We start from the raw sequence: 572566 nt of genomic DNA, 5'->3' as shown, positions 1-572566 counted from the left end.
AACTCCATTACTCGTGATATCAAACTTATCTTGTCCCTTGACTTAATCTTTTTTCCTTAAATGGTGAAAAAACATTACGTAATCACTCCTTACAAGTTTGATTACTGCGTTACTAATCAGACTCGGGCAGTGTATAGAGATTTCCATGGTTCAGTTTCAATAACAATTTCTGCATTTAGTTTATAGAAAAGATTGTACTAGCATCAAAGAAACATTTTTTCCTTGTAAAATTTCAACTTTATTTGATATATTTATTTTTCCAACTCTTTATAATAAAATAACAATTTATGTCCTAAATATTCGGAAGTTTCCTTTCTTCTCGAACCCTTTTACGCTAAACCCTTAAGTCGCATCATGAGAAACTTTTATTTCATTTTCTCAAGACAAAAATCATTAAATTTCGTCCTCTTAAGACACCCCCTCCTCACAGACCCACTGAGACCCCAATGGAAAAAATGGCCAAAATATCGCAGTGGAAAATTTTCGAAAACAATCAAATAAACCAATCCTCACTGCAAAATATTTACTATTTTTCCATCCCCACTGAATTTTCTGACTTGAAAACAAAAGAATTGAGATCCCAAGCCATGAAAAAAAATGGTAACATTAATCCCCATCGAGTTTCAGTTCGTTAATTTTATCCCCACTGGCTAGAAAAATCCTACTGGGTCTGTGAGAAGGGGGTGTTTTAAGCAAATTGTTTCAATAAATGTATACCATTGATCTTATTTTTTGAATTCAAGATATTGAAAAATTGATGTGGAAATTTTAGTCACCCTCAAGATCCTAATTAATTTCAACTGCGTTTTAGTTTCCGATAGTCCAAATTAATTTGTGGTTTTACAGTTATGGGTCGGTCGACATCTGTCGGCATAAAAAACGAAAATAAAAATAAAATTTCCATAGCAGCAAGAAAAATGAGCAAATATCGACGAAAAGTTAACATGAGGATTGAAAGATATAAGAATTTTATTGCTGAAAATACATTTTGTCTTTTCAAAAACTCGGAGTTGAGGATGCTCGAAAATTTCAGTACTGTTGGTCACTGTCGAGTTCTTAGATGGACCTTTTTAGCCGCAATCTCTTACAAAAATTCAAGAGCAAACATTTTTTTATTAGAACAAAGTTTCTAAGAACATTTTGCTGAAATTTGGGAAAAATTAAAAACGTCTTAAAACTCGGGCAATTTAAGGCAATTTTTCAAACATTGTCGTAGCGATTCAAGACAGACTTAAGTCCATTTTTTCGAAAACTTTCGAAATACGCTTTCAAAAAATGGCCTCAAGTTCACAGAATTCTTATGAGAAAGTATTGTATTTTGAAATTAAAAAAAAGTGATTTTCCAAAACAGATGACTGACCAGGATATTCATAAGTATTAAATAATATCTTTCCAATATGGTTAAGTCTAATTACACATTAAAAATGATCGTTAAATTTTTCTTTAAATTTACAATATGTTATTTTCCAATATTACTTTTAGGGCATTAGAACTTTAAGACCAGAAATATTATTAAAAAAGAAAATATTTTTGGCAAGTTCATTAAAATAAAAATTAAATATTTCTAAAGTTTTGTGTCGTTCATAAAAAAACTACCCCAAGTGATTAACAAAAAACAATAAAAAAATCATCAAAAAATAAATTACATCATTATTTTCCCAGTGCAAAATTTTTTACAAAAAATCACACTAATTACATAGTCGAACTTGATTAAATTAACAAAAATGTGTTATTAAAATACAAAAATCTTTTAAATGTAAAGTAAAACGTATAACATTTTATTCTATTTCTGCTTCTCCATGCCATGAAAATGCCAGCATTTTTCATTTAGTCTCGTCTTTTTTAGTTTTTATTTGGTTTGGAGCAAAATTTTCCCACTCAAACTCTTGCCAACAAATCTTGAATTATTTTTTTACGTAGCAGCCGCTGTATTTTTCTCTTTCTCTTTTCGATTTAACTCCGTTTCTAACTGTTTTATCTTTTTCATCAAGTTCAATTTACGTGAGTTATTCTCTTCCCATTTCTTGCGCCGCCTATCTAATAATTCGACCGAGGCGCCGCTTGATTCAAGATTTTTAATGTTCTTTGAAATGTCTGATGCGGATTTTAGAACGACCGTTAACTCCATATTTAGTTGATCGATCTTATTGTTTGTTTCTTGTATTTGAGAATCTAAAAGTTGTTGCGGACTCAGAAGAGCTGTTCTTGAAGACATCGATCGTCTCAATCTAAGAAAGAAGAAAGACGAAATTAATAAGGGTGGTAGAAGAAGAAGGCAATATCATCAGTCTCTTTAACGGGGACTGGGAATAAGTTCGAGTTATAGAAAGATTTGAATAATGAAAGTTCGAATGAGTGACAGTCTACAGTATCTATTGAAATCCTCTGTCGTAACATCACAAGCAAAATTAAATCTCGCCGCTCACTTTTACCATCTCAAGCTCTCAAAATGAGACCCATAGCCTGGACTAAAAGTTTGGAATTTCTGAGGAAAGCATAAGTACACAACTTTAATGTTCTAACGAAATTATCTTAGCAAGAATGACAACGACAAAAAAACAGAACAGATCTTACGATTTTCTGCCTTTGTCGGACGGTCTTGATTTTCCAGTTAGTTCTTTCAAACGTTTTTCAGCATGAGAATCAGCCTGTTCAGAAGTTTCGATTGCACCCACTGATCGTAAATAAGCTCGCAATTTAGCGTTATCAACAAATACATTGTGTTTCGAGATACGTTCAGTAACACCCTGAAAAAATGAAAATGATAAAAAAGATAAAAATTTAGCTTCAGAGCAATATAATGAATTTTTAAGGCATGAATTTTTGTGGAAATATTAGTTAGGAAGGTTTAGCAACAAAAGCATTCACCATTCTAATGTAATTCAGTAAAATAACAGTATCCCGAAATAAAACCTGCTCCTTGCCACAAAAAATTAGGGGTTAAAAAGACTCAAGAATCACACGTCTTTTTCAAAACCCGGAACTAAATTTTCCCCAAAACTGATTATGAGTTGGCCAAATATTTCAATGCCACTACTTCACCTCTACTCAGATGAACAAATTTGAAAATTAGAATCAATGTTTAAAGTCGCAGAAAACTTCAAAGTTTTCAAGAAACTAAATAAACGTTTTCTTACCTCATTCGAGAAGTCTTGTTCAATCGGGTCTTTAATTTTGACGTCTAAAAGCTCCTTGACCGCGTTCAATTTCTGTGATTGTTTTTGTGCTTTCTTAAACATGTGCTCCAACGGTGTACCGAGCATGCGCGATTGATCACGTGACGCAGGAATGTTCAGTAATTGGTGGCCTGATGGCGTGGAGCGTGACCGTGAGAAGAACATGTCTTGACAACATACACGCATAGTCTAAAAGGAAAAAACGGATCGGAAAATGATAAATTATTACAGAGATTCATTGCAGATTACAGGAGGCCACTTATTGTTTTTATAGACTGGATGGCGCTGATAAGTGGCCCGGTATAATATGGTGGACTTCAAAGACTACTAAAAGCCAAAAAAAGTTTGACTGATAAACTGATGGTTGAAGTAGTAGTTTTATTTTAAACCATCACAAAAATTGACTGAAATAAGTAAGAGAAGAGTGTTGTTTGTCTTAAGACGCTTGATTACAAATCTTACCTTGTAAAATTCTCTCAAGAAGAGAACATTGTTATCATCTTTGAGATCGTCAACTTTGATGTGCGCCAAACAATGCATGATCAAAACAACAAAATCACCAACACTGTCCATACGCTCTTGGCGGATAAACAAGATCTTACGCGACCGCTCGTAAAAGAATGAATTCCTGAAGGCGTTCTTAGCGTAATTATTGGGCGGTAGGGAGGAAGCAATAAGAAGGGTGACTTCAGGCACTTCCATGATCTCTTGCAGAAGTTGAATAATAAAAACACCGAATCGATAGACAACAAACTGNCATAGGTGTTAGTTCATTGATATCGACTGGTATAAGTTCGTCTTGACATGACCACTGAGCGTCCTGCAGAAAAAGATACAATAAAATACAATGTTAAGTTTTAAGGTTAACTAGTCCGCAATGTTGTTTTTTTAATTTACCTTAGATTTTCGAACGTTCAAATTCCAAAACATTCGAATCGTGCTGTTGACGACCAGAATTGAAAAAGAAGATGGCGAACTATTCAGCTCTAAAACTGGACACGCTCCCCTGTATGGTAAGCCCGATCCAGTCAAGTATATAGAGATCAGTGATGCACATTGATCAAAACAAATGATAGAATACCTTAATATCGATGTACGGTCTTCCTTTAGCGCCGATGCATCCTTGAGGACCGACGCCATCTTTAATCATCTCTTCAATATCATTGACCGCTTTAAACAATGGAGAGGCTGTCAACATCTTCATCCAATCCTGTTCACCGACATTTCCTGTGGTTGGTGTCAGTGGAGACAACGTCGGTGGGACGGATTGTGATAAGCTTTCTTGTTCTGGAGCTACATATGTAGAAAATCACAAATGTAGTGGACTTTTCGATAATTCAAACTTCTAACATTTGAATATCTATATATCGAATTTCTATAATCTTTATCATATCATTATTTTCTTCAATAGCCGATATCGGCTTTACCGAATTCTCCCCGAATGATTACCCATGATGCATTGCGCAAAAAAATTCACGGACGATAACCATTGAGTTTCAAGCCCGAAGGGCTAGAGGTCAATCTCTAACCTTTCTCAGGCAAGAAAAATTGAAGCCTTAAAATATGCGCCGTATTTTTGATGACGGATTGAATCTAGCAATTCCTTTGTTTTCGAGTGATATATTTTTCGAAATTAAGCGGTAAATTTTAGTTTCAATCTGTCATTTGTGTAAAAACCAGGCGGGTCGCTCAAGGCCGCGCAACTTTGGTAGGATTTGTTGGCTTCAAATCCTACCAAAGAGATTGACCTCTAGCCCTTCGGGCTTGAAACTCAATGACGATAACCCAAACCCTAACAATGCATCATGGGTAATCATTCGGGGAGAATTCAGAAAGCCGATATCGTCTATTTGAATCGACTCTCTCTGTAAACACATTAAATTTCTTCCTTTGTGTTCGGTTCGAATTAGTGGGAGAATAAACTAAAAACACCAATGCACTTTTCAAATTTAACACAGCAGTACAGAGAGAAAGTATGGAAAAACCTTTGTAGGAGAACACCTTTTTAGGAGTAAGGATTTATCTACTCATAATGTCTAATGACGCTTTCAAAGTCGACTCTAAAGTTTGACTTGAATTACTTCAATACAAACCTTTTTCGTCCTTGATCTGTTTTGCTGCAAGAGAGGGTGTTGCTGACGTCAGCGCCTTAGCACTCGCTGTTTGTAATGCAGCCAACTTCTTTTTCTCCTCTTGAGCAGCCTCACGCGCACCACCGGCGTACTCATCGCGGATCTTTCCCATTTCGACGCTTTTCTTTTTCTTGCGTCTCTCCTCCAGCTTTTTACGCAACGCCTCTTTGGTACGTTCTTGCTCTGACTTTAAATTATCTTCGAATTTTTTCATGCTGTCTTCGTGGTCTTTCAGTAATCGCTCTTTTTCCGTTTCGTTCAAATCTTTTTGCATAATGGCCAACTGGAATTAAAGAAAACGAGAATGTTTGACTTTCATTCGTTAATAACCTGGTAAAAGACAATAGACGATATCGGCTTAACGTGAAAACTCAGATTTGACCTCCTAGAATTCCCAACAATGCTTTGTGCGGAAAAAATTTCACCTTGAACTTTTTTCCGCGCAAAGCATTGTGGGCAATTCTCAGAGGTCAAATCTGAGTTTTCACGTTAAGCCGATATCGTCTATATTGTTCAGCACTTTCATTACCAGAAGTTTTGTGGAGAAAATTATCAATTATTTGGAAGATAGTATAAGTAAACTAGACTGAAGTCGTTTAAAATCGTGCACAGTAATTCACCAACATGGGCGTTAACTCTAACAAATTTATAGAGATGGCTTGAGTTATAGGGAGAAGAGCGTATAGTGAATAATGTCTGAAAAGTTCATCTTAAACTTGAAATATAAAAAGACAAAGGTTTCCTGCTAACCTTATCTGCTTCCTCTTTTTCTTGTTTCTTTCGTTTCCTTTCCGCTTCCATTTCTGTTTCCTTCTCCGCCTCACGGAGCGCTTCGTCCTCGCGTTCATGATCTAGCGCGTCTTCTAGTCTCTTGATCTCTTCCTCCATTGCACGTCGTTGTTCTTCGCTCTTTTGTGTACGAGTCTTTTTAATTTCCTCGATCTTTTGAGCCATGTCGAATAAAGTTTTCTGTCTGAATTCATCAGCTGCTTGCGTAGCCTTCTCAGCTTGTTCTTGGTATTGTTTTACAAGGTCTTCTTTCGTTAACAGATCTTTCATGGATCCAGCTAACTCATTTAGTTGGCGTTCACGTAACTCTAGCCTCTGATGTGCATGTGCAACTTCGAGTGATGGAAGAGGATCTTTGTCCGCTTCCTCTAAAACGCGTTCTGTGTCCTTGTCAAATGCAGCTAATTGTTTCTTGTGGTTCAATTTGAGTTCAGCTTTCTTTTGAGTCAGGTCTGTGTTGCTGAGATCACCAGCCTTTGCCAGCATTTCCATGAACTCCTAAAGATGGGAATCACGGTTAATTGTACTCTTGAAGGTAAACCATTTCTTTTAAAATGGGATGAACATTAGCGACGGACCCGGAATTTGAAATTTTGTTTCAGAAAATCTTTTAGAAATATTTTGATGAAAGCTTATCGTTTTACGCCAAGATCATCAAAAGTTATCAGTGCCCGAAATCAATTCTTTATTAATTTTTCGATAACGTCAGTAATAAACATATGAAAATCTAATCCTTTTGACATACCTGATCTTGCTTAGCCATCAGTTGATCTCTCTCCACCTGCCTGTTCTCTTCAGCGTGCGCTTTAGCGAACGCGCGGGCGGAATCGGTCTCGTTTTTGAAAAGTTCTTCAAGTTCAACTCGTTCACGCATATGACGTTGCTGCAACGCAGCGAAAATCAGCTTTTCTGCTTTGTCAGGATCTGTGTTGGCGATTTTTTCTGCTAAAGCTTTATTCTCGTTTTCTCGAAGCTAAATTGAAAAAGAATAGATGTGAATGGGCATGCAATGGGTAAGCAAAAAAGTTCAAGATAATAGAACTCAGAACCTCTTTATAAGACGGTGAACGTTGAAAAAACGTTGGGTACACGAATACTATTGAGTTTTTTCGTTGGCAGAATCATAAATTTCAGAATTTTCTGTCTGCTGGGAAAATGAAATTCGTTCCCTCCGGATCTGTAAGAAACATAACATAAAGTAAGATACGAGGAAGAAAGTCTAACGAAAGTTCAAACTGACCTGTCCATCCAACATCTCGTTTCTTTCTTTTCTTTCCTCGGCTAATTGTTTCTTGTTACCGGCTTCATGTCTTTTCGCCAGCGCCAATGCACGTTTTCGTTTCTTCTCGGCAATTTTGTCGGCGATGGTCGCTTGTTGTCGGTTTTTCTCGGCGTCCATATTTCGTTCTAAAAACTCGGCTTGTTGTCGGTGTTCGTCGACCAATAGTTTGAGTTGTTCTTCAGATAACTCACTCTTCTTCGCTTCCATTTCTTTCTGGAATTTCTCTCTTTGGTCTTGAAGAGCCTATTAGATGGAAAAGAAAATATATTTTTAGTCGTCAACTACTGTATATCTAGAGAATGATTTCAAAAAGGGAGGACAGAACAAAACTTAGAAATTAACTCTTTCGGTACAGTTTAGAAAATTGAAATAAACCAAAGATCACTTCAGATGCACTGAAAAAGCTTTACTAAATAAGTTATCAGTCTAGCTAGCAACCCCCTAGCAACCATACCTTAATTTTCTGTTCGTCAATTTGTTGTTCAATATTTTCTTTTGCCGCATTTTCTTCTTGATCACAATCATTCTTCATTTTCTTTGTTTCTTCAAATTGCTGCATCAGCAGTTCTGCTTGTTTCGCTTCTTGCTCTGCTAACAAACGATCTTGCTCTAATTTTTGGTCATCCGTCAAACCCACATTCATGACGTCAGCGATGTCTGAAGCAGTTTTATCACCGTGTAAGATTTGATTCTGTAGAAAAATCAACAAAATGAAGGAATCAGTTGTGATATGTCATACATGATCTCTATAGCCGGTATGAATAGTAAAAAAACATCGTCAACCTGACGCTCACGACGACCATAAAATTGAAATTGAGTGTTGAAACAGCATTGCGAGTCAGTGGATAGAATATTGCGTTACAGAGATTATATATAGCCTGCTGCTGAAAATGGTACCTTGTTTTTACCGCATATTTATACCAAATGTTAAGTAAAGAAGGTAAAATATTCTCTTACTTCAATCCTTCTTCGTTTCAAATTCAATGGAAAGAGAAATGGACAAGGTTTTTTGAGGTATAAATCTCACGAAACGTTTTAAAAATTATATGTGAAAAAGGAAAGGAAACATGACATACCCTATTCTCAGAGAGGGCGTCCATTTCTTTACGTAATGCTTCTTCCTTTGCTTTCTCTTCTCTCAATCTTCGACGCGCTTCCAATTTCGCGCGCAATGAAGCGTCCGCGTACTCTTTCTTTGTTTGTTGTTGTTCGTCCGCCTTTTGTTGTTGTTCTAATAAGCGACCAATCAGCTCGTTCTTTTGATCATCTGAAAGAACGTTCGATTCTGCTAAATCACCGAGCATGCGTCGCTCTCCCTCACGGGTCTTCGCGTCCGAAAGATCTCCTGTCACAGCCATAATGGCAGCCATTTGTTCAGTTTTTTCAGCTTCAGCCTCTGCGTTGAGTGCATCTTGGACTTGTTGTTTCTCCTCCTCAGAGAGATTTGTGTTGATAAGAGAGTCACGTGGTTGCCGAGCACCTCGCTTACGATTACGTAATTTGTCTCGGATGGTTTTGTAAAGTTTACTGTCCTTATCCAGTTCCTGTAATATCAAAACAGATCGATAAGATTAAATCAGAGGTTAAAATAATCTAAACGTGAACATATTCTAAATCAGTCTGATTATGGTGTGTTGTTGTTAATCCAGCTGTCCAGGATAAGGTAAAAAATGATGTCAGTCTAATAGGCTTTGTCATGAATTATTTTGAGAGCAACGACTGCCTTGATTTGAAACCATTGCCAAGGTGATTAAATCCCATGAACAAATGAGGAGTGTTACCTTTATGAATAGTTAACTTCTTATGAAAACCCCGAGGAATCAATTATCGTATAAATATTTTGAAAAGAGTTAAGCATTTCTCGGTGACGTAATCTATTGACATAAACCATCTATGGTTTTGAAGAATAGTTTGATCACATGACCTTAACAAATCAGGCCAATATTCTCAACAAATAGAAACCAACCGATTTGAGATCATTCATATCTTCTTCGTTCTTTGGTGAAAAATGAAGATTCATTGCTCTCAAACGTTCCTCCATTTCCGCCCGCTTGGCGTCATCTTCCAGTTCGCGCGCCCGCACAGCTTCATCTTGGTAAGCTTTTTTGAGTTCATTCATCAAACGTTCTTGTTGTTTGGTCAATAATTGCATGTCGCGATCGACTTCTTCGTCAGTCGGTACTTCATGGTCGACTGTTTCTGCCACACCTGATTTCTGGGCTTCTCTCATGTGAGCACTGTAAGATAAAAGCGGGGATGACGAGTTTACTAAAAGTCAGAAATTAATAATACAACTCATACATTTCTCATACATGTTCTTTATTTTTTTATCCAAAATGCCAATTTTGATTCAGGCTATAAAATAAAAGTCGGGGATGATAAGTTTACTAAAGGGCAGGAATAAGGTTCTATATTCTAGGATTCAAGATGTCAACTTTGACTCAGGCTTATACTTTTACAAGATGACAATAAGAGGTATTCCAGAATAACAACGGCATATTCCGACTAAAAAACTACAATCGAATATCGCTGAAAAGGAGAACTTACTTGAAAAGAGATTTCTTTCGCTTTAAGCGTTCTTTCTTCAACCGATCTCTCATGCTCTTCAAATTTTTCTCTTTCTGGTCTGCAAATTGTACAGTAACCGCTTCCAACTGATCAGCATGTTGCATAATAATTTTCTCTCGTTCTCCTTCATCGTGTACATTTTCAAGACTCTCCTTCAAGGAGGCTTGCACCTTCTTGATCGCTTCTTGTTTACCTTTCTCTGTATCAGTCAAGATTTCATTGATTTCTTGGATTTCCTGCTCTCTAAGCTTATTTTCCAAGTTCACACTCTCCAGCATGTGCTTTTCTACGAGTGCCTTTGAAATCTCCTTTCTTTTTTCTTCGGTCAGCTCTCCAGCATTGATGACATCTTGAATATCCACAGCAGATCCACCACTCGTTGCCTCTCCTAGCTTAGCAACCTCTACACGCGCAAGAATCTCCTCAGCGCTCAAAGACGCCCGCGTTGTCAATTCAGGGCGCGCAGATTCGGTAGCCATGGTAGCTTGGGTTGGCGGAGACTCAGAAACAGCAATGCCAGGTACAGCTGAAATGATATGAAGAAAAAAAAACTTTAAACAGAATGTTCATTAAACACATTCAGTGCTTAAAGCATTAGTAACATTGAAAAATATTTGAGAAAGCTGCAGTGATTCCGAATAAAGACGTATTATAAGTTATATTAATATTAATTAGAACAGAAATTGCTGCAAATCTTAATACAATTTCTTAGCAGCAAAAATATTTCTGTATAAAATATCATTAGAAAAAAGTTTCACTTACGTCCTCCAAAGGATTGTGGGAACAATTGAGGATACTGGCTTGTTCCCTGAGTTGCCAAGGCTTGTTTATCAATTCCTCGAAGTCCCAGAAGTGAGCCTGTACCGTCGGCGCCAGCAAAAGTGCCTTGAGTCATGGGCACGGCTCCAGGCTTGATTCCAACACCACTAGCCTGGCCAGCAGCCCATTGCGGTAAGGGACCATTTTCTTCAATTGTTTTGATGAGTTTGTGGAGCAAGGGGATAATTTCACGGCTTGATTCTTCAGATGCAAGATTAGGTTCACCAAAGACTCCAGGAATTGATGCATCAAAGTCACCGGCATGGAATTCAGAATTGTTGAGAATAACCTTGTATTGAAAAAAATAAATATCATACAGTAGAGTCTCTTTGACTCGAATGTCTCTTTAACTCGAACAAGTTTTATGGCTCCTTCAGTTAACGATGGATGTCTATATATAAGCCTTACTCCATAACTCGAAATTTCCTTAAATCGACAAATTTGTATGCGCGCGTTCGAGTTATGGAGACTCCAATGTATAATATACTCTCATAGAATTGCCATAAAAAGACGAGTTCCAATGAAGGCCTTATGAGGTCGAAACAGCTGTTGTTGTATAAAATAACATCTGAAACCTTTAGAAAGCTAGACGATTCAGGGGATCTCGTTTACGTACGTCCTGTATTTGGTGTCTTATTCAAACCTACAAAAAGGACTGAATCGAAATACCTTAGCTTCAATGTTGCATAGTTCAGCTTTTTCACGAATGTATTCCAAAGATTCGAGTTGCTCGTCCAAAGTCTCGATACGTGATTGGAGTTGATCTTGCAGTTCGTTCCGTAGCCTCGTTTTGGCGTTATGGAAACGTTGTGTAACGGCTTCCTCTGCGTCTGGATTCATAGCTCCCTAAAATGAACGAATGAATGAATGAATGAATCGTAAGTTAGAATAGTTGTTTGAGAGAACGCAACGGTCTTTTGAATAACTAATTACTAATCATAACTTATTTTTTCTATGATAACCTCATAATTGATATATCTTTAACAACACAGCTGTTACCCAGGTACAAGATAATTTATCCCGTTTGTACTGGCTGGTGTAATTTGTTATTCGATAGACCGTCGCGTTCTCCCAAACGACCAGAAAGACGAATGTATCGTCAATTAGAGGAGAGGGATAGTAAACGCGGGAAATAGTGGCGGTAGAGTTTGGAAGAAACATTGCAAACACCACCGCCACTGCTTTCTCCGCCCGAGCTAACCACCCCTTTTGAATTTATCCACCTCCTTGGCTAATCCCTTTTTTAGTGATCTTGTATAGGCGATGTCGAGAAATCCATTGAAGCGCAAAAATGATTCCTCGATCTATTTCAAATTAAATGTTTTGTTTTTGAATAAGAGTGATATCGGTTGCTTACTCATCAATTTTAATTCACAAGCTTTTTCCCATTGGATTGACACTGATGTTGAGCAAGATTGGTCAGAAAAAGGAAAAGAAAAACATTTTTTTGCTTATATCAGCATAATATAGCAATAGGCAGACACTGTTCTGATGTTAAATATGTGTCTGATATGAAACGAAAACACTTATGTAAAAATAAAACCTTTAAAGTGGGGCAAATTCTTCAAAAAGCGATATCACCATTTATCACTAAATTCGTACCTCAAGCTCCTCCATTCTGGCTCGGTATTTCTTTTCTTCTGCTTCCAATTTCGTGAAGAATTTCTCAATTGTAATCATGAGTTTGCCATGTGATTGCTGATGAAGCTCTTCGCGTCCTTGTTCCACTTGATCGCATTGTGTTAACACAGAGACAACATCTGGTGGCAGGACAGAGGCGTGTTCGACTGAAGCATCTGAGCGACGTTGGACTTCACGGTGATGTGCTTCCGTTAGCGCGTTTGTATCTGACGAAATAGAGTGAAATTGAATTAACATTTGAATTATGTTCAATCCTCTAGAATAATTTTGCAATGATATTAATATAATTCTCTAACGCAGTTTTCTCCTAATTATGCAAAGGACATCCACAAGACCACAGTTTGCTACAATACTGGCCTCTAATAAAGACTTGAGATCTGAAATTAATTTTTTTGAAAATCCTGCATCGTAGGGAGAGAATGGTAGCTACAATTAAAACATAACTATTGCCACTAGTTGATATTTTCACTGTTTTTGACTTTCCAAAACCATAAAATCATATCTTGTTTGACATTACAGGCGATAAGAATGTTAGAAAAACATACTTTCGTAGATTTGGTCAAGATATTCCCTGATCACGTGCACTGTCACATGTTCATCTTCCATCAACATCTTCGCCACTTTGTTTTCTTGTGTCGAAAGTTCAGTTTCGCGTTTCCGTTGACGCCTCCAATAGCTACGGCGACCGACAATCTCTTCTTCTAACAATTGAACCTAATGGTAAAAGAAATTCGTTGTTATGTTTTAGATAAAACTACTCGATTTCCGCCATTATGGAAAAAAACCTCTTTAATTTGGATCGCATTTTCAAAAAGTACGTTTTATTCCTTAAATGACGAAATGACGTAACTTGGCCTAATATGAAAAGGAGTCTAAGATCTTTTTTGTTGGTATTGTGAATAAGTAAAATTCATTATCAAAGCTTTAAAGCAATAAGTGTTTCACATTTCCAAAAAATATTTAGGTACAGCATATCTCACAGTTTCTAAGAGTACAACTGACATTTAAAAATACTTACTGCGCCAAACGGAGCCTTTTTCTTCTTACGGTTACGTAGCGATGACGCTGTTACGGGTTCCGTGATTCCAACCTCATGATTATATTTGACGCCGACACAATGTTTACGTTTTTGCGATACGGGATCAACCACTTTTTCACCCAATTTAATCGGAACTAGCCCGTCTCCGTAAGGGTCTTCAACGGAACCACCCAACGGGAAACAATTTCCGCTATCTCTATCACGATCGACTCCTAAAATCGGAACACTTAATCCCGATCCGGATGGGTCTTTCATTTCCGTTCCGACAAGGATAGGGAGAAGTTGCCCAGTTGAGGTGAATTCATACATTCCGGGCGAACCACCGGTGTCCGATAATACAGACACCCGTTCTAAGCGCCGTACTAAATCATGGCCGTCTCTCAAGAGAACGGTTCGGACTCTAGACCTTGATTTTTGTAAGTCTTTAAGTGAATTGTCAAGAATGTTTTCTTCGTGGCGTCCACTGACGCGTTGCGGGCCTGTTAAAATATCTTTCAAGTCGTGAAGTGAGTCAATGACACGTGATTCATGATAAAGCTCGTTGACGTCATATAATGCTCGTTCACCGCCATTGAGTCTCTCAACTTCCCAATCAGCAAGATCTGCCAACCGAGTGCTGGTCACTTTCATGTTTTTCTTGGTATGAATATCGTTGAATGTGTCATACAAGAGGATTGGGACCGAGGGTTCGTCCAATGTCATTCCACCTACAGGGATCACGTGACCTGAATCTTCATCCAGCGTGACGCTCATGACGGGTACAGGCTGCATGTTGTGTTGATCGTAACATAAAGAACCAATTTCCAAAGCGATTGGTAGTTTTGTGATTGGATCAATATGGGTACCTCCAACTGGGTAAGCATTTCCTACAGAAAGTCGATGAATAAAAAATGTAAAAAAACGTGCATCGACAAATAAGTCGAGGGAACAAGAATCTCAACAAACACTACACTTAACTCTCGTTAATTTCAACTCGAACGGGGAGAGACTATTTGGGTTGAATAAGAAAGTGATTGGAATTCTAGAGTATTTTATGAGGATTTCCCCTTAGAAGTAGTTCGGATTATAGAAAGATTCGAACAATATAATCTGAATTGAATTTCCACTGTAATTATGTCTACTGGTGTTGAAGCATCTTTTCAGCGAGCGAGAAGTGCATATTGTATGACATTCGAAATTTAGCTAAAGTTAAAGAAAATCAGTTACAGGCGTTTTTGAAAATTCAGCTGTGAACAGGAGCTGTGAATGTTAAAGATTTAATCAACTAATTAATAGATAATTACATTTAGTATTCGACATCCACAGAAATGTAGGTCAAATGAAATAGCTTATATAAATCTGTAGCTAACAATTTTGATTTGATTTGACAATATATTTCGAACAGTACGTTTCATTTTCAAGTCTAAGAAAGATGAATGAAATAGCGAATCGTTTTCAGGATTTTCGATTTTCAATTTTTCAGCCACCAATATACTGGCCTAGAACGCCAAAGCATATTGACATACCTGTTTCCGGATGAATGGTCATTCCGAGGATGGGTACGGTCTGGCCCGTTTCCGGATCACTCATTGGTCCGTTCATTCGCATATCACTCTTCTTTTCTAACGTTGAGAAATTGATTTTGGTCGGTTGCCCCGTTTGCGGGTTAATTGGGTACGGGATGTACGGGATGAGATGATCGTGTGAGTTAGACGCTTCACCGTTGGGACTGTCCGTCGTGAAAACGAGGCGAGATGAAACAGGGTCGTAACCGACATTTCCTGTAGAAAATGACATTGAGTATATGTTAATTTATCGATTTTATAATCTTAGTATGCTCAGGTATGTTTTGTATTTATTATTTTTTCATAAAGCCAGCTTAACACATTCGCTGACGACCCCAGTATAAATTTTATAGAGGGGCTCAATGTTAGGTACTTCAAATGGCCACAACTCTTGATACAGAAAGTTTCGCATTTTCAAAATCTACGTGAAATTATGCCTTAAACGGAATACAATGTAAAAGCATTTGAAGGAAACCTCAGGTCACAAAAGGTCAACCTTTCGATGAATAATGAGCTCTCATTTTCAATAAGAAGCAGTTAGGAAAAGGTTTGTTGCCCGTCATTTAGAGCTATTGGAAATATCACCACAAATCTCACCTTCGATAGGGATCAATCTACACGTGACAGGATGAACGAAATATCCTTTTGGAATCTCCACACTGGTGACACCATCAGATAATAACATGGACACTTCTTGTGGGTTGGGGATGAGTAAGCCTGTCTTTGCATCAAATGTCACCTGTGGTTAAGAAGAAATGGACAGAAATTTATGATACAGACGATGTTCTCTTTTATGAAGAAACGTTTGCCACTAGTTTAAATTTCTAAAAAACTTTCGATTTATCCAACAATTAGTTGTTGAATTAGAGTTTTAACTGAAATTCGTGAAAGTAGATATCTAGTAAGGGAGCAGAGCGTGAAAAATGCCAAAAGTTGTCTTTTGGTGGGACTTTTTAAAACCTACATGAATTGAAAGTTTATGCTTTATAGAACTCAAAACAGTTTACTTGAAGTTCACAAAAACAAAGGTTTCGGACGTCGCGACAGTTTACAAAGGAGTGTTCTGTGAACTAACGGGCTTTACTTTGTTAAAGAAATCATGACTCACCAGATCTGTGTCCACCACAGACCCATTGGAGTTGAGAATGTGTTCTCGTTGTATGGCAACACCATTTCGATCGATCATAATACCACCACCGTGTTGGCCGAGTAAACCTAAAGCTCCTCTACGCTGTGCCTCGCTTGTTAACTCCACTGTTAGTTTTTGTATCAACATTTCAGCACGACTGCCAACCCTATGAAAATAAGTTTCATTTTTGCAAGAAATTTTGTACTAGGAATTTTCAAGTGATGCTTCTTGGTCTTTATCTTTGACAATCTCAAAATTTTTAATGTTTTGATTGTGAATAAGTAAGTAAGACTTTATATTGGAACAGTTCAATTTATTCAAAGTTCGAAAAGTTAATTAAAAGGATTAGTTTTCCTCCATAAGGCTACAGTACTTTTTATAACTCAAATATCTCTTTCGAACAAGTTTTCTGGTCGCTACAGTACTTTTTATAACTCAAATATCTCTTTCGAACAAGTTTTCTGGTCCCTTCAAATAAGAACCTTGAAAAAACATTTTTCCATAACTCAAACAAAAATTAGTTCCCTGCATGTGTTTTGAGTTCTTAGAGACTTAAACTTACTTATGAACCAAGTTGTCGTCAAACTCATCACTATAGTCTTCCTCGCCCTCTTCACCTTGCATTTCTTTACGATACGTTCCAAAGTCTTTAAGCAGGCGTGTGATTTCTCGTACCAAAGCCATGAAGTTGACTTGATGTCTTTCTCTTTCATCTTCATCCTTGCCGAGAATCTCATTTTGCAAATGAAGCGTCTGTTGGAAACGAAATCCGAGCTCCTTACGTCGTTCAAGTTCCTCCTCCAGCTATAACGAAAAAAAAAGGATGGAGAGAGTGAAACAAATGGACTTGAAATAACAAATTAGCAAAATAGCTTCTTAATACAGAGGTCAAAGTAAGGTTTCTCGTATAAAACAGAAAATTGATTTTACGCAGCAAATTAGCACATTAGTCTTGATATTTTGGTGAATTATACAGAATTTTGAGACGAAAAATCATCCTATTATACTTCGCTGGGACGGAATATAGTATAAGAACGAACGAACGATAAAGATGGTATAAAGTTATCCTTTGTAGAAACAATCCTCTAGCAATAATCTTCCAAATCTTCTGAATCTTTCGCAGCATGTCACTTAAAACATATGTTATTATTGTTATCATTATCATATTCAAAGAGACAATTTACCATTTTCTTCTTATTGTCATACGCTTGAAGATCCATAGCAGTCGCCAATGCACTTCTTCCTTTCAAATTCAATTTGGCTACCCATAATCCTTTGAGTGATTCGGCTTGACCTGTGATCTTGTTGTACAGTTGTTTGACCTGAAAGAAAATGGAGAGTAAAAAGTACAAGCGGAAAACTGACGAGGTTCAGTCGTCAAAGTAAAGTTTTTCGTCTGAGATGGAATTGGATTTTACAGTACAAATTAGCACGTAATCTTGAAAGTGCTTGTGAATTATGCAGACTTTTGAGATAAAAATAAAGATAAGATAAAATTTCAACGATATCTTACCATTAAGTGCCAACAAGTATGTATGTGTGCGTATTGACCTCAGTTTGATAGAGAACTACTAAACTGAGGATTGAAGTGAGATTCGAACTCACGATTTTCGCATTACTAGTGCAACTGCTCTACCGACTGAGCTATCCAGTCCACGCTGGAAGCAATTTCTCAGGAAAGCAAGATTTGCACTAATTTGATGGGGACGAACGGATTCAAAAGTCGTGACTTCGAATCTCACTTCAGTCCTCAGTTTAGTAGTTCTCTATCAAACTGAGGTCAATAATGCGCATATATAATTTCAAAACTGCAGGTTACATCAATAACATATCTCCCAGTGTTTTCACTTTCATATTACTATCCAAAAGACATACCTGGTCTTTCTGTCGAGCTAAAGCAGCAGTGACGTCACTGGTTTGTTTAGCCAATGTAGTATAGAAATCTTTCGTACTGAATGCTTCCAAATCAACTTGCTGGTCGTAATCCCAAAATTCGTCGCCTTTGATTTCCTCTGCTGCTTCGATGACTGGAACAACTGAAAAAGAAAATCAACGGTTTATCGAGATTACATCACGGGCCGAACACCTGATTGGTAAATTTATAAGAGCATAGTCGCAGTTATGACCTTAGAACAAAGTAAGAACAGCCCTAATACTCCGAAAATAAAGGTCAGCTCAGAGCGAGTCAGTATTTACAGCTTTTTAAGCTTAGTGTCATTTTTCCCATAATCGCATAATGGGTTATTTTTTTTTTGCATCGAACGTTTAATTGCATTCGAAATTCATTTTGTGAGAAAGAAAATAAATAAACAACAATAAAAGAAAGACATAAAGAAAATAGAAAAATATAAAATTTTCATTGTAATTTCTGTAATTTACTTTTCTAACTGGGAAAAAGTAGTGACAGTCATTGTGCGATTAGCTCGTAATCACATAATCGCTCGTGATTTTTTTGTTTCGAATTTTCCTCGTCCTTTCGGACTCGGAAAATTAATAACAAAAAAATCACTCGTGCAATTATATTCGAATTGCACTTTACATATACAAATTAATCTCTACTTACTAAATTGTTTAAAATTCTAACAGAGGCGTTTAAAGAAAGCTTGCTAGCGTAATCTGAATAAGTAAGAACTAACCTTGGCCTTCTTTACTGGCGGTGTACGATTGTTGAATACCCCCCATGGCCATTTTAGAGCGATGGAGCTTCTTGGAAGGATGCACGGCAGATCCTTTTGATGAGTAATCGTCAAAGTCGTACAGTTGTGTGTATTGACGATATTTAGGGTCGCTAAATAAGTACTTTTTCCAACCGTGCGTACGGAACATGAACTGAAAAACGAAGAAAGATGGATATTTAAGAGATCTAAATGACCATTAAAAACCATTAAATTGTCTTTAAGAACCCAAGCAACCCGATTTTACTTGGATTGAATTACGTCTTGAAATGTATGTAAACATAAGCAAATGCAATGACTTTTAGACTTACGTTATTTGACACTAATGAAAGGGGAGTCTTAGCTCTAGTTTAGACGGTCCATTTTCACCCTGCTTATTCAAATTATAAAGTGGACAGAAAGATTGCTGTCTGAAGTCAATGCTCTGCCCTCTTTAACGTTAATGAAATGACTTCAATCTTGTTTCAAGCAAATATTTTAACAGCCAGCTCTTTCACTTCACCTCTTGTCTACTCTAACAATTAGAAAAGACAGAACAGAAAGTTGGCCGTCTAAACTAGAGCTAACCCCTTAACGTATATTAACAAATTGTACTTTTATAATAGACGTTATAGGGAAGATTCGACACTTACTAAGGCAAGAACAATGATGAGAACCACGATAAAGAAACAAGCCAACATTAAACCAATCAATAACCAATCAGGTGTAATCAAAATGGCGTCATTGATTGAGATACCATTTTGAATGACGTTTCGGGGTGTGGTCGGGAAGAAGGGACCTTCTTCGCCACATTGAGCACCTTCAGCCATGACACGCACGTACTAGATAGAATCAGAGAAAAGATTTTATCATGATACCTAGTGTTCAAGGCAGAACTTTATTTTTATAACAAATTCATCCAGAATGTTCGAACTTTGCTGTATTTCTATAGAGATTGAGAATGGGAAAGATATATTTTGAATCTACCCGAGATGGAAGAACTAGATAAGTTGGATTCGATTTACACCTTCGAATCTTTTTGAAATTCAAACTAGAACGATGGTGTCCTTAACAATGGATTTAGAAAATTTCATACAAAAAAATTTCTTGATTTTTTGGAGAAGCAGAGTCAAGTGTATTGAATTTCAACACGTTCTAATGTTGGTTTATCTACGCAATTTCAGTTTTGGTGGTTTATTTGATATTGGGTTTGTAGTACTTATGGGAGCTCGATGGCAAGCAAGCCCCGCAAGGGATTGGAATTAAATCAGGGCAGGGTTAAAAATGGAAGAAAATGAGCGGAACTTGGAAAAATGACGGAAAAAGTAAAAAATCCCGATATGATAGTATCCAAAAATAGCTTACCATTCTTTGGTCGCTTTCTTGGTTCATCTTAAAAACATAGACACCCGGGTCCGAAAATCGGAACGCAAAAAGAGTCGAGTTGGTTTTGATGAGTTGATGTTGTTCTGCTAGATCGCTGAAAGCACCAAAGTCAAAATTCGGATTCGTATTGTAAAGATTCTTTTCATCGTAGATTGGATAATTATCATTAGAGACGCCAAATAGGATGGCTTCATTGAATCGGAGACAGGTTGTTGGGTTGTTGATTCCCTGGACCGTGATGGTCGGTGTGTTGGAGACGGCGCGACGACGCCGACGTGAAGTGCCGGAACCTCCGCCGTTTTGTTGTGTATTATCATCTTGCGAGAAGGTGTTTTGATTTAAGAGGTTTTCCATTTCGTCAATGGGCGGGCGGTAAGCTCCTAAGAAGCTTTGTCCTGAAAAGGATGATGGAGTTTTAAATAGGGGTTTAGAAAAAAAAGTAAACAAATTCGAGCCTTGTATATTTTTCAGTTTAAAGACCAACTTTAAAGTGTTGTAGGAATTCACAATAGGTATTTATTAGAGTCTTTTCTACACTTATATCTGCCTACCTCTTGAAGACATCTTTATTCCCTTTCTCAGTATCCCTGAAAAGTGAGTTGAGTCTTAATCCGAGAAGTGAAAAACGAACCTAAACGACGGCACATTATTTCTAAGGAAAAGAATGGTGACGGAAATTGAATTTGTTACCTTCAGTTGACACGAAGAAGAAAGGATGTACAGAACCATCCAATTTTTCACATTTGTCGGTCGAGAAAACATTGGCGAAGTTCGGGTTTCCAAGAAGATTTGTGAAATTTCTCTCAACCTGGGAAGAAAAGGAAAGTGAAAGTTTTCAAAATATGTTAAAGTGCAAAAAAAAAAAGATATCATATAAGATGAGCAGAGTTTTTTTTAGAGTTTTAGAGTTTTTTGAAGAATTAATTCACTGTACTTTCCTTGATGAGACTGAGTTAGAATACGAAAATCAATTTAAGGTTTAAAATGATCGCAAGCTATCATAATAAAGTTCATCGCCTTAGCAGATCTTCAGGTATAATTAATTTATTTCAGAAATAGTCAGAGTCAATGGATGGAAAATGGATTTCACACAACAAATTAGCACATATTTTTTAAATTTATGTGAATTCTGCAGAATTTTGAGACGGAAATGCCTTTATTTCACTGAGACGGAAATCCGTCTGTAAAAAAATACTAATGAAATAACTTACCACCGTCCCATCTTCATACGTCATACGTAGCATCAACGGATCAGAGCAAACGTACGAGAGAGTATTACGTTGCGTCAAACGACACGGCCGGTCACAGATACGTGCTAAATCGTCAACTTGACATTTACATAGACCAAGTTCACGGTCAAAGCCAACACGTAAACCGTTACCACAAACCTGTGAAGAAAAGAAAAACATTCATGAATAACGTATAATCCTAAATGTCACCCAAAAGTTTCGTTAAAAACACAATTTAAAGTATCTCCTACTATTCGCTTACACAGCAGTTTTAAACAAAAAAAAAAGAACTGCTTTCCCTCTTCCAACACCGTGCGAGCACAAATTTTAAGAAATCTTTTTGTTTATTCTGCTTTGTCAGCGTAGATTAAGAGGCGCGCCTCTTTTCTTTATATCATAAAATGAATATCTTTTAAGCTGAAACAATAATTTTTGACAATAAAGATCCAAATCCGTAGCCTATACTAGGACACCACGGCTTTTTTTCTACGCAGTAACGAAACGAGATGAAAAATATCGGTTTTTGTTGAGGTGTTCGCTACCGAATCCAATAGGCATTTAATTATAAAATAATGGAAGGCAAATTCTTTGGCGATCCAGTCACTGGTGATCTCTTTAGTGGAATAAAACAATCAAAGATAACCAAAACAATGTTTAATTTCAATGAAAACAAAAACCACCAATATCTTACCCCATCACAATACGTATTCCACATTTCTTCGGTGTAGCACCGCCCATCGGCCGGGTTACGCCACTCTCCTTCGCCGCAAATATCATACTGCTGACGTACGCAATCTTGGAAACGTCCATCCAATAACTCATAACCACTCTCACAACGACATTTGAAATCCGATGGCTGTCGATGAGAGTAAAAGGTAAATTATACAAAAAAAAATTAACAAATGGTAAGAAAAATCTGATGTGCATTTACAGTCAATCAAATTAGATGATAGAAGCATGGCTACAAATCTATTCCCCAGATACTATTTCTGTACATGACAAATTACAGTTTTTTCTTAAAATATTTGCTGGACTGGTTATGTACATAACTTTGGAAATAGATCTCACGTCGTAAATGAGCATTAACAGTTGAGTCTCTATAACTAGAACCTTCGCACAGGGAACAAGAGTTTGTTCGAGTTAAAGAAATTTCGATTTATGGAGTAAGGTATAGGGCATTGTTAACTGAAGGGACGAGAAAACTTGTTCGAATTGACAGGACGTTCGAGTTGTGGAGGTTTGAATTGAAGAGAGACTTCCATTTTTAAAAGATTTATTGAAACTTACCATGAAAACTTTATGTAATCCGTTACAACGACATTTATCTTGGCCTGGGAATGGTTGACTAGCCTGGCCACCACAATGGAAACATTTAGTCTGAGCAATCAAATGGTTGAAATGATCGACTTCACATAAAGTACAGTTTGAAAGATGTGAGGCGTAATGTTCACTATTGTATGTTGCATTTGGACATGCCCTGGGTACGATGTCACCGGACAGGCAATAATAACCGGGCGGGCATGGGTATGAGTTGGTCTTGGACACTCCGAATTCGGTATTGTTCAAAGCAGGTTCGTCAGTTGTTGCACCTGAAGAACAAATTGAATTTTCCAGAATATTAAAATTGAAACTTTAACTGTAATCAAACAACTGTTCCAACAAGTTAAAACTGGTCCTAGCTAAAGTGGGCCATTTGATAAACTATAATCTCAAGTAATTCTAAATACAAAAGGTATATGTGGTAAGCGACAGAAAAGGGACGTGAAAATGTCATTGGATAAACCTTTGTCATTGTCCTTACCTGTCAGACAAACTACTCCAGCACGGCATTTCTCGCACGAGCTTCGGTCGCTAACTGCACCATAAGTACCAGGCTTGCACTGTTCACAGGTATCGTTGAAGGAGAAATGATTTGTTCCTTTGATCTCTTGATAACCTGGGAAATAGATGTAAGAGTTTGAATAATGTAACTTCCTAAAACATATTATCAAAACTCTGGAATATCAAAGAGCTTCAGGCTTTGGTTACCACTATAAGATTGAAATTTTAATTCTTCCCTTCTGTTCCCAGCCGGCACACAACGTCAAAACAACGTCCATGTGACATTCATAACGTCCAAATAACGTTATTTGAACGTTAAAATAACGTTGTGTGCCAGCTGGGTTACCTTTAGGCCCGGGGGGGGCACTGGGTTTGCGGACTGACGGTATGTGCGGGCCAAAAATTGGCTTTTAAAATTGCACCCTTACAGTGCAGCAAAAATCAGTGAAAATCATACCCTTAGAGTGCATTTTCCCCCAAATTTTCGATCCCTTTCGTGCAAAAAATGGTCAAAATTCTAGCATTTTTGGTCAAAATATCTAGATTTTTCAAGAATTTTCTGAAATTTCTACCCTTACAGTGCATCTCTAGTTTTTCCGACCCTTACAGTGCATTTGAGGTGCCTTGAAAAAGACACCCTTAGTGCCCGCACATACCCGTCGGTCCTTTTGCCCAGCTGCCCCCCCCGGGCCTTTAGGCAAGTTTTCTACAACGAAAATCTTATCCAACGAAAAGTCTCATCCCTTTTAGGTAAATCATAAAGACCTTAAAAATTAGAAAGATTTTTTTAAAGACGCAGAAACTTCACAAGATTCATGGTGGCCAAGATGGTGGCCAAGATGGTGGCCGATATTATGTGATAGGACTCTATTGGTCAAACACCTACCTAACGGGCAAACAGTAGGGATAACTGCTCCAGCTTGACTCAAAGTGCAATCGTCATTTCCCGGACAGTAATGACCTGTCGGACATGGAATCTTGTCTGCTGTTGCATTTGGACAATAGAAACCACTCGGACACGGGATTTTGGTTTGAGCTTCGGGACAGTAGAAACCGGCCTCGCACCATTCAGGTTGGATCGTTCCTAAAAAGAGAGAGTCGAATAAAGTAAATTATTATAAGAGTGACCTTCTTCAAATAGTGTTGGTGTATTCTAGGTCTCAAATGTTGAAGTAATATGGTTTTATGGTGTCAAACAGCATTTTTTCTCCCAGGTTCCCCAAGTAAAAATTACTTTCTTTAATTAATTTTGTAAAACTTTTTTTCAAAACTCCATCTTCTGTATATCCATTTCAAAAAAATCTCAAAGACAATTTTCAAAGACACATACTTGTTGCCTTATCCCGCTTATTCCAAACCAACCGTCTATAAGATGGTGCTCAACAGTATAAAGCTTCAGAGAATTTAAAGAAGATCGATTTAGATTAGAAGTAGGTTTAGATTAGTGCTAAAATATAGATGAAAGAAAATAGTTACCTTTTGGACAATAAGTGCCGTTCGTGCACGGATAAGAAACGTCGGAACCGTTGTATGGACAGTAGTGTCCAGCCGGGCATGGATCACAATCTTCAACAACTCTTGATCCTGTTTCGTTCTTGTACGTACCGGGTGGACACATCTGCGGTTTAAGGATACCTTCGTTACAGTAATGTGCTACTGGACATGGATTTTGTGAATAGTCAGCAGTTCCTGTAAAAATGGATGGATACAGAGGTTCGAAAACAAAGTATTTGAAGTTCATCCTTATAATAATCTGACCATCAAGTCAGCAAAGTCTATTATTGAGACTAACACAATAAAGGACATTAACTCAAGTACGGATTTTTTTTCAGATGTATTTATGAAAAGCATGAGATTAGTCATAGGTAAATAGATAGACAAACAAATGTGAAACTTTCAACAAATTGCGTTGCGTATGCAAAGGATTGTTAGTTATTCCAGCCACTATGCCTTTGACTGTTTAAGGGAAATGTAAACAGGGTCTTACCTTCTCCTTTACACCAAAAGCCGGCAGGGCACGGTTTACACCACGACTCATCTGATGCTTTCGTTTCATTGTTATACGTTCCTTCGCGACACGGCTGACGGGTGATATTGAAAGGACAGTAATAACCACGCTCGCAGGGTTGCGGTACCGTACTATCAAGAGTACATACAAATCCAGCGGGGCAACGTTGACAATCATTTATACTAGACATACCCTCGCTGTTGATCACCAAGCCTTTGGGACATTGTCGTTTATCGAGTGCACCGGGTGGACAATAGTATCCGATCGGGCAAATGATTCCCCGAACTCCGTCATTCGGATTCGGGATATCACTTCCTTGATAACATAAATATCCACCGGAACAGTTAGTAGCCGGGACACCATTTTGACAGAATGATCCTGCCGGACACGGATTACATTGGTCCGGCCGAGACAATCCGTTCGTGTTTGTATCGGTGTAGGTTCCGTTAGGACAAGATACAGGAGCGATGGTTGCATTTGGACAGAAACTATGTGACGGACATGGAATTGGAAATGATGTATTTCCCGGACAGAATTTACCTTCCGGACACGGCAAACAATACCAAAGACCATCAGAGGTTTGATATGTTCCGGGCGGGCATCCTAACGGAGTTGAAGTTCCGTTACCACAAAAATGACCTGCGGGACAGACATAAGATGAGGGTTCGGATGTTCTTGTTTTCGCATCTTCGGGACAATAGAATCCTTGTAGACAAACACCGGTAGGAGTAGTCAGACCTGGCGATCCGCAAAATTTACCAGGATCGCAAGGTAGACAGTCATCCACTGTGGCTGCTCCAGGATCCTTCCGCATCGTGCCTGGTGGACACAATGTAGCATTTACAGTACCATTAACACAATATTTTCCAACAGGGCAAGGAACATTAACACCGTCGTTCGGCGTTGGAATTTTAGCTCCCGAACGACATAGATATCCACCGTAACAGGGCCCGTTCGGTGAGCTTCGACCTAATTCGGCACAATATTGTCCGGCCGGGCAAGGCAGACAGTCCGATTCGGATGTTTGGTTCATTAACGGATTATACGTTCCGATCGGGCATTGGATACCAGTATTAGTATCTGTTCCGTTTGGACAATAATTTCCTTCCGGACATGGTGACGGATCGATAGTTCCGTATCCCGGACATACGTAACCTTGACGACAGGATAAACATTGGCCAAGACCTTGAATGGGAGCGTAAGTTCCAGGTTCGCAAGGCTGTTCTTTGAGAGTTCCGGCAATACAGAAATGACCAACTGGACACATGTAGCCACCGACACTCGAGTTGACCGGTTTGGGTGTAATAGCACCTGAAAAATAGAAAAAGTAAAGTAACAGAGTCTCCATCTATTTTTCTCTGAATCCTTTCTGGTAACAAAAATCCTCATTAATTCATCACGTCTCTTTAACTTGAATTTCTCATAACTTCGAACAAATCAAAGTACCCCTTTATTTTAGTGTTTGAGTAATGGAGACTCGACTTAATCAAAGTTTTAATTTTGGTTTATAACTAGCATATACCACATTATTTGGTGAAATCAAAGTAAGAGCATGTAGGTGTTCTCCTTGAATCTAATATTGGGGAAAGTTCCTATCAGATTATCTTCAAACAAATGTTCTAAAAGATCTGAAATATTTCACCGATTTTAGATTGATTTTGGTATAAAGAGGAAGCTAAAAGTATTTCAAAATCTTTGAAAAACCTTGATTTTGAATGAAAATGTAACGAAACATACCACTGACACAAACATAACCAGGATCGCAATCTCGTTCTTGTACAGTCGCCCCTGCATTTGGATCACACCATTTACCAGGACTACATGCTTTGCAATCTGTCAAATTCTTATTGCCTGATGGTTGGAAAAGAAATAAAGAGTTAGAGAAATTATTATCTTTAATAGCCAATATGGTATGTAGGGATTTTCATTATTTTTATTATTTAGAAACGAGGCGCGCCTCTTATGCTGCTATTTATTTTCTCAGTAAATACTTAACAGGAACTCTATCATCCCGTATACAAAATTTTAACAAACGCTTTCGTAAATCTAAATCATTAAAGATGGTATACCAAAAATTCAGTTCAAGGCCTAACCTATATGCACTGATCATTACTATACATCATAGGAACGAGTCATTAATAGTTGGTATAAATTAGTATCTAATTATAACTATGTAACACCAACGTTAAATAAATCGGAGAAAAATAATACCTTCAATCTTGGAGAAATAACCCCTCGGACAGGGCGTTGGTCGTTCAGAACCTGTCGGACAATAGTGTCCAATAGTACACAAGTGTTGATTAGGTACAGCTGCACTCCCATTACAATAATAACCAGCTAAACAGAGATCTTCTGGATGAATGAGACCGGTCTGTTGACAATAGTATCTAGAAAATGAAAAAATGAAAAAATGAAGGAAGAATCGAGCTCTCTAGAACTCAACCAAACTCAAATATATATTTAAATATATATTTAAATGCTATCCTTTCGATCGAGTAAATCCCATTAAGAACTCTCTCAGAATCTCCAAAGAGCTCGATTTATTTCGTGCTAGTGCTAGAAAATCATTTCTCCTTAATGGTTTCAAATTCAAAATAGTCATCAATCAAAAAAAGATTTCTTCTTAGTCCATCAAAAGATCTGTAGTAATTTATCAAGATCCATAATTCACTTACTTTGGCGGACATGGATCACAAGCTTGTGCAGTTTGTAGTCCAGTTTGGTTACTCCAGGTACCTGACAAACATGGGTATTCGTTTTCATATCGGGTACCTTTCGGGCAGAAATGCCCCATTGGGCATTCACGACCAGCTAAAGAATCGACAGCCGTTTGAGTGTTATCACAGTAATAGCCAGTAGGGCATTCTTTGCATTCCCAAGAGCCTGTTTGATCCTGATACGTTCCATTCGCGCAACGAGCCGGTTCGAAAGATCCTTCGATACAGTAATGACCTTTAGGGCAACGATATTCTGACGGTGTGAGATCTTTTTGTCCACCTGGGCAGTAGTAACCGGGCGCGCATGGTCCAGACACGGCAGGTAGACCTGTACTGTCACAGTACGATCCTGCGGTACAGTTCGAGCATTGATCTTTGGAAGTCGCGCGTGATCCAGCCAGGAGGGTTCCCATATCACATGGTTGTGGGAGGTCACTACCTTGCTCACAATAGTGGCCTGGGTAACAGTCTTTTTCCTGAGCACTAGCTGAACCATTCGGACAATAATAACCTGCATCACACTCAGCGGTTGGTGCTGGTAAACGTGACGTTTGACAGTAAGAACCGGCGGTGCATTCAGTCATTTTTGATGATTCGATAGGGCAATAAAACCGGGGTTGACATTCGTAAGCTGCGGGTCTCGAAATTTGGTTTCCACCTGGGCAGAAATATCCGGCGTCGCATGAGTTGGTCGGTTTTTCGTTACCGTAACCTTCACAGTATTTACCAGGCGTACAAGAAAGACAAGCTGATGAATTTGTGGTAACTTCATCAGGGTTGAAGGTTCCTGGCGGGCATTGGAACTCGTATGCATGTTTAGTTCCTTGAGGACAGTAATGCCCCACGGGACATCGATTCACTGTATGATCAGAAGTTTCGTTGAGACAGAAATAGCCTGGAGGACATGGTAAACAGGCTGGGAAGCCACTGTTTGGTGTGTATTGACCAGCGGGACAAGCAGTATAGGTTGGACTTGATGTCTCACAATATGAACCAGCGGGGCATTTTCCTCCAACGCTTAGATGTGGAAATGCATTGGGGCAATGTGTTAAATTGGTAAGCTGCGGTGTTGGCGTATCCACGCCGGAGATACAGTAATAGCCGGCCTTACAATCGCCACTTGTGGATGTACTGTTCAACTCGTTACAGAATTTGCCACCGTCGCAAGGTTTGCAGTCACGTTCTACGGTGAGTCCATCTCCTTCGCCGTACGTACCACGTGGGCAGGACCGCCAATCATAACCGGTACCAGCTGGACAATAGAAACCAGGTGGACAGCGATGAATTCCAGAGCGGTTAACACCTAGGAGATAGAATATGAACAAGAAAATATTGTGTTAAAACTCAAAATGTATCAGTGTTGTAAGAACTACCAAATTTAGCCCATTGAAGTTTGAAATCTTAAAAGCAGATGTGTACAGAGGTTCTAATTGAATAATAGTGAATTATATATATGATATTAATAATTACTTAGATTCCGAAGGAAATCATTAAAAAAAATTCATCATTCTCCGGTAATGAAAGACACTTACCGGGTGTTACTGTATCCGGAACGCAATAGAATCCGGGCGGACAAATGCCACACGAAGAAGCCATTCCCGTTTCTGTATATTTTCCTTTCTCACATGATTGTGGTGTTGAACTTTGTGTCGGACAATGCATTGCAGACGGGCAAGGAACCTGAGTTTCCAGCGAACTTCCTTGCGGACAGTAATAGCCCGCTTTACAAGGTCCTGATGGAGAAGTGAGCTTCGTGGTACCGCAATACCAACCAGGATAGCAATCAGTGCAGTCAGATCTTTGTACGACTCCGGTCGAATTAGAGAAAGTACCTTCCGGGCATTCATCCGGATACTCGGTACCACGGAGACAGTAATGCCCCTCCGGACATTCGTACTCAGTCGGCGAAACAGATTTCGAAGGACAATAATAGCCTGGTGAGCACTCTGCCATTGGTCGAACTAGCCCGGTTTCGTTACAAAACCAACCACCTGTACAATTTTGACAATCGTTGACTGATTGACCGAGTGTGGAGGTACGGAAGGTACCGATGGGACATCCAGTTGGCTCTTCAGTTCCTACAGATAAAAAGTGGAAATATTTACTCAAAAGGCTTATCTTCTCGTTGCCCCATGTTGTACACTGCCATGAATCGGAGATACTTAGTAAGTTTATATATCTGTGTTTTTCTGCCATGGAGACGGTTACTTTGTCTAGATACCGAATGACATAAGAACGGAAGGACGACGCTAAATCACACTTTTACCGTCCTCGATATTGCAGGTTAAAAAATGCGGGTTATTCCAAATCGCTTCAGTCAATCCACCGTCCACAAAAGTGCAAACACATAAACTCGCTACTTTAATAAGTATGCATTTTTTGATAAGTCAAATCTTATTTCCGACGAAAATAAAGAACCATATGATATTTCTCATGGTCATGTCACAATTCCGAATTTCCAAGCAAAATACAGCGTTAAGAAAACAATAAGGGTATGAAAAAAACTTCTTATTAACTCAACTGAAATATACTAACTAACCTTCTTCACAATAATGTCCGGGAAAACAGACATCCGCTTGATCACCTAACCGCGGTGTAGTTGTGTTCGCTCCGTAGCGACAATAATATCCAGCAGCACATGGCGTTGATGGTTGAGTAATGCCTTCCTGATCACAAGCGTATCCCGCTGAGCACGGTAAGCAGTCATTTGGATTCTCGCCGTTAGTGATGTTACGGAAAGTGCCGCGGGGGCAGGGGAATTCCGTAGAGTATTTTGTACCGTCCGAACAATAGTGACCGGTAGGGCATGGGTAGATGGCGTAATTGACGACAGGCCCGTACGTTGCGTTACAGTAGAAACCTAAAGAGGTAACATAGAATGATATTATGAATGTATAATAAGTGCTATTTCATTACGTTTTAATAGATTTTTTGTAAATCATAAAAACTTTGTGTGTAGTGTTTATTGAAAAGACTCTCAAATAAACCCATAAATAAAACGACTTTGAAATCCTTATGTGATAAAATTAGTACACAATTTATCCACGCTAATGGTGTATGTAACTTTTTAAAGGCTTTTAACAAGAACAAAACGTTCCATTAAAACTAACCTTTCTGACATGTTTTACATTGCCATTGTCCCGGATCATTTTGATAAGTTCCGGACGGACATTCATAGCGGAAACCATCCTCGCAATAATATCCGGGTTCACATTGATGTTGTGCTTCATTCTCTGCGCGTCCGGTGCAATAGAAACCTTGACGGCAAATACCGGACGGGACGGGCAGCCCGTTTCCATCACAGAATTGACCTGGCGGACAATCTTGACAGTCAGTCATGTTGCTGTGAAAAAGAGTAACAATATCAATTTCTACAATATCAATTTTCCATTTTGAAGGATAAAAGTTGAAATTATAAAAGCTTTAAAAATTATACTATAAGTCTACGAGTCTACGAAGAGAAAGAAAGTCTACTTTTAGCTGATAGACTTCATAAAAGGTTATCCCGCGAAACCTTTATACAAACAACACTCACTAAGATAAAAATCGACAAAGACGAGTATGTACCTGTCAGCGAAAAAGAGTTGCACAATTTGATTTAGAATAGGAGAACTGTTTGTTCGAATTACATGGAAATTCGTAGTAGAGAAGTATTTTATGAGAGTTTTTGAAGAGTTTTTAAATTGTTACTCTTAAGTGGCTACTCAGTCGGTAGAGCATTCGCCTTACAATCTAAGATTTATGGGTTCGATCCCCGGTCACCGCCAACTCAGCGGATGAGTAGCTTAGATTGGGTAAAGTGATCTAAGCGGTAAGTTAGTGGGAGCTGAGAGTAAGTGTGGCGCTCCACCTCAGCATTCGATCTATCAGGTTTAACGCGAATAGAAAAGGGGATAGACTCCCTCACTCTCAGCTCCACCGACAGCCGCCAGATGAATATACTTAGAGTCTATTGTATTTTGAAAAAAGGAAAAAAAGTAACTTACACATTTTCCGTGCTGTTCAGATACGTTCCAATCGGACAAGCTTGTTGTTCTCTAGATCCTCTCGGACAGTAATAACCTTTCGGACAAATGTTACCAGTCGTATTATCAGTAGGGTTGGCTTGACTCGCTTGCAAAGTACAATAATAACCTTCTTTGCATTCAAAAGTTGGTTTAGCGAGACTTTGGCGGTCACAGTAATATCCAGGGGAACACGGTGTTGGCGTTTTGGAGCCGTTTGGACAGAAAAAGCCGATCGGGCAGATCACAGCTGTACCATTTATTGAGCCAGTTGGACAATAATAGCCTTCTTCACATAGAGCTGTTGGACTTGGGTTTCCATATCCCGCACAATATTGACCCGCATCGCAGGATACACATGCAGAACTGTCAATTTGATTGGTTTTGTTGTTATAGGTACCAGGCCAGCATTTATGTTCGTAAGGATGGGTTGTATTCAGGAGACAATAATGACCTGTAGGACAATCATTTCCGATGTAATCTGAAGAGTTCCCGTAGCAAAAATAACCAACCGGGCATGCTTTACATCCGGTACTTCCCGGCTCGTCTTGGTAACTTCCAGGCGGACAATCAAGCGGTAATTCAGAACCTCTTGGACAATATGTACCAGGTTGGCAGAGCCCTCCCTTACCTGAAAAACGGAATTTAAGTAGAAATATAAAGAAAATAAAATCCAAAGTCAAAAATTCACCTTTTGCAGTGATATAAATATTTTTGGTCACTGGATCTAAAAAGAGGTTTGTTAACACGAAAAACCTTCTTTGATGTAAAATGATAATTTTGGAAGTGATAAAAATTCAAATAAACCTTAAAATTTATGCAAGAAAATCGTTTTTACCTGTATGCTCACCAACTCTTGTACAGTTCGGTCCGTACAATGTTGTATTCTCCACTGGGTATGGTCTATCTACACCACGCACACAATAATGTCCACCTGCGCAATCGTCAGTAAAAGTTAAGGCACGGTATTCACTACAATATTTACGAGCAGGGCAATCGAGACATTGCGATAAACTCGATAATCCAGTTTGATTACTATAAGTTCCAGGGACGCAAGGTTTCCAATAGAGACCAGTTCCGGTGGGGCAGTAATGACCGGGCGGGCATTCGGTATAGCCAGAATACGGATCAGCGGTCAGGTTCACAGGCATACAGTAGAATCCTTCAGGACACGGTTGACAGATTGATTGACGAGTAGAGTTTGTAAAGGTTCCAGCTAAACATTCACGAGGTGTCTTGCTTGCTAAATATCACAAAATTTCAAAAAATGGTTTACATCAAGCTTAAATTTAGAAGATTTACAAGGCAAACAAACTTCCAATTCCTTGGGATTCTGGGATTTTATTCCATTATCTTATCGAGTGTTTAAAATGTTTAAACGCGAATGCAATTAAATGATAATTCTATCAAGAAGCACTCCAATTTCAGAGGTAAAGAAAGAAAATTTTACCTGTAGGGCAATGCAATCCAATTGGGCACTCGACAGCATTATTTTGTATACTCTTGACAGGACAATAAAATCCCGCCAGGCAATCACCAGCTGGATAAATCAAACCATCTTGATCACAAAACGATCCCGCATAACAATCTGTACAATTATCAGCGTGCGATAACCGTGTTCTATTTGAGAAAGTTCCTGCGCGGCAAAGTAATGGTGCAGGACTCCCTGCTGGGCAATAAGCTCCCATTGGGCATTCTTTTTCAGTTGCAGATGTAGAACCGTTTGGACAGTAAAAACCTGCTTGGCATACGGTGGTTGTATTGTATAAACCAGGTATATCGCAAAATTGACCTTCAGGGCAATCAGAGCATTGTTCTTCACTTTCCAGCTTCGTGGTACGTCCGAGAGTTCCTTCCGGACACTTTCGAGGCTCATCAGTTCCTTCCGGACAGTAATGACCATGCGGGCAGACATTTGCATCCGGACCTTCTTCTGGAGTTGAAGTCTGGGCGCCAGATTTACAGAAATATCCTGCACTGCACAGTGTTCTTGGATAAACGAGACCAGTTTGTCCACAATAAAAACTACCGAGACACGGAGTACATTCGTCAGATTTTGCGAGTCCAGAGATGTTGTTGAACGTTCCCACGGGACAAGGATATTGATCGGCGCGCTCTGTTCCGTTGAGACAGTAATATCCGGGTGGACATACGGTGTTGATGTACGTAATAACGGGACTATTCGTTGCGTTGCAGTAATAACCAGCTGGACACGTAACACAATCTGGTTTTCCTCTTGAGTCTTGGTAAGTACCAGATCGACATGGCTCCTCGTATCCTTTACCTCCAACGCAGAAATGTCCTTCAGAGCATTCATAAGCGGTTGAAGATTGTTGTCCAGGTGGGCAGTAATAACCTGGGAGACAGTCTCCTACAGGTAGCTCTAATCCAGAATCATTACAAAATTTACCGGCATCACAGAGCGTGCAGTAAGATTCGTTCAACGCTCTTGTGGTGCTCAGATAAGTGCCAGGTTTACAAGCTATCGGTCCTAAATTTCCCTCGGGGCAGTAATAACCAACAGGACACTCGAAGCCAACAATATTATCAGTCGGGTTCGGTATTGTGGAGTTCTTTTTACAATGATATCCAGCCGAACAATTTCCGGATGGAGACGCAAGTTCTTCATTTCCACAAAATTTGCCGATATCACATTCAAAAGGAATGGCTGTTCCAAGAGGGCAATAATACCCTTCTGTGCATCTCCCACCATTAGTTGTCGGTTTCTGATCTTCTGTGCTACCACTACAGTACCAACCTTCAGCACACGGGCCGTCCGGCCGTTCATTTCCTGTTCCGTCACAATAATACCCTTCGGTACATGGCAAACAAGCGGAAGGCGATTTTTGTACGGTATCATTGTTAAAGGTTCCAGCGGGGCACGGATACTGATATTTCTCGGTAGTGTTTCGCAAACAGTAATGACCTTCAGGGCAAGTGTAATTGCTGTAATAAATAGTTCCTTCGGGGCAGTAATACCCTTCTGGACATATCTGACAAGCAGGTTGTCCTATTTCATCGTTGTATGATCCAGCAGCGCATTGAGAAGGTTGTATGGATCCAGTTGGGCAGAAATGACCTCTCGGGCAAATATCGCCGATTCCTTTAAAAGTGCTTCCTAGGAGAAGGCCGTAACGGCATGTATCGTTGGTCGAATTGTATGTGTCCACATATGGTTTGGCCAAAGAAACACCTGAAAACGAAAAGGATAATGAAAATAGTTTAACTTCACTAGGTGAGACTTTTGCAATATTTGAATACAATTTTTCAGATTCATCTTTTATCCGACAGACCTCCTAAAGAAAAGGAGTGTAAAAAGTAAAAAGTGACTTAATGAATATATAATAAACCCTAAAAGAAAATAGAATAGTTTAAATGATTCAAAACAGATGACCATCCTTGCTTCACATTGGCACCCGAGAAAAATATGACAGTCAAATCAAATCTTACCAATTTTGCAATAGTATCCAGCATCGCACGGACCATCAGTTTCCGTCAGAAGAGCTCCGCTACAATAATGACCCGGTGTACATGATTGACATTGTGAAACATCTGACAATCCGGTCTCGTTCGAGAAGGTTCCAGCGGGGCACGGTCTTTGATAAGCACCAGTCTGTTCTGGACAGTAATGACCTCTTGTGCATGGTTTATAAGATATGGACTCGTTCTGTGGGATGCCTAAAAATAGGAACAAAAAGTCCATTCATTAGAGAAAAATTCTTGCTGTTATATGAACCATTTACAAATCAAGGTCTGGCCTCTACATATACCAGCGTATCTTTACTTCTTATGTTACAAATATTAGTACATGTTGTTAGTTTCGTTTAGATTACATACAGTAGTGCAAACATTAAGGGCTTTTAAGGCGTAAGCTAAACCGGCGTTTAGTTATTTCAATTCGATTTTATGTAACTTGGCAACAACACTTCGAAACCAGGTCCGCAATGACTGTATCATTTTATTTTCAAGAAATTTATTTGTAATTTTTAGGTGAAAGTTTAAGCGAAAATAAATACCTTGTCGCCATGTCAACGGTAGACAATACATTCCTGGTAGACATTTCTGACAGATGGCTTGTCCTGTTGCGTTGGTATAGAAACCGGCGATGCAAGGTTGTGGTTCTGAGGACCCAGAGGGACAGTGGAAACCAAAGTCGCAAGTGTGAGGTGCCGGTACCTGACTTCCGGTCGGACAATAGGCTCCAGCTTGGCACGGATTGGTGACGTTACTAAGACCGTCTGTTTCGCAGTAGAAACCTTTGAAAAAACGAAAATGAAAATTATAAAAAATTTCTTTCAATAAAAATAAACATTCCATTCTGAAAACAATGCATCATCTCGAAATTTCTCCCTTCAAGATATTGAGTATTCACACGAAAATATTAGTCGTAATGAGCTGAAATTTGATAAACAATTATATCGATCGAAATGGAAATTTTTCAAAACCAAGATTAAACAAGCGAAATCTTAAATACAACAAAAGATATCAAATATTAAATCTAGCCTTACCTTTAGTGCAGGGCTGACATTGTGAAGAATTAGTTCGTTGTACTTCAGGTTGAAAAGTACCTCTGCTACAAAGCGTTGGGGCGGAGGATCCCGTCTCACAGTAAGCGCCCATCGGGCATGGAACTTGTTGAGCACTTGACGAGCCTTCAGGACAATAGAACCCTGCTTCGCATAACTTGAATTCTTGTTCTAGTCCTGCTTGTGGGCAATAATAGCCAGCCGTACAGTTCTGACATTCGTATTCGTGAGCAAGACCTTTTGAGGTATAGAAAATAAAAGATATAGAGGAAGTTAGCTCTGGTTTATGCCATCCACTATTCGCCTTGCCTATTCTAATTGTGAATTGAAGTGAACATAAAGTGGGCTGTCTAAAGTCAATGCATTGCCTTCTTTAGACGTCAATGCAAAGACTTCGTTAAATCTTTTTCAAGCAAAGATTTTGATTGCCAACGTTCTGTCCACTTTTTGCTTACTCTACCAATTAGAAAAGACATTAAGGTAGAAAGTCGGCCGTCTAAATCGGAGCTTGGTACACCCATCAATAAGGTGATTAGCAACTTCATTCGGCCAAGTAAACTGGAACCCAGTCCTCTTTCTTAGATTTAAACGTGGAAAAAGTCGAGGAAAAAGGTATAACCAAGCATGTTAAAAAAATCAACAGGGAAATTGGTGAGTACAAAGGCAAATATTACTTAAAGTACGGTCTACCCATTTTCATTTTTGATTAATAAAATATTGGAAAACAATATCATTCGGTAAAAGTTGACATCATTTCAATCGATACTCTCTGAAGCTTGTTACTCGATAGACAACAATTTTTATTAGCCTAATCCTTCGACAATGCACCGCGGTCTTTGGAGGTTTCTTTTTAATTTTTTTTCATCAAATTAACATATTTCTATGACAAGTTGAAAAAAATTAAATTTACAAATTTGTAAATTTTATCACCTTCTTGTCATAGAAATATGTTAGTGGATCTCTCTAACTCATCACTTGCTGTATTGATTTGTTCACAAAACAAATAATGATAAAATCATTTTCTCGAAAAATTAAAACTATTCATACCTGTATGATTATTAAATGTTCCTTTAGGACACATTTCTGGTTCTCCAGTTCCTGTCGGACAGAATCTACCTTTCGGACAGACGTTTGCATTTTCACCTTGATCAGGAGTTGCTGACGTGGCATTACGTCGACAGAAATAACGTTCGGAGCATGTGTGGTTGGCTTCACTCATACCTTCGGAAAGACAGAATGTAAAATTGATGGAGGTTGTACTATATACAGAGGAAAGTCCATAACTTGAACACGCACAGGAAACAAAAATTTGTTCGAGTTATGAAGTTATGGAGGTTTATATGGCATTGTCAACGAAAGAAATCATAAAACGGTTAAACCTTTATCTCTCCTTGAACAAAATAAATAAAAGTGTGTAGCATAAAAAGAAAAGCATACCTTCAACTGGACAGTACTTTCCAGGCGGACACTCCTTACAATCACCGAGTTTCGTATTTCCAGGTGTGTCAGAATACGTTCCGGGCGGACAGGCGTTTTCATGGGCGGTTTTGGTGTTATTCGGACAAAAATGACCTGTCGGACAAGGGAAGGTTTTGTAATCGGACATACCCGGGTTCGGACAAAAGAAGCCTTCTAAGCACGGGTAGCATTCACCCAGTCCTTCGATCGGAGCGTAAGTACCGGGTTCACATGGTTGCGCTTTCTCTACACCTTGTCCACAAAAATGACCAATCGGGCAACGCCCACCGTATCCCGTTTCTCGCCCGTCGTAACACGTCCCGTTTCCAGATTCGGTTTCATTCAACGTCTGATTCATTCCGATCGGGTTTGATCTGTCGAGCCCGTACGCACACCAATGTCCGATATCACAATCGCCGGTAAATGTTGTAAGGTTTTGGTAAGCGCAGAATTTTCCGGCCGGACACGGTTTACAGTCTTGAACGCTGTTGTATTGACGTTCTGGACCGTACGTTCCACGAGGGCAAGGTCGCAAATCCTTTCCAGTACCTATGGCAAATTAAAGTAATGTTATTAAAAAATTTCAAATAGTTCAAATATTTCAATCAGATCTTCCGGTACCTATAATTTATTATTAAAACGAGCAAATAAAATTTTCTAAAAATGTTTACTTTAATTTGACTCTCGCTTATCAGAAAAGGTATTTTAACTTGCTCGAATTAAAGAAAGATTTCGATTTTTGAGGGTTTCCCTCTATGACTAAGAATCTGTTCGAAAAGAAGGATTCAAATAATAGAGGTCCGAATAACCAAAAGTCCGTTGAAGCGTTCCGATATTCGTTGTCACGAAATACACTTATCTGAATCTTCTCTAAGGGTAAGTAAGTTCAAAGGGTCAAGAAGTTCAAAGGATCGAGGAAAAAGGGGTAAAACTTAGCCGTAGTATTTCTTATCGAGATTCAACTGTAATTTAAATGAGATAGATTTGCTGGAAGTATAAAAAGATTTGATTCTTTCTAAAAAAATTCTATAAACAATCATACCTGCCGGACAGTAAAATCCTTTCTCGCATTCTACAGGTACACCTGATTGAAGACAATAGAAACCAGCCGGACATAAATCACACTTATGCGCATGCGTATAGTTTGCCATTTCATTGATTGGACATGGGAGTTGATCAGCGGTTCCTCCAGGACAATAATGACCCACTTGACAGAAAAAGGTTGGTGGCTGTTTGAGTGATTGGCCGGGAGGACAGTAGTATCTATATTGAAAAAAGAAAATTTATTTTTTATGTTATTTTACACTCAGCTTTCTTTCAGTTGAAGAGAATTTGGCATTTAGATTTTGTACAAAAAGCTATCGAATAATGATTTGCCTACAACTTGTGCAAATCATTAAACTCTAAATAAATTGAAGAAATATCTATTTTTCACAGTTTTCGCCCAAATCTTTGCATGGGGCTCGAAATTTTTTTAAATATTCAAAAATTTATCTTCGTAAAAGAGCTTTCAAATTCACTCCTTTTCTCCTTCACACGCTGTTCCTCATTCACTTTAGAACTACAGTTGACACTCTCTAATTCGATCTTCAAGGGGAGTTGAATTGAATCATCGAATAAGGGAGCTTATCGAATAAGGGAGCGTTGTTTATGAGAGTTTCTTGTTGACGGGGACTTTAAATTTTATCGAATAAGGGAACCTATCGAATAGTAGAACGTCGAATTAGAGAGCATCAACACTGTACCCTTTTGAAAGAAAGAAAGTGTTCTTTTTCAACTTACCCAGGATCGCATTCACCAGTTGGATAATCGAGTCCATCTCCTTCACAATATTTGCCTCCAGTGCATTGCCAACAATCCGTCAAATTCTTACCATTGGTTGTATTCCTGTATGTACCTGCCGGACATAACTCAGGCTCATAGGTGCCCGATATGCAATAACGGCCGGGTGGGCATGGCTTTTCATTTGCTACTTGGGCACCTGTGTCGCAATAGTATCCAGGCCAACAGGGGCCGGCTGTTTCTTTCATAGCCAGTTCATCACAATATTCACCTTTGGTGCAATTCTTACACTGATCCACAGATTGAAGCTTGGTTTCATTACTGAAAGTACCACGTGGACAGGGTTCCGGCTCATCTGTACCCTCACCACAGTAATAACCAGCCGGACATGGTCCTGCATTTGTTTTGTTAAACGTTCCAACGGTACATAGACATTCCGGACAACTGCAATTTGTCATGTTTAAGATCTCGGACACTCCAAGAGGTGTGTAGATTTCCGGCGTTGAAACGTAAGCACCGCTTCGGCAATAATAACCTGAAAAAGGGAAAAATAAATAGAAAAGTATTCTTTTTGGGTAATCTTCTCACATTTGGTTTTCGAGGAGCTAACTCAAAAGAAAGAATATTCATTTTAAATCTCTTTCAAAAAAATTAAACTTTTGAATTTATCAACTTAAAATTGTCTTTCCAACGAGGTAATTTTAATCATATATGTTTTCTTCAAGAGCGACTGAGTGAGTGTAAATGGAGCTGGGAGGCTTTCCACTATGGAAACGATGGAATTGGTGATAGATTCTTAACACATATAATAGCGGAAAGACTTTAACATTATTTACCAAACCCAAGCAAAATTATACCTGGACTGCATTTCTTAGAAAAAGTTGTTTGTCCTTCTTCATCGCAATAAAAGCCACCTTCACATGGAGTACATTGTTCAACCGTTTGTAAGCCTGTTTTATTGTTGTATGTACCGCGCGGGCATTTATGTTCGTTCGCGTAGCGTGTACCATTGGGACAATACATTCCTTCAGGACAGATGGTGGAGTTGTAATGAACGATTGGTCCGTTTTGATCATCGCAATAGTATCCAGCTGGACAGACCTGTGTTTGTTGAGACGATAGTAAATAAACCATTAGACTTCCAAATATATTGGCGAACAATATGTTTTGCAGAACGTAATGTACAAAGGAACTTTCCTTATGTAAACGACCCCCATATATTATTGGAATATTGCAAATCGAGCTGGTAATATGTTTCAAATACTTCTTCAATATAGTGAGCACCTGACATTACATTGACAGCACTCCCCGATTTCCTGACAATATATTGTTTAGTGTATGTAGCCTTTTAAGGGCATGAGAAAATACATCCGTGATGATGATTTACACCGCAATAAAGCCATAAGTGCCTAAACGATATTTTGATCATTTTTCTTTGTAAAGTTCGGATATCTAAGATATTTTTTAAGCTGTAAAAGGTAAGAGACAAGCTAAATTTCTTGTAAGAGTGAATAACACCAAATTTCAAATAACTAAGATAGAAGATTTTTTTTTTCAGTTTACCTTGCAATTTTCTTGTTGTCTTTCATCTTGGTAAAAACCGGATGCGCATGATTTCCCGACCGGCGATCCCCGAGGGCAATAATGACCAACAAGGCATCGGTAAGTGGGCGGTTCCGCTCTCAGTTGTCCTTCGGGACAGTAAAATCCCGGATCACAAAGATCGGTCGGGTTCGGGTTACCGTAACCGGAACAATAACTACCTTCCGTGCACGGAATACAATCTTCAAGCTTGGTATTGTTAGTGGCGTTTGAGTACGTACCAGGCGGACATAAAGTGTAGTTGTGACTTCCTTCCAGGCAATAAGCACCTTGTGGACACGGATTCCCGGTCACGTTATCATTCGGTTGAGGTGATCTTGATCCGGACCAACAGTAAAAACCAGCGGAACAGTTGGCAAACGGCTCATGCAAACCTTGGTTCGGACAGTATTTTCCGGGGTCACATTTGATGGGTTTCGGTGAGCCTCTTGGACAATAACTACCAGCAGGACATATGCCTCCTTGACTAGGATCTGAAGGTGTCGGCGATACAGATCCTAATGTGCAGTAGTAGCCAGCTTCGCATGAACCGTTGACTACAGATTGACCTAAGCACAGATAACCAAAAATGAAATCAGATGGACGAAGAACTTTAGAGAGCTAAAGATGGTTTGGAGATACAGTTTACACTCTCTAATTCCACATTCTAAAATTCGATACGCTCCATTGTTCCATAGTCATCGCCAACAAGAAACTCTCATAAACGACGCTCTAATATTTGATACACTAGAAATCGGATTAGGGTATAAGATCCGTCATTTTGGAAAGAATGCTAAGAGTATAAGGAGAACTAATGCAGCAATTTCTCATGCTTTGAAAATCTCTTACCATAATAACTCACCGTGAATTTAAAATAACAAATTAAAATGAATACCTTGTTTATCGCAGAAGTATCCAGGTGTACAGTTCACACAATTTTCTATGGAACTTTGTTCTACCAAGCTATTAAACGTCCCCTCAGGACATGCGTTCTGGTAACCAAACTTCGTTCCCGCACCACACCAATATCCTTGCGGACAGGGTAACGGATAAGTGCTGTTTTCCGGACAATACCAACCGGGCGGACAAACTTTACATTGCGCTTGTTGTGAGATGTTGTTATATGTTCCAGCTTCGCAGGGAACAGGCCAAGAGCTTCCAGCAGGACAGTGCGTGCCAGGTGGACATATCCCACCATAGGTATCGTTTGGTTGCTTCATCGGAGAGCCTTTCAAGCAATAGAAACCAGGATCGCAATCACCACTCGTGGTAGTCTGGGTACCAGTTTCACAGTATTGTCCAGCCAAGCATAAATCGCATTCATCGACCGATTTCAAACGATCTTTACCGGCAGGTGAATAACGTCCGGGCGGACACGGTGACGGTTGATAAGATCCTTCAGGGCAGTAAAACCCACCGGTCGGACACTTCCCGAAATTGCTGTTCGGGTCATCGGTGGGTTGACTTGAGGAGGCGCCCTCTTTACACCAATATCCAGCTTCACATAAACCACTGTCGTTAGTTAAGGCTACTTTTCCACAGAAACGCCTTCCAGGGCATTTAGTACAACCTTCAACTTTACTTAACATAGGTGATGCACCGTATGTTCCTAACGGACATGGTTGTTTGACACCGAGAAACTCCGGACTATCCCCTTGATGACAATAGTATCCTTGTTCACATGGTACAGGATATTCAGGGCTGTTCAAACATTCGAAACGTTCGGAGCACACTGTACATTCCCAAGAACCAGTACCGTTTGCATAATACCCTGAAAAAAATCGAAAGTGTGTAAATATGTCGATGGGTTTAAAATTTTGATTAAAAGGTTGGAATTAAGTACACATATGAACAAGTGAATCAAGTTGACAAAGCTTAGGATATTTGATATAAAATTAACGTTGGTAAAAAAATATCGAAAATATTCATGTTTATATAACGTTATATGAACGCTAAGATGACGTTGTGTACCATTGTAGTAGTCAGAAATAATTCACTTCCCTGTAACCGTATTTTGATTTTTTCACGCTGGAAAAAGGACTAAAAATTCAATCTCGTACCCAGAGCCACTTGCAGCACTTTTTGATCTCACTGATGGACGTGATGTAACCCTTAAAATCGAACTAAGGGACTGGGTTCGAGTTTGTCCAAACTTACCATTTTGGCAGTCTCTAGGTACAGATGTTCCACCAGGACAATATTTACCAAGAGGGCATATACCGCCGATCGTACCGTTGTTCGGTTTAGCTAGCCTGTTTCCTCTTTTACAAAAGTAGCCTGGATCGCATTCACCAGTGGGCTCTGTGTTGTTCAAACCTGCACAATATTTTCCATCATCGCACAGTCTACAGTCTGATGGTGATTTCCCGCCACTGATACCACTGAAAACGAGAGAATTATTCAGGTTAGTATTTAGAGGTACTTTTTAATGAGTAAGTAAGTTCGCAACCGCAGTGAAGGGCGACCTGGTTTTCTCACAAATCTCGGATTGAAAAAAAAAATTCATCATGCACATCTCAGAAACTAAAAAAGTGTCAAATTCAATCCATCATAAAACAAGTAATACTTTAATGGACCTACCTATTTATAAAACGAATAATTAGAATTTAATGGAAGTAATGTATAATTTTGGGCATTGCCATTTTACATCATTGTGCGAAAAATCATGAAAATCTGTCGAGTATAAGTTGAAAAAATCAGTTGTGTTGAAGTTTTTACAAGATGCTCACATAATTGGTTATTCAAAACAATAGAGATGACACGTTTTTTAGAAAAATATAATAAATGTTTTTGTTTGAATAGTTAACGACCAATGCAATGACAAAAATTCTTGTAAAATGTTCAACTTGACCCGAAAAAATGAAGGAAACCGTTTTACGCCGGTTTTCGCCTGTTCCGGCGATTTCTAAGGAGTTCCGGATTCAAAGGATGATTTTTTTGGAAATCAAACAATGCTAAGTTTTGGGCATCATCATAAAGAACATTTTTCTGTAAAGAAACAATTAAATAAGTTGAAAAAATGTGACGGAAATGTGAAAAAAACGACGATTTCCGGCACATTTCCGGTTCTACAGACCGGAAAAAAAAATTTTTCGACAAACGGTTTTCGACACCTTTTCGGCAGTACTAATGTGCATCTATGTGCAAAAAATCGCAAAAAACTAATGAGAAAATCTCGAGGAAAATCTCAAAAAACCGCTTTTTTCGGGACATTTCCGGTTCTAGCGGCCGGAAAAATTTCTTTTTCGAAAATTGGGCTCTGTCACATTTTGGGCATTGCCATTTTACATCATTGTGCAAAAAAAATCATGAAAATCTGTGGAGTATAAGTTGAAAAATGAAGGAAAACCGTTTTTACGCCGGTTTTCGGCTGTTCCGGCGATTTTTAAGGAGTTCCGGATTCAAAGGATGATTTTTTTGGAAATCAAACGATGCTAAGTTTTGGGCATCATCATAAAGAACATTTTTCTGTAAAGAAACAATTAAATAAGTTGAAAAAATGTGACGGAAATGTGAAAAAACGACGATTTCCGGCACATTTCCGGTTCTACAGACCGGAAAAAATTTTTTTTCGGCAAACGGTTTTCGACACCTTTTCGGCAGTACTAATGTGCATCTATGTGCAAAAAATCGCAAAAAACTAATGATAAAATCTCGAGAAAATCTCAAAAAACCGCTTTTTTCGGGACATTTCCGGTTCTACCGGCCGGAAAAATTTTTTTTTCGAAAATCGGGCTCCGTCACATTCGAGGGTTTATAGTAATGCACCTTTGTGCAAAAAATCAGAAAAATTGAATGAGCCAATCTCGAGAAAAGTTGGTAACTAACGAACGAACTAACTAACTAACTAACTAACGAACACGGGTTAATTTATAGGACCTCCACCCCACCGGGGTAGGTCCAAAAATGGTGGAGGTTTCGCCGAAATTCAACAAGGATAGATAAAAATTTTGGCTCTCAACGGTAAAAAATAATAATATTTCTCGCAGTAAATTCTACGAAGACGTCTCTCCTATTCACTTATATACATAATTATCATCGTAATTTGGATTCGAAAACCTAGAGTACAACAAATATTTGAATAAAAATACAGTTGAAATTCTCTAACTCGACGTTCTACCGTTCGATATTATTCCTTATTATATATATTCGATGAAAATCAAACCCATTGAAAATCGAATTGGAGAGCGTCTTTATTTCGAGCATAACACCAATCATCGCTCATAAAAGTACTTACTTATATGTGCCTTCAGGGCATGCAATTTCAATGGTAGTTCCTTGCGGACAGTAGAAACCAGGGGCGCAAAGTCTTCCCCAACTGACACCTTCGACCGGGTTTCCATATATCGCATTCTTGAAACATATGAAACCGGCAAAGCATTCTCCTGCAAAAAAAGTTTGAAATAATGTAAAGCTAACAAACTGTGTATTATTATAGTACACCTTGTGGTATTTGAAATAACTTTTAGTCTGGAAGTCATTTATTATTGACGTCAATCTTCCCAGACAATCAAGGATAACAAAATTTGCAATGATTTTAGACTGTTTGATTCTTTAAAAAATAGCCTCGCATGTTTGGTAAATTCTGATGAACTGCAATCTTTCAAATATCACCCTAAACTCCAAATTTTTAAGTTTATAAATAATTAAATCTCATATTGTGTTGAAAAGAGCTTGGAGTAAGGCGAAAAAGGCTTAACCGAATGAAGAAAAATAATAAAGGGATGAAAAAGTAGTTTACCTGATGGTAGAATAGAGCTCGTTCCACAAAACTTGCCTGGCGGGCAATCAAGACAATCTTCTAATTTGGAGCGGTGAGTCTGATTATTGTAAGTCCCTGCGGGGCAGCTAGTTGGTACCTCGCTCCCTTCGGGGCAGTAAGAGCCAGCAGTGCACGGCTTGTTGTCCAACATCTGAGTTGTCTCACAGTAGCGACCAGGTGGACAAGGATCACAGCTACCTTTTGCTTCCGTTGGTTGATAGGTTCCAACTTGGCACGGAATCTGTTGTGAAGAGCCGCGGGGCGCATAGAAACCGGGCTGGGCAATATGTTGCTTAGAGCTGACAGCACCAGAGGTACAGTAATGACCTTCATCGCAAGGACCATCAGGGGATGGTCCCCGCGCATTTGCACAAAAATACCCTGGATCACAACTCCGGCAGTCTTTCTCATTAATAGCTCCTGAAGTGTTGGAATAGGTACCAGGTGGACAGGGATCAGATTGCCAGCTACCAGGATTACAGTATCCACCAGCAGGACACAAGCTCCCTGTTTTCCCATCTGTAGGAGTTTCAGTATAAGCACCACCCGTACAGATGTAACCAGCATCGCACAGTCCTCTTGTTGTTGCTAGACCTTGAGAATCGCAATATCTAAAATTAAAGAAATGAGAGTATCTTTGTGACGCAAGATAACTAAAAATCATCAAAATGAAACGTTCGCGTATTACTAATTCAAAATAATGAAAAGGAAGAAAATACCAAAGACAAATATTCCGTGAATAAGCACCTACCTTCCTTTATCACATAGTGTACAATTCTCCCGATAGTGGAGCCTCTCACTAGGACCGTAAGCTCCAATCGGGCAAGGCGACGGTGTGAAAGAGTCTGGTGGACAGTAGTATCCCATCGGACACGGGTTTGGTTCTGCAGTTCCTGTAGGACAGTAATGACCTACGGGACACGCTACACAGCTTTCGATATTCGGCGTTCCGACAACGTTTGTATAAGTTGATTTCGGGCATGGCACTTGTTGGACACCGTAAGAGCCGATAAGAAGGGTCGAGACCCCGTCTGTGATGTTTGTTGGACAATAGTAACCCTTGTCGCACTGTAGAGTTGGAGTGATCGTTCTTTCATGGCAATAAAAACCAGCCGTGCAAGGTTGACATACCGACAAAGCGTCACCACTTTCGTCAGGGTTAAAGGTTCCAACCGGACACGGTACTTGACGATCTGTTGCTTCAACACAGTAATGTCCTTTCGCACAGTTCGTGGCTTCTGAGACGTCTCTTAGACCACCGAAACAGAATTTTCCTTTGGGGCATTTCTTGTTTTGGAGCATGTCTGCTTCAGTTGTGGTGACGTTGTCGCAGTAATAACCTTTTGGGCAAGACTAGAAATAAAAAGAAATGTTGAGATAAAATATAAATAATGAAATGGATGTATTGTGAGCAAACTTTTAAAGGTTCAGATACCAAAAAGAACATAAAACCTCGTTTCATATTACCTTAAGAGCGTCAGAGAAAAGGTCCAAGATTCTTTTAAAGAAACCATGGTCGAAAACTTGGTCAAAAAACTATCGATTTTAGCGTTTGGATACTTGTAGAACTTGTTGAACGGGGTTAAAAATCGAGCCTGAAACTATTGCTACAGAAATAACTGCTAAAAGAAGTTGCATCTAAAATGTGACGTAATTGTGAATATACCAGCTTTTATGTGTTCTCTCGAGTAAAATTTCAAATGTTCAAATTGAAGAAAAATAAATTTATAAAATCATATTTTTACCTGACACACTGATTGGCCAGGTTTTGTGTAAAACCCAAGGCCACATTGTTTGGGGACGATAGTTGCATTCAAGCAATAATGACCAGCTGGGCAATCGAGGCAATCATTCTGATATCCTCCAGCTTCACCTTCTGTCTGATTTGAAGTGACGTTGAAACCATAAGGCATGTAAGTTCCAATAGGGCATTCATATGGCTGAACTGTCCCTTTTTCACAGAAATATCCCATTGGACAATCTTTGCATTGAGCTTGTTCGAATTTCCCATAGTCTGGGTTATACGTTCGATTAGCGCACGGGAATTCTTCCGCGAATTTTGTATTTGCAGGGCAGTAGTGTCCCGGCGGGCAAAGATGGGTGGTCGATTCACCGCCCAAACAGTAACGGGTGGCTTCGCACGTCGTACATTGTCCAGCTTCCCAGAGAGTTGAACTGGTAGTGTAGGTTCCAGGTGGACACGGAAAATTGGTTGGTGAAGAGGTTCCTGATAATGAAATCAATTGTAAACGTTTCAAAGATTGTGGTGTAAATATAGCCAGATCATGAAAATAAATATAAGGTAAAATTGAAAACACCACAGCTGGAAGCTGCGAGATGAATTCGAAATGTTTCGCCTTTTGAGCTAATTAGAATACCATTAAACACCTTAAAACACCATTTAACGAGTATTCAGGAGTATATCTTAATGATGAATTGTATACTGCTTTGCAGTTAAATATTACACAATGATCTCATTATGTAGAATTTGTTCGAAACCTAGAAAGAAAAAAACGTTTACCTTCTGGACAGTAATGGCCTGGTTTACACGGTTGCCAATGGAGACGCGGAAATCCAGTGCCCCATCCACACGAGAAACTTCTGGGACAAGATAAACATTGCTCAGCCATTTGTAGATTGGTTTCATTGGTGTAGGTTCCAGGCAAACACTTGAAGTCATCACTGCTGACTGTACCTGCTGGACAATAATGTCCAACTTCGCACGCATCTCTAGAGTAGTTTAAACCAGGGACTGGGCAGGCCCGTCCAGGGTCACATGGTTTACAGTTTAACTTATGTCCGGCTTTAGTTTCGTTGTTATAGCTACCGGGCGGACAAGGCGTCGGGCTAATAGTTGGTTCTTGTTTACTACCGTCCGGGCAGTAATGTCCTGTTGGGCAATCGATACACTGAGTGGGGTTATCCAAACCCGATGTACCCGAATAAGTTCCGATCGGGCAAGCATATGATGTAGAATCGCCCGTTTTGATTGGACAGTAATAACCTTTCGGACATTCGGCAGGTGTGCTTGTTCCTTGAATACAGTATTTCGTAGCTGGGCAATCGAGGCAATCTGTTAGACTTGTTTTGTTTGTCTCTGAATTATAACTACCCACTGGACATGGGAACTGCGTCTTGTACTGAGTCGCGGGTGGACAATAATAACCAGCTTCACAAACAAATTTCTCATAGTCAATAACACCAGGTCCTGGACAGTAATATCCAGCTGGGCAATAGAGACAATCGGCAAGACTTGTTGATCCATTCTTATTGTTGTAGGTACCACGTGGACAAGCGGTGAATGTTTTGCCATCGCTGCAATAACCACCAAATGGACAGATACCTGTTCACAAATTTTTAATAAGAAATCAAAGGTTAGATTTAAGGGACACAAGCTTTTGTCAAAAACAAAAAGAAAATTCCCTTAGAAGATAGATTCAGATTAATGAAATATGAAACAGTTATTTTTTAGCACGTTATTCTTAGTTTACACATAGACCGTTTTAAAAACTGAGATAATATTAGCTAAAAACCAAAACATGATAGGGATGACGTTAGTCCACAAAATGGCTTTCTTCGTGATTATTGTTATAATGAAACATTAAAGCTTTTTTCTATTGGTTAGAAATGACGTTATTCACAAAATTAGCCAATCCAATTTCGTTTTTGTACTTTGTTAGTTAAAACCGCAGAGTGTAACCATAAAATGAAAGCTTACCGGAAGCAGGGCGTGGACTAACGGATCCAGAAACACATTGGTATCCAGGGTCACACGAGCGACATACAACCCAGCCACTGTATGAGTAAGTACCATGCTCACAAATATTCGGATCTGGAAATGGATCAGAAAAAATACAGTTAAATCAATGTAAGAGTTTATGGCATTCAACAAAATTGAATACATGGAATGGTATTAGTAAAATAGAAAACGTCTGAGGAATTAATAGAGGGAGAATACAGCAAAGATAATAAACAAGAATCATTTTGTTAGTTTTGAATTGATTTGAATTGCTTTGTTTTTTGTTGCAAAGGAGAAAATCCTGAAGGTATTTAAAGAATCAGAAATTGAGAGTTATACATAATAATCCTAAGTATTTAACAAATCCACAATTAGGCTTTAAAATATTGTATGCTTTAAAAAACTGATGTTTAAAACCATCTTGAACAAAACACAAACCTGTAGGATCAGAACATTCATATCCGGCCTCACATTGAGTGCAATTTGTTTTTTCACCCAAAGAAAAATATCCAGTTTGGCAATTGATTGGTCTTGATGATGGCGTCGGACAGTATTTACCAGTCGGACAAACTGTACACGCTTGCTGTTTTCCCAAAGAATAACGACCTGGTGAACATGGGGTCCTATGTTTAATGAAGAAAAAATATGCTTGGATACACTGTATATGATTTTTGTTTATCCAAAGAGTAACAGCCTAGTGAGTATGGGGTCCTATGAAAAAAACTATAAGCAGTGATTTTTTTTCTTAAATAATGAGCCCTAATGAATAAGAAGGTCTTAAAAGAAAGCCGCAGACACTACGCAAATAAATCACTTACACTAAATTCTGATCAGTTTGAGGGCATTCATGACCAGTGGGGCAGAAGGTACATTTGGAAGAGTTTGATGTTGAGTAGGTCCCTGGCTGACATTCGATCTCCTCCTTGACATTGGTTTTCGGGCAGTAACTATAATTGAGGATGTGTGATTAAACTAAAAATCCATTAGATTTCAATTGATAGTAACTGTCGTATACGATATTCCATTGTGGATTTTTCTACATGTTGGCTTTTACAGGTACAATAGAATGAAAATATATTATATACATATATTAAATGGAGACTCGAACCTACTTATAAGAAGAAAAGTTTTATGTTCCCTTCAGTTTACTATTCATTTGAAGAAATTTCCTTAACTCAAACATATTTGTGCTACCCTTGTGTTTTCAAGTTATGGAGAATCCACTGTATAATAAATTTACCATTCCATTAACTCTAAAACATCAAGACTGTAGTCTAATAAAAAGTATAGAATGCAAGAAATAAGGACAAACTAAACAACGAAAGAAGAAAAGTGACAACAACAAAAAAAAACACTTACAATCCAGCAGTGCACGGGGTACATTCTGTTTTCATCGCTTCAGAATACCATCCAGGAGAACAAGCAATCAAGGCATTGGAAGACTTATTGGGGCAAGCGTAACCAGCGGGGCAATTCATACAGCTGATAGCACCACCAGTAGCATATTGACCATCAGCACAAGGGCTTGGAGCTTGATCAGTTGTAGGGCATTCGTAACCTGCGGGGCAGGGAGTACATTCTGATGCCCCTACTCCTGAAGTATAGCCAGGTGGACATTTAAGAGTGGATGCAGATCTAAAAGATTGACAAACTCATTGCAAGTTGATGAAAGATAACGGGGGAAATACAAGTTGGAAAATTTAAGACTGAATTTTGAATTCTGAGTTTATCTAAATACCCTCGTTGGAAAGAAAGAAAGAAATGATTTTCCTGAAAAATGAAATTCTTGATATCAAATGCTGAAATTGTTTCGGTAAGGTTCCATATTTAAAAAAAAATCGATACCATATTTCCTCTAATATTAAAGGGACATAAAGTACTGGCAGGCGAAATTTGTAAACAAACCGTATGCAGCAGAATACAAAATCAAAACAAATGTCACATGTCAAAATAAAAAATATAAACAAATATGGCTGATTTTGATTTTTTCAATGGTTTTATAAGTTTGTTTTCGACACATGATTTTAATTGTCCTCTTTAGCGACACGTTGTTCGCGCAATGTTTACATTTTACTACTTTTATGTCCCTTTAAACGCCACTCTCTAATAAGCACATCACCTGAATATTGAGTTTTGAAATAACAGTGGCTCCTAATAACGCTGCAAATTCAATGTGTCGCTTATTAGCTGCAGTAATTCTTTGCTTGCTTTATTTCTTTTAACCTAAGGATGGTAGCATAAAGTCTAAAGGAACTTAAAATATAAATTCATACGTACACAGTGGATGGGCAGTAACTGCCTTTTGGACATGCAGTACAGGTCAAAACTCCAGACAGAGAGAAACTACCAGCAGCACAAGGTGTTATACTCGAAGGGTCTGATGGATTGGAACATGAGAATCCAGCAGGACACGGTGAACATGAACTTGAACCTTCTGCACTCAATGTTCCTAGAATGTAAAGATGGTAAAATAAAATCAATATTTGTAGACATTGATTAGGGTGAATCAAAGCCACATGGCCTAACACAACAGTATTTTTTAAGCAAAATTAGTTTTGTATTTTTACAACTTATCCACAAATATGTTATCTTAATTATCTTAAAATATCCTTGAATAAAGTAAAAAACTAAAAACTGAAAGAATGACAATATCTAACCTTCTTGACATGCTACAGGTGCTGCACCAGGGTCTTCACAAGAATGGGCCCCAGGGCATTTATTGCATTCAAGATCTGTTGGCAAGTGTCTATAAGTCCCTGTAGGACATGGAATGGGCATTGAACCATTGTTTGGACAGTAGAATCCCAATAGGCAAGCATCGCAGGTTATGGCTCCAGCAAGTGACCATTGCCCATTGGGACATTTTGACATGACATCTGATGGGGAAGGACATTGATAACCTGCTAAACATGTTTGACAAGTGGTTAAATCATCGTTAAGGTATTGCCCACTCTTGCACGGAACTGGTAATTGGTCTCTTGAGGTACATGCTTTTCCTTCACTTCTAGTTGGACAGGTGATACAATCCAGATCTTTAAAAAAAATGTTTTTTATATTTGTGGACAATTATCAAAATGAAAATGAATGGACTATACATGATCTAATCTTCAATTGAATGAATCTTTAATATGAAACTCCTTTATGTTATGAAATTTCAGTATTACTATTCTTACTTTTTGGAATTGTAGTTTTAGTGTAATTTTTTAATGAAATATTCAAAAAACTTTTGTGACCTACCATTGTTTGTACTATATGTTCCACTGGGACATTGTTCTATCCTTTCTCTGTTGGGACATTTATAGCCTGCTGAACAAACTTGACATTTTGTTGCAAATCCAGTTGAATATGTTGCTAGAAAAGAGGGTCCATATTTCAATAAATTCTAAAAGTTGATATGAAACTTATCAACAAATTTGTGATCACTATATGTGTGTCAAGGTTAACTATTATGACATAAAACATAATACAAGAGATAATGCGAGATTAAAGCATAGGAAATCATACCTGCAGAGCATGCTATAGGGGTTGCAGCTGATGAAGGACATTCAAATCCAGCTGGGCACATTGTGCAATTTGAAGATGCCCCTCCAAGGGAGTACATCCCGTTTGGACATGGAATTGGTGAATATCTAAAAAATTAAATTGATTCTGTTGAAAACCATGTTTAATCATACATAAAATTTGTGGAACTAATGAAGAGGGAATATTATGTAATACTGTTGCTTTAGACTATTTACAGCAGTGTTCTTAAATAAAAAAGTTCAAATGGAAAAGAATACAATAGAGTATCAACAATCAATCAACTGTCACCATCCTATATCCAAGGGATGATGACTGAAATTTAACATTATGCTCAAGCTGAAGAAAAGTTTACAGTAACAATATACTTACAAAGGACTTGGGCAATAATACCCAGGATCACACGGTACACATCCTGTTCCATTACTAAATGCTTTTGTTCCTGATTCACATAAAGTGCATATCCATTCACCAAGATTTGAAAAATAACCTTGTGGACAAGGTTGAGGATCTTGAGCAGGATCAATACAGGATTTTCCAGCAGGACATATAAGACAAATGGATGATTCACTAGTACTGTAATTCCCTGTTCCACACGGGAGACATTCCATAACACCAGGTGGGCTGTATGTTCCTGCTTGGCAAATCTCCGAGCCGTTTCTGTTAGCACAACTGCGCCCTGCCTCACATAATTTGCAGCTTATCTGTCTTTCAGCATTTGTATAGTATCCGTTCTCACAAATAATAGGATCCGACATCCCCATAATGGGACATTTATAGCCAGCAGGACAAGCGATACATGATTCATCGTTAATTCTTGAATATTCACCAGCAGTACACATGACTGGAGGAGCTCCATTACTACAGTGATGCCCATTCGGGCATGTGGTACATGTTATATTGCCTTGAGAGCTATATGTTCCACTTGGGCATTTGATTGGCTTGTCTGAGGGTACTCCACAGCTGTAACCTTGAGGACAAATTTCACAAGATGTACTTCCAGATGAATTCGAATAGTAGCCATTGGGGCATGGTTTCGGAAGCTCTCCTCTTTCAGGGCAGTAGAATCCAGCAGGGCATTCCTAAAAAAGTATATACCATTATATAAATCATAATTAAGTTGCAGTTAGCTTGGATTTTGTGTTGGTTTTGTACTCAAATTACTTACAGCCCCTCTAAGTAATTCCATGTGACCACGGACGACGGCAGCGGAGAGGAATATTTAAAGAGGAAGTAAAGCAGCTCATATAAAATAACAAAAATACACTGATGCATTATAAGTATACAGTAAGTGTATACTAGCTTTTTCTTGTCATTGTTTTGATGCCGGAGTCAGCTGGGATTTTTAATTTCAAACACAACATTGTGTAAAGGAAGAGGTCTATAACATTAGGCAAACACAATGGTCTTTTCAATTAACAAATTACTACAGCATACATTGTCCTCAGTTAGTACAAATAGGGTGAATTATTTTGTTTTTAGGCAACAGCTGTATTGTAAAAGACAAATCAATTAGATGACATTGGGCTTGTTCACAATGGCTTGATTTTCTGTCTTGATACAATCATCAAACGCTTATCATATGATTATCTTTTTGCCTGTGTGACGCAGAAAAGAGAAAATCCTCTTTTTGGTGGTCAATGGTCAAACAGCCTTTTTCATGCTTTATTGTCATTATTATTATACTGTTATGTATTTTCAAGAAAAAGCAGCAGGAACAACTCAGAGAAGTATATAATAAAAGCAGAGAATTTATATATAGAGGTGGGATCTTATTTTATTAAATAAAATCTAAGGTAAAACAAAAAAGTAATATTTTTTTAGGCTTTTTGCTAAACATGATGTCATGTTGAATAATAAAAAACTCTAGCACTAAAAAAATAACTTATTAATGCACAATTATAATAATAAGTGTGCACTAATTTTTCTATTGTCATTGTTTTTATGCTTGAGTTTTTAAATATTCAACATTTACATAGTGACAGTTAGTCACATTAGCGCCCCCTAAGGCTCTGCGAAAACGCTTTATTAATTATTATTTACTTAACTTGCAAGTAAAGTAGAAAAAGAAGAATTTGAAGCAAAGAAAAAGATCTACAGGGGAGAATACACCCACCTAGATTGGCGCACAGCCGGATAGGCTATTTCTTGGAAATTTTGCCTGACCTCAAACAGTGACCAATCATGTGCGGAATTATTTTTACTTCAGCCTGTAATCCATGGCTAACAACACAGGGGACTATCTTGAAAATTAAATTACATATTTTGGTTGGTTATTTAGCTGGCTACTGCTCATAGCGTCAGCCAGGCAGAAATTAGGTCCCCCCTGAGTTTTAAGTCCTCCCAAAGATTCATGAAATTTTTGGTAGCCCCCAGGGTTTTCTACCCTCAACACTTTTAAAAGTCTGCTCATGAGACTTTTCTGCTTCATGAGCCCCCAAGTTAAATGATGAGATTTCAGCTACCCCCAAATATTTGAAACATCTTTAGCCCCCACCTATTTTTGGCTTTTTTGATGGTGTAGCCCCCACCCAAATAGCAGGGGGCTGACGCTATGTGCATATTTTATTTTTGCAAGCTTTCAATAATCGTATGGAAGAACGTGACAATCTATTGACTCAGTTCCACATATTGATTATTCCCCCAATTTGGGCTGGAAATTATCTGCTCCGTATTGTGGAAATAAAACCCTAATACTCGAGCTAATACTTTATAGAATGTTGTGTGAGAAGATTCACAGCGTTATCCTGTGCTAATTTGAGAGAATGTTGGTGTGCCAATTGAAACAAAACTGATTTACAGGTAATATCTAATTTCCTACTGCATCCACTGAAGTGTGGAGCAATTAGTTATGCATGTGTTGACTGTCGCGTTCGCCTACTAAAGGATGGTATCCTAATTCAATTATCTTGGGAACTCATCCTTGTTGTTGCCCAGTTTGCAGAGTATAGCAGAAATCATCTAGATCTCGGGGGCAAAGATTGCTTACTTTTCAAGAGCAGGAGCAAAATTTTGATAATATCTACATTTGAGGGGCAAAATTATTGAAAACTGGCTAATCTCACCAGTCTTTCTGGTTTTTTTGTGGTGGGAAACAGATCTCAGGTGTAGAGTTTTGATGTTGGAAATTTTCCTTGGGGGCAACCATGACATGCTCTGAAAAGCTGGTTGTTGCAACGACACCCTGTAAAAAACTATTGTTGTTATTACTGAAAGCTTGATTCCCTAGTGTGACTAACTGCCTGATTAGCAAAAGGTCTGTAGTACAAGATTTTACTGACGAAACAATAACCCTGCCTGTTGGCGCACCCTGCTTACTACAGAAACACCGCACAAAAAATGTCTGTTGTTTTGCTTGAAGAAACATTTTATAATCAACACGGGACACGAAAAGTATGTCCAGTGTTAAAACTTCCCCTTTTTACGTGTCAGGTATTGAAAATTCTGGCAATGGAACACGAGACAAGTATAGTTGTGTTCTTCGTTCAGCGTAAATAAATTTAAATGATACTTTTTTGGCACTGTACAAAAACACTGGAAGGCCAGGTAAAGATAGATTTATGATGACATCATTTTGTTTACAGGATAAATTACAATAGAGTGTGCTCATTTGAGCTGGCAATTTCAAACAAAATGTAAACAACTGATGATGTCATCAGAAAATCCCATCTAGACAGTAGAGAAAACCATAAACTTTGGAACTTGTTGAAATCAGGATAGAAACTTACCTTGCATGCAGATTGAGAAGATTCTTTGACTTTGTCATTGTAAAATCCAAAATCACAAGGTATCGAAGAATTACGAGAACCAGGACAGCTAAAATTCAAGAAATAAACTTTAACTTTGAAAATCAAGATGCCATTTTATTTTGAAGCACTTTCGCTTTCGCTTTGTTTACATTAGAATTCTCCGGAATAAGATTTTACAGACCATCCCGTGTGTTTCGCTTTGGGAGAACTAACAATTTACAGACCGACGAAATATGGTTATTACAACAATATAAAGCACAAAATTCACTATATTTTGATAAAAAAACCCAAAAGAAGCTTCAAACACTGAAAATATACAAAAATAATCTCTACATATATCCCTCGCATCACAAACAGAGTATAATTCTAAATTGAGACAAAAGATGATTTCTGGTCAGTAATTTGAATGATCATTATTGGGTCTGTGATTACCCACGAGCGCGGAGAAAATGTTGATGATAAAAATATTCAAAAGTGAGAAACCTCGAAAAAAGCCTCAAACTTATCCAATTTCCTAAACATATAAACATTGAAACTTACTAATGTCCAGTAGGGCAATCAAAGCATGCCCAAGTTCCGTTGAAATTTGTAAAGAATGTTCCAGGATCGCATCCTGACAAGACTGTTTCAGTGCAGTTACATGACGCTAAAATCAAAACAAAGTGAAATCGTATCACAACCACTACATAACTTTTCAGGTTCGAGAATTTTAATATCTTAGTAAGAATTATAACCTACCTGCTTCTGTTGATTGTAGATGAGTTAGAGTATAAAAAATCACCAAAATGTAGAAATATATCCGCACTTTTTCCTCCATTTTTTTAGAAAACAAAGTTTATTGATAATTTCTCATTCCAAAATATTTTGATCAACACCATTCGTCACTTTGTTACAAAATAATCATTAATGTTTCTTCCAAATAAATCTTTAATTATTCCTATATTTTATATATCGTATGTAAGTTTATTACTATACAGCTTTTTCACCTTTCTTTTATTTCTATTGAGCTATGGTAAAACACAAAAAAAACAATATATAAGAACATGTTGTAATATTGTCACATAACAAACACAAAATGGATCCCCGCATCTATAAAACACTCGTGTAAAACAGCAGCAGAAAATCTCATTTTAGACATGTTTTCCTATCAATCAAAGTAAAACGATAAATCTATTATTGAAACACTTTCAAATTTCGAAAAAATGTGAATATTTAATGAGTCTATTTTTTTGTCGCTTATACAACTTTATCATTTCGAAAGAAACGGCCATTATGGATTTTTTTCCCAAATTCAAGGAAAGTAACAATGAGTTGCTATTTGACTCGTGAATACGGTAACTATGCAATCCTATTCTCTATTTAAATATTCCTTTTCAGAAATGAGATTACTCCTAATTGCAAAAATTCCAACATCGTCAAGCATTTTTCTCTACTTGGACTCGTTTTATTTCTTGAATAAAAAGTTACAGAAAAAAACATTTTGCATAGCAGGTATTACTGACGGTTTTTAATTTCAAATTTCATTGTCGTACGGTCTGTACACAGACCCGATATCTACGGCTAATTTCAAAATTCATTGGCTGTAGTACTACGAAACGAGATAAACATGAGATACACTCTGATACAGAGTAGGTAGATGGAGGCAATACTAAGCTACGCAATATGTGAGATTAAGTCTGGTGCAGGTTAGCCTGTACCAGACGACCACGGCTTTTTCCTCGACACCGTATCGTCTGTAACTTTTTACATTTATTCCCCCAGAGATTCGTGGGGGAATAAAAATCCTCGGCTTCAAGCCAAAGGACCGTAGCTTTTGACTGCAGCAAAAACTCTACCAATAAAATTTGTCACCGCGAAGGAGTGTTTTTGTAAACAAAGCTCAAAAACAGAGGCGGGAAGAGTAGGAACTGATGTTTTGCTACATTTCGAACGAAAACATTCGAAAATATGTGACTTTAGAAACATTCTAAAACGTACCAAAGAGAGTTCGAAATGTTGCAGAATGTTGTGTTTTTATTTATTTTGTGCTTTGAACTTTGAAGAGTCACTCTTCAAAAAGTTTTTGGAATGGCTAGTCACTAGTTGTCTAGAATTATTCAGAAATTAATAGATACGAATTTATAAAGGGAAAGAGCAGAAAGATGACTGCAAGAAACTTTCTCTGGAGCACTGCTTATGTTGGATTATTTTTGTTACATAAAGACTTTAATTTTGGTAAAATGGGCAAAGATTGACGAATGGTTTTATGAATTTGTCGAAGAATGGACAGTGGTGTGGTAAGACACACAAATTAATCAAACATATCTGTATGCTGGAATGATAGTGGTTGGATTTTTGTTAAAGATTGCTCCATGGATCATCCCTGCTTCGAACAAACTTGGAGTATATACTTAGGCTCCTTGTTTTTGTTACCAAAATAAAGCACTATTTTTTCATTTCGAAAGATTTGAGTAACATTGTTTTTAATCACTTGTCAGATCGTTTCTATCGTGGACATTTCTATTTCTATTCAGACAGTGGACATACAGAATGCATGGTAGTGTATTTCATAATGAGAAATGTTACCAAAGAGAATATATGTTACGTGGTGTGGTGGCAAGCACAATTCGAGAGGTCCACCAAATAGTTTTGATGAAATCGTGAGGAAATGTGGCTGATGGTCTACAGCTGGATTATTTTATTTATAATTTTTAACAGAATAATCCTCGAGATAGGAGACCTTTAAAAGATACCTTTTCTTTCCTTTTGTGGATTCTACCGGAGACCACTATGAGTATAGAAATAATTATTTGAAAGTTTCGAAATAATCAAAACATGTTTCAGCTTGATAAATGCGAAGTACAAATCCAGAAATCAAAGTAAATCTTATTTATATATTTTATACTTTTTTTACTCTTTTCAAGGGAATTTTGCATATTTTTTTACAAAGTGGTAGGAATCTTTTGTCGTTTAGGTGCATAATTTTTTTTTTAATTCTTGTATTCCTCCGTTTTTATGTATGGTGGTAAGCTTTATATTTTCTATTTCAAAAAATTTGAGCAATTTATTTTCAATGCTTTTATTGATAGAGTAGGGTTGTTACTTTATCTGCTTTTTACTTTTTAGGCAGTGAAATTTTATAAACAACACTCAATACATTTTTTGTTGTGTTTAATTTTTGTAACATTTTGTACAATCAACACAGCGACACACCTCACAATATTTAAAAAAAATTCTGCAACAAGTCTCAACATTCAAGTTTTTTCTTTTCCTTTCCACCCGCCCTTCTTTGTTTATGTTTTCGGCCGCCATCTTTTTTCGTCGCTAGTGACGTCGAATTTTATAAAAAAAAACACGGCGTCGACAAATTCGGTCAAGTTCTCCATCGTAGACGCGAAAGTGGTAACAAGTGATAGACCAACAGAGTGATCAAAAAATCGCGTGTTGGGATAGAGATAGGCTAGGTGCAGGTTGATAGGGAACGTTATAGGTTTCGATTTATCAAGGTTAGAGTTAATGAGAAACTTGTAAATTTTAAGTACATCGCTTTCTACAAAGTCCTCAATTATAAAAGTAATCTCAAATTTCAGATTTCATCATTCACTAACCACAAAACTATTAGCGAAAAACAATTCTCCCACCCCTTTTAGCCCTTTGAAATAAGTGTGAATTACTTTTCAACAGATTGAATTATATTCAAAACATATCAATGATGTTGGGAAGGTTACAAAGATACATTATTCATTACGTCATTATACATATCAACCACCGCAGAAGCGGGATAACATATTTCAAATTTCTTTTGACGAAGTAAAATGTTGCGCTTTAACGAAAATTGGCGTTAAAAATCGTATTCTTTTATCAGAAAATACTGTATGATACAGTTTTGTTAATTAAATAAAGCATACATCTTCAATATAAAAATACACTAAGAATATTAGGAAATCTCATGAAATAAATAAATAATTACACATTAACGGTTAAAAAAATTGTAAAAATATTACCATAAAATAAATATTAGTCTTAAAAGTTAAAATTCTAAATGTTATTAACAATTCTATATGTCAGTAAACACTACGAAATTGTTGGAACTTTTAAACCATCCTTTCAACCTGGAAAACGAAAGAGCCATACTGTAGATGAACCTTTAATTTGGAAAAATCCTTACCGAAAAAATGGTTATGAAAATGCTTGAAAATTGGACACGGACTTAAAATAGCAAAACAAATTATTAGATCGAAATAGGTAAAACAGTACCTTGCTGATTAAAACCTTTACTGTCGATCGGGACATTCAAGAACCATTTTCGTAAGATTCTTCTTCATCTTCTTTGTTATCTTCTTCTTCGGGTTTTTTCTTGTGGCCTGAAAAAAGAAAAGTGGTTATTCCAGAAAAAAACTATACCCCTATATTGAGGAGGTTATGATCTCCGTCGGGTATACTCAAAAGACCTCTGAAATCCAGGAGGTCAATATACATTCGTGAAAAAATCCAGGTAGGCGAAAATCCGAGAAAGGAATCGAAGTTTTCGACGATAATACACCCCTGTCTCAAAGCCCCGGTGAAAATTTGTATGCCTAAAGTATACGTCGGTATGATCTTCGAAATATGACCCCCTCAAAAGTTTTCTACCCTTTACGAAAAAGAACCGTGGAATCTTCGTCGCCTTTGTCTTGGGCAAGATACAACCCTTTTGCCAAAACATTCGATATTCTAGTCAAAAATGATCCAAAAAACAAGATCATTATAAACACAAGAAAAAAGGTTTTACTGACCTTTGAATGCATTCCAAGCACGAACTGTTTTATCCCAAGAAGCTGATACGTACTGTAATAAAATGAAATACAAGACTCAATAATCAAATACGTACAAGAACTTATTTCGGCGAGAAATAATTTTCGGGAGTTTGGCGAGTTTATTTACAGTATTCGCCAAAATTAGTTCTCGCCAAAGTCTAATATTTTACTCGCTCGTCAAAGTTTCTCTTTTTGTATTTTGTCAAAAAACCCTAAAAATCATCATTAATATTATATTATTATTATATTATAAAATTGTTTAAAATAAGGCAAAATAGAACAGATTTAGCCTGTCATTCGCCTAGAAATTTTTTCTCCAAAATTAAAAAGTGTGACCATTCGCCAACCATTCTACGATTTCTTTCAGCCGTCGTAATTTTGATTAAAAATCTAATTGTTTAAATCATATCTACTAAAAATATAGATCTTTGGAGAAAAAAACTTTCCGACGAAGGCAAACTTCCATTTTGATTTTGACAAATCTGAAATATAAAATGAAATAAGAAAAGATTCTCTTTTTCAATCTTCCCTTTATGAAATTAGTTAAATTGAAATTAAGAACTGAAGTTACAGTTTTTCAATAAAATCCTTATCGGCAGCCCTTTTCACACATGCGTAGAAAAAAACTTAAATCCCTCACCTGTTGTCTTTCAGGAATATGAATGAGACTCCGAATGCAATCACGGTGGCCGATATTCGATTGAACCAAACTTCGCGATTTGATATCATAAACTCTGAAATAAAAAAAATAACGTTCAAAATAACCTAGTTATACGAACGAAATGGTTCAAAATTTGAAAATGGTTGGGCAGAGAAGTGGTATGTTAGCGTACCAATGATATACTTTAAAGATATTTGGCGTAAATTCGATCCTTGAAACACGAGACCTATCTTGTAATTTTTCGCGCAGTGATCTATACAATAATTTTCATATTAAACTTATATTATGTAATTTCCTCGGGAAATACAAGAAATGTTATTCATAAGTCAGAAATGCATTGAATTTCTTAAATCATGACAACGAGCGAAGCGAGCATAATTATCGTGATAAAGAGCCGTCTCGGATAAGTCATTTCCCTCAATTTTCGCTTGGATGAGGTAAGTAAGGTATATATTTTCAATGATACCTGATGATTTCTTGAATGCCGACAACAACACACCCATTAGTTTGATCAATGCACATTGCAGTTATACCACCACTTGTTGATAACACCAATTCACAATTCATACCGTCTGCACTCTAAGAAACGAAGAAGAAAAGTTCAGAGAATGTACGAACTTAAGTATTTGAAGCTGGAATCAATTTTCGGACATCTTTGACCGTTTTAGCCCTACTTCATAGGGCTGTAAATAACTTTTTATCTAAGAAAGATACAAAAAATCTGAACAAAGATTTGAAATTAGCGAGGTTCAATTATTCTAGAAAATGTCATGTCATGATTTTTTGAGCCGGTAAAAGAATTCTTCATTTTCCTTCTTCAATTTTCAATTTTTTAAATAATTCTCGACGATAGCTTTCCAACGGTAGATAACTTTTTAACATAGCATAAACGAATGCTGAAAAATTGTTTTAAAAAGTATCCAGATACTTTAGAGACCACCTTTAGACCACGTTCATACGTATTCGCTCCAAAACGAAACGGTTCCGAAACAAGTGTGAACGTCAATATTAGAAACGTCAAAAATGAAGACGTTACAAAGCAAAACAGATCGAAACGGTTTCGCTCCACTATATTCATCGGAACGGAACTACTCCTTTTTCTTGCTCCGAAACGTTCTGAAATGAGTATGAACACTTCATATCCGTAACAAATACCACACCGGAGCGATACGAAACCATATAAACATGGTCTTTGTTTAGTTTGAAACTGTATGAAATTAGTTTTCATTTACATACCCAAACTCGGATGGTACAATCATCAGACCCCGTCACCCATTTCTGATGAATACTGTTCCAGCGTACTTGCGTCACTTCAGCTTCATGGCCTTGTAAAACAGCCTTCAATTTCATTTGACTACCATCTTCAGAGAAAGCTCTGATGTAAACCAGTTTGTCGGCAGAACAATAAGCAAATTCATCTCTAAAAAGAAGAAGAAAATTAGATCATCACCGTACAAAGAACCAGTTTAAAAAGAACCAAATGGGCTCTTCCAGAAAATGTTCGTATATGGAGGGGGGTGTAGGATATAGTGTCCGGGGGGTAGTGAAAAATCTACAAAATTTGCCTTGTTCGGGGGTAAACTTATTCTGTTTAGGGTTAATTTTGCTCTGTTTGAGGGTAAATTTGAGTGTCCAGGAGGGTCAACTAATGCTTGTCCGGGGGGTTAAACCTTCTCTCCGGGAGGTAAAAAATCACATTGTCCGGGGGGGCAAATTTCCAAAAAATGTTATATCCTCCACCCCCCATATTCAAATGCAACTTTCGCCAAGAAATCAGGGTAAGGTTAAGCTTGCTTGTCCCAACCTAACAGGGACGATATTTGCTTTTTTGAAGAATCTTGCTGGTTCTTTTCCTGCAAAGAAGAGTTTGGTACATGATAAGGTTAAGCTAATGTGAAGTTAAATTAAAATTAACGTTGAAGTATAACAAGCTTCACGAATAAAAATATATTCCGTGAAAATTAAAATCAAATTAAACATTTCACTAAGAACATACTGTTCATTAAATTTCATTAGTAATATTAGTTCTATATATGCTGTAAATATTACATATCTAATCCTTTTTATAGTGCCCTTACGAAGCAGCAAAACTCCCCTTAAGTTTTCAGCATTACCAACAAAGATTGAAATATTTTTCCTACCTTTCTTGGCAATATACCAAATCCACGATGATACCATCAGCTGCCATTTCGTTGTCATGGTTACCTTTAGAATCTGGATGACGAAAAACGTCGTGAAGGCTTGAACAAGATAAAAGAGAGACATATAGAAGAGAGGTGTACTAAAAGCTTCTTAAAATGCAAGCAAGTGTAGAGCAATTATGCAGAGCATTCCGCTAAATTGTCAGTTCAACCATAAACTACCCCAAGTCCTTCAAATAATTTCAAAACAATGCCTTGCGGTTGAATGCATTTTTCAACAGAAAAAGCCAAATAATAGAGTGAAGCTGTTTCGATCCTCCAGATGGACCAACACAAAAAGGCGCCTTTGACTGTGGTGTCACAAAACTTGCTTGCTATAATGACTCAAACATATACAGAAATAATTCGGCTAAAAGGGAAAAGAAAGCCAGAGAACATCTAGTTTTTTCTCGCACGGACAACATAATTTCGATTTTTAAACTTTGAGCCGATCCTAAAATATTACAAGATCAACAGAAGCCAAAATCACATATGGCGATTTTTATCTCAAAATACACCAAATCTGTAACTGGCCTATAGCTTCAATTGAAACAAATGTGAAAGCCTGAAATTCAACTAAAAATGTAGTTCAAAATAAACGATCCTGAAATGATCTTTTATCAAATTAGGCAAAAAACAAATTTGGTGACTTTTATCGCAAAATAGACAAAATCTGTATTAGCCCTATTACTTCAATAGAACCTTTGAAAAAAAACCTATAGACCACAACGTTTTCCCATGGCCTAAACTTAAAAATAGAACTGAAGGGAGCCGATGCCAAAATATTCAAAGATCGACAATAGCCAAAAACACATTTGGCGACTTTTATCTCAAAATACGCCAAATCTGTAACTTGCCTATAGCTTCAATTGAAACAAATGTGAAGGCCTGAAATTCAACTAAAAATGTTGAACATATACTTAAATTGAAAATGTAGTTCAAAATAAACGATCCTGAAATGATCTTTTATCAAATTAGGCAAAAAACAAATTTGGTGACTTTTATCGCAAAATAGACAAAATCTGTATTACCCATATTACTTCAATAGAACCTTTGAAAAAAAACCTATAGACCACAACGTTTTCCCATGGCCTAAACTTAAAAATAGAACTGAAGGGAGCCGATGCCAAAATATTCAAAGATCGACAATAGCCAAAAACACATTTGGCGACTTTTATCTCAAAATTCGCCGAATCTGTAACTGGCCTATAGCTGCAATGGAACCTTGTGTAAATGACCTTACATAGACCAAAACGTTTGCCAATGGCCTAAACTTAAAAATAAAACTGAAGGGAGCCGACCCTAAAATATTGAAAGATCAACAATAGCAAAAAAACACATTTGGCGACTTTAATCTCAAAATCCGCCAAATCTGTAACTAGCCTATAACTTCAATTGAAACAAATTTGATAGCCTGAAATTCAACTAAAAATGTTGAACATATACTTAAATAGAAAATGTAGTTCAAAATAAACGATCCTGTAATGATCTTTTATCACATTAGGCAAAAAACAAATTTGGTGACTTTTATCGCAAAATAGACAAAATCTGTATTAGCCATATTACTTCAATAGAACCTTTGAAAAAAAACCTATAGACCACAACGTTTTCCCATGGCCTAAACTTAAAAATAGAACTGAAGGGAGCCGATGCCAAAATATTCAAAGATCGACAATAGCCAAAAACACATTTGGCGATAGACTAGCAAACTAGTCTGTTAATTAATCATGTCAGAGGGCGGGAACATAAAGGCGGCGGGCGTTTGCTAGAATAGGAGCTGCGTAGGAGAACGAGCAAAAGTTGGTGAGAGGCTGCTGATTAACAGACTAGAACATTCTGCCACGGCTTCATTTTGGAGGTTTTGAGAACGGAGGAGTGCTTTCCTAAATTTTGGAGGGAGAAAAGCCGACAGACCACTTTGTTTTGAATTTTGGGTGGTAAAAGGATGAGCCACTTTTCAAGTTTTGAAACTTTTACATCTTAGTTGTTTTTTCATACATTCTAAGAAAGGTAAGTATTTGCAATTTAGCTTCAGTTTTCTACAACCTTCAAAAGTGTACAAGGATTATTCAGTTTTCCCTATGCAGGTTGGTGGCTTTTTGCTAGCCTCTTTCATTCAAGGTAAGAAATATTTTTTCTATTTTGGTTCCACCTAAATACTTTTTGCTTTTTTATTTTAGTACTTACAGACTACTTGTTAAGGAATTTGATTACTCTAGCAGTCTAGTCTCATTGTGGCTAAGTGAACCTCTCCAACACCCTTTTTTATGAATACAACAGTAACACTAACCAGACAGGAACTCTTCTCAAAAGTACCCAGCAGTATAATCTTTTTGGAAAAATTTTGACACTATTTTTAGAATAATAACATATCATAATAATCAATAATTCTGACACTTTTAATATCTCACGATAACCTAAATCAGGTTTTCAAGCCGTACCAAAAATTTTAGTCAACATAATATGCAGTTGACTAAAGTTTTTGGTACGGTTTGAAAACCATTTTTAGGTTTATATCGTGAGAATAAACAGCGTTTCCTGGTTAGTTTAAAGAAATTCTCAATGTTATTACTCCCATGCTGCTGTCTGACAGCCCAACCCTCTTCAACAGACTCACTGCTACAAAAAACAATCTGTCCTGACTGTCAGCATGTAACGTACTACCAGCCAAGCACAGGAAAATTACACGTACTCATAGAAAATTAAATAGATAGACCTTTTGCTAGTTTAAGATGTCAGGTTGAAATAATTAAGTATTTCAGTCTGTCATGAAAAATGTAACATCGACATGCACAAATTTAATTTGTGAAAAATTGAAATTTGCAGAATTTAGTGCTGTGATATAAGATAGCTCTGATGGAAAATCCAGAATTTATATGGTGACAGAAAAGTTTCTGGGTACATCTATTCATAATTTTAGAAAAATGCAGTATTTTTATCGTGAGAAGAGAATTGTAAATTCTGACATTTTTCTATAGATGTGGCTATGTGCTGAAATGTGAAAAATAAAAATGCTGAAAAGTTAACCTTACACTTTAAGATTTATGGCTAATTTTTTTAAAGAGTTTTCTTGCCACACTAATCTTACAATTTAATATTATAATTATGTAAATTAAAGTTACCTATTCGAGAAATTTTTGTTGTCAAACTGAGAATTTTCACCGTAATATAAATTTTGACAAATTTTCATCTACGTACAACTATAATTTTGGGGAAATCCCACTTGTTCGACAGTTATTAGTTCGACACCCATTTGCTCGACAACCACTTGTTCGACACTCTTTTCTCAAACAACTGGTCTGTCGAACAACTATATAGGTTGTCGAACAACTATATAGTTTGTCGAACAAGTGGATTGTCAATCAACTGGGTTGTCGATCATTTTGGTACCCATGCATTTGTTCAACAACCCACTTGTTCGAAATCCAATTTGACAAGAATTTGTTGAACAAGTGAGCTGTGGAAATAAAATTAACTTCACACTTGAAGATCAATGGCTAAATTTTTTTAGAGTTTTCTTGCCACACTAATCTGGCAATTTAAAAATATGTAAATGTTTTAAGTGATAGTACAGTACATTTGAAAATTTTTGTTGCCAAACTGAGAATTCTTAATTTTCTCCATAAATTCTGCTAAATTTCCCTCTACGTAAGTTATAAGTTTTGGAAAAATCACTAGAATTGAGTAAAACATAAGCATGGTGAAAAAATTTAATCGTTTTCATATCTTGTAAGAAGACTTTTAAATATTTCATTATTTGAAAGAAAATGTTTTTTGGAGAAATTTCTTCTTTGTCAGTGCTGCTTTACCATAACTTTATTTCTACTCAAAACTGTAATTTTATCATAGGGATAACAAAGGGATAACCAGGTAGATATTCACAAAAGTTTGTTGCACGTTTTGTTGCATTTCCAATACGTACGACATTGTGTCAGTGTCGTGTAGTAGTCTCTGGTAGTCCAACAACCATATATTTTTGATAAAGAACCTTTGACTTGTGAGTCCTGGAAAATTAAAAAGTCTTATGTTTAAATGTCAGTAAATAATTGTTAGGGTACTGTACCTGGGTTATCCCTTTGATTACCACATGTAAACCTACAGACCTAGGAAAAAGAAAGCTGAAATGAAAAAAAAAAAAACTCACAGTCCATAGTGTTTGCAATCTGAATACTCCATTCCTAAAATTGAATGAGTTATGAATAGGAAAAGATAACAAATCAACAAGTTCTGATAACTGATGTTACAAGATTTTCCATCCTCTCTTGCCTCTCAAATCAAAACAAAAAACAACCAAAAATGAGCCAACGAATTTTGCATATGCAGAGAACCATGAAGAAAAGCCACATATATATACACAAAGAAGAGACTCATCAAATAAGAAACAAGAAACAAAACATATTTTCAAATAAAAATTTCCACTAGAAGTCAGCCATTTTTCTTCCAATCACTCACTCCTCAAAAATCAAAACAACACGATCTGCGACTTTGACGGAAGTTTTCATTTCTCATTTCACGAATTTCTCAAAGTTCATTCATTTCTACAACGCCGAAATCTGGCGTTGTAAGATTGGGGCTTCAGCTTAGCCGTTTTTTCCTTCCTGGGGTTTCGCTCCAGTCGGGCTTTCAGCCCTTGCCGCCGACAAAATTTCTTCCTACGCTTACCTAACTCCTACGCTCACTTTTCCCGCGTGATACCGTTCCAGCCCGACTGGCGTGCCAGTCTAATTTGGCGACTTTTATCTCAAAATTCGCCGAATCTGTAACTGGCCTATAGCTTCAATGAAACCTTGTGTAAATGACCTTACATAGAACAAAACGTTTGCCAATAGCCTAAACTTAAAAATAGAACTGAAGGGAGCCGACCCTAAAATATTGAAAGATCAACAATAGCAAAAAAACACATTTGGCGACTTTAATCCCAAAATCCGCCAAATCTGTAACTGGCCTATAACTTCAATTGAAACAAATTTGATAGCCTGAAATTCAACTAAAAATGTTGAACATATACTTAAATAGAAAATGTAGTTCAAAATAAACGATCCTGTAATGATCTTTTATCACATTAGGCAAAAAAAGAATTTGGCGAATTTTATCGCAAAATACGCAAAACCTTGTATAAAATACCTTACATAGACCAAAACGTTTGCCAATGGTCTAAACTTAAAAATAAAACTGCCAATCCTAAGCAATAACATAAAATGTTACTTGGACAATGTAACTTGGAAAACACCTTACCATAAGGTATCCAGATTCCAAATGAAAATTCTTCTGTCCCAACCAGCGCTTATCTATGGTGAAGTGAAACTATAAAACTTAACAGAATCAGTAATGACACTCGGTAAAAAATGATTCTAGAACAATTGCCTTCCCGGACAGGTGCTTCTAGACAATCCCCCCAGTATGATTGGCCCAGACAATTATCTCTGTGAAAGTTTCCCCTGGACAATCACCAACCGGATGTTTATCCTCTGGAACAAATGGTGATGGTGATGGCTGAATTGATATGAAGTCATAAAGATTCAGTTTCCCTGACGTGAAAAAAGTCTGTAAATGACTTAAATTAGAGGGGTCGGATTTAGCCCTAACTTTGTGTGATTAAGTCTTAGTTATAAGGAGGTCAATCTTTAAAAGTAAGTTTGGGCTTTACACTAAAATATTATGTACTATACCAAGTATGTATTATTTCTTTCATCATCTTTTGGTACAACAGCCAACCCAGACACACACTGCTTGTGATTAGTAAATGCTGCTTTACATATGAAGCCAGCAACTCGATCCGTCACAGAATCAGTGACAACTTCTTGCACTTTTGATGGGTTGGACTCGTCCTATATGAAATAAACTGACCTTTATATACTCTCTTAAGGCCGGTCTTTACTTGCGCGCGCTGCAGTCGCACTTTTTGGCTTCAATCCTTTTTGCTTGGAAAAAAGATTACGTCATAAAAATGTAGCGCGCGCACGAAAAAAAAGTTAAACACATTTCAACTTTTTTCAACCGTTACGTCAGATCGCGCCAATGGAGTTGCTTCATTTTTCTTTTGACCAATAGCGTGGAAGCTTTTCTCGAAAAGTGCGATTGAAGCGCGCGCAAGTGGAGACCGGCCTTTAGACCATGTTCGCGCGTGACGGTTCCGTTTCATTCCGAGACGAAATGAAGCCATTCTATTGGTTAGATTTAAGTGTAACGTCACGTCTACTCAATAGAATGCCTTCATTCCGTTTCGAAGCAAAGCGGAACCGTCAAGTGCGAACATGGTCTTATATACTAGCCATAGATTGAAGTTATGGAGTGATGGCGTCTAATGGGTTAATATACAAAGTGTGTTTGTGAGACCATTAATGTTATGAATACTAGATAGCTTGAATCCCCTTTTTAATTTTTGTTTCTGGTTTACAGTCTGGTCTTACAAAATTCTAATATTAGAAGGCAGCGCATGCGTACTTTTTGTCGATTCAATTAATGCGCGATGCTTAAAATTTGTCGCGTGCAATTTGATTACTTGATTATACCACTGACCTTTATATATCCCTGGACCAAGCTTTATCAACCATCTTTGATCGAAGTTTTTTTGTAAGGTACCCGAAAAGAAGCCATTGCAATGTTAAAAATTAACGTCTAACGACGCTACATCATCAAAAGTATTCGAGGAAAAGTAGATCTAGGGCTCTCGATGCATTTTCACCGCTATTGAGTAGTGCCGCCATTAGGATTAGGGTACCACTTTCAAAAAAAACTCCAATAAGATTTTGCTTGACCGGGATTGAGAAGCTTGGTCCAGGGTATATAAAAGTAAGTGGATTATACCCCTAAACTAGATCTAATCTTTTATACACCTTATTCTTTTGGATTAGTGTGGGAAAGAAACTGATACGAAGATAGGCGGCTACGGTCGGAAAGGTGTATTTTGATTTGGAATTATAATACACGGGTTGCAAAGTTATATTAATGCAGTCAAAACATGTGATTACTCCAAAAAAATCACGTGATTTTATTACCATGTTACTTGCTTTACAACTTACAGCTGATAACTTTATTAGTGTCAGTAAATTTGAGCCAATTAGAAATAAATGTCATGTAACAAGCACATAAAAATTTCGAGTAAAAGCGTAATTTGTCTTCAGAGTTTAATTTTGCAACCTGTGTATTATCGCTATTAGGTCATATCGCACTTGAGAAAAATCACAATAGAATTCACTTACAATATTTTGCGATTCGATATGACTGTGCCGAAGTAAGAAAGCAAATTTGTGGGAGAGAATATCATCTTTGGGTTTCATCTGTTGTAAAACACCGACAGCATCATAATCAAAACCCCAAACATCTAGACGAAGAATAAAATGAAAAGGAAATAAATTATATGGAGGTTCGGGGGGGGGGGTTAGAAAATGGATGCTGAGTATGTGCGGACGGTAAGGGTCGGTTTTTTTAACCTTTCAAAGTCTCTCTAAGGGTCGGAAAAATCAGAAAGTTTAAAAAAAGTCTCTCCAAGGGTAGAATTTTTTCCTAAAATGAAAGAACATTTTTCAAAAAAGTCTCTCTAAGGCTCATCTTTTCGGCAAAAATCAGTCTATCTAAGGGTCGGTTTTCGGAGGTTCCGTACGGACATACCCCTCATCCGTTAACCTTAGTACCCCCCCCTCCGCCGGGGGGAGGTTGTTCTATGGTTTCACTGACCTTTATAAACCCTGGACCAGGCTATATCCGTCATCTTTGATCGGGGATATTAGAAAAGTGATAACCTAATGGTAGCACTACCCGATGTGAGTCATTTTGAAATTCAATAGTGCCAGTAGGGTTTATGAAGGTAGAGTTGGATAGATACGCATAATTTTTCGTCTTTCTCATAAGCTTTACCCAAGGAAAATGAATTATTGTTTCGAGTTCATTATTTAGTTGATTCGGCATCACTCCTTTTTCAATTTTTGTAATTTTTGACGTCGGTTATTTTTCTCAGTTCGTTTCGATGTATAACTTTCCAGTTTCACTTGAAATTACCTTACAAAAGACAAATACACCCTGTAAAGTGTATACCCTAACCAAGAGACTGGTCAGAGTTTATCAGTTTTTTTTAATGGGTATGCGGGAAGACTTGTAAGTCTTCCTCAAGGAATGCTTCTCTTTTGAAGCCTGGCGCCCTTGCCCCGCAGAGCCAACACACTATAGTTTTATAAGACAGTCAGTTAGATCGTACTGTTTAATAAAACTAGTGAAAACGTATGTTAACCTGTACATAATAACTTTTTTTTTTTACCTGTATATGAATGAACTGAGAACTGTATATATAAATGATGTATCATATTTTAACTAAACTATTTCAACACTTTTCCCATAGGTGAAGTTGGAACATCTCATAGCCCAGTTAAGGCAATCCAAATAAGAGAAGGAAAACTCTGATATAACACCAGCTGGAGAAAACCAGTTTTTAAATCTCACTCTGTTGCAGGTAGAGTGATAGGGGCCACTAGGCAGTTAGCATCTAATAGTTAATCTGGTTTTTGTCCCTCTTCTGCTTAATTCTTGAATTAAGGAGATATCTCTCGAGTTAGTTGAGTACTGCCCCACCCATGGGAAAATGGGTATGTAGCCGTTGCGCAGCACATACTATTTTAGCAATTGAAAAGATAATGGATTCTTCACCAAACAGCACCAGGGTCCGGGATCAATCGGTAGTCCTTCAGGACACGCCCTTGATCCCCGGGCAAGCCCCTGATTTTATCGATCATTTTTCTCTCTTTGATACCATAACGGGATCCAATGATGGAGAGATCTTCACCCCCAGTTCCTTGGGGAGGATTTCTCCTGACAAGAAAGAACCTGATCACCCAAAACAAAACAAATTACTGAGATGTACCAATCTTTTGAAAATTAGTACTTTCAATGTTTGAACCTTGAATGGACCTACACAAATAAACGAGCTCGTGCGTTGAATGTCTGAAAATTCCATAGACATGATTGCAATCCAAGAACATCGCATTTTTCACCCTGCTGATAACCTTATGTATTCTTCAAACTCTACTCTTCAACTTATTACATCTTCAGCAACCAAAAACTCTGTTACTACGGTGGGAGGAGTAGGTCTTCTTCTTTCTCCCAAAGCTAAAAATAACTTGATTAAGGTAGAATCTATCACGCCTAGAATTTTGATTGCTGAGTTCTCAAGCAATCCAGTTTTATCAGTTATTTGTGTCTATAGTCCACACAATAGCGCCCCCAAAGAGGAAGTTGAGGAATTCTATTTGGAACTTAAAAATGTACTCGACGATATTCCAAGACATAATTTCATAAGCATTGCGGGTGACTTTAATGCGAAGCTCGCATGTCCCGATGTCTCTTTCTCCTTTAATAAGCACACTAATCGCAATGGCGAATACCTCTTAGATCTGATTGATGAATACGGCCTTTTCTCCTCAAATAACTATTTCATGAAATGTGCCAATCACCTTTGGACATTCCAATATCCAAATGGCGATAAAGCTCAAATTGACTATATTCTCTTTCGTAAAAAATGGAGGAATAGTATTAAAGACTCCAGAGCATATTCCTCATTCTCCACTGTTAGCTCTGATCATCGTATTGTTTCTTCAAATATCAAATTGAGCCTTCGTGCATCAAAACACTCGAAGCCACACCCTCTGAGGAAAATAGATTGGAAGGAATCTTCTCTCAATCCTGAAATCCGTAACAGATTTACTGTCGAAGTATATAACCGCTTTTCTCATCTTTTCATTGAGGATCTAAATAAAGACAACATTGAAGATGCTTATTCCAGTTTGATTGAAACCACTGAAAAAATAGCTCTCGAGCAGCTCCCTAGGAAAAGAAAAGAAAAGAAAACATCTCAAACTCGAAAGACATCCCGTCTGTCATTGCAGCAAGAGAAAATCTCAAACTTGCAGCATCTCTCTACAAACAATGTCCCTACGCGCAGGCGAAAGGCAAATTTAGATTCTTGTAAAGCTAAACTTGACGAGGCCTACCTAGAAGCCGAAATATCCTTTATAAACGGCCAGATAAACTCCATGTCTGAATACTTCTCGCATAACTCTCATCGAAATGCTTGGAGCCTAGTCAGAGAGCTTAGTGGAAAAAAATCGAAACCCCCCATTCAATTAAAGGGCGGATCCACTGCGAAACGTCTAGATAATTGGCTCAATCATTTTAAAAATCTTCTTGGCAAAAAGCCAATTCTCTCTGAAAATAATTCACTACCCAGGGAACAAATATCTCCGCCTTTGGACATTCCTCTTTCTCCTTTCACTTTAAAAGAATTAACAAAGGTCCTTTCCCAAACTAAATCTTGTAAAGCTTTCGGTCCAGATAACATTCCACCTATTATCTGGAAAGACGAAAACTTCCACGGTTTCCTTCTTAATCTTTGTAATATCGCGTTCGAAGAAAATGTTTGCACAAATCATTGGCTAAAATCTCATATCATTCCTGTTCAGAAAAAGGGAGACCTCACTCTTGCTACTAACTATCGTGGTATATCTCTTCTTCCAATAGCGGCCAAGATTTACAACAAACTTTTACTCAATAGGATTAGGTCTAAAGTCGAACCCATTCTTCGTAAAAACCAAAATGGTTTTCGTAGTGGGCGCTCCACACTAACACAAATCCTATCCCTTCGTCGCATACTTGAAGAAGCCAGGAATTTCAATCTCGACGATATACTTGTATTTGTTGACTTTAAAAAAGCTTTCGATTCAGTTGATCGAGATAAAATGTTTGATATCATCTCACTATATGGCATTCCCTTGAAAATCATTAATGCCATCAAGCTTCTTTATACAGACACCAAATCTTCTATCCAGACTACAGACGGCGAGACTGATACCTTTCCCATCTTAGCAGGTATCTTGCAAGGTGATACCCTCGCCCCGTTTCTTTTTATTTTAGTTGTAGATTACATCATGCGTATTTCTGTTGATAAAATCTCACATTGTGGTTTTCTCCTTGAACATAAACTTGGGCCTCGTAGTCCAGCGACTTATCTCACTGATACAGACTTTGCTGATGATATAGCTCTAACCAGTTCTAAGCTTTCAGACGCTCAAAAATTACTAAATGCACTAGAATCGGCTGCAAATTCCATAGGCTTACATCTTAACGAATCAAAAACCGAGTTTTTTAGTCTCAATCCCATTGATCCTTCCGAAAGTATCAGAACTTTTGCAGGAATCAAATTAAAGAAAGTTGACGATTACAAATACTTAGGCTCCTATATTTCGTCATCTGAAAAAGATTTTAAGATTCGCAAAGCACTTGCCTGGAGTGCGTGTAACAAACTACACAAAATTTGGACATCTTCTCTTCTTGACTCTAACCTTAAGATTAAAGTTTTTAAATCCACCATAGAACATATCCTTCTTTATGGTTCGGAAACGTGGTCCTTCACACGTAAATTAGAAAAACAACTCGATGGAACATACACACACCTTCTAAGAAGAGTTAAAAATCTTTCCTGGCGCGATCATCCCACCAAAAACACCATCTATGGTTCGATTAAGCCTATCTCAAACATCTTAAAGGCTAGACGTGTTCAGTTTGCTGGTCATTGCCTTCGTGCATCCACAGAAGTCATCTCCTCTCTCTTACTCTGGAAACCCAAGCGGCTGGTTCAAAGATCGAGAAAGTTAACTTTTACTGACGCAGTTAGCAGGGACACTGGGCTTCTTTATAGTGACCTGGAGACTGCCATGCGCGACCGCGATTCTTGGCGCCAGAGGGTGGAATCCATCATCTCGACCGCGGTCGTAAGATGATGATGATGATGAGTTTATCAGAGACGTTGAAGGACGGGAATTTCTAACGAAATATGTCAATGTGAGTGGATCACTGATCTCTAACTACTTGACTGGATTGGGCTTCCTATAATAAAGGAAGTGTGTCCAGCTTTGGAGATGACTAGTCCACCATTTTGTTTTCTGTTCTGCTTGACCACCTACGGGATTCGAATGTTAGATGTGATTGGTGAGTTTAGGTTTAAGTGGGTCGAACGAAGTCAAATCTTGCTATCTGGTAGTATGCCATTGCGATGTCACGACGTTTGCATTTGGCATTAAACCTTTACAAGCTCGAGCCCGATTCCCTTTCATGAACTTTAGCGAAAGGGCTGGTGTATTGGTGTATTGGTGCCTTGACACTTCTTACGCACTAAGGCACATTTCTACTGGATAACCAGGAAAAAAGCAGATGTGCCTGCCAAAAAAACATTCTTTTCTAGAACAAATTTCTGTTCGCCTTTTTCGACTTTAAACCCGACGGGGATATCGGTTTTCGAGTTAGGCTGCAGAAAGGCACCATGGCACCCGTTGGTCGTCACAAATATATACCGACTGCTATACACGTAATAACAAGTTATGGTCAATTTGGATTTGGGTCTAATAAGAATCAACACGCTTATTTTGAATGATACATAGTTGCAAAAGAAAGGTGATTAACGTAGACAGGCTTATACTGTCGGGCATTTGAGAAATAAGGCTGCCAGAATTTCATTTTGTATCAAATACTCGATGCCGGACGAGTAACAGTACCAGTTTGCAACACTATATCGAAATGGCAAGTATAACGGGAAATATTTCCCAAAGGGAAAGGTTGATAACTTCCCCAAACGGCTTGAGTTTACAAATCAGCTAGGAAGCATGTTCCCGATCAGGAAAGTTAGCTTCGGGCACTCCAAATGGCCGTGGGAGATAAAAAAGATTAACAGGTTAATAATGCCTCTTGTAAATGAATAACATTCACCGGTTATGGAAGTTCACCGGGTAACCGCCACTTAATTCAGTTTTTCCTTTTTCGCTTAATGATTTGGCACAGACTTCCCGAATAAAGCACAAAAAATTGGTGGAAAATTCAAGATGGTGAATTTATTTCCTTTTCAGGCAACAACAATTTACTGTTAAGGAAATAATTCCTGTGATGCAGTTTTTGCCATTTCCATATGGGGTACTTGAGTATTAAAGTCAATAGTACGTGGTTTTTTATTTAAGAACAAACTATATAATAAGGCTTCGATGGCCAAAATATGAAGAAAAGGTTAAAAACATTTTAAACACTTTGCGGACTCCAAAACACCCGATTTCCTAGAAAAATGACCAGAAATGATCAGAAAAAGGTCGAAACAAGAACATATTAAAGGTGTTTTTAGGAAAATGAAACAAAAAGGTTAAGAACATCCAAAGGCTTCGAAAATTTTGAATGTTCTTATAAAAAAACATGTAAAGATATTGGAATACGTCATATATATCAAGAATATTGGCCTTTAGATGTCCGTTAATATAACGACTTTAACATAGGAGGAGAGGGCGGGGTTTATATTACAACGTCATATATTTTAAAGTCGTAAAAACTCACAAAACCGGTGTCGTTTTCCGTCCTACATAATTTCAAAAGAGGTATGAAAGCAGATCGCCAAGAAACAACATCCGAGATAATTTGACACCCTTTGTCATTAAAAGCCCATCATAAAAATGACGTAATCGGTATTTTTTTTCAAAAAGAAAAGATTACTAATTAACGCGACCACAACCGGGGTTACATAATTTGTCATAAAGCCATAATTACGACTTAGAAAAAAAATCATTTTTAGATGCAGAAGAAAAAAACCGCAAAAAATTACAGTAACGGAAATTTTGTTGTCAGATATAGCCTTCTGTTTTCTTCCTTTACGTCTGAGGAAGGTGTTCAGGAAAATAAAAAAATGGCATGTCTTAACCTAGCACTAGCGATAGAAAGGCCTTCAAATAACACAATACACGTTTTACTTATAAGAACATCCAAAATTTTTGAAGCCTTCGGATGTTCTTAACTTTTTGGACCTACCTCCGGGTACCCCGGTGGAGGTTCTATAAATTAACCCATGTCCGTTCGTTCGTCCGTCCGTTCGTCTGTCTGTTACCAGCTTTTCTCAGGATTGGCTCATTAGTTTCTTCTGATTTTTTGCACAATGATGCAAAATGGCAATGCCCAGAACGTGACGGAGCCCGATTTTTGAGAAAAAATTTATTTGGGAAAATTTGGGCCAAAAACTACCTAAAAATAGGGTTTTTTGGACTTTGTGCAAAATCCTGTCATTACTTTTTTCTGATTTTTTGTACAAAGATGGAGGGCAAGATTCTCTAAAGAATGACTGAAGTGGTTTTTCCCGGAAAATTCTTATTCGCCTTAAAAAACGGATTTTCGTATTTTGGGGAAATTCCCTTTAACCAAATAAGAAAGTAGAGCTTTTCTCAATGATGACTCATTTTTTCTGATTTTTTGCACAATGATGCAAAATGGCAATGCCTTAAATGTGTCGGAGCCCGATTTTCGAAAAAAAAATATTTGGGCAAATTTGGGCAAATTTGGGCCAAAAACTGCCTGAAAATAGGGTTTTTTGGACTTTGTGCAAAATCCTGCTCAATGATGACTAATTTTTTTCTGATTTTTTGCACAATGATGCAAAATGGCCAAAATGTGACGGAGCTAGATTTTTAAGGAATTTTTTTTTGGGCAAATTTGGGCCAAAAACAGCTTAAAAGGTTTTTTGGGCCTGAATGGTTTAAGTGATTTTCGTATTTGGGGAAATTCCTTTTTACCATTTTACATTATTTAACACACAAGCTTTATTTTTCCATTCTGAATTTTTGTACAATTATTGTCACTTTTTTCTTATTTTCATCTGATGTTAATCATTAGGTAGGTCTATTCAGCATGTTGCTTGTTTAGTTTGAAGCCTAAAATGTTCTTAACATGTTCTTATTTTCCCCATTTTTTATACATTTTTGTCCATTTTCCTAAGAAATCGGGTGTTTTAGGGTCTGCAAAGCCTTAAAATGTCCTTAACTTGTTCTGAACATTCTGGCTATCGAACTTTTATGAAAAAAGCGTGTACTCGACTTTATTAGGATAATAGAAAAAGCTGAGACCTGTCAATCATTCAAATCGAAAGTGAAAGTTAAACAGTGGGTAGAGATATAAATACACGTTTTTTATAAGAACAAACTATATAACATCATAAGGCTTCGATGGCCAAAATGTCAAGAAAAAGTTAAGAACATTTTAAGCCTTTGGGGAATCTAAAACAACCTATTTCTCAGGAAAATGGACATTAAATGCTCAAAAAATGTTGCAAATAAGAACATATTAAGAACATTTTTAGGCTTCAAACTAAAAAGTTAAGAACATCCGAAGGCTTCAAAAATTTTGGATGTTCTTATAAGTAAAACGTGTATTCATGATAAAATTAGCAAAAAATTAGGAATATGCTAAGAATATCCCCATCATTTATTTAGCAAATGAATCTAAGAATGTCATTTTTAGATTACTTTTAACTGTAAAACGACAATTATCCCGGCGGTCTTTTCCCCAACCCCACCACGTGGTTGGAATTTATTTACAGAGATTTTGGCAAAATCTCAATCAAGCAGGACTTTGTCTGAATCTGCTTCAAAAAATCAAAACTATAAATTTACGTTCTCCTTATAAGAACATTCAAAATTTTCGAAGCTTTCGGACGTTTTAGCATTTTTTGAGATCTAAGCCTAAAAATGTTCTTAATTTCTCCATTTTGTGAGTGTTTTTGTCAAGTTTCCTAAGAAATAGGGTGTTTTGGAGCCATAAAGCCTTAAAATGTTCTTAAATTAATCTTTAATTAATGTTTCGGGTATCGAAGCCTCATGTTCTTATAAAAAACTTGTAATTTGTTTGAGGAGGAAAAAATAAGAAAGATGAATAAGTAGTAACCAGGGATCGCTTCCTCTTCATCTCTCTTGATCAAAACAAAACCAAAATTCATAAATCAAAGATTAAGGTCGAAAACAAACTGTAATTGCGCTTGCGGTTTGTCTCATCATTAACCGAATGAGAATCAATCTTGATTAAGGTTGGAAAGTTTCCAAGTAAGGCTAATCAAATGAGAAAAGGAACGTAAATAACGATCTATGATTTAATTGGTCTGTGGTTGGACTGTAAGATCCTCTAGTAGAAAAGATTATATAACCGAATCAAATGACAACAAATTTTGTGAAAAATGTATGGGCATGAGTTATGGGTTATGAAACCTTGTAATTATGATAACGAAACGTGATTTTACGTTTAATTGGACATGTAGAAGTGGGTCGCATCTTTATCATCACTGTAACAGCCAACTAGAAAAGTACTGGCAATAGATAGCAGTATTTTTCCCAATCCTTAAAAATGCTAGTTGTATAATACTGATTTTTAAATAAAAAACCTCGGAGTTTTTAGTGACGCTGAACACACTGGATATTTTAAACAAAGATTCTTGATTGAAGTTTCGGATGATGGATGGCCTCGAAGAATAGTGTCAGTGAATACAAAAATCGTAACTCTTATAGATCTATCTTTCTCCTTTTTCAAATATTTCACTCCTCGCGCCTTCAAGATTGGATACAGAACAAAGAAAAACTACCTATGACCCATCCTGTTCAGATGTAGCTAAAAATTCATGAAATCATAATATTTAAAATTATGGATTATCTCGGCCCGGACCGAAATCTTTGTTCTTTGCTACCAAATACAATAGTTTTCTCGTTCTTTTGGTCCATTGAAAATCAATGACAAAAAAACAGGTTCGTAACGCTCCAAAAGTATTGCATTGATTGCCATTTTGTCTTTTGCGATGTAGAAAATCTGTTGCATTCATTTAGCCTTCAATGATAGTGGACTGTGTGGAAAAATCAAAATATAATAGCCGCATTCTTTTTCACCGTTCAACAACATACAATGATAGTGGACTGTGGATAGTTGACAGCGAAGCGAGACCGGTGGATGTAGCCTCAATAAAATGTCACTTAAGCGTGTATTGCCAACAAAATCAAATCTTATATTGTTGTCCACTTTACAAAATAAAAGCTGTACATCACATAGTAGCTACAGGTCAACACTAACGCGGTTGAAGAAATATGGTTAAGTGGTTAAGGCGAATCCACGCTCCTTCCAAAGTTCCTTTCAGTTCATAGATAGCTGAGCCGTGGACCCCATGAAAGCAATCGAAAGGCCATCTAAAAGTCCTAAAATAGTGGGCTATCCACGTTAAATATTGACTCTATCTTTTCCTCATCCCTAAATCATTTGGTTGCATATTTCGATATCGTGCGACTTGCCAATAGTCATACCCCAAGTTATTTGCCATTCTACTTGTACATGGTTTCTTGTGAGTAACCAGTAAAACACGTGCGAGCCACGAGGTATCAATGCTCCATTGAAAAGTCTGAATGCATACTTCAATCAATCACATTGTCAAATACACGAAACAACAGATCTTCAATCTATTATAAACATTCATTTTACAGCTTTCACTAGCCTCTGGGATATTGAAAGTCTAATTTAAGCTTCTATCCAGACTAAATTTGACGTAATCTCTCAGTCTATTGTTTATTAGCTTACATTAACTTTTTGTGCAAAACCAACACCTAGCAAATTTATCAATTTATCAGTGAAGAAGTGCGGCAAAGGCTGCTAGCTCTGGTAATGTTCTTTGTGCGGCACCCTTCTCCAGGGAGGGCACGAGATATGAAGTAACCTTTGCATCTATTGTTTATTAGCTTAATTAGCCTTCAAGACCAACACCTAACCGTTTATCTAGCGGATTGAAAATCGTCAACGAAGGAGTGCAGCAAAGGCTGTCAGCTGTAAGATGGTCCTTTTGTAACACTCTCCTTCAGAGAGGACCCGAACCATTAATCTTTGCAAAAGGTACACCTCACTTCCTGTGAGTGAGTACGTGGACTTTGAACGATGAGTAATTTAGCAGACGTCAGCAATTTTTTGAAGAAGATTTCTTTGAAAAGAAAAGTCGGAAAAGATAAAATTCAAAGAAAATTATTTTCAGGCTTAGACAGGAAGAGGAAATAACGATTTTTGTTTCAAAATCCTATCGGACTTTCTTTTAATTACGAAAATAGGTCATTAACGTGAACGAGTATTTCCCGGACTATAATTACAAAGTTTACGGAAGCCGGCCAATTGGTCAGTAATTAGCTGAAAAAATGATGATATGCTTTGGTAGTTTTTTGAAGGAAAAAAAACAACGTAGGTTGAATTTTATTGATAGATTATGTAAGTAGATTTTGCGATTTTCAGAAAGATATTGAGTTTTTGACTTCGAAATCGCACTTGTGTGATTCTTACTGTACTGGGATTCTAAAATGACCCTTTCAACGATGAAAAGCCACGCATCTAATGATTTTTTTTGCATGAAACAAGTCGAGGTCGGTCGAGGCCGAAATCCGAAACTAATGAAAATTCCCCATGTCTAAAGATGAAAAAGCGCTTGGCAGTTCTCAATCATCGACAAATAATAAAATTCTTCAAATAATGGATGATAAATTTCTCAGCGTTTCTAGCGACATCGCGTTTTTCTTTACCTAGATTGCTATATTTAAGGTCTGTGTTTCTGCAGTGGTGAAATGGTAAGTTTCTTCGGTGTCCCCCCCCCCATACGTCTTCAGAAAGAAGAAGCTCCAAAACTGTGTCCAGCTAGCAACTTGCGCTCAACCTCCATAAGTAACCCGGGACCTGGTACCCAAGCAAGTGAAGGGTACGGGTGAAGGGTACGGGTGAGTACGTATGTCGTCCTAAAGGATGCCTTTTATGGACCTTGAATGTCCCGGTACGGGTCATAAAAAAACAGTCACATTTTCAATTTCTTGCTCCTTGAAAGATCGAAGTTCGGCGCGTATAAGGGTACATAGATCTCATTTCATTTGTCAAAAGTTAACCAGCTTCAGAGCTTTAAGAAGGATACATTAAACCGCTACTAGGTTATTCCTTCATTAAAATGAAATAAGCGGTATCTGCGTTTTGAGAAGGAAAAAGGAATCGTCGAAACAGCATTTAAAGGGATTAAAAAAAGAAAATCTTTATAGATCGTAACATTAAACACAAATAAAATCCCTTAACAGGAAATATGAAAATTACAATAAAACCTCTGACAAGATTTGAGATAAAAAAAGAAAAAGTTGCAGCTAAATTGCAGCTATGGGCAATTAAGCTCTGTCTTTGTTGATAATTTTAAAAGTTCCTGCATTACGGTATGGAAAGGAACTAGTTTAAGAATCTACGGGAAATTGTTCTTAACTACACAAGTAATTTAGTTTCAATTATGAATATTAAACTTCAAACCAACCCAGTATGAATCATAAAGCATAGAGCTTAATGAAAAACAAAGATGAAACATTGTTTTCTCGTTTGCATTTGACCATATAAGGACATAACACGAAAATAAGTGTATTTTACATAACGGCTGCTGAGTAATAATTCATGAAATTCATGACGTAATGTTTTATACGGAAAGACCAAAAATAGCCCGGGCATATGCTACTAGCTTTATTGTTTGAATTCAAAATTAGTGACTCCGGGTCTTTTTTGGTCCTTTCCGTATAAAAGATTACGTCATAAATGTCATGAATAGAGGGTCATAAAGTTGTAAAAATTAAAAACATACAGAATAACATTAGTTCAGATTTCTCATAAGTCGAGCTTTTATTACGTAACAAAATTGTATATTTTGCGGAACACCTAGTTGGTCGGTGAACGTAATCCTGAATTCAGCATAAACAATTACAATTGGATAAATTCCCCTAGAATTACGCCTAAATGCACTAGATTTATTTTGCTGACCCGAATTCGAAACCTAATGTAGACACTGGCCTAAGTACAGTGATAATTTACAGACCATTTAACTTCCAAAACAAAGAAATAAAGACCTGGTCGAGGCGATTAAGGAAGATATAGCAGTTTTGGTTGGTGTTTCTCATTTTTGACTGGTGTTAAAAATCGAGCGTTTGAAAAATGTTCTTACCGATTGAAACCGGTTGAAGTCAAATACATAGAGTAAATCTTCAAACTCATAGGACTGTAGCACAGTTTTTGTTGGATACCCATTGTTTTGTGTATTATGTATATTAACTTAAGGGAAGAAATTTTGGCTGCCAAATTAAGTTCCCGCCAAATTAAATTCTCGCCAAAATAACCTTTTTCCCTGATCCACCAAATTAAATTTCCGCCAAATTTTCTTCCCTTAAGGTAACTAAATCACTACTCTAAGCTTCGAAATTTGACCAGCTTTGTGTATGTATTATGAAAAAGGGCGTGGCAACTAAGTAACCAAGCGATGATGACCCAGTTCACACCTATATCCTGCTATATCCTAGTTTTAATTCTTTTTAATTATAATGCACTATTCAGCATAAAATGTAATCCTAATGAACCTGCACATTACTCATTAGGAAATGAGATTAAAAACACTTTCAAGGTGTTATTGAAAATGAACAAAAGGGCGTGGTGTGGAAGATTTTCGATATAACTAATTCTCATAAATCGGTTTTCTGGTGGGTAACTTTTGGAGATTTTCTCAACACATACCGAAAGAAATTTGTTAAAAAAAATTTCATTGCAGTGATGACAATTTCTGTTTTTCGATTCAACTTTTTCTGAAAGGTATTTTTTAAAAAAGGACTAAAGGGTGTATTTGCGTAATGTAAATTTTACACGTAAAAGGCTAATATTGACGTCAAAATAAATCAGATCCCCTGGTATCAAACAAAGTAATTTAGTACACTTTAAAATGTAATATATGATTACAGCCATTACGATATTGATGTTATTTCAAAACATTGTATTAATTCTATTGATGACATTTCTTCAAAATTTTGAAATCTTGTTTCGGGAGGGTTTGTTTACAATCGAAATCCCTTGGCTAATTTACTATTACGTGTCCCATATTATACTCACAGATAATTGATTTTCTCCAATTAAAATCAAAAAGAATTTCAGCCCTGAACACATCATGTAGGAAAAATAAGAAAATTATTTTTTGAAGAAAGACAAAATAATGACGTTGAAAAAAAGAACAAAAGGAATGAAAGAAAAAAATACATAGATGAGCTATGTTACAGTTTCCTATACAACTAATTAATTTGGACTCCTCATTATGATAGATAACAAATAAAAAAAAGTATAATTACTAATTGGGTGATTATGTAATCACCATTGAAATGAGTATTTAAATCACATTTTAAGTTAGTTCAAGCACATCATTTGCGTTCGGGAACTAACGCAAAAGGGAAGCATTCAGTGGTATTTGAAAACTACCGTTCATTTTTTTCTTCTTCGTTTTTTTTTCTTCATGTCAAATTTGATTGGATATGGTTGATAGGAGATTGGAGTTTTTAATTCATTTATATTGAAACTTTCTTACTGGTATAGGTCGAGGAGAAAGTTGATTACGGTTGTTGAGTTTTTTCAGAGATTTAGATTCAGAAATAGAGTAATTCGTTTTAAATGTAATTTTTCTTCCATCTGTTTTTCAGAAAAATAGGAAAAATATGATTAAGTTGTTAGTGGTAGCTGCCCTGCAGTTAGCAGTCATTTCTGGTAAGTCCTGTCTTTGAATGTATTTTCCTCGTTTGTTTGTTTATAATAGTTGATTCGTTGCAATGATTCAATTTAAGGGGAAATCCAAAAAAATAGTTTTGTGAAGAACCGAAGACAAGCTTTTTTAAAACCTTTCAAAGTAAAATCTGTAACCATAATTAGTCAATAAACTTGAAATATCCCACCTTCAATTTTTCCAGCATTGCCAACTATCTATCAACCACTCCAAGAGGTTGTAGAAAAAGATCGAGTAACGTTAGCATGGTCAGTACGTGGTGACACCTCAGGTAGTTACCAATTCGTTGTCAACGTCAAAACCTACGAAAACTCTTTAAACCCAAACATCAAAGGAATTTTACGTGAAATCAACAAAGCTTACACCAGAACCTCTATCACCGATTTGGAATCAGGAACCACATATGCAGCAACAATCAAAGCTGTTTCTTTGGATGGTGAAGATGCTGGAGGAAGCTCTACCAAAGTCATTTTCACAACCAGTAAGTTGACGTTTGGTATTATAAATATGGAATCAAAATAAAAGCAACATTTTCCAAACTTTAGTGCCAAGTTTTCTATCCTAATGTGATAAGAAGATTTCGATAACCTGCCATTGCAACCATTTCACAATTCTTTTCTACTTGTCATACGTATAAACCCTATATACAAAGAATAAAAATCACGTATTTTCATCTATAACATTATTCTCCATCTTCTTTCTTCCAGAGGGAATCAAACCACCACGAAGCATCCAGATCACTGAAATCACTGATAGCTCTGTCATCTTCGAATGGTCACCACCAATCGGTGTAGAAATCGATTCAACCCGAATCCGACTCATCAACAACAATAACAAACAAGTATTAACATACCCTGATCAACCATCGACTTTGACAGAATATGAAGTCACCGGATTATCCCCTGGTATTCCATACATCATCCAGATCCAATCAGTCAAAGGACAAAAAATCAGTACAGTCACCAAGACAGGTTTAAGAACAGGTAAGAAAAGTTGATTTAAAACTAGAAATTAACAGAAACGACTTCATCTTTCTTTCAAATTAGCCAAAACCACTAATTAGTTTGAGATCAATCAAAACAAAACATGTTTTCGGTGACCCTTGCAATCTTTGCAAATTTTAGTCACCAGGAAGCTTCTAATTCAAAGAATTCGAAATGATAAATATTTTATTCGAATTCGAATGTAAGAGAAGATAGTGTGGACATTATTGAAAAGGTTAAACCAATAAGCAGTCTTAGATACCATACCTGGGATTGATTGAATAAATCTAAACACCCCTTTTTTAATCTCATAGCTGTCGGAACAATCGATCGTGTCCGCATGAGTGATATCTCACCCACAACTGCCACCGCACATTGGGATCAACCACGATCAGAAAAAGACCACAAAATCAATCGCTACGAAATCGGACTCATCAAGGATGCCAGTAACTCTAAAACTGAAACTAAAACTGAAATCGTCTCTACACCATCTAACAGACCTGATACTCTTAGACACACCTTCAACTCTTTGATCCCAGGACGTTACTACGGAATCAAAGTCCGTGTTGTATACCAAGTCAACGGTTTCGGACCATGGTCTAAGATCATCTTCTTCGAAACAAAAACACAAACAGTCCCATCTTCCCCAACTAAATTATCTGTTGTCCGCGCTGAAAAGACGACCGCTCAACTCCGATGGGAAGCCCCAACCAACTTCCAATCCATCATCGAATACGAAATCCAATACTCTAAATTGCGAACACGACCTTTACCAGTCGTCCAAACACAAGGACAAAGTACTGAATACGTTCTCACCAACTTGGAATCAGGAACTGAATATACAGCAAAGGTTCGTGCTATCGGACAACACAACATTATCGGACGCTGGTCAGTAGAGAATGCAATTAAAACTAGTAAGTAACCATTAAATGAAGTAACATCTTTATCTTCGTGTGCCGAGTCTATTTATATCAAAGCAAAACAACATTAAACATTAATTTCTTTATGCTTCAAACGAAATCTAACCAGTAAAATTACACATCTCTTATCATTGATATATCCAATAAAAAAGATAGGAAGGCAAAACTTTTATCAAGCTAAAACTGCCCAAATTTATACGAAGCTCTAACAAAAACTTAAAATCCAACATAATAATTCATTAATTTTCATTGTTATTCCCAGGTGGACCAAAACCAGTATCATCAGTCACTCTCACCGAAATCACCGACGCTTCCGTCAGAGTTACCTGGACCACATATTCCGGATCTAAACCAACCAAGATCAGAGTTTACCACAGAATCACTGATAGCCCATCATGGACCATTCAAGAAGTTGAAGGATCAATGGTTGCTGTTTCGTTGAGTGGTTTATCACCAACTACTCCATACCAAGTCAAAGTCACCGTCCTTGATAAGGATAATGTAGAAAGTTCAGCTGTCTTGAGCGGTCTCCGAACTAACATCAACTTAGGTAAGATTTAGTAAGATTTCAAGTTACAGAACATTTAATAAAACGACAAAGAAAAAGATTGCATTAAAAGGTGAAAAAGTGAAAATGTTGGTTTCAGGAACTCTGTTGATCTCAATTCTGGGAGAATCCAGCTTCATTTAGTTAACTACAGCGATTATAAGATTTTCATCGACTGTATTAAAAATTAATTAAACCATTAACATTGTACATTACAGATATCATCTCACAAAAACCAACCAACCTTGATTTACGCATGAAATCACCTACCGATCTATCAGTCACATTCCACAAGGTTTCCAACAGATTGGTCAAATACTATCGCGTTGAAGTCCGTGGTAGTCCAGTTCCAAATGTCCCATTCGTCCGATCAGATGTGTTCCCTGTCAAAGCATCTGATTCTGATGGCTTACAGAATGTTGTTTTCAAAGATATGGAATCAGGATGGAATTACAGAATTGTTGTTAGAGCTATCTATGGAAATGATGAAGAAGGAGAATGGTCGACACCACGTTTGATTACCACAGATGGTCCAAGACCACCACGATTTGTTGACATTGTCGATATTAAGGACACTACAGCTACTGTCACCTGGACATCCGGATATGGGGAATCAGACTCCAAACCAGCCAATCTTCAATACAAAATCACCTTATATCAACTCATTGGTCAAAGTGAAACAAAATTGATCACTTCCCATATGGCACGTGACGGAGAAACTCAACATACTTTTGTTGGTAAAACTGTTGCAAATACAAGATACAAGGCTGTCATTGTCACTCATTCTTCATCAACTTCACCAAGAGAATCAACACCAAAAGAAAAAGCATTCAGATCTAACTCTGGTAAGTCTACAAGTAGTTCATCTTACTATTGGATTCTATATAACGATGTTGTTATGACTTCTTCTATAATGCATTTATCATTGATTCTACAATTTCGCGAATCGGCTACCATTTTAGATTTTTATTGTTATCAAAGCAATTTTTTTACTAGACAGCCAGGCAAATGTAGTTGCTCAAGTTTCATTACTACCACTTTTATAAAGAATCCTAATAAACCTTTTAATTTTCTTTTCTCCAACAGAACGTCCAATTGCACCAGTATTGGGCAATATCAAAGTTGCCGGTACCGAAGCTAGCGTATTCTGGACACGTGTACCAGGACGTGGTGATATCAGATACTATGATGTCCATCTCCAACAGCTTGGTACAGGACGTGCACCAAACGTTGAACAGTTCAAGACTGATACAGGATTGGAAGATAGTTATACTTTCACTAATTTGGTCAAAGGATATTTTTATGAATTCAAAGTGAGAGGTGTTGTCAGTAATGATGAGATTGGAAAATGGCTTATCCAGACTTTCTATGTCCCAGAGGGTAAGAATTTTTTCTTCTTTCTATTTTTCATCTTTCAGAAATTTGTTGACTGGCACACGATGAAACTTTAAATTTCTATTTCATTTTGACATTACTATTATTGAAGTCAACCAGTTTATTAGAAAACGCTTGATACGGAAAAAGTCGAAAATTTAAATTAACAATGACAAAGCCATTAGGACGCGCTTTAGTACATCGTTATAGCGTATACTATTGATTTTGAAATTAAACACACAGCCTCTAAAATTCGAATCCGATTTCATTACAGGTGTGATCAAGAAGGTGACAGATCCAGTTGTTGTTAAAAAATCAGCTCACTCCGTTACATTGACATGGAACGCCAATACAAGGCCCGATCTTAAATTATACGAAATTGAACTTGTCAGCAGCCGTCGTGGTGTCACCGAGACTGTCCGCACCGAAGGATTGGCAAACTCTTTCAAATTGGAAGACTTACATCCAAGTACAACATACAAATACAAAATCAGAGCTGTAGCAGCCAATGAGAATGAGAAAGGACCATGGTCTGAAACATTGGAATTCACAACTGGAGGTATGTATCTCTTTAAAATTCGCATCTCCGAATTATTAAAACTTCCGTCATTCAAAGCTCCTCTGTTGAACTTCGCCTATATGGAGCGAATGAAGGACTATGACAAAACAATTTCATCGTTATCAATTGTTATTAATCTAATAAATACTGAATCAGCTACAAATCTAAACTTCAAAATGATACCTTCAGGGTTCGAAATCATCTACGAAGCTAGTATTTTTTCAATAAAACTATTTCGTAAGATTCGCATAGTCATTGACATTAACCAAGTTATTTTTTCCGAATTTTTATAAAATGGTAACTCCAGGGTTGGAAATTATCTAAGTAGCTGAATATTTATTTAATATAATTCTTTTAAGATTTGCAAAGGTTTTGACATTAACCAATTTATCTCTCTCTCATTTTTAGAAACTTCCATCCTTGGTGAAGGAACATCAACAGGAACAGTGGTCGGAATCGTTCTCGCTCTCATCGCAATCATCATCTTAATCGTCATCGTTGTCATGATTTGCCGAAAACGACGTGGAGGTCCTTCATTCGAGAAATTCGACAGCTCAGTTAAATTTCAAAAGAGTGGCGGCATGAATGGTGCAGAGGGTGGTCTCCCCTCCCAAGAAATGGATGATACCGCCACCGCTATTCGCAACGGAAAGAAATTGTACATCTAAGTCAGATATGACAATTTAAGAAAAATTTGATCATCTAATTTAAAAGACTTTTGATGGGAAAATTTGAATTTTACAACGAATTTTGGGAAAGGAAATGTAACTTTTCTTAATAATTCAAGAAAAAGAAAAAAAACAAAGACGAGAGGAGGAAAGAAGTTCAGAGAATGCCGTTCCGCTTTGAGAAACGTAATTAGCTATTTAATTACTGTCTAAAAATGAGGTAATTTCAAATAGCTTTAATTACGGGTAAAGCAATCAAAATACCCAGCGGTATAAACAGATTAATGACAAAAACCAGCGGAAAAAAAGAAGGATAGATTTTTTATGAGAAATTTTATATAAAAAGTAATTATTTTTTTAATTATCTAGATGATTGATATTGTTTTCAACCAATTTTTTATGTTCACTTTTTTAATTTATTAGCATTTTTACGTGCAAACATGAATAAAACAAATACAAATAAATGATTTAAGTAGTACTGCTTTCTTCAATTTTAAGTTGTTTTTTTTAATTTTCAAGCTATTTAGATAATTCTACTCGATAATATCTTTCCAACAGTGTTTAACTTCTCAAGATAAATTAAAGGGGCGTCGAGAAATTGCTAAGAAAGATCACACACATACTTTTGTTCACATAGAATAGAGCAGGGTTATTTCCACTTTTGAGGACGGTAGAGTGACTGGAGCGATTTGAAGAAAAAAACCACAGTTTTGACCCGCAATATCGAGGACGATAAAAATGCATAAAAACACAGATACATAAACTCATTAACAGAGCACAGTTGACAGTCATTATAGCACAGTATCAATTAATTAACATTTTGTAAGTAAATCTGCAACCGCAGTCGGAGGCGACCCAAAGGCTCCTTTTTCGATAGCTATCTACTCGAAGGTAGGGGAGGGCGCCACTCTTTCTCCCTGAATTGCTCCACTTACCCTTGATCCTTCTCTTAATTGCGGAGCATCAAGCAGAGAGGCGTCATCCGTAACCGGATGCTCTACCACTGTACTACAGTCGCTTTTATAAAAACAGCGGAAATTCACTATATAATTTTTTTTTATCCGTGGACTCTTTCATCTATTGGTTACTGATTATCATAAACCTGAACTCTTCCCCCAGTAAAAACAGGAAAGATTAAGTTAGATGGCTTGAGATTCTTCGCTTGTAGAACCAATAATTCGAATCTCCTATGCAGGATTTGAACCAAGTTATTTCCTACGTAAATTGCACGGCCCGCGTAGTTTTTATACAAACGCCGGATCAGTAGTAACATTTACCGACATAAAATTAAAAAACTCGTAAACAAAGATGACGTTGGATTCAATCCATTAAGCGAAAAACAATGCAAATTTTAGGATTCACTTAAGCAAGAAATGTTTGCGAAAAGTTGAAGATTTGCCTCTCGCCTTCGGCTTGAAACTCAATGGGTAAAACTTTTTATGATACTGATAAAAAATGTTGACCAGATTATTTTCCGTTATTTTTAAGGTTCTTGGACGGTATTTGTGATATCTCAAACCATCTATTCTGACTACTAAACGTCTTCTGCTTCTACTTCACCACGTTCAAATTTCATCATCAATTAGTAATTCTAAGACATATTATTCGTGCTTTTCTGCCATGTTTAACCCTTTCAGTCCCACGGCTAGAATAGGCGGTTCCCTAAGGGACCAATCTTAGACAGTCTATATCACCGGTGTAAAGAAGTTTCGGGAGCTCTCGTCACTGCCGTTGGAAAGAAAATATGATTGATTACGTCATCGCCACCTGATGTCGTCATCATTTTTGAAAATGCAAAAATAAGAACCCCTCTAAATCTTTTTTGCCCAAAGTTAACACAGGCTTTCACGTTAATCGTCTTCAATACCATTAAATGTTGAATATTGTTGGAAGAATAATTCAAAGTACAATTTTTGACAAAACAGGCGAAGTTTCAACACAGGGCATAGGCGTAGCGAGATACCCTGCATACCCTGCAAAATTTATGAGGGAGTGCAGACGTTTATGACATATTCATTATCTTTTGATAAAACAAAGACAATAATTACAGTGTCGTAAAAACCGCTCTCATCCATAAACTTTGCAGGGTATCTCGCTACGCCTATGCAGGCTTTTACGTTAGTCGCCTTCAACCCCATTAAATGTTCAATATTGTTGGAAGGATAATTCAAAGTACAATTTTTGTCAAAACCCACAGCCCAAATTTCAACACAGGCTTTTACGTTAGTCGTCTTTTTGGAAGAATAATTCAGAGTGCAATTTTTTTTAAAACAGTCCACATTTCAACACAGGCTTTCACGTTAGACGCCTCATGATTGCTATGGCAACCAAATATGGGAGCTCCATTTTTATGACCTCATTAAAAAAATCGTCACACTTTCGCATCCTGTATGTAGAGAGGACGGAAGAGGTGATGAATGGATAGAAAAAGAAAAAATATATACAAATTGAAACACTTTTTAAAGACAGAGAGCGTTGGCAAGAACTTTTTTTTATTAACCACCATGCCAACTCATTATAAATCGAAATTATATGTATCATAGGTATTTATTAACAATAACATTTGTTGATTTAAGTACCCTCGTCTGTGGTATTACATAATACAGTTAGTGAAATCGCAATTAATAATCAACCTAATACTGTATCATTCCAATAGCTAGTTTACTGCACTGGGAATTATCATTGAAAGAAAGAGTTTCATAATTAGTATTCGATCATTTGGTTAAGATGTGATGTTTAAGAAGCAAATGAAAACGAAAAATGAAATTGGAATGGGAAGCAACTCTTAAAACACTTTTTCGACCGTAGTCGCGCGGTCAGGCGCGTGCCACTTTATCATTCAATTTACCACCCTAAACTCGATCCAATCCTTTTTTTACACTTTTTTCTATTGTCTTTGAGTGCGAATAAAGAATGGGACGGTTTTAGTGTGGTAGAACGGACAAAAGAATGCCCGCGCGGCAATTGGCGGCTACAGTCGAAAAGGTGTATTGGAATGAGAAGCTACTCTTAGTTGTCTGACACGTGTTTAACCTGATTGTTAAGAAAAGCTGTTCGCTTATTTGGCACATTGAAACACACCTTTACGACAATAACCGCCCATTGCCGCGCGGACATTCTTTTGTGGATTTTACCACCCTAAAACCGTCCGAGTCTTTTTTTCGCACCTATAGACAATAGAAAAAGGTGTAAAAAAAAGATTGGATCGAGTTTATGGTGGTAAAACCTGATTGTTAAGAAAAGCTGTTCGCTTATTTGGCACATTGAAACACACCTTTACGACAATAACCGCCCATTGCCGCGCGGACATTCTTTTGTGGATTTTACCACCCTAAAACCGTCCGAGTCTTTTTTTCGCACCTATAGACAATAGAAAAAGGTGTAAAAAAAAGATTGGATCGAGTTTATGGTGGTAAAACGAACAAAAAAATGCACGCGCGGCAATTGGCGGCAGGGTTAACAAGTTTTTAAAAAAGCCGTTTTTTCGCTGTTTTCGGCATTTTGGAGTGATTTGAGCCTTAAAAAAGGAATTCTGATAACAAAAAATTATTTTGAATTGTCAAACTTAATTCCCTGCCATGCTATTATTGGTTCCAGGACTGAACTATGTGGTATACTGTCAACTGTGCTATCTCTTTGTTTGCTTTAGTGGGAAAGACAGAAAACTGTAAAGCGGAAATACGAAAACGTCTTTCGGTGCAATTAAATTAAATCTTTTGTTGGCGAAGAGAGCTTCCGTCTTTTCAAATCAAGAAAAACATTAATTGAAAAAATCATTCATTGCTTCTTGATTAACAAACGAAGAAAATTGAAACGTCAGCTTAAGAGAGTTAAGCCGTCGAATGTAACTAAGTTGGGTTGGGTTTGTCTTTTTTTGTGTAATGGCGGGGGAAAGTCTTAGCCAATGTGGATAGATTTTGCTTCAGGATGCTTTATTAGCATTCACCATTTTTGAATGTCTTTAGTAAGACTATGGACGAGTGATTTTGATGAGTCCTTGATAGTCGTTTTTTGGTTATTCACTTTGAAGAACTTGGAGATTTTCGAAGGTATACCGTATTTCAGTTTAAAATTTTCGCAAACTATTTACATGAGAATTGGCAAAAGGAAGTAAGCAAAAATAATGATTATAAATAGCATTTAGACATTCGTGGAACACACCAGTGCCAAAGGTCAGATGTTAGCGAGGCAAGGAAAGGTCAAAAGTGCTGATAGGCAGTGGCTATAAATGGATGTTTAACCCTTTGAGTGCCAGGGTCCTTTTTTCTAAGTTTTTTTTAAAAAATCGCTAGTTCAAACTTTAAGGGCTTATATCTCCTGATCTAGAAGGAATTAGAAGCTCGTATATAGCTCGTTGGATAGCTTAGAGTCTCTTCTTTCTTTTGGGCGCCTTCGGCGCCGCCCGATTTAGGAAGGGCGTGGTGGGCGGCGGCCAAGGGGGGGGGTAGGTTAGGGAATTAAAGCAGTCAGGCCCGCTGCGCGGACCTGACTGAACTGATGAAAAGGTGCCCAGTGGTAAAATTTCAAATCAATTCACTAGAAGACAGAATAAAGTAAAACAGGGCCAAATTTGGAGGTTCTTGGATCACTCGTTGACCAAAAATAGTCAAAAAACGGTCAGAATCTCAAAAAAGTGAATTTTTGTCAATTTTTTGCATTTTTTTGACTTTTTTGCTTAAAATTTCGCTGGAAAGACTCACTTTTGAATTTTTTTTTGCTTGACCATAAAGGACAATCTAATTCCTACGAGTTCGACCAAAAATAACGATTTCTAACTCAAACTGGGCATTACAGGAGGGCTTCGCCCTCCTATATAGCCCATGTCGTATATATACGACATCGGCACTTAAAGGGTTAATTTTTGCTTTCTTCATTACTATCCATGTCCATGGTTATAAATTCGTTGCATGATAGATACCTTACAGGTGTGTTACTTCTTTAGAAAGAAAGAAACATTTAAGTATACCATATAAAACAATAATAAAAGAAGATGATTTTGAAATTTGGAATTTTAACGACGCTACTTTTAGTGATATTGCTACGAAATGGTAAGTTTTAGTTGTTTTCAAAATCCTTCGAAATCTTTGAACATTTCTTCATTTTTCACTTAATTACTACTTTTCCCTTTTCCAATTCCACACCCCTGCCCTGATTATACCAATAGGCCTTGTGTTGAATATCTACCTTGTTAATGAATTCTAAGTGTCAAGTTTTAAAAGAGGGTTTCACAATTAAACAGCTTAAGCTTTTAACCATTTTCTGGATTGTTATTTCCCACCTTAGAACTATGATACTTGTCCTCAAGGACTATCCCCTAAGCTTAGAGTGGGCACATTCTTTTTTCGGAATAGCCTGCTTTCATAAACATGTAAACATTGTCTAAACATCTTCTTATGGCTTCCACTTTAGCCCATGGCGAAGACAAAACCATATTCCCACATATTGTGAAGCACCATACAATACAAGTCAATAAAGATTCAGCAACAGTGGCTTGGTCGTATAAAGAGGGTATTAACAGTAATGTAGACTATAGCATACAAATTATTTACCGTGTGTTCGACCCGACAGCCCAACGAGTACAATTTAAAGAACACGTCCCTAAAGGTAAGGTTTCTAAACAACGTCCATTCTGATAATGTTATGGGCTAGGCTGCTGGCATCCACTAACGGATTCGTGCTCCTTATAGAGGATGCTTAATAAGCTATATTTCCTTTGTCCAGAGATTTGCCGCCTTTAGCCGATATACGGCTAAAGACATTTTTAGCTGGCGGGTGTCTACAAATATAACATTACGTAATGTTTAAATTTTCTGTGAGGCACCAAATCATAGATTGGAAAATATATTTGGATTTTGAAAAAAAAGTAGGCGGAAGGAAGTTTGCTTGTTTTTCTTCCTCCTTTCTTGTTTAATGTGGAGATTTTGTAAAATATGAGAAATTAGATTTATTGAATTTAAGTGCCCTGATGTATCTTCTGTGTGCACCAACAAAATTTTGCTTCATAAAACTACATTTTGATGCTTTAATTTGGACTTGTATGAGTGTATAATCTTTTACCACACTGGATTCGTTGATCACTTTGGCTCCAGATAATTGTTTTGTCAGTTCTACAGATATGTTGCAGATTATTTCAAGGTATTCTAGTTATGTATATACAGTACATTTTGGGGGTCATATTGAATATTTCTGACATTACTTCTTTATGATTCTACAAAAGGGAGTGTTGTTGTTCCTTCAACGAGGGCCTTTAAATGTTAAAACAAACAAAGAACTTTTCTTCAGCTTTGGCATTTCACTTTTTAAAACTGTGTGGCCTTTGTATCTTTTCAGGTACTTAGCTTCAATTCTTTGAAGAGATTGGAGTGTTTCTGGTTGTTTTCTTTCACTTTTGACTTTTGTGTTCATATTTGTATTTTTTGAGCTTCGACCGAAGAGCTGATGGAAAAGTTTTGATAAATTTACAGACCAGATATCTTATAAAAGCAAAAGTCAAAAATAAATCTACAGACTGTACATAATGCGCGCATCAGATTGTTTTTTATCTTTTTTCTGTTTTGTTTTTCTGGTCTGGGATTCGAATTTCAAATGTAAACATTCCATTGAAAACGTTCGAAACGATCGTTTTTGCGCGCACATCAATGTCAATCAAATTACTCGCCAAGATTTCCTTTGCGAACCGGAAAGCGGTTGGTAGATCATTAAGCAGACCTATACTACCTGTGGTTTTGTAGAGGTCTGCGATTCAGACTAGTTATGGGCTAGATGGATGTTGTTTAGGTTTTCTGCACAGGCTGGCGTCTTGTATTCTATATCTGTTACATGGACCGGGGTCCATATGCGGTTTAAAATAAAGGCGTAAAATGGTTAGGCGACGAAGAAAATTGTTTCACTTTTTGCACCATTAAACGCTATAGTTAGATAAAATCACTTTTTATGGGTTTAGACTTTTAAATTTTTTATCTGCGACAGAGTGAGGGGCCATGCACCCCTTGTGTCAACATTACCAGTTTAACCATGCTAGGTCTAACCTGAACAAGTCAGTTTTCAGAAAGACCAAAATAATATAAATCTTTATTTTTTTAAAACTCAGATCAAAGATCAACGTATCTGTTGTATTATCCCACAAGTTCCTTGCTGAAATCCAAATAACTTCTAACAAAATTCTTTACAGGTGCAAAGCAGGCTACAGTGACAAATCTTCGTTCAGGAACACCATATCAAATCTATATTCATGCAAAATATCAAGATGTTGATGGTCCATGGTCAACCGCACTAGTTGTCACCACCAGTAAGTCAAGTTTATCTTAGTAAGTTTGGTCAAGGTTTTAATCCTCTCTACAAAAAGCGGCCGTAGCACAAAATAGAGCATTTGACTACGATAGAGAAGGTTGCACCCCATTCCGGGATACATACGCAACTATAGAGAAGTGTCAAGGCTAAATGAAGAAATAAAGAGAAGGAGTAACACCCTCCTCCTCCCTTTGGGTAGAAATCTATAGGGAAAGAAAGCCTTTCAGGTCTCCCTCGACTGAGGTCTTAATGTTACTAGCTTAGCAACTGCAAAAAGCTAGTGCTAATGTTGTTAGCACAATACATGTAAAACCTAAGTCTGTGTCTTGAGACAGAGAATGGTCTAATAATTTGATACACTGGGAAAATGGGGTGGACAAAAGGGAATTACTATAATGAATCTACATTGATACAATTTTTCCAAAAAACAGCCGGACCACGCCCACCACGAACATTCTACGTTAGTGAGATCACAGATAGAACCGCCACCTTAAGATGGACACCGCCCATCGATTATACCCCTGATGATTACCTCATTACACTTCGTAATAACGAAAACCAAAAAGAAGTGGTTTACCCAGCTCTGGCGCATCCAGCTAGCGAATATGTATTATGGTATTTAGATCAAGACACTCCATACATTGCGTTTATCCAATCACGTAAAAATGAAGACCCGAGCACGAATATGAGCATGGGTTTCAGAACTGGTATGTGTGTTGTTTAAAAGTTTTGATGTGGTTTAATTATTTTGTAAGGCCATTTTTAGGTTCGCCCGCTGTTACAATTGCGTTGGTCTGCATAGTGGGCACCCCCCCCCCTTTAAAAAGGGGGGGGGGTTTGAGAATTTTACTGAATTTAAAAGGAGGGGGGCTTGTGAGGGGGCCATCAGATTCATATTATTGTATTCTTCATTTTAATAACCTTGGAATATAGTTAGAGATTGTAAGAGTTTGTGCGTAAAAGGTCGAAAAAAAGAGGGGGGTTGAACTTAAACCTGGGAAAAAGAGGGGGTTGAATAAAAAGAGGGGGGTTGAGGAATTTTCATTTTTAAGAGGGGGGTTGAGCTAAAAGAGGGGGGTTCCATTTTTAAGGGGGGCTTGATACCCCTTTGCCCACTATGGCTAATTGACAAGAAAGGTAATTCGAAATCGATCGGTTGCAGGTTCAAGTCTCCTTTGTTCTTTTATCATTCAGAATTTAAAGTGATCAAAATCTCGACGACCAAACAGTTTTCAAGAGAGAATTATTGGAAATTTAAACCCAGTATTTATCACTTTTCTGACAAAATACCAACCGAAATTCAATGCCAGAGTTTACTAACTTTCACTAAGAACTTAAGTAATGGGAATGCTTACGAAGGATAATTGGATAAAGTAACACTTTCGCATTTGCTCATATTTCAAGGAATTTCGCTCATGCAAACGTAACATCTCAATAGAAAAATATTGCTGAATATTGATTTACAGTGGAGTCTTTTTAACTCAAACCTCTTATCCCATCAGTCAATAATGCTTTATATACCTTACTACATAGCTCGAAACTAATATAAAATTACTAATCGGATTTAATTTAGATTCTCCATCCGTAATCACTCCTTCACATCAACAAGTCGAGCAAACATCCGTTCTAATCCGATGGGAAACCCAAAAAACCCGAATCTTGATCGCTAGATACGATGTCGAACTCAAGGATACGACAATTAAAACCGACAAAGACAGCCGTCGTATTTACCCGACAACGACAAACCAAGAAGTCCGACAAATTAGTATTCAAGATTTGAAACCGGGCACTCTGTACGGGTATCGAGTCCGTTCAGTGTATCGTAGAAATGGTGGAAGTGGAACATGGTCTGACTTACAATATTTCACTACCAAAAATACTGGTAAGATATTGATGTTTTCGTTGAATAAGAACTGACAGCATAAAACTTCTATGTTCAAAGACGACTAATTTAGAGATAAAAGTAAGAGTAAAAGATAGTAAAATATTACGATAGTAGAGTAAAAAAAGGCGGAAATAATATTCTAAAAAATAGTCGCGATTTTTTCTTAAAAGAAAGGCTTTTTTTACGTCTCACAGGATCTTACCTGCGGGATTGAGTTCTCATAAGAGCGGAACACCGGAGGTGTCCGGTCGTTTATACAAACTGCTACTAGCCGCTAGCCGGTAATAGTTATCGTATTACCATACAACACCCATATTACTGTATTACACTGATTATTTAACGACTCCAGTCTGTTATAAAAGACAGTCTCTGTCACCCTCAAAAATCAACTTTAGTTTAACGAGATTCTTTCCTATAGCACCACCTCCAGCTCCAACTGGTGGCAAAGTGGGCGCGTCAGGACTGACTTCCGCCCAATTCCTTTGGGAAGCCCCTAAATACAATTACAAGATTCTGTCATACCAACTGCAATACGCAAAATGGAATTCACGTCCAGAACCTGTTATCACAACCAGTGAAACAAAAACATCATACCTTCTCAGTGAGCTGGAGTCTGGAACCAAGTATACAGTTAAAGTCCGCGCGGTCGCTGTGAACGGATTAAACGGCACTTGGTCGGTCAGCACCACTGTAGTGACAGGTAAGGATATTTATTGAATATCCGTGAGTTTAAATGAGACTACAATATCCAACAGTAGCTCAAAAAGATGTAACATAGTCGATGACAAACTTTTGTAATATTGGGCTATGACCATTCAAAATACATAAGTTTTTTTTCCAAATATTAATAGCTTAAAAATCAGTTTTTTAACCTTTCATCGGTTTTATTTTCGTGTGATTTGATTTCGCATTTACAGATATTCAAACTTCTTAACAAAATCTGATTAAATAACTCCAGTCGACTTTTTTAAGTTTGATACATCATCGCTCATGATAAATTTTTTGATTTTCCAGCTGGTCCCAAACCTGTGTCCAGTGTTAGTGTTACAGAAATTTTCGCCAAAACAGCCAAAATTAGTTGGACTTTATACTCGAACACGACTGCTGATCAAATCAAAGTGGTGATCATTAAGAACACTGATTCTCAAGAACGATCAGAACACATGATTGCAGGTGAATACTTTAACATTGTTCTTATGCTGTTCTTATGTCATTGTACTAGTGGCTTTGTCGTGGTGATTTTTAAGTAAAGTAATTTTAAACAATGAATGTGCCTTAAAGATTTGGCCTTCTTTATTCCGTTAAAGCATTCAATAACTATTTCTAGTGAGCTTTATTCATTTTTGAACGATTCCCTTCAGTGACCCTAATTTTGACTGAGAACCTTTTTATTCTAAAATTTTGCTAAAATGATATCTTAAATAGAGCTGCTTTTCAACGAGCCAAATTCGAATTCTTCTGGTTTATCGCAAAAGTTGATTCAGCTTTATTGGAAGTTGGGCATTTATAAGTAACGAGGCGCTTCGGTTATTTATAACTTCTGCCATGAGTTAAATGACATTTTTTGGGGTTCCTCATAATTGTAATGTTTGAAATACTTTTTATTTTATCAACAGGTAACAAGACAGAATATACGGCCACTTCACTACAAGCCTTCACACCATACGCCATAGAAGTTTCATTGATTCTAAAGGGAGAAGAAAGTTCCGTCAAGAAACATGGATTGAGAACGGCCGGTGATCTGCGTAAGTTGCTTCAAGACAATGTATTGAAGCTTTTATGTTTGGTTAAGTTGCATAATTTCCACCATTATGGAAGCAAATGTTCGAATATGTAGAGCATAGATTTATAAAGCCCAACGGGCTAGATGGCGTGCTTTAAGCTCTTCCAAGCAAAAAAAGTGAATATCGCAAAAACTATTGCTGCTTTTGTTTTCTAAAACCCGCGAAGCTTCTGACTGGTCAAGCGCTGAAATTTTATTGTAATATCACGTGACTTAGGTAGGATTTCCTACCTAACCTCGGCACACTTTTCAGCAAAAGTACTCTATCTAGCCTTTCGGGCTTTTATAAATCTATGATGCAGAGGCAGTACCTTACACAAATCGAACTTATTCCATAATGGCGGAAGTGACATAACTTAACAAAACATGGCCAACCCTTTAGGATGTTTAAAACCCAATCGGAATGTCTCGCTATCGAGTTATCTTTTCTACGGTGTCATTTTAATATTATCTGAAGTACTTAAATGTTAAAGCACTGTACAAGTATCGATAAATTCTAAAGCATGTGATCTAACCCTTACTGAATCAAAAGATTCCAAAGTTTATCAATATGATGGTGAAAGACAAAATACCTTACGAGGCATCAAGACAACAAAACTCTATGATGTTAATGACCTTACAGCAATTACAACAATTAACACTTGAATATTATTTTCTATATTTCAGCATCCCTTGCCAAGCAACCGACCAAGTCAGCGGTTGTGGAACGCACTGCTAATCAACCATTGTCAACAATTTATTATGAGTTTGATAAAATCTCTGGTGTCACTGTTAAGCATTATGTTGTCCGTATACAAGGTAAATATTTTCTGGTTCGTCTTTTTCTCGCGGTTGATTATCAGCCATTACAGAATCCAGGACTTAAATACAGTTGACGCTCTCTAATTCGATTGTCAAGGGGAATTGGATTTTCATCGAATAAGTATACTAGTAATAACATGGTTTGGAGGGTGATTTACACACATACTCGCTACGTTCAGGCTATTTTGAAATGTTTTCAATAAATCTCGGGACTATTATTCCCAGTATCACATAGTAGAACGTCTAATTAGAGATACATCGACTGTAATCACCCCACTCATATTTTCCAATTTTCTCAGTACTCCACTGAAATTTCAAAATTTTCTGTTTAACCCGGTCACAGGGATGTGTAATAAAAAATCAGCCTCTGTACTCATAAAATTACGTGACAGCGGAGAAGGACCTTTTCATCTGGAAATTTTCTGAATTCTTTTTCTTCATCCATATTTATTTTCAGGATGGGATGTTCCTAATGTTCCTTTCGCGCGCACGCAGATTTCCACACCTAGTTTAAACGGTGGAGTACGTCAACGTGTCACTATCAACGACGTGGAATCTGGGTACAAATATCGCTTGACGGCGGTCGGTGTTTATGCAGACGATACGCAGAGCTTGTGGTCTACGGCAACGACCGTAGTTGTTCGTAAGTCTAACTTGTTTTGTTTAAAAAGTGACTCGGTAAGGTTTTCTAGCCTGCCATAATTGAAGGTTGTCGGACAGTTAAAACTATGAAGATCCCTTTGAATTAGAAGATCTGTTTTGATCAGTTACATTTTCTTCCCTACAATAATGTATCTTTAATAAAGGTATCTTCACAGTTTTAACTGTGAGCGACTGCAGTGCAGTGGTAGAGCATCCGGCTACGGTGCGCAAGGTTGTGGGTTCAACCCCCAGCCGGGTCATACCAAAGATTTCCAATAGTACTTGGTGCCCCTCTGCTTGATGCTCGTGGAACAATCCAGTGAGAAAGAGTGGCGCCCTCTGCTACCTTTGGGTAGATAACTATCGAAAGAGGAGTCTTCGGGTCGCCTCCGACTGCGGTGGCAGACTTACTACTTACTAATGTAACACTCCCTATTAAAATCTAAATGCTGTATTGAGGAAAAAAGTTGGCAATTCAAAAATGTTTTTCTATGATTGACATTGAACTCTCTTTTGACAGCTGGTCCAAGACCTGTGACAGCGATCGGGATGAGACGTATCACTAACAATGACGTCACCGTATCATGGCAATCGGGATACACAAGAAGTGATGCGATGTATTCAAAACAAGAGTACATTGTCACACTGTCCAAATATAATGACGATGACACATTGACCAAGGTATGCATCAGTGTAAAATATCAATTAAGACATTTTTCAAATTAGGCTAGGTCAGGTAGTTTAAGCGAAAATAAATCTTAAGCCATTTAAAGGTTACAGAGTAATAAGGGTTATTAACGCGCGGACTAAGACTGCACCAAATGATCACGTAAAGGTTGAATAGCATTCATTCAGAATAACATATCTACCTACCCCATCAAACTCACTAAGAATAAAACAGATTTCGAAATTTTTGTTCTTTGTAGATTACACATGCAACTGTTCAAGCACCATTGGAGGAATATGAATTTCATTCAAAACTGTCAGCGTTGGAAAGATATCAGATCGAGGTCGTGGTCAGAATCAACGATTTAACACCATCTTTATCAACCTCTAAAACAAGAGGATTCAAAGCTGACTCAGGTTAGTGAGTGTGGCTAGACATATCCCAGCTGGCACACGACGTTTTTTTGACGTTTACCTAACGTTCACAACGTCCATAAAACGTTAGATGAACGTTGAAACAACGCTGTGTGTCAGCTGGGATTAGGTGAATTACCTAGTCCCTAGAGCTATAGTTGCAGGGTTTAAAACTTTGACAAGTTGGGCACGAAAAGAAGTATTTCAGATTTACACTTAGTCCGCCCATGTGAGAATTTTATTTATAATATCAACTTTGAACAATAAAATTAGCCCCAGATTCTTCGTTGCTTGACATTGTCTGGGGAGAAAACAACCCTCAGGATATGTAGTATGATTTGTTCGAAGATAAATACTTAAACAAGTTCTTTTCCCTTGTCATGTTCAGAATCTCTCCATGCGCCGAAGCTCAATAAGATCGAACGCACCGATAACTCCATCACATTCATTTGGCAACGTGTTCCGAACAGACAAGATATTTCTTTTTATGAAATTGAATTTGAATCAATCACTCATACAAGACAGCAGGTAAAAAAATGAACTCATCTGTCTCTAGTCATTTAATATTAGTTTCAATATGACTGCACGTTTCTTACAATGACATCCAAAAGTTTTGAAGCTTTCGGATGTTCTTTCGGATGTTCTTCATACTTTGGCAATCCAAGCCTCATGTTCTTAAATATAGTTTGCTCTTATAAAAAACGTGTATAGAAAATCATGGTTTTCATACAAATCAGCCAAAATAATAAAAAGGAACGTTGGGGAATTCCCCTCAACTACGATATGACGATTTTTGAAGACTAAAACCCTTGTACACATGCGTCTGTCCCAAATGGAGATTTTCGAAATGATAACAAACAAATCATACAAAATTCTCATTTCAGCAATACAAAACTAAAGATGGCCTTGCCGATCGATATACTTTTGAAAATCTAAATAAAGATGACATTTACATCATCAAAGTACGAGCGGTGGCAAAAGATGGCGAGAAAAGTGATTGGTTGAGCAGAACTGTCTCACTGAAACATGGTAAGGTCTTCTTGTTGCTCTAGCAGAGATGAGGAGCGATGGCCAAGTGGTCAAAGGCGTCAGTATCTCAAACGAAGGATTCGCGATTGGAATCCCCGCTCCTCCCAATATCCCTTTAAGTTCATATATAGTCAAACCGGTGTCCGTGCAGTAGCGTAGATAGTGATAAAGAGCGATCTGCGTAGGAGAGCAAATTTATACGACAAAGCACTTACCTGTTCATGGTATAAAAACATAATTACTATATCGTTTAAATCTGCACATCATTAAGGCATGCCTAACTCAATTAAATGTAAGAAAGACGGGTTGACTCATGGCCAACACTAGAGCGAGTGGGCCTCTCACTTCTTTATTTGTGCACCCTACACAATTCACTAAAGTAACCTCAGCTCGCCAAAAACACGTCATGCTTTTTCTTCGTTCACAGGAGTAACAAACAAAGTGGACAATATTCGTACACAGAATGTGAAATCAGATTCGGTAACTTTGACGTGGTACGTGCCATACGACAACAACCTCAAGATGTACGAAATAGAAGTTGTCACCGCCAAAGGAGATGACACAAAGACTCTCTCAACCATGGTAGGTTAAAGTTTGTTTGTAAACACCTATACCTCAACCCTTCAGCTTATCTGGCACCCAGATGCAGAAATTTTGCTATGAATGTCGGGGAAATTTTCTACATCTGGAAGGTTTAGATTATGAAATTTTGCAGGACCGCGTCAATGATTTTGCAGCGGGAGGCCTGATAACCCAGCCTTCGTTTTATCGGGAATTGGCAGGTACAACCGAAATATTTTTTGGGTTTGCGCGCAAGGGTAGTTAAATCCGAGTGGAGGTGTGGCACATCAAAGGCTTACTCTCAATCAACTCTGATGGGAAATTAGCCCGCTCACGGCGTTCGTACTAGGCAAGCAGTTCATAGAAACATCGGACGAAGATTTGTGCTTCCCGAAATGAACGAAAGATTCCCAATCCTATTTTCCAATAATTGTTTATGAACAAGGGTTCCCTCGAAGATTAAAAAAAGCGTTGTATTTCACCATGTGGGTTGTAAGAACATGGTCAAACAATGAAGTTAATAAATGTTACAGTGGTCAAACCAAAGTTTTTTGTCTGCGATAATAAATGGGTTTAATACAGCACATTAGCACATATGCTTGAGCTTTGGTAAATTATGCAGAGTATTGGGACGGAAAAGCCTCTTTATATACCGGGTGCACCACAAAAAAGTTTCTCTCTTTGGAGCTAATTTTCTCGAAATCTAAAAATTTTAAAAGAATCATTTCTATTTCATTGGAGAAAAGAAAAATAGACTTAAATTTTGATGGGTCATTTATTAAATTTGATTCATTAGATCAAAGTTAAGCTTAATTTGAATAAAGAAGTTACTTTCAGAAAGTGCTCGAAAACGTTAAAATTTTACCTATCAAATTTTACTGTTAAATTTGGCAATCGCAATAGCCTTTAAAGCTCCAGCTTAGACTCTAAAATCATACTTAAATATGTAATTTATCGAATATTTTTGTTTTATATTATTATTTTATTCAATTAAATTTTTTTATAATTTATCAAGTACAAATATATTTTAAAACAATACGAGCATAGTGCGAAGTGCTGATGATTATAATTTTGACATTTAAAGGCATGATACGTGCCACTGGTGCAATCATTTCAAGCTATCTACTCGAACGTATGAAACAACACCATTCATTTTTTCCATTAGCAGTCCATGCACCTTGATCCTATTCTTTTTAACTACTGATTACAGTCATCTCTCTCTAACTCGAGTCAATATTATTAGAATCTTTCTGTAATTCGAATTTTTCCCTTCAGCCGGAAAGTAGTTTAAATTACTCTCTCTAATTAAAATCTTTCTCTAATTCGAAAAATTTTTTTGATCCTTTGAAGATCGAATTACAGAGATAGTGGACTGTATATAGCTAGAGGTACAGCAAGTATCAAGTAGTTTTGACTGTTTTTAACTTTTTTCCAGGGATTGAATCTATAACCTTCCCTGCATTTACGATACAACAAATTATTTCAATGCTAATATATAAATAAATGTTAGCACTTTTATAATGATAAAAAATCAAAACACCGACATTAATAAAGCTTGGTGACCTTAAGTGAGATTTCTATATACGATCCACTACCAGGATAATGCCTTGTGATATAATGGTTGAGAATTTCTTTCATTTGAAATACGTCTCCATTAGGTGTTGCAATATGGTCATCAACCCCATAATCAGATTCCCAAACATTCCCATGAGCTGTTATATTGCCGATATAAGCAAATACTTCTGATTCTTGAAATGTGTGGGAATGTGAGACAAAGTAAGATACTTTGTTCGGGACACTTAAATAATTAAGTTTGGCAATATTCCACATATCAACATCTTGGTTGACGTTGAAATTCCCAATATTGAGATAGATTTGACCGTATGGCTCGTATGATCCAGCAGCACCGTCCCATTCAAGCCAAATTTCCAATGTGAAATCCAGTCGGTAAGAATGAAGCACAAGTATGGCTGAAATTGAAAATAATTAGATATTCTTGTTTACACATGAGAGAGAAATTTTGTTATTCATTGCTCATGGCTGTTGGAAATCTGGAAAAGCTCTGAAAGCGCTCTCAAATCTAGCATTAGAGGGCTCCCCAGTAGATAATAGATTAGCCAGCCTTGAAGTTGTAGCTAAGTAACACCACTGTATCATAGACCTGGTGTGATCCCACCCCATTCGAAAATTGTAAACAAACACACACTGTAATTTCTAAAGGAAACACTCACACTTATCCTCGTTATTAAGTTCATTTTCTTTTGTTGAAACTCCACTTGTATCTCCTTGGTTTTCAACAACGCCACTATGACAAAAACATTTGTTGCCATTTGTGTAAAATCCTTCTTTAGTTTTTCTTTGACATCTCATAACACATTCAGTGATTGATCGTGGTCCTTTGATTTCTTCTGGTTCTTCCAAAGACGAACTAACAAGATTTGTGATTTCGTAAGATACATAACAGACGATAATGCACAAATGGCCTAAGAATAGCAATGCAGTTGGCCAGGCGTACATCTTACTTCACCTTTTAAAATTTGAAAAACTATCCAAAAAAAACTATTCATATTTAGAAAAAAGTTGTTTTTTCGTTCATTGACTTGAATTAATTCAAACGTCAATTTCTTTTTAAAATTGAATATTGAATTAAAATCAAAGAAAATTTGTATGACTATAGTAGTAATATCATGTAATAGAAATTAAAATATAATTTTCAAACTACCGTATTACTTCAAATAAAAGCCACCCTTCTTTTAAACGCCCCCCCCCCTCCTCGAATAAACGCCTATCCTAAAAGAAAAATTATTTAATAAACATCCCCCTCTAACAAACGCCCCCTTAGAATAAATATTAGAAACTTGTGACTTTAATACTTCAATACCGCAGTGTTGATTGGGTTTGAAAAGGAAGATTTTAGTCATTTCTTGTAACCAGAGCAGTTTTCGATGCAATTTTAGTCGTTGAACCAAAGAAATTTTGCACTAAAATCCTGATAAAGACAGATAAAGAACTAAAACAAAGGGTATATTTGCTCTAAATATTCGACTATAGACTAAAATAATTTAATAAACGCCCTTCGAATAAACCCCCCCTTCTAAAATCGAAAAAAATAAATAAACGCCCCGGGCTTTTATTCGAAGTAATACGGTTTTATATAGAAAATATAGAAAAGCCTTAAAACTCATCATCGCACTGAGTTTGGAATTATTGAAATAAGATAAGATTTTTTGTTCAGTCTTTATTCCTCAGGTAATCACAATTCTAAACAATTTTGAGTCAAATTTGCATACTGTATACAGAGTGTCGGGAAAAAAGTATTAATCAAAACAGGTACAACAAGAGATACTTTTATGGACCTAAGTACCTGGTTATGCATTTAACATATATACAGGGTGTCCCTAATTAAAGTATCGAGTTTGAACATGCGATTGAGTAGAAAAGTTTGTGTGTGTTATCGCTAAAATATAAGAACGTTCTCCATCACACAGGCTTATTACAAAAGGTAGTTACAACGTATAAATTAATCGTAATGACAAAGAAAAAAGAGGGAGAGCTTAAAATACAATTTTGTGAACACGCACATAAACCTTCTACTCAATCGCATGTTCAAACTCGATACTTTAATTAGGGACACCCTGTATAATATTGATATCTGCGTGATCGTGACAGTTAAAACAATCATTCGGAACACAAATAGTGACGATTTATTAAAATTCAACGTTTGTTTTCATCATTGATTGTCCCTGTGTACATTGGGGTGGTATTAAGGGAGGTGATTGGAAGGAAAAGAACATATATCTCATCAAGAATTGAGTATTTTAGCTAAGAACATTGATGTATGCTTATAAATAGTGATTTTTATGGATAAAGATTCTATTTTTGAGTCGAGAAAATGTTTTCGTGAAAATCTGCTTCAACCACATTTTACCGATGATGTTACCCTACTTTTATGCAAAAAATCTGTAAAAAATATGATCAAGTTTTCAACAAAGTCCAAATTACAGTTGACTCTCGCTAAAATCGAACTTTTAAAGATACAAAAAGTATGGATGGATGTATATTGAGTTCAGCAAGGTATCAAAAAAGCATAACAAGAGATAAAGCTGTAACTTTTGGAGGAGAAGTTATGAATATTAATACAGTTCACGCTCTCTAATTCGACGTTCTACTATTCGATAGGCTCCCTTATTCGATGAATTTTAAAGTCCCCGACAACAAGAAACTCTATAAACTACGCTCCCTTACCTGATAAGCTTCCTTATTCAATGAAAATCCAATTTCCCTTGAAGATCGAATTAGAAAGCGTCAACTATATTAGTAAAAATGTAAATTGAAGTGTAAACGGGAGGAATAACAAATTTAAGTGAAATCTTTATAATTGAAAATACTTTTCGATAGATATGCGTCTTCAAATAGTTTTCAAAACTAATAACACTTACGAAGATACAGATTTCAAAAAATTATCTTTTGGCTCATGGGAAAGAAATATAGTGTCCTAAAGTCCCTCTTGAAAGTCACCTTAAATAGAGCTATTTTAAGGTTTTTTGGCACAAAAGGCATCTTACAGACACTGCCAATTGTCTAAAACGACAATGTATAATCTAAACTTAGAATTTTCGTAATCTGCATACCGTTGATTACTTGTGGGTGAAAATTCAAGGGATTTGAAGCGCAATATAGGTGTCCAGAGTGGAATGAATATCGCGTTTTCGCTAATTTTTGTATTTTCTTAGTTTTTAAAGCTATACACACGGCTTGCTACTCCAAAACTACTTTTTCATAGCATTTGATAATTTGATCCTATAAACTAATCAAAAATGTGAAACGATTCATCAAAAATTGAAAGTCTGAAAATGGCTAACATTTTGATGACGTCATCACGAAAAATCGTCCAAAAATGGTCATTTTTCATGATTTTCCGAATTTTCAGCAATTAATGTGGAGTCCTGGTAAAAACCCCAATTTCAAAGTTGAGCTTAAAAGACTTCCTGCAGGTTGATATTGCTTTTGGGGAAGTTTTTTGGTCATTAGGGAATTTCCCCCGCCAACCGCAAGCGATTATTTGCCGTGCAGAACTTAGAAGAAAATTAACAACGCTCGCCGTTAGTGATCAAAGTGACTTTGAATGACTTTTAATTACTGATGATAAGTTTAATTTTTGGAATCAGCCAGAAAAAGCATCAACTTAGGCAAATTTGCCCCCTTTTCGGCAAAAATGCAAATAAAAAACTTTAGACACGATTTTCTCCAATTCTTTTTCAGAGAGCCTAACAATAATAGCGTCGAAATGATTCAAGCTTTTGACTTGAAATTTACAAAAATTACTCTTTGATATGATCAGCATGTTTTGAACGAAGTAGTTTTACGTATTAGGTAATAGAAAATAATTAAATAACGGATATGTTAGGCCCAATATTTCTGAAAATACTCAGAAACTAAAAACAGAGTTTGACGGCCCACTTGGTGCACCCAGAGATCTTTTTTCATTTCAAACCATCTAATACAAAATCTTTGTGTTAAAAATCTAAGTGTTAAATTTTGCGGCAAAGGAATGGATAGTGCATGCCCATGTCGGCAAATCCCGACATTGGCAAAGAAATGGAAAGTGCCCATGTCGGCAAATCCCGACATCGGCAAAGAAATCGAAAATACTCATGTCGGCATTATGCCGACATCGGCAGTTAAAGGGTTAAATTTTTTTTTTAATTTATCAAGTAAAAATAGTGCGAAGTGCTGATAATTATAATTTTGACATTTAAAGGCATGATACGTGCAATACGATACACTGGTGCAATCACTTCAAGCTATCTACTCGAACGTATGAAACAACGCCATTCATTTTTTCCATTAGCAGTCCATGCACCTTGATCCTATTTTTTTTAACTACTTATTACAGTCATCTCTCTCTAACTCGAATCAAAATTATTAGAATCTTTCTGTAATTCGAACTAAAATATTTTTCCATTCAGCCGGAAAGTAGTTTAAATTACTCTCTCTAATTCGAATCTTCCTCTAATTCGAATAATATTTTTGATCCTTTCCTTTGAAGATCGAATTACAGAGAGGTACATCAAGCATCAATTAGTTTTGACTGTTTATAACTTTTCCAACCAGGGATTGAATCTATAACCTTCCCTGCATTTATGATACAAATACGATAAATTAATTCAATGTTAATATATAAATAAATGTTAGCACTTTTATAATGATAAAAAATCAAAACACCGACATTAATAAAGCTTGGTGACCTTGAGTGAGATTTCTATATACGATCCACTACCAGGATAATGCCTTGTGATATTCTGGTTGAGAATTTCTTTCATTTGAAATACGTCTCCATCAGGTGTTGCAATATGGTCATCATCCCCTGAATCAAATTCCCAAACATCTCCATGAGCAGTTATATTGCCGAGATAAGCAAATACTTCTGATTCTTGAAAAGTGTGGGAATGTGAGGCAAAGTAGGATACTTGGTTCGGGACACGTATATAATTAGATGATGGTACATGCCACATATCGATGTTATGGTTGAAATTCCCAATATTGAGATAGATTTGACCGTATGTCTCGTAAATTCCAGACCCGTCCCATTCAACCCAAATTTCCAATGTGAAATCCAGTCGGTAAGGATGAAGCACAATTATGGCTGAAATTGAAAATAATTAGATATTCTTGTTTACACATGAGAGAGAAATTTTGTTATTCATTGCTCATGGCTGTTGGAAATCTGGAAAAGCTCGATCAGGCTCGATCTAAAAGGGCTGTCAAATCTAGCACTAGAGGGCTCCCCACTAGATAATAGATTAGCCAACCTTGAAGTTATAGCTAAGTAACACCGCTGTATCATAGACCTGGTGTATCCCACCCCATTCGAAAATTGTAAACAAACACACACTGTAATTTCTAAAGGAAACACTCACACTTATCCTCGTTGTTAAGTTCATTTTCTTTTGTTGAAACTCCACTTGTATCTCCTTGGTTTTCAACAACGCCATTATGACAAAAACATTTGTTGTCATTTGTGTAAAATCCTTCTTTAGTTTTTCTTTGACATCTCATAACACATTCAGTGATTGACCGTGGTCCTTTGATTTCTTCTGATTCTTCCAAAGACGAACTAACAAGATTTGTGATTTCGTAAGATACATAACAGACGATAATGCACAATTGGCCTAACAATAGTAGTAATGCAGTTGGCCAGGCATACATCTTACTTCGTCTTTTAAAATTTGAAAAAATATCCAAACTTTGAACTTTTTATATTTAGAAAAAGTTGTTTTTTCTTTCATTGACTTTGTTTTGAATTAATTCAAACGTCAATTACTTTTTAATAGTTGAATTAAAATCAAAGAGAACTTGTTGTATGACTACTTGATGACTTGTATGCACAACCAAAATAAAATTGAATCTATCTTCTCCGAACAACTGCTCCGAATTTATCAATTCATTATTAGTAGGGGGCCAAGCCTGGGGTCCCGTGATGTCCAAAGAACAGTATATTATGAGATATTTTTGAGAGGGAGGACGTTGGATAGGCCAGGGAAAAATTTTTATGACCAAAATAGTGACGACATAGGCAAAACTGCAAGGGGAAATGGGGGGTTGAAAAATTACTGATTTTTAAAAGTCAAAATAAACGTATAATAATAATTGAAAAATAAAATAAATTATTGGTACCATTAGAAAGAGCATGAAATTCTGAGCAAAAAAATGTAATCCACCAACTCTCTGACTAAAACACACAAAGAAATACAGCCAATAATAAATACATAATTGAAATAAGATGGGGCTTATTTGTTCAGGCTGGATTCCTCAGGTAATCACAAAGGTACACAAATAGAAATATTTTTGCGTTGTTATAATTATTCTGATAAAATGCTTGATTCCTCTTAATCACCAAGCATATACCAAGAGAGTAGTAAACATTACATAAAAGAACGTACCATTAATAATTTGGTTGATGTTTGAGCCATCATCTTGAACAAAAATGAGAAAACATCCAAGCAAAATCAGTATAAAAATATTTTCAAAACTTTCAAAACAGTCTTTTAAAGCTTTTAGGTCAATAAGTATGAGCAGCCACTTCTGCGGGTGTATATCAGAGCTACACTAAAAAATAAACAACATTTGAAACATTTAGCTTTCCTTTATAAATCTCAAAATCCATTAAAAAATCAAAACGTGAATTTCAGATTTTGTTTGGAGCAAAAAACCCATGGTCGCAGTAGAATCGATTTTCTTTGTCCCACGCATCCTAAGAGCAAATCGATTTAATTTTATGTGAATGTTTTATCATTTCTCACGATTGAATCGTGAAAAGTACCAGAAATTTCAAAGTGTCGGCCATTAAAGAAAACCCGAGAACCTTTGCAGGTCTTCTTGCGGAACCATTTCCTTTAGAGCGCATGCGTGGAATGCGTGACGCATCAAGAGCTGTTTGGATGTTAACTTGGACCGGGAATCTCATTTGTTCCACGGGATTTGAATTACAGTAAGTATTTCAAGAGAGTTTGTCCTTGAAGGGGAACTGAAAACAAGTTTGGATTATAGAAAGATTCGAATAAGCGAGAGTGACTTTATGTTTTTTTTTCGGACAACCAGTATTGTGAGGATTTTATTTATTAATTTCGCATAGCGAAAGTATTACGATAGTCTTTCTGTGTGTGTGTGTGGCGAGAAAATTTTTTGGGCGCAAATTATGGCGTGGGCGTTTGGCTGCGGGCGTACTACGGCCAATATTCTAAAGGTGGACTCACTCACAAAGATAAAAAACAGCGCTTTTCTTGATAATTAAAATACTCTAGTGCAATACGTTTAACCAAGCCTTTGTAAACATTCATCTTCATCATGAGAACTTTTTAATAATGGCTGCTTGATTGCACATGCTTTTGAAACTTGCTGCTGCTGTATAAATTTTTATCATGTTTTCTGGTCTTTTGTAGAGTATTTAAAGAGGTTTATTATTCGTTTACTACTAAGTATTTTATGTTTGTGTAGTTAGTGAATGCACCAATAGTTGATTATGCTCAGTAAGTACAAAAAGAGTTAATTTTACATAACAACACATAACCCTCTTCTTCAAAAAACTACAAACAGCACAGGTATGATATTTGTTTCCTTTTTTCGTTTGATTATGGAAGTTTGATGACAGTTTTTTATCTGATGAAGTTTGATTGTTGTTCGATGAGTTTGGATTAAGTTTCAGCTTTTCCTCCCTGATGCCAGGCGATGATGTCAACCGAACCCTATCAAACCAATTTTGAAACCGAATCATCAAATTTCATCAAACGAAATCAAATAATAGGTGTTCGATTATCGAACCTTATCGAACAGTAATTGAACTTTACCGGAAAATCTTCAGTTTGATGTTTGATTATAGCTATCGCAGTTCGGTGTTAAGTTCGATCAGTCAGCTCAATTAAACACATGGTTCGGTAATCGAACAGTTCGATTGACATCGCCTGGCCGATGGGATGATACCGTGAAAAAGGGTAACTTGCATCATTGGAGGCTAACATGCATAGCCCTCAAATGAATGACCTGGCTGGTCATTAAAATACAACTACGCAGCTCCGCTCGCAGCTCTACTCTACCATTTTTGTTTTGATTTATTTTTGTATTTTAATGACCAGCTGGGTCTTTCATTTGAGGGCTATGCATGTTAGCCTCCAATGATGCAAGTTACCCTTTTTCACGGTAGATATTGGCCTGCTCTTTAAAGGGACATTAAAGTAGTAAAATGTAAACATTGCGCAAACCACGTGTCATTAAAGAGAACAATTAAAATCACGTGTCCAAAACAAACTTGTATATAAAACAATTGAACAATCAAAATTAGCAATATTTGGTTTGATTTTTTATGTTGACATGATACATTTGTTTTGATTTTGTATCCGATGCATACAGTTTGTTATGTCCTTTTAAGGTTTTGTGTGGGTGTCTGCTAATAAACTGTCAGAGTGTAAAAAGAATGGGCAACAAGGTACAGTCAACTGCTCTAACTTGGGACGATTGGTCGAAGCATGGGACTGCTGCATATCTGGTCTGTATTTTCGCTAACTGTAAAATCGAAAGAGAAATCGTGTATTTTTAAATACGCCGTTCCTTAACTCAAATCAAATGACTTTGGAGGTTCGGTGAAATGGTGGCCGAATTGCCGTCCCATGTTTTGTCAGATAGTCCCAAGTTATAGCAGTTGACGGTAATAAATCAAACTAATTGAGCTTCAATCAAACTTCACCGATCTTGATACCCCTTTTGCTAATCAGGATTTTCATTTTGAATCATTAAAAACTCCAGTGGTACCGTTGTTTTGTATGAGATTCCCATTTCCGCACGCTGGAATCTTTCCCCTATATCTATTTTGAGATATTTCTGGCAAGAGATTGGGGTGGGTTTGTTTTAACGGGATGCAGTTAGAGGAGTTATAAAGGAGTCATTGTTGTGATTTTCTAGAAGGGCCATTAATTGATTACGTATAATATTGATTCTTTTACTGTTTTTAGCACTTACTACTTTCACTGGTGTGTATACATTTATTTTATGATTTTGAAAGATTTTCGGTCAACCTAGAAATGATTAATATTAAAGGTCTCTATTCTGCTCTATTATAGCATCAGAAAATAATTAAAGATTGAAAATAATTGCATCACTTTCAGTGAGGTTTAGTCAATTTGTATCTGGTGGGAAAATTTGAGTGACAGGTGGTGGTAAATAAATCCCCATATTCTATCTTGACCGAAGTCTGTATCCTTAAGTTACGAGCTTTTCTTAATATATTTTTATATGGATTATTTTCACTTTCTCCAAGCCACTAAATCACGATTCAAAATAAATACCTAAACAACACAAAAATTTGATTTTATTCAAACAAAGCTTTTCGAGTCTTAACTGCTCATCATCAGGTTAAAAATGAAATTTCTAGGTTGAAAAATGTATCTACATATCATACAAAAAGTTGATTCTAGAATAAAAGGCTAATTAAAAGGGTCTATTAAAACGATAAAAACAATAAAAGAATTTTCAAAGGGGGCAATAAATCGTAAACCCCCAATATGGATTATTGCGTTGAGATTTTGGAAAATCTCAAAGAGTATTATTTCTTTAAAGTTGGCTAGTTTTTACCCTGCCATTTTCTAGTTCAGAAGCTGGAGCTTAGTTTAGGTATTAACTTATTTCTTTTTTTATGATTTTTGTTGGCGAAAACAAAACAAAAATCATAAAAAAAGAAATAGGTTTATACCTAAACTAGCTGGAGCTCAACTACTAAACTGATTTTTGCCTTTAATGGCCTCTTAATTGTCCATGGGGTCAATTGATGCTTGTCTGAAGGTTAGATCTGCTGTTTGTGGGTCAAAAGTCACAGGTTAAATTTCCAAAAAATTTTATAACCTCAAACCCCCCTCCCCCTCCACAATATTCTGCAATGTTCAAATTTGTCCTGGAAAAGCCCAATGATTTTGATGGTGGTGCGACAGATTTTTCTGACTAATGTAGCCGTTTTCTCAATTTTAGAAAAATCCTACTGTTTATAGAAAGAAGTTGATATAAACTTTGTGCAAGTGAAATCACAAGTGTCATTTTGTTCTTCTTCATTTTCAAAAAACTTTAAAATTTATAAAATTGTATATTGCAGTTCTCTGATTTATTCTGAATATAAAGATCTTTATTACGCTTATAAAAAGGAATTTTTTAGTCGCATTTAAAAAAAAATCTTTTTGTTTTTAATGGATTGAGATTTTTCATAAGAAAACAGGGTACGACCTGTGTGTACAATACAATGTGTATATTTTGTGTAACGCTTCATTCAAAATCCATAATGCTGCCGGAGTCACGTTTCACGTTTTCGTCGTTGATGTTCTAATATTATGCGAAATTTTCGACTTTAAGTCGTCTTGTTTAATTTTATGTTACGTTTTTTATTAACTCGGTTGACACATTATTGATATTATCATAACCAGAATTTGGCCATTTTAGATATGGTGGATTGTAATTTTTGATCTTAAAAGATGGAAAAAGTAAGGACGTGTGTATATCGATTTCAGCAAAGTCAAGGTATCAGAAAAGCATAACCAGAGATGAAGCTGCAATTTTTGGAGAAGAATTTATGAATATTAATATTAGTACCGGGTGCGCCACAAAAAAGTTTCTCTCTTTGAAATTGATTTTCTCAAAATCTAAAAATGTTAAAAGAACCATGCCTATTCCATTGGAAAGAAGAAAGATAAACTTAAATTTTAATGGGTCATTTATTGAATTCGGTTCATTAGATCGAAAGTTATGTTCAATTGAATAAAAAAGTTACTTTCTGAAAGTGGTCAAAAGCGTTAAAAATCGACCTATCAAATTAAACATAAGCATAATTACGTGATGGGTCATTATTTTTGTTTCAATTATCAAAAATGATAATTAGCTGTCTAAATGACCTTTTGTTGTATAAAGGAAGGTTGGATTACATTGAAAGGAAGAAAATTAGTCGAAAAATGCCAAAAAATCTTGTAAACTTCATAAAAATATGTCAAATATGGGTTTCGAGATACATCCAGCCTTGCATAGACTTTATCCAGTCTACAGCCAAAAATTTGAGAAAATTTCTGTAAAAGTAAATTAAAATGATTTTGATGAAGATTTTAAACAGTTTCGACCCATCAGTTTGAAAATTTATGTGTTTAGTTACTGAAAAATGCTCCTAATCATGTTAAGCCTATTGTGATTGCCAGTTTTAAAATAAAAATTTGATAGGTCGATTTTTAACGTTTTCGGACACTTTCTGAAAATAACTTTTTTATTCAATTGAGCATAACTTTTGATTTAATGAACCGAATTCAATAAATGACCCATCAAAATTTAAGTTTATCTTTCTTCTTTCCAATGGAATAGGCATGGTTCTTTTAACATTTTTAGATTTCGAGAAAATCAATTTCAAAGAGAGAAACTTTTTTGTGGCGCACCCGGTATAAATTTAAATTGAAGTGTAAACGGGAGGAATAACAAATTTAGGTGAAAATTAATAATAATCAGATATTCAATAGGTAAAAGTTGGTTATTGAAATTTATTTTCAACATGAAAAATATGACCAATCTGATTGAAAAACATCGAAAAATATATACCATATTGTACTCTGTGCCGTGCGATAACTATTACTTATTAAAGGGACATAACAGTACTTGCAAAATTTGTAAACAAACTGTATCCAGACGATCTCAATCGAACGGAATCGACGATCGAACCAGTCGAACCAAATCGAACGCAATCGACCGATTGAAATTCGATTGTCGAACGCAATCGAATCTCAATCGAACGTCAAAATTCTGGGTAATATTCGATTGGTTCGATTGTTGTTCGACTGGTTCGATCGTCGATTCCGTTCGATTGAGATCGTTTGGCTTCATTCTTGCAGCTTCCCAACATCCAAGCTCTCAAACATCACAAGCCGAATGAAATTACTTTCGATTCCCCGTAGAAATTATGCGATGAACAATCCGGGGTCAATGAATCGACGATCGAACGCAATCGAACGCAATCGAACATCAATCGAATGCAATCGAATATCAATCGAATCTGAAAATTGCGGTTATATTCGATTGAGATTCGATTGCGTTCGACAATCGAATTTCAATCGGTCGATTGCGTTCGATTTGGTTCGACTGGTTCGATCGTCGATTCCGTTCGATTGAGATCGTCTGGCTGTATGCAGCGGATACAAAATCAAAACAAATGTCAAAATAAAAAATCAAACAAAATATGGCTAATTTAGATTGTTCAATTGTTTTACAAGTTTGTTTTGGATACGTGATTTTAATTGTTCTCTTTAACGACACGTGGTTCGCGCAATGTTTACATTTTACTACTTTTATGTCCCTTTCAACCGAGGTGATGTTATACTTTAACCGGATTAAATTTCGCGTGGATTTAATTTCGCGAATAAGCCAGAAAACAGCTGAAAATAGCCAATTTTTTGCCATAAATGGAGACTTGGAAATAGTTTCTCCGCCAAAAATACAATTTTAAAAGTTTTGTGGTGGATTTAATTTCGCGAATCAGGAATCCCACGCGTGTTCGCGAGTTTTAATTTCGCGAAAATGGCAAAAATTTAATCTCGTAAAAATTAATCCGATTAAAGTATTCAACGAGGCGAAGCCGAGTTGAATATACATCACCGATGGTTAATAAATCCAATAACCAACGAAAACCTATTGAATATATGTTTTATCAAACACCTAGATGAAAAAACAAAACAAAAATTATATAAATAGATTTACATAAAACACTCCCATAATCGAACGTTCGAATATTTTTTTAAATAATTTTCTTAATTACTTTAAGTCATAAAATCTGTTCATGAAATTGACAATAGATTTATTTTAATGAATTTCTTTGATATAACAACAATAAAGCGACAAAAAAAGAGACCCATCGTAGAAACACTTCTTTTTTAGGAAGAATGCAGAATAGAATATGGAATACCAAATAGGAAAGGAAAACATTAAGTAGTAAAGTCAGTAAAGTCCGCCTACAACTAACACTAGACAGTGTTTTTTTTTTACAATCCCTTTAGTGTTTTTAATAATAATGGATGAAAAGAAAAGGTTTTCATTTCACTGTCGTTAACGATTATCCAGAAACGTCACTTTGATATTCAGAGTCTGGTGATTTTAAGTGTAATGTCAATATGCGCTGCACCGTATCCATCATAACGTCGTTTGACACTTTCATCCAGTACGTCTTTCATTTGGAACACGTCACCGTGTGGCGATCCATTATTATCATCTCCAAAGTCATCCCACTCCCAAACAGTGCCTAGAGCTGTTAAATTTCCTGCATGAGCAAACTCGTTGGTTTCCTGGAAAATATGAGTATTGGTAATAGTATGCGTTGCACCATTTAGGACGTTCAAATAATTGGGTTTCCACAAATGCCACATCACGACGTTTTGGTTGAAATCGAAAAATCCAATATTGAATTTGATCTCACCATAGGCTTCGTAAGTCGGGCCACCATCATTGTCAGACCATATATCCAACGTGAAGTCAGCTTGGTAGGGATAGAGACGGATTATAGCTGAAATAAAAAATAGTTCTTGTATTAAATATTTCCTACAAAAAGTGAAAATGAGTATGAGGTGTTTTGTTAATTTTTTTCATAAACTACAAATACTTTAAAAACACGTGGAGACAAAAATTTCTATAGGGATAGAAATTCTGCACTTTTTTTTAAAAATTATTTCATAAAAACAATGAGGCTCAAAATCACCAAAAAATAAGAACAATTTAAGAACAATGCTGAGCCCTAAAATTACTCAATTTGATGAAAATTAGGAATCAAAGTAGTAAAAATTGGGTATAGCGCCTAAAATACCTCAATAGCACACCGTTATGCAAACGTCATAATTATTACTTTTAACACTTGACCGAAAATCAATCCCACAATCCTTTTCGTCTTAATTAAAAAGTCGTGAAAGTCATTACTTTTTCTTTGTAGTTGAGCGTAATTTGCATGCAGGCGTAGTTAACGCGAAGGGTGATGGGATTGAATTTCGGTCAAACAGAAAAATCAATGTCTATTTTTAGATTCACTGCGGTATGCTATTGACCCATAACTAAGAACAGGATAAGAACCATATGAGGGTAAAAGTGCCAAAAATAAGAACGGCCGAGCCTCAGAAAAACTTTACTTAAACTTCAAAAGGGTATGAGATCAACTTCTGTTCCATTTTCCAACCAGGGACCATTCTCCAGTGGGGCTTGGGTCCAAGCAGGTCTGTCACTTGGGGGTGTAAAAATATAAAGAAAAATTTACTCACATTTATCCTCGTTATTAAGCTTGTTTTCTTTTGTTGAAACTCCACTTGCATCTCCTTGATTTTCAACAACGCCATTATGACAAAAACATTTATTGTCATTTGTGTAAAACCCTTCTTTAGTTTTTCTTTGACATCTCATAACACATTCAGTGATTGATCGTGGTCCTTTGATTTCTTCCGATTCTTCCAAAGCCAAGGTGTTAAAATTTTTGACTTCGTATGAGGTGTTACAAAAAATAACTTGGATTTTACCGAAAAATACTACAAATACGGACCAAATAAACATCGTGACCGTACAAAAACTAATTTTCATTTAGTCGTGTTGTGGTTGAAGCGAACCAAGGGGATATCGAAGAATTTTTTCTTCAATATTTCGATTGATTATTGTTCTTATTATCATAATTATTATTCATATTAATACAGGTTAGTCTGCGGCATTTGATATACAATATATACAAATTCATTATATATAAGATTAAAAATACGAAAATAACTCAATCAGAGACATGTGAATTGTACAAATACATGTTTTGTTATAAGAAAGTGTCTGTCCCTATATCAGGCTTGCATTACGTTTAGCATTTTATTACTCTCAAACAATAGAGTCATTGTTTAAGTGCCCAAAACTGAGCCTGCATATGCTTATAAATGTTATGCTTATAAAAGAAAAAAACAAATAGTATTGTAATCCTACAAATGAGTCAATAAAGCAGATATTCAATAGGAAAAAAATTGTTAGAGAGACTTATTAACCCGGAAATCTGAGAACGCGTACACGCTTTTCTTTTTATAAATCCATTTCATCATGGATATTCTTAACTTTTTTGGGAAAATTATCCTAAAATATTCTTACAGCATTCTTTAGAGCTTTAAAAAAAAGAAACCATAATTTTCTAAAGAAAACCCCCGGGTATGTGCGAACTAGAATGGTTTCTTTTTCAAAACCCTCGAAAGTCTTTCGAAGGGGATCAAAAAAACAAGCATAAGCTAAATTCAAAAACCTACTCCCTAAGGGTTTTCAATCGAAACTTAATAAATTTGGTTGAAATTATGAATTACACGTTTTTTTATAAGAATGGTGTTTTTTCAATTATTCAGGAATATTCTTAATTTTTAGGAGAAAATCAGCCTGAAATATTTTCAATATTCTTAATATTCTAATATTCTTATTAAAATTCAGTCTCGTTATGGGTCTATTTTGCAACTTTAGCTCAGACAAACCCGTTATCTTGAAACCCAAGCCCCCAGGACAAAGCCACGATTTTTCTTGGAATATATAATGTAACACATTATGTGTAGCTGTTCAAGGTTTGATCAATCAATGGGACAGCTTATTGTAAACTCGTCTGGTGAGGGCTTTCTTAAATGATATCATGTGAATACATATATTTATTATATTATTATATCAAGTTATATTATATATTTATTAATCTATAGATTTATAACATCCAAAATTATTGAAGCCTTTGGATGTTCTTAACTTTTTGGGTTTTAAGCCTAAAAATGTTCTTAAAATGTTCTTAACTTGTTCTTAATATTTTGGCCATCGAAGCCTTATGATCTTACTTAGTTTGTTCTTATAAAAAAACGTGAATATCACAAACTTATACTACTATCAATCTTTAGAGCGTAAAGAGACGGGGTTACAGTCTACCAGGAAGGATTGACGTATCATTAAGTACTCATAGACCAAAAAATTTTGACATCATTCCTTCCTACAAACGATTATAACTTTGACAAGGCCCGTGTTTAATCTTTTTCAATCCATATTTATTACAATTATCCTTAGTAATATGCTACTTTTTTATCTTTTTTAGCAAACTTGATAATTCGCTTTTTAATAATCTTACTTATGAAATTAAGAGTTTCAAATTTTTTTTTCAGAGCAGAATATTTGAAAATCTTATAAAGTTCAAATCATTGTATAAAAAAAAAACATAAAAAAAAATAATACCGTTGAATACCGTTCTATATGGTTATTTACAGCGGTTTATTTCAAGTGAATTGATTAAAACCGAATGAACAATGCTAAGAAAGAACAATAGAAAATACGAAAAGAAATGTGAAAGGTATTCATCGAATTAGCATTCAAAGGAAGAAAGCTGGAGAATAAAAATTAGAACTATTGAAATCAACCGACGCCTATCGTTAAATTTTGGAATTCAAGATGTATCTTCTACTCAATGTGGCCATCTTTTCTTGGGAAATTATCCTTGCAGTTTGTAGTAGTAAGTCTTATGAAGTTGAAAACTTTGGAAACTCAAACTTGATCGATTCAGAAGAAATTAAAGGACCACGATCAATCATTGAATGTGTTATGAGATGCCAAAGAAAAACTAAAGCAGGATTTTACACAAATGACAACAAATGTTTTTGTCATAATGACGTTGTTGAGAATGAGGGGGAGTTCGACAAAAGAAGTTGAGAATGAGGGGAAGTTCGACAAAAGAAGTGGAGGTCCACGAGGCTGAAAATGGTAAAAAAAATACAATCATAGTGAACTCTCACTAGAAACTGATACAATTTTTTTTCGATTCGATTAATCTTTCTACTTTCTATATTCGGAGTTTGCAACTGGAGTAAATTGTCTTAAATCTCTTAATAGACCTTTTCATAAATTACGACACGAACATCACTTGCCTCGTATTAAAACCATTACCTTGGTGATTATGTCCCTTGAGACATTTAAAGTGATTTTTTTATAAATAGAGAGTAGTTTTAATAAAATCCGCTGGGAGTTATCACCATAGCAATAATTTCAAAACGAGGCAAGTGATTTTCGTGACGTAATTTTATGAAAAGGTCTATTGTCTTTAAAATATTTTCTAATGCTTCAACTATAGTGCTAAAGGAACCCTTAACGCCCTTAAAGATTACACTCTAAAGGCCTTAATGGTTACACGTTTTTCTATAACAACATCCAAAATCTTTGAATCTTTCGGATGTTCTTAATTTTTTGAGTTTTATAAAGCCAAGAAATGTTCTTGAAATGTTCTTATTTTCAACATTTTTGTGAGAGTTATTATGCAATTTCCTTAGAGGTCAAAACATAATGGAATCATTTTTAAAAAATTAGTACAGTTTTTCTCTAAAAATCTAGATCTCTAATGTTGAACCCAATTTTTTTGAAAATAAACATTCATATGGTCATAGGAATCTAACAGAAATGGCCTCGAATAGAATGCGAGCTATCAGTAAATTCATAAATTATTCAGTTCAACTGTTGTCGCCTTCTTTCACCCATAAATTTTTAAAATGTTTAGACAATTCTTGAACAAATACATGAATCGAGTCGAGCCTCGTGATTAAGTTTGAATCCAACGAAGTTCTGCCAAAACCCCTAGGAAAATGGAAGAAACTACATAAAAAAAGGCTGAATTGCGAACTTTAATCCACGACAAAATTCTAGGTTCTCAATTCGTGTTGGATATGAAGTATAGTATACACATTCATTTTTCGTTCATAGGAGTTATCCTTCTGCAAACGTACCAATTATTCTTTCAATTGGAGATCTGGTCAACAAACGACAATGCAGGTAACAACGACAATGGGTTCTATGAACCATACGGTCAAATCTATCTTAAAATTGGGGATTTCAGCGTCAACCAAGATGTTGATATGTGGAATATTGCTAGAGCTAATCACCTCTATATCACTAATGGAGAGTCTTATTTTGTCAATCGCACACTCTCTTTCATGGAGTTTAGCGATTTTGACCAGATCGGTAATATTACAGTACACGGCCAAGTTTGGGAATATGATCCATCCAGTGCTGATGATAACATTGGTAAACCTGATGGAGATCTTTACCAGGCCAAATATATTCTTAATCAAGATGTCGAACGGCGTTATTATGGTAAAAGTACAGATTCCTACTACATTAGAATCAAAATGAGCTTATCTAAGTTGCCGATGAAAAATTGAATGGTGCACCTGTTTATTTTATAATGTTTTTATTTTTATTTCTCTCAACAACAACAAGTTACTGGACAAAAGAATAAAAACATCAATGAACGCTGAAATTATCACATAGTGTTATTATCAACATGAAAAGTATAAGCAATCTGATTGGCTAAAAACGCGAATGCACAAATGCTGTATTTCATACTATACCGTAAAAATACAAGACCGCGCTCGAAAAAGGGGTCTGGTAAGCAAGAGATCGTATTTTGAACTTGCTTGTTGTATCTTTTAACGAAATATTTATTCTCAGAAATAAATATATGACAAAAAAGTTGTCAAATATGTTTTGATATTTTTATGAGTATTCGAATAATTTTGAACTCGAAAAATATATTCCATATTGTAGTCTGTACCGCGTGATAACTATTTCTTATATATTATTTATAATATTTTAAAATTAAGGTCGGAATGTATATATAGTATTTGTAAGTATTATAAATTTAGGGGAATGAACCGGGTGCGCCACAAAAAAGTTTCTCTCTTTAAAACTAATTTTCTAGTAATCTAAAAATTTTGAAAGAACCATTCCTATTTCATTGGAAAGAAGAAAGATCAACTTAAATTTCGATGGGTCATTTATTAAATTCGGATCATTAGATCAAAAGTTATCCTCAATTGAATAAAAAAGTTACTTTCAGAAAGTGCTCGAAAACGTTGAAAATCGACCTATCAAATTTTTATATTAAAACTGTCAATCGCAATAGCCTTTACATGATTAAAAGCATTTTTAAGTAATTAAACACGTAAATTTCGAAACTGAAAGGCCGAAAGGGTTTAAAATCTACATCAAAATCACTTTAATTCACTTTTACCGACACTTTCCTCCGATTTTTGGTTTTAGACTGGATAAAGTCTATGTAAGGCTGGATTTATCTGGAAACCCATATTTGACGTATTTTTATTAATTTTACCCAGATTTTCTGCCTTTTATTGAAATTCAACCTTCCTTTATATAATAAAAGCTCATTTAGACAGCTAATTATTATTTTTAATGACTTAAACAAAGACAATGATGTAATTATGCTTCTGTTTAATTTGATAGGTCAATTTTTAACGCGTTTGAGCACTTTCAGAAAGGAACTTTTTTATTTAATTGAGCATAACTTTTGATCTAATGAATCGAATTTAATAAATGACCCATCAAAATTTAAGTTTACCTTTCTTCTTTCCAATGAAATAGGAACGGTTTTTTAAAAATTTTTAGATTTCGAGAAAATTAGTTTTAAAGAGAGAAACTTTTTTGTGGTGCACCCGGTATATATACACTCAAAAATGCCAAAAAATAAGAACAATTTAATAACAGTGGAGAGGCTGAAGTTAGAGATCTATAGCAAAAAGAATCACTGGTTTCTAAAATCTTCTAAAAAGTAAAGTAAATAGCCAAAACTTGTTTTTTACCTTAGAAAAAATAAGAACAAAATAAGAACAATTCAGGGCTCAAAGTGCCAAAAAAATAAGAACAGCCGAGCCTCAGCAAAAATATACCGGTTCTTATATAAAAAAAAGTGTAATATATGTAAGTATGTATAAATTCAAGGGAATGTATATATAATATATGCAAGTATGTATAAATTTAAGGGAATGTATAGATAGCATATACAAGTATGTATAAATTTAGATAAATGTACATATAGTCTTTTCTGTTTTTTTTTCAGTTTTTGTGTGATTTTTTCTATTTTTGTGTGAGATGTTTGCTACAAATGTTTGTTTCATCTGTAGTGTATGTGGTAAGTTGTTACAGTGTGTCTTTTTACCCTTTTGTACTGTATTTGGTTGTAGTGTTTGTTATTTGTTTGGAAGCTGCTGGCCGGTTCTGTTATGTTTTCTGAAGTCGACTGAGTGTGGGCCCTTTAAACACGTGGAAAGTCACTATGCCAGTCACAAGTCTGGGACTTCGGGTTTGTGTTGTGTGTATGCATGTTTTTTTTTGCTTTTCTTTTTGTTTTTTTATATACTCTTCATTTGGAAGTTTTGGATAAGGTTTTTCTTTCACATACCATTATTTAAATTCCCTTTGACTTTTTGCTAAATTTCCCTCTGTTTCGGAATGATTTATAAATTAAAAAATTAAAAATACCAAAAAAATCGTAAATATACATAATTAACAAAAATATTCTTCACTTTTTTCGTTTTTATCAGTTTGAGTTATTTATATATCAATACTTTTATTTTTCTAAAATGACAGATATTACATATCTTCACTATATATAGGCGGAGTGCAATATAAATGGGGGTTTAGCTTTGTACGCTTGATATTTTGTAGTCAAGAAGACTTGAAAACAACTATATATACTTGAAAACTTAAAGACAACCGTCGAAACGTCGTTCACTACGTGTTTTTTATGTTCATCAACTTGAAAACTGAGATATTTTAGATTTAGTACTCTGTTTTTACTAATTTGAACCTTGATTTGCTTAAAATTGGACCATGAAAAACAGGCTAGGAGTTGTAGGCGCAATTAAATATTCATCTCCTGGACAGAGATACATATAACTCAAACCATGAAATATTGATGAAAAAATCTTAGACAACTAAAAATGTGTCACTGTTCTAATCAATGAAAACTTTGTTGGGTTCTTATTCAAAATGTCTGAAAATGACAGGTTCCATGGAACACCAAAATGGTCAAAACCTTTTTATTTTCACGAAATATCTCATATAGAAAATGGACAAAATTGATCAGCTTTCTCAGATGAAAGAGTATATCAGAAGACTCAAAGGATTCGAACGTAATCTCTAAGGCGTTAGCATCTCTCGTTAGCAATGTTGTTCATGATCAATTTTGTATTTTTCTTCAACATTTTCCAATTTGTTAATTGCAATTTCCACGACCTAGAAATTGTCAAAAAGTCAACCTTGATCGATGCAGAAGAAATTACAGGACCACGGTCCATCATTGAATGTGTTATGAGATGTCAAAAAAAAACAAGTCAAAAGATGGATTTTACACGAACGATAAGGTTTTTTTTTTGTCATGATGGTTTCAGCGAAAAAAAGGGGGATCAAAATGGGATTGTGACTAAACGCGTTGAACAAAATATCCCGAATAGTGGTAAGAGTTTCAATCATTGTCGAACGGTCTGACCAAACTTGTTCGATTCGATTTCAGTATCTTTTGTATCACTTAAAGGCTCATAAAATCAAAAAGTAAGCTTGTATTTTTAGTCTGTCCTTGTTTCGACGCTCAAACTCGTCCCCAGGCTAAAAAAATTTATTTTCCGAAAAAAAGAGAAACTCACCCGAGGATTAAGTGTGCAAGATTCCTTTCAAAGACGTAAAACGGAAAAACAACGGACAGACTTTCTCAGATTCTAGCTCAAATGAGTTTCAATCACTCATCATCTATACAAACCAAAGTCATCACTTCCATGACTACTCTATTCATATAAAAAGTAAATCCTCTGCACTGACAAAAGCTTATGTAAGAAAAATGCTTTAATGTCTATGATTTATTTACATTTACAGGTGTCATTCTATTGCAACCTTATCAATTATATTTCGAAATGGTGTCACTTTGTCAAGAAAATGACTGGTTACTTCAAAGGTCACTTTTTAGTATTCTGAGTACTTGATTTAAACGTTCTCTACGGCGGAGAGAGCAGATAAACTCGATAACCCAAATTTATCTGGTCGCCGGTCGTGGTCGGTGGTCGTGGTCGCCATTTCTGGTCGATGTTTAGAAACTCACGTTCAACACATTATTAAAAAAAATATGTAATCAATTTACATGGACTAAGTTCTAAGCATAATAAACATGGATAAACAATGGATAAAATGATCCATGAACGATCCATGATAGGAGAATGACGTCATAAACAATACAAAAGTGATGAATACATCAAGAGGCCACCGATTTATAAAGCCCGAAGGGCTAAATGTCGTGCTTTGGCTGAAAAATGTGTCATATCTATCTATTTATGAGATCCTACCTAGGTCACGTGACATTACAATAGAATTTCAGCGCTTGACCAATCAGAAGTTTAGGAGATTTTTGAAATCAAAAGCAACTTATATCAATATTTCTTGAGAGTAGTCACTTAATTTGCTTGTGATGGTTTTAAAGCACAACATCTAGCCCTTCGGGCTTTATAAATGTGCCTCAAGCCTTTATACATTTCTTTTGGCTTTGATCTGCAATTGTTGTCGTGGTTTTGGTGAATACATAACACATAATCAAAAAGCAAAGCGTAGACCCCTAAAAAATAATTACGCTTTGAGGAATAGGGACGTTAGGCTACGTTACAAGAATATTAAAGGCTCTCATATTCAGACAAAATTTAAGGAAAGTAATGTATTCATAGAACTAAGCAAGTCAAAAATTTATTTCAATTTAAAAACGAAATTTAAAAACCACTCTCGAGCAGTCGATTAAACAGAGTTGCCACTCACAGGCTACTAGTTTGCGAGGAAAGAGAGTAGAAATTTTTGGCATTTTGAAATTAAAGACGATTCATTTGTTTTCCTAGAAGACAAAAACGCTTCCTCACATTCGGAACTTTTCCCGAATTTTTCTCGCAAAGAACCTACTTTAGGCGTACAAACTTTCGCAAGCAGAAACTTTCGTGATTTTCGCGAATTTTGACCCTTTTCGCGAAAGTAAATGTCTTTAAAAATTCTAGGAAGGGCCATTCGCGAAAGTTTATGCTCACGAAAATTTCTTGACAAAATAGAAAAACTTCAAAATTTGAATAAAATGTAACTTTTATGACACTTTTTAGCCTACAAATGTCTCAAACCAATCCAAGAAATATTTGTCCCTCTAAGTCATTTTTTCATGTGAAAATTCTCAATTTTACGTCTTGATTCGCGAAAGTTTATGCTCGCGAAAAATATTTTTCCATTAAATTCGCGAAAGTAAATGTCGTGAATTTCGCGATTTTTCGTCCTCGCGAAAGTTTCTGCTTGCGTTGCGAAAGTTTGTACGCCCAAAGTAATTTCAGACTTTCCTCCGGACATTTCCAGACTTTAATATAATTCCAGACCTCGTTGAAAAAACGGAGTAACCCTGTTATATATAATTATTCTCTTTGAATTTCATACCTGTATGAAATCAAGGAAATATGATAAATAATGTACGGGTCTCTAAAAGACTACATTTTCATTAAATCCATCTGTTTATTTCCCAAGAGGGTGCCTCTAATCCTATTAACAATAAAAATTTCTAAAACTGTTAAAAACTGAGTTTGACTTGAAATTATGCCCATATTAAAGTCAGGAGAACTTTTCAAATGTATGAAAAAGAAAATTACGATCAAATTACCAATTCATAATTTTTGGCAAAGTACAATCTTTGAAAATATGTTGATGTTGAGTTATTTGTACATTTTATGGTGCGCTAATTTAGTATTAAGCTGTGAAGATTATACACCCTACATTTTAAAATCCTTTGGAAACTCAAATTTGATCGATTCAGAAGAAATCAAAGGACCACGATCAATCACTGAATGTGTTTTGAGATGTCAAAGAAAAACAAAAGAAGCATTTTACACAAATGACAACAAATGTTTTTGTCATAATGGCGTTGTTGAAACCCAAGGAGATGCAAGTGGAATTTCAACAGGGAGGATACCTTTGAATGAACATAAGGAAGGTATATTAAGGATATAAAATAATTACTATTATTATTTTAATATACAATTACTCAGGGGGGTCGGCACTAAAATCCTGGACATATATGGGTACTAAAATCTCGGAAATATATGAGTACTAAAAGGATTTTCAAGAATTTCTTGCATACAACCACCCCATTTTAGAGAAGTGGTATTTTAGTACCTATTTGCTAAAATTTTTAGGGGCATTTTGACACAGAGACCGTCCAATTTTGGTATTTTCAGGACACATTTTGTCTTCTCGGGATCTTTTTTCTCAAGAGTGCTGATATTTGCAACAGCATATTCATGTTTTATGAATTGGGCAAACGTTAATGACATTTGACTGGATGCGAAAATAATTGAACTTGGGAAATTTTTTTTAAATTCTGAATAAATCACAAAAAGTTCTGAAAACAAATTCATAAAATTATGAAAATTACTAATTTTAGTACCAATTTACTAAAGAGAATTCTCAAATTTTAGTCTGGATACTACCTTTTTTGTATTTTTTTAGTTTTTTGGGTATACCACCACATCACTAAACATCAGGATGTCCTACAATGGTCCATTCCATTTTAAGACCATACAGGGGGGTGGACGAACATTTCCAGGGGGTAATCCGAAAAGAATTTCCAGGGAGTTTAAAGCAGTGTTTTTTCATTTTTCCAGGGGGTAAAAAGTTATTCTTGAATTTCCAGGAAAACTGATTATGGTTCTTCCACCCTCACTTTAAGACGTGAAAAGAAATTTCCTTAGCAAATTTTGCCATTTTCCAGGGGGTATCTACACTTTTCCAAGAAATTTGTTTTCACTTGAAAAGGTTTTTCCAACCCCCCCCCCGGTATGGATATTTTATGGAACAGCCCAATCAAGGTCATAATATTTGAGAAAAAAGGGAAATTCACCGGGAAGTTTTGAAACCACAATAAATTTGTAAGTGCTCTCTAAAATAGGTTCGGAGGTTAGAGTCTTAACTCTGAGTTTTAACGCTAGACTTAAGACTTACGACCTCAGGATCTGAGGATCCAAAATTTCAAAACTACTCCAAAAGGCTCAGAATATAGCCTGGAAGTCTGCTAACCCCTCCCAAATTGAGATATTCGATTAAATTAAAGAGATAGCCCAAAATCGACTTTCTCGCCGGAACTTTAAATCTTGAAAAACGTTAAAATAACCGAAATTTTCAATTTTCAATACATTCCAACCACGATTGTAGATTTTAGTACCGACCCCCCCCCCCCCTGAAAAAGTTGAAGCATCGAATTATTTTTTAAACAATCTAAGGTCCAAAAATCTGTTTATAAGGCTCAAGTTTCTTTTAAACACCCTTTTTCACCGAAATTATTACCTTTACTTTTCAGCTACTATCCAGTACTCACGTTTCAAGCTGTCATTTAAGCTGGAATTTTGGGCAGAAGATAACAATCAAAATTACGAGGCGTATGGACATATCCATGTAAAAGTTGGAGAAGAGGATACAAACAACAAAATCACCCTTTGGAAAGTTAATAAAAAAGAATACCTTAGCATTCAAGATGAAACCACCTATATTGTAGATGGTTTTGTAGAATTTTCTGAGCTACAAGATTTTGACCAAGTGGGTCATATAACCGTCAATGGCCGTGTTATGGAAACCGACGGAAATACTGTCGATGATACAATAGGGAGTCCCACCAATGATCTATTTCAAGCCAAAGATATTCTAGGAAAAGACATAATGACAGTATACGATGGCGAAGATGGAGCATACTTGAAGATTACTTTAAAATTGACAAAACTTTGAATCATAATACCTTTGTCAAACAAACAACATTTAAGAATGTACTCTGGATTGAAATGAAGGGTGGACCTTTGTAAAAACAATTCTTCAGCTGCCTAAAAGCTTTTGGAATTTTTCGGAGCATTCCATTTAAAACATATGTTATCATTATTATCATTGTTATTATTAAGAAATAATCTGAGCCTTTAAAGCTTGGTTGGACGGAGCATGTTGCATTGCACCAACGCGTTTTTTTTTTGGAGATTTAGATATCATGCACTTGTTTAAATTGTGTTTAAAATTTTGTTTGGCCGAGGATGAATTTTGAACAGTATAATGTGACTATTATGTTGTCCAGCATTGTACATAATATTATATATATTGAATAATATTCATAACACAATCTTGTCACGCTTTCAATAAGTAATAAATACCACCTGACCAGTCATTGCTATATGTTTGGGGTTTTATGCATCACTATCGTATGGTTTTATTTTCAAAATGTTTTTATTTCGTTTCATATGATAAAATCATTCTTAATCGTTTGAATTTTTAAATTTTTAACAAAAACAAAAAATGCTTCTGTTAATTTTTATCATTCTTAATCTTGAACTCGCGACAATCCACTTGAAGTTTTTCGTTCATTATAAAACGTATCAAATCTTTTAGTCAGTTTTAACTGTTATTTGCATTTAAAGTTTAAAGCTTTCAGAGGTTTTAAACAAGACGTTTTTGGTGCTTTTTTAATATTCTACTGGTATATCCAAGTCCGAAATCCATATAAAACACTCTCTTATTCAGCGAATCAACGCAATTATAACTCATAAAATAACCTCACAGCATGGATCATATTGATAAAATTGTGTAATTTTTTTTTAATTTAGAGGGTTTTTCAATTTCTGAAAAACAGAAAAATGAACCACCACCCATATAATATCCAAAAGTATTTAGGTTAACCATTAAGCCGAGTGTTAGGTCATTGTCAAATTATCCTTGATGAACTGAAATCGACGCGATAAATGGTAGAGCTTTTGAAAATTATTCGTTTATGAAAATGTTGATACCAATTTTATAACCTGGTACCCCTAAATCCAAACCAACCATAAAAATTAAAGAGGAAACTTACAAGGGTCCTTCAGTGTGTATACTTTTAAAGCACTGTTCACACCAAGAATAATTTGACTTCTCCGGATGTTCCAGGCCATACAATAAATTGGAGTTCCTATCTAAAATGAAGGATTTGAATTGAGATCATTTAATTATTATGATGATTCAAAAGCTTACTGTTAAAATATGAAAAAAGAGCTTGCACGAAGGAGTGGAATCCACTAGGCGTATAATTTTTGAAAGGCTCTAAAAAAGATTTCGGACAGCAGAAAGAAAGACAATTACAAACAGACATTCTCAAGCCAGCCTTTTTATATAGATAAAACTCAAAAATGGAAAATATAAAACTAACAATAGACTCTTTGGAACTCTTGTCTCTTCAGCTAAAAAATCTTTATTTCTCGAAAACTTTGTTTTTATAACATAGAAAAGTTTTAAACAAATTTGTCACCTTTGAGACGGACATAGGCAACATACTGGATCCCCATGCTATCAACTTCCCATCATTTGCAGCTGATAACAAAAGCTTTGCATCTGGCCTGAGTGAAGGAAAAGATTACTTTATGAGACTTATAAAGAACACATAATTTTTGTATTTTGTCCCCTTGATAACCTTTAAAAGGTCAGGAAGTTTAATTGCTAATTTCAATGTATCTACTTTATAAAAAGTGTAATTTCATGAAGAGTAAAATAAAGTATTGGAATTGTATGGTATTCATATTTTCCTTGATTGAGAAGAAGATGAGGATTCATTGACGGACCCATGAGATAATATTTCTTTCAGCCATAATCCTTATAAAGAAATGAAGACAAAAAATACCAATATAGTAAGCAATTGACCCATCCATCATGTTCATGGCATGTTTTTGTAAGTTTGCCGATATTTTCGCCAACACAATCCCAAGTTTTAATTGTCCCATCTAAAAACATTGTATTATAAAATATAATGGGTGCGACAAAAATATGGATCAAATCGAATAATCCACCCTATTCAGTTAGAAAGTAGAGTTTTAACTCCGAGTCTTACGTGAAACTTTTAAGACTGTGAGCTTAGGATATCTGAGGCTCCAAAAGCTTGTGAATGGTCCCACTAGACTGAGAATATAGCCTAGGGAAGCAATTATACCCCTCTAAAACCGAAATATTCGATTAGATAAAGTAGCAAGTCTGAAAATGTCATTCTCATTGAACTTTTAATTCTGCATAATGCTAAAATACCCAGAAATGCCCAAATATTCTGACTTTCATGATTGTAGAGGAATTTCCTTTTAGTTTCTAAAAGGTTAGAAGAAGAGTGCACACTAAAAGTGAACAAACTTTTTGCCTAATTCTCCATGCTTTTCAACAAACCTTCTAATCCAGCAGCTATTTCATGTTTTAATGGATTGTAACAAATAGAGGTGATTTGTTTATTGTGGGGATCTTTGATGATGTGGCATTTTTGCATAGCCATGTTTGGGAACTTCAAAATGAACTTTCTGTGCTTGTCACATTTTTATATATATTTTTCTGAAAAAATTTAAAAAAAAGTTGCTGCCCTGCCAAAAAGTTCAAAATCACTCCTTGAGAAAAAAGATCTTCATCTGCACTAAAGCAAAGAAATTCAAAAAAGCGATTCTGACCTTCCCTTTATTCCTATCTTTGACAGAACTGGATAATGGTATGCGGACGGGGACATAAGACCAACAAATAGTAAGACATTTCAAAGAGACCTTGCCAGACTAATGGAAACAAACACTGGGATGTGACTCAATTTGCGCTATTTTTTTATACTGACTAGCAGTATAGCTCTTTCTCATCCATACAAAACCTACAGGAAACTCATATATTGGAGCTTGTACCCAAAGTCTCCACTAGTGGCAAAAAATGGCTATTTTGTGCTGTTTTCAGGCCGACCCTAAAAGAAAAAAAGTTTCCGGTCCACCGGCCGGGTGAAATTTTTTTTCGTTGTCACCCGGCCGCATTTTTTTTTTCATAAGAACCAAATAGATAACAGATGAAACTTTCTTTATAAAAACCTTTACTCATGACTCATTCAAACTGTTACATCGTTCCTATATAACACTCTTCAAAAAGTTTGTTTATTTAGCATGCTTTCTGGACGTTAAAGATCAAATAAATAGTGTTATGCATATTAAATCAATTTATTAGAATGAAAAGTTAGTTGATTCTTAGAAAAAACAAGACGACTTGGAAGTCGAAAATTTCGCAAAATATTAGAACATCAACGACGAAGACGGGTGAAACGTGACTCCGGCAGCATTATGGATTTTGAATGAAGCGTTACACAAAATATACACATTGCATTGTACACACAGGTCGTAGATACCGTAGATACCCTGTTTTCTTATGAAAAATCTCAATCCATTAAAAAGAAAAAGATTCTTTAAAAAATGCGACTAAAAAATTCCTTTTTATAAGCGTATAAAAGATCTTTATATTCAGAATAAATCAGAGAACTGCAATATACTTGAGAAAAATTTTTTTTTTTTGAAAATGAAGAAGAAAAAATGAACTTTTGATTCTTTGATGCCAGAAACTTCATTTTGTGCTTTGATAACAAGTCACTTGTGGTTTCACTTTATAAACACTAGAATTTTTCTAAAATTGAGAAAACAGCTACATTAGTCAGAAAAATCTGTTGTATACTATCTTTCTGATATGAAAGATGGTTCACCACCATCAAAATTATTGGGCTTTTCCAGAACAAATTTGAATATTGCAGAATATTGTGGAGGGGGAGGGGGGTTTGAGGATATAACATTTTGTAGAAATTTACCCTGTGACTTTTGACCCACAGACAGCAGGTTTAACCCCCCCCTCCCCCTCCCGGACAGCAGGTCTAACCTTAAGACAAGCATCAGTTGACCCCATGGACAATCAAGAGGCCACTAAAGGCAAAAAGTAGTTGAGCAGTTGAGCTCCAGCTTCTGAAATAGAAAATGGCAGGGTAAAAACTAGCCAACTTTAAAGAAATAATACTCTTTGAGATTTTCCAAATCTCAACGCAATAATCCATATAAAAATATATTAAGAAAAGCTCGTAACCTAAGGATATAGACTTCGGTCAAGATAGAATATGGGGATTTATTTACCACCACCTGTCACTCAAATTTTCCCACCAGATACAAATTGACTAAACCTCACTGAAAGTGATGCAATTATTTTCAATCTTCAATTATTTTCTGATGCTATAATAGAGACCTTTAATATTAATTATTTCTAGGTTGACCGTAAATCTTTCAAAATCATAAAATAAATGTTTACACACCAGTGAAGGTAGTAAACGGTGCTAAAAACAGTAAAATAATCAATACTATACGTAATCGATTAATGGCCCTTCTAGCAAATCACAACAATGACTCCTTTATAACTTCTCTAACTGCATCCCATTAAAACAAACCCACCCCAATCTCTTGCCAGTTACCCCGTAAAATAGATATAGGGGAAAGATTCCAGAGTGCGGAAATGGGAATCTCATAAAAAACAACGGTACCACTGGAGTTTTTAATGATTCAAAATGAAAATCCTGATTAGCAAAAGGGGTATCAAGAAGTGAAGTTTGATTGAAGCTCAATTAGTTTGATTTATTACCGTCAACTATTCTAACTTGGGACTATCTGACAAAACATGTGCAGCAATTCGGCTACCATTTCACCGAACCTCCAAAGTCATTTGACTTGAGTTAAGGAACGGCGTATTTAAAAATACACGATTTCTCTTTCGATTTTACAGTACCGGTAAGTGAAAATACAGACCAGATATGCAACAGTCCCATGTTTTGACCAATCATCCCAAGTTAGAGTAGTTGACGATACCTTGTTGCCCATTTTTTTTACACTCTGTCGGCTTATTAGCAGACACCCACGCTAAACCTTAAAGAGAAGGCCAATATCTATCATCCCATCGGCCAGGCGATGTCAATCTAACTGTTTGATTACCGAACCATGTGTTTGATTGAGCTGTTGCGCTAGCAATAGACCTTTTTTCAAAGAGGACGTCCTGCTGAATAATTATGTAGTCCAGCCATAAAAACAATGATAAAGCCATGCATAATTACTGTATCATGCATATTGTAATAATTATGCATGGTTTTATCATTGTTTTTCTGCTGGACTACATAATTATTCAACAGGGTGGCCTCTTTGAAAAAAGGTCTATAACTGCAACCATTTGAGCTACAAAAAACACTGATTTCTTTTTAATTCTTCGTTAAAGACAATAACAACACAGTTTGTTTCTGGTGTAAATTGGTATTTGTTCGGCTGATAGCGTGAGGTAAGGCTTCATTAATTTACAACGAGTGTAGGAGCGTTCTAAGATCATCGCACGGTACGTGGTCATTTTTGTTATGGCACGACCTACCCCAGGATGAAACTCACTTCGTCCCTGTAAAAGCCAAATAGGGGTTCAAATGATGCTTTCGAAATGTAAAACCTTTGGGATTACTACTCAGAACGCTACAAACTACTCCTACTAAAAACTGAAATTCACAAAATGAATCAAAATTATCATAAAGATATATCAGTACCGTGAGATTGGTTAACTTGCATCAGTGGAGGCTAACATGCATAGCCCTCAAATGAAAGACCTGGCTGGTCATTAAAATACAACTACGCAGCTCCTCTCGCAGCTCTAGTCTACCATTTTTGTTTTGACTTAACTTTGTATTTTAATGATCAGCTAGGTCTTTCATTTGAGGGCTATGCATGTTAGCCTCCACTGATGCAAGTTACCCAATCTCACGGTAATTGGTAAAAGCTTTTACAAGTTGAAAAATAATAATGCACTCCGGTCGAACTTGACGTGAACTGAAGTGAAGCATCCGATAATCAGTAATGGAAGGTGGTTTTCCGGATAACGTCTTGTACTTCGTAAAATTGAACCTTTTTCAGTAGTTTGAATTTGTTGTGTTGTTCTCCAGAGTAGAATGATCAGAACGTTGGAACGGTGACATGAACGGAACAGAATAAATAAATGATTAGTGAAATGAACTAGGTTAAGCTGACGATGATCAGCGATGATGAGCTACCATCTCGGAAGCGTGTATAAGACACGTCAATACAATTTGGCGCATGCGCCCTGCACTGCCAGAATCCGAAAAGAAACTTTGTTTCCCGTATCTGCGAATCGGGAAACCCCGCCGAACTTAATCGGACTGTGATATAATCAAACATCAAACTGAAGATTTTCCGGTAAAGTTCAATTACTGTTCGATCAGGTTCGATAATCGAACACCTATTGTTCGATTTCGTTTGATGAAATTTGATGGTTTGATTACCAAAATTGGTTTGATAGGGTTCGGTTGACATCATCGCCTGGCATCGGGGAGGAAAAGCTGGAACTTTTCCTTAATCCAAACTCATCGAACAACAATCAGACTTCATCAGATAAAAAACTGTCATCAAACTTACATAATCAAACTAATCAAAAAATTGTCTCACCAAATTAGGCTCGGAATTGGTTAACATTTAACACATAACTATCTGGTGAAAAAAGGAAAAAAATATCATACCTGTGCTGTTTGAAGAAGAGGGTTTATGTGTTGTTATGTTGTTTGTTGTGTAAAATTAACTCTTTGTACCTACTACTTTCTGAGCATTATCAATTTATTGGTGCATTCACTAACTACACAAACATAAAATACTTAGTAGTAAACGAATAATAAACCTCTTTAAATACTCTACAAAAGACCAGAAAACATGAAAAAAATTTGTACAGCTTCAGCAAGTTTTAAAAGCATCTGCAATCAAGCAGCCATTAACGTTAATTAAAAGTTAAAAGTTCTCACGATGAAGATGAATGTTTACAAAGGCTTGGTTACACGTCTTGCACTAGAGTATTTTAATTATCAAGAAAAGCGCTGTTTTTTATCTTTGTGAGTGAGTCCAGCTTTAGAATAATGGCCGTAGTACGCCCGCAGCCAAACGCCCACGCCATAATTTGCGCCCAAAAAATTTTCTCGCCACACACACACACAGAAAGACTATCGTAATACTTTCGCTATGCGAAATTAAAAATCAAAAAGTACAGCTTTTTGTAATTAATAGCAACACATTTCTTTCAGTGAAAAGGACCAAAAAAAAATTTTTCCCGGCCGCCCGCATGACTTTTTTTTTCGTCACCCGGTGGACCGGAAACAAAAATTTTTTTAGGGTCGGTCTCAGGCATATCTGCAAAATTAAATCCACGCAAGAGTTTTTAAAACTCTGACTCACAAATTTTGCGATTTTTTCGCTTAATCTAAATAAGCTCTTAAAATTTAATCAGATTACAGTAGTATGTATGTTAAAACTTACCCTTTATGGCACCAAATAAAAATTGTCCATTGTCAATAATTCTTGTAATGCAACAACAGACAAATATAGGATAGTTGTGTCTGGCGTAATTTATAAATACTTTACGGTAAGGCACTGCACCAAAAACACCAAGTAGTATGGTTTTGAAGACACCTCTCAGTAAAATGGGAAAACTTAGAAATAATATGCAAAAACTATATAGTTGTTTTGGAGAACGCGACGGCCTATTGAATAACTAATTACTCCACAACATAGTTACCTAGAGACAAGATAATTTTATCACCTTTTTATTGGCTGAAGGCAAGTAATGTACTGTATGTGAAGTAATTTGTTATTAAATAGGCTGTCGCGTTCTCAAAAACAACTATTGCCAGTTGTGGGTATTTAAGATAAAAATGCCCTTTTTGGCAATTATTGCCCAAAATGGCAATTTTCTCATCAATGAAATGTAGAATCAGCAAAAATGTTGGAAATTTCTCATAAAGGCAAAGATGTCAGATGAAAATTGTAAAATTGCATTGAGGAAAAGGTTTTTCAGATTTTTAAAAGTGATTTTTTTCAACGTTGCTCAAAAACATGAAAAGTTTTCAAATAATATGTAAAAAAATCCTGCATTGATGCCAAAACACAGCCAGAAAGAGAAAACAACCCCTGCTGCAAGTTTGTTTACATATAATCTGATAATGTTTATGTTTATGTTTATGTTTCTTTTCTTTAAAGTTGATGCAAAGTAGTACAATGTGTACTTAGCTCGAGGCTAATCAATATAAACTAATAACTCAATTTTTCTAGTCTGGCATTTCCAACAAAAACCAGTTAAAAACAAAATTGAATGAGGCACAGTGGTCCTAAAATCGTGATGGTGTCAAATACCATGTGTTCAATAAAATCAACTTTTCTTTCCAAAAACGGCAATAATTGAGGAAAACGGAAATTTTCATTTATTTACTTATTTTTACTTTACTAATAATTTAGCATTTTATTGTTGAGAAAATTGCTGTTTTTGGAAATAATAGCCCAAAAGAGCAATACAGGCCATTTTTATCATAAGGCGGCAATCAAAAATATGTTGCATCAGGTTTATTTACAAGAAAACCTGATTCAGAAAGTTGGTAAAATCTGGGTTTTTTTTGGCGCTGTTCACAGGTTCGGATCTTTCCCATAATGGCAGGCACGGGCGAACGAAGCATGTCTTAGCTGGGAGACCCGACTTCTCTGTCTATGTGGTTTCAAAAAAATATCAAAGTATAGACAGTAGTAGCCGGGAATTATACAAGATGCAAGAATTAATCGCAGAATTTGATTGGCCAATATCTTATTGTTATGATTTGATAAACAAAAGTATGACGTCAAACAGCTCTATTGTTTCAAGGAGTGGCGCGAGCCTTTGAATTGTTTTGAAAAAATAACGGTTTTTTCTTTTGTGATTTGAAGTGATTTGAATCGAGTCAATAATTCCATACTCTGTATTTCAGTGAAGTTGTTGGGATTTTAACAGGATAGAAATATTTTTGTAACAGAGTATGGTCTCCAGACTAAGCATGTCTTTGAATCATTATTTTTTGTTTACTTAACCCACATTGAGTCCCGTTCAAGTTTTTTCATGTACCCTTGCCTTATTGAAATTTTCATGTCAAAAGTCAGCAACGCGGTAGAGCCAATACCCTGGGGAAAATAAAGGCCGCTTTAAGGTGTCATTTAAATGGTACAAAAAATAGCTGTTTTTGCACCATTTTTAAATTTTACATGGCCTTGAATTTATGAATTTAGTAGAAAAGCTAACACATTTGAGCTTATATGAATTTTCCCATGGTTAAGTTAAAGGATCAGTCTTTGAATATGTGAAGGTCCTATCACCAGATAAGGCCTGGTTGGAGATATCCTCCTTTAGATTGCGGTCCAAAAAAGATAATAAATTGTGCTAGTGAAAGGGAGAATTTGTTGTTGAATGTGGTTCATCCTATAAAAGGAAAGTTCATTCTATGGTGGCCTATCTTGAAATGAAGGTGGTTAAACAAAATATTTTTGGCATATTGATGTAACTGTCTGGACAACAAAATGGCCATAAATGGGCCGTTTTACCCCCTGTGCTCACTTTGATTCTTCTATACCAGACCCGATCAATCAAAAATTGTCGAACCAATCGAACAATCGAACTAATCGAACTCCATCGAACGAATAAAGTTCGATTAAAAAAATTAATCGAACCTAATCGAACACTCACAATTTTTGAAGCATAGCTGTTTGATTAGTTCGGTCAGTAAAAAGTTCGATTAGTTCGATGATATTAAATCCTCATATCTTCCCTCGGCTCGCTTGCAAAAACTTTGTCCTGGCACGCGATTGCCGTTTCGACAGTTCCCGGACTTAACAGCTTGACATTTCTGGTACCCGGATATTTGTCTATCCAGAATAAAGTCCGTAGCCATTCTGTTACGATTTCGCGTGGGGCCGAGTGGTGAAATTCTACGCCCCAACAAACCGCCTCTGGCGCTAAAAGGATACAGGAAAAGTGTGTAATCCGTTTTCGGAAGTAATTTCCCTCGAATTTGGCTTTGAAAAGAAGCTAATATACGATGGCGGAGCAGCACAAACTTGTTGAACAAAATTAGTTTATCGAACTCATCGAACCGAAACCCATTGATCGAACTTAATCGAACACTCACAATCTTTTAAAAAATCTTAGAGTTCGATTAATTTTTTTAATCGAACTTTAATCGTTCGATGGAGTTCGATTAGTTCGATTGTTCGATTGGTTCGACAAGTTCGATAAAAATAGGATAAGAGATAGGAAATAGAAAAAGGTGACGAACGACCCTCGACATGGCCCGAGAATTCTCGGGCCTCTTCGGGCCATGTTCGGGCCGAGAGACCCTATCGATTCTTTTGGCCCGAACATGACCCGAGTCATTCGGGCCATGTTCGGGCCTCCTTTTTCATAACGCTTTTAAGCCTGTCTGGCTGGGTCCATTGAGTCTAATCTAAGTACGGAGTAGGGGCGAAGTACTGAATCCTATAAATCTTTTCTCTTATAGATTAACGATGAGTTCAATCAATTGCGGAAGAGCAGAATAAAGATGAAAAATTAAGACAGCGCGTCAGTAAGATTCTAGCGATTTAATTGGTCAAAAAACGTTGAGGTGTGATATAATAGACGGTATCCTGTCTTCTCGCATTAAGATTTGTCTGTTTTGTTTATATCGCTCAAAAAACTTTACGAGCTTCCCGTGGACACGCTTCAGTTTAAAACCAGGACCAGTTTACTAGCAAATATTTCCACCCTAAGTATATTTATAACTATGTTTTCATACCAAATAAGACATTTAATATTTATATGAATTTACAACATTCATATATTTTTAATATAATTAAGGGAAACCAAGTTTTTCTCAAAGAAAAGTTAAAAAAATTCAGTCCTGAAATTACACGCCTGTTTAAATCATGTTTTCAAAAATTGGCCCGCGTGTGGCCCGAACACGGCCCGAATTCTCGGGCCAGCTCGGGCCATACTCGGGCTTTACGCGAATTCCATTGAAAGTTTTGGCCCGAGAATTCTCGGGCCATGTCGAGGGTCGTGGTGACGATTGGCCATCCGATATAACATCTACCATCAGTGTCCACATGAGTGCGCACATTTAGTTTGGCAAATTAAAGATGGCAGCATAAGATTCTGTTGATTGCCGACTTGATTCATCGGGATTTACTAGATCTTAAAAATCCAACATCGGGATTTGAAGATGTTTTAGGACCCGAATGGAACATATTTCTGATTGCCGCATTATAAGCACCCCGATGCAACTGTTTGCATTTTGAATTTGGAAGACAGTTCAAAAACTTTTTATCAGAAAGAAAGAAAATACAAACAAAAATCAACAAAAACAACCATTTGAAGAAGCTAAGCAAAACAATGCCTAGTAAGTCTGTCCGGTCTGATGATATCTTGGTCTTCTTTGCCACTTTGCTTTGGCGACTTGACAACAGATGAGATGAGGAAATCCTAAAGTTATTTCTTGAAATATAATTCTGTATGAATAATATATTTACGTATAGAGGATAAGATAAAAATGTCAAAAATAAGTGTTTCTTTCTATTTATAGGCTATGAAAAGTTCCAAATACCTGAATATACCCAAAACCACATGGGAGGCAACCAACACGCCAGCATCTTGCGCTCCTTGTTTGGAAAAAACTTCCGCGCCGTTTCTAACGACATATAGACTGTATTGTGGAGCAGGAAACCGATTTCCCCGATTTGAGCAGAAAGGCGCGAAAGTTATTGAACATGTGATGTGACCCCTGCCAATCAGTCTTACTTTTACTGCCAAATGACTTTTTAGAGTTTCACCCCTATCTCAGCTTTTGAGATTTGCTTCTCACATTCTCACCTCAGATCTGAAACTCTGCTTCTCAAATATGAATCTCACTCCCTCGTCAAAGACTTGAAACTCTGCATCGCAGATCTGTATCTCTGATTTTACGGGGATTTTCCCTTAGCTATATTGATATATCCTTCTCAGAGCTCAAATTTTAAACTCAGAGATATGTTAATAGGGCTTAAAACTAACAAAGTTGTATCAAAACGGCTATGATCATGGCCCCTTGTGTGCTAATCGAATTGAAGGGGCCAAAAAATATGTCGCCCACCATGGTTTTGGGCGACGAAAAAAATTTTCGACTTTTCACCCTTATTTCACCCCTCTAAACGGTATATAGTGCCCGGAAATGTTCTAAAAATGAAGATAATTGTGCAAAATCTAAAATTGCCAAAGCATCTACGAAGGAGAGTGTCTGAGATTTTGAGAAGCAGAGAAGAAAAGTTGAGCATTTGATTTGGCCGCAAAAGCACACTGATTCCTGCCCCCCCCTAGCGTGCGCCATTCCGACTCTCAAGTTGGATTACCATAATTTCTCTAATTTAGTGCGTCTTCTAGTTAGTGCAGATAAATTATATTGGCAATTTTGGACCAATCTAAATTCTCATCTAGTTATTAGTGCAGGTAGTGTTTTACCCCATTTATGATTCCTTCATTTGATTAATTAATTATTTAGTACAACATATGTTGTATTGTGAAGATGAACAATCGAGACATCGAGACAAGACAATATTTATATTATTCTTAGTTACTATTTACGCATGCGCTATATTTTACTAGGCTATCTTTTGTATATATGATTTAGTTAGTGGTTGGATATTGAAGAGATAGGTTACATTATACATACATTACACACCGTGTTTACGATAGTATAACATAGTTCAAATTTTCCTCTATAGTGGTATAGTATAGTATAGTGCGGCGTAAAAAAGTTGTCGGTTTGAAGCAAGGCATTTTCTCCTATGTCATTAGTGCGACACCTCCAAAATAATTATTTTTCCAGCCGCATTAAATTATAGAGAAATTACGATAGATCAAGAAGAAATAGATATTTTATCGATGGGTATTTCAAAATAAGCAGTAAATAAGGGAGACGGTAAAAGACTAGTTACTCCTAATCCATTTTAGGAACTAACTGCAGAAATCCATGAATCAAGAGTAAGTAGAGAAATCTCCCTTTAAATTGAATAGGAAATAGGAAATAGCATGTAACGAATGCATTATTCCTATGAAGATAGGCTACAGAAGAGACATAAATGTGATACTTTGTACGAAAGTTGTATAGTTGATCAAGAATGGAGGTTTAATGGTATCGGAACACTAAAAATTTCAATAGGTCCAATAAATTTAAAGATGCTTTTCATAATTGTTTTTCATACTTTCAAATTTATCATTTAAATTTCGAAAGAATTATTTTTTCAATTTCTTTTCATTAGATACCTTAAAGGAAGAAATTTTGGCGGAAAGAAAATTTGGCGGCATTAGGCAGATTTGGCCAGAATCCGCCAAATTAAGTTCCCGCCTTCTTTTTTCCGCCATCCGCCAAATTAAATTCCCGCCAAATTAAACTTTTTGAAAATATGATCTCTTTTAAGATATTTTTGCTTTTTTTTGCTGTTTTTACGCCAATTTAAGGATAAATTTTTCAGCAAACGCCAAATTAAATTCCCGTCAAATTTATTTTTTACGTTCATCCGCCAAATTAAATTCCCGCCAAAATTTCTTCCTTTAAGGTAATGTCAATTGTCAATATTGATACGAAAAATTTTATTCGTAACCTCTCAAAATATCCACCGAGTTAGACTCATTTATCCCACCATATGTTTTTTAGTAGCACGTTTTATTCTATCGACATTATTCATTATGCTACTTCATATATTGTATCTCCTTGTAAGGCAGTGTAGTTTGTTTGCCCAATTTCTTCTGATTTGAGTTCTTGGTAGTTGTTGATAGAACTAGCAGTCGGTACTTGATAATTGATGTTCTTACTGGTTGGAGTTTGATAATGATCCTCCTGGTTTGCTGTATTGATCTCGCACGTTTCATTCTGAAAATACGAGACAAGGCATGAAAGGACTAGGTTCTAAATTCAAAGATCATGCAAAGCAGATTCTGAGAACGCTTAAAATTACCTAGACATAAATCACAGTTTTTTATCTTTATGAAAATTACCAAAAATCACCAAAAATCTTTTCTCTGACAATCCCGGGGGGAGGGTACTAGGGTTGCGAGCTGATAGTGGGGGGTGTGCCACCTGACTTTTGACCCTTGGACCCTTACCGGGACTAAAAAGGAGAAAAGAAAGGAAAACTTTGTGAATTTTAGGACCCTTATTGGGACTGAAATTTGATTTTCTGATTTTTCCAACCCTTAGCGGGACTTTGGAAATCCAAAAAAGGTACCCTTAAGGGCGACACATACCGTACAACCTCCATTTGCCTAAAGTACCCCCCGCAGGGTTGACAATGAGTAGTGAGGTTATATACCTTATTATCAATTTTTTGATAAATGACTCCTGGCATCTCAACCGTCTTGGAGATATTGCCTTGGACTGTGGAAGTAGTGATATTTTGATTCTGGATTTCTTCATAATTAAACGTTGGTTTTGAACTATCTGTCTTAGATGATTCATTCTTTACTCCTACCTCTTTTGTTTTTCTTTTGTTTTTGAAACAATAGAATATGCAGAAGATGAGCAGAAAGGTCAACATACCACAAATCCATCCTATACTAATCCCAACGCCAAGCCATTTTTCTTTTCCTGAAATGTTTAAAGAAACATGTTTAAAATTGAAAATTAATTTTTTGATTTTTTTTAATTTACAGTAATATATTTCTCAGGTCTGTCAACCTCTATGAAATAAGTACTGTAGAAATCGCAAATTTCCTTTTTCTTTTATAGGAGTTTTCTTCTTTTTTTATGCATGATACGTATCGGTTCCTTAGTTCAAGAAGGTTTATCTCGTAACATAAACACAAATTGTCTGTACTCTGTTGGGTATGATAAAAAAATACACACGACTTTTTTCAACAAAGGCTTCCTTCTCCTATTACCTTTTTCGTCAATTCGATCGGTAGGGGAGATGGTACTGCTGGGCGTTCTCCTCGATGTACTTGGTGCTGTCAGAAACACTTCCGATTTTCTTCCTTTTCTTAGTCCCCCTTTTTCTGTATGATGCTCTGCATACACAAAAACTGCCATAGGATCAACCACACCGTTGATGAGTATTGAAGTGTCTCCAGTTGGTCCTATTGATTTTCTAGTGTTTTTATATTCAATTTCAACTGAATAGTTCATTGGACATTTACCACTTTTCACTGCCTTCCACGAGATCTGTAAGGTTCCATTCTTGTGGAGGGAATGATTTAACATTGTCAGGTCTAAAGGGAGATCTATAAAAAAGGAATATCTGTTATGTGAAGACGAAGTTCGTTGGATCTTTCTTATTAGTAAATGCATACAATCTCATGGTTTAATTCTGTTTTTATCTAAAACCTTGTATCAACCAAGGCTGGATCAAGTGTTAAATAATTGTCGTATAATATAGTGGAAACTTGTGGAGGGTTTGTTCTTTAACCAACAAATGAAAGACATCTGGATTAGATTATTTTGACGTATTTAAGGTGAAAATTAAATAACAGAGTAAGCAACCTCGTCCCCAGGCTTTTGAATTTCTGATAGACGCCAGATTAGAATTATCTAGCACTATCAGTAAGCATCTATAATCTATGATAATATGCTGGAAACAAGATTCCAGAGGCACATACCTATCAAAACTACTTTCGACATTCCCACCAATGGTTTCGTCTCTGGTGAATCTGGTATGGATATATTATACTTCAAGTTTTTGCCGCAATCAGAAGCAGTTAACCTTGGCAATGTTATTAGTATATTGTACATGTTATTTGATATCTTTCTTGTTGACACAGCTAAATACCAACCATTAAATTGAATTGATGTTTTAGGAGCAGGATTGCTTAAAATGCAAGCGTTATATCGTGGTATTGAACTATATGATTCATGGTAAACAGATAGCAAGCCTTCTCCACAAAATTCTGGTCCACCTGAGTTTGTAAATTGAAAAAAAAAAATACATTTTATCTTCTATTTTAGCTCCTATGCAGCCGTAGTATGAAGGTAGAGAATCCAGCTACGGTGCGCAATGTAGTAGGTTCGGTCCTCAGCCGGGACATACCAAAGATTACCAAAATGGTACTTAATGACTCTCTGCTTGATGCTCAGCAATTAAAAAGACAGATCAAGGGTGATTGGAGAAATCCAGGGAAAGGAGTGGCGCCCTCTCCTACCTTCGGGTAGACAGCTAGAGAAAAGAGAGCCTTCAAGTCACCCTTGACTGCGGTCGCAAACTTACTTACTTACCCCTTACTTACTTATTTTGCGTATATTAAATGTATATTAATCAAATATATGTAATAAGGCAAAAATAAAAAAATGTAGTGTTTCCGGAAACCGGCCGGGTGAAAATTAAATTTTTTCTGACCCGGCCGCAGACTATAGCTTCATCTATATATGGTTCATCTTAAAGAAAATCAAGTTGACCGTTCAAGCTATCAAACGTCGTTTGGTTAGATATTCCCGCTTGTAAATCAAGTTTTGTGTTAGTACATTAGTATTCAGGGCTTACTTCATACTGTTTGTACATAAAAGTTATCTTTAAAGTTCTATTTCAATGATTTTAAGTTATCAAAAATAGCGATAATTGTAAATAACATGTAAATGAAAACTGCGCTGAACGCCAGGAATTTCAAAGCTCAGCAACGAACTCGTCATTTAGAAGAGATAGAGGTTTGACATGATTGAGTATGGATATCAAATCTTACCTTGCACTTCTAAAGTGATGATTGAAGATATACTTTCAACCAAATCCAATGTACCCTGATCAAACACTCCACCAGTGAGCTTCAATGACACTCCTGTATCGTTCCAAGTTATTATTTCCAAGACGACTTTCAAAAAATTTGAAGACTTATCAACTGATAGCCTATTTCCAAAGATTCGCTTTCCTGCCTCTGTTACTGTACGGGATCTATCGTCCCACAAAAGTGTTGTTTTATTGTCGAAAAGCTGGTAGTTTAGTAAAACTTCGCTAGATTTCACGTTGTAATTCCACTGGAAATCAGCATTTGCCCCTTTTTGCACAGTCAGCAATGTTGAATTATTTGCTGGAGTCACTTTCTGGCTATGGGCTGAACAAAAGAGTTAAAAATAAGAAAAAAAAATCAGTTTTAAATTTAAGGATCTTTAGGAAACCTGATTTCTAGCTGGACATCGCCCGCTATCAAATAAACATATAATGAAAAATCTTAACTAACACTACAATCACTACAATGATATTTGGCACAAAAGGAGAACTCCCTCAAAACTTTAAAACCACAAGTGATTTTTAAGTGCTTCAAAGTAAGTTTGAAACGTAGAGTTAAATCTGAATTTTAATTTGAGACTTAAGAGTTATGAGCTTAGGATCTCAAGATCTAAAAACTCAAAAATGTACTAATATGGCTGAGATATTCATAGACGTAGCGAGATACCCTGCAAAATTTATGGATGAGAGCGGTTTTTACGACACTGTAATTATTTTCTTTGTTTTATCAAAAGATAATGAATATCTTATAAACGTCTGCACTCCCTCGTAAATGTTGCAGAGTATCTCACAACGCCTATAGATATATACTGAAAGCCACTTAACCCCTCCCAAACGATAATCCAATGTAATAAAAAGGAACTCTGAAATTGCAATTCTCGCTCGAGCTTTAAATTCTGAAAAACGTTAAAAAACCCATATTGCCAATTGCAGTACATTTCCAAATAGATTTCAAAAGAGTCTTTAATATTCAATTTACCTTTATTTAGAGAATCAGTTACAAGAACAAATCCCAATATTAATCTAATCATCGTATCTGGATATTATTTTGAAAATAACTTTGATAGCACGAATGAAAATCATCCACAAGTAATATTACAACAACCGCTAACAGCAAAGAGGATGCATGAATATTTACAAAAGTGATCTAATGCATTATGTTTGTAAAGTAGAATGTATTTGTTGCATAAGAAAAACAACCGATAAACAAATAAAACAAATTTACTTGTAAATGCCTGTATTAAAAATTTTTTGTATTCAAAATCTACAAAACAAATTATGCTGTGGCACTCAGTTTTAACAGACCTATATCATGCACAGAAAAAAGTTCTGGCAATCTCCCTCAGTAAAGCTTAACTTTCATTACCGCTAGCTGAAGAGTCGGGTGGTAAGAATTATCAAGTACTTCGGAAATAAGAATTAGTTGGCTAGGAAGAGTGCCAGCACGCAAAAAACTTGTTCAAAACCTCATCGTCTAAACATGTGTCTAGGTCAATAACTTAAGAAGCGAACGAATTTTGAAGGTAAAGAGCGGGTTAGAATCTCAAATTCTAGTGCTGCTGTTAAATGTTTTTCCCACGTCTTGCGTCTACTATGCAAAGCTTCGGATTCGGATTGAAAATATTCACTTTTCCACAAAGACCAGTGCTAATGACGTTTAAAGGAGAGATTGGAGTTGCAAAATGATGCAATGTTCAAACAAATCTATACATCGCAACAACTTCTTTCTACTATGTACCAAGACGATAGATAAAGATCAAATGTCAACAAATATTCATATATTGAAATTTTTGACTTTCGAATTCCATGACAATTTTGAAATTCATGCATGGGTCGGCTCTTCTTGGTTTGTATTGTTCATCCTTATACATTTTTCAATTCTTTTATCAATGCTCCCAAAAACTTTCCATTGAAGTAACTTTTTTCCAGTATTTCGTTTCTTCCAGTATCGTACGAATATCATCACTAACGCGATTAGGAAGATGACGCAACCACTGACAACCAGGTCAAGCCATAATCTGTCATCTAAATGTTTATTAAAGTAAAGAAGTCGTTCAGTTGTTACCTTTACCTTTTTGAGGTTCATGGTAGTCCGGGGGTCACTTATTGCTTTTTGATGGATTGAATGTGGCGGTGATAAATTTGGTCGAATTTGGTCGACTCGATATTTTAGCTTTGCTTGAGGTGGTAGCAAATACACGCCACTAATTCAGTCAGAAGTAGACTCTATTCTAGGTTCATGGTAACTTTGAGAGCATTGATAGTCAAAAGTTTATGTATGTTTTTGATAACAAATCCAAACCGGGGGAGAGCTTGGTTATGACAAGGCTTTTAGCCGTTTTAAAGATTATATTAACCCTTTAACTGCCGTTCGTATTTTTAAAGGTTCGATCTATTTGCCACGGGAAAAAAAAAGGTTCGACCTATTTGCCACGGGAAAAAAAGAAGATTCGACCTATTTGCTAGATGTCGGCATATGCCGATTTTGACTTCATTTTCTGAATAATATATGAAGTATCAGCCAAGGACTATAATTTTGAGTTGAACATTGTTGAATAGTTATTTTTCAACATAGAAAAGCTTTTAACTGTTATCTTTTTTCATTTCAAACCATCTAATACAAAATCTTTGTAGAAGTGTTAAATTTTTGGGCAAAGGAATGGAAAGTGCCGATGTCGGCAAATCCCAACATGGGCAAAGAAATCGACAATGCTCATGTTGGCAAATCCCGACATGGGCAAAGAAATCGAAAATGCTCATGTCGGCATATGCATTTAACACAAGGATTTCTTTATAGTTTTTTTATTTAAAAAAAATCTGTCATTTTACCTTTAGAACTCGAAGATGATGAAAGAGGTATTTCAATTTTTGACCCCTTTACAACATTGCCATAAGGCGAATGATATTCTGCCCATAGCTGTACCATTGTAGGATCAACAAGATCTTCAATAGTGAATGTTGTTCTCTTCATCGGCCCTCTTTGTATAGTATTCGATTGATTTTTGATCTCCAAATAGTACACAAATTTGCAAAGTTCATTTTCAATTTTATTCCATGAAAGTTGAAGCCTCCCATTTGTGTAATTGAATTTGGAAATTGTCACCTTGGGTGGTTTGCCTAAAAGTTATTTTCAATAACCAATTAGAAACATCTAAAAATAGGTTTTTTTTAGTTTAAGTGCCTTGGCCGCGACGCCATTTAACCCTTAGAGGTCCAAATATACATTAGCCTATACTAGACGTCACGCGCGTTTTTTTTACGCAACTAACGTCTATTCCACTTTGCGACTTTTTCGAATGTTTTGAGCCCAGGTTTTCGGGCTCTAAACATTCGATTTTTTGACGTCACTTTTAATTTTCGAAGCTCCTGCAGTAGCAAAATAATCGAATTTGCGTCAAAACACTTGAAAGGCTTCTATTTTTCGAAAATCGTCAAAGTGGAACTCACTAAGAAACGAGATTAAAAATCCCGGTTTTTAGTGAGGTGCTCGCTAAATATACATTTGCATCCTAAAAAGAGAGACTAACCGGCGCCCCTTGAATATGCAATAGCTCAAAACTACTTCGAGTTCAGCTAGAATGTTCCCGTTCTGATGCCATGTACCTTTCAACAATTTTAAGTCTGAAACCCATTTCTGGATACACACAATCAGAATTCAAGGTTTTAAATTTGCCTTGATAAGTAGGAAAGTTTTTTAGCGTTTTTTAAAAGAATTGGCGGGAGGCTAATAAAAATTAAAGTGTCCCTCCAAAATGATTAAAACAAGTCCTTAAAAGTTTTGCAATGAAAGTCAACATTGTTTGCCCTTATTCTATTTATGTCTGAGAAAAAATTAAAGCTTACATTGATTTTCAGATGCAATGAATTCAGAATCGCTGCAATAAGGTGTCCCTCCAATATCTGATCCCAAATTACTGAGGCTGACAGCATTATGACTGCACACTCGAATGCTCACTGACGTTAAATTTGCCAAAATGATGAACTCATTTTGAGAACGTTGGATCTCTCTTCGCTGAAATTGTAAAAAATAAAAGCTGAAGAAGTTACAGAAATTATGGGTTAGGAGCTTCTTCTTGGTTTTGAGTTTTTAAAAATGTAAAAGTGATATGTACCTAGAACGAATCGCACTACTTTTTGGTTTTACTAAAGGAGACCCCCTAAGCGGTTTTCGTGATAAGGAGTATTTTCTAGCGTGATTACGTGATTTGTAAATTTTTATTTCGTGATTGTGTGGTCAGAGGTCAAAACGTGATCGTGACTGGAAAGATTTTTGAGCCGTGATGTGTAGTTTGGACTTTTTCAAAGGAATGCGTGATTATCCAATTTTTTTTTGCTGAACTTACGTGATATAAAAAAATTACGTGATAAAATATTACGTGATCAGACTTACACCTGGGCGGCCTCCTAAAGGGATTTGATACAATGCTTTTGTGAGCGCTCAAAATCGTAGAAAAGCAAACTAAGGGACCTGGGAGCGAGTTTCTTCAAAAAAAGGTACCAATAAAGTGGAATAATAATACTTGTTGTTAATAATTCAGTCAAAGATGTTAGCTGAGAACCTAATCAAGCAAATTCTTTAAACATTAAATCGATCAATAAAAATTATAACTCACTCCGTGTTTTTCTGGGAACGATTGGCAATCCTTAGAATCGACACATTCGATTATATAGGTCAAAGGCTTCATAGACCCTGGATCATTTGGTGATTTCCATGTAAAATTGAATGAGTTTCTTGATACTGGTTGTGTCTTTAGATCTCGAACTTTTTCTGGGTAAGCTGTAAGAACAATAAACAGTTTCGAAATCTATTTTAGACCATGTTCGCACGTCACAGTTCCGTTTCGCTCTGAAACGAAATGAAGCCGTTCTATTGGTTACATTCAAGTTTTACGTCACTTCTAACCAATAGAAAGGCTTCATTCCGTTTCGGAGAGAAACGGAACTGTGACGTGCGAACATGGTCTAAGACTTTAAAGTTAAGAGCATCCGGATAGGCTTCAGAAATTTTGGAGGCTTTTATTAAAAAAACGTGTACGATGAATATAGAGATCTGAGTTAACATACACAACCATGGACAAAAATTGCGAGACGAGGGTAGCTTAGCTTCACCCCCTCCCCCCAGTGGCAATGTTGAAGGGCGTTGGAAAAGTTGGTGGGAAGGCGGTTCGCACTAAACATTGCCTCTGGGGGAAGGGGAAGTGGCAGCCTTTCTTTGTTTTTCCAGCATTTTCCAGTGTTTTTCTCAAATATTAATGTCCATGATTGCAACTATATTCTTAGGTACCTAATAAAAATGGAGATATTTGAAAAAAACTTTCAAATTTGAATAAATGTAGGGGTCTTTTTGTGCTGGGCATAGGAATCACAGCCAGATTTCCAAGGTTTTTTTCAAATTGAAACGTGGTTTGAAAAAAGGATTATAGATAACAGCCCTCTGCAGGATAGTTTTCCATCAGGGACGATGTTTTGGCCAAATTTTCAAGTAGGAAGGTGTCCCAGTGGGTATGTGAGAAGGGGGTGTTAGCTATCAATTTACCATGACAATCAGCCGACCATTTGTCAATGTCTCTGTCTGCTCTCATCCGATATGTTGGTCCTGATTTTACATTTGCACATAGACATTTGAAACGTGAATACGGCGTATTGAAACTATTTTTACCACACTTCATGCATTGAGTGTTGCCTTTTTTAGATTTGTAGAAACCTTCTCCGCACACTAGAATGAACGACACCAGAAAATTAACCATGAATAAAAAGTAGCTAAAGATATACCCCTTCCCCACAGAACGTAATCGAAGAAAGGAAGAACCAATTAAACAAGAAGAATGGAATAACATCATCTTAGCAATCATATATACAGTATAAACCAAGTTTTGTGCTTGATTGCAAAGTTTACCTCCAAATTTGGACGATAAACTATTTTACTCCTATTCATGATATTCACTACTGCAATGACTGCACGAAATTATACAATTTCTGTTTTTGTTCCACCCAATACGTCACTTTTTCTATTGACGTAAAATCGATCTATACGTCACTTTCAACCAATCAGTTGTTGGGTTCGTGGAAGACATTGCAATGGTGCATATCGTGAACAGACGATTTTGAATATAATATAGACCACGCGTATCCAAATAAAGGATTCAAATCCTAATCGAATGAAATATTCTCAAGGATTTTCGTTTTTTTTTAAATCATGTGAAGAAAATGTGATAGAAATTTAAACCACCCTTGTCTTAGTGCCCTGGTGGAACTATTTCTCTTACTGGGGATGAAAGTGACTGTCGAAGTTTCAATGAATATAGAAAATCTATTGCTGTTCAAGATCAAAAATGCCAATAAGAATTGTTTCGGAATAAAACTCTACCATTCAATTACCAATGGGGGTAAAGAGAAATGGTTATTTCCTAGTGAAATTGAAATTTTCGGGTATTTTTTCAACGGGGACGAATTTTTGGCTAACTTTTCCAGTGTGACAGGGACTCCACCGGGTATTTGATACAGGGGTGTTTTGAATACTTCAAACTTTGTTTACTGTCCTCGAAGCTGTATTGATAAAGGAAATAAAACTCACCTTTACATTGCTGATTTGTTCTGTCAAACCAGAAGCCTCTTTTGCAGACGCATCTATCATTAACATGCGATTTCCCTTCATGATCACAAGTTCTCAAGAATAACATATACGGATCCAACGGTACTGCATTTCGTACACAAACACCATATTGGTAATTAAACCGTCCTTTGTTTGTCGAGGCTGGAATACTTGATTTATACTTTACTAAGTTATGTGTTTGTGGCGGACACTCCAAGTAACTGATCTTGAATGCTGATAACGTGACATTTTTTGTATTTGGATATCTTGCCATTAGATGTCCCAAACCAAACCAGATGCCTGTAAAATATACACGTTTTTTATTTAAGAACATGCTAAGAATTCGATGCAATGAACAAGCTAAAAACATTTTAAGGCTTTTGTGGACTCTTAAAGAACCGAAGAAATCGATGAAAATACTCACAGAATAAGGAAATAAAGAACATGTTAAGATCTTCTCATCTGATATGAGACAAAATTTAGTCTTCAAATGCTAACAAATGTGTCAAGGGAGTGATTTACAGTTATAGTTTCAAAAGTAAAGCCCATTTTGTTTTGGCATCTACTTAGACTATGCTATAGTTTAAGACGAGTTTAATCTAAGAGGAACACCCATGAAGACGGGAATTTTTTCGGGTGTAGCTATTGACTACAGACTCTATCCACTGCGAAACATATTACGTTTTATAATATACAAACTATGTTATATCATAATAATATACGGACGATAGCAGCGTCTACTTAGAGTGACATCCGTGCCTTGCCTTACACACTTTTTATTAAGAACAATTTTATAAAAATACAATGCTGAAATTTGGCCAAAATCTAAGAAAAATTAAGAACAGTCTTTTACTGAGAAGTACAGATTTCCATCTATATATTAATAGTGGTAGTCTGTATGTCGTTTTGTTTTTCTTTCTTTCTTTCTTTCTGTCTGTGCTACTTTCGTTTTCGCACGCAATGTTTTTGTTCTTCCAAAAGATGATTTTTATTTTGTTCTTGCTCCACAAATTTGTTTAACGATATTCGCGCCGTTTTACAAAGACTTTGTTTTGATTGATAGATTAGACTTTTTCTTTTCTTTTTTTTTCTTTCTTTTCTTTCGTTTTATGTTTTCGAATGTAATTAACGACCTTATTTGATTTGTGACATTCGAATTCTTTTCAAACAAAAGAAATCTTTTAAACTGAATCTATTAAAGAAAAGAACAAATTTAAAATAAAACACAAGAATCACATAACACCATAACAAGTTTGTTAGAACAACAGCAACATTAGAAATACAATCAAAAGGCGGTAAAAACTAGAATTCTTTCTTCGTAAAAAGGGACCTTTAAACATGTATGTCGATAATTATTTTGCTGTAAATCTAAGTCATTGTTGAATTTGAAAAATTATTGAAGTTATGACGAAGTTATTTTATAAAAAGCAACATAAAGTTGTGCTATCACGCTTTTTTGTCTGCGTGTCCTAGCTGCCTTCCGGGGGGACTATGGTTGCGAGCTGACTTTCTGCCCTGCCCCTCAGACCCTTAGCAGAATAAAGAGGAGAAGAAACAAGGGATATTGTGTGAATTGTGAATTTTTTTTCTGGGGGCAAAAAGTTGAAATTTTCCTATTTTTCCTATTCTTAGTGGGACCAAAGAGATAGATCCAATTCTCTGGTTCTGGCAGAACGCTCCCCAACCCTTCTTGGAGGCATCTGTCTGAATTACTATTCCCCTTGAGGATTTTAGAAGAGATCTCCCATTGTTTAGTTCCAGGTTGTTCAACCACCAACCCAGCTCCTGAATGGAGTTCTGGTCCAGACAGAAAGGAAACTTGGCATCCTGACTCCTCGGAGACACTTGAATATATTGACGTTGCAGGAATCTCATTTGAAGAAAGGCCGGTAATACTGCCTGAGCTGTTGAGCAATGGTACCCAATTAGACTCGCCACTTCTCCCAGCGTTGTCTGGGGATTGTCTACCAATTTCTGGCATTTTAACTTCAGTTTTCTACTTTCTCTGTTGGAAGTAATAAGCTTTCTATCTCTTTGGTGGGACTGAAGTTTGATTTTCCGATTTTTCAAACTGCCATGTTTCAAAAAAAGCACCCTTAAGGCCGGCACATACCCATACCCTTCTCTTGCCTAAGTACCCCCTCCCCGGGCTGCCTTTTTTCGACGAATCGCGTGTTATGTCCACAGATCTGTAAAGCCCGAAGGGCTAGATATGCGGCTTTTATCGAAAAGTGAAGCTCAGGTTTGGAAGAATTTCCTACCAAAGTCACGTGACTAAAATATGCAATTTCACCGGTTTGAGAGATGTGAAATAGCGTTTGCCGCCTACTTTTTTTTATCTCGCGCTCCGAAAACAATTAAAATGCTAGATCCTATCCATCGGCACGAAATTTAAAAAGTCAAATTTTTGCTTCACTTTTTTTTGCTGGAGAAAGCTTAAAGTTGCCTATCTAGCCCTTCGGGCTTTACAGGTATCTGTGGTCATGTCTATTATTTCACTCCGCTTATTTTGACATCAAAGATTTCCTAAACATCAAGAACGACGGCAAATATAACGCGAGCGAAGCGAGAAAAAAAATCTAATTGCAGAGCCGTCTCGGACGTCGCTGGTAGCCGGTATGGTGTAATTTGGGAATGACGCCCTTTCTGTTTTCTGATCATTTGTGCCACAAAAATCTTTTTCAAAATATGGTTAAAAGATCCCGGGAGGGATAGAGTCAAACTTTGAAGAGAATTCTTCCCTTTAATTTTGATTTCATCGTGTTTAAGCCACCTTCCCAACATCTCAAAGGACTTTAAATGCGTTCAGCAAACAGCTAAACCGGCGTGCGACGCCGGATACCGGCTAGTTTTAATTAATATGACAAGAACATTTAACCGTGTATCAATAAGGATACTACTCTCATATGTTGTTTTACTAATGTACACGTTTGTTTAACCTACGCAGAGCGCTTAATAGCTACTTGTGGTATAAAACAGGGAATTTCCCAAAAAAGGGATTTCCGAGATTTATTAATTCTCCAGGGATAAGAAAAAGAGAAACTTAATACCGGGCTACCATTTAACCGGTTAACCATTTAACCGGTATAAGAAGAGTGACAAACAAGTGCGCAAAATTGTGAGAGCTATTTGTCCAACTATCCTTAGGCATGAAGCTATAAATGCCATCCTCAGTTGCTTTAGGCTCCCTGCGGTGGCAAAAACAAGTATATGTTAGTTGAAAATTTATACTTGATTGTAAAGAAAATCAACACAAGTTTTCTCTATACAAACGCTATTGCGAACAAATCTCGTTGCGGCTCGTGTTATTCCCACTGACTGCTTAAGCTAACAAGATTAACGTAACTTTTGATAAAACGATATATAAACCAAACTATTTATATAATTTTTGGATAAAAAGAGATTGTTACACGTTAAAGCTTGGGGACACGAGAAGTTGTTCTCGCGTTGGTGCAATGCAACATGCTCGATCCCACCAACACGAGAAAAAAGTGCGTGTCCCTTGGTTTCTTTTTTTTTGTTTCATGGGACAAAAAGTTAGGGGAATACCTAAAAGACACGCTGATTATGTCCCTGGCAAAATGGAGCAAAATTGATTCGAATGAAAGAATGGGATGGAGAGACGAGAAAGCGTTTTAGGTTGGTGGGATCAAGCATGTTGCATTGCACCAACGCGAAAAAAACATTCTCGTGTCCCCAAGCCTTTAAACTATATAACTATATTTTTACTTTTATCAGCGGGAAATTCTTAAAATGTGTATGTCAACGTGAATTCGTTGTATTTTTAACCGTTTAGTAGTTTAAGTTCATTGTTTCAACATTTCAAGCTGCTTAGAGCCTACGCCAAAGAAACAAAGGCAATTATCATTTTCGCTTGAACGTTTCGCGTACATCAACATCTGACTGATGCAACAAACAAAACTATGGCATGTTATAGATTTTCTGTTACTCCCAGGTTCCAAATAAACGGGGGGGGGGGGGGGTGGAAAATTTTCGAGATTTTAAATAACGGGGGGGGGACCTAATTGTACTTAAATTGTACCTAAATTGTACTTCTGAAAACCCAAAAATAAAGTAAATATAGGCTGAAATCAGGCTATTTAGAGCAAAATAAGGGGACTTCTCTTTGACAGCTGAAAACATTCTTAAAAATTAACAAGTGGGGGTGGGGGGGGTTTATTTGGAACCTAAGAGTAGGCCAACTATTCCCGAATCTTAAAATTCAAAATTTGCATTGAAAAATTTTGATGAAGATGAAAATGGAGGCATTTGTGAAGACAAGTATTTTAACTTTGAGGACATTATTTTCGACGAAGAGAAACCATTTTGAAAATTTTTTTGCGCTAGATGGTGTATCTTTAAAAGCTTCTCTGTCTCAAAATCTTTACAATAGTGGCTTTTGACCAATTCTTTATCCCAATTTTTCGTACAAAAAGAGTCATAACTTTGGATACATCAATTTAGAAAATATTATCAGAAAGTTTTAGATAATTAAAAAAAAATTTGAAACAAAAAGGTTATAATTACCCATTAAAAGTATAAAACTAGGCACTTTTTGTAAAAGAGGGTAGTATAACATTCTATTAACGTCTTTTTAAGGTTCATAACGTCATATTTGTAATTAAATTGCTAATTACTCTTAATATAGAATAAATTCACAAACATCTTATAAAGACAGTTTTTTGTTAAAAGTGTAAAGGAACTCAAAAGTTTTATCTTTAAATCTCATAACCGATCTTTCGATCTTTTGACTATGGTCAGAGCCCTTAACCGGTGTTTGCGGGCGACGGGTACCGTCGAGTACCGTGTCCATTACATTATTTTAGTTTTGTTCAAAAAATTTCAAAAAATTTGTTTTCGCAAATTTTGTTAGTATTTCTATGCTTAACTTAAAATATAATTACTCACGGAAATATGAAGTTCCCATATATTCCGATAGAATTCCTGCTCCTGGATTTTTGTATCTGACCGGGAATGTCATCACTCTTTTTTTTATTCTATAATTCCTATCATAAATCCGATATTTGAATGGTATATGGATGGTCTCTGCAGTGAAACCTAATGCAAGTCTGAATACATACGAGTTGTATATTGATGATGATGAACCATCAACTGTTAAATTGGTCTGAAAATCAAGTAAAACAGCAGAAATTATATCAAAATCTTTTTTTTTCTGTCCCACAGGGGATTTTAAAATCTAAAGGTGGGGAAATAAAAATTCACTGGTGCAAAATATTTGCTTAAGGGGTTTTAGTTACAGGGTGAAATAAATTAAAAAAACATGTGAAAATACTGACGTCATAAAATCAGGATATTTTAAGAGAATCTTAACACTTTTTTCTTCTTGAGCGGCCACTTCAACTTACCTCGATAATGATTCTCTGAGCTGGTTTAATATTGATACCGTAAGGTGATTTAATATCTACAAAATGGAAGTTTTTTGGAACCTCGTGTGTTTTAATGATAATTCTTTTTGGGTCAAGGTTTGAAATGATCTCGTAATTCATCTAAAGTAAGAATAACATTTGAATTATTTTTCTTAAAAATTAAATTCCTCTGAATTATCTTTTCAAGGGTGAAAGAAGGCAAGAAAAACAAAGATTAATGTACACTTAAATTGAACAGACATTTATACTTATATTTTTCCGTTCATTGAATCTTTTTACATAATCTCCACACTGGTCAAGAAATTCCTGACGAATGATTTACTCTCGGGTATCTAATAAGCGTCCCCCCCACTAACAAAAATTTTCCACCCAGAACATTCTTATTCCAACCCCCCACCCCGCTTATTAATTTTTGGGAAAATATCTTTGAAAGTTGCCTCTTTTGCCCTAATTCTGCTGTATTAGCCTTCTTTTCAAATGTTTTCCACTCCGGACGTTTATATTCCAACACCTCGCTTATTAAGACCTGAGATTTTTTCCACCCCCCCCCCTCCCCAGAGCTTATTCCAACCTCCCCCGGCTATTACGTACCCGAGAGTAGATATAAGTGCTATCTTACAGCATGTATTATTCTTACCGGTGATGAAACATCACTGTAAGAAATGGTCCAGTTTAGAAACCCCTCAACATCTGAATCGTAGAGAACACCTAAAGCCATGAAAAGAATCCATTAAATGTGAAAAATTTAAGCAGAAAAGAACATATCATATCGTGGAAAGTGAAAACCTACAATGGAAATGTTAGAGGGAAGGACTATCTACAATCAGTGCCATAATAATTTCAGGCCTTCAACTTGATTTCATCGATTATTTCGATCTGGGAGGGAATTTTTGGTTCCTAGGCTATATTTCAAGCCCTACTGGACCATTTTTGAACTTTTGGATCCTCAGATTCTAAGGTCCTAAGTCTTAAGTTTAGCGTTCTACCCTTCGAACCTACTTTAGAGCACTTCCAAATCGATTATGGTTTCAAAACACCACGGTGAATTTCCCTTTTGTGCCAAGTATTTTGTCACTGAGTGTAGACATTCCAAGAGAATATTAGTAGTTCACGCCAAAAGTAATATACTTTTCCCCTGGGTGCCCCGATTTAAAATCAGTTAAAAAAGAAATACGGAAAGGCGATGAAAACTTGATGAAAAGTTTGACTGAAATCCTTGGGAGGGGTGTCGGATATGTGGGAGCGACAAGGGTCATCCCTTTACACTCTAAAGTCTTTCAAAAGGGGCGCAAAAACCATAAATTAGCTCAAAATTAGCAATTAATCTCTTTCAAGGTTTAAAAATTACGAAAAATTGATCCCCTCACCTGAAAACGTTATAAAATAAGTGAAATTTTTCGAAATTCAGTCTCTTAAAGAGTCTATTTTCTATTTTTGGCTCGGGCATACCCGTCACCTTGGGAATACATAGTACAGCCCCCCCGGATTAAAATATAACAAATAGCCTAAGTTAGCCATTGGAATTGATAAATCGACAAACCTCGCAAATTCTAAATAAAAACTTACTTTCTATAGCTTGTGTAATTTGAGGCAAAAGTAAAATGGCAGCATAAAATACTCCGATCATAATCATCTTCTGTTCTATCAATTTAAAGAAAGCAAAAAAAATTCTAATTTTTGAATGGGGTCTTTATTAACCCTTATATATACTCATATCGAAAGTAATTTATCAATTTTATCAAGATTAATAATTAAAGCACGCGGTTTTTTTCTGTAATTATAATGCGAGACTTTCTTAAATTAATCTCCGAACGAAATCTGATAATCAGATAAAATCATACATGTCAGATCGGTCATAATGTGGCTGAAAATTAGAGAATTGAATGGACAGAGGCAGATTTGGGTGGGGGGGGGGGGCGGGGCTCAAGATTAATGAGTGTTTCTATTACCCATAATCTTTAAAAGGAAATGAAATAAATCCCTGACATAAATTTTGAACCGCTCAGATCTGGCACTGAGCACAGTCAAGATTTTTACAAAAATATGAAGTTTTGGCCCAATAAAAACAATCCTTCCTATTTACTCTTCATATTTATTTTTACGAATATTTTGAAAGATTGACTAATACAATCGTAATTGCCTTTCTAAGGAGGTGTTATTTTTAAACGATATCTTCCTTATCAGTGGATACGTCAATTTAAATTTTTACTCAGATGGTAGTAGAAAGAAATTAGTACTAATTACAATTTAGCATTTCCATGACGTTGAATTACACCCTTTTGACTGTAGCTGCTAATTGCCATGCGGGTATTTTTTTGTTAGTTTATCATCGGGTTATCATCCTAAACTCGTATCAGTCAGTTAGTTAAAAAAACATGTTCTAAGATTCGGTTTATCATAGATAATTGTTCTTTAATTTATGGCGTATTTAACTTCTTTTGGGAACAGTCTAGATAAATTTTGCTTTGTCATTCAATGTAAAAATCGTGTAGTTCAACGTAAGAGCAAGGAATCAACAGGGTGTCCGGAAAAAAAGGGTATCGAGTCGTACCACTTCTATAGAAAGAAAGTTCTTGTGTGTGTGTTTCATTAAATTTGCAATGGGTGGCTTTTCACTGAGACTGTCTGGCGAAAATCGATTAGCTGAAACAAAGAAAATTGATAGGAAGCATTACTGACTCCCAAAACAGTTTTCAAAGCATTAACAACCCTTTGAATTTGAAGAAAATTTTATTAAAAATCATCAACTCGCATATCAAGGGATTTAGAACTACAGGGTGTCCCTAATAAAAGTATCGAGTTTGAACATGCGATTGAGTAGAAAGTTTTAAGTGTGTATTCACAAAATTGTATTTTAAGCTCTCCCTCTTCTTTGTCATTACGTAACAATAAAAACATACTGGTCGTGTTCAGACCTGAAAGTTTAAGTTTAAGGTTTAAGTAGTACTTTGTTGATATGGGAATTCAATTATAATCACTTTTCTTTTGTCATCATCGATTGGCGATCTCGAGGAATCTCCTTTCCTAACTTGAAATCATGTCATCTTCTCTCTTGAGATACTTTGAAACAAAAAAGATTTCAAGGAATCCCTCTGCAAAACACTAATTCGTGTTCGTCGAAGCCATTACTGCTAGAGATGCTCCGAGCGTCTCTAAGTCATAAATGTCACGTTCTTTTTTCTTCATTTACAAAAGGAGCATGCTTTTCACTCGCAAATTCTAATTTCGTCTATTCAGAAAACTGTAACGAAATCGTAAAAACCTTTTTTTTAAACCAGAGGGTGATTCCTTTTTAAACTTTGGTTTAACTAATGAGAAGCGTGCCGTTAAATACAAAAGGAATACAAAAGAAACATGTAGGCCTAATTGCGTTAAACCTTGGTCTGAACACGACCACTCTGCCTGTTTACAAATGCAACGAAATTACGATCATGAGAAAAACGCAACAATTAAAACATGTTTGTAAAGAATCGTATGTAAAACTATGAAAATAATAAAAATGGAATGTATGGAACAATAAAAAAGTAAAACTAGGCAGCGGTAGAAATTTATTAATTTTGATTTTTAAAGACGTACATTTATGCAACAGGGGAATAGTAAAAAGGGCTATTGATTAATTTATACTTTGTAACTACCTTTTGTAATGAGCCTATGTGATGGAGAACGTTCTTATATTTTAGCGATAACACACACAAACTTTTTTACTCAATCGCATGTTCAAACTCGATACTTTTATTAGGGACACCCTGTACAGCCTTCTAATGAAAATTCCTCGTCTTTTGTATCAAATCAATACATATGAAAGTTTGCCCTTCAACTCTATCGGGAAAGAAAACACTTTTCCCATATGACCAATTTTTTACAAAAGAATCCCACTGCACATTCTGCTACTTTTATGTAACTTATCCAACTTATCTATCTACTGTAGTGAAAAAGCACCCATATTTATTGTCACGAGACATCTTTTATGAATAACTTTTGCTAAAAACAATTCACGATAATTTTAAGGGTGCTTTTCACTACGCTAGATAGATAAGTGGTTCTTATCAACGGTCCTCTTCATAAAGGTTGTAAAAAATATACAATGAAGATTCGTGCTTAACATCAGATTTTGATCACTTCATATCAGCATTCCAGATTTAACGTCGAAAATTGGTCATTAAACCTTTTGTTCTCCAAGAGAGGGCTAGACCTCTCTTGGCTTAATGACCAATTAAGTGAAAAAAGGCAGCATAAATAAATTGGTTGCCATAAAAGTAGCAGAATGTGCAATGGGATTCTTTTGTAAAAGATTGGTCGTATGGGAAAAGTGTTTTCTTTACCGATAGAGGCTGCGTTTAGACCAACTGGTATTTGTAATTTGGCATTTGCTCACGAGGGATTCGATTTTAATAGCTTTTCCATTGTATTTTCTGTCATGGCATTTAATGAATCGTCTTTTTAGAGTCATTACTGAAAAGTTGATTCCCTCAAGTTCAACTTTGACAGATCAAACAATGAAAAGCATGGAATTTCTCAAAAACTGCGGTCATTAAGACTGAAACTTTTTGCCGTAGGGCTAGGCTATGGCAAATCTTGCAAATTTTACAATCTATAGAAAGAACTGAATAAAAAACGTGCAAATACTTTAAAAAATCAAAAATGTCATTTTTTCTCTTTGTTTTGGTTCCTTTGTTTGATTTGAAATGCCAGAAAAGGGGATTCCTTTGCTCAAAATGGCATTTCAAATGCCAACGAAATGCCAACACGCTGGCATCATTAGGCATTTGACAAACCGAACAATTGCGCGGAACAATAGAATTCAAAAGAATACTGCAAGCAATTACAAATGTCAGTTGGTCTAAACGCAGCCAGAGTTGAAGAGCAAACTTTCATCTGTATTGATTTGATACAAAAGACGAGCAATCTTGTCACAGAAAATGTCCTTGATATGCGAGTTGATGATTTTTAATAAAATTTTCTTCAAATTCAAAGGGTTGTAAACGCTTTGACAACTGTTTTGGAAGTCAGTAATGCTTTCCTATCAATTTTCTTTGTTTCAGCTAATCGATTTTCGCCAGACAGTCTCAGTGAAAAACCACCCTAAGTAAATGAAAAATTGTAATGAAATTTAATTCTTTATAATCATAATGACTGTTTGTAAAAACAATTATTGTTTTAGTATATATTTTCTTACTGCTTCTTGCTGGAAAGCACGTGAAGCGTTCAAGCGAAAGTAATAATTGCCTTTGTTTCTTGGGGGAGGTTTCGATCCCTTCAAATGTTGAAAAGCATGAGAGCAATTAAATGACTGTTCAGATTTCATCAACAAAACGTGAGATGAGTTGAAAAGAACAAAATATTTTTGTGAAATCGGAACATTAATCACAGTAAACTTTGTTTGGTGAAGGGAAAACAGAGAAGCGAAGAGAATCAGTCGAATCAGTTCATGAGAGAATGGATCATCGATACAGGAATTTCTTAGACTAGTAAACTAGTTGGTTATTACTTATAACCTTATAATAAAACTGTCAATCAAATAATGTAAACACTAATACTAGTCTTGGAATTTCTCAGAAATTTCCTCTTACGATTTGGCTACGTCACCACACGCCACTCATGCTGCGTTGATCCATGTTGATTCTCACTGATTCTAAGTTTTCCTATGAACCATCGATTTTTCACACAACAAACATTGTGTTAATATGAATATCTTATCAAATCAAATTAACAGTTTTTTTTATTAAATCACGCATAAGAAACAAACTTATCCTTATCAATCTTGGTTCTCACAAAAAACTTGAGTTTACAAAGCGAAATGAATTACTCATTAGCTTAATCACTGGTACTTTTATTGTCAAATGTCGTCTGTTTTCTATTCAATCGAAAACCTTAATTAAAAACCACGACAAACTGATTACGAAAATTGTGTTTTGGCACAGAATCAATTAGAATTCTTCTATTGCTTATATTTCCTTCTTTTCCGAGAATTATTCAATTTCAAGTCTTTTTTATGGATAATTATATGATCGGAAAAATAATTAGCAATTTATAGGGAAGTTGCCCTTAAAATGGCATTCTTTAGGTTCAGTTCCCCTAAATTCTATGATGGTGGTATTCTTAGCATGTTCTAAATTTTCTTATAAAGAAAAAAGAGTCTAATTACTGAGATATGCTTTATAGCATTAAAAAGAATAGGTTTAAGACCTGAGGGTACTAGGGTTGGCGGGATGTGTGGATGTGACCTCCAACAATCGACCTTTAGATTTTCAATTATGAATCTTCATTGGTGTTATTCTAAGCTTCCGAAATACTGAAAATGATTTTCTTTCACGATATTGAAGTCTCGTATGCTGCTCAAAGGTACAAAAAAGATACTACCTAATTTCTCCTATTCTAGATTTGAGCCTATTCACAATTTTGCATATTGTGGATCTCGCTTTGTCTAAATTCTTTAAGACAAACAAAAATTGTTAAACTTCAAATGTTTTCTCAAGTAAGGATTCACCAAATTCTTCTTTTGTAAAGTTTGATAAAATATTTTCTAAATTACATTATTTCATCCCACCAGTAACCCAGCCGGCAAAAAACGTCAAAACAACGTTCATTTGACATTCATAACGTCCAAATAACGTTATTTGAACGTTAAAACAACGTTGTGTGCCAACCAGTAATCTTTCCTTAGAAATCATCTTCATCTTCTTCTTCGTCTTGAACATATTGAGGATCTTCTTCAAGGAGATACATTTCATCATTATCATCACCAATAACTTGTGATGAAGTTGATGCTGGTAGAGTAGATCCAACTGCTGCCAATTTGCGACCTACAAAACAACAAAATAAATAGATACTGGTTCATCTGAGTGTTTGCCTCCCCTTTGCCACCTTCTTATATTCGTGAAATAAAGAGGGTTTAAAGTTATGACAGTGTGATCAAAATTTGATAATATTCCAATTGGAACACCCAACGATAGAAACAAAGTGCATTACACGTTTGTTTTATGAACATCCAAGATTTTTGAAACTTTCAGATGTTCTCAACTCCGAGCTTAACTCTTTGAGAAAATATTATTGACCTTCTCACCATTTTGAGAGTATTTTTGTTCATTTCCTTAAGAAATTCGGATAACTTGCTTTTATAAAGTTTGTTCTTATAAAAAAACTTATAACATCAAAACGTTGTCCGTCTGCCGCTCAAAAACATTCCCCTGGCACACAACGTTGTTTTAACGTTCATCTAACGTTATATGGACGTTGTGAACGTTAGGTTAACGTTGAAACAACGTTGTGTGCCAGCTGGGTTTGAATATGGTTACAATTAAACGCTGAAAACTATGCTGTGTAACATATGTAATCACCAATGATTTTACTAACCTTCTTCATTGATCATGCGCGCCTGTTTTGGAGGCATATTGGTGATAATGCCATCAAAGTATGGATGGACTCTTTTCATCGAGCTCTTCAAATTGTAAGTCCAGGCGAAAGCACCACTGAAAACTCCTAGAAAATGAATTCCCCACGTTATTCGTTAAAAGTGACCCATTTGTATTTGCTATTATTGTTTCATTTCCTGGCATCTTAACTGCAATTCGATTGAAGCCATCAAGTTATCTGACTCTTCCGAGGGTGAGAAGTGCCTACTTCACAATATCAAAAAAGAAGGACAAATTTCAAAAAGAACAACAAATTTCACCATCCACAACCCCGACCGTTACTGCACCACCCATACGTATTCATTCCTTTTGTCGAAACATTAATGACATATTTTCTCTTGTATTGAATGTACAAGTAAAAATCATCAATGCAGTCAAAAGCTTTTATTGCAGTAGATAAAACCTTTGAAGTGTCTTTGGTGTTTAAATTAGTTTCAGTAAAATTCCTTCACTTTCCCATGGCCTTTCTTCTTTTTGACGAGGCAGAATTTCTCCTATTTTTAGCGTAAAAAGAATAGTGTTTTAGAAAGAAACCAGGGAAAACAGAAATTAGAATCAAAACATACCATTTTCAACGTTAGTTCTGATAGCATTCAAATGATCTTGTTTCAATTTATGGAAAGGCGAACAAGCAGTCTGACCAGTGTTGTAAAGAATATTCTTGAAGTTCGGATAATTTAACTTAGCTCGAGCTATACTCATTTTCACTGAGTCCATTGTAAGGTAGATACGGTTTAGATTTGGACTATTTGATTTAACGATTTCGTCGAAATAAGGCTTTGTATGTTTTCCTTCTGCACCGAGAATTACTATTCCTCTGTATCCGTTGTTGAATAGATTTTCATCCAATGCTTTAACAATCTAAAGAAAATAGAATGAAATTTATCTAAAATTTCTGCAGCGTTGATCGCAGTCGGGAAGGGAGTGGCAGGTTCCTAGATTCCCGATTCCACTACTTGATCGATTTCTACCAGATTTCCGTCACATACATTTCTGCCATCTGCCACCGCAGACTATTTAAATAAATCGACAATTACAACTGAGGTTATATCCATACAGTAGAAATTGAAGTATTAGACAGTGTGGCCCTTTACGGAGAATTATCAAACTTCAAAGTATTGTAACTCAAAACTGAACATTATAAGTTCAGTTACCTCTGGATAGATCCCATCCGGCACACAACGTCAAAACAACGTCCATGTGACATTCATAACGTCCAAATAACGTTATTTGAACGTTAAAATAACGTTGTGTGCCAGCTGGGATATAAAACATAAATCAAAAGAGTATAACGGCGCTCTTCTCGCTCGATTCATGCGAAGAGTTCTGGTCTTTTTCTCAGAAAGTATATCTTAGATTTATTAAGATAGTATGTTCATTTCTTAGATGATGTTTCTCCAGTCAGAGAAAATTCCTTTTACTGTGAATGCCATAAATAAGACGGAGGATAGATTCAAATCTTTAAACTTTAGATTACTATGTGTTGAAATAATAAAGGCTACCTTTTGACCAGATTTTCTGAGAATTGATTCTGACTTTCCTTTCACTTTATTGTCCAACCAGATAAGGGCTAACTTTGAAGAATATTTTCGACCTGAAAATAAACAAAATCAAATCATGATTGATTGATTTTATGTAACATTACCCTTTTGAGACGAAGCCAAGAATTTTCAATTAGGGAAAAACTTTACACCCCTGTGTTATAGTCCCACTGGAAAATTTGGCAAAGATTTCGTCCCCAGTGGGAACGAACATACCCTGGATTTTCAGCCCAACTACTGAGAAATTAACTTTGATTCCATCCCCACTCGAAATTCAATGTTAAGAAACCCATCCCACTGAGTTATTTAGCCTTGGAACAATAGAAATTATATCCCAATTGGTATTTCAATAGGAACTTTTATCTTCACTGAGACCCCCAACCCCCACTGAGGAAAAGAGTTCCACAGGGGCTGTGAGATGGGGGTGTAACTTTTTTTCTTGCAACTCTTTGACCTAGACATGTTCAAATAGCTTAGAAATATATTGTCTACCACTATGAGCTTGAGCTCTTCAACTTTCGATGACCATTCCACACTTTAAGATCTATTCTTTTGTGTCAATTCTAAATATTGAGCAATGGGGAGGAAAAGTGGGGTACGATTTGATAAAAAAAATGTGAAAATTTACCTATTATTGATCAATAAAACTTTAACATTAAAAACAAATCTAAATTCAAGTATGGTGCTTCCCATTTGACACACAACGTTGTTTCAACGTTTTTCTAATGTTCATAATGTCCATATAACGTTAGATGAACGTTGAAAAAACGTTGTATTCAAGCTGGCTTACTACAAATAAGTTACCTGCTCTTTGCAACCATTTAGCAGCATTCGCCTTTGCAGCACACGGTGACTTTTTGACGAACCAAAAAAATTTCTCTTTGAGTGAAGGGCAAATCGATCCTTTCCAGAACGAGCAGAATAAACCCCTATGGTAAGATGATAAAAAATATTGTTAATTGTAATGAGCTTTTCAAAATTGGATTGGGGTTTAGGGATGTACAGTTACCACAAGTATTTTATCCAGACTCAATCTAGAGCAGTAACGCCAAGTTACTAAAGCTTTAAAGTAATGACTGCCCTTAAAATATAGTTAACCTAAATACTTAGACGAATGAGTATTGGTCGGTTTACTTTACGGGCCTGATTCTTAAAGATTTGGGTAATGTTACCATCTTTACATGCAGGTCTTAATACATCTTTATCAGTTGTTATATTTCTGTTCTCCCACCGCACTCCTTTTTCTCAAACTACGAGTATTAAACACTCCTGTCTCGCAGCCCCGGTGGAACTTTTTTCCTCAGTGGGATAAAAATTCTATTGTTCCAAAGTTAGAAAATCCAGTGGGATGGTTTTGGAGTGCAATTTTTAGACTTTGGATTTCGAGTGGGGATGAAATCAAAGTCAATTTCTCAGTGGGCTGAAATTCCAGGGTATTTTCCCACCGGGGACAAAATTATTGCCAAATTTTCCAGTGGGGCTGGGGTCCTAGCGGGTCTGTGACACAGGGGGTGTTTTAGCGAACAAAATAATTTATGCTTACAAAGGGCACATGCAAGTACAATCACAAGGTGCACCATGATAAAAACGTGTTGGATTTCCTTGATTATCAAATTGTAAGTCTGCTTCTACTGCATTAGCCCCATTCTGTACTGCCCAATCCAATGTAGCAATATTGTTACACATGTGAGCAATATTGTAGAAATCTCTACCACCTATCGATCAAGTAACAAATGAAGAATAATTGGTCAGAAGTATTTATTTATATAACAATACTTCCAATGTTCGGATTGACTGCGTTTTCACCAACTCAAACATCCTGATTTTTCTACAATGTAGCTATGGAATTCAGATCTAATTTCTAGTCTACTGAAAGAACCCAGCTTCAAAAACTGATGGAAAAGATTGGTCGGTCCCTGTGAAAAAATTATCCTTAAATTTCATCTCGATTGGTAAACTAAACTAAACCCTACAAGAAAAGCCTAGAAATCCCTACTGATTTTCCTAGCTGTGACCAACAAGATTCATAAAACCCCAACTATAACACTCTGTGTACTGAGGTAAATACTTATTTTTACGATGGTCTGGATTATAGCCACAATAAGATTCATAAAACCCAAACCATAACACTATCGGACCTTTTCATAAATTACGTCACAAACATCACTTGCCTCGTTTTAAAATCATTGCCATGGTGATTAACTCCCAACGGGTTTTTTTAAAACTCCTTTCTATTCATAAAAAAAATCATTTAATGTCTCAAGAGATATAATCACCATGGTAATTGTTTGAATACGAGGCAAGTGATGTCCGTGATGTAATTTATGAAAAGGTCTAAGCAGAGTAGACCGAGACAAATGCGTTTAAGTTTTGGCAGTCAAATTTTTGGCTAACCCATAATCAGTTTTGGGGAAAATTGGTACCAACCAACATTTCAATCCAATCTAGTATTTAATTACAAAGCCAATTCGACCAATTCAGCAAAAAAACTACTTACAATCCACAAAACTGACAATTACAGTGAAGACACAAATTGTCCAATACTTCATCTTGAAATGTAGTATTTATTGCGCCAAACAATCAAATTGCTAAGAAAAAAAATAAATGGATTATCCATCATTAAGTTCTTTAAGAAAATTCAAAATCCTGCAGTTCAAAGTGTGGAATAAAAATTGAATAGAGTTGGACCCTGCAATCATAAGTTCTACTAAAATTCGAATTCGAAAAACTGAAAATCGATCGTCGCGCTGCAGACTCTGGGCTTATCCAAACTCTTCTTTTTTCCTCTCTCCGGAATCAAGCCTTAATTCTCCGTCACCCAAATTCACAACAGCAACAAAAATCGAATGCTAAACAATAGAGAACGACAAATTTTTCAAGAAAATTGAAACAGGTTACTCTAAATTTGGGGTAACTTTTGGACGGGAATTTTATACACAATTAGCATCCTTATATCAAAACATATCAGAGGAGATGCGTGAGATCAGATGGTGAGCATACCTTTATCAATAGTTGATAGGACAGAAATTCGAATAGATTCGAATAGAAAACATCAAAGTCAAACCCGGCCGTATTAAGACGTATTCCGATCAAGGTAAAGCTTTTCAACTGTTTACTTTAGAGAATTTTTGAGAAGAAAATCAGCTCGGGCCTACGACCAAAGAGCTGGAATAAACTAAGAGCTAAGTGGGTAAAGCAAGAAAATTCTGTACAAAGCATTCTGGGCCTGTTTTGGTGCCAATGATACGAAAGACAAAACAGAACGAATCGAAAAGTTATCCACCAAAGAGAGCCCCGATGATGAAAAACACATCCTACCTTTACGCAGTCTTGAAAGAAAATGAGCTTTTCTTCCGCCCTCAATCATATTTCCATTCAATATTCTTAGCACCAAACAATGGAGACATTGTATGCTCGGCATTTTGTTAATATTCAGCTATCAAAAACTCCATTCTTCACCTATTTCAGACTGCATAATTTTTCATTAAATTCTTTAAAACAATAAAGTGCTTTGTAAACTCCACTTTTTTTAATTCAATACTTTCCATATCTAAATAAAGAATTTTATGAAATATCAAAACTAAGTGAAACCTTGTACCCAGTCCATGGCTGCTTTGGTTGGTTATTCATTCAAATTAGATTCATAAAGAAAATTCTAGATTTCAAGACTGGTCTTGACCATAGATATCTTATATAAAACACTAGATAGAGCTACTCTGTATCTCCCAAGCAACGGCAGGTGAAGAAAATCGCCATCTTTGCTGAAAGTAGGTCACAGTAGGTCACAGTTCGGTACCGGCAATTTGTCCAACCAATCAAAAAAAACCTGAATGGCGCAAAGCAACGAGGTAAAAGATAGGCTTGATCGATCAAATTACCGGCACCGAACTGTGGTCTACTTATCAAACCATAGTATAAGAAAGCCGCGGCTGGAATGATAACATCTGAATTTCTGTTGTTCTATCTTTGTCGTATTTGATGACTATTTGTTGTTCAAGAAATCAGTAATGTAGCATCTTTAATGGTAAATTTTATTGGTTTGTCGTTAATACTTACTTCTCAGTGCGTTTTAGACATTAATGATATGCTCTTGATAATACACTTGCATTATAAAATCATTGTAAAGGAAAAATCAACACTAAGAAATTGAAACAAGCACAAAATGGGGGGCCCCCCAAAATGGCTGGGCTGAAAGAACTCAAAAATTAATGAGGTGCCTTGAAATGCCTTTGCAATATTTCAGTGAAATCGTTTTAGAAATCAATGAAAAAGTACATCAAGATAACACTGTGAAAATTTCAAGCGAGCACCTTCAAAATTTATCATTTAAATTGACAAGAAAGTTATCATCTTGAATATAGTTCTTATAATTTCAATTTTAGCAAAAAACTATTGTTTCCACAAAATACCCCTAAAATATGTCCAAAATTAGTTCAAGTATTTTATTGGGTACAGATTCAAAGATATCTAGCAACAAAAAAGATTTTTGTGAAGGAAAATAAGAGAAACATTTCAAAAACTATTTCCAATAATAAACTGATCATCTTAATGTTCTTATAAAGCTCGGAGACAGAGATGGAACAGCAATTAACTGAAAAGACAATGCGGTACATATTCCAGCCGCGGCTTTCTTATACTATGGTCAAAGATAGCGGATTATTTTGATTCAAATATGGAGGGAGTAGCTCTATCTAGTGTTTTATATAAGATATCTGTGGTTTTGACCATACTTTTCTAGCCTGTATCTGAGCTCTAGAAAAAAAATCGCCTAAGAATTCGAGAGATACTCAGGTACTGACTTTTAAGGTTCCATTTTTAGTAGACCACATGGCTTTTAAATATAAACAGGAAAATTTTCAATCTAAAAATTACCAGGGTGACAAGATTGAAATAAAAATTTGAATTTCACAGCCACCATGTGAGTTCTAAGAGTTGACTTTCATCAATTTGGATTTGAAAATAATCGAAGAAGCAACGAGAAGCGACGACCGAGTGGTCTACACGTATTTTTTTATAAGAATGATGTTTTTCAATTCATCATGAATATTCTTAACTTTTTTGAGGAAAATTATCCTGAATTATTCTAATGGTATTCTTAGGTTTGAATCAAAATCACATCCTAAATCTAGCATGTAATACATACATCAAGCAATAATTTGGTATTTACATTGCTGGGTAATGATTGGCAACTTAACGGTAAACTGCTCGAAAAATGGTATTCTTAGGTTCAGTTGCCTGATTCCAAGATGGTGGCACTCTTAGCATATTCTTAATTTTTTTGGTCAGTTTCATCATAAATATTCTTATAAAGTATATTCTTATAAGAAAGGCATGTATAACGTCAGCGCCGCAAACCAGGGGGTTCGAAGTCCGTTCTGTTAATGGATGACTTGGTTAGCCGTGGACCCCGTGAAAAAACAAATGACTGTCTTTAGGTTGGTAGATTGTATGTGTTACAGAGCCTTTTTTTTCACAAAAAGATAATAAAAATCCGAAATAAAACGGACAACTGTCTACAAACCCTGAAAGTTTTTCTGAAAGTTTTTCTTGTAATAACACTTTAAAAATGTGTCTTCTCTCTAACTGGAAATGATAATTTTCAAAAGCAGTTAATTTCATTTTAATTTTTACAGATGCTTAATCGAATACGAGTGGATTTTGTGACATATACAAGTCACGGAGTTACGGGTTACTGGTATGGGTTACAGCAAAGGCCTCAATCATCATGTCCATACGATCTTTCTAAAAATCCAGTTTTCACACTATAAAGTATAGAGTTTCTTTGCCAATTTCTATTTTCAAATAATATTATACTTCAATAAGGTCGTGACAATTTTTAAATTTGGATTTTTTTTTATTTATTAAACATTTAATATTAGCTGTAACATGCCAATAAATAAAAAAAATAAAATGAAATAAAATAAGTACCTAAATTTTATTGAAAGTGAAGAAATATGCTGACGTAAGCAAAAATTGTAATTTCTTTTTTCTTGGATCGCTTTCTTTTATTGATATACACATTTGGTTAAAATTTGAAAAATTTCTCCTACTACAAGTTATTCAAATTCTTATTTCTGTGACGATCAAAATCATGAAAATTGGCTAAAAAATTTGCTTTTTCAGCATGTGGGACCTTCTAACCATGACCCATCTCATTTTCTAAATCGAAATGCTTCGAAAAAACCTAAAAAACATTTACGCTAAAAAGTGGAACCTCATGTGACCATTGGGGAGCACCTTAGATACAACGAGCTTGAAATTTTCTGGAGATTTGGGGCATATAAAAGGGAGAAAGCGTGCATTATTTCATCACCCCACCGTTACCAGTTAGCCTCCGTCTCAGAACGCGGTCAGAAAATTTTGCGGATAATTTCACAGCGAAAATGCATCCAGTGAAATGTGAGTAATGTATCATGATTCAAGTCGACTGACATAATTATACACATAATACATGTTACAAGTTCTGTCTACGGATTCTCAAGCTCGGCTATAATAAAACTATTACATGTTAGTAGCAGACCCGACTGACCAATGTTATGTAGCAGGTTGAAACATGAGTTTCTGCTGGAAAGATGCAGTTTGTTTTCAAGTTAAATCTTCAAAATAAAACAAACTGTGTGGGTTTCTTTACTTCCAAACAACCTACCAATAGTTTTGGAACACTCCATAATAAAGGAAGATGGCTCTTCTTGTGGATTGGCTTTCTGATACCCCATATAAACAAGATGTGACATGAAAGTGAAGAGACATGATTTGTTGGTTTTTGTTTGATTATTTGTTGACTCATATATCTCATGGCAAATGGGATAGCAAATGACTTTTCATGTATTTCTTGGCTCTACATATGATACCTCTAACTTTGAACACCTCCAGAATGTTGAAAAAAGCATTTTACGAGATAAGTTTCAATTATAATTTTCATGGAAATTTTTAATCGACGGATTTGGCTTTGCGTCAGTTTTGTTTGGTTGATGTTTGGTATCGTGATCATTAAAAGCAATGAAATACCACACAGTCACTCTACACATGATGCCTCCAGCCATGATTGAGTATCAGAATGTTGGAAAAACAATCATTTTACGAGAAATTGTTGATAGAAATTATATTGACTTATTTTTACAATTTTGGCGGTGTGGGTTTAGTTGGTTGATAATGTTTACACTGTGGGATGATTTTCAAAAAACTGTTATATTGATTGTTGTTTGTTGGAATTGATTACCAAAAAAAAGAGAACCTTTTTTTGATAAATACTTTATTTTTTTTCATGAATCGAAAAAACCGTGTGGATAGTATGTCTTGTAGTAATACCAATGCAGTGTCTGTTTTCAAATTTTGAAAGCTCTATACCTACTGAATTGAAGCTCTGACTAGCTCTGTTTTTAAAACTTTGAGCCATGTTTTTTTCTTTGTTGCTATTAAAGATAGATTTTTAAATTGTCGTAATGTAAATTTATGGTAAAGTTTTAGTTTTTGAGTTTAGTTCATCAGTTGTCAGTAGTACACACAGTAGTATTTTTTTCAGTAATCTTTTCTTGTAAATATAGTAACATTTAACCAGACTCATTGCCCTCATTATATTCGAATTTGTATTTTTTTAGGACTTTTTAAACACCAAAACAAAGCAAACAACATGCCAGTTCTTTCTGGACAAATACATATGTATATACTTTATTGTGTGCTTTGAGTTCTATTCTAATCAACCCTCTCAACTGCTGATCTTTCAACTATCATTTAGGAGTATAGAATGGGCTTCCATAGTACCATTTTCTCTAAGTATTTTGTGCAAATTTTCAACAAAGTAGACTTCTTGACTGTCCTTGTCCATTATGTTAAAGATGGAGGACATTGCTATTTTTGGTAGCCTTCACATATCAATAAGGAGCTTTGGTGTAAATGTTTTTTCTGATGAAATCATACTAATCTGAAACTATTAGAACTTTCTAGAACAATAATCTTGCTCCAATCTTGAGAAACACTGGAAAAATAGGTTAGCATTCCCTGCCATAATTTCACAGATTTCCTCTGCTTTCTGCTTGAAAACGCTGTCGCATAGCCGAAAACGAAAGTGAAACTGTGAAAACGTCCGCAAATTCAGGCCCAGTCCTCTTCCGAGACGGAGGCTACTTCGACAACTCCTTTGATTGTTTGATAAGAGCTGAATGAATCGAATGAAAACATGGCCATATTGAATAGTTTTTATCGAGAGTGATGTAAAAATGCCCCACGATCGCAGGGAATTTGGCTGACAACATCCATTTTCTTTCCTGTAAAAAAAAAGAGAAATGCACATATACCGGGTGGTCCAAAAAAAACTTCCATAAATTTCAAATTTCAAAAAGCTCTACGTCAAAATTTGAAACTTATGGAAGTTTTTTTTGGACCACCCGGTAAAAAATTTTAGTATATTAAAGAGATTTTTTACCCCGAAGTTGGGGTAACTCTCAGACGAGAATTTTATACACGATACGCACCCCATATATCAAAACCAATTCCGGGAATGCGCGCAGCCTAAGGCTCTAGCTCGGCTGAGGCACACGTTATTCAATAAAGAACTTTTAAAGTTTTTGAAGCCATCGAGTATTCTCAACATTTTGAGTTTTAAACCTAAAAATGTTCTTAAAATGTTCTTATTTTCACCATTTGGTGAGTTTTTTTGTCAATTTCCTAAGAAATCGGTTGTATTAGAGCCCGCAAAGCCCACAAAGCCCGCAAAGGGTTAAAATGTTCCTAACTTATTCTTAATATTTTGGCCATTGAAGCCTTATGTTGTTATATAGTTTCCTCTTAAAAAAAACGTAAGTAGATGAATATCTTCAAACGCTTGTTGAAAACGATTCACATCCTACTCCCAGCTGACACACAACGTTTTTTGACGTTTATTTAACGTTCACAACATCCATTTAACGTTAGATGAACGTTGAAACAACGTCGTGTGGCAGCTGGGCTACTAGAAGAAAAAAAAGAGACAGTATTGCAGAACGTGTTGTTAAATCCACCTACCTTATCGACCTCGCTTAACAAGAAGGAACCATTTGCAGTATCTTTCAATCTGTCTTCACAAGCTTGTTGTGACAAGCTGCCTATGTAATAAGATTTCTTCTTGAACGAATTGTAATCGTTGACTTCATTTGAGATAATATCTTCATCGTTGACGGACAATTGAACAGCTTGTCCTCCTTTTGACACTAGAAATGTTGATACATATTTTCCGATGATATTTTCAATACTGTTATAATGGTTCGTTTCTTTGCAAAGAAACTTTCCGTTCTTTGTTTTGCCAATCCAAACATGACCAATGTGTTTTTGTCGCTTGATCGAGATGGTGAGATCACCAGGCTGTGAAAAGAAAGTTAAATTAAAACTCAAAAAAGCTGTAACGTTGAATGCGTTTATAGGAAACATTATTGTTCTTGGAATAACTACTTATTGTCCTCGAATTTCAATTTTCGCGCAGCCTTTTCTAGAAAAAATGATTTCATTGTTTTTGGCTTATACCGTGGAACAGAATTTATAAAAATTGAAATCTTCAAAATTCATTAACACCCCTGCCTGTCCCTTACGTAGTCCCAGTGGAACTTTTCCCTCAGCAGTGATAAAAATCTTATAGAATTCCCTATATCTGGAAAAGAAATTCTTTTGTTTCAAGTTCAAAAAATCCACTTTGATGCTGTAAGAGTACATTTGTTTCTATTTAATTTCAAATGGGAATTAAGTCAATTTTCCAGTTGGGCTGGAATTTTCGGATATTTTCCCACTGGAGATGGAATTCAGGACAAATTCTCCAGTAAGCTGGGGGGGGGGGAGGGGGGGTCACACCAGTTAATTTTTCTCTGGACAAACTGTACATGGCAAAGGTTTCAAAAAATCCTGCTTAAAATACCTACACTGCTTTCACTTTCACGCACCAAAAATGATCCTTCCTTTTCTATTGATAATGATAATTCGGCATCTTTACGAGTCACTTTTTGAATAAAAAACTCCCCTACTTTGTTTTTAACGCTGACACGAAAACGTTGAGAAGGGCTTTCTTTGCAGCTGGCTGAATGACCAGGAATTTGGGTGTAAATATACGGATGAATATTGGACCTCTCAAAAACCTTTCGCGCCTCTTCGTCATCCATGGTCTTTAGGTAGCTATCATGAGTGAGTATCAATTCTTTCTTTGGGTCAGACAGAGCATTCAAAATTTGAATTCTAGCCTCGTCATTCTTGCTATCGAAGGCTTGATTCGATTTGTTATCTATGTCATATACATAGCTCTTTCGATCCTTGTTGGTAGTGACATTATTAGAAAACACATCAGGGGAAACATACTCTTGAGCAAGTCTACGGGCATCCTCGGCTGATCTTTTCAATCCAGAACTAAAAAAATCTTCATGATTATTAAGAGTATCCTTGTTTTGTTTCGACTCCAACATCAAGACTTCGTCAGGGTTACCATAGTGAGCTCCACCAGTGTCTTTAGCATAGAACGAGATTCATCAATGGCAAGCCACCAACCACTGACTTGTTTTTCGACAATTTTCAACACAACTCCACTATCAAATGAAAGCTCGTTTGATTCTCTAGCAAAATATGAATATAAGGTTCTAGCATAATTTTCCGCCATTTTGTTTTATTTTCTAGCGAACATGTCTGTTGATCATTGTAACAAAATTGTTTTCAAAAGGGTCACATATCATTCACGATAGCAGAATAGATTCTTTCACTCACAAAAACAAGTATCATATTAACAAGATAAACAAAAGTTATACATTACTGCCCCATTACATATTATATATGAGACACCATGGCTTTTTATAAGACCTCTTTTCATGTACCATGACTACAGTGTCACAGTATATGAATTTACAATGTGACAGCAATTCTTCTGGTAACAAAATTACATGGTGACCGACAGCACAAAGATCTGTTCCAAAACTACGCGCCTTTTGTTATAAGAATATACTTTATAAGAATATTTATGATGAAATTGGTAAAAAAATTAAGAATATGATAAGAATAGCACATGGAATTTGGCAACTGAATCTAAGAATATCATACTTAGAGCATTCTTCCATTAAATTGCCAATTATTCCCCATCAATGCTAAATGGTTCCACAAAATGCCAAATTTTTGCTTGTAGTATGTATTACATGTTAGATTTTGGATCCAAACCTAAGAATACTGTAAGAATATTTCAGGATGTTTTTTCCCAAAAAGATAAGAATATTCATGAAAAACAATTGATGACGTCATCATTCTATAAAAATGCTGAAAACAAGGCCCCTAACTTTATTTAACTTTAATTTTTTTACTCAAATTTTGTAAGGCAACTATTTATTTTTAGGCACAAGACCGATTTTTGGCACCGCTTGTATCGTGTATTTTACAGACCGATCCAAAATTTCCTTTTATGCCTAAATCTGTTAAGCAGTTTAAGCAAAGTTATTTTATGTTTTACCCTTCAATTTATTTGAGTTCAGCAAATCCAATTTTCTGGCATTTTTTGAGTTTTTACAAAAAGGAGAGTAACGATCGATTGATTGTTATGAGGAACTACAGTGGAGATACAACTCTTCTACATTGGTTGTTATTTTTGTTATCAGTCTGTCCCTCTAAAGAATCCTGCATTGTAACACGCATGCGTAATTTGTCACTTTGTCGTTCTTTAATAAACGATATGTAGTTAATTCCCGTGATAATCAAGGAGGAATGAATACGTTGTACAGTCACTCTCGGTATCGGGGTTGTGGATGGCGACATTTGTCGCTTTTTGTGAAATTTGTCGTTCATTTCGTTTATTTTGAGTAAATGCAGGATTCTTTAGATAAACTATGTACAATACTGCAACTTGCTTGTTTCTCCCTTATTTGAATTGAACTGAAATGTTTAATCCTATTTGCCCCAGGGGAAAGGGGAATTTTTGAAACGGTTTGAAACTTTCTGACTTTTAATAAAAGCTTATTAATAATAATAATAATAATAATAATAATAAAAACACTGTATCCGCTGCATACACTTTGTTTACACATTTCGCAAGTACGGTCCTGTCCCTTTAACAGTATTTGTGCAAAATTTTAGGGTCATAGGTCGTCCAGAACATCAGGTTTCATGACTTTATTGTGAAACATGACATAAATAAAACCAAGCTAAAATGGCTTAAAACTCAAAGTTTTAAAATTGCGATAACTTCTGAACTAATGATCCAATCATATTCAAATTCTGACAGGTGATAGGTATTAACAATGTGAATTAAAAAAATTAAAATTTTCAATTTTTTTTTTAAATTTTCATTTTTTTTTTCATTTTTAGCATAGATTTTAACAACAAAAAATATTAATGGAAAATACAAAACCGGCAATCATGTTAAAGAAGAACCTTTTATCTTTCAGAATCTTCAAACAGAATCTCATTATCTTCATTGCTTCGACTGTGAGAGACATTTTTGTAAACCAAATAATTTTGCTTTTTTCCGGTGTAAATTTTTTGATGCAAATTTATTTTTCCTGGAAGTTTGTGTCATTGTACCAATTTTTATGGCCATAGCTTTTCTAGATAAACAAGCAGCCTGGCGGCATGAAGGCCCAGCATCAGAGATTGCTGTTCATTTTGCACTTCAAAGAATAAAGTGCTCTAATTGTTTGCACTCGTTGGTGTTTTTTTTTATTTCGGACATAAGACTTTTCTCTTAGAGTAGTCTGTCGGAGCCTTTTTCAATAACAAAATTCACGACTGTATAGAAGTCTTGCGTATTTTTGCGCATTCGAAGATAGAGCGAAAATTATTTTTCTTTTTCTCGCCCTTTTAATCGAACGGGCTTTTTGTCGGTACAACGGGCGAAAAAGACTGGGCCAGTGTGATAAATGCTCAGCTTGGGTGGGGCTTGGGTTCTCTACAAGGCCTCTGGACATCAACTTTTACAATTTTTATATTTTTATTCATGTACCGCTGTCGAGACGTTCAACATCATATGACGTATGCAAACGAGCACACAAACAAATAGATCAAATGTTACAATCACGTCCAAACAACTATGCGATTACGTTCAAACGTCAATTTACGAACATTAATGCGAACAGTTCCAATATATATTTCATCTGCTACATAAATGAACCTGTGTACTTTACTGTTTTACTTTGTTTGTTATCTCACACTCCTTAACCATAGGTCAACAACAAAGTGGCGGTTTTCGAACCATTATTTAAAACTTTTTTAGCATTTTTGGCATTAGGTATTTCGACCAACTTCAAATGTTCCTAATCTTTAGCCTTTTTCTTTGACCCAAAGTTAGACTTCCTTAGGATGGCTCTATTCTCATCTCACATCTCATATCCAAAACTGCCGTAAAGGTCGTTGCCTATCTTTAGAATTACATCTAAATCATTTTGGGTCCAATAATGTATTGCTTTTACACGCGAATAGACTATCGCCGATAGGGACATGAACATACACTGGGAACCCGTTGTACGACCGAAAACTGCTGCATTACCTTGGTGAGTGGATGCTTTAACTACTTTGTGAATCGTAACAGGGCCTGGATTAGTTTCTATATCACCCGACTGAACTAGTAAAATGGAAGAGAATAAAATAACTGCTAAAAATGGGAGGGGTTTTAGAAATAGGGAAATTTCATTACTATTTGGGGAGCCGTTACTTAATTTTCTATATATAGAACGAAGGTTAAATTGCCTGGTAGAATCAAAGTTGCCGATCAAAATCCGATAAGCTTCGATAGATATCATCTTATTAAACCGTGTATTAGGGATGTAAAATGCAACAGAAATTTCGTAGAGATTTCAATTTATATTCAAACAGTTATAATAAATTATGAATTAAATAAATTAGACAGTAAAAGGCTTTGGCTTTGGCTATGGCTTCGGCTGAATGAATAGGTGGTAAACAATCCACGACGAGGGCTTAATCGTAGATGATACCGAAACGTTAGGTGATACCAACACGTTAGTTGTCGAATCCTAAAAATAAAGGAAGAGTAATAAATTGAATAAAATTTAGTATTTATATCGGAGGGGGGGTTTACACCACCCTGTCAGTTTTTTGCTTATAATTCCCTTAAATTTTTTTTAAATCTCATGAAACTTTGCGACTTTTAACATAATCACATAATGCAAAGGTATACCAAATTTCAAAAGGGATCTCCAAGAGCTAGTACCAGGGCCAAGCTTTTTTCTAACAGTATGGCAGTATTTCACAAAAAAATTGATAGTATTGTGTATTTGAGCAAAAGATTGATTAAATCTTAAGTCACTATTATAAATGGGGATTGGAAACAGACTCTGCTATTATTAAAACATAGTCACAAAATAGATATTTTTTCAAAAAGGACGTTCTGTTGAATAATAATGTAGTCCAGCAGAAATTACATAATGAAAAATACCTTACATCAGCTGATCGGCCACAGTGACGCATGCTGAGTTTTTTTCTGTATGGCTGTTAGCTATATAAGTGTCTGCACGGCAAACTAGAAAATGGAGATACATCATATGGAGATACGCATATGTACTTTTAAGTTTGCCGCACGGACACTTGTATAAGGTAAACAGTTGTAAAGAAAAAACTCAGCTTGTGTCGCTGCGGCCGATCATCTGATGTAAGGTATTTCTCATTGCTACTCACCTGGAATCAAGATAGTTGAAGGGATCAATTTCTTTGTAGAAAGTACCACGTTTGATAGGTTGCAAATCTGAAAAAATAAGTGAGAAACAATAAACACCAGCTTTTGTCTCGATCAACCATGAACCTGTGTACTCTCAGGTGCCTAATAAACGTGCCCCCACGCTTATTAATTTTTCAAAAATTTTCCAACCCCCACGGACTATACATTTTTGAAAAATTATTAAATTTCCAACCCCCACGTTCATTTGTACCCCAATTCTGCCATAGCAACCTTTTCGTATTCGGATGTCGATTAGACTGCTTAATATAATATGGTCTGTGGTTTATACAATATAAATAGCCGTGAGAAACTATAGTCCGGCATGAATCCGTGGCGCAGTGGATAAGGCATTGGGTTTCTGATCAACAGAACTTTGCATTTAGTGGGTTCGAATCCCACCGGTGGCGATCTTTCGGTAAGTCATTCAACAAGCATTCAACAAGTTGAAAAACATAGAAAATAAAAAAAAAAAATACGGAAAATACGAAACAAGTCAAGATGTGACTTTCGAGGTTATGAAGAAGCCACGACCGCATCACACATGGGAACATCGTTTGGATTATTCGTGTGTGCGTATAGTTACTTTTTACATGATTAGCACAGCGAGCGCTATTGGATTTATATCGCGGAAATCATGCACCAAGCACCGTGAACGTTCCGGTGCAGCTCGATCCGGAGAATTCTTCCACCGGAAGCACCGGAACGTTCCGGTGCACGAAAAAAACGGCACTTTTTGCACCGGATGTTTCCGGAGCGCCGGGAGGGTCCTTCGATTAGTACCGTCTGGAACAAAGCATCTTATGATCAACTTCGGTCACTTCTATTGCCAGACGGTGTCAATCGAACAACTTCGAACAAAAATCGCAATCGAACCAATCGAACGTAATCGAACGCGATCGAATAATTGCAATCAACGGCCAATTCCTGGGTAATATTCGATTTTGTTCGATTGCGTTCGAGCAAGGTTAGATTGGTTTGATTAATAGTTGACTATGTTCCATTGGTTCGATTGATTGTCAATTACATTCAATTAATATTCGATTTCGTTCGATTACGATAACGTTCGATGGGTTTGATTGCGATTAAATTAAATTGGATTACTCCGTTAGAGCTTTTTAGCGTGGGCGGCCGAGTGCTAAAGTATCGTACAAAAACGAATAAAATCTAAATCAATCGAACGTAATCGAACATAATCGAATACAATCGAACGTAATCGAAGTAATCGAACGGCAAATCCTAGGTAATATTCGATTGCGATTCGATTGCGTTCGACAATCGAACTGCAATTATTCGATTGTGTTCAATTGCGTTCAATTGATTCGGCGTTCGATTCGTTCGATTGACACCGTCTGGCGATTGACATCCCCTGGGTTTGATAATTTTAAAGTCTCAAGGGCAACATCACTGAAAATTGGCCTATTTTGTCACTTTTTCGGGCTTTTTAAGCTTTTTTGAGTGGGTTCACAGATTTTAGGGGCAGGATTTTAATGTTATAATTTTTCCTTGGGGGCAGCCATGACATGCTTTGAAAACTTGGTGGCAGTGTATCTAGGTAAAAATTATTTCCTTGCCACACCAAAGCAGTTATACTTTTACAAAGTTACCAGTAAGTAAAAATTAAGTTTTAAATTTACCTTTTGTAATGTCACAGTTGTCAAAATATGTTAGGTTTTTCCTGAGAGCTTCTTCTTTTCTTTTTTAAAGTTCCAACAACCAAGATTTGTGAGGTGGCTAAACCACACAGAACTTCACATGAAAATATCATAGTACAGTAGAGAGATTTTGACCAACGTTTGAGTATACTTTACAAAGATCAAAATTCAATTTCTCCCAACCAAATTTCAGAAGCAAGAAGTTAAAAAGATAGAACGTACGAAGGTGCGCACAAAAATACTAGTTCTTATCCGCTAGGCGAAGATTTTAACTAGCTAGCCTGTAAAATGTGCGAAGTATATTTTGAAATCCCGTCTAGTAAACAAATGGTAACAAACACACACCACAGCGCTCTTGAAAGGCCCGTTCGCTTGCGCTGGGCCAAAAATAACCGAGGGTGGTAGATTCTACACCCCCTAGGGCTAAAAAATCAAAAAAGGCCGGGGTTAATAGGGTTAAGTATGGTCTTTAAGATGGGTCACCCAGTGGCCCGCACGTCCGGAAAGGGTCAAGTCAACAAAGAAATTTTCAAGTCTGTCTTTGAAGTAGGAAAACGAACGACAAATAGCGAAAATGAACCTACTTCAAAGGGCTGTAACTTTTTATCCAAGAAAGATATTGAATATCTAAACACAGATTTGAAATCAGCCATAGAATCTGAGGGGTTCAAAACTATTTTTACTTGATTGAAGATTGAAGGCAAATTTTGATATGATTGTTTTACAAGATCCAATAAGTGCGCTCAAAAGGCTTATTTTTAACATTAATTCGAAATCTGAATGAAAACTTCAGAGCAGACCACACACCTCTAAACTAAAATGAAACACAAACTAAATTTTTGATACCAATTATTAAATTGATTTGAAACTTATTACTAAATTAACGAAACAAATTTTTCTTACATACAAATATTCCAAGATTTATAATATCGAAAGATAATAATAATTAAGGAGGACAACAAAAAAGTTTTTAAAATAAACTACAAAAAATTTGCTTTTTTTTAACATGAGAACAAACAACCTAGAGAACTGCGGATGTTAATTAAATGATTTCTGAACTTGTTAGAAAGTGCAAAGGTATCACATAAAGGTATAAAAAAGCTTGAAAATTTCAAATACCTTGAGAAAAATCACATTTTTATTATCTGTCTGATTTAAAGTTATTCAGCCTCAACGACAAAACAGCTAAATACAATCACAGTCTAATCTAAACATGGAGATAAGGGTGATACACGCTTTTTAATAAGAACAATTTTATAAGAACATGAGGCTGAAAATTGGCCAAAACGTAAGAACAAATTAGGAATAATCCCAGGCCTTAAATTTCAGAAATTACTCAGAAAGTACTGATTGTAACAGATTTTAAACCCATTTAAGGTTTTTAAGTGAAGAAACTAAGTGTACTAAGAACATCGTAAGAACATTTAAGCCTGAAAATTTCAACAAATTAAGAATAGCAGCCATAGCCAAAATTTACTGGTTCTTATATCAAAAAGCGTGTATAGGGAAACGGTAAAAAAGATGTCTTTTTTCAAAATCTTGAAGTGCTGTCCCTAAAAATACTAATTTTTCTTTTAATAAAAAAGCTACATAGCTTCCATAATGAGCCAATTGAAACTGAACCTTCATTGACATTAAATTGTAAGGAACTTTTTTAACGAACGAGACTATTCCACCAAAGCAAGCTCCTTAAAGTTCAACAAGAGTTTCTCTCCAAACAAAATATTATTCAACAGGTGAAAAAAGGATCCCGGGTCTTTCTCTGCGGATCCAAGACATCAGGAATGGACTGGAAACACAGACATATTAAAGTCGAGAGAAAGAGAAAGTAAGATGGGCGTTCTTAGCTATCAGATTCTTCCTCATTTAAAGAGCTATCGATGCCATCATTATCGGTAGTGGAGTTACTGATATTGATCGGTGATACAGGACTGTTGATAACTTCTGGTGGATACTTGATACCAATACTGCGGCCCGAGCTGCTGCCACCTACTGAAGTACCGCTACTTCCACTGCTACTGCTGCTTCCACCACCAGGGAGGACGGTGATGTTATCACCTGACTGTTGGAGCCCATTCACTAATTCGTTCACCTCTTCGTCCTCCTCCTGGAAATAAAAATAAAAGAGAGTGTTTCGATTTAAAATAATTTTTGTTTTGGTTAAATTACAGCTAGTACCAAAAAGCATTACTAAAATAAATTTGCAAGGTTTTGGAATTTCAATAACTTAGAAACATCACCATTCTTTTGAAGAAAGTTAATGAAAAAACTTTTGAAATCGTTTGTTATATGGAGGATTTTCAAACGACTTGTATCACGGTATTGTCTCGCAGATCTGGTTATGGTACTAGTCTCCCCTACATGTTTTTTATAAGAACAAACTATATAAGAGTTAAATAGTAAGAACAAGTTAAGAACATTTTAAGGGGTTTCATGGACTCTAAAACACCCAATTTCTTAGGAAATTCCACAAAAATACTCACAAAATGGTGAAATCAAGAGCATTTTAAGAAATTTAAAACTCAATTAAGACCAGCAGAGGGCTCAAAAATTTTAGATGTTCTTATAAAAAACGTTTTCTCATTCCCTCTTTATGAATCATTTGTCAAACAAAAGTCGAAGAGATTCAAACCACACAAAAATTGATCCAACGTCAATAAGAGTACATCTCTGTGTCACAGACCCGCTGGGACACCAGCCCCACTGGAAAATTAAGAAAAAATTCGTCCCCGGAGGGAAAATACTCTTGAATTTAAGCCACACTAAGAAATTGACTTTGATTTCATCCCCACTCGAAATTCCATGTTTAAAAATTGCATTCCAAAACCATCCCCACTGGGTTTTTTACCTTGGAACAATAGAATTTCAATCCCCCTTAAGATTTCAATAGCAATTTTTATCCCCACTGAGGAAAAAAGTGGGGCTGTGGGACAGGGGTGTAAGAGTGGACTCGAGTACACAAATAAAAAACCTTTGAAATTATACTAACTTCTTCTTCAAACATATCACAGGCCTTTGCGTAAGTGAATCTTGCACTGTGTGACCTTTCCAAGAAATATCTACAAAGTAAAAAATAATTGAAGCAAATGAATTGTGACATCGCAGAGGTTGTTGTAAGAACACAGTACTGTAGAAAACATTCTCATATTATTAGCGGCATGCATTTAAGGTGAATTTCGAGATTTTACGAAGAGTGCAATAAAAAAAATCATTTAAATAAAAACACGTTTCTTTTTATAAGAACATACTATATAAGAACACGAGGTTTCGATGGCCAAAATGTTAAGAGTATTTAAGGCTTTGCGGGCTCAAAAACACCCTATTTCTTAGGAAAATGGTCACATAATGGTGAAAATAAGAACATTTTTAGGCTTGAAACCCAAAAAGTTAAGAACATCGAAAGGCTTCAAAAACTTTGGATGCTCTTATAAAAAAAAGAACGCGTAAGACAAAAAAGGTGGCATTTTTGGGAAACAATTACTACTGAAGAATGTATTGAGCTGGGACACGATTGATTAGCCTATTGTCATGCGGCTAGGCTAGAAAATTAAGCTGGAAAAAAATTTTCCTGGTTTTTCTCGAGAACAATCATTGACAAAACCTATGGCGAAAAACCAGAAAAACGAGCATTTCTCCCTCTTGAACAGGATCTAAATCGCTAGAATAATGGCATTTTGTCATATAATATTTTGATTTATGGCCGATTTCATGTTTTGATTTTTTTATGAAATTATATGCATACCCGTTGGAAGTTTCATTGGATTGAGTTGGAGGTGACCAATTATTGTAATTGTATGCAGAAGGTGCTCGCTAAGAGAAAACAAAATAAGATGAAGCAAAGTAAACCGAAGCAGCATAACTGAAACATCAACAAAACAACAACAGTAGTGCGATTCGAATGCCCACTAGATATAGATTTTAAATTGCATTGTAGAATATAAAACCCTTGCTTTTCCTAGCAACGGAAATAACGGTTTCTCGAGTTTCCAAAGTAACGCATTTTTTTCTTCAAAAAATTGAAAGCTCGTTCGTTCGAGTACTAATAGAATGAGCACAAAATTCTGATGATTTTGATATATTATACATTTTCATTCCATTTTTGTAACCCAAAATAATGATGGTTAAAAATAAATTTGTGATTTAATATTTAGGTATTTTGGGTGAAAGCTAAAACAATCTTTCTTATTAGTTGGACTATTTTACAGTAACAAAAAAAAGCCATACCCTTTCAAGTTCGTCCCCAAGCCATCGGACGGCGTCCTTCCATTTTTGTTTCAGTTCTTCTTCTTGTAATAACATCTGTTGCGCTACTTCACAACTAAAATCAACAAACGTGTACATAGTTATATTGGTACTACCTTCGCGAGCCCCCGGGGGGGGGGACTTGGGCAAAAAGGGGGACGGGAATGTGCCGCTGGTCAAAGTACATTTTTTCACCTCCATGAGTCCCAGGTGTGACCCTAAAAACACCAAAATAGAAAATTCCCTCGTAGGGTACCTATTTGGGAGAATTTGAACAAAAATATGAGAAATTTTGAGAAAACTTTGGAATATCAGTCCCATTCAGGGTCACTTTAAAAAAAAACGAGTCCCACGTAGGAATCATTTTTCAAACTTTAGCGGCACGCCCCCGTCAGTCGGTAATATTCCTGCTTTTTTTCTCTTCGAAATGGCGACCTCGTCAAATGCTCCTAGTCTATTTAGCTGGATTCAGCGTCATCAAAAAATCGTCAGAAAGCAAAGTTCAGTCAGAAGTAGACTCTAGTCTATGCTAAACCCTTACATCTGAACATAGTTTAAAAACTTACGTTTGAGTGAGTTGTACAATGCATTTGATACATTGATATCCTCTCTTATGACTGTGCGATTTGGAACGATGAATTGTGTCGAAAAGTCCCTCGCGATCGTCGGAAACACCTAAGAGGAGTAAAAAATCGTCTCAATTATGAGAGCAGACTTCAGTTTGGTTAAGTTAAACAACTGGATAATCCTTTAAACAACCTTTCTATTCCATTATCAAAAATGATGAAAATAAAGTGCTTATAAAAAATCAATGTCCAGACTAAACTGGGGCTGTCTATAATTATCAACATGGAAGAAACCATGGGATTTTCATAAGGAAAAGTGCCTCTTGGATGGAATGTATTCTTTCATAATAGCGGATTTTCCGTTCTATATGGAATAATTTCGTGATTTGACTTGACCATGACCATGTTTAGCATTGATTTTAAACCTCACTTCGATAAAAAATCTCATATAACAGAATATACTTTAGGCGTACAAACTTTCGCGAGCAGAAACTTTCGCGAGGACGAAAAATCGCGAAATTCACGACATTTACTTTCGCGAATTTAACGGAAAAATATTTTTCGCGAGCATAAACTTGTTAAAAATGGTTTAGAGACACAAATACTTCTTGGGTTGGCTTGAAACATTTGTCCTTTGACTTATTAGTCTTTTAGCAGGCTAGAAAGTGCCATAAAAGTTACATTTTATTCAAAGTTTGAAGTTTTACAGATTTTCTATTTTGTCAAGAATTTTTCGTGAGCATAAACTTTCGCGAATAGCCCTTCCTAGAATTTTTAAAGACATTTACTTTCGCGAAAAGGGCCAAAATTCGCGAAAATCGCGAAAGTTTCTGCTCGCGAAAGTTTCTACGCCTAAAGTAATTTGAAGAAAAGAATAATAATATTGACGCAAAATGGTAATCCAAATTCAAAGGGAACACAGAGAAAACAATCAAATAGGCTGATTAATGCGTGACGATGCTGCGAAAAAAAATAACCCTACCTCTGAAAGCAAACTTGAGTCTTTGATGTTGCCACGAATCGTTCAGTAGTAACATATGAAGGAGAATATCCAAGTATGGCCGTAATTCGTACGTATAAGCATATGAGATCTAGAAAAACGAAAGGAAAGTTAAAGGACATTTTTAACGCATCTCCTACCATTCGCTTACACAGCAGTTTTAAACAAAAAGAAAAGAACTGCTTTCCCTCTTCCAACACCGTGCGAGCACAAATTTTAAGAAATCCTTTTGTTTATTCTCCTTTGTCAGCATAAAGGCGCGCCTCCTTTCTATATCATAAAAATATTATTTTTTTTAAGGTTCAATGGAATCGTCATTGTCCATAGTTCGTATTTTATTTGGTAACGTTAAAATATTGTTTTCGATATGTTATCATATTCTTAGTAATTAATTTACATGTGCAGCGATCTCTGACTTAGGTTAGGTTATTTCCACTTGGGTTGGAGTGCGTCTTGTCTTAAACTATAATCGAGGTTATTAAAATAAAATAGCGGACTTTGTGTATACAGTGGGCGTACTTACTTGAAACAAAACTTCGGAAAGAGCAATCAACGAGAAACTCATGCATTCCCAACTCAAAAACTGAAACAGGAAAAATTAATATTTAGTACAAGTAGTAGGGGGAATTTTGTTCGATTTTTTGGAATCGCTACTGGAATCGGTACTGAAATCACCTATACTTGCAATATATCTCTAATCCTAATTTTTTGAGAGCTTTCCAAAAATATACAACAGGTCTCCGTTTTCTCGAGCTAAAATTTTCATTAATTTTAACCCTATGATTTTTGCCTGAGACCGTCATATTTGTTCGAAAATCACACCAAAGTGTCCGAAAAAAATTGGAAACATAGTAATTTCGATTCCACGACCCCTTAGCTTTCCAAAAATGTATAACAAGTGCTTCTAACAAAACAGTCGAGCGATTTTACAAAATGCCCTCTACTAAAGGAAACGAAGTACAGTAAACCCTCTTTAAGTTGAAGTTCTTTTATTCGAATCTTTCTGCGATTCGAACTAAAACAGTCATGATAGTCATGACGTAATGTTTTATACGGAAGCACTCAAAATAGCCCGGACGTTTGCTTCTAGTTTTATTGTTTAAATTCAAAATTAGTGGCAAAAACCCGGACTATTTTAGGTGTTTCCGTATAAAACATTACGTCACGAATATCATGAATCTCGAATATCGTATAAAATACTTTCCGTAATCCGAATCTTTCTACAATTCGAAAAATATTTTTTGATCCCTTGAAGATTGAATTGAAGGATGTGGCCAGTACCAAAGGAAAAAGGTGGCAAGTTTGGACGAGGAAGATTTGGTTTTTGTACGTGTGCATTTTTCAACAGAGCTCATTTAAAAACTTAAGAATTTTGACCAACCTTAATTAAAAGTAAGGTGTCTTCGGACGAGTTGCTTTCTTCGAGTAATTTCTTGACGTAATTGCTGAAACGAATTAAACAATGTATTGTTACAGTGGAAACATAATATCACATAATTTCCAAGGAAGGCCGAATTGGCCCTAGGATCCGTGACACATTTTCCAGGATGAAACTTGTTTCAATCGAAAGAATGTTTTCGAAAGCATTTCTCAGGAGGGCGCAGGATCTTTACGCACCGCATACATAACAAAGGTTGTATTGTTAATTACATATAAGAATGGATTCAATTAAAGAGTAACTTCGTCAATTATATTACTACCTAGTGTAGATAAGACCTTCCACATCAGCTGGTATTTCCATGATCGGAATATTGGCTATAGAATCATAATATGGGTTCGGTTTCATTTGAATCTAAAGTGATAGAAAAAGATTGAGAGAAATTTATTAACGATCAAAGTAAAATCCAAATAAATTGAGGTGTTGAGACTTATTAATTGTTAGAGCAAGACTTAAAACACATGTTTGAATGAAACGATGAAACCTTTGAAAAGTTATATCTTCTAGAATATGAGCTAACTAATTCCCACTTTGAAATTCTCTGTATAAGAGAAATGTTTTTGAATATTTCAACGTTTTTCGGCATTTAAAGCTCGGGCGAGGATTGCGATTTCAGTACTTCCCTTTGTTTCATTTAATTTTTCGATTTGGGTGGGGTTAAGTGGCTTCCAGAGTATATTTTTTAGCCTTATTGGAACATTTTTGAGCTTTTAGATCCTGAAATCTTAAGTGTTAAGTTAAGTTAAAACTCTACTTTCCAATCGTACTTTGGGGAATTCCCCTTTTGTGCCAAATATCATGGCGGTGATTGCTGCTATTCCAATAGTGTGTTAGGGCAGATATACAAGGGGTAAAAAAGACTATAGAGGGAGCATAACAACCCTAATGTACTGTTTAAAACCATCTAACCACTCCCTGTTAATTGTGCGATCCCGCTTAATCCAGTGGTCAAAGCAAGATTTTCGTTTGAGACGGAATTGGATTTTTCAGTACAAATTAAAACATTCTTGAAAGTGAATTATGCAGGATGTTGAGACGGAAAAGCCTCTATATACTACACTACACTACACTTCCACCTCGCGCAGACTCGGTAGGTTTCTTCAGCCAGCGGGGGTAAAAATAACGGACTCGATGAGGACTGACATTCCCATGTTTTTATAGCTGGAGATTTGAATTCCATTGTTTTCGAGTCAGAAAATTCAGTTGGAATGGAAAAAAAGCATAATATTTGCAGCGAAGATTGGCTTATTTGATTATTTTTAGTGGGGAATAAAATTGTAGTATAACTTTCCACTGGGGACGATATTTTGACCAATTTTTCTAGTTGGAAGGGGTTCCAGTGGGTCTGTGAGAATTAAGTGTTTCACTAAGACGAAAATCTGTTTCAGAAGGAAGAACTTTACATGGTTTCAGCCCACTTTTCAGGTGCCCCCATTGAGCATGGTGCCCCCAGCAATTTAGGTCCTCTTGAGAAATTGCTTTGAGTTAGGTACCCCCATTCAGCCAAAAATTTTTTTTGAATTGACACATTTTGTTCTTTTGTTATTCCTAAAATCTTAATGATAGCGTGTAAAGCGCTCACGCATGAACGCCTGCTAATAAGCTTTGTTGTTATGGTATAAAGATGGCGGCTGTAAATCAAAACAACCACATTAGAAAAATATAGCAAAAGATGGCGTGATGGGAAAAGAAAGAGAAATTGGATGGGAAACTAGGTGCTGGGGTAAAAAAAATCAATAATTTGAAATATTTTGAAATATTTGATTTGGAAAACATAACCAGCCCCCAGAGCCTCCATCAAGACAGCTAGGTACCCTTAATGAATAGGTAACCCCAAAGAATTGCAAGGCATTAGCCCCCCTCTACTAACCTGGCCTAGGTGCCCTTAAGATTTCTGGGGGGGGGGGCTGACACCATGCTTTATACAATGAATTCTCTTTACCAATCTCGAAAATGCTGAGAGGAAATTCTCCTATTACACAACGAATTAGACAAATACCTGATCGTTGGAGGGTTTCATATACTTGCTGACATCACAACTTCGTATGAGAACAGACACCAGCGAATATAATTTGGATAATTCTTGGTATTGATATTTGGATGTGGTTGTGCGTTCTTCATCGATTGCCAATCGGATGAAAGTAGATAAAACGCCCAAATCCAACAGTTGTTTACGCTGAAAAAGTAGAGAAAAAATGGATGCAAAAGTCAACTCACATTAATTCAAGTCTTTAATCTAGTCTGATAATATATATGAGAAACACGAATCGACCTTTCAAGGGACGGAGTTGTTTACTTTTGGTACGGAGAAATAACCAATTTTTTCTAGAACTTTTGAGATCGAAAAAGTAAAAAAAATAAAAGTACTTTAAAGGATGAAACTTTCGTGAATTGAGCATTTCAAAATATTTCCCGAGAAAAAAACTTTCCAGATTTGTTGATTTTTCTGTGCTTTTGTCACTGTTTTTTATGATTTTCTAGCGTGGAGTGGGCTAAAAATAAGCCTAACAAGCTAAATTCTATAATAGCTTTTTAAGTTGCTATGAAAGAAATTTCATGACAAAAGGAAAATTCAAAAGAAAAAAATGTTTTGTGAGAATAAAATCTTGCTAATCCGCTTTTCAGAATTTTTCGCGGAAATAACCTTCGCAAATCTGGCAAAAATTAGCGAAAATCGCGAAAGTTTCTTCCTTTAGTACATTTAGTAACTTTTGAAAGTTTTTACAACTGAAAAGAAATAAGTGGGGAAAAATTCTTGCCTTTTTTAAGAAAATCGGAATTGAGAACCAATGACAGTAGGAGCAAATAACAAATCTAATAAGGCGAGCAAGTTTGCGGCACCCGATTTCAAAACTACCAACCTCTGCAGCATCGATACCGGCATACATGACAAACAGTTGGAAATATTGTAACAAGTGTTTTGGGTTGTCTCCTTCACGGTTCAAAACTTCCAAAACAGTTCGTAGTAGGTAGTCACTTAACGTCGCTTTGGTTGGATCGCAACCGATCACTAAAATTGTGGAAATGAAAAATCAATTGAAAATGCTATATTGTAAAAAAGTGATAGTATGAACACAAATTGATTGATCAGGGTTGATTACTTTTAGGAAAAAAACCTTTAAAGAAACAACAAATATGTAAATGTAAATAAATCAAGTCAGGCAAAAGTGATTAATTTTTAGGGGAAGGATCATAGGCGGCTTTAGACTACGTCGAACTTATTAGAGGAAGAGATTTGTAATTGTAACTTCATTGTCTTTTAACGAGCGTTGCACTCCTTCGCATGTTTCCGACGTACTTGCTCTATTGTCTTAAATCCACCAGTACAGGATGAGAACAAAATTTTAAATCGCCAAGAATAGTCATCCTTCTGCTGACACGGTAAAGGGAGAATATTTACCAGAAAAACAGGTTTGATAATATACCTTGCCATTGCTCCAATGGTGACGTCAGTATTTCAACACTGAAAGGACCGTCAGCTCTGGTCAAATGAGCCAGTAAAACGATAATACGTCCGAAAGCACTTCGAATCTGAAATGAAAAAATGAAATTTCACAAAATTAAGCAAAGGAAAAGAAATCCATTAAACTGACAACATATAAACACATTTTAAGAGACATATTAAAGACATCTTCACCGTCATTTCTCTATTCACAATGCGTTTTCTAATTCGCTTTATCGGGGAAAACTTCGTCGGGAAAAATTTTCGTCGAGGAAAACTATTCGTCACTTGCTGGTAGTTGGTAAAGGCATCAAGGCCGGGGAAAATTTTCGTCGGGGAAAAATCTTCGTCACTTGGCCAAATCTTCGTCACTTTTCCCCTACGAAGTTTTCCCCGATAAGCTAAATTATTTTGACAACACTCAAAGACTTGTAAGAGTAAGAAAATAAAAAAAAAAGATGGTAGATTTGTTTGACAAACCTCACTGACAGGGCATTCCATAAGGTATTCCACAATGCGTTCTGGTTGTCCTAGCAACTCTTCAATAACAAACCAACGCCTCAATGTTAAGCTTTGACGTACCAACACTGAGATGGCTTCATACCACTCGTTTGCTTGACCCCTGAAATAAAGACATTTGGAACTTATTTCAACGTATTTAATTTGGTGCCCAAACCTAAATGCCCAGGCCTAAAACTTTAGAAAGTCTCAATCTTAATTTTCACAACATGAAAAGCTTTGAGCTTGACATTCAAACAAACTTGAACAGATATTTTAGTCTAATGTATTCTCGCAGGTTGAATTGTTGGATGTTTACCGAGAGTTTTATTCATCAAATGCATCTTTACTTTATATTGAGTAAATTTTGTTTCGGTTTTGGTCGCAATGGTATGTGGGCGAAAAAAAAAACATACAGAGGATGCTTTAAAACCTAGGGAAACAAATATTCTTCGCCCTACAGTATTTTGCCCTCTTATTTCAACAGCCATCTACCATGTCCAATTGGATTGCTATAATTAGCAAGTTTACCTGATGCACTTCTTGGTGCGTAGACCAACAGTGAAGAGAAACTTGGAAAGGAGCTGCAAACTTGTCCGACAGATTTCTTCTCGCACTGGATCCAAAGTCTAAAGAAAGAAACGTAAAACAGTTACTCGAAGAATAACAGCTTAACGAACTAGAGATAATCACACCATCAGATGTGAATTGCTAAATATTCTCCAAAAAAAACAATTAGGTGATTTAGTGGCACGTGGCGGTTTCTAAATAGACTTTTTTCTTATTGATGGTAATATCAATGTTCTGTTAGAATACATGAAGATAAATATTTTATGACCTATAATTGATGATGTGATGTGAAACTTTGATTTATTACCACGTTTTTGCTTGTAAGCTAGCTATTTGCTTGTGATCATGATACAAGAAGTATCGAAACGTCAAAAATGAACAAAATTTTTTTTTTTGTCTTTACTTTTTTTTTGAGAATTTTTTTGTCTTTGATCCCCTTGAATGGAGTACAAATTGCCAAAAAAAGGTTAACGCTAGTTTAAGGTTAAAAGATGGAATCATTTGGCCCTTTTAGCGTCGGCTGCAGACCAGAAATAACGCTGGCTTAAAACAGGGTCGACGATAAGGTAATATAAGCGTTTGCGCTTTTTACTTAAAATTGACATCAGTCATTCGGAAATACATATTAAATGTGTAAATGCCGTAACGTATTATCAATCTATTTAAAACGAGATCCTCAATGATTGTTATATCTCGAAATTGTATAATAACACGAACTCAAAAATCATCTTGAAACAAAAGAATCATTTTCTCAGTGCAATCATACCTTATTCATTTGTTGTTGTGGAGGCGTGGTCACACTTGCTAACGTTAACTTCTTTATAAATTGGAAGAAATCTTCAGAAAATTGTGTTTTAGCGTGTAAATATTGGATATTCTCTTTGCGAACAGATCGCTCTATACCAGCCGGCATATCGAGTTTCTCAGATAGGGCGCCACGCCCTGGTTGAGCGAGTACATCCACCCTCTCGTAGAATAAGAGGTAAGCATTCCACCAACGTTTCTGCCGCCTGTAAGTAAATTTAAAATAGTTCGGATTTCGACGAGCAACTAAACACTTATTCCCTCCAATGGTTTTAATGTACGAATTTTTCGTACCTTACAGTAATGGGGGAAATCTTAGTCGGGTAAGACTTTTCGGGTAAGACTTCGACACTTTTGTGAATATCATTGTCAAAACCCCTTGAAGTTGACCAGACAAAATTTTCGTCGTGGAAAACTTAGACGCCTGCCTATGAATTTCATCAATTTCTCCCGACTAAGTTTGCCTCTTTGAAATATAGTTTACAAAAGAAAGCACCGATAAATTAAAATTTGATCGAGATTTTGTATCGGCATGAATAGATACCACAGTACCTTTTCATCATGTGTTCGAACACTTCACCCATGTATTCACCACCAAAACATTGGTTCTTCAATTCCTGAAAAGAACACGATGATACATACAAATACGTTTTTTTATAAGAACAAATATGAGAAAATAACGCAAAATATTTAGAGCAAGTAAACTCAAAAAGTTGAGAACATCCTAAGGCTTCAAAAATTCCATCAAAAGTTATAGCCTTTTTTTGTCTCCGCTGCAGATCATATTGAGACAGACTTTAGTATAGAGCAATTCTCCAAGACTCGTGACAACAGTTTACAGTGCGGCGTTTTTTTGGTCATTTCAAAAATAAAACAATTCATAAAGAGATCTAGAGGAAGTAAGATAATTAGACCCGGTAAAAGTTTTTATGGCCAAAAAACTAGCGCTACAGGCAAAGCAGTAAGGAAAAAAGTGCGGAAGATCGTCGGACCTTCTAGGTGGATCTACTCGACATATCCAGTCCGAAAAAAAATATAACACAACGTAACAAGAATGAAAAAATGACACAAAAGTAAAGGACTGGAGCAATCAAATTTAGTGCATGCATGGAGGAACTTCAAATCTCACCTCGTCATCCTCCATATTACATTCACAGACATCTCCGTCATCAAACTTGTACCATTTACCACCTTTCCCTTCCGTGCCCGACCTTAAACGATAATCATATGAGAATAAATGATCAATCAAAATCTTCAAATATTTTCAGTGTTTTTTACCACACTGACAGGCTGCACGCATCCCTCTGATATGTTTTGGTATTGGGAACACGCATCATGTATAAAATTCCCGTCCGAGAGTTAGTCACCCCCGTCTTTGTGTTTTTGAGTTGAAACTTGATTAGCTTGATTAATAAGTTTTATATAATAGATCTTTTAAATTCATTAAATTTGAATTAAAATTTTGAATGACTTTTAATGGCTTTCTAAACCATTTTAATGAAAATTGAAACAGGCTACTCCAAATTTGGGGTAGTTCTCGGACGGAAATTTTTTACACGATTAGCATCCCCTATATCAAAACATATCAGAGAGCTGCATACAGCCTACTACATTGACCATTTCTTATGGCTGTTTTTTATGAGCTTTTTTTGTTCAAAGTGACTTGTTTCGAAGAAAGATTAACATACATAGAAAGAACATATATTTTCCCGAAGAAAATTTCTAAACAATAAAATAACTTTTCAGAAGAGACATGATGTAATATCTTAGCAGTATTAACAAGATTGCTCGCTTTGTCTGTGTGTGTGTTATGAAAATCTAGCAGTCAAAATAAACAATTTCAAAAAAAATTTCACCAACCTGGGAATAATGTATGAATAATAATGGCCGCCACTCGCTTGTCCACTATGTACGACCACGCCCATCAGTCGGTAAATCGTACTGGATGGCTTGGTTTCTTCTTCTTCCATTTCACATTCTTTGTTCTTGGTCGATTCTGTCGATTCATCATCTTCTATTACTTCACCTTCAATTTTTGCCAGTCCGTCCACGGTGAATGGTTCAAGGTCAAACGCACGAGGAAATTCGAAATAATCGTTAAACTTGACTGCGCAATCTCTGTAAAAATAATGTCAGATGTAGTAAAATCTAAGGTTCATTAATTTCTATAATAGTTGACTATTTTTACTATTTTACTATCTACTAGGTTTATTATTCACAATTTTAAGTCTAGACTTGTGTTTGTTTAGGTTAGGCTGTTTTTTTTCTCGATACCCCAGTAAGGAATAGGGGAAGGCTTAGTCGATTGAGATGTTTAGGGAAGTAAGAGGGATAAATAACGTTTCCCTGTATATTGTATTCCTGAAAAAGGAAATAAAAACACTTAAAAAAAGCAATTCTCAAAAAACAAGTTCTGTTTTTGAGTTGTATTCCTGAAAAAGGAAATAAAAACACTTAAAAAAAGCAATTCTCAAAAAACAAGTTCTGTTTTTGAGTGTTTTGATAAGATAGCAAAGGTAAAAAACGACATTATCTTTCTTTACGCAAATCGAGAATATAGATTTGGTACGCGTCCAGAGTGGAGTAGTTAAAATAACCATTTCTCTACCCCATTGATTTCAACGTCCGTCCTGCCCACATAACAGATACAGAATGAAAACTAAGTTGCAAATAACAAACCTTTCCCAGTCGTAATCGAATCGTTTCAATTGGATGGCCAGTACTTTCGGTAGTTTCTTGATGCACATGCGTTTGACTGTATCAACTTTCTTGTCACATCGTTCACAATGGTATGCATTGGCACCTTCCAGTAGATCACCTTTGACATACTGTTCCAGACTTTCTGTTAAGTTTTGATGGTTCCGTACATCTACGTTGATTGCTGTGAAGGGTGTTTCCCGAGAATATCTGAAAAAAGAAAATAAATTTCAATAACAGATCTGTTTTGAAATCTGTCTACAGTTATTTGAAGCCGAACAATCAAAGAAGAAGACTTTTTATTCGATAGATTTCCTTATTCGATGAAAATCCAATTCCCCTTGAAAATCGAATTAGAGAGCGTCAACTGGTTATGAATATACAAGGAAGAATTGTTCTCGGCGCACGGCATTTTTAAGCATAACAACCATATCAAACCAAGTAAATTCCCGCCAAAACTTTAGACATTTTCCCGAGTCCCTGCGGTAGATTTCAAGCTTCAATGCAAGGGTATCTTACATTTTTCACAAAAGCACTTCTACACTTGTGTTTTCGATACCGTCGTCGAGAAGAATTTTCCTTGTATTTTCGTTACCAGTCTCCTCAAAAAACTGACCGCGCCGTAGTTTATAGATGTATTTCAACCTAATAAAAACAGCTAGAGTATCTAGGGCGAGTACTATAGCAACAATGCTAAACATCGAAAAGGTTCACAGAAAATCAAAAAAAAAAGACGTCCCCACCCCACGCCGAGGAAACCATTATATTCAGTCAAAGCGATACCCAGTCAAAAGATAATCATAAACTTGACACAACCTTTACAAAGTGTGAGTTTAAAAAACCTTACCTGTGAGGACACTGTTTGCAAATCTTCTGATCAGCAAACGAACCACCCAAAACATTTGAACAACTCGTTTTAAATCCGGCAGCTTTCAAACCTTCATCAATGTTATCAACGAGAGTATTAAAGAATTCGTAGGCGTCGTGTTGTTCCCGGAGATTAACCGGTTCACCCCATAAGCGGAAAGATTTCCAGAATCCTTTGGGAATGTAAAATTGTAACTTGCTGTCGTACAGATGACCGAAGATGGCTTGGACTTGTGATAGTATTTTAGTGTTATATTGTTGTCGCTCTTGTTGTTTGCGTTTGTCGATGAGTTCTTTATTGTCGTTGCTGGCTTGGTCCTCCTTGGATTGAGAAAATCCCTTCAAAGAAAAAGAATATTACTTACGAGTTGTTCCTTTGGGCAAACATCAAAGAAATACAGGTCTTCGGTGGAGCTAATAGATCCTTTCATAAATTAAGTCACGGCAACGCTTACCTCGTTTTTTAAATATTGCTATGGTAATCGATTCCCAGATGAGTTCAAGAGAAGTTCAATCTATTCAAAAAGTAACCATTGACGCCCCAAGGGGTTTGATTACCTTGGTAATGGTTTCAAAACGAGACGGTCGTTACACTCAAAATTTATTAATGTAAGGCCCATAGTCGATCATCATCGTGAATTATTTTTTTAATCTCTCTGTTGTTTATCGATCAGCCGTTTCATATTGCCATGAGGTTCCTTTCATAAATTAGTTTCACAAAACCCGATTTTTATAATAGCGAGTAGAGCAAGGAAGTGGAAAAGCTGATAAGCAAAAACGCAGAATCTTACCTGTTCTCTCATTCCCTTTTCCTCCACATCATCGTCCTCATCATTGAAGCCAACGTCGGCGGACAGAACACCGCTACGGATCTCAGGTATCATGTACAACTGAAATCAAAAAGAAATTCGAAAAAATGATATCTTAAAACCAGACGGTAATCGAAGCAAAGTCAAAGTATTGTAGAGTGCATCGTTTTTAAAAATATAGGTCTCAAACATAGAATGAAATAAGCACTATAGGTTACCCATTTTTAGGGTAAAACAAAGTTATTGGTATTGAGAAAATAATAACTACACTAAACAAAACGAGTACGCAACTTGAAAGGGTTCAATGCTGAATAGCCTCGGTAGAAAAACTGAATTGTAGTAAAACTATAGTAGATCGTCTAAAATGATATAGGTGGAAATAACTAACCTGTTGAAGTACGGAGTTCATGTAGCAAGTAGCGCCTGCATTTTTCAACCCCACGAAACCTTTTACAGGGCGTGGTCCAATGGGTGGTTGATATTCCCATTCCGCAAGCGCCCCGTCGAGCGGTGAATAGTAAAGATTGATGAGCTCTTTTGCTAGGTAACGTAGATTTTGGATACAATTGACGGAGAGAGCTACCATCAGGTCAAGAGCGGCAACGACCGTTGGTGACGTTGTGCAGATAGGATTGACATGCTTTTTCAAGACATCCTCTGTAAAGATGGAAATTAATTAAAAAAATATCAGTAGCGTAACCAAGAGGGGCACAAAATGTGTGTAGGAGAGTAGATTTTTATGACACTGTAATATCTATGTAAATATCTATTCATGGCTACGCTACTGAACATGAACTGGTTTTTTTTAATACTATAAACAGTGGTCAAAGCATGGTTTCTTCTAATACAGAAAATTGATTTTTTTTACACAGCAAATTAGGATATAATTATTATCATTGAAATTTTGACGTCTTATGCAGAATTTTGAGAAGGAAAAGGAAACGGAAATCTGTCTGAGACGAAAGAACTTTTGACATAAATGTAAAATCGATCATGTACCTGTCTGTGAACATTCATCGCATTAAACATATATTTATTTCTATAGTGTAGTTATTTTAGGTGAGTTCCTTGTTTGTAATCTTTTACTGATAACAAGTTTTCTTATCCCCGTTCATCGAATCGGATTTCCAGTAAGTTTTCTATACTATAGTTTTATTTCAGCAAAGTTCCTTGTTTTTGTAATCTTCTACTGATAAAAAGTTTCCTTACCCCCGTTCCTTGCAGCAACCGCAAGTTTGGATGCCGAAAATACGAAATCGTTTATCAAACTCTGAAAAATAAAAATATGTTTAAATTATTGAATGGTATGAATAGAGTTAAAAAAAAATTATTGCAAAAGATTCTTATCGACATCTGTAAGCTCGCTTTTCACATGCACCATTGCAATGTCTTCAACATTACCTCACAGACCCAACATCTGATTGGTTGTAAGTGACGTAAAATCAATCAATACGTCACTTGCAACAATTCAGCTGTTGGGTCCGTGATGTAATGTCAGAATACATTGCAATATTACGCATATCACGAATAAACGTGGGAATGGCGAGCGTCTATGATGAGAATCAATGCAACAATTTCAGAGATTTGAAGTCAATTAAAGTCAAGTCAAGTCTTAACCCGGTTTTAACCAGAGAAGTTCTGTCTAGTAGAGATGAATATATCTGTATTCTCACAGCGACGCGGCTGTCATGATCACTCTTACCTTCAGTAATTTTTGGTCACCCTCCTCACTGCCAATGCTAAGCCTCGTATTGATAGAATGATACGCCAATAATTCTTTAGTGATTCCCAAATGACCTTTCAATAACTCGTTGTTGACTGGTTGCGAACCCCCGGTGATATGTTTCACCTTTAAAAGAAAGTGAAAGGTGTATATCGGAAATAAAAGAATGAAATAACTATTTGACCCAGCAGAAAGCTTTAAAGTGCTAACCTATCGCCCAACCTCCTGGTAAATGTATTCATTGACCAAAGGTAGAGTTTTTAAAAATAAATTTGGAAACAAGTCCATAAGAATAAGAATATTTAAAAAAGAGTCTTACTTGAACGTTTTTGATCCATGATAATTCTTGTTCCAGTATTTTGGTGGCATTGTTCAAAGCCAAGTCTACACTCCGTCCATAATTCAACAGTCTGAAAGAAGGACGTCCCGCTACAGTCTTTCTGTTTCAGATTTATTTCCGTCGACAAAAATTCTGGGTTCTTTAGTACAGTAAACACTTTTACGTCGGCAAAAGTCAACTTTACGTCGGCATTTGCGCCGGTAATTGCCGAAAGCCGATGCGAATTAGAATGGTTGTGTATCATCTTCCAATGATCTATTTATTCAGTACGTCTCTATAATCTAAGTTATTCGACGGAAACAAATTAAAAAAAAAACTTATCACACATTTTCGTTTGAAACGATAAAATAATATTAGGGTTTATAAAAACACAGATTGATTACCTGCATAACAAATTGAAATATTCAGAAGATTGATCTGGATACTTGGTCACTTTGCTCTGTATTTAAAAAGAAAAGTTTACAATCCTATTCTGGTAAGATGAAATTATCAAGAATAGACAGAGTGATTATTTAGCTTTCTCCAGAAATAGTCGGTGCCCCCCTGTTGAGAATAATCGGACATACAGGGCTCTTTATTTTTAAGCCATCAAGGGGGCTGTGGAACTCGAAAAATGGATATCCCCAACAATAAGGAGGATACGGAAAATTTCTGGTAAAGCAATTATAACGCTCGTAAACGGAACCTTATCAGAACTAACAACCATCGCACGAGATTTAAAAGGGTTAAGACCAATATTTCCAAGGTAATCTCATAAAAATGTTTCAGCCTGATATTCTAAAATTGCTCTTATAAAGAGAGTGTATGATATTCTTTCTTGTTAAAATTAAATCTTACATCTCGGACTGTGAATAACAGCTGAATGAAAAATTTCAACGGTTTGTCAATGCCTGTACACTTGCTTGCGATCATGAAGTTCTGCTCTGTAGCTGTTGTCCTCACCAGTCTAAAAATTGGAAAGATAATGGATGAATATTTCTTTTCATCTTAAAACAACATGAAACATTATTCTAACATTTTATCAAAGAAGCATGACTGTTGAAAAAAAAGACTATAAAATTAATCTAGACGGTATTGTAAGTAGTTCTAATTTGGATGGTCAGCTTTCTACCGTAGCTTGTTTATTCTAGGCTACGTCATATCTTCCTTCGTTTTGAGCGTAAAACTCCTACTCTTCGGGATATACGCACTGCTCTTGTTTTGCATATTGAAATTCTCCGGATACATCGCATGCGCACTGAGGTTTTGATGAAACAATAGAGGGTTTCGAATCCTAAGCCATTCGGCTGTTTTTTAAACATACTTTTATTGTAAATCTCTATTGATAAACTTATTTTGTTCAAAATTTCTATTATATATATAGAAGTGCCTGCATACCAAGAGTGAGGCCTAAAAAACCTGGAGCTGTCCATTGTGTAGACTAGTCTTTTCTCAATGTCTTCCTTCCATTTAAACCGATAAAAAATAAACAATCAAAATCTTTGCTTTAAAAGAAAAAACGAAACTGAAAAGTGAAATAAGTTGTTGCGTTGGCATTGAAACAAGTCACCGCACAAAAAACGGCTCTATATACAAAGGCTAGTTAAGTACAATGGTTACGACGATTTTAGATAACTACATACTACATAAATGTTCAAGGGACAAAACCATATAAAGCTGACCTGTCATTACAGAGCAGTAAGGTGTCAATCACGAAAAGATGCCAGCTTCGATCACGTATCAAGCCTTCAAGAACGGACGGACACAAGGCTAGCGTAATTGTCAACACTTCAAAAGCTTCTTTAGCTAGTAGTGAATATTCAGGATCCAGCTGCTCAAGGCTCTCCTGAAAAGAGAAATGGGAAAGGAGTACCGATTAAAACTTTCATATGAATAATCATTTAAAAGATAATTTGGCCCCATTTCTGTTCCCAGGATCTCACTTTTAGGGGCAAACCCTTAGGACCAGTGATATCCTTTAATCGACGCAACCAAACCTGGTCCTTTTCAAAAATTAAAGTATTTTTTTAAAGAATTTTTCGCGAGGGGGGAGGAGGGTTGCTAAGGCGTAGAAAAAATTTTTAGGACTCAAAAACTGACGTCACGGGCAAAACCCCTTTGATCCTAAAACTTTTACGAAATTTCATAGTCAATAAAACCTGAAACCTCGAATACCAATTGCTAGCTCTGAAAAACGATATAGAGGACTTTTAAGTGGATATCTTCCAATCAAGCCTGATCAGAGTAGAGTATTCTAACGAGGTTCACTTGTAACTCAAGCAACTCTTCTCGAAGAAGAAGGAGGGAAATTTCAATCAAACCTTTTCTTCGTATTTATTATGAATCGCAATATGCTCAGCTTGGAGTAGAGATAGATCACCGACGCTTGCACACCAGCAAATCTTTTGTATCGTCTTCACGACTGTTTCGTCAGGCATTTGTTTAATGGCGTGGTTACCGAGACCTTGACCAAGCTTCATGGCAAAATTACGAACGATGTAGTCGTAGTAGCTGTTCGGTATGTTCTAAAGTGAAAAATAACGTGATAAATAGGAGCTTTGATCTGTATTTTACACAGCGAATTACGCGGGCGACTGGTTATTTCCACAGATTTCTGTAGCTCGAAGGGGCTAGATGACATGCTTTATGTTTAACCAAGCAAAAAAAGTGAACAACGCCATCTAGCCCTTCGGACTTTAAAGACCTGTTGTTATTTCACTGCATTGACAACGGGAAAAAAGGCATACAAAATTTACAAAGTAAGTCCAAAATATAATTGATAATTTGACACTTTTTATGGCCTAAATTTATACTTGATTATTTTGCAGCGTAAAATGTCTGTATACCAGCCAAATCAGACTATTTTTGAATTCTGTCCCCTCCAAAAGGTTTCACTTTCGCGAAAACTAATTCAACAGAATTTCTCAGTGGGTGGAAGGATTACCTGTATAGCCTGTTGAAGAGTGACAGCATAATTGTGTTGGAGAGCGCTGATCGAGACTTCTTTTGCAGAATCTTTAGTGAAAGCTTCAGCCACCACAGCGATGTGAGCGAAAGCGACAGCGGTGAATAGTAGCTTGGAAGCTTTCAAAAGAACATTGTATGTCGATCTAAAAACAAAGGAGGGTGGAGAATTTAAATGACAGATATTAACTTAATAAACCAGTTACTCTTCACCACCAATTCAAAAAAGTTGGATTGAACTGCAAAAATACCGGAATACAATTTATTTAGTGTGGGACTTACCACTAAGTCAGCAATAGTAACTTAAACTAAACTTTTTGAGGAGAAAAATTTACCAATTATAAAAGACTCATGAAGTATTGTTTGGTTTACAAAACTTAAAAACCTTTTGATGAGAAGATCAGCTCCTTGAAGAAAGTTGGGCGTTGAGAACATCTTGAGTATACACTGTATGCCACCGGCCAGTACAAATTCTTGTTGGAAAGTTAATGACGAGTGATTGTGATCAACGGACGGTAACAGTAACATGTAAACAACCTGAAATATGTTGATTACCGTATTACTTTTTTGGATTTTAGGAATGGCGTTTATTCGAGTGGGCGTTTTAAAAGAAGGGGGCGCTTATTAAATAATTTTAAGATAAGATGGTTGGTACGAAGAATAAGTTGTGAATCATTTTAGTTATAGCATTCGTATGGGATGTACTAAAGAGTTAAATATATCGAAGATCAGAACAAGTTGTTTACCTCTAGATTGTACATAGACTGTAAGGGTGAAAGACCGAAGAAAAATTTCTCGAGATACGTGATAGGGTTAGGTTTTTTGTATGCTTCGTGACAAGTGTTTCGTATATGTTGGATGGTGTCCACATCTGTTGCAAGAAAATAAAAAGAAATATATTTTTCAATAAAATCTAAACAGCACCAAACACCGTGTATGTAAGTCAGTTATTTATTTCTTGATATTTCGCTCGAATTTTCTTGAGCAGTTTGTGATTCTATTTGTTTTACAGTATTTTTCAAAAAAGAATTTCAATCCAAAAGCTCGCATTCTATCCACAATTAAAAAAGATTCTTGCACAGGCTCTTCTCTCACCATTCACACAAATATCATGGTCATGGTCAATCCCCAACAAAAATACTTTCTTGTATAGATTCTTCTATCACTATATATTCACACAAGACTCAAAAGTTCACACAAGTATCAGATTTTTGACGCCGCAAAAGCAGTCATCGTGTTCTTCACGACACGAACATTCAACTTCCACTCTTTAAAAATCATTAAAGATAAATTGAAGAAAATTTAGACAATGGTCAGTATGAGACGTCAAGGTTTTGGAAACCAATGCTTTTGCACATTATGGAGAAGACGTTAAATAAAGTCAAGGTAGGGCCTTCAAGTGTTTAGACATCACGAAGACCTAATATATTATAAGTAGGTCGAAATATTGTTTATATGAAAAATCTATACAGAATGACCATGAATATGTGATTTATATCAATACTTCATTCGGATACTAAGTATGCCAAATTGAAGAAAGGTTACAGCGATCCCAATAAACCTCTCATGAAACGAAAATCGAGCTAGAAAAATTACCTGTAGGGCATATACTGAGTAAACTCAAAATCATGTCCCTCAATTCTGAGATACCAAACTTATTCGCCAGACCACCAAGTGAAAATAGGGTGTGTGCGAATTTCGATTTCGATAAAATCTAAAAAGATAAAAATGTAGCACAAATAACGGTAAAGTCATCCAAAATGATTTTGACAAATTTACAACAGCTGTTCAACTTAAATTAGCTATAGGCGCTGGCCTGACAAGGTAAAGTGCTTAAAAAGTATCAAATCGATCGAGTTACATCAAATCAATGTTGTTTTTTTGTCAGGAAATGGGAAAAAAGACGAGATGATGTTGAATGAAAAAACTGTTCACTAATTTCCAAGGACAACATCGGAGAAAGATCGGTAAATTAATTATACTTCTAGAGAGGGGGGTTTGTTGAAAACCAGGGAAATTAAGAAGAGAAATCGGGGATATACTCACTACACCGGGTAATAACTGTTCAGCTTCTAACATGGGACCATCACCGAGATGAGGCGTTGGAGGAGGTGAAGAATCTGACGAGGAGTCTGGCGAAGAAGGGAGACCTTCGTTCGTTGTCGCTAATTTTACAGTGAAAACCTATAGAAATGAATGGAAAAGTTAGAGTATTAGCTCTGTTTATACGGCCCACTTTTTGCCCTGCCTATTCTAATTTTGAATTGAAGGGGGCTAAAAGATGGCGGTCTCTTTTGATGCCAATGCATTGCCCTTTTTGACGTCAATGCGATGACTTCTTTTAATTTTTTCAAACAAAGACTTTAATTGCCAGCTTTCTGCCCGCTTTTGGCCCACTCTAACAATTAGATCAGGGCAAAAAGTGGGTCGTCTATAAACCAGAGCTTAATAGCTCAAACGGCATCTGCGATGGAAAAGATTGAAAAACAAATGCCCTTTTTCAGTGAAATTCATGAACTGATTCCAGTTAACAACATAGGGTTATGTATAATATAATAACTAATGGTCGTTTTAAAAACTGTACCAAAGTAATTTTTTCAATAAATTTTTATATATAAGAAACGGTGTAAACCAGGACTTACAGCTCTGTCTTTGACTTGGAGTTCACCGATGAATTTCTTGTCATCGAACGGATTGAGGAGTTCTCCATTGATGTAAATATCCAGCTTGATGTTCTGAGATGACATTTTTAGTCTGAGAAAGAATCGAATAAAGAATCGTGTAAAGTAAATCGGGTAAAGTGAATCGGATAAAAGAATCGGGTAAAAAGAATCAGATAGCCGGGTAAAAAGAATCAGATAGCCGGGTAAAAAGAATCAGATAGCCTGATAAAAGAATCGGGTAAAGTGAATCTCCAGTTATAACAAAAGAAAAGCTTGAACTTGAAAAAGACAAATCGTATCCTGTTTTTTTTAAATTGCTGTATATTTTTTCCAAGGCAATTAATATGTTTATCCAAAGATTAAGATTTCAGAAGGAGTCTGTTATACACTTTCCACAAGCACGCTACTGTACAGACCCTAGCAGTTTTTTAAAAGAAGTTAATTTCAACCAAAGTGAACCTTTCAAAAACTGAATTTTGTTTAAGAGTTTTTGCATCAAATTACCTGTTGTATATTGTCCTCCTCAGTGAGGCCAGTGATTCGTTATCGTGTGACCACACTTCAAAGTCTTCGATTTGTCGGTTTTGTGGTGAAAATCTTATGTACAAGCATAACTGTTTGCCGCGGAAAGCCCTGAAAACATGACCATATTATGATTAGATATGATTAACAATGGTGTGAAAACTATAACTTATTGTTACGTCACATCGTCGTTTTCAAAGCAAAAGGGCAAATCTCGAAATTCGTATCTTAGGAAAGTGAGAATTTTTCTATTAGATAAACCAACGAGATTCGGTCTCGGTTCATGTAGATGAGCCTCTCCTTTATAAGATGAAGGGCCGATTTCATTGTCAAAGATAGAAAGATTCTCAATATGACTCATTTTGAGATGGGCCTTCTGCTTTGAAAACGACGACATTGTATTTGAGAATATCGCCGTTAACAATGAACCACACGTGGGTGATATCAAATTTCATCATCGAAGCTGTTCGTTGTTCGCTGTTTTGATTGCTTTTGATAGTTTTTTGGTTCAGTTGTTTTCAAACATTTTCTATGGATCTGTATTGCTTCTTCACGTAACATAACATCCTAGTTAGAAAAAAACAGCTCAACTTATTCGCTGTATAAATTAACTTAAAAGATTACCTGAAATGGGGTAGTAGTCCTCTTTCACTCGGAAAATTGATATCTGATTCAGCCACGTACTCACGCAACGCTTTCAAACACAATGTGATTTTGCGAGCTTCACGACAGACCGCTGTTCTGTGTTTTTCAACGTCTTCGTTGAATTTGGAGAGCCAGTCCTCGGACGGTTTCAATTTTTCGCGACAGTTTTTGATGAACAGACAGTGGATATCACTCTGTAAGGAAGGAAATAATATAAATTGTTAAACGAAAAATTTTGTTTTGATGGTTATTTCTAATCAACGTGTAAGCAAGAAACGTAAAGTTTCGAGAAGAAATATATCGTTTCTTATAATCTTTATAAAATAACATAATTTATAATTTAATTATAGACCAGTGTCCGAGATTCAAAAAAGGCCTTAAAAATGGTTTTCGTAGGGCACCCCTTAGATCAGGGCAAATTTTTGATATTATGCTCCTAATAGGGTGTAGAATCGACAAAAAAAATTTGCCCTTCGAATCTCCTGCAGTTTTCGAGTGAATCGATTTTTAGTTAATCGATAGAACACATCAAGGGTCCCCCCTTTATTAACGGTTTTTTCGAAGTCTGAAAATCAAATATCTGAGACTACCAACGGATTCAGCGTGAAAAGTAGATAAAGAAAATGGGGTTATTTGTTAAGTTTCGACCACCTGGTGCCGAGAAATGGCATTTTTAAGGCGAAAAATCGACGTTTTTGGCGTTTTCCGATGACGTCAGCATTTTCCTATGAGCATTTTCAGAAAAAGTCATTCCCACAGCTGGATAGCCCTGAATTAGTAGTATCCAAAAATGGTATGGTTTGTTAACTTTCGATGTCTAGATCTCGAGATATTTTGGTTTAAATATTGAAAATTATCGATATTTTTTGCTGAGTCAGCAGTTTTTCAGCATAATCATCCACCTTAAAAATGAATTGTGACACAATCCACTGCCTCGGCCGCTGGTCTATTATGAAAGCTAAGAAATTGGTTTATAGCAATTCGAAGTTATTGCCATTTTGGGGAATCGATGAAATTTGAAGAAAGACTCAACATTTTAAAAATGTTAAAAGTTTGATTTTAAAGAGTTTTTAAGAGCCACCTGACCAGTTGTTATAGGGGAGTTTTTTTATATTCAAAAGAATTATCCCTGGTTTTTCAGTCCTTGAAGTAATTGCAATTAAGAAAAATGAAAAATGACTTACAAATAATTATTTCCTTGTAAATTTACAAAAAAAGGAGTTACAAAAGTACAAAAGGGTTGTTGACAACAAAAAACATTAGGTCTTTTCAATGTTCTTACCTGGCGTGACCGGAGATTCGTCCCAAGATTGGTGTAGATTTCTTTCAAAATTTCAATGGCGTGGTTTGCAATTTCTTGAGGTGATTCGATGATGACCTGAAGAAAAGTTTGGTTAGAATATACCGGCCCAATATCAAATCAGAAACTCTCTAATTCAAATCCCTCTGGAATTCGAGCTAACTTAATGGTCCACTCAGCTAGAAAAGTCGTGTATAATACAGTCTGCAATTCAAATCTTTGTCTCATTTGAGAAAAAATCTCGGTTAGATTTTGTCTCCGAATAATTCGAATTCAAAAGTTCGATCGGTGGAAGTCGAAACCCTCCAAAGTACACAAAATATAAGACATACCCGCCATAGATAATCGTAACCAATGAGTGCCGTATTTTCAAGAACGTAAGCACCATTACGTTTCTTATGGATGAAACCTTCTTTCATGTTGACATACTTGAAAAACCTCTCAAAACATCTGAAACGCAAGTTATTAACACTATTAAATCTAGAAGATCGTTCAACAAAAGACCCTGAAGGAACTAAACGTCATACTGCGTCATAACGTATAAAAAAGGAGCATCTCATCATGGTTCGTAACAAAATTAACTTAAATCGTATCTTCTGTTCTCATAGTTTACGAAAGAAAGTCTAGAATATGCACGTTCAAAGGGATCATACGAATTAACATTACCGTAGCCCACATTCGTTAAGTGATGCAGGGTCAATTTTGAGGACGTTGTTTTCGAAGAATTGTCGGGTTATCTCAGGATCTAAATCTGGATCATCACCCATAACCTAAAAATTAATTAGAGGGTTTTGAAGATTATTCAGTGCTCAAAATAAAATTTCTATTTCACACTGATTATGTGATAATCGAGAATAGAATAAATAGAACAAGCACTCGCATAGTTTTTTGAACTGGAGAAAATATTAGACAACATCTTTACTGGTACCTTTGAAAACCATTGGAAGCATACATCCCGATCAACAGGAAAAATGCTATTGATAGCCAAGCAAACCCAAATCTGAGGAAAAGGGATTGAAGATAAATTATGCATATTATCATCGAATGATACTATGAAAAATGTCCATGATAAAAAATAAAAACGGTAAAAAATTATTTTAAATTCCCAGCAAGAATGAAATTGAGTCTTACTTGTTCAGCCTGAGGTTCACATAGCCACATTTTACCGTCATTGAGCACAAATCTATAAAAAAAATGCAAGGTTTAGAACCAGATCTTTCAAAAGAGATTCAATCTTCGTGCAATTTGTTTGAATTTGTAAAATTTGAATAAAATGGAAATTAAACCAAAATCACAAAAATATCAAAGAGGGCTGTACTAAAAACGAGCACCACAGAGAAATCAATTCATTTCAAGAATGATATGACATTATGACATCACCTTAAAAAGTCAAGACGTTCTTGTATTTGAGTGACGTGAGTGTATCTTCCGTCAAGCGCCAGTGTAGATGGATCCATTTCTGGAGAATCTAAAAATTGGAATACATATCAAAACCATGATGGTAGCCTAGCTCAAACGGAGATTGAGTAGGATCAAATTTTACTCAGAAATATTTTACTTCTTTAAAAAGCAAATTAAAGCCAGATTGACATAATGTTTTTCGAGGTTTGGATTGCTGCTTCAAAAACGCTGAGCTTGCATAAAGATTGCAGTTATTCAACCAATCATCAAAACAAAAGATAGCGCGTGATGTAACTTAATTGTGCGATTCTACGCTGCAATGTCTTCACTTTAATATAACATTTTAATGACCATAGAGTTTACAATGTTTTGACTGTGAAGTGTCGAATAAGAATTGAAATGAATTGATTGTCTGCGTTTTTAATGCTGTGGAATGTTTTTGCAGAATAAGCAAACAGACTCATGAATAGATATACTGGCTTTAACATGAAGATTCAACAATACCTTTTCGTATTTCTCTGATGCGATTCATATAGACTGTCAGATTTTCAGCCACCAGGCTAACAACAGCGTGTTTATTTTGAATATTTTCGACGACCGTATTACGGTAAATAACATGTTGACTTGTCACCTGTCCACAACCCTGCAGGTGGAATTAATTGTCATTGATATATCAATCGTAAAAGGGGTTACGCACGGAGAACGAGTCTCGTGTTCGCAAAGCGAAAGGGATTCTATAGACGCCTCAAGCCCACTAGTTATGTAAGGCTATCAATCCGCTGCTCAAAAGAATATCGTACTTTTTTCCCGAAAATCCCAAACTCCCCAAAGAAATTCCAAAAATATAAAATTCCATAAATATAAAAATTACAACTTACTCTGAAAGTTAAAGGAAGCAAAATAAACCGATTTATGAAATGTAAAATGACAACTTAAAACGGATCAAAACTCAAAATACTGCGATTCTTGTGATGATGACATCATTTTGGCCCTAAATGACGTCACCGAAAGGGTAATAAACTTTTGTTTGACTTTACTGAAATCCATTTCTAATTGTTCCGATAGATTCTATCAATAGTTACCAATCCAATGAAGACTCAATAAGTAATAGTTATCGCATGACTTTAAGTGCAACACTAGTCAATACGAGAAATATTTTACAAGGCGAGCCTTTTTATTAGGCCAATCAGTGTAACGTAAATCTATTTACAGAAAGTTAAAGGAAGCAAAAATTTCCGAGTTAAAAAAGGAAAAATAACTCGGATAGTTAAAGGAAGCACAATTTCCTGAGTTAGAAAATCAAAAATAACTCGGAAAGCTAAAGGAAACAAATTCAACAAAAATTCACGAGTTACACGAAAAATAACTCGGAAAGTTAAAGGAAGCAAAATAAACCGAGTTATGAAATGTAAAATGACGTCACTGTATTCCAAAAATGACGTCATAACTCGGGATAACTCGGTTTTTTCGTAACTCGGTTTTTAACTCGGAAAAAATAACTTGGGAATTCCGGGTCTCTATAATTTCGAATGTTTTTGTTCGAAAATCTTGTTAGATTCGAACAAAAACATTCGACAACAAGTTCCCGCCGAAAATATGCACATCAAAAAAGAAAAATCTTTTCGATTCAGAAGCTTCAAAATAAATGCAGCAGCTTTTTCAAAGATGTGAAACTATTATACATTATACCTGATTATACACATAAAAGGAAGATGTATTGTATTTTTTCGATTGAGAAGAAATTCTTCATCAATGCGTTTCTCTATTAGATTGATAACACTTTTCGATGTTTTTGTTTCGATGCATGGATGAGAGAAAATATGGTCTGAAACAACATTTTTGCAAAAAAAAACTAATTGGGGAACTTCTCGACTTTCAACTATCGTCAAGCTGTAAACGTGTCGAATTTTCGAAGTAAGAAGTGTCAATTGTTGAAGAATCGATGCTGAAAAGTCAAAGACGCAGTTTTGTGGAGAATTGGGAGAGGCACGAGAGAGCTTTTACAAAAATCCCTCGTTACCTGGTTTAATCAAAGACATTGAAATTCCCTTGTTTTGTTATGGAAAATATTGTTGACAAGTATTAAAGAATTTCAAGTTTTTATGCATGCATTGATAAAAAAACTGTTTGGTTTTCACGAACGAAAGTGCCGAAAGCTGAATTTATATGGTTTGTGTCACGTGTCGTGTGTGTGTCGAGTAGTTTTGTACTGACTTTTTGAAAAGAATAGAATATATAAAGAGCTTATCAAAAAATAGATTTTTTTACGTTTTCCCATTATTTATTCCGAGAGTTCAGTTCTTTTCGGCTGTTTTGTTTTGATTTTCTGAAACTGCTTACCCAAATGTTAGCCAATTTTCATTTAAAGTCGTCCTAAAGCCTCATAACACCCCTCTCTCATTGCATTCTCAATAAATTTTCCGATCCAAAGAGGGGTTAGCCATTTTCAAACTCCTTTCCAATCTCGAGTTATCGCATTTTTTTTGTTTTAATGACGTCATCAACTGAAAATGGCTAAAAATCCAGCCAAATTTGAAAGTCATACTCAAGCCTTATAAACCCTCCCAACTCATTCCCCATAAAATTCACGATCCAAAGAGGGGTTAGCCATTTCCAAACTCCTCTTCAAACTCGAGATATCGCATGTTTTCTGTTTTGATGACGTCATCAACTGAAAATGGCCAAAATTCAGCCAAATTTGAAAGTCCTACTCCAGCCTTATAAACCCTCCCATCTCATTCCCCATAAAATTCCCGATAGAATGAGGGGTCAACGACCTCCCAACTCCTCTTCAAACTCGAGATATCGCATTTTGAAGTTTTTCCCAAACCCGTGACGTCATTGGGTCCCTTTACCCCTAATGTTATCAACGGTCAATTCGCAAATTTTGGAATTTTTGCGGTCAACAGGTACCTTATGCCCCAAGGGTCCCAAAAAAACAAAAAACGTCAATTTTTTCCAAGGGAAAGTGGGTTTTTAAATTTGCGAAAGATTGACACTGCAACGACTTCTTCTCAAAAAACGCTAATTTTCACGAAATTTTCAAAGTTGAAACATTCCAGAGGCTAAACATGGTGGAATAGCGGCTAGACGAAAAAAAAGGTGAATTTCCATTTTTAGCGCCCGCATATCATTGAAATTTTGTAAATTTTGCTTACGCGCATGCGTTTGCCAAAAGAGTCGCACTCCGCTCGCTACTCCGCTCGCTAACGCTCGCTCCGTGCGTAATAAATTTCTCGGTAAAATATTTTGCCGCTTGCTAATCAGTTGCTAGTTCATTTATAAGGGGTTCATAAACTTTATATTAACCAAGATATACCTCATAAAACAATTCACAAATTGATCTGATTTGCTTCAAGGCTGGAATAACCCATGTACCATTGCGCAGCTCCTCTACACACATATTAATCCAACGAAATTTCAAATTATCTCGGTCTTGTGTTTGCGAGCAACTGTAATCCAGGATTTTGATGAATGCGTTCAGGGCTTGGTCCATGATGTCTGTAGGGAGGTCATTGCTGCGTGCCAGTGACCATAACAAGTTCAATACCTAAGGGAAAAAATTATTCTCTTTTTTCATAATTACTTAAAAATCAAAACCATCAAACTGGAGAATCAAAGCCTAGTCAAAGAAAGTGAAATCTCACGAGTAAGAGGATTTTGAGACTGAAACAAAAGGTTAGTTGAAGACAATCAAGCCATAAGGTATGTAAGATCAAATTTAAACAAATAAATGATAAATATTTTATAGCAAAGAAAAAATACTTTATGAGCAATCACTCCTTCTTTATCATCTTCAGCCAGCCTCCGAATCAACTCTAGCAGTTTTTCTTGTTGTTTCTTGTTTGCTGTATCCCAACTTGCCTGAAAAAATAAATGTTTGAAATTTTCTTTACAGAGAACCAAAGAAAAGTTCGAAGAGTCCTTCAGCAAAGATACAAAAACCTTGTAAGAACTCCACTTATAACGATGGTAAAATATTTTTTGTGAATTTCAATTTGAATTTCAAGAAGTATCTCTTTACAACCTCGATTACAATGACAATCACTCTTTTCCCACTTAACGAGGCCGCTTATGCTAATTTATATACCATCAAGGTGTAAGAATTTTCTATTACATACCTGGAATCTTGAAAAGAGATGATCAAGCTGCTCTGCAGAAAAATCCCAGGCCAACTTAGCCAGTAAATCATGAATGTTCTTCACAATGGCTTCATGTTTGCCAAGTTGAGCACACCAAATGGTGTCTAGATCTTTTAGAGTCAATGTCTTTGATTTAATAGTAAACCGTATAATCTTTTCTAGTTTCTCTACATACTGTGGTTGATGAAGATTGTCTTTTAATACAATAACTAGAACATCGTTTTCCTTTAGCCATTTAGCTACCATTTCCAGAGAAAGAAAGTCATCCTCTTCATAATGTCTGTGGTGAGTGTAATATGAAACACTTCCAATCACTCGGTTGATTTCATTTAAAGCATTCATTTTGCCGTTGAAAGGTGATACTTGAAGAAGTCTGAACAGTGAAAGAATGAAGGTAAGTAATTAAGAAATACTCATGTTGAAATACTGCAATTCATGATATGCACCATTGCAATGACTTCACGAAATTAGAACTTTTCTGTTTTTGTTACACCCAATACGTCACTTTTTTATTGTTTAAGTGAGGTATTGGGTGGAAAATTTTAAAAGTTCTTAGAAGACTCTCCAGTGGTGCATATGATGAATAAACCAAACTTAACTAGCGCCTAGAGGCTATCTCAAATAAAGTAAAGAAGTACCACATGATTTAAACAAGGATACAAAAATTTCAAACCTTAAAATCATTTGAAGACGAAGCTTCTCCAATTCTTTACAAAATTCATCTTGGCCAGGTAGTCTTGACATGATGGCTTTCATGCTCTAAAAAAATAAAATAGATGATGTTGCAGTCAAAATTAGGACGCAAGGAAAACATGATTTTGTATACTTTCATTGATTTTTACAAAGAAAGTGAATTATGTGAATGCACAATTTAAAAAATTAAAAAAGACAAATTCACCTTCTCAAAGATAAACATTAGATGTGTAGGATAGAGTATGGAATTGAAAATCTTAAGTTAGAAATCTTATTCAAATGTAAAAGAAAAGTACAATAAAAAGAACATTTGAATAAGTGCAGAAGCATTAAACTTCACGCTCCTTGTACTGTTATTGTAAAAAAAACAACAACTAATTTTTAATTTATATTTGAATAGATCTAGTACCAGTGATCAGCACTATAAACAGCTGTATAACACAATTGATGATGATGTATTTGAATACATCTCTGAAAGTTATGTTTGCAATAAATACCTTGATAATGATAGAAATGGCTTCATTTTTTGACTCCGTCTTTGATTCTTTCTTTAAGACTTCATCAGTTAAAGAATCAAGAAATTTCTTGATTTCATGCTGGAAAAATCATAAACAAAAATATTAAGTCAATTGGAGCGCGAAATACACATTGCGAAAAAAATTAATTTCCATAGTATAAAAAATAAGATCCAAGAGTATTACAAAAACACTGAGATTGCCAGAAAAAAAACAGGATTAGCTTTTTTTTCTATTAAAGATTATTATCCGACGCGCGTAAATAGCGACATTTGATTGGCTTCTTTGCTGTCCAATATTTTCGAATATATAGCTTCCATGGAGGCTACATATTTCAAAAATTGACGTCACACAACGAGTTCAATGACAATTGAGCATCTTCTTTTTGACGTTACGTCACAAAATAAAAATAAGACTTTTGAATAAAAAGCTACCAAGAAACCAGATTTACGGTCTTTAAATTGGAATTATGCTTGAAAACGAGAAAAATTTTAGCGATAAACGGATAATAAACCATTTATTTGGACGCAGTCTCATCCAATATGAAAAATATTGAGCTACGAGAAAAGATATTGGACTCGGCGAAGCCTCGTCCAATATCTTTTCTCGCACGCCCAATATTTTTGCATATTGGACTCGACTTTGTCCAATGACTGCTTATTAATTGATTTAGTAATCCTGATCAGTAGACAGACACCACAATATAGATTTTACAATACTGTTTTTCTGAATATTTCTTACCACGCAAGGAACAAGGTATTCTTCAATTGCTTTTTCAGTTATTACTTCGGAGCATAATCCAAAAGGCCTTAAAAAAATAGTAATGAAGAGAAATGATTGGAAATATTGGTTACTGATATAAAGAAATAGGCTGCACAGGGCTAGTAAGAGGTGAAATGTTGTTTTTTAAAGGGCTTGTATTTTTTTTGGCTAATTCAAGAAATTTCTTGACTGAAATGGGGGTATTGGATGCAAGATGAATGCCAAGGAATTTACGGAGGGATTTGTACATGATCAAGATTTGCTTTCTGTCTTTTAAAATTAATAACAACTTTTAATGCTGATTCTTACTTGATAAGAGCACAGATGATGGGAACATTGAGATTTCCCATGTCACAGCAACGTTTTTTCATCTTCTCAAAACCACCAATGTATCCAAATTGATTGACCAAGTCAACTACCCAACCCTATAATAAAGAACATTAATATGAAAAGAAACTAGAAATCATGTGAATAATTACAGCCCTACGTTTCATTGTAAATACATTCAAATTAATTAAAATTTAAAAAATACACAAATTATTTTTCCATACATATGACAGCCAAAACATTTTTAAAAACAAAAACAAAAACAAAAACAAAAAGCATACTTTGGGTTGTCGGTGGTCAAATGGTTTAGCATAATCTTGCATGTCAGGATTCTAGAAAATATAAAGCAAACCAAGAATTCAAAATCATTCTGGTGGCATTTTAAAATATTCTCATCCAGGCATAATTCAAAGCTAAACAATGTTGGATATAGGAAACAGAGAAAAAACTACTGGAATACAGTCATAACATTTAAGCTGCATATTGACTAAAATATGTAACTTACACTTTCACAATTCCTTGAGGCATTGTAGACATGGAATCTAAAAAAGAGAATGATTTCATCAGGTATTTTTTCTATTCGATTGCAGGATAAGTTGCCGGAGGCTCTGAGGTCCATTTTCTCAAAATATAGACACTTTCAATTACATCATGTCAGCACCTCCCAACTAACCACTCAGTTTCTTTCAAATGACATGGGTTTGACTTGGTTGAAGGTTCGTTCACTTACCAAGTGAACCGCTACAAGCGAGAATTGAACCTCAGCTGCCTGTGCAGCAACCAAAGTTATAATGACCACTATATCATAGCAATTTTATTTACCGCTTCAAAAGATATTTCCATAATTTTACCATCTTAATCTTTGTTCTTATTTTTGCTTAGCCTTGTTTCCCAAAACACAGAACACATATAGAATCAGATCATATGGTTACTTTACATACAGCAAAAATGTGTTATCTGGTGTTATCTTTAAATAGAAATTGAAGAAGTATCAAAGTGTAATTATCGTACCTTGAGTTCGGATTGACAGCAATCGCCAACAAATCCAAAAGTGGAAACCAATCTTGATCAAATTTAACGACGCATAAATCGATCAATTTCTCAGTATTCTTCAAAATGTATTTCTGTGTAAAGAAAAAATTAATGATCAGTAAAACAAACAGCAAGCGAGCAAAAACTGTATTTTTTTACGTACAAAGCAATGACAATGTGATCAACCTGATCAATGACATTAAAACCAACAAAATTTATTGTTAAAAATAAAACGTACGCATTAGCATAATTTGAAATGGCAGTTTGACTAATCTGTTTGCATAACTAGATATTACTTACATGGATTTCAAACTTCCACGTGCTAACTGCATCATCAAGAAGGATTTTATTGAATGATATTGTCATTCCTTCTTTGATAAATCGCTGACAGTTTTCACTTTTCACATCCAAACCTATAAAAAATATCACTTTCAATTAAAGCCTTTATGTCAAGAAAAATGATTTCTATTTTCAGCTCAGTCCTAAAAATTTGGATTGAGTTAAACATGAGAGTAACATTGACATAATCCATAAGTAAGACAAAAATATGACTGAGAATGAATGTTTACCTTTCTTTGCAAGTTTTATGGTTGCATCCATCAGAATTTCCAGTTCAGCTTTTGGAAGAACAGGGATAATCCATTTAGGTTTATTGACCATATCATCCAACTTTGCCAGGGAATCATGGGGAAAAACAGGGTTTCCATTTTCATCATAATCGTCATCAGTAATAATAGAAACATCTTCCTCTTCTTCAATTTTTGGTTTTTCAATATGTATACTATTCACTAGTTCTTCAAGTTCAAGTACATTTTGTTCTGGGTTAATTTCTTCTTTCTCTGATGACACACTTTCAACATTTGTGACAACAGGCTCTTTAACATCTGCTTCTTCATTTATAGTCTTCTTCAACTCAGGCCCACCTGAGCTAGTTCGAGGGTGGACAGTCATGCCCGGTTGCGGGCTTTGTTTAACCTTTCTCGCAATCTTTACAGCTGTGATTTAAAAACCACACAACACTCATCTGGTGTTGGCTTATAATGTGTATTAATTAAATCATCTCTGAAAGACTGAACAAAAAGTAGTTTTTGTCAAACATACGTAAGTAACAGGTCAAAATAAACTACGGAAGTGAAGATCATAATGAGCTAGTAAAATACTATCCATTATAACATACTGTAGAAATTCAATGCAAATGTTACAAACACAATGATTTAATGGGAGCATTTTATTTAAATGACAAAATGTCAATGGATATGAGATTATTTGAATATTGATCAAATCAAAGTAACATCAAAATGTTTTTACATGATCAATATGATATTGAAAACACAATTGGCTATAGATTGAAAGGTTTTGGAAATTGTTCATACATCATAGATAATGGAAAGTGTTTAGGAGTTAGGATCAAGAAATAAAAAAAAAGCCAGATAAAAATATTTAAAATTTAAAATTATTTACTAATCAAGACAAGAAGACCCTATAGAAATCAACTCATGATGAAATAATGAAGTATACAGAACTTTAATAAATTCACCTAAGGCAAGTACTTTTTTATTTTCTGGTTTATGGACATTTGGAGATGATCTTTTGGACCGGAGGATGGAAAAAAAAAATAAAAAAATAGCTCTTTCTAATATTTTTAATGTTGGAGAAAATGCAAAAAATACGTTTTGAGAAAACTTACATATACCAGAAAATCAAAGAACGTTTTTAGTAGAGAAATTGTGTTTAAGTGCCATTAAAGAAAGCACAGGACCCTTTTATTTGCCCTTTCTGCTTAATATGTAATTTTTCCTAAAAAGTTTCCTTTTCATTGCTGATCATTAAAGGATCAGAAGAGCAGAAAAATATTTGTGAATTTCAATTTTATTTTATTTTTGCCAAAAAAACATCGGCGATTCCGTAAACCAGAAAATCAAAAAGTAATTGCCTAATGCTAAATGTAAAATTGACCTGGGAAAGCATCCTGGTATCCCTAATGTAAAAATTTACTGATGGCCACAAATAAGAAGTTTGAAAAAGCATACCTTGGAATTCTACTGTACAGTACATTTTTTAATTCAAAAACAACAAGAAGACGTATATTTATTTTCTTTTTTTGAATAATAAATTTTCTTGACTTCAGCAAAAACACACACACACAAGCTTCCTTTTTTGACCTTTCTCAGTCTGGTTTATTGATTTTCAATAGAAACAGCAGTTATATATTTATTTTTCGTTTGGAAAAAACAGTTTAAAAATTCTTTATAGAAGAATAAATGTTTCACTTTAAGGTTGTGATTCTTCCGCAGAGCATTATAAAACTATTTTTAGTAGTCTGAAAATTTCTACAGAATTTCAAACAGTTTGTTAGTTATGGAGATATATCTTGAAAAGTTTAGACATCAGTATTTTGCATTCCCAAACCAAACTTGCTTAAGGAATAGCTCCCTCAGAAAACCAACGATCTTGCTGGTTTTCAAGTAAACCCTGAGATCTATCTATCTGAAATAAAGTCTGTAGCCCCTTTTTTAACCAAACTCTCAGATTTCTTAAAATTGTGAATGTTCAATCAAGTAAGATCAATTTACAACCTTGGATAACCCAATTTTATAACCCAGTTTTAATTTTACAGGTGTTCCTGTTTCATATCTGACACATATTTTACATCAGGAAAGTGTCTGCCTATTGTTTTATAATGCTGATATTATTATTAGTTAGACGGTCTTCTCGAGTTGGGATACGGGATATACAGGGTCAGTAAAAACCATATTGGTGGCGAGGCTTCAGAACTCTAAGCAGATATATACAATAAAGAGTAAACTGTAAAAGCAGGATAGATGAAAGTGACATTTTATAGCATCGCAATCGAAAGTCTTGCTCAATCCATATCAACCCAAGAAAATTAAAAATCAAAATAACTTATTTAAAGATTTGCTGCATGCTATTGACACAAACATTCTCAATTACTACAATTCATGTCTTTTCCCCTTGTTTTATTTTTTCTGTCTTTTCAAAACAAAGCATTCGAATTTTGAGCAAAACATTTGAAAGCGCATTCGTCAATATGCAATATCTTTTTTTTTTCTCAATCGAATGCGAGGAATACAGATACGGTTTATATCCCACCTCCACGTGATGTCTTTCGACCAATGGAATTGATAGAATCATATGCGGGATAACAGCTGATATGGGCAGTTCCAGAAGAAAACCATTACCCTTTCAGTCTAGATTTAAACTCCATATCAGGATTAGAAACTAGGCTAGTCTTACCTCTTTTATTGTTCTGTTTGCAACAATACAACGCTGACAAGTTTACACAACACATTGACAATTAATCTCTGTGATATATTTATGAGCATGAGTCTGCTAATGTCACCCATTTTTGGTTTTGTCAACTTTTCAACTTTAAGGCTCCAGTGAAAAATCTAGGTGCATGCAATAATGATACCAGCTGATGTTTTTTATCAGTCTTGATACTGACAAGCTTAAACAGTCATTTTTTTCACTTTACAAAGTACACAATTTTTTCAGGACAGCTTTTTACATCAAAATGTGAACGGAAAATGAGGTTTTTAGCAAATTGTCTAAGTTCATTATTTAATAATCTAGGCCAATCATGTCTGATCATACTTAATTTTTCTTTTTATTACAGCCAAGGGATATGAAAAACAAAATCTACAAAAAGATTTTTCAAAATGAAGTTTTTCCCAGAATAAATGCAAAAAGTTGCGGACATAACTTTTTCCGTTCACAAAGTTATGTCCGCACACAATTGATTTGCTAGAGAAGTGAAAGTGTTAATATCTACAGTTATTTGATTTTTAACCCTTCCCATCCATTAGAGAACCAAACCAAATAACACTAAAATACCAGTTGTCCTTCATTGAAAAATATTCCATTTTGAAGTGAACAGGGTATGATTTCCGTTCACAATTTTGAGTTATGTCCGCACATTATTTTATCCTTTAAATTTTCAAAGGAGTTATTCTTACTCAGCTGAATCATTTTTCTATATCAAGGGTCATATTTGGGGTCATTTTATACAAATTTGAAGTCCCAAAGGCTATTTGTTGGGAGACGGTGAAACAAAATAGTTTCTCCAAAAATTAGTTATGTCCGCAACAAAAAGTTATGTCCGCAACAAATCATGAAGTTTTCTCAGCCCCCAAACACCATTTTTAGGTTTCTTTGACAAATTATTGCATTTGAGGTCATTATAAGTTGGTTAAAACCAGAAAAAAGTCTGATAATTTTCCATTGGCAAGATTTTAGTTTTTTCACCTCATATCATATGTATTTCATGTTGCGGACATAACTATTTTGTCTAAAATGTTGCTGATAAAGTGTATTTGCAAGCTGGCATGATGTTTTATTATATGGAAGTAGTGCTTAGGCTATTAGAAATAGAAAACAAATACTCTGATGCCAAGTTGAGGTCCAAAATTAAAATTTTAACAGAAAAATAACCTTTTTGTTTCTTTGAAAATGACGGTTCTGAGCCTGCGAGCTTGAATAAAGGATAAATCATGCATTAATTTGCATATTAAATTCATTGTGTAGTGTTCACACAACATAATCTACTACACATTCACTTACAGACTGGTTAGAATTGCTCCAATAGTTCAAAACAGAGTCATATTCTGTAGCAAATTGTATGTTGCGGACATAACTATTTAAATTATTTTATCAGATTTTTGACCCCCTTAAGCAGTTATGCTAACACTTTGACAATACTAAAGAGTTACATTTGTAAAAACCATGCATTTCCTTGTTTTTTTTTAATTTTTTGTGGTCGTTCTTCTATTAGAAACATGAGAAAGTTCTAATATCATTGATAAGTCTTCTTTTGTTCTTTTCAAAGAAAAACATGTAATAACTGAAATCAAACCAAACCAAATCTTTTGGTTTTATATTGATTTAGTCTCTATAATATTCCTTAAATTTTGGCAATAGAAAAAGACACTCCAAAATCTTTAATTAATGATGTATAATGTTCTATGGTTCTACCCTAAGAAGAAAAAGTTATGTCCGCAACACAGCATTATTATACATTTAACCCTTTCTATTGAAAAAGTTTAGTGACTCTCAAGGAAAAATCACATTTAATGATTATGAAAATGTACAACAGTTGATGTCAAGCTCAAATCTTAACTTTTAAGATTAGATTTTAACAAAAAATTATATATGATTGGATTCTCTTTTACAAACAAATCTTCAATTTTCAGGAAATCATAGTTACAAAGACCTTTCAAGACAACAAATTTCAATGATTAAGTTTTGGTTCAAGTACAGCAAAGTATTAAAAGCCAAATAATAACTCAATTTAATGTTTATTGCTGATTTTGAATCAAATTTAACAAAAAGTTATGTCCGCAACCAACAAGGTTTCATTTTCTAATTTTTATTGGCTAACTGAAATATAGCAAACTTTTGGTTTTTTGGAACCCTTGTGATGAGTCCTTCAAATCTAGAATGAAATTACCTGACCATAGCCAGTTTTCTTTTCATGAAGTCAAACTTTATGGAAATATTTTTTAGTATTTTAGATTTTATTTTGAAAAAAGTGTCAGAATTTGAAAAATATGCCATACTGGAGGGTAAAAATTGCTTTTCAATGCAGCTTAATATATTAGCCATGAACTGAAATCTAAGACAAGTATTAGATAATGCATATTTTATCTCAAATAAAGTGTAAACTACAAAGAGTTTTTTGCCAAATTTGTCTGATTATAACTACTCTAGGTTAAATTTATGGACCAAGCCAGTTTGATTAAGCCCTGATACTTATGTTTTCTGAATATTGAAGTCATTAATAAAAAGATTATCCAGGAATAAAAGTGAAATTCAAAACTTTATTTTTTCCAAATTTTTTCATCTATTTGGGTGACATTACCAGACTCATGCTCTTATATCAAAATCTGCAACAAAAACGTTGTCTCTTCTACAAATTGCTTTGTGGTGCTCCTTCGCGGACTGTTTACTTAATTTCCACCAATGAGATTGCTGCATTTCAAACGGCCCTACTTTTTGGCGCTTGTGGCCTTTCAGTGTCATTAACTTCCAAGCCTGAAGGGCTAGACTCGAGACTCCTGGATGGGAATGCCACTTATTTCCCATCTATAATAGTTGTTTTGGAGAACGTGGTGATCTTTTGAAAAACTAATTACTCCACAACAGTTTTCTAGAGACAAGATAATTTATAATGTTTTTATTAGCTGAGGGAAAGTAATGTATGCGGAGTATTTTATTATACAATAGGCTGTCGCATTCTCCAAAAAAACTACGTCCGCACATGGTTCTTATACGAATGCCGGATTGAAAGTAAAATCTATCGCTAGATTTAAAAAAATACAGTCCTCAAAAACAAAGGAACGGCTAGATACAATCTAGGCGCCTTTTAGATGGGAAATAAATGGCTTCACCTTTTCTTGCCTGGGAAAGGTTAGAGATTCTACTCTAGCCCTTTGGGCTTTAAACTCAATGTTCAGTGCATGTCTTGCCTGAAGGGAGGTTATAAAATCTCACCCTTCATAGCACCTCTTTTATTTGTTCAAATCCGTGATCGAAAGGTGTAGACTTCAATTCTTTGAAGAAAGCAGAAATTTGATGCAAGAGTTAATTGAATGAAAGAAGAACTTAAAATCATTGAATTAAAGCTTCAAAATCGTAAGTATTTTCATTTTTAAGAATTGGTGCAAAAAAGTGAAACATGGAAAAGTTTCATCTTTTATTGTTTTAATTGAAATGGAGGATTTGGAAAATTTTCTGTTTGTTTTTTTGCACAAAACCCCTGTTACTATAGACAGGCACCCTGTTGCTAAGATGTTGGCTTGAAATAAAAAATGAAACCACTGAAAACGAAAGTAAAATCGGACCGCACTGCAAATCCTGTAATCTTGACAATATAGCATAGGAGTTTTAGTTTATACTGCCTGTGGACAACAAGGTTTTTTGGAGTTTTTTTTTCACTTGGAAGTCCTGAGAAATTTTGAAAAGGTTCCAGAAAATGCAGGATTTTCTTAATTATTTGGACATCTGTATCAAAAAATCCATAAAATTTGTTCTACCGGGTGTGCCACAAATATGTTACACTCTTTGATTTGATATTTTAGGCAGTAGAAAAGAGATTTTTCAAAGATTGTTTCGGAATCATTCAGAGGAAAGCCTAACTTAGCCTTTTTTTACATTTTTTTAAATTGACATTTTGGGTTTTTGAACATAACTTTTGAACCAATGAAGTAAAATTAAAAAGTAATACACCAAATTTCAGCCAGCATCTTAGCAACAGGGTGCTCGCCCATAGTTACAGGGGTTTGTGCAAAAAACCAAACATAGAAAGTTTTCCAAATCCCCTATTTCGATTAAACCAATAAAAAATGAAACTATTATACAGTACCTAAGATTTAGGATCACAGATTATAACAAATATAATTATGAAGGGTGAGATTTTACAGAGGCTACGGATACCAAAAAGATGGGCTGTGTGAAATGCGGGGCGACAATCTCATTGGTGGAAATTTGATAAGGGGAGCCTTCCAAACTCAGACTTGCCAAGGAAAACGTCAAATGGACATTTAGTGGGGTAGGGGTATAATTTGTTGATGTTCTTTTGTGGCAAAGAAGTTTTCACCAGAAAAATCAATTTTAGAGAAGTTCATTTCCATGTTTGTTTTTGATCGCTTTGGCTGTTTTGAAAACCATAACAAACTGCCCAATGTTTATGCCTCGAGTTCTCTTAGTTTGACTACCTGCGCGGCGCACAAATTTTTGCAGATGGCCGTTTTTTTCTGTTGCTTCTTTATATTATGGAGATACGGAGATCAGTGAAATAGTTTAGAAATTATCTCCGTTATTTTGTAAATGTAAAATATACTGTAAGTTGGTCTAATATCGACATCCCTCGTCTAATTCCAACACCCTTCTTTAGAGAAAGGAATAATATGAAAGCTTGAATCCATGATTGAAAAAGGATTATTCCTCTCTGACCACTAAGCAAAGAAACCGTTTCAACCTTTCTATAAATTTCAGCTGATAAAAAGGGTTTCGGGATTAGAGGAGCGGTGTCGATATTAGACCAAGTTACGGTACGAGCCGTAGCAAAAATAAAGATGGCTGACCAAACAACGATGGAATTTTATATAGATATGAATTTTATCCCCTCTAAACAGCTGCAAAGGAGCGCCGGGCAATCAGTGAAAAAGAGATCACTTTTTGTTGCAAATTTCGATATAAATTTCTCTAACAGGGATTACCCTAACTTGGTCTAATGTCGACATTCCTCCTCTAATTCTGACACCCTTTTTATTAGCTGTTAAATTGATAGAAAGGTTGAAATTGTTTTTCTTTGCTTAATGTTCAGAGAGAAATAATTCTTTTTCAATCATTGATTCAAGCTTTCATTTTATTCCTGTCTCTAAAAAGAAGGGTGTCGGAATTAGAGGAGGGGTGTCGACATTAGACCAAGTTACGGTACTTGTCAATGTGGTGTGTCAACTTGTCAGCATTGTATATTGTTGTTGTTGTTTTTTTTTGCTTTTTTTCTAAACTTGCATAGCCATCAAACGACTGACCAATCAAAGCAGCAAAATTTCAAAACAAATGAACTACACAGCTCCGCTCGCAGCTCTACTCTACCATTTTTGTTTTGATTTAACTTTGTATTTTAATGACCAGCCAGGTCATTAATTAAGGGGTCACTCACATATAAATTCTTCCCACGACTAACGTCAAATTTACGCAAAGGGGTGGGGGGTCAGAGTCTGTGAGGCTAGGAAATCTCACCAAAAATATCGATTTTTGTGATGTTTATTCCGTGACAAATGTTACTTTCCATATTTCTTTTCTTCCTTTTATTTACCTAAGTATTCGTTGGGTTTGCTATTTTTATAGAACAATTTTAACCAAAACAGACGGCCCGATGTTTATGTCCTGTGTTCTTTTTGTTTAGACGGTCTGTGTGGCCCTTGAATTTTTTGAGAAATGCCGCTATTCTGTTGATTATGATTACGGAGATAATTAATTCCGGCAATTTTCCGAAAAAAGTTTAGAAATTATCTCCATTATTTTTTAAATGTAAACTGAGCAAGCCGTAGCAAAATTAAAGATGGCTGACGAAACAACGATAAAATTTTATATAGAGTTTCATCGATTTTTGATCATTTTTAAACTTTGAAGTTAAGAGGTGGGGGTGGGTGGGTCTTCAAATAGACCTTTGCACCTTTCCATCCGCCATATTGAATTGTATGCAAAAATTATGGTGGCTGAATTGCCGTGGTGAAATTCCCCAGAAAGTATGCAAAACATATATGCAAAAAGAAAGTATTAATATAAAACTTACATGCATAATTGGCATTATATTCTTAAGTGTAATCTTGTAGAAGAAAGATAAAATTTGCTTCTTTTGAAAACTAGAAATTATCAAATTTGCTCATCTCTTAGAAGTAGAACAAGCACTTCAAAAAACCATAACATTAGACATAAACTCAAGCTGAAAAATCACCCGCAAAGGTACAAAAGTAATCCTTATTCGGCTGATGTTAAATTATTCTGATCTCCTGGGAATAGAACCACCAAACGATCAAATCAAAACATTGATCTGAACCTGCTGAATGTGTGATGTCATAATTACTGCTTTCAGTTTGCGTGTTTTGAAAGTTTGATGTGTGTACTCTGCCATGGTGGAATTTTTTATTGGCATGAAAACAGAATATGCAATGTCTTTAAGAACAAATTTCTAAAGGCTTTTGTTGTTCTGTAAATATTTCTTTTTGGATTAAGATTCTATCTTTTATTGGTCTAATGATTATAATATTCCGTCAACTGCTCCAACTTGGGACTATCTTACGCAACATGGGACGGCCATTCCACCACCATTTCACCGAACCTCCAAAGTCATTTGATTTGAGTTTAATGAACCGCGTGTTAAAAATATGCGATTTCTCTTTCGCACTGAGTAGGCTTTTAAATGGAAATATGAAATAATCTGTAGTGGAACACGCGCAAGTGTCCGGAACAAAGAAGATCAAATTAGTGGTAAAACGATTGAGCGTTTGACGTCACTCACGTGGCAAGTTACACACTCGCTATTTGTTAAATCCCATTGGGCGGTAGGCGGTTAGGCGGCAGGCGTTCTCTAATTCTCCATTCGGCATTCAGTTACTTTGAATGAAAACAAAAGTCAATAATTCGGTAAATTAATAAACTTTGGTGGATCTATCAAAACAAATTTGTTGTCAAAGAGATTTGACAGTAAGTGAAAATACTGGACAGATATAAAAAAGTCCCATGTTGCATACACTCGTCCCAAGTTGGAGCAGTTGACGGTTTCTTTATAAGATGCTTTGTTGTCTTTTTAATCTTTGTGTAAACTTGCATTTGTTTTGCATATTTTCCACAACTAAATCCAACCACGACTTTTTCTTTCCTCTATTTTTGCATACAATTCAAGATGGTGGATGGAAAGGCGAAAAGGTCTATCGATATGTGAGTGACCCCTTAAAGGTTATGCATGTTAGCCTCCACTGATGCAAGTTACCCGACTTCATGGTAAGACTACCGAAGGTTCCCTAATCCTGATATGGGAGCTTAAGATTAGACTGCAAAAGTTAATTATTACGGAAATCCATTTTGTCCACAGGGGGGTAACAAAAAAAAGCAAAAAAATGTTTTTCTCTTCCTCTTTCTGATATCAATCTTGACTTTGCTTCACATTTCATCGTACCACCAATCATGAGAAATAAAAAGCTTGTGAATTAAAATTATTGATGAGTAAGCAAACAATATCACTCTTATTTAAAAACGAAACCTTTAAGTTATGTTGAAACGATACGCCAACCACAAGTCATCCTTCGCCAACGAAAAGTACGAAAAAGAAACTGAACTTTCCAAGGAGATTTGGAGGTTGAAACGAAAGAATCGTGCCCCAAAGATTACTTGGAAGACAGTCCGTAAATGTCCACCTTTCAATCGTGCTTCGCTGAAATGTTCACTCTGCCTTAGCGAAAAATTAGAAATTGCCACATTCGACCAACCCGAGAAACTGTTAAATTCAAGGAATGAACTGATCTCGAAATGTCGGCATGTGAATAAGTTCACCCTCAAACTCCACGACACCAAAGACTGAAATGACGTCAATTGCTTTGACGAAGACTCTACAGTGCACAGTATATTTTTGTAAACTTGAAACAAATTTTTTGTATAGAATTTTTGACTGAAGATCGTGACGAAAAGTTGCGTGAAACTTTAAGTATCAAACAATTCTTATCTCAACTTCAATTTATTGTGTAAGTTATGTTGATAAATTCAAGAAAATTTTTTGAAAAATGTTAGCATATCAAATTGGACAACTAACAGACTAAAAGTGAAAAAAAAGTGAAAGTAAAAAATTTTAAAAAGTGTTGATGTTGCTTTCTGGTCTGTTGGTTCTCTGCTTGTTGCGAAAGCATCCACCGAAGGGGGACTTCAAAATATCTGTTCTGAAGGCATGTTCCAGCTAGATATGGCGGTCTGTTCTTAGTGAATTAAAGAAAAAAGTATGCTGGAAAAAAGTGGTCTGTTCTACTGAAGATTGGGACCAGCTGGAAAAATATGGTCTGTTCTACTGAAGATTGGGACCAGCTGGAAAAATATGATCTGTTCTTATGAAAAAATAGTTTGATATTCAAAAAAGAAAGTGTCTAAGAATTTCCTATCTGTTCTGAGGGAATTTCAAAAAAGTCAAAAAGTCTTCGAGATATTTTCTTTTCCTTCTGAATGCTGCCTGGAGTGGCAGGTAAAAATTCTCCATCTGTTTTACAAAACATCTGGAAATTATTGATCTGTTCGCACAGATATTTAAAGTTTAAACTGTTAGCTGGAAATTAAGTTTCTGTTCTTAAAAGTCCTTCAATATCGAGCTGGAATTAGCGATCTGTTCTTTATAAGATTTTGTCAGGTAGATAAGAACAGTTAACTCGCATAAAATCAATCGCCTAGTAATTTCGTACCTGTTCTGAAAGTTTTTTCACCTCCTAGCTGGAAAAATATATCTGTTCTGAAGTAAAAATTTCTCTCCTGAAAAAGGAGAAACTGTTCTTAACTTCGGGGAAATCCTTCCAGCTGGCAAATAAGAACAGACATTTGCAAATTTTAGGTCGGTGGCTGCTTCTGTTGTTGAGCAGGTGGACATGTTCATAAAATAAGGCAAGCTCTGTGACATTCAAAAAATAGGAAAAATTGGTCTTATGTTGATAAAACCTTCAAAATAGCCTCTACATCAATAAAATTTTTTGGCTAAAAAGGTAACAAAGGTCCAAAGGCACTAGAATTGAAAGATTTTGGATTTGTAGGTTATTTTGCCAAAAACGGCTAAAAATGTAACATTTTCATTATAAATGACCTAAATTTTTATTTCAGGTGAAAAAAATTAGAGCAAGGCTTGGAAATGAAACTTTAGTATGTTAACTTCCCGCTGTTGTTATTCGCGGAAATTGCATATCGTTAAACTGAAGATATTGGCTAAAGAAGTAACATGCTCAGAAAATCAACTTCTATTCATAATTTCAATAATTTAGAATTTATGGAACTTAAACAATTACCATATACTATCTAGACTATAAACTTAGCTATGGAAATACCTTAAATTGGCTTATTTCTTGTTAAAATACACATTTTGGCTAAAATGTAACAAAAACAGTGTTCGACCAATTTCAAGATTTTATAGTTTCAAAATTAAAGAATTGGGTTCAACAGAATTCAAAAATATAAAGGATTGTTTTATTACTTGTCTTAAAGTCAAAGTTTTTAATTATAGGCTCATGTCTGGCTAAAAGTGTAACAAATATAACATATTTTTGTTTTATCGAAAACGTCATAATTCATAAGTAATGCTGAGCTATGGAACTTCTGAAAGTTTTTTCTAAAAAAAGACTTATATAATGAGTTTTAATAGAACAAAATAAGTTATAAAATAAGAACTTCAAGATAAAACATTCTTAACTGGAATAGGCTAAAGTGTAACAGAACATATTATATTGTTGTCTTAGTTGTTTTAATAAAAATGTAATTAAGAAGTAATGCTAAGCTATCAGCTATGGAACTTCTGACATCTTCTTTAAAAAAACTAATGAACTTATGGAACATAAAAAATTATGAAATAAGTACTTCAAGATAAAACATTCTTAACAGGAATAGGCTAAAAGTGTAACCATCAAAAAATGAAGATTGAGATTGATATCCCATTAATTCAATGAAATTATCGTGTTTCCCCCATGTTATACTGACAGCCAAGCTTCGGCAAGTATGACTTCTGTTACACCTCTCATTGCAAAGTGATGTTGCAAATATGATTCATGTTTCAATCAACCTTTTGTAATACTTATTATTACAAAAGGTTGATTGAAACATGAATCATATTGATAGTGCTGTTAAACAACTTGTTCATTCCCCAGAAACGGCTAAAAAAGTAATAAAATTGGATATTTCTTCCCAATTTTGTTACAAATTTAGCCAATTTTGGCTGATTAATGAAAATAAAGGCTTTTGGAAGGTTCATCAAGTGAATTATCTGTCATTGAGATGCTATTTTTGAGATGTGAATTATGTAACTTAGACTAAAGTCTGAATACCAGCCAATTTAATAAATACTTCTATCAATGGGCCTGAAAAGGGACCATTATTAGAGTTATAGGATTGAATGTTACCATATTAGCCAGTTTGTCCTATCATTTATTGGCAAAGTCATAATATTGTCTAAAACAATGCATGAACTAAACAATATATTGCCTTTTGACTAAGGATTCGTTGTTATGTTGACAAAATCTGGCTTAAATGGAACAGCACATTGGGATATTTCAGCCTTGTTACACCATTAGCCGATCAACTTTTTAACCCAAATGCATTACCAATAGCATCCCCTTCAACCCCCTAATGATGCTAATGTACCATTTTTTATGTGAATATTGCCTAATAGCTGTTTTAGAGTCATTAGCCAGCTTTTCTAAAATTTGCAATGTTACATCATTAGCCAGAATTCTGGCAAGATTCAAATTGTCATAACTTGAAATATACTAAACTATAGAAATCGCTGTTACCTAATTTGCCAACAGAAATCTAATGAGCTAACCATCATGTTATTCTTTGAGAAGGATCAAATTCTGTTAGAAAGATGTAGGCTAATTTTGTAACATAGGTATGAAATGTCACAAAAACCTCAAAAACTTGCCTTTTTTTATGAACATGTCCAGGTGGGAGTAGTGCCAAAGAGGACTTGTGACAGATAAAGAGTTAAAATGACATACACTTTCCAATTATTGTACACAAAATGGCCTGGTCATGATGATTACACGAAACTTGCAAATTCAAGTACAGTAAGCAAATCAACAACTGCCATTTTGTTTTATGTGAAGTAGCGACTAATGTTCATCAGTCAGAACCCCGAACGTCTTTGAGTCCGTGCGAAGTACAGCACCTCGAATCAATTTGATACAGCTTTTAGCCGGATTAAAATCACCCCCATGTTTTATGCAATTTTTAAGACTTTCCGGTCAAATATGTTATCTGGAACTTTTGTGTTGCTAAAAGGCTAACAAAGAGCGAACGTCTGTAATGGATGGAATCCGTAATGTACGGGAGAGGATAATTACAAGGTCTCAAAAGAAGGTTGTCTACTGCTCATTCCGACATCGACTTATAACCTGACTGAAATTCGAGCCGTTACTAGCAACCCTGCGGGGCCCAAGGCGCCGAGTATGCACCCGGCACAGTGCCAAGCCGTTACTAGCAACCCTGACCCTACCTAACTGTTACTTAATCAATTCCAAACAACAAAACCCCTGGAAAATTTAAAATGTCGGAATGAGCAATAGACAACCTTCTTTTGAGACCTTGTAATTATCCTTTTCCAAAAGATACTGACAAAACATTGCGTTGCATTGCACCACTGGAGGGTATTTTTGGATGTTGGATCATCTCTCCAGTCCAGGGCATTATATAAAATTTTGGGGTCAATATTTTTTATCTTATTTTCTCCCCCTCCCCATATTCAAGAAAATAGGTTTTGTAAAACCTTCTATGATATGTATGATGAATTATCAAATAGAAATATGATGGAACGGCATGCTTCTCCTTCTTTGCACTGTAAGTATAAGTAAACTAGTGTATATGTATAAGAATTGCGAAGCGATCCAGGCAAGTCACTCGATTCGCAAGTTGCAAGCAAAATATTTAGGGTCACACACTAGAAATTGCAAGTTAAAATTTACTTCTACGGATTTGAGGAAAATTATATGATTTTTTTCATGAATCGTTGTGAAAAGTTCAATAATCATTTGTCCGCCCTGAGCCTTGAGTATTTTTATTTCTTAGTTTTTGTTTTATAGACTCGTTTTACTTCCGGTTTCGAACTCCTTGCGTTCAAAATCGAACTTTCGAATCTTTCTAATTTTAAATTTCGAACCTTCGAATAAAAATAACATTTGAAAACTTTTTTCCTAACATAAACACCTCTGTGTTATAGACCCGCTGGAAAACGTAGCAAAAATTTCGTCCCGGAAGGGAAAATACCTCTCTAGCCTCTTCAAAAAGTCTTCCTTGCAAAGAGCGCAGAGAATCAAAAAAGTTAAACAAACTTTAAACATCACTCGGTTTATTGAGTCAGGGATGTGAAATACAGAGGATTTCAAGACTAGGATTTAATAGAAATAAGTTGACTTATGTAGTTTCAAAATTCAATAACCATATTAATTAGGAATATTGTATCATTGCATCGTAAATTCTGAAAAATTTAACAAAGTTCTAAAATTATATCTAAACTATTAGCGCTGTTAAATCCTGAGATAGAAATAAAGAAAAACCAGATAAAAAAAACTGAGATATAGAAAGTATTCTTCAACGATTCTACTATAAAGTAAAACCTCTAAATTTTAGTTGGCTGTGATTTTTTTCAAAGTTAGGAGACTCTTATCTTAAGTTTGCTGGAGGCAAAGTATTTGGCAGTCTTTCACCCTCTTACTTGAGTTGTTGACAAACAGGAGCAAACTCTTCACATAAAAAGTAAAAAATATGTGACTTTTTTCTCGGCTGTAGCACATGAATTTAAAACAGTTAAAATACATCCATAAACATAATGTCATGTTTCGTCGTTGTATTTCGACATTTTACAAGTTACCATTAATTACCATTACCAACAATAAAATCCTTTATAATACAGTCACATGTCAATGTTCTATATCTCTGACCATCGATGCGTATTCATAAAAAACAAACAACCAAGGATCCCACATCATCGAGGGTCGGTCAAGCCAAAAATTCATAAACAACGACAAACAAACATTTCTCCTTCCACTGAATAAGGGAAGGAATAAATTCTTCCAGGCTAGCCATATCCAAAAGCACAAAATATTTTTGTTCCCATCAATTCAAAACATACAAAAAGTCCAGCTCACTTCAACATACTACCAAGATTCAATCTAAACCAAAAGGAATGGCTTTCCCACCATATGTATACAGTTCATTTCTTCAGCCTAGATCATCTTCTTGCAACGAAGGAACAACTCTGTTGAGCCTTGCCTGTCGATAAAAGAATAAAAATTCCATCTTCTTTCTGTCATTCCGTAAGTTCAGCTGCTTTCTTCGTTTCTTTTCATCAAGGAATTCCTTTCATCAAGCACCATCTCTTTTCAAAAATCAAAACACCAATTTCTCTTTTCAAAACAACAATAAATGTTTGTTTGTTGTTTTTAGTCAACATTCGAATTTGGAAAAGTTCGAAAGCCCTTCGAAAGTCTTAAAGGTTATGCATGTTAGCCTCCACTGATGCAAGTTACCCGACTTCATGGTAAGACTACCGAAGGTTCCCTAATCCTGATATGGGAGCTTAAGATTAGACTGCAAAAGTTAATTATTACGGAAATCCATTTTGTCCACAGGGGGGTAACAAAAAAAAGCAAAAAAATGTTTTTCTCTTCCTCTTTCTGATATCAATCTTGACTTTGCTTCACATTTCATCGTACCACCAATCATGAGAAATAAAAAGCTTGTGAATTAAAATTATTGATGAGTAAGCAAACAATATCACTCTTATTTAAAAACGAAACCTTTAAGTTATGTTGAAACGATACGCCAACCACAAGTCATCCTTCGCCAACGAAAAGTACGAAAAAGAAACTGAACTTTCCAAGGAGATTTGGAGGTTGAAACGAAAGAATCGTGCCCCAAAGATTACTTGGAAGACAGTCCGTAAATGTCCACCTTTCAATCGTGCTTCGCTGAAATGTTCACTCTGCCTTAGCGAAAAATTAGAAATTGCCACATTCGACCAACCCGAGAAACTGTTAAATTCAAGGAATGAACTGATCTCGAAATGTCGGCATGTGAATAAGTTCACCCTCAAACTCCACGACACCAAAGACTGAAATGACGTCAATTGCTTTGACGAAGACTCTACAGTGCACAGTATATTTTTGTAAACTTGAACAAATTTTTTGTATAGAATTTTTGACTGAAGATCGTGACGAAAAGTTGCGTGAAACTTTAAGTATCAAACAATTCTTATCTCAACTTCAATTTATTGTGTAAGTTATGTTGATAAATTCAAGAAAATTTTTGAAAAATGTTAGCATATCAAATTGGACAACTAACAGACTAAAAGTGAAAAAAAAGTGAAAGTAAAAAATTTTAAAAAGTGTTGATGTTGCTTTCTGGTCTGTTGGTTCTCTGCTTGTTGCGAAAGCATCCACCGAAGGGGGACTTCAAAATATCTGTTCTGAAGGCATGTTCCAGCTAGATATGGCGGTCTGTTCTAGTGAATTAAAGAAAAAAGTATGCTGGAAAAAAGTGGTCTGTTCTACTGAAGATTGGGACCAGCTGGAAAAATATGGTCTGTTCTACTGAAGATTGGGACCAGCTGGAAAAATATGATCTGTTCTTATGAAAAAATAGTTTGATATTCAAAAAGAAAGTGTCTAAGAATTTCCTATCTGTTCTGAGGGAATTTCAAAAAGTCAAAAAGTCTTCGAGATATTTTCTTTTCCTTCTGAATGCTGCCTGGAGTGGCAGGTAAAAATTCTCCATCTGTTTTACAAAACATCTGGAAATTATTGATCTGTTCGCACAGATATTTAAAGTTTAAACTGTTAGCTGGAAATTAAGTTTCTGTTCTTAAAAGTCCTTCAATATCGAGCTGGAATTAGCGATCTGTTCTTTATAAGATTTTGTCAGGTAGATAAGAACAGTTAACTCGCATAAAATCAATCGCCTAGTAATTTCGTACCTGTTCTGAAAGTTTTTTCACCTCCTAGCTGGAAAAATATATCTGTTCTGAAGTAAAAATTTCTCTCCTGAAAAAGGAGAAACTGTTCTTAACTTCGGGGAAATCCTTCCAGCTGGCAAATAAGAACAGACATTTGCAAATTTTAGGTCGGTGGCTGCTTCTGTTGTTGAGCAGGTGGGAGTAGTGCCAAAGAGGACTTGTGACAGATAAAGAGTTAAAATGACATACACTTTCCAATTATTGTACACAAAATGGCCTGGTCATGATGATTACACGAAACTTGCAAATTCAAGTACAGTAAGCAAATCAACAACTGCCATTTTGTTTTATGTGAAGTAGCGACTAATGTTCATCAGTCAGAACCCCGAACGTCTTTGAGTCCGTGCGAAGTACAGCACCTCGAATCAATTTGATACAGCTTTTAGCCGGATTAAAATCACCCCCATGTTTTATGCAATTTTTAAGACTTTCCGGTCAAATATGTTATCTGGAACTTTTGTGTTGCTAAAAGGCTAACAAAGAGCGAACGTCTGTAATGGATGGAATCCGTAATGTACGGGAGAGGATAATTACAAGGTCTCAAAAGAAGGTTGTCTACTGCTCATTCCGACATCGACTTATAACCTGACTGAAATTCGAGCCGTTACTAGCAACCCTGCGGGGCCCAAGGCGCCGAGTATGCACCCGGCACAGTGCCAAGCCGTTACTAGCAACCCTGACCCTACCTAACTGTTACTTAATCAATTCCAAACAACAAAACCCCTGGAAAATTTAAAATGTCGGAATGAGCAATAGACAACCTTCTTTTGAGACCTTGTAATTATCCTTTTCCAAAAGATACTGACAAAACATTGCGTTGCATTGCACCACTGGAGGGTATTTTTGGATGTTGGATCATCTCTCCAGTCCAGGGCATTATATAAAATTTTGGGGTCAATATTTTTTATCTTATTTTCTCCCCCTCCCCATATTCAAGAAAATAGGTTTTGTAAAACCTTCTATGATATGTATGATGAATTATCAAATAGAAATATGATGGAACGGCATGCTTCTCCTTCTTGCACTGTAAGTATAAGTAAAACTAGTGTATATGTATAAGAATTGCGAAGCGATCCAGGCAAGTCACTCGATTCGCAAGTTGCAAGCAAAATATTTAGGGTCACACACTAGAAATTGCAAGTTAAAATTTACTTCTACGGATTTGAGGAAAATTATATGATTTTTTTCATGAATCGTTGTGAAAAGTTCAATAATCATTTGTCCGCCCTGAGCCTTGAGTATTTTTATTTCTTAGTTTTTGTTTTATAGACTCGTTTTACTTCCGGTTTCGAACTCCTTGCGTTCAAAATCGAACTTTCGAATCTTTCTAATTTTAAATTTCGAACCTTCGAATAAAAATAACATTTGAAAACTTTTTTCCTAACATAAACACCTCTGTGTTATAGACCCGCTGGAAAACGTAGCAAAAATTTCGTCCCGGAAGGGAAAATACCTCTCTAGCCTCTTCAAAAAGTCTTCCTTGCAAAGAGCGCAGAGAATCAAAAAAGTTAAACAAACTTTAAACATCACTCGGTTTATTGAGTCAGGGATGTGAAATACAGAGGATTTCAAGACTAGGATTTAATAGAAATAAGTTGACTTTATGTAGTTTCAAAATTCAATAACCATATTAATTAGGAATATTGTATCATTGCATCGTAAATTCTGAAAAATTTAACAAAGTTCTAAAATTATATCTAAACTATTAGCGCTGTTAAATCCTGAGATAGAAATAAAGAAAAACCAGATAAAAAAAACTGAGATATAGAAAGTATTCTTCAACGATTCTACTATAAAGTAAAACCTCTAAATTTTAGTTGGCTGTGATTTTTTTCAAAGTTAGGAGACTCTTATCTTAAGTTTGCTGGAGGCAAAGTATTTGGCAGTCTTTCACCCTCTTACTTGAGTTGTTGACAAACAGGAGCAAAACTCTTCACATAAAAAGTAAAAAATATGTGACTTTTTTCTCGGCTGTAGCACATGAATTTAAAACAGTTAAAATACATCCATAAACATAATGTCATGTTTCGTCGTTGTATTTCGACATTTTACAAGTTACCATTAATTACCATTACCAACAATAAAATCCTTTATAATACAGTCACATGTCAATGTTCTATATCTCTGACCATCGATGCGTATTCATAAAAAAACAAACAACCAGGATCCCACATCATCGAGGGTCGGTCAAGCCAAAAATTCATAAACAACGACAAACAAACATTTCTCCTTCCACTGAATAAGGGAAGGAATAAATTCTTCCAGGCTAGCCATATCCAAAAGCACAAAATATTTTTGTTCCCATCAATTCAAAACATACAAAAAGTCCAGCTCACTTCAACATACTACCAAGATTCAATCTAAACCAAAAGGAATGGCTTTCCCACCATATGTATACAGTTCATTTCTTCAGCCTAGATCATCTTCTTGCAACGAAGGAACAACTCTGTTGAGCCTTGCCTGTCGATAAAAGAATAAAAATTCCATCTTCTTTCTGTCATTCCGTAAGTTCAGCTGCTTTCTTCGTTTCTTTTCATCAAGGAATTCCTTTCATCAAGCACCATCTCTTTTCAAAAATCAAAACACCAATTTCTCTTTTCAAAACAACAATAAATGTTTGTTTGTTGTTTTTAGTCAACATTCGAATTTGGAAAAGTTCGAAAGCCCTTCGAAAGTCTTTGCTCGGGTCAATGCAATGACTTCTTGAAAATGAGCGCCATTTGAACGCTTCTTGAACGCTTCCAGCCCGCGCTGATTTTCCGATCTCTTCTTTAGATTTCCTAATTTAAACCTTAAGGAGATAAAAAGAAGGCTTATCTAGTACCGGTAACCAGGTGTATTATCTCCGTAGCTTTTAAGAATTGGTATATCTAAACGCACGAGGCGACACTTTTTGAAAAAAACGAATTTAACCATCCGTAATTCCAGGTCTCTCCGCCGCGATTCTAGCTTTGATCTAAGGACGGGCGGACGGCTTTTTCAATCATTTCTGGGTTTGAAAGATTGGATATATATAGTAATTTTTCATTTGCGCTCCCCAGCGTAGGTGAGATTTAAAGGTACATATACACGATAGCAAAACTGCTTCGCTCATGTATATTCGCTTCGCAAAAACCTTTGTTCTTCCAAGCTAAATGAGGCCCCCCCAGCAGTTTTCGTGATGGCGTGATTGGCGTTTTTTAAGTTCGTGATTTCGTGATTTGAGATTTTAAAATGCGTGATTGCGTGATGGGAGGAACGAACGTGATCGTGATAGATAAGAAATTTAACTCGTGATTACGTGATTGAGACTGTGTTTCGTGAGCGTGATAAACATTTTTTATCCAAAAATCATTTTTGTTTACTTTATAAGAATCCGAGGCCGTAAATATACGTTTTTCGTGCGGTTTCATCTGTCACTAGCTTGGATAACGACGTCTCTCTACCAATTGCTGTCAATTACAGCTCGAAAAATGGAAAGTCAGGTGATAACATTAAGAGTTCGTTCATTAATCAAGTAAGACTGATACAAATGTTTGAAAACTGTACAAGAAAAGTAGAAGATCCAGAAATGATATTAGCAAACGATACATTCAACATATGCGAAAGCTACTGTGACGAGTGCTTCAAAAATGACAACGTGTGCGCTGAGTGTACATTAAAAGGGCAGACACATGTTGTCCCGTCGCTCAGAGCCTGTGAAAATTGTCTCAAGTATGACATAAAATATATTAAACGGGTAGTACTTGTTATAACCGTCGATTGCGAATCTGGTAATAAACTTTGTTTGAAACAGCTTCAGCAAGGGATCACTGACAAATCTATTGATCCGTATCTTTTACTGCTTTCACTTCTTCCAGACGTACCGCATGTACTTAAAACATGCAAGGCTATTTTCGCAAATTGGTATCTACAATTGCTCAATGAACATGGTTGCCTTTCATTGTTTTATACTTTGAGAAACAGGGCTGATCCTGAAGTTCGAAAGCAAATCCAATCTCATCTCAAAAGTAATGACTTTGTTCGCAACAGGGACCGTCAAAATCATTCAGCTGTTCTCGCTCTCTGTAATCCAGCTCTCCTGACATATATTGAAAGTTTAGGTATGTTATTCCATTAGATCGAACCCAACACCTATAACTATTGGTTTTTTTCCTTATTAAGGACAACTTTTTTCAAATCAGGACAGGTTTTTTCGAAACATGTTGGAACTCTTAAGAAAGTTAAAAACATCGAAAGGCTTTTGATATAAAACATATAGCAACAACCTTTTAATATACCAACTGCTACCGACGATAAGTTTGCGGTACTTTGCGTATGCTTCTTTACGGTTCAGCTGCGTGTAACGGATTGTTTCTGGGACTATCGTGTGCGTCACATTGTCTGAAAGTTTTTAATGAGAATATATGTCAAAAATTTCTGAATCATGTTAAGTGAAAACTACTAATCCGTTACACGCAACTGAACCGTAAAGAAGCATACGCAAAGTACCGCAAACTTATCGTCGGTAGCAGTTGGTATGCATGGATATTTATTATTCTTATGTGCAAATTAATCAGGCTCAACAATATATAAAGCCAAATTGCATAATCCTATCGGTGAGATTATCAAGCTGTTTGATGTTTGCGATGTTGACAGAATCCGATCAAAGTGGTATTGTATATTGTTATGGCGGATCCTCGGTTTACTTCCATCCTGTCGATAAAGCTTCTGATCCAAAAGTAGCAGTAAATAAAATTACTTCTAAGAAAGCTATTTCTGAGAAAATGGCTCTATTCAATCTTCCTTCTAATGGCACCCTCACATCTTGTAGAGAACGTCTACTGAGACACCAAAAAGCTGTTTACCAGCAAAAGTACGAACACCATAAGGAAAATGAAGTGAAGTTTTATGACGGTGAAGAATATGTTTGGTTATCAACCAGAAGCTCTATCATTCATCAGTTCTGATGGAGTGTATGTCGCTTTTGGAGATGTGAAATTTATTTCATTATGTTCTATGAAATCTAATTCGATTGGTATGGAGGCAAACATCAGCCATAAGATAACTTATCTCTCTGAATGGAATCAAGTAGTGGAGATTGAAGCAATGGGTACTGATCTTATTGTATCTCACAACAGAGGTGTATCACTGTTGAACTGGAGACAAATTTGATCAACCAAATTCTTGTGGATCAAAGTCCTAAATGTATCGTTTCATACAAAGATGGTTTTCTGTTCCCTTCTAAAACTTGCTTGTATTATTGGAACAAAAGTGGTCTTGAAATCTTTGCTGGAAAAAAAGGTTTTTGCAGGTTTTACGAATGCACTGGGATTGCTGTCGAATTTGATCACGTCATTTACTGTGTTGACAAGCGTGTTGGGTCAATCAAAATGTTGATAACCTTAAAACAAACTGCACAGTTTCTAAGGGGCTAAGGGGCTTGGGAAAAATTGCCGATGCATTTTCCGTTCATGAGAAGCATCAAACTTACTCCTTAAAGTCACTAGAACAGGCAATATCATTGGTTACGAGCTGTGATGAAATGATTTCTACAAACATCGAATCTATTCGGTCTGTAGTCAACCATCAAAAAAGCCTTAATGGTCCAGAAGGAAGTATTTCAGCAGCAACAACAGAGTCTATTAAGATCTTGCTGTGGGGATTGAAGAAATTGAAGGAGAATGTTGAAACATACCAGTATCAAAGAACCAATCTATTAAGTTGCATGACATTGGCTGAACAAGAAACAAGGAACACAAACCATGGTACAATATGCACAATCATTTTCTTCGTCTATCAAAGAATCTATCAAGGCTATTTCAAACTGGAGCACTCACTATTTTACAAGCAGGGAAAGATGGTATCCTGTTTCTGAAACAGCAGTGAAGAAATTGGAAGATATAACATTTCCCAAAACGAGGAAATAATACCAAAACAAAATATCTCAAGATCAAAAGCAAGAAATGAGAGAGTGGGCATCAATTAATGGTGCAGTCGTAAAATAACGGAGTGGACGGCAAGAAACAACGATGGCTCGAGCAGGCACTCTACCCGAGAATGCATATTACGAAGAACTCACTCCCAATTCTGAAACAGTTAAAAGAACTACTAAAAATACAAGAGATGATACAAACGAACAAGTACAAGCAGATGACCGAGATGAAATCCCAGAATATGAATCCGAAAGTGATAATGATGACAATGAAACAATTGTGAATGGCGATTCAAATCATATTGATTCGATTTCAAGTGATGCAACCTTTTTACTTGGACGATCTTTCGATACGGCAGAAGTATTACATTTAATAAAAATATATTGCTTAGGTTTACAAATTGTACTTTTTCATTTTGCATTTATGTATTTCGAACAAAGTTTAACTTTAACCATCGCACGTGGTTTGCATGGAGCACTGTAAAATAAACAAAAATTATTACAAGGTTACCATCGAGTTTACATTGCCTTTGTTTTGATACTCTTTTGATAGTAACCGAAGTAACAAGTTTGGTGTTAGTTATACTCCCGTTATATCTAGCCATATAAAAAAAAAGGTTGGCGTGATCGTGATTTAAAGAAAAATTTTGCGTGATAACGTGATTTGGAATTTTTTTTTGCGTGATTGCGTGATTTGAGAGGTGACTGGGGGGGCCTCCTAAATGGCTTACCTTATTTTGAGTTACCTTGAGCTTGTTTCGTAATATCTTTACGCATCCATCCTGCTGTGAGGACCGATGTAAATTTTCATATTGATGATGCTGTTTGTTTCAGCTCGTCTCATCATAGTGTAGCCAGTCACGAGCAGTCAGGACCTCATTTCACTTTATCGATATTACGCAAACGGCAGTGTGCGCTAAATAATCTTGGTTTCGCTTTCGATTTCAAGCAAAGATCTTAGCAACAGGGCGCGCGTACATAGCAACGGGGCTGGGTAGAAAAATCTAAACATTAAATTTAAAAAAAATAGCGATCATCGTATAAAGCACTAAAAAATACTCCCTTTCTATGTTTAGTTTGTTCTACACCTTGGATTATAACTGAAAATATCTTCAAAAAAACCTTCGTCCGCTATCAGCCGCGCGGTAATCTTTGCCCGCTTCAATTCTTAGATAATGAAAAAGAGAGGTGCGCTTAGCTAAGCCGTGCTCGCGGGCGATAAATTTATGTTTACTTACAGTCAGGCACATCCTGGCAAATGAACGGGGTATTTTTCACTTGCGACCATTGGCAAATGAACGGGGTTGAAAACGAAAGTGACGTAATAGCGCCGAATACCCAGTTTAATTGAACCGGGTTGGAAATATTTTGCTTCATTTCAAAGAACTGCATAGATGAAATTTTATTTCCATGGGTCAATTTTGTCTTCGAAGATTGAAGAAACTTTTAATAAAAAAATAAAGTTCCCAGTTTTCATCCTTTTTCCCCTTTTTCAGTTTGAAGTTCATTTTTATTCATTTTCACGCTTTTAGCCTGAGACGTCCTATCTCATTTACACTGGGTGACGAATACCCCATGCAAATGCTCACCCTGTTCATTTGCCAGGATGTGCCTGACTGACTTATCTTGTATATTTTAGTGGTATTTATCCAATGAAAAGGATGTTGACAAAATATGCACGGCGCTGACAAAATACGCACGGCATTGATTATGACATCATTAAATATGTCAATGTCGATTCAACGCCTGTTAAAGAAAATAATTCGTAGATAGTTCTTTTTATCTTGAAATTTAGAAATATGAGCAAAAAAAGATCAGATTTAATATTTGTTTCCTATCTAGATTATATTAGCGTTAGAATACGGTAAATTTTCACGAAAAATATTTCGCAATGGCGGTACGCCCAATCGCGCCCACGGGAAAGTTCCAATTTTTAATTATCGGGAAATCGGGGAAACTGGTTCACCACATGGATAAAAAACGTACGAAATGAAACCTGATAGAAGGTTTTCAACCAGATTTATTCAGATAAAGCTATAAGAGGTTCATTACTTGTGGATTTTAAAACCTACAAAAGCAAAAACGAAAGTTGTTGTGAAGGAAAGAGTGAACGCAAGACAGAAGGTTTGGTTGTGTTGATCAGGTATGTTTTTATTCTATACGAACTAATGTTAAAAAAGACCAAAGAGGTCCTGACTGGTCACGAGTGGCTCGTCGGGAACTGTAAAAAGATATTTATCCAGCTCAGTTTTGAATTTCAATTTCTTGCACCCAGTGAGATCCCTTAGACGTTTTGGCAGCGAGTTGAAAAGCCTTGGTCCTTGGACTTTAAAACTTGAGTATATGACTTTTTGCCAGGGCCCCCTTTTCACTAGTGGTATGTGACATTTTCTTCCTTGTCTGGGATTGGCATAGAACATGATTGTCCCAGAATACCAGAGAAGCCGAACAACATTTAAATATTGGTACTGAGCATCCAAAGGAGAAGAAGGATATAATGTGCAAATATTATTTGAGAGGGAACTGTCAGTTTGGTATAAAAGGTAAAAAAATGTCAGTACAAGCACCCCCAAGCTTGTAAAAAACTTTTGAGACATGGAAATAAAAAACCAAGGGGATGTAATGAAGGAAAAAACTGTAAATTTTTCCACCCATGTGTTCCAACTCTATCAAATACAATAAATGTCTTGACAAATCGTGCAAATTTGTACATGTCAAGGGAACACTAACTGAGAATTCGTTAAAATACAGGAAAGATACAAATTTGAGAGACCCTGGCAAAATTCCTGATGCCAGTGATAAGGAGAGGGATTTTCTAATACTCATCCAAAATCTGAAAAACGAGATTTTACAGACAATGGACAAAAAGTTTGCAGAGATGAACAAAAATCAACCTCGACCACCACCAAGGCTTATGAATCAAGTCCCAAATTTCAACCAATGGTCAACTCAACCAATCTTTCAACACCACATGCACAACCAGCATATGATGCAAGCTTAGAATCATTCACGCTACTCAACATTCCAGGACTAAAACCATTAACTGTCCAATCGTCTGTTCCATTTGTAAGTGATATTTTACATGAGAAAAATTCACTTTTCATCGCTCTAACTGAGACGTGGCTTGCTGATCACAAGGATGCAGAAGTTGAAATTAACGACTACTTCATAATTAGAGCTGATAGATCACGAACCAAAAAGAAATATGGTCGCCACAGTGGAGGAGTAGCACTTTACATTAGAAACGACATCAGTTCAACCTTTAAACCAGTGTTGCAGTATTCAAACGGTGTGAATGAACTGCTAATTGTTCACTCCAAGAAATTAAACATATTGATATCTGTTATTTATCGACAACCAGATGACTCATCTCACGGTCATCCATCAACCTCGAAAGAATTTTCTGAAATATTAAAAAAGATGAGAGATACTTTCAATACTTTTGCGGAAAATACCTTACCAGACATATTCTTGCTAGGAGATTTTAACCTTCCACATGCATCCTGGCCTTGTGGGAGTTCTACAAAAGGAGCTTCTAGTGATGAGAAGCAATGTTTATATCTGTTAAGTGAACTTGCAAATGAATTTACGTTACAACAGTGTATCCTTAAGGAAACACACAAAGATGGCAATATACTTGACTTAGTATGGACAAACAACCGTGAATTAGTACATAGCTACTCATGCATCCCAACGAACCCAAACATAACGCACCATTCATCTGTAAATATTAACATTCATAAAACTATAGAAGCAGTAACTGAAACAAACAACAGAATTCCAAGTAACTCATTTGAAAAATTCAATTTCTATCACGAAGAAATTGCCTGGGAATCTGTAAAAAATGAACTGTCTCAAATTGACTGGGACAATGAATTTTATGAATTAAAATCTGTAGAAAAATTTGAAAAACTGTTAAAAATATGCGAAAAAATCGTAGAAAAATTTGTTCCAATTAGGAAACCTTACAAAACGAACAAAAATAAAATTTTTAAATAATTCCGAGAGAAAGGAGGATTCTAATGAGGAGGCGTTCTAAGCTAGAAAAAAGATTCATCTCGGCAAGAAACTGTTTTCAGATTAAAAAAATCAAAACCCAACTTGTTGATATTGAAAAACAATTACAAACCTCATACAGGAAGAGTACTACAACTGCAGAAAAGAAAGCTTGTGAGGCGATCAAACTAAATCCAAAATATTTCTTTTCTTATGCTAAAAGACATAGTAAGACCAAAGCTAGAATTGGTCCTTTAATAGATAAAACAACAAACAATTATGTGTCTGACAGTAAAAAAATGGCAGACATTCTTCAAAAACAGTACCAATCAGTCTTCAGTACACCACTCGAAAACGCAAAATATAATGATAAAGACAGTGATTTTGTTTTGACTGATATTGATTTTACGAAAGAGGACTTTGTTGAGGAGATTGGAACAATATCCAAAAATGCAGCACCAGGACCTGATGGTTTTTCTGCTATCTTTCTCAAAAATTGTAGTCAAGAACTAGCAACTCCTTTTTGTTCAATCTGGAGAGAGTGTTTTGATAACGGGGAAACACCACATCTCTTCAAAGACAGTCATATCATTCCTATTTACAAAGGTGGGGACCAAGGTGAAGCCCAAAATTATCGGCCAGTGTCACTAACCTCGCACATAATGAAAACCTTTGAAAAGATTGTGCGAAAAAACATTGTTAATTATCTAGAAGAGAATAACATTTTTAATGACTCCCAACATGGCTTTCGACAAGGTAGATCTTGTTTGAGTCAACTCCTTGAACATTATGATACAATACTATCATACCTTGAGAGAGGTATTAATGTCGACACAATTTATTTGGACTTCAGTAAGGCATTCGACAAAGTTGATCATGCAATTTTGTTACACAAATTGTCTCAGCTCGGGATCAAAGGAAAGCTATTGCGATGGATTGAATCGTTTTTGAAAGGCAGAAAACAATCTGTTGTTGTAAATGGCTTCAAATCCGAAAGTGCCCCTGTCATATCAGGAGTACCTCAAGGAACAGTACTTGGGCCAATTTTGTTTCTTCTGATGATTTCTGATATTGATGATAATATCAGGTATTCAATCCTTGCAAGCTTTGCTGACGATACTAGAATGCTTAAAGAAATCCAAGGAATAATTGACACGTTCAAGTTGCAACATGATCTCAACATAGTTTATGATTGGACTGAGAACAATAACATGAAACTAAATAGTTGTAAATTCGAACATTTGAAATACGGTAAAGATACTGAATCAAAAAGTTTATCAACCTATTTCACTAACAACAAAACTGTAATTGAAAACAAAAACTCTGTCAAAGATCTTGGAGTGTGGATGAGTAGTGACTGCTCATTCACTGATCACATCAATAAAATGATAGCAAAAGCTAAGGACATTTCTAGTTGGATTTTGAGAACATTCAACAACAGAAGCAGTGATGTTATGATAACGTTATGGAAATCCTTAGTTCTCCCTCACCTCGACTACTGTTCTCAGCTTTGGTCACCAAACAGCATCCACCAAATTGAACAGATTGAATCCGTACAAAAGAACTTCTTCAATAAAATCAAAGGCCTTAGTGCTTTCGATTATTGGGAACAATTGAAAATGATGAAAATGTATTCTCTACAAAGGAGGAGGGAGAGATACAGAATTATTTATATTTGGTCGATACTAGAGGGTATAGTACCAAATTTCAGCCACACTGAAGGAGATGGCACTGTAAAAGGTGGTGTCTCGTCTTCAACTACAAGCCGTCATGGTCGAAAATGCCAACTACGAACAATCGAACGAAGTAGCTTTCGCAAATTTATTTGTGAGAGCTTAGCTGTACAGGGTCCAAAACTCTTCAACAGTATTCCTTCTGACATACGAAATATCACTGGCTGTTCAAAAGACTCATTCAAGAAACGACTCGATAAATATCTGTGCTCTATACCCGACGAACCTCACACTACGTCGCGACAAACAAGATTGGCTGAATCAAATGCTCTTGTTGATCAAATTATACGTGTTGGGCTCAACGAGCTGGACAGATGAATATCATCAAATCAAACTGAAGTATACTGAAGTAAGTATTTGGGACAAGCTTCTCAATAATACACCAAGTGTATATGATAATATATCTTTCACGCCTTCTCTGCAGTGAAAACAGTTTTAATGTTTGTAGTCTTTCCCAATAGTTTTGGTTGTGTAGGTTTTTAATCCTCCTTGTGAATGATTTTTGGAGATCTTCGATCTGCTGGATCAGATTAACTTCATTGGGTGACCATAGTTGAGAACAGTTGTCGATGTGTGGTATGACTAAAGACTTCCAAAGAGTGAGCATGACATCATGTTCTCTTGAGCTGAATGTTCTCAGAATCCAACTAATGAGTATCTGTACTTTTTCTACAATGGTTAGAATATGTTGGTTGAATTTCGCATCGTCTGACATGGTAACACCAAGATCCCTTGTTGAAGATTTGGTTTGGATTATCTTTCCTTCACCTCAGTGTGAAATAACTGGTGGCTGGTCCGTTTCCATAATGGAGATGCTCGAACTTTTTTCCATTTAACATCATTTTGTTTATGGTCGACCATTGATAAACATTGTTAAGGTCGTTTTGTAGGTGAAACTGGTCAATGATGTTTTGGATTCCTTTCTTTACTCGTGTGTCATCAGCAAAACTTGCAAGTTCTGCTTTGGTTGTCCCTTCATCAATGTCTGATATCATGATGATGATGAATAATGGCCCAAGAACCGATCCTTGAGGTACTCCTGATTGAATTTTTGCCTGGTACGACTTGTGACCGTCTACAAATACTACTTGGTTTCTGTCTTGAAGAAATGACTTAATCCATTTAAGTAGTTTGTCTGTTATTCCAATAGATTTCAGTTTTGATAGCAGTATCCTGTGGTCGACTTTATCAAATGCTTTTGAAAAATCGAGATATACAACATCTACATCCAATCCTTCTTCTAGTTTTGATAGGATACTGTCATAGTGGCTGAGTAATTGACTAAGGCATGATCGCCCTTCCCGGAAACCATGCTGTGTTGGGTTGAACAAGTCATTGTTGTTGATAAATTCGACTATCTTCTTTCGAACTATTTTTTCAAACACCTTGGTGAGATGGGACGTAAGTGATACTGGCCTGTAGTTAGATGGCTCTCCTTGATCTCCACCCTTTGATATGATTTCTTTTGTGAATCTCCTCTGTTACTCCATGGTTCAGACAGTTCCTCCAGAATATTGCGAGTGGCTTAGCAAGTTCTTCTTTGCAATTTTTCAGCAAAATCGCAGGAAATCCATCAGGACCTGGAGCAGAGTTTGGTGACAATGTTGAGATTGCTTCAATGAAGTCTTTTTCGTCAAAGTCTATGTCTTTTAGCACGTTTGGACATATTGTTGGATGAGTGACGTCATTTTCCGATGGTACACTGAAAACCGATGTGTATTGGTCTTGGAGTATATTAGCAATACGGTCAGCATCATATATCAAAGAATTATTTTTGTCACGCAGTGGTCCAACTTTGGATTTTGATTTACTATGCTTTTTTGCATATGCATAAAAAAATTTAGGATTGTTTTTTATTGATTCTGTTGCCTTCCTTTCCTGGCTTTTCTTCTCTGATTCGTAGGATAGCTTTAGTTTAGTTTCAATGTCTATTAATTTTTGTTTGGATTTTGCATTTTTCATTGGGTTTGGAAATTTTCTAAAAATGTTTTTTCTTTTTCTGAATAAAATATTTCGCTCGCGTGGTATCTTCTGAAATTTTTTAGTGTTTGGTTTTTGTTTTGGTACATATTCCTTAATTATGTCTATGATCCAGTCTGTGATTGTTGACAATTGGTCAGCTGTCGGTTGATCATGAAGGTCTGTCCACAATTTATCCTTCATTTTTTCCTTGATTGATACCCAGTTTATTGTTTTTGAATGAAAATTGTACTCATCAAATACATTACGCACAACAAAGGGATCCTCCTTTTGGAAACTTGAGTGTAAATCAAAGTGAATTTTAACATTGATCATTGAGTGATGGGATATGTAATCTGGTGATGGGGCTGATTCATAGCTGTGTATTAGTAGAGGGTTATTTGTGAGCATTAAATCCAGTGTATTTCCTGCTTTGTGTGTGGCTCCTCTAATGTGTTGAATCAGATTATGGTCATTCATAAGAGTGAATATTTCACTAGTCATTCTTTGTTCCTCTGTAGATGCCCCAGGGTTTGAGCACTTGCTGTCCCAATTTGCGTGTGGCAGGTTAAAATCACCTGCTATGAAGATGTCTGGTGTTTTTCCTTCAGTTTTGTCTAGTTCTGATTTAATTAACTCTATAACTGGTTTGAATTGTTCATTCTTAGATGGATTTCCGTTTGATGAGTCGTCTGGCTGTCGGTATATTCCCCATATTTGGATATCCAAAGCTTGAAGGTTTTATTTTTACATAAATGTTTCCGTTTCATATCAGACACATATTTCATATCAGGACAATGTCTCGCTATGTTATAAAGTACATATAACCGTGAGATTGCATTGGGTAACTTGCATCAGATCAGTGGAGGCTAACATGCATAATAGCCCTCAAATGAAAGACCGGGATGGTCATTAAAATACAACTACGCCGCTACGCTCGCAGCTTATTTAATTTTTCAGGCTCTAATGTTGAAAGTTTCCCCGACCTTTTCCCAGAGCTTTCTTAGCGAGTCGAAAGAAAATTTCTACATCGGGTGCCAGATAAGTACCGATAAGTAAATCCGGTTTGACGCTATTAGATTGATATGGATCGATTAATCAATATAAAAAAACGGTCGATATTTTGATTGGATCGATAGAAGTGTCGATAGGTAATCGATAGGTGTCGATAGGTGTCGATAGGTAATCGATAGGTGTCGATAGGTGTCGATAGGTAATCGATAGCGAGAAAGATCGATTAATATTAGAGCTCGATTTTTAGAAAGAGTCGATAGGGTCGATAAGATCGATAAAAGATCGATGATAGATCGATGATAGATCGATGATAGATCGATAACTAATCATAAGCTTAAAAAAATCTTGAGTATCGATCCTCTATCGAGCTCCTATCCGGATCGATAAGTAATCCATCGATCACATATCGATCCGTCATCGAGCCGTTCCGATGATCGATCCTATCGAGCGCGGACGCCTGGGTTGATGCTGATGGAAAAGAAAACTAGGTATACTGTAGTTTTTTCTAACCAAGGAATATCGAAGTTCCAGCTGCACTGATTGGCTTGGATCACCTAAAATATTTGGCAACCAGGGGTTACTTAAATCTTAGGGGTCACCTGAATTCTTAGGGGGCACCTAAAACCTGGTGCCAAGTCATGTTAATTGCCTCCAACCAGAACAAGCAGGATGGATTATTTTGTCTCTAGGAAACATATTTTAATGGACTTAGCCATCATCAGTTAGCCAACAAACCCTTACTATACTCTTTTTTTTTTTGAAAAGATGTACCAAAGGGAACAATCTGTGTACAAACAATACTTGGTAGAAGAGGAGAAATTTTTGAAAAATTTAGAAAAGAATGTTCAAGATCATATTAATAGACTGAAAGTAGAAGAATTGACTTTATTAAAATTAATAAGTAGTGCATCAAACAATGTTGATGGAGATGAAGAAGAAAACACTTCTTCACAGGAATCACCTAATGATGTCGCAGATCATGAGCTTTCAGATGGTATCAGTAATCAAAACTATAAACAAGAACTTCAAGTGAATACAATACCAATTGACCTTGGATTAGATACTGCTATTTTTAAAGTTGAATTAAATGAAACGAAACAATCTGGTGTGGTAGAGACAATATGCGAAGAAGAAGATGATAAGAGCGAGAGTGATAGTGAACATGATAGTGACAATTGAAGCAATGAATCCGTTCCTTTCGTCTACTCTTGTTTTATCTAAATGGTTGTTATGTTATAAAAAAGAAAGGTGCCCACTAAAGTGCACCAGAGAAGGCTTATCCAAAGATGAATCAAGAAGAAATATTCAGAATTACATTTTGAAAATTGCATAGTTGCTTCATTTTGTTGATCTTACACTGACTAAAATATGTTTTTAAGTCACCAACCAGCACTGACAGCTTTGGTGTTTTCTCTTCCAATATTGATTCAATGAACAAAAACACACAGAATGATGTGTTGAAAATGGATGGTTTTCAAATGCAGACAAAATAAAAGAAGCTTCTTTTTGAAATATAACTTATAAATTATAAAAGTCTTTTTTTTAAGATAATTTTTTTTCTTCACTAGGAAAATTGTGTCATAGTGTCCTTCAGGGTCTGTTCTCCCCATACCTAAATTGAAAACATTCTATCCCCCCTTCAGTTTTTCTCACACTGACAAAATTTTCGATCAACTTTCGACCAAAAATCTTAGTGCCAAAATATGCCTATAAAGAATAGCAATGGGCTCAAAATGCCTTCAATTTTGGCTTTTTACTTATAAATTGCTCGTTTTGATACTTTTTATTACTAATCTTCATATCTGAAAGCAAGAAAAAGGGTTTTTACCCAGAAAAAGTTGTCCCCCCTCAATCCAGGGGGAGGACACTAGTTTCTGAGATTACAAAAGCAGGAAACTGGACATTCTACTGTATTTGCAGGATTGAGTTCCTTTATATGCATGAAAAACTCTTCTTTAAAAGACTGATGCACTCTCTATTATTAATAATGAACGATATGCTCATTTTATTTTCAGAAAAAATGAATATTACAATTAAGTACTCAAAAAATCTGGAACCTTTGACAATTTCAAATGATGATGTGAAATCATTGGATGAATTGAAGCTTAGAATTGAAGAAACAATTCAGCTGCCAGGACATCTCCAACACTTTGCTTTAGAAGAGACATCTATATTTGTGACATCCAACAATTTTCATGAACTTTTCTTCAAAAAAGAGAAGATTGTTTTGAAATTATTTTGTGCTGGCACAGAAGACTCAAAAATCATCAAAATATGTCAAGATCTTGAGATGAATGATGAAATTATTGAGATGTGGATGGTCTTAGGTTCTTTTCACTTCAATTTTCCCATCAAACTGGATTCTAAAATAACAGATGCAAGAAGGAGCTTAGATGAAAATGGTTTCTCAAGTAAAGCAAGTTTGTTTTATCCGTCTAATTATCTTGATCTTGCGCTGCCCATACTTCCTCTTTCAGATGATCAATTCCTAGTGGATTTGTTCTTTCAAAGAGATGAATTCCAAAGTGATTATTATTTGATTCAATTGGAAAAATTTATGGGAGGCAATTGCATGGGAGAAATACGAAATATTGTTATACGCTCATACATTAATGAGGATAGAGTCTTTGAGTTGCACCTAAATGAAAAGGTTATCATTGATACTGTTGCTGTCAAGGAACGTATCATGGAAGAGATTGGTATACCAGTGCACCTACAAGCCTATTGTTTTGAAGCAGATAGCAACTTTTTGAAAGATATTTGCTTGGTCAGTGAATTTTATATTCATCGTGAATGGGAAGGTTATGATCCTGCAAATATAGATCTTCGTTTGTTTGTGCTACCCACAAAGGATGAAAAGATAATCCAAATTTGCGAAGATCATAACATTTTCATGTTCCATCCAGTTGCTTTGTTTAATAACAAAAATAAGATTGTAGAGTACAATTTTGACAAACATTCTATTACCTTTGCAGATGCTTTGAGTATCATGATCAAAGAGGCTGAGTTGCCTGAGTCTGCTGATTTCAGATGTTACGTTAGAGGTAAGGAGGTTAAATGTAATTCGTTTATACTAGATCATTACATATATTGGATTGATAGGGGTGATTATGAAGATGGGGAGATGATTGTTGAAAAACAACTTCAAGTACTTGTCAGTGTTGCAGAGTCACCAAATGAAGAATACAACAAAGTATGCATAGGGAAAGGATTCGGTGTAATGAAGACTGTCACAGTTTTGCTTCATGATCATTCCACTGTTGTTCAAAAGTATTCTCTTAATGATGTGCCTAGCTTAGGCAAATTATCTGAGAGGCTTCACGAAATTTTTCCTGGATTTTCCTTTGAATTGTTTCATGACAACAAAGTCTTACGATGCCAGAAACTGTTTTATTGGTTGTATAAGCTTCCTGATTTATTCTTTGACAAAGAAGCAAACTCTACAATTGAGAATGTTAACATTATCTTGACATTCAAAACCAATTGTATTTTTTTGGATGAAAAAGATCTCAAAGTTATAGATGAATACTGTAAATCACACCAAGTTGCTTGCTGCAAAAAGATCAAAATCAATTTCCAAAATGGAAGAAGTAAAGTCATTTGTGATGATGATAAATATAATAGCATGAATTTGTTCAGAGATGTGTATCCTAGAGCACGCTTGTCTTGGGAGACTGACAAGTTACTATTTAATGGAAGAGAAGTTCCCCCAGATAAATTTCTTTTAGAACTCTTTGTAGAACAAGCAGACCCAACTACTGATTTTATTACCTTCACTCATGAGAAGATTAATCCAAGGCCCGAAAGTCAACAAATTCAAGAAGGATCCCTGGATAGCCTGTGTCTGCTATTATAATTATTCATCGGTGCATCCGAGATACCACCCTTGCCAGGATTTTTGAGCAAATCCTATGTTTGATTTATTCTATATAATTTTATTTATTATTCCATTTATGATTATACACTATCCAATATTAAAAATTAAATTAAACTTTAGATTCATTATAATATGTTTTATTTTTTTTATATAACTTTTACTTTCTTTTGTGTGTTTGAAAGTGAATGAGTTTAAATCAAGATTGTGAGAAAACTAGAAATATTATAAATCCAAACTTTTCACCGTAAGAAAAAAGAAAGGTTCACTTTAATTTTGAGCTATTATATTCTCTTTTGAAAAAGCTTGATTTTCGAGAAAAAACAGGGGATCAAATTCAAGCATACAAAACACTGATAAAAGCTTTATTAGATACTATTTTTAACACCTAAAGATTCCGAGGGCCTTTCGAATGTTTTGATTATCTAAATATAAAATAAAAAAGAATTGTTAAACTCAAAAAATCTTTATTAAATCAATTGAAACTTTAAACTGACTGTGTCTCATCACAAGAAAACACACTCTTTTCTTGTACAAAAAGAGAAAAAAAATGATCCACAACTTTTTCCCAAAAATGATGCTTTTTCAAAAGAGAATTTTTTCGAATTTTTATTACTTTTGAACACGTGAAGCAAATTTACAGTATGATAGCCCAAAATATAAGTTAGTCTTTCCTCCTTTGAATGGCAAAAAGTTTGGATTTATGATATCTTTAGTTTTCTTTTTTAGACTTTTTTCTGAAACACTTGCAGTGAGAGCTATTACTTTCATGATTTTAAAAAGTTTTCTGATTTTCTTAAAATAAGTATTTGCTGACTTGCAAACTGGATTGAAAAATTGCTCTTGTGTATTGACTTGCTTTGTTGACGTTAGTTTTTAAAGCCTTAAGATGTTGGTAGACCTTCTTCAATTGTTAAAAAACTACAAAAAAGTAATTCAAAATGGAGATTGATATAACACTTTGTAAATTGTAATTGTTTTGTAAACTCTTTCATCAAACATGAAAAACAAATTGTAATATTTTCATATACGGTCATCTTAAAACAAAACATTATTTTTCTATTTAAACTGTAGTATTTTTTATAAAAAGATTGTAGAAATTTAGACAGGAAGGAACTCATAATGAATAGGCCCATTCCCCAATTTTAAAGTGGAACTTATTTTGGTGATTTGATAAAAGAATTTTGTGACATACTGTGAGATTTAAAAACTTTTTTATAGCAGTACAGTGGAAGAAAATTTAACAAACTTATTAGAAATTACCACTTCAACAAAGTCACTTTTCCTTTCAATTTGACAAAAATAATTCCGATAAAAATTATTTAATTGTCCTACAACTTGAAATTATTTTATTTATTTATGCACAACATGACGTTATATTCAAGTTCTATATTTTTGGTATTTGTAAATCTGAAATTTGTAATACTGTAATTACTTTATGATTAAAAATGGAACTTACACAAACTTTTTGTACTTTCGATTTTAAGAAATCTAGTTTGAAGACGGACATTCGCACAGATTCGCAATGTAGTGTTGTTAGAGCTAGTATTATTCTCCTTAATTTTCATAGGCTGTTTTAGACCATCATGTCAAACTTAGGGAGCGGTCATTAAGTATAGCACATACCTGGGTGGAAGATATCTTTTTAGGGGGACTTTCAATTATATACCCTGACAAAAATTCGCACAAAATTTTCTTACCCTGGCCTAAAGAGAGGTAAAACTTTTATATCCTACCAACGAGGTTTATGAGTACATGAAATACCGACGCAAAAGTGGTGTCCAAAAGAACAAAATTGTTGTATCCAAAAAATTCCACATCATCTGTCTCGTTCCATGAAAAGTGGGTTGATATTTTCAAATTTCCTTTTATTAAAAATTAGTGCAATTCCATGAAAGAGTATAAATATATTCTATGGGAAATGTAAAACAAGAACAACAAGGTTTTTTAAACGATCTGAAAACGATCTGAAAAACGTCTTTCCAACTCGTCGTACCTTATTGGTATATATTTTCGCGTGTTACAAATTTTCGCGGGTACTTATTTTCGCGAGTTTTTTGGTCAATTTTTGCGAAATTTAATACTGTTTAAATTTTTCAAAATTACAAAATCGCGAAATTAAATACACACGAAAAAAATTTTCTTAGTATTTTTTTAGTATTTTTACATCAAAAACGTTGTGTTTCAAGCAAAATCAGTCTTTTTCTTGCTTTATATTCCCACTTTCTGAAAATACCTAGTTTAGTGAATCGCGAAATTTAATACACGCGAAGATTTTCCAGAAGTCGGCAATCGCAAAATTTGATACACACGAAACACGTTTTTTCGAAAAAATATACCAATAAGGTACTCTTAGGTTCCAAATAAACGGGGGGGTTGGAATAAACGGGGGGGTTGGAAAATTTTCTAGATTTTAATAAACGGGGGGCCTAATTGCCGGGGGGGCTGGAAATTGTACTTCTGAAACCCAAAAATAAGGTAAAAATAGGCTAAAATCAGACTATTTAGAGCAAAGTAAGGGGCTTTCTCTTTGACAGCTCAAAATATTCTTAGAGATTAATAAACGGGGGGGTCCTAATAAGGTCCGGGGGGGTTGGAAAATTTTCAAAAAATTAACAAGCAGGGGGCCCGTTTATTTGGAACCTAAGAGTATTTCGACGAGATATTGGTTGTCAAAAGATTTCATACCCTACCCAAACTTACAATCTTTTTTCCATAACCTACCAAAATAAAGAGTAAAATTTTCATACCCTACCCAAATATCTTCCACCCTACCAAGTTCCATACTTATGACCACTCCCTTATCAAAAGAAGAGATTTGTAATTGTAATTTTACTGTCTTTTAACGAGCGTTGCACTCCTTCGCATGTTACCGACTTAGTTGCTCTATTGTCCTAAATTCACAAGTGATTTTAATAGCCAAAAGGCAAGGCTACTGTTTATCCTCTGTCAAGTCTGCAAAACTTGACATTTGACCTTATTTTGCATTTTATTCATCTTCTTATCTTTGTAAGTATTTAAATTAAAAAACAGGTGCAGGTGCAGTGAAATAAAATTTTAAGAGACTTTGTTAGAAATTACCGCTTCACCAAAATGCATTTTTCCTTTCAATCTGACAACAAAATTTCAAAAATAATTAATTAATTAAGTTGAAATTATTTTATTTATTTATATGCACAACATAAAATTTATATTTAAGTCATATATTTTTGGTATTTTGTAAATCAAAAATTTGTAAAATTTAATAATACTTTACTTAATTAATTGTAGTTAAAGATTAAACGTTAACATAAACTTTCTGTACTTTTGATTTTGCAGAAATCATTTGTTGAGAGAATTTTGTCCTAGTCGTCATAGAATATTGTCCCTCAACCACATTTAGAAAACACTGTATAGAACTATTCTGTTTTTTTCTTAAGTCATGGCAATTGAAGCAAAATAATCTGCCATATTTGCCAAAGTAGAGAACAGTAATAGACAACACATGGTTTCAGCCCCCCCTTAAAATAAGGGGTGATTTAAAATTTAGAGAAAAACACAAGGGACAAAAATGTTAAAAACTGAGAAATAAGGGGGGACTTGGTCTCAAGGGTCAAATGGAAGCCCTTGCTACTTGAGGGGGGAGTAATCTTGTTCCTTTCTTGCAATTTTTTTCCCTCGCTTCGCTCCAAATACAGTTCATTGGTAACTTCTTTGCAATCTAGCTAATTTACAAGTTTTTTGTGTACAATATAGCATTATTAAATGAAAATCTAACTGCACCCCAAGACCAATGCTGACAACAATATTGAAATCATAAAACATCAATTTTTTCGCACACTTTGTTCGCATTACACTTTCTTTCTTTAAAGTTTCTTTTCACTCTAGAAAGTCAATTTGTCTATTTGTATTTAGTGATTTAGGGTAGCTTGGCAGTCGATTTTAAAAAAATTTTCTAGTCAGCCCCAACCATGATGGGGCCTGTTGTCCCCTTTTCCATTCATCAAAGATAAATCTACTCTTCTCCACTAAATATTTCCTTCCTCATTATGCCTAGGCAAATGAATTAGTAAAAGTTTAGAAAATGGTGGGTGGGGACACCACTTTGGAAAATTGACTTTGGCTCTTGCAAAGCATCTAAGGCTCCAAGCACATTCCAGCTATGGAATTTTCGAATGTTGCATTCTAAAATATTTTTGTTTCCTTGGTGTGCCATCATCCTACACTACATCTAAGGCTCCAATCACATTTCAGTAATGAAATGGCCCGTGATTCGAATATTTACATTTTTTAAAGACATTCAATTTGGAATATTTTGCTGTTCTGCTTCTATATGGAATAGTTTCGTTCAAATGCTATCAGTTTGAGGAGAAAACGATTCTAGAAAAGTGTATTGTAGGGATTTTTATACCAGGTATATTGTTTATTGCAGTTTATCATTCTCTACTAATATTTTAAATTTGCTGGTTTAGAAAAGTATATAATGATAAAAAACTTTTTCACAAAAGAAAGAAAGAAATACCAGTAGAAGAGCTTAAGGACTAATTTCTCGCTTGTCTCTACACCCCAAAAATTAAGGGCATGTATACATAAGAGTCTTGCAAATTTAAGGGGGGAGTAAGACTTAAGAGGCACCTCAAAACCATCTTTAAGCTTTAAGGGGGATAAATTGATAAGGGGTGATTTGTGTTTTAAGGTGGGACTCAAAATCATGGATGAAACCATGCAACAGTAGTTCTGTACTAGAAATTTGTTCAATTAGAACAGACAATTGTCATGGTATAAAGCAATGAGAAGCTAAGAGAATGGTCATGATAAGTCAAATTGCTGACACCGAACTGTGGTCTACCTATCAATTATAATAACACTGATATAATAATAAGAAAGTCAGTAGAAGAAATTCAACAGTCGATTTAGCCTGGATATACAGACCATAAACTATTTCACCGTCTAGTTTTTTTCAATATTTTGTCTCTGGTTTACGGTCTGGTCCAATTATGAAATGTTTTTACACATCTGATGATTGCGATAAGCATATTAAACTTAAAGTAATGTTTTTTTCAACCTTGTGAATTTTCGAAAGATATAATTTATGATTCGCTCTACGAAGTATTGAGCACTATTTTATTAAGATAACTTTTTTTCTTCACCAGGCAAATTGTGTCATAGTGTTCTTCAGGGTCTGTTCTCCCCATACCTTAATTGAAGACTTTCTATCTCCTTCAGGGTCTGTTCTCCCCATACCTAAATTGAAAACTGTCTATCCCCTCTTCAGTTTTTCTCACACTGACAAAATTTCCGATCAACTTTCGATCAAATATTTTAGTGCCAAAATATGCCTATAAAGAATAGCAATGGGCTCAAAATGCCTTCAATTTCGGCTTTTTACTTATAAATTGCTCGTTTTGATACTTTTTATTACTAATCTTCATATCTGAAAGCAAGAAAAAGGGTTTTTACCCAGAAAAAGTTGTCCCCCTCAATCCAGGGGGAGGACACTAGTTTCTGAGATTACAAAAGCAGGAAACTGGACATTCTACTGTATTTGCAGGATTGAGTTCCTTTATATGCCTGAAAAATCCTAAAATATATTGACTGCTTAAGAAATTACTCTTAATAACTTTAAAAGACTGATATGCACTCTCTATTATTAATAATGAACGATATGCTCATTTTATTTTCAGAAAAAATGAATATTACAATTAAGTACTCAAAAAATCTGGAACCTTTGACAATTTCAAATGATGATGTGAAATCATTGGATGAATTGAAGCTTAGAATTGAAGAAACAATTCAGCTGCCAGGACATCTTCAACACTTTGCTTTAGAAGAGACATCTATATTTGTGACATCCAACAATTTTCATGAACTTTTCTTCAAAAAAGAGAAGATTGTTTTGAAATTATTTTGTGCTGGCACAGAAGACTCAAAAATCATCAAAATATGTCAAGATCTTGAGATGAATGATGAAATTATTGAGATGTGGATGGTCTTAGGTTCTTTTCACTTCAATTTTCCCATCAAACTGGATTCTAAAATAACAGATGCAAGAAGGAGCTTAGATGAAAATGGTTTCTCAAGTAAAGCAAGTTTGTTTTATCCGTCTAATTATCTTGATCTTGCGCTGCCCATACTTCCTCTTTCAGATGATCAATTCCTAGTGGATTTGTTCTTTCAAAGAGATGAATTCCAAACTGATTATCATTTGATTAAATTGGAAAAATTTATGGGAGGCAATTGCATGGGAGATTGTATACGAAATATTGTTATACGCTCATACATTAATGAGGATAGAGTCTTTGAGTTGCACCTAAATGAAAAGGTTATCATTGATACTGTTGCTGTCAAGGAACGTATCATGGAAGAGATTGGTATACCAGTGCACCTACAAGCCTATTGTTTTGAAGCAGATAGCAACTTTCTGAAAGATACTTGCTTGGTCAGTGAATTTAATACTCAGTGCGAATGGGAAGGTTATGATCCTGCAAATATAGATCTTCGTTTGTTTGTGCTACCCACAAAGGATGAAAAGATCATCCAAATTTGCGAAGATTATAACATTTTCATGTTCCAACCAGTTGCTTTATTTAATAACAAAAATAAGATTGTAGAGTACAATTTTGACAAACATTCTAGTACCTTTGCAGATGCTTTAAGTATCATGATCAAAGAGGCTAAGTTACCTGAGTCTGCTGATTTCAGATGTTACATTAGAGGTAACGAGGTTGAATGTAATTCGTTTATACTATTTCGCGATTCGCGTTTTGACTTCGTACGAAGTGGGCGTAAGAAATTGAACTTTTACAAACTTGAATTTGAACTTTTACAAAATGGAGAATCATGACAACTCACTGAGGGATGCTGAAGCATATATTGATGATATGGCTGAGTATATCAAATCTAAAGAAGCCAAGGAGAACTTTAAAGAAAGCATCGTTGACGAAATTGCATCAACTATCAAAAAGGACATTCATGAATTTGTTATGGAAAGTATTGCACCACTTAAAAAATCATCTTTTGGAAGGGAGTCCTTTTCTTTAGAAAGTTATGATCACAAAGACCTGATCCATCACATGGCAAAAGAAATAGATTTTCTTAGAGAAGAGTTGATCTCAAAAAATAAACTAATCGAAATGCTGTTATCTCGTAATGAGGGAAACACTAATGGTAATAAAAAATCAGAAAGTCAGAACACTGTTACAGAGGAAAGTAATAAAAAAGACAATACAAATGACAGAAAAGATAAAAAAGAGAAAGCCCTTTCTAAAAAACGCAAAAACGAGAAACCAGATGAAAGAAGAGTGAATACAGAAGAGAACACAGAAGAGAATTTGAGAGAAAGGAAAAAGGTGTATATCATTGGAGACTCTATGCTGAACGGCCAGAAAGAAGTTGGATTTAGAAAACTTCAACATGATGTAAAGATCAGACCACACCCCGGTGCTAACACGGAGGATTTGATCGATCACATAAAGCCTATTTTGAGAAGGAAAATGGCTGATGTCATGATCATCCATGGTGGAACAAATGACCTTACGAGTGATGGTGAAACAACGAAAAACTTGGAAGCTATAAATCGCATTGCGAAGAAGATCTCACCAAGAACGAAATTGGTAATTTCAAACTGTGTTGTTCGTACTGATACTCCAGATGGTCCTGATAAAGTTACAAATTTGAATACAGGTTTGAAGAAAATGTGTGAAAATATGAAGTTTGATCTTATAGACAACGGTAACATTACAGAAAACCAGCTTTCAAGAGGTAAACTTCATCTTAACAATCATGGGAATTCTCGCCTTGCCCAAAATTTTATCAAATATATTAGGGACTTGGAATGACGCACGAAAGACACAAACTTAGACAAATTAATTTTTCTAAGAAAGAAGTCAAAAAACCCGACTATTGGATATCTAAACATAAATTCTTTTCGTAACAAATCTGATAACCTGTTTGCCCTTACTGGCCATCTTCTTGATATCTTAGTTATTGCAGAAACAAAATTAGATGCTGCCTCGACCAACGCCTCCTTGAAAAAACCCAATTTTAAGCTTCCTTACCGAGTTGATGTAAATAAAAAATCAGAGGGTATGTTGGTGTATATAAGAGAGGGTCTTGCATCTCGAAAACTGAAGATATACAGTAGCAAAGGCATACAGATTATTATATTTGAATTACGGCTTAAGAAAAACAGTTGGCTCATTCTAGCCATATACAAAAATCCAAAATTTAAGATTAAGCAATTCATTGAAAAACTGTCGGAACTCATGAATGAATTCTTAGGTAGATTTGATCGTTTATTAGTATTAGGTGATTTCAACACTGAACCGTCTCAAACTGACTTAAAACAGTTCATGGATAGATATAACTTATCAAATTTGATCCAACAAAAAACTTGCTTCAAAAAACCAGAGGGAACTTGCATTGACCTTATTTTAACAAACTGCAAGTCTAGCCTTCAACATTCCCATGCTGTTGAGACTGATTTAAGTGATTTTCATCTAATGCCAATAACTATGTTTAGAGAAGGCTACGAAAGTCTACCTCCACAAACCATTCAATATCGAGATTTTTCTAAATTTAAAGGCTTTGATTTTAATTTAGAACTTTCTCATACCTTAAGAATATTCCAACCGATAGATTATAGTCAATTTGAGCTAATATTTACTAATATTTTGGATAAATATGCCCCATTAAAGAAAAAGACTATCAGAGGCAATGACAAATCTCACATGACAAAGGAACTTAGGAAGCAAATCATGAAGCGCTCTCGCTTAAAAAATATTTCAAGAAAAACAAAACTTCCTGAGGATATCCAAGCCTATCATAAACAGAGGAATTTGGTAGTAAAATTAAATAAAAAACAAAAAAAATCTTATTTTGAGAGTATAGATACTACCAAAGAAAAATCCCTCTGGAATATGTGCAAGCCTTATTTTACCAACAAAGGCTGTTACCAAGGCAAAATTGTCCTAGCTGAGAAAAATGACATTGTTTCTGACGATCAAATTATTGTTAACATATTTAATAAATACTTTAGAGACATTACAAGAACTCTGCCCATTAAACATACTGGAAAGAATTTTGATAAATTCTCTGAGCCAGTTCTCGAAGCCCTTAATCACTTTTCAGATCACCCCAGTATCATTAAGATTAAAGCAGAGACTTGTAATGATAATCTCCAAGATATATTTCAATTTCGATGTGTAGATAATAATGAGGTTCGTAAAATCATCCTCTCGCTAAATCCAAGAAAATCTGTCAGTGGTGATTTACCGATTAATATCTTAAAACTATCAGTGGATATTTATTTAGATTTTATAACAAATTTTATTAATTCATCAATCCAAAGCAACGTTTTTCCAAACGAACTAAAATTTGCTGACATCAGTCCCGTCTTTAAGAAAGAAGACGAGATGGATAAAGTGAATTACAGACCCATAAGCATACTGCCAGCAATCTCAAAAGTTTTTGAACGTGTGCTTTTCAATCAACTTAACACATTTATCGAACCTAAGTTTAGCAAACTTCTCTGTGGTTTTCGGAGAGGTCACAGCACACAACATGCTATGTTACGCCTTCTCAAAAGATGGCAAGCATGTTTAGATAAAAATGAGATTGTAGGCACTGTCCTTATGGATCTGTCAAAAGCTTATGATTGTCTGAACCATGAGTTACTTATTGCAAAGTTACAAGCCTATGGAATCGGGGGTCCAGCTTTGCTTCTTATCTATAATTACCTAAAAAAACGAAAGCAAAGGGTTAAAATTGGATCAATTTTCAGCGAATGGCTTGAGATACTTTCAGGAGTACCACAGGGTTCAATCTTAGGTCCTTTACTATTCAATATTTTTATTAATGATATAATTAAATTTGTAGAGCAATGCGACATTTGCAATTTTGCTGATGACAACACTATCGATAGTTGTGGAACCACTGAAAATATCGTCTTGAAAAAATTGCAAAACGATTTAACTATTTTAATATCTTGGTTCGAATCCAACTATCTTGTTGCAAACCCAGGAAAATTCCAAATGATGCTATTAGGAAAAAATATTGATAACTCTAATATTTCAATCAAGTATAAGAATGTTACTATAAAAGCAAAAAATTCAGTTTTGCTACTAGGAATTATTTTTGATGAGAAACTGAATTTTAACCAACATGTAGACAAAATATGTTCTACTGTAAGTAGGAATACTACAGCTCTTCAGAGGATAAGGAAATATTTGAATCCCGAAAAAGCCCTCACACTCTGTAACTCATACATCCTTTGTCATCTTAAATATTGCCCCCTCATTTGGATGTTTTCCTCAAGAGCATCCAACGATGAAATAAACAGAGTGCACAAACGGGCTTTACGTGTGGTACATTCAAACTTTTCTTTAGACTATGGAGTTTTATTAAACCGTACAAATACTGTAAAAATCCACATTCAAAATTTACAATATTTGATGGTGGAAATTTTCAAATCAATCAAAGGTTTGAGTCCAAGCTTCATGGCAGAAATTTTTCAAATAAAAACAGTGGTATACAAACTAAGATCCACAAAACTCTTAACTCTCCCTGAAGCTACTCGCTATACCTTCGGTATTTACGGTTTATCCTTTAGAGCATCTTTATTGTGGAACCAATTACCTAAGAAGTTGAAATTACATGACATTCAAACTCTAGCCAAATTTAAAACAGAGATAAAACGTTGGAAAGGCTCTAAATGCTCATGTAACATCTGTAGGTAATTGACCCTAAGGATCTCGTCGTTTTTACTTATTATTTTGATATTGTTGGATTTTATTAGTTATAAATTTACTTGATTTGTAATTACGGTACCCCAACATTAAAGAAAGATATTATTATTATTATTATATACTAGATCATTACATTTATTGGGTTGGTAGGGATGATTATGAAGAATATGGGGAGATGATTGTTGAAAAGCAACTTCAAGTACTTGTCAGTGTTGCAGAGTCACCAAATGAAGAAAACAACAAAGTATGTACAGAGAAAGGATTTGGTGTAATGAAGACTGTCACAGTTTTGCTTCATGATCATTCCACTGTTGTTCAAAAGTATTCTCTTAATGATGTGCCTACCTTAGACGAATTATCGGAGAGGCTTCACGAAATTTTTCCTGGATTTTCCTTTGAATTGTTTCATGACAACAAACTCTTACGATGCCAGGAACTGTTTCATTGGTTGTATAAGCTTTCTGATTTATTCTTTGACAAAGAAGCAAACTCTACAATTGAGAATGTTAACATTATCTTGACATTCAAAACCAATTGTATTTTTTTGGATGAAAAAGATCTCAAAGTTATAGATGAATACTGTAAATCACAACAAGTTGCTCGCTGCAAAAAGATCAAAATCAATTTCCAAAATGGAAGAAGTAAATTCATTTGTGATGATGATAAATATAATAGCATGGATTTGTTCAGAGATGTGTATCCTAGAGCATGCTTGTCTTGGGAGACTGACAAGTTACTATTTAATGGAAGAGAAGTTCCCCCAGATAAATTTCTTTTAGAACTCTTTGTAGAACAAGCAGACCCAACTACTGATTTTATTACCTTCACTCACGAGAAGATTAACCCAAAGCCCGAAAGTCAACAAATTCAAGATGAATCCCTGGATAGCCCGTGTCTGCTGTTATAATAATATATTTATTGGTGCATCCGAGATACCGCCCTTGCCAGGATTTTTGAGCAAATCCTATGTTTGATTTATTCTATATTATTTTATTTATCATTCCATATATGATCATACACTACCCAATATTTTTTTCAATAAGTTTGAATTAAGATTGTGAGAAAACTAAAAATATTATGTATCCTTAAACTTTTCATCGTCAGAAAGAAGAAAGGTTAACTTTAATTTTGAGCTATTATAAAAATTCTCTTTTGAAAAAGAGTGATTTTCGAGAAAAAACAGGGGATCAAATTCAAGCATACAAAACACTGATAAAAGCTTTTTTAGATAGTATTTTTAACACCTAAAGATTCGAGGGCCTTTCAAATGTTTTGATTATCTAAGGCGAGACCAATTTTGATTAATTGTTTTATGGGCTCGACCGACCCTGAAATTCCAAAAATCGAAATAAAAATAAAATTGATCTTGCTGATACATTTATATTTTCATTGCTTTACAGACAGCCAAATTTTCAAAATTTTGGTATTATTTCAAAGGTTTGGAGAATGTTGAATTTTTCATTTTATCCATGAGTTCGTAGTTTTGGTGTCTTTTTATTATCTCGTTCGCATTTTTGTTAAGATGTAGTAGTTTTTGCTGCCTTTTTAGGAGATTTTATAGGTGAAATTCTACTTTTGTTATTATTTGTTTGCCGTCCGACCGACCCTCTTCTTTGGGTAGCTTGGCCCGTAAAACAACAAATTTAAATTGGCCTTGCCTAAATAAAGTAAAAAAGAATTGTTTAAATCGAAAAATCTTTATTACAACAATTGAAACTTTAAACTGACTGTGTTGCATCACAAGAAAACACACTCTTTTCTTGTACAAAAAGAGAAAAAAAAAATGATCCACACTTTTTTCCCAAAAATGACGCTTTTCCAAAAGAGATTTTTTTCGAATTTTTATAACTTTTGAACACGTGAAGCAAATCTATAGTATGATAGCCCAAAATCCAAGCTAGTCTTTTCTCCTTTGAATGTCAAAAAGTCTGGATTTATATAACATCTTTAGTTTTCTCACAAACTATCTTCAAACTTTTAGACTTTTTTCTGAAACACCTGATAAGATCTATTACTTTAATGATTTTAAAAAGTTTTCTGATTTTCTTAAAATAAGTATTTGCTGACCTGCAAACTGGATTGAAGAATTGCTGTGTATTGTCTTGCTTTGTTGACGTTAGTTTTTTTTAAGCCTTAAGATGTTGGTAGACCTTCTTCAATTGTTAAAAAACTACAAAAAAGTAATTCAAAATGGAGATTGAAATAACAATTTGTAAATTGTAATTGTTTTGTAAACTCTTTCATCAAACATGAAAAACAAATTGTAATTTGTTCATGTCATTTTAAAACAAAACATTATTTTTCTATTGAAACTGTAGTATTTTTTATAAAAAAATTGTAGAAATTTAGACATGAAGGAACTCATCATGAATAGGCCCATTCCCCAATTTTAAAGTGGAACTTATTTTGGTGATTTGATAAAATAATTTTGTGACATACTGTGAGAATTTTTATAGCAGTACAGTGGAAGAAAATTTAACAAACTTTATTAGAAATTACCACTTCAACAAAGTCACTTTTCCTTTCAATTTGACAAAAATGATTCCGACAAAAATTATTTAATTGTCCTACAACTTGAAATTATTTTATTTATTTATGCACAACATGACGTTATATTTAAGTCCTATATTTTTGGTATTTGTAAATCTGAAATTTGTAATACTGTAATTACTTTATGATTAAAAATGGAACTTACACAAACTTTTGTACTTTCGATTTTAAGAAATCTAGTTTGAAGACTGACATTCGCAATGTGGTGTTGCTGTAGAGCTAGGGAATTATTCTCCTTAATTTTCATAGGCGGTTTTAGACCACATCGAACTTATCAGAAGCAGAGGTTTGTAATTGTAATTTTACTGTCTTTTAACGAGCATTGCACTCTTTTGCATGTTACCGACTTAGCTGCTCTATTGTCTTAAATCCACAAGTGATTTAACAGTCAAAAGACAAGGCTACTGTTTATCCTCTGTCAAATCTGCAAAACTTGAAATTTTGACCTGGCTTTGCATTTTATTCATCTACTTATCTTTGTAAGTATTTAAATATAAAGTAGAGCAACGGAAAAAAGTAAAATTAAAAAACAGGTGCAGTGTAAGAAAATTTTAAGAGACTTTATTAGAAATTACTGCTTCACCAAAATGCATTTTTCCTTTCAATCTATAACAACAAAATTTCAAAAATAATTAATTATTTAAGTTGAAATTATTTTATTTATTTATGCACAACATGAAATTTATATTTAAGTCATATATTTTCGGTATTTTGTAAATCAAAAATTTGTAAAATTTAATAATACTGTACTTAATTAATTGTAATTTTAAAGATTAAACGTACTGTTCTGTACTTTTGATTTGGTAGAAATCATTTGTTTTGAGAATTTTGTCCTATTCGTCATAGAATATTGTCCCTCAACCACATTTATAAAACGCTATATAGAACTAGTCTTTTTTTTCTTAAGTCATGGCAATTGAAGCAAAATAATCTGCCATATTTGCCAAAGTAGAGAACAGTAATAGACAACAGTAGTTCTGTACTAGAAATTTGTTCAATTAGAACAGACAATTGTCATGGTATAAAGCAACGAGAACCCAAGAGAATGGTCATGATAAGTCAAATTTTACTGGTACCCAACTGTGGTCTACGTAATATCAAAGATCCAAAGATGGTTTATTATTTTCTTCAACTAGGGATAAGGATGCTCCACTTAGTGTTTTATATATGATATCTGTGCCCTCAACCCTTCCAACCTCCAAGGTCTATCAATCGTTACTGGATTTTTAGTTTTTAGTTTAGTCTTTCTAATCAGGGATTCAAGCCTCATGTAGGCAGTTTTTGGCTGTTTGATCTGGCACAGCGTCTTATTGATTCACATTATACATAAAACCAACTACGTGTTTGTTAACAATTTTGCTGGAAAATTTGACACTTGAATAATTCTTGAATGTTGTAGTGATTTTCATTAAATTCTTCTTCTTTTATTCTAGAAATCACATAAAAATGAGTAAAACTAAAAAATATAAAAAAGCAAAATCCAAAGCCAACAAAGACAAAGAAGACACATCAATTCAAGAAATTACTATAAACGACCAGTCATTTACTGATTTCCTTTGTCCAATATGTTTGGAGATCTTAATTGAGCCTGTTCAAATGCCTTGTAAACACGAACTATGTACTCAATGTTTCAAATCTCATGTTGAAGACACCAGTTTATCTTGTCCTATGTGCCGACAAAGAATTTCAATATGGGTTAGAAGGAATGCTAAAAACAATACGTTAGTGAACCAAGAAAGATGGGCCTTGATCCAATCTATGTTTCCAGAACGTGTCCAACGTCGTTTAGATGGATTGGATGATATCGAAGATCAAGACAATTTTGGTTTGTGTTTATAAGAACACTGAACTCATAAAAATAGACTGGGATGGATTGAATTCTCAATGTACCTCTATTGACCTAAGTGATAAAGACTAGGGGATTAGGTTTTACTCTAATAATGCAGGACTGAATAATGCTTTATGTATTATCTGAGCTAAATGTTTCACAGTTCTTGCTACGCTTCTGACTAAAAAATCCAGGGATGGAGATTACTAGAGATATCCATTCCTGTCCCTATTTTTATAGTTCGATGGTATAACATCATGTAAATATTTAATTATTGGTTCTGATTGGTTGACAAATACGCTCTTTTTTTATTGAACAATCATACTAAAAAATGCCAAAAATAAGAACAATTTTAAAACAACCCCAATTTTAAGCAAGATAAGAATCAAAACAGTAAAATAGGGTATCAAGCCAGAAAAGACACAAATTTGATCTTAAAAACATGATCAGAACAATTCGAGGCAAAAGTGTCAAAAGAATAAGAGTCGAAACAATATAAATCGTGCCTCAACAAAAATTAGCTGGTTCTTTAAAAAAAAGAGTGTATACTGTTTCATATTTTCATCCTATCTGTTCTTTTATTCAATTATATTTTATTTCAGCCCAAAATTTCAATGCAAATAATTATAATCAATGCAATTAAAAAGGTTTGGTAAAAGGTGTTTCTCAAATGGGTTAGTCTGAACTAAGGTAAGAAGTTTGTAACAACAAAGCAAATTATTGATCTTTATGTTATGTCTTTTTTGCATATTTCATTTACAGTACCACATCATAACATTGCAGAGGAAGGAGAGGTGAGAAAAGAATTTGAAGATCAAATGAAAAAAGTAAGTTTTCTAGTTCTGTCATGTCACTTGCAAAACAAGTTGGATTAACCAATTTTTTTTCGAAATCAATTCCTTAGCCGGATGTTTCGTTTCTGGGGATGCTTATAAGTAGTTTTAGTTGTGAAAAATACTGACGACCTGCACTTAACACTTAACATTTGATTTAGTATTCATTTCAAGTCTGGGACCAAAACATGTTGATAACTTTAGTTTGCTTAAGGCTTTCTCTTGATATTCAAGAGATTTTCATGTCTTGAGGCCTTTCATATTCATGATATTCGTGAGGTAAATGTTTTATATGGAAGCACTCAAAATAGCCCAGGCGTTTACCACAAGTTTCTTTGTTTCAATCCGAAATTATTGGCAAAGACCGGGTCTTTTTGAGTGCTTCTGTATAAAACAATACGCCATATGAAAATCACGAATACAGTGGAGTTCACTACTCGAACACGCACGAGGAACACAAATTTGTTCGACTTATGGAGTAAGGTTTATAAGCCATCGTTAACTGAAGGGACCATAAAACTTGTTCGAGTTAAGAGACATTTCGATGTGAAGTATAAGGTTTATAAGGCATTGTTAACTGAAGGGACCATAAAACTTGTTCGAGTTAAGGAGACATTCGAGCTATAGAGGTCCGAGTTACAGAAACTCTACTTTAATAACATTGTTTATTAGATCGAAGAAGAACGAGCGGTGATAGATGCAGCGGATTTGGAATACATCAGGAAGTTGACGGAAGAAGATAACAAGGAGCGACAGAGACAAGAAGAGTTGGATATGAAGGCTGCCCACGAGTTGCAGAAACAAGAAATGGCCAACCTTGGTAAAGGGGATGGGACGATTAATAATTGTTTGAAAATTTAGATCTTCCTACTCAAAAAAAGTCTCTTTTATCGTAGTCGCTGGTTTTGAAATTAATACACTGTATGAATCATTATTATCATCACTTTCTGCACAATGTTTAGGTTTTTCTTATGCTGTTCTGACTTAAATCCAACCTGTTCAACCTGTTCTTTCTATAGTGACTTCATATTTTTTTTTTCTCTCCAAGGTGTAACATTGAAATCACCCAGTGAACATCAACGCTCATTGCTAGCATTATTGAAACCTAAATCACCAATGAAATTGCGACGCCGAAGTATCCCTAACAAACAAGGGAGTAGTTCTTCATCCAAATCGAAAGCGACTCGTAACATATTGACGTCACCAAACCACACGATTACATCATTTTTCCAGAAATTGGAGCACAAAAACGAACCGAATAATACTCAACAAAATATTAATGATATAAAAAATAGCAGTAAAACGAATAGTAGAAATTGTAATGGAACGAATTCAGGAAATCCCAATGATAGTTTGAATGGTAGTCTTCGAATTGAAAGAAATTTAGTATCAACTTCCAGCGACAAACAAGGAGTAAACTCGACTTCCATGGACAACATTTCTTCGTATTCTAGTAGTACTGTAACTCGACCCACTCCGATTCAAATCGACTTAGACGAATCGATAACTGAAGACTCTGATCGGGAACTAGCCGAACGATTACAACGCGAATACGACCAGCAATGGCAAAATAATAACATTGTAATTACGCCTCAAAAAACACCTTTACGAGCCACAGATAACCTTATTAGAATTGATACCGAATCGAAGTCATCGAAAATTGACCGACTGAAATCGATTCGTAAGCGAAACGATGATTTATCGATATCTTTGCATGATGTGGTCCCATCGAAAGCGAGGAAAACGCGTTAGTTCTGATTGAGGCTATTGTTATGTTAGGTCCGATTTAAGATTTAAGTAATGATTCTCTGGTGCTTGATTTAGTTCAGAATTTGGTGCTTGTATGACTTTTCGCCGGAATTTCATCAATATTTGATGAACTTTATCGAAGCCACAGTACTTTTATTCCGAATAAAAGAGGCTCACTTTTTTGAGGTTGTTTTTTATCTCTATTAAGCTTTAAGTTTGAAGTGAGCTTTCTTTTCCTGGTACTTTTGACATTGAATTATTTGGTTTCAAAAGCACACTGTTTTCATCCGTGTTTGTTAGTAAGTATGGGGTACTTAGTCAATCAAGTCAATTCATAAAAATGAGTCTTCCTATTGGGCCATATCCATACAGGGGTTGGACGAACATTTCCAGAGGGTAAACCGAGAAAAATTTCCAGAGGATGTTTATTTATTTTTCCAAGGGGGTAAAAAGTTATTCTAAAACTTCCAGGGGTTAAAAATTGATTTTAGATTGTCCATCCTCACTTTAAGGTTTGAAAAGAATCTTTCCAAGGGTAAATTTTGCCATTTTCCAGGAGGTTTTCACACAATTTCAATATTTATTTTTGACTTGAAAAGGTTCGTCCACCCTCCTGTATGGTTTTTTAATGGAACATCCCATTAGGTATCACGTTAGATACAGTTTGAAAATAATTTAGAGGTCGTAGCAAAATTATTTAGTGCGGACAAATAAAATCAAAGCAAACCCATGTAATTTCGATTTGGAATTTTAAACATATCTACATACAACTGATCGTTTCTAAAAGCCTCGCCTTGTTTTATATCCAACGAATTCTCAGACTTCATTCGTGCATTTTTACTTTTTTGTGTTTTATTGTTATTATTATATGTAGATAATGATTTTAGTATGGTTTTTCATCATTTTTGAATTTTTTTGGTGTGTCGTTTACTTGTAAATTGTAAATTATATGTCGGGGTAGGTTTTTTTTAATGAGATTCTCCTTGTATTCTCAAGAAATAATTCAGTCCAAGAAATTATCCAGGAGGTTAAACCAGTGGGGGAATGAATGAAAAGGTGAAACATGCGACGAAAAGGCCTCCTAAAAAGCCTTCTCATCCAGTCATGATTTGGGTATTCTCTATAAGGTAGTTTATGTTCTTAATAACGGTTTGGGTAAAAAGAAACCAGGTCAAATTCGTGTTTTCTGATGCATTCTCATTTGAATCCTTATATTTCTTCTATTTCAAAGAACCAACACCAGAATTAACTGTTTTTCCATTTTTCATTTTCCAGAAAACTAAAGAAAATACAAAAGAAAATAATGGTATAAATCAACAATGTCGGACATTGATTTACAAAACTATGTATCGGACAAACTCCACGAGGTATTGGGGATGTCCGATAAAAATGTTGTCCATTATTTGATTGGTCTCGGCAAGAAAACAGATGATGTGGAGAAGTATGTGAAAGAGTTGAACAATGTTTTGGGAGATGAAGGCAATTTCCAAAGTGTTGCCAAAGATATTTGGAATCGCATACCAAGGGCTGTTAAAGGTTAGTTCAATTACTGTTTTCGTTACTTCACTGTTTTTATTACCGAGTTTATGTTTGCTGAGTTTTTCTGGCGACGAGAGATGGCAAGGTTCTAATTTGTCTACATCCTGACTGACTGACTGACTGACTGACTGAGGACGACGATAATCAGCACTTTCACTGTCCTCGATTTTGCGGATCAAAACCGCGGCTTATTCTAAATCGCTTCAGTTACTTACCGTCCTCAAAAGTGCAAATACATAAACTCGCTATTACTCGAGCTTTGCACCCATTTTTACAGTTTTTGCAATTTGCAAGCTCCTCTATTTTACAGTATAATTTTCTCTCTTCCAGGGATTTCAGTAATTCAGGACAAGCTTAAACTACTGAAATTAAGAGAAGTTAGCAGTGTTGCAACTTTTCCGTCTGTAGACCAGTTGAGAGACAAATACATTATTACTGACTCACCCGTCCGTGATAGGGTTTTTAGTTAATTAATGAACCAAGATATCCGTCCATAACCATATTCACAAAAACTAATTGCAACACTGAGTTATGCTATATAAAAGAAAAATAAAGGATATTTTAGGATGCTGAAGAAGTGCAACACTGGATATAAGAAATGTTCTGCTTTTTTGAATGCTAACGTCTATATAGTGCTATTATTGAACACCCTTTATTCTGCCGATTGGTAAGTGTGAAGGTAGTCGATCAAACACCTGGACTGTTCGAATCCCACTTCCAGGTGTTAGGGTAGCATGGTGATGGACTCGCAGACTTTAAGCTTTTCTGAGCAAAAAAAAAGTTAATATCGCAAATAATATTGTTGCTTGTTTTCAAAAATATGCGAAGCTTCTAATTAGTCAAGCGCTTTTAATTGGCTTTAATCCCTTTAATTTTCTCAGGTGAGAATATGAATAGAGTGAAAGAACGAATAGCAAAAGCCGAAGAAGTGGAAAACCAAAGTTACAAGATGCTTTCGGATACCGATGAAGAAGATTTAGTTATCAGACCAACCAAAGTGAAAAAGAAAAAGAAAGATCGTGAAAAGAAGAAGAAGAAAAAAGACAACACATCTTCTTCCGAGGAGGACGAAGAAAAACATCGGTTACGTGATCTACGTGAACGTGATGAATACGCAGAACGTGTCAAGAAACGTGATAAAGATAAAACGCGTAACGTGACGGAAAAGTCTGATAAGAAAGCTTATGATGAAGCTAAAGTAAGTGTTTGAATAATATTACGAAAGGAAAATCTCACAATCATATGTTTTCACTGCTCACCATATCTGGATTGATGTTAAATTTTCGAAGCACGTTTGGTTTATTTCACTTGTTCTCTCATTTGAACAATAGCAGTTTCTTGTTTGTTTTTGGTTCTGGAACCAAGAAAGTTGCAAGTCGTTGCGAATCTTATCTTATCTCTGAATGTTGAGGAAATTTTCAACATCTAAAAAGTTCAGATTACGGAATTTTGCGGAAGACCGCATCAAGGATTTTGTAGCGGGAGACCTGTACCCAAGCCCACGTGTTCGGGGATTGAAAGGTCCAACCGAAATATTTTTTGGGTTTGCGCGCAAGGGTAGTTAGATCCGAGTGGGGATGCGGCACATCTAAGACCGACTAATATTCTTCTCCAATGGGAAATTGCCCGCTCCTTTAGACCTTAGCGTGGGCGGCCGCCAATCCGCCTTCGGAATCTCAGAAGATTGCGAGTCTCATCTTTCCATTAGATAACGGAGAACATTTAGGGCTTGCTTATTGCACTTGTTACCTTTTTCTCAATGTTCATAAACTTAAAGATTCGTCTATACTTTTTAAAATTCTTCTCATTCTTATAGAAACGCTTACAAATGGAAGAGAAAGATCGACGGAGCTTGATTCCCAATCTACGTGATCGCGCGCGTAAAGATTACGTAATGAAGCGTAAAGGAGAAAAAGTTGAATCACTCAAGGAAGAACTCGATGAAGACGAGAAAATGTTTGATGAACGAGATTTGACTGAACGAGAAAAGTTGGAACGTAAATATAAGAAAAAGGTATAGGATTTTTCCTTTAAGATGAAAACTCATCTGGGAAAAAGGGATGAACTTTTCCCCGAGGAAATTCTTTTTACTGATTTTCACATAAAAAGTGACGAACTTTTCCCCGACGAAAAAATTCGCTCCACTAAAGTTTTCCCCTTTAAGGTATCCATTCTTTTGTTTTTAAATAGATTTATAAAATCGCTACGGATTACGCAGAAGTAGAGAAAGAGGTCAAAGTTCAACGTTACGTCATGCCAAGCGACAAAGACGGCTACGTAGATACGTTTGAAGACAAGACGGTGACAGACGGGAGTTTTGTCAGTGAACAGCATCGTTGGGAAGATTCGAAGTTGGACACTGCTGTGATGAGATTTGGTGCCAAAGATGCTAAACAGGTATCCATTTACTATGGTTGATTCTCCAGAACTCCACAAACGTCAAGAGGAAATGGAAAGGGTTCGAGTTAAAGGGACATTGACGAAATTTGTAAACAAACCGTATGCAGTGGGATACAATATCAAAACAAATGTCACATGTCAAAATAAAAAACCAAAACAAATATGGCTGATTTTGATTGTTTCAATTGTCTTTAATGACACGTGGTTCGTGCAATGTTTACATTTTACTACTTTTATGTCCCTTTAAGAAGACAAACCTGGATGTCAACGATTCAACTTGAATTTTAAAATCAAAATTAAATTTCAAAGTCTAAGCTTTTTTCGACCCGTACCATTTTTCTGCCTCTCTTCTACGCCTATAGACAAAGTACACGGTTAGGTTAAAATCAAATTAGAGTTATAGAGCGTTTATATAATCTTACATTATGCTTTTCCCGTCAATCCAATCCATTATTAAAAGTTATTGAAGGAAATGCCATTTTACCTTTTTAATATTTTTTATTCTGGTAGAAAGATGAGAAGCACTATGAATTGTTATTAGAAGAAGAACAAATCGCTTTTGTGATGGCTGACAAAATGTCCGGCAGCCGAAAACATGGCGATGACGATTCTAAAGAGAGGCTGAGTGAACATGATAAGAAGATAATGTCTATTGCAGAGACAAGGAAAAGTCTTCCAATTTTCAAATATCGTGATTTGTTATTGCAAGCTATCGAAGAACATCAAGTCCTCATTATTGAAGGTATAATTGACACTCTCTTATTCGATTTTCAAGGCAAATGGGATTTTTATTGGTTATTAAGGGAGCGTATAGAATGGTATAGCGTCGTTTATGAGAATTTCTTGTTGACCGTGACTTTGAATTCTATCGAATAATGGAGCGAGCGTAGAATATCGAATAAGAAAGCGCCGATTGTATAAAGTTATTGTATCATATTAATGTTGCCGGTCACCGAACGAAGTCACGAAAAGATTCTTTTTTGAAAGCTAAATTTATTAGAGTTTATTAGATTGTCAGGCATTCAGAGACATCAAAAACTTTGCCTATTTCGATTTCTAAAAGCCGTTTAAAAAAAAAGCTGGGCGACTGGATCGAGGTAAAAATATGATTTTGTAACTTACCATGTTATTACCTTCTGCCCAGGTGAGACAGGTTCGGGAAAGACAACACAGCTACCTCAATACCTTGTTGAAGGTGGTTATACGAAAGACGGAAAGAAAGTTGGGTGTACGCAACCACGTCGCGTGGCCGCTATGAGTGTTGCCGCGCGTGTCGCTCAAGAAATGGATGTGAAGCTAGGAAATGAGGTAAGTACCATAACATTTTTGGTATTATTATTTGTTAGTAAACCTTCAAGATGGCGCAACAGGAAAAATTAATGTCCAGATTTTTGGATTTTCTTGAAAATGTTCTAAATTCAGGCTTTTACGGGCTACGTGAAATGTTGACTTTGAAAATCTTTGAGATTACTGCAAGAATCTAGACAATTTTATTAGAACAACGAGAACAAAAAATAAGAACATTAGAACAATGAGAACAAAAAATAAGACCAATTCAAGAACGTTGCCGAGTCTTAAATTGCTGAATTTCAAGATTCTAATTTTCAGTTACTCTATCGTCCTCAAAAGTGCAAATACATAAACACGCCAACGTCAATGATATTTTGGTTAAATAAATAGGTTTTTTTTTCCAGAGACAATAGTTGTTAATAGATTGTCCAAAACTTTAAGAACAATCATGATTAAAAAATATTACAATTTCTTATTAAAACATATGTACACAGTCATTATCGCTTAACTCCTGCCCAAATCTCTCTCAAATTTGATAACTGTATACTTAAAAAGATTGATAATTAATGCGATGACCCCAAAATTTCCACCTGTCGGAAAAAGTCGGAACCAATAATACAGATTCTTCTTGAAAATTCTGAAAAATAAAAAGTCTTAACATACTTGCCGGGTTTGTGTTTTACATGAGGATATACCGTTAAAATCAATACTGAAATGAAAATTAACAAACATTGATGACGTCATCATTTTACAATATTTTACATTAAACAATATTTAGATACTTTTATGAATTCGAATGTCATCTCCGCAGTCGAATTTTGATCATGATTGAATTTTATTACTTCAGAAATAATGAGCAAGAATTTGCACATACACTCTTAAAAGTTTTCTTTTTACATAAGTGTTCCCGTTTCATATCAGACACATATTTCATATCGGGACAGTGTCTGCTTATTGTTATATTATGCTGATATAAGCAAAAAATGTTTTTCTTTTCCTCTTTCTGACCAATCTTGCTACATATCTGTGTCAATCCAACGCAAAAAAGCTTTTAAATTAAAATTGACGAGTAAGCAAACGATATGACTCTTATTTAAAAAGAAAACCTTTAAAAATTAGGTCTTCAATCGTTTTAAATTTTTTTTTTTTTTTGTAGTCGATTCTAACCCTTTTGGGCAAATATAGGGTTAAGAAATATTTTTACTATGGATAATTCGAATGATTAAATAACTTGGATCATGAAAGCAATTTACACTCGAGAGTCTTGCAATTGTTCCTTTGTATTCAGGCTACTACTTGCTGTTTTCGATAGGGTCCGTCGTTTTACGTGTACGTGTGACATAGATCGCACTCCTGTACAAGTTTGAAACTTGTTTTTGAAGAAATAGAGAACTGAGTTGACACCACTGTTTAAAAGCATGACAACATTCAACAAAAGAGCCACTTTAGCTTGAGTTAGTAAGCTGTACAGTGCGTACGGTATGGTGAAAATTATAAAACAAGCTGGTACAAGGATACTTATCAGGCTGACTTTTCGTCGAATTTCCACCACTTGAGATCGCTGCACATAGTATATGACCAAGGAATAGAGTATTGTCAGAGAAATGGCTGCCCCGATGATACAATAAGCTAAAATCTTTTCTTTGTTGTACAAATGGACACTTCTTATTTGAATCCGTGCCGCCATTGAATTGTTGTTACACCGGAGGTTGGTAGAATTTGATTGTAAAGTTTTGTTTGGTAAGCGGGACAGTGTCGATGTATTATTGTTGCTGAATGGAATGGAAGACTTTATTTGGCTCTCAACTTTTGATGAGCGAAGTCTCACAACTCCATGTCCAAGTTTTTGTTGTGGACGTAAGGGATCTGTTGAGTTTGTTTTTGGGGAATTTTGACTTGATTGATAAAAAAATTGAAAAATGCCCAATCCGCTAATTGATAACACCCAGACAAGAAATATGGACCAATATATTCTCTTTGGTGTCGCAATGACTCTATGTTTCAACGGTTTAGCGACTGCCACTAATCTATCTGTGCCGATGAGCAAAAGGTGAAGAGTTGAGGCTAGCATGAAGAAAAGACGTACATTGAAGAGTATGTCTGAGTTTGACTGTATTATGCGGAGTGCGTTCAAAAGGCCGTTCAAAGCTCCATATAATAAGTCGGCCATTGATAAACTCATGAGCAATCTATCAAAGTTTGTCTTTTCCTTTTTACGCTTGATGAGAACTATCTCAATAATGTTAAGTATTGCAACTACTATTGAAATGGATGTCTCCATGCCCAGAAGGTTCTTCATTGCCGGAGTCATCACCCAGTTTTGACTGTTGTTGCACTTCATCTTGAGGAAGAAGACTGAAAATAATTTTAGGGAAATATTTTTTTAAGTTGTCCTGGGAGTTGTCTCTAAGGGGTTTATAGAACTCTTCGTTGTTTTTGATTTTTCTAAAAAAGCGATGCATTGTGGGATTATTTCGAGTGTATTACAATAGAAATCTCTTAGGAATTCTTCGAGGGAATTCTATTGTAATACACTCGAAACAATCCCACAATGCATCGCTTTTTTAGAAAAATCAAAAACTCCGATAAGGTCTATTGAATAGATCGAGCGTAAGTTGAAGCATTCGTTTGCGAAATGGGCCATTGGACATGGACGAACTTTTCCAGGGGGTAATTCGAGAAGAATTTCCAGGAGGTCTAAAGAAGTATTTTTTCATTTTTCCAGGGGTAAACGACTGAAATTAGTTCTTCCAACCTCACTTTAAGACATGAAAAAAAAAATTTCCAGGGTGTTTTTGTAATTTTGCAAATTTCCTGGGGTTATCCACACATTTCCAAGAAATTTGTTTTGACCTGAAAAGGTTCGTCCACCCCCTGTATGAAAATCTTTTGGAACAGCCCAATAAGGGCTGATTATCTAGATTCATAATACTGAAAGATAATTACAGTGTCATAAAGATCTGCTATCCTCTACAAATTTTTGTTGACATCTGACAAATAGGGCGACTGAGGATAAGTGATTAGTGGCGACCTTCCCTTTCTTCGAGTTTACAATTTTTTATAAGAACAAACTATGTAAGAACATATTGCTTCAATGACCAAAGTATTAAGAAAAAGTTAAGAACATTTAAGTCTTTGCAGAAACGTTGTAGCTGTCTTATGCGATAAAGTATTCGATTTTGCGATGATTTATTCGATAATCTTTTTCGATGCGATAAATTATACAATTAAATATTTGATTATGAGATAATTTATTCGATAAATTCTTTCGATGCGATAAATTATGCGATAAAAAATTCGATGCGATAAATCGTTCCATAAGTTGTTTGATCCCATAAATCGTTCAATGAGATAAACCGTTCGCTGCGATAAATGATTCGATAAATGATTCGATGAATTATCAGATCCGCCCTACGTGGATTTATACTTTTGGTGGAAACGGTGCACAAGTGAAACAAGCAACCCTGGGAAATGTGAGTGGTTGACGTTTTTGGCAGAAATTCAGCGCGCTTTCTCTTCGCTTAAAAAGGTTTTCATTTGATTCGATTCTGCGAGATTAAATTTCGAAAACCTAAAACATCGTGAAATTTTCTAGATTCAAGTCAAAGTTTTGAAAGATTTCGCGTGGATTTAAATTCGCGAATGAGAAAGAGAGCAGCATATGGAGAACTTTGAGTTTTAATCTCGGAAGTTAATCTTATTAAAGCACGTGACTAGAGAATGGATATCAGTTATCGTTTTGGTCTTCTATGAGAATCCCAGGACATAAAAGAGTTTGGCGCATTTTGGTCAATTTTCTTTCCGTAAGATATAAGAAATATCTGTTCTACTTTTTTTCAGGACCCTGTAATTTTACATTTATCTGTCCTAATCAAACTGCCTGCCCGGAAATGATTCCGCCTTTCCTCCTGTTAGGAGCGCCGTTTCTACCAAAAGTTTAAATATTGCGAAGGGCCGATCGGATGATTCATCGAATGATTTATCGAATGGTTCATCGCTTCGTTTATCGTATCGATTTTTCATCGAATAACTTATCGCATCGAATGTTTTATCGAATTTTTTATCGTATCGAATAATTTAACGCATCGGATTTTTTATCGAATGGTATGTCGCATTTAAATTTTTATCGGATATTTTATCGCATCGTCAAACTTGCTATTGCATGTTTTATCGCATCGAATTTTTGGACCTACCTCCGGGTACCCCGGTGGAGGTTCTATAAATTAACCCATGTCCGTTCGTTCGTCCGTTCGTCCGTCCGTCCGTCTGTCTGTTACCAGCTTTTCTCAGGATTGGCTCATTAATTTTTTCTGATTTTTTGCACAATGATGCAAAATGGCAATGCCCAGAACGTGACGGAGCCCGATTTTTGAGAAAAAAATTATTTGGGCAAATTTGGGCCAAAAACAACCTAAAAATAGGGTTTTTTGGACTTTGTGCAAAATCCTGTCATTACTTTTTTCTGATTTTTTGTACAAAGATGGAGGGCAAGATTCTCTAAAGAATGGCTGAAGTGGTTTTTCCTGGAAAATTCTTATTCGCCTTAAAAGACGGATTTTCGTATTTTGGGGAAATTCCCTTTAACCAAATAAGAAAATATAGCTTTTCTCAATGTTGACTCATAATTTTTTTCTGATTTTTTGCACAATGATGCAAAATGGCAATGCCCAAAATGTGACAGAGCCAGATTTTTAAGAAAATTTTTTTTGGGCAAATTTGGGCCAAAAACAGCTTTAAAGGTTTTTTGGGCTTGAATAGTTTAATTGATTTTCGTATTTGGGGAAATTCCTTTTTACCATTTTACATTATTCAACACACAAGCTTTATTTTTCCATTCTGAATTTTTGTACAATTATTGTCACTTTTTTCTTATTTTCATCTGATGTTAATCATTAGGTACACGCTTTTTTTTTTATAAGAATACACTTTATAAGAATGTCCATGATGAAAATGGCAAAAAAAATTAAGAATATGCTAAGAATATCACCATCATGGAATTTTGCTATTCAAGCAAAGAATGTTATTTTTAGAGCATTCTAAATTATAAATTGCCAATTACCCCCAAGTAATAAGAATGCTGTAAGAATATTTTAGGATGATTTTCCCCAAAAAGTTAAGAATATCCATGATGAAATGGATTTACACCATTCTTATAAAAAAAAAAGCGTGTAGGTCCATTCAGCATGTTGCTTGTTATCTAATATTTTAACGCATAATCGAAATGTTTATTGAATAATTCATCGTATCGAATAAATTATCGCATAATCGAATATTATATTGCATAAGTCAGCTACGGCGTGCCATACTAATTCACGCGATTCTTTAGGAATTGACACAAAAATACTCACAAATATTCGGTCGCCATTGACACTGGTCGCAAACTTTTCTTCTACCAAATATTAAATTCAATCAAATCAATTATACTGTCCAAAGATACAACCAAGAAGTTTATAACGTAACATTTAAAACTTCGTTTTTGGTTTTAAAACGCCGGCTTTTATACGGTTCATCCGAAATGATCTTTTCCATTGTTTTGTACCTTTATAGTTCTATTTATTTGTTTTTGTTTCGTAGAAAGTCTTTTGTTAATTCTTCTAATGAAAGAGTAACTTTATTATTTTAAAGTTCATTTTAAGAACCAAAAAACGGTCGCAATACAAAACGATATTATCATATGGTTTAAGGCTGCTACCCACACATTTGATCGTCGTCGAACAAGGCGCGCAGATTAATTATTGCATAAATTACATAAATCAAGCCTTTAAAGGCCGCTACCCACTCAACAGTAGGGACCTTAAGCAACTAGGACGGCGGTTGTAGTGAGAACTGTAGCATTAGACAATAACAAATCCCTTTTGGGATCAACATTTGAATCACAAAAAGATTTCATTCTTTTCATATACTTTTCTCATGAGAATACTTAGATTTAATTGGGTAATTACTGGACGTTTCAAAATAACAAGGCGACTTCAAAAACATGTTTCGACGTTCTCTCTAAGACGAAGGCGGTAATAAAAGAGTACAATAATAATTAATAATTTAAATCACTCGGGAGATAAAAGATTATTTTTCACCAAAGTTTGCTTTTGTTAAAGTCCATTCACGTCTATTAAACCATAGTAAAATCGAATAAAATTTACCATTAGATTTTAATATTTTCTCCACGTACTCCCTCAAGTCGCCGTCCTAGTTGCTTAAGGTCCCTATTTTATGGTCGGCGAACAAGGCACACGGCTCGGGCGCTTTGGTCGCTGAACGCTTTGCCCCATTCCACTGATCCAAAATAAAGGGGAGATATGCTGTACATTTTTTCTTTTTTCTATCGTTGATATTTTTTTGCACACGGTACAAGAAAGTTAAATGTCTCTTCTGATTGGCTATTTAAAAAAGAACAATAGGGAAGCTGCACAGTTTAACGAAAAAAGTTGAAAAGTTTCAACTCTTGTTGCGCTCAAAGCGACAGGCTTTGAAGGCTAAACTTATGTAATTTATGCAGTCCGACCATAAAATGCTGAGTGGGCGGCCTTTAAAGTCTAAGGAAAACAAGTTTTTCAATGATATCGAGTCCTTCAAACAGAATATTTTGAACAAAGTAGCTTTTTTTTCTTATATCTGTACAACACCTGACCCCGAGAATGTAGGTGAAATTTGAATCCAGACCTGAAAGATGTAGATTTGCATTTAAAAAAACGTTGAATGTTTTCAACAAAATTTTGAATTCCCAAAATCCTTTCCCAGAGGTTAGTTTCATTACTTTTGACAGATCGGCTAATTTTTTTGGTCCTTGATGAAGACTCCCATTTTCGTTATAACCCCCAGAATGTAGGTGTGGTTTTATGGCTTTAAATCTAGTAAAAGTAAATATTTTTAAACAGTTGATATTTTTTCAATTATAACAACAAATTTTAGAACTATTTTGCGCCAAAACAATATTCTAAAGAGCATTTCGTTATTCTGAAAATTGGATTTTTTTCGCTTTTTAACCCCCTGAATGTAGGTGAAAAGATTCGGTTGTTGAGAGCGGAATTTCAGTTTTCATCGCAAATTATTGTTCTCTAAGTGAAATTTATACCTCAGAAATAATATACTCTGACAAAAATTTAACAAAGGTATTAATTTTATCGTGCTACAAATGAAGAAAAGTAAAAGAAAGGACGAAAAGAAGAGACAGTTGTTTTTTTGTAGGATGAAAGTTTTGTGTTAAAAATAAATATGTGAATAATGTAGCAACACCCCCGCCTCACAGCCCTGGTGGAACTTTCTCCCATAGCGGGGACAAAAATTTCTACTGGAGTCCCAATGGGGATAGAAATTATATTGTTCCAAACTTAGGCAAATTTACTGATGTGTCTGCGCGGGTCTGGAACACTTCATAAAAGATCATAATGTCAACATTAATCATCTCTCAGGTAGTACTTTCATGTAATGAAAGTACAACAAACAAGTCTTATATAATTTGACAGACTTTTTATGTCGGGTTATGAAGGCCCCCAAATTGTAGGTCAACTAATCCTGAAAGGTAGGTCAAAAATTTTCGTCAAAATATCTAACTTAGAACAATAAATATTAAAAAGGACTATTTTTCCCATTTTCTTTGTTCATTAGGAGTAAGAAAATACCCTATCCATCATACACTTTTTTTTTTTATAAGAACCAGTAAATTTTTTTTGAGGCTCGGCTGTTCTTATTTTTTTGGCACTTCGAGCCTCAAATTGTTCTTATCCTGTTCTTATTTTTAGGGCAAATTTGGGGGTATTTTTGGGTTTGAACCCTAATTTCATTAATTTGGCCCTTATTTTACCTAAAACTCAGCAACTCCAGGCTCAGGATTGTTCTTAAATTGTTCTTATTTTTTGGCATTTTTGAGCCTCATTGTTCTTATAAAATTGTTCTTATAAAAAAAAAAAAGTTTAACTTAATTCCAATAGATTTCGATTTAGAGAAGATTTATTTAAAAAATACTTCAATTCGGGTAGTATCCAATCAACTTCGATTCAGATTTTCGTTGGAAAAAATTAATTCAAGTTAAAATTTAATGTTTATAAATAATAAGTAATATGGAACAGTAGGCTCTGAAACAGCTTTTTATGAAGTTGAACTATCGTTAGGGCTACAAAGGTAAAAAAATGAGAAACCTACATGCTCGGGGTCAGGTGCAGTAGGCTTTTTTGTGTTTATTTATTGTGTAACTTTTTGCAACTCTCTTTTTTGCGAACTTCAATTATTATTTTATGATGCCCTTTCATCTAAGTAAATACTTATAATTACTTCTCACTACTTTATATTGCGTTTGTATATTGAGCTTTTCTATCTCAATAACATTTTGTCCTTGAATTTTCAACCTTTTTTATAATGTATATCTACAGCTTTCCTCTTTATATGTTTTTTGGAGATACTTTTGTAAGGTAACGTTTGGTATTTGGTTTGTCGAACAACTTGATATCTTCATACGGGGATAAGTTTGCAGCAATATAGAGCGTACACGTTTTTCTTTATATAAGGAACATGTTTATAAGGAACTCGAGGCTGAAAATGGTCCAAAAAATAAGGAATTGTTTAGGAATTGCTCAGGCTGAGAATAAAAAAACAAGTTTTAAGGAACAGTAAGAAATGGTTACCCAAACTTACCAGCTATGTAAATAAGGAACTCGATAAAGAACTTTAAAGCTGAAATTCTCTGTAAAAATAAGGAACTCCAGGCTCAGAGCAAAGTTAAGGTTCCTTATAAAAAAAAACGTGTACATTGGTAACTTTAACTCTTGTAATTTTTTTCGTGTCGTTTCGGGCCTGAGTCTACGCTTCGTCTTTAGTTTTAGGTTTTTTCAAATCTTCTTCCCTATCGTTTCTGTCTTTATTGGGTTCAGTATTTTTACATATTTTTCCACCTCACCCTACTTCACTTATAAGGAGATATTGAGTCCAACCCGGCCGAGAGAGAAAGACAACACTCTATCAATTTCTCTCTGGAATCTAAACAGCGCTTGGGTTGATAATTTTTCAAAGATTGCTCAAATTACTGCCTTTCTGAGTGCTCACAAGTTTGACATCTTCTGCGTCGGTGACTCATTCCTGATGATTCGAGATTGAAGATGTGACCACCCATCTAATTCTAAAATGGGCGGTGTTTGTCTTTATTTTATAGGGAGGGTTTTCCTGTTGAGAGAAGACCTGAGTTGTCTTCTCTTGACGAGTGCCTTGTTTGTGAAGTTATATCTGGTTCAGAAAAACTTCTTCTTTGTTTTCTCTATCGAATTCCTAGTCAAAATGCAGAAGAATTTTCTGCATTTAAACAAAAATTGGAGGAAATCATCAGGAAAATTTATGATGTTTCTCCTACTTTAACTATTTTCCTCGGTGAATTTAACGAAAGAAACTCAGTCTGGTGGACTGGTGATACCACAAATTCTCAAGGAGTGGACATTGGCGAGTTAACAACACAATATGGGTTACATCAACTAAGTGATGAGCCTACTCCACCTTCGCCCTGGTTGTTCCCCATCTTGTATTGATCTTATTATTTTCATCTTTGCGGACTCCAATTTCAAAACCTGGGGTTTTACCTTCACTCAATTCCCGTTGTCACCACCAGATAACCTTTGTTAGAATAAACTATCAGATCAAATTCCCTGCAGCTTATGAACGCAGAACGCAGAATTTGGGATTTTTCGCGTGCTGATAAGAGGGGAATCGTGCTTGCCCTTAATGCCATTGATTGGGACACTTCCTTTCTGGGGCTTAATGTAGAAGATCGCGTCGCCCTTCTCACTCATATATTCTCAATATTTTTTCTAATTTTGTTCCTAACAAAACTATCACCATATCCTGAGATAGCAGATGCTTCTGGGCAAGGCTAAAATATATCGTCGATAAAGCTTCCAAATCAAAATCAAAATTAGTAATTGTTGCATTTTTATGCTTTAAAAGCGTCATTGAATTCATAGAACACCAGTTTTAATCAAATTCAAGGAGCATTTACTTCACTTTTAAGCCATTTTATGGTGGGAATTTTCATTTTGATCATCTAAGTTTATGCTCGCGGAAAAATATTTTTTCCTCGAATTCGCGAAAGTAAATGTCGTAAATTTCGCGAATTTTCGACCTCGCCAGAGTTTCTGCTCACGAAAGTTGTACGCCTAAAGTATAGCTATATTGCTGTGAACCGTAATCACCAGACAGAGGACGCCCTCTTTAAGCTCTAAATCAACACACGACAATACACTGCGTAGAAAGATCAATTAAACTAGGCTATAAAGGTCGGGGCTATTAGTTATGTTTTTCGATTATTTGGTCGTAAAAACTGCTGAGAAGTTAATTTTGTTATAAGTTTGCGTTTTGCGCTGTCGTACGCGTGAGGAAAGGACTTTGTATCAAGAAACGAATAACAAAGCCTGTTTCACAACTTTTCATATTTTTTGGGACTATGTCACTTGACATCCCCTAGATCTGCACTTTAAACCTTAGCTTGAGCGGTTACTTTATCAAACGATAACTTGGAAGTGTTAATTGAAGATGATAATAAAAATTGATCGAATATTGATTAGAGAAAAACCGTCGGTTAATTTTCACAAGATTTCAAAATGGGATTTTGCTCGAAAGCAGAGTGCGGTTTCGAATTGATAAAAATTAACTGCAACAACAGATCTTAGAACTTCATTTACTAATTAATAAACTTTTAGTGTTAACTTTTAGTTTTTAGCTTTTAGCTTTTCAACTTTTACAGCACCTCCTTCTCACAGGCCTGGTAAGATTTTTTCGGCCAGTTGGGGTAAAAATAACGAACGGAAACTCGATGGGGATTGATATTGCCATATTCTTTATGGCTGGGGATTTAAAATACCATTGTTCTCAAGTCAGAAAATTGAGTGGGAGTAAGAAACTGATTTTAGTTCGTTAACCGTCTGTCCCGTTTAAGGTATGGAAATGATTTTTCCAAGGTTTGTTTGCAAATTCTGCAAATTTCCAGGTAGCCAATGAGCTAGACACTTTTTGGTGCTTACTCGACGGAGGAAGCCTCAATATGATTTTCGGAAGCCTTAACTACTATATTTTAAGAAAAATTAGGGTGCTTTTTTCAAACTCACAGCTTTTGACCGAAATTTTCAACTTTTTTTAAGGGGTGGTAAACGCGAAATTTTCATTTTTGCTTGGATTCCCTTAGGAAATGAAATTACCATGTCATGAATTCCATATGTGACTAACGGACATTTCCACTGTTTAGCAGGCTAGAAGTCGAGCTTGAGAATAGGAATAAAACTTCTTTTGGTGTGGTAACTATCAGTGGGGGTCAAAGTTTCAAGAACCATATAAAACTTTTTCTCTTGACATTCACTTGATCAGAAATTGCAATTAATAGGCCCGTGACTAACGGACACAAAAATTAACATCTAAAATGGGACACTTTTACAAACAGCTGTAAAGTGCTGTTCCTAAAGCTACAGGTTGGGTTTTTTGCTTAAATTCACTAGAGGAAAGGTTGAATTTTATGTTTCAAAATTAATTTTGAAAAAAAATTGTCAAAGTAAGAAAATATGACAAAAATTGGGCAAAGAATGCTGTGACTAACGGACATTTAAAAACGTGACTAACGGACAAAACGGTTTTTTAATCATTCTGATGGGGCAATCCAACCATTCATATATTTGGTGCTTTAGGGGTGAAATGTTATATCAATAGAATGACAAAAGCCTAAAAGAAAAGAAGATTTCTCATTTTTCTCTGTGTGGTACCATTCCTGTCAAGTTCATAGATCCCGAAAATTTGAAAATTTTGAAATATAAAGATCTGTTGAGTTTTTATGGGTGTTTTTTGCACTGCATTGTCTCTTTGTTGAATCAGGACAAAGACAGACAAATTGGGTAAGGGTATTTTATTTATTTACTTTGGAAAAGGATTATTCTCCCTATTATGACAACTAGTCCGTTAGTCACGAAAATGTAAAATGCACACACAAAGAAAAGATTGACTATTTAACATATATCTATGGGTAAAATGGGTAAATATAGTCAAAATAGCTTTAATAAGAACAAAATATATGGTTTTTTAAGCGAGTGCCGTCTATTATATTCTCCGAACTCTGAATTTTAAATATATTTCGTGACTAACGGACAATTGCCATGTTTACTAAGAGAAAACAACTTTTAGTGGAAAAATACTTCATTTTTGGTAAGTTTAGCCTCAATTTGTTTGCAGTAAGGTGTTAGAAACCAACCATTTTGAAAAAGTGATCTTATGAAAATTTTATCTCAGGTAGGATGATTTTCGTGACTAACGGACACTTCTTGATGAGCCTCTTGTGAGCTACCCACTCAACCTTTAGGGCTAAAATTTTTCACTTATTTTATGGTCATAGTACTTCTGTTTTTAAGACAAAAATAAAAGAAACATGCAGCTTCCCTTGGCTTTCATTGGAACTTTTCTTCTTATCAGTGTGACTAACGGACAATTGGGTAGGCATGCGTAACAGCCAGAAAAAAAACAAATAGGAGTTAAGCAAAGCAGATTTTGATTATTGATATGTTTTCTATAATGGTTGTCAGTACTCTATCACAGATTTGTGTACTGATACAATCATATTTGGATGAAGAAAGTTTCTGGCAAAGTTCTTGGTTTTTTCAAGCAATTTTGTATTTTTTTGTATTAAAGGCTTCACCCCAGCACAGAAGCGTGAAAAATGGACTTTAAAGAAAGATTTTCTGGATTCTCACACTTCAACATATGTATATTCAAGAGAAAATGAAAACTTATGTTATTTCTGAATTTGAAATTTTGAGCTAGATGTTAATTTTCTCATGGAATTCATGATGTCATCTTTAAAATAGTATATCTCGGTCAATAATGTTCAAAAATGCACCAAATTTTCAGGAAATACTCCTAATATACTAATGTTTTAAAAACTGAAAGAACAATTTAAAAAAAAAATTTCTAGGTGCTTTGTACCGCAGAAAATACCGAAAAAACCGGAATTTTAGCCGTTTTTTGCATTTTTTGGACTTATTTCCTTAGTTAATTATCACATTTCATCTCTAAACAGTGTTATTTGGGTTTCTTTACATAAATATATTAGAAATATGAGAAAAATGGCAGGTTTGGGTCCGACTGGGGGGTGTCCGGACCAAAAAACGGGGAAAAACTTAGGAAAATTACCATTTTTGACCCATTTTAGCCTTACTTCCATATTAAATCCCTGAAATACAAATATTATGAGTTGTGTGAAATCGTTTATCCATAAAGTTCTGTAAAGAAAAGGTAAAGCAATGATTTTGGACCATTTCAGGTGGTTTCAGGACCAAAAAAGGCGAAAAAACCCCGAGAAATGACAATTTTTGACCCATTTTAGCCTTACTTCTAAATTTTCCATATTAAATCCCTGAAATACGAATATTATGAGTTGTGTTAAATCGTTTATCCATAAAGTTCCACAAAGAAAAGTTTAAGCAATGATTTTACACCATTTCCGGACACAATGAAGCGGAAAAAACCCGGAAAATAGCTATTTTTAACACTTTGATGCCTCAATTTTGTAGTTAAGATATCTAAAATGCAAATGTTGGCATTTTTTCATATGATTTCCGGTTAACCCCTTCAATAATGACAATGTGTTTGATTCGTCATAAACTATTTCAAATTATACAACAGTTCTAAATTAAATCAGTTCATTAAACCCTCGACTAAAACTTCAAAGGGGCTCAAAAAAATCCAAAGTCTTCATTATTTTCATCAAACTCCTCCTCATCAACATACTCATTCAGGTCGACAACATCTTCGTCAGGGAATTTATCGCAATTTTTCTTCTTGCAAGCGTCTGTGCAGAAAAGACCGTTGTCAATGCAAGGGCACTTGCCAGCTACACACTGCTTCGTGCAGCTACAAAACATCAGTTCCAAGATTTCTTCTGGAGCTGGAAGAACAGTATTCTATCTTATCTCAAGATTACCATCATCATCTTCTTTCCAACCAAAGTTAGCAGGATGTGGTAAATTTTGACGATTCTTCAAACACGATCTCCATACGTAGATTTGGTAAGCTGTTCTCATTGTATGATTTATGAAGCCTCAAGCTATCGAAGCAGGGGGGGTAGAGATTTCGCCTCAGCTTGACCTTGTTTTGCTGTATAGAGCTTAAACCTGACGTCATCAGTGCTGCTATCCTCGGCATGACCGTACATGTCGCAAACAAACTTTTGGATGTTTTCTCGCATATCTTCAGATACGTCAGGGGTTTCTCCCAAGCGTGAAAATAGTTCCACATACTAGACCAGCGTCCGAGATTCAAAAAAGGCCTTTAAAATGGTTTTCGTAGGGCACCCCTTAGATCAGGGCAAATTTTTGATATTATGCTCCTAATAGGGTGTAGAATTGACAAAAAAAATTTGCCCTTCGAATCTCCTGCAGTTTTCGAGTGAATCGATTTTTAGTTAATCGATAGAACTTATCAAGGGTCCCCCCTTTACTAACGGTTTTTTTGAAGTCTGAAAATCAAATATCTGAGACTACCAACGGATTCAGTGTGAAAAGAAGATAAAGAAAATGGGGTTATTTGTTAAGTTTCGACCACCTGGTGCCGAGAAATGGCATTTTTAAGGCGAAAAATCGACGTTTTTGGCGTTTTCCGATGACGTCAGCATTTTCCTATGAGCATTTTCAGAAAAAATCATTCCCACAGCTGGATAGCCCTGAATTAGTAGTATCCAAAAATGGTATGGTTTGTCAACTTTCAATGTATAGATCTCGAGATAATTCATTTTTAAGGTGGATAAATATGCTGAAAAACTGCTGACTCAGCAAAAAATATCGATAATTTTCAATATTTAAACTAAAGTCTGTCCAGATATAATTGGCAGTGGAAACAAGAATGCCTGTAACTTTTGATAGTCAAATATGATTATGGAAATTTTTTTTGCTTGTTTTAGAGAATCAAAAGCGCTATATTTGAATGTATTTTTGGTTGAAAAATTCGCGATTTTTAGCGGTTAAATTTGCAATTGTAAAAATTCAGCTTTTTTTCTACTTATGCTATAACGTTCATTTTTACACCAGTGGTAGCTCAACCTTAGGTTAAGAAGTTTGTTAAATTTCAAGGCGAACATTAAAGTCCTTCGGAAGATATGGGACCCGAAATACCCCTTGGTAGCACTTTTCTGTGAAATATCAAATCTCCAACTTATTACTAAAAACGGGGGTAGTGATATGATAAAACAGTTTTTCGATCATAACACATTTTACGATCTCTTTAATGAACTCATAGCCAAACTGTGTTTAGTGTTTTGGGAATTAGCAAAGTTCTTTAATGACTTAAAAATAACAAAGGCAATATAAGTTCGTGCTTATCTTTTCAATAAAAACAATTAAAAATACTGTGATTTCACTTATTCGTTTGAAAATAATCAATGATCCCAATAATACCAATACACCAACACTTAACACTTTCCAACTTTTAATTGCACTGTTCAAAAAAGATAACATAACCCCCGTTTTTAGTAATAAGAGATTTGATATTTCACAGAAAAGTGCTACCAAGGGGTATTTCGGGTCCCATATCTTCCGAAGGACTTTTATGTTCGCCTTGAAATTTATTAAACTTCTTAACCTAAGGTTGAACTACCACCGGTGTAAAAATGAACGTTATAGCATAAGTAGAAAAAAAGCTGAATTTTTACAATTGCAAATTTAACCGCTAAAAATCGCGAATTTTTCAACCAAAAATACATTCAAATATAGCGCTTTTGATTCTCTAAAACAAGCAAAAAAATTTCCATAATCATATTTGACTATCAAAAGTTACAGGCATTCTTGTTTCCACTGCCAATTATATCTGGACAGACTTTAAAATGTATTCTCGGGACCATTTTTCTCAAGAGTGCTGATACTTGTAACAGAATATTCTTTGTTTTTCAAAATTGATACTTTCTTTCAAACAACGATTCTTTATGAATTGAGCAAAAATAATTGAGCTTGGAAAATTTTCTTTGAATTAGAAAAATTGCAAAAATTCTGAATAAATCACGAAAAATTCTGAAAAAAAATTCATAAAATTATGAAAATTACTAATTTTTAGTACCAACTAGCCGTCCCGGCGTCGTCCGAGACGACTTCTTACTCCTTTTAATACGCTCGCTTCGCTCGCTTTTCTATTTTTCAGAAACTTGTAGGGATTTGTATACAAATGCACTTATTTTGCGAGAAGAAATGTTCTTAAATTTAGGCCTTTTTCGTAAAAATTGATGTTTAAAATTTTTAAGGGGACACTAAAATTAATGCACATTAAAAAATATGGTGAAAGTATTTTTAGTTGAATTTTGATTTTTCTTCTCCTTATTAAATTGTATAAATTTGTCATAATTTCTTTTGTTGAAAACCTTCAAACAATAATGTTCTTGACTCGCTAAAAATAATGCTCATGCAAATATTGGTGAAAATTGAGTTAAAAATTTCTCGCGAGAAATCGGTCATACTTTAAACATGCTTTTTTTTGGGTTTTTGGGAGAGGAAAGACTATTATTTTCCTCACGCAAGGATGAAGATAAAAAACAAATAGAAATTCAAATTCAGTATTAGAGGTACTTGGCAACACCGATCACTCCAAAGACCACAGTGCTTTACGGTGGAATATAAAGAGTGCCTTTTTTCAATACCTCTTAACAGAGTCAACAATTATTTACCAATTAAACTCAATGCGTAAGTAAAAGCGTTTTCATTTTGCTATCTCAATAGAACAAAAAATAGCAAACATTGATTAAAAAATTTCATAATTGAATTGGGAATAAGTCATCAACTTTTCTCATATTGTCAAGTCCATTAAATAGAAATGTTTTTATCAGAGTATCAAATAGAAGGGAAATGGAGCTTTATTAATCTCAAGGGTAATCATAAATATGATGTCTTTTTGAAAACTCAAATTTTATCTTCGACGTATTCCCATGTGAATCAAAATTATTTCATAACCGACATAAACTTTTTTTTTTTAAACTATAAATTATGCTGATAGTGCTATTGCACAGTCAGTTGTGTTTCTCCATCAAGGAGAAATGTGCTCTCTTGAATGGAAGTGCACTTGGCGAATAGAATTGAATATACAATCAAAAAGGCGCGAAAAAAATTGCCGTGTATTTAAAAATCGCTAGCGAAAAAGCCTCATGCGAGAATGGGAGAGTTCCGATTTAAGCGTATTATAATATAGATTCTCAACTTCAGTTGAGCTACAATCTGACAATGTCTGTCTGTCACAAAAACTTTAGGGCAGCCTGGAGACTTCAAAAATGCTTGGATTTGGCTGAAATTTGGCACACTTGTTCCTTGGGTGAATATCTGGGGGTATTTTTTTCATTTTCTGAAAATTTATATTTTTGGGGCCTGGGGACGAGTTTTTCGCCAAAACGAGGCTAAAACTTTGGGGCAGTCTGGAGACGTCAAAAATTGTTAGATTTGGCTGAAATTTGGCACACTTGTTCCTTGGGTGAATATCTGGGGGTATTTTTTTCATTTTCTGAAAATTTATATTTTTGGGGCCTGGGGACGAGTTTTTCGCCAAAACGAGGCTAAAACTTTGGGGCAGTCTGGAGACGTCAAAAATTGTTGGATTTGACTTAAATTTGGCACACTTGTACCGTGGGTGAATATCTGGGGGTCTACAATTGGGCATATGAATAATTTGAAGCCACTGAAGTTAGCCCAGTGCGTTGCGCACGTTCGACTATTTATTAAAATACATTCTCAAATTTAAGTTTGAATACCACCTTTTTGGTATTTTATTACCCCATGGTACTAAAAGGATTTATATGTTTTTTGGGTATTCCACCACGTCACTAAACATCATGATGTCCTAAATTTTAGTATCGACCGCCCCCTTCCCTTCCTGGAGGAGATGATAATATCGTTTTTTATTGCGACTGTTTTTTGGTTCTTAAAATGAACTTTAAAATAATAAAGTTACTCTTTCATTAGAAGAATTAACAAAAGACTTCCTACGAAACAAAAACAAATAAATAGAACTATAAAGGTACAAAACAATGGAAAAGATCATTTCGGATGAACCGTATAAAAGCCGGCGTTTTTAAACCAAAAACGAAGTTTTAAATGTTACGTTATAAAACTTCTTGGTTGTATCTTTGGACAGTGTAATTGATTTGATTGAATTTACTATATGGTAGAAGAGAAAAGTTTGCGACCAGTGTCGATGGCGAACGAATATTTGTGAGTATTTTTGTGTCAATTCCTAAAGAATCGGGTCAATCAGTATGGGAGTTATGCAATAAAATATTCGATTATGCGATAATTTATTCGATAAACTCTTTCGACGGGTTAAATTATTCGACAAAAAATTCGATACGATGAATCCTAATGGAATAGTTCGTCCATTTCTTTAGACCTCCTGGAAATTCGTCTCCGATTACCCCCTGCAAAAGTTCGTCCATTTCGAATGGCCCATTTCGAAAACGAATGCTTCGCCTTACACTCGATCTATTCAATAGCCTTATCGGAGTTTTAGATTTTTCTAAAAAAGCGATGTATGTGGGATTGTTTTGAGTGTATTACAACAGAATTCCCTCGAAGAATTCCTAAGAGATTTCTATTGTAATACACTCGAAACAATCCCACAATACATCGCTTTTTTAGAAAAATCAAAAACTCCGAAGATTTCTATAGTTACATTCTCCAGTAACCCTTCAGAGACAACTCTCAGGACAATTTAAAAATATTTCCCTAAAATTATTTTCAGTCTTCTTCCTCAAGATGAAGTGCAACAACAGTCAAAACTGGGTGATGACTCCGGCAATGAAGAACCTTCTGGGCATAGAGACATCCATTTCAATAGTAGTTGCAATACTCAACATTATTGAGATAGTTCTCATCAAGCGGAAAAAGGAAAAGAAATATTTTTGATAGATTGCTTATGAGTTTATCAATGGCCGACTTATTATATGGAGCTTTGAACGGCCTTTTGAGCGCACTCCGCATAATACAGTCAAACTCAGACATACTCTTCAATGTACGTCTTTTCTTCATGCTAGCCTCAACTCTTCATCTTTTGCTCATCGGCACAGATAGATTAGTGGCAGTCGCTAAACCGTTGAAACATAGAGTCATTGCGACACCAAAGAGAATATATTGGTCCATATTCCTTGTCTGGGTGTTATCAATTAGCGGATTGGGCATTTTTCAATTTTTTTATCAATCAAGTCAAAATTCCCCAAAAACAAACTCAACAGATCCCTTACATCCACAACAAAAACTTGAACAAGGAGTTCAAAAAGTTGAGAACAAAATAAAGTCTTCCCTTCCATTCAGCAACAATACATGGACACTGTCCCGCTTACCAAACAAAACTTTACAATCAAATTCTACCGCCCTCTGGTGTAACAACAATTCAATGGCGATGGAGATTCAAATAAGAAGTGTCGATATGTACAACAAAGAAAAGATCTTAGCTTATTGTATCATCGGGGCAGCCGTTTCTCTGACAATACTCTATTCCTTGGTCATATACTATGTGCAGCGATCTCAAGTGGTGGAAATTCGACGAAAAGTCAGCCTGATAAGTATCCTTGTACCAGCTTGTTTCATACTTTTCACCATACCGTACGCAGTGTACAGCTTACTAACTCAAGCTAAAGTGGATCTTTCGTTGAATGTTGTCATGCTTTTAAACAGTGGTGTTAACTCAGTTCTCTATTTCTTCAAAACCAAGTTTCAAACTTGTACAGGAGTGCGATCTATGCCACTCGTACACGTAAAACGACGGACCCTATCGAAAACAGCAAGTAGTAGCCTGACTACAAAGGAACAATTGCAAGACTCTCGAGTGTAAATTGCTTTCATGATCCAAGTTATTTAATCATTGGAATTATGTAAAAATATTTCTTAACCTTCTTTTTGCCCAAAGGGTTAGAATCGACTACAAAAAAAAAAGTTTTAAAAACGATTGAAGACCTAATTTTTAAAGGTTTCCTTTTTAAATAAGAGTCATATCGTCTGCTTACTCATCAATTTTAATAAAGCTTTTTTGCATTGGATTGACACGGATATGGACCAATATTGGTCAGAAAGAGGAAAAGAAGAACATTTTTTGCTTATATCAGCATAATATAACAATAAGAAGACACTGTCCCGATAAGAAATATGAGCCTGATATGAAACGGGAACACTTATGTAAAAAGAAAACCTTTAAGAGTGTATGTGCAAATTCTTGCTCATTATTTCTGAAGTATTAAAATTCCATCATGATCAAATTTCGACTGCGGATATGACATTTGAATTCATAAAAGTATCTAAATATTGTTTAATGTAAAATATTGTAAAATGATGACATCATCAATGTTTGTTAATTTTCATTTCAGTATTGATTTTAACGGTAAATCCTCATGTAAATCACAAACCCGGCAAGTATGTTAAGATATTTTATTTTTCAGAATTTTCAAGAAGAATCTCTATTATTGGTTCCGACTTTTTTCCGACAGGTGGAAATTTTGGAGTCATCGCATTAATTATCAATTTTTTAAAGTATACAGTTATCAAATTCGAGAGAGATTTGGGCAGGAATTCAGCGATAATGCCTGTGTACATATGTTTTAATGAAAAATTGTACATATTTTTTAATCATGATAGGGTGGCCAGCGATACTGGAAATACTTGAAAATACTTGAATATACTGGAAAAAAATATTGGTACTTGATTATACTGGAGTTTTTGAAAAAATGCCCATTTTTCCAGTATATACTTGAAAATGATAAATTGGAATACTTGAATATACTTGAATTTCTTTTTTCAATCAAATCTTCTATTTCCAGGGCTCTTACAGGCTGTTTTGAAGTATAAATTTTCCAAAATTTTCTCTTCGGACCCAACCATGGTGGGTCCTCCTGATAACAATGTATTGTACCCTATTTGTAAGGTTAGACATTCTAGGTTGGTCTTATTCACTTAACCTATTTGATATGGCTTTTTAAAAAAAGATGAACCTTAATGGGCATACAAAAAATGAAAAAAAGTAAAAGCAGAATCTTAGATATTCTTCAGCTCAAGTTATTTACTGCAAGATAACCCTCATTGAGAATTTCAAAAATCTAGCCTTTGGAGCATGTATTGAAAGAATATATCCAATGTGCAAATTTTCACTCTTTTTCTACCAAATGGATATCTGATATTTGCAAATCAAGCTACTGCTGAAAAATGGAGCCCATGGTAAATTAATTGCTGTGCAGGCTAATGCTAAAGCGGTCAGGGAAAACCTGGAAAACCTGGAAAAATGGCTATTTTTAGAAAAAGTCGGGGAAAACATGGAAAAGCCAGGGAATTTTTGTAAAATTCTTCAAAAGTCAGGGAAAAGTCAGGAAATTTCTTTCTAGAGTCCCTTGAAATTGATAGTTTTAGCCAATCTTTGAATCCCTATTTTTCAAAATTTTCTTTGTCGGACCCAACCATGGTGGGTCCTCCAAGTAATCATGAAACCCACTAATAACAGGACACGTGACCTATCTAAAATTGATGGTGGTATTTTTGAAAAGTTTGAAAGGTAGTGACATGAAAAGTGCTACATGAAAAGTGCTCGCCAATTTTCTATGTTAAAAACTCTTGCTAGAAAATAAACCTTCTGGGAGCAGTGAGCCATAGGGAAATCATTCTAGAAATAAGAAGTTGAAAATTGGGAAAGTGTCAATTTTTCAGCAAAGTTTTTGATTTGACTGAATTGACTAAACTCTTAATTACACAGTTTCTTCGTCTGCTCGAACTGGAAATGTCTTAAAAGTCTTGAAGTCTGATATTTGAAGAAAATATTTCTGATAGTCTCTATCGCAACCAAATCTTCTGATTTGACAACCTTGCTGCGTTAGCTGTTAGTAATAAAATTCTAGAAATTAGACAACCGCTGTAGTACGCCATGGTGTCATAAATCCACTAGTTTCTATAGCACATTTTGATCTGTTGTTTAATTTGAGAAAATGTCAAAATAATTCTGGCATCAGTGACATTATTCTGTGCACACAATTTTGTCATAATATTTTTAAGAAAGGGAAGCCCATAAAATTTCTGGCAAATTGAGGATCCGGATATCCCTATTCTAACGAAGCACCATACGTAAAGTTCAAAATATACTTGAATGTACTTGAATTTTGCACGTTCATATACTTGAAAATAGCAAAGATATACTTGAAAATAATCAAAAATGCTCCAAAAAGTACTTGAATATACTTGATTTTCAATGACTAAAATCGCTGGCCACCCTGTAAGATTGTTCTTCAAGTTTTGGACAATCTATTAACGAGGCCCCCCCAGCGGTTGGCGTGATTGCGTGATGGAGGGTTTTTCGTGGCGTGATGGCGTGAAATTTCGAAAAAAACGGCGTGATGGCGTGAAAATGAAGTGCCGGCGTGATCGTGAAATCGAAGTTTTTTAGGCGTGATGGCGTGAAATTTGCAGTTCAACGTGATCGTGAAAATTATATTTATTAGTTGAATCGTATTTCTATGTCCATTTTACCAATTTAGAGGGTTTAAATTTCAAAATTTTCTTGGTCGGCCCCAACTATGGTGGGGCCTCTTATAGATCTCATTTTAAAACATAAAAGAAACGTTGCAAACAGTTCTATTCATCTGCCATTTATCCTTGTAACATCCGATTGTTTTTAGCAGTTGCTAGCTACACGTTTTTTTTTTATTAGAACACCTAAAATTTGGCTGAGCCTGGATGTGCTTATTTTTTTTAGCAATTTTCAGCCTAAAATGTTCTTAAATGCGTTCTTAATTTTTCAGACTACTCTAAATCGACAATATGATACAAAATAAAGGACACTTAAATTTGGCAAAATTTGGACAATATTTGACTCTCGACTTTTGAAGATCCACCCCTAAATTCGGTTAAAACTGCTTAAAAAGAGGAAAAAATTGTAGTTTCTTGTCATTTTTTTCCAAACTGAGGCTGGGCATGTTCTAAAGATGTTCTTAATTTTTCGACGAATTTCAGCCTATACGTTCTTATAAACTAGGTTCTAATAAAAAAAAAACGTTTAGTCTTTAAAATGATAAAGTCGAATGCTATGAGAGGGTCGAAAATTGAAAATGGTTGCGCTTCCTCGGTAACTAACATTTTCCTTTCTTTCTTAGATGCTTATTCTTATAGATGCATCAAAGACATCAGGTCCTTTATTTCAGGAAAACATACATTTGTAGCAAAGCCTTAAACAGAAAGAAGCAACAGGTTTATTACACTTTTTTTTATAAGAACAATTTTATCAGAACAGTGAGGCTCAAAAATGCCAAAAATAAGAACAATTTAAGAACAGTGGAGAGGCTGAAGTTAGAGAGCTATAGCAAAAAGAATCACTGGTTTCTAAAATTCTCTAAATAGTAAAGTAAACAGCCAAAACTTGTTTTTTACCATAGAAAAAATAAGAACAAAATAAGAACAGTCGAGCCTGAGCAAAAATTCTTATAAAAGAAAAAGTGTACGAGGTGTAATTTTAAGCATATTGATCAAAGGAATCCTATGATGTTTAAACCATATTTTGGAAAAAAGAGAGTAAATGAGGGCGATTTTAGCCATACTAAATTGAAAACTTCTCCCGTCCCGTCTCCATGGTTGCGCCTCCTCGTTCCCCTTTTGAAAACTATTCACGCTAATTTACAATTAATGCCCATGGGTCCCGTCAACGGGGGACCAGGGGGCATGGCCCCTCATGTTGCTTGTACTTTTAAAAGATTTCCATTATTTTTACATGAATTATTTTTTCAAATTGAATTGAAATGGGCCCTAAAATAGCACTTTGAACCCTTCAAAATTCAAAAATTTTCTCCGTTACCCAACCATGGTGGGCTTTGTCAATTTACTCAAATATACCTCAGCCCTCAAACCGGTGCCCTTTGATGTGACCAGTTGTCCAACATTTTTCCTATCGAAAACACCCAAACAAACTACACACTAAAAACTAAAAATAAATAGAAAATAGAAAAACAGAGATCAAGTTTCTTCCAGATTTTTCGGGTGTTTTCAATAGGAAAAATGATATAATCTTGACTTACGCAAATGAGAATGCCGAAAAACTGATTGACGACCAAACACACATATATGTGGGCAAAAACTAAGTTTATATAACAAAATATGAGCGTGAAAACTAAATTTTCTAGGCGTAATGGCGTGAAATCGAAAAAAATTGGCGTGATCGTGAAACTCAAATTTTTCAGGCGTGATGGCGTGAAATCGAAAAAAATTTGGCGTGATGGCGTGAATTTTGGGTCCGCTGGGGGGGCCTCATTAACAACCATTATCTTTGAAAAAAAAAAATCTATTTATTTAACCAAAATATCATTGACGTTGGCGTGTTTATGTATTTGCACTTTTGAGGACGATAGAGTAACTGAAGTGATTTGGAATAACTCACAGTTCTGACCTGCAAAATCGAGGACGGTAAAAGTGCTGACTTACCGCCGTCCTCATTTGGTCAGGATGCAGTCAAATTAGAATCTTACCGTCTCCGTCGCAGAAAAACACACATACATAAACTCGGCGTTTTTTTCTTCAGGGGAAGTTGTTGAATGTTTTTGTATATTCTCGGGGCGGAGGATTGGAAAATTACAGAATAATTCAAATTTCGTGTATATTTTTGTTCTTAAGGACTAGACATTACACACTCCAGTTTAATTTTTTCTAAGGCTCGGCTGCTCTTATTTCTTTGCTTTTAATACATAAACAAATTTTCATCCTGCTTATCCGTTCTTATTTTAAGAATATTGAGACATTTTAAAACTTACACCCAATTTTACTAATTCGATTCTAAATTAATTGTAAATTCAGCAATTTAAGACCTTGATTATAACATTTGTTCGCCAACCATAAAATGCTGAGTTGGGTAGCGGCCTTAAGTGTGCAACACCAGTTTCAGTTTATGTCTGCGAGCACAAAATCCACTGGCCCATCGTCAATAATTAATGCATTAGCTCTGGTGATGTCATGACGTATTTTAATGTTTTGGTCTAATGCATTACTTTTTCTAGCTTTATACAAGGCTGTGCGTTTCCCAAACGAATGAAATTTGACAATCATGGATACACCTTTCCCGAAATGTTTCTATTTTTTAAAGATTTTCAAATCACATCAAAATTTATATATTTATGATTGTATTGTAGAGACGAATCAATCCTGAAAATTTGAGCTCAAAAGCTCTTTTCTATCACTGTATGGCTATGTTTATTCATGGTCAAATGTCTCATAAAAATCGAAACATACAGCCCGGCCTCGTTTTCATTTAATTCTATTGTTTAAAATAAAAGTTTAATTCAAAATAACTCAAAAACCGGAAGAGCTTTTTAGATAATTCTTATTTTATTTGTTTTGTATTTTTTTTTTTACAGATTTTTATTTTACCAAATTGAAACACTCAAACGTTGTAACAAAAAAGTCTCGAGAAAGGTGTATTGCTTTTCTCGACCAACACGATGAGGGGGCCCCTCCCCCGATGAGCCCTATCAATATCAGCAGCAAAAATGTCTAAGATTAAGTGATTGCAAAGATCTACAACCTTTTTAACACATTTATCAGGGGACTCATCGTCAGCCAACTTTTCCATGCCATTAATTCTTAAGCCTTGAATATTGCTCATGATGGTCATTTTGTTTGGTCATCTACAGACCTCGAAAGCATAGCATTCTTATCACATAAAATATCGACTTTGTTTTTGAGTTCAGAAACTGACTTTTCTAGAAATTCAATCTTATGTTCATGATGAATGCTATCTTCCTCAAGAGAAAGAATTCTTTTTTCTTGTTTGTCAAGACGATTGTACTATTTTGTAAAGAGATTTTTAATGTCAGCAATATCTTCTTTAGTAGCCAATTTCTTCCCAAACTCAAGTAGTTTCTGCTCTAAAATGTCTTCTTGCTTGGCAGCATCAGAAGAATTTCGTAGAACTCTATCTACCTTGACTCATGATATTCCTCAAAAAATAGCAAGTAAAACAAACAACCAAATAATCAGCAAAAAAACAATATTTCAATCAAAGATAAGCAAAAAAAAACAAGCAAAAAATTTCGAACGCCCCTCAAATCAAACACGCTACATTGGCATGACCGTCCAGTTTCGTTGGTCAGGGTCAGATGAAAATAGTTTACACTCTATCGTAGAGATTTGGGAAAATGTCTCTAGAGTTTTAGCGGGAATTTGTTTGTTTAGTTTGATTTAAATATAACGGCCTAAAATGCCACTTGTTGAAAATAAATCTTCCTTGTAAATTTATTACTAGCTCCCTAAAAAACTGCGTGCGCCGCTAAGCGTTGATAGGTGTGTATTTGTACCACCCTGAATCCCATACACGCTCACGGCAAACGTCAAGTGTGAGCGGACTCTGCGATGCCGGCTAAAACTAGTGTTTAAAAATTTGACTGTTATTTTATAAATTTCGTTATGTTTTCTAAAATTTCACCTCTAAAATTTATATCTCACTTCCATTTTTGAAGCCTTTGGATGTTCTTAACTTTTTCAGATTTAAGCCTGAAAATGTTCTTAACATGCTCTTATTTTCGCCATTTTGTTGGTATTTTTGTGCGTTTTTCTAAGAAATCGGGTGTTTTAGAGTCACCAAAGCCTTGTTCTTAACATTTTGGCCATGGAAGCCTTATTATGTTCTTATATAGTTTGTTCTTATCAAATAAGTTGAAAATGATTGTCAACAACAACAAAGTGCTAACAAAAATTCAAAACTTCACTAGTTTGTTCCTATAAAAAAAATTGTACGTCTGTACGTAACATCAAAGATACATTAATGAGAAACAGTATTTCTTTATCAGGTTTCATGCTCTTCACAATTATTCAAAACTTCAAAACTTCAAAGATATACATTTTTTATTTATTCTTTATTTATCGTTAGTACGAAACAAAGCAGTATACAAAAAGACTAATTAAAACCAACATGACAATCTAATATTTACTGCGGAATAGTAAATAATATTATCAAAATTAAAATATTAAAATCATTAAAATATTGAACACAGTTTGCAAGAACAATATATTTCTGCTTTCAAAATTTTGGTTTTAAAGCACTCTACTGAGTCTGATGTTTTAAAATCTCATTTGGCAGTCTATTCCAAGCCTGTCCTGCCCGATAATTGAAGGAGTTCAAGCAAACGGCATTTTTTGGTAGTGGAAGTTTGATTTGAGCGCCTCTTCTGAGTTTTGGAGTATGTGAGCATGTGGGGAATCCACATCCTCATCATCGTTTCCAGTATCACGCTGGATGATTTCAAAATGGTTCAAGTCCAATTTATTTCCAATATTGTTGACGCTCTCATAAACTTCCACTAGCATGAGTTTGAGATTTTGAGTATGAATTTATTTATGGGATAACATCAGTTTCTATACAAAACTTCCATTCTTTTTGCTCTTTTTACTATGTCTGAATTATCCATCTAGCAAGGTTCCTAAGTAGCACGTATCTCCTCTAATATGTTTTGATATAGGGGATGCGTATTGTCTACAATATTTCTGTCCCCACTTACCCCCGTCTTTTCTTTTTCCTATTTTGATTATGCGTCGTAGTAATACAACAACTTCTCTTTTTTTTCAATGATTGGATGTGACGAAATTATGTAAATTCATGCAACTTTTGGTTACCCCAAATTTGTGGTAACTCACGGACGAGAATTTAATACACGATATGCATCCCCTATAACAAAATCAATTCTGGGGATACACGCAGCCTAGCAATATTTATTGATTTCAATATTCTTTCTGATTTTTTTTCACAGGTTGGATATAGCATAAGATTCGAAGATTGTAGTTCAGAGAAAACGATAGTTAAATACATGACTGATGGAATGTTGTTGAGAGAGTTCCTGGGTGAACCTGACCTCGAAAGCTACAGGTTTGATCTTGTTTTATAGACACAATTGTGATGTTCATGACGTGAATGTTTTATTCCTTAAAAGACCGGATGTTTGCAACTGCAATCACCGCCCTAAATATTTGGCACAGAAGGGGAATTCCCTCAAAACTATAAAACCGCAAGTGAATTCTAAGTGCTTTAAAGTACGGTTAGAAAGTAAATTCTGAACTCCGAGTTTTAAAATTAGACTTAAGACTTAGCACCTTAGGGTTTCATGATCTAAAAGCTCAAAAACGTTCCAATATGGCTGAGAACATAGCCTGGAAGCCACTTAAGCCCTCCCAAATTGAAAAATCCAAGTGAACAAAATATTATTTTGAGTTTTTAATTAGAATTCGTGTGGCCCAAGTTTAACTGTTGATTTGACTTTTACAACATGTGATATCCCTTTAAAAGATATATAGAGACTTAATGAACAAAAGATTTAAAATGGTTCTGTCAAAACCTCTTCAAACGTCACGTGATTTATTTTAGCCATTTGATTCGTCAAAAATTGTGACGTGACGTTCGAAAATCTATCCATATCTATCCGTTATCCATATAAACAGCCCCTGAATAATGCGACGCCGGCACTGGCCTGTAGTATCCTTCAAATTTACTTAATAGATCTTATCGGAGTTTTTGATTTTTCTAAAAAAGCGATGCATTGTGGGATTGCTTCGGGAGTATTACAATAGAATTCCTTCGAGGAATTATTATTCTATTGTAATACTCCCGAAACAATCCCACAATACATCGCTTTTTTAGAAAAATCAAAAAATCCGATAAGATCAATTGTTTTTATTTCATTTCATTATCCCCTCCAAACAGCGTGATGATCATTGACGAAGCACATGAACGTACCCTTCACACCGATATTCTGTTCGGGCTGATCAAAGACATCGCCCGATTCCGATCCGACATAAAACTCCTTATTTCAAGTGCCACGTTAGATGCAGAAAAATTCTCAAGTTTTTTCGATGATGCGCCAATCTTTCGTATCCCCGGTCGACGTTTTCCAGTAGATATTTTCTATACTAAAGCACCAGAAGCCGATTATTTAGACGCATGCGTAGTAACTGTTCTTCAAATTCATTTGACACAACCACTCGGTGACGTCTTAGTCTTTTTGAGCGGTCAGGAGGAAATCGAAACTTGTAATGAACTATTACAAGAACGAGTTCGTAAACTGGGAACCAAAATTAAAGAGTTGCTCATACTCCCAATCTATGCAAACTTGCCTTCAGATATGCAAGCTAAGATCTTCGAACCCACTCCTCCTGGTGCACGTAAAGTTGTCATAGCAACCAATATCGCAGAAACATCACTCACCATCGACGGTATTGTTTACGTCATCGACCCTGGGTTTTGTAAACAAAAAAGTTACAACCCTCGTACCGGAATGGAATCTCTGGTGGTTACCCCCGTCTCGAAAGCTTCAGCCAATCAGCGTGCTGGGCGGGCAGGGCGTGTGGCCAGCTGCTGGTAAATGTTTCCGCTCTTTACTGCTTGGGCGTATAACAACGAATTGAAGAAACCACATTCCAGAAATTCAGCGTACGAATCTTGGCCAACGTTGTTCTGTTGTTAAAAAGTGGGTATCAATGATCTCATAATTTCGATTTCATGGATCCGCCACCCGCGGAAACGCTCATTTTAGCTTTTGGAGCAGTTGTATGCTTTTAGGTGCTCTAAACCACAAAGGTGAATTGACCAAATTGGCCGCAAAATGGCGGAACTTCCAGTTGACCCAATGATGAGTAAAATGATTCTAGCTTCGGAGAAATATAAATGTGTCGAACAAATTTTATCGATATCTGCCATGTTATCAGTTAATGCGTCAATATTTACAGACCGAAAGATAAAATTGTTCACGCGGATAACGCCCGAAAGAACTTCTTCCGCCCCGGGCGGTGACCATTTTGACTTTTAAATGTTTTTGAGCAATGGGTAGAGAGTGGGTTCAGCACTCCATGGTGTTACGAAAATTTCATTCAATTCCGTTCGATGCGAAGGGGCGCGTGACGTCAGAGACCAACTGGTAGGTTTGATGGAGCGAGTGAAATCGAACTTACAAGTTCGCCGCACGATGCCGTTGCGCCACGTAAAGCTATCACGGCCGGTTNTTTTCAATAATTTGAAGCAAATTTCAAATTTTTGGTGGTGATGATGACATCATTTAACACCTTTTGTACTTTTACTCACATTGAGTACGTTTTATGACTTTTTTTGTAAGCAAAAAGTTGTTCAGCATGAAAAACCCTTTCCAACGGTATATAATATGTCCATGTTCAGAGACATCAAAAATTTCAAAAAAATACAAAATCCGCCATTTTGAAATTTCCACCATTATGGAAAATGCCCAAGGTGTGAAAAGTGTCACTCGATGGTTTTTTCACTCCTAAGGACCTAACGAACACATTTAATCAAAAAATTTCATGTGTACGCAAATTTTGGGTTCCCTAAATAAGCCTGAAATTCCCCTTGGGACCATTAGGCAGAAATTCGTTTAAAAAACATAACTTTTTGGTCAAAAAGCATCAACAGAGGAGATCAATTTTTGATTTTTTCATCATTTTACATAATGGAGAATAACTTTTAGAGATACGAAGGCATTCAGTTTCCAAACTAAAGGGAATAGTTGTAAAAGTCGAATTTGGTTAAAACGGCCTAAAATCGATTTTTGTCAAAAAACACCAAAGAAGGAGAGCAAAAAGCCAAATAATTGTTTTTTGACAGCAGTTTTCGGGTTTTTGTCGTGGTAAGATATAGTTCTTCCGTCAAAACCATTAAGGGGTCATTTGACCGGATTTCAGTTTGCCAGCAGACTTGTTTTAGCAGTATATTTTTGTAAAAACGCTGATTTTTGCAAAAAACCTCCAAGAAGGAGTGCAAAAAATGTTTTTTCAAAAATTTTGAATTTTTTACTAAAAGGCAATTCTATTGGTAGCAATTTTCAAAAAAAATTAAATTCTAAAAACCTTTACTTTGCTGACAGTCAGCATTTTTCTCAAACAGGTAAAATCGAAAACACCACGGAGGAGTGCAAACTCCAGCCTCGTTTTCAAAATCGTCCAGGATAGACTTTTTAAGACCTGGGTTTCCATAATCAGCATAAAATTTCCGTTCCAACGGTATATAACAACCCCATTCTTTTTTAGGGTTAAGCAAAAATGCCATTTTTGGATTCTGCTCCCCGACTAAAGAAGTATATTGGCCCTATATATGGGTTCATTCTTTACTATAGGGGATAAATTTGCCTCGAAATGTTCAATCTCGGAAAGGAGTCGAAATACCACACCTTATCCGTCTAAAATATTCGAAGAAGTATATTGGCCCTATATATGGGTTCATTCTTTATTATAGGGGATAAATTTGCCTCGAAATGTTCAATCTTGAAAGGAGTCGAAATACCACACCTTATCCGTCCTAAAATATTTGAAGAAGTATATTGGCCCTATATATGGGTTCATTCTTTACTATAGGGGATAAATTTGCCTCGAAATGTTCAATCTCGGAAAGGAGTCGAAATACCACACCTTATCCGTCTAAAATATTTGAAGAAGTATATTGGCCCTATATATGGGTTCATTCTTTACTATAGGGGGTAAATTTGCCTCGAAATGTTCAATCTCGGAAAGGAGTCGAAATACCACACCTTATCCGCCTAAAATATTTGAAGAAGTATATTGGCCCTATATATGGGTTCATTCTTTACTATAGGGGATAAATTTGCCTCGAAATGTTCAATCTCGGAAAGGAGTCGAAATACCACACCTTATCCGTCTAAAATATTCGAAGAAGTATATTGGCCCTATATATGGGTTCATTCTTTACTATAGGGGATAAATTTGCCTCGAAATGTTCAATCTCGGAAAGGAGTCGAAATACCACACCTTATCCGTCCTAAAATATTTGAAGAAGTATATTGGCCCTATATATGGGTTCATTCTTTACTATAGGGGATAAATTTGCCTCGAAATGTTCAATCTCCGAAAGGAGTCGAAATACCACACCTTATCCGTCTGAAATATTTGAAGAAGTATATTGGCCCTACATATGGGTTCATTCTTTACTATAGGGGATAAATTTGCTTCGAAATGTTCAATCTCGGAAAGGAGTCGAAATACCACACTTTATCCGACTCAAAAGGCTTTAATTTGGGTCAAATTATTCCTCAAAACAAAATTTTCAAATTGCGGCTTCATTCTCTTGAATTCGGTAAATAGCCGTCTGCTATATAGAAAATGACTCTAAAGGCTCACATTTGGCTCAAATCATTCCTCAATTTTTTTCATTGCGGATCAGATAGCGCTCTGTTATATTAGAGTCGGGACGAATGAATAGAGAAGAAGTGAATAGCTTTTAGCATATCGAGCTGCTTAATTTCGATCTTTACCTCCAATTACACAAGAATAAAATAAAACAAAACTCTGATTAACATAATAATCGATAAAATATAGAAACGATAATCAAACATCTCAATCGGTTCATGTGAAAAAATAAATCAGACCTGAAATAGATACAAACCGTCTTTTGCATTTGAAATTCCTTAAAAATTGAAAGGCCTAAATTCATTACTTAGCGAACTCTAACCAATAGGTATTCTTTGAAGAAACAGGAAGAAAAGTGAATTTTATTTACCTAGTCTAAAGAAATTAGAAGTTCAAACTAATAAAAAATAATTGACAGTGAAACAACTCTATCAGCAGTGTTGATTATCATTTTTAATTTTTACATGATAATACTCTACTCACAAATTTCGCTATCTAATTCAAATCCTAACAAAAGTTACAGCAATTTTTGTTTTGTTTTCTACCAATTATATTTAGATTAGATAGGCACTGAATATGAAATTTCACTAAAAGTGTGACATTAATTGTCCACTATTATAAATAAAAATACCAACATAGCTAAAATCATTTTCAAAATAAAATTGAAGATCTATATCTCAGTAAAATCAATGAAAATACTTTTTACTGACACTTTCATTGCCAACCAGCAAGTGCAGTCTTCAATTTGGCTTTGAAACTAGCTTCTTTTTTCTCATTCCACAAGTCAATAAAATATTGGACGTAGAAAACGAAGTGCTCTTGGCTCATGTGCTTAGCCGACGCTTTGATACACTGTAAATAAGAGTTAAATTGTTCACATATGCTGGTGTTAAAGCCCATGCCATCAAGCCCCCTTGAACTGTAAACGGGTGAGCAGTTATGTCCGAAGCTGTGGAATAGGTCATGGTAAAATTTGGTTAACCGAAAGAATAAAAGTTCTCTATTTAAAGAATACTCTTCAAATGAGCAAGCGAAATCGTAAAATACACTATCGGGAGCAGTTTTGAGGTATTGAAGAAGAGAGTAAAAGGGGTCTTTCCGTCCTTCACCACCGTTGACGATATGGCCACCGTTGACGATATGGCCACCGTAGCAGTGCCCATGAGAAGGACAGAACCATAAAAACAAGAAAGATGAGCCACGTTTCGACATGTCAGGGTATCGTTTCGAACACGAAGACGTTGTCGGCTCATCGTCATAATTGCTGGTCGATTTGTTTGATTTTGATTTCGATTTCTTCTTTTTTTCGATATCGTAAAGACGATTACTACGGACCGGCGCTCCATCCTCTTTGAAGTAGTAAAAGGCTCCCGTTTTAGCAGGGTTATATTGACCAGCTCCTTCTTCAGCTTCTGGCGGAGCTACGCACTGTGCCTCAACTTTCAAGATTTCGTCAATCAGACATTTCAAGAAAGAAACCAAGTCATTGTCGATCGTGGTATTACTCGAGAAAGACTTGATCCAGTTGCCAACGTACCGACTGTATTGTCTTGTTTCTCTGATGATTTTTTGGACTTCGTCTAAGGATAATCCGTTCTCGATTTCTAACAAAGGTGTTATCACGTTGATAAGGTTATGTGGCAAAAATGCGCGCAGTGGTGCATCATAGCTCAAAACGTTAAGGCAGCGCTTTGTTGTTGCAAGCTGATCCGTCGTCAGATGTTGCAGGAAAAATCTCTTTGCTAAGGGTTTACAGCCTTCTGAAAGCAAAGAAATAACGTTTTGTTTTTTGCTTAGTTTGTTCTGCTATAGGCATTTCTGCAAGTTTCTGGTCCGGGACTTTCGCCGTAAACAGTTTGAGAAAATCTCGAGCACTTCTCACGTTTTCGCACTTCTTCTTGTGTTCATCTTCATTTTCATTCTGCGACTTTTTGGGGTAGGTCAAGAAACATCGATCGAAGCGGCGATTAGGGGTTGGTACTGTTACTGCTTCGGGGTTCGTTTGTTCAATGGGTGTAATTGACATGTTGTGGTGCAAAATGCCGATCTTTGTACCATCACAAGCCAACACTTTGGGATCACAACCACACCAAGTACAGCTTTTACGAAATTCTCTGGGTTGGTGACTGGCCCAAGAGAAAAACAACTTCGAGAAGGTTTTCGCAGAAACAAAGGGACGTGTTCCCAAACATGTGTATGTGTTGGAAATCCACGATGAGTAGGATGAAAAGTTTGACTTCATTGTGGACACTGAATCAACGAAGTCCCAACAGAGCTTTTCGGTAAAGCAGGTTTGTTGAGAGATTCGATACACTCCATCAAGCTGTCCATCCCATTTCAACGTGCACTTATTCTCCGAGCAAGACAGTTTGTAAACATCACACGGTATCATCGTCAAATTGGTGTAAAAGGATGCGGAACATTCTTTGGTAAACAAATATCCATCATCATCATCTTGTGGCCAAGGTATCTAAAATAAGCACCAATTATCAAGCTTAAGTAAAGGAAGAAGAATAAAAAGGTACTCTTTCTATTACTATTTCTATCAGTTACTATACATTTATTTACAAAAAAGCTAACATCGCACTGCTGGGTAATGTTTTTAATTTATAGGTGCTCTTTATTTTACCCAAAAGAAGTCGTGTGCAGAAGGATCTTTCTAATTCATACCATAATATACTGACCCTGTCTCAAAGAATCTTAAGCAAGTGCTTTTCAGTATTACGGTAACACGGGAAACAAGAAAACGATAAACATTTATTAACAGAACAATATGATAGGCAAATAGTCAATAAAAAGATTTTTAAGCTCTAGAAGATCCCATTTTCAGTAATTACTGTCAAAGAAACAAAATAGCACATTTTTGTAAACTCTTGAAAAACATACCTCACAGGCACATGTGGGCAGAATAGGCTTTGGATAAAAAGACAATTTGAAGTCTTTGTCACGTAATGCTTGAAGACTGGATTCGTAATGCTGAAGAAACTGTTCCTCTAAGTCTTCACGTTTTAGGTTGACATCACGAGCGTATGGTGAATAGAAGGACCACTTCCCGGTCGATGAGTCAAAACCATTGGTCTATAAAACAACATTCAAAATTTAGTGATGAGAAAAAACAAGTCGTTGCAGCTTCTCTTTATTTCTTAGAACCTTTTTACTCATTTCTGTCCTAAACTTTTACAGTTATTCCACTGATAACCTGGAAGAGCCACAATAAAAATGGAAAAGTAAAGCTTTTCTTAAATATTGTTCAATATTTCTATACCTTCTCAAAAGGGTTTTCATCAATTAGTGGCGAGTGATCGTCCTCTTGTTGATCTCCATCAGTATCACTATCAATTTCACCATCACTTGGTACATTAGGTTCAGGCGTCTCACTGCGAAGTTGCATCAAAGGATGATTTTGCCAGTTCTCGTCAATGTAGCGTTTGAACACCTCCAAATGATCACAGCGTTCACCTTCCTCTAAGTTCCGAAGCAAAACTTTCTTTGAATGAGCATGCATACACAAGCCTGATGAGCATTTGACATACACGCGTGTCTTATCGTTTGAAGCGAAGATGTGCACAAATTGGTGACTGGAAATTGAGCGAACGGAAAACTTTTCAATCGTTTCGGCCGATGATAGCAGAATAACATCTTGTGAAACAGCCTCTAATGACATCTTAATTTTGCTAGCAACAACTGTTCCCATTTCCATGTTCGACTGAGGAATTGAATAACCATGTTCGTTAGATTCGTTGAAATCGATGTTAAACTGAAAATATAATAAAAGAAAGAACGGAGAGTGAGCCGGTGAAAATAAAGTAAAAAATATACAATTTTATACTGGACATTATAACATCTTAACACAGAAAAGATCTATTAAAAACCAAACTTCATTATATGAATTTATTTTCTCAAAAGATATATATTTTAAATTTATTTTCAACTTTCTCAATTTTCAACTTATGATCGTGGAGACACGGGAAACTATTGGTACTGAAATCAAAATACATAAACGATAATTCTAAAACAATTGACTAACCTCTTCAATAATGTTTTCAAGCAAGCGAGCGTGCATACAACTTTCACCATCCCAATCCGATGAACCAATTGTTGTCGATAGCACTTTAAACGTTTCACACGTGCATTGTATGTTAATATAATTGTCTTCAACGTTGCGAGTTGTGGTCACGAATTCGTTGAACTATAAGATTTATAAAAATGACCTACAATAACAATTTTCGGAGAGCACACAGGAATGTCTAATCAAAACAATTATATTTTGTATATACATCAAAGATAATGATAATTAATATTTTCAAGGTTAAAACGTATCTTACTTTAATTAATCCAGAAACAGAATTATAATCGTTCATCACAACAGTTTGGAAATAACGATTTCTAAATCAAACTGGGCATTACAGGAGGGCTTCGCCCTCCTATATAGCCCATGTCGTATATATACGACATCGGCACTTAAAGGGTTAAACAAAGTGAAAAAAAAATTTGAAAATGTGATTTTTTGGTGTTTTTCAGCATTTTTGAGTGATTTTAGGCCAAAAATTGAGAAATTTAAGAAAAAAAATAATTTTTGCAATTTTTCTTTAACCCTTTGAGTGCCAGGGTCCTTTTTTCTAAGTTTTTTTTTAAAAATTGCTAGTTCAAACTTTAAGGGCTTATATCTTCTGATCTAAATAATATCGTAATAGCTCGTTGGATAGCTTAAGTCTCCTCTTTTTTGGGCGCCTTCGGCGCCGCCCGAAAAAGGGCGTGGTGGGCACAAGGGGGGGGTAGGTTAGGGAATAAAGCATAGGCCCGCTGCGCGGACCTGACTGAACTGATGGAAAGGTGCCCAGTGGTAAAACTTCAAATCGACTCACTAGAAGACAGAATAAAGTAAAACAGGGCCAAATTTGAAGGTTCTTGGATCACTCGTTGACCAAAAATAGTCAAAAAACGGTCAGAATCTCAAAAAAGTGAATTTTTGTCAATTTTTTGCATTTTTTTGACTTTTTCGCTTAAAATCTCGCTGGAAAGACTCACTTTTGAAATTTTTTTTGCTTGACCATAAAGGACAATCTAATTCCTACGAGTTCGACCAAAAATAACGATTTCTAAATCAAACTGGGCTTAAGGAGGGCTTCAATAATTTTATTACGACATCGGCACTTAAAGGGTTAATAAATCATTCGTATTTAATATCAATTTTGGTTCAGCCAGAGGAGATAAAATCTAGAAAAAAAGCTGAAATACTAGTCAGTTATTATCTAAAGATGGAAAAATATAAGGTTGTTTTTTATTTTTGTTTCTTGGTTTTATCCGATAACCGACCGTTAATTCAATCTCTGAACAATTCAAATTTAATTAAATAAATAATTTGTAAAAACCTTTGTTCGTTTTTTGTAACTTCCACTTGGAATATATTTAATATTGAAAGCGTTTTTCAATATGAGAAAGATGATTTTTTTCATAGAAATGACAACGTCTTCATCCTCGAGTGCGTCATCAAAGGATTGGATCATCAAATTTCTTGGTGAAAGACCATTTGGTGCAAAGTACTGCTCCTTCTTAACGCCAGTGTTTTTCCTGTACGCCCACTTATGGTAATTTGGTAAGGAAGAAATAATTTGAAATTGACATTCAATTGGAAGATTTTCGATTTGACCAAAAGTCTGCAACGATTGCAGTATGGCAGATTTTTCTGACGTAATACTAGTACTCATTTTATAATTTAGTAACTCTGTCTTCCACTGTCTAGAGTCACCAAGTCCAACCATCTTGTAAAACCTATAAAATAAATAAAGAATTGTGAAAACGTTACGAAGTTTTTGTTTTTCTTATAAATTTAATTTGAAAATCGAATAGATGTTTATAATACCAAAAGACACTTAAAAGGCCCGTTTAAAACAAGAAAACATTTACACTTAAACAAGAAACAAGAAGAAATACCAATGTTTTATTGCTTTCATACTTTACTTATTACTTGTCTATCTTTAGTTGCTCTTAGTGTGACGATGGAAAACAAACTCTTACTCAGTATTCGGGCAATTTTTCTTCGTAAATTTAGCCATTCGTCGAGTAAAGAAGACAAATCCAGGCGCATTATCACCGAACGACTGCTTGAATATGGAATAAGCAACTGGTAGATTTCTCTGAATGGATGACTTGTTGCTTTGTGTCTTTTGGTCAAAGATTTTTGAATTTCTGTCTGATGTAGAACCTTGTACAAAGAGAAATTAAAAATAAAATTACTTTTTGGTTTATAGATTGGTATACAATAAACATAATTTAGATTAGCCAAATTAACTTCAACCAAAAAGAGGACCTGCATTAAAACTATGAAAAAGAATTCCTTACTATTTTTAGTTTCGATTCGACGATGTTGAGCAGCAAGAACATCCCAAGTATTATAAATCGACACAATATTGCAATGCTTTATTTTGAACTTTGTGATAATGTCATTAAACAATGTTTTCCAGTTGTTTTGAATAAACCCTTGATAAACACCTGTTTCAAACGATCTGGAAAAAAATAGTATTTCATGTTACCTTTAAGCTCAGTTTTCAAAGTTTTCCTTTCAATAATGAGATTTATATAAAAAAAGTAACTTTTGAAATTAAAATACATTAAATCCATTCAACAAGATGGTTTCAGCCCACTTTTTAGGTATCCCAAACGAAATAAGGTGCCGCAATGATTTAGCTACCCTTAAGAATTTGCTCCTGGGTTAGGTGCTCCCCTTCACCCAAGAACCTTTTTGTAAAAAAGCTTTGTATGCTATGAAGAATGGCAGCACAATGAAAAAAAACTGAAAAAGAAAAACAAAAATGAGAAAGTATGGGCCAAAAAATTTCAACTTATACTCTGAAGTATTCCATTTGGAAAATACAGATAAACAAACAGCCCCTAGATAGAGCCTCTATACAGGTAACCCCATAGATTTGCTAAATTTTAGGCCAAAACTCCTCACTTGGCCTAGGGGCCCTTAAGAAATCCAGGGGGCTGAAACCATGAACAATATTTACAAAAGAAAATCTGATAGTAAATTATTTACCTTAGATATAGCTGATTTTCCCCACAAACTTCAAATATTAATGGCATAACATAAAAGATACCATCAGTGCATTTTGAGTAAGTCGATAGTGACAAAATTTCATTTTCTGCAATGAGCAAAGATGGAGTTCCTGTAGATGGGAAGTTCGGATCAAATAAGCTTTGTTTGATCAAAGCTTGGAAGTCTTGTTCAAGAACAATTGCTTCTCTACATTTCATAAAAATCTGTAAGATTTCACAGGCTTTAATTTCATCTTTGAAGTCTAAAAAAGATAAAAAAATTGATCAATTCTAGAAATTTATCAAATCTGATCAAATCTAAAATTGCATAGATGAACAAATGGATCTGGATTAATTTTTTAATAAATCTTTTAAGAAATTAAAAAAAAAACAGAAAAAACTTGCTGATCATTGATACATAAATCTATTGAAAGTTTTTTAGATATTAACGGTGTACCTTTGGGTTGATTTTCAGCTGAGACAAAATCTTGATCATCATCTAGAGTATGTATTGGAAAACATGTATTAGAAATTTCGAATTTTGGAATTTAATTGCATGCCAAAGGTTAAAATAACTTAATAATGTGCAACTGTCAGTTTGTAGTGTCAAGGTAGTGTCAAGGTAGTGTCAAGATAGTGTCAAATAGTGGAAAGGGAGCTAACAACAATCTTTTTTTCTAGAATATAACAATTGTTATAGCAGGTCTTAAAAAGTCCTGTTATATAGCAGGACTTAAAATATTGAAAATCATATATAATTATAATAAAGAATTGAAAACTCCCTGAAGATGGTCAAATGTTGTCGTGTTCATTCTAAAGAAATATATAATAAAAAACTTTAAAATTTAGTATCATTAATTTTTTTTATCTTGTGAAACATGCAGTCATTGTTTCCCATTGGATAATTATTAAGGCTAAGATCACAAATAATTTTTGCTTGTGTTATTTTTAGATAAAAATTCTGTCTGTCTGTCTGATGTCCGGTAAGTCAGTAATAAAAGTTACTAGAAATTTTAATTTGCAAACACAAGAACACAAAATATCTTCTCCAGCCTAAGGAGAGCAGACTTTTGGACTAAATGTTACAGAAATTTAATAAAAAACTGACCTGCTGATGACTGTTCCATGGCTTATTCTAATTTATACAAAAAATGTTCTTGAAATAGACATTGAAATTGAAGGCTGAAAAAAAACGTGATAACATGTCTTATGTAGAAATTTGTAGTTTTAGGTGATATTCCTTAGAATTATTTAGAGTTCCCTTTAAACTGTATTGCGACAATAAGCTCATATTGCTAAAACAAAAAGACATACATCAAACTGAGAGAAGAATCAACCTGCAGGAAAGTTGAGATAAAAGCAGATAAAAGTTGAAACAAATGATTAAAAAAATGAACAAATTTTCTATATGACTATGTCTGCTATATTTTTTATTCAATAGGCCGTCACGTTCTCCAAAACAACTATTTTAGGGGTACTAATTTCTGGTTGATTTTTCATTTAGATTTTGATTTGATCTGCTTAAGTAGGTATCCTTTTGGAGACCTCAATGATATCGACCAAATACTCTGAAAAATTGGAATCAGTAAATTTCAAAAGACATAAATAAAGAATTGTTTCATAGCAAAACACAGAAAAAATGGGCTCTTGCGGAATTGCCTAATCCTGGCCACACCACATGTATTTTAAAGTATACAAGGCAAAGAAATCTATAAATTTTAATTTTTAAAGATTTCCATAGAAGGCCCTATCTCTGCCACCCTCTCCGCCTCACTAATTCTGTCTCCCTTTTTCATTGTATAATACAGAAAATATCAATTGAATTTCTTTAATTGCTAAATGTGAGGGTTGTGGGGAGTCAGAAAATAGAAAGGGGTGACAGAGAGATAGGGCCATCTATCAGTCTATAAGATGAGTATATACATTGATTTTTGCATTTCTACTAATCGAAAAAGGAACAAGGGAAAGTCATAAAAAAACAAAAGAAACACCAATGAACCCAATTTCTGGTGTTTCATAACGATGATGGGTTGAAGAGATTTTACAAAAAATTTGATCCGTGTTGGCAATAGAAAAATTTTTCTTATCTTATATAAAATTGTTTTCTCCTACTTGACTTGATTTGAGGGATTTCCCTGATGACTGTTGGAGATTAAAAAAGATTCACTCATAAAGACAAGATATGCGAATAAGTTAAACAGTTTTATGAGTGTAAGAGCTTGACAGTTAAGGAAACTAGCTTAAAAAAGAGCACCAAAATCAATTTTGCCGTGTTTAACAAAAAGAAAGAAGTAATGGAAGATATCAAAGGAATTTACTACCTAAAACTAACTGTCTAAAGCGCGTGCCTCTCAAATCAAAACAAAAGCTAATGAGAAACATGTTGTGGTGACGTTAAACTAATGGAACATTCTATCATTCAACTAAGCTAACCCAATAAATGATAAATCAAAAACCCAGTGCAACAGTAAAATTCCATGAAAACAGCCGCTGGTTTAATCACGCACTACTTTACCTACCATTTTGAGATACATTACGTAATGAAAATAAATAGAAAGCAATGATTGGTTATTTCTATGTCGCGAGATAGTGCCTTTCCGTCCCACTCAGATCGGAGTTTTACAGTGGAATTTCTCTTGTTTTGGTTTTTCGTGATTTTGAAGATTAAGATTCAGACTCAGTTTTTTTTGTGTGGGCATCTTAAAGGGAGGGCTTTGACAGTTCAACTGTTAGTTGTAAGTCTCACAGGTTGGGCAGCAGTGAAATCTGCACTTTTTCCTCAAATGGTGGAAATTTCAAATTTGGACCACACATACCCTTAAGGGAAGAAATTTTCGCGAGAAGAAATTTTCGCGGAAGAAATTTTCGCGGAATTTAATTTCGCGAATTTGGGCATAATTCGCGAAATTAAATTCCGCGAAACACACCAAAATGGCTAAACCGCGAAATTAAATTCCGCAAAACACAAATATTCTCACAATTAAAAAAATCACCCCTAAAATTGGTCTTTTTAGGGCAAAATAGGGCTTTTCGTAGAAAAATAATTCCCTCAACCGCGAAATTAAATCCCGTGAAACTTTTGAAATCGGCTCATTCGCGAAATTAAATTCCGCGAAATTTGCCATTTTGAAACTCTGATTCGCGAAATTAAATTCCGCGAAAATTTCTTCTCGCGAAAATTTCTTCCCTTAAGGTAGCTAATGTGTGATGTGATGTGACTATATGGTCTCACTTGTTGTTTTGGTTTACTTTTGTGATCTCGCTTGGTCTCACTTTTGTTTAGAATTTTCACCTTGAAAACAAAGGTAGAAGAGACAAAAGTTGGCAGTCAGGCACATCCTGGCAAATGCACGGGGTGAAGCATTTGCATGGGGTATTCGTCACCCAGTGTAAATGAGATAGGACGTCTCAGGCTAAAAGCGTGAAAATGAATAAAAATGAACTTCAAACTGAAAAAGGGAAAAAAGGAAGAAAACTGGGAAATTTTTTTTTTCATTAAAAGTTTCTTCAATCTTCGAAGACAAAATTGACCCATGGAAAAAAAAATTCATCTATGCAGTTCTTTGAAATGAAGCAAAATATTTCCAACCCGGTTCAATTAAACTGGGTATTCGGCGCTATTACGTCACTTTCGTTTTCGACCCCGTTCATTTGCCAATGGTTGCAAGTGAAAAATACCCCGTTCATTTGCCAGGATGTGCCTGACTGGTTGGGGGCAAAATTGGGGGCATTTGTCTATCTCCATTATCTTGTATATTTCAATGCAGCTTTGCTAGGCTTTGCTAGACTAAAACAAGACAGACAAACCAGCCAAACATACAATGACATCACATGTAGACATATTTAACCATATTTTTGGTCCACCACATGTGCCAGCTTGGCAGCCTAGACAAATGTTAAATTTTCTTTCAGAAAAAAGACTATAATTTGTTTACCTTTATCCTTGCAGCTTCCCAACATCCAACACAAGCCAAATGAAATTACTTTCGATTTCCCGTAGAAATTATGCGATGAAAAATCCGGGGGTCACTAAATGAAGACTTTCTTTTCCGCACAAGTTATCTTTCCTTATAACGAATTATTACTTTTCAATATAATTGTTAAATATAATTTTTGATTACAAAAATATTTTACATTGTATTTTAAGTTTGAAAAAGTCGATTCTACTTAGTTCTTTGTCTAACCTCCGTCTCAAAAGAAGTCCCAGAATCCCGAGATTTTGGCAGTCGGGCGTTCAAAACAAAGGCCTTTTTATTTTCCGCCCACTTACGAAATTTTCTTTAAAATAGGCATTTAAAATATCAAATTTAAAAATAATAGTATAAAACCTTATTTTCTACCGTATAGTCCTTCTTTTAAAACGAAAAAACAAAATACACTAGAAAAATAAAGAAATTACGAGTGTTATCAAGCCACCCAAAATGAACTTTCATTCGTCGCGCGTCATTGGATTGTTATACGTCACGATCTATTGTCAACCATTGTCCAATCCCGTAAGCGATTGAAATGCCGTCAGTAATAATCTGAGAAAGAGAACAATAACATTATGACATCACACAAATAAATTACGCTGGGGAAGTCCGCGAGGACAACACACGGTCTTAACTTTTTTCCCTCGTAAGTTTGGGGGGAAAACGAAAGTACTCTATATTTTACGTATGGGGAAGTGTAAGAAAGATTTACAAAATAGAAAAGTTTCGTTTTGGTGTAAAGAATCAGTATTGTGAATTTAAGCAAGTTTCTATTTTGCAATTTTTCTACAGAGCTAACTAAAGATTTTTTCTATTGTTCTTGCTTGATTGCCTCTAAGGATAAGTTCCGTAGGTATGAGGCTATCGAGACAAAATGTGACGAATTTGCACGGAAACAAAATTTAACATTTGTCTAGGCTGCTTGGGAAAAACCGTGTGTTTTGTTTTTTATATAAACTAGCCGTATTGTATTTAAGGGTTGTGAAGTGATCCAGCCAGACAGTCAGGATTAACCCCCTAAGTAGGAACAAATTTCTTGATTTCTTAAATACTCCTATCTAAGATACAAGTACTTATTTAGGCATATTTTTTATTCTAAGCACTTTTGGTGGGTGGGGAAGGGTGGAAAATTTTAGCTTTTGTAAAAAATATCTTAAATAGGAACATTTTAAGGCTCTCTTTACTAGGGTGCGCCCTCGTCAGGATTTTCCGCGCGGAACGAGGAAGAATTTACAAAAATGAACTTCAATGCATTAGTACTTACCTTTAAATCATCCAAATCTGTTAATTCTTTTTTTTAAATCAATCAGGAATTATCAGGGAAACAAGTAAAAAAAACTGCATCCAGGTATCTATTTTCTTTCAAAAGATATTTATGTTTTTTGACGTCAAGGGGAAAACACGACTTAGCGCTGACCACGGCACCGGAAAATTCTCAAACCACATTGAAACAAATGGCTGTCGCTATTGAGCTGGTTTATCTTTTCAATCACGGTTTTTTTAGTAAACCCAGGGTAAGATTAGGCTACAATCTATCACAATACGCTTTATTTGAAAATCTCAGACCGTCTGGAATTTCGAAAAATAGAAGAAATCGCGATTTTTTAACAAGATTGCGGATTTTTTCATTTAAAAGCGCCATACACCATCTGAAAGCATTTCCAGCTCATTAGCGATAAGCTAAAATTTAACAGTCATCTGGCCGATTTTCAGACCGCACCGGCAAAACTTTACTAAAAAACGGGATTTTATGTGTAACTAGACCATTAATATATAATAAGCAGTGGAATCTGCCTGGAAACTTTAAAATGCAATAATTCAATACTGCATTGATGAATCTTTCTGAAATTTGGAATACAGTTAGAAAATACCTAAATGAAAACATAGATAATAATTGATACATGCAACTTTTTTTAGTGTTAGTCTAAAATAAAAATCTCTAAAATATTCTAACCTTAGAATAAAAAATATGCCTAGATAAGTACCTATATCCTAGATAAGAGTATTTGTGAAATCGAAAAATTTGTTCCTATTTAGGCGGTTAATCCTGACTGCCAGACTTCACCTCAATTCACAAGTTGCTAGTAATACTAGTCGTACTGTTTTTAAGGGTTGTGAAGTGATCCAGCCAGCCCAGAGTCCACCTCATTTAGCCAGTAGTGGTGAACAAAGTAAAGAATGAATCTGATTGGTCGATGGAATAATATGTCCTTCAGTCTAAAGAATCATCCAGGCTAGTTCAATTTATTTCAATGAAGTCTTGATAGGACTTGTAAAAGTTGTGTTTTCTGTGTTTTGTGTGTTCGATCGATATGGTTGCAAAAAATTCATTTTTTATGATTTAGCAGCAGCAACAAATCACTAGCGAAGTAAGATACACTCTGAAAAACCCCTAAAGAGACAGGGTCCTAAGCCTTATGAATAATACCCCAAACACACCACACAAACCACGGAGATACAACACCCGCCTGGTCAGCCTGGAATTAGTGCACAGTACGCCAAATATATTTATTTGGCGTGAGGCAGTAATTGCTTTTGGAGTATTGGCGTAAGTAGCAGATTTAAAGTAAGATATTGGCGTAAGTCAAAGCTCTTCAAGACAAGAGGAGCACCACCATTCTAACGCCTGATTTCATTATGGCAGGTTTAGGTTTAGGTCCACATCAGTTTTTACTGCCAATATGTATGGAATTATGTATAATACCGTGAGATTGGGTAACTTGCATCAGTGGAGGCTAACATGCATAGCCCTCCAATGAATGACCTGTCTGGTCCTTAAACTACAAAGTTAAATCAAAACCAAAATGGTAGAGTAGAGCTACAAGCTGAGCTGCATAGTTCATTTGTTTGGAAATTTTGCTGCTTTGATTGGTCAGTCATTTGAGGGCTATGCATGTTAGCCTCCACTGATGCAAGTTACCCAACTTCACGGTATATTGTATATAATTTTGTTTACTAATCTAGAACCTGACCTGCATTAACAAATAAATTGATAAAAAACAAAAAATGCACCCACCTCGCTCTCCCTTGACCCCCATATAACAACGTTGAGTGTAAATAGAATATAAAGCACTTTTAATTCATTAATAACATCAGCTTCATTTGCAATACTCCAACAATATAGGGGGATTGTTTATTCCTTTTTATAATAAAGTACCGGTGTTTACTTTGTACATTGCGGTCCGCAAACCATATTGTCGAATATTGTCAATTTCTTGTGTAGTCTGAGTAGCCCTTTAGAGTATACCTTGAGTGGTCCTAAATCTGACAGCCCTGCCTGTGATTTCGCACTTGTTCGACAATACAGTTGTTCGACAATACAGTTGTTCAACAATTTTGCTAAAATGTCGAACAACTGAGCTGTCGCACAAGTGTACTGTCGAACAAGTGACCTAGGACCGCCCTGCCTAATCGCGACACTCCAAATCACTGTTATGAAAAAATTCTATGTTTACAAACATTCCTTCTCTAAGTTAAACGATAAACTATTGCAAGGACTCTTGAAACAAAACATCTAACAAGATGGCTATAATGTCAAGATGTCAATTAATGTGAAAAATTATTACCTCTATTATTCTGAATCTGTTTAAAACGTTAACAATTTATGTAATAAAAAATTATGTTTTGTATAAGAAGCACAATTATTGTAATTTGGTTCAAATCAATGTGTATTAAATCTCTCAGTTTAGTTGACACTTTGGTATCTTCATTGCGTCACAGCGAAAGGTTTATTTTTATTTTAGTTTGTATCTTTGAAAGGCCCCATCGGATTTAGGCAGGGCTGTCAGATTTTGGACCACTCACGGTAACTATAAGTTTACATATATACTTGTGATCAAGAAAAATTGAAAGTTGAATGTTGTTGAAAAATTAAGCATTGGAGTAATGACTGAAACAAATGAAATAGCATGTGTGTTATTTGTAAAAATCATGTGGATGGTGCACATAAATGTATAATATGCAATAATATTATTCATATTATTTGTGGGACTGGTGTAGAATGTTTTAATTGTAAACCAAAGCCTAAAAGCCTCTATAGTTGCAGCAGTTGACTAAGAACTTAAAAAATAGGTGTTCAAATCATTTGAATTAATAAATCAACTTATATATCTTTGGATTCCTAAAATATGGCTCATGGTCATGATTCATTTGACTTTATACATTTCTTTCTTAGAAGTACCAGCAATTCAACTTTAGGCATGAGAATCAAATATCCCCAAAACCCCCTGCAATTTCCTATATACTGCACCTTTTGGCGTGCACCTCAGTTTAAGGTATGTGTTCACCTTTCTTGACACATTCTCTTTAATTGATCATATCTTTAGAACAACAAATTTTTATATGTCAAAAGTATATATTTTCTGAAAGCCAATAATATTCTCTTTCTAATGGTAAAAGTTTCAGCTGAATTTAAAAAACTGGGCAGGATATAATTAAGATCTTCTAAGAATTTTAACCTTGTACCTACAGCACCTGACCCCGAGAATGTAGGTGAATTTTGAATCAGACCTGAAAGATGTAGATTTGCATTTTAGAAAACATTGAATGTTTTCAACGAGATTTTGAACTCCCAAAATCCTTTCCCAGGGGTTAGTTTCATTACTTGTGATAGATAGGCTAATTTTTTTGGTCCTTGAAGTTGACTCCCATTTTCGTTATAACCCCCAGAATGTAGATTTGGTTTTATGGCTTTAAATCTAGTAATAATAAAATGTTGATATTTTTTCAATTTGATTAATTATAACAGCAAATTTTAGAAATATTTTGTGCCAAAACAATATTCTAAAGAGCACTTTGTTATTCTGAAAATTGAATTTTTTTCGCTTTTTAACCCCCAGAATGTAGGTGAAAAGATTTGGTTGTTGAGAGCGGAATTTTAGTATTCATTGGAAATTATTGTTCCCTAAGTGAAATTTATGATTTATAAATATACCCTGACAAAAATTTAACAAAGATATTAATTTTATTGTGCTACAAATGAGGAAAAGTAAAACAAAGGACGAAAAGAAGAGACATGAAAATTGTTTTTATTTTCTAGGTTGAAAATTTTGTGTTAAAATATGTAAATAATGTAACAACACCCCTGCCTCACAGCCCCAGTGGAACTTTTTTCATCAGCGGGACAAAAATTTCTACTAAAGTCCCAAATGGGGATGGAAATTCTATTGTTCCAAACTTAGGCAAATCTTCTGATTGGGCTTGGGTCCCAGTAGGTCTGGGACACGTCGTAAAAGCTCAAAATGTCAACATTAATCATCTCTCAGGTAGTACTTTCATGTAATGAAAGTACAAGAAACAAGTTTTATATAATTTGACAGACTTTTCATGTCGGGTTATGAAGGTCCCCAAATTGTAGGTCAACTAACCCCAAAAGGTAGGTCAAACATTTTCGTCAAAATATCTAACTTAGAACAATAAATATTGAAATGGACTATTTTCCCCATTTCCTTAGTTCATTAGGAATAAGAAAATACCCTATCATCATAACTTAATTCCAATAGATTTCGATTTAGAGAGGATTTATTTAAAAAAATGTCTCAATTCGGGTAGTATCCAATCAACTTCGATTCAGATTTCCGTTGGAAAAAATTAATTCAAGTTAAAATTTCATGTCTAGAAATAATAAGTAATATGTAACAGTATGCCCTGAAACAACTTTTTATGAAGTTGAACTATCGTTAAGGCTACAATGCTTGAAAATGAGAAACCTACATTCTCGGGGTCAGGTGCTGTACTTTAAAGAAGTTAAATTCACCCATAGCTTTTGAATTTTGAAAAAATAATTTCGATACTATGTTCCCAATAGATCGAACTAAAAAAGTGTCTTGGGATTTTTTTTGGAATTGACTTAACTCTTTAAATCCTAAATTCTGTAAAAATATCGATAAAAAAGTAAATTTAAATGTGATTTTTTCAGTTATCTGTAAATTGAGGAAAAACAACTCGGTTAGAAATAAAATCCTAAGACACTTTTTAAGTTTGATCTTTTGGGAATCTCATAAAAAAAGAATGAAGTCGATATCTAAATGCTATGGGTGACTTTAACTTCGTTAAAAGTAGTATGGTGTGGTAAAATTTCGTTTTTTTCTACATCAATTTGAAATTTTTAACGAGATGATTGCTGTTTATTTGAGTAATCAGTGAAATGTGTCAAAAATATTACTACTCAATAGAGGTGAGAATAAACATCAGCTGAATTCTCTCTTTTGTCTTTGTTGTTTCCGAAAGAGACAATTATTTGAGTAAATAATCCATCATAAGACGAACTTTGTTTTGAAATTTAAATGGTTATAACTCTGGATCAAAAAAAGATTTTAAGATCGCAATTATACCAAAATGAAATCCAGTAACTTTTCTTCCACTTTGACTGAAAAAAAATTTTTTTGACAAAAAATCGGAAAAAAGGTGTACACATACCTTAATCAAATAACAATTCAGCGTGGACTCTGCATCGTTTCCACACTGGCCGCCGTGCCGCCCCTCCCAACAGCAAAGCTTTTTCTTTCCTTTCTAATAATGTAAATGGTGCCTTAAAAATTGAACATCGAACGATCAAATATTTTTAATCGAATCATCTGTCGAAATCAAAACATAACAACAAAACAAAAACTAAAATTTGCAAAATTGCTTGTGTTGGTTCTTGGCCAGTTTTGATTTGTTTTCTTGACAAAAATTTAACAAATTTGATTACCTTCGTACCTCTTTATCATTGAATATCCACTCAGTTTTGCAAGGTAAATTTAGTTCACTAAAAGTGCACTCCCTGGAGGAGTCCTCACGGGACTTGCAAAAACCTCTCATTAATTGACCCTATTTGATACTTGATACTTGCTTTTAAAAGTCAAGGAATGATGAAGATCCTTTCTATCACTGTTCGAACTAAATATCTTTGCATTTAAAATAAAAGCAAAACAAACATTTAAAACAAAAGAACCACTGTTTAGATGCGTGCCCACACGTTAATTTGATCAACTTCAGATTTTGGGTCCGTGTTTCGGCTTCTGGCAACTATTTTGCTGTTCACTCCTAGAAGTTAAAGGTACATGCCAAACAATGAAGCAAAACTGCTTCGCTTATAAATTCGCTTCACAAAAAGTTATTGACAAAAGAGTGATGGGTGGTATTTCTCTGCTTGCTATAAAGCTAGTACTGGCTAAAAATAAATAACAATGACATTTTACTAAGTAAGGGGAGCCCATCCAAACTCAAACTTACCATGGAAAATGTTGTTTGAATGTCAATTGCATCATCTCTGTTGCAGTGATGTCACATCATTTGTGTTGTCAGATAACAAGTTTATGGATTCAAAAATGCCATTATGTACCAGATGCACCAAAAATGTATACAGGTTTATCCTGTACTCTACTGATAATAGCAATCAGATTGGAAATTGCTGGCATCAAGGAAATTGCAAAAATTTGCAAAGTTTTTCCTACTTTTTACTTTTCCCATGCGACTATACTGTCAATCATTGATTTGCATGCCACTGATCCCAGTGCTTATTTTAAAAACTTTTATATTGTCTGAGATTTTTGTACTGACCCCCTGGTCTCACTGATGAGGCCCCCCCCAGCGGCACCCCTAATCACGCCATCACGCAAAAAGATTTTCTCCATCACGCATCCCGAAAAACGCTAAAATTTGTTATCACGCAAAAAATAGTGAAAAATAGCCCAAATCACGCATCACGCCTCAAATTTTTGCCCTATCACGCATCACGCCAAAATCTTAATCACGCCATCACGTCAAAAAAATCTCTAATCACGCCATCACGCAAACCGCTGGGGGGCCTCACTGATGTTCTCCTTTTTTTATTACTAATGTATCATGTACTTAGTTATTGTATAATTAATTTAAAGCTAATATTGCAATATAGAGGTATCAAAATTCAAATAAAAATGGTAGATACAATAACTGTTGAAACATTGAAAGCGAAAATTGAGGAGATTGAAAGGTGATTTTTAATTTTTTTCTGAATAACAAAGTGGAACATTTTAGATTCATTATTAATCCCATTTAAGTGTGCACTAAACTTTTGTTTCAATTACAATTTTCAACAATGCCTCAAATCTAACACATTATACAGTTGAAAAGATAATTCAGAGCACTATAATTTCTGAGAAAAATAGTTTCAAATAAATTCAGAAAATCGAGATGAAAAATGAAGAGGAAAAAAAGCAACTTTTTATTCTTTGGTGCTAGAAACTTCAATTTTGTCAGCAGGTACTTAGAAACCACCTGACTTAAGCTACAAGTTTTTTATTCTGTAAAATTTGTAAAACTTTAGCACCAAGCATTAAAACCTCTAAAAGACAGTTCATTGGTGTTGAAAAATCCTATTTTTGCTGTTTTTCTCTCCAAAATAGGCAGGCAATATCTAAAGGCATAGAAATTTCTATGAAATAACTTTATGTGAAAAATAATTAAAATGTTTGAAATCGAGAGGTTTCAAGTACCTTTGTACCAAAAATTAAATTTCTAACACTAAAGGATAAAAAGTTTATTTTTCATCTTCACTTATCAAAATATTTTGAATTATTTCTTTCAAAAATTATAGGGCTCTGAATTATCTTCTTGCCAGTATTATCACTTTAGATAAGAAACATTTGTTGAAAAATGGAATTTGTATTTTATAAAACCTGATACTGATGTTGTTGATATGTTATAAAACCTGAAATATATTTGCGAAAAATAAGAAATTCAGACTAAATTCCCAAGTTACCCTTTTTAATACTCTACAGGAACAATGCCAATCAGAAAGTGTGTATCGTGGGTGTTGTTGGGAGATTTCATTTATTTGATGAAGCTTCTTCGTTGAACCAACTGCTCAATACCGACGTCTTCAAAGCTGATAAGTCCAACTTGAAAGAGGTTCCATTATCGAACGCATCTGGAGCAAAACAGGTTTACTTTCACTACTGAACGTTTAAGAAACGATAAATTCTATTGGTCCTGTGCCACAAGAGAGTAACTTGAATTTAGCAAGGGTTGGCAAACGTCAAAATGTATCTGAAAATGCAATGATTTTAGATAAGCAATACAGCTTTCACATCTTTATGAAACCTTCCAAAATAAAAACAAAACAATACAGGATACAGCCTAAGTCAGTGTTTCCTACTCAAATTTCTTGAAAACGATATGATTGAAAAAGTTACATTTTGAACCTTTGGCTATGTTTCTAGAGTCGTAATTTTGAGCAGTGATTTTAAATTCTAAATGTACTAATCATTGATTTCAAAGCACTGAAAGGTCTAGATCCGAAACTCTGGGATGGAAAATGAAGCCACTTATTTCCCATCCAAAACGCGTGACTTGCGTGGTTTTCACACAAACGCCAGATTAAAAGTAAAACTTGTTGGTAGATTCTGAAAAATATATCTCATGGACAAAGAAAAAGCTAGATTCAATAATCCAATATTAAAGACGGCGCAAATCCTAAGGCCTCACTTTTTTTTGAGAAATGTTAGAGGTTCCTCTCTAGCCCCTTCGGCGCTTTAGACTCACAATTGTACAAATAGTAATAAACTAGCCGTTTTTATTTTAGGTGGAAATTCGTTTGTTGTACGACGAAGAACAGAAAACTGTGTTCCTTCAGTTGAATTCTGTCTATGATTATTCACACCTTGTCAAAGCATGTCGTTCATTGCATCAAAATCTCTCCATGGCTGTAAGTTAAAAAGGAATCCTGGATGTCTTTAATTCAACAATAAAACTAGATAACTAACCCTGTGATAAGTTTATCCTTTTGCATCCTTATTGCTTGGTTTTGCAGATTGTCTTTCTTCGGGTTTTTTGTATTTATCTCGCCCTCCCCTATCAGAAACCTGATCAAAGATAGCTCACAACTCTTTATTGTAATGTACAAAAGGAAATATTCGCAATTTCTGAATCAATCTTTATCTTTTCCACTTCCAAAGGGTCGACACCATTACTGGCAAGGACAACTCTTGAAACATTCCTCGGCTTTACTATTCATGTTTTCTGTCTCTCACATTGTGGTGGTGAGTAGTTTCGTTTATTTCTGTCATTATATCCAATGTATTATGCTCAGAACTTCCGTTCTTTGAGCACTCTATATAGACTCTGCTTCTCCGTTCACCACAAGCGATTATGCGAAGCTCAACACTCAGTGTTTTGAGCACTTTTGTGACAACAGCAGAAGAAACACGTGTCTGCGGATAGGATGTATCCAATCTTATATGAATATATGGATCTAACAGAGATGATTTTTTTTTAAGGTTTTTAGCAGAGGGAAAATTACTTTATTTTGAAACTCATTTTTTGACAACCGTAAAACTCTCACTCACCAATATTTATACTTTGTCTATTTTCCCAGGTCACTTTTCCAACTCCTAGATTTGATTTGACATACCTGAGGCTATTCAAAGTACTGGCATCTGCTAGGTAACAGTTTGCCTTATTAATCTTACCCCATCTATGGGGTCTGGCCCTGAATACTATTAAGATATAGCACTATGTATTAAAAAAATTTAGATTTATGTTGCTCATTCCTGTCAAAATACTACAGTCAAGTGACGTCGAATCATTCCATCTGTAAGTGTGTCCATGCAATCGCTTCAGACAAATTTGAGGTGAATTAATTCTGGGAAACTGGGACACATTCTCCTTTAACAGTAATTGGCGCATGAGTTGATATGTGGATACCTAAACCTTTTACACATATATTTTAAGAGCCATTTTCTGTAAGAATCAGGCAGGTCGAGGAAGTGATATCCTCAGATTTTGCCAATTTTTGGATATTTTGCTCAAATACATGAAAATAACATCCTGTAAAATTTTTTTTGAAAAATCTTTTTTCGTTCCCAAGATATGGGCCTTTAAAATTTGGGCTAATTTGCCCAAAAAAGTGCACTTTTGATAAATCTTTGACTTCAAGAGCAATTTTAGACATGATCAAGCCTAAGATTCATTTCAAAACATATTTTCCTGGAAGAAATCCATAAGTACTTTGAAAAAATGGCATTTTCAGAAAAAATTTTTGACCCCATGGCTAGAAATCATTGCCTGAAATCACAACATTTTTAATTTTGAATAGATTTTGAGAGCAATTAGCTGGCTTGGCCACAAGTGTCACATTGATATTTTTGTATTTTTCTGAAGTCTTTATGGTCATCTTTAACTTTCAATTAAAATTTCCATGTGACACTTAAGGCCACACCCTAAAATGGCGGTTAAAGATAGCTTTTCGTTCAATTTTTAGTATTTTCAATGAGCTTTTAAAGCCATGGCCCTAAGTTCCACCACTGAAACAAACCATTTTTAGTTAGTGTTTTGGCCATATTACCCAATCCTAAAATCAAACCCATGTGCTCCAATACCATTTTTGCACAATTTATCTTCGAAAATATTTTTAAGTCATCAAGACTTAGCCAATTTTTCCCTTAGCAACGCATTATTTTTCCCTAGCAACCAGGCATCCAGCTTTATCAAAATTTTCCAAACTGTTTCCTAGTGGTTCCAGACCATGGTAAATGTCTTAGATTGCAATATCAAAGTCTTGGACACAATTTTCACTGAATTTTAGGGCAAATTAGGGTCGCAGAGACAGAAATAGCAGACCCCAACAGGTAACGAGGAAGCAACTTTGGCTGATGCTTGTTGCAAAACCCTAAATCAAATCAAATTGATTCTAATGTTTTTAACATTACTGCAGAGGAAATACTAACAGAAAATTAAGTGGGGGTACTTAGCATAGAAGTTGAAGGTTCTTTTAACAGGTGAAATGAGGCTTTTGACAAGAAATTTCACCACTAAGGAAACACGCTAAGTCTCTTGTTTTTCATTGTTTTCAAATGCTAAAAATTATTTGCAATTGATCTTTGAAGGGAAGTCTCTTCTTGCATTTCATACCTTTGTACTGTTTTATCATTATAGATACTACACAGACCTAGAAAAGAACTTTGAAGAAAGTTATACTGCCTTACAGATGGACTCTAAGAGGAGGAGAGGATACAGAATTTACTGTAGTTAAAGTTCATCTGTAAGGCAGTATAACTTTCTTCAAAGTTCTTTTCTAGGTCTGTGTAGTATCTATAATGATAAAACAGTACAAAGGTATGAAATGCAAGAAGAGACTTCCCTTCAAAGATCAATTGCAAATAATTTTTAGCATTTGAAAACAATGAAAAACAAGAGACTTAGCGTTTTTCCTTAGTGGTGAAATTTCTTGTCAAAAGCCTCATTTCACCTGTTAAAAGAACCTTCAACTTCTATGATAAGTACCCCCACTTAATTTTCTCTTAGTATTTCCTCTGCAGTAATGTTAAAAACATTAGAATCAATTTGATTTGATTTAGGGTTTTGCAACAAGCATCAGCCAAAGTTGCTTCCTCGTTACCTGTTGGGGTCTGCTATTTCTGTCTCTGCGACCCTAATTTGCCCTAAAATTCAGTGAAAATTGTGTCCAAGACTTTGATATTGCAATCTAAGACATTTACCATGGTCTGGAACCACTAGGAAACAGTTTGGAAATTTTTGATAAAGCTGGATGCCTGGTTGCTAGGGAAAAATAATGTGTTGCTAAGGGAAAAATTGGCTAAGTCTTGATGACTTAAAAATATTTTCGAAGATAAATTGTGCAAAAATGGTATTGGAGCACATGGGTTTGATTTTAGGATTGGGTAATATGGCCAAAACACTAACTAAAAATGGTTTGTTTCAGTGGTGGAACTTAGGGCCATGGCTTTAAAAGCTCATTGAAAATACTAAAAATTGAGCGAAAAGCTATCTTTAACCGCCATTTTAGGGCGTGGCCTTAAGTGTCACATGAAAATTTTAATTGAAAGTTAAAGATGACCATAAAGACTTCAGAAATATACAAATATATCAATGTGACACTTGTGGCCAAGCCAGCTAATTGCTCTCAAAATCTATTCAAAATTAGAAATGTTGTGATTTCAGGCAATGATTTCTAGCCATGGGGTCAAAAAAAAATTCTCAAAATACCATTTTTTCAAAGTACCCATGGATTTCTTCCAGGAAAATATGTTTTGAAATGAATCTTAGGCTTGATCATGTTTAAAATTGCTCTTGAAGTCAAAGATTTATCAAAAGTGCACTTTTTTGGGCAAATTGGCCCAAATTTTAAAGGCCCATATCTTGGGAACGAAAAAAGATTTTTCAAAAAAATTTATACAGGATGTTATTTTCATGTATTTGAGCAAAATATCCAAAAATTGGCAAAATCTGAGGATATCACTTCCTCAACCTGCCTGATTCTGCCTGATTTTTACAGAAAATGGCTCTTAATTATTCTCTGTTTTTTTTTAGATACAATATGCTTCACAGTCTATCACAGTCACTTGCTTCAGTTGACACAATACCAGAGATCTGGAGGACTACAGGAAGACCCTGCATTCCAAGAATCATTTTCTCCTTTCAGGTAATCCCATAATTTGTATCAAGTTTAATGTGTTTCAGTTCTCGATTGTAAGGTAATTTACATAACCATTAAGAAGAAAACAACTATTTCATTTTGGTATCGTACTTTAAGTTTCATGTCTTTAGACAATCATCAGTTACTAAATGTGAAAAAAAATGATACGGTTCACAGTCAAGCTTATATTTTAAGGCTTCAGGTGTTAATGTTGTTACAATCATAAGTTAAATTTTGAGTACTGTCAATATTATCGTGGGGTTACGATACATAAAAGAATTGATTATTTTTTTTAAATTTTTATTTAGATACCATGGTCGTCTGCAAAACATATGAATGAGGTAATATTATATCTTCTATTATATGCCTCATTCAGTAAAGAGGTTTTTCATATTTTTTTAAGTTACTTAACTTCCGCCATTATGGAAGCAAACGTTCGATTTGCGTAAGGGATCTCCTCTACATATTCGAACGTTTGCTTCCCTAACGGCGGAAATTACGTAACTTAACAAAACTTGAAGACCTCTATAGAGTATACACTTTGTTAAGATTTGATTTTTACCCCAAGAGGTAAATGACAACAGACTTCTAAGGCGGTTGGATCTCGATCGCTTTTACTCGTCAACACTACAAGGTTCGACCGGGAAAACCTTGGTAAATATGATATGAAGGAATTCTTTGAAAAACTCTCCTTGAGAATTCCCTTTTGAAAGCCTAAAATAACATTTTTCTTCATCAATGATATCTGCCCTCTTGATTTATTCTTTTTCAGGGTTCAATTAGGAAGTTGCAGCAATCTTTACAGGACCAAGTTCACCTCATTTTGAAGAAGAATCGACTCCTTGGAAGCTTGAGGTGTAATATTATATAGATCTACAATGTTCTTCCGCACCCAGACTGAATTCTTAGTTTTGGATAGCGCTCCATAACCTAAGCTGTCAGAAGAAGGAGTATGATAAGCACTAACTTTGGACTTTCAAAGATAAACTTTCTGGTGATATGTATAGAGTTATGTAATACAGTTTTATTTCAAGTTAAAATATGAACTTCTAGTTTGAAGGAGTTTGAAATGTCTGGATTACCTCGGACAGAGGAATTCTTTAAATACACGATTACAAAACTTCATTTTCATTGTTTTTTTAGTTCCAGTTCATTGTTTACTGTTTCGTCTCCGAACCAGTTATTTGTTCACGTGCAATCACCAAGAAGAGCTCATGTCAATCCCGTGGCTTTCTGTATCAACTATATCCTCAAAAACTCTGTTAATATGGACGCTAGTGAGTATTGAGTCACAAATCCAGGCGGTCACCTTTGAAAAGATCGCTCTAATTATTTATCGACTACTTAATTAATCGATTCATTATACCACTCAATTAATAAGAGATCAATGAAATATCGATAACTGTTAGATAATTAATCGATGGGTGGTGTCCTATAAAATGATCGATAAATAATCATCCATGCGCATCCGCCTGGGTAAATCCAGGGAGTAAATAATAAATTGTAATTGTCGCCAATTTCGTTCGTTGCCATTCGAAAGAAACTTACAAAGTTTGTATAAAAGTTTCTTTTAAAACCCACCTCTTCTAGGCTTCTCATCAGAAACAGCATATTTTCGCTGCAATATTATTTGACAAAAGCACGTCACTTGAACATTAAAAGATCTCAATCTTCATTAACTTTGATTTTGATCGATTTCAGTTTATCCATCCAGTAAGAAATCCGAATCCAGCATCGTCTCCCAACCATCTCCGGTCAAATCAGCCCCTTCACCAGTCCACCTCTCATCCAATGGTGTTGAAGAGGGTAACACTGTAGCAAGAGATATTTCTCTTCGTGATTTCCTTTACAAACAAATTGATTATATGATGACTGTGGAAAGTCGTGAAGTACCTGCTGAAGGACGACGCGGTACTCATGTCGAGGTATACTGTTTGTTTGTTTATTTCTTTGAAACTGTCGTTTATTAGGGAAAGCAATTAAAACGTTGAAGTATGATCATTTTTATGGAAAAAAAGTTCAGAAGACCTCTAAGGGATTCATCCATACTGATTTTTAGGTCCTTGGGTTACAAAATACTGCTCGAAAAATTTGAGGTATCTTCGACTTAATATCTCATTTTCAAAATAGTTCATTCATAAATTATTATGGATCATCGAAGGAATTATCGAACCAAATATTACTTCCCTTAATAGATACCTTCACTAGAATAGTCAAAAGCAAAGTATGGAAGAAATTGAGAAAATTAAAGTTCTGTTTTTCAGGCCCCCGATATTACTTTATGGTACAAAGTTTGTTCGAAAGTGTTCGAATACTTTCTGGGCACCACAAGTGATAATAATTCACATCTGAAAGCACTCGCTCAAACACTTGACTTGGACTGGAAATTCTCGGAAAAGTAGGTTTTTTATTGCCTTATTGTTTACTTTCTTTGTGATTCCAAACTCTGACTAAATTTCGGTGTTTGTGTGATTTGGCAGAGAAAAAAACATTGCTTACGGCAATATAGCATTTACGCGGCTTTAAAGATTAGATTTCTTGTTGTTGATCACAACTGAAAATAAGATTTAAATAAGTGGTTGAATCAAATTAGCTTTGATTTCTTGACTGATCTTTCTACTTCAGGTTGTTTTCGGAGTGTTTGAAAAAACTGTTTGCATGGCTCTAAAGATTTTGTTACTTTTAAAATGTAGGTTTTGCAACAGATACTCTTTAACTTAATCTTCTTGATTACAGTCGTTGTCACAAAGTGTCACCGATCGCCACCAATGCATATCTCGACAGCTTACCCTCTCATTATACACAAAGTTTCCACATGGCTCAGGTAATGAATTCAATATCAATCTCTCCCTTTCTAAATCAGAGTTGTATGTGATAGTCAAGTAGGTGTCGTGCATGTTATTAATCTGCTTACTATTCACTTGATCTAAGCGTTTTTGTGATTTTGGGAGTCATACCCGTAGCATATGTGAGTATGGTTACATGAATAAATCTCCGAATTGCCTACTGTAAGTTGACTTTAAACTTGTTTTTTTCGATTTAACCAAAACGAAAAGCGAAACTTCGGTACGGTATCAGAGGAAAAACGTTTTAATAGTAAAACCTCCAATTAACGAACACTCTAAAAGGCGGACACCTCTGATTAGCGGACAATTCTATTTTCCCCGGCCATTTCCTAGTCAAATCCTCATAAAAAAGTTTCCAAAAGGCGGACACTCAATTAGCGGACCCTCCAATTAGCGGACAAAACTTTTTGCATGAAATGACCAAAACCCTACTTTTTTCCCTCTCATTAGCGGACATCGACGGTCAAAGTGGTCACAGACTTTAGAAAATTAGACAGGATTGATTTATCCAAACTATTTATTTCTTAAACACTTCAAAGTTTCATTGAACAAATTCCTTATAGAAGTTTGGAGCGCTCCCTTTATCCAGTCGGTGAATTTGCTTACGTCGTAGAAATAATGAATTACAGAGACCTCAAGACTACTGTGATTCACAAAAACTAAATTGTCGCATTTAGATAATCATTCTCTTGTTCTTCAATGTCCTAAGGTCTCTAGAAAAGCACTTCAGACCAAAATCTTACATACTTAACCCCTTAATAGTACCTTATTCCAAAATTATAGCCATAATTAAAAAGTTTCTAAAAGGCGGACACTTCTAATTAGCGGACACTAACCCTATTCCCCTCTGTTGTCCGCTAATTGGAGGTTCCACTGTAACGATTTCAGTTGGCCTGGATCTGAACCGAGATCAACGTAACTGCCTTTGACTTAAGGGATGTAGAAACTTCCCTTTACTACTGTATGATATTTCATGATTTTACTTTTTCTTCGTCCCCTAGTTGAGCCACAGCCTTCGAGTGTTCACCATGAATGCGAGAGGACCAGCTTTTGAACATTACGCTCAACAATTACAAGAAGAATGCAACCAGGTGTGGTGGAATGGTCGACATCTCTGCGAAGCTACCAGTATGACCGGCCAACCCTGTGTTTACCCTGTAAGACTTTTCTTTTATTTTGATGCTTATGTAAAGTGTTTATGATATCGGCTTTTTTAGTTTTCTTCATTTCTATATAAATTATTTTAAACGGTAAGATCTGTCAAGATGATTGTTTGAGATTTCCACACCAAAAATAGGAACATTGTTTGAAATTTCACCTTTTTGGGTTCTAATAACATCCTCTTTCTCCCTCTACTTTAGTACCATGCCTTACCAGAGGGTGGTAAACACGACCTCCCTGAAGATGATCCCGCCTCCAATAACGCCAACAACCTTTCCAACATCAAATGTCACTCATCACGTGTGACCACGCTTGCTGCATGTAACTGTGGACGAACGCAAGGCACTAGAGAAGATCCTTTTGATTTGAAAAATGCAAACTACGAATTTTACCAAGACTTGGAGAAGAAATGCTGCTCTTATCTCCTTCACATGACTTTCCCGAATTATCCGGAAAACGATCCTGCATTGAAAGCGAAACCAGGTTTGAATTATTTATTTTTTGAGTTCCGTAACTTGTGAATGACCGTGGCCTTATTTAACTGGAGAAACTAGTAGACTAGACGACTAGACGACTACATTTAAGAAAGTAGTGTATTGGAAGGAAATTTTAAGCTCGTTATTTTAGCTTCTACAAACTAACTTTTTCATGTACTATAAATGACACCGGACTGGATCAATGGATAATAAAACAAGTTTACAATTTAAAATACGGGACACGATTCTTGTTTTATGCTTGACTATTTGAGATAAACGCTTCACGTCTCACCTTTTTATTTTTGATTTTCTTCATTATACAGCTCCTACTTTACAAAAGCGTTTAGAATCTCACAAAATAACCATCCTCGGTCGCCAATCAAAGTCTAGCCTTGATTCAACATCACAAGACCAATTGACATCACAGTCTAAAACGCAAAGTCAACACGAAATGAAAAATACATCCCAACACAAGACGCAAGAGAGTTTAATGTCACCTGATGCTGCGGTGGCAAATTCCAGCTTGAGTTATACCAACACTCAAGAAGGGGAAACTGGGAGTCAGATTGATGGTATTACTCAAAGCACCAAAAATATGACTCTTCAAGAAAAATGTGACGAGAACGTAAGCAAAAGTTTATTTCGCTTCGAATTAAAAGCATTTTTTAAGTAATAAAGATTTTATTTTGGACCCTAATTCAACGTGTTTACAAACTGACAGATTCTTTGCTTTACCAACATATTCTTCTAATTAAGACTACCCGACTCTTTTCCTTTATTCAATTTTATCTTTTTCAGCAAATAATCCCTGAGATATATGAAGGAATGTTTGTAACCAATCTGCCACCTCACATTCTTCCCATGTTTCCATCGTGGTCACTCATCGTTCTCGGATCCTCCAGCCTGTATAATCCCGCCAAGGGCGTTGAGCAAGTCGGATATTTCGCTGGTTCGAATTTCTTGTTACTTTGGGATATACCAGTCGACATTACGGCGGCCAGTGATGCATCCGATCAATTGAATCCACCTATCATCGAATCTCAGGAAGAACTATGGCCCGCCCCTGGTGAAGTTGTGAAACCTAAACCAGCGCCCACACCTGCTCAAAACGCCCTAGCCAGTCACAATACACAACTACCATTGTTTCAAATGATGACTAAAGTGCAGAATCAAGCAAATGAGATAATGACGAACGTGGGCAATAAAGTCGTCGGCAAAACGAAGCGTCCGAACTCCAAAGAAACGACATCAGTAAAGGCCTATATCGGACATGAATATGAATGCCCTAGAGGCCACAGGTTCGTATAATGTACAATCTGGTTGTTTGCTCTACACGGACAGTCTTTCATTAGATTATTTTTAAAATCAGCAATTTTCTTCTTCTAGTTCACATATACGAATTCATTTCTTTTGTTAAGCCCCTTTTTTGTTAAGTGGTTCACATTTGATTGTATTTGCTTCTCATTAACGCAACCATACATAGTGTATTACAATCATCTTTTTTTCGTGTTCTAGGTTCTTTTGTTCTGCACCCGACAAAATGGTCAAAGCGTCCGCCTCTGGACATGTCCGGGAAAATGCTTCACGGTTGGTCATAGGACATATGCCTGTGTATTTCCCATGTCCTTGTCGATCATCGAAACCATTACACCTGGCTCAACTGACACGTACGTACGCCGTCACACCGGACTGTCACGTCGCCATATCCGTTAACCCGAGAGTCCAACCGGGCGACAGTGAAGTAACCCCGATTTTCTATACGGGAATTAAAGACGGAATCATTTTACCACCGAACAGTTTTTGCGTTATACGTTATCCGTATGTTTACCTAGACAATGACAACGGCCCGATTTTACCGCCGGCCCCTTCTCAGCCGTTATTAACGTGTCGTTTACTTAAAGGAATGTTTAGTTACACTTATGTTCCATCGACAGAGGATGCTCTGTAGAGAATTATGCTGGATTTTTTTTGGATTTGATATACTTGACCGTTGGTTGTTGGAATCATACTTATACTCTGGTGAAGGAGTTACTATGAGTTACTGTATTTGCGAGGTTAAACATTGATAGCTGTCTTGAAAGTCGTCAATGACGAACAGGTCACGTGTACCCCGTTGAAAAGATTGATAAAGCCGATATTTTCGGTGGGGATCGGCTTAGCCTAGAAAAGGGCATTGAGAAAAGTGTTGTGGCTCGAATGAAAGCTGCTGTTTGTCGTTTCAAAAGATCTCAAAATACCGTTGGTTGACTTCGCCATTCAATCAAATTATCATAAGTATTTATTTAGACGAGGACTAATTTTTGTCCAAGCTCTTATAAAAATCATATTTTGAGTACCTCGTGTTACCTAGTAAACAGAGGGGGTATGGAAAAATTATTACTCGTCGAGTCATATTAATCATAAAAGTATGCTTATTGTAGTTTTATCACAACACGGCCGTTTACAGATGAAATCTATTTGTATCACATTTACACATTTTACGATTTGTTTGTTGTTAACTTTTTTCTACTTTTTTAAATCATGTGAATAGGATAGATAGAGTTTAATTGAGAATCTTATCAATATTTCATCGGACATTTTATTATTCGTGTCTTTCTCTTGATTTATAATAACGAGGGATTAATTTGGAAAGGATAAATAAGGGAAATATTTCTTCCTCTTTCTTTTAATATATTATTGAATATTTTATCTTCATTTCGGATACATTGGTCTGAGTTTCTGAGTATAGCGATGTTGTTTTTGTGAATTACAATCTAGTTTATACTCCTTGTCCTCAGATTTTGAATCCCTAAAATATTTGATTGAGTTGATCTCAATTATGGCACACATGAGGCAACGTGTCACTTTTTCTATCACATTTCAGTGTTAGGAGGTCAGAGTCATGGTTTTGAAATGACGTCAATGAAGTCACTGCATTGAGCGACTATAAATAACGGCTCGAAAATGTCCGACATCTCTCTCTTGGCTCGCGTGCTCTTGCATTTGATTGGTCACTTGCTATCTTTTATAGCGTTTTGGAGTGGGGTTTTCAGGCTAGGTATATTTGAGCGGATACAGAATTCTCTAGAGGAATCTTTCCCTTCTCGTTTGCAGAAATTGTGTTTTTTCTTTGCTTGAATTCCCGGAACCATAGGATTTTGACTCTTCCGGCCATTCACGGGCACACAACTGTTTTTCCTGAATTAAGTATCTCAAATTTCTTTAATCGGATGAGATTTTATTTTGAATGTTTCCTTAAAATAACAATTTGAAGATTAACACTGAGGAGGAGTATCAAATTGGTGTTTTATGGTCACTATTGACCCTTCTCCTGGCATGCTTTCTTGTGTTGTTTTTAAGGGTTTACGTTTTGTTTTGATAACGGCTTGATTCAGTCAATTTGATGTTAATGTGAATTCACAGAGTGAAATGAAGTTGTAGAAAGTTATTTCACTTCTTTTCAAATATTGACCCCAGTTATTGACTTTTTATACTGTAAATATTGACCGTTTTATTTTAATCACATTTCTTAAAAAGATTTTATTCATGGAAAAAGGTTATGAGAGCTAAAAACTATTTTAAGACATAAATTTTGATGTAGTGTTGCTGAAACATAATGTGAACTTTTTTGTCTTAAACTTATATTTTAAAGTTTTTGCTGTTTATATACGTAAAAAGAGAAATGCTGAGATTATCAACCACAAAAGTATGATAGGTATTTTTACTTGGAATGCCTTCAATAATATTGAAACTGCTTTTCCATTTAGACTTGTCTGAAGGCTAGTATATACTATCATGTAGAGGACATATTCGACTTGGATTTTGGAAGGCTCCCTCAACAGATGGAATGACTAAAAAAGAGAAGGCAATCGAAAATATCGATGCCTTCACACATTTTGTAGCTGGTTGGGTCTCAGGTACTTATATACTTATATACTTTTGGAGATCAAGAAATTAATGATGAAAAAAAAATTATATTATTAGACTTTGTTTACACCTCTGTATCAAAGGCAGCTAATTTCGTGACTTGAAGTCGACCAATAGAAATTTGTTTTCGTTTTAAAACAATTTGGAACGTGTGACTACTGTTTCAGCAATTGCTATTATTCATCATTAGGTCTATTAAGCCAAGTAGTCTGTCTGCCTGCTAAAATAGAGGTATTGTAGGTTTGATACCCTATTTTTACTAATTTAAAAATTTGCAGGCAGGCAGACTACTTGGCTTAATAGACCTACTTATGATAGTTATAATTATCACTATTAATTATAGATACTTATAATAGGTCAAGACCTACAATTTACTTAAAATTTTGTTAAGATTTATTTTAAAGAGGACTTTGCACCTTTAGATGATAATCATAGAGTAAATCCAATATTTTGTTGTCACAGGTTGTGCGGGCGTGTTGGTCAGTCATCCTTTGGACACAGTGAAAGTTCGTTTACAAACGCAAGGCGTATCTGCAATACAACAACAGTATCGGGGTACATGGCATTGTCTATCTGAAACCATCAAAAATGAAAAGGTAGTTCTCATCATTCTTCACTTCGATTATGTAAAAACTTTTTTTCTGATTGCATTCAAAAATAGAACCCCAAAAAGTGAGGTTTTCAATCACAGCCACTTTTTAGCCCACAACGTTGATATTCTTGTGGCTGCTGTGTAGTACAAAATTCTATAAAATAAGGAAATTGACGAGCTTTCCAAAAATGTGGCTCCCTTTGAAGTTGAGTGATTCAGTCTTGAAATATAAGATGGCAAAGTGAGGGCAGGTTTTGTGGCTGTATGTCATGTGGCTCGCTCAACGGGTTGGCTTATATGTGCTGTCCTGCTTTAAGACTTCAATATTTTTTAACCGTTTTTCTTGGAATTGGTAGTTTGAGGTCTGATAAAGATACTTATGGGTTTAACTTGTGGCTGCAGGGTTTTCAATGGGCTTAAAACAGCTTAAAATGTGGCTTCAATCAATAATTTATCAATTTACAAATTCCAGGTTGGGTTTTGTTTTCGAAATATGAATATTTGCAAAGCCTGATGCAAAACAAACACAATCTGACGCAATACAGTGTTATTTTAAGAAAAAGTGTACATTTTGTGGCTGCAAATACCATTTTTTGTACATAAAACCTTCTGAGCTGTTACATATAAGTATTAGTTGGCATTTTTAGGGTTGGCTTATGTGCTGTCCTGCTTTAAGACTTCAATATTTTTTAACCATTTTTCTTGAATTTGGTAGTTTAATGTCTTATAAAGATACTTATGGGTTTAATTTGTGGCTGCAGGGTTTTCAATGGGCTTAAAATGTGGCTTCAATCAAAGCATATATGAAAAAATCGTCAACTTTGAGCCGCAATTCTAGCCCAGTGACCCAATGATTTTGGTTCCATTTTTGATATTTTGTGGATAAACCCTTTTGCTACGAGTTTCATCTGACTGAAAAATATGCATTCCTCTTGTATTTTTCTTGGGCTAAATTAAAGCCCCTTTTGTACTTTCTACTCATTCTGTTTAGGTTTATGGGTTGTTCAAAGGTATGTCGTCACCGCTCCTGGGAACTGCTCTTTGGAATGCTGTTATCTTCGGTACCTATGGCAACACCATACGCTGGTTGGCTGGTGATAGCCTAGAAGAACAGCATCGGATGAGTAATGTTGTTATTGCTAGTCTAGCGTCAGGTTTCACTCAAACTTTTGTTATCACACCTCTGGAGCTCACCAAAACGAGGCTACAAATTCAAACATCGCAGAAAAATCAAGTTTATAAAGGTTACTTTTTATTGAATTATGGACACTTTAATTTTTTGACAATTTTACAGCATGTAGTCTATTAATGCTATATTAAAAGCCATGGCATGAACCCCCCCCCCCAGCCCGCAGGGGGGAGGGCTACAACCAAAATCTTCCTGAAAAAGGCTGGGGGCTGGATTTTTTTTTAATTTCAGGGGGTATCTATGATCTCTGGGGGTATCTATGATCTCTGGGGGTATCTAACTTTTATGCAGTAAGGTCTGGGGGCTTGGGAACTATATTTTATCTTGCTTTTATCTAACTATCATTATTCTTTTTAATTGTAAAAATATACAATTTTTTCATTTCTTGACATATAGTCACAGGGGGTACCTACTAACGTCCGTTGTTTGGGGGTACCTAAAATTCAGGGGGTACCTATTTTCTTAGGGGGTACCTAAACCCCTGGTCCATGCCATGTTAAAAGCTATATATGTCATTGGAAAGATTTTCCAGAAGATAGAATGATATGAAAGATTAAAGAATTTTGCAAAGTTGACCAAGTTGACAAATGAAGAAGAAAAGGGAAGATGGAAAAATGAAGTTTTTTCCTACTTTTCTACTGGTACCAAAATCATTACATCAGACCTTTTAGAATTATTAAACGGGTTCTTTCAAATCCGTATTTCTTGTATCTTCTTTAGATAAAAAGTTACAGCCCTGTGAAGTAGGTCTGAAACGGACAAAAATCAACACATTTTACAGTGCTGTTTTTTATTTGTGTTTTTTATTATTTTCAGGTTTGATTGATTGTTGTCGACAGATCTATCGCCAACAAGGTTTTTTCGGACTCTTCAAAGGGTTCAATGCAACGTTCATTCGAGATGCCATCGGTTTCACTGCATTCTTTGGAATTTTCGAACAATTTTCACGATGGATATCTAAAGAAGGGCCACCGTATCGTGATATTACCATAGTTGGACACGTTGTGGCCGGAGGGCTTACGGGGGCCATATCTTGGGGATGCGCTTTTCCCGCTGACGTCATCAAATGTCGGATTCAAGTAGATTACGACGGGCGATACAACGGTTTTATTGACTGTGTTCGTAAATCTTATAAAGAGGAAGGACCGGCGCTTTTCCGTCGTGGTTTTTGGCCTTGTGTTTTGAGAGGGTTTCCAATGAACGCAGCAATCTTTAGTATTTATCATTATATGATCCGTGTTTATGAAGACCACGATATCGCAGATAGGATTGTAACAAAGTTTTTGTACGTGGATTGATTGAATGGAATAGTGTGATGTTTTTTAATGTTAACTTCATGTTCTATCCTCATTGGGATTGCGATATAAATTTTTATCCCCACTGAGGGAAAACTTCCACCGGGTGAAATATTAAATAAGCAAGTTAGACGTCGCTTTGAAATTGTGATTTTTCTTTGCGAAAAGTGTACAACAGCTTTGAGACTAAATCTTTTAATCTTCCAAAAAGTGAATGCATTTCTTAAAATTTGTTCATTTTAATTTGAATACATATTTTGGACGTATATCAAGAAAATTCCTTTCGTCCCGCTCGTATTAATTGGAGTCGTTTACGTACAAGAAACCACTGTTGAATTTTAACTAAATATTTTTAATATATACTTTAGATAGGAAAACACAAAAATTATATAATATTTTTACAAATCATCCTTGTTCATTTATAAACGTTTTTTATTGAAAATTTATCCTCAGCTAGAACCACGACAAATATTTTTCTTTAGATACTTTTCGGTGGCTTCTTTTGTTCGAAAGACCAGGAAAGTATGAACCAATGTTTATCCCACGGCTGCTAGACTTGTCGAAATTTTAAAAATCGCTCACTCACTATGGTAAGAGGAGTCTGAATTTTATAGGTGCCAATTTTTTTTTCGGACACCAGTGTATTTTACTTTGAAATTTCGTTCAGTGATAGGCTAACAGGAAGTATAAACTCAATAGTTGATGTCACTAGTTTATTGTCCCCGTGAAAATATATTTTATCCGCGTGTTTGCGGCTTTTGTTTGATATTTAGAAAACTCCCACTCTCTCATCGTATCACCCCGCAACAAATTACTCTCATCCTTTCGAAAATAAACACATAATTCTCTTGCGGTATTTACACCATCAACACTAACGGTCAATATTCTGTTTTGGTTTTTCTGGTTTGCACTTGGCTGTAAATGCGAGTCACCCATTAAAATGTCATTAAATTTTTCAGAGTCCTTAGGAAGGTTCTGTGGTGAGTGTTGTGGTTTCAATAGCGTCCACATCAAAAAAGACCATATAAACAGAAATCAAGGTATATTAATGAAAACATTGACACACCTTGACACACACATATTTTTTAGTAACAAAGTTTTTACAAAAGTGACGAGGTTTTCCACGACGAAAAATCTTACTGGTCAACTTCAAGGGGAGTTACGTCAAAAGAAATTTTCACTAAAGGGTGTCGAAAAAAATCCGAGCATATTTTGATAACAAAATTATTGGCTTACAATTTCTAACCTTCTTTGCTTGTGAGAGAAATTTCTTTAGTGAGGAAATCGGTCGAAAGATTATTATTCTTAAGACAAATCTATAAATGCCCGGAATTGTTTGGAAGATATTTAGAATATTTACGGAAAATTTGAGGTATAAAAAGTTGGATCTTTACAAAAAAAATCAGAAAAGTGGAGAATAATAATCTGTAAAAAAACTAAAAAAAATAACTAAGTATAAAAATATAAATTTAATAATTCATTTTAAAATAATTTTAACTGTTTAAAAAATACATAAATATAACTGACGTAATATTCTTAGACGAGTACAGTATCCAGTATGAAGTTCATTTCTAATCTAAATCATTTCTTAATGTCAAATTCTTGATTAATTGCTGATTCATTTTCAAAAACATAAAATTCTTTTGTCCCATTAAAATTAACCCATTACCGATATTATGCGAGTACTTTAGAAAATATTTGACCTAGAACCATGTATCATTTTTTTCTTCGAGCCGCCGTGTCCAATGAGATGGTCGAAAGGCTAGAGGGCCATCTGCTACGTTGGATTTGCAGCAATTCATTTCCTTTTAAAGTTGAAACAAAGAACAAAGATAACGCTACATTCAATCTGTCATGCGGCGAAAATCTTTATGGCATCAATTTTAAGTAAGGTTGGAGATTCATCTCTAGCCCTCGGCTATACTTCATCGACGGACTACATAGATAACACGGGTCGGGCGGTGTCGAGTAAACCATTCCCCACCCTTATCGACAGAAGAAACAGTCTTACTAAATCAAGATCAAATCTTGTGGCTTCACTCCTCAAAGTGGATTACAAAACGGATGGCTTTCAGAGTTGAATGGAAAAATTCTACTATCTTTAAAGGCTCTGACCATATAGTCAAAAAATTAATTTTGGTATTTGAGCATGAAAGTTATGTTTTTAGGTTGCTTTACACTTTTAACAAAGAATTGGCTTTACAAATTGCTTTTTGATCAAACCCCTTAAAAGTAATCAAGAATTTAATTGCAAAAATGACGTTATGAACTTTAAAAAGACGTAATTAAACTTTTTGTCTCGAATTTTTTTCAAACTTTCCGCAAAGAATTTAACTGTTTTAAATTTTTCGGAGAATTTTTCTAAATTGATGCATCAAAAGAAATAGCTGTTTTTTTATGAACAATTGTGATGAAAAATTGGTCAAAAAGCACCTTTTTCAAGATTTTGAGACAAGTAAGCTTTTAGAAAAATCATCCGAAAACATTTTTTTAGTTCGGTAAAAGATACACCATCAAAGTTGAAATACTCTTCGTCGCAAAAGTCTTCATTTTCTTCTTCGTCAAAATTTTTCTCTTAAATTTTCAGACTCAAGGATAGTTTGCCTAACAGAAAATGTATAACATGTCAAAGTTTTGTTAGCTACATCAGGCAGAAATTCATATATATCAAAATTCACTATGGTCAGGGCCCTTAAGTTCAATTTTCCCCTGCTGATGTAAGAATAGCCCAAAAGTGTCACTCAAACAAACTACCCGTAATTCTTTTAAGCCGGAAAGGGCATTCCCTCTTCAATACACGCCTTTTTTATAAGAATGGTGTAAATCCATTTCATTATGGATATTGTTAACTTTTTTGGGAAAATCATCCTAAAATATTCTTACAGCACATTCTTAGGTCAGGATCCTAATTCATACTAGATTTAACACTTAGTACATTACTCTTGTCTCCCGAATAGACGCCCCCCCCCGCTAATTGTTAAGAGAAAAAAAACCCATCCCCCCGCTCTTATTAAGACCCCCCCACAAATTAAATTCGAATAATTTAATATTTTATTACAGTGTAGATAGACCTTAAACTTGTTAAAAATTTCCTTTTTGTTAGTATTGGTTCTTATTTTACGTGTTCATTTGTTAAAGTTTCTTTTTTTGTTGTTGAAATTGATATCAGTTAAAAAAATTCTGTCTTCGAATTACCCCCCCCCCCTTTATTCCTCCCCCCCCCCCCCCGCTTATTAGAATTTAGAAAATTTTCCTACCCCCCTGCTTATTCGGACCCCCCCGTCTATTCGGGAGACAAGAGTAAGAGTGAGCCTAACTTGGGGATAATTTATAATTTCCATGATGGTGATTTTCTTAGCGTATTCTTAGTTTTTTGGCCATTTTCATCATGGACATTCTTATAAAGTGTATTCTTATAAAAAAAGCGTGTTTAAGTTTGAGTGTCAATCACCCAGTGACCTCTACAGGATACCTTAAGAGGTTGATCTAGCGGTATTCATTGTGTATACATTTCTTAAACCTGACGTAGTTATAATATTATCCTAAATTTCCTAATGAAATCATCTTTCCACTCTGAATGAGAGGTCAATAGTCATATTTTGTATATCAATCCAATATTCTAAGCGGAAGAATGCGAACCAAGATTCGGTCCATTGATAACAAAACATCTGGATTCAATGTAACAAATTGAATAACTAAATAACTATCAACCCCAAAACCACGAAGGGATTGGCTAGAATTTACCAGAAAGGAATGACGTCAGAATTTTGTGTCTATGAGAAAATGAAGGCAACATTTTACTTTAGACGTCAATTCTTCCTGGAAGACTCTAACCCAGCTTTCTCACACTTTTAAGGGTTGGTAGGTGCTGGTAGGTGTACAGTTGACGCTTCAAGGGGAATTGGGTTTTCATCGAATACGTATTTCATCGTTTATGAGAATTTCTTGCTGACGGCGACTTTCAATATTTTCGATAATTGAGCGTATCGAATAGTAGAACTCCAACTGTACCTTCAGCCTTGATCAACCTTGACTTTCCATATCCCAAAGATGAATTTCCGTTGCTTTGGCAACTCCGTCACTGAATCGTTCACCACGATACGCAAACCCGTCTAGCGAAGCGTCCAGATTCAAACCTTGCTTTTGCACCACAGCATTGATGTAACTGGCAATTAATAATGTCACTTCCAGAACCTAAAAAATGAAAAAGAAGATTTATAAATTCAGCGCTTTACGACGTCAATCCAGATAAAGGAAGATTTCAGGAGCCTTGGCGATTATAGCCTGTACCAAACTTTTCTTCGCTGACTGAAAAGATATAATTCAAAATCACGAAAATGTACTAATGTATTATGTGATAATTTAATAGAACTAGAAATATAAAAAAAGTCCGTTGGCGGGGTGGTACACAGGCTATGGCGATCAAAACTGACTGTTTCAAATCCGATTTTCCATGACAACATAATTTCCGGGATCTTTTTTCGGAATTATTTTTGAATGCAGATTCTTATTCTTATTCTTGACGTCAAATATTAAGTTTTTAAAAATGTGACGTCAAATATATTTTCCACACTTCTTAATCAAAAACAAACTGTTGGATGAACTATTCGAATTGTTACTTCAAAGCAGACCAGTCATGGAATCTACAGAAGCCAATAAAGCAAAGGTGGAAGCAAAAAGGACCACCACTAAAGGACAACTTTCAATCACAACCCCGGAAGTTCACGAATACGTTCCCAGGGCAAGCTCCAAAAATAACAGTCGTACATCGAAGAAATCACCTTTCAACTTCGAAAAAGCGTACTATGAGTCGCAGGAGGTACTTATTTTGTTTCCTCATTTTACTTGTAATTCAGTAGAGTCTTTAACTCCAGCCTGTTTCTATCAACTCGAATACCTCCTTGTCTCGAAAAAGTTTCCTCGTCCCTTCAGTTAACAAGGCCTTATAAACTTTATTTCATAACTCAAAATTTCTACAACTCGAATAAATTTGTGTTCCCCGTATGTACACGCGTTTTTTTTATAAGAATACACTTTATAAGAATGTCCATGATGAAATGAAAAAACACCATTCTTATAAAAAAAAAGCGTGTATTCCAGTTCTGAACGCTGCACCGTACTAATTTGGTGGTGTGCCTTATGTTATCAAGCCTTGATAATCAATTGTTACTACGATTTTCATGGTGCAGTTAAAAGGTTGCAATTGGTGACTTGCATTTTTAAGATCGAATCTATCTGTTTATTGATGATGAAAATACTGGATGCTTCCTGTTGGGGAAATTAATGATGCATAGTAATGTAGTTGTAGTGTACCATATTTTGTCTGTTAACTTGATTCGAGGGCTTGATTCAAGTTATAGAGTTTAGAGAGTTTTAGCATTAGAGTCTATACATGAAAAATCTATTTATTTTCTCTCTATAGAAGTTAAAAGTGAAAGAGGGTGAGGTTGTCACTTTGAAACATTATACGGAAGTACTCGGTTCCGAACGCGACGATTACAAGAAGGAATCGGAACTTCTGGTTGCCATGAACAACCAATCATTGAACCGCCTTGGAGCGATCACCGAGGAGCGACCAGAAGCGTCTAAAATAGATGACCTTCTTAAACGTCTTCTTAAGAGCGATCAACTTATTGACGCGCTCGCTAGGGAGCGAACAGAAAACACGGAAGTGATCCGCCGCGTGCACGCGGAAAACGGGATATGCCGCAATACTATCCATCTACTTAAAGAGGATATCAAAGAAACGGAGAATGCTTTGGAAGCTAAAGAAATTCTCATTAAAACCAAAGATGAATCTCTTAAAATCAAAGATGAAACTCTGAAAACTAAAGATCTTGCCATCAAAACAAGCGAATTAGCCGTTCAAGCAAAAGATGTTGCTCTAAAGACTTTAGAGGAGAAAATCAGAGATATCAAAGAGCAGTTATCTGATGAGGTGAAGAAATCCACAAAGTTGGAACTATCCAACAGTGAAAAGGTATAACTTTGTTATTTAATTTAATCTTTGCTTTTTTAGATTCTTTCAATATGTAGGGATTGAATTCTTTTTTGAATCTTTTTTTAATTGGCAACTTATTAGGTGACGTACTGGCAAGATAGAATTTGGGAATGGACTCCCTCTCATCAGACATATTATCATTAACCCAATATTGATTTTTTTCTAGGATGCAACTATCCACAACTACAAAACAAAATCCGTTGAGGACACACAGCTAAACGACAAACTAACCAGTGAGGTCGACAAACTGACCAGTGAGGTCAACCAAATGCGCCAAGAAATGATGGACCAGCATGCAAAGCTGCATGAAAACGAGGTTACCATTGAGCAGCTTCAAACGGAATTACAATTCACGAAGGATAATACCTTCAAGAAGAAATGCAAGCGCTTATTCAGTTGCAAATCTTCTCGTTCGCAAACAGCCAAATGCAAGCAACCAATTGCTAAAAAGAAGGAACAAAAAGAAAGTCAAAATAGTACAGTGGTTTCATCCTCAACACAAGCTCAAACAAGTAGCAGACCAACTGAAGCTAATGGTAATAGCGATACCAACAAGTCTACTACAAGCACTTTACAAAATGCTGAGCAAACCACTCTTACAAAAGTCACTGATTGCAAAGCTGCTGACAAGGACAAAAAATCTGGTGAAGTACAGAACCCAGAAGTTGAAATTGCCAAAGACGAGACTAACAACGAGTCTACCATCAGCGCTGGCGAAGCTGTCACGTCAAGGCAAACCAAAGATGGTAAACCAACTACAGAAAAACCTGATATCAAGGCAACAATCCCTATAATCATAGTCACAAGCGCATCTGTTCAAGATGCAGAAGTTGCTAGAGGACCACCCGTGGCTCCTAAACCAAGACGTATCGCAAGCCTTTCACACGTCCATACTTCCGATGTATCTCTCAAGCAAGAACAAGTAGGAAGTGTCACATCGACTAAAAAAGTTGTAATTGTTGAGAGCCAAGCAGTAGCTACAAAACAAGATGGCGTCCAATTTGCACGATCGGCAAATAGAGTTGGCATTGCTGAGAGCCAAGCAGAAGGTTTAAAGGTAGACGACAACCCCAGTGGCCAATCATTACTTAAATATACCATCAGTCAAGGCCAAATTACTGCTTCAAAATCAGGCGATGCCTTAGGTGCACACTTAGAGTCTGAAATTAAAACTCCTGAAGCCACTGCAAAGCCAGAGTCGGAAATTAACATTGAAGTTACTGGAAGTGAAGCAGTGGTCTCAAAATCGGACGCTACCCGAAGCATCCCATCAATGCATAACGAACGTCAAGCTGGGGAAAAAAAGCCAAACTTGGCTTTCAGTGTCACCACGATTGTGAGCTGCACTCCAAGTGCTACAGAAACCGAAATTGCTTTAAACACCGTCAACACCGACGGCGCTACATCTGTCGATGATCAAAATAGCACAAACCGTGCAACAATGGGACATATTGAAGTCACTGGACGACCACCAAACTCTACTTAATAATTTTTTTTAATTTCTATAATCCGTATAATATAATGTAATTTTTTTCCTTTCCCACCCAACCAACCAATTTCATACCGTCAAACTTTCACTCGTTTTATTCATCCATTCCCGAGCCCCATTCATCTAAACATCTACTCAACTCAACTACTCACCCCACTTCTAACCTATTAAATCCTTCATTCATTCATCCCCCAAACTCATCATATCATTCACCCATTCCACTTATCACATCCCTTTCTTCTCAAAACCTTGTATGTAAATTTATTTCTTTAAAATTTTAATAAAATCAAAAAAAAACTTTAAATCATTGTGTCTCGATTTTCATTTTTACCACGTATATTTAGCTCAACTAATTTTCATCAGAAAGCTTTGTATTATCCATACCCATTTAAACGGGTAACGCAACGAGGGAGCTTAGCCAAATTAGATACAGGCATGGTTCTTGATACCTTGACATGGTTCATTCTTAAAACGCATGGCTGGGAATCATCATCATAAATTGACAGACTTCCAAAAATCAGAACATTTCAAAATCAGTCTCCTATCTGAATTTTCAATCTGAGATTGTCCGAAAACAAAAAATGGTGTTTTGTAAGGAGTTGGGAATTTCAGTGTGTTGAACTCCCTTTAGTGCTTAAATCTTAGGATAGTTGTTATTGATTTTTTTTCATTTCCAGGTCAAACTCCTCATTGTCCAAAGATTTGAAATGGATTGTAGCCTGGATAGAATAAGATCTGAATATTGATAAGCATAATAAAAAACGAAACCATTGCTATTGAATAATGAATGGAAAGGTGGCGAAATGTACCGGGGAGAGAATATAGTTTAACTTTGAAAGGTGAAAATGTTAAGGTCAAAAATTGTGAAAAAAGCGGGTACCATCAAGATTTTTCTCCAAAATTTAGCCTTCATAGTGAAAAATGAAAATGTTAGTGTTTTATAGTTTTGTAGGGGAAAAAATTTTACGATTTTAAAGGTCTCTAAAAATGGCTGTTGGGGGCTGTTGGTGTTCAACCAGATAAGTCAATAGGTAAGGCACTCTGTGATGTCCTTAAATGCCAATCCTAAACTGTTCTCATACGCGTATTTTTGGAAAATTGTGCCCATTTTTTAAGTTCTTTGGACACGCTTTGAGGGATTTTCCCCCGACTTTTTTGTTTATGGGGGCGAAATCTATTTTGATTTTTGTCGTGCAACACTTCATGTAAACCTCTTTTTTTATGGACATACTGTATTAAAATGGAGTCATATTTCTCAGTTAAAATCCAGTACACGTTTTTTTTTTATTAGAACACCTAAAATTTGGCTGAGCCTGGATGTGCTTATTTTTTTAGCAATTTTCAGCCTAAAATGTTCGTAAATGTGTTCTTAATTTTTCAGACTACTCTAAATCGACAATATGATACAAAATAAAGAGCACTTAAATTTGGCAAAATTTGGACAATATTTGACTCTCGACTTTTGAAGATCCACCCCTAAATTCGGTTAAAACTGGTTAAAAAGAGGAAAACATTGTAGTTTCTTGCCATTTTTTTCCAACCTGAGACTGGGCATGCTCTTAAGATGTTCTTAATTTTTCGACGAATTTCAGCCTATATGTTCTTATAAACTAGGTTCTAATTTAAAAAAAAACGTGTAAAGTCAAAATTAAGAACAAATTGGGCATGAAGAAATCAGAAAATCATTATTAGGGAAAAGACTGACACACGGGTAACTTGCTTCTCTCAGAAAATTTTTGACAAACGTAGAGAGAAACCTTAGAGTTGGCATCTGGACGATCGAGTTCGAACTGACATAATGTTTGAGTATGAGACACAGTTGAAGAAATATCTAAATATTGACATTCGCCCTTGGCAAGAAGATTTGGTTAGAGGTGCTCCAAAGAAAATCTAATTTTTTTTCGCCAAATTGAATATTTGAGCAAAAATATACAATTGAAAACAGTACTGTGAATACTTTAGTTAGACGACGCCAATCTGTAATTTGGTCAAATTTTGATATTTTTTTAATGCTTAAAGTTGCTTTTCTAATTTCTTTACATGACCAAGGTACTATTTGAATTTTGGTGAGCTTCGATAGTGAGGAACCACAAGAGAAGCGGAAATGTGGGCAACAAGCGGGGGTTAAGCACATCTGCATTCATTTTTTTTACAGTTATTTTTGGTCAATTTTTTGTAATGAAAACCGGAAAAAAACAACGAGGTCGTGGGGATGAAAAAAGCAAGATTTGACATTCTATACAATAAGCACCTACACAATCAATAACGAACGACATTCGCCTGTCACAAGTGCAATTAAACATTCGTTAAAAGGTGAATATATTGCAGGCTCTGGTATAATTAGTCACATCCCACGTGAGAGAGAGAGAGACCTGTCAACAATGTTGTGGGCTAGTCATTATTTAAACATCTTTTGTAAATATTGTACGCCTCCGAACCTTTCAGCAGAAATAATTATCCAAAGCCTCCTTGTCTAAGTAATCAGTAAGTAATTATCTGTCAAAATAAATCATGAGGCCTTATTGCTACAATATTTCGAATACTTATTTGCCTCTGACCAACAGGCTTGCAAAGTAACCAGGACCTGCTCGGAAAATGGAAATGGAAAGATGGAATTATAATTAAATACATATATGATAGATTTTTAATAATCAAATACTTCGTTTATTTCTTGTTGAAGAGAGAAGCTCTAATTTTCCTTTAGACCACAAATGACATCAAAGGTCACAAGGTTGGTGTTATGAGCAAAATATTGATATTTTTGAATATTGAAAATGTATTTTTAGAACGAGCGGGAAGAAATATTATCTCGTGAGCTAAAAATCCGCAGGAGAAAAATTTCTAGTAATAAGGACTATCGCCTATTTTCCGTAATTGGGGTATTATGACAGTCTTTTTATAGGATCTAGCAAGGGAAATATGTTAAATGCATCTGTTTTTCCATCTATTAAATAACGAGACAGAAAATTACAGTAAACGACCCTTCGTTTTTTGTTTCCTTTGATAAGGTCATAATGGTAATTATCAAAATTCGGTTACTAGGCGAGGCGACCATACTTTCAAATCCGTTTCCTCAAATATTATTCTTTTAATTATACTAAAGTAAAAAATTCGATAGAGTGGACACTTACGGCTTGGGGAAACGAGAAGTTTCTTTCGCGTTCCACCAACACAAGAAAAAAGTGCGTGTCCCATGGTTTCTTTTTTTGATTCAGGGACAACACTTTTATTAAAATTTGTGTGTCTCTCACTCTTTTCCCAGGGACGAAATCAGCGCGTCTTTTGGGTGTTTCCCTCACTTATTGTCCCATGAAACAAAAATGGAACCATGGGACATGCACTTTTTTCTTGTGTTGGTGGGAGAGAGCATGTTGCATTGCACCAACGCGAAAAAAAAACTTCTCGTGTCCCCAAGCCTTTATTATAAATTCAAGTCTAAAGCACCTATTCATCAGAGGTTTACCTAGCGAGCACCTCACCAAAAACCGGGATTTTTCATCCCGTTTCTTAAGGTTTTGGGACACGCACCACGCGTTGGTGCAATGTAACATTCTCTATTCCACCATCAAATCCGATTTTTCCCCTCCTGTAAGAGCTTCGAAATTTCAAATTTCCCCGAAGGAGGTAGAGAGGAATTTTCAACCTTTCTCAAGGAAGAAAAAGTGAAGCATTATGTTTGCCCCGAATTTAGTAATTTTGTTTGCAAAAAAGACACGGGTCACATGTCCTAGATCGGAAATAGTGGCTTTTCTCCCATTCCGGAATATTGATCAAGCGAGTTTTTGGTTAGACCGAATTCCACAAACATCCCCGGTCTAACATTTCTTCCAAATCTGAACCAATATCCACATTATCTGTTGCGCAAAAGATATCATGGGTATTTGGGCACCTTTAAGGGTCACTAATGACGTATTTAAAAATGGTAGACGATGTCCTTTTTTAAAATTAACGACCATTTAAGTAAAATACAATACACATTCCAAAAGAGAAAATAGACAATTAAGAAGAATGTATGCAATTCTTTTTTTCTGCCATTTTGATAATTCAATTGGTATTAAAGGCAGCGATAATGACATTTCAATTGGTTTATTGTTTACTTTAATTACCAGTTTAATGACTTCTTTTTTGAAAAGAGAGATTTAAAATTGAGGTAAATCCGGCTGTCTATTATTGCTTCTCGACAGGTGACCCCTTGAGTGCAATAAAAATATTCAGCCGCTTAAAAACTCAAACGAACTCAAACGAACTCCAAACACTATCAAACAGTGTTCCGTTAATTGAGTTTAAAGCCCCGAAGGGGATATGGTTTTTTTAATAACGCTCATTTGGTGAAAAGGGAAAGGGAGATACCATGCCACATTGTAATTTAACTGAAGCGATGACGCTCGTATGTTTACGCATACGCTATTAATCATAATTCGTTGATCTCAATATAATCATAATTGATATTATATGCAATTGAATTAGTTGTAAATATAAGTATTTAATGACATCCGGCTGCTCCAACGAGCTACACCTTAACATTTCAAGGAGTGGCAGCGGCGGTTTGGTTGGTTTTGCTAACGTTATATCAGCGGAAGGGTGTGTCTCTTGCAGGTGATGTTTATATACACCTACTAATGCAGGTTATATCTTTTATAACAACCAGTTTCATTAATTTTAATCAGAGTTTCAGCATATATTTATTTAAAGCAATACTAATTAGTCAGTGGCTGATGACGTAGTAAAATCGAATTCGATTTTGCTGAAAGATAACATGACATATCATGACACGGCATCAAAACAAATAACTAGTTACTTTCCATTTAAAAGATTAAAACTCTTTTTCTGTTATAAGAACAATTTCATAAGAACAACGAGGCATGAAATAAATAAGAACATGATAAGAACAATCTGAGGCTCAAAGTGCCAAAAAATAAGAACAACCGAGATAATCTACTTAGTTCACGTAATACATTGTTTACGCTTTCTCAAATTCAAAATTTAGGGGAAAATTTAATTTGCCTGAGTTACAAATCAAAAAGAGCTTTAATACTGTTTTCCAATGACGAAATCGCGAAAAATAAGAAGAATAAAGAAATCCGATTTGAAGAGAATCGACTGTAGATTAAAAACCCTTTCAAATTAGGTGTCCCTAAAATCAGACTTGACAGAATTTGAATTGGATTTTTAAGAACTATAATCGTGAGTGGAACATTATCCTGTGAAAAATTTCTAAAAAAAAATTAATCAAAAATAAAAATGAAAAACCTCCAAAAAGGCTCTAAAATATACGTTTTTTTAATAAAAACAAACTATATAAGAACAAAAGGCTTCGATGGGCAAAATGTTAAGAACAAGTTAAGAACATTTTAAGGCTTTGCAGACATTAAAACACAAGCTGGAGTTTTTACAAGCTCTCGTTTGATTTGGTTGGTCGTTAACCTGTAATTTTGTTACTTTTTCTAACGCGTCATCTTTATTACTTCAAATAACCAATTAGTGAAGTCTCTTGTAAAAACTCCAGCCCATCCCAGTAAAACACCCAATTTCTTAGGAAAATGGACAAAACACTCAAAAAATGACGAAATTAAGAACACTTTAAGAAAATTTTAAGGCTTAAAACTCAAAAAGTCCGAAGGCTTCAAATATTTTGGATGTTCTTATAAAAATAACGTGAACAATTTTTACATTAGTGAATCTACTTTGAGGTTTGAGGGGGCGTAAAATCAAGCTCTGGTTGGAATTTGAACAAATTACTTTCAGTGGGTGGGTTGCAAATGAATGTTTTCTTGAATTGTAATCTAGTTAAAAATACCTTAAAAGTTTTTCAAACGAGATCGCATTTTACAGGACTGTAGAGCCTAACGAATGAGGAAAAGGATTATGAAAAAGACCATAAACTTATTGAAAAGATTGTTTTTTACAAAAAAGAGAAACTTTTAACAAATTTGACGGTTCTTTTCAATACATTTCATTTCTGTAAATATCTAGTCTGAATCGCAGACCTCTACAAAACCTTAGGTAGTAAGGAGCACGAATCCGTTAGTGGATGACAACAGCCTAGTGATACCCTGAAAAATGAAAGGTTAACCTTTTGAAGTAGACCAAAACAGCAAATATGACCTACTTGACATAGCCTGGAGATCCATGCTATGCTTTCCTATTCTATATACTGATGGCGAAATATATAGCATGGTATGGGCTGAGGGTTTGAATTTCCCAGATCCTAATAACGGTTGAAAACATAGTCAACCTTTTGAAGCAGAGACCAAAACAGCAAATATTATGACCTACTTGACATAGCCTGGAGATCCATGCAATGCTTCCTATTCTATATACTGATGGCGAAATATATAGCATGGTATGGGCTGAGGGTTTGAATTTCCCAGATCCTAATAACGGTTGAAAACATAGTCAACCTTTTGAAGCAGACCAAAACAGCAAATATTATGACCTACTTGACATAGCCTGGAGATCCATGCTATGCTTTCCTATTCTATATACTGATGGCGAAATATATAGCATGGTATGGGCTGAGGGTTTGAATTTTTCCCAGATCCTAATAACGGTTGAAAACATAGTCAACCTTTGAAGCAGACCAAAACAGCAAATATTATGACCTACTTGACATAGCCTGGAGATCCATGCTATGCTTTCCTATTCTATATACTGATGGCGAAATATATAGCATGGTATGGGCTGAGGGTTTGAATTTCCCAGATCCTAATAACGGTTGAAAACATAGTCAACCTTTTGAAGCAGACCAAAACAGCAAATATTATGACCTACTTGACATACCCTGGAGATCCATGCTATGCTTTCTTATTCTATATACTGATGGCGAAATATATAGCATGGTATGGGCTGAGGGTTTGAATTTCCCAGATCCTAATAACGGTTGAAAACATAGCCAACCTTTTGAAGCAGACCAAAACAGCAAATATCATGACCTACTTGACATACCCTGGAGATCCATGCTATGCTTTCTTATTCTATATACTGATGGCGAAATATATAGCATGGTATGGGCTGAGGGTTTGAATTTCCCAGATCCTAATAACGGTTGAAAACATAGCCAACCTTTTGAAGCAGACCAAAACAGCAAATATTATGACCTACTTGACATACCCTGGAGATCCATGCTATGCTTTCTTATTCTATATACTGATGGCGAAATATATAGCATGGTATGGGCTGAGGGTTTGAATTTCCCAGATCCTAATAACGGGTGAAAACATAGCCAACCTTTTGAAGCAGACCAAAACAGCAAATATTATGACCTACTTGACATACCCTGGAGATCCATGCTATGCTTTCTTATTCTATATACTGATGGCGAAATATATAGCATGGTATGGGCTGAGGGTTTGAATTTCCCAGATCCTAATAACGGTTGAAAACATAGCCAACCTTTTGAAGCAGACCAAAACAGCAAATATTATGACCTACTTGACATAGCCTGGAGATCCATGCTATGCTTTCTTATTCTATATACTGATTGCGAAATATATAGCATGGTATGGGCTGAGGGTTTGAATTTCCCAGATCCTAATAACGGTTGAAAACATAGCCAACCTTTTGAAGCAGACCAAAACAGCAAATATTATGACCTACTTGACATAGCCTGGAGATCCATGCTATGCTTTCTTATTCTATATACTGATGGCGAAATATATAGCATGGTATGGGCTGAGGGTTTGAATTTCCCAGATCCTAATAACGGTTGAAAACATAGCCAACCTTTTGAAGCAGACCAAAACAGCAAATATTATGACCTACTTGACATAGCCTGGAGATCCATGCTATGATTTCTTATTCTATATACTGATGGCGAAAATATATAGCATGGTATGGGCTGAGGGTTTGAATTTCCCAGATCCTAATAACGGTTGAAAACATAGCCAACCTTTTGAAGTAGAACAAAACAGCAAATATGACCTACTTGACATAGCCTGGAGATCCATGCTATGATTTCCTATTCTATATACTGATGGCGAAATGAGAGTTTGAATTTCCCAGATCCGAATTCGAATTTTCCACTGTAAATTTTTGCATCACAGGTAATACCCGAATTTATAAACTTGAATAATGACAAAGAAAAAAATGAAGATTAAAAAATAATCTTGCTGGAACTCTCCTTGGCTTGAGAAAAATGGTCAAGTACAGCCTCTCGCACCTGATTTCAGCCTGATACAAAGCTACTTTTTGAAACGACTAAAGTGCATATCAAGTTTATAGTTTTAAGAATTTTAGAATGTGTTACAACACATGAAATGACAATTTCCAATTATAAACACTCGATAAAAGTTTTTTTATTTCGCCCTGGATATATTCGAACTCCATTCAAACTCCATTCACAGCTTGCAGATCTTACAAGATCTTGGCAAAAATCTATCTCATCAAAAAATTGAGTAATTTGGCTAAGAACATCGATGTATGCTTACAAATAGTGAATCTTATAGATAAAGATGCCTTTTTTTTTAGCCGAAAGATTTAAAGATTTTTTGGCCAATTTTCCCCAAAAATAGGGCTCCGTCACATTTTGGGCATTGTCATTTTGCATAATAGTGCCAAAAAAATCAGAAAAAACTAATGAACCAAATACACAACCCGAGAAAAGCCAGTAACAGACGGATGAACGGACAGACGGACGGACGGATGAACGGACGGACGAAGGATGGATGGATGAAAGGACATGGGTTAATTTATAGCACCTCCGAGATAGGTGCAAAAAACCCCCAAGTAAAGTAGGGGTAAATTTATTTCATTTTCTAAAGTTTTAATTGTTTCCACTCACAAACATCTTTTAAACAGTCGCAGAATCGTAATACAATCCTATCAAAAGTTACATTCAACAACAGAATTTTAAAACAGATTATAATTTTAACTTTTCGTGAATAAGCATTCACTTCCACAAAATTTTGTTGTTAGCCCCCATTTTTAAACTTTACTTTCAGAGGGACCCTGTGTTATTGTTCATCAGTTAATTCCAATCAGAAAGGAAATATAAAGTTCGATACATTTATCTATGAAAGTTAGGCCATTTCTAGACTGGGAATCCAGTCGTTTATAACGTTTTTGTTGAAAGCGGGAAATTTTTATGTCGGGATATGGTTAAAATAAACGACTGGGCTAAGGTGGTTTCCGTACCTTACGGGAGTTCCAGCAGGGCCCGCAGATTTCTGCGGGGTGAGAAAACAATCATATACAACAAAATATATATAAACAAATAAAAATTTCAGCCAATGAGAATTTCTAAGTGAAAGAAAAAAAAACAAACCAAAACAAACCAACAAGACCCCCTGAAAATGTTATCCAAAAACATGAAAAAAGAATTTTTATGAAAAGTTTGTTGTGCACAAAATATTCTAGACGACTATATTGATGCTCCTGTCAAGTTTTCTACTTCCTATTTTTTACTGAGTTAAGTCGTCTAGCATGCTAGACTAGGCCATTTCAGTCCAAAACGGTCAAAACGGCTTATCAGTACCACCCTGCCAGACGCCATCTTGAAATGGCCTCATTTTGGGAAAAACACTTATCGAATTATGATCTACATCTGATAGTGAGTCAATGTGCAAAATTTCAGCCCATAACTCCTACGGCTATTTTGATATTTACGATTTTTCTTGCGTTCTTTTGGGTGCTACTGAGGCCACAGCTGCAAAGAGATGGATGTGCAAGAGAATTTTTTTGAGGCTGATTTTTTTAAATTTTATTTTCTAATATAATTTCAGAAAAAGCCAAAAAAAATTTTGTCACAATTTTTTCCAGCACCGGGAAAAAATTAAGCGGGGTAATTTTGCTCAATCAAATAGGAAATATAAAGTTCGATCGCTCTGGGCTTCTTTGATTGGGAAAATTAAGAACAAAAAAACTTCATGACTTTTGGGTCATTCAAGATAAGGGCAAATGGGCAGTTCTTATATTTGTGTAATTTGATGGCTTTAGCATTGAATCTTGACTCGTTCTTAAAATTGAAAATGTTCTATCCACGATAGTTGATTAAATGATTCCTTGAATAAAGAATCATTTTCTGGAAAAGCCCAAAGAAAAATAAAAGACAATTTGAAGCCCTGTGGCATAATGACTATTTTTAATAGAAGCCAGACTTCAATCTTTTACAATATATTGGTTTGGGTTTTACACTTTGATTTAGGTCCAAGGTCTCACAATGAAAATTAACATTCCAGCCACTTGGCTTTCAGAACACTTATAGAATTTAATTTTGGAAAATTAAAAAAAAACTTAGATCCCATCACTTAAGTGGATATTCGAAACTGCTGAAACTGTTGTAAGGAGAGCATGATGAGCTTTTTACAAACCTACCCGTCTTTTTATAAGAACAAACTATATAAGAACATAAGGCTTCGATGGCCAAAATGTTAAGAGCATTTTAAGAACATTTTAAGGTTTTGCAGACTCTAAAACATCGAATTTCTTAGGAAACTTGACAAAAATACTCAAAAAGGGCGAAAATAAGAACATGTTGAGAATATTTTTAGGGTAAAAACTTTAAAAGTTGCAAGGCTTCAAAAATTTTGGATGTTCTTGTAAAAAAACGTGTATTTAAAGTATAAAATATAAAGTTGTTTTGATATTAGCCATTGATCAAAGTCTAAGAGTCTGTTATGATATCTTAAGAGCTGTCTTTCAAAATTTGACGCAATGATTTGTCTACAAGTTTCCTCAATTCTTGGAAATTCAATGGTTCGACAAAGCACTTGACATGACAGGGGATAAGTTTGAATTTAAACATTGTTCATTCAAATGAGATATCAATTAAGAAGTAAAATCCTTAATTAAATTTTTTGAACATCTTGGCTTGGGAATGATGAAGAATGATGAATCGATGAAAAATGCAATTTTGTTCAAGTTTTAGTAGTTATAGTTAAAAAGACAAAACTAAATAATTCAAAAAATATTAGAATTTGAGCAAAATTTTCACTTTCATTGCACAGTGCAGAGGATATCGTGGAACATAAAAAGAACTACACTAACTTTGTGTAAAGTTACAAACAACTTAGCTTACTGAACGTTTCAACTTTATTCAGACACACACCCCTAAAAAGGTCAGATTCCGAGTTGTGAACAAAAAAAGTACAAAAATGTCTTTACGTGAAAGTTATACTTTTAGGTGCCAGTCCATTTAGATGGACATAAAAACCGTTTCCCTTTTCATTGACAACTAGGATCCTTCAAGTAGGGGATTACCTAATGTCACATTTTTTAAAAAAAAGGTGGAACGTCAGAGCATTTCGAAATCAGAGGAATGACGAAATGTCTAAGTACTTGAATTTATCAAAAAAGAAATTGATTTCTCAGGAAACGAAGTTTTACGAGGAAAACTAGTTTATAGCTTTTAATGTGCAATATGGAATTGATTAAGCCATTCCACAACTTCTCCGTTGGTAAAGTGTTAAAGGGGGAGGCCTAAAGGGATAACCAGATATTTTCCCCTTTTTCTTTTTCTCATGAAAAAGCTGAGAAGTTTGGGTCAATATCCCCTACATTTTTATATGAACAAAATCTATAAGAGCAGAAGGCTTCGATGGCCAGAATATTAAGAACAAGTTAAAAATATCGTAAGGCTTTATGGACTCTAAAACACCCAAATTCTTAGGAAATTGCACAAAAATACTTATGAAATGGTAAAATTAAAAACAAAAGTTTTACCGCTCTTAACTTCCTTTTTCAACTAATGATTTCAAACACAGCCCTGGTGGAAGTTTTTCCCTCAGTGGGGATAAAAATTCTTATTGAAAGCCCAATGGGGATAGAAATTCTATTGTTCCAAGGTTAAAAAATCCAGTGAGAATGGTTTTGGAGTGCAATTTTTTAATCGTTAAATTTTGAATGGGGATAAAATCAAAGTCAATTTCCCAGTGGGGCTGAAATTCCAGGGTATTTTTCCATCGGGGCGAAATTTTTGCCAAATCTTCCAGTGGGGTTGGGGTCCCAGCGGGTCTGTGACACAGGGGTGTTGAAACCAACCATCCAAATTTTGAGAAAGCAATAAGAAAATAATCATTTATACGAAAATAATTACTTAAAATAGAAAAAGACAATTGAAATTGGGGAAATAAATCTCTTGTTGTTTGGTACTGAGCTCAGGAGTATTATGTAAAGAAAATATTCAAAAAAAATGAATATGCCAAATTGGTTGATTGGGAGAGTACAGCTTCATTATACAACACATTTCACATTTGTTTATCAACTATTTTGAAAAAATACTTTAAAGAAGGTAAAAGCCACTCAAAATTCGGGAGCCAATCATCGACATTCAAGGGCTTAATTTGTTTACCATTTATTTGCCACCCATGAATTTTCCTCCTTGCATTGTGGTGCGTTCGTCCAATTGTCCGTATCAAACAAAAACATATTTTATTTGATAATTGTTCGAGAAAATGAAAAAAATGCTTGAAAAAATTATTTAATCAACAAATTGAAAGATCAATCAAAAAATTGAAAACAAATCTCAAAAATTCTCATCAAATCCATCAAATCTAAAAAAATTCTCATTTATCCCCAAAATCTTGACAATCCCAAAAAGAATTCAATCATAAACTGCAAATAAATCTTTAAACTTGTCAACTCTGAAACTAATAAGGAAAATACCCATTAAAATCAAAATCAAATTCCTAAAAAATCCTAAGAATCTAAAAGAAAATCCCGAGCTCTGAATTTCAGAAATTTTGAAATTATTATTTCTATTACCTTAAAACCAGAAGTCATTGATGTTTCAATCTAAATTCCACTGTGACATCATACACATGAAATACACCATCTTATTTTGTAACTTACAATTGCAATTTCAAATTCCTTTGTAGGATTTATTTAATGAACAATTAACCATACCAAATCCACCATGTCGCATGACCTAAGCAATCTACATTTTAAAACAGGAAAATTTATTGTACAATCCTGTAAAAAGAAACCATGTTATTGAAGTCTTCATACACTCACCCTAACCTCAACCTTGCTACCCTCAATAATAAATCATTTTGACTCATTGAATTTGGTATTTTGAACTATGGTTGAGGGTACGAAAATTTACATTGATATTTCTAAGTATCGGATTATTTATAATGGAAACTGGAAAGTTTGAACTTTGAAATTCATAACGAATTGATTTAACTGGTGGAAAATTACATTCAATTGGAAAGATGGAGATCTTTGGACTTTGGACGATCCAACGATAGAGACAGACAAAAGACAAGGGTTGGTTAAAGCAGTCCGAATTCTCATCCCTAAAGAAAGTTATCAAAGTCTAAATAAATTTAAAAATGGGGTAAGCAATTGAAAATCGGCATTTTATCTTAAGTAAACAATCAAAACCAACCACATTGTACTTCCATTACATTTTCAAGGAGAGAAACTCCACCCGATATTTCCGTAAAATGTGTTACTTTAATGGCATTTCAGGTATAGTATAGGGTAGCAGGTAGCGATGTTTATTTCATTTCTACTAACATTTTTTAGGCTCCGAAAATAGTGAAAGTAGTTTAAAGGCGTTTTTTTTTTGTCATTTCGTCATTTATTTTAAACTTGTGTAGGGAAATCAAGCTGACCAATACATAATAGTTATCGGGCAGTTGCAAGTACAAAATGAGAAATATTTTACGAGTTCTGAGATTTTTTCGTACAATAATATACGAAAAAAATCGGGAACGAGTGCAATATTTCAATATTGTACGAGCAAAGATATAACTGGTTTATCGACCCAAAAAATACACTTTTTGTGTTGGAAAAAAGCGCAGGGCAGTTTTGTAGCAAAGTGACATTAGATTGCTTCTACCGCTACAATGCAACAACATTTTTTCCTCAATTTCTATTTTTACATGTAAAATACAAGATATATTGAATTCTTTTTAACCAATCAGATTGCAAATATTTTTAGATTGCCGATAAAATATAGACTCTCTTATTTTACTGCTGACATGGCCTTTTTATTCTAAATTTAAGAATAATATGCTTCAACCTCTCCAAATGTAATTAATGTAAATAATAAAGAAAACGTGTTTGAAGCTTGTTTTAATTATTCTATTGTTATTCTTTATGGATGGTTGGAGGTCTGGGACGAATATGGCGGACAAAAATTGGTTGATTCGGAAAAACAAAGTGTTACCATTGGTAGTAAATTAATGATCGTATCTTTGATAATATTATTGTAATGGTATTCTATTAGTATAAATAGATAAGAATAGTCTCTACCTGGTAAAGTGGTGCAGGAACTTTTGATTGGACAATGTTTTCCTGGCAATACCAAGAAAAGAATTTAACAACATCCAATTACGTAAGTTGTTTTCATTCATTATTCCCAACATTTGCAATCTCCAAAAAAAATATTCCAGTTTCTAGTTTTTTTCGAGTACGAAATTTGGTATTGATGGTAAAACGATTACATAAATTATAAACGGAAGTCACAATTTCGAAAATGAAATATTTGATGAATTATATCGGAACGTTCATTAACCATCGCATTATAGGTCCTTAATTAACCGGAGAAACTTTTAGATGATTAATTTTAATGAGAGCTCTCTCTTTATATCATTTTTTTCTCTCTCAGAAAATGGTTTTTGATTGGTCTATTTTTTAGGTATTTATTTCTCCATTATCTTGTGCCAAGTCATACTGAAAATTATTTTTTGACAAGTGCAGTATTTTTACTGACGTCTGTGCCAAGGGTGCCACTAAAAGAAGTGAAATTTCATTGGTAATTTTTTCTGTTCAAAATGTACCCGAAATTTGATAACTGGGCAACGCAGGCAAGTATTTTTCTTTTATTTCACAATCAATATTCCTTGATTTAATTTTGTCTTTTATTTAATTTGTTGCCAGAATATTCCTACTTGTTGGGCTGACAGACCAAAAGACCTCTATTAGGCCATATCATTTTATATCCATAAAGGGGGTGGATGAAAACTTCCAGGGGGTAACCCAAGAAGAATTTCCAGGGGGTCTAAAGAAGTGTTGTTTATTTTCTTCCAGGGTGTAAAAAGTTATTCAAAATTTCCAGGCGGTAAAGGACAGATTTTAGTTAGTTAACAGTCACTTTATAGCATGTAAATAATTTTAAATTTTGTTTGCAAATTTTGCCATTTTCCAGAGGGTATCCACACACATTTCCAAGGGTTTTTTTTTCGACTTCTAAAAACAATTGCATCTTAGAATAGACCTCTGGTTTAAATTCGAGCTTTCAAATCATTTTCGATAGTTATCAAAACCTTATCCCTCTACATGGAAGCATCTAGGCCATTTTGGAAAAGAAAATTTTGAATGTTTTGATCTGATGATAATAATTATCATTCATAATGGCGGACATTGATCAAAACATTGATTAGTGATGGAGTAGAATTACATGAGTTTATTTCTTTAGAAATGTCTGGTTGATGGTATCTACTTATAAATATATGGTTTGAGTCGTTCTATTTTGTATCACATCAGATTCATTACTGATATTATCATTATCGTTCGTTTGGAAAGGTTTTTAGATTTCTAGCTACACTATTTAAGCGTCTATGTTTCACTAAAAATCAGGCTTAATTGAACAGTATCATCAACATTACCCTCTAGGACCAAATATTACAAAATGATTTGGTCGACAAAAAATTGGGATTTACAATGTACTTATTATATATTTCCATCTTTTTTTTTAATTTCAGTGTCCAAAATATTAACTAACTCAACCAAATATCTCCAGCTTGAGGATAATAAAATAATTTTCCCTTTAACAAAAAAATGCAAAAAAAAATACATTTTTAAGTATGACGTTTTATCATTGCATATGTTTGCATATTTGGTAATATTCGTACATCTAACATACATAAACATTCCATTGTTTTAGAGCAAAGGTTAAAATTTTGAACTTTGATACCTTGAATTTTGCAAGCAATTTTAATGGCTAAAACTAAAATAATTGCTTCGACTTCGGTCTTTGGATAACTTTTTGGAATGTTAAGAGCGTCAAAGAGCACTTGTTAGAATTGAAAATCGGATCTATTTCACAAGGAGTTACCAACATCACTTCAAATGAAAATAAAGACTATCTAAAATAAAACTAAAGACTGAGCCCTTCAGTATTCCGACTATTTTTTTTCGGCTAAGATCTTGGTTAATTTTAGTTTGATTATAAATTTCTAGTGATCAATTTCATCTGAATATGTCTAAATGAATCAATTGTAGTAAAGCAATATTTATTTGAAAAAATTTTAAAAACAAATTTTATCACGATATTGCCCCCCGAGATTGAGTTGATTTTTAAACCTAAAAGTGTTCTTAACCTGTTGATATTTCCCACTTTTTAGAGCACTTTTTGTGCAATTTCGTAAGAGATTGGGTGTGTTTTACAGTGTGCAAAGCCTTGAAATGTTCTTAAATTGTTCTTAATATTTTGTCAATCGATGCCTTATGTTCTTATATAGTTTTTTTTTTATAAAAGCAAGTATATGGTAATGCTATTTGTCAAAATGCAGTTGTTAGATGACCCAGGAGATCTTAAAGAAAGCGTAATTTTTAGAATTGAAGAAATTGTTTTTAAAGGTAAGGTAAAGATTGGAAAGTACTTAAAAAAATCAAAGCCTTACATTTTGAAGTGGGATTTTGAGCAATAATTGCTTAGGAGGCTAACCAGTAGTCTGAAGGATGGATCAAATTGCACTCACATAGAAAAAGGACCAGCATATATTGCTGCTGAGAGAGAAGATATCAAATTGCATCTTGGTATATTTTGAAGGGCTTTTTTATATTGCATTATATTTATTGTACATGGTTAGAACTCGTGACATGTGACATCATCAGATGTAACTGTAATTTCGTTTTTTTACAAAAGTGAGACAATTTCTAAACACGAAAGAGGGGAAAAGAGGCGTTTCTGTTTCAAGCTAATGATTTTGGAGCGGGATTCTGAATTTGAAGCGAAATATGAATCCAAATTATTACTTGAGTAAGGTAAGACCAGTCTTTCATATTAATATCTCTATTATCAGAAAAAGGTAGGCTTTTCACTTTTAAATTCATCAAATATACAGAGAGAGCTTTTCCAAATTTTTCACCTATCCAAGGGGATAGGTGAAAAGGCAGTAATGTCTTCTTCTAACTCCTGCGAATGTTTTTAGTTTAGGAATTTTTTTCCCTTATCTCTATTTTTAGCAACATTACCGTGTACAATTTCTATATCTCTTTATCAATGCAAATACTACTACGAAAAAAAAAAAAAAAAAAAATACTCTTTCTATACCGTGACCATTGACAAAATTGATATCAGTTTTAAAAAATTCAAACTTTAAATCCAACTATCACAGCTTTGGATTTATCATTATAGGTAAAGTTTGCGACTGCTGGTAAGCTCTTTCAAGAGATAATATCTATCTTTTCAGCGTGCCAAATTTTAAAACTAGGTCATAAAAAATATACGTCAGCTGACCGAAAGAAATGTTACCGAAAAAAAGATTTAGTTGAAAAGATATTTACGAGGGGAAGATTATAAAAGAATAAATTTCTCCTTCTTTTTTTCATCTTTATTTTCCAGTTTCTTCTGGTTTCTTTCAATTTTACTCACAAATATTTTCATAACCAATTTAATCCATCGAAAGTTACAGCCTCTTTTGTCAAAAAAAACTTTGTGTCGTTTTATTGAGAATTTGGGCGAGATCTAAAGAAGGTCAAAAATTGGAAACAGTGAAGGTTTTAGTCCTAATTGATGTCAAGTTTAAGAATTTTTGAAGAGCTCAAAAAGTTTTTTCTATCGACTTAGGTTAGTTAGATTGTAGAAATCCCGAGGAAATAGTGTAAGACATTTCAACCTGGCGCTACAACCCTAAAAATTAAAGGTCGGATCTGACCTTTCATTTTTAATATTAACAATTCTCTCAGACTTAGAAATAGCAAAAAAAATAATTCTAAGATCCTTATTAAGGAGCATAATTTTATTTGAATCTGACAAAAATATAAATTTCCAGGTTTAAACGGATAAGGAAGCTGTAAAATTCCGGAAAAGATAAGAAAAAAATGATTGAAATGAAATATTTAGTTGTCATTACCGGCCCTCACTTTAAATTGATATAATTGATCCCAAATTTACACTGCCACATCGCCCATATAAACTTAACTACAACAGAAGTTGCAAACGAGGACAAATTGAGACAACAATATGTCAGACGCCCACAAAAATAAGAATTACTACATTATTTAGGCAACCATTCTTGTATATCTATGCAAAGTAAATAAAAAAGTGCTTGGAATTTCAGCTTTCTTCAGCAATGTTGCATTATGAAATACTGTACGGATAGTGAAAAGACAATTTACAAGAGCAGGTTAGCAGGTTACATGTGTATCGGAACAACTTAAGTCTTGCAGCTTTTTACTGACTTGATTTTTGATGAATGACGAACATAGGGAAACAATTCTAAATAGGTCAATATCTAAAGACATAGAAAAACTAATGCAAAAAAACATCCCCAAATTAATCATTTATTGACATCTAAAAAGTTAAAAGACAGCAAAATAAATTCTAAGATTGATTATATGTTGAACGGTGAAAAAAAAAGGATTTTTCCCGAGATGTTTCGGACTCCATTCTCAAGGAGAACGATTGTGGTTATAAATAAAATATAATTTCACCAGGAGTTGATTCTGTTCTTCCTCTTTTTCATTTGTTATCTTTCTCAAGGTTATCTTTTCAACGAGCGCAAAAAGCAATCTCTATCAAAAGTTGTTCACAATTAGAAGACAAGGATTTGAGTCTCAAACACTGAATTTCAAACATTAAAACTCGTATCTTGGAGATATATTACTTACAATTTATCACAAAAACACAACCAAGTATTCTGACTTGGATGAAAATTAACGAACCCAAAATAATTTATATCACTAAAAATGTTTTTGCCTTCATAAAATTCGAAATGTATTTTCCACAAGGCACGTAGCAAATAATTGAATCGGTTGATGATAATTTCTATCAATTGATTTGAAATCACATTTCATTTCACACACCACAACACCAAATAAGTGCTGTCACGTATGCATACTTGAGCAGAAGAACTTTTCTCACAAAAATCACGTCCGTTAGCCTGGTTTAAACCTAATTTCAGATTTTTGCGGTGGTTACTAACCGATGACTAACCCATTCTAAATACCAAAAATTAGCGTATTAATCAAAGCAAAATAACAAACATTTTGTTTTTTTTATAAATGTGGATGATGTTTCAAACTACTGGGTTAATATTGTTTTTTAAAATTTCCAGGGGTTCGTCCATCGTCACTTTCAGGTGTGAAAAGAAGTTTTCTATTTTTTTTTGCAAATTTTGCCATATTCCAAAGGGTATCCACACATTTCCAAAAAATATTTTTTTCTGACTTGAAAAGGTTCGTCCAACCCCCTGTAAATTTAATGGAATAGCCCATTTCTGGACATATTTCGAGATTTGATTTGAAAATTTACCTTGATCCAAAGAAAATTCACTTGACTATAACTTTTTAATCATACTTCATGGACAACGACAAATTCTAATAGTAGCGCTTCGTCGTGCAAACGTCATGATTATTACTTCTCTCATTTGACCGAAATTCAATCCCACAATCCTTTTCGTCTTAATTCAAAAGTCGTGAAAGTTATTACTTTTTCTTTGTAATTGAGTGTAATTTGCGTTCAAGCGGGCGTAATAAACGCAAAGGGTGATGGGATTGAATTTCAGTCAAACATAAAAATCAATGTCTATTTTTAGATTCGCGACGGTATGCTATTGTAAAACATCTCTTCATTTTGCTCAAAGCTTTCTTCATTTTTTTTTCGTTTCCACTCCCTCATTCCCAGAGCTTTATTAAGTTATAGAAATTAAAGGTGTATCTAATTATAACAGTTTCTTGAGATTAATTTGATTATTAATTACAAAGCTTGATAATTGACTATAATGAACACTAAGTGAACCTTTGGAAACATATCTGATATTGGTGTAGCCCTTAATTTTCTACTTCTATATTATGCATAAATTTTTTTCTGTTTGCAATTGGCAATTTTGCAATTGTACACTATCGTGATTTATATATCCTAGGACACACATTTTTTAATAAGAAAATCCAAAAAGCCTTCAGATGTTCTTAACTTTTCGAGTTTCAAGCCTCAAACTGTTCTTAACATGTTCTTATTTTCAGCATTTTTTGAGTAATTTTGTCTGTTTTCCTAAGAAAACAGGTGTTTTAGAGCCCGCAAAGCCTTAAAATTTTCTTAACTTGTTCTTAAGATTTATATAGTTTGTTCTTATAAGTAAGTAAGTAAGTTTAGGCCATCGAATTAATAGGGACTTTATTTGTTATAAATTGCCTCATCAGAGGTTATTCATTGGGCCTCCTCACGATTCTAATATTTTTGCCTTTTGTTTTCTCAGACAAAAATCCAGTAAAACCAATGCAATATTTTGAAATTCTAATAAAAACAATTTTGTTCCTAATGTTGAATCTATAAAGGTTTCTTATATTAAGACAAACAGTATAACAATACAGAAAAAGTATTTACTGAAATCATCATTTTCCCAAATTTTCCGATAGGATTTCCGCTAGGCAATCTTTGAAAGTTTCTTAATCCTCGGAAATGCTGACTTGTAACACGACATAGCAGATATAATTGCAGTATTGCAGGGGAACGCCTTAGTTACCACACACAGTTTTCTAAAGCTGATTGAAAACGATTATACTTTTTTATGAAGTGAGATGGAGATTGAAATGGCTTAAATGGATTCAAACACCACACCCTAAACACCCCTTTTCAAATAAAGAAGTGAAATCTCCTTTTGATATTAGTTTTAGGGTCAGTGAGAATTTAATTACCACACATAATTGGTCAGTTAATGATGTATTAACAGATAATGCATCAAACTTTTCTCTCGAAGTAGGGTTCAGTATTGCCCTAACGGCTAGAAAAGTTAACTTTCAGGCCCGTATCATGTGGTCTTTGGGATCGACAACCCAACTAAAACGTTTTTGACTGGAAATGATTCGTCATGTATTAAGGTCAAATTATTGAATAGTTAAACATACTCAAATCTTCTTATAACTTCCAGAAAGGAAAAAATTCTTCGGTTTCCCGTCTATTTTTCTATTTCTGTTACTTGATTTACATGCGGCGCACACTGGGCGGAAAATAATTAACGTGAGAGATAATCCAGAGCAACGCGGGTGTGGAGAACAATAGACGTAAATGACAGTCATAAAAAACTGATTACAGCTCTCATACAACATCCTATTGTTTTCCCTCAAAAATTAATTGCCGCATCAAATTGAAAGTTAATGGCATTGAGATAAGTTGCAATGAGATATTGAAAGGGAGAGGAAACTAACTAAATACATTAGCCAGTTTCAGATCCTACTCTATTGCTCCATATCGCTGAAACGAAATTGAAAATGTGCTGAATATGAGTAACTATCGTCAGGTAAGTCTTATTGATGACATTGAACTTTAAAATCAATTGGAAGCGCTGAAAAATGAACCGAAAGACCATATAGAAAGGCTAATTCAACATTCAAGTTTTATGAAGAAAGTTTACTGCTAAATAGTTCGTGACAGCGTGTGACAAATAGGCTTCTATATCACACACTGTCACGAACTATCTTATAGTGGAAGCGTCTAAAAAGAGTTTTTATCAGAGTGTGACAACGGGTGATAGTGTATTCTTAGATTGAAGTTCATTTCAAAAATTATTTTGTGAGATAATAGAGAGAAAATTTTGGAGTTCGCTATCTCAAATTTCCCTCTCTCTCTCTACGAGAGGAAATAACAGGTGTAGTTTCAGTAAATAAAATTTTACCTCAAGTTTCTTGTCACACACTATCACATGTTATTTCACCGTGGAAACCGACATTGAGAATGTAAATGTTAACAGATCGTGATAGATTTGTCAATATCGAAGTTGAAAGGGTGTAATTTCTATACCATAGTTTAAGGTTTTTGGCTTCTTGTCTAAAATTATACATGTCTGATGCAAAAATAAATTTAAGTGAGAGCGTGTAAATAGCTCTTGAATGAATTTTTTTTCCAGCTCAACTCATCATATCTTGTGCAGGTACAATACAAAGCATGCAAGTAAAATCTTTGGGAAAGGAAGCTCGTTACAATAATTGAGTCGTCTTTACCTCAATTTTCAAAGTTGTTTACCTCTCCTATTATAAGTCGTTAGAACGCAGTTTCTTAATTTGAAAATAAATTCGATAAAATAAAATGATATTCGAAATTATGAAGACATTGTCATATATTGGGCTATATTGTGTATATCAAAATAAATTGAATACAATTCAACTTTGTGTCGATAATTTGAAAGAGAGTTTTACCTACAACTTTAATAAACTATTCAAGCTCAACTAACAAAAAATAAACATAATATAATTCAATTCTAACTTCTCTTAGCTTGAAGTTTGTTTATAAGCTGTAAAGCATACGTTTGTAGATTTTTGTTAGGTTTTATGTGTTATTCAAGTCTATAATAGAACTTGGAAATATTATGATTTAAGGTTGGAGCCTTCGAAAAAATGTTATTGTAAGGTAGGAAGGGATAAAATCAGAGAATAAGAAAATATTTTTACGTTATTGTCTTAAACATTTTCAGTGGATTTAAAAATAATTTTGAAAAAATGTTAATGCTTAGTCTTTTCCTCCTTTTATAATGAACTCATCTTTGTTTACTAATGCAAAACTTTATCAGACTATCATCATATCATAACTAAGGCCTAGATTTTAAAATCACTGAAACTTTTTGAAACTCGATCAGCTGAAAGTGCCTATTTTAAAACTTTCATTCCAAATCCAGAACTCATTTTTGTAGAAATTCAAACTCAAACAGTAAAGTAAGGGTGGGAGATTTTTAGAAGAGCCCTAGTCGACAAAAATTGAAATTCGCTTGGGGGGTACAGAAATGTTTCTAATTTCACATAAAAATGCAATGATAAAGGTAATAAAATGACAATCAAGAGCAAACATAAAATTTTAATGTCTTTTAATGATACTCATCGTGACTATTCAAAACTAAATCATTTTTAAATCTATCTGAATTTAAAAACAGTCGTGGTAAGGTTGGTAACGAAATCTTTGTCTGGGCTTGTGAAGGTACTCTGTAATAAATCAAACTGTTACCAAAAGAAAACTTGTCATTTCTAGGCGATTTGCCAAGAAACAAGAATAATTCAATGATTCCAAGTACGTCCACAGAGCCTGAACTTGAAATTATTTCAGTAAAATGTGAATGCAATAACAATGAAGCGAAATACCAAAACCATGGACGAAAGATATAAAAATAGCAGTTTTTGACAGAAATCTTGATACAAAATTTTTTACTAAAAAGTCATCTCTTGGTCTAAACAATCCTCCGAAAAACAACTAAAAAGCATTTTATTGTTCGAAAATCCTTTGGATTAAAGTATCTGTAATCTGATGATTTAATTATATTTAGATCTCATAAATCTCATTTTTCAGACACCTCTTGTTAAATATTTCCCTTGGAAAATTCTCGAAAATTCTAAATTCTAGTCAAATTAAAAGAACCTATAAAGAAAAGAATTTTTGGTAATTTCAGAAAGTTAAGAATTACCAGAGCATACAACACATTTGGCAAAAGACTCTCGCAAAAATTTCAGCCAGTCCTGGCCATTTTTAAGCCGGAATTTTTGAGAGCTGTAATTTATATCTACTTAATGAAAACTTCGATATCACCAAAGTTCAAAGTGGGCTATTCCAGAATGTACTATTTTGAGGAGGTGTGACGTCCAGGGTGGTCTGGAAAATAAAAAATCCAGGGTGGTCTGGTTTTTTGAATGATCAAATCCAGGGTGGTCAGTAAAATCGGGTTGATAATCCAGGGTGGTCAGTATAACGAGGTCGAAAATCCAGGGTGGTCCAAAGAAATGGGAGAAAAAATCCAAGGGGGTTCTGAAAAATTGGAAAGAAATCCAGGGGGCCACCTTTTTAAAAAAAAGATCTCCTCAACATAAGGAGGTACAAGTTTTTTCTGAAATAGCCCAATACATTTCATATCTAGAAATTTTTTTTTTCTCATTTCGAACATTTAATTTACTTAAAATTGTCCACTCAAATTTACCTTTCCAGCGAGATATTAGTTCAAATTACATCTATTTATCTTCAACTTCCCCTATTTTTAAACAATGTATCAAAATATCGACTATCAATTTATTTGATTGGTTAGGTGTTCCAATTCAAAGCTGAATTTAAACTACAAAAGTTCAGAAGATATGGTCAACTACTTACGTTGAAAGTCAATGCTAACAAAGGTTTCAGAGATTTCAGGAAACACAAATATGCTAAAATTCCCTGACAGGTTTTTGCCCTTTTCAATTGTTGTTTTTAACGTCAAAAAGTTCTAAATTCCTGCACCAAGGAAGATACGAAAATTCTGAAATTTTTGGTTCAGTAGAAATAATTTTGTTTTCCTTCAGTCTTCATCTTCGTCTTCGTTTTCATTTTTGAAAAATTTTGAAGCTTTAAAATCATCGACAAAAGAGGTATTACTTTAGATGATTTCTTTTGTCCAACAAGAGAATTGTATTAAAATGTGAAAACTTTTTGGAAAAGACTTTAGAACTGACGTAACGCGGCATAACGGCATGCTATTTCATTTTGATAAATTACACCACAAGCTAGTATATTTTGTCATTTGTAATACGAACCTAAATTTGTCAATCTTTCTTTAAACTACTTCTTTGTTCAATATTATTATCATTCACTAATCGCGGATAGCGGCTGCGGTAATGTTTTCTTTGAAGTCTTTATAAACACTGGGTGTGGACCCTCATTAAAATATAAAAAGGTTTATCTCCATTCTAGTGACGTAATACAACAATTTGAAAATTGAGGTAAAAATCAAGTAATTACTAACCAATTACTAAATTAACTGGATAATACTCGGTGAAAAAAATATCTTTTGACGATTTTCAACCTTTTTAAAGGTTTTGTTTTTGAATAAGAGTCATTTCGTTTGCTTACTCGTCAATTTTAATTTACAAGCTTTTTAATATTGAATTGACACGGATGTGGAGCACGATCTGACAGAAAGAGAAAAAAACAACATTTTTTGCTTATATCAGCATAATATAACAATAGACACACACTGTCCTTGTATAAAATATGTGTCTGATATGAAACGGGAACACATGTAAAAGTGATACCTTTTTAAGATATTTTGGAAGTGACAAAAATAGAATTAGAATTTATTTTCGTCCCTTCGATTTCTTTCAAATATATATATAACAATTGCGTTCTACCTCTCACGGAGTATCCTCTCGCCTACAACCACAAAACAACTAATAGAATGAAAAACTCTGAAGCATTGGGACCTTCCTTCAGTCCTTAATCTAGTGATGAACCAGTAGACTGACTTCGTTGAGTATTAAAGTCTATTCACGATAAGTGTGCACTAAATTTGGCTTTGCTTGTTATTTCTCAACCAATACTTCAATCTTAAAAAGTTCGGTATCGTTGGGAAGGTAGGAAGGAGCTTATTAATTTACTGTTAGTTTTTTCCGTGAAATTTGAAAAGAACATGAAGAAAAATGAAGAAGAAAATGTTCAACTTTTTATAGATAGGTTGTATAAACGTTATTTTTACATCTTTGGAAAACTTTAAGCTTGGCGATTTCAAAAATTATACTTTGACTAGGAAATATAATTAAAAAATTTGCAATATTTAACAGAATGTAAGGAGTAGATTGACTGATTTTTCTGAAAAGACATTTCTTACACAATGTAAAATTGGGGGGGGGGGGGCTAACAAAGTGGTTTCTTAACTTATCTGTTGAATATTGCAAATTATATTTCCTAGTAAAAGTATATATTTTTTAAATCACCAAGCTTTAAGCTTTCTCTTTCAAAATGTTGAGCTTGCAGAACGAACAAGTGATACTTTTATCTACCTACCTGGTTATGCATTTAACACATATATAATTGATACTTACGTGAGCGTGACCATTAAACAATCATTCAGAACACAAATAGTGACGATCTATTAAAATTAGTCGTTTGTTTCTTATAAAAAAACGTTTAGAAACCAAAATTTCATGCTCTTGAAATATTCTTTCATATTCAAGACTTCGTGAGCAAATAAAAACATATCTCATCAAAAAATTCAGTAATTTTAAGAACAACATTGATGTATGCTTATCAATAGTGATTCTTATAGATAAAGATGCATTTTTTGAGCTGAAAAATTCGTTTTTTACAAAAATCTGCTTAAGCCATCTTTTACCATCTTTTACCCTTTTTTGGCCGTTTTCTAGCTGAAATTTACCCCAACAAGCTACAATCAAGCTCCGTCATTAGAGGGTTTATAGTTATGCATCTTTGTGCAAAAAATCATAAAGAATGAATGAGCCAATCTCGAGAAAAGCTAATACCTAAGTAATTCATAATGTGCTTATAAAAAAATATCGAATTTGGCCAGTTTTTCTGTAAAAAAACGCATAGCAACCAAAATTTCATGTCTAAACACACATATTCTTTGAAAGTAAGCCCTTATGAGCAAAAAAAACATATATCTCATAAAAAAAATGGAGTTATTTGAGTAAGAACATTGATGTATGCTTATTAATAGTGATTCTTATATATAAACATGCGTTTTTTGAGCCAACAAAATTTTTTGCAAAAATCTGCTTGAGCCATCTTTTACCTATGATGGTACCCTACTCTCATGCAAAAAATCAGAAAAAATTAATGATCCAATTTTTCAAAGTCCAAAAAAACCGTTTTTTAGCCGTTTTTTGGCCGAAATTTGCCCAAACGGACTCCGTCACATTCGAGGGTTTATAGTTACACATCTTTGTGCAAAAAATCAGAAAAAAATAATGAGCAAATCTTGAGAAAAGCTGGTAACTAACGAACGAACAGACAAAGGATCTCCACCGGGGTAGGTCCAATAAAACGAATCATCAAAACAAAAAAGGGCGTGTACTGTACACCAGCTGATTTGACGATTGAACAATCGCAAACTAATTGCATTGCTTTAAGTTCAGTGAGCAGCTTTATATACTGTATGTATAGATGGGCTTTAATGTATCAGCGTTATTGGAGTCGTTTATAATGCGTGTAATACAGTAGTATAGGCGTTATATGATAATACGATTATTGTTACGGGATTTAGTTTGTATAAAAGTTTGACTTAAATTGTTCCCTCCTTAACTTTTGTCTGCCGTCTAGCTTGCTAGACTACGTTACATACAATTAAGGGCTTAGCGAAAAAAGGTTAAAGTTTATTCTATAGGTTAAGATATTTGTAGTCACAGTATCACGTTCAAAGCACATGATTTAACTGATCAATGAAACTAAGAAATACTACGTACTATATTGCATACAAATCACAAAAAAAAGTAAGGGACAAAACCGGAAAAAATTGGTACATTTAGTTTTGTTTTTCAAACACTTCAAAAAAGGCGTAGAACTTTCAATGATACGTTTTTTTTTCTTCTGGACCTGCGCAGTCCATTATTTTGTACAGTTCAATAGCGAATGAAATAGTTGTGGCATGTTGAAATGATTAAAAAAAACTCATTGCATCAGTATTTCTAAAATTGCTTGTAGCGTGTTTCATAAAATCATGATAAAAATGGTTATTGTTTCATTAAAAGCTGTGGTTTAAATAAGGTAAATTTTCCACTACAATTATCACTTTTTTCGTTATCTCTAAAATGTTTTACAATTCTGTAAGCCCCAGCCCCCTTGCGAAGATATTTTACTGAATTTTTAGGCGAAATTTTCGGAAATTTCATATATATAACCCTTTTTTTCGGAAATTTCATATATATAACCAATTTTTTCGGAAATTTCATATATATAACCAATTTTTTAATGAACTTCCCAGAATCAGTATTTTTCGACGCTCATTGAAATTATGAAATAGTTCAACAGATATCATATTCTTTTACATACTAGATAGGATAGCTGCCTACAGATTTCCCATGGAATTGTGTCCAATTTTGAAGTCGACTTGTCCACCATGTTGTTTTCTATTTTACGTTAGATCTTCCAGCGTTCGAATTTCAAAACATTCGAATCGCTCTGTTGACGACCAGAATTGAAAACAAGATGGCGGACTAGTCAGTTCTAAACCTGGAAACGCTTCCTAGCCCGATCTAGTCAAGCAGTTAGAGATCAGTGAATAGTTCCAATAAAACCTTTACCCTATTACACGTTTTTTTTTTTATAAGAACGTCAAAAATTTTCGAAGCCTTCGGATGTTCTTAGTTTTTCGGATTTGAAGCCTAAAAATGTTCTTAAAATGTTCTTATTTTCAGCATTTTTTGAGCAATTTGATGTAATTTCTTAAGAAAATGCATGTTTTTAAGTCTCCAAAGCCTTAGAATGTTCTTAGAATGTTCTTAAATTTTTGGGCCTCGAAGCCTTATGTTCTTATATAGTTTGTTCTTATAAAAAAAAAACGTGTAAACCAAATTTTTTCTGGTTTCTCCCAATTTACACGACCTATGATCCCAAAAATATGCATAAGCATATCGTTTTAATAATAACGACCCCTTCTCACAGAGCCGGAAGGATTTTTTCAGTTAATGGGGGCAAAAACAACGGGCTAAAACTCGATGGGGATTGATACTCCCATATCTTTTTTGACTGAGGATTTGAATCCATTGTTTTCAGAGCATAATATTTTGAGTGAGAATTTTTTTATTTGATTTTTTTCAGCGGGGATAAGAAGTGGAGTAAATTATTCCACTGGGGACGATATTTTGGCCAATTCTTTCTGGGCGAGGGGGTCTTGTGAGTAGGGGGTTTTATGATTTTTCTGAGGTTTAAACTGAAACATTTCTTCTGTATAATTTTCTTTCTTCTAAACCTTATCCATCAACATGGAAAAGAATTTTAGTGGGGCTATGAATCATCAAGAGTCTTCACACATCTCAAAATGTCTGTAGAAGGAACGCCCCAAAAAAGAAAAAAAGAAAAAAACAAGCTAGATGCTGAATGGACCTACCTGATGATGAAAGTTAGATAGCAATGCAAGGAGAAAAATGAAAAAAATCAGTCAGAAAACATAGCGTTTAGCGAAAATGCATAACGCAAGAAATTCATCATTGATTGATGGTGGGGGGAGAGGGAAGGGTTGTAGGGAAAAAATAAATAGAAAGTTCTGGTCGCAAATATCAGTTTTATTGACAATTGAATCATACTTGATGGTGAGCATTGTTATCAATAATGTTTTCGTGTGAAAAACATAGAAATGTAAGGAAAAAACCAATGAAAAGCTGCAAAAACAGCGATTTCCGGAATTTTCAACCGGGAAAAAATTTTTCTCAAAAATCAAACTCGGCCATGTTTTGAGCATTGCGAATACGCATCTTTCTGCAAAAAATCAGAAAAAACTAAAAATAAAAATTCGAGAAAATGTCAAAAAACCGGTTTTTCCGGCATATTTCCGGCATTTTCGGCCAAAAAAAATGTTTTTCGAAAATCGGGCTCCGTCACATTTTAGGTATTGTCATATTGCGTCAGTGTGCAAAATTTCATAAAAAAATATAAAGTACAGCTCGAGAAATTCAAGAAATACTGTCTTTCCGGCGAAAATAGGTTGTTCCGGTGACTTTTAAAATAGTTCCGGCTTCAAAAAACAATTTTATTGAAAATTGAAACATGCTTGATGGTGGGCATTGCTATTAATAATGTTTTTGTGTGAAAAAACAACCATTTATAAGGAAAAAGTCGAATGAAAACCTAGAAAAACGGCGATTTCCGGCATATTTCAGGCATTTTCTGCCGGAAAAACTTTTTTCTCAAAAATCGGACTCGGCCATGTTTTGGGCATTGTTAATAAGCATCTTTAAGCAAAAAATCAGAAAAAACTAATGATAAAATCTTGAGAAAATGCCAAAAAACCAGTTTTTCCGGCATATTTCCGGCATTTTCGGCCGGAAATGAATTTTTTTCGAAAATCGGGCTTCGTCACAATTTAGGTATTAACATTTTGCATCAGTGTGCAAAATTTCATGAAAAAATATAAAGTACAGCTCAAGAAATTCAAGAAATACCATTTTTCCGGCGAAAATCGGCTGTTCCGGCGATTTTTAGAAAGTTCCGGCTTCAAAAATCAGTTTTATTGACAATTGAATCATGCTTCATCGTGGACATTGCTATTAATAATGTTTTTGTGTGAAAAAAAAACGAAATATAAGGAAAAAGTCCGATGAAAATCTGCAAAAACGGCGATTTCCGGCATATTCCGGCCGATTTCGATTTTCCGGCCATTTTGAACCAGAAAAGTTTTTCCTCAAAAATCGGACTCGGCCAAGTTTTGGGCATTGCTAATACGCATCTTTGTGCAAAAAATCTGAAAAAACTAATGATGAAATCTTGAGAAAATGCCAAAAAACCGGTTTTTCCGGCATATTTCCGGCATTTTCGGCCGGAAATGATTTTTTTTCGAAAATCGGGCTTCGTCACATTTTGGGCATTGCCATTTTGCAACATTGTGCCAAAAATCAGAAAAAACTAATGAGCCAATCCTGAGAAAAGCTGGTAACAGACGGACGGACGAACGGACGAACGGACGGACAGAGGTTAATTTATAGGACCTCCAGGTAGGTCCAAAAATTATATAGGGTCAAGATTAAAATTTCCTTTTCAAGCATTGATTTCAATAGATTTAAAGGGGAACTCAAGATAGATGAAGGATTTTTAAATAATGCAGAATTGTTGTATTTCTAAAGGATTTCAGTCTTAGAAAAGCTGGTATTTTGAAGATAAAACGAAAGAAAAATATCTCAAATGACTTTACAAGAGAAAAATTGAGGGTTACCAGCTTTTGATGAAGTTGATTGTAAAGAGACATTCTGTTGAATGAATCAATTGAAAGTTTTGGAAATTATCACCTGCAATAATAGCTTCTGTTATAAAAAAGAATCTAATCTTCCTTTTTTGATGTGTCGTTCTCATTTTGTATATAGTATTCATATTGAAAGCAATCTTCTAGTTCTTTTCAAATCTTTTGTTGCCATGTTGAATATACGAGGGAAGGGTGAGCCATTCTTTTCAACTTTTTCTTTTCATTTTTTCTATACATCTTTCAGTTTTTATCTTCATCTTCAATTTTTCCTTTCTTTTTCTTTCTATTTTTCTAATAAATCCTCATAAGGTTTCTTTTTAAAAACCTGTTGCTAGCTTTCTTTGCTCCTTTTCAATTTCTCCTTTTGCTTCTTTTTATGATTGAAAACATAAACTTTGGCGAAAGAAAATGAATAGGAAAATGAAAAACAGCTTGGTCTGTCCATCATATATCTTGAGTTGTAATGATGGCGTGGTGTTGTGAATTCTTGAAATAAATGGATTTATGTTGGTTACTTTTGTTGACAACCGATGCAAATATTAATATCTCGCATCAGTAAGATTCTAGCAATTTCATTGGCCATCAAATAAGATCACGTGTGGAGGTGGGATATCCATTGAGAAAAACGGTACTGCATATTTACGAATGTGCTTTCGAATTCAAAATTCGAAAAATTAGAGAACGGCAAAGAAAAGAGCAATAGTTGTCAGGATTGTGGATTATTCTGTCAATAGCTGTTCAGGATGCAGGAAACGTTTTAAAAAGTCGATTTCCCAGTCGGGCTGAAATTGTAGGATACTTTTCCCACCAGGGCGAAATATTGGGGCAAAACTTTCCAGGACGGGGGATGCCACTGAATTTGAATTGTGTCTCAGGATTTTATGATTTCAGAACCAAATCGTGACTTGAATTGAACTAGAATGGCAACTCCATTCGATTGAATTTTACAGATCTAGATTCACAGGCATAATTTAAGAATTGAAATTGGAAAACTGAACATTTTAAACCGATCTTGCTTTCCATATTATATATCATTGAATGCGTTTAAAAGCTTCTTTCAGGTAATTAAATTTCTTTATGTTCAACGATCACTGGCAACTTTAATTGAGAGATTCTCAAAGTGGGTTCAAGCTGAATTCAAAAAACAAATTCAAAGCGATTGAAAGAGAAGGTCTAGTTCGGGGGGGGTTTCATGGTTGGCGGAGGAGCGGAATCGGCCCTTTTTTCGGACGGAGTGGCGGAATTTGGCAAAAATTTAGACGGAATTACGGAAATTGGGTTCTCTGACGGAGACGGAAAATTAGACAATTTTAGTGCGGAAAAACGGAATTTAGCAAAAAAATTTGCGGAATTTCGGAATTGGTAAAAGATTTTTAAAATTTGCGGAATTTTGGACAAAAATATTGAATTTCAAAGGAATTTTCGGTGACGGAATTTTGGTTCAATTTAAGACGGTGTGACGGAAATTGGAGAAAAAATTGGCGGAATTACGGAATCGGGTACCCCCTGAACCCCCCCCCCCTAGTTCAATAGCGTTCAATATTGAATTGAAATTCCATTGAATGTTTCTTTCGATCGTTTTATGCTCAAAATGTGATTAATTATACAGTGCGAGCTTTATTTATGGAAGGGATTTTAGTCATTTTCGTCTTTCTTTTGACGACTAATGGAAACATTTTTGTCGAGATTGACTAGCCATAGTAAATTCTACTTGAACTTACTCTTCCAACTCTTTTCTTATTATAGAACCTGAAGATTGCCTAAAAGGTTTTTAAAGTTATTTTACCTCTAGTAAAGGAGAATTTGGTGTGATTAGTATAATTTCTTCTTGTTTCGAACTACCCGATGTACAAGACCGTGACCTTAATAGAAATAACAGTAAGAATAACGAAATAAGATAAATCGATAAAATTGGATTAATAAAACATTTTGAGAAAAAGGTTGTTGAATTGTATTTCAAACCGATTGAATGAAGTAAAAGAATTGAGTTGAATGGAATATAGAGATTTATTTAAATTTATTTAAAACAATATGATTTCAATATGACACACTGTTGAGTTGAAATAATCGAGATTTGAGATGAGATGTAGTGGGTTGTGTAGTTAAGCGTAGTTAGAAGAGCGGTCAGATGAGGTTAAACTGATTTTTCACCAAGAGTAACTTAGGCCCGTTCTGTTATTAAATAGTTCACGATTTAAAGAGTTTGTCTTTAGCTTACGCTTCCTTCTCCTTTTTAGAATTTTTTCCTGGAATTGAAGTACCGCATTTATTCGAATGGTTTAACAGTAGTGTAGACAGGAGGGACGCAAAATTTGTGTAGGAGAGCGGATTTTTATGACACTGTAATTATCTATTCATAATTTAAAAAGATAACTAGAGTGTCATAAAAATTTTGCGCCCCCCTTGGCTACGAAGTTTTTAAATCGTGTTTAATAATAGCAATTTAGCTTATAATTTCAAAATTAGTCAATAGCCTTGTATGAAGTATATAAAAAAAGTTTCTACTTACGGGCCTGTTGATTCATCATTTTTCAAACAAGGGGGGGGGGTCTTATTATGATTTATCACTATATGTCTGTTAAGAAGGTTGGGTGTTTCTCTTCATGATGAATGGGCGGTTAGGGTTTGAGACATTCGAAACTCTGGAAGTGATAAATTCTTTCATTCTAACACATTAAATCTGAGATGTAGATCAAAATGTAGCGATAAATATATTTGCACATAGACGGAAAATCAACCAATCAAATTTAGAAGCTTCAAAAAGGGTAAAAATGAAATGAGGATGTCAGAATTAACAGTTTGAGCTTTTTTGTCCGGTTTGTGATAAGTTAAGGGTTGATGGAGTGTAGATGGAGTGATATCACGAACGCTTTTCGAGGGAAAACTTCATATCAGATACACGTTTTCTTCATTAGCATAGGGTAAATTTTCGCGAGGCTCATTATGCTTAACAAAATTCTGTTTTTGAACCTCAAATATGCTTTATTATGCTTATGCTACGCTAATGTAATGACGTAAAAATATTTCAAATATGGTAAATTTTGAAAATACAATAACTTTAATTATTGAGATTTCGTAAACGGAGGCTCAGCATATGCTTAGCCAATGCTTTGTTTTTTTTTCAAGACGTGTAGTTCTTTCATGGAGTCAAAAATTGAAGTTCAGTAACTTGCATGTCATGTAACACTATATCAAGACCTCATCAATAAAATCCGTTGGAAAAATAAGAAAGAAAAAACATTTGAAGCTAATAATATTGAAATCTTATTAAATTGTGGGGCTTCATAATTGAGTATGGTCAGTTTAGAAAAGACTTGTGTTATGTTACAACGATTTAACTCTTCAGAGAACAGGATTTTTTACGAGGAAAATCTCTTTGAGTGGTTCTTAAAAGTTACCAAAAAGTTTTTCGTCTTAGACAGAAGATTTACTTTACAATTAGACATCAAAGAACCAGGATTCTTGAAAGACTGGACTCTCAACTTTACGTGAATGCAAATTCGTTCGAGTTGCATGGAAATTTCTAGTTTATTAGGGTTTGTTGACGTGAGAGACAAGCAATCTTGTTCCAGTTGAGGAGATAATAAAGTTACAGAGTTTTTAGTTGCGGTGATTTTATTCCTTAATGAATTTTATGTCAGGAAGTTGTTCATCTTATATTGGTGCTGATTGAGACACCGCGACATAGATCCTAACCTTTGACACGGGATGTTGGTAGTAGGGAGGTCGTTACTTCTACTCTTTTTTGCAGATTGTACCACTATATGAGATTTAGTAGAAGTTTGATTTAGAAGAGGTCTCGATGTTTTATCATTATTCAATACGATGTTAAGTTGGGATATTCAACTTCACTTGCCTCCTACCATTGACGTTTAAGCCCTGAAGATGCTGGGGTTGAAACTATTGGATGAGATACAAATGAAGCCACTTATTTCTCATCCAAAAAGCGTGAGCCGTGTGGTTTTACACGAACCTCGGGTTGAAAGTTAAATCTATCGCCAGATTTCGAAAAATATATATTATTCGAACTAAGTGCAAAACCTATGGCTTCATTTTTCCTCGCATGAGAAAGGTTGAATCTTGATCTTTGGGTTTCAAATCCAGTGCATCATCCTCCATGAAATACGTTTTTCGAATATGATTGATTGTTTTATTTAGCTTGTAATAATTTAAACAAGATATGGCACTCTAATTTGTCTAATGCTCTCAAACTTCAAACTTTTAAAAGTCTTATCGAGTCCATTCTCTATATGGCTTGGAGACTTAGACCAAGACAAAAACCATGCTAAAGAGCCTTAAAAGATGATGGCTGTTATACAAATCTTTTGAAAAGAGTCCAGAATCTTGATTGGCGCAACCACTCAACCCTTCAAGAAATCTATCATGGACTCCCGAGAATTTCCTCTGTTTTGACCAGCAGGATGCTCTCTTTTTCAGGTCACTGCTTCCGTGCGAAAAACGAAATCGTGTCAGAAATTTTACCTTGGTGTCCTGCAGGCCCTAGGCGCTCGAGAAAGCGCACATTTCTTGATATTTTGAAACGGGAAACAGCGCTAGAGATTGAGGAATTGGATATTGCAATGGCTGATCGAGAGCTGTGGAGGGAGGGCTATTGTTTATTTCCGACCTAGGTCCATTCGGACGTAGGTCGAAGGATGATGATGATGATTATGATGATGATGATGATTTAGCAAATGTTTTTGATGGTTGCTGGATAACTTTCCTCATTTTTTATTCTACAGATAACATATGCATTTAATATGAGCGAACAGAGAACGGCGTCCACTGCACCAACGACAACTTATATTGAAAGCAAAGAGGAAGAAGAAGACGAACGGGTACCAAGACCACATTCTGCAGGTGAGTTCGAACATGTTGAGCGGTCTAGAAGTTTACTTTTAGGTTCCAAATATACGCCTCCCCCGCTTGGAATTTTTTTTCGAAAATTTTCCAACCCCCCCGGACCTTATTAGGACCCCCCCCCCGTTTATTAATTTTAAGAATAATTTAAGCTTTCAAAGAGAAGGTCCCTTATTCGACTCTAAATATCCTGATTTTAGCCTATATTTACCTTATTTTGGGGTTTTCGTTATCACAATTTTCACCCCCCCCCCCCGTTTATTTGGAGCCTAAGAGTACGCGGTGATTTAAACTGTCTGTCAGAGACATTGACACGAATCTTGAATCATCGAACAAGGTCAGTACACTCTTCCCTCGTCCTTACGGTTCTAAGGGACTGATACCCACAGTCTCCTAAAGTCATAGGCACAGTCACCTATATGCTTTTTGAGTTTCAGTCTCCCGAACTCCCGCGCGGCATTTGAAATCAATAACTAATACCATTGAGTTGAAAGCCCCGAAGGATCTATAGAGATGAAACTTCTCAGTGTGAAGTCAAAGTCAATGAAGCCACTTATTTTACATGCGGATGAAATTTGGCAAAAGCTTAAAGATAAAATAGAGTGTAAGCCTCGGATCTCAAAAAATGAATAAAGAAAATTTAAAAAAGCTGCCAGTCTCACAAGTCTCGTCGAGCCCTTTGTATACACATACATCACATTTCCCATTCAAACGTATACCTATTCTTAATTAACACGAATCCCAAATTGCGACATTTGATTTAAGAAATTATATAACTTTTAAAATATCTTCTAATTATTTTGCCTTTATCATTATCTCAATACCTCTATGATACAGTAAGATGGAGGGGGGGGGGTAATAAATATTGAGTCAACTACAAATGATATATACACTTAAATTTAAATCGTCAAGGTCACGTCAAAGCCCAGGTTGAGTATTTAAAACGCTCACAAAAGATAAGAACATAAAAATATGATTGAAATCAAGTTAAAAATAGTAGGTAAGGACGTCCCGCAATATCTTTTATTTTGATAGAGAGAGTGAAATTCTATGAAAAATACAATAAATTGTGGTTGAATCACTCTCGTTCAATAGATCACGCGAACATGCCTTAGGAGTTATATAAAAGTAAGCTTTGATGCGTAATAGCATGTATATCTGGATTGAAAGCGGAAAAATACTGATACACGCCAAAAAACAAAATACGTAATTTATCGGTGTTTTTAGAGGACAGGACCTCATTTTGAAATTCCATCTTAATGTACTTAAGGTGCCAAAAACATTTGTTTTTCTTTCAAATATATTTTTATTTTTGCTGTGGTTTTCTGGCTGACTTGGTTTGAACAATTCTATCACGTGATTTAAATTATTTAAACATTTTGCTAATATAAGGGTAGGTTTTTGACATGTCAACTTTAATTAAAGTACAGCACTGACAACGAGAAGAATATAGAACAGAAACTTAAAGTCATTCTCAGCTTACACTGAAACTCAGTCAAACTGATTTTCTTGAGAAATAAATGGGCGTTTTAGAAGGCGGAAAACATCAACATTTACCTTGTCTTATAGATATGGGGCGTGGAAATACACCCGCCAACATGAATGAAGACTCAAGAAGCAGCCGAATGAGTCCAATCTCAATCAACGGTGATTTGTCACCTTCACAAACCATGGGCAACATGCGTGCGTTGAGTTTCATGAATTCTGGTAAACGCGGTCGAAAGACGGACCGCGAGAGAGAAGAGGCGGGCGGTCGCCGGGAATGGAACGACAACGAAATATCCACTTTGATCGCTCTGTGGAGTGACAATGACATTTTATACGACACGAATCACCCATTATACTACGTGCAAAGCGAACGGAAGCTAGTCATGGAATTCATCAGTAAAGAAATGAACATATCTCAAAGAGACGTCAATGATAAAATGCATAGCCTGAGAACCTATTACTGTTCACAACGTCAACGAACAGAGGCTTTAGACGCGAAATGTGTTGGAAGCAGTAGAGCTTTTCCACGTTGGAAGTTCTATGATAAAATGTCCTTCTTATACGAGAGTGTCACCAACAGGGCTGCTAAGAGCTCTTTAAACACTACAAGGCGTGGCCGGAAACCCCGGGAGCCCTCACGCGGTGAACAATTGACATCAATGGGTGATCCCTCACAACCGACCATACCGTATACTATGATACCTGGGAACGTCCGGAACGATTATTCGCCGACGACAAGTTCCGCATTGCGGAATGAGCCCAATAACCTGCATTCAAACGCCCCGGAGCGCACGTTATACTCAGATGAACGTTTTGAAAACACTAACGGACATTTAAGTCACTCAAGTTCTCCCTTCACGAAATACCAAATAGTAAGCAGCCCTGAATCAACAGGGAGCACATCTCGGAAACGCCATTGTCCGGAGGATGTATGGGCGGAAGCGCCCTCTCTTACACCAAAAGACATTCAAACTCAACACTCGATACGTAAAGAGAACAATCATACACCGTTTAAAACAATAGAAGTTCCGTTGAACACGGCGGACGAAATTTTCGGACATATGGTAGCTTGCTCGCTGGCTCAAATGTCGGACGAACAACAAAAAGAACATTTGAAACTCGAAATACAAAAACTGATTTACACTACTAGATTCAAGGCAGCAAATGGAACTCTATAGCAACTATCCTCTTTCCCTCCAACTTCTGTAAATAATTATTTATTTTCTTCGGTTCTTGAGAACATTTTCTTATTTGAATAAGTCGATTGGAAAAACTCGTTTTCGAGTTGTTCCGATTTCTTTGCATTTGACATTCGACTAAGTGCTTAATCCGCATTGCTTTTGTATGTTCTTTATTTTTCTTAGGTTTTTGTTGTACATTTGATAAAGATAAAAGACTATCGTTTTATATAGCTTACAAAGAAACGTACTATTCAAGCATTTCCTTTTTACTATCTACATTTTGGCGTTGGTTTTGACGACTTATTGGAACACTTTGCAGTTAAACCACGACTGCAAATGCGTTGCTGTCCTTCTGTTGTCAATCTTTAATATAAGGAACTTCAAAAAAAAAAACGTCTCTATCCCGTCAAAAACATAGGATTTATACACTTGCTAAATCAATAATTTACTTTAGAAGGACTGTTGTTCTTGGAAAATTGCTCTATTTAGAGAAGTCGCAATTCACCTCTTTGAAGTTGTGAAACTAAAGACTCGAAACAAACCCTTGAAGATTTCTTCACTATTGCGAGGTTTCCTGTAGGAGTGAAAGGGGCTTGCTTATAAGTTTTTAGAACGGCTGGGTAGCTCAGTCGATAGAGCATTCGCCTCACAAAACTTAGAGTGGGTAATCTGATCTAGGCGGCCAGTTACTGGGAGCTGAGTAATTGCAAAAGATATTTGTTGTCAAAGCCTCATATAGAGATACACCTTTTGGGTAGGAACTAGTATTGATTTTTGGCAATTATCATTTAATTGTGATATTTCATAACATAAACATATAGGGTATATAATCTGGAAAGGCTTCCTCTAGCTCTTGATGATCATACATTAAGGTAGATTGAGATTATATGGGGAACCAAAGTAGTACTAAAAAGCGGTTGTATGAAAAAAATGTGACCGTGAAATTTGCCAAGATTGCACACAGCTCTGTTTTAATGTGTTTTTTAGTGAGGTAGATCTACATTACGAGGCTTCAAAATTGCATTCTGGGGACCATGCTCTTCGCCATCGAAAAATATTCTTGAAATAAAAACATTTGAAAAGAACCCTTGGTAAGAGTCCAACCTGTGGTTTTGAGGGGCTTTTTAAACTTCATTGATATACTTTGGAGCTACAGACTTTAGTGGATCACACTGGCACCAGCTTTTGAGTAAAAAATAGTTTTAGTTTTCAAAGGGTTCGCCACAAAAACGATGATATGTGTGCAAAACATCAGATAAAGATACGTAATGATTCGAAAAAATGATACTGTTTTAGAACCCAACTGAATGAATATCGATGTTACCGTTAGGTAGAAGAGGATTAGATATTGTAATTTGTGGTTCTTACGATCACTCCTTTTCCTAGACCGCAATCTGAACAAAAAGTCTGGTGGAGAAAACACTTTAAAAATTCTTAAAGAGCTTTTTTCTTCAAGTCGCAAAAGGGTTCTCTTATAATTTTCCAATGCTGCTCAATTCATTGACTTTGCATCCGCCAAAAAAAACCACACACATCTGGAAAAATTGAAGAACGGTATTCTGGTTCAAAAAGTACTCGAAAATTCATTCCCACGTCAGTTTTTGAATTTTCCAGGAATTTCTGCCCGTGATGCATTTTTCTCCGATTTTTAAAAATAATAAACCTTGAAACGATGCGAGTTTTGTGACATTTTTGTATACAGCATGGCTGTGTTTTATGAAAATCAATTGTGAAATGGGTCCTGCTCCTTGCAAAGTAGGAATTCCTCCTTTTTCAAGTCAGAACGCTTAGCACTGTCCAGACACCGCTAGTTCTGTGCACGTGAGACACGCAGATACCATGATGCATAGTGATGACACTCGAACTACGCGGGAAAGCATATAGCTCATCGCAGACACAGAACGGGATGAGTGACACCACACACCACAATGTCTGGCATGCCCACACTCTTGTATCAGAGTAGTGGTACCCAATTCCCCTAGCATGGTATGGGTTGACCCGGGCGAAGGGGTGTTCATTTGTCAAGTGAACCGTAGTACTACAGTGGGAATCGAACTCGGACCTCCCCGACGGGAGTTAAGAGCGATGACCACCACACCACTACGTCTACTCAAAAGAAACAGCCAAAGAATTGTAGATTTAGGATCAACCTTCGATGAATGGTCCGATGGTTCGATTCATATAACTATAGAAGAAATTATACAGTTAGACTGTTTAAAGTAGAAAAATAACTATTGTTGATCTTGGTATGGTGTTAGAGCGCATTCCGGTTCCACAATGAACCAGCTCATGATTCCTTTACTAATTCAAAAACAACAATGTTTGTCAATGACGATTTACATGTAACACTATCCTGTCCTGACCTCTCTGGCTCTCCTACCACCAGCTTGAATTACAAGTATTATGTTTTTCTAACTAATAACACAGTTCCAAATTACGTCAATTATTGGATTTTTCCAGAAAAACTGTATAAACCCCGTTGAGGAGGTCCAACCCTTTGTTACTGGAAATGATGTTTCCCTTCGATTTCCAGTAAACTACAGGTTTACACCTCAAATTCTGGATTTTTAAAGGATTAAGAAATTGACTACCAGTTATTTTTGACAGTTTTTTGTAATGACTCTTGAATTCCGCCACATATCAAACCTTACCGCCTTGGAACGGAAAGTATAAAATAGTAATAAAAGTTTGGCACAAAGACTAAAGTTTAAAGATTTTGCCGAGACATTAAGTGTCTTTACACTTGTTTACCTGGTAACAAGCATTGACAGACATGTGAAAACCTATCAAAAGTTGAAGTCAGATTCTAAAGTGCCTTACGTTTACTTTCGATGGAGTTGTTTACGGTGAACAGAACTAAAGTTGGTCATTACATACAATACTTTAGATTTAAAGGTTTGGGCTTTTCCAGAAAAAATTTATCCCCACTGTTGAGGATATTGATTTTTCGAAGTATTGAACCCCCTGGATATCCACTTTTAAAAATATGCTCAACCTCCTGGATATTCTCTCTTATAAAGATGCTTACCCAGGCTTACCCCTGGATATCGTATTTTTTACTTGAAAAGACACTTTACCCCTGGATATCCGCTCCCTTGTATATATTTAACCCCCTGGATATCCACTTTTGAACAAAAATCGTTAACCCCCCTGGATATCCGATATCCTCAACAGGGGGGGGTACGGACTATTTCTGGAAAAGCCCTTTATGACGCATATAAATCGTAAGTGCCTGCTGAAACAAAAATTCTTGTTTTCCAGCTTGGAAGATAAAAGCTGAGAAACCGAATTTTGAACACCTTCCTAAATACTAGAAATGAAATGACAGACCGACAAGAAGATGCTTCAAAAGTTAACAGAATAACCAAATTTCGAATAGTAGAGTGTGACTCATACTTAGTATCAGTCTCACATCGATGGAGTTGTTTACGGTGAACAGAACTAAAAATGGTCATTACATACAATACTTTAGATTTAAAGGTTTGGGCTTTTCCAGAAAAAATTTATCCCCACTGTTGAGGATATTGATTTTTCGAAGTATTGAACCCCCTGGATATCCACTTTTAAAAATATGCTCAACCTCCTGGATATTCTCTCTTATAAAGATGCTTACCCAGGCTTACCCCTGGATATCGTATTTTTTACTTGAAAAGACACTTTACCCCTGGATATCCGCTCCCTTGTATATATTTAACCCCCTGGATATCCACTTTTGAACAAAAATCGTTAACCCCCCTGGATATCCGATATCCTCAACAGGGGGGGTACGGACTATTTCTGGAAAAGCCCTTTATGACGCATATAAATCGTAAGTGCCTACTGAAATAAAAATTCTTGTTTTCCGGCTCGGAAGATAAAAGCTGGGAAACCGAATTTTAAACACCTTCCTAAATACTAGAAATGAAATGACAGACCGACAAGAAGATGCTTCAAAAGTTTTAACAGAATAATCAAATGTCGAATAGTAGAGTGTGACTCATTAGGGTTTCTTAATGAAATCTTTCGATTTGATCGAAAAGTGAGCTTTAAAAAAGTCTCATTTGCATTGCGGAGAGTCGCCTAGGGAGCATTTTTCCGGGGGGGGGGGGGGGCAAATTTCCAATGGGTAAATTCCCTGGGGAGCGATTTTCCGAGGGAAATTTCCAATGGGGGTCAAATTCCGAGGGGGCCGAATTTCTCGGCACGGGGCAAATTTCCTGACACCGTTACGTTATGTGACTGCTTTAGGAATCTAGAAAAGCCAATCTTTTACGAATTTTAAGCTATTACCCTAAATTACCCGCTATCAAATAAAAAAAAAGAAAGTTAGATTCTAGCGACTAAAACTGGGAATGGTAGGTGTCATAAATAGTTTCGTTGAGTGTAGGGAGTTGCAGATGCAGTGTATTATTTTGAACAACGTTTTTATAAAGAAATGAAAGGGTCTAAAATCAAAAAAGAAATGGAAGTCTTTATTTAACCTTCCCCAAGCAAGTGAAAATGAAGCTTTAAGATTTGCGAGATTCGTCCTATAAATAGTCAAACAAGAGTGGACGCGGGTGGACGAAACATTTCCAGGATTTTACGCGGTTTAAGAGAAATGTTAGGACTTCCAACAGTTTTAAATGTTTCAAAGGTTTACAGAGCCAGTTAACATAAGAACAAGAAATCCTATTTATCTTCTTAATATACGAACTGAGCGTTTTCGTAATACTTTTTTTCCATACTGCATATCACAGTGGAATGTCCTGGGCGCGAATATAAGAGATCTACCTTCTGTTAAGACCTTTAAGATTGCAATTTTAAAATTTTTGAGACCCAAACAATCTCGTGTTTTTAATGTTTCTGACAACCAAGGTGTAGTCTTTCTAAATCGACTTCGGGTAGGGTTCAGTCATCTGAACGAGCACAAATTTAGGCATGGTTTTCGTGATACTTTAGACCCTTTTTGTGGTTGTCGAACTAACTCAGTTGAAAATACTCAGCACTTTTTTCTGCACTGCTCTATATATTCCCATGCGAGACAATCTCTATTCGACAAACTACAAGACTTAGGTATTATTTTCCTCCCACTAAACCCTTCTTATTTTTGTCGGTTTTTATTATACGGTGATGAAAGCTTGACTTTAATTTTAAATCAAACTATAATTCTTTCTGTCGTTGAATATATCCATGAATCTGGAAGGTTCAGTGGTGCGTTATTTTAGTCTACTACAACCATAGCTCTCTCCACGTCACACCTTGTTTTACTTTTTCCTTTATTCATAGCCTTACCTCTGGCGATATAACTTAAGTTTCTAGCGGAGGGAGGGACTATATTAATGTTTAGTAGTATTTTGTATTATATGTTCGTAATGTACCCTGTGTTTATGTTTCAATAAAGAAAAAAAAAAAAAAAAAAAAAAATGTTTCAATAAATTTTCAGCTAGTTGATTTTAGTTCGTTCACCCTACTTTTAAGACATAAAATGGGAACTCTCTCCAACAAATCTTAATAAATTTTGTTTACATGGGATCTGCACAGATCCAAGAAAATCTTTCTGAAAAGACCCCGTACTTCCGAGTACATAGCAATTAGACCATTCTGATTCAGAGTACATTCTGATGACAATTCGAAGTCATGAGCATAGGTTGTCTTACGTACTTTGGTCGATAAAATATGAAGGAATCAAGCCTTGTTTTATTTTGGAGCAAAGGTTACGTATTAAACGTGTACTTTGTCCAAGCTTTTTTGGCTAGCGAGATTTGATGCACTTTGCTCTGCAATATGATCGTCCGTCCGATTAAGTTGCGGTATTGTTTCTTACGTTTTCAACAAATCTATTAAACATAAAAACCACATTCTAAGATGTACGCAATTTTATTATTTTTTCTCTTTTATACAATGTATTCTTAGGTTAGGACCCAAGTTCAACCTAAATTTAGTATATGTTAAGCAAAAAATGGTATCTTTGTAAAAGTTGTGAGCCTTGCATTGAAAATGATTGGCGATTTACAGTTAAAAACGAAAAATAACATTCTCAGTTCAGTTACCAAATTCCACGATGGTGGTATCCTTAAAATATTCATAATTTTTGATCAATTTTATCACAATTATTTTTACAGAGCATATTCTCATAAACAAATATGTGAGTGGGTTGGAAATTTGTAACCATTTTGAAAAGAAGCGTGTGGGTGTTGTAAGGATAAGCAAGATTAGATCATGGAAACCACGAAAACCTGAAAATTCTTTTGCATGTACGTAACTGGAATGTAGAAAGTGAGATTTGAATGTTTAAGATGCCCTTAAATAAGAAAACAACTTTTAGCCTATATTTGACAGGATGAGCAAAAGATTTCAAAGTTCATTTATATTGTTAAAAGAGAATTCAAATCTTTTTAGAACGATTGTCGACTTAATCCTGCTTGATGTTTTGACTGGCATGACGGTATAAGATATATAACACTACTGTTAAAGTACTCAAGGTGCATTAGAACTGACAAATGAGGTCACTAATGTTTAAGCATGTAAACAAATTTCTTGAAAAGTGTGAAATGCGAGAGTTTAGTTCCGCATTCCATAGAGTCCTCTTCAAAGTCTACCTCCATGCAGCCGGTAATGTTTGATATTGACGTCAAACTAACTATGCTTTCGTTTGTTTTAGACACTAATGAAAATAGGAAGATTGTTTTGGGAGGGCAATACAAGTACAATCTTCCTAAATCTGAAAAGACATGGGTGGCACGAGTCTAAACCTGTCTGCTATTGGTATTTGAGCTAGACATCTAGACGCCTAAATTGAAAAGTCCGTTTAAGTTAATTGTAGAGACTTTTTAAATGCTTTATTATTAAAACCAAACTTCAAATGCTTAAATACTTATAAAAAGTTTAATCAATATGAAGCACAAAAATTGTCAAATCATCCCTAAATTTTAGGACTGGAATGGAAATCTCTATAGTCGAAAAAAAGTTGCACAAAAACTGTGTCTTAAAATGCTAACCAAAGCTGCGAAAATGTGCCTTGTTAATATAGACAGACATTGCCATTCCAGTCTTTATCTTAGATAGTTCAGTAAAAAGTTATGACAAAATAAGGAAGATGGAGACTTACTCTTCCAGGCGGCATAGCAAAAAGATGTCTGTTGGTAACATCAGTGGTCTCCCCTGGCGAGGCAGCATCTCCTGGAGAAAGTACATCTTGAACGACCATCATAAAATCTTCTTTAAATCCACCAAATGTCACCACGTTTGACCATTCGTAACTTTTACGAGGTTCCTGCAAGTTTTATAAAAGAAATATTGTCAGTAAAATGCGCGAGCCTTCGTCAAAATCTAAATCATGATAAAAAAAAGTTACCGGGCAATGTGAAGTTGAAATATTAAGGAACAAGGGTGAGTTACGAGAAAGGGGACTTTTTGCTAAGAAGCTAGCTATAGGATAAGGATCAGCATAGATGTTGATACATTTCATAATGTGTTTGTTGAACAATCACCATGTAAAATATATTACTAAATGTTTCATGCTACTGTGCAATCATCAGTGATTTTTGAAATATAACTTTATTGTTGATACATTTCAAAATATTGCTAGCAAAAGAATAATTTTTGTATACCAAATCTTTTGAAAGTACTTGAAGACGTTCTTCGTCAATCGCTATCCATATTGTTGTGGGTGGTTCCTTTGAGTCCGCATTTCCCACCAACTTCTCCTAAAGAAGAAAAAAATAGCGCTCAAATAGTTGTTAAATTGTACCCAAGTTGTCTCAGTTGATTTTTATCTGCGTTTGCTTCCTCGTAATAATAACGCCAAACTCTGACGCGTAACTTCAAACCCCTTAATTATCAATGAATCAAAGATCCTCTAAACTACGAGGCTGCTTGCATCAACTAACGGATTCGTGCTCCTTATAGGTATACTATACTACCTGGGGTTTTGTAGGGGTCTGCGATTCAGACTTAGACTACCGTATATTAGGTCCTTTGAAATAAATAAATGAACATTTCTGAGGCCTGGTTTTTGGGCAAAAAGACCAGTCCCTAATCATGAAAAAGCCTCAGGTCTGCTGATTCTGCAATCGTTATATATTGTTAGGCGTGTCCCCGCGTTACTGACTGACCTATGATCCCTACTCGGGTCATAGAAGTGGGGAGGCTGGAGGCTAAAAATGAGATAAAATTCGCTAGGAATTTGAGAAAAAAATCTATTTTGCTCAAATGTGGAGAGGCTGAAGTCTCCCTAATCTCCCCGCTTCGACCGGCACTTCTACTAAAGAATGCCATCATTACCTGAGCCTTGAAAAGTTTGGATCCATAAAGTGGGATAGCTTGAGCAAGGTGTAAATAACCATGGACACACTCTTTGATTGATTTCCCTTTCAAAGCTGACCAATCATCCGCTACTGATTTGAAGACTTTCCTGAAAGAGAACAATATAATGATGTCATCATTCGACAAAATTTCAAAGTACTTTAAGTTCTCTTATTCAAATTGCCTGTACTAGACGATCTCGGCTTTTCGCGGCGTTCGAAACCGTGATAAAAGAAATCGCGTGTTAGGATCGGGATAGGCTAATATTCAAAAGTATTGTGTAAACCTTCATTGTTGAGCTCTTTTCGCCAGCAAAAACACTATTAATGCTTAAGGGAGTTAATCTAGTTAAAGAATTTGTACATTATGGAAGCAATTTCAATTGCATTTAAAAGTAGTAGGTAATAAATGATGATACTTAAACACCCTTATCGACCCTTTTTACGCCGGCCCTTATTGGCGTTATTTTTGGGCTCGTGGCGTAATAAGGGCCGGTGTTAAAAGGGCCGGCGTAAAAAGGGCCAAAATTTTGCAATTTTTACCTAAAAGCGGCGTTAATTTTTGACCATTTTTTCTCAATTTAAAGGATTTTAGGCATGATTAAAGGATGAAAACTATCCATTTTATTCGAAAATCAATGATTTTCAATGGAATTTTCAACAGTTTAATACTGAAAGATGACATTTTAATGTAAATTTTAGTTAACACTTACTGTTTTGAAGCCTGAATAGCGATTTTTACAAGTTTTGGCGTTATTTACGGCCCTAATTGGCGTAAGCCCAAAATTAGGCTGTGGTGGAATAAGGGCCGGCGTAAAAGGGACCGGCGTTAAAGTAGGGCCGGCGTAAAAAGGGCAGATAAGGGTAAGTAGATAACTTTTTAAGAAACGGCTACCTGCGGATACTAGCTTGTTCCAGCTTGAGGTAAGCGGGGTAAATCTTCTGCATGATATCTTCAAGTAATTTGAAGTGCTCTACATAATCACCGAATGCGATCTAGAGAAATAGAAAAAATGATCTACTAGTTGATAAGCCTCGACATTTCCTAACAGAACAGTTTTAGTGGCGGTCATCAAACCTTAGGATACAACCTAGAAACCTAGTGATGATTTCTAGATTTCTTTTACATAAATGGAAAAGGATTATATATATATCAAACATTTTGATTTGCATAACATCAATTAGTCTTCTATTTCAATCCAAATTTTTGCTGACTTTGCTGAAATGTTGCTACTGAATAGAGAAGCCAACAAATACAACTTAGAAAGAGTCTAAAAGTCCATTCCATCTGGATTTTGCTATTCTGTGATTAGGCGAGAACAATTTGATTAGTTTTTTACGGGCCCGACCGACACTGATATTCCAAAATCGAAATAAAAATAAAATTGATTTTGGTAGTATATGCCAAATTTTCAAAATTTTGGTAGCTTTTCCCAGGTTTTGAGAATCTTATGTTCAATTTATCCCTGAATTCAACCTTTTTGTCTCTTTTAATTTTCTATTTCGCACTTTTGTCAAGAGGAAGTAGTTTTTGCTGCTTTTTTAGGAGATTTTATATAGGTTAAACTCTATTTTTATTTTCATTTTTTCGCCGACCGACCCTCTTTTTTGGATAGCTTGGCCCGTAAAACAACAAATTAAATTGGCATCGCCTTATTGGATTTGTTAGGAAATTATGTACCGAATTTCACCGAATATTTCTGCGGGTAAATATCTAATGGGACTAAGTGGGACTAAGTACATACAAGTGTAGGTGCAAATCTAAAATAAACTGCACCAGGTCCGAATCATTAGAGTACTAAAGGAAATTTCTCAGATATTAAAAAGCTCGTCTAAGGCTGAAAAATCAGAGCTTTTGAACATTGTGGAGTCAAGCAAACTCAATTTCAGATTCTAGCTCAACTAACAAAACCCCAGCAGTGCTTTTCTCGAAATTCGTTATAAATTCAAACTTGCATAATTGAACGTAAAACATGAGGAAACTTCTCTATGTTAAAATACCGTATTACTTCGAATAAACGCACCCCTTCTTTTAAACGCCCCTCCTAAAATCCCAAAGATTTAATAAACGCCCGGGGTGTTTATTCAAAGTAATACGGTGCGACCCTCTAAAATCTGAAATCTACATCAAATTTATAAGCCAAGGTTGCAAAAGGCTCCGAAAACATCCAAGAATAATGGCAACTCATAATAAGTTTTTTAGAATCTTTTCTTTGAAACAAATGTCTTCTTTCTATTTTCTTCTTTTCCGTTTTTCATGGCAATTTCGTGCAAAGTCAACATCGTTACATCCAGCATCTTTACAACAGCAGTAATGATTCTCGACACCATATCTTTTGAACGTTTTGTTGCAATTACCCAACGATCCCTGGAGAGAAAGGTAGAGAAGCAATGAAGGACCGGAAATGCTGGGAGGCAAACTTAGTTAGATCGCTTCGCTACAAAAAACAAAACAATTGTGAATTATTTTTTTGAAATTTGGTACACATATCAGGTATGAGGTAGTAAGTAGTAGACTTTCAACGGTTAACAATTTGCCAGAATACCGTGCATAATATATGATAATTTTTAAAAATTAAGTTAATTTTATCAGGTATTCCCCCTTCCCCCTTACTACTTGGCTGACCTGGTATTCCGGCCGAACAATTGCAGAGACTGACCATCAGCATTGTAGTAAGGAGGAAGGGGGAGCTTTTCAGTAGTAATGATTCCAAAATTATCAATATTATGCACGGTATTCTCGAATTGAAGTACTAGTTGAAAAATGGCAAGCAGAACAAGAATGGACTTTAGTGATGATGCTGACGGCAGCAATTATGCAAAGAACTTTTCTAATAAACATAAAAAACTGACTGAAAGAAATATCAAAACTCATCGTCATCGCTGACGAAATCGAGAGAAAGAAAGTGTTCAAAATCACGAAAATTCTAAAAAGAAAACGAATTTCGAAAGAAAAAAGGAAGTCTACAGATGAAATGATCTGATAATTTGACAATAACAATAACAATAGTCTAGATCACATGATGATGTACCTTAAGAATACAGCCATAGGTATAAGCTTCTTTGTCGAATCCAGGGAGATTGTAGTCTGTAAACATCACATAGCACAAGTCTTCGAAATTCGGTCCGGAACATTCCGTATCTGGCAAGTTCGGTGGAGTCACCCCTTTACCGAGTTTTGGGTATCCGGCTTTACAACGGACTGCCTGGACATCGGATATGTAGATGATGCATACTAGGGCAGCTAATATCAACTTCATTTCAGATATGGTTTAATGCAACGGATCTAAAATAGAGTGATTTAAGTTTATTTCATTACTTAATTCCTTGATTGCAAATAGTAAAGACCGAAAGACTGGATACAGTCTTTAACTATCGATTAGATATGTTTTTGCCCGATGAAAATGTATTGCAGGGTTCAAATTCCAAAAAACATCAATCAAGCTTTTGACAAATTTATTTGCTCTAATACAAAATAGTAACTACGTAAGAAATCCTTTCGCCGAAAGTTTGAAGACTTAAAATTCAAAGAGAAAAAGTAGGGGGATAAAATCAAAACCTTACCTTCAAAAACTTCGGCTGCTGAAAGTTCCTCAAAGGTTCAAACCTGCACTCAACCAAATTTCTGAACGATACTATGATATTACAATTTCAAGTAAAAGTATATGTAGCCGTGAAGAGTTATTACACCAGCTGCATAAAACATTCTACAAGTCATTGCTTCAACACCCAGGGAATTGCTAGAAAACATCCATTTGACGTTCATTGAATATGACCAATCAGAATCTCATGATGTTGAAACAGGTTGATAAAATTAGATATGAATTTCTTTAAACTAACATGATAAAATTATTAATATTGATTTCAATTTTTATTCTTTCTTTTTATACATCTTTTTAGAAGGAATTGCGCAAACCTACTACACTAATTGAAAATGTCTCTAAAATAAATCGAGATTTCTATGCTTTTGGCGACCGACTGTGAAACCCGATCGTTGAAAATGCTAATAACGCCTTTTTAAACACAGCGAAACAAATCAAAGAGCAAATATTTTGCGACTAATAACGTCTATAAAGAGACTACGAGGTCAATAGATTTTCTCGGCTACTAAAATGCTCTTTTGTTCCCCGCGGCAAATATCGCAAACTGTAACTGGGCTTAAGAAACTTCGTTTTAAAATTAGTTCCAAAAATAAAAATCTCAGTCAATTGAGGCTTATTAGTATTTTTTGATACCGCTTTCGGCCCTTTTTACAACGGTCCTTTTAATTTGACCGGCTCATCGAAGAGAAGAGGGTCAAAGTGAAAATGGCAAACACTTTATACTTTTTACACGAAAGCAGCGTTAATTTTCGATAGTCTTTATCAAAACATCAAGAAAATAAGTCGCATTTATTAAAATATTTAACAGCTTTACGAACCATTAAAATCATTAAATTGAACATTTCATTAATTATTGAACATTTCAGTCACTGCCTACCATTGTTCCCAGCTTTGACTTTATTAATGAACCCTTAATTGCGCAATCTTGAAATTAGTGAAAAGGCATCACTGATAAATAGTCAAGGGGGGGGGGCACTCGATTTCGAAACGACGGTCGGTGCCTCGCAAAATTTCCTTTTCAAAATCGTACCCTTACATTGCAGTTCAAAATGGCTGAAAAGGTACCCTTTCAGTGCATTTTCTCTTGATTTACCCAACCCTTATAGTGCACTATATTTCTCAGCTGTAAACCTGCGTGAAAGAAGAAGCTTGGGAAATTTTCTGTTTCAAAGAAAAACTGAGAAAAGTATTCTTGTCAGTTGTAATTATAGAAACTTTTTCAAATAAACGAGAAGTAAAAACCTTTCTTTTTAACAATTATTTTGGATTTGTTTTAAAATTCGACCCTTGCAGTGCAATCTCACAGAAACACACCCTTACAGTGTATTTTGAGATATTGAAAAACCCCACCCTTAAGCGCGGCACATGACGTAGGCCAGATCATATGAGTGCCCCCCCCCCCCGGGTAAATAGTGATCTATTGCCATGTGGCAAAGTTGGGTAAAGGAAGCAAAAAAGGAGACAAAATAATTGATTTTATATACAGACGAAAATAAAATTTTAAAAACCAGCATGAGAGAAAAAATATTTACAAAATTTATGGGAAAAAATCGGCGAAGAAAAAACGAAAAAGCTATTCTAAAAAATATAAAAAATCCTATTAACAAAATATACTACTAAAATTTATAATTTAAAATATTTTTTATCGTTGACTTCACATAAAGAAATCAAGAATGTCATCGATATCTTGGTTTGCAAGATCATCTGCATCCGCACCAGTACTTTCACTTTCATTTTCTTGGGGTTGAAGTGAGAAAACATCAGGGGTAGCTTGTTGTTGTGTGACCATGGACGTTTGGGAGCCTGGTAATTGTGGTAAATCACCAAGAATACTCGATTTTTGTGAGCGGACTGGGGACAAGTCTTGGTCGGATGATTGGTTGTTCATTGGAATGTCTTGGTTAGACGATTGACCAAGAGTGACATTCTGGTTTTCTATCAGAGCTGGAGATGCAGGCTCTTGGTTGATGCTTGTGATCGATGTCTTGGATGCTTGCGTGGACATCTCAAGTAAAGATTTAGAATCATCAATGCTTGTATGGCTGTGTGAACGCTCTCCTAAGCTGGATGAACTAACATTACCAAGATTATCATTTGAAGCTCTCTTAGCCAATACTGTTGGTCCTCGCAATGGAGGTAAATCACCTAATAGTGATTTGCTGGAGGAAGTAAGTCGCAATGGTGGCAACTCCTTCTTGGAAGATTTCTTGGTCTTCTTTTTCTTTTTCTTGTCTTTCTTCTTTGATGATTTATCATTAGAATCAGAGCTGGTGTTCGAGCTGGATGAGCTGAAATAGAGATCCTCAGAGGAAGAACCAGATACAGAATTGTCTGTTAAAGAGATATCAGATTCACTGGAACAAACGTCTTTGAGTAAATATTCAGAGCATGAATTCTTTGATGATCCAGAGTTAACTGGTTCGGTTGATCTCATACCTGGTGTGCTCTTCTTGGAAGAAGCAGAGTTGTTAACCAAACTGACAGGTTTGTCCAATTGTTCAGAACCTGATTTGTGGGAGACGTCAGATTCACTCGGAGAAGCGACCGATTCATCACACATTTCACCGAGTTCTTCATCAAGTGATTGTTCAACTCCACTCATGAAATTTTCACCCCAACGTCTTTTCGGAATGGCAACATCTTCTTCCGCATCAGTCACATGGTTATCAAGAGGTTTGGATCTAACATCACCTGAATTGTTTTCGATGACATCATCACATGAAGTTTGGAAGGCTGTTGTCTCTTTTCTAAAATAAAAAAGAAAGAAATATATTAAATCAATGATCAATTCCAGCATGGAAAATTCCAAATGGAATAGATAAACAGATGGGTTCGCAGAAACGAAGGTGACAGCTGGAGATGACTAGGTTATCAGTGAAAATCGTAAGGCATAACAGCGTATAAGATATACCATGTTTATACAACACGTTTTCAACAACAAGGATGTCGTTCTAGCCAAATTTTCAGTTAAAATATTATCTGTCGACTAGACCTTGATTTTTTGGGATGTCAAAGGTATGAAAATGACCTGATTTAAATCTAGTCTAACATTGGAAGTTCCCATAGGCAATAAATATAAGTGTAGTTAATGAAGGCAGTGATTTTCCTGACATTGAAAGGACCAGACCCCGGGGGGGGGGCACTCGATTTTGAAAACGACCGTACGTTCGGCCAAAAATCAGGTCTCTAAAATCTGACCCTTACAGTGCAGGAAAAATTTGGCTGAAAATCGACCCTTATAGTGCAATTTTTCGAATTTTTTTGAAATTGAAATTTTTTGAAATTTCTCAAATTTTACCTCAAAATTTGGTATTTTCTCAAATTTTACACGCTTACAGTGCACTTTTTCCCACTTGCTCACAAATCAACCCTTACAGTGCACTTTCCAAAGTCCAAAAAACCCACCCTTAAGGGCCGCACGTCCGGTAGGTCACTTACCTGGAGTGCCCCCCCCCCCGGGATCAGACGAGATCCACTGTAGCCTGGAGACGACACCATCGGTGAAAAATGTGAGATAACATACTGCATCAGAAATACAGTCTGGTATTCCACAATTTCACAGATAGTGCTGCTTTTTTTTATTATGACCCATTGTACCAATAAAATAACAAGGTTTCGAAACGGCTGGAAGAAAATTTGATGAAGGCCGAAACAATTTTACTTAAGTAAAAGTCCTTGTTATAAACCATCAAATAAGACAACAAACCTTAATAATGGGGTTCCAAAACTCTCATCATCAGACATGGCAAGATCATCTGCATCATCAATGTCATCAATGGGCAAAGATAATTCATCGTCAATCTCTTCTGTAGACAACTTTTCATCCTCATTGTCGTCTTCAACTTTGCTGCAATGGAAATTAGGATATTTAGTTTACAATAAAATGAATACTCGATGGGCATTTGTTCGACTAGAAAACCGAAGTTTTATTTGAATGGTGAGTTGCGAGCAACGAGTTAATTTTGATTAACAGTGAGCTTTTGAGGAAACCCATCTTAGTAAAGCAAATCCCTCTGCATTTTGGCTGAAAATTTAGAAGCCTTAAAAAGTTTATTCTAAGTAAGAAATTACCACTTAGATTGCTTTTGGGTATCCAACTTCGATACTTTGGTTAGAAGCCTTAAAAAGTTTATTCTAAGTAAGAAATTACCACTTAGATTGCTTTTGGGTATCCAACTTCGATACTTTGGTTAGAAGCCTTAAAAAGTTTATTCTGAGTAAGAAATTACCTCTTAGATTGCTTTTGGGTATCCAACTTCGATACTTTGGTTAGTCTTGGCATCGCTTTGACATCATCGTCATTTTGTGCGAGAGATTCTTCACTTTCAATGGATTGCGAAGAAGAGGAAGAGGAACATGAAGAGGAAGATGCAGAAGGAGTTGGAATGTCTTCTTCGAACGAACATGAATATTCTTCGTCCGCGTGGTCGTTCTCCACCACTTCGTTGTCCACCAATCCTTCTTCTTGTTGCTGTGCACTACTGAGAAAAAAAGTATCAAATTTTTGTCGATTAAAAATTGACATGAACTGATTTAGATAGCTTATAAAAAATGTCATTGACTGAAAAAAATATACATCATCAAGCGATTTTTCGCCACCTTTTGGGGGAAATCAAGGAACAAACAATCTATTGGTAAGAAACCTTAAAGACTATTTATATGTGTGTCGATCCCGACATTATTTTCAATGCAAGTTTACAACTCAAAAAGGTGTCAAAAGGTCAATATATCATTTTGACTAGTGAACCAACATAATTCATATTCCTTTTTGCCTTAAACCGTTGATTCATTATATAAGTCAAAAAAGAGAATTTGCTGTATTGAATTTACCTGTTAGAAACTGTTTGATCTGCTGGTGACTCCGAACCATCTGATAATGGTCTTGTTTGTTCAGAAGTTTCCAAATGATTCTCTGGTTGTGGACCATGAGACTCGGATATAAAGTCCTTAATGTTGCGAGGTTTCAAAGGCTCAATAGGTTCTTTGACGGCCTCATCTTTGGAGGTAGCAGTCATTACTGGTTCGACTTCTTCAACTTTGTTTCGTGGTGCTCCAGACTTGATTTTTGCAACAAGCTGTTCAGACTTGACCAAACCTCCAACCATATCAAAGATAAAGTTCTCCACAATATCTTCAACAAAACCAACAGTTGCCAAAGACTTTGGAGATGATAGAGATTCCGTTTTCGAAGAGCAATTAGTGGAAGTGGCCTTCAATACTTCCATTTCTATTTGCATCTTCATCATCATTTCCTCCAGATTATCTGCCCTTCGCTTCTCGTCATCCGCCCTTCTTTTTTCATCGACCGCCTTTGCTTTCTCCTCATCCGCCCTTAACTTTTCATCCTTAAGCTCGTTTTGAACCCGTTCCACACAAAGCCTGCTTTCTTCACTGTGATCTCTCAATTTAGTGAGAGTATCTTCCAGTTGGGAGGTCTTCAGCTTTTCATCCTCCAGCTGTGCAGCGATATCTTTACCACTACCAGACAAATGTTCAGCCTCCTCCTGTAATTCGTTAACAATTTCCTCAAGTTCGGAAGATCTCATTTTCTCTTCTTTTAATTTTTGTTCGGCCAGCTCTTTGGCCATTTTATGAGCGTCAGTTGATCTTACAAGATTAGTGATTTTAGCTTTAAGCTCAGATCGCTGGTCCAAGAAGCGTGTGATCTCGTTGTCCTGCTTGCGTAGTTTCGCATTCTTTATCTCGATCTCCTTCTTTTTCTTTTCAAGTTGAGAGTCAGAATCTTTCACCAGCGTTTCACCATGTGCAACCTTTTCTTGTAAATACTTAACTTCATCACGGCTTGAGGCTAGCTCTTCCTCAGAGGTTGTTAATTTATGCGTAATGGTATCTGTGTTAAAAACAGCATCTTTGTGCTGCTGTCTAAGCTTTGATAATTCTTCTTCCAAATCGAAAACCTTTTGTTTCGAAGCACCCCCATTTGTCTCTAATTTAATTTCCAACTGATGAATCTTAGCTGTAAGCGATTGAATTTCATCTACGTTCGTTCTCTCTAAAGTCTTCTTTTCAGAAAGTTCGGCGCTCAAAGTTTTTACCTCGGATGTTAATTTTGCATTATCGATTGTTAATTTTTGGTTACTCGATATTTCATCGTCGACTCGATTACCTTCTTTCTCTAGAGTACCAATCTTTGCGGAAAGTTCTTCGATCTTCACTTGGTGCTCATCATCTCTAATACTCTGTTGTTTTTTCAACTCGGCAAGTTGATTCCGAAAATTACACACACTGTCTTCCGCCATTGCAAGCTGTTCTTGGCGATTCAGGAATTTCTTTTCAGCCAAATCCTTTTGACGCCTCATGTCGTTGGCTTTTGCTGTTTCGCCCTCTAACTGATTCTTAAGCTCAACGATTTCTTTACGCAGAGATGTCTGCTTACTCTCTGACGATTTCAAATTCACAACGTGCGCCTCTGACTCCTCTTCTTTTACTCTCAAAATGGTCTCAATCTGAACACGTTTTTCCTCGAATTCACTTTTCAGGTTTTCGACCATCTTGGAATGTTCTTTCTCCAGAAGTTCACGTTCGTTGGTCAACTGTGTAGCTCTGGCGTTTGCCACATCTAAGGCCCGTTGGCCTGACAACAGATCCTGGCGGAGATCAGTAATGAGATAATCTAAGTCAACTTTCGTTGATTGGGAATCATTCAGTTTGTCGGACACCTCTGAAATAGCACCCTCTAGAGTTTTTATCTTCTCAACATCAACTTTGGGTTGAGCTTTAGTTGCCGCAAGTTCTGTTTCGAGGTTGATGATGGTTTTATTGAGAGTCTCATATTGCTCATGGTGACGGGAAGACTCTTCATCGTACTTCGTCTGTAGTTCTTGCGACTGTTGTGTAAGATGTTCTAATTCAGATGATTTGGAACTAACCTCACCTTTCAAAAATGAGATCTCGCTTTGTAATTGGGTAGATTTCTCATCTAGCTCAGTTTGGAGCTGTTTTGACTTTTCAGTTTCCTCTGCTGAAAGTTTCCTCATATCTTGACGCATTCTGTCCAAGGCGAGCTCAGAAGATTGTTTTTCTTCCTCTAAAGATCTTTCAAAGGAAATTCTCAAATCTTCCTTTTCCACAGCACATTTTGAGTGTTTGTCTTCAATAGCAGCTAATTTTGCTTTGAGTTCATCACGTTCTGAAACCAATAACGAAATTCGCTCTTCATCTTTGATTTTCTGTGTTTCAAGCTCTTCGACATGAACTTTCAGTTGTTCGATCTTGGCAGCTTGATCATCATTGGCGACTTCATAATCTTTGAGTCTGCAAAGCAAATCATGGTTTTCTCTAGCTAAGGAATCATGGGAAATTTGGAGATCTTTCATCTGTGTTTCCCATTCAGCGCATTTCTCAAATGATTCTTGTTTAGCCTCTTCCAGAAGCTGGTTAAAGATAGTATTTTCGTTTTGCAAGAAACCAATTTGCTCATTGAGAGTAGTCGTTCCTTTATACGCATTTTCAAGTTCCATGTCTTGCTGTTCGATTATCTTTAAATGGTTTTCTAGCTCCGCATCAGTAGCCGTCAGCTGCTCTGAGAGAAGACGGATTTTCTCGTCCATCTCTTCTCTGATTTGGGATGTTGGTCTGTGCTCAAGCTCCTCGATAAGTTTAGTTTGTTCTGCCATTTTGGTTTCGTTTTGACGAAACTTAGCCTCCATCGCATTCTTGTCTTCAGTTAATTTACCGATAGTAATTTTTGAAGAGTCGAGAGAGTGTATGGCTTGAGCCAAGTCGTTGACGACTAGCTTGTTCTTGTTGTTTAAATCTTCAAGCAGGAGTGAAGATTGAGTGAACTTTTGATGCAAATCGGAAGCCTCTTGAGATATCTTTTCTGCATTTTCTTTATATCTGTCCTTGAGCTGGTGAACCAAATCTGCTTCACGCTCTTTCTCATCAAGAAGAGCTTTCATGTTGGTTACGGTGGCACTTGCTTCCTCCAGTTTTTTAGTTTTAATATGAAGATCAGCCTTAAGGTTCGCGACATCTTGCGACTTAGCCGCTACATCATTTTTCAACGTACAGAAATCATCAGATGATTGACCGAGACCATCGAATTTGTTAAGAGTGGCGGTCTTTAATTCGGACAACTCCGTTTTTAGAGCTCTGATATCGGAAATTTTAACCATTTCCTTTTCCAAAGCAGATAATCTTTGTTCAGTAGCATCACATGACACAACCTCGAATGAACTAACACCACCGGAATGTTTTCTGGCTTTCGACGATTTTACTCGACGTTTGGAAGCCACTTGTCCAAAAGATGCTTCGGAAACATCAGACAGAGAGGACTCTGAACTAACCGATTTCACATGTTCTTCATGAGTACATTTGGATGGCATGGTGGGTTGGGGTTGGCCATATGCTCCCAAAGCAACGACCATCTTTTCGCACTCATCCTCCAGGCAACGTTTGAACTCTACGGAAAAGATAAAAGCCATTAAGCATTTTCTAGTGATTCTTGATAAATATATTTTCTGGGGGCTGAAGAGCCTATCCCCTACTAAAGGTCTAAATGAAAATATTTATTTCATGACAAATACTATAAACCCATGACAATCAGTCGCTAACAAATCATCTATTCCCTAAGCCACCGAATTTAAGATTTATATTCCATATTCTACGCCTAAGGACACTCTAAAAAGCAGTAATCTTGAGTACCAGACAAGTACTTCCAAGATTGTTTTCTAGATTTGTTAGATAGTCCTTCTTTTATTCTATTTCTATTCGGTTGAAGCTTTGAGGCCTGTTTTTGCAACTATAGACACTGTCAATGAGTGCCCAATCAGCACTGACTGGACTGACTATTCACTTCCCCTTATATGGTATGGGTAAACCCGGGCGAAGGGGATCGAACTATAGTCGCCTTTACAGCAACAAAGGTTGATTACTACTATACCACGGCGCCTCATCTCCATGCGCCTCTTCTACAATTCAGTACATAGTAACTCTATGTTTCAATGGTGTCTATTTAATTACTTGATGAAAATTGGGATCATGTTCATGCACTTCTGATTAAAGATTTCAATTCTAATAATATTTTACTTATTACTTACGAGGTTAGCCTAATTTATCTCGAACATTTCATTAGAAATAGAACTGGAGCTAGAAGGTATTGCCCGTTGTGTACAACTTCCATTTTCAATATACAGTTGACATTAACGAACTGGGAACGTTATTAGTTCGAATAAGCAAGCGAGAGTATTATACTTATGATTACAATTGATATAAATAAAAAAATACTCCAAGGAAAAAGAAAAGTCTTACTATTGAAGAGTTCGTTAGGGTTAGCTTGAGCAGTTGGAACACAATGTGTTGAATTATGGAGATAATCAGTGTATGTTTTGATTTCCTGGTTATTTTCAACAATCTTCCTCTTCAAAGAAGACAACTCTTTTTGCAAGAGGCCAATTGTGTTTTCTTTGCCGATGTTTTTCTTATAAAGGACTTTCAGCTCGCCTTTGATCGCCGCAACTTGATCAGTAAGATGTTTTTTGGATTTCTCCAACTGATTGATCTTTTCGACGATAAATTTGCGATGTGGGTCAACTTCGCGATGATGTAGTTGGTTGTGTTTTTCGAAATCCGCCAACGACAAAAAAATCGCATTGCCAGGACACACAGTACAAGTGTGTAGATCCGAGATGTTGACACGTGATAGATTTTTTGAATTAACTAACATTTTGATATGATTTGCATAAGACAATTACCAAATACGTCCGCCAAATAACAATTTTCAAAAGAAATAAATCTTGATAAATTTCTTAAGAAAGAATTGACGTTAATATGCAAAAAATTTATTTGACGTCACATTCTTTTTTCATTTGACGTTAATTTGTTAAACGCGCATGCGCAAAATATATGTGCGCATAAACGTAATATTTTATTAAAAAGGGCAAATAGAAGAAATAACCAGCTTCGCGCATTCATACAGTCAGTCTCCACTCTCCTCAGTCAGCTTAACACAGAACTTGACTATTGCTTTATCTCCGACAATATACAACAGTTTTTGCTATAAATTCTGCGTTTACACTTTACCAACATTTAGTATCTCTTAAAGAGACGATTTTACCACAGAGTTTTAAGTGAAAGTCTCACGAGGTTGATATGGTAACACCTAACTAAAACCCCCCTCTTTTAGAGTGGTGTTGGATATTTAGCGTAACCAGCGAATTAGCTTGATTATTAAGTAAAAATTTTCCCTTAATAAAATCTAAATTTAGTTTTACGCGAAAAAAACAACAGTCTTAAAAGCGAAAATCATTTTTTGAGGTATAGATTTATTTGACAAAGAAAACCAAATATTGTTAGAAGAGAATGAATGCACAAATACCTGTGAGAAGTAAGCAGTGAGTTTGGACAACACAGGTGGTGCTGGTAACATGTGACCCATCCGTAACGCTTCGTTCACCTGAGATAAGATGGAATGTTGTTGTAAGGTGCAAGGAACGCAAATCAGGGCTAATATGTCCCGTGGTTCGACTGTTTATAATTTTTGTTATACTTTTTATAAGAGCATTAGGACTTGTCTACATTTTGTCTACATGATGGTTAACGAGGCACTGGAGACACACAGTTTTAAGTTCATGTGCGTAATCCAGCGTGAATAGCTTTGAACAAGATCAGTGTACTCTCACCTCATCTACGATGTACTGTCGACACCTACTACAGTTTACGAAAGCTGCCTTGACTTGAAATTATTTTACAAATTGGTTTAATTTTTTTTTCCGAATCAATTCGAATAAATAGCCAGACTTAACCGAAAAATTCGGTTATATTTTTTAGAAGATCCCTTGTCTTGTCCTTCAACTTTAGTAACAAATTCGAATATTTGAGCACTTAATTTTAAGTAACAATTTTCATACCTGGAAAACGGTGAAGTATTTTTCTTTGTCTGTTTGAAGGCCAGCCGAACTCTTGAAAAACAATCTATAAAAAATTGAAGAAACCTCAAATGATCAAAATTCGACATCTGTGCACTACTTAATTTTCATCCTCCTACTTTCATCTAACATTTCGACCTTTCAAATGGGATTATTCCCCAAACCAACCACCGACACATCCAGTACCATGAAAAAGAAATATTTAGTACATAATCTATTTACCTTACCTTTTTGTAAGTAAGTTTGATAGCTTTTGATCGCTCAAACCGACCAGTCTTTAGTTTCTGGCAAGCTTGCTCCCATTTCGAGATGACATCACAAAGCTGTAAAAGATTATCGCAGTTAAGTTTCTTACGTTCGTACCTACTACCTTATCGTTAGAAAATTCGTCGGTAAAAAGGAATGGGCTGGCTGGATGACACAATTTTCATAGCCGTAGAATCTTTTTGCCGATGATTATATTTTACCCAATTATCTATATTTTACCCAATTACATTTTTCCGTCAAACTATTCGTTGGTAAAAACTGACGATTTTTATTGCATGAGTCGAAACATTTCGTCTGCGTATATGTTTTATCGACGAATTTTTCACAGATAAGGTATATTTGAAGTGCTCGAGGTCATTTCATTTGAATGAAGCTTCGAAGGAATTTTGTGTTACTTTTGGAATGACGTATTGAACCAAACGCTTTTTTTGTTTTAACATATGGATTTTGCTTTCAATCTTTCGCTTGTGTGAAAATCAGGCTGGTCACCGTAATAAGCATAGTGCCGATAGGGGTCCGACCCCCCCCCCTTCTTGGCATCCCCCAACTTTTAAAAATGCCTTTCCCCCAAGGATTTTGGACAAAAATAGCTAATAAATATATGTGAAATATCTTTAGAGAGAAAGCGAAATAATAAACTTCTTTCTTCTTTTTGACTCAGACTACTCTAACAGAAAACTTTCTTTCATGAAGACCAAATTTCATAACAGTGTTTGAAAATAATCTACATTATATATGTAAGCCTCCCTAACTATCCCCCTTTCTTGCTACCCCCCCCCTTTTTCATGAAAATTTCTGACCCCCCCCCCCCCCTTCTTAATTTTTTCGGGAGATGTTACCCTTTAATCTTTCTTAAGGGGGGGGGGGGGTCCGAACTATGAATAAGTGGCTCTATTTCCCATCCAAAAGTTTCGAATCTAGCCCCTTCGGAGCTTTGGAATCAATGCACGGAATTTGAACATAGGTCTTTGCAGTTCAAATCCACTACACCACCAATCGGCTATTAAATAACTGACTACAAACCTTGAGATCCCCTTGCATACAATGTTCAGTCTGTGCTACAGGGTTATCGCTGTATAATGCAAAACCGCTCTCATTGTTGTTACGTAAGCCAAGCTCCTATGAAAGAAAAGTGAAGATATTTTTTATAGATCATTTGACAAAACGAGAACGTTTTTTCGTGAAATGGGTCTTAAGTGGACGGAAAAGGAAAGGCAAATCTCGCAAACTACATAGCCCTCCGTGCATCTTCTTACATTTTTAATACGGCTGCATATTCAAGGGTTTCAAAATTACTAAGAATTGATTTCTGCATATTTTATTTCAGTAGCAGCTTCATATGAAAAAGACGGTGCTAAGAGCTCACTCGGCATATTTTCTAAAAAGAATAAGGTCAATAAATTTCATAACCGATTGAATGAAGCGTAACATACCTCATTAATGTTGGTGTTGAATTCACTAATTGTAGTCGAACCGTCAAAACTGAACACCTGAACAACACAAAAGAAATGAACATGAAAATCTCAATAAACGTGCCGAACTTTGTAAGAAATTACTTAGTTCCGGAGTTAAGAGCTAAATATTTCGACGATGTCAAACTTAGTTCTAGAGCTACAGAGACTTTTCACATTTTGGTGCTTCTAGAAGCGATTAATACTCAAATTCTTTGAGAGTCTCCTCGACATCCAGTTAACGTCCATGAAATATAATTGGCGTTTTGAATGTACCAGCAGGGGGTTTAACAAACCTGGTACGAGTTGTTGACAAAGTAGACGGGAATACTCATCGGGTAAATTCGGTAAAATGGATTCCTTGCAATCAATGCAATTGCCTGTAAAAGATTGGAAAGTGTTAATGCTGAAGATCCGACCCTGTGGTGCGTCGTCCGTTAAAAGATGATTGCAACTATATTGTTTAAAAAGGTAACCCACTTCCTAAATTAATCGACCTTTTGAAAAATCAAGGATAGGATCGAGGGTAGGATCGTATAAAGTTTGAAACTTCCTTTCCGAAAGCTAGATAGAGATAACGAGGAAGCAAACAACATAAAAATACAATCAATGAGATATGATAAAACTCAAGAAGAGGTTTGCTCACCTCCATACGAGAAGGTTTCGTCTCCCTTTCGCCATTCTTCAACGTTCTTTCCAAACTTCGTTGACAATAAATCGCATAACGTCCAACATCCGAACTGTCAAAGAATAAATCATAATTTCATAAAATGAGGGTCAACGATTGTGTCAGCAAAAAGGCAGAACCGAGAGAAAATTTTTTTTGTACAAGTGTTTTAATGGTTTTTCACAATAAAGAACATACGCCATCAAACATCGAGCGCACAGCTAAAGGTTGATAGGTATATACAGTACGACTAGTTTAAGATAAAATCTGAATTTGAAAATCAATATTTCTAAATTTTAGTAGGAGAAAAAATTAACGAGTTTATAGAATACCTTTCACTTGCATTCCGGTGTAGATGGGCTTTTAACAACCACAAGATTTTCAGCTTGGGAAGAAAGATACTGGTACAGAGGGCAAGTAGTTGCCAGCACTGCAAGTAAACAAATGAGCTGACAGGATTCAAATCGATTGTCCCATAACCTCCTTCATCCATATTGGCTGATGTCCAATCGTTCAAATAGGCCTATATAACGAATTTAAAAGTGCTAAATTTACTAGTTCTCTTTGAGCAATAACAATACAACTTTTAAATTTTTCCTTCGTTTTACCATGTTATTAAGCTCTAGTTTAGACGGCCGACTTTCTGCCCTGCCTATTCTAAGTGTCACAGTAGGCAGAAAGTGGGCGCAAAGTTGGCAGTTAAAATCTTCGCTTGGAAAAGGTTGAAAGAAGACATTGCATTGACGTCAAAAGAGGGCTGTGCATTGACTTTAGACAGCCCACTTTATGCCAACTTTAATTCACAATTAGAATAGGCGTCATCGACGAAAAGATGGTGTATGAAGCAGCGAAGATCACACGTGGTGGTTCGGGTCCATCTGGAATGGATGCTGATGGGTGGAGACCAATCCTAATGTCTCGCGACTATGGAGATGCTGGCTCCGATCTTAGAAAAGCGATTGCTGAGCTGATCAAGACGATTTGCATCAAAGAAGTCGACGACACATCATTGTCACCATTGATGGCATCCAGACTAGTCCCGCTTGACAAAAATCCGGGCCTACGACCAATTGGAGTCGGAGAGGTCCTGAGGCGAATTATGGGGAAGGTTGTCATGTCAGCTTTCTCCAAAGACGTCGTCAAAGCAACCAACAAAGCGCAGATGTGCGGGCGTCAATCAGGAAGTGAAGCTGCAATACACGCAATGCGGAAGATGTATTCCAACGAAAATAAAGATGCAGTAATTCTGGTGGACGCAGCAAACGCGTTCAACAATCTTAATAGAGGTGTGCTATTACATAACATCAAGTACATCTGCCCTGAGATCGCTACATACACTACCAACTGCTACACCAATCCTGCAAGATTGTTTGTCATCGGAGGGTTGGAACTCAAATCCAGAGAAGGCACAACTCAAGGCGATCCTCTTGGTATGGCCATCTACGCTTTGGGAATAACCCCCATGATGAATATAATGCTGATGGCGATTGCCGACAAACACAACAAGATGGTGGGTTTTGCAGACGATATCACCGCAGCAGGAGACATCCAGTCACTCAAACAATGGTGGGACCATCTCCTTGAAATTGGCCCTGCATACGGATACTTCCCGCAACCATCAAAATCTTGGCTGATAGTAAAAGAAACCAAGCTCACCGAAGCAACCGAAGTATTTGCAGGTACACAGATTCAGATCTCCACTGAAGGTGAACGTCATCTAGGCGCGGTCATTGGGACAGACGAAAACAAACGAAACTACATCAACGAAAAGATCAGCAAGTGGAAGGATGAAATCATCCTCCTTGCTGACATAGCCGCCACATATCCTCAATCGGCATATGCTGCTTACGTTACAAGCTATCAACACAAGCTGACGTATTTCCTGAGAACGATCCCGGATATAACCGAAGAAATCAAGCATGTTGACGAAGTGGTCAGACATCGGCTGATTCCTGCTCTGGTTGGTGGTCACATCATCAACGATAAAGAACGCATCATGTTGTCCTTACCACCACGTCTTGGTGGCTTGGGACTAAAGATCTTCGAAGAAGAAGCTGAAAGCAACTTTCAAGACTCGATGAGCGCCACAACAACTCTTCAAAATCAGATTCTGGGTTCGAATGACGAGAATCAAAAGACCAGAAGTCAGCTTCGCAAAGAACGAGATCTACGAGATCAAGGCAAACTTCAACAACTTCTGGACGAATCCGATGAATCGACAAAACGAAAGATGGAAACTCTCAACCAAAAGGGGGTTTCAAACTGGCTGACGGTGCTTCCGATCAAAGACGAAGGTTACGAACTATCAAAACAAGAGTTCTGGGACGCTATACGTATTCGATACGATTGGCCCCTAGATAGAATCCCGACACATTGTCCGTGTGGAGCGAAATTCGATGTTGCTCATGCCCTTTCGTGTAAGAAGGGTGGCTTCATAACTTTGCGTCACAACGAGATTCGTGACATCACAGCAAAGCTGCTAAACGAAGTTTGCGTCGACGTACGAAAAGAACCTATCTTGCTTCCCATCGGTAATGAAGATCTCCCGAATCAAGCTAACAAAAGCAGAGAAGCAAGACTTGATATCAGCGCACTTAACTTTTGGAGGGTTTTTAACCTTTTTGCTCAGCGACACATCAATTCCAAAGTTGAGAACTGCTTGAAAACGAACGAAAACGAGAAGAAGCGTACGTACGGAGAACGCGTTCGACAATCCGAAAATGGAACATTCACACCAATCGTTTTCGCGGCTAACGGTGCAATGGGCGTGGAATGCATTCGTTTCTATCAACGACTATCCGAGTTGTTGGCCGACAAGCGAAAGGTTCCTCAGTCAATCGTGACGAATAAATTGAGAACATTGATTTGTTTTTCACTTTTACGTTCAACCGTAAGGTGTTTACGTGGATCACGGGGAAAAATATTCACTCCAGAAAACATTTTATAGATTATTATTTTACTTTTTATCTTTCGAGTCTTTTCAGTTTCTTGTCGTTCTGGTCTTTTCAGTTGTTTTTTGTGTGTGTGGCCCACTTTTTGGGTTTTTTTATATAGTGCAATATATATAAAAGTATAAATAGAAAAAACAGTACGGGTAACCACCCATGAAAATTTAATTGTATATATCTTCTTTTGTGTTTAGTTAAAATAATTATCATAATAATAAAAAATCATAATGTATAGGGGAAAAAAAAAATAAAATAAAAATTAGAATAGGCAGGGCGAAAAGTGGGCCGTCTAAACTAGAGCTAACCCTTTCCTGGAGAAATGATAAGGTACGCTGGATTCTCTTAAACTCAGCCGAATGTCTCCTTAAACACGGACAAGTCTTCAGCTCTTCAGTTAATAATGTCAATCTTCATAACTCGAAATTATTCCATAAATTGAAGAAAAAAAATTGTGTTCCCCATGCGTGTTAGAAAAGTTATTACTCTAAAAACCCTTAGAAAGTTGAATTATTTTTAGAGCTACAAATGTATCAAATATCCTTAACATCTCCAATCAGATAAAACATTTGGCGGTTCTCCTATTTATGCAACGAACAATCCTTGTAAAAGAGGCGGAGACTTACAGTTGAACCTTCTGGTTGTGGTTGGCCACGATACTTGGAGGTCTGTTTGATCAATTGACAGTAAATTTCTGTTTGTAACTCAGCATGGTTCAAACAGTTCTGGAGAACATCTTGCGCAAGTGCGATATGGTAATCAATTGCTGTCTCGTTGACCGGGGTTGTCGAGAAAAGTTGAATGCTCTGAAACAAGATAATGATTACATAAAACTTTATGTGGCTCTTTAAGACTGAAACAAATTGATAAACTCTCCATTTGGGTTAGGTAACGGGAAGGATAGCAAGGTAATGTCAACATAATGAAAAAGTCGAGGGAGGGGGTACCAGGGTTGCGAGTTGGCAAGTATATAACACCCAGATCTTATAAAAACATGGAGAAACTTAAAGAGATAAGTTTCGAGTTTACCAAGGTCAAATGACATTAAGGGCTCTGACCATAGTCCAAAAATTGATTTTGGTATTTGAACATAAAAGTTAAATTTCAGGTTCCTTAACACAACAAAGAATTGCCTTTATAAATTGCTTTTTAATCGAATCCCTTAAGAGTAATTAAGAATTTAATTGCAAAAATGACGTTATGAACTTTAAAAAGATGTTAATAATATGTTACATCACCCTCTTTTACAAAAAGTACTTAGTTTTAATGGGTAATTAACTTTTTTGTTTCAAAATTTCTTTACACTGTCCGCAAAGAATTGAACTATTTTAAATTTTGCGGAAAATTTTTCTAAAAAGATGTGTCAAAAGTTATGACTGTTTTTTTAAAGCAAAATCCAGATGAAAAATTGATGAAAAACCACTATTTTGAAGATTTCGAGACAAAGAAGCATTTACAAAAATTTTCCGCAAAAAATTTTATTGTTCGGTAAAAGATACACCATCTACTGCAAAAAAAATTTCAAAATGTTTTTTCTTCGCCGAAACTAAGCTCTTCAAAGTTGAAATACTGTTCCTCGCAAAAGTCTTCATTTTTTTCTTCTTCATCAAATCTTTTCAATGCAATTTTTGAATTTTCAGATTCAGGAATAGTTTGTCTAACAGAAAATGTATAACATGCCATAGTTTTGTTGGTTACATCAGTCAGAAAACACATTTTAAACACGGCAATTATGAAAAATTCACTATGGTCAGAGCCCTTAAATATCGGATATTATAGTCACGTACGCCATTCGACCCTTGTAAAAATTGAACCCATTTCTCTGTGACTCTATACTTGATAAATGCACAGCTGAAACTCTCTAACTCGATTTTTAAGGGTAATTTTAGGTAGATTTTTATAGAACAAGGGAGTTTGTCAAATAGTAACTAGAGCGTCGCTTATGAAAGTTTCTTGTTGGTCGTAGCTTTCAATATTATCAAATGATAGAGCATATCGAATAATGGAACTTGTTGACAATGGCTTTCAGTATTATCAATGGAGCGTATCAGAAAGTAGAACTAGGGAGCGTGAAACTGTTTATTAATGAGGCTTTCATACCTTCCAGAGATTAACAGCTTCAGTTTCCAGTTCACTGGTTGGAAGACTGCTCAGACTTTCTTTCAAAGCTTGCTTCGAATGAACCATGATTTTACTTCGCCAGTACCTACTACCTGAAATGATTATTGGAAGGAAATTTGATTATTGTATTCCTATTTGAAAAAGGAGAAATTCCCATTTAGTAAGTGGTAGGACCCGCTCCTCAATGGGGAGGGCTCATATCAATTTGATTTAAATTCATATGCGGCACGGCAATATGCGTATTGCAGTTTGATTTAGAAAAAAATATACGATAGCATGAAATAAAAATAAATTTTCACAACCCTCACATCTCACCACTGAAGTAAGCCTTGATAACAGATTGAAAGTGAAAGTTGTAGCATGTCTTACCGGTGTCACCATCCAACTTCATCAATTTGGAAACGATGGCTTCGAAATCAGTTTCATTATTAGCATCAGTACCGGAACACATTCTTTGCAAGTGATGCAACCATAACTCCTAAAGAAAAAAAACATTTCATTTTACTGCCTTAAAATTTATACAAGGCTGTACAGCCGATTAAAAGTATAATGTCTTGATTATAACTGATTTTTGCAATACACTTGGAAAAGACTAAAAGCTTTATCGATATCTGCCCGGTTACCTAAAAGAATTAGACAACCTTTCGGTCGCTTTCACAAGACCCACGGTCGACCCTACTTGCTGACCAACTATGAACTAAGCGTAAATTAAATGGGGAGACTCGCAAAGCACTGGTTCGTGGCGCAAAAGCCTTAGGCTACTTTTTCAACTCGGTTTTCAGCGGGTCTTTTATAAAGAAAACGAACCATTTCTGATCGACTTGCAACAACAAAATATGTCGGATGACTGTCTTTCAGACATTGAACCATCAGTTTGCAGCTACCATCCGATTCTTGCTCATTTGGCGCCTCATCCTCCACCGTGGTCACGCTAATGATCTCACGTAAGCTCATCGCACCAACCGGCGCCTGAAATATACGCGATGATTAAGAAAGAATAAGAAAAGTCTATAAATGTGTAAGTGTCCGGTAATGTAGGGCTTTAAGACAGTCTTTCGATTCTTTTATCTGATCTTATGAACTGAGCGGAAAACATGAAAGGAACGGTGGAAATTAAACATACAAATTCTGTTTTTTATAATACTCGTATAATAAGGTGTTGAAGCTAAATATGGGCTAGTCTACTGCTATAAGAATCGACACACTTTGTTAAAAATTTGGATTCTTTAGGACAATGGTGTAAACGTTACCTGCTCGATGTCAGTCTTGAAGAAAAGAAGTGATTTCTCTTTGAGAACTGCCCAACAATGTTTCGAAGAGCCACATTTTGCCTGTAATGAAAGAAACAGGACCTTACAAAAAGCATAGGATCTTTTTCCTCTCAACCTCTCTCGAAATTTGCAGCAGATTCGTTTTCAATGATGAAAAACTTGACGTTTCAGCCCAAAACAGAGAGAGTCAAAAATTGATTTTAGTTGAAATATTGCTTGAAGAGACAGTTTGAAAAAAAGAAGAAGAAAAAAATCTTTCCAGGTCAGCAACGGAAGAAGGAGATTTGCCACTTATTTTTATTCAAATGGATTATCTGTTCACACTATCATAAGAAAATTGAATATTACCTTTGTAAACCATCCCGAGAAGATGGTCTTTTCACCAACACGCGATAAAAGTCTGGCACCTGTGAACCGCTTCAATGCATTCCGTAAAACTGAAAAAAAAAATAATCGAAAAACCAAAAGGTACCCCAAGGAAACTAATTTTGCTTTTAATGATTTTCAATTAACTTTTGTCAAAACGCAAAGAACCAATTTTCTCTGTCATTCACCAAAACATGTTTAACGTTAAAATTTAGTAGGATTCTCTACGGCTCTCCAAAATTAGTTCTTGGCATTCAGGAGAACATTTGGATATCGGAAGATAAATTTGCTTGTCAAGTGGATGGCTGCTCCAAGTGAGGATTAAACCCTGACTTTTTTTACGGGAAGTAAAGGAGAAAACCAGTGCACCAACCACACATTCAATCTTCGGCCTACCTCTTAACCAATCAGTCACTTCTTCTTTATTATCAGCAGTCAAATAATACGTTCGGTTCGGTGTCGTAATCTAATGAAAAGAAATGCATTTTGTACTTAATGCTACTGATAGATAGCTTGTTCTTCCAAAAAAACATTACGCTTGCAAGAAAAAAGACCGACGCTAGATAATGTTATTGTCCGTTACAGGGATACTAAAGGCGGAAAATGAGTTTAACAGCCATACGGCGGACGAAAAAACGAGACGTCAAAAGACCGTCAGCTGTAAACTCTTTCCGGCACCTTTGCGACCGTAGTGCAGTGGTAGAGCATCCAGCTACGGTTCCCACGGTTGTGAGTTCAAACCCCAGCCGGGTCATACCAAAGTTTCTCAAAATGGTACTTGATGCTCTCTGCTTGATGCTCAGCAATTAAGATAAGGGTCAAGGGTAAGTGGAGCAATCCAGGGAGAAAGCGTGGCGCCCTCCCCTACCTTCGGGTAGATAGCTATCGATAGAGGAGCCTTCGGGTCGCCTCCGACTGCGGTCGCAGACTTACTTACTAATTTCTGTAGGCTTCTTTGTTAGTTTCTTAGATAGCAGTGATTTGTCTTGGACTATAGCGTAGTAGTCTATACTGTCGCTTGAAAGTGGTTTTGAGTGCATGAATCAAAGCTTTAACTTGTTTTAACAATTCGAAAAATAGTCGGCCAGAAATATTCATTCATTGAAGCTTTAAAATTCACTAGAAGGCAAACCCTCAATTGTTGGGATTCCAAATGGAAAGATTACAAGAATAATTCAATTCTCTCTTTCCTATGTTGGTCAGTAGAAGTACAGACCTCCATAGTAAGCGGTCTTTCTGATCTTGAAAGTTGAGTGATCTGTTTGATAACAATCCATCCCACAGGTTTGCCATACATACCACCCTAAAAAAGGAGTGAAAAATAACTGAAAATCATGTTTCACTCGGCGAAACTTCACCAGAAGGGGAGGAGCAACTCTTATAACTGCGTACTTAATAAGTTCGCAAAATGAAAGGATTTCGAGGAATTGCCAAGCCCAAACTGACACTTGAGTTGAAACTAAAGTTGACTAAAAGAACATCGAGTGAAAATATCAGAGTTTAACCCGTTTTTTTTTTCAGTGTAAAGATTCTCTACAGACTATTGGAGGGGGTTCATGAACTGCCTTTCTATTTGTTAGTTAAAAGTTGTTCTTAGAGTATTACGGTATCACGGTAGAAAAAGTTTTAAAATTTTAAATATTCGAACATTCATTTTAAAATTACAATTTTGTTACCGATAAGAAAGTTGTTTTTTGGTATCTAGTAAGCCAATTATGCTACTACAGTATCTGTCTTGTCAGGAACACCCGTGTAACTGCAGATAAGATGTTCCTTATTTGAATATTTTGCCTTATTTTAGAAAAAACCTTCGTTAATCATTTATGGAGCAAGAGGTGTCAAATAGCTTGTGTGAAAGCACTGACAGACTGCTGATATTTTAGTAGCATAAATAAGAAAATTGACATGCTAAAATAATATTGACGCTCAAAAGCAATTTTCTTTACATTCACGTCTTCATTAAACATTGATTTCAGAGTAAAAGCACTTTCCCGAAACAACATTAAGACTCAATGGTTGTCTGTCGCATGCTGTATTGAGTGTTAGGTTTACCAATGTAAGTGATAAACATCCCGCCCTTATAATTTATTGAAATCGTGTTTTAAAGAATGGATGGGAAAGGAGATTCGTTAGTCCAGGGAAAATGTCCAAAATATGCACATCCAGGGTAAGGATCTGTATAAACCTCATGGCAACCATTTGAATGTGCTACCATTTTGATAGGTTGATTTCCAACCAGATCTACCTTACTCGATACTGCTTACTTTACGATAGAGAAGCCCTGATGGTACCATTGATAGCGACGTAAAAGATAGCGATACGCTCACTTAATGTTCCTGGAATATTGACGAAACGTAAATAATTTACCCTGCTTTTGTAGTAGCTTAATTTTCCTTCGGATAAGACAAACCATCTCCGTTTCCAGTTCTTGATGCGGCCACCAAGTTTGACCAACCAACCTGCTTTCTCCAATGTTTCCTAAGGAAAGAAAATGTTGTTGAATATTTCACTGGTGTGAAGCGTAAGATGACCGATGCGTTGTTGCGTCCATCTAATAATAAATTACCAAATTTGAAAAGTATGATGGTTCCAGCCGACACAACAAATAGTTTTAATGTTCAGACAATAATGTCACATGGACCTTATGACTGTTAGATGTTATTTTGACTTTAAATGTCGACTATGTAGTGAGAGGAACGCAGAAACCAGAGGAAAAACTTCCCATATTTTAACTAAGAATTTTGTCATGCAAAACTGTGTAGCATCTAGACCAGCAAGCAAGCGAGACTAAATTCTTAAATCGCAATGATCCAATAGAAAAATTCAGAGACAATTGTTTGAGTAGTAATAACATTGCATCGGTGTGGTGGGATATCCACTTAAGAAAAACAATAATAAAAAAAGCCAAAAAATTTTCCCTTCTCGTCCGTCCTTGGAATGCTAGTTGATTACATAACATGTAACATGTAAGAAACAAGCTAGATGCTGAATGGAACTACCTGATGATGAAAGTTAGATAGCAATGCGAGCAGAAAAATGAAAAAAATCAGTCAGAAAATATAGCGTTTAGCGAAAATGCATAACGCAATAAATTCATCATTAGCGACCTTAAGCATCTAGGACGGCGACTTGAAGTAAATCTTTAAAATCAAATGGCAAATATTATCCGATTTTATTTAGATTTAATATCACATAAACAAATTTGAAATACAGGAAAGTTTTTGTAAAAAATAACGATATAACTCTCGAGGGATTCATATAATTTAAAACTATTTAACTCTTCCCTTACAGTCTTCGTCCTGAAGACGACGTCAAAACAGAACTTTCAAGTTGTCTTCAAATTGGAAAACGTCCATTAATTACCAATTAAAATTAACTATTCTCATGAGAAATTGACATGAAAAGAATAGAACTTAGCTGCGATTCAGATATCAATCCCAAAGGGCTTTCTTTTTGTTCAATCCTGTCGTACTCTTCCAAAGTCGCCGTCCTAGATGCTTAAGGTCGCTATTGATTGTTGATGGGGGGAGAGGGAAGGGTTGTAGGGAAAAAGTAAATAGAAAGTTCTGGTCGCAAAAATTAGTTTTATTGACAATTGAATCATGCTTGATGGTGAGCATTGTTATCAATAATGTTTTTGTGTGAAAAACATAGAAATACAAAGAAAAATCCAATAAAAAACGGCGATTTCCGGCATGTTTCCGGCATTTTCGACCGGAAAAATTTTGTTCTCAAAAATCGGAGAGATCCATGTTTTTGGCATTGTTAATACGCATCTTTGAGCAAAAAATCAGAAAAAACTAATGATAAAATCTCGAGAAAATGCCAAAAAACAGTTTTTCCGGCATATTTCCGGCATTTTCGACCGGAAAAATATTTTTTTCGAAAATCAGGCTCTATCACATTTTGGCCATTGCCATTTTGCATCTTTGTGCCAAAAATCAGAAAAAACTAATGAGCCAATCTCGAGAAAAGCTGGTAACAGACGAACGAACGAACGAACGAACGAACGAACGAACGAACGAACGAACGAACGAACGAACGAACGAACGAACGAACGAACGAACGAACGAACGAACGAACGAACGAACGAACGAACGAACGAACGAACGAACGAACGAACGAACGAACGAACGAACGAACGAACGAACGAACGAACGAACGAACGAACGAACGAACGAACGACGAACGAACGAACGAACGAACGAACGAACGAACGAACGAACGAACGAACGAACGAACGAACGAACGAACGAACGAACGGTTGATTTATAGGACCTCCACCGGGGTACCCGGAAGTAGGTCTAAAAATCAGAAAAAATCATCCTATTTAATGACCTTGATAACCCGCACTTTAATGTAACAACTAGCCTGTACTTCCGCACCCACAGGCGATTTTTATATGATTTTAAAATCTTGTCGTGTGTCGGTCTGTCTCGGCTAGAGAGACTCTTTGTCCTGCCAGTACCAAGTACAAATACGCAAAAGTATGCTTTTACAAGTACATTGAAAAAGGTAAAAAAAATTATTGTAGAAATTGGAATGATGTAAAACCATCTTACAGGGGCAATCAATCTTTAAAATACTAAGAAGACCTTGTTGAAAAACGATATAATGGAAAGTGTAAAAAGGGCCTTACCGATCTCATGTTTTGAGCAGTGAACGGTGCACATGTTCGGAGCGGTGGACTGGCGGAAGCGGCCGAGTAATTCGATCTCAAGCTTAAATCCTTCTTGACAGGTAAATTATTGGCAGTTTTGAGCTCAATTGTGGTGTTGGGTCTGGATGATGTTGTTGTTGGACCATCCAGAAGCGTTTCGCTGTCAGAATCGCTTGTGTCTCCGGAGAAAGGAGTATCTCGGATCATTGATGCCATCTAAATTTAAAATCGGAAGGATCGTATCGAACAAATAAAGAAATTATGATTAGAACTGCAATTAAATTCGCTAAGCAAAATTTGATAGCACCATAGAGTGCACTAGTCAAAATTTGAAATTTATGGAAACTTTTTTTTTAGATCATTGGGTGTGTCAAAAAAAAGCGTGCGTTGGGATGTATCTTGAAAAAAGGGTAAAATATCAGAAGACTCGAGGATCAGGATATAATGTGCAAATCATCTCTATCAAAGATAAATCTTTTCTTTCGACGTAGTTTTGTAGTTCTTACATCTATTCAGTCTAGAATTTTTTCCAATAGCCCAGTAGCCTTCTATATTTTCTAAACATAAAATCTACTGAATTCGATGCACTACTATAGACATTACACTAAGTACTATCTAAAGGTCGCAAAAATACAATAATATGACTAGGCATCATTACTCATGAAGAGAAAAGATGACCAGAACCATTACATTGTATTTTATTGTGGATCATTCCTGACTGTCTGCTACTTACGATCCTTGAGAAACTTAAACCAAAACAGACTAACGATCTACTAACTCTTAATTACAAAAAACTTATTCTAGTTCTTTTCCAAGCGAAAGTGCTCGATGAAAGCTCGGATCTGTTTTCGTTGTGGAACATTAAGAATAAGACTTAAGTTAAGTTGCATGTCGTCCGCCGTATGAACGGCAAACATCGGCCAAATGATTAGAATCTAGGTTATAAATAGAACGTGTCAGAGTTGGCATCATAGATGAATGATTTGAATCACCTAAAATCTTGAAGACTTACCCTGACCTTTTGACGCTTGGAGGGGTTCTATTTGTTCGTGCATAAAGTTGGGTGTCAAATACGTGCGGTAGTTAAAGTGGATTAATAAATGCATGCGGAAAATGAAAAGGAAAATACATAAGAAAACATACGGGAACAAACATATAAGAGAACAAAACGAAATAGTTAAACCTTGTTTAAGTAAAAGAAAGGAGATCATCTTAAACTTATGACCTCTCAAAACTCCTCAATAAGGTTTTACTTTAAGAATAACAAGCACAATGCATATTGGACCTACCCAATGATAAATATAGAATGGAAATAGAAAAGGAAGTAAAATAAGAAACGGCAAACTCCCGGCATTTTCGACCGGAAAATCTTTTTGTTTCAAAGATCAGCCTCCGTCACATTTTGGGCATTGCCATTTTTCATCATTGTCCAAAAAATCAGAACAGAAAAGTCGAAAGAGCCATTCCTGAGAAAAGCTTGCATCAGACGGACGGCAGGACACATGTTAATTTAAAGGACCTTGGAGAGAATACTTTACGAAAAATACCAACCCCTTCGAGCGTGGAATAGACAGGAGCACTTTGATCGTCAACATAGTTCGTTCCGCTCACCGAAGGATGTAAAGAGTAATAAAATGGGGAGGTTGGCTCTAAATAAAACATGAACAATGTTAAGATTAGAAAACAATGACTCGACGGTTTCCAAGATGTTTGTCCTTATCGTTAGAGGATCATTAGCTTGTCTTTTGCAATAAGATTTTCACTAGTATGCATACTGGCTGCAGTTGATTAGAGCAACAAATACAACTAGGTCGTCAACATTAAAGGAACATAGTAATGTGTAGCTATACCAACTAGTAAGGACGAAAAATGTTGGAAATACAGTGAGCAGATGAGGTGAAACATTTTAGTCAAACCTTTAGCAACTTCTCCGCCTGCTTCTTCAACTTCTGTCCCTCTGAACGCTTCCTGAAAAGTTTAAAGAAATACGAATGATTTGAAAACTATTACAGAAAATCATAGCTAATATGTATAAATGATATCAAGACTTTACCTTTGTTCATAATGACTATTTCCTATTAAAATGAGATCAATACATACCAAGTTTTCAGTGGACAATTGTAACATTTGTTTATCCAAGTTATCGAGCGATCCATGTCTACTCGGCTCTTCCGGTAGGTCAAACATTTCGCGAAAAACTTCTGGACTTTTGGGGCGTCCAACAGGGCGTTTTGCTGGTATGGGTTTTAAAGGGCGGCTTTCGTCACGGATAGATGAACGACGGGGCGGTACAAGGGGCGAGTCGAATCCAGTGGCACCGTCAGATTCACTAAGTGCTAGACTTATTCTTTCGTATCTTGGAGGCTCATCCTTTTCAATTGTATCAGTTTTCTTTAAGCCATCAATCAATTCAAAGAAGACTTCTTCATAAAAATGTTGAGAGTTGGTAGTGGAAAGATGTGACGCTCTTCGATCTAGATCTAAAGCACGAAGAACGATTGGGGTGGAATCATATTTGTGTACATGGGGAATTATAAAATAGTTCAAGTCTTATTACATATAGAGTATAGTTTTAAGAAATCTACAAAACAAACCTTTGGAGAGCCTTTCTTGCAAATCATCGCGCTCCTTTTTGACACTTTCCAATTCTTGATAGAGCTGAAATCAAAATGTATAGAAACGAGGTAATAGTAAAATTATTTCATACAGATATATAGTACACTCAAAAAGTGAAACGCTTGTAAGATAGCAGCTGCTAAAAGAAATGTCTAATACAAAGAACAAAGACATCTTCTTGTAGAGTAAAATCAAAATGACGTTCACTTACACCAGTAAACTTATCTTTGACCCAGTCTTTTACTTTAACCATTTTTTCATCATCCAACAGCAATAAACTGGCTCTCTCCTCTCTCTAAAAGCAAAAAGAATGAGAAAGTCGTAAGAAACTCTCTACTTAAATCAGAAATCCCCAAAGGAAGTGCCGAAGAGTTATCCATTGTAGAATGTATTAAACAAGATGTTTCAATACTCTATTACTTCATGGTTTCATGGTCAAAATAAGGACTGGGAAAGCCATAAGAGTCGATTAAGTGGATGGTAAGGATTACACACAACACGGAATTTAGAACTTGGAAAGAGCAATTTATTTCAAAATAATTTTACCATTCTGGATATTTTTTCACGTAAAGCGCTTATGGCTTCATCTTTGTCTTCACATGCTATTTCTAATTTCTCAAGCTGAAATTAAAAGGAAAGATTTTGTATTTCAAGTCAATATTAAAATACCAGATCACAGATGATCAACCTCTATGATCAACCTTAGTATGGTCGAAGTATCAAATTGGTGCTGATCGAATACGATAGAATTGCCATGTGTGACAGTGACTAGTGGAGGCAGAGAGTAGAGCGAGTCCTGGCGAGTCATCAGAAGAAAAAAGTTGGGAAGTTACATCCTTGAACTATAATTCTCAAACGTCTTTAGATAGCAACTATTGTGAGACATTTAGCAAAATGCCAATACTCAAAAAAAAAGATTTATTTGTCAGGAAGAATGAAGACTTACTTTCTCTAATGCTTCATCTCTTTTCTTTTCTGCAGATACAACCCTGCCTTCATACTCTTCCATCTAGAAAATAATAAAGCATATTTTGAAATTAGCAGGAGGAGCGGGTACAACTTTGAAAAATATGAAAAGACTAGTCTTATCAACAAACGACTTTGTTGTAATAGCATTGAATTTTAATTTCAATAACAAACAAGTAATACTTTAATGGACCTACCTATTTATAAAACGAATAATTAGAATTTAATGGAAGTAATGAGAAAATCTCAAAAAAACGCTTTTTTCGGGACATTCCCGGTTCTAGCGGCCGGAAAAATTTCTTTTTCGAAAATTGGGCCCTGTCACATTTTGGGCAATGCCATTTTACATCATTGTGCAAAAAATCATGAAAGTCTGTCGAGTATAAGTTGAAAAAATGAAGGAAAACCGTTTTACGCCGGTTTTCGGCTGTTCCGGCGATTTTTAAGGAGTTCCGGATTCAAAGGATGATTTTTTTGGAAATCAAACGATGCTAAGTTTTGGGCATCATCATAAAGAACATTTTTCTGTAAAGAAACAATTAAATAAGTTGAAAAAATGTGACGGAAATGTGAAAAAAAAAAAAACGACGATTTCCGGCACATTTCCGGTTCTACAGACCGGAAAAATTTTTTTTTTTTTCGGCAAACGGTTTTCGACAACACCTTTCGGCAGTACTAATGTGCATCTATGGGCAAAAAATCGCAAAAAACTAACGATAAAATCTCGAGAAAATCTCAAAAAACCGCTTTTTTCGGGACATTTCCGGTTCTAGCGGCCGGAAAAATTTCTTTTTCGAAAATTGGGCTCTGTCACATTTTGGGCATTGCCATTTTACATCATTGTGCAAAAAATCATGAAAGTCTGTCGAGTATAAGTTGAAAAAATGAAGGAAAACCGTTACGCCGGTTTTCGGCTGTTCCGGCGATTTTTAAGGAGTTCCGGATTCAAAGGATGATTTTTTTGGAAATCAAACGATGCTAAGTTTTGGGCATCATCATAAAGAACATTTTTCTGTAAAGAAACAATTAAATAAGTTGAAAAAATGTGACGGAAATGTGAAAAAAACGACGATTTCCGGCACATTTCCGGTTCTACAGACCGGAAAAAATTTTTTTTCGGCAAACGGTTTTCGACACCTTTTCGGCAGTATTAATGTGCATCTATGGGCAAAAAATCGCAAAAAACTAATGATAAAATCTCGAGAAAATCTCAAAAAACCGCTTTTTTCGGGACATTTCCGGTTCTACCGGCCGGAAAATTTTTTTTTTCGAAAATCGGGCTCCGTCACATTCGAGGGTTTATAGTAATGCACCTTTGTGCAAAAAATCTCGAGAAAAGTTGGTAACTAACTAACTAACTAACTAACTAACGAACACGGGTTAATTTATAGGACCTCCACCCCACCGGGGTAGGTCCAAAAAGGATTTTTAAACGCACTCACCTTCATGTTTAGGAGCTCCCTAACTTTCCCTGTTTGCTGGCGTACTCTTTTCAATTGTTTTTCTGCCAACTCGTACTTCTCCTTCCAACTGATGTTATTTTCATCATCAGCCCTATCTTCTGCTTCAGGTTTTGTGATGACATCAACATTATCTTTTGCTTGATCGATTTCATCAGTTTTTCCTGGAGGATCCTCAACAGAACTGGATGGCCTACTGGCCATGATTGATTCACTTTTTGGTAACTATTAATATTATCTTTAAATACTAGTTCATTTTAATAATATAAAAAAATAGTAGTTCAGTAATTCTATTGATAAAGTTAATTCAAAGAAACTTAATGTCTAAGTATGTATCAATGCATTAAAATATTTTGAAAGAGATCAAACGACAGAATCTAGTCAAATCGTAAAAAACTTTTTGCTTGGGAAATCATATACCAGAAGTATGTAACAGGAAAAAAAACACCATCATGTCAAATGACTTTTCAAAATTATGTCACAAGGTGCGAACTCATTTATCCATTATTCTAATATCTTGAACTCAAACTTTACACTAAACAAACACAGTCAAAACATATTTATTTATATGGCTGAATGAATTATCAGTACAGCTTATTTAATATTGACAAAACTCTTTATTAAAAATTCATCATAGATTGTGTGAGGTTATTTGATCTATAGATAGATTATTTGAATAGTAACAAACATGCTCTGATCATGCTCACTGATAAGACTAAATAAAAGGTAATTAAATAGACATATAGAGAGAGAACTATTAATCCAAATACATAGGCTCTCTGCTTTTCAATGTCGCTGAAAAGTTGCCGACTCAGAATCTGAAAGTTTCAAAGCCTAAAGTAATAACCTTATTGTATAATTTGTATGATTTGGGTTTCTTGATAGAATTGAGAATCCAGAAATTCATGGTTATCGGGTTGCCCTGAGTTATATAAAATTATAAATTTTTTTGTAAAAAAAGGCTTTTGAAGTTCGCATTGGGCCATTCAATTTTATATCCATACTCATACAGGGGGTATCACTTGCCAAAGCTATTTCACAAACACCATTTTATTAAATTACCATTTTTATCTCTAATTATAATAAGCAGTGAAAATATAATTACCTAGTAATTATTACATGATAGCCTGATAATAGATAAATTTTCACATTTTTCTAAGTACTTCATATAACTAATAAAATAACTTAGCATCTACACGCCAAGCTTAAAGTATATACACAACAAACATTAGGTTATAAAGTTTAAAAATGTCAAATAGCCTAGCGATTGTGTATTTTTTTAACCTGGCCACTGCACACTGGTATAGCAAAATCAATAGAGAAAAATTAAGTTAAGAAGTTAATCTCGGGCTTTTGTGTGGAAAGGTCTATACCGTAACTTTGTGTAATGTCGACATGCATTGTCTAATTCCGTTGTAGCAACTATCTGGTCTGCAATGTCGTTAAAGTGAATTTTTAAATAGCTTACTCAAAATGTTTTATCTATAAACATTGAAAAGATCAGATAGTTGCTAAGACAGAATAAGACAAGGAATGTCAGCATTACACAAAGTTACGGTACTATCCTCAAATGATCTGCAGCACTATCAAGCTACCACTAAAGCTCTAAAACAGCATCTAATAATATGAAAACCAGAATACGATTCTTCGATGGGAATCAAAACTATTAAGCGCACATACAAACATCAATTTGTCAGATCTAACAAATTAATAATGGCACTGTCATCATCACGGTTTGAGTTATAATTTTTAGGAGCTTCGCTATTTTACCAAGCAAAGCGAGGAAAGTAACAGAGCATCACAGGCGAAAACTTTTTCACTGTTTGCAAAGCATTTTTTAGTATTTTGCGATTTTGTTTGGAAGAAAATGCGAAGGTATCTTCAACGCATTGCTCTAGAAAAGCAAAGTAAGAGATTGTAGACAAATTTGAAAGATCTTCTAAACGTTTTTTATAAGAGCAAACTATATAAGAACAGACTTTACAGACTATAGAACATTGAATTTCATAGCAAAATGGACAAAAATACTCAAAAAATGGCAAAAATGAGAAAATAAAGACATGTTACAAAAATTTTTAGGCATAAAACTCAAACAGTTAAGAACAAACCAAGGCTTCAAAAATTTTAGATGTTCTTATAAAAAAACGTGTATGTGGTAGTTTTTTTGCTAACTTTAAAACTGATTTTTGTGTTGCTTTTGCAGGACTTTAGCTTAAGTACTTGCCTGCAGCTTTGGGTACAAAGTCCAAATATGCATTTCCCGTACAAATTTTTTATGAAGAGTTAAGGCTATACTGACTATGGTAAAGCTATAACCGTAAGTTGGTCTAATGTCGACATTCCTCACTTAAATGTTTGGTAAACGATGATATCCTCCTGGATGCATAGTCTCTTATTTTTTCCCTAATATTCTAATTTCCTATCTTCTATCCTAATTTTCTGACTTTCTCAAGTTGTCAAGTGTAAGGGAATTATTGGTCATTTCGTAGTTTCTAATGGCCATTATGATAGACTAGTTAAAAACCGGTTCTCATAAGGAAACCCAGCAGAGCCAGAGAAATGGTAGGTAAAAACCAGACGATACTAATCGAACGCTTCAATTACAAAAGTAATCGAAGATAATCGAAGTAATTGATAATTACTTATCGATTACTACATTACAATGTATTCGATCATTGAAATTTTGTAAATTGGGTGAGTATTCGATTACCCATTTGATTACTTTTTAATGACCCTTCGATGATGTTCGATAACCCTTTGATGATGTTCGATAACCCTTCGATGACTTCGATAACCCTTCGATGACTTTGATAACTCTTCAATGACTTCGATGACCCTTCGATGACTTTCGATAACCCTTCAATGACTTTGATTATCGCAAATTATTCGATTATCTTCGATGACCCTTCGACAATCTTTCTTCAACTACATTCAACTGTACCATATTACTTCGAACAAACACCCGGGGCGTTTATTTAACTTTTTCGATTTTAGGAGGGGCGTTTATTCGAAGGGGGCGTTTATTTGAGGGGGTGTCTATTTTATAATTTTTATTTTATTTTAAGAGGGGCCTTTATTCGAGGGGGGTGTTTATTCGAAGTAATACGGTATACCGTCATTTTACATACCTTATCGGGGAAAACTTTGTCAGGGAAAAGTGACAAATATTTTCCCCAACAAAAATCTTCCCCGGCCTTAATGCATTTACCAACTACCAGCAAGTGACGAATTTTTCCCTGACGAAAATTTTCCCAATAACGCACTAAGAAGAAGATTCCAGTGACACATTCTACCGGATAAAGACCAGAACTCCGGGTAGTTAAAAAACGAGCTTTGAAAAATTACCGTAGGGTAGGTGGTGTAACGTAAGTACTGTAATTTTTCAAAGTACAATCCAATAGTTCCTTTAACAATCAAAAGCGCCAAAGTTGTAAAAACCTGGTTTTACCGCAGCTATCTGAATTTTTGCGATTGTGGATTGTAACTGCCAATGTATATGGAATTGTATATAATATATGTATATAATTTTGTATATAGAACCTGACCTGCATTAACAAATAATTTAATAATAATAATAATAATAAACTAGCCGGTACCCGGCGTCGCACGCCGGTTTAGCTGTTTGCTGAACGCATTTAAAGTCCTTTGGATGTTGGGAAGGTGGCTTAAACACGATGAAATCAAAATTAAAGGGAAAAATTCTCTTCAAAGTTTGACTCTATCCCTCCCGGGTGACGTATCTTTTAACCATATTTTGAGAACAATTTTTGTTGCAAAAATGATCAGAAAGCAGAAAGGGCGTCATTCCCAAATTACACCATACCGGCGACCAGCGACGTCCGAGACGTCTCTGCAATTAGAATTTTTCTCGCTTCGCTCGCGTTATATTTGTCGTAGTTCTTGATGTTTAAGAAAACTTTGATGTCAAGAAAAGTGGAGTGAAATAATAGATTCCTCGAAAAAAGGCAGCCGGGGGGGGGGGTACTTAGGCAAGAGAAGGGTATGGGTATGTGCCAGCCTTAAGGGTGCCTTTTTTTAAACATGGCAGTTTGAAAAATTGGAAAATCAAACTTCAGTCCCACTAAGAATCGGAAAAATAGGAAAATTTCAACTTTTTGCCCCCAGAAAGGTAGAAATTTGGTCAAATTAGTACCAAAAAGTGAATTAAAATTCACACAATTCCCCTTGTTTCTTCTCCTCTTTATTCTGCTAAGGATCTGAGGGGCAGGGCCATTAGTCCCGGGGGGGGGGGTACTACCCTTGTAGACCGACGGGGGGTGCTCCACTGAGGTTCGAAAAATGGACCCTACGTGGGACTCGAAATTTGCGAAAAAAGTGACACTGAATGGGACTGAAATTGCAAAATTTTCTACTTTTCCCCCAAATTTTCCAAAAATAGGCACCCTACGAGGGACTGATTTTTCTATTTTGGTGTTTTTGCAACCCTACCTGGGACTCGTGGAGGTTAAAAAAGGTACCCTGACCAGCGGAGCATCCCCATAACCCATTTTGCCCTAGTACCCCCCGGGCATTAGTCCCCCCCCCCCCCCGGAAGGCGGACAAAACGCGTGATAGCGCAATTTTATGTTGCTTTTTATAAAATAACTTTGTCATAACTTTTCAAATTCAACAATAACTTAGATTTACAGCAAAATAATTATCGACATAAAAAGGAACTCTAGTTTTTACCGCCTTTTGAATGTATTTTTAATGTTGCTGTTGTTCTAACAAACTTGTCTTGTGATAGTGATTGTGATGTTTTATTTTATATTTGTTCTTTTCTTTAACAGATTCTGTATAAAAGATTTTCTTTTGTTTTGAAAAGAATTCGAATGTCTCAAATCAAATAAGGTTGTTAATTACATTCGAAAACATAAAACAAAAGAAAAGAAAGAAAAAAAAGAAAAAGTCTAATCTATCAATCAAAACAAACTTATCGAACAACTCAAAGTCTTTATAAAAAGGCGCGAATCTGATTTAACGCATTTGTGGAGCAAGAAGCAAAAGTCATCTTTTAAAAGAACAAAACATTGCTTGCGAAAACGAAAGTGACACACAAAAAACAAACCAACAAACAGACATACAGACTACGGCTATTAATATATAGATACCGAGTTACCTAAAACAGAAAAAAATATTAAAACCTCATTTCGTGTAGAAGAGATACAAAATACTGGTAAGAACCCAAAAATAGCTGTTGCGTTAGTATCGAATTAAAAAGGAGTTGAAATCATATCATAGCCCTAAAACAGACAAAGATTGACTCAAGTTATAGTGAAAAGCCCAAGAAAAATGAAAGAATCAAGTTGAAAAACTCTAGGATCAAAACTATCATCAGGTTCAAGTCGTCGCTCAGAACATCAGTCACGTCGCAAAGGTGCTTCACTAGAGAACGTGGAGAGGTGCACGGGTTGATTCTCAGGAAATCTTTATACTTTGTCAATTTTCTGTTTATAACTTCTGTGTAATTTCTACGCCTTCCTCCTTTCAATGCAAAATTAACGCGGTCAACCAGATCAGATCGCCACATTCGCAGAGCAGAGCACGGGTGTGCGGGGAATAATCCGTTCCCAGAGCAGGCACACAACTGCTGTTGAAATAAACGAGAGAATAAAGAGATCGAAGCCTACAATGACTAGTCATAGTAATCGAATGGTAATCGAAGTAATCTAATAAATCTTACAAACCGATAGTAATTGAATCAATCGAAGAGTAATCGAATTAATCGAAGAGTAATCGAATGGTCATCGAACATTCATCGAACGGTAATTGTAGAAGATGCAGATATTCTGAGGCTGGTGAGTACTGATTATTTCAAAATTTTGGCGTAATCGATAAGTCATCATTTGATGACGTTGGATTACGTTCGATTATTATCGATTACAATCGAACGTTCGGAGCATTCGATTAGTACCGTCTGGTAAAGAACTCAACTCCTTTATAAGGCGGCAACCTAAAAACTCACCACCGTCTCACCTTCAAAACATAAATCCTGAGTCGGACAAGTCGGAAAAAGTTTATGATAGCTAAGCACTTCTTTGAATCATCATTCCCTACGAGTTTTTGTTTACTTAACCCACATTGAGTCCCGTTTGAGTTTTTTCATATACCCTTATTGAAATTTTCAAGTCAAAATTTGGCAACGCGGTAGGGCCAATACCCCCGAAAGCCGAAAATAAGGTCCGCTTTTAAGGTTCACACATGCGCGCGCACATTTAATTTATATAATAATATATAAAAATTTTACTATTTCCTATTCCTAGAAAATAAGGACCGAGAGCCTTTTAAAAAGACTCTCTGTCTATCTTGCATTTTTCTTTGCAATAGCCAGTCCACAAAACTTTTCAATCGAACAATTCTCATTTTTAATTACTTGATCGAGTAAAGTCAAAGAAATTCTACCACGTTTGCAATTTTTATCATCGTTAAACATTAACAATTTACTCAAGCGACCAGAAGGCATTCTCACAACATGAGCTGCGTAGTTTCGTTGCTGTTGTTTGATAAAAACATTAACATCTGAGGTACCACATATAGTGTGAAGCTGGTTGTTGCTAATGACGTATCGAAAATCATTATTGACCTCATCTACATAACGAAATCCACCTCTGACCATTCTCCTCAAAAACATTCTATAGGTGACATCGAGGCGATCGTACTGGAGAGACGTTAAGTTCCAGTTCTGACATGAATACGTTAACCGGCTCCTGACGAAACTGTTGAGGAAGAAGATACGAACACGTAGGTTGATTTGGAAGTTTTGTAGCAGGTTAGACATTTGGGCGAATTTTACAATTGCAAGTTGAATTCGTTGATTGAGTTCTGCTTCCCCTGTGTTTGGTTGAAGGTGATTAAGGACAGCACCAAGATATTTGAATTCTTTGACATTTTTGAGTTGCTCTTCACGAAGAGATATGATAGAATCGAGATGTTGTTCTTGATTGATGGTCATTGTTTCGGTTTTCGAGACATTGATTGTCAAAACCAAAGGCAGTGAAAGTTAAATCCAAAAGCTCTGTTGCAGCACTGATACCCTCGAGTGAAAGTAGAAAGAGGACGATGTCATCAGCATATCCACACCAAGAGAGAGTCGCTTCTCCCCAAGTTCTTATACCACTTGCTCTCATCTCGAATCTTTCTGCACGAGAGTGTGCTTGTGGGTTAACTCGATATTTTGTGTTTGAAGTACTTGATTCGGTTATCATCTTTACATTTTTCGATAAATACTCTCATAACGAAGTCTAGATATAAATTGAACAAAAAGGGACTTTCGGGTCCCCCTTGACGCACACCGGAAGTCGTTTTGAAGGATATCATAGCATCGTCGTAGGTGAGGGTGGTATTTTCGTACAAGGTTTGAAGAATTTCGAAAGTTCGAGGGATGGATCTATCAGGGAAGCGCAGTTTTATACTTTCAAAGAGCCAGCTTCGTGGTATGTGGTCGAAAGCTGCACTTAGATCAACAAATAGAAGAAATGTAGGTTCAGACTTTTTGTTTGAAATTTGGTGAACTCGTTTGACTGTGTAGATACCGTCTGTTGTTCCACGGTCCTTTCTAAAGCCATTTTGCTCATCCGATAACTGATTCTCGTACCAGGGTCTGAGTCGTTCAAGAATCATATTAATGGCTAATTTGCAGACGGTTGATCCTATACTAATTCCGCGGTATTTTGTTGGGTCTTTCTTTGAACCTTTCCCTTTCCACAATGTCTTAAGTCTAGAGTTTCCCCACACACCAGGGATGTCGAGATTATCCCACAGGTTGAACATCATTCTCTGTATCACCTGAAGCATGATTGGTTCGGTACATCTTTTCAAGAGCTCCGGTTCAATGTCGTTAGATGCCTTATTATTTTTAAGTTTTTGTAAGTGTTTCTGTATTTCTTCAACGGTTGGGGGTGCATCATTTAATTCAGAATTCAATGAGATATTCTGTAGAGCATTGACGAAAATTGGAAGATTCAGAAATTCCTCAGGTGTTTGGGTTGTAGAAGGGTCTTCTGGGTTAAAATGTGTTTTAAAATGGTTCAAAAGTTTGTCCGGAGGACATGATCCAATGACTGGTTTTAAGGTGGTTTCTTGCTTTTTGGCACGGGCAAATAATTTATCAAGTTCTCTGTTAATGGACAATTGGTTTATTTTCTCGGCTTCATCTCTATAAAATTGATTTCGTAGTTGTCGAGCTCTAGTTCTGATTTTCTTACGAACGGCTTTCACTTTTTTCGGACAGGCATTTCTCATTACCAATAGTTCTTTCTGTTGATATAGTTCCTTAAGTTTTACATCCTCATGCCACGGCTGGTGTAGTTTTCGGGCAACTATTTTCGGAATCGTTTCGTCTGCAGCTTCTTGAATAGAAGTAATAAAGTGTTCGTTGAGTTGAGTATTCGATTGCATTTCTGGCTGAATATACTCAAGCTTGATGGAGAGATTCCTTTTAAAGTTTTGTTCTGTCTCTGCTCGATTCAGGGATTTGAAGTCAAAACGTTTCTTTGGTGATTTCATTCGATGTTTTTTATAGCGTGACATTTTGGTGCATGGAGTAGATAATTTTGCGATCACCAAACGATGGTCACTATCAAAGTCATATGAGTTGTATACTCGACAATTCATACAATACTGTCTCAACCAGCTACAACAGAGAATAAAATCATATACCTTTCTGGTGTTCCCATCTGGCGAGTGCCAAGTATATCTACGACAGAGTTATGATTGAACCATGTATTCAAGACTGAAAGTTTGTACGATTGGAAGAGATCATGGAAACGTTCGCCGTTATCGTTGATGACCAAGTCTTCGACTACACTGTTCTCTCTCAAGGATGAACTGTAGAGTGATGCCGAGGTAGTAGCATTGAAATCCCCAAGACATATCACTTTTTGATTTGCATTTGTGGTAATGATTTGCTTTTTGAGAGTTCTATAGAACAGGTTTTTGGTAGTTATAGCACTCTCTTCTGTCGGGGCATAACAGTTTATAACTCTCAGAGAGCAGCCCGATACGATAACATCAATAACAATAATTCTAGAATTAACCTGATAGATCTCAAGAATGTCAATGTTCGGAGCAACTTTCACAACAATACCAACACCATGGTGCTTTTTCAACGTGTTACCACACCAATATATTTCATATTTATTGTTGGGATTGTTTACAGCGATGGTGGCAGATCCTTTGTTTAATCGTCGGACTTCTTGTACACCACATATTATAAGTCCTGCTTTGTCAATTTCCTCTACTACTTTTTCAAGTTTTTCGTCAGAGTTACCAGTTCGAATATTGATTGTGCCGATTTTCCAAGTGAAGAAGTTTCTTGGCATGGTTCAAAGAAGATGAAAGATTTTCGACCAGTATATAGGAATGTGTTCGGTCAGCTCCTCATTCCCAGACAGTTAAAAGATACTCATTCGCATCAAGTCACGTGAGGTTACATCATCGGTACGGGTTGGTTACCGTTTTTCTAGTTGTTCGTCTTCTTCTTCATTGTTTTTTCATTTTTTACCTGAAAAAACAATGGTGGCTGTGCCTTATTCACTAATTCTTAATGGAGTGAATTTTTTTATCTGGCATTTTTTTATTTGGCAAATCAAATATGGCGGCAAATGATTTTGTTGATTGCCGACTTGATTTTCTTTGGCAGTGTAGCTCTAAAGCTCTAAAACAGCATCTAATAACATGAAAACCAGAATATGATTCTTCAATGGGAATCAAAACTATAAAGTGCACTTACAAACATCAATTTGTCAGATCTAACAAAATTTATAACGGCACTGTCATCATTGACAATAAAACAAACAATATTCTGTGAAGAGCCTTGTAAACATTCCAACAACTTCCATCGAAATGATCTATCACAGCTCAGTCTACCATTTTAGCGCGGTCCGAGGATTGAGCCGAGAACGCAAGCAGAGCGCCCGAGCGCCCGCGCGGCGTGTACTGCGGGGATGAAAAACTTTGATCTGTCAATCATTTTCTCAAGCGAAGACTACGCGAAGCGATTCTAGCGTTACGATAGTGCCGCGGATCATCAATGGATAGTATTCAATTATCATTATCCCTTTATTTTCATTCCTAGAACTTTTGCAAAAAAAAGGAAAAATAGAAAAGTTGTATTTTTTACTGCTCTATTCACATACTGAATTTGAAAGATCTTCTATGTGGCGTTTTTTTGCAAAATTCAAAAAACTGATTGTACCCTATGCTGCACTCAAGTGCTTGAGTGCAGCATAGGGTACAAAAAAACTCTTGTCTACTGCTCATTCCGACATCGACTTTTTATTTCCTGCCTATCTTCTCTGAGGCTTCTTTCTGACTTATTATGTTTTCTGACTATTCTAAAGTGTTTTAACTTACCTTGAAATATTGACCCGATCGGGGTTCGAACCCACCAAATGAAAGAGTTTCTGATCAGAAACCCAGCGCGCTATCCGTTGAGCCACACTCGCACAGCAGAACACAAAATTTGGAAATACTTATAGAATGACAAAAAAGACGGGGGTAATGTTACTATAATATGAGTAAAATTGCCCCCTTTTTAACCTGACTGAAATTCGAGCCGTTACTAGCAACCCTGCGGGGCCCAAGGCGCCGAGTATGCACCCGGCACAGTGACAAGCCGTTACTAGCAACCATTACCTAAGCAATTCCAAACAACAAAACCCCCGGAAAATTTAAAATGTCGGAATGATCAATATACAAGAGTTTTTTCCAGTCCAAATATGCGTTTCCCGTAATTTTTGTATGAAGAGTTAGGTCTATACTGTTTGGGATTTACTAGATTTAAAAAACCCGACAAAATTTACTACCGACCGACCGACCAACTGGATTTGAAGATGTTTTAGGACGCAAACAGAACATATATTTTAGGTTGCCGCCTAATCATAACTTCTTTTCCTCTAGATGAATTTTTGTGAAATTTTCAGGAGAGATCCATGAAACTATCATTGATATCTTGTTCAAATATATAAATATCTCTTTAAAGGAAAGAAAAAAATTGACAATGTTTACATTCCTCTAACCTTCAGTTAATAATCACACTAGTGTCCCGCCAAAATGCGTATCAAAGATTAATGATGCGAATAGACCTTTTTTTAAAGAGGCAGCCATGTTGAATAATTATGTACTCCAGCATAAAAACAATGATACAGCCATGCATAATTTTTAAAATATGCATGATACAGTAATTATGCATGGCTGTATCATTGTTTTTTATGCTGGAGTACATAATTATTCAACATGGCTGTTCATGGCTGCCTCTTTAAAAAAAGGTCTATGCGCTATATCGTTTACTTGACTCTTAAAAAATTACTGCCACAAAAGGAAAATAACTACTCACATTGCTCAGAATTAAAGGCAAAGTTTACCTTGTCCCACTGATCATTAACCACATGACTGATAGACAAAACTGAAAACCATGACTGCTGACTGTTCACTTTTGATCTAGTCTGAATCGCAGACCTCTACAAAACCGCTGGTAGTATAGGTCTGCTTAATGATCTACCAACCGCTTTCCTGAACTTTTGAAAACAACACTCGCCACGGCTTTCGAACGAAAATATCTACCATATTTGTTTGGATTTTGATGACCACACTAAATTACAGACCGGAATTTGTCTAACAAACAGTTCAGGCACTACTTAAGTTTACAACTTTCTGCAAGTCTGTAAATCTTACAAAAATAAAAAAGTTGCTGGATCAGCAACTTTCGATTTCGAAAGTGGGAAAATTTTGATTTTGGTAGATTTTGGTCTGAACAGAAAAGAAGAACAGGAAATGACTATTTTTAATTTATATCTGATTACCTATCAACCAATCTTCCACCAACCGCTGTCATTATGTGATAAATGTGAGCATCTATTTGATTGACATATAGCAGAAAGCAAAGTTTTGTATTTTGTCTCTAATTTAAAGTTGTTTTATTGAATCATTAATATTGACATTAAAAAAAGTGGGTGGTGTTCCTTTTGACGACCAACGGTATGACCCAAACGATAATTTTGAACTTGAAAAACTCCTGAACACGATCGGAACTAGGTCGGAAAGGTTGGGTGTATTTGGGCTAGGTTTTCATGGGCGAAAATCGGAAACTTTCTGGCTCAAAATTGACCTGAACATCAAAAAGAATGTTTTGTTATTTTGTCCTGAACATGACACGAAAATGTTTAGGGTATGTTCAGGCCATACTGTGGGTTTTATTCAGTGTTTCCTTTCTCTAGGGCGCTATGACAAATATTTAAATAGTCTATCTGCCAGTAGATACCCCTTAAAACCTTGCCTTGCCTTGCCTTGATTCATCCGTGAGGTGAAGCATCGACAAAGTCTTTTTTCCACTTTTGATGATCTGACATGACTGTTAGCAAATCTTTACTGGCAGGACCAGTTTCCTCTTCAAAAATCAATTTGAGGGTGACGGGGCGACCGACATGTCTTGGGGCATCCGACATGTCTTGGGGCATCTGGAAGCCATGTTATCAATTTTTCGGCTGGTTCGTTATGTCTTGAGACATGACCTGCAAGTTTGAGTCGCCGTTGGGGTACAACCGATGTGATACGGGGAAGATTGCGGTAAATTTGTTGGATCGTAGCATGTTGTTGCCAAGAAATATTGTATATACGACGCCTTAGCATTTTAGTATAAACTCCATCAAGTCGTTTACTTCGTTTGACATTGAGACACCAGGATTCGGATCCTTAAAACCACATTCCCCTTTAAATCTTACAAAGATGGGTTTCGGGCTCTCTTAGGCTGTTCGTAAAAAATTCCTTGGTTCCCGTCATTCCAACCATCAAAAAGTGGGTTGGTCGGTCGGGTCGGGCGAAAAATATTTTCTGTTTGAACAAATCAGTCCAAGAGGGTGGAATTTTCCTTAGAAAAGGGTTGTAAACGAACGTTTGGTTGCCCTAAGCCCTTTTTCACTTCACAAAAGCTCTGCTGGTTTGTTTTGATACTTCCATATGCAATGAAAAATCGGACTTGAAAATCGGGAAAAAACAGAAATTAACGGGTTTCGAATCGTTTTTTTGGGCGAGATTAGTGTTTGCTCTTTCTCTCAAAAAAGAAAACATGGAGGGTGATGGTGGAGTTTCAGCTGTCAGGAAAAATGGTTTCCGACTCTCCGACTCTAATTTTTCAGTAGAAATCACAGTCGGTCGGGCGACGGGAACAAAACAATTTTTTACGAACGGCCTTAACCACCAAACTTAATTTAATATTGTATGATTCACTTTTTTACAATCTCTAATATAGGTACTTTCCTAAAATACCTAATTTCAAGAATTTTAATTATCGCAATAAGCAAAGAAAAACAGTTTCAACCTTTTTATCAATTTCAGCTGATAAAAAGGGTGTTGAAATTAGAGGAGGGATGTCGACATTAGACCAAGTTACGGTACACAAATGAATTTAAGGTCATAAAACCTATACCTTTTAGGTACTTATTGTTATGATCTTATACAAGAGGATTGAGACAGATAGAATAGAGACTGTAATGAGCTGTTCAGCTTTAGGTCGCCATCTTGAATGAGAAAAACTAGATAATCCTATAGCTATGTACAGGGAAGTAGATATACACTAAGATGGTTATGTGCAGGTAGAAACGGGACCAGCTAGGAAGCTGGCTCTTAGAGCTTAGGAGAGTTAGATAGCTAGTCTATCATAACATATAACATCCCCCTTTCAAGCTTAAAAGTTCCTTCATCACCGAGCTTGGTGACTGAAGTAAAATAGACAGAAGTAAATGACAGTTCATTTTGTGACGTAGTCCCTTAGGTGTTTGGGAGCTTTAAGCGTACGTCCTGATGTACTTCTGGGTTGTGGTGGTTCGTCTTCATCTTCCATGAATGGGATGGTAGCGTCGGAATCGTAGCCATCATTGTCGATGTTAGGTGGTTGTTCGACAGGGTCTGGGTCGACGAGGCTACTGTCGTCATCACTGTCATGTTGGGATGGAATGACAGATTTAGTCTTTAGGATGTGTTGACGGTTGCGACGGAGTGTACGACCATTTGACATTTTGATGTGGTAAGATCGAGGTTGGTTGGCTTTGCTGACGATGGTTCCTGTGCGTGACCAGCTTTTGCCATCATGGATGCGGACGGTGTCTCCTGGGCAAAGCTCTGGTTTGACATGTTGAGTTGTGTTCGGTTTGATGGTCTGAGGCTTGTGTTGACGTTTTGCTTTTGGAGCTTTGCTGGTGATGGTGGGTAGGAGCGTTCTTGGTGATCTGTTGAACATGCGATCGGCTGGAGATGGTTCACCAATGTTAGATGGAGTGGTACGTAGGGCGAGAAGAGAAAGGTTGAGATCTTCTCCCGCTTTGTGTGCTTTTTTGAGACTCCGTTTGACGGTTTGTACAGTACGTTCTGCAAGACCATTGGATTTTGGGTATTCCGGACTGCTTGTGTTGTGATTGATGTCCCATTTGTCACAGAAGTCGTTGTAAGCTTTGGCTGAATATTCAGGTCCGTTGTCGGAGACAATTTCTTTGGGAATGCCATAACGTGAGAAAATGGCTTTGCTATGGGCAACGACGGTTGGACTTTCTGCATCAGGTAGTTCACTGATATCGAAGAACTTGGAGGTGTAGTCAACAATTAGCAGAAATGTTTTCTGAAAAAGATGGAAGAGGTCGGTTCCAACTTTGGTCCATGGCGTTTCTGGAATGTCGTGTTGAAGTGGTGCTTCCGGACGTTGACGGTTTTGGTACTCTTGGCACTGTTGACATGTTTGGGAGAGGTTTTCGAGTTGACTGTTGATACCTGGCCAGTAGACGGTGGTGCGGGCACGAGCTTTGACTTTAACGATACCGGGATGTCCAATGTGGAGGAGTTGAAGAATTTCTCTCTGCATGGATCGAGGAACAATGATGCGTTGTCCTTTCAGGATGAGATCGGAGTTGATGCTAAGTTCGTCTCGGATGTTGAAGTACGGTTTAGCAGCTGGATGGATATCTTTGATTTTGGGCCATCCTGATTTGATGTAGTGTTTGATATGTTGAAGTGTTTCATCATTGGCGGTTTCGGTTCGGAATTGGTCAAGTCTCTTGTCGCTCATCGGGAGGTTTGGAATAACTGAGTCGACGAAAGCATTGAGTTCTTCGATAGGGATTTCTGAAGTCGTGTCGGATAGGGCTGCGCGACTTAAGGCGTCGGATACAAACATTTTCGAGCCTTGTTCGTAATGAAGAGTGAATTTGAACTGTTGCAGGCGGAGTAGAAAAACGTTGGATTCTTGCTGGAGCTCGATATAACGGTTTGGTAAAGATAGATTTCAGTGGCTTGTGGTCATTGAATACATCAAAATTTAGTCCGTAAATGTATTCTCTAAATCTCTCACAAGCAAATACGATTGAGAGTGTCTCTCTTTCTAGTGGACAGTAGTTTTGTTCGGCAGGCGATAACGAGCGAGATGCGAATGCGACTGGATGCCATTCGTTTTCGTGTTGTTGTTCTAGGACGGCTCCTAGACCGAGTTTTGATGCATCTGATGAGACTCGGGTCGGGATGTTCGGATTGTAGTACTGGAGAACAGGACTGGATGTGACAAGTTCTTTCAGTCTTTGTACGGCATTACGTTGGGGTTCATCAAAAGTCCAAATTACGTCTTTTTCGAGGAGAGTGCGAAGAGGTGAAGTTTCATCAGATAAACGAGGAATGAATTTGCCGAGATAAGTGATCATTCCGAGAAAGCGTTGGAGTTCTTTGACGTTTGTTGGATCTGGCATGTTGAGAATCGCTTCGGTTTTTCGTGGATCAGGCGATGTTCCGTCAGCTGAAATGAGATGTCCGAGGAAAGTTAGCTGAGTTTTGTTGAATTGACATTTGTCCTTTCGTAACTTAAGTCCTGATTTACGGATTTCTTCGAGAGTGGCTTTGGTACGTTCTCGGAGTTGTTCAAGGGTGTTTCCCCAGATGATGATGTCGTCTTGGGCGTTGACAGCTCCTTCAACGTTAGAGAGAATGCTTGCGATGCGAGCTTGACAAATTTCACTTGCTGAGTGGATACCGTAGGGCATGCGGAGATAACGATAACGACCGAAAGGTGTATTAAAAGTCAAGAGTTTAGAGCTTTCTTCGTCGAGTTCGATTTGCCAATATGCATTTGATGCGTCGAGTTTTGTGAAATAACGGGCTCCGGACATTTGAGATAGGATTTCTTCAGCAGTGGGTAGTTTGTGATGGTGACGTTTGATGGCTTTATTGAGATTTAGAGGATCAAGACAGACTCTGAGCGCTCCACTAGGCTTGTAGGCGACTACTAGCGAAGATACCCAGTCTGTTGGTTCAGTCACTTTAGTTATAACATTTAGATCAGTCATGCGTTGAAGTTCTTTCTTCAGTTTTTCGCGCAGAGGTATTGGTACATTTCGACAGGCATCGACTACTGGTGGTACATTTGGGTCGGTCACAATGTGGTACTTGTCTTGGAGGGTACCAAGTTCTCCAAAACAGTCATTGTACTCGTTGACAAGATCAGAGGATTCTGTGTTGAGAGTTTCTATGCGTTGAATTAAATCTAAATCACACGACGTTTTTAAGCTGAGGATTGGTGATGCATCTTCCTTGGTAACGAAAAACATTGTTGGTGTTGATCCATTACGGTGTTTGATGCGAAGAATACATTGACCTGCTATAGAAATGTCAGTTTTATTATACGCTGTCAGTTTATACTTCGATGGTAAAAGTCTGGCAGGTTTACGAAGGCGTTTGAAGGTTGATATCGGAATGACATTAGCTCTGGCACCGGTATCGATTTTAAATGTTATTGGTGTGCCATTTGTGTTGAGGTCAATGAGCCAATCTGGGTGTTTTGTGGCTGTAGGGTCGGAAATTTGATCGATTTCGGCTGTTGATTCTACTTTGATAGCATCAACTTCTGGTGGAGTATCGTTGTTGGAGAGTTCAATCGATCCTAGGTAAAATTCATCCTCAGATTCAGATTCAGAGTCGGTAGCGAGTTCTGGGAGTTGAGGTTCTACGTGGTGGATTTGTTTACGTGGAGGTTTTCTATTTCGTGGACCTTTGGATTTGTTGGAGTCGTGGTTTCCCTTGGATGATTTAGTGCAGCATTTGGAAAAATGTCCTTTGGATTTACAGTTATTGCACAACTTGCCGTAGGCAGGACATGCTCCTCGATGGTGACTACCAGCACAAAATTTACAGTGTTTAATAATTTCCTTACTTTTAGAATGACGTTGGTCGATATGGTTTACGTCTCGTTCAAGTGGATGGGACGATGATGATGGTAAGGGTAGGTCATTTTTGTGGTGGATGGATTTTGTTTGAAGTTTAGATGCTTCTGAAGCTCGACAGTTTGAAAGTACTTTTTCAAGAGTTATATCGTTTTCTCGTAGGAGTCGTTCCTGTAGTTTTTTGTCTCTGAGTCCAATGATTATCATGTCTTTTATCAAAGAGTCACGTAATTGATTAAATTCGCAATCTTCACTCATCTTTTTGATACGTGTGTAAAATTCATCAAACTTTTCGTTTTCTGTTTGACGAGTGGTGAAGAATGAAAATCTCATGAAGGTCAAATTTTTCCTTGGTTTAAAGTGATTGTCGAATTTTTGTAAGATGATGTTGAGTTTCATCTCATCACCTTCTTCAAATTCGAAAGTGTCGTAAATTTCTTTACATTGCTTGCCAATGCAGTGGAGGAGTATGGAGGATTTCACCAGATCAGGCTTGGTTGATGATTCTGTTGCTTGCAGGAAGATTTGGAACGATTGCTTCCATGATTTCCACAGTTCAGCATGGTTGCAAGTTGAATCCAGATTAAGTGCTTTTGGTGCTTTGAGGCTGTCCATATTGACAAAAATATTACCACCAAATGCAGGAGTAGGTTCTTCTGACTTGAAGTCAATGTTCTGACACCATGTTATGATCTTATACAAGAGGATTGAGACAGATAGAATAGAGACTGTAATGAGCTGTTCAGCTTTAGGTCGCCATCTTGAATGAGAAAAACTAGATAATCCTATAGCTATGTACAGGGAAGTAGATATACACTAAGATGGTTATGTGCAGGTAGAAACGGGACCAGCTAGGAAGCTGGCTCTTAGAGCTTAGGAGAGTTAGATAGCTAGTCTATCATAACATATAACACTTATACTTATGGCAGGCTAGCTCTAAAGCTCTAAAACAGCATCTAATAACATGAAAACCAGAATATGATTCTTCAATGGGAATCAAAACTATAAAGTGTACTTACAAACATCAATTGGTCAGATCTAACAAAATTAATAACCGCACTGTCATCATTGACAATAAAACAAATGATTTTCTGTCAAGAGCCTTGTAAACATTCCAACAACTTCCATCAAAATGATCTATCACAGCTCAGTCTACCATTTTTAGCGCGGTCCAAGGATTGAGCCGAGAACGCTCGCAGAACGCCCGCGACCTCCTGTGAGGATGAAAAACTTTAATCTGTCAATCATTTTCTCAAGCAAAGAGTATGCAAAATGATTCTAGCTTTACGATAGTACCAGGATCATCAATGGATAGTATTCAATTATCATTATCCCTTTATTTTCATTCCTAGAACTTTTGAAAAAAAAGGAAAAATAGTTGTATTTTTTACTGCTCTATTCACATACTGAATTTGAAAGATCTTCTATGTGGCGTTTTTTTGCAAACTTCAAAAAACTGATTTTGTCTCGCCTTTGCAGGACTTGGTACAAAGTCCAAACATGCGTTTCCCGTAATTTTTGTATGAAGAGTTAGGGCTATACTGTATGGTAGGTACGAAAAAAATCATTTTTTGCTCCTTGATTACACCCCAAAGAAATCGTAAGGCCCTCAAAGTTCTATTTTAAAGCTCATTTATGGTAGTGGCCAATAAAATCTGACAATCAACTTTTTCCAAACATGGTCATATTACATACCAAAATGTCACAAATTTGATGGAGATTGAGAAAAACATTAGTAACATACGTCAAAATGAAGTTGAATAAAAGTTTTAACCCTTCAAAGTCGTTCTTTTGACAAAAAACAGGTGCAATTGCATTATGGGCATGAAATCCTGTAAAATACTAAAATATAGTTTTTGAAATGGATTTCTACCAATAACCAAATGAATCACGGTTAAGCACCTGAATTGTAATTTCACAACTTCAGTAAGTTGTGAGCAAGGGGTCAATGTTTGTGGGTTTTAAGGTGTAATAGTGTAGGTTTTAAGGTGTGATTTGATTTCATCGTAAAGTTTTGAAAACATTTAGGTACCAATGGTCTAATTGCAGCTTTAGTAACTTTGCAGTGAATCACTGTACAAAATTTGAGACCAAAAGAACTATTTTATAAAAAGTCAAGAAAACCATTTTGTAGGTTTTAAAGGGGTAAAATGGCTAAAGTTGTATTTTTTCATAAAACAATAAACATTTTCTTAGCAGCTTTTACAAAAAACAATAGCCAGGGAAGATATTCATATGTAGTCCAGACTCACCAGAAAAAGTTTCAGCCTTTACTGTTTTCTCTATTAGGATTTAGGGGTACCTTTTTTGTTGTAGGTTTTAAGGGGTATCCACTGGTATCTATAAAAGTAGTGACAAAACAAACATGTTCGTTCTCCCTACTATAAAGTACTGTGTACAATGTAGTACTATGGTACAGTGACTTGTGCTAAATGAGACAAAACAAAGCTAAGGCATGATCTTCAAAATCTCAAGAGGTTGGTTTGTCTCTTGAACATCAGACTATTAGAAAATGTTCATAATTCTGAATGTTAACCAGGCTTGTGTGCACTGGACTTTGAGAAAGCACTAGATGGGAAATGTCAGTTAGTCACACTAGCGTCCTGCCAAAATGTGTATCTCAAGAATAATGCTGGAAAACGCTATATCTTTTTTTACTTGACTCACAAACAAAAAAATGCACCACTAAACTTCTAAAGGTATATATTCATGAAAAAATGTGTCCCCCCAAGCGATTTGGAGTACATTAAAAATGAGACCGGTCTTGGTGCGGACAGATCGATAAAATGTGCGGCAAAAAAGCGGCGAAACGATTTACCGTGCGGTAAAATGATACCTTTGTATCGGCCAGAAATCATCCAAAAATCTTTTCTAAAAATCCATTCAAACGCACTCGATCGGTCACTAAAGAGCACCATTTGAATAAGTGCGGTATTCAGTGCGGTCATGGTGCGGACATTTTGCTGTTCGAAACGTTTGCCGACAAACGAGAAATCATAACAAACAGCATACATTTTACGGAAGGTTTTTTTTACATGACTGTTCGCCGATTTTATAACGTTCGGCAAAATAAACAAAGTTGAACTCAAGAATTCACTTGTGAGCATCGAACATCGAACATCGCAAGTTCTTTTTGTGTGTCCAGAAACAAGTTGTTGTTTTGCTTGCTTGAACTCGAGGCTGAAATTCTTACGGCAACCGAAAAAAATATAAACAAACGGCGGGGACCGCACCATCGTCTGCTTTAGTCGGCGGGACCGCACCATCGTCTGCTTTAGTCGGCGTTTTGTACGCACGGCCCATACAGTACTGTGCGGTCTTTTGGCCGCTTTTTTCAACTTTTACACGCACAATTAACCAGTCGGAAAGCAGCACGAGCACGACCGCACCAAGACCGGTCTCGTTTTTAATGTACTCCAAATCGTTTGGAGGGTCACAAATAACCTGGCGCTTTTTAATGAAATTAACATTTTCAAAAAAATGAGAAATTGCCTAAAATTTGAGCCATAGATGAAAAAATTTGAGCCAAGTCAACCTTGAAAACTAATTTGAAGATCAACTTCCCAAGAAAAAGATCTACAGGGGAGACGGAACCCACACTGCCCGATAGGCTATTCCCGAAACTTTTACCGGACCTCAAACACTGAACCATTTACATGTGCGGAATTATTTTTACTTTAGTGATAAACAAGGCCTTAAAAATACTACTACTTGAAGTTATTCAAGATTTTATTTTTAGGACGTCATCAAAATTGGGCAAAAATTATTTTCCATCTGACCATGCCCCCATCTCATTTTCTATATGGAAATGCTTTGAAAAAACCTAAAAAACATTTACATTAAGGGGCGAGACCTCGTGCAACCATTGGGGAGTGCCTTAGCTACCCCAAGTAGTGCGGATACGGTTTTTGACACTCAATATTTTATCTGACCAGCCCCTTAGGTAAACCACAATTGAGGGGATTTTATAAGTGAAAAAGATGAAAAATGTCAATACCAAAATGTGTTAGAGGCTGTTTTTTCATTCAAAAAAATTTCCAGTTAAATATACTGTACCCAAAAAACATTTTATCTTTGGAAATTTCTTGAAGATTTCTTCAAATTTTATTTCTGATTTTTAACACAAAGTTGCATATTAGCAATAGCTAAGATGTTGACAGAATTCCATTTTTCAAGAAAATTTTTTGTTATCTTACATAATTTTTGTTTCTTTTCTTTTGCAAGAAAACATCAATGATGTCAAGATTATCCAAGATTTAGCATGATTTAAATTAGTATTCAATTGATTTAATATTCTCAACTCAGGATTTTCTAAAAATTGCCAGATTAGCCGGTCATTGCCAGAAAAAACACTTTTTGGGAATTCAGATCAGATTTTTCTAATTTTACTCAAAGATGCATTATAGCCCATATAATATTGTTGATAAGCTATTTTTTATTTGTGTCTTTTGCTTTCTTTTCATCTTTCTTGACAGTTTTCGTCAGGTAGTTGCAATCAAAGTCCAGCTTGTTAAAATCTGTGGTTAACCTGATGAAGCTGATGAACTGATCAAGCTAATGAAACAACCCGAAATAATCCTTTTTAACCACTGGATGAAATTTCAAATGTTATGCACCAAATTTTGAGTGTGCCCTACTAACCTGGTTAGAACATCTTTTTACCATGCTATGTGAACTCTGTTATCAATAATTTGTTATTTATTGTTTAGTTTGTATAAAAAGTAAATGAAGAACTTTTAAAAGCAAAACTTGTAAAAGCTTGTATAGGATACAAGGATGTCATTTGACAAGAATTACAACAGTACTTTCAAAGTTCTTGTTCTTGGGGAGTCTGGCGTGGGCAAAACTTCTATCATCAGACGATTTACCGAAGAACAATACCAAGAATCTTACATCTCGACCATAGGTATCTAAATATCTGTGGTGATTATTGATATTTAATGGAAATTATTGTACCATTATGTATAATGTATAGCAATGTGCCCTCCCGGTTATTACCAGAATAGCTTAATGGCAACTCCTGAACTTGGGCACAGGATGTACTGTTACACATTTTGTGGATTGCATTGTGGAGTCACAAGAGTGCTCAAACTGCGAGCAGCGAGCAATGCATAATGCAAATAGTGAGCGTCTTAAATGAAGACTCTCCACCCAATCCAAGAGTGCTTTAACTACAATAGCAGTGAGCCAATATACAATGTATAGCAATGTGCCATTATGTACAATCTTTTACAGTCAATTTCTTTGCATTGTATACATTATAAATCAAAAAAAAACTCATTCTCTAAATTTCATAGGAATTGATTCGAGATCAAAAGTTGTAAACATTGGAAATGAAAATGTCAGGTTACAAATTTGGTAAGGAATGATATTATCCTGAAAAAGAGATTGGGAATGGGAAATTCTGAAATTACATTTTTAAGACAAGGACAGAAGACAAATCTGGACAAATCAATGAGCTGACTGTTAAATTTTCCGATCAATATAATAACAGCGCATTAAAATTGTCATAAATGTCTGTTTCAGGGATACTGCAGGACAGGAGAGATTTCGAACACTTACAAGTGCTTACTACCGTGGTGCAATGGTATGTATAGATTTCAAACATTGTAAAATCGCCCAAATATTCAAAAAGATTATAAGGTATAAATAATAAGTCTATTTAGAGCAAGATAACCTGATGATCCACCCTTTCGCTATTTATGTGGCCTTTTTATTATTTATTTTTCTTTTCTAGGGCATTATTCTAGTTTATGATGTAACGTCAGAATACTCTTTTTCCAGTATTACAAACTGGTTGGAAACAATTGTTCAGGTTTGAAAGATATTTATTACAAAGACATTGAACATTGATTAATTAACGACTTATTTTTATTACTTACAAGTCAAAATCAGAATGTTTTCAAATATTTATTTACTTACTACACTATAACTAAACTTAACTATGGAATGATCTTTTTTGCATATTTTCAGAATGCGTCAAAGAATGTTTGTAAATTGTTGGTTGGGAATAAAATCGACTGTGAAGAAGATTACAAGGTCATCTCTACCGAAAAAGGAAAAGAGGTATCAATCATTATGAACTTGTCATTGATTATTCTAAAAACAACTCAGCTAATGCCCTCAAAGATATCAAATTTGGTGGACCTCAAAGCCTACTATTTTAAAATCTCTAGGAAAAAAACTCCAATTTAAATCAATTTAATAAAAACCAAGAAGTAAACAATATTTCCTGACAGTCTGACTGGTGATGATCATCACCCTGTGATAGGGTCAAAATGTTTTATTATTGCATTTATTAAGTCTTGATTAACCGTAAATTTGTGTACAAAATAAAACGCATTTGACTTAATCCTTTTATTTTTGTTCACTAGCGAGCAGATGACACAGGTCTCCAGTTCTTTGAAACAAGTGCAAAGACAGGAGATAAAATAAACGAGGTAATAAATTTGTCTTCACCTTTATTGAACATAATTTTTATACAAGGGGTTCGCATTCGAATTAACAAGTTAAAAACTGAATAATAACAACCAATGCCAATGGGAAAGTTGAAAAAAGACAGTGTTCATTATATCATATCTTGCCTACACATTCCTTTCTTTCATAATTTTATAGGTTTTTATGGAGATGGGTAAAATGATAAATGAAGCAAAAAGGAAAAAGGTATATACATCAATAATAGAATCTCTCAAGTGTTCAAATTTATTTGTTATAAAACATAATACCCAAAATTATAATTATTTTACTTCAAGATCGTTATATAGATACTTTTTATTTTTTCAGCTGGAAGAAGCACAAGAACCCAATGTGGATCTACTGACAACAAAACAGCATTCTGGTAGTTCGTGCTCTTGTTAACACGTATAAGTATTTGGTGACAATAGACAATTGTGAGCTACAGATTATGATGGGTCTGTTTTTTGTCTGTAGAAGTCGTTTCCTGGAGAATAGGTCAGGTGTTTGTCCAGATCCCAGATTTCTATAGACAAAATGAGAGTTCCTGACACGCATTATGTTTGGACGAAGAGAGTTATGATAGGAATATCTTAAATTAAATTTGCACGCATTAGAATAATTTATTTACTTGCATTCAAAATGTTTGAAATTTTGATAGATTTTATACGCAATTTTTTTTATTACAGCATTACAGTTTCATTTTTTATGATTTACAAATTGTAAAATAGTTTTTTATTTGAGATTTTTAATATGGGGTTTCTTTTTTTTTACCTTTAAGTTATATTCAACTTTGGCCGAAAGTTTTGTTTAAAATTAAAACTTACTAGTTTTGTAAAAACTTACAAACTTTGTTTTAGGAAAAAGAAAGAAGATAATGTAATTCATTTTTGAAATACTACCAACACATATATGTACGCTTTTTGATAAAATCAGTAAATTCTGGCTGCTCTTTAATTCTCGAAAATTTTAGGCGCCGATTGGCTTGATATGCTTTTTCCACGTTTATCCTTAGACTAAAGTCTTTTAAATCCGTATTTTTAGCACCAACAGAAATATGAGGCCCATGTCAGCCAAATTTGATTCGCTTCATTTAGTACTATACAGTAAATAATTTATCGAATCGGCATCGAGAAATCGGGAGGAAAACGAATCTTCCCGGATTAAAATAAAGGTAATACACAGGCTGAAATATTTTAAAGTCTGAAGACAAATCACGCTTTTTCTCGAAATTTTTATGTGCTTGTTACATGATATTTATTTCTGATTGGTTCGAATTTATTGACATTAATAAAGTTATCATATCAGCTGTAAGTTCTAAAGCAAGTAACATGGGAATAAAATCTCATGAATAACTTTTTCGAGTAATCACATGTTTTGATTGCACTGGTATAATTTTGCAACCCGTGTATTCAATGGTTAAAGTATTGTGACGTCATGCCTCATAAAAAATGAACTCGAATGTTTATCCACAACTTCCGACCTTCGTCGTCACAATCATCACATGTATCTAGATAATTTTGTAGATTTTTACAGATATAAATGAATTTTTGTATAGAGCTATATTGTTAGAGCTATTCTTTGAGGAAAAATTATAATAATTGAATGAATATTAATTTTAGACGATTTTTAGTTAAAGATAACTATTAGAATATTTAAGAACGAAATTTTTTTCATTATTTTAATTTTTTTTTAAATGTCATTCAGTGAATTTTGAGAATCTCTCATAAAATTTGAGAAAAATTGATATGAGAAATGAAAGAACAGCTCGAATATCAGGACTTATTGTTTATTTGCTATCGGTGACACTAACAGAACAGTTTCCTATCTTTTTCTGTATACTCAGGAGTTAAATCAAATTAAATATGGTTAAAATTATTTTCTTCTTCTTCTCCATTTTAGAAAAAAACTAAAATCAAATAATGGAACGTGATGAACTATTGAGAACAGAGAACAAAACAAAAATTCAGATGTCAGCAAAAAAGAAACGAGTTGCTGTAATTGGTTGTGGAGCAAGTGGCATCTCGGCACTAGTCGCCTTTGCGAAAGCTCAAGAAAACGGTGGTGAAATACCCGAAGTTGTATGTTTTGAGAAACAATCCAGTATGGGTGGATTATGGATTTATGACGGGCGTGTGGGCGTGAATGAATATGGCGAACCTATAACAAGCCCAATGTATCGCGATTTAAGATTGAACAGTCCTAAGGAGGTTGAGGAATATTATGATTATACTTATGATGAACATTTCGGTCAAAAACCAGTCCCTTCTTATTGTGATAGAGCAACTAAATTGGACTATCTGATTGGACGAGCTAAGAAATATGATGTTGAAAGGTTTGTGAAGTTTTCAAGTGTTGTAACGAAAGTTGAGAAACTTGGTCAGGAATTTTCGGTAATTTATAAACATTTACCAAGTAAGGAGAGTTTCGAGGAAAGCTTCGATTATGTTATTGTTGCATCAGGACTACATCCTATTCCGAAAACCCCTAATTATCCCGGTATCGATACTTTTCCTGGTCGGATTATCCATTCAACCGATTTTAAATTACCAGATGAACTTAAACTGATTGATTGTCTTTTAATTATTGGGACTTCATTTAGTGCCATGGATATCGCAACTTTTCATTACAAAATTGGCGGCAGGAAGACGTTGCTTTCGTACCACGGTGAGAAACCGTCGTTCGATTTAAAATGGCCTGATTCGGTCAGCTATGTTTCCGATCTTGCCCATGTTTCTGGTTCAGTTTGTACTTTCAAAGATGGAAGTCAATATAAAGTGGACATGATTGTCTTTGCTACAGGGTACGAGTTAAAGTTTCCATTTTTAGAGCCAAAACTACGTCTGGAAGCGCAAGGTTATCGCTTCGTTCACCACGATTTGTATAAAGGTGTTTTCTATCATGGGGAACCTTCTATGTTCTATATTGGAATGCTGATACCGATTTACAACTTCACTTTATACGAGCGACAGGCTTGGTTGATTAAGGAGTTTCTTATGGATCGGTTTACACTTCCTTCTAAAGAAGACAGGAAACTTGACATTGATGTTTGGATACAGAAAGCTCAATCATTACCAAAGAGAGGAGGTCCCTTAACCAACGATCCGATATACTATAATTGGTTACTGGATTATATGAAAGATATTGTTGAGGTAAGACTCGTCTACCGGGTGTGCCACAAAAAAGTTTCTCTCTTTAAAAATTGTTTTCTCGAAATCTGAAAATTTTAAGATAACCATACTTATTCTATTTGTGAGAAGAAAGATGAACTTAAATTTTGATGGGTCATTGTTTAAATTTGTTTCATTAGATCGAAAGTTATGTTCAATTGAATAAAAAATAACTTTCTGAAAGTGGTCAAAAACGTTAAAAATCGACCTATTAAATTAAACAGAAGCATAATTACATGACGCATCATTATTTTCGTTTCAGCCATTAAAAATGATAATTAGCTGCCTAAACGACCTTTTGTTTTATAAAGGAAGGTTGAATTTCAATAAAAAGAAGAAAATTCGTTGAAAAAGGCCAAAAAATCGGGTAAAATTCATAAAAATACATCAAATATGGGTTTCGAGGTACGTCCATCCTTACAAAGACTTTATCCAGTCTAGAACCAGAAATATGAGGAAAATTTCGGTAAAATTAACTTAGAGTGATTTTGATGAAGATTTTAAACCCTTTTGACCAATCTGCAAAGTAATTTTTTAAATATTTCCCGTTTTCCAAAAGGGAAATATTTATTTAAACGGGCTTTCTCCATCATAATTTTCCGTGTCAAAACGCCTTCCTGACGCCCGTTTTTAATTTCACAGCGAAAAATGCACCCAGTGAAGTATAAGTAATGTATCATGATTCGAGTCGACTGATGAACTATATATATAATATATGTTACAAGTTCCTTACGGATTCTCAAGCCCGATTATAATAAAACTATTACATGTTAGTAGCAGACCCGACTGGCAATTGTTATGTAGCAGGTTGAAACATGAGTTTTTGCTAGAAAGATGCAGTTTGTTTTCACCAAGTTAAAAATCTTTAAAATAAATCAAACTGTGTGGGTTTCTTTACTTCCAAACAACCTACCAATAGTTTTGGAACACTCCATAATAAAGGAAGATGGCTGTTCTTGTGGATTGACTTTCTGGTTACCCCATATAAACACGATGTGACATGAAAGTGAAGAGACATGATTTGTTGGTTATTGTTTGATTTCTTGACTTGTATATCTCATGGCAAATGGGATAGCAAATGACTTTTCATGTATTGATTGGCTCTACATATGATACCTCTAACTTTGAACACCTCCAGAATGTTGAAAAAAGCATTTTATGAGATAAAGTTTCGATTGTAATTTTCATGGAAATTTTTAAGCGACAGATTTGACTTGGCGTCAGTTTTGTTTGGTTGATAAATCTTTAGCTTCACCATGACCATGGGATGATTTTCAATAAACTTTTGTTGTTATACACAGTCACTCTTACACATGATGACTCCAGCCATGATTGGTATCAGACAGTCAGAATGTTGGAAATAAAACTTTTACGAGAAATTATTGATAGAAATTATATTGACTTATTTTTACAATTTTGGTGGTGTGGGTTTTGTTGGTTGATAATGTTTACACCGTGGGATCCTGTTACGGTATATTGATTGTTGTTTGTTGGAATACACCGTTTAACAGTCTCGCCATCTCCACCGTAGAGGCGGTAGGTAAAAATAAATGCTCGCTTTAGTGTTCATACGCGTGTGCAACCGACACCTGTTAAACGGTGTATTGATTACCAAAAAAAGAGAACCTTTTTTTGATAAATACTTTATTTTTTTCATGAACCGTGTTCTAGTCTTGTAAACCAATGCAGTGTCTGTTTTCAAATCTTGAATTCTCTATTATACCTACTGAATTTTTAAAATATGCATGATACAGTAATTATGCATGGCTGTATCATTGTTATGCTGGAGTACATAATTATTCGACATGGCTGCCTCTTTAAAAAAAGGTCTACTGTTTACAACCTATTTAAATGCTTTAAAACTTTGAGCCACATTTTTTTCTTTATTGGCCCAGCTAGCTTTAGCGTACTGGGCCTTTCATTAGCATTCTGCCCGGTGTCAGTGTGTAACAATTTACTAGGCGATACGCGTTTTCATATATGGCGTTTTCAAGCACAGGCTAATTCAGATTGTGAAGGATTTGATTGGCTGTTAGAACATGATTGACAGAATAAAAAACAATTGAAATCGTCTTTATTGGTTAAAAACATAAAAGGAGAAAATACAATTAACTATTAAAACTATAAGAACATAACAGATGTAGTGTGTTTTAAGAAAAACAATGTAACAAACCGTAACAAACCTTCTTCTCTTTAGGAAGATGTTCTTTTAAAAAAAAGTTGTTTTTACATTTCTCTATCATGTGAACAGTTCAGTTGTTCACGTGTTAGGAAAAAAACATCTCTGTATATAAGATTTAAATATTATGAATTATTTCTTATTGTTGTAAATAAGAGATAGCCGAATGGTCTAAGGCGTCTATGGCTTGTATTAGCGACTCCAGGTTCAAATCCCCTCTGTTACTCAAGTCTTGTTCAGTTCATACTTTTATTCGCTGGGCCTTCATGCCCTCTGGGCTTCTTGTTGCTATTAAAGATAGATTTTTACTTTGTCGTAATGTAAATTTATTGTAAAGTTTTAGTTTTTGAGTTTAGTTCATCTGCAGTAGTATTTTTTCAGTAATCCTTAAATCTTGTGAATAAAGTAACATTTAACCAGACTTATTGCCCTCATTATATTCAAATTTGTATTTTTTTTAGGACTGATAAGTACATATTTTTAAACACCAAATCAAAGCAAACAACATGCCAGTTCTTTCTGGACAAATATATATGTATACTTTATTATGTGTACTTTTTTATATATGTCAATAATGACCTTCATTTCTAAGGAAATATTTAGTCGCAATTTTGCGATTCTTGTTTTACTTTAAAAGATCTTACATATACCGTTTAGAGGGGTGAAATAAGGGTGAAAAGTCGAAAATTTTCTTCGTCGCCCAACCATGGTGGGGGACATATTTATTTTGCCCCCTCGATTCCATTCGCACGCCGGGGGCCATGAATAGGAATGGTTCTTTTAAAATTTTTAGATTTCGAGAAAATTAGTTTCAAAGAGAGAAACTTTTTTATGGCGCACCCGGTACAACAAACTCGTCTTTCTTTGAACGAGTTTTTTTCTTTGGCCTTGTCATTATTTACATTATCAAATTATTTCCGCCGCGCAACATATTACGTTTTATAACATACAACTATGTTACGTAGTCAGAAAAAACACATCATCTTTCTAATGAATATTTCGGCCAACTGGCCTTTTTCAACATAAAAATGGATTTATTTGACAAGGTTTATATACTAATTCTATATACACAAGGGAAAAAAAATTATAGGTCTATTGACAATTAAAAAGTTCATCGGAGAATAAAAGTTAAAAAGGCGTTTAAAAATGACGGTTTAATGTACAGTTGTAATTAACGAAAATAAATTAAGCTCGGGAGAATAAATAGGGTAATAAAATATGATAAAGTAAAGACGTTTTTTCTCAAAAGTTAAATTCCCGCCTGACAAGACGACAAAAAGAACTAAACAAAAAAAGGGTAAAAACCTAGCCATAATCGATCATCACTTCCCTCTCATTCAAGCCCTGAGGCTCAAAGGTCTGGAGTTTGTTAATCCAGAAATCTTCGCGTACCCGAAGACTGTTCATTCTGGGATTGATCAATTAGTGTAAAATCCCAGTCCTCCATACCATTATGACCCTCCTGACAAAAATGAGAGTGAAATGACATTTGAGGCGCTGTTTCACCTGAACTGCATTTCCGGAAACAAGATTTATAGTTGTTAAACCTGTTTCTAAATTTTACGGTGCTGCCTACATATTGTTTTTGACATGATTTGCATGTCACTAGGTAGACAACATGTTCAGAATCACAGTTCAAATGACACCTGATTTCGTACTCCTCCGATGTTATTGAGGTCCTAAAAGATTTTGTTTTAGTGATAGAAGGACATATCAAGCAGCGTGTTTTCTGACATGCTTCAGATTGACCTCCTGTCTTCTTAGGTTTTGAGAGTTTGGATCGAACAAGAAGGTCTTTGAGGCTTTTGCCTCTCTTAAAGCCAACGATAGGTATGTCAGAAAACACCTTGCGATGTTCTTCATTCGCCGCTGTGAGGAGTACATGAATGTCTCGCAAGACATTCTTAATGTTGGCAAAGGCAGGATGATAAGTTAGATTGAAGACCAGTTTACGTCCACGAGCTTTTTTATTGTTCTGCTCTCTGAAGAGCAAATCATCTCGCTTCGGTTCTCTGGCCTTCAGAATTTCTCGACGGACTAGTTTGTCACTGTATCCTCGTTTTTTTAGCCACAGTGCTAACTGGTCGCATCTGAGGTCAAAAAAAGATTGTTCTGAACAGATGCGATTTAAGCGTAGGCCCTGGCCATAAGGAATGGCCTTTTTTGAATGAAATGCGTGGCACGAGGATGCGTCTAAATACTGATGGGTATCAGTGGGTTTGACATACAAGTCCGTCACTAACTTATCATTAACCCTAATAATTTGGACATCTAAAAAATTGACAGAAGTCGGAGAATATTCAAAGGTAAATTTGATAGAGGAATGGAAATTGTTAATGAATTTCATGAAGTCTTGGAGGTGCTCTTCCCCATGCTCCCAGATCATAAAAATATCATCGATATATCTCCACCAGGTCTTAGGTTTTAACTCGCAAGCACCCAAAAGCTTCTATGTTATATCGTAATATCATAATGATATATTACACGGACGATAGCATCATTTAATATTATTTGTACTTTTGCCGCTATACACATTTTTAACGTCACTTTTTTCGAGACTTGCCGTAGAAGTCTGAGTCTCGTGTTCAAAATTTAAAGAACTCCTTTCTGAATTGACCATAACCTTGCTCTTCTCGTTTATTTCTTCAGGATTTGAATTTCCCAGACAAAGCGGATTTAAAGTTCATGGTTGACGTTCAATATCAAAACAGCATCAATCGAAGTAAAAACATTATCACTTTCCGTGATGTACAATTTCCGTCGGGATATACAGGAACTATGGGTAAACTTTGTGCTGATCATTAAAATAAATGTCTCCTTAACTTGAATAGGTTTTCTCGTCCGTTAGCTAACAATGCCATATAAACCTTACTCCATACCTTACTCCATACCTCCAGAGTTTCATATCGTGTTCGAGTTGTAGAGAATCCACTGGATGATGGTATCCAAGCTGTCTGTTTATGCAGCCCATCATCTTAACTGTCGGATTGGGTAAAGATAAGGTAAGTATATTCATATTATGGAACCCTGGTGAAACTCTCATGTTCATGAATTGAAATGGCTGGTACATTTACTGGAATTACAATTAAATGGGTCTTGAAAAGCTGATGATATACTTCTAACTAAATGAACTTTACTTTATAACACCTGAAAGTCTCAGAAACTTGCAAAAGTTTGCTATTTTCTGATCTTGCGAATAAGTAGATATGTTTGATAATTTACTGTATAATATTTTGTTAATGATTTTTTTACCCTACACTACAAAACTACATATAGTACTTGTCGCAACACCAGATTCTTGCATCAAGCAATCTATTCCGGATATGAAAGAAATGATTAGGATGGTACAGACGTTATTTGAGCCTTATTTTCACGCTTTGTACAAGGACACAAGCTTGATCTGTTAGGCTATGAAGTGCACCTTAAACATCTTAAAGACGCTCGTGTCTTAGGGATTCTTCTATTTTTGTCTCATTATTTAAATCTTTATATAAGATTTGTATTTGGTAAAATTCTTCAAGCTGCCTTTTTTCTACCGGATATAAAAGCAGTGACATTCTAAAGTAGACATGACAAAACCGTTTTCAACATTTTGCAGGAAATACCTTTCCCTTAACAAATCTACCAAGTGTTTGTTTTTATTTGTGGCACATAGTCACAGCATACGCAACACACTCTTCTGAACATGAAAGAGCTCTTTGTTCTATTTTTGAGAGGCTTTACTGTGAGTAAGCTTCACTCATCTTTGATATATGATTCATTCGAGATCAAATATAGATTAATTTTTTATACAGAAATTCAACACTTTTAGGATTTGCACCCCTTTTCTTCAACAATCACTTATGACTTTTATGACTTTTTATTAATTATAAAGTTGAGTCTCTAAGAGCAAAGGTTTTCCACCTTTGAAGGGTTGCTAATGCTTCGATATTTTGTTCCGTAAGTAAGAGCAACAATGACAGTTTATTTAGGTCATATAGCAACAGCCCCCTACCATGAACTGAAGAGCCAGTTTGAAAAGCGCCGTTAAAAAAAAATGTCTTTTTTAAACATTCTGACAAAAATAACATAAAAATCGGGTTTTAAATGCAAATATTTTGAAAAGCATTGACCTTATTGTTGGAGAAAATCAACATTTTATGTTTATGTTCAGTTGTTCAACTTTTCTGGAGGCTTTCAATGTTGTCTTAGTCAATGTGTGTAGTGGCACCTTCATCTAGCTTGCTTTTCAGTTTGCACTTCTTATTTTTCAACAGATTCGTGTGTGCTGATTTCCCCTTGAGATCCTATACTCGTAGTGCTAGCAAGATCCACGAAGTTCGGGTGATAGGGTCAGTACAATACATTGTAGATTAGAGATTAGCTTGTATTCTTATATTCTTTATCTGGATACGTGTCCATTGGGCCAAATTGTATATTCTTCACTGAAAGACAATCTCGAATCTTAACTCGATATCCATCTTTTATAAAGTGCTTTTGAAACTTGAATAAGGTTTGTCACCCTTCCTTCATTGAAACTGTGAAAATTTAAATTACCATATGTCTGAGAATTTCTTAGCTTGACGCTCTTCCCACAGAAGCAAAGAGGTTTTTCTCCTTCACATGTAGAAAGAAAAGGTCGTGAACCTTTTGACAGAAATTCTTACCGAAATGTAATGCGATCATGTCAACCGAATTAAAGATAAACATTCTGGGTTTTAGAATTCGCGTTTTTATTTTATTTTTTATTAGAAAACTAGTGTCTCGAATTGGGGTAGTTTTTTATCTTTTTCAAATGTCAAATCTAGGGAGTGATTCACCTTACATATCTAGGTCACGATCTTTTAACGTGTTTATGTAGAAAATCCTTTCAATTTTTAGTCCTAATTAAAATTTTTTACTAAAGTCTTTAATTATTTTTTGTAGGAATCTAAATAAGTTTCTTATAAAAGTTAAGAAAACCTAAACATTATGTGTCTCTTTGTCTATGTGTCATCGCCCAAGATCTATTTTTTGAATTTAGTCATCATGAAAAATATTTTGCAATTCATCATAAGAAACCCCTTCCCTTTCTTTCTATCCATGATGACAAAAGAAATATTATGACAGGGATACTATTGTTTTGACAGCAACAAAGAATAAGTTCCCCTTTTCTGTGACTCTCCTCGCGCCCTCTTGTATCAAATGCTGACAATAAAAACAAAAGGTTGATTTTTTTCTTTCTCTCTATTCATGATAAGATTTTATTTGATGTAGTAGTTGATGCGAGCTGTTGGTCAGCTTTCAAGTCATTCAAAGTTTCGTGCGACACGATAAAAATTTAGTATCAGTCAAAACTGGGAAGCCTTCAACAGGCGATCATTTACAACAACAGCAGGCTTCGTGAAAAGTTGTCATTTCCAAAATGACTAGTTCTCGAAGCAACGCTATTGGACGGTTTCTTGTGCTGTTTTGCGCAGTTGCGTTAATTAGAGCCCAAACTCCTACAACTACAGGTAATTATTTCATTTCTTTAACTTAGTTTGTTTCTACGATAACGTGATACTGGGAAGCCTTCAACAGGCTATCATTATCAACAGCAGGCTTCGTGAATAAGCGGCCGGTTTGTGTGGCATTAAAATTATCATCTGTTTTGAATGTATCATCAACATGTCTCAATCACCAGAAAAAGATTTTTCTTAAGATAGATAGATCAGGACGATCAGGACGGATCAAAATTACAGAGTACTTCCCATTGGGCATGAGTAGTGTTCACAAATGTAATCTTTATCAGGATGATGAGATGAAATTTCAGGTTATTTTTCTCACCGGGCATGGTTTTTCCAGTGAAAAGGGGGTGTGGCTACAAATCTTTGGCAAGGGATTGTTACTCGTATGTATAAATATATAATAAAAATGCTATTACATGGTGGTTGAGTGTAAGTAATATGGTACTCGGCAAAAAGCCCAAAAAGGATTCCTTTTACCAATTCTTGATATGCGTAAGTCATTTTTCTAACGGAAACACCCTGAAAAAGCTGGGATTTGACCTCTCTCTGTTACTAAAAATAGAAACACAGAGGTCAAAAACCGGCTTTTTTGGGTGCTTCCGTTGAAAAATATGACGTCATCTTGACTTACGCATATCAAGAATACATAACTGGTTTAATTATTGTGTTATGTTTCTTTCCATTTTGTAGAAAACAAAAAAGCCGTCATGGGTAGCGGTCACAAAACTTTTACGATGTGGTAGTATCTACAGTACGATTATCTATCTTTACTCCTAACCTTGACACGAGATCTAAAGGCTCAAAATAGAAATCTTACAATAATTCCTTAGTAACATTTCAGACTAACCAATAATATTTAGGTTAGGATTATTTGACGCAAATTATCATCCATTTAAGAACTTATAACGTGTTATTAAACGAAACATTTCTCAAGAAATCATTAAATTCATCATACTTCAATATTTGGATTCTCAAACATATATCAGCTTTTTATTCTAAACTCGACATCCTCACATTTGCAACTTATCAAGCATGGGTTGAATATAATCACTATTTGATCAATAATCTCATGAACGGGGGTAAAACCCACCTTAAGCCTCTTAAAATCATGCTAAGATTACATTCCACAAACATTTATGAATGAGATGTCCCAAAAGGAAAATAGAGAAGAATAGGGAAAGGGAAAAATTTGCATCAGTCTTAAAAGATCGCAGCTAGACTTGTGAAGTAATGATTAAGAAAAAGCCATTAACAATTCTCCTTAGGCAATGAGAACGCAGTGTCAGGACCGAGCAAAAATATTTAAAAATTCGACATACGAAATAAAGTTACGAAGTTTGAAGTCACTTGATGAACCACTGACTGATGCACGCATTACCATCGGTACAATGGTTTGTTATAATTTTCAAACTATAGAAATATGTATATGGAAGAGAATTTTGAGCGTGATAAAATTGAACTGTCGCGGTCTTTTCGAATAGGCAAATCGGGCAAATCATCGTAGCTTTTGACAGATATCATTTTATGAAATTAAAAACTTTCACAGATAATATATTCCCTATTACGAAAGCACAAAAAATCGACCACACTATAAATTCGAAAAAACATGTTTTATGGTCTTTCAACACGATATTTTGGTTTTTTAAATCAAACGTGTTATTGGCTTTGACAGCATCATTAACAGCTCTCAAAGCTTACGTTTTATGTAATACTAACCATGATATAATAACGAGACGAGTAAAAATTCAAATTCAATAAATCTTGATCACTTTTAACTACCCTATAAGGTTAAATGGTACCCCCGGCGAAGGCCTCTGTGAACTGTGAACCAATGGACACTTGTTGAAAAAATGAACAAATTCAAGAACATGCGCTACACTGCAGAGGTTTTCCAATTTCCTCTCGCATTAAATAATTTTCATTTTATACTACTGTAAAGCCAAATCAAAGTCGATTTCATAAAAACTTAGTCAGCTTGCCAAATGAAAATGAAACTAAAAGTCTGTTTTATGTGACTATTTCTTCTCAGCACACATAATTGCGCTATATTTAAAAGGTACTCTCGGGTGCCTAATAAACGTACAGTCCAAAATAAACGTACGGGGGAGAGAATAAAATTGGAATTAATAAACGTACAGGCTGAAATAAACGTACAGGCGATAAATCAGAGCTAAAATAAATAAACGTACAGTCTAAAATAAACGTACATGGAATAATCTACCAATTTCTCAAAAGTAGAACATGCAGGTCGAAACGACTGACTTAAGTATAGGTATATCTCTTATAGATCAATGACAAGTACTAAATAAGCAAAACGTTCGAATTTACTCTTGTAACACTCGAAATCTCCCACAATACGTTCGAATGTAATTAACGGCCTTTCAACATATCTTACTTGTACAAAAAATAACAAATTTTTGCAGTGTATGAATTGGGCGATATTGGGTGAAAATAAATAAACGTACAGGAGGGAATAAACGTACAGGCGGGAAAATGCTTCAGGAATAAATAAACGTACAGTTCCTAATAAGGTGCGTACAGGCGGAAAATTTGACACGAAAAAAATAAACGTACATGTACGTTTATTAGGCACCCGAGAGTAGACATCGTTGGAAATATATTTAATGAAGACTTTTTCTTCGGTTTCAAAAACATATGTCTGGAAATATCTTCACAATGTGCTCTCTACTCTACAGCATTTATACGCTGAGAAATGTGTTCACATACTTCTAAAAGACAGATTTCAAATCGGAAACGTGAGTCATTCATATACACAAGACGAAATTGATGTTTCTATTCAAAACATTAGTTAGTAGATAGCACCATTTTTGGCATTGGTTAGAGGTACTTGAAATATTCAGGATATCGAGAGCTTCTTTGATATTTCTAAAATGTGTCACTCTCTTCCTTTTTTACCTATCACATTCTGCTTGAATTGAAGACGATAAAAAAAATTTCCGCTCGCGCGCAAGTTTTTCTGTTTCACTTTCATTTTCAGAATTCTTAGAAAGTTACACTTCGGACGCAATTGTACACAGCGTAAAACAAGAAAGTGTCGTTGTGTGTGTGTTAGGGTAGGGTAGGTAGGTGGGCAGATTGGGATTTATTTGTTTCTTTTTTGTTGATGTTTTAAATTCTTTTATGAATGCTTTTGCAAATATCCTTCTTTCTAGATTTGGTTTCAGGCTTTTTTCATAGTGTTTATTTAGTTTTTTGTTTTTGACTGAAAAAAAGCTGAAACTGTAGCTATTGTATCACGTATATTACTTGCTTGCTTTGCATTGGCCAAAAGACACCCAACCAAAAGCTGAATGCCTGCTCTTTCTGTCTTTAAGTCTTTCAATACCATCAATCAAATGCCGCCATGTGTCTGACGTCTGAGCGACAACTGAGGACCAGGTTCTCAATAGACCTTTTTTTTTTCAAAGAGGCCAACCCTGTTGAATAATTATGTAGTCCAGCAGAAAAACAATTTATCAGGCATAATTATTACAATATACATGATACAGTAATTATGCATGGCTCTATCATTGTTTTTATGGCTGGACTACATAATTATTCAACAGGACGTCCTCTTTGAAAAAAGGTCTATGTCTACCCTCTGTTTTAGAGGCGAGGTGTGGACCTTCAATTGTTATAGTTGTATCAAACCTTTCAAGTTTTTTTAGGGGAAGGTTTAGAAATATAGGATAGTAATCGAAACAATTGTTGATAAAAAAAGAGGAGCTAAATTGTGTTCTCTTAAGGAAACTAATTTCTGTGGGAACAAATTTTTGCGTTCAGAAAACAAAATTTAAAAAATCGCATTTTGTTGTGGGAATTAATTTTTGCGTTTTTTTTATCCTTTTTGGACAAATTTTTCACTGTTTTGCCAAAAAATTAGTTCTCTTATAAGGTAATTAGTCTCATGATACTTTTAGAGTAATAAGGTATTCTTAAAAAAAACAAATATTTTAGAAGTAATTTTGGGATACCTTTTAGCTCGATAAAAGTCATGTAGTTTTCTTGGAAGTTACAGTTATTCATGTGAAATGCAAAAGTTTTGGGGAACTGCTAATTCCTGAAAAGCTTTATGTCAGCTGATTAAGATCTTTTGAAGATTATCTCTTTTAAGTTAGGATTAAAAAAAATTTTTAAGACATATTTTTTTTTCTTTTTTTCTAGAAATATGTGATCAATACATAGATTTGGTCTTTGCCATTGATGCATCAGGAAGCGTCAAGGAAGAAGGATACCAGCAAATTAAACAATTTACAAAAGAAATCATCAAGAGTTTCCAAATTGGACCAAGCAAAACTCACGTTGGTGTTGTAACCTTTAGTGAATATGCTGAACTTCAAGTCAAACTTACAGATACATTTGACAAGCAAGATCTTCTTGACAGAGTTGATAACTTGGATTATCCAGGTTACAGAACTGCTCTTGACGATGCTCTGCGTGTTGTCAACAGTGCTATGTTTTCTCTCGATGGCGGAGCAAGACAAGGGGTTCCTCAAGTCTTGATTTTCCTGACTGATGGAAAATGCACTGTCTGTACTGATGACTTACAAACAGTAGTCACACCTTTGAAGGATGCAGGTGTAACCATCTATACGGTTGGCATCACAAACAATATCAATCGTACTGAATTGGAAATTATCTCGTCTGATCCAAGCCAGAAATATATGTTTGAAGTTGAAACTTTTAGCGATTTGAAAGGCATCATTCAAAAACTGAATCAGAAAACTTGCGTTGGTAAGTTTGTCAAAAGAGTTTTTAGTTGTGTAGCATCTATGTATAGTATTGTATCAGCACAGGAAAATCTTAAGGGAAACTTATCAGTTGCTCATTCTGAACAATTAAATTATAGCAAAACTTACAGCGAAACATAGATCTTGCTAAGTCAACTTTTTTTTTATTTCCTTTGACAGTGAAAAAAGGGAAATGTGCCAAACCACTCCCTCCATTTACATGCCCACAAAACCAAGAGGATGAATGTAATGGTGATGAAACTTGTGGAAAAGGACCCAAAAAGTGCTGCTTCAACGGCTGTATTCATAAATGTCAATTTCCTTTAGCAAGTATGTATTTCATGTTTCTTTTAAAGCTATTTTATTTTAATTTACTAATATCATCAATTTCCTTGCCAAAAAGGTTTTTTCCATTCTAGCAATATCAGCTTTTCAGATTAAACATTATGATCTTTTTTTCTTAGATTGCTTGTCATCCATTGATATTGCGTTTGCGTTGGATTCGTCAAGAAGTGTACGAGATGATACATTTGTTCAAATGAAGAAATTTGCAAATGATATTGTAGATTCCTTCCAAGTTTCTCAACAAGATGCTCGATTCGCGTCGCTTATTTTTGGATCAAACACAGAAGTTAATTTCAATTTTGTACGATATGATACTGCAAAGGAGGTCAAGCGGGCCATAGATGGTTTGGTGCATCAAAAATCAAGCACTGATATCCATTCTGCTTTGGAAAAAGTGAAATCTGATATTTTCAGTTTACAAGGGAAAGTTCGTACCAGAAGACCAATGGTGCTGATTGTTTTCTATGATGGGGATGTTCGATCTGGAACCAAAGATCTCGCAGAAGTTGTTGAACCACTGAAAGCTTATGGTGTCAAGGTTGTAGCAATTGGTGTTGGTCCTGAGGTTAACACTTACCAATTGAACAAGATTGCACAATCATCAAACACAGTGTTCCAAGCAAGAACATTTGATGTACTTTTACCAGAGCTTTACTCAATCGCCAAAGAATCTTGCACAGGTTTGCAGTTTATTTTTTAAAACAATTGTTTTGAAATGGAGGGATATATAAACAAGATATATAAACAAACAAAGACTTTATTACAAAATATCCTACCAGTTCCTTAGAAATGAAATCTTATCAAATAATTTTTGTTTATTCACAGAAAAACCAGGAGAATGTGTTGCAGAAGAAGATGCACCATCTGAAGAAGAATGTGCTGGCAGAACTGGTGATGATGAATGTGATAATGATTTCGATTGTTTTGGAAATTCCAAATGTTGCAAATCTGGATGCTTCAACAAATGTGTATTGCCCGTCGAAAGTATGTTGCGTTTCATTCTTTTGTTTTTCACTTTTGTTTTATTTATGTGAGAAATTTACTATGGAAATGATCTTTTTGTGACCAATTAAGCTGTACAATAAAGTCTTATTTAGTGAGTTGATTTTTATTACATTCAACTATATTTTACCCAAAATATTTTCCTTTCTTTGAAGTCCAATGTTCTCTTTTTAAATTATTTTAGAATGTAAACGAAAGGTTGATATCGCATTCGCAATTCATCAGAATTTGGAAGCCAACGATCATGATATGACAAAATATTTCTTACGATCAAGTATCGATCATTTTAACATCGGAAAAGATCAAAGTCATGCCGCTCTCTTAACATTTGGTTACGATAATAAAGTTGTATTTGACTTCAATACTGACCAAGACGCAGAACTCAATTTGAAGCCACAGATCAATGAACTACCTTTCATTCCCGGCAAAGGACGACTTGTCGATGTCTTAAAAATGGCTTGCGATAATATCTTCTGTGCCGCTGGTGGAACCAGAAATAATGTTCCAAAGGTAATAAGTCATTGAAATTATTTATTATAGAAAACTTAATAATAAGACTTGAAATTATCTGAAATGTCACAAGTGCTCTTATTCCGAAAGCTTCTGCTCCTTTGGTATAAAGAAATATATTTGATTTTTTGGCGTGTAAGGTCGGTTGTACTAGCCTAGAGAGGTTAAGTGGGGAAGAAAAAATGCCTGTTCGATGTACTTGGTGTTAATCAACAAAAGGTTTGTATCGAAACCCTTTTTGGATAGTATCTAGCGCTAAATTCATCAACTCAACGTTTTTTTGCTTTCATTAGATGCTGGTGATTGTCACTGCAGAGTTTGACGAATCTGATCCAAACGAACTCCAAGAGAGGATTAAGATTTTACGATCAAGAGGTGTTGACGTTGTTATCATTGGTGTGGGTGCTGTGGATCCTAAAATTCTACAACAAATCACAAGCGATAAGCCAGGCGTTGATAACCAAGTCTTACTTACCAAATATTTCAATGGCGTCTTACAATATGTTCAAGATATTGCTGACTTTGCATGTGGAGAAGGTAAATTAGTTTCTCAACGTCTAAAGTTTGCTGTTTTAAACGTATGAACAGTTTAATTATTTTTTTTTATGTCGCTTGATTTGAAGTTTATTATGAGGAAATAAGATCTAAATTGTTACGGAAATTAATTGTTTTTGCTTTGGTTTTTAGCTGGATCTATCCTTCCACCACCACCCGCTGGTGGTCTCACTGAAGGAGGAAATCAAGTGAGTTTTCCTTGACCATCTGAAGATCGTTTTTATACTATGTAGAGTATCAAAACACATGATATTTAATTTATTCATACATAAACACCTGAAAAGTTCCAGACCTCTTTCAAAAGTGGCAAAATATTTGTGTTTTTTTTGGGTGTGCCTTCCTATGAAATCATGGTTATGGAAAATATATATTGCCTTTGATTTGAACTTCGAATCACGTTGTTCTCTTTTCCCCAGGTCTGTGGAGCCGCCAAGATCAAGGGATGTTTGAAAGGACCAAAAGGATCTCGTGGCAGACCAGGAAACTATGGAGGACGTGGTGCTCCAGGACCAAGAGTAAGTTATTCACTAAATTCTTGCCCCAATTAACTTTCGGTTAATGTCTTTTCATAACCTATTGTAGAATAAAAAATTAATCAGAAAAAAATACATGTATTAACTTAACTATAAAACTTTTTCATAAAATTAAAATCATAGTCCTAGTTTACTTTTTTCACTTTTTTCTGTGTTGTATTTCAGGGTCCATTGGGATCTGCAGGTCTTGCTGGTAAACAAGGACCAAGAGGAGATCCAGGGCTGAATGGAATGGTTGGTGAACGTGGACCAAAAGGTCTCATTGGGTTACCAGGATTCCCCGGATTTGATGGAATTCCCGTAAGTGTGATTTGATAGAAATGCATTGTAGGTTAGATTTCCAGTAATAATATGTAATCTAGAATAGTAAGTCAATTTATTTATTTATTTATTTCGTTTCATTACTTCATTTCGTTTCAAATCAAATTGAGAATTTATATTTGATGTTTTAGGGTGTACCAGGAGTAGAAGGACGTCAAGGAGAAATGGGTGGATGTGGGTTGCCAGGACAACCTGTAAGTTATTGCTAATAAGGTTCCATTGAGAACTTTCTCTAGTAGTTTGATTTTAGTCTAATGTTAAGATATTCTGTTCACCGCGCTGAAGGTGTATTACTCTAAGAGTTAGATTGAATGGTAAAATAAAGATCATACAATGATGCTTTTTTTCAATCTTTCAGGGAGAAGCCGGCAAAGCTGGTCTTGGCGGGTTCACTGGTGTGAGTGGCCGTAAAGGTCCATCAGGTACCAAAGGCCGAAAAGGAGAGCCAGCACCAGACAATCCAGACCTAGAAATTCTACCTGGAGATGATGTGAGTGGACTTTGATTTGTTAAAGCATGTTTGTTTTTAAAATCCTGCTATTCATGATATGCACAATTTCAATGTCTTCTGACATTACATCACGGACCCGATAGCTGATTGGTTGTAAGTGTCACTTACAACCAATCAGCTGTTGGGTCCGTGGAAGACATTGCAATGGTGCATATTATGAATAGAAATTTGTTTGTGAATCCATTCTATGATTTTTTCCTAATTTACTTTAAATTTTTTTTCATCATTATGAATTGAGTTTTGAATGTTCGATTTCAGGGTGATCCAGGTGAAGGTGGCGACGGTGGATTCAAGGTAAGAACAAAAAGTTTTCCAACTGCATGACATATTTTGTTGATTGTAGGTATCAAAAGAAGGTCAAAAAGAGATTTTCTGTAAAGATAATCGTAAAATAAATGGAACAGATGATGCAAACTATTCGTTAACCTGATTGAAAAGAGCTCTAATCTGGATTTTCTATTGTCATCTTGCTTTTTTAGGGACAAAAAGGAGAAATTGGTATGCTCGGAATGATCGTAAGTGAATCTACTGTTTTCTTTTCTGATTGAGAGAATGAATGAATCAAGCCTGTTATATTGGTTATTTAATGTTTATCAATCTTTTGAATAAACTTTAGATAAAATTCTCAACACACTATAATATGTAACAAACAGCTGAGTTATTCTTATAGTATTCAGTGTTTTTAGAATTGACTTTCTTCGGATTGACCATCCATTGATATCTCATTCATCTCATTCTCTATTTTCATGTTTCCAGGGGGATGACGGAGTTGATGGTAGCGAAGGACCCAAAGGGTTCATGGGAGAAATGGGTGATGAAGGTGTGGTCACACTCGAAAAAGGTCCCAAGGGTTTCACGGTGAGTTAGTCCATAGATTAACATAAAGTAGTTTTCGTGCTCTCGCTTGGGAAAATTTCTGATTCGACCATATATCCAATCCAAAAAGTTTAAATGAGTACTTCCAGCTATATAAACAATGGGAAAGAAGATAGAAGGACAAACCAAATAAGAAAACTTGTTTTTTTCTCCATAGGGTGACCGTGGAGAAGCTGGCTCGCCCGGTGTTGCAGAGGCTACTTCCGGTGAATTGTTACAAGGACCGGAAGGAAGTAGTGGACCAAAAGGTGAACCCGGTATGAAAGGTCAAGTTGGTCAAAATTCTGACGTCAAAGGAATTCAGGTAAGTGAAGCATTGTATCTACTGGTTTCTAATGTAACCAAAATTTGTGGTTTTCACAAGTTGCATATACGAAGACATATATTGCTGATATGGACATCGTGATATATCCTGTCTTCCTTCAATTTAAGAAAATATGTCCAATTAAAAAAGCAACCTCGATCTCGTTGTGTTACTGGCTTTTCGGCAAATAAACGCGATAAAACGATTCTATGTAATGTTTTCTTTTGTTACAGGGGGAACGTGGTGAACAAGGATTTATTGGACAAACTGGAGTTGAAGGCGGCCCAGGACCTGCTGTAAGCTCTACGATATTCCTTATGTTTATTTCCTGTTTTCCATGATTGTTGAAACATTTCTTTAGAGAGCGATGGCTAAGTGGTCGAATGCGTCAGTCTCAGTAACCAGGGTTCGCAGTTCAAATCCCTGCTCCTTCCAATGTTCCGTTCAGTTCAAAGATGGCATAGATAGCCGAGCCGGCTGGCCGTGGACCCCATAAAACAATCAAAAGACTGTCTAAATGTCCTACATGACCGGGCTATCCACGTAAAATTCCGACTCTATCTATCTCATAATTCGTTAACTTGTGTTGGTACCAAAGTCCATTAATTCAAGAATTGAATATACAAACACAAAATTGATTCATTTCATCTGCTTTCTTTTATGTTTTCAAATTGACTTTGAGTGTCTTATTTTATACAGGGTGAGAAAGGACCATCCGGAGAACTTGGTTTTCAAGGAAAGAAAGGCCAACAAGGAGAAGCTGGTATGGATGGTCTCACTGGCGAGAAAGGTCAACAGGTAAGACTTGTGTGGTCTCTAAATCTAATGCTGTTGTTTCAGTTACGATGGTTAATACCCAGAATATTTATATTTTTTCTGTTCAGCGTCCAATCTAATCTTCCAATCAGTTTTGTTTTTGCTCTATGATCTTTTGCCCAAATTTCAAAAAATATGATCAAACTATTATAGAAAATCTTTTTATCAATTTGTCAAAGATTGTTACGAGGCATGCTGCATGTAGTACCTTCTCACATTTTAAAGTCTTAAAAGTAACATGTGTATCGTTGTCTTCTTCTAGGGAGAACCCGGTTTCGAGCAAGGAGCACCAGGACCAAAAGGAAAGCGTGGAAACCCGGCTGAACCAACATCAGATGCTTCACCTAAAGGCGCCAAGGGGCCACTGGGAGACGACGGAGATCCAGGGCCCAATGGAGCCATTGGTGCTGAAGGTGAAGAAGGACCAAAGGGTGAGCGAGGGATGTCAAAAATGGGAAACTCTGGTGATGATGGCGCTGTTGGGCCGAGAGGTCCTCAAGGAAAGAACGGCATGCAAGGTAAGTCATTCTTTTTGTAAATATTACAATATTAGTAACAGTATTTTCCCTTTTATCATTATATAGAATTATAGTAATATTCCGTAGTTTTCTTTTAGCCAGAAAAAGTGAGTAATCATATTACAGTACTGGCCCCCAAAATGCTGGTCAAAATTGAAATCTTCCTCAGAATTAGTGGTTTATGAAAAATTCAATCTTAATGTTTGTACGGCATTACATCTCAAAAACCTTTCCCAAATGGTTTTTCATGAAAAGCACCATTCTAGGTATATTTTCTGCCCGTACACCGTGTCTGTAAGCTGTTTTATATTTTCAGGCGAGGCCGGTATGGGAGGATTACGTGGACCAAAAGGAATCAAAGGAGACATCGGTGCAAAGGGAGACACAGGACGTAACGCGAAAGCCATCTCTGGTGATCCTGGTATGGATGGACCACCGGGACAAAAAGGTGTCTTTGGATCCCTTGGTAACCCTGGTGAAGTCGGCCCAAGAGGTAAGAACGAACTTTTGATTTGTTATATTTGGTAAAATAGTTTTTACCTTGTTGTCGAGGTCTCCATTCCTAATCATCTATAAAATGATCCCTTATTCATTCTAGGATAGAACATAGTTTATAATTGAATCTGTTTTATCTAAAAGCTCTGTTTTGTTGTTTTTATAACCTAATGTATTTCTTACTGTACATATGAAACATTTGGTATGCATTCTTAAATTTTTTTAATTTAGGTCCTACAATGCAACTTGAGCAGAACTGCATAGAGAATGTGTGCCCACAGAACCGCAAAGGAGATCCTGGACAACAAGGAGACACTGGACCCATTGGACCTGCTGGTGAGAAAGGTGTTAACGGATCTAAAGGATACCCTGGAGGTCCTTGTCCAACTTGCCCTAGTGGTGATGATGGAATCTCTGGAGACTTTGGAGAGCCAGGAAAAGTTGGAGAGAAAGGTGAACTAGGTTCTGCTGGTGATCCAGGACCAGCTGGTGTTAAAGGACAACGTGGTGAAAAAGGTCCTTCCGGATTCCGAGGAGAAGGAGTAAGTTACACTATCCATCTCGATTGCAATTTCCAAGTGTTTGTTACTCATTAATTTGAAGTCTGTAAATATGTTAGAAAACTTTTTTGATTAATCATAAATAGAAAATTGAATACTGGAAATAGTTGTTTCTTATCAATTTAATTTGCTTTTTTTAACTTTAGGGTATCAAAGGTCTTCAAGGAGACGCTGGAGATATTGGAGGAAAAGGCCCTGATGCACTTGGAGAATCTTTAGCTGAGGAAGGAGATAAAGGCCCTCCAGGATCTGATGGCATCAATGGAACCAGAGGAGCTGATGGACCCAAAGGTTTACCAGGAAAGAAAGGAGAACTCGGTGAACAAGGAAAACGTGGAGAAAATGGACTTAAGGTACTTTGACTCTTTTTGACACCCCACTTAAAATGATGAAGTCACAGAGAGTGGGTTTTTGATACAGTAGAGTCTCTTTAACTCGAACCTCTATAACTCGAATGTTTCCTTAACTCAAACAATAGCTTTCTTCCCTTCATTTAACATAATGCCTTATAAAACCTACTCTATAACACGGAATTTGTTTGGCTTGAACAAATTTGTGTTCCACGTGCGGGTTCGAGTTATAGCGACTCCTCTGTATAATTGTTTTCTTGCCAGAATTTTAATACTGTTCAACGACTTAAAAAAACTTAATAAATTTACATTCTTGTCCTCCATCCAAGGGTGAATCTGGACCAGCTGGTAACAAAGGGCAACCAGGTTTAGGAGGTTCGAAAGGAGAGAAGGGAGATCAAGGTGAAGATTCTAGAGGCCTGACAGGAGAAGGTGGTGAACTTGGTCCTGAGGGTCGACAAGGTGCTGTTGGTGAAGTTGGTCTCAAAGGAAGGAAAGGAGAAGCAGGCGAAGAGCCTACGGAAGGTAAACGTTTCTTCTTGTTTTTTTTATTCAGTAAACTCAACAGTAACTAAACCAAACCTTGTATTTTGCAGCATTTGCATAGAATTTATTGACAATGCTCTTGGACATAATTATTTTGGACGTAACTAAAGCTCGAAAATCTCTCAGCCGCAATCTTATGTTTATTTTTTTTGAACATTTGTAGAAGAGAAAGAAGCAATGAAGAACAAAATGGCCGGTGACGAAGGCGTCAGAGGCGCAGATGGTGAGCCAGGAGAACCTGGTAGAAATAGTACGACGCCAGGTGAACGTGGTCCCCGTGGACCCAAAGGTAAAATGGGAACCGTTGGACCTAAAGGATATGGTGGAATCAAAGGAGACAATGGATTCAACGGTTTGTGGATTTCATTTTAGTAAAGGTTTGGTCGTTTACAATTTTTTTCTTGAGAGCATATTATATTTGTAACTTTTAAAAGGGTTACTTAGTAGACTACACAATATATTGACGAACAATATTTGACAACATCGTTTTCGGACCGTAGTGTACGAAGTAAATAACAATATCCCCCTATATTGTTGGAAAATTGCGAGTCGAGCTGACAATATATTGCAGACACCTTTTCAATATATTGCCGCTCAATATATTGCCTGACAATATATTGTGTAGTGTATGTAGCCCTTTACGTCTTCTGAAATGTGCAATGGTCGGTCAGATTATAATTACATGTTGTTGATAGAGGTTAATCCGATTGCATCGACGAAATGTTGTAACAGATTTGAAAGTTTAAACATTTAAAACTACTTTCTCGACTCCGTTTGCTTTTCATCTTCACGTGATTTCTCCAACTTTTTACATTTCCATTGTCATAAGCGTGATCATGAAATAGTGACTTCCCTTAGAGGTTAAATATAATTGATACTTCTTTATACTTAACATTTTCTTCTTTTTCAGGACGATCTGGAGAAGACGGAGATCCGGGTCCAGCTGGATTTCCCGGAAAGAACGGACCACGTGGCCAATCTGGTGAACCTGGTAAAGCCGGCAAAGAAGGAATCGCACCAAAAGGACAGAAAGGAGAAACAGGAGGTCAAGGTCCTAATGGAGAAAGAGGCCCAGATGGTAAGTGTCTTGGAAGGCCTTTTATTTTGATTAATGTCTTTTTGCCTAATTTGACAAACAATTGAAATTTCAGTTTGAGATAATAATTACCGGAATCTTTGTCGAGATAATTAAACTTGGTGATTCCCTTGGTCGTTGCTGGTTACTTAGGTTATCTCAAAATATGAACAATTCAATCAGTTTTATGAAATATGTAATTGTAATCCTTCAAACTTTAAAAGTAAATCCACAAAGGTGTAAGATGTATATTGTTCGATAAGGCGCTGATTGTTTAAATTGTTTGATGAAGCACTGATTCGCCAATTTTTGAACTTACGATTATTATTGACTGGATCCATTTCAGCTCCACCGCCACCAGGCTGTTTCAATTTCGGTGATGCTGCAGATGTCGGTTTCATTATGGATTCCTCCAAGAGTGTCAACGAAGCTGATTTCAATCGTCAGAAAGAATTCATTGATCAAATCTTGCAACAATTCAATATCGGTCCAAAACAAACACAAGCCGCTGTGATCAAATATGGTCGAACCGCCTCAGTTGAAATCAATTTCGATGATTTTTACACCTACCCGAGTTTAAAGAACAAAATTGATAATATTGAGTATGACTCCGCTCGTGAATCCAGGCTAGATCTTGCTTTGAAATTAGCCCGTGATGACATGTTTACTAGGAGACGTGGTGCGAGAATCGATGACCCCAAAGTTGAACAGGTCTGTAAAATAAGTTGATTTATTTGTAGATTTACTAATTTCTAACCTTCTAAAGTGTTTCTTCACTTAAGACTAGCCTGAAGTTCGGGAGTCAAAAAGTTGCCTGTAATTTGTACTTTTGAAGCAATTATATTTGTCACAAGTTGGCATAGGGATAATTTTGATTGAAAGAAACTAAGCGAAATAGCTATTTCGATGGTTTTAACCCTTGTACATTTTCCTTCGCAATACACAGGCTTTGGTCATTCTTGGTGATGGCTTTATCAGTGGAGGCGGTGGTTCCAGAAGACAACTGATGGAAGATGCACGAGAATACGCCCAAGATTTGAAGAAAGAAGGAATCCTTGTCTTCACATTGGCCGTTGGTGTTGAAAAGAATATTTTCTTATTGAAAGAAATTGCAAGCAAAGACACTTATTACTTGGAAGTTCAAAGTTATACCGAGTTGATCCGACGTATTGGTTTGTTGAAAGACAACTTAGCTCAAGGATGCACTGTTGAAGGAGAACCCGGAAAAGATGGTGTTACTGGTGAACCGGGTAATACCGGAGAACCAGGCGAGCCGGGAAAGCCAGGAGAGGGTGAACCAGGACGCGATGGACTGAAAGGTTTAAAAGGATTCCCTGGAGAACCTGGTGATCAAGTTGCTGCTAAGGGTGAACCAGGAATGAAAGGAGTTAAAGGAATGAAAGGCCCTGATGGTAGGCTACTTTTCTTTCTTTTCTTTTCTTTTTATTAGAATTGAAATCGTTTCTTGGTGGTGGTTTTAAAAACTTGCACAGACGTTTGACATGATTAGTTCTCGCTTTAAATTTTGAACAGTTTTCATTCTATTTATTTGTTAGTTGTTAAGGCGTTTCTTCGTTCCTTAGATCGTGAAGTTTACAAGAGAGTGAGTTTACAATTAATTTATCTCATTCTAATCAACAGGTTTTGACGGCTTACAAGGTTCGCGAGGACTTGGTAACCAAGGGAGAAAAGGAGAAAAGGGAGATCGAGCTGACGATCTAAAAGGCTTTAAAGGAACCCGAGGAGAACAAGGACCACTCGGCCCCGTAGGTCCAGCTGGCCAAGATTGTAAGTAACACCCTTTTACAACGAATTTCTCTATGTCATATACATCTCTACCAGATGAAATTAAGATTTCATTAAAGAGGACTACCAGTCTAAAAGAATACCGAAGAAGTCTAGATAGATCTACTGGTGCAGAACCAAAACAACGAGCCATCTCATATGATATCAGTGGCATTTAATAGGTTAAGGTCTTCAAAGTGAACTAGCATTTAATACAATTTATTTTTCCCTTAGTTTGTGACAGTGTTTTGGCCACTGATATTCTCTTCATTCTGGACACATCCAGTGGTGTTGGTATTGACAACTTCAACAAAATGAAACAATTCTTGGATGAGATTGTCAACTCCTTTGATATTGATAACCAGTTGACCAGAGTCGGTGTCATCACTTTTGATGAAGAAGCAAGGTGAGAAATTCTTACCAACATATTTTTTATTGTATTGCATACAAGCGAGCAAACATTTACATCTTACCAGCAATGACCTTAATATACCCTAGACCAAGCTATATCCGCCATCTTTGATCGAAATTTAACGGTAGCACTACTCGATCTGAGTCAATTTGCAATTCAATGAAATTGTTTAAACTGTTCAAAAATGCTTTTTACCAAGAGTACTGAAGAAATGGCACAGAAATAATTTCAATTGTTGATAAATTCATAAGAGTTGACTAGCTTTGCATTGAACTCATCAAATTTTCTTCTAGATACGACATAAAATTGAATGCTTTCAACACACAACGCGACTTATTGGATGGAATCGAAGAGTTGGCCTACGCAAACGGAAAAGCGACGCGAATCGATAAAGCGTTATTACTGGCATCTTCTCAAGGTTTCGCCGAAGTGAATGGAGCCAGATCTGGCGTCAATAAGGTAATCATCATCAAAATGTATATCAAAGTATTTGCTTCATTCTAGTTTCTTTACCTTTTGGAAGGCCAACTGATTTTGAATCCCACAATTTTCTTTTAAATTAAAGTACATAAGAACATCAGAATTTAAAAAACTTCAGATGTGCTTAGCTTTTTTAGTTTTAAGCCCAAAAATGTTCTTAACATATTCATACCATTTTGTGAGTATTTTTGTGCAATTTCCTAAGAAATTGGGTGTTTTTAGAGTCCATAAATCCTTAAAATGTTCTAAAATTGCTTCAATAATTGGGATGAGCTGGAGTTTTTATAAGATACTTCACTAATTGGTCATTTGAAGTAATAGAGATGACGCGTTCTTTAGAAAAAGTAACAAAATTGTTTTACTACATGTTAACGACCAACCAAATCGAATAAGAGCTTGTAAAAACTCCAGCTTGTCCCAATATTTTGGCCATCAAAGCCTTATATCCATATATTTTGTTGTTATATATAACGTGTACTATTGAGTGGTTCATACATGATTTAACTCTTGATTTCAACATTACTTTGTAGGCTATGGTCATAATGACTGACGGACAATCTTCATACCATCCAGAAGAAACACCCATTTCCGAAGCCGTTCAGCCACTCATTGATGACCGGGTACTCCGTTATGCTATCGGTATTGGTCCAGAAATCTCCCCTGTTGAGCTTGCCAGTATTGCAGGAAAGAATGTGTTGTTAGCAACTGATTTCGATGCTTTGTTAGGAAAGATTGAAGATCAACTTGGATTGATTGGACGTGGTGGATGCAAAGGTGAGAATCCCTGGGTTATCTATGTGGGTTCAGCTTGTGTGCTACCTAGCTTTTTTTATTATTCATTTAAATTTCACTCAATTTAGGTTTCAATAACCATGGCTACATGTGCAACTTATATACCCTGATTTATTTGAAAGGATTTTGTTTTTTTCGACTTCTACTAGAATAAATTGGCTTTCCTAAAAGAACACACAAGGAAACAACATCATATAAGCAACTTTTTTAACAAAAATAAATAAAAAAACAACACCGAAACATTATAAGGCGTAAGATTCTCAATCTCCTTTGGGATCAGCTTATGTAGGGCGATCGCCCACACATCTTAACGAATCCAACACGGACGTTAAAGAGGCACTCGCACTTCCGGTCTCATTCTATTGTCTACAACATCACAACACCCCTCCCTATGTTCGATTTATTTTGAAAGTTATGTTGGATATGTTTGCAATATGTAAATACGAAAAAAATTCTAATACTTGTCTCTTTTTAAGGTGATCCTGGATTGCCAGGAAAATCAGGCGAGAAGGGAGATTCTGGATTCATTGGTACCATTGGAAGCTCCGGTGAAGATGGCGCCGAAGGGCCGGAAGGACCCAAAGGTTTGAAGGGAAACAAAGGAGAACAAGGCAGCACGTTTGGTGTTGGTGGGAAAGGTGATAAAGGATCGGTTGGCGATGAAGGACCTATTGGTTTACCAGGTATGTTAGTATCTAGAATTTGAAGTTTGGTACCAGGTATGTTTGGTTGAAGTTTGGTTGACTCTCTTCGATCTTCAAGGCACCAAAAATTTTCTTTGAATTAGAGAAATATTTGAATTACGGGGAGTAATTTACACCACTCTCCAGCTGAGGGGACCAAAGTTTTTGCTCGAATTAAATCATTATGGGTAGAGTTTTGAATTAGAGAGAAACTTGACTCTATTTTTTGAAGACTTAGGGTCTAAAAAATTGGTCTTTTGACAACATTTTGTTTTAAATCATCATGATTCTGTAAATGCTAATTAAAAACAATCAATCTTAACAAACAATTGTTCCATATCTCAGGTTGTACTGAAGAACAACGCCCAACGCCAACTGATCTTGGTTTCATGATCGATGCATCTGCCTCTCTATATGATTACGGATTCAAAAACGAATTGGACTTTGTCACTGATATTATCGATAAGGTCGGACCAATCTCCTCTGGTGGTCTCCGAGCTGGTGTCGTGGTATACAGCGATAAAGCAAACTCTCGAATCTACATGAATGATCATTTCAATACTGATGATTTCAAGTTTGCAGTCAAAGAATTGCCATATGATAACCGAGGACAAACTAGAATTGATCTTGGGTTCGAAGAATCAAAGAATCTGTTTAAAGTTGAAAATGGTGCACGGCCAAGCTCCAAGAAAGTAAGTCTGATAAACTTTTTTCATAAAGGAGAGGGATGAGGATTATCGTTTTTCTATCAAGAGTGAGACGTCGGAGATCTTTTTGAATTATTGATATCTTCTGTTCGGGGCTACTTAGACTACACAATATATTGACGAACAATATTTGACAATATCGTTTTCGGACCGTAATGTACGAAGTAAATAGCAAGTGCTCTATTACAAAAAGGAATTTACTTTCTGTAAACAATCCCTCTATATTGTTGGAAAGTTGCAAATCAAGCTGACAATAAATTGCAGACACCTTTTCAATATATTGTCTGACAATAGTTAGTGTATGTAGCCCTTTCAAGGTTGTCTCGTTGATTTCATGAAAATATAGAACGAGGCTGTTGCTTGGAATAAGGAGCGGGATTAAAACAACTCGATTTTTGAATGTTTCTCAATGACTCCCTTCTTTCGACAGGTGCTCATTTTAATGACAGACGGACAACAAACATATGTTCCTGGCGTCAAAGAGCCTTCAGAAATTGCCAAAGAATTACATGTCGACGGTGTTGATGTTTACTCCATTGGTATCGGAGAAGAAATCGATCGAGTCGAATTAGAATCGTTTATTTCTAAGAAGGAATACATTTTCCTGGCATCTGATTTGAAACAACTTCTGAATGTTTTGGTTAAAGAAATTACACAAGCGTTGACTTGCGAAGGTGAGTGATGGTAACATTTAATTCAAAAGAACAATCCATTTAAAACATAAAACTGGAACATTCGATGAAGATAGATCACGACTTCTTTCACCACTTTTCTCTAATATTGTTCATTTTTATTTTTCCGACACTAAGGGCAATCTTCCAAACTCTTATCGATTTCCCAACATTTTCTTTATAGGCGGGCCAAGAGGACCCTCAGGACGTCCTGGAGGTGATGGGCCACCAGGTGACCAAGGTCCAGTTGGTTCTATTGGAAACACAGGGCGTAAAGGAGACCAAGGAGATCCTGGTTTTGGACCTAAAGGAGAACCTGGAGAAGCTGGAGGTGAAGGATTCCCTGGACGTGACGGTGAAAAGGGATTCAGAGGTATGCACAGACTTTTATTATTATTATTATCTCATTTCTTTCCTTATATAAATTCAAAAGTACAATAGAGATTTCCTGTTTATAAATCATAAAGAGTACATCTCGTACTAAATAGTAGCAACATAAATTACCCTGAGGTGTATTTGATCGAGAAAAAAATCGGAGCTTAGGTTTTTACACATCAGTTTAAAAACGTAAATTGGTAATTTGATTTGAAGAAGCTATGGTTACTTCCCTGATGCTAAAAAGCACACTGTGATTTGAAAAGCGAATTGGGAAAAATTCCGCTTCAGATCGTTAGATAGGTTTCGTTCCTAGATATAAATAAACTAATATATATAAATAAACTAAAAGATATAATAAACAGTATATATTAGATAATATTTTCTTATTCAGGACTATAATTTCAGGATTTTGGGACTAGATTTATGTTCGAAAAGACGCTGTAAAACACTGAAAAGATTCACAGAATATTCATTGGTGACTCGATAAGGATTCTGAACAAGCTTGATTGCGTCTCATGATTTATGATGTTTGTCTCATACGAATAAAATTAGTTTTAATAAATTCCTAATCAAATAATATAATTTTTTTTTTTTTTTTTTTTTTTTTTTTTAATATTTTCCTAGCCTATGAATCCTTCCTCAGGCAGGCTCTCAAACAAAAAGAAATTTTGCGTGATATGGGGTACTGTTAGATAAATTTCCCCCATTCACTTTATTTCTTCTTGTTATAACTTCAATTTCACATTTGTCTCGTGCTTGTGGAGAGAATCGGAAATTGAAATTATATCAAGAAGAAATGGAAAAAATCGCATCTCAAAGAGAGTTCTAAGTGAATCCTGTACGTGGATTCTCTCAAAAACTCTGTATTCATGTTGCAATATCAATCTATTGGGCTCACGCTTGTGGAGCTGTTCAGAGATTGAAGTTACATCATGAAGCTGTGATATTTCTGAGAAATTAAGAAACTTTATTTAGGAGTATTGAATGTGGATAAGATTCTAATAGTAGTATAAAATTAGACTAAGTGAGAAAAATTTCGCACTATATGCGCTGTCCCTAACAAGGCTATTTTTTGAGCTTCAAATTTATCAAATTTATGTACCTCAAGATTTAGTTTTTCAATATCCTTATCAAAGCATTTAAACATACAACCCATAGCACCAATAATGACTGGAGTGATATTAACTTTTGACAATCGCCAGAGAGTTTTTATTTCGGTGGAGAGGTCTGAGTATTTTCTTAGCTTCTCTAGGCGTTTTTGGGCAACACGGTAATCGATTGGGATGGCAACGTCAATTATGTTGGCGGTTTTATTGATTTTGTCTATAACAACGATGTCTGGTTTGTTGTATTGGATACGGTGGTCAGTTTGGATCGGAAAATTCCACAGTATCCTAACATGATCGTTCTGTTCGACAATTTTTGGTTGATGTTGGTACCAGGGAATCACTTTATCGAGGATACCGTACTCGTTCAGGAGAAGCATGTGGATGTACTTGCATACATTGTCGTGGCGTTCAAGATATTTGGTGGGTGCTAAGGATTCGCAGCTGTTTATGATATGGTGGATCGTTTCTTTTTCTTTTCGACAAACTCTACAAATGTCTGATTCTTCTGTGTGGAAGATGTGTTTTTTGATGTAATTTGTCGTTATCGCTTGTTCTTGTATTGCACATATGGCTGATTCGGTCGCACATTTAAGTGAAGCTGCAGTTAGCCAATGCATCGAGGCTTGTTTGTCTATGTGTGGTTCGTCAAGAAGCTTAGCGTACTGCCCGTGGAGATTTTTCGATTTTAGAGTTTCAACTTTCATATCAGTTCGTTTATTTTTAATTTTGTTTTTCCGTTGTTGTTTGTTGAGGGTAGACATTTGTTCAATTTCAAACTCGAGCTCCTGGCAATAGATTTGCGCCCTTTCATGTATCGATTTTGCGTTTCTAGAGGTCTGCCAATCAGAAACCAAGTTGAGGAGGGCTTCATTGGTTGATAGCAAATAGGTACTGAAGTTGATGATCGAGTTTTTGAAGTGTTCAGTTAAGTTTATCAGACCTCTACCACCCTCCTTTCTTGGGATGTATAATCTCGTTATGTCGCTTTGGCTGTGCATTGCGTGGAACGATTGCAGCATCTTGCGTGTCTCGCGGTCGATGATTTCAAGTTCGGTTATGGACCAATCCAGTATTGGAAAGCCGTATGACAGTGCCGGTACTGCCCACATGTTGATGGCGTTGATTAGATGTTTACTGGAAAGTTCACTTTTTAATATCATTTTAAGTCGGGAGAAATATTCCTTTTTCAATGACGATTTCGTTTCTTTATCAGTCGTAAAATGTTCTTTGAATCCCAGATATCGATATTGTTGGTTCGGTTGAAGAGATGTGAGGAGCTCGCCGTTATTGAGAGTGATGTCTTCTGATGGTTTGATCTTTCCTCTGATGATGGTGGTTTTGTTGCATTTATCGATCCCAAACTGCATGCATATGTCATCACTAAAGGTTTTGACGATAGCAATCATTTGACGCAGTTGTTGGTCGTTTGATGCATACAGCTTGAGGTCGTCCATGAATAACAGGTGGGATATGGTGTTGTTGGCGAATCGGTATCCGAGGTTCGATCGTTTTAACAACCATGACAATGGTAGCAGGGACATGATGAACAACATTCCGGACGGGCTGTCTCCCTGGAATATGCCTGTGTTGATTGAAAATTCGTTTGTCGTAGTCGTGCTTTCGTAAGATGGAAGTGTGATTGAAGTTTTCCATTCTTTCATGGTTGTTTCGATAAAACTGATGGTTGTCGAGTCGAATTTATGCATCTTCAGGACATTGATGATCCAATCATGCGGGACGGAGTCGTACGCTTTTCGATAATCGATCCACGCCGTAGATATATTACGCTTCTTGACTTTGGCGCTCTCCATAATCATCTTGTTGATTATCAGTTGGTCGATTGTGCCGAAGGTATTGCTTGCGTTGCCTTTCTGCTCTTCAGGTATCAAGTTGTTAGCCGTGATGTGGTGATTCATACGGGTTGTTATGATACTTGAGATGATTTTATACATGATGGGTAGACAGGTAATTGGTCGATAGTTAGATGGGTTCTGGGTTGGTGGTTTCTTTGATATTAAGGTGGTTCTCCCGGTGGTCAACCATTTAGGGCACGTTGTTGGGTCGACAATTGTGTTGTTGGAAAGCTCAGCAAACTTGGCATGAATATTTGGAAGGTTGCACCACCAGAAATTTTGGATTTTATCAATTCCTGGGCTTTTCCAATTGGCGAATTTGTTTGTTGCATACATGACTTCATCTAGCGTGATATCACTGTACTCGGACTGCGCGACATCGATAGACTCTTCATACTGTTGTAGCCAGACGGATTCTTTGTTGTAGCACTTCCGTGTTTCGTACATCGGTTTCCAGAACTGTTCGATACTTTCTTTCGATGGTGGGTCTTTGACTTCGGTCTTATTTCCTCGAAGCTCGTCGAACAATTTCGAAGGTTTCTCGATGAAATCGTTGTTCTGGCGGAATTGTGTTTGGCGTTTTTGGTATCGTGACAGTCTGTTGTTTAGAGCTAGCATGCGTTGCTTCAAAGTTTCTAATATTACTTCTCTTTCGTATTCGTCAGTGATGTTGTATTTTTGCCGCATGGCGTTGTTGTTCTTTTTCATTTTCGTAGAGGGATTTGGGTCTCGCATCTGTGATACTCGGCTTACGTCTCCTCGGATGTTGTCAATTCTCATTTTCATATTGAACACCCAGTTATCCCCCTTTCGTTGTTTTTTATTTGTTTTTCGGTAGATACAACATTTCTGCGCACTGATCTCATTTATAGCTGTGATCGCGGCCGCGTACGTCAGATTGTTGAGTTGATTGACGTCAGAAATGTCAGTTAGCACTGTAGCGTCTTCGAGAACTTTGTTTACTTTTCCCAAAGATTTTTCCAATGTTTTTAGGGTCTTTTTGTTAGGTTTTTTGAAATTATACCTTTCTTCAAAGGGTGTGACGATACTATACGCATAGTTTTCGAGTAGTCTTTCCTTTAGTTGTAGGAGTTCGTCTTCCTCTGGTTGATTTTCGTCCAGAATCTCGATATTTTCCGGTTCTTCTTCGGGTTGTCGAGGCGGTTCGTTTTCAGGTGGTTGTTCGTGTTCTGGACCGGTTTCTGCCTCTGGTTGTTCGGTTAGTTGGTTTCGCGGCTGGTTTCTTTCGTTGTCGATCTCATCTTGAATCTCATTTCGAATTTGTTGGATTTCCAGCTCGGTTAACCAGCTTCCTCGTGTATTTTCTCTGGTGTTGACCTTCTTTGTGATGACTTGTTTCCGGTCACAAATCTTTTGTTCTGTACACCGGATTTCGGGGTGAAGGGCTTCCCATCTACGGTGGAACTCCTTTCGGTAAGGAGCGTCAGGGTAGCGCAGAATTGTGTTGAAGAAGCAACGGATAACATCTGAGTTTAGGTTTTTCGTCCATTTCATCCGTACCTCTCTTTGATGGTTTTGCGTGTTGTTTTCTTCTGAAATAACAGCAGGCTCGTCATCTCGGTTGTTCTGCAGTTGCTGTAGGTGTTGTTGGTTGTTTCTTAGTTCATTTTGTTGAAGAATCACGTTGCGTTCGTGACTTTCAAGAAAACTTTCGTTCATTTTCGTCAGAGCACAAATAGACACGTCTGCACTCTTTCGACGTCAATTAATTATTTTAATAAAATTTTATCCAGAAAATTTGTAAAAATATTTATATTTTTAATACTATTTATTCTTTAGTGCTTTTTTTTTGTATTTATGTTTATATATTATTATTATTATTATTATTATTATTATTATGGGGGTGATGTCTATACGTGCTCGTTCGTGCTCCTGCTACGCCTTACTTCGGTGAGGTAACTGATCATAGACGCCAGAATTGTTTATCATTTCTGAGATTTAGTGAAAAATAATGCACAAGTGCAGAAATCATGAAAAGTCTCCAGTGAGGAAAGACCCTCAGTCGGACCAACCTGGAGCACCTAAAACAGTTCTTTTCAGAACTACAAGTGAAGTAGGGGAAGGTGTTCCGAATTCGGGGGGAAGGGGGCTGGTCCAGGGGAAAGAGTTAAGCAAAAGGGGGGATAGGACTGGGAAAAATAAGACTAAGTGGACCAAAGAAGAGAGATGCCTGGTGTGGGAGTGTTTTGTAAGGAGTGGAGGGAAGGGGAGCTATGGGTATATCAAAAGGTTAATGGAATTTTGGGAGGAAAGAGCTTTGAGCAAGCGCTCGCAGGCGAGTGTCTTGGCTCAAATCAAGAGTATCGAAAAGGGTGGGTTATTGAGTGAGTATGAGAAGGGTGAGATTGAGCGACTTGTGAGGAGTGAGGGTGAACCTGCGGGCCAGGACAATAGTGTAAATAATGTATATAATGAAACAACTCAAGACGATGACTTAGCAGTAGACGATGTTGATATCGATTTTACAGTTTTTTCCAAATCAAGCCAGTGTCATTCGGTTGAGTCTTTTGTAGGTAAAGAATCTGACATCGGAGATGATTTTTGGGACCACGAAGATGATTTTGAACCGGAAGTTCAGGTTGAGAGGTTGAATGTTTTTGAGAAGGGAGATGTGGTTCGTATTACAAATGAAGAAGAAAACAAAATTATTTTTCGTATCCATCAGATTCTTAACAGCAATGAGTGTAGAGAGATACCAAGTCTGAAGAATATTGATAAATGTTTGGTCATGAAGGAGGTTTCCATCGTTAATTCACTTCTGCGGAACTTTGTTGCTATTGGAATTCCGGACATAACAAAGGCAAATCGACTGTTGTATGCGGGTTCGTACATTGTCTGTGAACGTCTTGGGTTATTGAAGGAGAAAGGTGAAAAGTTGAAGTCAAAGAAACCATGGTGGCAACGTAGATTGGAAGGGAGTATTCAACAATGGAGGAAAGATCTGGGAAGGGTTAATGAGATTAAGAACGGGAAAACATTGAAAAGGAAGACTTTAGATGAATTAGAGAGACGATATCAAATTACGGAGCGAGGTACTAGGGCAGTCACGGTTTTTCTTGAAACAAAAGTTAAAGCTGCAAGCAACAAAATCAAATTTTTTGTCGAGAGGAACTTAACTAATCGTCACAACACTTTGTATAAAAACAATCAATCGTATTTGTATAAAGAGCTGAGTGGAAGCAAGAAGTTTGATAAAGCTCCCAAGGAAGATGAAGCACGGGAATTTTGGAGTAATATCTGGTCAATGGAAGGAGATTTTAATGAGAAAGCAGGATGGTTAGAAGATGTCAGTGAAAAGTTTGATCGTGTCGAAGGTCAAGGTGATGTTGTGATCACATCGTCTGATGTTAAGAAAGGTATTTCGAGGATGGCCAACTGGAAGGCCCCAGGGCCGGACGGAGTCAGAGGATTTTGGTTCAAAAAGTTAACTGCTCTTCATCCGTTTCTTTGTGAATCTTTAGATTTTTGTTTAGTCGATGGTAATGTGCCTGATTGGATGGTCAAAGGGCGAACGGTGCTCATTCAGAAAGATCCATCAAAGGGTACAGTTGCTGGCAACTACAGACCCATAGCATGCCTCCCGTTGATGTGGAAACTGCTAACTGGAATTTTTGCAACTAAGATCTACGAACACTTGCAGTCCAATGGCCTCCTTCCAGAAGAACAGAAAGGTTGTAGGAAAAATTCACGGGGTACCAAGGACCAACTGCTGATTGACAAAGCAGTATTGAAACAGGCCAAAATCATGAAGCACTCTCTTTCCATGGCATGGGTTGACTACCGCAAAGCTTATGATCTCGTTCCGCATTCTTGGCTGCTAAAGATCATGGATCTCTCAAAGATTGCTGGCAATCTGAGAGAGCTGATTTCGAACAGCATGGGAAGCTGGAACACAGATCTAAGTTGCGCTGGCAAGTCTCTTTGCAACGTCCAGATTAAACGTGGAATTTTTCAAGGTGACTCGCTCTCGCCACTTTTGTTTGTTATGGCCATGATACCTCTTTCTTTCCTTCTCAACAAAGAGAAATTAGGATATCATTTCAAAGCTTCTTCAGAGAAAGTCAATCATTTGTTCTTTATGGATGACCTAAAATTGTATGCTAAGAGTGAACGCGAGTTGAATGAATTGATGATGATTGTGAGTGAGTATTCGAGAGACATTGGGATGGAGTTCGGGTTTGATAAGTGTGCGATGTTGGTTTTGAAGAAAGGTGTGAAAGTGAAGAGTGAGGGAATTGTTCTACCATCAGGGGAGGTCATCAAAGAAGTTGAAAGGTCAGGATATAAGTATTTGGGAATTTTGCAGGAGAGTGACGTCAAGCATAGCCAGATGAAAGAAATGATTAAAAGTGAATATTTAAGAAGGGTTAAATTACTTGCGAGGTCAAAATTGTATGCGCGTAATCTTTTTCCAGCAATTAACGCCTGGGCTGTTAGTGTGGTCAGATATACAGCAGGAATTTTAGCTTGGCGCCAGAAGGAATTGAAAGACTTGGACGTGAAAACACGGAAGGTTTTGACGATGAATAACGTTTTTCACAAGAAAGGTAGTGTGTGCAGATTGTATTTGAAACGGAGTCAGGGTGGTCGTGGGCTTATTAGTGTTGAGGATTGTGTTAACATTGAAGCGTTGAGTTTAGGAAAGTACATGTTGAAATCTGAAGAAAAGCTTGTTTCAGCAGCCCAAATTGTTTTGGAGGTTGATGAAGACGGAGAAAGTGGGTTAGAGTACAAGGATAGGGTAAAACTGGAAAGGATTAAAAACTTACAAGGGAAGGAAATGCATGGCAAGTGGTTTAGGGAGAACGAAGGTGCTCATCCGAGCTCTTTTCGTTGGATGTCAAGCGGATACGTTGATAGCCGGACTGAAGGTTTTGTATTTGCCTCTCAAGAACAAGCTGTTCAAACTAATTGGCTGTCTTCGAGGATTAGTGGTGGTGATTTAGACAACAGGTGCAGAGTGTGCAAGAAATTCCCTGAAACAGTTGCACATGTTGCTTCAGGGTGTACGGTCCTAGCTCAGAAAGACTATAAAAAGAGACATGACAGGATGGGTTTGAGGGTTTATTGGGATTTATGCAAGAAATATGGAATGAAACATAGTGTACGGTGGTATGAAGAGACCCCAGAAGATGTCCGGGTCAGTAGTTGTGGAAAATTTGAGATTTGGTGGGACAAGTCGGTCAATACGTCCAAAAGATTAGATCACAATCGGCCTGATCTTATCGTTATTGACAAAGTGAACAAACATTGGACCATTATTGATTTTTCTGTTCCCAATGACAAAAATGTCCGGGCAAAGGAGGATGAGAAGGTTGCCAACTATTCTGAGCTTGCCAAAGAAATTAGAAAGATCCATCATGTTAAAACCAAAATAGTGCCAATTGTTATAGGGTCTTTAGGTGTCGTGTCAGATAGGATAGAGAAGAACTTGAAATATCTTGAAATTTCCCATTGTTTTCTATGTTTGCAGGTAACAGCGGTCCTAGGCACTACAATCATCTTACGAAATACGTTAAATTTATAGATTTATTTATTTTATGTTTTTTTTTTTTAATCTTTTTATTCATATTTTAATAATTTATTTATTCATAGTATATTTATATATTTATTTTTCATCTTCCCATGTTCCTAGACTCTAAGCTCCCGGTCAGGAGCCGAGGCTAGGTCCTATTTCCACCAACAAGTGAATAACATCTCCTTGTTGAGTGTGTTCATTAGATGAATTTCCTAATTTATTATTATTATTATTATCATTTATTAGGTTCAATTTCATACAAAATTGTTCTTCCCCCTAAACATAAATATCAAAATAAAAAGCACTAAAGAATAAATAGTATTAATAAATATAAATATTTTTACAAATTTTCTGGATAAAATTTTATTAAAACTAGACCACTAGATAGACATGAAATGGAATTGGATAACTAGGATAACTTACAAGAAATCTCTATTTGCAGGGTGTCCCAAAAAAGCAGACTCATTTTTATATGAAGAAAATCTCAAAACACCTTAACTGGGTTAGATTAATTGAAATAAGATTAAGATTCTCTGTTCAATCAATAGATATTCAATTCCCAAGATAATTGAATAGGTTTTTGAGATTGAAATATTACGTATACAAGTTATAAAATTTCGCATAAATTATAAGGATTTTTTCGTTTTTTCATCTGACCTCATTCCATTTGTTATCCATGATCGAGAGACATACATTACTTTTATCTTTTTCTAATTTTAGGACGTGACGGAACTGTTGGACCTCGAGGACCAATCGGCGATAAAGGCTCCGAAGGGCCATCAGGGCCTAAAGGAGGAATGGGAGAAGACGGTTTTATTGGATTCAATGGTCTGGAAGGTATGCAGTTTTATTCTTTGTAGACAAATTTTAGAGAAACATGATTGTTCCAAGTGCGAGGATATTGCTTTTTCTTTCCAACCATCTCAGGTTCATTTTTAACTATTTAATTTTCATTCAGGACCACCTGGACCCAAGGGTCAAAGAGGAGACGCCGTCGATGAGGGTCAGAAAGGTTTGAAAGGAGAACCTGGAGAACCAGGTCTCAAAGGACCCAGAGGTGACCAAGGTTCCCTACCACCAGGAAATACATTGAAAGATCTTCGTGGTGAGGAAGGTAACCAGGGACCTGCTGGAGATGAAGGAGGTGAAGGACCTGAAGGAGGATTGAAGGTAGCTCCAGGTCCCCTTGGTCTGGCTGGTGAGAAAGGAGAAAAGGGTGTGGCTGGTGACTTTGGTGAACGCGGTCCTCTTGGTCCCCTCGGTCCTGATGGATTCAAAGGTCAGTATTATCAATTATTAATTATTTCATAATTCGAATGCCAAAAGATCTCCAAATAACTCTGTTAAAATTTTAAGGCTCTTCGATCCTGTCCACATTTAATGTTATTGTATTTCTTTCCCACTACAACACCACGAAACCAATCCTTATGTAATGTTGTTCAACCAATAATTCTTCGTCTTCTTTTCTTTCAATCTATAGGTGAAGAAGGTCCAACAGGAGAAAAAGGAGATTCAGGAAGCCCTGGATTCTTCGGTAAAATCGGTGAAAAGGGAGTGACCGGTGACGGAGGTGAACCAGGTGTTAGTTTGAAAGGAGAACCTGGTGTTCCAGGAGAACCAGGCAGCATTGGAGATCTGGGTCCTGAAGGAGAAGTTGGTTTGAGAGGTTTCTACGGAATGGAAGGTGGAAAAGGAGAAGTCGGAGAAATTGGACCTCCAGGTGAGTCTGCGTCTCAGATTTTAATAAAATTCATACAATATTTTCTTCAAGCCGTACAGTATTCAAATCAGAAGAGTAAACACATTCAATTCAAAGTGATATTGTACTAAGATGAATTTCAACTTTTGAAATCCAATTCAGAAAGATATTTCCAGTTTTTTAAGTGACGATCAAACTAATTAATGGATTTCAACATCTGAATAATGTGTTTTTTCAATCAATTTATTGCGCAGGTCGTCAACAACTACCTGAAGAAGGGAAAGACCAAGAGATGAAGGGACGGGTTGGTGAAAAAGGATTCTCCGGTGATTTCGGACCTGATGGTGAACCGGGAGAACCTGGAATACTCCTTGAAAGACAAGGTTTTTATTTATTTTATTCGTTTTCTGAATGATATAAAATCTCTATGGAGGTCTATGTAACGCCAGGAATTTTCAATCATCATTTCAAGCGCCTCATCTGGTTTGGCACCCGGTAATTATAATCAAAAAGTACATCTCTTGAAATATTTTTCTTTCTTTCTTTTTTAGGAGAGTTCGGAAGCAAAGGATTGAAAGGAGCTCAAGGACCGAAAGGAGCAACCGGTGAACGTGGTATCGGTGGTCTGATCGGGATGATCGGGAAAGACGGTATTTATTTCCCCGATTTGTTGTTACAGCAATAATTTACCTGTTGATTTGCAGCTAATTGAATGAGTAATGTCCAGTTATTTGAAAAATACTCCTGATTAATGAAGAAGTGCTTTATCCATTCTCCCTTCATTTCCTTAGTCTAATTTTTACGAAAACATAACAAACCATATAATAATGTTCTTTCCAACAGGTCTCAAGGGACGCACTGGATTGGATGGTGATCCCGGAGCAGCAGGACCTCAAGGAGCTGAAGGAGAAATGGGACCCGTTATTGGTGGTGGTGAGAAAGGAGACTTCGGTGGTCTAGGTGACGTTGGATTGACTGGTCGTCCAGGATTGAAAGGAGTTAAAGGATTTATTGGAGATGTTGGTCCTAAAGGTGATCTCGGGATCAAAGGAGGTCAAGGAGATTCTGGCTTCCCCGGAATGATTGGTGATCAAGGACCTCCAGGAGGTGTCGGTACCCCTGGTCCTCGAGGTGAAGAAGGTCCGCTTGGTCTTGAAGGACCAGGAGGGCCAGCTGGCCCGATGGGATCAGCTAAGAATTTCGGACATAACATTGTTCGCCATTCGCAGAATTCGTTCGTTCCAAGCTGTCCAAGAGATTATATGGTATGTTGACAAAATATGTTTTACGGTTTCATTTGGACTTTTTCTACAAAAATTATCTTTTTAAGTCTCAAAAATAAAGAATCTTGCTGTTATTATATTTTGATATCTACTCCTTTTCTCTCCAGGTTTTATGGGAAGGGTATTCATTGATGTACACCGTTGGTAATGGATATGCACATTCTCAAGACCTCGGTGATGCTGGCTCCTGCTCAAGATCTTTCAGGTATGTTGTTAACGAGAAAAGAGATGAACCTTCTTGTAATCAACCTATTTAGTTCATCGTTGTAATGATACATTAACGCGGAAATCCTTCTGTGAGTATTTGTTGATTATGGCAACATTATTATTTAACTTGCGTCGACTTTAACTAGTCTATTAAATCTATTCCTCTTTCTCTTTTTACAGCACTTTACCATTCCTCTTCTGCTCATTAACTGGCACCTGCCAATACGCATCACGAAACGATTTTACATACTGGCTCGCTGGGGACGTTCAGCAGCCGATGATGCCAGTGACCAACGACGCTATCGAGCCGTTCATTTCTCGTTGTGTGGTTTGCAAAGCGCCTGATATTAACATGGCCGTTCACTCACAAGATGTCGTACTACCTTCTTGTCCAGTTGGATACGAATCTTTGTGGAGCGGATTCAGTTTCATGATGGTAAGAGCTCTCATGTTGATGTTTTGGCATCTATTCAAAAGTTCTGATTTTTGGGCATATTTCCATCTCAGAAGTAGCCCGTATTTATAGAAGCCACGGCTTGGTTAATTGATTTTACCGAATGTAAGCCTAAAGGAAAGAAAACTTTGTCTTGACTTAGCTCTTGCTCTTTTAAGAGATTGAACTTGGGGGCGAGCTGGTAATATTACCTAACAAAGATATAGAGTTAGAATAATGTTAAAGAGTGGCTCTAACAACTGATATATTGTATTTTTTCATAGGTTGCTGCCGCGGGAAACACCGGATCTGGACAATCATTGGGTTCATCAGGTTCTTGTTTAGAAGAATTCCGCCCCAAACCCTTCATTGAGTGTCAAGGAGCACGCGGTACCTGTCACTTCTTCTCTGACAAATTCAGTTTCTGGTTGACCACTATTGATCCTTCCCGACAATTTGAGATACCAACACCACTGACCCTGATTGAGACAAAGGGAGACGATTTAAGTTCTCGTGTCTCCAGATGTAGAGTTTGTCTCCGTAGTTCGACTTCCGGTGGAGGAAATGTTCCGGAAGGCAGCAATAACAACAACGGAAATACTTTCTCCCGGCTTGCACGAAGTGTGAAAAAATGGATGGTAGGTGGAAATTAAAAACAACCTGCCAGAGTCTTATATAATATTTTTGTTGTAGTTTTATTATCTTGTAGTAGTTTGTATGTGAGATTTTTTGTACTTTTTCTATACTCGAGCTTAATTTATGTTGATTTTTAGGAATAGTAAAATGACTTGTTGAAATTTAAAATAACTTGTTTGTCTGTTTTGGTCCTGATTGCATTTTACGACAAACGGAAGCTTCGATTCGCTCTCATTCTTATAGACATTATCGACTTCATGTATGTGTGTTTTTCAGCGACGGATACGGTAAGGTTTGTAATTTGACTAAATCCGACTAGCTGAGGACGACGGTAAATCAGCACTTTCACCGTCCTCGAATTTGCGGGTTATTCCAAATCGATTCAGTCACTCTACCGTCCCCAAAAGTGCAAATACACAAACTCGCTATCGTTAAGTAGAGGAAAAGTTTCTAAAAGGCAGACACTTCTAATTAGCGGACACTAACCGTATTCCCCGTTCCACTATATGTCAATGCATAATGCCTTGGGAGTAGTAAAGGTCGAGGTAAACGATTCTAACATTTCATCCAACATAGAAATTGAAATATTGGACAAATGTTGGATGAATTTTGGAATGGTGTTGGATCTCCTTAAAATCGTTTCCAACATCATTTTCATCCAACACTAGTGCTCATTCTTTCTTTCCCTTTTTTAATTCGTTCAAATTAAAAATGGCGTCAGCAGATTTATAACCAGTGCAATTACTAATGTTCACGCGGACAAAAATTATAGTCTAAAATTGGACCCTTATACAGTGAATAGAAAATTTAGGCGAAAAATCGCAGTACCTTGTCTTGGAATTTATTTTATCTATTTCTCAAGGCAAAAAATGGTCAGATTTTCCAAAATTTTCCAATAAAACCTTTTTTTCTCACTTTTTACACCTTTACAGTGCACTTTCTCTCAACTCGACCCTCACAGTGCACTTTGGGAAGCCTTGAAAAACTTAGGGCTATGTTTTAAATATTATGGGTTTTAAATTTTTACAATGCATTTTCCGAACAGTTAGTAAAACTACCTCAAAAAGGTAATTCTTACGATAACGGAAAATATTTCACAAACGGGAAATGAAAATTTCCAGAAAAGTTAAAAAATTTTCGATTTGAACTTTCACTATTTTTTGTTTCTCGTCTAGTGTTTGAAGTGCTCATTTTCACTGAGTTAAGGTAAAATAAAAGAATTTTATGACCAGGTCAATTACTTAACTACCAGCTGAATCATACTCTCTTATAGACGGGGGTATGGAAAGTTTTTCAAAAACTAATTGCCTGAGTTGGAAAAAGAATGTCCCGGGTGGAAAATTACTAAAAAAGGGGCTCATATAAAGAATTGGGGGCAAAAGGAGGACGTTTTTGAAAATATTTTTCAAAAATTAACAAACAGAGGGGTTTGAATAAGAATGCCCTGGGTGAGAAAATTTTCGAAAAATTAATTAGCGGGTGGATCAACCTCGTCCCCGTGTATCCCAGGCTTTATTTACGTTACTGATAGACGCCAGAGAATATTATCTAGCGCTATCAGTAAGCATCCAAAAAGCTGATAATACGCAGGGAATGAAGTCGGGGGAACGTCTATTAGAGACCAGAGAGTATTCATTCTGAGCCCTTGGTTATGATGTGAAAGTTTTATTTTCAGACAACATAACTTTTTCTTCCTTAGTTTAAGCTCTCCAAACCATTTAGATATGGTTATCTTTCAAAATTTTGATTCCATCGAAAAATTCATAGCCCCTGGATGGTGGTGTAAATCCTAGCTAAGAATAAGAGATTTTAAATGGATTTGATTGTTTTCATATAAACGCAAGATTGAAATTAAAATCCATCGCAAGATTTTGAAAAATATGTTACGCAATAACAAAGAGAGAGCTAAATTCAACCCGTCGTTCTATATACGGTGCAAATTTTAAGGCCTTACTTTTTCTTGCTTCAGAAAGGTTAAAGATTCGCCTCTAGCCTCCAGCTTGTAACTCGATGTTTTCTACTTATGATTACAGTTGAAGGCGTCAGTTGTTTGAAGGTCCCTATTAGTTACCGGAAAGATAATTTCAAAACATGACATGAAAACACGCTCATGTTTTTGATTAATAACGGATGATAATTAAAAGTTTAATTATACGTTCCCATCTGCTGTTTGAGATTTAATTGTATACGCATCATCGACGCACCAGATAATAAACTCATGGCTTGTTGACGTGGAGAGCGATGCGTGCCAAATAAATAATGTCTTATTTTGTAAACAAGTTTCAATATACGTTTGCTTCTTCTACTGGAAGGTTCAGGTTTGAAATGGGTGACAGATTTTTAGTAATATGGTGGGAAGTGAAGTCACTAATCTTTGAGTTTGAAAAAGAGCGATGATCTACCTTGAAATGGTTAATTTAACTGTGGCTTTTCAAAGGTCTGTTTGTTGATGGTTATTCAATGACCAAAATAATACCAGGATACTTGCTCGACACCCAAGTTCATTGAAGTTTTTCATTTAAAAACTATTTTTTATGAATGAGGCCCCAACAGTTCGCGTGATCAAGATTTTTGCGGGATGTGTGTTAGGTCAAAGAATTTGAGGCGTGATATGTGAATTATTTTCGAAAACGAAAAATGTCTTCAATTTTCGTTACCGTCACGAGAGCAAAACATTTGGTGTGCCACTAGGGGTCTGGTGAATAGTTTAGGATATCTATGGAGAGGTTTGATTTCTGAAGCCCTGATTCTTCATGTCAGCTGCATATTAGCATTTTGACATAACAAGGCGGTATTCGAATGACAGCCTCTCGGAAGTTTTGCTCAACAAAAGAAAAAAATAACCACATCAACAGGAATCTAGCCTGAATTCAAAAGTTTACAAAAAATAAATATTGTTTCCATTGATGAAGGAAGGGGTTTAAGAAAAATAAACTTTGTGAATCGGTTTAGTCAATAATGTTGATGAGTTATACTAACAGAGGGATTTAAGGATTGTCAACATCGTCTCTTGGGAGGTTTATTGTAGTGGCGAATTGAAAGGTTAGTTCCTCACTGGACGCATTCGAAACTGGTGGTTGAGTTGATCATATGTTAAAGGTTAAATTGCATTTTGGAATAGGGGGATATGGTTTTGACGTATAGCCAAAGCTTCACTTAACAATTATCCTTCCTGGACTTGAGCCAAATATTTCAATAACTTTCTTTAACGAGCGATATTTCAAAGTTTTTGTCAACATCGTCTCTTGGGAGGTGTCTATTAGTGTTAAATTGGAAAGGATAGCTCTGCACTAGATGCTTTCGAAACTAATGGTTGAGTTGATTATATTTTTCGTGTTAAATGCCTTTGCGGTAAGTGCCATCAATCACTTAATTTTGCTTAAGCGTGCGAATGTATAGATAAAGAAATCAGGCTTAATGATTAATTAAGGAAGTTTTATAGTACAGACATAGTGCGAAGTTAATCTAATTTGAAAAAGATAGTTAGCTCATAACAAGATATGTCAGATGTGTGATATTGATATATAGTGTGATTGCCGTTATGGTGATTTTCGTGTAAGAAAAATTTTTGTACGGTAGTTACCTGTCATGCCATTGGATAGATCGTCCTTTAATGTCCACTAGTTTACTTTTTGTGCGTAATTTAAAAAGTGACACCGGTGACTGGTCTACAGGTTGATACAGGGGAAGGTTGAAACAGGGGAAGGTTGAAACCGTTTACCAGAAAGCTGGCGTTCTCTGAACTTGAATAATTTCTTTTCAACGACTTTAAACATTTTTTTTAACCCAGCTTAGAACTTTCGAGAAAGTTAACAAGGCAATTTTTTGCAAGTCTTTCCCTGCAAATGACTAAACAGTCTAAAAATTAATAGTCACCTGCGGTTTTTGAAATTGTCCAAAATTGGGACCTCTAACATGTATTATTCAAAATAGAAAAATGTATTATACCTTGTCATGTCAGAATTTCTTTCGGAAGCCTTTAAAGGACTTTTTCAAGGTTTAATCCAATCAGGAGCATGTGATCCTAAATGTAAAGAAAAATCATTTGATTAAGCCATGGGAAGAGATATTGTCAGAAAGCTGGCGTCAAGTTGAAAAAGTCCATCAAAAGAAGAGTAAGGTTTAGAAAGATTTAGGTTTGCAAAAAGCATTTGTTTTTCATTTACTTTAGTATCGTGGCTGGTCGTGGGAATGAATTAAAATATCACACAGAATTTTTATCTCATTGTAAATGTTGATTGGGAGCAAATCCTAAATAGAAAAGGAGACCCCTTTCTTCCTTTTCTCAAACAGAAGGATTGCGAAATGTACAATCTTTTTTACGTATAAATATTTGTCATTTCAATGAAGAACTGAAAAAAAGATCTAGACCAGATGCAAAAGGGAAGAGTGGAATTCCTGCAATTTGTTACAAATTGAGATAGAACTTTGGAATGTTGAGTACTATATGTTGAGTATTATATGCTTAGTGTGGATTAGGCTTTATTTGAGATTGAGTTAAGATTATAGGTCGAGAAGACCAAGAAAATTAAGTTTTATGAAAGAACACTTTGATTTGAATTTGATCAAAGACATATAGCAAAAGACAATATATAGGTAAGTATTCCGACAGCAAAATATTTAATAATTGGTGAAGGTTGTATACAATATAGCTGACCGCGATTTTGTTGGAAAACTACAGTAGCAGAAGTATTGCTTCAATAATTGGGTGTGTGTATTTAGCACTTTCTTACGATAAATTCTATACCACAAAACTCGATACAATATCATGTTTGCAAAAAGATTAAAAAGCAATACGAGTCAAAATGATTGATTTATGATTAAATTTATGATCTGCAAATATGTATGCTATTGAGACACATACGGAGTCTTAATCGGACGATAAAACGACGTCTAAAAGACATCAATACCTGACATTACCATCTATGTTCTATTTGACTAGAAACTATTCCTACTACTATATCAATAAATTCTATTACTAAGATTTGACTGTCTTCAAAGAGGCAGCGCTCAGGTAATTAAAACCGTTAGAATCACGTGGGTGGTTTAGAGAAATAGCAATAAGTTGAAAGATGTGATACGTATGTATTAAACTAGAATGAAATACTACCTCGTGGAGACAAGCGAGTTTTGAATATTTCAGTGTTATCTGTATAGTCCTTTTATCAGCCTATTTGTCTGGAAACCATTTTAGGACGTTATCAAAACTCAAATGCAGTGATAAAAATAATGAGGTGTCATTTTTGTAGTTCTGCGTGCGAAAGATGGAAATGCGGGGTTGTTCGCTGAGTGCATCTAGGATGTTTTGATGACGTGCAAAGCAGTATATCATGTTGTTTTTTGTTTACCGAGTACTACTAAGACAGCTAATTCCCTTTAAGTTCGCAAAATTAAAATATGAACCAATTCTTTGCTTAGAAGGGACTTAGATTTAATTCTTAGGATATGGGATTGTTCTGAAATTAGTTTTAGAGTTTTTTTTGCCAAAACTGAGCTTCTATAATGTCCTATTAAATTGTTCTTATAAAAAACGTGTTATTTGCGAACTGTTAAATTCTCAATACGTAATCTGGAAGATTTTATACACTGTATTTATAGGGGTATATGGTTCTGACGTAGCCCAAGATTTACTCTACTATTATCTGTTGGTCTGGACTGAAACCAAATATTTTGATAACTTTCTTTAAAGTGATATTTCAGAGTTTGCTCAGGGTAAAGAACCTGTTGCGAAAAGTTGAGCTTCCATGCTATGTGTTTAAGTATGTTAAACTGTATGGAAATGATTTTCAATGAAAATCTTCGAAATCTTATGCTCTTGTGAAAGGAAATTGTGTTAAAAGTGAAGAAATGTTTTGAGAGATGAGTTGAGGGTCATTCTGAAAGTTTAAAAGGGAAAATTCAAAAGATGTCGGATTAACAGATGGAGAAATGGTGTTAATATCCATGGAGAGAACTGGACTCCAAGATTAAGAGATCTATATAGTAGAAAAGAAGGGACGGGAAATTTCTACCTTATTTTACAATAGCTTTTAAACATATTAGCTGGACTGTTTTATGAAAAAAAGGCTGGATCAAAAAAATTACCAATTCATATTGCCTTGGTAAAGTAGCTAGGTGTTTTGATCAATGATCAAGATTGATTGATTGATCACAATCCCGGTAGGATTTTTTCAGCCAGTAGGGATAAAAATAACAGACTGAAACTTGATGGGGATTGATATTCTCATATTTTTTATGAATTGGGATTTAAATTCTTTTGTTTTCAAGTCAGAAAATTCAGTGGGGATGGGGAATATTTTGCTGTGAGGATTTTTTTATTTGATTATTTTTAGAGGGGACAAAAATTAGAGTTTAATTTTCCACTGGGGACGATATTTTGGCCAATTTTTCCAGTGGGTCTGAGAGAAGGGGGTGTATCAACCAAGTTTCCTTTGTTAAATCGACCTTATCATTGATCTAATTATACGTGGAAGCAACCAGAAGGTTGAGAGTCTCAAATTTTCACTAAAACAGGTTAACATGGGGATATTTTGTCTTGAGATTTGGGAATTTGCGACTTTATTGGCTAAAAATGCACGAATTCTTTGCCGCAAAATTGTCGAAACTCACATAGAAATCAATGAGGAACCAAAAAAAAATTCAGTCGGAGAGTCATTAAGGCCGTAAGCTCAATTTCGCATCGTAGGTGGATTTCAGGTCGCAAATATCTTCGTGCTATTGAAAAATATGTCAGACTTCTGGTTTTTCGGGAGCGAGTGTCCACTATAAATCATAGGTCACAAATATCAGAAAGGAGGGTACAGATTTCTGTTGAGATGAATATCAAACTGTTCGTTAGTAACCTCCTCTTTACGTGAGTTTCACAGCTAGAATTTTCACTAAGAAAGTCTAAATATTAAGTCTATAATCACTTTCACGGAAACGCCCAAAAATATTAATTAATACACAGCTTTGATTTATTTTGGGAGAGATAGTAGACTTTTCATCAGAAACCACCGTGACCTTTCTCTAAATTTGGTATAATGAACGAATTAATTGTTTTACTTGACCTCGGAGGACACAAAAAAAGAAAGGGCAAATTGATTCAGGTTTAATGTAACCATGGTTCGAGTAGATTTCGGAATTATTAATAAACCTCATAGAAATTGATTCTGATTTGTTCTTCAAAGTTCATTTTTTGTTCCCTACTTTTTTTTAAATAATATTTACAGTTTTTTTACTTTAACCATATCTTATCTAAAAAATTCGCACAACGGATTGTTTTTTTTCTACAAAAAATATTATTTTTAAACAGACTAAAAACTGTCCGATTTTTTGACAGAGGAGTCGTAGATTTGCCAGTAGATATCTACTCGATATCTACGGAAATTTCAAAATCCGTCGCAGAGTGCGATTAAAAAACACGTGAATACACTCTGGTGCAATGCATATATAAGAGAGACTCCTTTTTAATAAGGTTTTAGCTAATCATAGGGTGGGCGCATTATATTGAGCATGAAATAGTTCTTCATTAAACCTCATTTAAAAATTGGAAATGAAAAGAAAAATCAGATGACAATTAATTGGAGTTTTTTGAAATTCTTAATTAGGGCGACCACATAATGGATGCATAAGTTATAAAGTTTGGTCACTTATTTTTCGATTCGACTTTTAATTGGAAAAATACCTTTGAAAGTTGAATTTACGTCCGCTATCAGCAGATCACAGCTGGTGAACGACTTGACTGTTGAGTTAAAAAGAGAAAACAAAAAGTTCAACAAGGTAGACTACAAGGAAGAACGCTGTCTCTAAAAGAAGGGTAATTCTGTAATAAAGCAATAACAATTAGGAATGTCTCATGTAATTTCCTTAAGTGATACTTGTAATGTTTTTGTGTCTATACAGGTTTTGTTTCGATATTAAAATTTCAAATTAAATTGTCGTATAAAAAAATTAAGACTGAGATCTCAGCACCACAAGTGAAAAACGGCAAAAAAAAATTAAAACAAGCCCCCTGTAGAGTTCTCCAACGCAGCCAGTATACAGAAACAGTACTCAGAATTTTCAAACATATATTTCAATTAGACCGTGAGAATATTTTTGAAAAAATAAATGAACGAATACAGACTCTCCGCATGAAATGAGAATTTGGAGTTTAAGCATTCAACATCAATGACATTCAACTGTTTTTGTATACAAATATATTGATGAAGCGAGGTTACTAAATCACATCGACAACATGAACATAAGCATTTGAACGAAATTAATATGAAAAAGTGGAAAATTTTATTTAACAATGTAATTTTTTGGAAGTTTTAGGAGGCAAAAAAGAATTTAGACATTTATCTTTATAGTATGCCCCTTCACTTTTTGACAAGAAGGATATCGAATAAATTGCCTTTTATCAAAAAATGTATAAAAAGGATGCGTTTCTTTTCGTGAAAATTGAGTAACCTGTAAGTGTAAAAGGGGCAAGCTTTCAGGGGTTTCTTATCTTTTCTATCTTATAAATCCGCTAATGGAACAGCCCCCCTCTCAGCTTCCTTTTCAACTTTATTCAACCTTAAGAACTGTCTGAAAGTAACGTAAAAACTCAGATTTCCCTTTTGGCTAATTATATATTGTCCAAGTATCTTTATTTTTCAGATTTAGTTTGGAGATAATCAAATGTACTGTTTTTTTATTCAAAACAATAAAATTTTTATAGCTCATGTTGTTATTTTATGAAAATAAAAGTCGAAAATGTCTCGAAGACTGCGAATAAAAATAAAATTTTCTTTCCATGTTTTCATTTCTTTAATTTACTAAAATAAATTATGGTTTCCATCTTTTCGTGGTACTTGTTCATACTGAAAGATCTTCATAAGAGATAATATTCAAAGAGGGGAGATATTATCTTACTTTCAGAAAGATCTCAAATCAAATTTCAACCTCGACATACAGGTGGTATGGGCAAGATTTCTCATCCCCCATAATTTTGATTTTAATTTTATTTGAAAAACATGCGTTTTACAATCACTACTAAAAATCTTGAAATATTCTCCAACGGTACCAAAGGATGTGGTTTCATTTGCAAAACTAGGGCTAAAAATTGTTGGATTGTTTTGGTATAACTCACGTAAGAGGGATTTTAAGAATAGTGAATAATTATCAGCGAACCACGGGTATATAAAGAATGCAACGGAGGATCAGTTCCTTCTCTGTAATGTAGTTGTGGGAAGGTTGAATAAAAATAATGGTGACATCTGAAGTAATAAACAGACCTGGATTAGCAAGGATTAGCTAAACTATGGTCAAAAATAAACTCAGTTGGAATTGCCTATTCAATATAACTCTCATTGTCGGCGCGATACCAAATTGACAAAAAAACTTTAATGTGTGCACAGGATGCAAGCATCGGTAGTAAGAAAGATTAGACAAAATGTAAAAGTTACAGCAGTTTTTACTAAATGGTTGGCATCATCCAAAGTGTCTTGAATTGTCATAGATAATTACTAAATTAATACGTTTAAACTAAACACTAATCTTTTCGCTAACACAATCTCTAGTTTTTTTCGTTTTCGAACATTTTCTGGTGCACGAACAGTCGTTCCAGGATAAATACAACAAAATAGTCGCAATGCACTTGGCTCAACTTATAGGCCCAATTGTAGCAAAACAAACAAAGAAACTAGTGTCCACGACCAAAAAATCAAATTTTTTGAAATATAAATTTCATACCTTTTTTTCATTGCAGGATAGATACGAACAAATAAAAAGATGAGTATAATCGATCCTTTGGCTGCCATTTTGCTTCTCAACATCACTGGCTTCATTGTCATCTTATTCAATGGTTTCTCTCTATACGTTTTCTTCTCACAACGAAAACACAAACGAATCTCAAACATACCCATGATCTGGATCCTCACAGCAAATGTTCTGATTGGTGCATTTCCGTTCCCAGTCTACGGATTGAAAAAGTACAATTTTACAGACCCGTATACACTTGGTCGCATATGCGATGCGTGGAGATATACTTATTTTAGTGGTGTACATTTGGCAATGTGTAGTTTACTACTGATGACCGTACAGAAGATATTGATTCTTAGCTTCCCGTTGAGATACCAAAGAATTATTACCGGTTTTCGCACCAACCTCATTTTCGGCGTCGCATGGCTGTTTCTCCTGATCTTCGATATGATTCCATTTTTTCCTTTCTCAGAGCACGATGACGAGTATTGTCATTATAAAATCAAAAAAGACTGGGCACTAGCTATGAACATTATCACCATGGCAATACCGTTACCTGTCATTATCGGTTGCTATGGTTACATGTTGTATTTGGCTTTCGGACAGTATGTCCGGATTCAAAAGACTACGAGCATCTCTCATAATGGCTCATCAAAAAAGAAGAAACCGAACATGTTAAGCGAGGTCAAAGCAACACGAAAGGTAGCTCTTATCATTGGAGCATACATTCTCTGTTGGACCCCATCTACATTATATTACCTTATTGAATGGCTCTGTCCACATTGTTATCCGAAAAATTACGAGCCGCATAAAACATGGATTCGGTTTTTCTTCAAACTCTTGGTGATGATGCATGCTTTGGTAACACCTATCATCTTTTGCTGCCAAAGCAGGGAGTTCCAGAAAGACGCATCACGATCTATGAGGAGATTCAGCCGTGCAACCTTTGATGGAACGAAACATAGTAATACAACTTATGCTACAGACTCTCATTGAGCAAGATTACCATGTGATCATCTGTTCTAGAATGTCTTTCTAATCCCATAGCTCGCTTTAAGAGCTGAAAGGAGAGAAAACTAGATTTTGTGATTCTGGTTGCTGGACAACAAATTCAGGATTGAAAATAGTGATTCTGTCTTTTTCTATCATTCCTAAATATACTATGGAACTGATGACAAATAATATTTAAGTCATAATAAACATAAAAGAAGCATTTCAGTGAACTTACGTCTTTTTAATAGTCACCATCGGTCAATAATATTATTGCTGGACTGAAGAGTGGTATTTTCCAAGAATAAGTTCATCCGTTAGCTCATGTGTATAAAGTTTCATTTTTTGCATTTTTTTTATTGAAATAAATAAAGATTGAATGATTAACAAATGAATAACTTTCAATTTCTGAAAACAAGAATAATTGAGACAAGAACACTCTTAGTGTAGCTTTTAACACCCCAATAAAGACTCTAATAACAAAATAACAAAATTACGAACAACCTGTTACCTTTAGAATTTAGAAAAGACTGATTTGACGATTAGAATTAAGAGAATAAGCGTACTTGAGACTAAAAGAACATTTTCAGGCTAAATTTACTTCCTTATAATAAAGGGGAATACTTGTAATAAAGTTTTCTGGATTTTTTTGCATCGAATTTACGTTGTACTAGGAAATTTTAATCCTTAATAAAAATACAGAGATGGTCAGCCATTGTGATTGATGTGAGAGGTATCATTTATTCATTATTGAAGATTTGTATAATTAACGTGAAATAATCAGGTGGAAATTGTGTATCTAATGAAGTTAAATTACTAAAAAGAAGAAAACTTAGAAGTCGAAAAATATAAAAATTTTTACAAAAGTTATTAACGAAACCTAATTTGTAAATGTACATGATTTAAACATAATTGCTCTCAAATTGCCGAGAGGGCGCAACTAAACAAGGAATTAAACATAGTTTACCCCCTCCAAGTAGGAAAGGGTTTCCAATTAAGGGAGTCTTCCTCCAGAAAATGTATGTTACATTCAGTTCAGCTGGGAACTTGGAAGGCTTTAATTTAATAAATCCTTGTCAACATTTCATAATAAATTATTTCATAAAAAAATTATAATTCTTTAAAATTTCTAATCAGATCACGTACCCCGAAGAATTCATTAAAAAGCGATAAAAAAATGAAGACCAAAGCCCTGCCCCAAGCTAAAAGATTCAATTAGAAAACAAGAGATTTACTTTAGGCTTTTTTTACTCAAAGCTAAAGAGCAAAATAATAAAACGTCTCAAAATATTTTAATCCCTAACATTTAGTAGCCGAACTAGTTGCCACTGTAGGAAGTTTTGAAATTATTCAGACCAAAATCACCAAAATCACCAGGAAGAATCTATAATACATTACTTTAATATAGGATAAATTTTCGCGGGATCAAATTTCGCATTTCGCATTTGAGTGTCATCCGCGAAATTAAGTCCCAATAGAAATTTGGCAAGGCCTTATCCGCGAAATATTTCTAAATAAAACTAAAAAAATGTCATAAAAATACTTTTTGAAATGTTTACTGGCATCAAAGAGGCGCAAATAATGCGTATTTCAATAAGCAACATGCATGATTTGATGGTAAAGGGCAAAAAATCGTTAAAATATTGTCACCAAATAGTGCCATCAGCGAACTTAAGTCCCCGCGAAAATTAATCCTATTAAAGTATACCTATGAGTTAAAAAATATTAAGTCTGAGAATCAAAATTCATTGAAGTAATGAGCGTCATTTGAACTTTTTCCCTGTGACAGGGCACATACTTTTATTCCCAGAGCACCTGATATGCACCACTTTCCCATTAGGGTAGCGAGCAGCGGTCGATTCAGTGAAGGGCTTTCTGCAGAAGTCGCACAAGCGTTCGTCAGTCATTTTCACAACATCTTTGTGGCGAGTAATATGATGCTCTTTGGTTTGCAAATAAAACTGTTTTTGAAGATTGGATTCAATTTTCGATTCTCGGGTAGCAGAGAAACGTTCTCGCATTGAACCTCTTAGAAATCCTTGTACCATGTTCACAGTCCATTCCTCAGGGATAATATTTAAAACACTGACAATGTTAAACTCTTTTTGACGCTTGTTAAGTAGAGTCTTAGCAGCCACAACGTAATGTTCAGGTCCTAGGTTACTCTCATTTGGATCTGGGTAGAGATAGATTTGAAGAAGATCTAAGAAGATACGTTGTTTCTTAAACGATTCCTTGCCATCAACGATAGTATCACAATAGTGTTCTGCTGCATCGAAGTCTTTCAATTGATAAATCAAGATTTTCAATGCTTTCTGGTGTTGGTCAATTTTGCCATATAAAGTTGCCAACTCTTTGTAAAGTGGGAAATGTGAGATTTTTTGTAAAACAGTTGAGACACGATATAGTGACGAGGACTCGAGCAAACTTTGTAACTTAGATCTAGCTTCTTCAACCTCTGATTTCTCCTTCAGGGTATTATTCAATAAACTAACCACGCGATCGACATAAATATTTGCCAGGTGCGTATGATGCTGCTCGGATCTCGATTCTTTCTCATACACTAAATGCTCCAAATAAGATTGTAAAGCAATTGGATATTTCTGAAGGAAATCAGAAACTTGATCAGAATTGAGGCTTGAATCTTCGCGCTTGATGAAAATACTGGCACCTAATTTCTGGTCTTCTTTCATGACCCATGATGAACTTGTCCATACTAAGCTGATATCTTTCAAATCAGTAAGAAATTGTGCAACAAATGATATGCCAGGGAATTTATCATCAGTAAGTTCACCTTTCATCAACTTGTGCCAAATATCAAGGGATTTTTTATGTTGCTGTAAATAGCTATGAAATAATGCTAAAGCATGGTGCCTTTTACACTGAGTCAACCAGGTCAAGGCTTCTGCAGGAAAAATCGAATTCTGATTTGTGATCAGATCTGATAAGTTTGCATGATTACACTCAGCATAAAGTTTCAGTAGGGTAGTATCAATCTCTTCTTTACAGTTCTCAAAATTATTTCGAATTCCTTCCAAATAGTTTAATAACATTTTCTTGGAATCTGCAAACACAGACTTACTACCTTTCACAATCTCAGTCAAATCTTTAATATTGTGAAGTAACGGTCGTGAGGGTGTGAAATTCTTATTACTGGGCATCATCATTGGGTATAAAACAATAACTTCCCTTGGGTCAACACAACTTTCCACAAACAAGGGTAGTGCTTTTGAAAACTGTCCATCTGCAAAATGAACGAACGCGGCTTGTGCTTTTACTTGTTTAACATATGTTTGATCATATTGTTTCGGGTTAAGCTTACTGCTTACTATAAGAAGATCAAATGCTTCATCAATACGTTTATCAATCAACAACATTTGAATCTGTTTGTTAAAAGGAACAGGTAAAAAAGCCATGACCGATCTTTGCATTGCAATGAAAACTTGCCCATCGAAATCTGTGATCAAAACACCTCCAGTGAATGATATTCCTTGTTTTTGTTGTTGATCAAGGATACTATGAACAGTAATGCTTGATTCACCAAGAACTAAAATATAGGGGTAAGAGAAAGCCACAGATTGACAGCCATCTAAGAAACTTAATGGTTGATGCATTGAAAGTCCCTTTGATGTTACAATCATACCCATCATATCAGTCGGTCCACTGAGAAGAAATTCATCTGAAGAAAGTTGCTTTACAACTGGTTTAACGTGAGCTTCATACATGAACAATTCCTGGAGGTTTGATTTTGTGAAATCAATCATGTAGTATTGATTCCCCACATTGGAGCATATAAATTGTTGATACATAGATAAAGTGCTGGGTACACCTTGCAAATTGATTTCTTTCAAAACTGTACATTCATCAGCAGAGATTGTGATGATCTGAATAGTTTTGCGCCTTGTTCCAACACAAATTTGACAAGTACCATGGGTTGAGGTAAGTGGCTTAGTATTCCTTGCCATTACTGTTATGTTTCGAAGTAAATCTCTACTGGGAGTTCCACGTAAAAACTCAAGGCCATACATTGAAACAACGGATACACAGCCATCAATCAAAACAAGAATCTGCCCGATGGTCGGTAGCCCTAGCAACTGTACGATAGGTTTACGTAATGCAAGGTTCTTATTCCTTTGAAGACGATTCATGAAAATAGTTTTACCAATGTTATTTGTGCCTTTCTCAATACAGTAATGAACAATGAAACAGTCTGATGTTCCCAAATACAAATTTTCAAAAATCTGTTCAATGCATTGGATTGAGCTTTTTACTTTCTCTCCACCGGGGTTGACCCTGTCCACAACCGGGACAAGGTCAAATGTCTTTATACTCATAACTTTTTCTATTAATTCTCTAAAAGAATGAAAGTACAGGAAAAATGATTAAAAATACAGATTTGCCAGAAATAAGTTATTTTTTTTGATTTTGTATTGTGGGCAGTAGAAAAGAGATTTTTCAAAACTTGTTTTGGAATCGTTCAGAGGAAAGCGTAACTCTTTAATAAACTGATTAAAATCCCATAATAGTTTGGTCAAAAAATCTATATGCAGAGTTAAAACAAGTGTGGTAAATCAATGCCATAAGAGTTATGCCAATTTGAAGTTTTTGCTGGTTTTTGGCATTTTTGGGCATTGAACTTGAAAAAATAATTTTTGATATAACCTCAAATAAAACAAGCAACATGCTGAATGGACCTACCTAATGATTAACATCAGATGAAAATAAGAAAAAAGTGACAATAATTGTACAAAAATTCAGAATGGAAAAATAAAGCTTGTGTGTTGAATAATGTAAAATGGTAAAAAGGAATTTCCCCAAAATACGAAAATCACCATTCAGGCCCAAAAAACCTTTTAAGCTGTTTTTGGCCCAAATTTGCCCAAAAGAATTTTCCTTAAAAATCTGGCTCCGTCACATTTTGGGCATTGCCATTTTGCATCATTGTGCAAAAAATCAGAAAAAAATAATGAGTCAACATTGAGAAAAGCTATATTTTCTTATTTGGTTAAAGGGAATTTCCCCAAAAATACGAAAATCCGTTTTATTAAGGCGAATAAGAATTTTCCGGGAAAAACCACTTCAGCCATTCTTTAGAGAATCTTGCCCTCCATCTTTGTACAAAAAATCAGAAAAAAGTAATAACAGGATTTTGCACAAAGTCCAAAAAACCCTATTTTTAGGCAGTTTTTGGCCCAAATTTGCCCAAATATATTTCTTTTCGAAAATCGGGCTCCGACACATTTTAGGCATTGCCATTTTGCATCATTGTGCAAAAAATCAGAAAAAAATAATGAGTCAACTTTGAGAAAAGCTATATTTTCTTATTTGGTTAAAGGGAATTTCCCCAAAAATACGAAAATCCGTTTTTTAAGGCGAATAAGAATTTTCCGGAAAAAACCACTTCAGCCATTCTTTAGAGAATCTTGCCCTCCATCTTTGTACAAAAAATCAGAAAAAGTAATGACAGACAGATTTTGCCACAAGTCCAAAAAACCCCTATTTTTAGGTAGTTTTTGCCCAAATTTGCCAAATAAATTTTTCTCGAAAATCCCACTCGGGCATTGCCATTTTGCATCATTGTGCAAAAAATCAGAAAAAACTAATGAGCCAATCCTGAGAAAAGCTGGTAACAGACGGACGGACGAACGGACATGGGTTAATTTATAGAACCTCCACCGGGGTACCCGGAGGTAGGTCCAAAAAAGGAATGAGTTTTTGATGATGCTGAAACTATGGCCTGTAAACAATACAATAAAGAATTTTCAGAAAATTAAAATTTTAAAGGGGTCGCTGGATTTATGACGTAAAGAAAAACCTGTCTTTGCGAGACCAGGAGATTGTCTTTCAGGAAAACAGAAGAGTTCAAGGCCAGGCGATGCTGGGATTTGATGATACAAATTCCCCCACGAGAGGGGAACTTCTCAAAACAACACATTCAAAATTCAAAAATCAAAAGGGACATTTTTCTGTGACACTGAACGTGACTGATTCACTAAAATAACTAACCAAAAAAAACACCTTAATTTGACCACCGACCTGATTGTTTAATTTCAGAACGGCTAGCTTCAAAAAAGTCATAATGGCAGATAATTCTGATGAAGAAATATGTGGAATTTATAAATGCTTATGGCTTGTTGATTCTGTAAAGAAAAAAGAAAACAGGAGGTATAGCTTTTTCTAACCAAGATTTGAAGAGGTCCAGCTACACTGAAAATGTTAAGAATACAGAATAAACTTTTCTGAAAGGAGAAACACCATATTCTTCAATGGGAATCAAAACTATAAAGTGCACTTACAAACATCAATTTGTCAGATCTAACAAAATTAATAACCGCACTGTCATCATTGACAATATAATAAACGATTTTCTGTCAAGAGCCTTGTAAACATTCCAGCAACTTCGATCGAAATGATCTATCACAGCTCAGTCTACCATTTTTAGCACGGTCCGAGAATTGAGCCGAGAACGCTTCGCGAACTCCTGCGCGGGTGAAAAACTTCAATCTGTCAATCATTTTCTCAAGCTAAGAGTATGCGAAGCGATTCTAGCTTTACGATAGTGCTGCGGGTCATCAATGGATAGTATTCAATTATCATTATCCCTTTATTTTCATTCCTAGAACTTTTGCAAAAAAAAAGGAAAAATTGAAAAGTTGTATTTTTTACTGCTCTATTCACATACTGAATTTAAAAGATCTTAACCAGTGTGTCACAAACAGCCATATAAACAAAACTCAACATTCTCACAAAAGTTGTCTTTTTGATTTCCCAAACATTCGTCTAAAGCGTTCACTTCCACAATAATTTATGTAATTGCAATTTCGGTCAGTCCACAGTCGGCTTCAACATATACACGTGTTTTTATTTACGTGACCGAAGTGCCTACTAAAACAATCCGGGGGTAAGTGGCGAAGCAACACAGCAGATTATTCGTAAAGTAAAGAAATATTTTTTGACATTGACAATCAAATATAATATATTATATTATATTTCCTTAATTCAAAATTCAAAAATTTATTTTTCATTCGCGAAAAAAAATAAATAAAAAATAATGAATTAATATTACATACTAAGACGCCCCCGTCTTTTACTCTCGTTTAATTTCCGATCTCGGAACGTGCAAAACGCCCGTCCGACCAATATCCACCCAATCAGCTTAAATTCACTTTAATTGTACTTTGACTTTCAAAAAATAGTATTTAAAAATCATGAATTTATAATAATTACAAAAAACAAAAAGTTTGATACTTCATTAGTGAAATATTCAATAAAATCTTAGTTTCAATTTTCAGTGGGCGTTTTTCTAGGGCTTTGTTTATCGCGCAATTTTTGCGTCACACAAAATTTCTCGGCCGCTTGTAATAATTATGCATTGCCAAATTTGGTTCTCCATTGTCAAGTCAGGATTGATGGTGACGTCACCTAAGCATAAAAAAGAAAGGATTTCGTCAGTTTTATGCATATATTAATTTGCGAGATATTCTGTTCGCCGTGCGAGCGCACTTTTTGTAGACTAGTCGAAATACTTTCTTTTACTCGCGGGATTGATGGTAATTTTTCATCTTCGTTATTTTTTAAATGAAGCACAACCGAAAAAAAACGTAACTTTAGAAAGTTGCGTATTTCCAGTGAGTAAACGATTCTGACAATTAACAAAATTGATGATGATGATTTTTTTTCGGTTAGGCAAATGTCTCGTAGGGGTTCTAGTCTTGACCCCTAAGCCTACGCGAGATTGAAGCGTTTGAGTAAACGAGACAAAACTCCAAAAAAGCTGGTGTTTTAAAGCGCTTCCATGCGATGGAAATATCGCTGTTTGTGACGCACTGTTAACTATGTGGCGTTTTTCTGCAGACTTCAAAAAACTGATTTTTGTCCCGCCTTTGCGGGACTTTGGCCCGACTTTGGCTTAAGTGCTTGAGTGCAGCATAGGGTATAAAGTCCAAACATGCGTTTCCCGTAATTTTTGTGTGAAGAGTTGTGTATCTATTTTTCGGATCCCAGGGGCGGATACAGGAATTTTTATCAATGTGTGAAAATTCCGGTTTACCCTGATTTTCCAATATAATCCCGATTTTTGAATCCGATAATTGAAGGAATACTCTACCCCATCGCTACATGCATACAATATCTTTGATTCACTCTACTTATAAGAGCACATAATCATAGTTTCAAAATGTCCTCATGTTAGTTTATGTTCTTGTAGAAAACTTTAGATCAGACTCAGAAAGAGAGAAAACTTTGTGATTTGTTTACACGTAAATTGTGATAGTGTGAAGGGTATGAAAAAGTTGTTTCACACAGTCTGAAGGAATGAAAATTCGTGAAAAGTATGCAAAACTATGTAATTATCCTCACCAAATATTGCCAAAATAATCTCCACCGTTGAGGTATAATAACAAGATGAATGTGACTCCTTCAGTAAACTTATTACGACGGAGAGTCTCTCTCACACAAACAAAAGCTTCTTTGACGTCATTTTGAACACAAAAAGTGAAAAGTATCAACAGATGTACCTTTTGATCATTTTGTGTACAGAAGGCATTTATGTTTCTTTGAAAGAACAAAATATTTTTTCTATAAGAAAAATTTATAGAAAACAATTTTAGTGTTTTTATTTTTTCGAATCGAGAAAATTGAGTGTGTGAATTCACCACGTTCACATACCCTGTATCCGCCCCTGGATCCGGTATGCGAGAATAGTGTCAGGACCTGCAGGCGACCTGGTACTGGTAGGGTTGGGTATGGGTGTGGTTACGTATCAGATTGGCTAGGAATTGGGTTATTATCAGTTAGGGTTAGGGTTGGAGCTAGAAACAAGCACTCTTTTGTGATTTTCTCTTAATACTGTCTGGTCTGCAGTTTGTACAATATAAATAGCCGTCAGAAGCGCTATTCTGGCATGAATCCGTGACACAGTGGATAAGGCAATGGGTTTCAAAACATCGGAACTTTGCATTTGGGTCAAGTGGGTCAAATACCTTGGTGTTTACCTTGACGAACATCTGAACTGGAAACACCATGTCTCTACTGTCGCTACAAAACTTCGCAAAGCAAACGGAGCACTGTCTAAGATTCGACATTTTGTCCCTACAAAAGCTCTCATCAATATCTATCATGGAATATTCGCATCTCATGTTAGATATGCTGCACAGATATGGGCTCTGTGTGATAATACAGCGACACACAGAATCCAAGTTCTTCAAAATTCTGCAGTAAGAATTATGACCTTCAACGATCCTCGGGTTTCCGCTAATCCTCTATTAAACAATCTAGACCTACTCAATGTTTTTGACCAAGTCAAAATCATGAACATTATCTATGTTTATAAATACTTCAACGCTAGCCTCCCCATCGAGTCCCTCCAAAATTTAACATTTGAAAAAACTCAGCATAAGATTGAAACTAAGGACAAATTCATTGAGCTAATCTTTCGACCAAATGTCAACACTACCAACTACGGATTGAATTCTTTCACTAGAATATCCTCAAACCAATGGAATGAGCTTCAACGTAAGTTTGATGATAAAAAACTTTCTGAGTTAGAACTCAAAGAACTCAAAGAAATCTCCAAAGAATACTATATGAGCAAGTACGTGACCTAGAACAACCATCGTTAAAAAACATCTTTTTTTGTATATAGTTTATTGTATTATATTTCACCTTAAAGCTATTACAGCTATTTTTAACATGTATATTTTCTCATAGTTTTTATTAGATATATTTTACGATACTCAGGACAACCTTGTATTTTTATTAGAATTTAGTTTCTATTAGGGTTGTTCCTTCTGTCTAACCGGACAGTAAAATATATTCAATTATATTATATTCAATTCAATTTAGTGGGTTCGAATCCCACCGGTGGCGATCTGTCAGTAAGTCATTCAGTAAGTTAGAAAACATAGAAAATAACTCACAAAGAACCAGAAAGTCAGAAAACTACGAACAAGAGACTGGAAAGTACGAAATAAGTCAGTCAGACACATCCTGACAAATGAACGGGGTATTTTTCACTTGTGATTGGTGGCAAATGCAAGGGGTCGAAAACAAAAGTGATGTAATAGTGCTGAATACCCCACACAATTGAACCGGGTTTGAAATATTTTGCTTCATTTTGAAGAACTGCATAGATGAAATTTTTTTTGAAGATACTTTTAACGAAAAAATAAAGTTCCCATTTTTATTCATTTTCACGCTTTTAGCCTGAGACGTCCTATCTCATTTACACTGGGTGACGAATACCCCATGCAAATGCTCACCCCGTTCCCAGACGATCTCAATCGAACGGAATCGACGATCGAACCAGTCTAACCAAATCGAACGCAATCGACCAATTGAAATTCGATTGTCGAACGCAATCGAATCTCAATCGAATATTACCGCAATTTTCAGATTCGATTTTCGATTGCGTTCGATTGATGTTCGATTGTGTTAGATTGCGTTCGATATCATCGATTCATTGACCCCCGGATTGTTCATCGCATAATTTCTACGGGAAATTTAAAGTAATTTCATTCGGCTTGTGATGTTTGAGAGCTTGGATGTTGGGAAGCTGCAAGAATAAAGCCAGACGATCTCAATCGAACGGAATCGACGATCGAACCAGTTGAACAACAATCGAACCAATCGAATATTACCCAGAATTTTGACGTTTGATTGAGATTCGATTGCGTTCGACAATTGAATTTCAATCGGTCGATTGCGTTTGATTTCGTTCGATCGTCGATTCCGTTCGATTGAGATCGTCTGGCCGTTCATTTGCCAGGATGTGCCTGACTGTAAGTCCAGATCTGTCTTTCGTCTTTGTGAAGAAGCCACGACCTCAAAGAAGATAGGCCGAAATAAAAAGTCGATGTCGGAACTTGCAATATACAAGAGTTTTTTCCATGCAAGTTACCTGACGGTAAGTACTTTTAAAATGCTTAAAAAATACATTGACATTTGGTTGTGATTATGGGATGGTGAAAGTTTGTTTGATAAATTTGGTTGAAGTATCAAAACAAACTTGTTGTTAAAGAGATTTAAACAGTATGTAAAAATACAGCCCAGAAATCAACCATCCCAAGATTTGACCGATCGTCCCGCCCAACCAAGTTTTAGAGCAGTTGACGGCTTGACGGCATGTTTTACTACAAATCAAAGCCTACAAAGCACACAGTATTTCCCAAGCTGTTTGATGTCAACAAAAGTTGCATGTCTGCATGTGGATAGGAGAGACCTTCCATCATCCCATTCAAACTTTCGAATAGTATCCCTAAATGTTTGAATACCTTTCTCCTGTGTCCTGCCTTTCGCTTTAAAAATAAAAGAAGTCGACTTGTTGACGCTCTGCCTCTCAGGACAGCTCAGGACAGTAATTTACCTACGTAGTGGGGTGCAGTCATATAAGATAACATTTAACAACCCATATCGCTTTAGATAACATATACCTAATACCTAATCGACCGCGGAGCGGTGTATTCAGAGACGTTTTGTATGGTGAAAAATCTCGCATATTTGCGCGCGGTAATCCGTTCTCTAAAGTCACGGAAAGCTGACGAAATCAACAATCTCGTTTCTCTATCTTTGAAGTCTCTGAATAACACTCGCTCGGAAAAAGTAATTATCTTCCTTAGATTTCTGTATTTGCAAAGTATTACGGAGATAAAACAGTTTTAAAGGAAAAAGTACAATATACTCCATAGTTTTTCGACCCGACTGTAACAAACAGCATGAAAACAGTGTTTTTTAGGGCTCAAATTCGTAACATTTTCAGATCGCGAATCACTTCGATTTATATAATTCTTAAAAAACTTGGAAAACCGTCTGGTTAAAACTAACTGTAGTCAAACCAAACTTTCTATAAGATTTAAGGATTTTTCGATGTACTGTTCATAATGGTAAATGGTGTACAAATTCATAAATTTCATAAGATTTGACCGCGGTCGCCTCAGTGTGTTACACTGTGACCTAGTATTTTACGATTTAACCCGACTGACACTAGTTCTGGTAGTTCTTTGGGCAGGCTTCCAGGTGTGCACGGAATTCTAAATGACCGTTATTCAAAATTTATTAAGCAGTTTTAAAATGGATGCTGGTACAAACACGATATAACTTACGAGCTTCGCATGGAAATGGTTTTATTCGTGGTCAGACTTCTCTTACGTTTTGTTGTTTCAAAATCCGGAAATACTCTGCCTTGTCATATGGCCAGGTAAAACAACATGACAATATGGCGGATGCCTTGAAGATATTTTTTTGACCTTGTGGTGTATAATTTTTTACTATAAAGCCTTGAATTTATTTCACTACAATAATGGATCCTCCTAGAGACTTTTCAGAAAACAGTTTCAGTAATTCACAATCTGAAGAAGGTGGAGAGTTTTCTTTTGTCTCAACAAACACTCAAAACGATACAGAAATTACTGGAACATTGGAAGGAGGAGGAACAAATTTTGGAGAAGAAAATAATCTCCGGCATCGAATTCTGGATAATAAATACACAAACTCTCTTCTTGGAAATAAAGGTATCAATTGGCTTCTTGAAGTTGAAGATGAAGATGACGATACCTTTCAAAAGCCCTTGTTGTAAGAGTCTTTGTTGTCTTTTTATGATATTTTATTTCTTCTAACTACTTTCAGGAACATTTGGTGAGTTCCTGTACGCGGCCGCAATCAAAAAAATCATAACCACACTCACAAAAAAATCATGTTTGCGTATTTTTTTACCGTTTTTTTGCCTAGACGATATAGCAAACATAGTTAGTATAAGCAGACTGTGCCTTAGCCTGGGAATCCAAGCGTTAAACTTTTTTCACAGTCTAGTTTATGATATTTTTGCTGCTGGTTTAACGCTTGGTGCAGGTAACTCGCCTGCAGGGACATTTTTCCCTGCAATGCAGGTTCGGCCTGATTGGCCTGCTTTCGGCGTATTACTTAGCAGTAATTTCGCGCGCATTTTGATAATTTCGATGCGCGCGCATAATTTATGGAAAAGGCTGACTTTGCAGAAAAAAGGAAAACAAATGAAAATGAAAACATAGATTCATTTAGAAACAAAATGGCTGTTGACTGGAAGTCTAAATACATGTGGCTGATGTTTTGATGTGGTTTTTAGTAGTTTTGAAAGTCTTTAGAGCTTGTGAAAGAGTTTTTATGGTATAAGTTGATTATATGTGTGTTTGCCTGGGTTTCCAAAGTTCAGAAAGTCTGTCAACAAGGGTTCACACACAGACTGTTTATAACATTCTGTGTCAGACTAATCTACCTGCACCAAGCTCTATAATTTTAGAACTTGTGAGGTGAGGTATTTTTTGTTTTTTCTAAAATTATGAGCTTGGATTCCCAGGCTAACTGTGCCTGTAATTGGCTGTAAAAAATCATGCGTTGGTAGAAATTTCTTCAACTTTCAGCATTGGTAGAACACACCTATATAAAAAAAATTAACCAGCGCATTTTTCATCTTTCTACTTCTTCATCTTCCATGAAGCTCTCAAAGTCAAATAGAATTAAGCATATATAAGATATTCTTATAATTGTGAAATGTCGTTTGCGCTTTCGCTACAGTGGAGTGTATGACGTAACTCGCGCGGCAACAAACTCGCCTTCTGTTGGCTGATCATATATTGGGCGTTTTGGCGTTATCACCCTCCAGTGTAGACCTAACTCTTCATACAAAAATTATGGGAAACGCATATTTGGACTATGTACCCTATGCTGCACTCAAGCACTTGAGCCAAAAACCCGCAAAGGCGGGACAAAAATCAGTTTTTTGAAGTTTGCAAAAAAACGCCACATAGAAGATCTTTCAAATTCAGTATGTGAATAGAGCAGTAAAAAATACAACTTTTCTATTTTTCCTTTTTTTTGCAAAAGTTCTAGCAATGAAAATAAAGGGATAATGATAATTGAATACTATCCACTGATGATCCGCGGCACTTATCGTAAAGCTAGAATCGCTTCGCGTACTCTTCGCTTGAGAAAAAGATTGACAGATTGAAGTTTTTCATCCCCGCGGTGCGCGCCGCTCGGGCGCTCTGCGAGAGTTCTCGGCTCAATCCTCGGACCGCGCTAAAAATGGTAGACTGAGCTGTGATAGATCATTTCGATGGAAGTTGTTGGAATGTTTACAAGGCTCTTGACAGATATTGTTTGTTTTATTGTCAATGATGACAGTGCCGTTATAAATTTTGTTAGATCTGACATATTGATGTTTGTAAGTGCACTTTATAGTTTTGATTCCCATTGAAGAATCATATTCTGGTTTTCGTGTTATTAGATGCTGTTTTAAAGCTTTAGAGCTACACTACCCTCAAAGCAGTGGGCGCCTTCATCATTCCGCAACTCTGTCCACCATTTTAAATGAGTTAACAATAGATCCAAAAGGGCGCCCTCATCAAGAAAGATCATTTGCTTTGGTCTCCGACTTTTGACTTTGGGAAGTAGTAATGTTTTCGATTGTTTTCGATGGAAAATGGTAAGAAACTTAAGTTTACAAGTGTCATTCAGTTTTTGCTGGCTGATAGAATGGCAGGATCCTGGATGGTTTCCCTAACTGACTTTATTTTAGTAGCTTTACACTGTTGTACACTGTAGCTCTTACTCTTCATTCTACAAAATCTATTCTGCACTGGAGAAAATAATTAAAAGATTTAAGATTTGTCCATCTGTGATGAAGGAGTTAGTTCAGAGGTAGCCTGGATATCCAAGCTCAAAATTTTAGAAAAAACAAAGTTTACCAACATACAAAGTTCTAAAATTATAGAGCTTGGTCTCCCTAGAGAATGAGAGTGCAAACCCATGTTTCCAAAACTTTCCTAGCCAACCCCAGGGCAGCAAAACAGAACTTAATAAAAGCAGCCTTACAAGATCTAAAACCATTTAAAACATCCAAAGATTACGCCAGAGTCCATGGACAAGTTTGCATGCATTATCATGACCAACCATCAGACCATGTTTTCTTGGAAAATGAACTTGCCTCTGTTTTCTTCTTTTTCATGTTTTCATGTAACAGAAAGCTTTATCTTCACTAGCAAGTGGAGGACTATCCTATTTTTGCTTCAGAATTGCTCCGCGCCGTGTAGATTGGTCCTTACAGCTTTTAGCGAAGTGAGCGCAAGCAAGCGGACTGCATTCTCAATGCAAAACGCTCTAGGGAGACCAGGCTGTAAACCAGAACATAAAATATCAAAAACTAGACTGTGAAATAGTTTACAGCCTGGATATCCAGGCTAGTTCAGAGGACATGGCTTTTTTAAATCGATCCAGTCCCTTGAACCTTGCAGTCTAAACTTAAACTCCTATCAGTAAGTTACACTAGAGCTTCCCGCTGAAATGTGTATCAAAAATTAATCTGCGAAAGCGCTATATCGTTTACTTGACTCACAAGCAAAAAAATGCGCTGCAAAACTCTAAAAGGATTCATGAAAAAATAACCCGGCGCTTTTTAATGAAATTAACATTTTCAAAAACTTTGAGAAATTGCCTAAAATTTGAGCCATAGATGAAAAAATTTGAGCCAAGCCAACCTTGAAAACTAATTTGAAGATCAACTTCCCAAGAAAAAGATCTACGAGGGAGACGGAACCCACCTAGATCCGTGCACCACCGGATAGGCTACTTCCCGGAAATTTTGCCCGACCTCAAACACTGACCCATTGCGGAGTTTTTTTGCTTTAGCATATAAACAAGGCCTTAAAAATCGAAACGCTGTCTCGGGAATTGAATGACAAAATTTGGTTGGTTGATATTCTGGCTGTTGCACTTCGCAATCGGCCATTTTGTCTCATTTTAAGTTTCCAAGTTTTTATAATTGATTGTCTTGGGAACTTGAACTTGATTCAGGTAACTCTCATCCTTGTTGTTTCAAATACATCCTGTAGATGACTGATGTTGTTTTTTCTGAAAGCTTGATTTCCTAGTGTGACTAACTGCCTATATCAGGATTAGAAACTAGGCAAGTCTTACCATCTTTTTCTTTACAACAATACAATGCTGACAAGTTGACACAACACATGTGTACATGTACATTGACAAGTAATCCCTGAGAGAAGTTTTTATAGAAATCTGCAACAAAAACGAAAGTGGTCTTATTCTACTGATTGCTTCCCAGCGCTTCTTCGCAGCTGTTTATCAAATTCTCACCAATGAGGTTGCCGCATTTCAAACGGCCCTTCTTTTTGGCACACGTGGCCTTTCAGTGCCTTGCACAGCAGGTGGCTGTAAAGTCCCACCCTTCATATATTTGTTTCAATCCGTGATCCGTGGCTTAGGTTTTTTCTCATCTTCAATTTACTGAAGAAAGGGGGAATTTGATGCGAGAGTTAGATTGTCAACAAAGTGCCGTAAAAAATCATTGAATAAAGAAGAACTTAAAATCTTAAATATTTTCATTTTGAAGAATAGGTGCAAAAAGTGAAACATAGAAAAGTTTTATTTTTTATTGCATTAAAATCGAAATGGGGGATTTGGGAAATTTTCTATGTTTAGTTTTTTGCACAAACCCCTGTAACTATGAGCGAGCACCCCGTTGCTAAGATGTTGGCTTGAAATCGAAAATAAAACCACTCGAAATCCCGTAATCTTGATATACAAGTTTATATCTATACTGCCTTGGGTGCGTGTTTTTGAAATGGAAGGCAGATAAATAGCGTAATACGCTTAATTATATACATCGATGAGGTAAAAATTTTCTTCCAATTTGCCCGGCAAAATTTTTGAGAAGTAGCTTATTTGGCTTTGAAAACTATAATTTTATTTTTTTATATTTTTTTTAAAATGAGGTTATAAATTTTATAAATAACAATAACCTCCTCTTCTTTCAAACGCCCCTCCTAAAAACCCAAAGATTTGATAAACACCCAGGGTGTTGATTTGAAGTAATACGGTAGTAGATTGCAGATACTTATATGAAAACCTTTTTTATGTTTTTAGGGAGGAGCTGGATATTGATTTGAAAGATATATACTACAAAGTCAGATGTGTTTTGTTCCCATTACCTCAACTAGGATTCCAACGAACGATATTAAAGGAAAGCCCAGATTTCTGGGGACCTTTGTTGATTGTTATTTGTTACTCTTTGTTATCCTTATATGGACAGTTTAAGGTGAGTCAAAGATATTTATTAAATGATAATGGTAACACATTGCTGTGTAACTTTGTCTAATTCATCTTTCATTGTACAGAATAATTGCCAATTTTGATGAATTAAAATTCATCCATACCAAATTAATACATCTTGATGTATAACTTTTTGGATTTGGCAGTTCAGTAGTGGTATCAAATTAATTGACTGAAAATCAAATTAACTGAATTTCTCTACCACAAATAAACTGTAAACACATCGCAGGGTATCTTTAATTGAGATTTAAATGAGAAGATTTTGAAAATCTTTAAATTTTGCCTTTAGGTTGTATCTTGGATCATCACTATTTGGTTTTGTGGCTCATTTATTGTATTCTTTTTAACAAGGGCTCTCGGTGGTGAGGTAAGAACATAAGTCATTACATGTTTTTTTTATAAGCATTGCACTTATAAGCATATCTAGGCTCAGATATGGGGAAAAATTAAGCATATGGCAAGCATTACTTGAGCCTACGAAAAAATTTTTTTTCCTGATTTTGGCTTTTTTTGGCTGGAATTTTACGGATTTTCAGTATTTCCCTAAATTTATGCTTTAGATTAAAGCATCCCCTCAAGCATTTTTCAGCCTTATTAAGCTTTTGACCTAAGCATCTCTGAGCCTGTTTTCGGATTTTTGTATGCTTATAAAAAAACAACATGTATTGCAGTATCTCTATAAGTAAGTCTGCGACCGCAGTCGGAGGCGACCCGAAGGCTCCTCTTTCGATAGCTATCTACCTGAAGGGAGGGAAGAGCGCCACTCTTTCTCCCTGGATTTCTCCACTTACCCTTGATCCTTCTCTTAATTGCTGAGCATCAAGCAGAGAGGCATCAAGTACCATTTTGAGCATCTTTGGCATGACCTGGCTGGGGGTTGAACCCACAACCTTGCGAGCTGTAGCTGGATGCTCTACCACTGCACTACAGTCGCTAAAGTATTTGTATTTCTTCCCTGTAATCCTCACTAGAAAGCAGAATTCTTATATTGATCTTCTTGCATGCCAGTAGTTTTTTAATTCTATTAATAACAAACTCAATAGTATGAGACTTTCATGAGATTACACTACTTAAGTTATAATATGAAATAATGTCAATGACTTTTGTCCATGCGTTTTCAATTTCTGTGACTCAGGAATGGTTGTTATTTTCTCTTTGATTTTTAGGTCACATATTCACAATGTCTTGGTGTTATTGGTTATTCATTGTTACCATTAATTGTGACTGGATTAACATTACCAGTGCTGCATTCACTACCTTACATACCAAACCTTGTCAAGGTTAGCTAACTTTACATCAAACAAATGGTAGTAATTGTAATGTCACTATGAATGGCTTTCAACGTTTTGAAAAAAAACTGAAAAGAAAGAGGATCCTTCTTTGGCCATTTTTAGTCTTCCTAACTTCTAGTGCAGTAGTGGTACTTTATTTTTCATTAAAATCAGGTCGGATTAATAGAATTTGACATACAAATCAAAATCTTTTTCACCGTTCAAAATAGAATTTGACAATTTGATACATTTCTTTATTTTCCTTTTGGTTTTCTTTTTTAGATTCTTGGAGTAGTATGGGCATGTTATAGTGCTGGCTCATTACTGGCAACAGAAGAACTTCAAATGAAACGTTCTCTATTACTTTATCCTATATTTTTATTATATGTTTATTTCTTTTCCTTGTACACAGGTGCCTAGGTTACATTTCTATAGTTTTGCTGCGATTTTTTCAGGGTTTTTAAGAATGGTATATAGTTGGGTTCGTTCAAAAAAAACAAAACAGGTGTTTACAAAAGTCCAGGAGAAAAATTTGAAAGTAACTGAAACTCTCTTTGAATATCTTAAGAAATGACTTTTAAGAAATTTTCAATCAATTTTATCTATTTTTTAAGTTAAATGTTTTTGTCTTTTTGTATAGAAATGGTATTTATAATAAAATGTCGATGTAAATGAAAATTATTTTAATGTTTCAGCTTTTCATGGATGCTACCTGATGTTTGGAACCAGTTAAACGGTCACATATTCCTTTCTCTTACTGTGTTTGGGGTGCAAAATTTTCGCAAAATGTTTGTCGTTTTGACAATCTCTCGAAAACTTTGCACCCCAGTTGTATTCCAGCTTTAATATTAAAACAAAATAAAATGGAAAATTTAAATAAGAAATACATAATAAAGCATGGAGCATGTTTCATATGGAGATTTTTTGAAAATGGTTTGTTACTGGAACAATTTGAAGAAAATAATTGAAGAGAAAGAAGAAATACATTCCAAGTGATGATGATGGAATAATAAAGGCCAGACAATAACTGATGACAAAGGTAAGTTTTTCATGTTCTCTAAATTTTGTTTTTACTTCAGTAAGCTCTCTCTCACACCAAAATATAATTATATTTTCAGTGAGATTTGATACAAATTGATGTCATTGTTGTTTTAATAGAAAACCCTGTAAGGATCTTTTGGAATACCAATAAAATAAATGCTTTTAACCAAATTATCTTCAAAATCTTTTTAGTTGTTCAGTTTTACATGATGATTTTTCACCCAGTTCTTTGAGTATAGAGATAATAAGTTCTTGTTGATAATTGCATTTTTTCATCGTGTAGACAAGAGTTTCACCTTTGTCTTTCACCCATGAAGTGACAGCGGGCACCTGTTGAGTAAAAGTGACGAAAGCGATAGCATTTGATAAGAAATATCATGACAATGAAAATTTGTTCAGCTGAGGTTTTCCGAATTTGATAATCGTACGGCTGATTGGAAAGTGGTCAAAAGTTTTTGTGACTTGCTGTAAACAAAACCCACATTGAAGACGTATAGAACGCTCAACACCAAGTTAGATATGTTATATTTTAACACGGTAGTTTTACGTTGGACAAGGTTGAGGTAGAGTAGAGCACTGATTGTTAATTTAATGTTCAACAATTGGGGTGTCGAGAGGGTTTTATCGGACGACCGGAGAGTGGGCGTGTCACGTTTGTTGATAACAACACACAAATTAATCCAGACGTTAAACGAAGGTTTCATTGAAAAAATATCAATATCGGTGAAACGATCTTTACAGGCTGTTCTTTGACCGTTATCGAGAGTGAACGCTCCAACATTACACGGAATACATTTTGCCATAACCGTAATACGTTTTTTTATGGTTCACCGGACACTTGCTGCATTTGAAACCAGGCGGACAATTCATACGTGTCTCTTAAGAAGATTTTCGATTGGTCATTGTGATGTTTGAATAAAGAATTGGTTTCTTGCAGGGTAAGGAGGATCATGGTAGTATATAGGTAACACGTAGAAATGACCTGTGAATGGAATCTCATTCGAACCTTGCTGCAAGGAACCTTCAAAACCGAGGCTCGAAAACACTAACTGTCGTTTGTCTAAAACGGCTTCTTGGATTTGATTTATAGCATCCATAATTTATTTTGTCTGCCTCTATCTCCTTGGAAGTTAATGATCCAGTTTCATAAATCTGTCCTGTCTGTTATGATGCATGTTCGGTTGGTGGGGTAATAAATGGGGTTCGTTGTGTATTTAGTTAAATGGTCAAAAATATACCCAAAGAGCTGTTGAAAACCAAATAAAACTATGGCTGTTGACTTTCCTATAGCCTCTTTGAAGAAAGGTATGATTTTTCTTGGATTTGCTGACACTCTTGAGTGTAGTGTGAGTTATCAAGCAGACGGCTATGAAAATTGAATGCCTTCCGTTTAAGGTAGAACATTTTAGTTCTCTTCAGAAGTTGATAACCCCTTTGAAATATTTTTGGAAATAATCATTTTTTGTTACTCATACTGCGAGTAAAAGTGCAAAAGAGTTAGGTCATACTATTTGAAATGTTCCAAGTTGTTTTGCAGATGGAGCGCGTGATGTCGCGGTGTCATTTCTATAATTGACAAACCGTCCCTGTTACACGCTCTTGTTGGGCCGCATATGATATTGATATTGGTGAAGCTGAAAAATTCTTAAATCAACCGAGACATCTCTGCTGGAACAATAGCAAAAACACGAAGTATGTTTTGATTTCGCCAAACGGACCCATTAACACCAGTTTCTGGGTCGAAAAAATATTAATTTGATAGATGCAAATCAACTAAGATTTCTAACATTTTATTGGTATCATTGCAAATGTCATCATATTGGAATTTCTTAGGATTCATATCTAATGTAAATACATCAGATTTTTGACGTTTTTTATAGCTGTGAGAGCAAGCCTTTGTTTGGAGTAGTTTTTAGAACTTTTGACTCATTCTTCCCATATTTTGTGAATACATTTCTTTTCTGATGAATAATTCAACTCACTAAGCATCATTTGAAATGATTTTATTTATTTTCTCATCAAAAAAGGGTATATGTTGCTCATATTTTTAATTCTCATAGATTGTGCTGTCGATTTTGAAATCGTTTCGAAAATAGTGGTAATTTTCTTGCATATTTATTCAGCATATTAATTAAAACAGTCATTGTTTACTCTCGGTCACTTTGAGTTTCTTTTCAGATTTCCCTTTTCCCTAATTAGAAAGTTGAATGATCACTTTGTTACGAATAGTATTTCAATATATAATCCAAAAATAATTGTCACTAAAATATGCATTTTTATTCAGGCAACCACATAGTTTTCCTTCGTTGAATATTCTATTGATTTTCTGTGATTTTCGCTAAATGTACAATTCATCGTGAGTTAAAACTTAGCCATAGATATAGCAATACGTCAAAATATGAGAAAGAAAAAAATCAAAAGTTTGTTTTTTTTCGTTTGTCAATTTTGCAATGTTTAAAAGGTCAATTTTGTGCGGAGAAGAACGGTTTTAGGTCTTTCTGAAAATTGGTTTGTATAAATTTCACTAAACGATTAAAGACGGTTGCTAGACTAGAAACCAAGCTTTAAATCTTCTCCCTCATCATGTTTTTCTCTATGGATGCCGCTGTAAACCAGCCCGAACGGGTGCCGCTTTCGAAGTCATTCAACCCTTCAACACGCTTAGGAGATGAAATCAAGGCAGAAGAGGAAACTAAAAAGAAGAAGAAGGATTATACGCCCATCATCCATTCGCCCTTTGCTTCCAAAAAAGCACCTGTCCTTCATTCGCCCATCATTAAAAAAGAAAAAGAGAAAAAGAAAAAGAAACGTCCCAAAAAAGTCGAGATCAAAGAACCGCCCAAGATTGAAAAACCGCCCGAACCGAAACCACCCGCCGAGCCGGGCGTTCCAACTCATTTGGATGGTACTCCTTTACGAAGTAGCGAAGTAGCTTTATTGAAAGGTTTAATTTGTAAATGGAAGAATTATAGCAACCAGCGGAAAGGCGGCGAGGGGAGCAGTCAGTTCCGGCAAGGGCCAGCTCCGCTGGATGAGTTATCCGGTAAAAGTAAGCGGAAATTTACCATACGATGTTCTCATGGGACGTTAGACAGTGATATCGAATCAGACGAAGACGAAATTGACGGTGTCCGGAAAAACCAAAATGCCAGTTGTAAAAGTCTTATATTGTATTTTGCTAAATTAGCAATTAGTAGTAATGAGGGTGAAGGGATAGACTTGGGATTTGTTGAATCACTCATCAAAAGTGGTGCGGACGTCAATGCAACCGATCGAGCCGGTCAGACAGTTTTACATGAAGTTTCTAAAGCATGGCATACAGATGTTGCAAAGTTTTTGTTAGATAAGAAGGCGGAAATCAATAAAGGTGATCGTTTTGGGAGAACTCCATTGCATCTTTCAGCGGCTGTCGGTTATGTAGAAATGGTTGAATTCCTTATCGCCAATGGAGGTAAAGAATCCTGATAATTTTCCATAAAAATGATTACCTCTTTGTCTAAACTGCACTTTACGCCTGTTTCTAGCGTGTTTTCTGCGATAGAGATGCGTTAGTTTTTCATTAGCCTAGATAATGATTGACTTGGAAATGACGGTAGACCAGTACTTTTACCGTCGTATAAATTCAACTAGAGTAAAGGGCAAACTTAATCTACTTTCTTTGTTTCATTTCCAGCTAACATCAATCAAAAGACGAAAGGCGAGAAACAAACACCGATCCATTACGCCGCGCGTAACAATGCAGTAGCCACTTTGAAGGTCTTACTCAGGTTAGGTGCCTCCATCACAGATCGCGACTATAAAGCAAGAACTCCACTATTTGTCGCTGCAGAAAATGGTATGGTTTTTCATTTCAACATTTGTAAGGTTTTGTAAGGGCCTGAATAATATTTTTCCAAATTCAATCCAAACTTTTGTGAATTCGAAAGAATTTATCAAAAATACGAGTCACACTAAAACATAAAGACCGATTTCTTTTGCTCTCAATTTTACTAGTACTGGTTACTAGTAACGGCAAGTTCACTTAAAGCAGCACCCTCTGATTGTACACCAAATATTTTACCCCGAACTTTGTGCTTTCTTATGAGATGAGAAAAGTATGCAAAGATTTGGCCTTTTCTTCCGGTTTTCTTGATCTTATTACATTGGTAGCGAGCTCTACTTGTCAGATGAAATATTTAATTTTGCTGAACGATTCTTCCCTAGGTCGTCAAGAAGCAGCCAGGATGTTATTAGAGGCTGGCGCTCCAGCGGCGGTGTACGACGACGAGGGGACTTCCTGTCTGACCCTCATGATTGAAAAAATGCCAATGATCGCTTTAGAGGCTCTTGATCAATTTTATTCGGAAGATCGAGCTTTGAGAAAGAAATTTTATTATTTGAATTATTTGGAGAAGAAGTTGACTACAGAGGACGAAGAAGAAATGGAACTCAAACACATGCGAAGAACGGAACGCGTTAAAAGAAGAAAACAACTTGATGAACAGCGAAAAATCGCTAAAAAGAATGAAAAAGAAAAAATACCAAAAGACCTGGCTAAATCACCTTTAGAGGTATGAGAACTGAATAAAAAGAACTAGTCATTCATCTATAATACAACCTCTGAAGTGGGTGTTTCTTATCTGTTTTCTAATCGCTTTTTTTTGAATTCCCTGAGAAATTGATTTACTTCAATCTCGTACTTGCACCATTTTTTGATTTTACTGATGAACGCTTGCACTTCATGAGCGCTATCAGAGTCATAAGAAAGCGAACTAAGGGACTGGGTTCGAGTTTGGATTTACTCTTGAAGAACTATTCATGATATGTACCATTGCAATGTCTTCTGATATTACATCATGGACCCGACAGCTGATTGGTTGTAAGTGACCTAAAATCAGTCAATACGTCACTTTTAACCAATCAGCTGTTGGGTCCGTGGAAGACATTGCAATGGTGGATATCATGAATTGCATTCTCCTCTCATTTCATCATTTTCATTTTTCTATCTCACAGTCTATCGTACAATTCACTGAACTGGAGTTGATAATGCATCCAGCAGTGACCACTCTCATCGAAAAGAAATGGCAACTATTCGGTAAAAGATCATCACAAAAAGCTGTACTGGCGAATTTCATTTATGCTTTGGTATGGTCTATTTGTGGAACCTGTCTACCTAACCAACATTCCTTCTATTTTCCAATCGTCGAATGGTGGTATATAATGGTTTTGGAAGCTGTAGGAGTGTTCATGACCATTTATTTTATGGCTAATGTAAGTCTTTGCATGATTTCACCAGTGTTTTGAGATTTCTGTTCAATGAATATGTGAGATCTTTTACCGTTAGATTGAAACTTGAATCTCAAGAAAACTAGTTCCTGATATTGACAACAGACCCTCTTCGAAAATGATTTTTTTGCACAGATATTATCTTGTCTGTTAAACTCCTTTCCTATAATAGCAAGTAAGTCTGCGACCCTAGTTGGAGGTGACCCGAAGGCTCCTGATAGCTATCTACCCGAAGGTAGGAGAGAGTGTCTTTCTTTTTACCTGGATAGCTCCACCCACTTTGATCCTTCTCTTAATCACTGAGTGTCAAGTAGAGAGGCGTCAAGTACCATTTTCGTACCAAGTACAAAGTCTTTGGTATGGCCCGTTCGGGGACTGAATGCACTACCTCAAGCACCATAACCGGATGCTCAACCTTTGCACCACGGTAACTACGGCCAATTTCTACCATACAAAGTCTCTTACTTCGCGTTAACTTCAATTGATAGTTTTCGATTATTTGTACTTTTCAGCAAATCATCGAAGGTCGTCGGACAATAACTCGTGACAAAGCTTATAAGAACTGGCACATCGAACACACGGAGCGCGATTTAGATTATTGTCATCCAAGGTGGCCTGAAGAGAAACGTTATCTTGATGGTGAATTAGAACGTTTGAGACGCAAAAAATCTGGTAAGAAATTTTTTTAGTATCATCAACTCTGTCTTATTTGATCCTCTACATCAGTGAGAAAATATGTGGCAATTTCTTGAAAAATCCCTTCTTCCTTAATATCAGTGTTGATGTGAGCTTTTTCTGAGCATGGTGGCAGTCTTTTCACCCATCAACATTGATACTAGGTGTGAGGGAATCTTTGTCACAATATTCAGTCACAGATTGTAGATATCAAAAAATTTTCTTCGAATTACTGAAAAATCGGAAAGTTGAGGTTCTCGATGGAAAGAGTTGATCGTTTATTCGTTCATTTCTGGTATGGCTTTATCTAGATACAGACCAGCTCAAGATAAAGTACACTAATTTCAGCTCATGATGTGCGCATAAGGGAATCCTGAATCCCACCTTTTTTAGCTCTCTTAACTTTATCAAAAAAGGAAAAATTAGTAGCTTTTCATATAGAGGCAGACTTTCCTGGGTAGGTTATCATTTTGAGGTCACATGAATAAAAATAGTTTCAACGCAATTTTCACGTGATCCAACACATCCAGCCAGGCCAAACCCACACCCTCATGACAAAATGTTAAAAGCATGTGTGTGGCAAACTAGAGTTATCAGTTTACTTTCAATACTTCGTTCAGTCTATAGATGATCAAGCTGGTCATGGATCCCATAAAAAGGGCTCAAAAGAAATTCAAATGTCTTTAGGTTACTGGGCAATTCACGTGGAATATCTCTTATCTTATCTTATCAAACCAGCCCGCACCATAATAAACAGAAAAGAGCATTTATAATAAATTCATTTGTTTTGTTGTGTTTTCAGGTAGTTATTTCGCTGACGGCTGGGTTGTGATTGATTGGATGATTCATTTAGCTGTTTGGATCATCGTTTTCACCAGAGTTGCTGCTGTTGTCACAAACGACCCAGAAGTCAAGAAATATCACATCAGAGTCTTCGCGTTCTCTCTTGTCATTATTTGGCTGCGTATCCTTAGTTCGTGCCGTGCTTTTAAATCATTGGGTCCCTTCATTACACTACTTGGTCACGTGGTTGATGATACTATCAAATTTGGATTTCTGTTTTTCGAATTCTTCATCCCATACACGTGTGCTTTTTGGATGCTTTTTGGCGGGAAAGCGAACGCGGAGAAGGTTGGGGACGACACTTGGCTTAAAGTGAATGACATCATTTTCTCGATTTACCAGATGACCTTGATTGAAAGTATCAACTGGAACTTGATGTATAAAATGGATCGATTTATGGGTCAGGTAAGAATAACACTTTGTCCTTGTTCTAGAAACTTTCTGCAAAGTCTTCTTTCTGCTCGGATGAATTTACAACAATAATATTTGTGACGTCCAGGGTGGTCTGGAAAATAAAAATATCCAGTAGTGTTAGTAAAACGAGGTTGAAAATCCAAGGTTGCCTGTAAAACAAGTTTGAAAATTCAGGTCGGTCATTAAAACGAACGAAACAAACGAAAATCCAGGGTGGTTCAAAAAATGAAAAAAAAATCCAAGGGGGTGCTGAAAAAATGAAGTTTCACATTTCTCAAAAAAGACCTCCTCGACATAGTAGGTACATATTTTTTCTGGAATAGCCTATCAATACAAATAATCTGAATGGGCTTGGTTGACCACCAGTTGCTCTTCATGAATTCTTCTATTTTTTTTCCATCAGCTTCTAGTTGGTAGTTACATCACATTATCATCCATAGTTTGTTTGAATTTATACATCGCTTTGATGGCGGATACTTTCGCCCGTGTCTATCAAAACGCCAAAGCTAACGCCATGCTTCAACAGTCAGCACAAATCTTGAAAGCCCAAAGATCGCTTACCAAGCAACAAAGGATTGATATGCTGCAGGTTATACACGAAGATTGCTCTCCATTGGTAAGTGACCTAGACTCGAAGAAATGACTTTAGCCTGCCAGAATTTGATTTTGACTTCCGTCAGGCTTTTCATTGCTAGAAAAATACGAAATTATATTCACTATCCAAATCCTTATTTGAATCCCTTGTGAAATAATTTCTTGAATTACTTGCACAACCGGTCCTATTTCACAGAAAGGTGTCAGTTGGAAAAAAAGATATTACCCCCGGGCACCGAGAATGGATTCATTCCACTTGGGTATGGTTTGTGGATTATTTTCATTGTCACACTAAGTTTGAATCACGTATTAGACCTCCACAAAACCGCCGATAGTATAAGGAGCACGAATCCGTTAGTGGATGTCTGCAGCTATCACACTTTGAAAGAAGACGTTTCAAAACTGAAAGCAACTCTTGGCTCCCACACATCGACATTTTTGCATTATTATCTCCTCAATAGGAAATCTACGCTGGAGAAGAAGGCGGTAAACAAAAGACAAATCCAGGTAATCGAGTTTATGATCGAGTCAATCGTCACACTGATCTCAAAATTGAGGAGATAAAAGAACAGCTCAAGGGCATGCAAAAAGAGGTAGGTCGTTATCAAATTCCTTTCGAGGGCGAAATATTTGTAGCATCAAAGGATAAAAACTTAATTGTTTTCTTCTTCATTTTTACAAGTTTTAGAAATGATTTTCTCTAAGATTACAGTGGTTTGGGTTGTCTCTTCAACAGTATATAGTTTTTCAGAATTGAAGGATTGTTTGAAAAATAAAAAGCAAAGCTAGAATTAATGTAGCCCGGGGTCCACTTAAAGCTTTTTGATAGACTGGATGGCGCGATTAAGTGGCCCGGTAGTATATGGTAATATGCTTTTGCTTAGGCGGACTGTAAAACAGTCCGCCAGATTTTAGTTGTTTTTGGAAGATAAAAACAGTATGAAGCAATGTTTTTATTTGAGAATAAGGGATTGCAAATCTGTTATTGATGTTTGTTTCTCATTTTTGATTATATCTTTCAACTCCAAGTAGTTTTTTTGTTATTTAGATTCTAAACATTCTTTTTCAAAATGGCGACCTCGCCAAACGCTCCTAGTCTACTTCACTGGACTCAGCGTCATCAAAAATCATCAAAAAGCAAAGTTCAGCCAGAAGTTGACTCTAGTCTAGAATTAATGCACAGCCAAAGCAAATGGACTTTGTACCGTAAAATAGCTGCTAAGGTATAATCTTCTAAAAGTTCTTTTTACCTTATTTTTCAGATCGTAGCAAACAGTGGGAAAGGGAATACTCGAAGTCGGGCTTCGTCCTCTCTTTCTTTGGCTTCACCATGGCAAGATAAAATGGATCGAGAAATGAACAATTTGAAAAAGGTTGTTGAAAGTTTGGAGAAAGGACAAAAAGACATTTTACAATTCATTAAAGATAATTACCAGTCAGAAGATGAGTACGAAGCTTGACACGTGACCAGGATTCAATAAAGATGGCGGCTTTGTTACTTGACGAGGAGGTATGGCAAAAAATGATCCGTTTTAGGTGAAGGACATAAATCAGACTCAGAATTGTGGATATGGATGATCAAAAGTATAAAAGGGTATAAACGCAAACTCTGCTCATATAAAACACAAAGTTGTAGTAAGGTTCTTTTAATCCTATTCATACCTTCATACTAGGCTTTTAGGGGCGGTTCAAAATGAAATTTGGCACACAAGACCCTTGTCATATAAGGTAACTTTTGACAAAAAATGCCCAAAGTGGGAGAAAATTTCCTTGTTTCTTATGAATAGCTATTGTATTCTAACAAAGGCTTTAGAAAAAGGTTCGCTGAGTCTAAAATGCTTATTTTATCCTAAATATTCAATAAATTACGGTTTAAACGATATATTTGACATAAAAAATAAATTTGTATTGAAAATGTGTCAATTTTAGTGACACCCAACCTCGATCCCTGCGTATTATCAGCTTTTTGATTCTTACTGATAGCGCTAGATAATTTATTCTCTGGCGTCAATCAGTAACGTAAATAAAGCCTGGGATACACGGGGACGAGGTTGAGTGACACCTTATTGTCAGAAATGTCACCATGCTCAAGGTGTTAAAATTTTTCGTTGTCAATTTTTTTTTTTGCAGCTAAATAAAAGAATTTACAGAAAATTTCATGCCAAAAGCTCTATTATTTCAGAAGCTATCAACAATAGCAGAAACGAACAGAAACAGCCCCCCCCTCTAGTACGGATAGGGTTAAATTAAAGCCCCCATGGGACGTAACAGATGATTTATTTCAGCTTGATTGACATTCATTTGCATTACAGCGTTAGGAAGCCGAACACCATCGACCAAAGATACTTACACTTTGTACCTGTTAAGAGCTTAATTCTGAAGCAGTTAAATTTTGAGTTGTTTCCAACTTTTTGATTTTTGTAAAATAGATTTTTATAAATAGAATATGATTGTGTTTGTGTGGTAAATTTTGGTTGTTTCCTTAACCCTTTCACTATGCACATCATCTAAAGAGCTGATGGTTTCCAGACACTAACTTTTAGACGGTATTTCATATCTCCGACCGACAGTTAGAAAGTTTTATGCAATACTGTCTTGAAAACGTGCAGCTAGTTCCGTAGTAAAGGGAGTTTATAGGAGTATTTTATTCTTCGTATTGTTACTCTTAGGATAGGATATACGATTTTAACAGAGCTTGTATACATAAACAACAGAGTTCACTATTCTTCATTTTCACTAACGGTTTACCGGTTAGAAAGAGACTTTGAATATACGCTTTTTCGACTGTAGCCGCCGCCAATTGCCGCGCGGGCATTGTTTATCCGTTTTCCACCCTAAAACCGTTCTAATCTATTTTTATAACTATAGACAATAGAAAAAAGTGTAAAAAAAGGATTGGATCGAGCTTAGGGGAAAATTAAATAACAAAGTAGCACGCGCCTGACCGCGCGACTACGGTCGAAAAGGTGTATCACAAAGAGATGGAACGTTCAAATTTGTAAAAGAGCTTGACCTTTCCAAGTTAAGCTTACAAAAAGCGAAAATGGACTTTTTCCATTAGTTTTGAATTCTGGTCAACCATGATTTGAACCCCAGTATTCTCAATATTATTCTCGATTGCGCAAACCCGGGTAGGGAATAAAAATCCATTTTCCCACAAAAAGTCTGAAAAATAACAGGAAAAACTAAATAAAAGAAATCCAGGTTCAGTCCGAACCATGCCATTTAAAAAAGTAAATTATTTATATATTTACACCGCGATTGAGGATCGTTAGCAATATTTTACAAACAAAATTTCTGTATTTTCCTTTTTACAAAATAATAGTTTCATAATTTATGTAGCAAAAAATGGAAATCAATCACCCTAAAAATATTGAACCTTTATTCAAGTCAAATTTTAATCAAATCAAACTGGACCGAAGCAAGAATTGAGAATTTCTGCGATATTCACTTTTTTGCTTAGAAAAGTTTAAAGCACGCTGTCTAGCCCTGTGGGAACAGCCCCCATGGAACCCTTACCCTTTGGACAAAATGTTCCAAGAGTACGAGAGGACGATCCGAAATGACATAGCTGAACCTCCATTTTCCTTATTAACATTGAAAAAATTATAAACGCTTTTTTTTATTATAAGAATAGTGTACTTTGGATGAGGGTCATATATTCTTAAGAAAGTGCCAAAATTCAGGGTGAAATATTCTTAACGTATTCTTACCTTTCAGACTTGACTTTTTTACAAACACGAGAAATGACCAATTTATGAGTTTTGCACTTTTGAGCGAACATTTGGGTTTAAATTACATTTCTTCATCAAAGCTTCAATTTATCTCTAACAAAGGGAGCAGTTTTTTCTGTTAACCAAATACAAAATGACTGCATTCTAATCAAATTCTGTGAATTTCACCCTAAAGGGTATTCTTAGGGTATTCTTACGATTTGGCCAATTTTCACTCTGATATAAAAAAGCGTGTAGTCTGAAAGGACTCAAAAGTTCGTCAAGAAAATTCTATACATGGTTTTCCTTGAAGTTTTAGATTATTCAAAAAGAGTTGCTTTGGAGTGTTTAGTTCCGTCTCCATATGATTAAATAATCTGTCCAGAAATTACAAGATATAGCAGCCTAGATATAAAGAGCTTTTCATACATAGTTTCATCCAACCAAAGATTCGCTTTTTTCCGGGCAAACTTTAGAAAGTAGTTCTTTGTAAGCACACCATTATAAGATTATTGTCTTAAAACGCAATAATATTTAAATCAAAATACCCATGCATCAAACAATCGGTTAAGAGCTATTAAAATACAAAGACAATCCTCCAGATCACCAAGGAGAGCTTCTAACCTTCACCAACCACTGGCTGGTTGTTGTTGCTGCTTTTACGCTCGTTGCGTGAGACCCGTCTTTCGTCATCCGACCGCTTACGTACTTTATCGAAACTCTTACGGCGAGCTTTACGCGCTTTTTCGGATTCACTTTCAAAAGCGCCACTCATCATAGCTTTGCTGTAGTGCGACTCCTCAAGGGATGATAATGATACACGCCTTACTGCTGCAGGGGCGGGAGTAGATTTAATGGGCGCGTCAGAGTCTGGAACACCTCCACCACTTAGACTTCTATGAAATTTTTCACCAAAATGGTCTTGATTTTCGTGAGTGTCTAAATGTTTGATGTGATGGCTTGTGTTAGCGGGCACTTGATCGCATGAGTGGATTTCAGCTTCACTGCGTTGTCGTCGTAAAGGAGGATGAACTCGCACCGATGCCATGATCTGTATATCTTATCTTCTTATCTTCTTATCTAGAAATGTTCAAAAAGATAAAATATTACAAGACATACTGTGGAATTAGAACATTCGCAGTCAAAGGAAACAACACTGAATTTGTAAAACTGTGCAAATCGAACAGACTCTCCTAGGAATAGTAAAAACATTATAAGTGTTTCGAGAATCTCCTCCACTTTTCCCCGGAAAACGATAGATTTTTTGTAATGCAGATCCAACAATGTATCAAAGATACACCCCCTTCTCACAGACCCACTGGGAACCTTTCCCACTGGAAAAATTGGCCAAAATATCGTCCCCAGTGGAAAATTATACTCCAATTTTTGTCCCCACTGAAAATAATCAAATAAACCAATCCTCACTGCAAAGTATTAAGCGATTTTCCCCATTTCCACTGAGTTTTCTGACTTGAAAACAATGGAATTTAAATCCCCAGCCAAAAAAACCATCGAGTTTTAGATCGTTATTTTTATCCCCACTGAGTGAGAAAAATTAAGAACTTTATAAAACCAAAAATTGAAAAAAATGATCAGCAAAAGAAGAAAAAAGTTATTACCAAGTTTCAATCCAGATATCAATCCTTTCCAAATCTCAAGCAAGAGTGTCGTCAGTTGGTCTTCTACACACAGCTCGCCTTATACAATCCAACTCTGTGCCAAAGATGTTCTCTTTTTTTGTGTAACCTTGAGAAAAGCAATTCAAATAGATTTTTCAATATAATGTGAAAATGTGTTTTCTGTAAGAAATCATAAAACTTCAGAAGAGAGTGGGTGAGATGAGTCTGATTGTCAAACTTGTTTCTTGCGTTGAAAGAAAAACATCAAAGCTCACCAGCCCACTTTGAATGAATGATTAGTTTAAAACCCTCTCTTTTGGGTCTCCTAAAGCCTTAAGGCAGTACATTAACAATTATTACAAAAAATCTAAATCTTTGGATTCCTATAAAAAGCTTTCAAAAAATGAACATCAGCTGAGAGCCAACTGAAATTAATTAAAAGATCTCAGTTGTGGAGCAAGCTTGAAAATAAACAGGAATAGAAGAGATGATTGTGAAGTCACAGCATCTCATTTCAACAGAATTATGATCATCAATTATCCTTTATTATGTAATCCCTGTAATCCTTAGCTTAGCATGCTGATTTCTTGGTCGTGAGAGCAACATTATGTAAATCAGCTCGGGTGAAATATCAAAAATGACGTAATAGTCTATAAAAATTTATGTACAAATATGACAAACTTTTGTAAAAAAATCATGATCTTATTTCAGTACTGAGAGAATACTCCTAAACTTTCAATAATGGAGAGTGAAATTACACTATAGCCTGGTTTGCAAGACTCAAACTGTAGCTGAATAGTAGGTGAAGGTCATCTAGCGTGTATCAAAAATGTCAGATAAAAATCTTTCCTATGTATAATTCTAAATACTAAAATGAGCCGCAGAAAAGTCTTGAACGACTACAACATAACATGAAGATAAATATTGAAACTGAGTGCGATTAAGAGCATCCCAATAAGATCATACTGATATTTTTAATAAAGCTCCTTACTTAATCTCATTTAAAAAGTCAGCATCCATTTGAAGCAACAAAATAGGTTTACATTTTAATAACCACAGTTTTATTTATAGAATTTGTATTATAAAAACTTTTGAGTGAAATTATAATGCTGACGAAAGCAATAGTCAGGAGTCACGTGACATCCACAGATACACTTTTTTAACAAGAACTACTTCACAGTAAAGTTTAGTTAAGGCTCGGTGTGTTTTTTGACACTGCACCTGAAATTTTCATCCTGTAAAATTGGATTTAATTCTCTATTTTGGCCCTGGGTTTGTTTCTAGAATTCACGCGTGCAAGGCTAGGGATTTTTCTCAAACTGTTCTTATTTTTGACATTGTGCCCCAATGTTCTTATAAAAAAAGACTGTAAGAGTTACTTAGTAAACATCAGCAGATAGCAGATAATACTTAAAAAGAACACCAATGTTCAATTTTTGGCTAAAACTCGAAAAGAAATTTCAGGCTTAAATCAAAAACACCATTTTTCTGAATTCGAAACGTAAAGTTTCCCCCTAAAGCAAGATACACTAACACTCTTCACAAGAACTTCATTTTTCTTCGATCACAAATTTCCACAAACTAAGCTGTCCCCTATATGAATGTGTACTATCTTTAACTACAGTACATGCAGTGTGATTACTTCAATATCAAAAAGCAATTTTCTCACTCTATCACAAAAATCAAGAAAAACTTCCTCACAAAAACTGAAATGATTTTTTCAATAAGCTGAAGAAACCATGAGCTCATAAAAGCCAATTAGATTCGTTTCAAATTTCAAAAATTGAAAATATTTCAACAAAAATATTTGAAAAAACTTCCATATTATTTCTTAATTTTTAAAAATATTAGAAAATTTGCAGCTTGAGTTTCAGTATCTTTAAAACCTTATAATTTGAGATTTCTATAAAACGACGAACAACATGATAAGTAAGTATAGATGACTTTTTTATAAGATCATCCAAAATTTTTGAAGCCTCCGGATGTTCTTAACTTTTTGGGTTTTGAGCCTAAAAATGTTCTTAAAATATTCTTATTTCCCCCATTTTGTGACCATTTTTACCCATTGTCCTAAGAAATTGGGTGTTTTCGAGTCTGCAAAGCCTTAAAATGTTCTTAACTTGTTCTTAACATTTTTGCCATCGAAGCCTTATGTTCTTACTACATAGTTTGTTCTTATAAAAAAAACGTGTAGATGTTTTGATAATTCCTCTTAATATTAATAATCTTTAAAGCTTTCTCAAGAAAGTGACGCCCTAAACGGAAGCTTGTGAATATTTATAGCAACAAAAAACTATCAGAGACTTTTGAAAACGTTTTCCCGCCTTTCTCATGCGAATTTAGATTTTAAGCAATATAAGTTTTTTATAAGAATGTACTTTATAAAAATATTCATAATGAAATTGACAACACAACATACGAGGACGAGGTTGACAGTGGTAGTTCCCTGCCGTAAAAACGCTTCCCGCGCCAATTAGTTTATCATTGGAAAGCAACACAACATCACAAGAAATATACAAAAACACCACCATATACACAGACGACCTCAGTTCCTTTTCATCGTCCAATGCATAATGAAACTGACCAAAGAATTAAGAATACTAAGAATATGGCAACTGAACCTACGATTAACATTTTTAGAGTATCTTTACCTGTAAGTTACCAATAAGGTAATGCTCAAGCCTTTCCCAATAAGCGCCTTATTTCGAGTTTACTTTAATCATATCCAGTCACATTTGGAGCTACATTCATCATAGAAAATAAAAATAAAAACAAAGACTAAACTAAATTTAAGTCGATGAAAAATAAAAGCACCGTGTCAAATTTATATGAGTTTTGAAATTATGAACACTATTCTAAAAAGATTACCAGAGGAAAGTAATCCATCAGATCCAATAAACGTAAAATGTCATCAAAGGAGCTTTTGATATCACTTTGCTTAACTTTCTAAGAAGTGACGAGTGTTCTAGCTCTCCGAATTGTGAATAAACTGCGAAGATTCTCCAGCTACACGTTTTTTTATAAGAATATAAGGCTTTGGTGGCCAAAATATTAAAAACAAGTTAAGAACATTTTAAGGCTTCGCGGATTCGAAAACAGTCAATTTCTTAGGAAAATGGACAAAAAAAACTCAAAATATTGCGAAATTAAGAACATATTAAGAACATTTTTAGGCTTTAAATTCAAAAAGTTAAGAACATCGGAAGGCTTAAAAAATGTTTGATGTTCTTATAAAAAAACGTGTATTCAACAAGGAATGATAGTCTTACAAATCATTACCATTTCGATTAATTTTCAATCTAGAGACAATCTACAAATTTTAAAGTTCGAACCCAAGTAATACATTTCGCGAGAATCCGACCATTACAAATTTTGGTCAATTTTCGGATTTCTTGCCTACTCTTACGGACAGAAAAAATCTAAATCGTGTTTGATGAAGCTTGACTGAAGTTGAGAATTGAAAGCAAAATGGTTTATCCATCCCATACCAAAAACTCCACAGTTGCACAACTATCGACCTAGTCAGAAAATCTGCCGTATACTATCTTCGATTTCTGTTTTGAATGATGGCGCTACGATACTTTTCCTCCCATCAGAATTATTAAAGGCAAAAAGTAGTTGAGCTCCAACTTCTGGACTACTATCAACTTACATGAGTCTCATTTGGGTCTTGATCTAAGAAAGTCTGAAATTTTCATTCGGAAAGAAGAACTCCTTCCGGGAAACCATTTGCTTAAAAAGACCTTAACATTCCTCCTCTTTATCACCAGTACAAAATTGACATCAAAACTGAAAAGTAAAACATGATATCATGAAAAAAGAAAAAAATTATAAAAAAAGATATAGATAGATATATAAGAAAGTTCAATATTGAAGAAAAACGATGGAAAAAAGGTGCAAAAAGAGAAAACAAACTTTCGAAATACTGTTTATTTGAGGTCCTATTCACCAAAAAGTTAGCTATAAAAACAAAAAGGTTCCAAGAAAAGCAAGAGAAAGAGTCCGATGTCTGTATTTTCCAAAATACAAATTCAAGGTTACAGAGGAATCATCAATCTTTCACAAGCAAGAGAAAGTGATGCCTTAGACTTTTTGCCGTATATCGTATGGCAGATTGAATCTAACGCTTTCTTTGTTTTTGCATTTTACATTTCATAAACTCTGTTGAATGTTTTTTTCAATCCAGTAGCTTTGAGAAAACACTATGGACCACAAGCAACTGTTGTTGGAAATGAATGACTTCAAATCCTACATAGATTATCCACCCATAGTATTCGATTATAACTCATTACTACTGTATCACCATCATGAGAGACTGCACCGAAAGGTTTACTTTACAAAGAACTTCTCCGAAGCTCAGAATAAACCTCTTTCGTCCACCGAATTGTTGCTTGAAAACTAGTGAAATAAAGGGAAGGAGAACAACATCAAGGTTTCATTAAATTACGTTCCAACCTTCCAAGAGCCTACCAATAAAGATAATGGAAAATGTTTTCCTCTTCAAAAGAAACAACATTATTTTCAATCACCAACCTGAGAAGAAACAGCCCCGACTCAATTTTCGTATCGATTGAAAACTTGAAATTCATAAAAAGAATAAGTAATAAATCTTAGTGAGAAAAAGAGACCTGAAATATTATTTTTAGATGTTAAGAGGATTGCAAACACGGAGATCATGTAACAAACAACCTACACGCTTTTCTATAAGAACAGTTAGTTAACCATAGGAATGAGGCTGAAATTTTGACTAAATCCAAAGAAGAAAATTAATGAATTTGAGCCAACGCTAAAAAAATACTGATACTGATTTAGGCTCTTTTTAAGCCCTTTAATAAAAGAAAAATAATCGTAGGAAGAAAATCTCACTACTATCTGTAACACTAGAGCTTAAATCTAGAAAAATGAGAACAGGAAAAAAAAGTTCAGCAATATTACACAAAAAACTTTTTGGAAACAAAATTCCTCAAATTGGTCAATGAAAGTACAAATACAAAAAAATATCCCCCGATAGCGATAAAAAACAAGTTCCTACCTATGTTCATATCTTATTTAAGAGCTCCAGCTAAAAATTGTGACATCTAACTGTTATAAAAAGCTTTGAATTCTGCAAAAGAGCTGCAAAGCCAAATCTGCAAAACTAAAAGATATAACTTTTCTCATAACAAAACTATATTAAACCAGTCTTTTTATAGGGGAAACAAGTAAAAAAAAAACAGATCGAAATTATAATTTTTTCCCATTTACTTAGGATTGGATTAAATGATGAAAAAAATGATGATATGAATGATTTATGAAAAGCACTGCTGGACCAGTCGAAAATTCGAGAACAACAATATAATATTAACAGCTTTTTCAATGAAACCGATAGCCTAAAGAGAACTTCCAGCTTCTATGCTAATCAAGCTTGTTTGTTTGCTGTTAGTGCTCATCCTATTTTCCTTTTTAACTTCACGTTTTTTTATAAGAACACAAGGCTTCGATGGTCAAAATATCATAAATAAGTTAAGATCAACTAATGACCTTGAAGTGCCTAGAACACTTATTTTCTTAGGAAAATGGACAAAGTTTCTCACAAAATAGTGTACAAGTTTAAGGAACATTTTTAGGCTTAAAACTATAAAAGTTAAAAACATCCGAAGGTTTCGATTTTTGGATGTTCTTATAAAAAACACGTGTATGTAATAGAAATAGGAGGAAAAAGAAAAATATTCAACTTTAGATTAATGTGTAAACCCCAAGGCATTTGAGATATTGACACCAATTTACCGTCACCGGCAGCATTTCAAATACCAGAATACCGTATTTTTTTTCTTAAATACCGAAATACCGGACAGGCCGATACCGTGTCACCGTAAACCTTGAAACCCCCCTCAAAATACATCTAATATCACAGCAGTTCAATACTTACCAGGAAAAATCAAAAAGAAATCATACCTGTGACAAGTCCTTGAAGTGAGTTATAACAATGTCAATATTTTTCGTGTATCTTGCTAAAAGGAAAAACCGAAGATAAAAATTACGTAAAGGTAACGGTTTGAACTAAATTTTTGTGGAAGAATATCCTAGAGTGTGTGTAGGTAGAGTAGCCTGTTTTATTTTTATAAACTCCAACTCGATTGAAAATAACCAGCAGATATCAGAGAAAACTGAATATAATCTAAGAACAGCAATTTAATATCTGTGACCTTAGCAGATCAGGTGACGTTTTGACCCATGACCTTTTTTTCACAAAGTTAGTTTAAGCATAAAACAAATTATTTTAAATAAGTTGTTGTGTTTTTCTTCCATTCAAAAACACAATTATCAATAAATGCAAATATTCCTGTAGGCGTTCGAAGGTGATTATTGCTAATTAACAGATTTCTATTTGTAATTATATCTCTCCTGTTTTTGTATATTAAATAATTGTATCGAGCCAATCATCGAGCTCTTGTGCATTCTCCTCCTGTAGAAAGTAGAAAAATGTAAGATTTGTCATGAGTTTTTTGTTTAAAAGTGGCAAGAATCGACTCCCTAGACGTCACGTGTTAATGGGGTACTACGATATATGCTATAATTTAAACAAATAGAGTTCTAGCCAAAGAAAAGATAATCTTAGACACACATTATTACAACCTTAGATTGACTTTAACACGACGTCTGCCTTAAGATTAAGGACTTATTCAAAGATTATTTTCCACATTAGATTAGATCAGTGTCTTCATGACTCGGTAACTTTTAAGTTCTAGGAATTTAAAGGTGTCAAAAGGTTAATGCTGAAGAAAAAACTCTAGCCAAAGACTCACTGTTAGTTTTTTGTCGTTCTCTGAAGGTTTGCCTGAAAAAAAGGGCGAAAAGTTATCAAACGTGCAGGTAAAATTCAATTGGAAAATCTTGTTACTAAATAAAACGCTATCGAATATGCTTACATAAAAACAAAAAAAACATTAGCGATAGTGGTGATAGAGGGAGAGACTAAACCTACCCAAAAAGGCATATGCCTAATAGCTGACTATGAGGATCACAGCGCATAATTACCACTAAAGCTGAAAAGAATTTACGATAACGCATCTCGAGAAAATTAATCTGACTAAAATACACCCGACTCAAAACCTACAAATCGTCATTGTGAATACAGCAGGCGATAACTTACTTTGATCAGAGACACTTTGTCCAGGAGGAGAAGTTGGTAATTCTAAAAGTTTATCTATATCATCATCTCCATCCCCAACACAAGTATCATCTTTTCCAGTAATTGTGTTCTCATTTTTCACGGATTCGGTTGCCGTTAATTTATTATCTCTTTCGGTGTCTTTGTCTTCATTATCTAAAGTCTCATTTGTTTGAAAGCTCTTGTGACTATAACTTGAGTCAATGTTTTTGTTAAGTCCATTATTGTCATCTGTAAAAAAACCTGTGTTGGTGCTATCGACAAACATTTGTTCTTTGTTAGAGTTCAAATCAGCCGAAGAAGAGAAACCTGAGGTAACATATGACGTCATAAATTCTGGTTGATATTGTTCAATCCCTTTATAAGACCACTGATACCTATTGGGAAGTGTTGGTGATACTGACGCGCCGTTTGTGTTGAAATTTGATGCCGTTGAAGCAGCTTTACTATCGACGGATGCAAGTTCGGACAAATTTCGGACGCAATAACCAAGTCTGCTATCCTGGCAAGAAATAGAGATTTGATAATAACATATGATCGAGATTGTCCTAAAGTTTGCTTTAAATTGAATGCTGTTGTTAATGAAACAGAAGTTTAAGCTTTCATAAACGGATAAAGCATCCAATGATGATGAAACGTCAACCTCTTAAGAAGAAGACAATGATAGTCTACCTCGTTAAATCTAGAACAGATTATGTAAAGAATAGAAAGCTCTCATGCATGTGGAGCAACAGACAAAGAACAAAAAACCCAGTTTTTCTGTTAACCAAATACAAAATGACTGCATTCTTATCAAAATCTGTGAAACTCACCCTAGAGGGTATTCTTAGAAAAGATAGAAGATATTCTTTTAAAAAAGCGTGTATTGTTTCTGGTATAAAGAGGAGTGACAAACTTACGGTATCATGTAATTGTAGTTTAACAGTTGGTTGCATATTGATGATTTCATTCGAAAGTTGTGTTAAATCCAGGTTGAGAACGTTCTCTGAAGCACTCTGGGTTAAAGTTTTTAAAAATCGAATGGAAAGAAAATACTCGAAATAATGTACTTGAGCGTGTTCAGACTAGAACTATAGTTATAAGTTACTTGTTCTGTGAGAAGCGAGAAAGACGTTTTCCTCTAGAAAGATCAACGAAAAAAGGACTGACCTTTTCATCACGCCACTCCTTTTCTTCTTCAAACTGGAAATGTGAGCTTATCCCACCTGAAAAAAATTGAACAGAGATTTTGTAACAAATTTTCATTACACATTTTTAAAATAAGCTAAGGCTAAGGATAAGGATAAGCTGTTGCTAAGGCTCAAGGACTCAAATCAGCTTATTTTTTTCACCATCTCGTAAAGTAGGGTAATTTAACCATGGCAAACAACATCTCTTGACCAAATAAGCTAGAATGCTAAGTCCTCACTCGAAAATTGGAGTTGTATATAAAAAATGTTTATATTGATTATTCCTCCATTAGGTATCGAATTGTCAAATAATTCCGACATTACGTTCCTTCGGTGTATTGAAATTTATCCGTGAATATTTCTTACCATAATTTCGTTTGATGTAGTCGATGCTTTTCGTTTCATCTGGTTGTTCAGACTCATCGTCAGCTAAAGAAACAAATATGATAGTTGCATATAAATCGAATTCTTTGTGGACAAACTCGTGTTTTCATTGGTGGAGAAATAACAATGTAGCATTGATTGGAGTAGAATCACCTTACCAAGTATGGATTGACACTATTCTAGGAAATGTTTCTATAAAAGGAAATGACAGACTAAAACAAACAAACAACAAGCAACATGCTGAATGGACCGACCTGATATAGTTAGTCAGAAACATGCTGAATGAAGATGAAAATTTTCAAGTAAAAAAGAAAAGATAACAGCATAGTATAATGATGCGTAAGCTTGAAAACATGATGAATCCTGTTTCACACTGGTTTTCCGATGATTTAGAGGTAGGGAGCCCCATGATTTTTTGAAATCAAACCATGCCAAGTTTTGGGCGTAAACAATCCTTTAAAGATAATGAAGCAACTTCCAAAAATCCGAAATTTGGCCCAAATTTGCCTTAGAATCTTACATTTTCGGGATTACCATTTTGCATCACTGTGTACAAAAATCAGGTAAAACTAGTGAAGTAATTTTAAGAAAGTCAAAAAACTTTTAGGCACTTTTTTGCTCAAAGTTGTCCCAAAATCTTTTGGAAAATCGGGCTCTATCAGACTTAAAACATTACCATTTTACATCATTGGGCAAAAAATCATAAAAAAAATTAAGCCAATCAGGAGAAATGCTCATTTTCCCTAAATGACAAATGGGGGTTTCCCAAAATAAGAAAATCCGATTTTTACCGCCAAAAATAATTTTCCAGAAAAAAGGCTTCAGCCGCTTTTTAGATACCTTGCCCTCTTTACGCAAAAAAATAGTCGAACGTGCGCAACGCACTGGGCTCAACTTCAGTGGCTTCAAATTATTCATAGGCCCAATTGTAGACCCCCAGATATTTACCCAATGAACAAGTGTGCCAAATTTCAACCAAATCCGACCATTTGGAGGGCTGTAGGCTGCTTCAAAGCTTTAGCCTCGTTTTGGCAAAAAACTCGTCCCCAGCCCCCAAAAATCTAAATTTTTGAAAAATGCAAAAAGCACCCCCAGATATTCACCCAAGGAACAAGTGTGCAAAATTTCAGCCAGATCGAACAATTTTTGAAGTCTCCAGGTTGCCCCAAAATTTTAGCCTCGTTTTGGCGAAAAACTCGTCCCCAGGCCCCAAAAATCAAGATTTTTGAAAAATGAAAAAAACACCCCCAGATATTCACCCAAGAAACAAGTGTGCAGAATTTCAGCCAGATCGAACAACTTTTGAAGTCTCCAGGCTGCCCCAAAGTTTTAGCCTCGTTTTGGCGAAAACTCGTCCCCAGGCCCCAAAAATCTAAAATTTTGAAAAATGAAAAAAACACCCCCAGATATTCACCCAAGGAACAAGTGTGCCAAATTTCAGCCAAATCGAACAATTTTTGAAGTCTCCAGGCTGCCCCAAAGTTTTGGGACATACACACAGACAGACACACACACACACATTCTCAGATTCTAACTCAACTGAAGTTGAGAATAAGAAAATTAAAATATGAAAATTTCACACAAAGTCCAAAAAAACCTAAAAAAAAGCCTAATTTTTAGGCACTTTTTGGGCCAAATTTACCAAAAATATCATTTTTTTTCGAAAATCAGGCTCCATCAGATTTTAAACATCATAATTTTACACCATTGTGCAAAAAATAAAAAAAAATGCCAAGGCGATCGCGAGAAATGCTCATTTCCATAAAAATGACAAAAGGGAATTTACCCAAATAAGTAAATCCGATTTTTACGGCAAAAAAAAACAGCTTCAGCTCAGCTTTTCAGAAACGAACAAAGGTTAAATTAAAGGACCTCCAAGGTAAGTCCAAATAAATTATTATATGAAAACATACAACTAACAAGTATACAATGAATAACACGAGGTTTTTGTTTACCTACAGTCAGAATTGATAGGTTCATCATATCGATCGTGGTTCGATTCTAATAAACGTTTTCTATATTCTGGATCCTACAAAAGAAAATGGACATCCATACATTTGTATGTTTACCTTGGTAAACTGATAGAAGAAAGACCTTATCAGTATCAAGAAACTTGGTTAAATTATTAGTATTTTCGACAGTAGTTAACTAGAATGGTTACTACGAAAGCACAAGCACAACAAGGAACAATCCTCAAAGCTAGTGATCAACAATAAGTGAGAACAATATAAGAACACCAATGAGGCAGAAATTGCTAATTTTAAAAGAAATTCAATGGCCAAGGTATTAAAAAATTCATTATACATCAAAACGCCTTAACATTACGAACAGAATAAGAAAAATTTGAGGCTGTAAGTGCCAACAAATGAGTACTGAATAGCCTCATAAAAGTTTACTGAATAAAGTGTAATATAGTTAAGAATATAGATAAGGAAAGTTCCTTTCGAAAAGTGCTTACGACAGGTTTTGTAGGTTTTGTTTTTTCTTCGTCCTTTTTGCTTTTGTCATTATGAAGGTTTGGTTTTCCATGCTTCATACGACCCATGCTTTTCTTGTTGTTTATTCGAACTCTAACATTTTTTTCATTTTTCTCGTTCTGAATACCTATTGGTGTTCCCTATTTTATTCTTTCTCTATGAATGTAAAAAACAGAATGGAAACATACACCACTTACTGTTGAAGTATTACTATAGAAAGGTATCCTTTAGGTAGTGAAACATTAAATTCAAGATTTTTCCACCAGGGAATAAAATATTCACCATGGTATTATTGCTTAATTGTTAAAGCTATCTATTTTCTGAATAGATTTCTCAATTATCCCAGGGATAGTGTGGCGGGGACTGTAGGTGTTGTGGGAAAAATGTAGACAGTCGTACGTATCATCATATTATTTTCGAAACTTTAAAACTACTATACAAAAAATTAACTGTAAACAATTATTATAAAATCAAAACTATTCCATAAAATTCTATATTTTATTAAAACAAGGCCCAAATATATTATATTAGTCACTATAATTTATTAAACTCAAATTAATTACATTCTGAAATCAAATTATATATTATTAAATCATTAGAAAAATATTTTTAAATTATCAAAAAATCAGTAAAAACGTTAAGAAAATTAAAAAAGAATAATTTTGCAAAATTTCAGATTTAGTTTAACTATTAAAAAAATATATAAAAGTATAAACGGAAAAAAAGTTCGACCATTACCTACAGCCAATTTTTATCAATCTTGATTGATCAATTGCACCGTTTGCCGAGCGATCTGCTTCTCCTCGTCAGTCGGAATGACAAAAATACGAATTTGTGAGAAAAAAGTGGAAACATCATTACAGCGGTCAGGTAGAATCATGTTTTTGTTTTTCTCCTTATCCAACTCCATACCAAACCTCTCCATATTATGCAAACATAATTCACGAAGGGACGGCCAATTCTCACCTAAACCCGCCGTAAAAACCAGCGCATCCATCTTGCCACATAAATTGATCATGTATGCACCAATGTATTTACGGATACGGTGCACCATAATTTTCTGCGTCAACTCGAACTGATCTTCTCCGTTATCAGCACGTCGCTCGATCTCGCGGGCGTCTATTTCTCCGCTCAACCCATACCATCCACTTTTCTTGATGATTAATTCTTCAACTTCATCTTTGCTCATACCCAGTTCTCTCATCATGTGGAAGATAGCACTGGGATCAATATCACCGGATCTTGTGGCCATAACTAACCCCTCCATTGGAGTCAAACCCATAGAAACATCAATCGATTTACCATTTTTAATACAACAAACACTCGCCCCAGCTCCCAAATGACATGAAATCATATTCATTGTATCAACTCTCTTATTCAAGAATTTCGCAGATTCTTCAAGTATGTACTCATGACTGGTGCCATGGAAACCATATTTTCGGATGCCGTGATTATGGTAATATTCCATAGGTATTGCATAATGGTAGACATGAGGTGCTAGGGTGGAATGAAAGGCGGTATCGAAGACCGCCACATGTTTGCAATCAGTTGGAAGACTTTCCATTGCAGTTTCAATACCCTGTAAATTCGCTGGATTGTGTAGTGGGGCTAGTGATGAAGCCTTTTTAATAGCCTCGATAACACTAGTGTTTACAATTTCGGGTCTGGATAGTGTTTCACCACCGTGAACGACTCGATGGCCAACACCGTGAATAAAATGACCACCGTCATCATGGGGAACCGTCTCACGAAGCAAATTCAAACACGATTTTAAAGCACCGTTATAATTTAAATCTTTCTCTGAGAAAGGAAGATTGATTTTCTCTTTTGTATCACCTACTTGGAATTTGTGTTTTATCTTCTGGTTCGGTTGTCCGATCTGTTCAATTATGCCGGAAGCCGAAACAGCTTGTATTTGTTTATCAAGAGCTGTGTATAACGCATACTTCAGTGAAGATGAGCCAGCATTTAACACCAAAATCCTCTGTAGCATTCTTTTTTTTTTCCAGTTTGTATTTTTTTTTTTCTGTAAATACAGAAAAATGAGCATTAATTCATACAGGAACAACAACAGAATGAGACGAGTTCGCAAGTTCGCTTTCTACGAAGTAGAAGTGTTTTGCAAACAGAACACAAGTAGGGAATAACTGTAGTACACAGAGTTGGTTATTAAGATGTCAAACATCTCAGCAAAAAGACTATTGAGCTACTACTTTTTAAGAACCAGTTTAGTTTGTGATAAAATATTTTTCTTTACATTATACGCTTTCATAATAAAATATTACGATAATACATTTGTATCATATATTCAAAAATTAAAATTCAATTATGTACATGTTCATTCATTCACCCACTCTTGTCTAGAAGTCATTCAATCTGATTAAAGACCACATCCAAGCGTGTATATTGATAATCAGTATAGTACTTCTGACTTTCCCTCCACGTTCATAGAAAACTAAACCTGAAAAAGGAAAGGAATCGTCATAAATTTGTACAAAAGATCAACCTAAAGTTAGCACAACTTGTCCTCTGCCTTACACAGCCTATACTCTAGCCTAGAGGCCACTTAAGGCTATTTAACAGACTGGATGGCACTGTTGAGTGTTTTCAATTAACTCACCACAATCATCAGAAATTATCAAAGAGCTCAGTTCAGCTAAGCAGTGAAGTGAATCTATACACCCAGAACATGTTTTAGGTATTAGCGTTGAGACAAAAACCTGAAGCGTTGAAAACTCATAATTGTGTAGTTTTGAAAAATTTAAAAAGACCCTTCTCACCACGCTACAAACATCTCAGGTGTTAGCCATGGCAGTGCGGACTTGCCATCTCAAAGATTGTCGCTTCTTGTCAGTAGGAACAACGTAGTTATTGACCATCGGCCTGTGTCTTGGTTTCTAAAAGTTTAATTGAAGCACAATTGATCGTAAAAAGATATTCTGATGAAAAAATCATGAAACATCAATATGATAATCAAATGAAAAAAGTGTTACTTACCTCAAAGGCTTCATAAGTCAGCATTTGTTCCTAGAAATACAAATAAAAAGTCGTAATCAAATCGTTAGTTTCACTTCTTATATTAATTTTTTTAAAGTGTTATTTCAGAGAATAGCATTTTCTTGTTTCTTTTGTTTCAATTTTTTATTATAATTTTACGACATTTTACGACCCTACGACTTGCAAAAATTTGAATTTTTTCAACAAGTTAGATCATTTTGTATGGAGCTGATGATTGTACGCAAGAAACTTAAAGTACTACAAAAAATGAAGCTTTGAATTTGTTAAGTGTTATTCCATGCAGGTTAAGAAAAATGCTAGTTCCCCAACTCAAATGCATTTGACAATAATATCATCAACAAATTCCTAGTCTATAGGCAATAATATAATACAATCTTGGGAGTTTTGGACTTACTCGAACTTGCCATCGCAACTTGGAATGTTTCGCTTCACCAGGCATTTTATTTTGCTCCCATCCTGTTTTGAGCTGATGATATCTACAATGATAAATGAATGAATGAATGAAATGACGATGATCAAAAGTACTGCAACAATGCTGTAATAAAAAAGCTCATTTAAAAAAAGGAAACAGAATAAGATGTCGAACATTTTAGCAAAAAAGACTATTGACCAAAATGCCACTGCTTTATAAGAACTTACCTGTTGACTGGGTCATTTTTCTTGATCCCTTTAGTATGCGGGTGACTTTTGGAAGTACGTATGAACGCAGGTAAAGAGGATGCTTGAGTTGAAGTAGTAGACATATTTGAAGTATCTGAAGGTGCTCGTTGAAGATGTCGGTGGTCTTGATGTTGTTGTTGATGGTATGGAAGGTTCTTGATCCTGTCTTCAAGAAGTGTGATATCCGTCACGTCACTGTCCGTGAAAGTTTCGTCAAAAACACGCGTCTGACCTTCACATTTCCTATGAGGATGAGGAAGAATTGAAATAAAGTCATAAGAATGAGAAACAGTCTTTAACATAATCTGCAACACTGATAATCCCCAAAGTAAGTGACAGGTTCCTTGTAGTTTATAGTTTCACAAAGGAGAAGAAAGAAAAAGGAAATTTTGTAAAAAAGAAACACGAAAAATTGGTCTAACTTGGGAAGACTTAATCAGACTGATTTATCTTTGAAAAGTAAAAAATAATTCAGATGGCTCTTTCCGAGAGAAACAGATATGTCAAGATCATGAATAAGCAGGAGATACCCTTCAACTAGAAAATGTCCAAATGAGAATACCCATTGTGAGAATTAAGTATTTTCATATACTATCAATGAAACTTTCGAATATGTTTTTCTTCCGAAGAATTAAAATAAAATTACCAAACCATACTAATTTAGCAACGTCGTAAAACTTTAGCCATACAAGCAGAGTTAAACAAAAATAAATGAGAAGTGAAGTTCCAACAGACTTAGAGGAACAGCTAACGAAAAAAATGTTCTAGAGGACTCGTTCTTTGTAGAAAAATTGGTTAATTCTTCCGTTTTCATTCTACTTAGTATTTATCTAATTACTCACTAGACTAAAAAATCCTAAAACTTTCCAACACAAAAGAAAATATTTTTGAATGTTAAAAGAACTTTGGTCTCGTCAATCCAAACTTGTTTGTGAGAGATCCCACATCACTACTTTAGGGAATGAATTGAAGTTACCTGGCCACCTTCCTACGAATTTTAGAAGAATCTTCGTGATTGGGAGAAACGCTTGTCATCGAAGACGTATCGTAATGGACGGGATTTTCCTTCTCTTCTGCCACTTGATGACGTTGTCTTCTTGATGAAATCTAATGATGGAATATTATGAAAAGTGTAGAGAAAGACTAGGGTCCATACCTCCAATGGCAAGGCGGAAACAGCAATCGCTAGAATGAACTTCCAATTCCAGAGGAGGTAAGCTAAAATTCTACCTTTCTTCTTCCAAGAAATAGCAGGAAAAGGATTGTTCAAGTAATTATGGAGATATTCGTGTTACAGAGAGAGACACGCAAGTACTATTGTATGTCAAATATAGCTTGCAAAAAAGCTATCGCATATACAAAAAACAATACCTTAAAATCACGTTTTTCCAAATTATTTGATGTGTAACTTTACAAGTACAAGTTCACAGTCAGACCGAAAAGAAACTAGTATGAGGAAACGTATAAAAGTAGCGTGTATGAAAATCACCCTGTCAAATATTCACAGTAACTTTGACAGGAAGATACACAGCAAGGAACAAAGGAGTAAATAAACAAGATGTCAACATTCTAGACAGCTCAAGTGATAGAGGAAATAAAATTGTCTGCGATTGGGAAAGAGAGGAATATGTTGGCAATAATGTGGAAGGTTTAAGCAATATTCCGTTTTTTCTGATAGAATCCAGGGATACTTATGTAAAGGTTGATTGAAAACGAGTAAAGAGAGAAAAAAAATATCTAAAGTAAAAAGATGGTGAAATAATACTCCGAATGTTCTGTTTTCCATCTGAAGATTCATTTAAAATGCGGATCGAAGAGATTTGCTAGCTATAGAGGTTGCGATTCAACAGAAATGAAATGTTGAAATTCCAAATGAAATGTTTACTATGTATACTTATCATAAAATGGCTAGTAAAACTTTTGTGAATCCCTTGACCAGAACGAGTTTCAAAGCGAAAATATCTTTCGCACTGAGCTAACCTAAACTGTTTTACTCAATTGTTCAGTGACAAGAGAAAGCTCACTCAAAGACAAACCTTTTCTTTAGAGAAGGCGCTTTTTGATCTATTGGTACCATTAGTGACATCGTGTAGTGGAGCTGGTACAGAAGAGGCTGTCGACCTTTGGAAGTAGGAGTCATCTAGTTGATCATCTGTTGAATAATCATCTGGGATGGAGTCGTCTGCAAGATATTTACAAAGGGTTTTTATAGTGGTTAAAGCAAGGAAAAGGAAAATGGATTATAATTCAGAAAATTAACACGTTCTTGAGATTTTGGTGAATTACGCAGAATTTTGAGAAAAAAAAGCAATCTTTCATATTAATACTTCACTGAGACAGAATGATTCTTAACACTAGTCTACAGATAAATAATACTCTTATGTTTTTTCGTCATCTCAATTCAACCTTTTGATGAAAAGCCAGCGATGAGCAACAAAATTGGTAATTCAGATCTCACTTTTAAATTAGTCTCTGTGAAACAATAAAAATTTTGAAGAATTTCTCTTAGATATGGACAGGGTGTCCACTAGAAAATGATTTTTCCATCACAATGAAATTAATTAATTTTACTTCAGTAAACACTTAGCTGTAGAGGATTCGATTCCACAATCACTTACATTGATCTCTGGAAGGTGCAGAAGAATCACCACTCATTGATTGATCATATTCGACAAGGTCTTGTAAATCTAGAAAATCGAAACATCGAAAATTCATAAATAATCGCTAATATATTAGCCTAAATTTGTGAACACGAGATTTGAGCAAATTTTTTGTAATCGAAAGTTTTGTGTCAAACAGACGGGCAGATCTGGGCAGATCTGGGCAGATATAAAAACAGATAGAACCAATGTCATATCCTAGATTAAAGCTGAAAAAACAATATTGGTGCAGGCAGAGATTTTTCTAAGCACTTTTTTATGTCCAATACCGGCCAAAATACTCAATGTAAAAGATTGGTTTTTGAAACTCAATCCAAAATAAAAAAGATATTTTCTAGCAAAATTAAACTTGTTTGTTCTTTACAAGCAAAGATAACTAATATAATCTACATATTAAAGATTTTTTCGGGAGCTTTAACCTCTGAACACCCACCAGACCCCCAGCTTCATTCATATACAGCTTTGCTTAGCAAATAGGCATAATAGAAACTCAAAGATAAGCAAAGTTGAAATTTACAAATACCTCAAACCAATAACATTTTTAAAAGTCACTGACTCTGTTAGTAAAATTAGTAAATGAGACAACAATACCTTGCATGAATTCTTGTAACTTGCTTCGTGGAACATTGACATAGCCCAACTCTTTCAACTTCTCTCTAACTTCCTCCTCTGTAAATTCCATCCTTTTATGTAAGTGTTTTGATGCAAAAATATCTTTAAAAGTCTAAGTAAATTCCAAGAGATTTTACTTAAAACCTGCCTTTAATAAGGGGAGGGTATAACTTTCTGAAATAATAATGATTATTGATTAAATAAGAATATGAATAAAAACAATTTCAAATTAAATTTATTTGATGTTTTGATATTTGCAAACTAAACCTTTATGATCTGTGGCATCTTTCGTGGAACACAACTGCATGTTATTGGTTCAAAAAAAGATAGGATTTAGAAACTTTTTTGAGAGGGGCCGGCAAATCAGGCCTGGCAAAAGTTTTTATGGTAAAAAAACTGACATTGTAGGCAAAATTTCTAACCCCTAAAAAGGAAAAAATTTGATGATTTTTCAGGACCCAGGACGCAGGAGACAGGACGCATGTCAGCGCTGACAGGTCATCTTTAATTGCTGTAAAAACAAAGAAAATGTTTGAAAAACACTTGTAATTGTTAGAAATATCATTCTGAAGGTATTTTATTGATTTAGAACCTTTTTAAAGGTAAAAATCTATTACGCATAAAATAGCAATTATCTTTTCAATGGCATTGGCATGTTACATATGTTATAAAGAACACGTGTTAAAAATATTTATCTCATCTTTTTAACAGCCTCCTGACAGGGAAATAGTTATTTCACAATCACTATCTATATCATATCTCATTATATCTCCTGCATCACCTTGGGTATGATAACAAAAATTGATTAAAATAGTTAACGTCAAAGGTGTATATTTTATAAGCATATCAATATTTTCATATTTCTAAAACAGCTCTCTTGGAGCACTTAATGTTTTCAAAATATATCTATTTATATCCACTTGCACCATCAGCATCCTATTGAGCATGAAAAAACATTTGGCTGTAATTTGATGTACACACCTCATATTTTGTGATAACGTCATTATTTACGCAATGTAATTGTCATTTTGTCAATATTGGGATTGATGGTTTGTCATTTACAAATCTTCCAAATAGCGTATTTTGTATATAATTTTTGCGTTTAATGTTTTTAGAAACATTTTATGAATTAGATGTTGCAAGTGTGTTACAACTTTTCGGTCTGTATACTATAGTTTGTATGACCTATGTCATGTCTCCTGCATCATGTCCCAGTCCTGCATCATGTCTCCTGCATCATGTCTCCTGCATCCTGTATCCTGTATCCTGCGTTTTGAACCAACCGCAGGAAATGCTTTTAATTAATCTTCTGAGGTCTAAACGCGCAATTACATAGACTATCAAGATTGTAGAATTTTTTTAAATTTTTGTGCATCCTTAACTAGTCCAGCATTTTAAAAAAGTTGACTGGAAACAGCATTGACGTTATCTGCTTAAAGACTTTGGTAAGCTTTCGAAAGGGTAGACCATACCATTTTGTTGGACATATGACAAAAACACGCAGCTGAATGGTCTTAAATTTGAGCACCTTGCCTACAACACTCTGAAGCAAAGTTTGTGCTACTTTTCCGACACAGCAACATTAATTGAAAGTAAAGACGAAGTTAAAGACCTCTGAGTCACCCTAGACACAAAGTTGACATATGAAAAGAAGTTCATAAATTGTTTCTACATGGTACATCCCTCAGACATCTCAATTATTGGGAAAAACTGAAAACATTAAAAGAGTTGCCAGAGTTGCGGAAAAGAAGGGTCGTGTGAAATGTGGCAATCTTATTGGTGGAAATTAAAATAAACAGTATGTGAAGGAGCGCCAAAAGCAGGGTGGCCACGTTTATTTTAGAATATGAAAATCCAGCTTTTTTGGTCAAAAACACCCCATTTTCCAGTTTTTTTCAGCAGGAAAATGTACTTTTCTCGAGCATTCACCCAAAGATCTATTTCCCAGCCATAAGCGAATGCAAAATTATTACTTCTAGATTTTCAAATCTATCTGGAAGGGGAGTCTTTTCCAAGCAAGAGGAATAGTTGTTTTGGCAAACGCCAAAGACTGTCTTTTGAATGACTAATTACTCCACAGCAGTTACCTAGAGACAAGATAATTTATCATGTTTTTATTGGTTATTAGTTATTCAAAAGACTGTCAGGTTCGCTAAAACATCTATTATTAATTATATTCCTTCGTGACATTCTTCTCTAAACTTCTTCGTTACTTTGAGCTCTATTCCTTAGTAACTTTCTTCTCTAATTTCTTCGTTACTTCAAATTTTATTCTTTGTGACTTTCTTTTCTAATTTCTTTGTTTCTTCAACTTATTCATTTGTAACTTTCTTATCTAACTTCTTCGTTTCTTCAAGCTGCTTCAAGCTCTATTCCTTTGTAACTTTCTTCTCTAATTTCTTTGTTACTTTAACCTATTCCTTTGTAACTTTCTTAATTTCTTTGTTACTTCGAATTCTATTTCTTCATGACATTCTTCTCTAACTTCTTCATTACTTTGAGCTCTATTCCTTCGTAACTTTCTTATCAAATTTCTTCGTTACTTTAACTTATTCCTTCATAACTTTCTTCTCTTACTTCTTCGTTCCTTGGAGCTCTATTCCTTCGACTTCGTAACTTTCTTCTCAAATTTCTTTGCTACTTCAAACTATTTTCCTTCGTAACTTCCTTCTCTAATTTCGTTGTTACTTTGAATTCTATTCCTTCGACTTTCTACTCTAACTTCTTCGTTACTTCAGGCACTATTCTTTCCTCTCTATATTTCTTTGTTACTTTAAACCCTATAAAACTTGTGAGTGAAAGTAGAGAGTCTATCACCATATTTCCCTAACACTCTGCCTTGAAGAGCTTTGAATTCGAACACAGTCCATCGAAGTGAAAGTCTGTGATCGAAACCTTTACACTACCAATCGGCAGAATGTTAGTGAGATACAGTGATAGCCTTATCCAGACAGCCCTGTGAATTCAGACCAAATCATATCGGCACTTAATTGGCGACCAAAACCGGCCATAGGCCGGCAAAATGCATATGCATAAGAATTTCTGTACAACTATATTCACTCAGGAGATTTGGGTGGCAGAGCAGCATATGCATTTTGTCCTTATTAGGACTCATCAGCACTGCATACTGCCATATATATAGCATTTTATTACTGATGTTAGGTTGTCCCAGACAGTGTCAATCAAACAGCTTCAAACAAACATCGCAATCGAACCAATTAAACATAATCGAACGCGATCAATAATTGCGATGCGATTGTCGAACGTAATTGAATCTCAATTGAACGGCCGATTCTTGGGTAATATTCGATTGTGTTGTTTGAGTAAGGTTAGATTGGTTCGATTGATAGTTGACTACAGGGCTCGAAATAACATCATGTCCGACCCAATTACTTTTGGTGCCTTTGAAAAATTTGTCAGATGCGTTGTGAAATTTCCAAAAGAAATTGTAATTTACATAGAATTAGTAACTTCTTTATTTATACACAAAAACTCTCAAAGTTGCGATCATTAGTGTTAGATATTCATTTTGTGTGATGCTTTTTCTCAACAAATGAAAGCATGCTTCAAGTAAAAATCATGGGCTTCTGACCATTAATTGACATTTGTTTAGCTTCTTCGTGATCAATGTAAAATTCTATCAGAAGCTTGTATTAGACTTGAAGTATATCCCACATAAAAATCAATCGGACATGTCCGACCCATTTTACTTTAAAAGCCTTAGGACATGTCCGACCCAAATCAATTTTTGATCGGACAGTGTGTCCGACCACCTAAATATTGTTATTTCGAGCCCTGGACTATATTCGATTGGTTCGCTTGATTGTCAATTACATTCAATTAACTTTCGATTTCGTTCGATTACGAGTATGTTTGATGAGTTTGATTGCGACTAAATTGGATCACTTCGTTAGGGCTTTTTAGCATGGGCGGCCAAGCGCTTAAGTACCGTACCAAAGTGAATAACATCTAATTCAACAATTGAATCAATCGAACGTAATCGCATACAATCGAACATAATCGAAGCAATCGAACGGCAAATCCTGGGTAATATTTGATTGCGTTCGACAATCGAATTGCAATTATTAGATTACGTTCAATTAATTCGGCGTTCGATTCCTTCGATTGACACTGTCTGGTTTGTCTTATTATGTTTTCCACTTTTAAGCTGGGAGAGATTTGACATAAAAATAAGGGGTTTGAAGCCATCAAAAAAGACAAATTTCCAAAGTGTATGCATGTGTTAAAAGTGTATTAACATAACATGACTGATGCACTTTTTTTAATATGATAACATGGTATGCAGAGCCAGAGGGATTCTAGGTTCCCCCAGAAAATTTAGCCCCCCCCCTAAAAATTAGGTACCCCTGACATAAAACCATTCAGCCCCCAGTAAATCTGAACACATAGCAATCTTTAATAAATATAACGGGACAGATGTTTAAAAACTTTCTTGATATAAAAGTTGGACTAAAACAATGAATCTGTGGATTGAAAGCAGAAGAAGATTACTCCCAATTTTAAACAAAGCCAGCCCCCAGATCTTTCACATGCAGTTGTAGGTCCCCCCAGCAATATAGGTACCCCCTAAAAAATTAAATTTTGCCAGCCCCCAGACAGAATATGGTAAAAAAAAAAATTAGGTCCCCCCTTATCTCTGGGGCGTCTGGGGGGGGATCAGAAGGAAAAACCGTATTTCAACCACGCCACACTGTGCACTGAAGAGGTTTGGCAAACTGCCCCTCTCCGACTAAGAAGTCTTCAAAAACACCTAGACACCTTCCTTACAACTGTACCAGACGAACCACTAACTACGTCTAACTACCTGCTTTTCTATATTATTTCAATCTTTCTTTAGGCAAGCTGGACTCCAACCAGTCTGGAAAGGAGGGAAATGTTACGCCAGAGCTGCGCCAACTTAAATGGGAAAAGTTGAAGGCAGTAGATCTCAAATCTCAAATCTACGCCGGAGATATCCGGCGCACAAGCCACAATTTCCACGTCAATTTCCAGACTGGGACTCCAACCAAGAACCAACTCCAGCATGCAGCAACCTCCAGCAACCTCTGGCAACTTTAAGCAAGTGGCAAGGAAATGTCGAAGCAGTTTTAAGATTATTGTAATTTTTCTGGAAGGAATCATTATGCATAAATGTTTTTGCAAATGACTTATTTTATTTATTCATTACCTAGCAAAAACCAAAAATCATGCACACTCCAACCTGGAAAGTAAGGCATGTACGCCGGATATCTCCGGCGCAGATTTTGGATTTCAAAGGCTTACACAAAGGCTACGCCAAGAAATCTCTGGCGTAAATATTCTCTTCTTTCCAGACTGGTGCACACTCGGGATCCAACTTCAGCAAATTTCAAACAGTTAAAAATGACTAAAAGCTTTGAGAAACTTCCAGATCAAAGACAGAAAAATACAATATTGTCACATAGAGCAGGACTTTGTCACATAAACATGCTCCAGTTTCGTGAGGAACTTTATACACACATGAATTTGAATTTTTATCATCCTTGCATTTCAGAAAGTTTTGAAAATCTGCCATTTTCTAAAGTTGTTTTCCTTTTGACCAATCAAATGGTCATATTCTCCTAAATTATTCCTTTGGTATTTCAGCATAAATTAGGAGAACAGATAGATTTACTTTGCAGAATTTTAAAACTCCAAGGATCTATAAATTTTAAAATCGTTCTGTGTTTTATACAAATTAAAATATAGCCGAGTCAGCATATTAAGCAAACCATTTTGCAAAATGGTGCTCCCAGTTGCGAACAGTTGCGACAGTCAAAAAAATCGTGAAAAATGGACGTTTCTTGATTTTGCCGTCTCGAGCTTGCTTTTTCAAACGGGTTGTTTCAAACAGGGTACATAA

General features: G+C 35.6%; 34 protein-coding genes and 3 long non-coding RNA genes across 47 annotated transcripts; 16 read left to right on the top strand and 21 right to left on the bottom strand.

The window, feature by feature from the left end:
• Positions 1 to 1840: 1840 nt before the first annotated feature.
• LOC136818193 (uncharacterized) lies at positions 1841 to 58057 on the bottom strand. The gene is given in 73 exon segments (XM_067074589.1): positions 1841 to 2228; positions 2575 to 2747; positions 3138 to 3365; positions 3639 to 3935; positions 3937 to 3996; positions 4258 to 4469; positions 5270 to 5591; positions 6059 to 6595; positions 6843 to 7070; positions 7338 to 7622; positions 7834 to 8070; positions 8456 to 8923; positions 9346 to 9616; positions 9927 to 10473; positions 10710 to 11055; positions 11436 to 11612; positions 12369 to 12613; positions 12953 to 13121; positions 13426 to 14312; positions 14952 to 15206; positions 15588 to 15729; positions 16099 to 16285; positions 16682 to 16923; positions 17304 to 17441; positions 17995 to 18155; positions 18756 to 18948; positions 19427 to 19615; positions 20139 to 20554; positions 20850 to 20967; positions 21371 to 21547; positions 22080 to 22244; positions 22676 to 22977; positions 23190 to 23324; positions 24096 to 24293; positions 24686 to 24898; positions 25197 to 26528; positions 26955 to 27068; positions 27429 to 27604; positions 27893 to 29237; positions 29467 to 30012; positions 30474 to 30794; positions 31045 to 31277; positions 31921 to 32569; positions 32777 to 33181; positions 33389 to 35131; positions 35389 to 35616; positions 35955 to 36194; positions 36447 to 36701; positions 37512 to 37685; positions 37902 to 38471; positions 38965 to 39185; positions 39705 to 40239; positions 40562 to 40805; positions 41268 to 41854; positions 42181 to 43056; positions 43443 to 43666; positions 45523 to 45670; positions 46027 to 46658; positions 46799 to 47400; positions 47793 to 48274; positions 48569 to 49390; positions 49766 to 49879; positions 50225 to 50409; positions 50605 to 50733; positions 51146 to 51421; positions 52064 to 52235; positions 52444 to 52818; positions 53024 to 53137; positions 53291 to 53415; positions 53678 to 54387; positions 57034 to 57121; positions 57595 to 57700; positions 57793 to 58057. Coding segments are annotated over 73 exon segments (25413 nt in total). The 5' UTR covers positions 57872 to 58057; the 3' UTR covers positions 1841 to 1912.
• A 2811-nt stretch (positions 58058 to 60868) lies between these two features.
• LOC136812648 (uncharacterized) lies at positions 60869 to 72381 on the bottom strand. The gene is made up of 11 exons (XM_067069210.1): positions 72348 to 72381; positions 71873 to 71994; positions 70340 to 70498; positions 69906 to 69958; positions 64632 to 64730; positions 63727 to 63910; positions 62957 to 63069; positions 62470 to 62563; positions 61809 to 61860; positions 61291 to 61397; positions 60869 to 61145 (listed from the first exon to the last, which is right to left on the bottom strand). Exons 1-10 carry the CDS (start codon positions 72379 to 72381, stop codon positions 61327 to 61329), a joined length of 981 nt encoding a protein of 326 aa, XP_066925311.1. The 3' UTR covers positions 60869 to 61145; positions 61291 to 61326.
• A 13327-nt stretch (positions 72382 to 85708) lies between these two features.
• On the top strand, positions 85709 to 91590 carry LOC136817612 (tenascin-R-like). Its single transcript, XM_067073968.1, has 9 exons — positions 85709 to 86051; positions 86252 to 86548; positions 86775 to 87050; positions 87365 to 87964; positions 88233 to 88520; positions 88736 to 89362; positions 89604 to 89897; positions 90166 to 90450; positions 90859 to 91590. The coding sequence occupies exons 1-9, from the start codon at positions 86003 to 86005 to the stop codon at positions 91116 to 91118; spliced, it is 2976 nt and encodes a 991-aa protein (XP_066930069.1). The 5' UTR covers positions 85709 to 86002; the 3' UTR covers positions 91119 to 91590.
• Positions 91591 to 96024: 4434 nt separating this feature from the next.
• On the top strand, positions 96025 to 106234 carry LOC136817715 (tenascin-like). Its single transcript, XM_067074066.1, has 15 exons — positions 96025 to 96166; positions 96528 to 96722; positions 98290 to 98406; positions 98840 to 99115; positions 99982 to 100290; positions 100712 to 100993; positions 101308 to 101466; positions 101910 to 102038; positions 102743 to 102874; positions 103335 to 103520; positions 104040 to 104200; positions 104446 to 104602; positions 104988 to 105127; positions 105484 to 105628; positions 106056 to 106234. The coding sequence occupies exons 1-15, from the start codon at positions 96109 to 96111 to the stop codon at positions 106217 to 106219; spliced, it is 2610 nt and encodes an 869-aa protein (XP_066930167.1). The 5' UTR covers positions 96025 to 96108; the 3' UTR covers positions 106220 to 106234.
• A 1392-nt stretch (positions 106235 to 107626) lies between these two features.
• LOC136818093 (uncharacterized) lies at positions 107627 to 108763 on the bottom strand. The gene is made up of 2 exons (XM_067074481.1): positions 108421 to 108763; positions 107627 to 108159 (listed from the first exon to the last, which is right to left on the bottom strand). The coding sequence occupies exons 1-2, from the start codon at positions 108704 to 108706 to the stop codon at positions 107735 to 107737; spliced, it is 711 nt and encodes a 236-aa protein (XP_066930582.1). The 5' UTR covers positions 108707 to 108763; the 3' UTR covers positions 107627 to 107734.
• Positions 108764 to 112209: 3446 nt separating this feature from the next.
• LOC136817815 (uncharacterized WD repeat-containing protein all2124-like) lies at positions 112210 to 135922 on the bottom strand. 4 transcript variants are annotated; one of them, XM_067074236.1, is made up of 5 exons: positions 135764 to 135922; positions 135234 to 135333; positions 134865 to 134952; positions 134433 to 134532; positions 112353 to 112835 (listed from the first exon to the last, which is right to left on the bottom strand). In XM_067074236.1, the coding sequence occupies exons 1-5, from the start codon at positions 135864 to 135866 to the stop codon at positions 112420 to 112422; spliced, it is 807 nt and encodes a 268-aa protein (XP_066930337.1). In that variant the 5' UTR covers positions 135867 to 135922; the 3' UTR covers positions 112353 to 112419. The 4 variants fall into 4 exon arrangements, with proteins under 4 accessions (XP_066930489.1, XP_066930337.1, XP_066930277.1 ...); XM_067074176.1 differs by lacking the exon at positions 112353 to 112835 and adding an exon at positions 119222 to 121250; XM_067074388.1 differs by lacking the exons at positions 134433 to 134532; positions 134865 to 134952; positions 135234 to 135333; positions 135764 to 135922 and adding an exon at positions 113110 to 113425 and having other exon boundaries at positions 112210 to 112835.
• Positions 135923 to 146912: 10990 nt separating this feature from the next.
• LOC136817515 (uncharacterized) lies at positions 146913 to 151195 on the bottom strand. The gene is made up of 6 exons (XM_067073873.1): positions 150947 to 151195; positions 149927 to 150292; positions 148853 to 149149; positions 148139 to 148477; positions 147571 to 147845; positions 146913 to 147131 (listed from the first exon to the last, which is right to left on the bottom strand). Exons 1-6 carry the CDS (start codon positions 150996 to 150998, stop codon positions 146946 to 146948), a joined length of 1515 nt encoding a protein of 504 aa, XP_066929974.1. The 5' UTR covers positions 150999 to 151195; the 3' UTR covers positions 146913 to 146945.
• Positions 151196 to 151470: 275 nt separating this feature from the next.
• LOC136817413 (ephrin type-B receptor 3-like) lies at positions 151471 to 163596 on the bottom strand. Its single transcript, XM_067073779.1, has 10 exons — positions 163513 to 163596; positions 162584 to 162654; positions 161926 to 162066; positions 161468 to 161684; positions 156542 to 156859; positions 155504 to 155683; positions 154581 to 154744; positions 153811 to 153979; positions 152797 to 153084; positions 151471 to 151992 (listed from the first exon to the last, which is right to left on the bottom strand). The coding sequence occupies exons 1-10, from the start codon at positions 163577 to 163579 to the stop codon at positions 151790 to 151792; spliced, it is 1818 nt and encodes a 605-aa protein (XP_066929880.1). The 5' UTR covers positions 163580 to 163596; the 3' UTR covers positions 151471 to 151789.
• Positions 163597 to 168395: 4799 nt separating this feature from the next.
• On the bottom strand, positions 168396 to 174241 carry LOC136811138 (dermonecrotic toxin LruSicTox-alphaIC1c-like). Its single transcript, XM_067067787.1, has 8 exons — positions 174218 to 174241; positions 173397 to 173487; positions 172443 to 172614; positions 171704 to 171828; positions 170861 to 170952; positions 169925 to 170219; positions 169300 to 169425; positions 168396 to 168749 (listed from the first exon to the last, which is right to left on the bottom strand). Exons 2-8 carry the CDS (start codon positions 173446 to 173448, stop codon positions 168607 to 168609), a joined length of 1005 nt encoding a protein of 334 aa, XP_066923888.1. The 5' UTR covers positions 173449 to 173487; positions 174218 to 174241; the 3' UTR covers positions 168396 to 168606.
• Positions 174242 to 178880: 4639 nt separating this feature from the next.
• On the bottom strand, positions 178881 to 181547 carry LOC136811045 (uncharacterized). Its single transcript, XM_067067677.1, has 3 exons — positions 180784 to 181547; positions 179900 to 180235; positions 178881 to 179163 (listed from the first exon to the last, which is right to left on the bottom strand). Exons 1-3 carry the CDS (start codon positions 181315 to 181317, stop codon positions 179020 to 179022), a joined length of 1014 nt encoding a protein of 337 aa, XP_066923778.1. The 5' UTR covers positions 181318 to 181547; the 3' UTR covers positions 178881 to 179019.
• A 3093-nt stretch (positions 181548 to 184640) lies between these two features.
• LOC136817345 (uncharacterized) lies at positions 184641 to 187352 on the bottom strand. The gene is made up of 3 exons (XR_010848074.1): positions 187190 to 187352; positions 185516 to 185582; positions 184641 to 184854 (listed from the first exon to the last, which is right to left on the bottom strand). It is a non-coding gene; the product is annotated as an uncharacterized lncRNA (long non-coding RNA).
• A 691-nt stretch (positions 187353 to 188043) lies between these two features.
• On the bottom strand, positions 188044 to 447713 carry LOC136816477 (ubiquitin carboxyl-terminal hydrolase 9X-like). Its single transcript, XM_067072850.1, has 57 exons — positions 447679 to 447713; positions 223718 to 224218; positions 223449 to 223561; positions 223128 to 223240; positions 222622 to 222658; positions 222398 to 222448; positions 222099 to 222214; positions 221769 to 221835; positions 221010 to 221108; positions 220493 to 220578; positions 219799 to 220192; positions 219443 to 219541; positions 218997 to 219227; positions 216182 to 216320; positions 215657 to 215744; positions 215408 to 215459; positions 215205 to 215276; positions 214943 to 215046; positions 214609 to 214726; positions 214259 to 214354; positions 212956 to 213170; positions 212314 to 212442; positions 211789 to 211900; positions 211193 to 211330; positions 210743 to 210860; positions 209893 to 210017; positions 209532 to 209683; positions 209127 to 209292; positions 208504 to 208707; positions 207865 to 208028; positions 207041 to 207149; positions 206587 to 206642; positions 206183 to 206273; positions 205843 to 205989; positions 205350 to 205410; positions 204529 to 204797; positions 204123 to 204221; positions 203312 to 203670; positions 202447 to 202674; positions 201628 to 201885; positions 200897 to 200978; positions 200320 to 200384; positions 199730 to 199973; positions 198925 to 199022; positions 198376 to 198517; positions 197879 to 197984; positions 197315 to 197463; positions 196453 to 196629; positions 194716 to 194807; positions 194397 to 194460; positions 193539 to 193598; positions 192998 to 193106; positions 192016 to 192124; positions 191432 to 191525; positions 190950 to 191017; positions 190197 to 190266; positions 188044 to 189314 (listed from the first exon to the last, which is right to left on the bottom strand). Exons 2-57 carry the CDS (start codon positions 224097 to 224099, stop codon positions 189051 to 189053), a joined length of 7650 nt encoding a protein of 2549 aa, XP_066928951.1. The 5' UTR covers positions 224100 to 224218; positions 447679 to 447713; the 3' UTR covers positions 188044 to 189050.
• Positions 247410 to 253359, top strand: LOC136812547 (uncharacterized). Its single transcript, XM_067069106.1, has 3 exons — positions 247410 to 247629; positions 250167 to 251035; positions 251392 to 253359. The coding sequence occupies exons 1-3, from the start codon at positions 247410 to 247412 to the stop codon at positions 253357 to 253359; spliced, it is 3057 nt and encodes a 1018-aa protein (XP_066925207.1).
• On the top strand, positions 256780 to 257193 carry LOC136812470 (snRNA-activating protein complex subunit 5-like). Its single transcript, XM_067069001.1, has one exon. It carries the CDS (start codon positions 256780 to 256782, stop codon positions 257191 to 257193), a length of 414 nt encoding a protein of 137 aa, XP_066925102.1.
• LOC136815618 (E3 ubiquitin-protein ligase rnf168-like) lies at positions 274600 to 278588 on the top strand. Its single transcript, XM_067072097.1, has 4 exons — positions 274600 to 274987; positions 275753 to 275817; positions 276496 to 276643; positions 276872 to 278588. The coding sequence occupies exons 1-4, from the start codon at positions 274609 to 274611 to the stop codon at positions 277573 to 277575; spliced, it is 1296 nt and encodes a 431-aa protein (XP_066928198.1). The 5' UTR covers positions 274600 to 274608; the 3' UTR covers positions 277576 to 278588.
• Positions 278849 to 312769, top strand: LOC136816850 (pre-mRNA-splicing factor ATP-dependent RNA helicase DHX16-like). Its single transcript, XM_067073214.1, has 8 exons — positions 278849 to 279108; positions 279993 to 280309; positions 280928 to 281125; positions 281302 to 281508; positions 282022 to 282253; positions 282656 to 282819; positions 310529 to 310644; positions 311476 to 312769. The coding sequence occupies exons 1-8, from the start codon at positions 278892 to 278894 to the stop codon at positions 312131 to 312133; spliced, it is 2109 nt and encodes a 702-aa protein (XP_066929315.1). The 5' UTR covers positions 278849 to 278891; the 3' UTR covers positions 312134 to 312769.
• Positions 316143 to 319285, bottom strand: LOC136815516 (uncharacterized). Its single transcript, XM_067072003.1, has 5 exons — positions 319244 to 319285; positions 318946 to 319107; positions 318184 to 318675; positions 317805 to 317996; positions 316143 to 317388 (listed from the first exon to the last, which is right to left on the bottom strand). Exons 1-5 carry the CDS (start codon positions 319277 to 319279, stop codon positions 316669 to 316671), a joined length of 1602 nt encoding a protein of 533 aa, XP_066928104.1. The 5' UTR covers positions 319280 to 319285; the 3' UTR covers positions 316143 to 316668.
• Positions 320181 to 323239, bottom strand: LOC136815359 (uncharacterized). 2 transcript variants are annotated; one of them, XM_067071828.1, is made up of 6 exons: positions 323065 to 323115; positions 322414 to 322455; positions 321958 to 322219; positions 321261 to 321424; positions 320937 to 321123; positions 320181 to 320690 (listed from the first exon to the last, which is right to left on the bottom strand). In XM_067071828.1, exons 1-6 carry the CDS (start codon positions 323081 to 323083, stop codon positions 320264 to 320266), a joined length of 1101 nt encoding a protein of 366 aa, XP_066927929.1. In that variant the 5' UTR covers positions 323084 to 323115; the 3' UTR covers positions 320181 to 320263. The 2 variants fall into 2 exon arrangements, with proteins under 2 accessions (XP_066927929.1, XP_066928006.1); XM_067071905.1 differs by having other exon boundaries at positions 320182 to 320690; positions 322414 to 322769; positions 323065 to 323239.
• Positions 333771 to 346380, top strand: LOC136816758 (nonsense-mediated mRNA decay factor SMG8-like). Its single transcript, XM_067073112.1, has 17 exons — positions 333771 to 333881; positions 334669 to 334831; positions 335472 to 335594; positions 335845 to 335928; positions 336264 to 336331; positions 339218 to 339329; positions 339632 to 339664; positions 340096 to 340178; positions 340467 to 340600; positions 341025 to 341248; positions 341588 to 341721; positions 342060 to 342147; positions 343171 to 343326; positions 343531 to 343813; positions 344130 to 344431; positions 344605 to 345104; positions 345322 to 346380. The coding sequence occupies exons 1-17, from the start codon at positions 333826 to 333828 to the stop codon at positions 345752 to 345754; spliced, it is 2976 nt and encodes a 991-aa protein (XP_066929213.1). The 5' UTR covers positions 333771 to 333825; the 3' UTR covers positions 345755 to 346380.
• On the top strand, positions 347298 to 351325 carry LOC136815259 (mitochondrial basic amino acids transporter-like). The gene is made up of 5 exons (XM_067071730.1): positions 347298 to 347341; positions 347553 to 347702; positions 348175 to 348308; positions 349296 to 349548; positions 350310 to 351325. Exons 2-5 carry the CDS (start codon positions 347633 to 347635, stop codon positions 350789 to 350791), a joined length of 939 nt encoding a protein of 312 aa, XP_066927831.1. The 5' UTR covers positions 347298 to 347341; positions 347553 to 347632; the 3' UTR covers positions 350792 to 351325.
• Positions 354152 to 438395, bottom strand: LOC136812368 (pleckstrin homology domain-containing family H member 1-like). Its single transcript, XM_067068897.1, has 32 exons — positions 438135 to 438395; positions 436673 to 436735; positions 436273 to 436347; positions 435938 to 436021; positions 435705 to 435768; positions 435211 to 435590; positions 435027 to 435078; positions 434662 to 434759; positions 434123 to 434149; positions 433090 to 433326; positions 430818 to 430928; positions 429667 to 429753; positions 428847 to 428916; positions 428433 to 428521; positions 428064 to 428144; positions 427621 to 427782; positions 427183 to 427291; positions 426793 to 426905; positions 425319 to 425498; positions 422080 to 422270; positions 421727 to 421820; positions 421377 to 421460; positions 421063 to 421119; positions 420653 to 420748; positions 419585 to 419685; positions 419345 to 419408; positions 418813 to 418890; positions 405767 to 405867; positions 404852 to 404981; positions 404179 to 404274; positions 403677 to 403841; positions 354152 to 354982 (listed from the first exon to the last, which is right to left on the bottom strand). Exons 1-32 carry the CDS (start codon positions 438354 to 438356, stop codon positions 354812 to 354814), a joined length of 3732 nt encoding a protein of 1243 aa, XP_066924998.1. The 5' UTR covers positions 438357 to 438395; the 3' UTR covers positions 354152 to 354811.
• Positions 355413 to 358520, top strand: LOC136810956 (ankycorbin-like). Its single transcript, XM_067067589.1, has 3 exons — positions 355413 to 355607; positions 356211 to 356768; positions 356956 to 358520. The coding sequence occupies exons 1-3, from the start codon at positions 355425 to 355427 to the stop codon at positions 358273 to 358275; spliced, it is 2061 nt and encodes a 686-aa protein (XP_066923690.1). The 5' UTR covers positions 355413 to 355424; the 3' UTR covers positions 358276 to 358520.
• LOC136816950 (uncharacterized) lies at positions 372892 to 396854 on the top strand. Of its 4 annotated transcripts, none has more exons than XM_067073324.1 (3): positions 372892 to 373028; positions 393821 to 393938; positions 395508 to 396854. In XM_067073324.1, exons 1-3 carry the CDS (start codon positions 372996 to 372998, stop codon positions 396602 to 396604), a joined length of 1248 nt encoding a protein of 415 aa, XP_066929425.1. In that variant the 5' UTR covers positions 372892 to 372995; the 3' UTR covers positions 396605 to 396854. The 4 variants fall into 4 exon arrangements, with proteins under 4 accessions (XP_066929425.1, XP_066929493.1, XP_066929556.1 ...); XM_067073392.1 differs by lacking the exon at positions 372892 to 373028 and adding an exon at positions 379530 to 379685; XM_067073455.1 differs by lacking the exon at positions 372892 to 373028 and adding an exon at positions 389565 to 390139.
• Positions 407063 to 408551, bottom strand: LOC136810891 (uncharacterized). Its single transcript, XR_010847174.1, has 3 exons — positions 408436 to 408551; positions 407904 to 408157; positions 407063 to 407239 (listed from the first exon to the last, which is right to left on the bottom strand). It is a non-coding gene; the product is annotated as an uncharacterized lncRNA (long non-coding RNA).
• On the bottom strand, positions 409987 to 418214 carry LOC136816576 (putative leucine-rich repeat-containing protein DDB_G0290503). Of its 2 annotated transcripts, none has more exons than XM_067072950.1 (5): positions 417747 to 418214; positions 413304 to 416898; positions 412703 to 412954; positions 412180 to 412320; positions 409987 to 411220 (listed from the first exon to the last, which is right to left on the bottom strand). In XM_067072950.1, the coding sequence occupies exons 1-5, from the start codon at positions 418159 to 418161 to the stop codon at positions 410128 to 410130; spliced, it is 5496 nt and encodes a 1831-aa protein (XP_066929051.1). In that variant the 5' UTR covers positions 418162 to 418214; the 3' UTR covers positions 409987 to 410127. The 2 variants fall into 2 exon arrangements, with proteins under 2 accessions (XP_066929051.1, XP_066929110.1); XM_067073009.1 differs by having other exon boundaries at positions 412703 to 412951.
• LOC136816316 (collagen alpha-1(IV) chain-like) lies at positions 444428 to 505440 on the top strand. Of its 2 annotated transcripts, XM_067072671.1 has the most exons (44): positions 472356 to 472617; positions 476776 to 477345; positions 477522 to 477671; positions 477806 to 478366; positions 478512 to 478670; positions 478873 to 479198; positions 479492 to 479735; positions 479886 to 479941; positions 480170 to 480268; positions 480452 to 480586; positions 480739 to 480801; positions 480966 to 481097; positions 481377 to 481412; positions 481598 to 481633; positions 481875 to 481976; positions 482152 to 482298; positions 482532 to 482594; positions 482998 to 483096; positions 483377 to 483632; positions 483949 to 484125; positions 484359 to 484669; positions 484834 to 485040; positions 485367 to 485562; positions 485747 to 485935; positions 486494 to 486661; positions 487005 to 487369; positions 487605 to 488070; positions 488300 to 488446; positions 488678 to 488849; positions 489149 to 489314; positions 489866 to 490109; positions 490604 to 490810; positions 491156 to 491502; positions 491948 to 492191; positions 492373 to 492561; positions 501788 to 501904; positions 502026 to 502346; positions 502548 to 502787; positions 503021 to 503149; positions 503318 to 503416; positions 503610 to 504031; positions 504157 to 504254; positions 504437 to 504692; positions 504974 to 505440. In XM_067072671.1, the coding sequence occupies exons 1-44, from the start codon at positions 472527 to 472529 to the stop codon at positions 505340 to 505342; spliced, it is 9171 nt and encodes a 3056-aa protein (XP_066928772.1). In that variant the 5' UTR covers positions 472356 to 472526; the 3' UTR covers positions 505343 to 505440. The 2 variants fall into 2 exon arrangements, with proteins under 2 accessions (XP_066928836.1, XP_066928772.1); XM_067072735.1 differs by lacking the exons at positions 472356 to 472617; positions 476776 to 477345; positions 477522 to 477671; ... (4 more) ...; positions 479886 to 479941; positions 480170 to 480268 and adding an exon at positions 444428 to 444431.
• Positions 446777 to 447472, bottom strand: LOC136812177 (craniofacial development protein 2-like). Its single transcript, XM_067068690.1, has one exon. It carries the CDS (start codon positions 447470 to 447472, stop codon positions 446777 to 446779), a length of 696 nt encoding a protein of 231 aa, XP_066924791.1.
• On the top strand, positions 460008 to 462604 carry LOC136815061 (uncharacterized). Its single transcript, XM_067071535.1, has 8 exons — positions 460008 to 460247; positions 460639 to 460699; positions 460868 to 460928; positions 461079 to 461156; positions 461315 to 461407; positions 461716 to 461781; positions 461957 to 462004; positions 462125 to 462604. The coding sequence occupies exons 1-8, from the start codon at positions 460118 to 460120 to the stop codon at positions 462197 to 462199; spliced, it is 612 nt and encodes a 203-aa protein (XP_066927636.1). The 5' UTR covers positions 460008 to 460117; the 3' UTR covers positions 462200 to 462604.
• On the top strand, positions 463701 to 471386 carry LOC136815155 (trimethylamine monooxygenase-like). The gene is made up of 2 exons (XM_067071636.1): positions 463701 to 464946; positions 469793 to 471386. The coding sequence occupies exons 1-2, from the start codon at positions 463717 to 463719 to the stop codon at positions 469946 to 469948; spliced, it is 1386 nt and encodes a 461-aa protein (XP_066927737.1). The 5' UTR covers positions 463701 to 463716; the 3' UTR covers positions 469949 to 471386.
• Positions 505441 to 515060: 9620 nt separating the features above from the next.
• On the top strand, positions 515061 to 516408 carry LOC136814965 (alpha-1A adrenergic receptor-like). The gene has a single exon (XM_067071428.1). The coding sequence runs from the start codon at positions 515064 to 515066 to the stop codon at positions 516027 to 516029; it is 966 nt and encodes a 321-aa protein (XP_066927529.1). The 5' UTR covers positions 515061 to 515063; the 3' UTR covers positions 516030 to 516408.
• A 336-nt stretch (positions 516409 to 516744) lies between these two features.
• LOC136814867 (transforming growth factor-beta receptor-associated protein 1 homolog) lies at positions 516745 to 520376 on the bottom strand. The gene has a single exon (XM_067071320.1). It carries the CDS (start codon positions 520355 to 520357, stop codon positions 517787 to 517789), a length of 2571 nt encoding a protein of 856 aa, XP_066927421.1. The 5' UTR covers positions 520358 to 520376; the 3' UTR covers positions 516745 to 517786.
• Positions 520377 to 528154: 7778 nt separating this feature from the next.
• On the top strand, positions 528155 to 535069 carry LOC136814766 (protein YIPF4-like). The gene is made up of 5 exons (XM_067071222.1): positions 528155 to 528590; positions 532935 to 533106; positions 533410 to 533487; positions 534287 to 534400; positions 534674 to 535069. Exons 1-5 carry the CDS (start codon positions 528319 to 528321, stop codon positions 534809 to 534811), a joined length of 774 nt encoding a protein of 257 aa, XP_066927323.1. The 5' UTR covers positions 528155 to 528318; the 3' UTR covers positions 534812 to 535069.
• Positions 535070 to 537793: 2724 nt separating this feature from the next.
• On the top strand, positions 537794 to 545112 carry LOC136814668 (uncharacterized). Its single transcript, XM_067071123.1, has 9 exons — positions 537794 to 538883; positions 539106 to 539267; positions 539636 to 539982; positions 540425 to 540682; positions 541210 to 541369; positions 542175 to 542620; positions 543033 to 543245; positions 543685 to 543816; positions 544486 to 545112. Exons 1-9 carry the CDS (start codon positions 538016 to 538018, stop codon positions 544681 to 544683), a joined length of 2784 nt encoding a protein of 927 aa, XP_066927224.1. The 5' UTR covers positions 537794 to 538015; the 3' UTR covers positions 544684 to 545112.
• A 1335-nt stretch (positions 545113 to 546447) lies between these two features.
• Positions 546448 to 554570, bottom strand: LOC136814560 (uncharacterized). The gene is made up of 3 exons (XR_010847642.1): positions 554490 to 554570; positions 548556 to 548682; positions 546448 to 548016 (listed from the first exon to the last, which is right to left on the bottom strand). It is a non-coding gene; the product is annotated as an uncharacterized lncRNA (long non-coding RNA).
• Positions 554571 to 554754: 184 nt separating this feature from the next.
• On the bottom strand, positions 554755 to 559893 carry LOC136814391 (uncharacterized). Of its 2 annotated transcripts, none has more exons than XM_067070966.1 (8): positions 559717 to 559893; positions 559218 to 559287; positions 557241 to 557303; positions 556855 to 556910; positions 556605 to 556700; positions 555688 to 556207; positions 555341 to 555372; positions 554755 to 555000 (listed from the first exon to the last, which is right to left on the bottom strand). In XM_067070966.1, exons 1-8 carry the CDS (start codon positions 559801 to 559803, stop codon positions 554953 to 554955), a joined length of 972 nt encoding a protein of 323 aa, XP_066927067.1. In that variant the 5' UTR covers positions 559804 to 559893; the 3' UTR covers positions 554755 to 554952. The 2 variants fall into 2 exon arrangements, with proteins under 2 accessions (XP_066927067.1, XP_066927138.1); XM_067071037.1 differs by having other exon boundaries at positions 559214 to 559287; positions 559717 to 559800.
• A 596-nt stretch (positions 559894 to 560489) lies between these two features.
• On the bottom strand, positions 560490 to 561728 carry LOC136811929 (acetate kinase-like). The gene has a single exon (XM_067068569.1). It carries the CDS (start codon positions 561726 to 561728, stop codon positions 560490 to 560492), a length of 1239 nt encoding a protein of 412 aa, XP_066924670.1.
• A 234-nt stretch (positions 561729 to 561962) lies between these two features.
• LOC136817251 (centriolar and ciliogenesis-associated protein HYLS1-like) lies at positions 561963 to 566878 on the bottom strand. The gene is made up of 9 exons (XM_067073614.1): positions 566665 to 566878; positions 566032 to 566100; positions 565450 to 565595; positions 564390 to 564520; positions 563393 to 563656; positions 563148 to 563229; positions 562733 to 562762; positions 562516 to 562632; positions 561963 to 562196 (listed from the first exon to the last, which is right to left on the bottom strand). Exons 1-8 carry the CDS (start codon positions 566753 to 566755, stop codon positions 562531 to 562533), a joined length of 915 nt encoding a protein of 304 aa, XP_066929715.1. The 5' UTR covers positions 566756 to 566878; the 3' UTR covers positions 561963 to 562196; positions 562516 to 562530.
• Between the last annotated feature and the right edge of the window lie 5688 nt (positions 566879 to 572566).

Source organism: Clytia hemisphaerica, unplaced genomic scaffold, assembly GCF_902728285.1.
Source record: "Clytia hemisphaerica strain Z4C2 unplaced genomic scaffold, Clytia hemisphaerica genome assembly, whole genome shotgun sequence".
In the NCBI taxonomy this organism is placed as follows: Eukaryota; Metazoa; Cnidaria; class Hydrozoa; order Leptothecata; family Clytiidae; genus Clytia; species Clytia hemisphaerica.
The sequence above is the reverse complement of the archived record's forward strand: the minus strand, read 5'-3'. Positions and strand labels throughout refer to the sequence as shown.

Bases quoted from the DNA above. Each gene is read 5' to 3' on its own strand.
- LOC136812648 (XM_067069210.1), bottom strand. From the start codon at position 72,381: ATGACGGATATAGCCTGGTCCAGGGTTTATAAAG. The intron at 64,731-69,905 runs GTAAGGTGTTTT...ATCTTGTTCAAG, and splicing joins TGGAATCTGGATACCTTATG to CCTTCACGACGTTTTTCGTC. The intron at 63,070-63,726 runs GTATGTAAATGA...TTCGTTTCTTAG, and splicing joins ATTGTACCATCCGAGTTTGG to AGTGCAGACGGTATGAATTG.
- LOC136817612 (XM_067073968.1), top strand. From the start codon at position 86,003: ATGATTAAGTTGTTAGTGGTAGCTGCCCTGCAGTTAGCAGTCATTTCT. The intron at 86,549-86,774 runs GTAAGTTGACGT...TCTTTCTTCCAG, and splicing joins CAAAGTCATTTTCACAACCA to AGGGAATCAAACCACCACGA. The intron at 87,965-88,232 runs GTAAGTAACCAT...TGTTATTCCCAG, and splicing joins AGAGAATGCAATTAAAACTA to GTGGACCAAAACCAGTATCA.
- LOC136817715 (XM_067074066.1), top strand. From the start codon at position 96,109: ATGATTTTGAAATTTGGAATTTTAACGACGCTACTTTTAGTGATATTG. The intron at 100,994-101,307 runs GTAAGGATATTT...TTGATTTTCCAG, and splicing joins CAGCACCACTGTAGTGACAG to CTGGTCCCAAACCTGTGTCC. The intron at 105,128-105,483 runs GTAAAAAAATGA...TTCTCATTTCAG, and splicing joins TCACTCATACAAGACAGCAG to CAATACAAAACTAAAGATGG.
- LOC136818093 (XM_067074481.1), bottom strand. From the start codon at position 108,706: ATGTACGCCTGGCCAACTGCATTGCTATTCTTAGGCCATTTGTGCATT. The intron at 108,160-108,420 runs GTGAGTGTTTCC...TTTCAATTTCAG, and splicing joins ACTTAATAACGAGGATAAGT to CCATACTTGTGCTTCATTCT.
- LOC136817815 (XM_067074176.1), bottom strand. From the start codon at position 135,866: ATGGCTATGCAAAAATGCCACATCATCAAAGATCCCCACAATAAACAA. The intron at 134,533-134,864 runs GTGACAAATTTG...CCTTCATTTTAG, and splicing joins TGCCTATGTCCGTCTCAAAG to ATAGGAACTCCAATTTATTG. The intron at 121,251-134,432 runs GTAAGTTTCCTC...TTTTTATTTCAG, and splicing joins ATACACACTGAAGGACCCTT to CTATAATCCGTCTCTATCCC.
- LOC136817515 (XM_067073873.1), bottom strand. From the start codon at position 150,998: ATGATTAGATTAATATTGGGATTTGTTCTTGTAACTGATTCTCTAAAT. The intron at 150,293-150,946 runs GTAAATTGAATA...TCTTTTGTTCAG, and splicing joins AACTGATTCTCTAAATAAAG to CCCATAGCCAGAAAGTGACT. The intron at 148,478-148,852 runs GTATGTGCCTCT...CCTTTTTTATAG, and splicing joins GTCGAAAGTAGTTTTGATAG to ATCTCCCTTTAGACCTGACA.
- LOC136817413 (XM_067073779.1), bottom strand. From the start codon at position 163,579: ATGATTATGATCGGAGTATTTTATGCTGCCATTTTACTTTTGCCTCAA. The intron at 153,085-153,810 runs GTAAGCTTTAAT...AATAACTTTTAG, and splicing joins CATTGCATCTGAAAATCAAT to GCAAACCACCCAAGGTGACA. The intron at 151,993-152,796 runs GTAAAATGACAG...ATAAACATTTAG, and splicing joins ATCATCTTCGAGTTCTAAAG to ATGACAGATTATGGCTTGAC.
- LOC136811138 (XM_067067787.1), bottom strand. From the start codon at position 173,448: ATGAAGTATTGGACAATTTGTGTCTTCACTGTAATTGTCAGTTTTGTG. The intron at 172,615-173,396 runs GTAAGTAGTTTT...CTTGATCGATAG, and splicing joins AATTGTCAGTTTTGTGGATT to GTGGTAGAGATTTCTACAAT. The intron at 171,829-172,442 runs GTAAGCATAAAT...ATCTTACCATAG, and splicing joins TGTACTTGCATGTGCCCTTT to GGGTTTATTCTGCTCGTTCT.
- LOC136811045 (XM_067067677.1), bottom strand. From the start codon at position 181,317: ATGTTGGAGTCGAAACAAAACAAGGATACTCTTAATAATCATGAAGAT. The intron at 180,236-180,783 runs GTAGGTATTTTA...TTCTTTTCACAG, and splicing joins TGCGTGAAAGTGAAAGCAGT to CCTGGTGATCTCACCATCTC. The intron at 179,164-179,899 runs GTAGGTGGATTT...TTTTTTTTACAG, and splicing joins TGTTAAGCGAGGTCGATAAG to GAAAGAAAATGGATGTTGTC.
- LOC136816477 (XM_067072850.1), bottom strand. From the start codon at position 224,099: ATGACTGTCCACCCTCGAACTAGCTCAGGTGGGCCTGAGTTGAAGAAG. The intron at 220,579-221,009 runs GTATTTATTGCA...TTATTTTTTTAG, and splicing joins CCATTTCTATCATTATCAAG to AGCATGAAAGCCATCATGTC. The intron at 220,193-220,492 runs GTTTGAAATTTT...TTCACTGTTCAG, and splicing joins CGTCTTCAAATGATTTTAAG to ACTTCTTCAAGTATCACCTT.
- LOC136812547 (XM_067069106.1), top strand. From the start codon at position 247,410: ATGGCTCGAGCAGGCACTCTACCCGAGAATGCATATTACGAAGAACTC. The intron at 247,630-250,166 runs GTGATGCAACCT...GAGATTTTACAG, and splicing joins TCATATTGATTCGATTTCAA to ACAATGGACAAAAAGTTTGC. The intron at 251,036-251,391 runs GTAAATATTAAC...AACTGTTTTCAG, and splicing joins ACATAACGCACCATTCATCT to ATTAAAAAAATCAAAACCCA.
- LOC136812470 (XM_067069001.1), top strand. From the start codon at position 256,780: ATGTACCAAAGGGAACAATCTGTGTACAAACAATACTTGGTAGAAGAG.
- LOC136815618 (XM_067072097.1), top strand. From the start codon at position 274,609: ATGAGTAAAACTAAAAAATATAAAAAAGCAAAATCCAAAGCCAACAAA. The intron at 274,988-275,752 runs GTTTGTGTTTAT...TTTCATTTACAG, and splicing joins CGAAGATCAAGACAATTTTG to TACCACATCATAACATTGCA. The intron at 275,818-276,495 runs GTAAGTTTTCTA...ATTGTTTATTAG, and splicing joins TTGAAGATCAAATGAAAAAA to ATCGAAGAAGAACGAGCGGT.
- LOC136816850 (XM_067073214.1), top strand. From the start codon at position 278,892: ATGTCGGACATTGATTTACAAAACTATGTATCGGACAAACTCCACGAG. The intron at 282,254-282,655 runs GTATAATTGACA...CCTTCTGCCCAG, and splicing joins TCAAGTCCTCATTATTGAAG to GTGAGACAGGTTCGGGAAAG. The intron at 282,820-310,528 runs GTAAGTACCATA...TTTTTTTCACAG, and splicing joins ATGTGAAGCTAGGAAATGAG to GTTGGATATAGCATAAGATT.
- LOC136815516 (XM_067072003.1), bottom strand. From the start codon at position 319,279: ATGAACGATTATAATTCTGTTTCTGGATTAATTAAA. The intron at 319,108-319,243 runs GTAAGATACGTT...TAAATCTTATAG, and splicing joins CTGTTTCTGGATTAATTAAA to TTCAACGAATTCGTGACCAC. The intron at 317,997-318,183 runs GTATAGAAATAT...GTTGTTTTATAG, and splicing joins ATGAAAACCCTTTTGAGAAG to ACCAATGGTTTTGACTCATC.
- LOC136815359 (XM_067071828.1), bottom strand. The intron at 321,124-321,260 runs GTAAGGAATTCT...TCTTTGTACAAG, and splicing joins TCGAATCGAAACTAAAAATA to GTTCTACATCAGACAGAAAT. The intron at 320,691-320,936 runs GTAAGAGTTTGT...TTTATTTTATAG, and splicing joins AAAAATTGCCCGAATACTGA to GTTTTACAAGATGGTTGGAC.
- LOC136816758 (XM_067073112.1), top strand. From the start codon at position 333,826: ATGGTAGATACAATAACTGTTGAAACATTGAAAGCGAAAATTGAGGAG. The intron at 339,330-339,631 runs GTAATCCCATAA...ATTTTTATTTAG, and splicing joins GAATCATTTTCTCCTTTCAG to ATACCATGGTCGTCTGCAAA. The intron at 345,105-345,321 runs GTTCGTATAATG...TTCGTGTTCTAG, and splicing joins GAATGCCCTAGAGGCCACAG to GTTCTTTTGTTCTGCACCCG.
- LOC136815259 (XM_067071730.1), top strand. From the start codon at position 347,633: ATGACTAAAAAAGAGAAGGCAATCGAAAATATCGATGCCTTCACACAT. The intron at 347,703-348,174 runs GTACTTATATAC...TTGTTGTCACAG, and splicing joins TGTAGCTGGTTGGGTCTCAG to GTTGTGCGGGCGTGTTGGTC. The intron at 348,309-349,295 runs GTAGTTCTCATC...CATTCTGTTTAG, and splicing joins AAACCATCAAAAATGAAAAG to GTTTATGGGTTGTTCAAAGG.
- LOC136810956 (XM_067067589.1), top strand. From the start codon at position 355,425: ATGGAATCTACAGAAGCCAATAAAGCAAAGGTGGAAGCAAAAAGGACC. The intron at 355,608-356,210 runs GTACTTATTTTG...TTCTCTCTATAG, and splicing joins CGTACTATGAGTCGCAGGAG to AAGTTAAAAGTGAAAGAGGG. The intron at 356,769-356,955 runs GTATAACTTTGT...ATTTTTTTCTAG, and splicing joins AACTATCCAACAGTGAAAAG to GATGCAACTATCCACAACTA.
- LOC136816950 (XM_067073324.1), top strand. From the start codon at position 372,996: ATGTACCCGAAATTTGATAACTGGGCAACGCAG. The intron at 373,029-393,820 runs GCAAGTATTTTT...TTTATTCTACAG, and splicing joins TTGATAACTGGGCAACGCAG to ATAACATATGCATTTAATAT. The intron at 393,939-395,507 runs GTGAGTTCGAAC...CTTGTCTTATAG, and splicing joins ACCAAGACCACATTCTGCAG to ATATGGGGCGTGGAAATACA.
- LOC136816576 (XM_067072950.1), bottom strand. From the start codon at position 418,161: ATGTTAGTTAATTCAAAAAATCTATCACGTGTCAACATCTCGGATCTA. The intron at 412,321-412,702 runs GTAATTTCTTAC...TTTCCATTGCAG, and splicing joins ACCCAAAAGCAATCTAAGAG to CAAAGTTGAAGACGACAATG. The intron at 411,221-412,179 runs GTTTGTTGTCTT...TTTTTATTTTAG, and splicing joins TTTGGAACCCCATTATTAAG to AAAAGAGACAACAGCCTTCC.
- LOC136812368 (XM_067068897.1), bottom strand. From the start codon at position 438,356: ATGGCCAGTAGGCCATCCAGTTCTGTTGAGGATCCTCCAGGAAAAACT. The intron at 428,917-429,666 runs GTCTGTACTTCT...TCTTTTCATTAG, and splicing joins AAAGACCGCTTACTATGGAG to ATTACGACACCGAACCGAAC. The intron at 421,821-422,079 runs GTATTCTATAAA...ATTCTTTGACAG, and splicing joins CACCGGAATGCAAGTGAAAG to TTCGGATGTTGGACGTTATG.
- LOC136812177 (XM_067068690.1), bottom strand. From the start codon at position 447,472: ATGCCAAGAAACTTCTTCACTTGGAAAATCGGCACAATCAATATTCGA.
- LOC136815061 (XM_067071535.1), top strand. From the start codon at position 460,118: ATGTCATTTGACAAGAATTACAACAGTACTTTCAAAGTTCTTGTTCTT. The intron at 460,929-461,078 runs GTATGTATAGAT...TTTCTTTTCTAG, and splicing joins CTTACTACCGTGGTGCAATG to GGCATTATTCTAGTTTATGA. The intron at 461,157-461,314 runs GTTTGAAAGATA...GCATATTTTCAG, and splicing joins GGTTGGAAACAATTGTTCAG to AATGCGTCAAAGAATGTTTG.
- LOC136815155 (XM_067071636.1), top strand. From the start codon at position 463,717: ATGGAACGTGATGAACTATTGAGAACAGAGAACAAAACAAAAATTCAG. The intron at 464,947-469,792 runs GTAAGACTCGTC...TTATTTCTTCAG, and splicing joins ATATGAAAGATATTGTTGAG to GATTTGAATTTCCCAGACAA.
- LOC136816316 (XM_067072671.1), top strand. From the start codon at position 472,527: ATGACTAGTTCTCGAAGCAACGCTATTGGACGGTTTCTTGTGCTGTTT. The intron at 480,587-480,738 runs GTAAGTGTGATT...TTGATGTTTTAG, and splicing joins CCGGATTTGATGGAATTCCC to GGTGTACCAGGAGTAGAAGG. The intron at 483,097-483,376 runs GTAAGACTTGTG...GTCTTCTTCTAG, and splicing joins CTGGCGAGAAAGGTCAACAG to GGAGAACCCGGTTTCGAGCA.
- LOC136814965 (XM_067071428.1), top strand. From the start codon at position 515,064: ATGAGTATAATCGATCCTTTGGCTGCCATTTTGCTTCTCAACATCACT.
- LOC136814867 (XM_067071320.1), bottom strand. From the start codon at position 520,357: ATGAGTATAAAGACATTTGACCTTGTCCCGGTTGTGGACAGGGTCAAC.
- LOC136814766 (XM_067071222.1), top strand. From the start codon at position 528,319: ATGGATCCTCCTAGAGACTTTTCAGAAAACAGTTTCAGTAATTCACAA. The intron at 528,591-532,934 runs GTAAGAGTCTTT...TTATGTTTTTAG, and splicing joins ACCTTTCAAAAGCCCTTGTT to GGAGGAGCTGGATATTGATT. The intron at 533,107-533,409 runs GTGAGTCAAAGA...TTTTGCCTTTAG, and splicing joins CCTTATATGGACAGTTTAAG to GTTGTATCTTGGATCATCAC.
- LOC136814668 (XM_067071123.1), top strand. From the start codon at position 538,016: ATGTTTTTCTCTATGGATGCCGCTGTAAACCAGCCCGAACGGGTGCCG. The intron at 543,246-543,684 runs GTAAGTGACCTA...TCTCCTCAATAG, and splicing joins ACGAAGATTGCTCTCCATTG to GAAATCTACGCTGGAGAAGA. The intron at 543,817-544,485 runs GTAGGTCGTTAT...CTTATTTTTCAG, and splicing joins TCAAGGGCATGCAAAAAGAG to ATCGTAGCAAACAGTGGGAA.
- LOC136814391 (XM_067070966.1), bottom strand. From the start codon at position 559,803: ATGGGTCGTATGAAGCATGGAAAACCAAACCTTCATAATGACAAAAGC. The intron at 556,208-556,604 runs GTAAGTTTGTCA...ATTTCTTGCCAG, and splicing joins AACTACAATTACATGATACC to GATAGCAGACTTGGTTATTG. The intron at 555,373-555,687 runs GTAAGTTATCGC...CCTTTTTTTCAG, and splicing joins ACAAAGTGTCTCTGATCAAA to GCAAACCTTCAGAGAACGAC.
- LOC136811929 (XM_067068569.1), bottom strand. From the start codon at position 561,728: ATGCTACAGAGGATTTTGGTGTTAAATGCTGGCTCATCTTCACTGAAG.
- LOC136817251 (XM_067073614.1), bottom strand. From the start codon at position 566,755: ATGGAATTTACAGAGGAGGAAGTTAGAGAGAAGTTGAAAGAGTTGGGC. The intron at 563,230-563,392 runs GTAAGTTCTTAT...TTATCATTGTAG, and splicing joins AAAAATGACCCAGTCAACAG to ATATCATCAGCTCAAAACAG. The intron at 562,763-563,147 runs GTAAGTCCAAAA...TTGTATTTCTAG, and splicing joins AGTTGCGATGGCAAGTTCGA to GAACAAATGCTGACTTATGA.